We start from the raw sequence: 576,716 nt of genomic DNA, 5'->3' as shown, positions 1-576,716 counted from the left end.
CTAGATATCTCCATTGTTATTATTACAAGCTAGACAATATTGAATTGCACACAGTACAGGGACAGTAACAATAGCAAGGACAATGACGGGAAGACGGAAAAAAAAGGGAAACCAATTTCCCCCCAGTAATATTTTAGTGCAGAAACCAGAGGGAAAAGAAGAGGACAGATACCCAGATCCACACTGCAACAAAACGAAGGTAAACTATGCCAAAGAACCCAATGAAGCCCATAAGAACACAATGAAAGAAGAAATCCTGCAAGTAATCAATGAGAATTTTATAGAAATGATACTGGATATGGTCAACCAGAATTTGAGAAAGCACAAGAACAAATAAAAGAAACTATAGAAGCACTGTATAACACCAAAGTGAAACAAAGAACAAGATAAATAAGAGATAAATGAACTCAGGATGAAAATAGACAATATTAAAGAGGAAATTACTCAAGATATGGAAAACCTCAGAAAAAAGAATGAAAAAGAAATGCAAAACAAAACGGAAGGCCAATCCAGCAGAATAGAACAAGCAGAAGACAGAATCTCAGAACTCAAAGATAAAATGATAAGTAAAGTAAAAACTGAAGAACTATTAGTTAAACAACTCAAGACCTGTGAAAAGAAAATGCAAGAACTCACCAACTCCATCAAAAGACCAAACCTGAGAATCATGGGCATTGAAGAAGGAGAAGATGTGCAAGCAAAGGGAATTCGTAATACATTCAACAAAACACTTACAAAAAACTTCCCAAATCTAGAGAAATTATGCCCATCCAGGTAAAAGAGGCCTCCAGAACACCAAACAGACCTGACCAAAATAGAACTACCCCACGGCATATTATCATTAAAACAACAAGTACAGAGACTCGAGAAAGACTATTGAAGCCTGTAAGAGAGAAAAAACAAATAACATACAAAGGTAAACCCATCAAAATCACAGCAGACTTCTCAACAGAAACATTAAAAGCAAGAAGAACTTGGGGTGAGGTCTTCCAGGCACTGAATGAAAATAACTTCAACCCTAGGATACTCTACTCAGAAAAACTATCATTCAAAATAGATGGAGCAATAAAGTCTTCCATGATAAGCAGAAACTAAAACAACATATGACCACAAAGCCATCACTACAAAAGATTTTTCAAGGGATTCTGCACACAGAAAGTGAAACCCAACATAACCATGAAAGAGCGGGCAGTACCAAACTATAGGAAAAGAAAAAGAAAGAAAGTGGAGAGGAACATTGATTTAGGTACACACAATCAAACCTGCAAACAACTAAGACAACTAAATGACAGGAATCAACACATACCTATCAGTACTAACACTTAATGTTCCCCCATCAAAAGGCACCACTTGACAAAATGGATTAAAAAGGAAGGCCCAACAATTTGTTGCTTACAGGAGACCCATCCCACCAATAGAAATAACCATAGGCTTAGGATGAAAGGCTGGAAGAAGATTTACCAAGCCAATGGCCCCTGAAAACAGGCAGGAGTAGCAATACTTATCTCTGACAAAGTAGACTTCAAACCTACATTGATCAAACGAGATAAAGAAGGACATTCCATACTAATAAAAGGGGAAATAGACCAAGAGGAAATAATAATTATTAACCTATATGCACCCAATGTCAACACACCCAACTTCATCAAACATACCCTGAAGGACTTAAAAGCACATATTAACTCCAACACAGTAATCATGGGAGACTTTAACACCCCACTATCATTAATAGATAGGTCATCCAAATAAAAATCAATAAAGGAATCCTAGATGTAAAATATACCATAGATCAAATGGACCTACTTGATGTCTACAGAACATTTCATCCAAAATCTACACAATACACATTCTTCTCAGCAGCCCACAGAACCTTCACCAAAATAGATCTTATCCTAGGGCACAAAGCAAGCCTCAGAAATATAAGAAAATAAAAATTATACCATGCATTCTATCTGATCACCATGCAATAAAACTAGAACTCAACAATAAAAATAAAGACAAAAAACATGCAAACAGCTGGAAACTGAATAACTCATTGCTTAATGAACTATAGGTCATTAAGGAACTAAAAGAGGAAATTAAAAAGTTCCTGGAAGTCAATGAAAATGAAAACATAACCTACTGGAACCTATGGGACACAGCAAAGGCAGTCCTGAGAGGAAAGTTTACAGCCATGAGTGCATACATTAAAAAGAATGAAAGATCTCAAATCAATGACCTAATGATACATCTCAAACTCCTAGAAAAACAAGAACAAGCAAATCCCAAAACAATTAGAAGGAGAGAAATAATAAAAATAAGAGCTGAAATCAATGAAATAGAAACAAAAAAGAATTAATGAAACAAAAAGTTGATTCTTTGAAAAAATAAACAAGATTGATAGACCCCTGCAAACCTGACTAAAATGAGGAGAGAAAAAAACCAAATTAGTAAAATCAGGAATGCAAAAAGGGAGATAAAAACAAACACCTTGGAAGTCAAGGAAATCATCACAGACTACTTTGAGAACCTATATTCAAATAAATTTGAAAATCTCAAAGAAATGGACAGATTTCTAGATACATATGATCATCCAAAACTGAACCAAGAGGAAATTAATCACCTGAATAGATCTACAACACAAAATGAAATTGAAGCAGCAATCAAGAGTCTCCCAAAAAAGAAAAGTCCAGGACCTGATGGATTCTCTGCTGAATTCTATCAGACCTTTAAAGAAGAACTAATACCAACCCTCCTTAAACTGTTCCATGAAATAGAAAGGGAAGGAAAACTGCCTAACACATTTTATGAAGCCAGTATTACACTTACCCCAAAATCAGGCAAAGACACCTACAAAAAGGAGAACTATAGGCCAATCTCCTTAATGAACATTGATGCAAAAATCTTCAATTAATGGCAAGCTGAGTTCAACAACACATCAAAAAGATTATTCACCACTCTGGAAAAAAATTTGGAGACTCCTTAAAAATCTAAACATAGATCTACCATATGATCCAGCAATACCACTCTTGGAGATGAGAGAGGTGAGCAGGAACTGGGGCACCCAGAACTGCAGTCACAGTGGCCTGTGGTTGAGCAAAGACAGGCAGTCCATATCCAAGTGGCAGCACGGTCACAGATGCAGTGAGGACTAATGATCTAACACCTGCTAAACCATCCCTCTTGAAAAGAGCAAGTAAGGGGTCTGCTCTCATGAAGGGACCTTCACACAGCAGCAGATCTTGAGTTCACCTGCTAATGTAATTTCCTTTATATACGCAAATAAGTACTTGTGTATTTGGTTGAGTATTGGGCTATTTGGTTCACAGTCTTACATAGAGAAGTAAACACGGGCTCAGAGGTGATAGTAGTAATAACAGCCAGTACTAATAGCCAGTAAGCAACAGAGCTGGGATTTGCACCAAGTTGAACTGACCTCAGAATTTATACTGTGTTCACTAATAGCGGAGATGGAATTCTGAAAGAAAAAAACTGTATAGGGGACCAGTCAGTGTTAGACTCTGAACAGTGCAGCAGGAGCTCCAGTGGCACAGTCAGTTAGCACACAGTACTTATATGAACAATATAATAGGAAACTTCAGAAACTGGACACTTTACTGGTGCTACCTGAGAAGACAATAAAGCCTCCAACTGTGTAGCTGTGCACAATGGGTGCATACCTTAGTGAGTGAAAAGTCAAAAACAAGCACAGTCAAGAAATAAGAGTGGAGAAAGATTTATTATCTACATCAGGTAAGAAGAGAACAGAAGGTATTTCCCTCTATGAACACAGAAAGCGTGGGGATTTTATTTGGGGAACCTATACATATTCATACAGGAGAGTACTTTAGGAATGACACCTTCCTAAGCGTGCTCAACTAAGGAGTAAATTCCTGAGCATGCTTAGCTTAAGGTCATAATTCAAGAAGAGAAACTAAGGATATGGTTTTGTGCGTGGTCAGCTCAAGGTCATGGAGCACACGTTGAAAAAATTTAAATGGCTGACGGGAACACCGCTGAGCATGCTCAGCTTGTATCATGAAGATAGTGGGCAGGAATGCTCGTCATCTCAAGCTCAGTTTTCTCCAAAAAATTTTAGCTGAAACAAAAAGAAAGGACACTCTGAAGGTGCATTAATATGGGAATTTTCCCCTAGTGGTGCTGTCTCGCTTAGCAACTAATAACTGCAGAGCTAGAGGGTTGGGAAAGGCAAGAGTATTTTCTGCCAGGGAATGACTGGCCAACTGGTTGATTTGGATATGAAGTGCCCCCCAAAAGGTTCATACGTAGAAGGTTTGGTCCCCAGCTGGTGAAACTATTGAAAATTGATTGCATCATGAAGGTGCTAACTTCATCATCAATGAATTAACCCATTTATGAGTTCATACTGAATGGTCCATTAGATGGGCCTGGTTGAAGGAAGTAGATCACTGGAGATGTGCCCTTAAAGGATATATCTTGTCCCTGAGCTCCCCATACCCCTCTTCTCCGTGAATACCATGAGGTGAGCAGCACTGCTCCATCTTGCCCTGTCCACCATGATATTCTGCCTCACCTCAGGCTCAAAGAAATGGAGCCAGCTGAACTGAAATCTCTAAAACTGTAAGCCTAAATAAATCTTTTTCATTTTTTTTCCTCAGGTTTTTTGCCACAGCAATGAAAATTGACTAATACCATTGAGATAGGGCTTACATCCTGTGATCACAGCATGAGGTCATATACATTGTTTCAAAAATGATCTGTTGGGGCAGCATCCACGAATGCATGCAAAGTTCATGATTCTAGAGAAAATGAAAAGCACACTGCACACAATGACTGATGCTCAGCAGGTGGACCCACAACTGTTTTGATGTTTTGATGGCCAACTCTCAGCCTTAGCTATGATTGGCCATGGCCACAGCCTATTGTCATCCCTGAGCACAGCTTCAATGTAGAGAAGAAACTTCTCTGAGCCAGCCAGTCAGTGTCACTGTGTCAGTGACCCCAATACAAAACCTTCTTGTGTCTAAGTGTACTAGAAGCCCACTGAATGCCTAGGTACTACCTTGGCCTTCAAGATGACCCTTAGATCTCACCAGAGGTCAGATGGAAGTGCAATGCCTTTAAAAGCGTGGCCCTAAGAGATGTGGTGGGGAAATGGTTAGCAATTGGCTCTTGAGTGGGAAAAGCCCTGATTTGTACCATTTACCAATTTCCATTGTCAAATAGGCTAGCCAATTCAAGCTTCTACCAGGACATCACTGAATATGAAGCTGGGAAGAGACACCGGTAGTGCACTGTATATGGTATTGCTATTTTAAACATAAATAACTTCACCAGCATAGATATTAGTAAAACATAAAAATAATTGGGAAGTAATAATTTTTTTAGTCTTTGTTTTATGTGATTTATTTAATTCTAAGTTTATCTAATTTAAATTTTGATATTAACTACATCTAACAACTAGCTTTCAAAATTCCTGAAAATTTAACTTTTGGCTCTTATGAGCTAATGCAAGCCAGAGCAAAAAGTTAGCAACACTTATCTCAATTGATAAGCCAAGCAATGGTGGCACTTGCTTGTGATCCCTGCTACTTGGGAGGCCATAGGTAGGTAAATTACGATCTGAGGCTGACCCTAGGCAAAAACTTAAGATACAACCTGAAAAATAACTAAAGCAAAAATAAACAAATAAATAAAGGTTGGATGCATGGCTTGAGTGGTAGAGCACCTGCCTAAAAAGCACAAAGGGGCAACTCATCCAAGGAAGTAACATACACACAAATAAAATCACAACAGTTTTAGAGCAGTTTCAGAGGGCTTTTATACCTTTATGTGTTGAACACCCCTATCTGAGCATCCGAAACCTAAAATATCCAATATCTGACACTTTAGGAGCATCAACACCTGACCTCATGCAGGAATACTAATAATATTGTATAAAACTAGTTTTACTGTGTGTCTAAGGTATATATGAAACATAAATGAAATTTGTATTTAGACTCAAATCTCAGCCCCAAGATACCTCATTATGTATATGCAAATATTTCAAAATCCAAAATACGAAACACTTCCCAAGCATATCAAAGATGAAATATGCAACCTATACCAATATAGGATTACAAATTTTTATCAAAATTTGGTGAACTGGTTTACTCAATGTTTATGATTTATTGAATTGTGACTTCTCTCATCTACTAAGGCTTCTACAGACCATATCAAAGACCCAACCCAATAATCTACCTGTTTCCACCATCATGAAATACAGCAAGTACTATCTTTATAGTTTAATCTGTCTCAAAAGTAACTTTAGTGGGGGAGAGAGTGGATGAAGAGTGAATATGAGGGACATAAACTGCTGGTTTAACACTACTTCACTCCCAGAAAACTCTGTGGTAAGTTTAACCATTATTCCCAAAGATGAAAGCAGCAAATGGGATACATGGAAATCAGCAGGATGCACTTGAACATTAAAGATCAAAGACACAGATGATCTCTGCTCGTGAGGGTTTTTGTTGTCAGTGTCCCTAGTGGCCACACAGTATGTAGTGCGTGCACAATAGATATCAGGTGTTTGTTGACTGATCATTAGTTTCCCAACTTCAGAAGGAGGATCAGGACCCTCAGATGCAGCAAGGTCTATCTAGGGAAGGGAGCACTACATGAGTGAATTTACCCTATAGGAAAATTCAGTTCCCTGCAACAAGGACAGTGCCCATCTGTCCAGAGTTCCAAGGAAGAGCTTCTTAGGAATGTTCATTTCATTGGAAGGCTTATGAAAGTTTTAAAATTCTACACCTCACTTCTAAACATTCATGAATTATTAAGGAATGTCAACTTATTACCATATAATTTGTAACAACTAAATGAACCATCATACCAAAGCCAGTTTCTCCTTAGACTGATAATGGCTCCACCAATGATGGGCTTACTTTTTCTGAAGAAATATTCTTATCAGTTTATGGAACCAACAGGTTACCCAATGTCTGTTCCCAAAGCTATACAGGCAATTGGTCTTCCCACCCAAAATCCCCTCTTCAGGGTCTAACAGTTCTCCCTCAGCAAGATCTTATTTGAGTGCCTAGATATAAATTTCATCTACTTTAAATTTTTTTAGTGAGGCTTCTGTGAAACATTTCCACAGCCAACAGACTAAAGTGGAAAAATGACTCCTTGCCCACATACATTCATGTTCTGTGTAAATCCTCCATTAAAGTGTACAGAGTGCACTAATTCCCTGCTACACAGTTTCACTTTCAGCAGTTTCAGTTACTCATGGTCAGTTGTGGTCAGAAAATATTAAATGGAAAATTCCAGAGAGAAGGAGAAACCACAATCACATAACTTTTGTTCTTCTGGGGCAGAAGACTGTTTACATTACATAAATGTATAGTCCATTCTGAGGCTTATTTTCACATAAACATAATTTTAATCTATATGTAGTATTTTTTAACATAATATTATTTGAGAAACTCTTCACCATGTAACAACAAAGTTCATATAGTCATTATAACAACCATCTCAAGATGGGTCCCTCCAAAGGGAGCTACTGAGACATAGATGTGAGTACAACTGCTTCTCCAGTGGAGATCCAAACAAGGACTTATGGAAAATTGGAGAGTGAGATATAGAAAGAAAGAAGCATCGTTGAACAGGTTATTACTGTGGGCTACCAGGACCCAACCCCCACAGGAGACCTCTGGGAGACAGTCAGTTAGGATGCACATTGGAATTAGCCCAGGGAAGGAATGAAGTAGCTGTGGTATTATCCACTAACTCCCATCAGTCAAGGTTAAGGGATGCTTCTAGGGGGTGTTAATCTCCAGCACTTTAGGGCTACCCTGTCTCTGGGCTAAGAGGGCTTCAGTGAGAAACCTCAGTGGCAAAGGTTCATAAATACCTAGAGTAAGCTACTAGCTAATAAACATATGGCTGGGAAGTCCCATGTGTGGTCAGGGCACAAGAGCATAGGCACAACAACTCTAACAGTTCATGTGTCACCATACCATTGTTTTTCTATTTGCTTTGAGAGCAGACTTAAATTATCCAAATTTTAGAAAGAAGTCAGTTAGGATAATACCCATGATGTACTTAGAATAGGTACTTAAGTTAAATTAAATGTGAATTAAGTTGTTTTATCATCAGTTCTTTGGAAAGCGAAATACATCACTATTGTTCAAAATGTGTTCATTCACTTCACACACATTTGGATGGCTATAAAAAGAGAGTTACAAGTATTGAAAAATACTTGTAAAAATATATAAAGCAATTAGAACCCTTGAGCAACGCTGGTGGGATGTAAAATGGTATAGTCCCCATGAAAAACAGTGCTGCAGATCCTCAGAAAATTAAAAACAGAATTACCATATGACCCAACATCTCCATTTCTGGTTATGTACCTAAAATAATTAAAAGCAGGAACTTGAGCATATATTTCTAAATTCACATTCATAGCAGTATTATTCATAATAACCAAAAGGTGGAAGCAAGCTAAGTGTCCACCAATAATACATAAATACATGAACAAATATACATGCAATAAAACTGTATTCAGCCTTAAAAAGGAAAGAAATTCTGGCAAATTCTACTATACAAATGAGCCTTGAGGACTTTATACTAAGTGAAATAGGCCAGTCACAAGAGGACAAATACTGTATGGTTCCACTTATATAAGGTATGTAGAGTAACCATATTCACAAAGAGAAAGAAATGTGGTTGCAGGGTCTAGAAAAGGAAGTGTGGTTACCCAGGTCCATAACTTTCTTGTAATGGAAAATTATTAGTTAATGGGTATGGAGTTTCAGTTTTGGAAGATGAAAACATTTCTGAAGTAGGATGGTGGTGATAACTGTACAGTAACATGAATATACTTGATGCCACTGAAGTATACACTTAAAAACAGTTCAAATGATAAATTCCATGTTAAATGTATACATTTATGCAATTTAAAAATCTACAAAATATAAAAGAACTAGTGTAAAATATTTGCCAAGCAAGCTCAAGGCCCTGGGTTCAATCCCCAGCACTGCAAAAAAAAGACTAAAGTTAAAAAAGGAATAAACTACCATCGGCTACAACAACATAGATACTTTTTAAAGGCATGCATTAATTTCTTCAACACCCACCATGCTGTGTATACGTAGTTTCCGAAAACAGCAACTATAACCTGTGAAAATTATTTTCACAATAGCCATTCCAGGGCTCTCTGATGCCCTTCCCAGAGTCCTAGTTCAGCACGCCCCTTCGTTGAGCTTTAGTTTTCTCATTGTCAAAACAGAGATTGATCTAGAAAGTTCCAGAATGGTACTATCTAACAGAACTACTTAGAAGATCAAAATGTTCTGTATTTGAGATATACACTATAGAAACCACCAACCATCGGTGGCTAATAATCATCCAAAATGGGCTACTGTGACAAAAGAATTAGATTTTAAATTTTAATCAATTTAAATTTCAATAGCTACTGACTAGTAGCTACTGTATTAAGAGGAGACAGCTCTAGAACATGATCTCTAAGTACCCTCAAGCCTGACATTCTAGAACTTCCTAAATAACCCTGCCTTACTCCTCCTATCACTGGACCTTACAAGGTTTCCCTACACACACACACACACACACACACACACACACACACACACGCACAAATTCAAAAGACCATTGATAGCCTTCCTCAAAACAAACAGTAGGTGTCTCCACTATCCAAAACATCCACATCCACTCTTGTAATTGTATCAGATGTGACAATGAATAATTACCAATGGGCCTAGCCATTGTGTTGTCACTCAACAGTAACTAAACCAAGGAACCTCGTCACTCTCCAGGAAACCCCTAAATGCCAGGCCATTGGCATTCCCTATAGAACAAAAAAGTCAGGCAGCTCACAGAGCCCTATACGGCTGCCCAGTCAGCCACTTTAGGTGGTTTACCTCAGACCCTGAGCCTCAGAAATTGTACATCTTGTCCAAGACAAAGTTGCGATGAAAATAGAGGTCAGTATACAGTTGCCCAAAACTACATTCTGTAAAGTAATTTTGTAAGGCCTTCCTCTAGAGTGACTTCATGTCTAATTGTCCTCCAAATGAGAGGCAGAAACTGTAGTTGCAAAGTAAGATAAATGGATTGGAGAGGGGACAGTTGACAAGGCACTGAGAGAGCCAGAGCTAGGATCAGATTTCCTGCAACTCTGCATCTACTGTAAACACAACCAACAAGTTGACCAGGTTCTTCATGTTAGAGAGACAGATTCAGCCATCACTGCTGCACCAACCTTTTTGCATAGACTGCAATACTGTGCAGATGTCACTGCATGTATACAGCATTTTGCACACACCTCACTATTACAAATACTCCTGCACAGGCATTGCTGCTACACAGGTGTCACAGCTGCACACACCCCACTATTGCACACGGAGTCTTGCACGGACACCACTGTTGCATATGCCTCACTACTGCACGGGCATCACCATTGCACAGGTATCACTGAAGTTAAGAGCATAGGCTCTGGATTTGTATTCATTAACTATGCCAAGTTACTCAAATCCCTAATAAGCAGTTTCTTCATAGATAAAGTGAACAGTTAGGAAAAACTGTAAGAGGTGACAGTGGCAGGTCTATATGTGTGTATTAGTGATTAAGGAACAGAAAAGCTTATATATAGCTCAGCTATGTGATAAATGCTGTCCCATTTTTATTCCTAAAAAAGGTGCCACTCTGAAAATTTTCCTACCTAACCTTTTCTCATGAACAATCTCATTCATTCTCTTCTCAGTTTAAATGGAAAAAAAAAAAAAAACAACTTTTAACTGAAGACAACTTAATCAACCTTGCCTTCCTAGTTGGTCCATTAACAACATGGATACATATAAATGCTCTCTTACCTTTGCCCCTTCCCCCAGTACTGCACTTCACACCCTACTTGCCAGGGCACCAAGAGTTCTCATTACCCATCTACCTTCTGTCATAGTCCATTCTGTGTTGCTATAGCAAGCATCTGAGATTAGGTACTACTATTTGGATCTTAAATGTCCTCCAAAAGCCCATGTGTTAAATACTTGATCACCAGGGAGGTGCTAGTGGGAGGTAGTGGGAACTTTAAAAGGTGGAGCTTAGTGAGGTCTTTGGAGGCAAGCCTTTGAGGGGGATTGTGTGACCCTCATCCCCCTATTTGTTTTCTTTTTTCTCCTTGGCTCCTGTACATGATTTGCTCCATGACACATTTCCACCATGTTGTACTGTCTTACCACAGGCTTAAAAGCAATGGGTCTACCTTATCATGGACTAGAACCTCTGAAACCATGAGCCAATATCAATCTTTGTTCCTTATAAGTTAATTACCTTGAGTATGTTGTTACAGTAACAGAAAGTTGACTAAAACATTAGGATATTTTTAAAGAACAGAGATTTATTTCTTACAGTCCTAGAAGAAACCTTGGGAAATCCAAGGTTGATGGGCCTTCTTGCTTAGGAATCCCATGGCAGACAGAAGAGCAAGAGCAAGAATGAGAAGAAAGGACTGGGGATGTAGTTCAGTGGTTAAGTGTTTGCCTAGAATGCATGAGACCCTGGGTTTAATCCTCAGTACTACAAAAAAAAAAAAAAAAAAAAAGAGTGAGAAGAGGTGAAGGAGAGAGGAGAGAGAAGGGTAAACTCATGCTTTTATCAAGAACCCATTCCTATGATAATGGTATTAATCTATTGATGAAAGAAGAGTATTCATTATTGAATCACTTTTTAAAACCCCACCTCTCAACACTGTTGCATTGGGAATTAAGTTTCTAGCCTTTGAAGTTTGGGGGACACACTCTAACCATAGAATACTACTCCCTACCACCCCAAATTTCTATCCTTTTCACATGTAAAATGTATTCATTCCATCCCAATAGCACCGGCATCTCAGTTCTTCCAGCATCAATTTAAAAATCCAAAGTCCAGGCAGGGTCTCCTGTGAATGAGATATGGGTGAGACTCAATGCATGATTCATCCAGAGGCAATTTCCTCTCCGGCTGTGAGTCTCTGGAATTAACAAATTGCATGCTTCCAAGATACAATGGTGGGACAGGAATAGGATAGACATTCCCATTCCAAAAGGCAAGAAGAAAGAAAGAAAAATCTAAAAACCAACAGGGAAACCAACATAAAGCCTCAAAACTGAAAATAATCTCCTTTAGTTTCACATCCCACATCCTAAGCACACTGTCCTTGACATCCTTTAAAATCTAGAGTTCCGTGATCCCACAGCCTATGAACTCTGTGTGCTTACAGACTTAGCATCATGAGGAGATGCCATTGCTGCCCACTTCTTACCCCTTTGGTGGTAGCCTAGGCCATACCTGGGTCTGCTTGAGCTGCAGCTGGGACAGCCCCAGAATTGGGGAACAGAATTTCAAAGAGGCCCCTGAGCAGCAAATGCGAAGGTATATCTGTGGAAATTGCCCTTGAGGTCCAGTTCTGCACACTGGTGGGAGGGACAGTCATGAAGATCTCTAAAATGCCTTCAGAGCACTTCTCCCTTTGCCTGATGAGTTGCACCCGCCCATTACTGTCCATGGTCATCTCTCTAGCAAAGGGTCCCTTGGCCAACAGTCCTAAACATACCTTTTCGTTCTTTACATGGCCAGGCTAAAATTTTGCAAAAAGTTTGCTTTCTGCTTTCCTTTTTATTAAAATTCCAACTTTAAATTATTTCTTTCTTATTTTACTGAAAGTGGCAAAAAGAAGCTATGCTGCACCTTGAATGCTTTGCAGATGAGCTGCTTCTTCTGCCAGATATCCTCGTTCATTGCTTAACTTATGCCTTCCACAAAATGCTCAGACATAATTCTCCAACTTCTTTGTCACTGTATAACAAGATTGGCCTTTTTCTAGTTCCTAATACCTCCTGATCTTGTCAGAATGGTTTTATTAGCCATATTTCCACCAGCATTCTGATCATAACCATTTATGTAATCTCCAAGAAATTTCAGACTTTGCCTATAGTTCTTCTCTTCTTCTGAGCTCCTCCTCCTCCTCCCCTCTCCCCACCAGTCCATCTTAATACTCCATTTGCAGCAATCTGCACATTCCCTAGACTGCTCCTCCAAGTTCTTCCAGCCTTTATTCACTACTCAGTGACAAAGCTGCTTCCACATTTTCAGACACTGCTATTGCAATAAGCCTACTTCTCAGTACCAACTTTCTATCCAAGTTTGTTTTGTGTAGCTATAATAGAATACCTGAGGCTGGGTCATTTATAAAGAACAGAGACTTATTTATTGCAATGCTAGTGGCTGGGAAATCCAAGGCCAAGGGACTCACATCTTGTGAGGGCTTTCTTGATGAGTCGTCAATGGCAGAAGGGCAAGAGAGCACATACAAGATAGAGAGAGAAAGGAAGGGTGCTGAATTCATCCTTTTATCAGGAATCCACTCCTGTAATAACAACATTAATTCCTTCCTAACCACCTCTAAAAACTCTCAACACTGTTGCATTAGGGATTAAGTTTCCAACAAATAAACTCTGGGTGAAGCATTCAAATCATCAAACACCTTCCTTGAGAAGTAATAAAATCTAACCTAATAAAATGGTCTGGTGAGCAAAACAAAAACAATAGCCCAAACTGCCTTCCTCCTCACAGGGACTCTCTAACTAATTAACTTTGTTCTCCTACAACATGACATGCCAGTTTCAGCCTGAATATTTATGGTAGTCAGATGTAATATATCTAATTCAAACAGCTGTGGAGCTATAACTTCCTGCCCAACAGCCGAGCTTTCAAATGACTCAGTGTGTGACAAATAGGCAAAATAGACAAAAGCTGTCTATATTGTTCTGTATATGCACTATCAAAAGTCAAGTATATCTATATATTTCTTCAAATTCACTCAGACAGAAAAAAATCAGCTATTACACAGCTATCAATAAACCCCCCTAAAAATAATAACAGGGTAAATATTTAAAACACAGTAAATTAGACTTCAAAGACTTTTTTTCATTGTAATTAGTCAAATTCCTTTAGTGTTGATATGGGATACTCAGTGAACTGCTCAAAATCAATGATATTACTCTGTATAAATGATGAGATTATATATTATGAGATTACTCTTCTGTCAAAGACACAATTAAAATACACACAGCACAGGTAAGTCATCAGGGACTCTATTTTTAATGTCTTAAATATAGAGAACAATACAGGAGCCCCTACCTATTCATCACCTAGCCTCTATTAGCAATTAGTTATCAAATTTTACCAATTCAAGGATTTTTGATATGGCATAAATGTCTTATAACATAACCTAAAATATGCAATTTTACATAAAAAATAAAATAAGCACCTAGTTACTCAGGGCCAGAGAAAAAACTGAATTAAGTCACAAAAAAATGAGAGGTGGGCACTGTCCTTTTTGGCTAAGTGAGAACTGTGGAGGTAAAGCCATGGTCTTCAGGTGTTGAGAAAGCCAGGGAGGGGGAATTGCTAAGTCTTACTCCCCTATAGCTTTAGCCAGTTATAACCCAGCTTGGATTTGACTCACTTGACTCTTTGGACTCCATCCACCCCCCCACCCAGTCATCATAAAGGAGAAGTTAACTTGACCCTTGGGGATGCATCTGGCCAATATTATAATTTGGAAGTGGTTCCAGGTTGAGTTGCAAGACAGGAAGTGCATTACTTTCTAAATATCAACTATGTGCCTGGCAACGCCTTATATCAGCACACTGTACTATGACAATCCCTTTATAGTGATCTGGGAAATGGGGGAAATGCCTGGGATTACCCTAGACCAAGCATTTAATAGTCAGGTTCATTGCTTTACTGTAATCCTCTCCACGGCCCCATGAACTAGCTACTACTGTGCTTAGATGTGATGCTGATGTTAAATTATTGGGCTGGGATTTAGGGCAGACCCATTATTTAGTAGAGTGATGACCACGTTACTATGACCACAGCATAGAGACTAGTGACTCTGGTCTCTATTGAGACCATTAGATCCATCTGAGGCCATCACTCCCAGATCTAGCCCATAGTAGATCCTTCCTAAGGAACTTAAGTTGAATAAAGAATATGCTATGTCTAGAAGTTGAATTAGAGAGGTAAAATTGCTCACATAGTTCAGAAACAAAGACTCAGACTGTGCTAAGGATAAAAGGCTCACCCTGCTAATGACAGTTTCAAGTACTCCTTCTGCCCTTGCCTGTTTTCTTATTGAGATTCCAATAATGTGACTGCTAGTTTGACATTATCCCATGGCTCTTAGATAGTCTTCTCAGTTTTTGTTTGTTCATTTCATTTTGTTTTTCACTCTTTGTGCTTCAGCTGGGGGTGACATCTACTGACCTGTCTCAAGTCCTCTGTTTACTCAGGTGAGTTGATCTACTAATGAGCTTGTCAAAGTTATCAGTCTTTCACCATGTTTTTCAGCTCAGTATTTTCACTTGGTACCTTCTTATAGCTTCCATCTCTCTGCTGATATCCTTCACATGTTCGTGTAAACTACATATTATTTCCGCTAAAGAACTGAACATATCAACTGAACCTGCTTCAATTCCCTTTCTGGGCCTAGTCAATGTGTCTCATGCCTATAATCCCAGCTATTTAGGAGGCAGAGATCAGGATGATTAAAGTTCAAGGCCACCCTGGGCAAAAAGTTAGCAAGACTGCATCTTAACAAACAAGCCAGGCATGGTGGTGCCTACGTAGACAGGCATAGCTAGGAGAACTGAGGTCCAAGACCAGCCCAGGCAAAAAGTATAAGACCCTATCTAAAAAAATAACTAAAGCAAAAAGGGCTGGGGTCCACTGCTGGTTTCAAGCAGTAAAGCACTTGCCTAACAAGTGCGAGGCCCTGAGTTCAAACCCCAGTATTGTCAAAAAATAATAAAATAAATAGTAAATTTCCTTTTTGATAATTCTAGCATCTGAGTCATATCTGTGTATGATTCTGTTGATTGTTATCTCTTGACTGTATGCTCCTCTTCCTCTCTGAGTGTCTTATAAGGTGAATACAATATAATATAGTCACGAGATGTTGAGGTTAAGCAGTTTCGTGTCTGGATTCGTGAGTAACTTCTTTTTCTAGACCTCTGCTGTGGGGGACTGAGTCATTCTGGTCAGAGTTCATCTCAGTTCTGCTCATTGTTGCTGCAGTTACCCTGAGTACACTGTGGACTTTCAGTTCCTCCAACACAACCTGTGCTCACAGTGGGACAGGGTTAGTACAGGTTTTTCTCAAACTTCTCTTCCTCTCCAGCCTAAGTTTCCCCCTTGAGCCTGAACCTCCCAGAGTTTCTCTGTTCATACTTTGTGTTTTCCCCTAGTATAAATGGCTAGCTTTTTCACTCTGTTATTACCAGTCTGAATGGGGTCAGTTTCTGTGATCCTGGCCCAGCCTCAGTCTTGGGTCTACACCGTGTCATTGGTCTTGGATATAGGATGACCTCGTGGTGCTATCCCTCCCCTAGAGACAGAGGACCTTTTCTACCTCTAACACAGCTTGGGTTTTTCTATTCTCTTCCCCCCACCACAGTGTGTCTTTTTTTTTAATTGTTGCGCTTGGTGGGGGTACTTTGTGGAGTTTACAAAAATTCCTAAAATATGTCAAATATATCATACTTGAATTCACTCCCTCCACCATTCTCCTATATCTCCCTTTCCCCCATTCCTGGAATTGTTTCAACAGGTCTCATTTTTCCATTTACATACATGTGTACACAGTATTTGCACCATATTCACCCTCCCACACCCTTTCTCCACATTTCTCCCTTCCCATTGGTACCAACACCCCCACCAGGAAGGACCTGTTCTGCCCCCATTCTCTGACTTTGTAAAAGAAAAGAAAAAAATGACATTTTTTGCTTGTTTAAGATATTACACAGGGAGTTTTATTGTGACACTTCTATGGATATATGTATTATAGCCCAAATTGGTCCAACTCCTCTATTTTTCTTCTTTCTACCTCAATCTCTTTCTTATGGTGGCTTCAGCTATTTTAAATTTCTATATTCATTCTTATGTAGAGAGTACATCAACTCTATTCACCTTCTTAACTTCCTTCTTTCAACCTACCCCTCTTGTACGTGACCTCTTAATGTGACCTGTTCCCCCCACCACCACCACCTCCTGCCTCACCCGCAGCCTTTCTCACAGTGAAGCCAGTAAAGAAGCACTTGGTAACAGGCAAGTATTCCTTGCATTCTGTGAGCATCTGCAGTGTGCCCACAGCAGCTCTGTTTTCATGCTCACTCACACTCAGTCCTCAGAAAGTCATGATTTCTTCACATCAGTTTCTGTGACATCCAGCACCAATTCCTATCTTGTTTGCTCCAGGTAAACAAAACACATCTCTTCCAGAAGGCACTGGGCTTTCCTTAAATTTCAGCTACTTGCTTGACCTAAAGCCTCATTTCTCTGAGAAGTTCAAGAAAATTTATGATTTTGTAAATTATTCAGATTTTTCTTTGTTGTAAACATGACAGCAATGTTCTTTTCAACTGTCTACATCCTAAGAAGAAATCAGAAATCTGATTTACTTTTAAAAGGATAAGAATAGTCATTGTTTGAGAAATAACCTACTATGGGAAAGGGTAGTTGCAGAGACCAGTATCCAGCAAAAGATGAAGTGACATAGATCATGACAGTAGCAGAAGGTAATGACAAGTGATTTGATTAGCTCCAACAGAATTTCTCAATAGTTGAATAGGGTGAGTACAAAAGATAAGGAGGAACTGATAATAGTGTTTTTTTTTTTCACTATTCATATGTGCATACAAGGCTTGGTTCATTTCTGCCCCCTGCCCCCACCCCCTCCCTTACCACCCACTCCGCCCCCTCCCTCTCCCCCCCACCCCCTCAATACCCAGCAGAAACTATTTTGCCCTTATTTCTAATTTTGTTGTAGAGAGAGTAGAAGCAATAATAGGAAGGAACAAGGGTTTTTGCTGGTTGAGATAAGGATAACTATACAGGGCATTGACTCACACTGATTTCCTGGGTGTGTGTGTGTTACCTTCTAGGTTAATTCTTTTTGATCTCACCTTTTCTTAGTTCCTGGTCCCCTTTTCCTATTGGCCTCAGTTGCTTTTAAGGTATCTGCTTTAGTTTCTCTGCGTTAAGGACAACAAATGCTAGCTAATTTTTTAGGTGTCTTACCTATCCTCACCCCTTCCTTGTGTGCTCTCGCTTTTATCATGTGCTCATAGTCCAATCCCATTGTTGTGTTTGCCCTTGATCTAATGTCCACATATGAGGGAGAACATACAATTTTTGGTCTTTTGGGCCAGGCTAACCTCACTCAGAATGATGTTCTCCAATTCCATCCATTTACCAGCGAATGATAACATTTCGTTCTTCTTCATGGCTGCATAAAATTTCATTGTGTATAGATACCATATTTTCTTAATCCATTCGTCAGTGGTGGGGCATCTTGGCTGTTTCCATAACTTGGCTATTGTGAATAGTGCCGCAATAAACATGGGTGTGCAGGTGCCTCTGGAGTAACCTGTGTCACAGTCTTTTGGGTATATCCCCAAGAGTGGTATTGCTGGATCAAATGGTAGATCAATGTTTAGCTTTTTAAGTAGCCTCCAAATTTTTTTCCAGAGTGGTTGTACTAGTCTACATTCCCACCAACAGTGTAAGAGGGTTCCTTTTTCCCCAAATCCTCGCCAACACCTGTTGTTGGTGGTGTTGCTAATGATGGCTATTCTAACAGGGGTGAGGTGGAATCTTAGCGTGGTTTTAATTTGCATTTCCTTTATTGCTAGAGATGGTGAGCATTTTTTCGTGTGTTTTTTGGCCATTTAAATTTCTTCTTTTGAGAAAGTTCTGTTTAGTTCACATGCCCATTTCTTTATTGGTTCATTAGTTTTGGGAGAATTTAGTTTTTTAAGTTCCCTATATATTCTGGTTATCAGTCCTTTGTCTGATGTATAGTTGGCAAATATTTTCTCCCACTCTGTGGGTGTTCTCTTCAGTTTAGAGACCATTTCTTTTGATGAACAGAAGCTTTTTAGCTTTATGAGGTCCCATTTATCTATGCTATCTCTTAGTTGCTGTGCTGCTGGGGTTTCGTTGAGAAAGTTCTTACCTATACCTACTAACTCCAGAGTATTTCCTACTCTTTCCTGTATCAACTTTAGAGTTTGGGGTCTTATATTAAGATCCTTGATCCATTTTGAGTTAATCTTGGTATAGGGTGATATACATGGATCTAGTTTCATTTTTTGCAGACTGCTAACCAGTTTTCCCAGCAGTTTTTGTTGAAGAGGCTGCTATTTCTCCATCGTATATTTTTAGCTCCTTTGTCAAAGACAAGTTGGTTATAGTTGTGTGGGTTCATATCTGGGTCCTCTATTCTGTTTCACTGGTCTTCATGTCTGTTTTTGTGCCAGTACCATGCTGTTTTTATTGTTATTGCTTTGTAATATTGAAGTCAGGTATTGTGATACCTCCAGCATTGTTCTTTTGACTGAGTATTGCCTTGGCTATTCGTGGCCTCTTGTGTTTCCATATAAATTTAACAGTAGATTTTTCAATCTCTTTAATGAATGTCATTGGAATTTTGATGGGAATTGCATTAAACATGTATATTACTTTTGGGAGTATCGACATTTTTACTATGTTGATTCTACCAATCCATGAGCATGGGAGATCTCTCCACTTTCTATAGTCTTCCTCAGTCTCTTTCTTCAGAAGTGTATAGTTTTCCTTGTAGAGGTCTTTCACATCTTTTGTTAGGTTTACACCTAGGTATTTGTTTTTTTTTTTGAGGCTATTGTAAATGGAATTGTTTTCATACATTCTTTTCCAGTTTGCTCATTGTTAGTGTATAGAAATGCTAATGATTTTTCTATGTTGATTTTATATCCTGCTACCTTGCTATAGCTATTGATGATGTCTAGAAGCTTCTGAGTAGAGTTTTTTGGGTCTTTAAGGTATAGGATCATGTCATCTGCAAATAGGGATATTTTGACAGTTTCTTTACCTATTTGTATTCCTTTTATTCCTTCTTCTTGCCTAATTGCTCTGACTACGAATTCCAGTATTATGTTGAATAGGAGTGGAGATAGTGGGCATCCTTGTCTGGTTCCTGATTTTAGAGGGAATGGTTTCAGTTTTTCTCTGTTAAGTATAATGCTGGCTGTAGGTTTGTCATATATAGCTTTTATAATGTTGAGGAACTTTCCTTCTATTCTTAGTTTTCTTAGAGCTTTTATCATGAAATGATGTTGGATCTTATCAAAGGCTTTTTCTGCATCTATTGAGATGATCAAGTGGTTTTTGTCTTTGCTTCTGTTAATGTGGTTTATTACGTTTATTGATTTTCATATGTTGAACCACCCCTGCATCCCTGGGATGAAGCCTACTTGGTCGTGGTGAATAATCTTTTTGATGTGTTGCTGAATTCGGTTTGCCATTATTTTGTTGAGGATTTGTGCATCAATGTTCATTAAGGAGATTGGCCTATAGTTCTCCTTTTTGGAGGTGTCTTTGCCTGGTTTTGGGATAAGTGTAATACTGGCTTCATAAAATGTGTTTGGCAGTTTTCCTTCCCTTTCTATTTCATGGAACAGTTTAAGGAGGGTTGGTATTAGTTCTTCTTTAAAGGTCTGATAGAATTCAGCAGAGAATCCATCAGGTCCTGGACTTTTCTTTTTTGGGAGACTCTTGATTGCTGCTTCAATTTCATTTTGTGTTATAGGTCTATTTAGGTGATTAATTTCCTCTTGGTTCAGTTTTGGATGATCATATGTATCTAGAAATCTGTCCATTTCTTTTAGATTTTCAAATTTATTTGAATATAGGTTCTCAAAGTAGTCTCTGATGATTTCCTGGACTTCCATGGTGTTTGTTGTTATCTCCCCTTTTGCATTCCTAATTCTGCTAATTTGGGTTTTCTCTCCTCATTTTAGTCAGGTTTGCCAGGGGTCTATCGATCTTGTTTATTTTTTCAAAGAATCAACTTTTTGTTTCATTAATTCTTTGTATGGTGTTTTTTGGTTTCTATTTCATTGATTTCAGCTCTTATTTTTATTATTTCTCTCCTTCTATTTGTTTTGGGATTTGCTTGTTCTTGTTTTTCTAGGAGTTTGAGATGTATCATTAGGTCAATAATTTGGGATCTTTCAGTCTTTTTAATATATGCACTCATGGCTATAAACTTTCCTCTCAGGACTACCTTAGCTGTGTCCCATAGGTTCTGGTAGGTTGTGTTTTCATTTTCATTGACTTCCAGGAACTTTTTAATTTCCTCTTTTATTTCATCGATGATCCTTTCTTCATTAAGTAATGAGTTATTTAGTTTCCAGCTGTTTGCATGTTTTTTGTCTTTACTTTTGTTGTTGAGTTCTACTTTAATGCATTGTGATCAGAGAGTATGCACGGTATTATTTCTATTTTCTTATATTTGCTGAGGCTTGCTTTGTGCCCTAGGATATGATCTATTTTGGAGAAGGTTCCATGGGCTGCTGAGAAGAATGTATATTGTGTAGAGGTTGGATGAAATGTTCTGTAGACATCTACTAGGTCCATTTGATCTATTGCATATTTTAGATCTTGGATTTCTTTATTGAGTTTTTGTTTGGATGACCTATCTATTGATGATAATGTGGTGTTAAAGTCTCCCACAACCACTGTGTTGGCGTTTATATATGCTTTTAGGTCTTTCAGGGTATGTTTGATGAAATTGGGTGCGTTGACATTGGGTGCATACAGATTGATGATTATTATTTCCTTTTGGTCTATTTCCTCTTTTATTAGTATGGAATGTCCTTCTTTATCTCGTTTGATCAATGTAGGTTTGAAGTCTACTTTGTCAGAGATAAGTATTGCTACTCCTGCCTGTTTTCGGGGGCCATTGGCTTGGTAAATCTTCTTCCAGCCTTTCATCCTAAGCATATGCTTATTTCTGTCGGTGAGATGAGTCTCCTGTAAGCAACAAATTGTTGGATCTTCTTTTTTAATCCATATTGTCAAATGGTGCCTTTTGATGGGTGAATTAAGTCCGTTAACATTAAGCGTTAGTACTGATAGGTGTGTGGTGATTCCTGCCATTTAGTTGTCTTAGTTGTTTGAAGGGTTGATTGTGTGTACCTAAGTTGATGTTACTCTCTACTGTCTTGCTTTTTCTTTTCCTGTGGTTTGTGCTGCCTGTCTTTTCATGGTTAAGTTGGGTGTCACTTTCTGTGTGCAGAATCCCTTGCAGAATCTTTTGTAGTGGTGGCTTTGTGGTCACATATTGTTTTAGTTTCTGCTTATCATGGAAGACTTTTATTGCTCCATCTATTTTGAATGATAGCTTTGCTGGGTAGAGTATCCTGGGGTTGAAGTTATTTTCATTCAGTGCCCAGAAGATCTCACCCCACGCTCTTCTTGCTTTTAATGTTTCTGTTGAGAAGTCTGCTGTGATTTTGATGGGTTTACCTTTGTATGTTACTTGTTTTTTCTCTCTTACAGCCTTCAATATTCTTTCCTTAGTTTCTGAACTTGTTGTTTTAATGATGATATGTCATGGAGTAGTTCTATTTTGATCTGGTCTGTTTGGTGTCCTGGAGGCCTCTTGCATCTGTATGGGAATATCTTTCTCTAGATTTGGGAAATTTTCCGTTATTATTTTGTTGAATATATTACGCATTCCCTTCGCTTGCACCTTTTCTCCTTCTTCGATGCCCATGATTCTCAAGTTTGGTCTTTTGATGGAGTCAGTGAGTTCTTGCATTTTCTTTTCACAGGTCTTGAGTTGTTTAATTAATAGTTCTTCGGTTTTCCTTTAATTACCATTTCATCTTCAAGTTCTGAGATTCTATCTTCTGTTTGTTCTATTCTGCTGGATTGGCCTTCCGTTTTGTTTTGCAGTTCTGTTTTGTTCTTTTTTCTGAGGTTTTCCATATCCTGGCAGTTTTCCTCTTTAATGTTGTCTATTTTTGTCCTGAGTTCATTTATCCGTTTATTCATTGTGTTCTCTCTTTCACATTGGTGTTTATACAGTGCTTCTATGGTTTCCTTTATTTCTTCTTTTGCTTTTTCAAATTCTCTATTTTTGTTGTCTTGGAATTTCTTGAGTGTCTCCTGTACATTTTGGTTGACCCTATCCAGTATCATCTCTATAAAATTCTCATTGAGTACTTGTAGTATGTCTTCTTTTAAATTATTCTTGTGGGCTTCATTGGGTCCTTTGGCATAGTTTATCTTCATTTTGTTGGAGTCTGTATCTGAGTTTCTGTTCTCTTCATTCCCCTCTGGTTCCTGTACTAACTTTTTGCCATGGGGAAACTGGTTTCCCTCTTTTTTCTGTCTTCCCGTCATTGTCTTTGGTGTTGTTACTGTCCCTGTACTGTGTGCAATTAAGTATTTTCTAGCTTGTAATAATAACAATGGTAATATTTAGAATGGAAGGGTGAGCTGAGATGGAAAGCAAGAAGTTAAAGAAAAGGGGAAAACAAATACACAGACAAGAGGGAGAAAGCAGAACAAGAATTCAGATAAGAAAGTTTCAAAGGTATAAGCAGGGAGCATTAGTGTACTAATTGACAGTAAGTTGAACAGACATTAGAGAGACAGAGAGGATTGAAAAATCAAAGATAAAAAAAATAAGAAATAATTAAATGAAAGAAATATCTATATATAAAAATGAATTAAAATAAAATGGAAAATAGAAAATTAAAAAAAAAAACCTCCAAGTTTATATGCAATGCAGTTTCAGTCTTAATAATTTGGGTGTCCGTCTCAGTCTCCAGTCCTGGAGATGGTGCCTCAGATGTTGTTCTGTAGTTGTCTCATCAAAGGGGATGCATAAAGTAGAACAAAACTACACACTCACACACACACACACACACACACACAAACCCACCAAGTGTCCCAAGTTCAAATGCAATACAGTTTCAGTAAGTTTTTCGGCTTGCAGGTGTAATTTGGTTGTTCTCTCATCAGAGGTAGGGAGAAAAAGAAAAAAAAAAGAAAAGAGTCTGGAGACAGTTCTGAGAGTCTATCTGCAGCTGTGGCTTGCCTGCCTGCTGCTCTCAGCCTGTAGCTGGCAGCGTTATTTATGCAGATCTCTGGGGTGAGCTTAGCACTCACCTGGTCCCACAGGCTTTGTTTGTTCAGAGTTCTCCTGTGCGGGAGCCTCTGCTACAGGCTTTCCCCTTTCCCAGCACTGGGAAAGGTGACACTGCCCCCGCGTTGTCAGGCCTGCGTGTTTATTTACAGTTCATGTGGGAGGTGGGTCTTCCCCCCTCTCCTGTGCAGTTTTCCTCCCACCGCCACTTTCACAAGCTTTCCTGCTCCTGATTACTGGGCGGTGCTGCTGCTCCTGCCGGCCCCCATGTTTGTTTACAGCTCACGTGGGAAGTGGGTCTTCCCTCCTCTCCTGTGGAATTTTCCTCCCTCCGCCACTCTCACAAGCTTTTCCACTCCTGGTTGCTGGGCGCACGCCCTGCTCCCGCCAGAGGCTCTCCGGCCAGGCCGGCTTGTTTATTTACAGTCCCGGGAAGGGTTCCCTTCCCCCAATCTTCAGTGCTCAGGGCGCCCCACCCTCTTTCCCTCGTGTCTTAATTGTTCTTATTGCTTATTACTCAGTTTCTCTTTTTTCCCTGGTGGAGGTCAGTCTGTCCAGGGAGCTATGCTGCTCTGGCCCAGGCTTGTCTGTGGGGCTACCGCGGTACTGCGAAGCTCACCTGGTCCGTGTCTTCCCAAGCCGTCTGGGTGCTGGCCACTGGCGGCCCCGAGGGCCCTCCTGGTTTCTCCGTTTAACGTGAGGTGGAGATTCTCTGCGCTGGCTCTAGCTGCCATCTTGGAATTCTCGATAATAGTGTTTTGTCCTGAGCAACTAGTAGGATACGTTACCATCAACTAAAACAGGAAAAGCTCTAGAAGGAGAAGTTTGGGGAGGACATTCACGAGTTCAGTTTTTATAGAGATACTGCATTTGAAATGTTTGGTAGACTTCCAAGTGGAATGTCAAGCAGAAATGAGGTCTGGGTTGGAAGTATAGATTTAAGGCCACAAGAGGAGATGGTAGTGAATATAACTAGAAAAAAGAACCAAAGACTGAGCCTCAATTGCACTAACATTTTTTAACTAGGGAGAAGAGGAGGAGATTGCTAAGGAGAATGAAAACGAGTAAGCAATGTGAAGAAAGTATCTCAACATTAGCATCTGCAATCTTGTTTATCTTCTGAGAACTTCACAATAAGACAGTATTTCTCATGCATCTAACTCACAGGTTGTTCAGTCTTGCAGGCCTACCTTTCTCAATCTGCCAACTTCTCGATACACAGAAGAGGAGCATCACAAGGGAGGCTCCAGAGCCCACCTGAGAGCAGAACATACCACGGCTGTTCACACTGACCAGAGCTAGGTCTCATCATTGAACTTAGCAGCATAGAAGGCTGGAAAATGAGTCCATGTAAGTGCCCAAACAAAGTACAGCACAGGCTAGGTGTGGTGACTGATGCCTTAGCCCCAGCAAAAGTTAGTGAGACTCTATTTCAAAAACAAGCAGGGTGTGTGGTCCACACTTGTAGTCCCAGTCACTTGGGAGGTGGAGGTAGAAGGATTGCCAGTCCAAGGGCAGCTGAGCAAAATTGTGAGACCCTATCTGAAAAACAAGCTAAAGCAAAAAAGGACTGGGGCATGGCTCATGGGTGGAGGGCTTGTCTACAAGTGCAAGGCCCTGAGTTCAAACCCCGTTCCACTATAAAGAAAAGAGCAGAACACAGACACTAGTGCATGTTAGCAGTATCTGTCTCAGTGGCCTTGACAAGAGAAGTTTTGCAGAATGATGGAGTGAAATCCTGATTGGAGTAGATTTAAGGGAAGAGAAGGGATTGAAGTCAAGGAATGCAGACAGTTCTTCTGAAGTGGTTTGCTAAGAAGGAGCAGAGACATGAAACAGTAACTAAAAAGAAAAGTGGGGCCTAGGGAAGCTATTTTTAGAGCAGGGGGTGTAACATCATATTTGATGCTAATACATTTCAGCAGAAAGGGAAACATGACTGAGGTAGGTTTTTAAAAACATGGAAGAATTGCTGGTATGATGTCCTTAGGCAAGTGAGAGGGGAAGGGCCTATGAAAAATGGGGAAGCTGGTTCTAGATGGGAGCATGGAGAGTGTCTGCAGTCACAGGAAGGAGATGGCATGCACAGTATGGTGCTGGTCCAGGTGGAGGGAGGCTGTGGAAGTCCCATTCTGATGACTGCAGTCTCCTCAGAGCAGAGGAAAGAAGATCATCCTCTAAACGTGAGACTTGGAGGTTAGTGCAGGGCGGAGAACGTATATAATGGCCATTTAGAAGAACAGGAAAACCAGAGCTAAGGAAATGTCATACTGAATGCTAGAAAGCATTAAAGGCCCACTTGAGTCCATCATGAATAAAGAGGAGACCAATTCATAGAGAGAGTAGATTAGAGATTGTGAGGGGCATGGAGAGAGGAGAATAGGAAGGTATTGCTTAATGGTTATAGCATTTCTGTTGAAAGTGATGAAAAGTTTAAAAAACAGAAGTGATTGTTTCACATTTTGTGTATAGCTAGTGCCATGAATTGTATAATTAAAAATGGTTAAAATTGCACATATTATGCTATATCTAACAATTTTTAAATTATTGAAATACACCCTGAATTATTGAATTATATATTTTAAATGGGTGAATTATATGGTATGTAAGTTATATCTCAGTGTGGTTTTTAAAAAGAAAAGAAAGGACTGCCCCAGAGGGTGCAGCAGACACAGCCACAGCGAGCAGCAGTGAGTGGTCCAGATGGTGACATGAGGAGCTGCTGCACGCTGTGGGGCCAGGAAGGCAGCGTCAGTCATTACCTAGAAAACCCACCACATAGAAACTTCTGGCCCTAGACCACATCTAAGTAACCAAACTCTGACCAAAGGATTTGGTGAGAACCCCATAAAAGTTAATTCTCATGACAAACTTCAATCTGAGTCCACAGTGCAGAATGTCAAATAAATTATGACAAGCCCCACTTCAGGGAAATTCTGTCCCCACACTTGACCTTTACCAAAGGCAGGGGATGGAATGGCTCCTGTCTCACACCACTAAGCAGAAGTGCAGGAGCCCAATACCCTCTCTACCCTTTTGCCCACCCCACTCTTTCCTGACCTGGACTCCCTGCCCCCAGATCCCTTTTGTCTCCTTGTGGAAACTCATTATCACTAAATAAACTAACTTGAACTGTTCTTATCCACTCCTTCCCTCCCATACCCTCAGACTCTGCTAATTCTGACCAGGACAATAGTTTCCTGACTCACAACCCTCTATCTAGCCTCACTCTTCCTCCATCACTGGGAGCTTTCAGCCTTTCCTACACTCCCCCACTCTCAGTAAGCATTCACTCTAGGTTAAAATTGGGTATTGCTATGAAAACCCTGCTCTAGGACAATTTCCAAATTCCCATCTTTCAACAGATTGCTGCCCCTTAAGATGCAAATACAGCTGTTCTGGAGCCACCACTGCTTCTGCATTGGTACCAGAGTGGTCGCTCTTGAAGAAGACACCATCCTGTGCCTGCTTCAAATCCTCACTGACTCCTCATTGTTCTGTGATAGTATATAGGCCTTGGTTATCATAGTACTAAACATTCTTCATAATGATAACATTTTCAAAACAAATTTCAATATAGACTAGTGCTATGGTTCAGGTTCAAGTGATGGAAATGTAATTCCCAGTGCAACAATGTTGAGCGGTCAGACTTGAAAGAGGTAATTAGGTCATGAGGGCCCTGACCCCATGAGGAGTTTGGTGCCATTATTGCAGGAGAGAGTTAGTTATCGTGCAAGTGAGTTCCTGATGAAAAGATGACTTTAGCCCCCTTCTTTTCTCTCTCTTTCACTATGCACTGCCTTCTACTATACTCTGATGCAGCAAGGCCTTTGCCAAATGTGAGCCCCTAACCTTGGACTTCCAAGCCTCCAGAACCATTCAAAATAAATCTGTTCTTACAAATTACCTGGCCTCAGGTATTCTGTCATAGCAGCACCAAACAAAGACAACTTGAAATCTCAGCTTTTAAATGAGCTCTTATTTGAAAATGAAAAGGTTGTTAAGAATAATATTTTTTCTTTGGCAAATTTAATTGAGACATAATATCAGTATGTCTTTATGGGATAGATTATAATACATGTATATAATGTAGGATAATCAAATCAGGGTAATAAGCATTTCTATCTCTTCAGATATTAATCATTTTATGTATTGAATCTCATGCTCTTCTTTTCTAATCATTTTAAAATATACCATAGATTGTTTTAGCCAGTACTTCCCCTACTGTGCTATAGAAAACCAAAACTAATTCCTCCTCTCTGTGTTTTGGTGACCTTGACTGAACTTTCCATCACCCTCCCACAACCCCCCCACTGCCCTTCCAAGTCTCTAGTGACCACTATTCTACTCAGCTCTTCTGTGCAAGCAACTTTTTAGCTCCACAAATATGTGAGAACATGCACTGAGTTTTTCACTTTATATAATGACCTCAGCTCCATCTATGTTGCTGTAAATGCAGGATTTCATTCTTTTTATGAATACTATATATACTGTTATGTATGTATATGTGTGTGTGTGTGTGTATACATATATATGATAAATATGTGCATGCAGGTATCTCTTTGGTATAATGATTTCTCCTTTGAATGAAAAAATACCCAGCATGGGGATTACTGGATCACATAGCAATCCTATTGTCAGTTTTTAAGGAATCCTCATGCTGTTTTCTACTGTTTCCCAGTAGAGCATAAGAGTTCCCCCTTTCTCTGCATCCTCACCAGCATTTGTTATTTTTTGTCTTTTTTGATGATAAGCATTCTGATGGATGCAAATCACTATAGTTTTGATTTGCATTTCCATGATGATTAATGAAATTAATGGTTTGTTCATTTGCTTGTGGGCCATTTGTATGTCTTTCTTGAGCTCTTTAAGCACATTTTTAACTACATTGTTTCCTTTGAAGAATAATTACCTTTTGAATGCTCTTAAATGAACATAGTTTCATGACTTCACATGTGCCCTTTCAGGTAGGAGACATCTAACCCCAAAGGAAATGACCTCAGTTATGAAATAAATAAGTAGCAATACCACAGATAACATAGCATTATGTTTTCCAGTAATAAAACATCAAAATCTTCAGCAGGACAGCAGAGAAAGAAAAAAAAAGAGAGAGAGAGAGAAAACCCACATCCTCTGTGTCTTGTTATATATTACTAAAGTCAATTCCTGAAACAAGTGGTCTCTGTAGGTGAAAACAGAAGGAAGGGAAAATGCCTTTTCTCCTGTCTTTCCCTACTGCCATCTTTCTTCTTCTCATTCCTGGAGGTAAGACCTCTTTTCATATGCTTTTTCTCATATGCTTATGAGAAAGTAGACAACTATGTGGGTTTAATTTGTGATTAACATTATATAAAAAGGAAAAACAAATTAAAATTTCTGACCATTTTTAATGTTATCATTTGTCTTTGCCATCTAAAAGGCACACTGGCTTTTTGCTCTATGTATCTAGAGCAAAAATATGAAAGCATCGGTAATATCTGGTGGCTCTCATAAATCCTGGTCAGATCTAGAGCAAAGACTTTCAGTGAAAACTGAAAAAGCCATTAGATTGGGGACATATAGGTTACTTTTTTGACTAAGCCACCCAATCATAAAAATATAAGTGAATGCGCTCAGATAAGTCTTCAAATTTTCAGTTTCAGGATGTGTTGCTAGGTGTGTCCATTTCCAGTGGTGAGGGTGGTGAAGATAATAACATCAGTGTAAAATAATCCATTGAAATATATATATATATTTATATATGACAATCCTCAATAAAATTCACAATTAAAGATAGCAGTATTCTAATTGCTTTGTGCACATGAGTTCATTTAACTTCTTAAGTGTCATTGTTATCAGTCCCATTATACATACGAGGAAACTGTGACCAGAGATTAAGTACATATACTAAGTAAGGTATAGCAGCTGGTTAGAAGTAGGGCTGAGACTGAAACTCAGAGTTCATGTTCTTAACCACATACATGATGTAGAATGAAGACACCTTCAGAGCTGGACTTCGTATTATGAAATCTATGAGCTCATTTAAGACCATGCTTAGGCATCAGGAAGTCTGTAACTCTCCCAAAATTATATGTAAATATTTATTTACATATGTGTATCTTACTTTACTAGATTCTTACAACTCTGTATTATTTAGGGGGGGAAAGGAAAGAAAAGAAAAACAAGGAGAGCATTCTTCACAATGGAAAAAAGTGTGGATTTTGCATTGTATGTAACTAGGTTAGAATACTACTTGATCATTATTAGCTGCGTAAACTTGGGCAAGTTAATTGCCTTGTCTAAACTTCATCTCTCTTATCCACATGGAAGTAATAATACCTAGAGGGTAGGCATTATAAATACACTAATTGGTGCCTGGTAAGTCATAGGAGCTTTCATTATTATTCTTAGTATAGTTGCTGATATTTTTTCTTTGATTTTTCTTGCTAAACTATCATTCCAAACAATAACCACACCATGGAATATTGTGAGTTTTTTAAGGCTAATACCACAGTGTCCCACCTGAGACTAAGACAATGCAACCTGGAGCAGGAAGTGAATAGGCTATGAATGTCCAGTGGGTTCCTTTCCACTCTGCCCTATGTGGTAGTGGGTCTTTAATATTTTTGTTTGTTGAGCTTTAAGAAATTTCCTGACACTTCCTATCTGCATTTTAAATAGGATGTGTGGGGGAAGGTATGTTAAAAGTGTTCAAATTCTCAGAGAAGATTTTGAGATTCAATTATCCAGAAAGACCATGGAAAATTGTAGAAGCTAGGATAAACTTAATCTGAACAATTAAAAGAATAGTAGCAAGTCAAATTGGACCTTAAACAAAATCACCTTGCTAATGATTAAAATGTTAAGGAGTGCTAGGACACATGTCAAGTCTGAGCCTCAAAAGCATCTAAACGTGATAAATCATTAGCTCAATTTAGTATTACTCTGCAGGCATCCTGTTTCATTTTCATACTCTCTAACTATGCTACCTTCTACTTAACTTGAAATCTCCTCTAGTCCCTCCTGGTGAAGTTTTATACACCTTCCAACCCACTTCAAGGGGGGAACGTCCTTCTTCGTGAAGACCACAACCCCGGGCCAACAGCAATTTCTCATGTCTCTGGGTTCCTGCATCTTCTCTGTCCACCCACTCCAGGCAGTGTCAGGCAGTGTCATCTTTTGTGCATCTGTGCACAGCTTTGCTTTTTACATCTTCCTACTGCTAATGCTCTTTGATGATGAGAACCATGTTTCATTCATCTTTGCACCCCTTTAAACAGTACTCAAAAGTGACCACAAATGATTACATGGAAAAAAATTGAATGAGTATGTAAATTTCTTAGAAAAGAGGTCCTTGCATGATTTCAGCCTGGATTAAAAGTATGAGCAAGAGTTCAGTTAATGACTTCGTTATTCATCTTTCCCTGTTGGTGATTTTCATCATTTGTTCTTTAGCTACGACCCCTCTTTTTTTTTTTTTAGCTCATTTGCCTCACCTTGCTTTCTGTATAAATAATAATGAAATGGAACAAAGACAAGAATAAGTAAAAGCTGTTAAAAAAAAATTTACAACCAAAGCACTTATAAAGTAGGCAGTGCAGATCCAAGTTGCTCAGGGCTGGCCTGAGAGGGAAGCCAGAAAACCTAGACAATGGATTAAGTTTCTTTATAGACTGGTTGTTCCAAGGGGAACTTTTTCATTTTCAGGTGTTTTACCTACACAAGCACAAGTTTTCTAATAAGGAATATTTTTAATCTATGATAGGCAAGGAAGCCTTTGAATCAGAAGGTAGAGAATTCGTTCCCATGCATACTTGGAAGTAGAAAGCTTAAGTTTGCTGGCTAGAGCCAAGTGATAGGTGTCCTGCTAAGGAATCTGCAGACCCAACCTCCCCATTCCCTTCCAGCCTTCTAGCTTTTGGTCACTTGTCCTCTAGGCTGTCGATCCACACGATATATGAAATGACTGTCTGGTAAAATGACTTCTGCTAGTAATGACAGCAAAAAGGAGCAAAAATGGGATAAATTCCTGCTTTCTTAGACGACTCACAGACTTATAAACTTTTCAGCTGCTCTGGGAACCACCTGCTTCAGAATCACCTGGGGTGCTTAGTTAAAAATCACGTTCCCTGTTTCTGAACCACACTGTCTGGGGTGGGTGTAGGGAATTTGCATTTTAAGTACTCTGGGTTATTCTCAAGACACTAAAGTTTGAGAACTATTGTGCAAAAATAGAAGTATCTCTAAATATTTCTCATTTTTATCATCACAGGAAAGAAAGAAAGAGAGACAGAGGGAAAAGAAGACATGGAGAGAAAAAAGGGAAGGAGAAAGGAAGGGAAAAAAGAGAGAGAAGAGGCAAGAAATCAATTTCGATATGAGGCAGAATAACTTAAGAGTCTAACATAGTAGAAATATTTACTTATATTAAAAACCAACCCAAAAACTAGCACTAAACATAGTTTAGTAAAACACTCACAAGCACACATAGATCATAACCATAGAGGCAAAAGCTCCAAGCCAGGCCACTGACTGCTTGTCCACTCTCTCTCTCACAGAGCAAACCTGTTCTGAATCTATTTGTTAGAGCCATGCTTTCTCAGAATAAAGGATAGGTACTTAAGACAGGGTTTCACACTGGCTCATTCTTTTAGTTTTTCCAGAATCCCGTAAGGGAATTATAGGAGGAAGCGAAGTGGCACCTCATGCGAGACCCTACATGGCTCTCATCAAAGGGCTGGTGATCTGCTCGGGGGCTTTGATCAAAGAAAACTGGGTGCTGACGGCTGCTCACTGTGACCTGTAAGTAATCTCAGTTCCTCTCACTCCCAGGATTGACTTAGGGAGGTGTAACTATCAAGTTCAAAACCAAAATTAAGTTAGAATGGACAAGAAAGTTGGCATGTATATTCAAGTTGTGTCTTATTATGACACTTACTTCTACAAAACAGGGCCAGATGACAAAGAATGAGATTGAAATGCATAACCATTTTCTCATGTTACTTTAAAATATTTTTCACTATAAATAGCAACATTATTAAAATTTTGGAAAACAGGGAAGGTAAAAAATAACAATCTCATCAACCCCTCACAGTCACTATCAGTATTTTGTTATATTTTGTTCCACACTTTTTCATAAGCATATTTTACAAAGTCAATCAAACTGAATGTCTTCCATGATTACAGCTGGCTTACTTACTGCTGTATCAGTGGTATTGTCCCATGCTATTATCATATATTATACTGATCTGTAGGAAATTACTGCTGTTTGTTTAAAAACTACCAATTTCCTATGGCACAAACCTGGGTTTATTTGACAGACAGAATAGTGTTTACCGTGTGGATAGGCTGCTATTTTCTTAAATGGTACCTGTTTGTTGGCAACCGGTACCTGTCATTTCCCTGTTCACTCTAGCATAAATTGAACAAAAGAAGAGGCTTAAATATTAGTTTTCCCAAAAGAAGGTGCAAACGTATTTACATTAAATTGTGGTGTAAAATAAGTATTAGTCTAGTAAGAACACCAGCATAAGCCTGCTTTGGAGGCTCAAGCCTGTTATGCTAGTTACTCAGAAGTCAGAGATTGGGAAGATCTGGTTTCAAGCCCAGCCCAGGCAAAAAGTATCCAAGACCCTATCTCAACCAATGGCTGGGCCAGGGGTACATGCCTGTCATCCCAGCTATGTGGGGAAGTACAAGCAGGATAATTACAGTCAAGGCCAGCTGGGCATAAAGTGAGACCCTATCTCAAAAATAACCAAAGCAAAAAGGACTGGTGGCATGGCTTAAGTGGTAGAGCTCCTGCCTGGCAAGTGTGAGGTCCTGAATTCAATCCCCAGTACTCCACCCCCCAGACCCCCACAAAAACCAACATAATTTCCAGTGGAAATAATGTTAGCCACTGGCACACTCAATCATTAGCACTGTTTGCTACAAAGTCAGCCCAACAAATCAGGAAATGTTTTTGTCCACTTATCCTGAAATAGGTATCATTAGGTTCATCAGCTAGCTTCAGGCCTATCTCTAGTTTTGTTTGCTTCTGAGTGTGTGTGTGTGTGTGTGTGTGTGTGTGTGTGCGTTCTTTCTGTGTATTACATGCATGTGTTTGTATAGAATCATCTTTAAGTTTTCACTATAAAAACAAGGTTGTTTTCTTCATTCTAACTTCTAAAAGCATTGATTCTGGAAGACCTTTCCTATCTTTGAAGGCTTCAGCAAGACACTATTTCCCTGAAGCACAGGAAATCAAACCTTCTACTTCTGCTCTAGTTCTTGGGTTGAGTCTCTTCCATTAGGTGCCAACAACCTAGAAAGTCACTAGGACAAAGTTTTTGCTCTGCAAATCCAAAGCAGATGAGAAACTGGCAGCTCCTCCTTGGGCAGTGGAATGGTAGAGTCCAGCTCCCTCCACCCTGGCAACCCCTCAAGCACTGCTGCCCTGGGGAAGCCCACACTCCAAGCTGTTACGGGGCAGGCCTCTCCAGGGCTCCACAACTCATGCTCTTGCTTCTGCCACAAAGTCTGGGCCTCCCTTTTTGTTGCTTCGTCCTTGAAAAGATGTGGGGACATGGAAGCACCATACCCTTGGCACACATCTGGGAAGTGTGAGTAGAAGGCACTAAAACAACTAAAGAAATGGCTCTATAAGTTCTCAGTCTTGCTTGCTTGTTTATAAATAGGAAGCCATTTGAAAATACTGGTCAAACTTGAACAAATTAAGCCTCTATTTAAGCTTCATCCATTTTCTTATGTAAGTTACATGTGCTTTTTTCCAGGAAGGGAAACACCCAAATTATTCTTGGGGCCCATTCTGCATCCCATAAAGAGAAACTTGAACAAGTATTTTCCATTAGAAAGGCAATTTCCTTTCCATGTTATGACCCACAGTCATTTGAAGGAGATCTTCAACTTCTTCAGGTAATTATATTTGGAGGGTTTTTTTCCAATAACTATTTTGGGTTTTTTATTAGTGCATATTACTTGTACAAAAAAGTTGCATTGTGATATTTCCATGCATGCATATAAAGTACTTTGATCAAATTCAGCCCTCTATTACTCTTTCTTAGCCTCTCTTTTTAAGCAATTTCACAAGTCTCCTTATTCTATTTTTATGCATGCATACAAAGTATTTCAATCATATTCACTCCCCCTTCACCCTTTCCTTTTGCCCTCTCCTCACTTGGTTTCCACCCCCAAACAGTCCCCACTTTATGAAAGATTAATATCCATAATACATAAAATGCTCTAAAAATTAAACACCAAAAGAACAAGCAATCTAATTAATAAATGGGCAAACAAATTGAACAGTTTTTAGAAGAAGAAGTACAAATGGCAAATAACTGTATGGAGAAATATTCAACATCCTTAACCATAAAAGAAATGCAAATCAAAACAACACTGAGGGGGAGCAGGCATAGTGATGCAAGCTTATGATCCCAGTTCCACAGGAGGCACAGGTAGGAGGATCACATCCCAGGCCAGCCACTTGCAAAATCCAAGACCCTACCTGAAACACAAGTAAAGCAAAAAAGGGCTGTGGGCATGGTTCAAATGGCAGAGCACCTGCCTAGCAAGTGCAAGGCCCTGAGTTCCAACCATAACTATTGTGAAATAGTAAAATGTCAGTGTAACCTGAAACCAGTTTCTTTAGGCTTGGCCTCACAAGGCAGTTAGCTAGCTACTGCCCTGAGTATGCAGCTAAGCAGCATGACTGGGAGCCAGCACTACTGCCACAGGTGTTCCTTCCCCCTGTTGGAATTCAGTTCAACAGTTGTTCACAAAAGTCCTATTGTGGTAGGACCTGGCAGTCTAAAGTGCTGATGCTTACCAGTCAAAGAACTCACCCATAGTCAGACAACTTGTGCCTATGGATGCTAGCTCAGCTGGGGAGACTGTGCACTCTGAAAAAAATACTGGCCAGAGGGTCAGTAAGAAGATGTAAGATGGGGCTTATCATGGAATTTGAGTTTGCATCCTACAATTTGGGGGAAGGTTCAAGGAGGTAACAATTTGCTCTGAATTGGGTGTTGTCGACAAGTGAGATGATTCTATGATTAGGCATCTCAATAAATCCTACTTGTCTAGAAGACAGAGAGACCAGAAAAAGGGTAAGGCTGTGATTGGTACAGAAGCAACAGCTTCTAACCAATAGCGGGGTGTTTGGTCATTTTTTGTGATGCAGACATTGAGATCATTTGGGCCCATACTCTGCAGAACAGCCTTGATTTTTGTCACCCTGTCTGATACTGATAAGCTGTGACGGTAAAGAACTGTGAGGGGGCTTATAAGCAACCAGGAAAATCTAGTACTTAACAGTTAGTGCAGTCTGCTTTTCTCTTCCTCAGAAAATAAATCATAACCAGGACTTCCCCTGAAGGCATTCAGAGACTAGAAGAACAGTCAGACAGATAAATCACTAGCTCTGAGCTCGTGGATTTTGCTCATCCATGACACAGATACCTAAGAAGAGGTGTCTGGGAGCACCTAGGGAGAGCAGAAGGCCAGGGACACCCTGGTCAGCCAGGAAAGAGGGACGGAGGGGCCTCTCAGGCAGGAAAAACAATGTGTACAGGAAGGGTCACTTGGAGGAAGGGGAGAGAAAAGAGAGTCACAAGATTTAAGAAAAAGGGGTAAGCAAGATGTAAACCACAAAGCCAGGCCTTGCTAACCTTGGTGAGAAGTTTGAAGATTATAAGAAAGGAAATGAGGACAGTGTGTTAAGCAGGGCAGTGATGTCACCAGACTTATTAGAGCTGGGTGCTGTGCAGAAAGTGGAATGGGCAGACAGGACTAGAAGACAGAGTGTCCAAAGGGGCTGGTAGCAGGAATAATGAGGGGGTCCAGGGGCTCCAATATTCTCATCATCAGGAGTAAAGAAAGGGTCCTAGAGCTCTGTGTGTCTCTGACATTGACCCCCCAATACTTCTAGCCTGACCCCCTCACTATCTGCCCTGTCAGGCCTGGCCTCACTGGCATGCCCCATGTGCTAATTCCCACCAGGCTTCTAACCCTCCTTACTCCCCAGAAGGCGCTCTCTGGCCTAGGCCCCTGCTGCATTGTTTACCACAGGGTTTAACATTCTCATTACACTCCAGGTTGAGTTTGTTCCTCTGCCTCCCGCACTGGAGCATAAGCAACTCCATCTCTCGTCTGTTTTCCAGCTGGACCGTAAAGCAGTTAGAACCAAAGCTGTAGAAATACTTCACCTACCCAAAACAGGAGAGGATGTCAAACCCCACACCAAGTGTCGTGTGGCAGGATGGGGAAGTACCAAAAAAGACTCATGCAAAGTTTCAAATATTTTGAAAGAAGTCAACATCACCGTGATAGACCGAAAAATATGCAATAATGCAGAGCATTACAATTTCAAGCCGGTTATTTCAAACAGCATGATCTGTGCTGGCGGAAAAACAGGCGAAGACGATTCATGTGAAGTAAGTAAATGAAAGTTTTTAACCGTGACTTGGGTAGGTGGACAGTTGTTGATACCTTTTGTACAGGGACTACTGCTGACACTAGTGTGGTGGCCCACTCCTTTGTCCCCTCCCTTACTAATGATCATATTCAGTACATAATTAACCACATTCACTGATGCTCTCAGGCCCAATAATCACGACAAGTGCCACTTATGCTCCTAGGGAATTGTGCAGGGCTGAGTGCAAGTTCTATAGTGCACCAAATTTCTACAGTGCTTTATTATGTCACTTCATCCTCAAATAATGGCATGAGACAGGCACTATTATTGTCTCTGCTTTACAGATGAGGAAACCGAAGTATAGAAAGTTACTTAACTTCCCCAGGTGAAGTACACCTGGCTATGGACCTAGATTTGGGCCAAGTTTGTCCAACTCCTGACACCTGCAGTGCTCCACCTGTCCATGTGCCAAGAACAGGCTTGAGGAAGATTTAAACCTGTTTAGAACTCATGGTCCTTAAGTGTTTTCATGGTCAGAAATAATATGTAATGGGAGCTGATGATGTACTTTTCTGTCTGAGATGACTTGGCTAGGGTCCTCGCAAGAGAAGGGAATATCTGAGATTCCATCTCAAGTCTTCTAATAGCCCCAACATTCGATTTCTTCCCCTGATGTTTATTGGACAAGAAAAGAAGACACAGATCAATGGAAGGAGACCATTATTTCTCACCAGTAAAGGCTTTCTTTATTATTGTTTGTTTTACTAATGGAAATTCTCCAGAATTGCCTTTTTCAAAATGACAATGATTGGAAAAGGTACACAAATCTGTGTTAATTGATGCCATAAGCAGACAAGTCATAAAGGAAATTTTCAATTAATTTTTAAATAGGGAGAGAGAGATAGAAGGCATGGGTGAAGTGTGAGTGAATAGAGGAAGGAAGGAAGGGAGGAAGGGAGGGAGGAAATGATGAATAAATATCTTGGTAAAGCACTCAAATTTAAAGCACATGACTTTCTGTTCCAGGGGGATTCTGGAAGTCCTCTGATATGTGATAACATTTTCAGGGGTGTCACCTCCTTTGGGAAGTGTGGTGACCCCACAAAACCTGGCATCTACATTCTCCTTACAAATAAACATCTCGAATGGATAAGGAGAACCATTGCAGGAGACATATGACATCCTTTCTTCAAAAAAGACAACTGAGGTAACCACCAGATGTCAAATGGGGTTTAAACTTGATTTCAACAACCGTCACAAGTGATAGCCCATCTGAAACAGTCATCAATAAAGAAACAGCTTCCTGCTTCCACTCCTATGTGATCACTAAGACTGCAGCTTCCCACTATTTTCTATCCATGGCCAAAGATGCCCCTCAAGAAAAGTTCTTCAATTCAGGAACCCTTTGCTTTATTCAAAATTTGAGGACTGTCACTTTGTTTGCTGTGAAAAAGCAGCGGATTCCAGGAAAAGAATGGTCTTCATCCTTCTAAATGCAGTTCCAAAATATCTGTGGCCCTTAGAATTCAGACTTCTATTCAGAGGAGAGATGGAGATTTTACTTCTTACTATAGACTTCTGTATATTTTAATTTTTACAAAAAAATGAGTCATAAAGAATAAGAAAGATTCTATGTGTGATTTAGATATTTAGAAAATTTAAAGTTTGAGGCTAGGGCCATTTCGTGACAACCTGATCATTTATTAATTACAAGTGGACTGAAGTTTCGTATGCTAATAGGACTCAGGTGAGACAGCAAGTGATGAGCATTTTGCCAAATTATACAACCAAGCACTAAGCAAGTTCAATGCTGTGCTTAATAAATTGTGATATGTGACAAAGAAAATAGCTTCTTTTATCATCTACTATTGATATCTCACCTTTTTATTCTGCTTTTTCTCTAAAGAGCTCAATTATAATAAAAGCATTCTCTAGTGATTCTGACTGATTTATGCAATTTAACTCATCAAACATTTCTTCAAGGACCACTGTGTGCCAGGCATTGTGCCCAGCACTGTTAATTCAGGGGAGACTAAAACATGATCACTGCCCTCGAAGGGTTCAAAGTCTAACAGAAGATGAGGAAACCAGAAATAAGAGGATATCTACTTCAGGTTCTGAAGGATATATAGCGGAGTAAAAGTCTATGGTGTTAAGAAGGTGACTGAAGCTGGGCGTGGTGGCACACATCCGTAATCCCAGCTACTTGAGAGGCAGAGGTAAGAGGATAACAATCCTAGCTGGCCAGACAAAAGCAAGTGACCCTACCTGAAACATAACTAAAGCAAAAGAACTGGGGTAGCTGGGGGTGGGGCTGAAGTGCAAGGCCCTGAGTTTAATCCCCAGTACTGTAAAAACAATAAATAAACAACAGTAATTGAAAAAAGATAAATAATATTTCATACTCCCATCATGATTAGTCACAAGAGTTTTCCTCATATCTAAGGTAGATGTCCATAGTACAGTAGAGACAGACTGGCTCCTGGGAGAGGAGGTGATGATGAATCACTCTGAGTTTATTAGGGATGCTACGAAGGTGACGCTGATTCTGGAGACCTGGTATCCTTTCCTTGGAGAGAATCATGCATAAACTGGGAAGGGAAAGGTTGACTGAAAGGGAAAATGGCTTCATTTTCAGGGTTGTAGTGCTGTGCAGCCCAGCAATCTTCTGCCTTGCAGCTGGTGTGTCTTGAGAGAAAGGATGTGCCCCAGGCAAATGAAAAATGCCACTGACTATGTCAACTACATCTTTCCTGATAAAGGACATATAAGCAGAGTAAAGGTCTATGGTATTAAGAAGGTAACTAGAGCTGGGCATGGTGGCGTGCACCTGTAATCCCAGTTAAGATCAGATATCAGGCTCCACCAAGTTGGGGATTTGGCATCCAGCACATTACAGCTCCAAGTTTCAGGATCCCTCTGGTCTACCCAAATGCCTCCTCCAGCCATTCCACAGCCCTCTCCTCCATCATCACCTTATTTTCATAAGCATGTTTGTATGCTTCTATCCTTATCATCTTAAAAAGAAAAAAAGATCCCTGTCCTAAGCATTTCCTCCATTTCTCTGCTTTTCTTTATATCAAAACTCTCCAAATAAGATGTTTCTTCTCCAAATTCTCTCCTTCCATTCTTTCTTAAACTCCAATATGGCTTCTGACCCATACTCCACAGAAATGGTTCTTATCAAGGCCTTTGCCTGGTTACTTGTTAAATCCCCTTATTTGTCTTTTCGGCAGTATCTGACACCCTTAAGCCCTCCTTCCCCTTGAGAGTGCTGTCATGGTCTCCTGGCTCTCCTACCTCATGGGTTCCTTCTCCTAACTCACCACTGCTTCAGGATCTTTTTCTCCTCCACCTCTCAATGCTGAGAGGCCCCCAGCCAAATCCTGAGACGTCCTCACCATCCTCACTCACTCCCTTCTAAATGGCACCTAGACTCTATGACTCCCTAGACAGCGCGCCATCTATACACTGGTCATTCCCAACTTAAGTCTTCAGCTCAGACATGTCCCTAACTCCAGCCACCTTACTCTACTCCATTTGGAAGTTGAGTAGACCTCTTGATCTTTCCTTGTAAACCTGCTTCAACTCTAGATGTCCTATTTACTTCACGGCAACATCAACCTCCCAAGAGCTCGCACCAAAAAATTCTGAAATCTTTGCCTCTTCTTTCTCTTACACTACACATTCAATCTGCAAGAGAATTTTACATGGCTTACCTTCCAAATACGTCCAGATTCCAATCTACCTCTCACTATGTATGCTGCTCCCACATGGGTTCAAGCCTCCATCTTCTCTAGTGTAGGTCACTGTGATTGCCTCCTACTGTTCCTCCAGCTACTCTTGTCCTTGTTCAGCTGTTCCCCACAGAGTACCAAATTGTCCTGCTCAGACACATCAAATCATGCCACTCCTCTGATCGGAGCCTTCTAATGGCTCTTTATTTCACTCAGGGCAAAGTCAAGGTCATATAGTGTCCCACAGGCGCTCACAATTTTGTCTTCCAGCATTTCTCTGAACTCGTTTCCTTCTTGGCTTTCCTCACTCATTTCTCTGTAGCCACACTGGCCTTCTTGCTCTTTCTCAAAGTCATCAGGCATTGAACCCACTTGGGGCAATTGCACTGGTCTCTCCCTATTTATGGAAAATGTACCCAGATAGCTTCACTGCCAACACACTCAACATCCTTCAAATCTTAGCTAAAGTGTCACTAGCTCACAGCACACACCCCCAGACCACATTTTTAGCCCCAAGTGCACTCTCCCAACCTCTGTACTTTGATATTTTTTATTATTTTGCAATATATATTTATTACACCAGTGATTATTATTTATTTCTGTCTCCTCCCATTAGAATGTAAGTTTCATAAGGGCAAGGATTTTTGACTTTTGTTCATGGATGTATTTTCGGTAGCTAGGTAATCAATAAATACTTTTTACTGAATGGATGAAATAGATAAACCCCCATAATGCTACCAGCCCTGAGAATCTGTGCCTTAAGCAGGCAGTTTCCTCCTCTGTATGCATTATTTCTCAAGGAATTAGCACAGTGTGTCCTTAACTATCACCATGCTGAGAAATAAAGGACTACTACCCCGAAGACCTGCACCACCTCCTAATCTTTACCCAAAAGTAGCCACTATTCTGTCTTCTACAGAATATAGAATATAGCCTAGTTTTGCCTAATTGTTACCTTTAAATAAATCATTACTAGAGGATGTACTCTTGTGTAAATTGATTCTTTTATGGGACATTATATTTGTGAGGTGCATCCATATAGTTGTAGGTAGTTATAGCTTATTAATTTTCATTATATATGCCACAGTGTGAATGCATAAAATGATTTGTTTATTCATTCAGATTTCATTAGGATTGAGACACTTTCTATTTGGGACTCTTAGGTTGGGTCCCCAGAACCAGACCATTAAGGGAAGAGCCTTGATTTGCTAGTGATTTACTAGGAAGTGCTCCCAGTGGAGACTGGGAGTATGGAGAAAACAGGGCACAGGAGGAGACATTAAGCAAAGGTGCAATCTCAAATAGTCACCCAGCCCAATCCTGCAAAACTGTGAAATGTAAATGCAAGGGAGCTGAGCCCTCAAAGCACCCAGCAGTCACTGCGTGTTGACTGCCTCCCAAGCGCAAATCAGCTCACAGGACACAGAAAGAGTAAGAAGGGGTCTAGATGGAGCACTAACATTGTCTGTCACTTAGCTATTACATCTACTGGGGGATCCATCTTTTGGTGAACATAAGGACATGGGGAAATGTCAATTACTCTGCAAATCCTCTCAAAAACAGACCTTCCTCTAGTATTCTCAACTCTAGCACCCAATCTTTTTCCTTTATTAAAATTATTTCACCTATTTCTTAAAATTTCTTCCTTAGTAGCCTCTATGATCCATAATGGAGAGTAAATTCATTTTATTCACCTTTGCTTCTTAGTCTCTGCATTCAGCATCTAACAGACATTCAATAAGTATTTGTGGGATTAATTGATTTGATTCCAACCATTTCCCCCCATAGCTGATTCACTGCTCTGCTACACTGGAAAGAGCATACCAAGTTCAAACACAAATGCATGTAATGGCATGCATTGCCCTTTTGGAAAATATTGATTCACTGAGTTATATAGATTTTCCAAAGGTTGACACATTTTATTACACGATATTTTAAAAGTCGAATTCATTAACACCACCAACATCTCATCAGGAAAGTCATTACACATTAGGAAGTTGTCAAGCAATTTATTACAGACACAAGTTTTCTAAAATTCTAACTTAACCTTGGAAGCTCTAATTTTTATGTCAGGCTTATTTCACTCGTCTTTGAGAAAATGCCAAATATCCATGACCAGATGGCTACCCTTTGTCAGTATTTCATGAAAAGGGAGATCAAATCACAACTCTAACAATTACGCTAGTGCTTTTCCTCGAAACAACCCTTGTACTTCAGTGCATAGCCAAAGTGCATACTTTGCATACTCCCCACATCATGTATAAATATTAAAAAGACATTTGCTACAGGGGAAAGTTATGGAAACTAAAACATTTTAATGCTTCTCCTGCAACATCAAGGACATTCTTGAGTGAAACTTACTTTTTTCACTTGAGAGTGCCTGACAATGAATACAATAACTACTAGTACAGTTTGGTGTTACTCCACTGATTTGCACTAAAACAACAATTTTTAGCTGTCATTGGTTTTGAAGAATCAGTATAAATGTCAATATACCAGGTAAAAGCAAACATGTTAATATTATTACAAAAATAGTTTTGGCCTCATTGATCCCTGAAAGGGGCTCAGGACTCCCTATAAGTCCACAAGTTACACTCTGAGAACTACTGGCTTACAATATTGCAAAGGCTCATTCACATTACAATAAATTAAAATATTCCCAAGAATATAAAGAAATAGTTACATGCACAATTTTTGAAATTTATATTTCATAGTTAAAACAATCAGGACAAAGATTGTTAAAACTGAACAGATTTGGTGGACTCAAACTTTTCAATTTCAAAACTTTTTACAAAGTTACAGTAATTAAAACAATGTAGTACTAACATAAGAATAGACATATACAAAAATTCCATAGAATTGAAAATCCACAAATAAACCCTAATCTATGGTCAACTGATTTTCAACAGAGGCCAAGGCAATCGTATGAGGAAAGAATAGTTTTATCAACAAATTACACTGGGACAACAAAATAGTCACATGCAAATGGATGAAGTTAGACCTCCCCCCCAGCCACACACAGAAATTAAGTTAAGCCACACAAAAAAAATAACTCATAAAATAGACCTAAATGTAAAACAAACAGAACTATAACACTCTTAGAAGAATATGTACAATTAAACCTTTGTGCTCTTGGGTTAGTTGATGATTTCTTAGATACGACACCAAAGGCAGAAGTCATTTTAAAAGAATAGGTACCACCAAGAAAGAGAAAAGACAACCCACAGACTTGGAGAAAATACCTGCAAATTACATATGTTATAAGGGACTTGTAAGCAGAATATGTAAACACTTATCCCTCAATAATAAAAGACAAATGATTCAACTTAAAAACAGGCAAAGGATTTAAAGAAACATTTCACTGAAGATGTATGAATGACAAGCACATGAAAAGGAGTTCAACATCATTAGTCATTACAGAAATGCAAATTGAAACCACAAAGCGATATACTTACTAGAACAGCAATTATCAAGAAAGCATTGACAATTATATAGAGAATTTAGAACCCTCATAGATGATTGGTGGGAATGTAATATGGTACAACCATTTCAGAAAACACTTTAGAAGTTACTCAGAATGTTAAATATATAGTTATTATATCACCACCTAGTTACCCAGTAATTCCACTCCTAGGTATAGAACCAAGAGAAATGAAAATGTAAGTCCACATAAAACTTTGCATGTGCATATCATTATTTTGATTTCAGAATAGAAATAAGCCAACAAAGTGTCCATCAACTGATGAATGAATAAATAAAATGTCCTTTTCCATATAATGGAAAATTACTTGGCAATGAAAAGAACTGAAGTACTGACACATGTTACAACATGGATTCATTATGCTAAGTGAAAAAAGTCAGTCACAAAAGGCTATGTGTTATTTGATTACATTATCTGGAATGTCTAGAAAGGCAAATCTATGGAGACAGAAAGTAGATTAGAGGTTGCCTAATGAGAGTGATAGCTAGTTGATACCAGGCTTCTTTAGAGATGAAGGGAACGTTCTAGAACTAGATTAAGGTGATGATTACACAACTCTATAAATACACTACAATTCAGTGAAGCATACACCTTAAATGGATGAGCTTTATGGTGTATAAATTATACTTTGAAAGGCTGCTAAAGGTCAACATAAATGGAGGAATGGAGACCACAGTTACATGGAAACAAAATTGTCAGTGTTTCCTTTATGAAAGTTTCAGGAGGTGCGCACATTAAATTTGATTTTTTTTAAGTCTGCACTAAAATTACTCACCAAAGCCATAAGCTAAGTAGCCCACTGCTATTACTAAAAATGATTACTAAAAATGCTATACTGCTAAGATCTGGGAAAAGGAAACTCAGGGGTCTCAGCAGGCTTTCATTCTAGTCTCTAAAGTTGTATGGTTTCTGAAAAAGTAACCACTAGGTCTGAAGTCACCAGGGTGTTAATGACAGGAATGGTTAATTCAACACCAGACACCGTGACAGAACATATGACCATATATATCAAAACAAAGACCACATCCTCTGCTCAGAAAAAAATCTAAAGACATTTCTAATAGAACACACACTCTACACTGTTCCTCCAGGAACTGAGGTTGATTCTTTTTAGTGACACATGCCCCGGTGTTGCACAAAATAACCATTTCTAACTCCCATTTTCCTTCTCAGCTAAATCTGGATGCAGGGAGGAAGGAAGGGAAAAAGAGAAAGGGAGGTAGGAGGAGTAGAGGGAGGGAGAAAAAAGGAGGAAGAAAGGAAAAAAGAACAGAGGGGGGAAGAAAGGGAGGGAGGAAGGAAGGGAGGGAGGGAAGAAACAAATAAAGGAAGGGAGGGAAGGGAAGGGAAGGGAAGAAGGAAGGAAGAAAGGAAAAGGAGGGAGGGAGGAAAAGAGGGAGGGAGGGAAGGAAGGAATTTGATACAATATCTAGAATTTCAACATTAAACATTTATAGGTTCTCAGGGGTTTTGTTTTGTTTTTGTTTTTGTTTTTGTTTTGTTTTGTTTTGTTTTGGGCAGCACTTGCTAGGCAGGAGTTCTTACTGCTGGAACCACTCAGCCAGCCCAACATTTGCAGGAAGCACAATCTGAGGGATGAAAAGGGCCAAAAACTCCTTATCCCACCAGCCACTTCCCTAAACCCGTCACAGACTCTAGGCAGAAGGACAACAAAACATTCTCCACAAAGCAGGGAAGGGAAATAAAGGCAAGAGCTCATAGTGCATAAGTCTCCCTCTTGATCTACACTTGAACTTGGCCCATTAATTCTTATGTAAGCCAAAGAGATAGCTATAAAGAAATTTGCTAGGTGACCAATTTTAGGCCATTTTCTTAAAGCTCTGATTTTTAGGTGATCAAAGGACCAGTATTAATGGATATTGATGATAATGTCACTGCTAATGTCACATTCTCTTCTGTGTGCTATATTCTGGTGGCAACAAGGATCCCTTCCCTGTTACCCCTTCCCTTAGAATCACACTCTCCCAGTCCTGTCTGAGGAAAGCATGCCCACTGGCCATGGGCAATTTTTCACGGTTCTCACTTGTTTCTGTTTCATTTTCTAGTGTAACACCTTGAAATTTGAAAGAAAGAAGAAAGGAAACCACATCCTTTGTACTCAAGCATATATGTGGAAGCATTCAAGAACCAAAAACAGCTTTTCAGATTGATTGATGTGGGGACTCCAGCCACAATGAGGAACTCCTGTACATTTCTGGCATCTTCTCTCTCAATTGTCATTTTTCTCCTGCTAATTCCTGGTGGTAAGACTATATCTTTTTATTTCCTTCAAAAGCAAAACTTTCAGTGAACCTTTGGTAATGTTACCTTAGTATTGCTCAAAGAACACATTTTACCCCCAAGCCTTAAAATATTTAGCAATCTTTTTTTGAATTCTAAATATTTCTTTATTTTGGAAGGGAAAAATCTTTTTTGTTTATCTCCAAAAGATAGTAGAACCACCTATGTTTATTGCTGGCAATTCAATAGCTTGAAAACTGCTTAAAAAAAAATACTTGCGTTGGGAAAATAATCAGTAATGATTAGAATGTTTATTGCTGTTTCTCTAGGCTAAGGTCTTCTTGGGAGTACATCAGGACATTGGAAAAGTTCTCTTTTGAGCTACTTCTTTGGTGTAGAAAATGGTAACCTGATATTCCTGCTTTTGTATGAGTTCCACAGGCATGGTTGAAATGCTGTGAATCTGTAGCACTGTTACCTGAAGGGTAAATAGTTCAGGAGTAATTCTAGATTTTCTTTGAAGTGAGGACTCCACTAGGGTTGGGGTAAATTGGGCTCACAATTTATATGGAGGCAGCCATGGTTTCTCCCCGAGGACCATCAGCTTTTGGAGGTAGAAGTGTTGGGCAAGAATTTATGCAACAACCTCAATGCCAGTGAGCAGTGAAAACATGGCAGATTAAAAAATCTGACCGAATCTTTTCTTCATAGAAAAAAACAAAAGCAACTTGTTCTGCTCCACTTTTGTTTCCTGTGTTCAGAGAGAGCAGAGTGCAGAGGAACAGAGACAGCAAAGCAAGGCATTGGACTCTGGAATAGTGGTCTCAACCCTTCTCCATATTAGAATAATTTGGACTTTTTAAAAATATTGGCATCACAAAAAGATAGAACAAAGGCAATCTGCTCTTGCTTGCAAGAAACAGAGAGATGTTAAAGACTTTTTAAATTTTTTTAATTAACCAATATTGGCATCATAGCTTCAGCCTCAGAAATTCTGATTAAATTTAGTGAGAAACAGAGACTGAAGTTTCTAAAAGCTTCCTATCTTCTCTAACTCTCCCCCAAACCCTTCTAAAGAGGGGCTGATTGCAGATGTGGACTTATTCTGAGGCTGGAATATGTGTTTGGACAAGCACAGAACTCTGCAAAAGAGAGTGCTGTGCTGAGTTTACGATTCTGCAGCCCAGAAGGTCCAAAAGTGCACCTGTGGAATCTACCTACACTAGTCACCCAAGAAAAACCTGGAATGTGGCTAACATTCTTTTGGCTTCCTTGTATTCCTTGTTCTTTTATTTCTAGAACCTAGACTCTCACCTTCCCAATTCCTTGTGCAAAGCAGAGACTTGGTCATTCTTTCCCCTTCCACTCACTCTCACCAAACCTTATGAAAAGCTTCTGTGTCTATCTTTGATGCCTTTCTGACAATTTGGCAATGAATTTGCTTTAACTATGGAATAAGAGGCACTGAGTCCTATTTAATAAAACATGAGTCTCAGGAGAAATATTTTAGAATTCAAGAACATGTGGTGTAGAGGTGGAGAGCTGAGAGTCCATCAGAGACACAGGTCCCCTGCACAAGCATGCACGCTTTGCCTGGGTCGCACTGATCTCTATCAATGGAATACTTAGCAGCACCTCTCCTCCTTCCCCTTCCTCAGTGGAAAGGCCTTAGATTAGACAGTGTGGTTTGGTCTAGAGATTGAAGAGGATCCTTAGGTGTTTTTCTCTCAGCCTATGACTTCAATGCCAAGGCTCACAATGACTAAAGCAGTCATGGAGGGTCACAGCTAAAATGTACTAATATCACTCAGTATACTGTGTTTTTGCAAGGGCTTGGGTAAAAAAGGGCAATTGTCAGGCTTCCAAAAACCCCCTCTGCTCCTCCAAGTTAATACTTAAGAGAGTGGGGACACTCACAGTGGTTATCACCACCAGCATCTCCTCCAGCAGTTGCTGCTGGTGCAGACCAGGGTACAGTACTGCCCTTGGCAAGGCCTGAGCACTGAAGCTGCAAGTTTGTGACAGATTTTCATCATGATGGTCCCTGGAACACTAGTGGCATGACTTCAATGGGTGCATCAGCAGGGACCTCCCAGAGGCCAGGATTTACAGTCGGATGTCTGAAGGTTTGTGTGGGGTAGAAGCAGGGTAGGTAAAAGCTCTCACCCGTGCTTTCTCTGCAAGTAGGAAAAGCATGGCTGGTCTTGAAACAGAGTTGTATGGAGAGCTCTTTGGGGTGGGCCCTGGACTGACTTGTCTTTTTCTCCTGAACAGATGGCTGTGTAAGAATCATTGGGGGAAATACGGTGACTCCTCATTCAAGACCCTACATGGTCCTGATTAATCTCAACAAAAGAAACATCTGTGCTGGCGCTTTGATCGCAAAAGACTGGGTGTTGACGGCAGCCCACTGCGTCCTGTGAGTGCTTGGGTTTTTAAAAACACATTTGTACAGATGTTCTAATTTGGGAAATAATAAAAAGCGTACATCTCACTAAGCCATGGGAGATTCACATACATTTCATATGTCTTTGACAAGTTGCCTTAGCCCTAAAGGAAGTTAAGCCCAAAGAATCAGGTCAGTGAGGAAGCAGAAGCCTCGAGCTCTCCCTGAAGTTCTCCCCTAGAGCCTCAGGGCACAGGCGCTGCAAAGCAGTTAGCTACAGCATGGAAAGGACAAACTCGTTAGGCCCTCAGGGGCCTGGGTGCAGCCATCGGGTAAAGAAAACTTGTTTCCAGTGCCTTCCTGCATCTCTTAGGGAGCCCTTCTCGTCTTTAGCCACCACTTACCCCATCAGCCTCTCTACTCTGCAGCCTCTTCCAGGTCTGTACTTTCCTACACCTCTAAGCCAGAGCTGTCCAATATGATAGCCACATGTGGCTTTGTAAATTTAAATTAACTAAAGCTAAATAAAAGTACGAATTTACTTATTCAGTTGCACACTGGCCAGATTCCAAATCCTTAGTCCCCACACATGGCAAGTGGCTACTATATTGGACCAGGGCGATTCAGAGAACATTTCATCATCAAAGTATGCTCTGCTGTAAGGCACGGGTCCAGTGTCTTAAGTGGCACCAACCTCAACTGGTGTCATGGAAAAGAAGCAGTGTGAAGATTGTTTGGTATAGTTTATAGTAGATTGTGAATGATAATAACCTTAGGCAGTAATACATCAGAGTGTATTTTGTTTTTGTTAACCAAAATGAACCTCTGTTCATTTTGTGGCCCTTTTTGTCAGGCCACCATCCCTGCAATAAACACGCACTCAAGGCCATGCAAATAAGGTCCTGGTGTTTGAACTCAAGGCTCTACCACTTGAGCCACTCCACCAGCCCTTTTTGCTTTCATTATTTTTGGGACAGAGTCTCAGGCTTATAGCCAGGCAGGCCTAGACCATGATCTTCCTTCCTATTTATGCTTCCCACATAGCTGGGATGACAAGGGCCATACCCAGCCATTGATTGAGAAGGGATCTCATGAACTTTTTGCCCTGGCTAGCCTTGAACCTCCATCCTCCTGATCTCCACCTGCTGAGTAGCTGGGATTAAAAACACAAGCCACTGTGCCCAGCAAGGAAGTTTTCCCATTTATGATGGAGTGAACTGTTCTCTTACAAAGCTCCCAAGGGCTGAGAATGTAGCTCAGTGGTAGGGGACTTGCCTAGCGTGTTCAAGGCCCAGGGTTCAATCCCCAGCACCACAAGGAAATAAAGATCCCTTCAGTGCACTACTTTATAACTATCAGGTGCCTTTTGCTTCTGTCTATGGATTGCTGAGCACTTTGTTTTCTAGTCTCTATCACAGCTCAATGGGGTGAAGATTGGGGAGAAACAAGCACAAGATTTGGCTTTCTGCCACGAAGTTCTCACTTCCTTTTCAATGAACCTAGTTTAGCTTTTTAAAAATGAACTATTAGAGATGCTCATGATTACCATGGTTTGAAAATGGTTTGCTCTCCAAAGGCTCATGGGCTAGAAGCTTGGTCCCCAAGGTACCCTAACCAAGCTAAGAAGTAGCAGGAGCTTTCAGAGGTAATTTGATCACAGGGCATTGGGAGTGGGTTAGTTGTCACAGAGCACCTCAGCCTCCTTGGCTCTCCCTGGTTTTCTCTATTGTGCACGTGCTCTTCCACACATGCTCACTTCCCTTCCACTTTTTGCCATGAGTTGGCACAGCATGAGGCATTCTTCAGAAGCCAAGCAAGTGGCAGCACCATGCTCTTAGACTGCAAAACCAAGAGCAAAAGGAAACCTCTTTTCTTTATAAATCAACCAGCCCCAGGTATTTGGGTATAGCAACATAAAACAGACTAAGACACTGATGATAATGGATTCATAAACATTCTTTTTACCCTTTAAAGCACACATTTTCTTTGCCACAAAGAATCCCTGAAAGAAGCACTTTTACAAATGATACAATGAAACTAATCAACACATGATATGCTCAACTCCTGACTAAAGATAAACCCAGTAAATAGTGTTGTGTCTATTCCAGGGACAAGAGCTCCAAGGTCATTCTCGGAGCTCACTCAATAACCAAGAATGAGCCAGAAAAACAGATGATGTCCCTTAAGAAACAGATTCCCTACCCATGCTTTGACCCGGATACACATGAGGGTGACCTTAAACTCCTGCAGGTGCGTATCTTTGACTGTCTTCTGGAGTCATAGAAACTTCTACAATCCAGCCTCCTATATGGAAGCCTTTTCTCAGTGCCCCTCCTGGTATAAACTTATATAAAGGGGTCCCCTGAGGGATGGGCTAGAATTTAAGTTACATGTCAGCATTTATCTCATTCTGTCAACTCTTTCTGCTTGTCTTACTACAGCTAAACAAAAAAGCAACAATTAACAAAAATGTGGCCATCCTTGATCTGCCTAAGAGTGGGGAAGATGTGGAACCAGGAACTGCATGTCAGGTTGCAGGGTGGGGCAAGACTTCTAATAAGTCACCTAAATCTGACATTTTGAAAGAAGTCAATATCACCATCATAGACAGAAAAATCTGCAATGATGGACAGCACTATAATTTTAATCCTGTGATTGGACTGAATATGATTTGTGCCGGAAGCCTCAAAGGTGGAAAAGACTCCTGCAATGTAAGTAAAGTAAGATCCCACATGTCAGCTGTTAAGACTAGGGTGTGCAGGCACGGACAAGCTTGGCACGCTGTGTCTTGTCATGGCATTGGAACTACAGGGTCCTACTGCTTTTCAAAGGAAGTTTGACAAGGCTAGCCATGGTGGCTCATGCCTGTATTTTTTTTTTTCATTTTTATTAGCATATATTCATTGTACAGGCGGACTCACTGTAACAATTCCAAATAGGTTTACATTGTACATCAGTTCGATTGCCCCCACCATCTCCCCACTAAACCCACCCCCCCGCCTCACTTAAAGCAGTTGCAAGAGGTTTCATCATTCTATTTCATATATGTACATGAAGCCCATCAACCATATTCCCTCACCTTCATCTCCTCCATTTACTTTGCCCCTTCCCACAAGTACTCCCACATACACTGTACCTATTTTACAGTCCTATCTTTCATTATTAATTCCAGAGTCAATGTCCAAAGGGGTTTTTCGATATATCTCAGCTGTGCATATACTTTACTTAGGTCAGTTCAACGCCTTCCATTGCTCTCCCTTACCCCTTCCCTCCAACTTCCCATGTACAATAACTTTCAATACATATCGCTATATTCTCTACCTGCACAGATGAAATGCATTTCAATATTGATGACTTCTTATCATTCTCTTTTCCTTTCCCACCTCCCCCAAGCTCCACAGAGTTGTTTCACTATTACAAACATGTTCTACATATAGACGTGTATATGATCATATCTTTTTGTGTATACATTTATCTTTGGTTCTATCTTCCACATATGAGAGAAAACATGCAGCCTTTATCTTTCTGAATCTAGCTTATTTCACTTAACATGATGTTGTCCAATTCCATCCATTTACCTGCAAACAACATAATTTCATTCTTCTTGATGGCTAAATCATGCCTGTAATCCCACTATGCAGGAGGCATAAGTAGGAGGATCATTGTACCAGGCCAGCCCAGACAAAAAAACATGTATGATAACTATTTTTTAGTCATCTAAAAAATAAGTAAAGCAAAAAGGGCTAAAAGCATGACTAACCAAGTGCAAGGCTGTGAGTTCAAACCCATTTCATTCCCCTTCAAAAGAAGAAGTTTGACAAACTCAAATACATTAACATGCTCAGCTTAAATGAGCCAATAAAAGTAAGAAATTCATTGCTAGTATGTGGATAGCATACTAGTTTCTTAGTTTTTCTTAGTTTTATATCAAAAGCCACTGAGAGGCAACTTTTTTCTTACTTTTCACATTTTTGTATATAGATCTGAACTTGAAGACCTATGCAACACTAAGGAGAGCTGAGCTCTTGGCTCCTCAAGGGCCTCAGTCTCCTTTGCCACCTCAGCACCAACTCCAAAGTTCCTTTGCCATTTAGCTTGGATGTGTTTGAGATACACCACTCCCCACCCCAGCTTGGCTAAGGATCTCAGACTTGACCAATAGTTTCCTAAAGCTGGGCTCATTCCCCAGTAAACATCACTAGAAAACAAGCCAGCCTCCATCTCAGGGTGGCCAGGGAAAGGGGGGTACAGAATCTGATGAAAATCACAAGTAGAAGAAACACTTTGCAGATTTTGAAGCTCTGACTAAGTACTGCTGTCATTTCTCACCTTTCCTGGAGCTTTCTCTTACCTGAGGTGTGTGCAGTGCATCTGGCTTGGCAGTTAGCAGAGATTGAGAGAGGCAGAAGTCTCCATCCTTCCCAGAACTATGTGTTATCTCAGGACCAAGGCCAGCCAAATGCCAGGAAAAGATGGCGTTCATCTTTGGCACATTCTACTTTCTCTTCTTTACACTCTCTCATCAATGGTCTCCCACTTCCTCCCCTTTGAGCACCCAGAACTTCCTGCTTTTGGAACCAAGATGCAACATCCTAGGGCCACAGCAGCATCCCAGGATACTAGCTTTCTCCCCCCCACTCCGCCTACCAGAAGCCCCCTCTACCGCTGAAGCTCAGCTGTCCTCTGCTCACAATGCCCTGGACTGCATAGTGGTAAATTAAGTGTAATTCTGCATACGAATTGTATGCAGAATACGGACTGTAACAGGTGGGAAAATGCCATGCAGGGAGGACCCAGGTTCTCACATCGTTCCTTATTCCCTATACTCGTAAGACAACTTTTCTCTAAAAGGGGATACTTTGGTTTTGTTTCTTTGGGAAAATAATTTATCTGCTAGAGGAACCTAGAAGACATGGCTTTTATTCTTTGCCTTATTGTATCATTTGTAGCTATTTTGCCTCTTAAGTTAGTAAGCATTTTGAGGAAATGAGAAACAGGAGGGTTGCCTTTCTGGAAGCAGAGAATCAATCTCAAAATTAGTGGAAAACATAAACAATACAAATTTCACTTCAATTTTCATTGGTTCGTAAATAAATCCAGTGAGCCAATTTTAAAATATTTTTAGACATCTTCAACTAAGTCAAGGTTGGTCTTAACTCTGTATTAAATGCTGTAGAATTTCCCCCATTCACTAGTGTCATGATCGACACTGATCCCACACCTGCCCCTGTTGTTTCCTGCAGGGAGATTCTGGAAGCCCACTGCTGTGTAAGGGCTTTTTCCGAGGCATCACTGCCTTCGGCCTTAAAGACAAATGCGGAGACCCTCGAGGGCCTGGTGTCTACACTCTTCTCTCCAAGAAGCATCTCAACTGGATAATTAATACTATGAAGGAGGCAGCTTAGATAACTCTACTCTATTTCATTCACTGTCACTTGTTATCACAAATAAAATCAGTTTGTATTGTTGTGTTATTTCTCTCATGAGTGGATCACCACCAGTAAAATGAAAGTGCCATATGACAACTTCCTGGAAAATGCTAGGGGGAGATGAGGGAATGTCACCAGTGTCGTCTATGTGTCAAGTGGCAAGGGACTTTCTCCCTGGATTACTCACTGCACTAAATCAGTGTAACCCAGCAAGAGTGACAATAAGGTCAGATGAGAAACTGAAATTAAAATTCTAGGGGATAGAGCCAGGCACTGGTGGCTCACATCTATAATCCCAGTTACTCCAGAGGCAGAGAGCAGGAGGCTCTCAGTTCGAAGCCAGCCTGGGCAAATAGTTCCTCGAGACCCTATCTCAAAAAGAACCTTCACAAAAAAGAGCCCAAGGTGTAGGCCTTGAGTTCAAGCCCCAGTACCACAAAAAAAAAAAAATTCCAGGGGATACAAATAAAGTGCTTAGCCAACCACGAAAATTATGCAACCAAAAGTCAGCCTTATTTCTTAGTAGCTTGCATTTAAGCCTTGGATTCTCTCGGTGTTTCTTGTCTCTCCTTGACCTTGAGCCTGGGAAGCTCTAATCAAATGGTGGTTGTAATGGCTGCCATCCCATCACAGGGCATGAGTGAATGAACTGCGGCCAGAAAGTTCCCTTTGGAAAAAGCCTCACGTTCATTCAGCATTTTGAATGTAGTAGGCAATCTTCATCCCAGCAGCCATTTGAGATGTGATCACGTGAACAGATTCCTCCAATTTCCATCAGAAATATTATATTCATGTATGTAAATATACATGTATACACACATACATACATGGCATATCTCAACACTAAAACACAGCTTCTTTAATTTTATTCATGTACATTAATTGTACAAAGGGACTTCACCATGGAATTTGCACATATGCATATATTACACTTTGGCCAGATTAATTCCCCATTCTCCTTCTTTTCCCCATCCCTCTTCCTCCATTTTTGAACAGTTTTGTTAAGTTTTTGTTTGTTTGTTTGTTTTGTTTACATTTTTTTTCCTTTTTCTTTTATTATTCATATGTGCATACAAAGCTTGGTTCATTTCTCCCCCCTGCCCCCACCCCCTCCCTTACCACCCACTCCGCCCCCTCCCTCTCCCCCCCCTCAATACCCAGCAGAAACTATTTTGCCCTTATTTCTAATTTTGTTGTAGAGAGAGTATAAGCAATAATAGGAAGGAACAAGGGTTTTTGCTGGTTGAGATAAGGATAGCTATACAGGGCGTTGACTCACATTGATTTCCTGTGCGTGGGTGTTACCTTCTAGGTTAATTCTTCTTGAACTAACCTTTTCTCTAGTACCTGTTCCCCTTTTTTGTTAAGTTTTATTATGCTATCTTCATACATATACACAGTATACTTCAGTATTATTCACACATCCCCATCATTAAGAGACAGCAGCTTAAAAAAAAGGAAGGGGCACAGCTTAGACTGACTAAAACACTGGTCACTGGTTTGTAACCATGGATGCCCCTCAGAGTCATTAGACTATTTAAAATTACCAATGCTCAGAAGCCTCTCTAGAAATTCTGATTTAATGGATATTTGGTGGGATCCAGGACATAGTATTTTAATGTGAATTCAACAGTGCCAACATGCAGCCAAGAATGAGAAGTCCTATACTAGAACTGAAGTCTGGTCCTAACTTCTAAGAGAGTCACTAGGTTAGACACTTGCTATAATCATTAATAACTATCTAGGATTATAACTGCAATAAAAATGGAATATCCCTACTGGTAATATTTATCACAGATTTTGAACTCCATCCATTTTAAAAGTAGTTGTATGGAATCCTCATTCACAGCTAGAAGAAGTACAAATTGGCACCTCTTGGGAAAATTAGCAGTGTCTATTAAAACTCAACATATATATCTTATGTAGTAGCAATTTCACTCCTGGTATGTACCAAACTGAAATGAGTGTTTTTGTCCATCAAAGATGTATTCAACAATGTACATAGCAACTTTATTCTTAAAAATCAAACACATAAATAATTCAAGTATCCATTCCAAACAAAACAGATAAGTAATTTTACATTCATATAACAGAATATTTTACACCATTGAAAATATATATAGTTTTGTGCAATATAAGCTTAGTGTTGAAAGAATGGTGACTAGTCTCATTCCACATTAAGTCTGTGCTGCATAAATGTATATTTGCAGCATGATTCCACTATTTTGAGAGTAGGCATCAGGAAAAACTAGTCCATGATAACAGAGGTCAGAATAATGGAGGGGTATTCACTGGTAGGAGGCACAGGAGATCCTTTTAGGATACCAGAAATGTTCCTATCTTTATCTGGATGGTGGCTACACAGTTATCTATTCATAATCTAAACACTAATTAATTAGAAGAAATGGCCTTGGGTTGTGACAGTTTCATGAGACTGTTCAAACAGAAGTACCCAAAACAAAATGGTAGGGAACACTGGAAATTGTCTAATTGTTTTGTTCATCCCCTAGCTAAGCACTGTCTTACACTTTACACTTAGCTAATTAAGAAGTTCCCATTAAAACTACTTGGGAAAGGCCCTGGGTTCAATACCCAACACTACAAAAAAAAAAAAAAAGCTTAAAGAAGAGTTCATACTGCAGAATAGTGACACTTGCAGCTTTTGATGGCCTAAGGTTTCTAAAGCAAGAATTACTTGTATCAAGCAGATTTTCTAATTTAGAAAACAGGGAAAAGAAAAGAATTTATTGGCAAGAGAGTCCTAACTCCCCTTGTATATACTATTCTGCTTTTCAGTTATCAAGATTTTTGTTGCATTTTATGGATTTGGGAGGGGAGGAATGGGGAGAGGATATGTATCAGGCTTTTTTTTAAGTTTATGGCAAAGAAAGTAAATCACTCAATATTAATTATGTGGAATGTGCAGCCTGTTCCAAAGGAAAGCATGATGTATGCTCCCTCATGGCCTCAATCTGATTGTCCAGGGAAAAAAAATAATTGTGTTAAAACTAAAATAACCAAAGAGTTACATAGTAATAAAAGATTAAAAAATAAATGGCAATAGTATATTAATTACAAATAGGTGATACAGACTAAGCCAAGAATTCAAACCAAGGTTAACAGAATTTCAAAACACTTTCTGGAGAGGTGAGGATTTGTGCAGAGGTGTGAAGAAAAGGAAGAGACAAGCAAGAATTCCAGACCACAAGAAAGGCACCAACAAAGGTTCTAATGCAGAAAATCAAAAGTCTTAATGTTGGGGTAGGAGTGTGTGAGGAGAATTAGCATAAACTGACTAATGAACTTGAAGGAATCTCAGCAGTGATGAGATCCAAAATCATCTTCTTGCAGATGTTGCAAAACAACCAAGGTCATGCAACCAGTTTATGGCAGAGTCAAGAAAAGAATAAGTCCTCTAACTTCAGATCCTGGCTTAGGGCTCCAGAGGCTGAGGCCAGGGGTTTAGGTAAATAGAGTGTCGTTGAGGGTTTCTGAGCAGGGGACTGACAGCAATGGCACCATGTTTTTAGAAGTTTGACCTACTAGTGGTATGGAGACCTGACAAGACACCAGAGACAGGAAAACCAGTTAGAAGGCAATTACAATGGACTGGTCATCAGGTGTCAAGGACACAACTTGAAGAAACAAGAGAAAAGGGCTGAACTGAGGAAGCACAGAGGAAAATACTCAAGAGGCTGGATGACCAGGATAAGGATGAAACCATTAAGAGGGCGCTATGGTTTGAATGTGTGCTCAAAGTTCATGTGTTGGGAACTTAGTCCCCAACACAACAGTGTTGGGAGTTGGGGTCTAATGAAAGGTGAATAGGTCAGTCATAAATGGGTGAACGTCATTATCTTGGGAGTGGTCTTGTTATAAAGGTGACCACCTCTTGCTCTCTGGTCTCTTGTATGTACTTTCCTGGTCTTCCCTCTTCTGCCATGAGATGACACAATGCAAAGGCCCTCTCCAGATGCCAGCGTCATGCTCTTGGGACTCCCTAGCCTCTGTAGCCACGATCTAAAGACTGCCATTGTTTATAAGTACCCAGCTCGGTTTTCTGTTAGGGCAACAGAAAACAGACTAAGATGGAGGGAAAGGGAGTCCACAAAAGAGCTATAGTACATAGCATATGTAGAAGGATTTTAATGAGTGCTTTTCAAGTGACTAGATTGTGCTTTCAATGGATTCAGTTTGAGCTAAAGCTAGAAAAAGATCTCAAAAGGGAAATATTCAGAGGCAATCAAAAAGTATGAGATTAGAACTTCAGAGAAAAGTCAGGTGGGAAAGAAATATTTAGGAATCTTTGCTGTAGACATTACTCTGACTCACACAAGGAAAATCGTTCTTTAAGAAAGAAGGAAGAAATTGCTGGACCTGGCTCAAGTGGCAGAGCACCTGCCATTAGGGCCTGCACCCCAGTACCACCAAAAAGGAAGGAAGGAAGGAAGCAAGGAAGGAGAGGAGGAAGGAGAAAGAAGAGAGAGAAGAAAAAAGTAAAGATGATCTCTGGGATGAACCGATGTGGGTTGCAACACACAAGTGCATGGAAACAACGCTCTTATTATCTCCTATATTTTCTCTTCAACAGACTCAGGACAAGCAATGTATATACATGTAAGTAAATGTAAAACTGATAAAATAAAAGGAAAAAAAGAGCATGAAACCATAAACAAAGAAAGGTCAGGAGAGTAGCCATGGCATCAGGAAGAGCACGACACTTTGTCTGATGCTCCCGACAACCTCACCAAGGCAAACAAAGCTAGAAGGGGCCCAGGGACTGGTCACACTTCCACACACAGGCTGTCCCATCTGCGGCGGCAGAAAACACCCAGGTCTGGTCTGGACTCAAAGCCAGGTGCAGCACCCTGCCTCTGTGGCCTGGGGGAGAAGGAAGTCAGCTCTAATCCACATTTCAAACCTATGCAGCATCGCATCCCAGGATCAAGGACTTCCTCATGTCCTGGGTTCAAGAATGGCTTCTGTCCAGCGGTGCTGGCAGACACCAGTCAGGCTGACTCAGGCACCACTCGTGAGTAAGGGTTTCTTCTCCTCTCTGATCAGTGCCCTGTGGCTACACGATACATATCCAGAAACTGGTGGGTGAAAATAACAGAAACTGATTTTCTCAGTCTGGAGACAGGAAGTCTGAGAAGGCTCTAGGGGAAATGCTGTCTCTTCCAGTTCTGGCACTCTCAGCCATCCTTAATTCATTACTCTAGTGTTAATCTCTGCAATGACACCTGTCATTGGCTTTGGAGCCATGATTTTATCTCAAAAATCTTAACTTAATCACATTTTCAAAGACCCTTTGTGCAAATAAGGTCACATTCATAGGTTTCAGAGATTTGACATGGATATCTTTTAGAAGACTATTTTTTTAGCCTACATAACCACTCATACCCCAATTGTTCTTAGTTCTATCTTCTGTAATCTACCAACACCCAGGGACTGTCATGGCTGTGTTCCTATCACCCACCCTGACCTTCCCCAAAGCCATCCCTTTGGTACCTCAGTACCAAGAAACTAAGCAAATAAACTGATGTAGCTTAATACAAAGGACCCACAAAGCCCTCCCACAAAGCATGCATGAGTCTCACTTGGGAAATTCTGGAAACAATGTCCTTCCCTTATTGACTATTCCCAAAGAACATTCTATAGCATAATAGTTTTATATGAGGTTAATAGGTATTAAAAACAAAAAGAGTGTTTAATGGTCACATTAATTTTGGAACTCATTAAGAAAATTTAAACTTGTTTCCTATTTCAGGACTTCTTTGTTTTAGCGTTGCTATGCACATTATAAATGTTTTGGAGATGAAGTTATAACAGGCCTCATTTCTCAAACTTATCTGATTATACAGTCCTTTTGACTTGACCATCTCAAGGAACTCACTAGGGCCCCTTGGGAAATGCTTTGCAAAACCTAGCTTAACTCAAAACTTTAGGACTAAACAGACAAAGATTACTCCATAAAAGGAGGCTGGGACTGGTGAGAATTGGAGAGAGGAGGCATCAGATACATTTTTCAGTTGGAAGGTATTTGGGAGCCCAACTAAAATCAAACCGGGTGGTGGCCCTCTTCACAAGACCAACACTGCTTACAACTCAATTGAGAGCGGGAATTTGAGACATAATCATGTACTGTGATACGACATTCTCAGCAGAAAGGAGTAAGCATATACTCTTCTGCTCCTGAAGGAAACATACCTTAAATACTTGGGGGTTTTTTTGCACCTTACACACATTACTCCTAATGCTGTGTTTTATACATAATCTGTGTATACACGTATGCACACAGCACACACATACACACCAGGAAGAAGTGCCACAAAAGGAACATAAGATTGGCTCTGGATGTGTTGATACATAAAGAAAGCTAGATTCATAGACACACTGTAGCCCCCTTCTTTTATAGGTTAAAAAAAAGATTTAGGGATATCAACCATCTCATACGCAGTTATGCAGCTAGTTAATAGCAGAGCCAGAACTAGAATCCAATTCATTGCTCCAACCATTAGACCAAACTCCAGTCCCAGAGCAAAGAAAAGTCTCTTCTTCTATTGAAAGGCCACTATTTTTTACCTAAATTTTAAACAAAAAACAGCTTGTTTTAAAAAGATAAATAGAGAACATTGCAGTAAGGCTTTTAAATTATTTTAACCTGTTTCTTCTCATTTTAATCTAATTTTGTTGGTATATTTATGGAACTTGTTGACTTTAGCTACTCTAAAATACATTTAGGAAAGTTAATTTTTTATCAGAAGCAGGCAGTAAAGTAACTTTTAGAAACAGGGAATTTGTACACATAATGGATTGTTTAATTAACAAATAAAATTTCAGTAATTAATTTTAATGGCTCACTTTTGAGACAAAAAAACAAAGAAGAATTCTAAAATACTCCCTCTTTTTGTCTTCTCTGAGTATTTTTGCTACTCTCCTTTCTCTATTACTGGACACTAAGGTCCTTTATGGGAAAATGTTAATATATTTGAAGTCATAGGTTCAGGGAGAAAATTGGCATTTAGAGAGCTCTCTTACTAAACAGCCACACATTTCCATTGACTTCTGCCAGGAAGCCCCACGCATGTCATTCATTATGTGCACTTTTCTAAGCCTTATATTAAAATAATGCTTCTAAGGAGAGAGAGCTTTTTTACATTAAGTATAACAGCAATAAAAATGCCTTCATTCTCTACTATCATGTGTTGAACTGAATGGGAATTAAGAAGACAAAAGAAAAAATAAGTAATGGAGAAAGAAAAAGATCCCAAATCTTTATCAAAGCAGGCTTTGAAAGCTATCTTGATTTAAATTGGGTTGCAGCTTCTAGAACTTTCTGGGGAATCACATTTGGACTAAAAAAGCAAAGGCATTTTGACATCCTTTTCCCATATCAGTGACAATCTTAAGAGATAATGGGAAATGCCATCATTGTCTCAGAAAAAGTTCCTCTTTTAAGGTTTACAGTCCTCAAGTTCCAAGAATAAGGTCACTGAAAGTGTTGAAAGTTGTGTGTTCTTCACGCTACTGTCGTCACAAACCAGACCACATATCTACACGTTCGCTATGGACGATGAAGTCAAGTCAAAGGCCAGGCCTCACCTGGAAGCTAGAAAGTTACTTACTCCTGTTTTTTTTTTTTTTTTTTTTTTTTCATTTTTCTTTTATTATTCATATGTGCATACAAGGCTTGGTTCATTTCTCCCCCCTGCCCCCACCCCCTCCCTTACCACCCACTCCACCCCCTCCCGCTCCCCCCCCTCAATACCCAGCAGAAACTATTTTGCCCTTATTTCTAATTTTGTTGTAGAGAGAGTATAAGCAATAATAGGAAGGAACAAGGGGTTTTGCTGGTTGAGATAAGGATAGCTATACAGGGCATTGACTCACATTGATTTCCTGTGAGTGTGTGTTACCTTCTAGGTTAATTCTTTTTGATCTAACCTTTTCTCTAGTACCTGGTCCCCTTTTCCTATTAGCCTCAGTTGCTTTTAAGGTATCTGCTTTAGTTTCTCTGCGTTAAGGGCAACAAATGCTAGCTAGTTTTTTAGAGAACCTATATTCAAATAAACTTACTCCTGTTTTAAAGCTTAGAAATCACCATTCTTTTATAGGGGGAACAATAATAAGTTATCTTTCTTCTGTAATCAGGTGGGTGAGGCCTCTTAGCTAAAATTTCACCCCGGAGAATCATGACTGTGGTAAACAGGGAGAGGCTTAGTAAAGGTGTGGCCACAATCTACATCGGCTTTTTTCAAAACTCTTTCACCACAACCCACAGCCCAAACTTCATCTTCCGTGCAACCTTACACTGAGGCACATACACATGTACTGCCTGTCTACAGCAAAAGTTTTACAGAGCACCTACCTTTTCATTTTTCCATACAATATGTAGCATTCTATTCTGCAGTATGCTACTTCATTTTTTCATGTTGATCCTGTCTGGTTACATTCATAATCCAGTGATTTGTTACCCTGCCCCCCCCCCTCAGTTTAGAAGACCCTAATCAGATCTCAGTCACGAGGATGTATGTTAAAGCACTGTGCTTAACCCACAGTGGAACACAAACTCACAATGAAAACAAGAGGAAGCTAAGCACCAAAGTACGCCCACTCCACAGGGCAGTGTTCTCTGAAGCGCGTGGAATGGGCTCAGGATGCCCCCTACAAAGACTTCCCAAGGTGCTGGGAAACACTGAACACGATAACCTCCTCATGAAGAATCCCGACACGTGGAAAGCATCTTTAGGAAAGAAGTGTTCTTGTTTAACCCAGAACTCCAAAATCATCTGACGCATGATATGTTTTTGTATAACAACCACTTTTGGAAAGTGTTTGGGTCAGAGATGAAAAATGGCTCAAAAGCCATCACATCTCCTTCAACCACAAATGTTTTTACAAGGAGAAACGGTTAAATGAGTTATTTGGTATTCTTTCAAATATTGGTGAAAATGAATCACAAGGAGTTAAGACTGAAGTACTGACAGAGCCTGTGAAGGTCAGAGAAATAAGGAAATGTACCTTGGGCTGGAGGAATGACTCAGGTGGTGGAGTGCAAGCCCCGGAGTTCAACTCCCAGTACCACAAAAAAAAAAAAATGTGCTCCATATATTCTTTTTTGTTTGTCTGTGTGTGCGTGTGTGTGTGCGTGTGTGCGTGTGTGTGTGTGTGTGTGTGTTCGTTTAAGATAGCATCTTGCCATGTAGCCTACACTAGCCTAGAACTCGCAATCCTCCTGCCTGGACCTTCCAAGTGCTAGGATTTTAGACCTGTGCCACCACACCAGCAAGTGTAAGTATTCTTTATTGTAAGCATCGGCAAATTGATTCGAGTATCTATCTGGTGCCGCCACCTAGCTAAGGCCTTACATAACTGCTGGAATTTGTAAAGAACCAGAGTTCAAGGTTTCATTTTAAATCCTTCTCTAATTTGAAAAGCCCCAGGAAATTCCATGTCTTATGACTAAAAATATAGAAAGAATCAACTTATGCTCCTCCCACACTTGTGCCCAGTCACCAAAGTGGCTCTATCAAAAATTGCCTGTGTTCTTACATACAGACCACAGAACATGACTAGAGTCTACTCAGCATGGCCAACAGAGGCAGGAAGTGGGTCTGATTGGGGTGTTTTGTTGCCAAATAACATTCTCAGAATCTCCGAAGAGAGGCATGGTGTTAGTCCTCCCTAACTCTGAATGTTTGTTTTCTGTATGTCTCCTCCCACGACAGACAATGCTTCTTTTGTACACCTGTGTACCCTGCATCCTAAAAATTGATAAATAAATAATAAATATATAAATTCTTGGGATTGACCCAGAGGCAAGGCTGAGTGGAGAGAGGAAGAAAATGGGATACCTTAGTGCTCTGTTCCTTCATCAGCCACCACTTTTGTCTTCCTGTCTCTCAGGGCTGGGTAAAAGGAGACACCTATTTATCCTTGGACTCTACATAGTTTTAAAACCCTGAGGACAGGGTCTGATCCTTCCCCATCATGTGTCATTTTATCAAGAAGGACCCAATAAAAGTTTGTAGAAATCAACTGAGAAAGAATAGCATTCTGGGCTTGGGGTTTGGCTCAGTGGAAGAACACATGCTTAATATGCACGAGGCCCTAGGTCTGATGAAAGAGAAGAAAAGGAAAAGAAAAAGAAAAAGGTGGAGTGGCTCAAGCACTAACAGGCCCTGAGTTCAAACTCCAGTGCTACCGTAAAAGGAAGGAAAGAAGGAAGGAAGAAAGGAACAAAGGAAAGAAGGAAGGAAAGAAGGGAGTATGCCTTGAAAGCACAGATGTTCAGAGGAAGCCTCGTGACTTTTCGTGGTCTCTCCTTATGAAACAAGGTCTCGCCCTTTCAGCTGTCCTTGTCTTCCGCATTGCTAGATGTTCTTTTTTTTTTTAATTTTTATTGTTTTATTATTCATATGTGTATACAATGCTTGGGTCATTTCTCCCCCCTGCCCCCACCCCCTCCCTTACCACCCACTCCTCCCCCTCCCTCTCCCCCCCACCCCCTCAATACCCAGCAGAAACTATTTTGCCCTTATCTCTAATTTTGTTGAAGAGAGAGTATAAGCAATAATAGGAAGGAACAAGGGTTTTTGCTAGTTGAGATAAGGATAGCTATAAGCTATACAGAAAGTTGACTCACATTAATTTCCTGTGCATGTGTGTTACCTTCTAGGTTAATTCTTTTTTATCTAAACTTTTCTCTAGTTCCTGGTCCCCTTCTCCTATTGGCCTCAGTTGCTTTTAAGGTATCTGCTTTAGTTTCTCTGCATTGAGGGCAACAAATGCTAGCTAATTTTTTTAGGTGTCTTACCTATCCTCACCCCTCCCTTGTGTGCACTCGCTTTTATCTTGTGAGCTAGATGTTCTTCAAAGTAAGATAAATTAAGAGTTCAAACATTCCTCAGGATATCACTTTATAATCCATACACATATGCAAGGAGTAAAAGACTCAACAATTTTAAGTGATAAACAGTCGTAGTCAACTTCAGAAACACTCATCTACACTCTCTCTGAGGTGGGTTGGGTGTAGGACTCTTTCCTCTATTGAAATATATACATCAAAGAACCTGAAGGAGAAAAATCTTTCATTCAGGGCTTTCCCCATCAATGACAGCTCACTTTGCCATAAGTCCTTGCATTTTACTCACCTACTTATTTACCAAAAAACCCACCTGACCTGGTCAGTGTAGGACAGGTCCACAGAGTTACATTTCTGGAGCACCTTGGCCTGTTTGCAATCTCCTTTGTCTTAGGTAGCCAAATTAGGGAACAAATCTGTAATAGTGGACATAAAATACAGAATTCTAGCAAATTTTCGTTCATTAGGAACGTACTTAAACTGATTCTTCACAGCATGATCCGCCCACTCCTCCCCTCCTCCAGTCACAGCTGGGATTAACGTATTACAGGAATTGTATTTGTTCTAAGAAGTTTTATTCCAAAGCAACAAAGAATAAAAAATACAAATAGGCTTAGGTATAAAGAACATGAATTTAAGTGAACTATAATCACTAGCCAAGAGTGGCCAGACCGCTATCAAGCTTCACAGTGAAAGCAACAGTGAGAAAGAAGAAAAATGGAAGGAAAAAAAAAAGTATAAATTAAATTAATCCTGAACTCAAAGGTTGAGAGCTCTTACAGAAAAGAATCTCTTGGGAAGTGAAACTCCCTTTGGACTCAGTAGATGACGAGAGGCATGCTTGGATCCAATGCTCTTTCGTAAATTATTTTCATGAGATTCTAGGAGATGGACATGAAGGTGGGCTCCAGAGGAGATATCTACCTGAGTGTTTATACTTGGGATCTGGATGCTCCTCCCAGTATTTATATCCAAAATGTGCAGGCATCCATCCTTCATTCCTCCTCCAACAGCAAGGACCTCAGACTGCCAGGGACACCAATCCATGGCCTTTAAAATTCCAAATAACAATAGCACAGGAAGGTCAGCCTTGGGGAAGGTGGGCTCACAAATGTGATGCACTCAGATACACAGAAATCCCAGAGCTTTTCAGTTTAACAGCTTTCCTGGGCCTCCCATCCAAAGGCAGGGACAATTTCACCTTCCAGAAATGATTTCCTAGGAAATAGAAGCCACTCTGGAAAGGAAAGCACCTGGTAGGGAGCTTCTCTAAATTACGCTAACAATTGTGGATATTTTTACCACAGAAAAATTATACAACAACATAGTTTTTAAAAAACTACATGAAACACATCCTATGGGACAAAAATCTACTGGTGGAGTAGTTCATGGATGTCCCTAGAATTTGGTTCTGAAATGTAGCCTTCTGGTTTGTCCACCTGTGTCCTTGGTTCTAGGTAGTGGTCAGATAAAAGAAAGCTACAAGTAATTACAACTCAAAAATCTCATGCATTTCAAATCCTAATACAATTCAGAAAATAAAATTTATTTATAAATGACTATAGTTAATTCTGAAAATGGGATTTAGTATCTCACATATGTACTGATAACTGAAATGACTAGTAAAAATTATTTTAAAGAATATTCTAACAAATATTTTAGTTACATTTATCTAAGTATCTTTATAAATCATTCTAGTAACTGACCTCACTTTTGCATATTATTTCTATACATGAAAATATTTTACAGAGTAACAAACATTGTGTTTATACTGTTTTATTTTTCTGTTGCTTATTATATAGTTTGCCATGTTTTAACGTTCCTTTAATAATTATTATTTTTAACAATCTCATTACATTCCATTATGCTGTTGAATACTGATTTTTGTTCTAATGCTGGACCCCAGTTGGTTTTTTATTTTATTTTGGTTTGGCTTGTATAGTGTTTGGTTGAGTTTTTAGAAAGAAGTGAATTTTGTTTTGTTTTTATGTTTCATTTGTTGTTTGCTATTGTAAAAAACACTATAATATATTCCAGATGTCTTTTGTTTCTGATAAAGTTTTCAGGCACATTTCAAAGGGCAGATATAACATTTTTCCAAACACTTACACAGTTTTATAACACCAATATCAAATGAGTATAATAATTTCTTCCTAGTGAAAAGTTACTTAGAATTAAATATATTCCTTTATATCTAGTGAAATTATAATTACAAAGCAAATTATAAGGGTGATTTATTCGCACTTCTCCTATTAGCAAGACTGAACTTCTTCCTGTGTATATGTGTGCCTCTAGTACTCCCCTTTGTAAATCGCTTATTGTTTTGCCTATTTAAATACATACATCTTAACGCTTTTCTTAAAAAACTGAGTCCATTTTTAAAACACACATCTGAATATGCAGTAGATGCTCTTGTCACCAGTCTTCATTTAACCAACTTGCTAAGTTTACATAGTTCTCCATTCCTCCTATAAAACAGAGTTACTCCTACCCATGACTAGTCTTCTGGAATGCTCTATGACTCTGCTCCCACTAATTAAGTTATAGGTTTGTAGAGCCCACTATGTTTTGCCAAACCTACGTACAGCAGATGAACTTGTTATAAATGTGTGGTTTACTTACAATCACACATAAATATTTGATTAAATTGCCTGCTTTATTTGGGCTTAAAGATAGCTGTTATTTCTAGGTTAAATGTTTTGGAAGGTCTGTATGAAGACTGGTCTCTAAAAAGACACATTGTTAAATTAGATGTGGCAGAATTAACTATTAAAAATGAGAAAAAAATGTATGACATTTACATGGAGTATGCATTCTGATTGCTTCATGACTGGCTTTAAGTTTCTGCTGTACTTTAAACAAAGTGTATTTTCTAAAATAGCTGCAACACTATTTGCCATCCAACAGATCCTTCTGGGACATTGTCCTTCCCTTCTCAAGAGGTGGAATGTAACCTCTCTTCCTTTGAATCAGGGAGGACTGGTGATGAGCTTGTAACCAACAAACTGAGGTGAAAGTGGCACTGTGCACTTTTAATTAGGTCATTAAAGGTGATGCTGCTTTCACTCTGTTCTCTGAAATGCTAGAGCTGTTACCCAGATGCACGAAGTCCAACTGTTGTGAGGAGGCCATAATGAGCCTCGGCCATGGGAGAGGTTCTGAAATTACATGACATTCCAGGGAAGGGTACCTGGCTGGCCCACAGCTGGTCCAGCCCCCATCTCTTCTAGCTTTCTTCACTGTACTGCAACCTCATGAGAGATCCTGAGCCAGAACTGTGCAGACAGGCCTTTCCTTTCCAGACTCCAGACCCAGAGAAATCACAAGAGATAATAAAGGGCTTTAATCCACTACATGTGGAGTAATATATTGCACAGCAATAGGTAATCAGAATAGATACCATAAATAGAAACCTTGGACAATGAAAGATGATTACAGTTCATAAAAGAATGGCCTTATATGGTGAATGAATATATGTGTATCTTAATAAATATGGTGAATGTAATGCTTTTAGTCAAAATAAAATACAAGTTATATGCATGGTACTTCACAGCTACCTGCCTTCATCATCTTTTTCAAGCAACCATTCATCCACACCCTGACTGGGCTATTTCATGAAACACAAAATCTTGCATATAATTCAAAAGGCTCAAAAATTCCCAAGCTTATGGACCCCAGTTTTATCACATGATGGTATCAGTATTTGTTATATTTTTTAACATATATTCTAATTAGCTCTTACTATAAACAAACTAGACAAAACTGGAAGCTATGCCATGAGAAGAATCACACAGATATCAACCTCTGAAGTCCACTGTGCTACACCAGTTGGCTAGTTGGTGGGGAATGTAAGGACACGTGCATAGCAACTGTTCTTGTGATTCCCTAGCTATTGGCCTCCAGTAGGCTTGGCTTGCTATGCTTTCCAGAGACTCTGTCTTAGTGAAGAGGACTTTCATTTAGTCAGTCAGATCGCTGTATTTTCAACAAGGCATCTAAGAAGGTAACTTGCTTTGCTTGGCTTGGGGTTTTCATCTGTTTTTTATTTTGCTTTGTTTTCTTTTAGTATTTTGTTTGCAAACAGAATATTTTATTTACATTTTTTCCTAGATTTTTAAAGTTATTAGTAGTGGGAATATGGACCTAAAATTACTTCAGTGTCTTGTAATCATTAAAAACCAGTGCTGCTGGGCCAGTACCACAGTCACAGCAATCACTGTAAATTCCATCCTTTATGAGGAAACTCCATGGTAGCATTTTTGTTCTCATTCTAGTAAGTTTGCTTATAGTTAATAAAGTAGAACCATTTCTTTGCTCTATGAGTAATAAACATTCTGGAACTCTTGTTAAGGTTAATACATACACCTGTTAACACCAAGGTCTCCAAGAGGGAAAGTATGGATTATTTACTAGAAATAAGAATCTCAAATACAGAGAAACAAACAATTATAGAGATCATGATGGAATGTTGGTTTAACTCTAGCACCCTTTCTCCTTCTTCCTGTAATGGGTCTCCTTTCTTGGGTGTGAGCTCGTGACCAAGGCCCATCAACGTGCCCATATCTGTGGTCACAATTACCCATTGAGACACAACAATGTAAGCAAACGCAGCCCAGAGTCCTTGCAAGCACTTTTCCACTGGAGTAGTAGGAAAGATGGCTTCTTATCCAGAGCCATTGGGGAAAATCTGAAGCTAAAGCTATAAGAGCCACCTTGCCCACAAAATGAAGTCTAAAGGAAGAGTGGAACTAAACAGAGATAAACAGAACCAACAGCCAAAAGGCAGGGATCAGGAGACATCATTCAAGGTCCCAGATCCAGCCAATGTTTGAAACAGCTGTAGGTACCCAGGACTCCACAGTTACATGAGAAAATAAATTTTCTTTATGGTTAAGCTCAAGCTTGACCTTGACTTCAGTCACCTACAATCAAAAACTCTGACACCTGCTGAGTATAAATTCCACTGCTTTTCAGAAGAATGATAGCAAAACTCTAAAAAAACCATGGAAGAAGAAAAATCTCAAAATATTGGTTGGTTTTCTTTTTACATATGAAGGACACGTAGTGGCCTCTTAGAAAGCTGACAGCTATTGGATTTCATACCTTAACTGCTGTGGGTTGAGGTATGACTTTCAGTGGTTGGCCCTGAGCAGAGGCACCTGGATAGTGGGACCATATTGTCAGCAGTCCATCACTACAGCCACTGGAAAGCAGCCTGCCATCTGGTGACCACTTCAGAGCACACACAGCTTGCTTGTGACGAAGTGTTCCCACGTGATGCTGGGCGACCCGAACATCATGATGATAAACACGTCCCAGTCTCGACCCACTGCATGGGAGGGAAAGAGGCAGGTTCACATGATAAGAAAAAAATGAAGTTCTGCTGCTCCTTCAAATGAAGGAGCATTTGAAAACATGGAGGAAAATAAAAACATAGAGGAAAACACAGTTCAAAGTAAAACGACTGAAGGTCTCTTAGGACTATTTCCAAACCCAGGAGGAAATTCCTTGAGCTAATAAGGAGTATTCTGCCTGGGTGACTCTCTTCACAAGTGAAATAGATTTGTCTGCCAGAGTCTCACTTTTGGAATCAAAAAGTACCCTTTGATGGATGCCTTTAAGGGCTTTAACATGATGGAGGCAGCCATGGAAAAGATAAATTTAGAGGTTGCTAGGTTTTTCCAGGAAGCAGTTTACAAACCCAGCCTGGAAAACAATTACTTTTATGGATCTCAGAATATTTCATATGGTTGCAGTGAAATGGTTTTAGGATGTATTTATGTAAAATGTTAGGCACAGTAATCTATTACTACCTTTTTCTAGCAAGTATATTCCTATTAACCTACAGATTCACTCTTAGCTTTGCCACTGTTACTAACAGGTGAAAGGAATTGAAAGCTAACAATATCAAAGCAAACTACAATTATTCAAAGCAGTGGATAAAGTCACTATTCACTGTCAGTGATCTTGCTCCAAATAAAGATTGCACCACTTTTTCAAAGATAATCTGATAGTCTTTCAGGGATAATCTGATGTTCTCTTAAGAACAAGTAAGTAAATTCTTACAATTACTTATGAAATGTCTCAAGTCCAGTATTATATTATTAAAACTATTCAGGCACAACACCAGAGAGCATTCTAATTAGCAATATGGGCTTTGGGGCCCATACCTAGATTCAAATCCTAACTCTGTTCTTTACTAACCATGTAATTTCAGTCTAATGTCTTGGTTTACTCATTTGAAAATAATTGGAGATAAGAAACCATCTTATAAGCAGGTGTAGTGGTGCATTCCTATAGCCCCAGCACTTGAGAGGCTGAAGTAGAAAGATCTTCAGTTTGAGGAAGGAAGGAAGGAAGGAAGGAAGAGAGGAAGGAAGGGAGGGAGGGAAGAAAGGAAAAAGAAAACACCTTATAGTGTCATTGCAGGGATTAAATCAAGATTGTGCACATAAAAAGTACAGCACAGTGCCTGGCACAGAGCATTCCAAAATAGTTGCTATTATTGTAAGAAAGGATCTTTTCACGTTTCTTATGGATAATGAACTAACAATGCAAACTGGAAAAGAAACTTCACTAAAGATTAACCTGACTACCTGACTACAACAACTACGGGATTTTCAGTTTGGCCTACAATTGCAAAGTATTATAATATCAAATTTAAATCTCACCTACTTAAAGAAATTGTAAAAGGCTTCAAAAAGTATCTAATTTAAATCTCCCGTAGGAAATATGGTATAGAGATGAATGGCTATTGCTAAAAGCAATGTATATTTAAACCAATATTTTAGGATCATAGAAACAGCCACTTAACTTTTCTGGTTAAAATTAGCAGGCAAGCCACATCGACAGTTCTCAGTGTGAAGTGCCATCAGTCTTACGTGGGAAATGAGAAATGCACATTATTGATCCCCCTGATGAATCCGAAAGTCCTGTAGTGAGTCCCGTGAGCTGTGTTTCTGGAAGGCTTTCGAGTGATTCTGACACACACTCGAATTTAAGAACCACTGAGTAGGACAACTATGAGGTTCCTTCCAACTCTGACTTCAGGGCATCTGTAATTGGAAATGTGCCCCAGAAAGCTTCACATGTGCCACAGTTTTGATAGCAATAACAATAAACGCTTGACTTCAGCAAAATATCCCCTTAGCAGGTCTGCTCTTGGTCCAGAGAAACCTTTTGCCTATAAGGAGTTCCTCATTTTGTCTGAACAGTTTAGTGAATCCTGTGCTGAATACATAGCCTCCATGGTACATATGGTCAAATTTGAATGCTTGACAAGGCAGGGTCATAACTGGTAAAACAGGTACACACATATGGTCAAATTTGAATGCTTGACAAGGCAGGGTCATAACTGGTAAAAATCCTAATGTTCTGTGTCTTGGTTTTGGCTTTGGTTTTAAATATCATAATTCTGTTCACTGAGCTCCCACAGTCAACTAGTGACACAAGCACAGTTGGCTCAAGTGAAATGCTTCTTACCTGCTGAGGATACAGTGATTCCAGCTCAGGGCTCCAACTACTGACAAGTGACCAAGCATATTTCTCAGCTGCTTTTTAGTTACCATGTCCCACAACTGAAAAAATGAACAAGCAGAGTCATGTAGCGTTGGCATTTTCACAGCCTTCTCAAAGGCCTGCTAGCCAATTACTCTCGATGCAATCAGTCTGTTATCAACTAAGTGAAAACTCAGCACCTTATCTCTAACCAGCCTTCTCAACTCTGACTGCATGGTGAGTTTGTAAAACACTGTGGATGCTGCCAATTCTGATGTAGTTGGGGGAGTAGAGCCTGGGAAGTGGCATTTATTTTAAAGCTCCCCAGATGAGTTAGAAATTCAATTGACTGCTAAGAGACTCCTTTCCTACCAGCTGCAGATGATATCCTAACCCATATGAGTATAACAACTTTGGTGTAAGAAGAAATGTCATGGCCTTGACAGAAAGCATTGAGAGTCATCTGTGATCTCCTAAGTGGTGAGGCACATGAATAGTATTTATACTATTGCTAATAAACAATGATAATAATGATACATGAAAATTAGATAGATTGATGCAAGCTTTATTTCATTTCAGAGAGCCTGTCAGGAAAAAATTCATTCCTCTACTCCTAATCACACCTTCAGGTGGGAAAGAACTGGAAGGGGCATCTTCCTCTCCCCAAAGTCCCAAAACTAGGGAGTCTACAAGTACAACTTTTGTTTGAGACAAAAGATCTTTTTAAAAAACAACAACATATGGAATATGACAGAAAGAAAGATTGTGGGTGGAGCTAAGGAGAGTTTCTTAAGTCTTCATGACATGCCACTCAGAAAAATAAATCTCTCCCTACCTTCCATAGCTTCAAGAGCCACACCTCATCTGCTTTCTCTGTTCTCTACTGCCATGCTATTAAAAGTCAATTTTGTTTATCCAGTCATTGCACGGGGCACCATGAGACAAGACAGGGCCCACCACTTGCACTCTCCCTCGCTGGCGCCAACGGCCAGGCACGCTCCCTCTTTTATCAGGACACTGAAGATAGATAATTACAGGTGAAACTCAAGTCAATGTTTTCAATCCCATTGTGGCTTTTCCCATTCCATATGGATACAACAGACCCAAGGGCGACAGCAACAAGATTTTGAAATTTTCAGTTTAGGATATTCAGATCTATAAGAAAAGCATTTCAAATTAGGATGACTAAATAGCCAAACAAAAACATTTTCAAATAAACAACTTTATAGGTAGGGGAGAAAGAGTAATACTTTCCCTGTGGTCAGTTGGAAAATAGAATCATGAATCAAAACAGATCATTTAGAAGTTCAAAAATGAGAACTAGAATATAAGACTCACAGTCTAATAAGCAGTAGTGCTTATCATTACTTAATTGGAGCACTTTTAAAACTTGGTAAGACTCATCTACCATTATTAGTACACACAGACTTCAAATAACAAATCACTAAAAATGAAATGCACAGAATTATTATGGAGATATCCTTGGGCCTAGGATATCTATATGGGAATTGCCACCACCATTTATTACCAAAAACACCACCAAAGTAAAGTTTATCAACAAGAGATGGATGGCTCATTTATGATACCTAGAAGTTCTCAGCAGCATTCTCCAGTTTAAATTAATAAGAACTCCTTGCTGCAAGAAGACATTTTATGACCACTTACTGAAATGTACTTTAGCTTATTTCTCATCCTGCCTGGCACATGTCAGCACAAAGCTATGAAGCACACCAGTCCCACTACAGTGGCCTAAACTCCCAACGGTGCTTCCTGCCCACCAGCAACAACTAGTAACTCTGAACAAAATATAAAGGTCAAACACTACTTATTGGACCCTGGAAAGTAAGTAAAAGCAGGTAAACTAAGTAAGGGAGTCAAAACATGTGAAGCAACCTACCTAAAGGTGAGTTTCCCACCTTTTCCCTTGCGTGCCTTTGCCATAGAGGCAGGTACCACTCACAGGAAGTACATGAAGCCACGCCGCTGTTAGAGAGCCCATCTTTCTAGTCAGAGCAATGAGGGAAAGGAGGCTGAGATGGCCAAAGTGTGAAGGGAAGTCCTGGACACAGAAGTGCAGGGGAGACTCCAAGTAGCCTAGCAAAGGCTTTAAGAACTGAGCACAGATCTGAAACATCCATTCACGTCTCAGCCCAGACTCAGATCCACGTATGTGAAGGACAGTTCCAAACTAGCATGGCCAAAACTTAAGAAACAGATCTGAGATTTTTAAACACAGACCCCAATGGAAAGACAAAATTTAAAGTATGAATCTAATTAGGACAAAAAAAATCAACATTCTCCACAGGACCCAGAGTGAATACAGCATAATACATGCAATGTCAGGGCACCACTCAAAATTACTGGAAATAAAAGGAAAACATAATCAACAGATGAAAAGTCCAGGATAACATAGATACAAGAATTATCAAAGACACTAAGGCAGCTATTATATTCTTCATGAGGTAAAGAAAAACACAATAGAAATTAATGAAAAGACAGAAACCCTCAGCAGAAAAATAGAAAAATAATTTCTTCTATATAAAGAAAACAAACTATGTAACCAAACTCTGAAACCAGAAAATGGAAATTTTTAAACTGAAAAATACAATGTCTGAGAAATTCCTGGGTGGGTTCAATAGCAAAATGAAAATGACAAGGAAAGAGTCAGTGAACTTGAATATACGTTAACAAAAATCAATCAAAAGAACATGGAAGGAAAAAACTAATGGAACTCCAAGGACTTGTGAAGCAATATCCAAAGGCCCAACATCCACGTAAATGGAGCCAAGTCTCAGAACCAGGAGAAAACCACCTGAGATGACCATGGAGTCCTCAGCAGAAAGGAAGGAAAATAGAAGTCAATAGAACAACATCCTTAAAATGTTGAAAGGCAAATCTTTCAACCAGGAGTTCTACATCAAGCAAAAATATCATGAAATGGAAGGTAAAAATCTAAAAGAAGCCTTTGCCCACAGACCTGATCAGCAAGAAATACTAAAGGGAGTGCTTCAAATTAAAGGAAAATTGTGAACAGAGGAAATTTAGACCTTGAAGAATGGAGAACACAGGAACTGGTAGACATCTAGGTGAATATAAAGGATCATTTTCCCACTTAGGAAATTTAAAATGCTTTTTACCTTACTTTTTGAAGGAAGAGCTATAACAATGGCAGGGCTTTCAGTGGATATAGTTGTAAAACCCATGACCACTACAGTAACCTAAAAAACAGGACTTTGGAGAGACCTGTGTGACTGTGAGATTTTTACATGCGTATGTGTGAGATTGCCATAGTAACTCTAAGTAGACTTGAGAAAGATTAGATCACACTGTGATGCCCAGAGCAACAACTAAAACCACAATACAAAGCAATATAGCTTGAAACCCAAAGAAGTAGAAAAGAAAAGATCCAAGGAATGATCCTTGGGCACTCCAACATTTAGAAAACAAACAGAACAGGAGCAGGAATCAGCAAAAAAGACCAGGGAAAGAGTAAACATAAAACTAGGAGCCTTATGTGTCAATCAAAAAAAAAATGTACGTAGGAGATAACCCAATAGAGTAAGATATTAAATGATCTAAGGAGGAACTGGTCAACTGTCTCAAATGCAGATGCTGGGGTTAGACAAGTGAGGCCTAAAAAGTAACTGTTGTACTTAGCAAAGAGGGTTCTGCAGCGATGCTTGGAAAAGTAGTTATCGATGGAATGGTGAGCTCTAAAACCTAACTACAAGGGTTGGAATGGTGCCTCATCCCTGTAATCCCAGATACCAGCAGGCTTACGTAGGAGGATTGCAATCCCAGAGAGTCCAGGGCAAAAAGTGAGAGCCTATCCAAAAAATAACCTAAAGCAAAAAGGGCCAGAGGTGTGGCTCAAGTGGCAGAGTGCTTGTCTAGCAAATGCAAGGCTCTGAGTTCAAAGTCCAATACCACCAGAGGGTGGCAGTGGGGACTAACTACACTAGGCTGAAGACAATGTAAGGAAATAGGAAACTGAGCACAAATATTTTTTGACAAGTTTTGCTGTAAGGAGGAGGAAATAAATAGAGCTATGACCTGAAGGAAAGTGAGAATAAAAATTGTTTCTTTTTAATATGAGTCTTGTGTTTTTAATATTTCTTGAAAATTTATTCTCCTTAGTTGGTCATGACAATAAATTCTCTTAGAAAAATAGCTATAAGAGTTGTTGGCAGTCAGAAAGCAGTGTGCAGAGGAGGGGTTTTGGGGGGGGGAGACAGTTTGAGGCCAGCCCTGGCAAAAAAGTTAGGGAGATTCCATCTCAACAAGCAAACTAGGTACAATAGTGCACACCTGTATTGCCTACATGGAAGTACAGGCAGCGTATCACAGTCCAAGTCCAGCCCCAGGAAGAAAGCACAAGACCCTATCCAAAAAACGACTGAAGCAAAAAGAAAAGGGTGCCTGCCTAGACAGCATAAGACCCTGAGTGCAAATCCTCATACTACCACACACCAAAAACCAGGGGTAGGTAGGTGCAGAATTGCTCTCTTTAGTGATTTTGCTTTTTTCTGCTCATTCCTTTCTGTACATGCCCCCCTTCTGTCTGTTTCTCTCTCCCTCACTCAGAAAGTTCACACTGGCCCCTGGCCCCTGGCCCCCAAAGCGATCCTTCAATGTTCTCCCAAATCTCCTCCACATCTCACTGCCTCCTCTAATACGGTAACTCCAAGAACTAACTCCTCTGCCAACTCGTCTTTCCAGTGACACCACCCTTCTCTTGTTTCAAAATAGAATATGAAGTTAGCATGAGACCCTACCTGAAAAAAAAACACTAAAAGAAAACGGGTTGGCCAAGTGGCTCAAGAGGTAGAACACTGCCTAGCAAGTGTGAGGTCCTGAGTTCAATCCCCAGTACCACAAAAAAGAAGAAACAAAAATGTGGAATAATCTTTAATTCATCCCTCTTGCCAGGTATTTTTACTAATGAAGGGGAAAAAAGGCCCTGACTCTTTGGCACCTCTCTCTTACTAAATGTATTCTGCCATGAACTTTCCTTTGCTATTTCTCTTGGTCAACAACTGCCAAAACAAATTTAAATTTCTACACCTGAATTTTGAATTTCTCTGTGATGTGTATCCATCTACCAATACACCAGTCCCTAATGTGCCCTCCTCACTGCCTTTATAACTATCAGTAATTGCCAACATTCTGGCTTTGCCCATGCTGTTCGCAATACAAAAATGCTCTCTGTCCCCAATACCAAAAATGCTCTCTGTCCCCCTCCATCCTTACAATTCCCACCCATCTTTCAAGACCCAGCTTAAGTCAGAGTATCCAGAGTCTTTCTGGACAACTCTAGAGCTCACTGAGCTCCATAACTCACTGTTAACATCCTCCCCTGGCCTGTTGGCATCATGTGAGTTAGTGCTGTCTTCCTAACTAGGTTACAAGTGAGGCACTGATCCAGCACACCTGCTGTGGTTTGCCTAACTAGATCTGCCCATGTTTAAAATATATGCATAAGAACAGGCCAACATTAATACAGTTCAATCTAATACGATAAAACAAAAATGTATTTATAAGTAACAATGCTCACGCCCCACCACCAATGCCCATTCCTGAACGTGGAAATTGCACAAGGAAAAACTAACTACATGAACCCTAGTTGCATGGTATAGTGTGTGGACATGAGACACAGGACCATCTGTTTCATTGAGAATTAAATTTCAAGTTTATGCCAGAACACTGATGCATTTTTTCATTTCAACTTCTCAACCCACAATCTAAACAGTAACTTACAGTAGTCATTTTGAAAACCAGTAAGATGAATCTTCACCTCAGGTTGGCAGGTGGGATAGTTGATATCACTGCACCTTCTAAGAGGGAAGGCTTCATCTCTAACTCCACCTCAGCAGCCTACAAGAAGCAAAGAGTTTGCACATCTCTATGATCCTGAAAATGCCATGTTTAACATGAGTGTTAAGAGATTATAGAGTGAAAAAGAAAGCAGTCATCATAGTAGAATTTTAGTACAAAGAATAGAGGAAGAAAGGAAATAAACAGGACTTCAGTGTTACTTTAAACAAGAATATTGAAAATTACTCATTGGCAGTGTTTAATGAAAAGTGCATGAGTATCAGACTTAAACGTAGATGACAGGTCTTATGGGAAGTACACAAAGATACCACATCATGCTTTGAATATTTATTCTGTCATTTGAAATTTTAAAACCAAAGTGAATTTTGCATCATACCTATGCTTACCTAGTAGACCTAAGCCCTACTCTCAATCCTTATCAGTAAGTATTGGTAGATTCATTAATTTTAACCTTTTCTCTTACTATTTCTGTACCAGAGCACACAGTTACTACTTTGGGCTAACTTTACCCATGTCTATCTGTGGTCAGATATTTTTTGTTCTTCTTTTAAGTTCTCACCAAACGACTCTACTAAATCCAAACCTCAGACCACTACTGTCTTTTCATCTCCAACCACTCAGCTTGTGACCAAACCAAACATATAATCAACATGAACCAAGGCAAGTCAGGTGACTTGTGGTCTCTGTGACCAAATGACTTCTGATAAGAGCAAGAGACATTCACAATGCTATACCAAGAAGTCAACTTGTTACTCATAAATTCCTGCCTTGGTGTTAGAGATGAGCACCTGCACTTGTGAGGAGGAGTGCAAGGTTATGGGAAATATTCAGGCCTGCTACTAAAGAAATCAGTGCCCAAAGACTCAACAAAAGGGCAGGGGACGTAGCTCAGTGGAAGAACACTTGCTTAGCATGCTCAAGCCCCTGAGCTCCATCCCCACCATCACCATGGAGGAAAAAATCGTCAACACCACCAAAAAAGCCCCTGGAACTAATGAGTGATGAGGATATAAAGGTAATATATAAAAGTCAATCGTATTCCTACAAATAATTTACAAGCTGGAATTCATTAAAATTTAAAACTTCTGCTCTATAAAAAACACTTCAAGAGAATGAAAAGCAAGCCACAGACTAGAAGAAAATCAACAATTAGAATTTGAAATTAAAAATAAATGTCATTTATACCAGTCTCCAAAAAATAAAATAGATAGGTATTAACCCCCAAAAATATGCACAAGATCCATATGGGGAAAACTAGGAACCTCTGATGAGAGAAATCAAAGAAGATCTAAATTCCTGGAGAAATATTGGTACATCTAAGGATAAGAAATTCTATTATTATGATGTCAGTTCTTCCCAATCTATAGCTTCAAAGCAATCCCAATGAAAACCCAGAACCTTATTTTATTAATGTTGATAAATTAATTCTAAAGGTTATATGGAGCTATGAAGACACAAAATAACCAACACAATATTGAAATCAAAGAACAAAATGAAAAAACTCGCACTACCCAACTTCAAGACTTATTAAGAAGCTACACTAATTAAGACAGTATGGTATTGGCAAGAGAATAAACAAGCCTAGGAAGAGACCCAAACAAATACAGTCAACAAATTATTGATAGAGAAGCAAAGGCAATACAACAGAGAAAAGATAATCCCTGCAACAATGGTGCCAAAACTGTAAAAAGTCTAGACACAGACCTTACACTGTTCATAAAAATTAACTCAAAACGGGGCATAGACTGAAACTGTAAATCTCCTAGAAAATAACAGAGGAGAAAATCTAGATGAAGTTGGGTTTAGCAATAATTTTTAGATGCAACACTAAAGGCACAACCTATGAAATAAATAATTTATAAACTGGTCCTCATTAAAATTTAAAATTTCTACTCTGTAAAAGGCACAAGAATGGAAAGCAAGCCATAGGCTGGAAGAAAATATTTGCAAAAGATGTATTTGATAAAGGACGGCTTTCCAAAATATACAAAGAAACTTATAGACTCCTAAAATTGAACGAGAAAAAAAAATGAACACTCACATTAAAAATGGGTGAAGATCTTGACAAAGAAGATCTATAGACAATATGAAAAGATGCTCAACAAGGTATGTTCTCCATCATTCTGAGTGAGGTCAGCCAAGTTCAGAAGACCAAAAATCATATGTTCTCCCTCATATGCGAACTTTAGATCTAGGGCAAATGCAGCAATGTGGTTGGACTTGGATCACATGGTAAGGGGAGAGCACATTTGGGTGATATAGAAATAGGTAGAAAACCCAAAACATGAAAGCGTTTGATGTCCCCACTCCAGAGGAGGTAATACAGAAACGTTAAAGCGACAGAGGTTATCATGAGAAGGGGATCAGTAACCAGGGTAAAGATCAGTTAGAGATGAATCAACATGGGTCATAATACGTGTACACGAAAGCAGTGCTAGGAATATTTCTGTATAGCTATCCTCAACTCAACTAACAAAAACACTTCGTCTTCCTTATTAAGCTTGTCTCCTTTCTTCAACAAAATTAGTGATAAAGGCAGAGCAAGACCTGCCTGGAACTGAGGGGGGAAGGGGTGAGAGGGTGGGGGAGGGGGGCAGGGGGGAGAAATGACCCAAATAATGTATGCACATGTGAATTAAAAAAAGGGTATGTTCTCAGAGAATTGCAAGCTAAAGCAGTGAAGAGAACACTACACACCTAATAGAATGGGCAAAATCAAAATGCTGGTGAGGATGTGGGGCAGCAGGAAGTCTCATTCACTGCTGGTAAGAATACAAAATGGTACATCCACTTCAGATGTCACTTTGACACTTTCTTGGAAAATTAAATATACTCTTACCACACAATCCAGCAATTATGCTCCTTGTTATTTAGTCAAATGAACTGAAAATTGATGTCTACACAAAAATCTGTACATGGGTGTTTACAGAAGATTTCTCCAAAATTGCCAAAACTTAGAAACAACCAAGATATCCATCAGCAGGTGAATGGATAAACTATGCCATAGAACATTATTCAGCAATGAAGACAAATGAGCCATCAAGACATTAAAAGGCATAGAAGAAACTGAAATGGATGTGAAAGAAGCCAACCTGAAAAGGCTACAAATGTTATGAAATTATGGAAAAAGAAGAAGTGTGGATATAATAAAAAGGTTGCCAGGAGAAGGGAGATGGAGGGACGAATAGACAGAGAACAGATGACTTTAGAGGCAGTGAAACTATTTTGTGTTACACTGTAATGGTGGATACATGCCATTATACATTTGCCAAAACCCACAGAATATACAACAAGAAGAATGAGCTCTAATGTAAACTATGGATTTGGGGTAGTAATGAAGTCTCAGTGTAGGTTTATATAGTACAACAAATGTACCAATCTGGTATGAGATGGTTGACATTGGGGGAGGTGGTGGGTGTGCAGAGGATAAACTGGCAACTCTACTTCTGCTCAATCTTGCTGTGAATCTAAAACTATTCTAAAAGATAATAGGTATGTATATAGAACATGTAATGTAACATACACTTACAGGTATATACAGTGTAGTTACATAAAATATAACACATATACTTATATATATTATGCATACATGAGTAAGTTACATATTTAAATATCTATTTATGTATGATATATAATCTAAAATATCAGAATAATGTAGATACATTCTCTCAGGCTTCAAAGAACATATCTTTTAGTTCTAAATCAAATATTCAGCATCTCACAGAAACACAAACTTATTACTGGTCAGACCAAAAGAAGATGAGAGGACTGGTATCTCTGTGGTAGGGCACTTACCTAGCATGTACAAGGCCCTGGACTCAATCCTCAGCACAGAAAAAAAAAAGGAAGATGAAGAAGAGTAAGAACAAAAAGAAGAAAGAGGAGGAGATGGAAGAAGAGAAGAAAAAAAGGAGAACTGAGGGAAGACATACTTCCATATATTTTATTTTGCTTTTAAAAAAATATTCTAAGAAAAAGATAAGATTCATTTTCTCATCTCTACTGTATATTTCTGACCCTCAAAACAAAAACTAGAGGGCCTGAAACTTTTTGTGCCCATTTTTACATAAATAACTTCATTTTTGCCCCATTTTACCACTGGGAAACAGAGGCTTAAAGAGTAAATGTGCACAAAGTTCTAGAAGGTAAATTTATGTATTATGTGCGTAATATATAATACTTAAAAGAAAATGTCCAAAACTTTAATGAGAAACTGGAGAACACAAGAACAGAAGTATATGTCAGCATTGAGGAGATCTCTCTGTTCACATTTGTATTTGAAGCCTTCTCAAAGAACCCCATAGATTTATTTACCAGACCTTATCCCAGAGAGAAAAGCAGCAAACAAGTTTCCTTAATGTTAATTAATCAACCACTGGTTCTCTCAACAAGTCTCTCACACAGAATTCAGGTTCACAATCTGTTATTTTACAACCATGATAACAATCCCAGGAATCACACAAAGACTCCCAAGGTTGAAAGAGAAAGTAACAAGGAACACATGTGGGGCTCAGGGTAAAAGGACTTTGGGCCAAGAACCTTCTAGAAATTTCCACAGGTAATTATCTCCCCAACTGCATGGCTGTAGACCTGCCCAGGTATACTCTCAACACCACTCACAAAGGCCCCTTCCAGCTTGGGGCCCAATAGGTACACTGGAATGCCACAGGGGCTGCCTACCATGTGATTTCAGAATCTTATCAGATACAGAGGAGGCATGAAGAAATACCTCACATACACAGCACCTGGGTGAAACTTGTCCCAGTGGAGGTAGGTTACTTTAAATTTTTTAAAGAATCAATAATAGCGGCTATATAGAATATCCCAAGGACCTCTCAATTAGTCTCTTCCTCCAACACCCTGGTCTTCAAATGTCTCCTTAGTGCTGTTATCTAAAGCAGATGCAACAGACTTGCAGATCCAGTCAGAGAGATTGCTACTGAAGTTTATGTCCTTTGCCTCTGATTTCCAACCTTATTAAAGTGACAACAAATGACTGTTTTAAAGTGTAAAGACACAAGAAAAAGAAGATGGGAGTGAATACAGCAGTAGACAACAGATTAGAAGAATGTTCTGGAAAGTGGATAAATGACTGATAGCTGACCAAGAACATCAGAAACTACCCTACAAGTACTACAGAGGGGGACAGTGATGAGGTAAGCTGATTGTCTTGCAAAAACCCCCAAAGGGGTCAGGGCTCCAGACACAGAGAAGGTTAAGAGTGAGGTGGGTTGGCTGAAAGGCTGTCAGATTTCCCAAACACATGAACACCCTGCATAACCAGGTACACACAGACAGACACACACACACACATACACACACACACCCCTCAGAAGAAGCCAGATGCTTATTCTCTGAATAAATTTTTTAAATGACACTTTTTTTTTCTTTTATTCATATATGCATACAATGTTTTGAGTTCCCTATATATCCTGGTTACCAGTCCTTTCTGATGCGTAGCTGGCAAATATTTTCTCCCACTCTGTGGGTGTTCTCTTCAGTTTAGAGACCATTTCTTTTGATGAGCAGAAGCTTTTTAGTTTTATGAAGTCCTATTTATCTATGCTATCTCTTAGTTGCTGTGCTGCTGGGGTTCCATTGAGAAAGTTCTTACCTATACCTACTAATTCCAGAGTATTTCCTACTCTTTCCTTTACCAACTTTAGAGTTTGTGGTCTGATATTAAGGTCCTGGATCCATTTTGAGTTTATACTTATATAGGGTGATAAACACGGATCTAGTTTCAGATCCGTGCAGTTAGCAGACTGCTAACCAGATCCGTTAGCAGTTTTGCAGACTGCTAACCAGTTTTCCCAGCAGTTTTTGTTGAAGAAGCTGTCTTTTCTCCATCATATATTTTTAGTGCCTTTGTCAAAGATAAGTTGGTTATAGTTGTGTGGCTTCATATCCGGGTCCTCTATTCTGTTCCACTGGTCTTCATGTCTGTTTTTGTGCCAGTACCATGCTGTTTTTATTGTTACTGCTTTATAATATAGTTTGAAGTTGGGTATTGTGATACCTCCAGCATTGTTCTTTTTTTTTTTTCCAGCAGACACTCAGCATTTATTTTCCCAGAGGACAGAATGTATAACCCTGATTTCCAAAGCTATTGATTTCCCATGATCTAACCAGAAGAGATGTGATGTGTGTTTTAAGCTTAGAGCAGGCACTTGTGAGTTCTACAAAGCTCCCCTCGTGGGATGCAATCACAAACATCAGTACCTTCTTTTTCCAATGCAATATGCCTTTCCAGTAGACAGTCAGTGGTCTTTTTTTTATTATTATTCATATGTGCATACAAGGCTTGGGTCATTTCTCCCCACTGCCCCCACCCCCTCCCTTAACACCCACTCTGCGCCCTCCCTCTCCCCCCTCCACCCCCTCAATACCCAGCAGAAACTATTTTGCCCTTATTTCTAATTTTGTTGTAGAGAGAGTAGAAGCAATAATAGGAAGGAACAAGGGTTTTTGCTGGTTGAGATAAGGATAGCTATACAGGGAGTTGACACACATTAATTTCCTGTGCGTGTGTGTTACCTTCTAAGTTAATTCTTTTTGATCTCACCTTTTCTCTAGTTCCTGGTCCCCTTTTCCTATTGGCCTCAGTTGCTTTTAAGGTATCTGCTTTAGTTTCTCTGCGTTAAGGGCAACAAATGCTAGCTAACTTTTTAGGTGTCTTACCTATCCTCACCCCTCCCTTGTGTGCTCTTGCTTTTATCATGTGCTCAAAGTCCAATCCCATTGTTGTGTTTGCCCTTGATCTAATGTCCACATATGAAGGAGAACATACAATTGTTCGTCTTTTGGGCCAGGCTAACCTCACTCAGAATGATGTTCTCCAGTTCCATCCGTTTACTAGCGAATGATAACGTTTCGTTCTTCTTCATGGCTGCATAAAATTCCATTGTGTATAGATACCACATTTTCTTAATCCATTCGTCAGTGGTGGGGCATCTTGGCTGTTTCCATAACTTGGCTATTGTAAATAGTGCCACAATAAACATGGGTGTGCAGGTGCCTCTGGAGTAACCTGTGTCACAGTCTTTTGGGTATATCCCCAAGAGTGGTATTGCTGGATCAAATGGTAGATCAATGTCTAGCTTTTTAAGTAGCCTCCAGATTTTTTTCCAGAGTGGTTGTACTAGTCTACATTCCCACCAACAGTGTAAGAGGGTTCCTTTTTCCCCGCATCCTCGCCAACATCTGTTTTTGGTGGTGTTGCTAATGATGGCTATTCTAACAGGGGTAAGTCCAGCATTGTTCTTTTTGCTGAGTTAAATGACTCTTTTAACTCAATAGTACCAGGCACAATGGAGTTGTAGGGAGATAAAAATAAGTTTTGAGTAAAATCTTTATACTGAATTTATCCCAGCAAAGGAGAACTAAGTTCTTTACCCTAGTCTTATTTCTAAAACAGCACAAGTTTTAGGAAAGATTTTTGTCTGAAAGAGGAAAAACAAAGCAAATAAGGGGGGGGAGGGAGAGAGAAAACCAAAGCAAAGAAAAACAATGCAGGGAGGACAAGAATATAGATGGTCCCTAATTATGATGGTTCAATTTATAGTTCTTTGACTTTACAATCAATCTCGCAAGAGCATATTCTGTTTTCTATTTTAAATACAGTATTCAGTAAATCATATCAGATATTCAACACTTTTATTATAAAACAGGCTTTGCGTTGGATAATTTTACCCAACTGTAGCTAATGTAAGTGTTCTGAGCATGTTTGAGGTAAGGCAGGTTAAGTAAGCTATGATGTTTGGTAGGTTTGAGTATATTAAATGCATCTTCAAATTACACCAGATTTATTGGGACACAGCCCATCATAAATTGAGAAGTATCTGTACTTCCAAAAACCTATAATATAATATTATTGGAGAAGATGGTATATTGATGAAGCTTGAATAGGATGCTATAAAAAAGGAGCATTGTAAAGAAATTATTCTTTAATATTAAAACTTGAGTGCCACAAGTGGTGACCCTTGGCAGTAATCCCAACCCTCCAAGGGTGAAGGAAGAAAGATGAAGGCCAGTCTAGGCTACATAACAAGTTCAAAGCCTGCCTGTGCTACATAGTAAAACCCTGTAGCAAAAAAAAATTTTTTTTTAATTAAAACTAGCCAGGTGCTGTGGCTCACACCTGTAATCCTAGCTACTCAGGAGGCAAACAGCATGTGAGACCCTATCTCAAAAAACCCATCACCAAAGAAGGGTTGGTGGAGTGGTCAAGCAGTAAAAGCACCTGCCTAGCAAGTGTGAGGCCCTGAGTTCAAACCCCAGTTCTGCAAAAGAATTAGTTAGGAAAGCCATAATTAAAAATCTAGTAACAAGGCCAGTGAGTAATCACCCAAAAGGAAGGGAGAGAAATGAAAAACAGAAAAGATAGGAAAATTAGACAATGAGTCCAGAAGGATCAATATACTAGCTTTAGAAAAGAAAAAAGAAAAAACAAAGGTGAAGAAATTATTAAAGAATAATTCAAGAAACTTCCCAAAACCTGTAATATATGGGTCACCAAGACAAAAAAGATTCACCAATAGAACTTTTAACTTACAATAGGCTTATTTTTAGTGCCAACCTTTATCATCCTAAAATTTTAGAACACCAGCAATAAGAGATGTTTCTAGCATGGCCCAGTATGAAGGAGCAGGTGACACACAAAGTATAGAAAGTCACAATAGAATCTAACTCAACAGCAACAGTGGATGCTAGAAAATAAAACAGTATCTTCAGAACGCTGAGTGATATTACAGCTCAGATGTAAGAGTACAATAAGCTTTCAGAATATTCTGAAAGAATATGGTTTCAGAAATAGTGGATCTAGCATCATCAGAGAAGTTCTAAGATTGCAAAATTGTGCAAATAGCCAAGACAGCAGCCAGTTTAGCAGGCTCAGAGGTTCACCAAGAGTGAGTACATAGAAAATACTGTCAATAGCAGGGAACAAAACTTTGGAGCATTCAGAGGAAATATTAATAGCTTCATAGATCTCTATTAAATGAAAAAATAAGACAAGTAGGAAACATGGAGTCACAATAGAAAAGAAGATTTCCACTGTTTGGCTTGGTAGTGAGTACAGCTGTGTAGTAAGATTAAAAAAAAAACACAATTGCTAATTTTACTTTTTTAAAAGTGTGATATAAGCATGTCCAGAAACTGAAGAATGGAGCAAGAGAAGAACTAAATGCTCGCCTGCTATGCTAGAGAGTCATTATAAAGTCTAAAATTGCAAGAAACAGCACTTTACCAATATTATAAAGAAAACAGATATAAATACCAAGGGAAGAGCTGTTAGAGCTAAGGGTGGTAGCCTCTGAAAATGGAACTTGTGAGTTGAGGGTGGCTAGGACAAGGAATTATGAAAATAACCCAAAATTTTCAATTATGCTGATTCAGTCTAATGAATATTTTTTAAATGACATTTTAAGATAAAGAAGAAATAAATGAAGGAGGCAGGGAGAAAGGAAGGTAGGAAAGACACAAATGGAAAGTTTTTGCCCCATACCTTTCCAAACACATTGGGATTTCTCATAGAGCTGCATTTTCCCATTAATTTGCTGAGCCACCTTCTGGGTTGAAAATAGCTGATTTAGGCATTTCTGGAAATAAAAAAGAGAATACTTCTTTAAAAATACATATGCACATCTCAACGTGCAACTGGCAAGTCACTACAAAGTTCAAACATTGTCACTGTGAAAGCCAACACTAGGGCAATCACCGTTGTTTATTAACTAAATTGCCATGTAATAAACAGTGCTGAGCATGTGACATACATTATTTCTAATCTTCTCAACAGTTCCATACAGCACACATTACTCAGCTAAACTGAAAGCCTTTTAATTCTTGTAGCCTAAAAATCTACTTACTCTAAACCAACCACAGGCCAATAGCACCTCTACCCACTAGAAATGGAGCCAGCAAAGATCTTAAGTAACTTGCCTAAATTTCCATGAGTGTAAAAATATGATTGCTATCCCATTGGACATGTATATAAAGTGCACTTCTGACATTCTTTCATCCAACTTTTATCAAAACCAGCGAGGAAAAAATTAGTAATAAATGGAAAGAAAAGGACTTATTGGAACTTTCTAAAAGCATAATGATGAATAGTGATACAGAGAAACTCCTTTTGCTCCTTCACAATAGTGTCTTTAATCTTATGTGGAGACAATGACTGCATCTCCACAACTTGGACAGAAGTCTCTCTGACAGGTTTCTTCCTCAGTATTATCACATAATAACATGGGCAGCCAATGAATCATGGTTTTTTAGGTCTTCCAGGTAGAACAAAGAGCTATAAAGCAGAGTTTCCCAGTCTCAGCACTACTGACATTTAAGGCAGACGATTCCTCACTGTGGGCACTGTGCCGTGCACTATAGGATATTTAGCAGCATCCCTGGCTTTGCCACTAAGATACCCTCCCCCTAGTTGTGGTAGTAGAAAACATCTTCAAACATTGCCAAATGTCACCTAGGGCATAAAATCACCCTCAGCTGAGAACTGGTTAAAAAAAAAATAACATTTCTCAAATGGTCTGCAGGTCAGTAGCTCTTCACGGACTCACTTTTTCAAAATCCCTTATGATACCACAAAGCTTTTTGACAAAGGCACTGTCCAGCACATGCTTCTCTCCTATTTACCCAGGAGTGCTCTTGCCTCGGGGAGATCTACTTATTACTTTGGTTAGCAACTCCAAAAATCTCCACAGCTATGCGGGTCTTTGTGTGGAAACACACTCCAGGTAGTCAGTGAGGGCAGCAAAAGGACCACACGTGTTTCCTATAAATCTATCTTCACCACTCTTGATACCATCCAAGTTCTAGCTAGTCAAATGCTCTACAGAAAGTAATAAACTAATTTCAATTATGCCCTGACCAAGTTCTTCAGTGATGTCAGGATGGTGTTCTAGCTGGTATAGCAATTGCTCTAAGAAGGTACCTTGCCAACTCTACTGTGGGCCCACAGACAGAGCCACCCACATGGCTGCCGCTAACTACCAGACAGGCCTAGGGGAAGGGAAAAGGAAGTCCTGAGGGGTAAGGCAGTAAAATCCTAATCAGCAGTAGCAGGTGGGAAGAACAGTGGTGTTAATAACCTAGCCCAGACATGAGGCCCACAGCACCCCTAATCGTTTAAGCAGAATTCCCTAGCTATCCCCCACCTCCTAACCCGTAACCAAGAAGAAAGCAAACCCAACAAAAGGCCTGCTCTGATACATCTGTTTCCGATTGCAGATGAGTTCGAATCATTCTAATTTATATTCACAATATGTTATTCCTCTAGTGAGATATGTACACCAAACGCAGATATGTACATTAAATGAGTCATTTTGCCTAAGTAGAAAACTTCCAACTTCTCTGGTTAAAAACTTTTGAAATGAAACATTGGTTCTTTCAGAGGCTCTTCACTGTCTTCTTTTGGTTTTATTTTGTTTTTTGTGACACTGGGGTTTGAACTCAGGGCCTCATGCTTGCATCCCTCCCCAGCCCTCTTCATTTGTATTTGATAAACCTGACAACATTTTCTGATATTCAGTGTGCCCAAAAGAGTTAGTGGGGACTCCCCACCTCTTAAAACCATAATAATGAGAAATACAAATGAACCCAATCAACAAAACAACAAAGACTTAAGGGAAATGTCCAAAAGACCATCTTGTAGAGGAAGAATTTACTTTATCTTGAGAGGCCTTGAGGGCAGACCAAGTCAGCACGTTGCTGGAAATGACTGTAAAAAGAGCTCTTCCAGCTGAGAGGAAGCATACCATCATGTGTACAATTCTATTATATTTTTAATCTTTACCTCTTTGGTGGTTATTCCCATTCTCACTTTTTTGATTGGTCCTAACTACACTCTTGCATGTTTTGGAGGGATTTTGTTTCTTTTCTGAAGTGCCTCTATTCATGTTCTTCACTTGCCCATTTTTTCCTTTCAGGAATCAATCATTGTTTTCTTATTGATTTCTAAGGGCAGCTAAGCAGCATTTTCCTCACATTTGGGACTCAGCTGTCTCAGCTTCTTGAAATGTGGGATCTCTAGGTTTTTTCTCTCTTTATTTACCTGCCCTTTGGAGGCAACATTTTTCTTCCCATCTCTATCCAATGCATGAGGTGCTTTGCAAAAATGGAGAGTGAAGTTATTTGTTTCAGAACTTTCTGTGATGGGGGTCTTCAGTGGTTCTTCATAGGATCCTGCAAGAAATATTTTTAGCTTTGAATTTGGTGTTTAAAATAAGATAATCGCTTTGGAGGTCTGACCATGGCATTTTCCACAGCAGAACTCAGGCCAAACCTAGGAGGGGGTGAGAGGAAGGGAGAGGGAAGGACCTTGTCCACAACACTGGGTTCATACGTGAACATTCACAAAAAAACTGCTTTAGTAGCCTCTAAGCAGGAAGGAAATGCCAAGATTAAAGACCTGACTCCAACTGCAGCAGCAGCAGGGAAAACGCTTTACTTCTGCATGGGAAGAACGGACTTTCGTATTTAAAGAATGAGTAGAAACAGTTCAACAGTTTAAGATGATGGTGCAAAGAATGTTTTTCTAAGCTCTGATCACCCTGAAGGAAATCATCTAAGGTGCTTGCTTTGCCAACCACTGACACTCACCCTAGGATCGTGAACGTGGCCTTTGCCACGTTCTGTTGCAGGAAGACACTGGAAAGGTAGTTTGAGGTAGATTAGAGAAATACTTTCCAAATTAAAATAACAGAAGTCAATGTGATTTGCATCAATATTTTTCATATCTATTCACCTCTCAAGATTGAGGAAGCCCCTTACCAGACCTTTTTTTTCTGCAGGGGTTGGGGGTTTGAACTCAGGGCCTACACCTTCAGCCCTTTTTTGTGATGGCATTTTTTTTTTTTTGCTAGAGTTTTTTTTTTTTCATTTTTCTTTTATTATTCATATGTGCATACAAGGCTTGGTTCATTTCTCCCCCCTGCCCCCACCCCCTCCCTTACCACCCACTCCACCCCCTCCCTCTCCCGCCCCTCAATACCCAGCAGAAACTATTTTGCCCTTATTTCTAATTTTGTTGTAGAGAGAGTAGAAGCAATAATAGGAAGGAACAAGGGTTTTTGCTGGTTGAGATAAGGATAGCTATACAGGGCATTGACTCACATTGATTTCCTGTGCATGTGTGTTACCTTCTAGGTTAATTCTTCTTGAACTAACCTTTTCTCTAGTACCTGTTCCCCTTTTCCTATTGGCCTCAGTTGCTTTAAGGTATCTGCTTTAGTTTCTCTGCTTTAAGGGCAACAAATGCTAGCTAGTTTTTTAGGTGTCTTACCTATCCTGTGATGGCATTTTTTGAGATAGAATCTTGAGAACTATTTTGCCTGGCCTGGTTTTGAACTGCAATCCTCCTGATCTCTGCCTCCCAAGTAGCTAGGATTACAGGCATGAGCCATCGGTACCCAGCTTTCATCAGACTTTTTACTCACTGGAAACCTGTCAAGTCATCCTCTTAAACTAAATATCACTTTTTCATCAGAGGGGATGAGGGACCATTACAAAATCTTAACCCTTTGCCATGTGGCACTACCTTCTTCATTGGACAACCATGGGCTTGATAAACTGTCACTCATGTTCCTAGAACCTGGCACCTCAGCTCCTGGGATTCAAAATCTAAGAAACAGACATTACTTTAAGGGAGAATGGATGAAAACATGAAATGTTCCCCAAAGGTTTAGATCTTGCCCTTTGTCCTGAGAACATATGTATGTTTGTGTTCTTGTGTTATTTAAAGAAGAGTATACAGGGCAAAAAGGCAGCTGCCAGAACTTCAAGTGAGAAAGGAAACGATGCACTTGGATCCATGTACTGACGATCATCCCATTCAGAAACACAGAGGGCAGGTCCTCCAGCTTGTGCAATCAGGGCTCTCAGGTTTTATCCCACAACATAACTACAAATAAACCTGCGAAGATGTCTTTTTAGGGATGGAATGATCTTCAATATTCACTCTTCTGAAACAGAAAAGAAATACCACCAGCAAAGTACCAACAAAAAAATGTATCTGGGTATTACCCAGTATTAACAAGTAGAAAATAAAATAGACTTTCTTGTAAAATCAATTTTACTAATAATCTGTTGCCTGGGATTTTTAATTTCTCATGCAGTGCTTTGCTAAGAAATAACTAATAAATTAATTTAGGGCTCAGAAAAGAAAAAAATGCCTATAATTTTAGCCAGAAATCTCCCTAAAACAATCAGGCATAAAAACTGCTGCTCAATTACAATGGCATACAAATGATTTTTTTTTTAAATACCTGTATCTTCTATGGCTGCAGTCAGTATTGGTACTTGTCATTACATGGAAATTCCTAGGGCTCTCTTTCAATCTTCAGAACTACAATGCTTCATCAGAAGAGTTGACACTACTGTTAACATTTGTCCTAACAACCATGCTGATAGATAAAATATTACATTTGAGGCATGCTTCCAGCCTTTTTTTTTTTTTTTTTTTTTTTTTTTTTTTGCTTAGTTACTTTCCCAATTGAATTTCCTGGTTTTTGCCCCTGGCCAGTCTCAGGCTGTTATCCTTCCGATCTCCAACACCTCCACAGTAAGTGGGTTACAGTTATGCACCACCACATCCATCCTTTGCCTAGCATTTTAAGTGGAAGAACAGGAGTTAAGCACTAGATGACTGGGGGAAATTTTTGCCTCTGAAGGATGGGAACAATAAAGGCTGCACCCAAATGAGAATTACATATCTCAGAATGAGCCTGCCGTTCATGGTTCTTGCATATCGCATCAGGGCGCTTGATGCCCATTTCCGTCCATCCCTGGCCTACGGTCACTCACTCTTATCTCTTCTTCTCCTCTCCTTCCCTTTTCTTCTCTTGTCTCCCCTCTCCTTTTGTGTTCTCTCTCTCTCTCTCTCTCTCTCTCTCTCTCTCTCTCTCTCTCTCTATCTCTCTCTCTCTCTTCCATCCTTCCTCCCTCCCACTCTTTCTTGCTTCCTTTTACTTTTACTTTCTCTCCCTCTTTCTCTCTCCTTTCCCTTTTGCTTCTATTTCATATATCCATAAACCAGGAACATAACAAGTCACTAAGAAAATCCTATACTTTTCAAAACAAAAGCGTATTTACATATGCACATATACATAACTCATACACTCTTTACAAAAGTAATCATCTACCAAAACAAGTCTCAGAACCACATTAAAAGCACAACATATGTTTAATTAAACTAAATGTGTTATAGATACCTCTATACTTTCAGTCCCTACAAGATGACCTACGAACTTAGTACGTAAGCTAACTGAAAGCCTACCTTAGAGTATACTTGTGGAACAGACAGCAGGGTCTCAGCCAATCATAGCAGCAGACTTCAGTAACTCACGTGCAGCCCACTGACCAGACCACGTGCAAATGACAAAGGCGGAGCTTAGCCAACAGGTTCCCGCGCCTCACTCTCCCTCACTCCCGCTTCCTGTCTGGAAAGGCAGCCTGTGCACATGGCGGAGTTCTCTGAACCCCTTGTCCTTCTCAGGGCTGAGCCTTTCCAAAGTCGTTCTTGGCTCAGTTGAACTCTGTTAAATTTAACGTGTCTCAACTTTTTGCTTTTAACACAGACTTTCTTTTGTTTTTATTTCATTATTCCCTGCTTTGGACATGTCTTATTCCGAGGGAGACAAAGGAAAAGCAGTTGACTAAATATGACACTAGATAGTTATACAAGACACAGGTTAACTCGGGAATCCATTGTTTTCACATTTCGGAACGGGCTCACCTGTAGTCAAGGTGTCCTTCTCAGGCGTTATCTTCACTGACACCGCACATTCAGAGAGGCCAACGGTGGAGTGCCCTCCCCAAAGGGCCAGGCTGCCCGCTCCCCACTTTGACTCTGCTGCCATCTTGTGGTAACTGGACTACTGGCCACAGGGACGTCTGCCGACAGCCCCTTTGCACAGTTGCTCTCAAACTGAGAATGTGTTGTGGTGACTGAGGCAGACACCTGTTTAACAGCGGAAGTTGTAAGTCACAATGGCCTCAGTGGCAAAAAGATTCTCCTAGTACACCACAAAATATGTATGTGAGATCTTTAACTTTCCTGACCTGGGAAAATGTTTTATATAATATATAAAATATTTATCATTTAATATATATAACAAATAAATTTTTAACACCATTGCATACTTAGAGCTTCTGCTCAATGGCCTGTAGATATACCACAGCAGTTGAGGGGAGTAATTATATTTACGGTTTATTACTACCATGTATCAGCGTAAAATATATATATATATAATTACACTATATACTGAAACTCAGACTTTTCATATCAATTTCCCTACTTCTCAAAGTTTCCAGCTGATCCTAATTTTTGGAACACTCTGGACCGTATTCAAGCAATTTCTGCTCAGGTACCAAGAAAGGGAGGAGTCACCATATTTGGAGATATATTTAGTTTACAAAAAAAAACAGAGGAAGGTGACACTTGCTCAAAGGTTTCCTGGGTGTCCTGTAATTTAAACAGTCATTACAAACAAAACAGTTCTCAATTTAAAAGAGGGGACGAAAATAATGAACTTGGTGGTACGTCAGTCAAGAAAAAAATCAAGAAGTTTCCCACTGGCACTCTGACAGTGCCTTGGCGTTGTGTCCTCTGACTTGGCTACTGTCACTGTGCATCTTGATCGTGAATGCTTCCCACTTGGGATCTCTTCCACCACTCTCTGCCAGGCTAACTCAAGCTCACCTTCGAAGTGTCCAGGATGCCCCTTCCTCTCCACTCCAGCCTGGCTTAGGCAGCCTATGGGAGGTCAAATAATAGTCTCCAGATCCTAATCCCTGAACCTGCAAATGTCACATGGCAAAGGGGCTTTGCAAATGTGGTTAAGCTAAGAGTTAACCCACAAAGACATGAAGAGTTATCTGGTGAGCCCAAAATGCTATCACATGTGCCTTATATCACATGTACACAAAAGAGATGGCAACATGCCATAGAGATTGAAGTGGTAACATCCACAAGCCAAGAAATGCTGACAGTCACCAGGACCTGAAGGCATGGAGCCTCCCCAACAGCCTCTGAAGGAAGCAAGGCCCTGCACATTGGCTTCTGCCTGGTGAAACTGACCTCAGATCTCTGACCTCCATAACTGTAAGAAAGAAAAGTGTGTGCTAAGCCACCAAATTTGTGGTCATTTGTTTCAGCAGCCACAGTGAACTAAAGCACAGCCCTCATCAGCTCACTGTGCTGCCTCCAATAGCACAGTGATATTAATCACTCATATTTATTCCGAACTCAACGTGCCAGGCACTGGGACGTGAATTAGTTTATTTTTCATCACAGTCCTTTATTTGCTCCATTCTGCAGAGTGGGAAAATAAGTTTTAATGGAGTTAAGTAACTTGAGCAATGACACAGAACTAAGTAGTGGATCCAGGATTCAGGCCACTGCATATAGGTGTACAGAGGTTGTCTCCATGTGTGGCCCTCTCTGGAATATGTAGTGCACAACCTTCAAAACCAGCCAGGACAACCCTGCCAAGGTTTGAACTCTGAGAAATTGATGTCGTCCATGTGCTTTTAAGCACCTATGTTCAGCTTCCATTTTCTTCATATTATTCTTTCTCTCCTACTGTATTATGCATTCCTGAAGGCCAGGAACTTAACTTTCACCTTGTTATCTTCCAGGCATAGTACGTTTATTGGCATCTGGGAACTCCATAATGAAAAAATGAATGAACCTCTTCCCCTAGAGGCAATTACTGCTAAAAAGGTACAAGGGGTTTAAGAAAGAATCCAGAAGCAAGGAAATAGGCTATTTTCTTTCTTCTCTGTTAGTAACCATTTTTAAATTGGATAAGGTAAAATAAACATTTCCACAGAAACTGGAGGGTGGTATAAACAAAGCAATACAAGTCCATCTGGGCATTTTGAATAAGCTCAAGTCTCTAGGGACAGATAAGTGACACCTACGGTACTGAAGATACTTCCAAAACTGATACTTGTCAGTGATCTATGAAAAAAAAAAAAAAGACAAATAGAAGAGACTCCCCCCGCCAAAAAAAAAAGGGAAAAGAAAGATGCTTCCCAATAGAGAAACATTTTTTGTGGTTTTCCAGTAGGAGGAACAAGGGCCCTGCCCTGAAGATAGTGAGGTGAAAGACAAGGCCCTGCTCCTCAGGGTGTAATATACTAAGAGAGAAACAAAACTCCATACAAAAGTAGGAGTTGAGCACAGGTTCTTAAAGCACAGCCTGTCTTGCTACAAGAGTTCAAACCTTGCTCTGGTTGGTTATGAAGGCTGTGCACTGCATATTCCAGAGGAGGCCATTCATACAATAAAAGACAAAAATGATAGTCAGCAGTCTGATGAAATTGCTTTTTTCAAAAACCAGTACAATGTTAGGTCCTATTAAGGGGAAAATAGTGTCTGGAACAGAAACGAGCAAAAATCTCATTGTTTCTGTACCAATCATAACTCACCTGGAGAACTGTGTGCAGGCTCAGAATTGTTCTTTAAGAGGGGAGCTGGAGGCCAGGCACAGTGGCTCAGTCTTATAATCCCAGCTACTCAGGAAGCAGAAGTCAAGAGAATCATGGTTCAAGGCCAGCCCCGGCAAAAACTTATCAAGACACCATCTCAATCAATAAGCTCTGCAGGCATGGTGGCACGTGCCTGTGGTCTCAGCTACATAGGACACATAGGTAGGAGGACAGCATCCAAGGCTGGCTCAGGGCAAAAAACAAGACTGTACCTGAAAAATAACTAAAGTGAAAAAGGGCTGTGGGCATGGCTCAAGTGGAAGAGCAACTGCCTAGCAAGCTCAAGGCCCTGGGTTTAAACCTCATTACTGCCAAAAAATAAAATAAAAGTAGCTGGGAGCCAGTGGCTCACACCTGTAATCCTAGTTAATTGGGAGGCTGAGATCAGCAGGATCATGGTTTGAGGCCAGCCAGGGCAAACGGTTCTCAAGACCCCAACTCCAAAATAACCAGAGAAAATGGACTGTAGGTGTGGCTAAAGGGGTAGAACATCCAATTTATAAGCACAAAGCCTTGAGTTCAAACTCCAAAACCCATAACAAATAAATAAATAAATAAAAAGCAAAAGGGGTTGGAAGCCTGGTTTGGGAGTAGAGAGCCTGTCCAGACAGTTAATGTCCTGAGTTCAAACCCTGGTGCCACCAAAGGGGAAGGAAGGGTAGTTGACAAGCCAGGATTCAAAATCCAGGTTCATTTGGAGGAAAGGGACAACAATGACAAGGTAAACAGAGTAATACCATAACACATGTGTTAGTCTAGAAGAAGATTCCAGGGAGACTGTCTTCTGTGATTTTAAGGACTGAAATTTGTGAGAAAAAAAAAAAAAGAAACACTTACTTTGTATTGCTCCCTATGACAAACCCAGAACCGATAAATGGAGGAGACAAATTTTTATTCAATACAGAGAACTCACAGAGAGTTGGAGCACAGCTTCTCTTCACACTTCCCATATAAAGAATGGTTCTTAGCCAGCCCTTTCCCCAGGGAGACATGGTTTATAGTGGTACAGATGAACATTTTTTAATAGTTACGTATTTTAACATAAATTTTTAAGTGTTTTAAATTTTTCAGTATTGACCAGTTTCCTTTTTTAAAATCTGATAAAATAAATGAACAAAATCAAACATCAATGTGAAGGGAATGACCAAAGATATGCAAATAGGGCAGAAATCTGAGAGATGGCACACACATGCTCACAGTTTAGGAAGTGCTGCTGTCCATTCGCTATTTCATCTTCAGTGTTTTTAAACTTCTGTTCCAGATCTATCTCCTGCTAAGGAAATGCCTGTCGCATAGTTTTCAATGACTCAAGTATTCATTAATAGAGAGGAAGAGGAAGATAAGAAAAATAAGACAAAGAAGGGAAAGAGGATGAATGCCTCGCTCCTCCAAGCCCGTCAATGGCTTGTTTACCTTGTGAGTTCACATCATATTGACCCTATATTGGGAGGAATTCAGAGCACCGGAGCCAAAAAATAAATAGAAAGGAACTTGGAAAGGTTAAAAATAAGACCAGGAAGTCACAAAATGAAACAACTAAGAAAACTGAAACAAATATGTCAAGATAATCTGACACACAAATATTCAGTGGGTGGGAAAAACTTGGACATTCCAGAAAAGACATACTGGTGAGGCAGCCTTGCAAGAATCTTGTGACAAAGATGAAAGTGACAAAGGTGGCATTGGGAGCTCCCAGGCACCCCTCTCTTCTGCCGTCCTTCCTTAGCCTCTGGGTGTCTGCCCTACCACCCATCCCACCCCCTGACCAATGCTGTCTTCAAGACCCTTCAAATTTAGGGTCTCGACACTATTTCAAATTAGTCATAAGGACTAAAATATTCATCTTCTTATTTTTGAAACCCTAATTCCTTCATTTTCTTAGGCAATAGGACCCAAGCCAAAATGGCCAACTCTATCAGTACTGATAATATACTGAAGCCTATAATGATTTTAAATGTTTTCACCACAAAGAAATAATAAATGTTTGAGGAGACAGACATATCTAGCCTGATTTAAATACTATACAATGTAGACAAGCATAAAAAATCACATAGTACCCAGCAAATATGAATAATGTTTGTTTTTATGTATCAGTTAAAAATACAAATTTCACGGTCTCTAAACTGAAGAGACCACCCACAGAGTGGAAGAAAATACTTGCCGGCTATACATTAGACAAAGGACTGATAACCAGAATATACAGGAGCTCAAAAAACTAAACTCCCCCCAAATCAATGACCCAATAAAGAAATGGGCAACTGAACTAAACAGAACTTTTTTCAAAAGAAGAAATCCAAATGGCCAAAAAAACACATGAAAAAATGCTCACCATCTCTGGCTATAAAGGAAATGCAAATCAAAACCATACTAAGATTCTACCTCACCCCTGTTAGAATAGCCATCATCCAAAACACCAACAACAACAAATGTTGGCAAGGATGCAGGGAAAAAGGAACCCTCATTCACTGCTGGTGAGAATGCAAGCTAGTACAACCACTCTGGAAAACAATATGGAGGCTTTTTAAAAAACTAAATATAGATCTGCCATATGATCCAGCAATACCACTCCTAGGGATATACCCAAAGTCATAGGACTCAGGTTATTCCAAAGGCACCTGCACACCCATGTTTATTGCATCACTATTCACAATAGCCAAGTTATGGAAACAGCCAAGATGCCCCACTACTGACAAATGGATTAAGAAAATGTGGTATTTATACACAATGGAATTTTACTCAGCCATGAAGAAGAATGAAGTTTTGTCATTTGCCAGTAAATGGATGGGAACTGGAGAACATCATCTTACGCGAAGTTAGCCAGGTTCAGAAGGCCAAAAATCGCATGTTCTCCCTCATATGTGGACGTTAAACCTAAAACAAATGCAGTAATATTATTGGACTTGGGTCACACACTAAGGGGAGAACACATACAGGAGGAATAGGAAAAGGTAGGAAATCCAAAACTTCAAAGTGTTTGATGTGCCCACTGCAGAGGAGCGAATATAGTAACTTAAAGTGACAGAGGTCACTATGGGAAGGTGACTGGGAAGTAGTGAAGAGGTCTTGTAGAGATGAATCAATTTGGGTTGTAATACACTTGTGCATGAAGGCAATGCTAGGAATCTCTCTGTATAGCTATCTTTATCTCAAACTAGCAAAAACGCTATGTCTTTCTTATTATTGCTTATGTCTTCTCTTCAACAAAATTGGAAAAGAGAGCAGAACAGGTTATGCCTGGAAGCAAGGGAGGTGGGGGGAGAGGGAGAGGAGGGGGACAGGGGGGAGAGATGGCCCAAACAATGTATGCACATATGAATAAATGAATAAATAAACCAAAAAATATATATATATTTCAATCCAAATGATGGAGATCATTTCCAGTAGGAGTCATCCACTGTTCTCCATGGCCAATGCCTGCCACTGGGGGCTTCAGAGTGTCCTTAGCATCCATCCCTTCCTGTCTGTCACATTTGGCAAAAGATGCCTTCAATAAGACTGTCTCCTCTTATCTTGACTTGCTGCTCTGCAGACTTCCTGCAATGCCTTGCAGATAACTTCAGGACACATGGACAAGCTTTTTGTTGTTCTCCACTCACTCCCCTCTTTCAACCCTTAGAATGATTTCTTATAAAAATGAAAAAAAAAAAAAAGAATGATTTCTTATAAAACTAAGTGTCTCTTGATAAATAAAACTCCTTTACCAAAGTACTACAGCAATCTTGCCTCCTGCATAATCTTATAAATAAACATATTTTACCTACTACAGAGAAATGGCTTCATGTGGATGAAAAAATTTTGCTCATGAAGCTGAAAGTCTTTCACTCTATTCTTGGTGGTTCCATTCACGGTTCTGTGACCTTGATTGAGCTATTAACCGCTTCTGTTTCAAAGAACTGTTCTGAAGGAAATAGTGTATACCTCAAAGGAGACTGTGTATAGTAGAAATCTTATAAACAAAAGTTGTTTTATTTATGCAAAATGAAGTTTAATGCTAAAAACATAAGTGGTTTATTTTACCTTACAATCTTTCCCTGTTTCATGTGTGTTCTCACGTGTCCTTAACTGATTTTACATTTATATAGGAGGCTGGCTCCTTCACTTACATTTTATTCCTCTTCTACAATGCCTGAGTTGGTTGGTTTAACTGAGACCATTGTTTTATTCCATTCTTGGCCTAGTAGCTTTCCCCAGCCTTGACCTTCAACCCATCTACCTCTTCCTCTCCTTTAGGAAACCTCCCTTCTTTTCTAGCATATTACCACTGTACAAAGAAATGTGCAGTTTCAATATATTTACAGTCTGAGAATAGTTTCATTATAGACAGAATCTGAAAGCAATGATAGATCCCCAGAAGCGAGAGATAAAGACATCAAAACATACACCAGCCAGGCACTGGTGGCTCATACCTGTAATTCTAGCTACTTGGGAGGCTGCAATCAGGAGGATCCCAGGCTGACCTGAGAAAAAAAGTAAGACCCCCATGTTCAAAATAGCCAGAGGGAAAAGGGCTAGAGGCATTGCTCAAGCAGTATAGCAGCTGCCTAGCAAATGGGAAACCCTGAGTTCAAATCCCAGTTCCAGAAAGGAAAGGAGGAAGGGAGGGAGGGGGGAAGAAGAGAGAGAGAGGAGGGGAAGGAAAGGGAGTGGAGGGATGGTGGGAGGAGAGAGGGAAGGGAAAAAAAGCAAGGAAGGAAGGAGGGAGGGAAAGAAAGTGAAAGAGAAAGAAAAAATGGAAGGAAGGAAGGGGGAGGAAAAGACAGAGGGGGAGAGAGAAAAAGAAAAGGAAGGGAAAGAAAGAGAAAAAAGGGGAAGGGAAGGGAAAGAAAGGAAAAAGAAAAACACACAGAGAAAGGCTACAGAATGAACAAAAGGTGGTGTGTGGGGAAGTGAAACCTGTGCTCATCCAGTGCTATCCTGACAGGAATTCTCCAAACTGTTGTCTTGGTTGGTTCGTGGGCCTGTATAGAAATTTATAAATCATGCTTTCATTGTTTGAAGCTCCTAAGCCTTAAGGAGCATTACATTAACACATGGTTCTTATTTCATCTTTAACAAGAAATGCACACTTAAGCTTTCAGATGTGTGTTTAAACAGTTTTAGCAGTATGTGGTGGGCACACCTGAACTCCCAGCTACTTGGGAGGCTGAAACAGGAGGATTATGTGAGCCCATGAGTTCGAGGCCAGCCTGGGCAACATGTCAAGATCCCATGAAAAGAAAAGAAATAAGTAAAATAAAAAATAAGCAGTGTTCACATGTAGTGAATTTTCTGGTCAAACCAACGTGAGCATCAACGCCTACAGCATTTACCTGGCATGCTGGTTTATACAACAATTACTTGCAACTTTGTACAGCATATTTTGGCCTTCTCAAACCCATTCAAGCTCTGGATCACTGTACTTATAAAACACTGGACTAGCAATGAACCACTGCCAGGCCCTGTCTGAGGGGTGGTCAGTCAACATCCCTCCCAGAGGTAACCACTCTGTCTTCCTGTCTCAGTGCAGTGGGTTTGCATGGTTCAAATTACAGCAGCTGATCCTTGAATGAACATTTTAAATGAAAACTGCTGAGGTATTTGCTTGGACTGCCTGAGGAATTTGCTAAAATCTCTAGTATATCCATGGAGACATGAAATATATCCTCTATGGAACCAGAAAGAGGTTTCAGTCTACCAGTTCTCAAACCTACATATGCATGAGACAGTCCTGTTAAAATGCAGATTCTCATTCATGAGGTCTGGGTGACAGGTTCAAGGATCCCACCTCAAGAGCCAGGCCAGAGAGTTTGAGTAACATAGTAGTGTCAGTATGTCCTAGAAATACAGGAACTATATCTAAAAACTCATTCAGAATTCAGCAAAGTAAAATTATCATACTTAAGAAGTGACAACATATTTTTGCTCTGTACTAGAAATAAAGTTTGAAAGAATAGTTTCTGCATAATCACTTTTGTATTGTATCCATTCTTGTTTGTTTGGGATTTTGATGTTATTGGATTTTTGCTTCCTTTTGTTTTGTTTGGGTTTTGTTTGAGACAAGGTCTCACTATATAGCCCAGGCTGGCTGCAAACTCAATCTTCCTACCTCAGCCTCCTGAGTGCTTGGATTACAGGTGTGAACCACCATGCCCAGCTCTATTGCATCCATCCTTATCGGGTAATGAGGGAGTAAAGTGGTTTCTCTTGCAGGTTTTACCTAAGATTAAGCCTAAACTGTAGGCTTTGCTCAACTACCCCAAAAACATAGACCACAGAAGCAGGGAGCAGGTGCTCTAAAGATCCAATCCAATAGGGACAGGAAAGCCACTCCCACAAGGTTCTCAGCTCCCGCCACACTTTCTAGAAACACATCATGACATGACATGAATGGTCAGGCCCAAGTGGACAGCACTTGAGCTCATAACTGGCTGTGTCTCACACAACAGATTCTAAGACGAGGGAACCCTGGACCTTAGGACAGGCAGCTGTCACTGCCTCCCCATCCTACCCCTAAAAGCTCATGACGTTTAGCAACAGCCAAGTGGGACCTCCTGCATCAAGCAACTGCCAGAGGTAAACATAAAGCAGTTATTGGACGTGCCCAAGAAGAGGTGGGTCTGGAGGTTTCTGGTTTGGGATATTTGATAGAATTTTCTTATTTAACTGTTAAAATGCTGCTTCAGTTCAGTATTTTTCCATCTACAGGGGTTGCAGCCTGTTGATGAATCACAAAGTCATTTTCACAGGTCACAACCAGGGTGTATTGCAGTTTAAAGGAGAAGTATGATCTCATGAAACTCCTCTGTGTGTGTGTGTGTGTGTGTGTGTGTGTGTGTGTGTGTGTGTGTACTCAGTTATGTTATAAAGTACGTATCTTACTGGGATCACAATAAAATTTTTTATATAAAAACACTGGACTGTAGTTTATGATAGAGGAAGATGTTCATGCCTTCACTGTTTTCACCCGACACTTGTTTGCCTTAGGTAGATGAAATAAAATGAAGTAAATAAAATAGCCTTTTCAGCTTTTTCATTGCTCTTCCTACTATAAATTCCTTGAACTCATATGGCATGGATAGCCTACACATAAAATATTAAGTTCCTTCTGGTCATACATCACCAAACATGATCTATGAATAGATTACATTTAATCTATACTCTCAACTTCTCCTGGGTATTATACCCAGGCCTCTACATCCAATCTTTTGCTCAATAAATACACAGGATGCTTACCAGAGCAGTGAGCAATCCAAGTTTTCAAATTACAAGAGCACCACCTTCTGGTGAAATATTTTCTTTCTAGGAAGGGTGTTACAGAACTACCAAAAATACTCTGATTTTTCTGGCAAAATTTGCAATTTCACTTACAAATACATTGAAATTCTGTGGAGTTTCTTTTTTCTTTCGGTAGTTTCACTCCATCTCCCTTCTGGGAAGGGTCTGTTTATTCCTTAGCAGTCTATCCTTTTGGGTTTCCGTAAAACTAAGCGGGTGTCAAGTTTCAGCTCCTCCTTGAATTCCAGTCTGCTGAGATTCCCTCTCCAATCCTCCAAAATGGAGCCTCTTGCTGTTCACCCATTAAAATATTCCGGACCCAAAGCAAAGGTATTTGCAGCTTTGCTCTCCATGGTTCTATGCACAGTGATGCTTTTTCTCCTACAATTAAAATTCCTGAAACCAAAAATCAACAGCTTTTATGCCTTTGAAGTGAAGGATGCCAAAGGAAGAACCGTTTCTCTGGAGAAGTTCAAAGGCAAAGTAAGTCGCATCTTCTGGTTTTCGTGTCTATTGTCCTCCACGTCTCTGCTTCTTCGCTTAATAAATTCTTGGCGGTTACATAGTCGTAAGTGAAATTTGACCTTCGAAGTATTAATATGAGTACATCACTGGTTATCAGACCTTGTATACGTCTAATTGATAAACTTATTTTTCTCAAAAATGCTTTAACTTTTGTGCTGAATTAAGACTTTTAAGTTGTCTATAAAATGCTTATGGTTAGTACTGTGAATATGGTGACATTTATTAATCAAAGTTAGTTCTATAATCTAACCACATTAAAAAGCACTCTATCAGGGTTTAACTCATACATTTGGGTTATGATTTTCAATAAAGTTGGATATATCTAAAAATATGCAATAACCATCTGTCAGAGACTGTATTCTTCTCAAATGGTTTTAGGATTTTAACTGTTTGTAGGATTTTTTTTTTTTTTTAATCTTGTGTTTCGTTTTCCGGTTGGCCTTTTTTTCTTTTTCCGGGAGGTTTCACTAGTTGTCAACGTGGCTAGCGACTGCCAGCTCACAGACAGAAATTACTTAGCGCTGAAGGAGCTGCACAGAGAGTTCGGGCCCTATCACTTCAGTGTCTTGGCTTTTCCCTGCAATCAGTTTGGACAATCGGAGCCCCGGAGGAGCGAGGAAGTAGAATCTTTCGTAAGGAAAAGCTACGGCGTCTCATTCCCCATCTTCCACAAGATCAAGATTCTTGGGCCTGAAGCAGAACCTGCTTTTAGATTTCTTGTTGGTAAATATCTACCTGCCTCAGCAGCATAATGTATTCTGTTGCTTTTTGTTTAAAAAAAAAAAATGCCAGGACCATGTTTGCTATTTCATTGAAATGTTTTCTGGAAAACATTAACAAAGAGCCAGAATCTTATCTTTTGTAAATTTCTAGAAGCTATGTTGCCTGAAATCAATGTTTTTATGGCAAAAGAGTTCTATTGCAATGAATTTTATTCCTTATGACCACCTTCTTAAGATTACTTGAAGTGTGATCATGGCTGTATTCACAAAATGTCTCACTTCTGTCATTTAACTAGCTTTTGGAGCAAAGTCCCTTGTGCAAATTAAAACTGTACATTTCATGAATATTCATGGAAGAGCATTATTAACTGAACGTGTCTCTCTGGTTAATTTTATGTTGCCCTTCTTATCTGAGACATTATCCTCAAAGCTGAATATCCCAGTTTACCAGGGTATTGCTAAAATCCAAAACAATATAACTTGGTTTTTTTCAGAAAGCAATAATGTTAGGCTTTCTCTACAGTTAAACTAGCCACAAAAATTTATTTAAGACTTTTCAAGCATAAAGGCACTATGGTACAGTAACAGTACAGGCTTTGGCATCAGACTACCTGGGTTCAAACCCTTGTTCAGTTGCTTTTGCTTTGTGACTTCAGGCACATGACTTCTGTGTGCCTCATTTGTAAAATGTGGCAGTAAGTAGTACATACCTACCTCCCATGATTTTTTCAGAGGATTAAGTGTGTTAATAGTAAAATACATACACACTGCTTCCTGGGTGCCAGACACTACTCTACAGAACATCCAGCTAATGTTCTCTTATCTAACTTACTTTGATGATATCTTCAGCCCGTTTTTACTGTAAATAACTTAAGTTTTGATGAAATTATGACATCCAGCATATCAAACAAGATGTTCTTTAATATTTTATGTAAGTGTGCCATCAGAATCTTCTAAAAACATTGTGTTTAATTTTAGGGAAAGCTGATATTATTCCTAACACTATGAGAATAGCAACCAGAGTGAAGTCTTAGTCCTCTTACTTCTGGGGTCACTGAGGAAAGAAAAGCCAGAGCTCCTCCCTTGAGCTAATCATTCCTCATTACAGGCCTAATGCTTGAGTGCACTAGCTTGTAGGTTATTCTTCCTTATCACCAAAAATCCCTGCGTACTTTGTGTCATCAAAGCAGTAATAGCGATGTTAGGTTTCACTCAACTTAGATGGGGAAGGTAGAAGAGCCCAGAGGTGAGGGGCACCGCCCTGGAGGAAGAAGGCTTAGATATCAATGCTGGCTCTCCCATGCACTAGCTACATGATGTGGAAGCCAGGCCTCCATTTTCTTCCTCTACAAAATGGGGATAATAATAGCACCCATCTCCAAGGGCTGCTATAGAGATGAAATGAGAGATCCATTTAAAGCACTGAGCATACCTTATGAGGCTCATGGTAAGTATTTGATAATTCTAGTTTCAGTTATTGCAGCTTTCTCATGCTCATCTACAATCGAACATCATTCCTGGGTGATATAAGTGAAAAAAATCCACTTTTCTTACATAAATGTAGGTTTATCAAAAGAATAGTATTATTTCTCAAAATAAGATGTTTAGAGTTCCTTACCATTTTTAGCAATGTAACAATATTAAAAACATGAATGTAGTGAATATGAAAAGTAACCATAGAAACCCATCACCAAGGACCCTTAGAACATTTTATCTTTAAAAATGTTAAGAACTGACAGACTTGTTTTGTTTTTTGCTTTGTGGTTTGTTTGTTCATTTGTTTTTGGCAGCTGGGGTTTGAACTCAGCATCTCAACCTACTAGGCAGCTGCTCTACAACATGAACCTCACCTCTGGTCCTTTTTGCTAGGTAGGATCTTGCTTTTCTTGCCCAGGTCAGCCTAGATATCAGTCCTAATTTACACTGTTACACCTCCCTTGTAACTAGGATTACAGGCACATACACCCATACCCAAGTTTTTTCATTGAGATGAGGGTCTCACTTTTTTGCCCAGGCTGGCCTCAAACTGCAATGCTCCTGATCTCCACCTTCTAAGTAGCTAAGGTAAGCCATTGCACCCAACAAGAACTGAAAGTTTTGAGTTGATGACAAAGTAAAGTTCTTTTAGAAATTTTTTTAGATCTCGCCAGGCATGGTGATACATAGCTATAATTCCAGCACTTGGGAGACTGAGGTAGAAGGATCACAAGCTTAAAGCCAACCTGGGCTACATAGCAAGACCTTGTCAAAAAGGAAAGAACAGGAAGGAGGGAAGGGAGGAAGGGAAAAAGGGAGGAAGAGAGGAAGAGAGGAAGGGAGGGAGGAAGGTAGGAAGGAGGGAGGGAGGGAAGGAAGAAGGAGGAAAGGAAGGAGGGAAGGAAGGAAGGAGGAAAGAAGAAGGAAGAAGGAAGAGGGAAGGAGGGGAGGGAGGGAGGAAGGGAGGGAAGAAAATTGTTTACATCAACAAATTTAAAATACGCTTCTTTGTTTCATTTCAGTGAGGTCATCAAGTATATTGAAATCTGGTTCCTCAAGCCTTGAGTTCTGCTCCGTTTGGGTTTTTCATTTTGTTTTTGATATTATGACAATCCTACAGTCTAATTCTAAAGTTGTCACTTATGCAAATACTAATATAAATGAAAATCTTGACAATGAATAAAATTATACTCATGAAAATATGTTCTGAATGTTTTAGATTCTTCAAAGAAGGAACCAAAGTGGAACTTTTGGAAGTATCTGGTCAACCCTGAGGGTCAAGTTGTGAAGTTCTGGAGGCCGGAGGAGCCTGTTGAGGCCATCAAGCCACACATATCACAGCTGATTGGACAAATCATCATAAAAAAGAAGGAGGATCTATGAAAAGGCCATGAAGCATTCTAATGCAATCCTCAGGCAGAGAGATGTCTGGAGGATTCGTTCTCATTTTAAATACTTTGACAATTAAGTGTGGTGCTGAAGGATGATATTTTTATGCTGTCTTACTAGAAGTGGTAATGAATGTCCTCAGGATAGCCATGGTACCCAATGGTTTTTCTTCAATATCCTATTGTTCAATTTGACATTTTCTAGGATTGTACTTTACAGAAAAGTCAATACCCAAAGGCCACTGTTTGGATTCGAGAACACTGTGTATGACTGAAATTTTTGGAGTAACTAACTATAAGTGGCAATGTTGTAATAAAACATAAGTACTGAAAAGCATAAAGCATAGATTCAAATCCTTATTTGTTTTTGTTTCACGTACAAGATTTTGTTTTTTAAAGAACAGGTTTCTAGTGTTTTACCATTATCTAGCCAAATAGTCATTTATGAATGGTATTACAATCTTTCAAAAAGCCTTCATTATTTGCAACCTTTGTCTCTCGCCATTATTTTTTCTAGAAGCAATTCAGTCTCCATAAGTGAAGCCTTTAATTTCAAGTAAAAATCCCAAGTGTAGGGAAAAGGGGATGGATACATGACCATTCAGGTTGGCTTCTTACAGGTTGATTTGAGCTGCTATTATATTTAGACTAAGTTAGCCATTTGGAAAGAGTTCAGTGCAGCATCATTCTGAGCTGGAATAGTAAAAATCAACCCCAACAGTCAAAACTGTAATGTGCAAAAGGAGGGAGGACAAGAAAGTAATGGGGGGGAGGGTATGAATATGATCGAAGTACTTCACATGTATATAAGAAAATAGAATAATGAAATCTGTTAAAATTGTTCAAAACGGGGGGATAAAAAGATTATTGGGGGGGGGTTGAATTTGACCAAAGTATCTTATGGGAATATCACTACTTGAAACCCCTTTATACAGTTAATGTACACTGATTTTTTTAAAAAGAGACACAAGTCCTAAAATGTAGGCCTTTTGGAAGAGACACTGTAATTTTTCTCCTGAAGCCTTTTATATTTTATCAACCTTGTAAGGATTAACAAGGCCATCTGCCAATTTGGTGAAGGTTAATTATTGCCCCATGAAATATACAGTCATTGCATAAAAGAACTAAATATGAGGACTGGGTATGCATATATGTGCATTTGAAATTACAAGCATGTAAATTCTGGCTAAGAAGGAAGGAGATCCAATTTAACCCATGACTTAACTGCCAAATTGGGGCCTGATGCAAGAAACTGAAGACATTTTTGTGAATTCAGTAATGCCACCACAGTGTGTCGTTACCTTGTTCTATATTTCTTGACTATAGTTCTTAAGAACTATATATATATAGTTCTTAACCTTGACTATAGTTCTTAAGAAAAAATGTTTCCTGGAGCACCTCTGCATCAAAGTACAAATCCAGTCACCCAGATAGGAATGTGTTTAGTAAGCTCTTCAGGGGAAGGGGAGTATGGTTTCCATCAGAAGTAACAAAGATTCACAGAGATAGTCTCAGGAATGCCAGACTCCTGTCAGCAAGCCTGTGTCCCCCTCGCCCCATTGCAGGACTTCAGGAGGGTGAGTCACTTACTACTTTCTCTCTCCTGTAAACTAAGCCAAGGCAAGTGGAACAAAAGGGGCCCTTGCAACTCTAAATTCAATGATCAAACTTAACCAGAAAAGAAGTCAGAGCTAACCTGGATTATGGGCAAAGCAGCGGGCAGGTACAAATCTATCTGTTCTTTGCAATTTTACCCCAGCAGCCTAGTAGCACATTGAATTCTGAGCCTCTGAGGAAAATTTTGATCAGACAACCCCTCCAAGTGTTGCACCCCTAACATTCCTGACCCCCCCCAATAACAGGGCCCACCAGTGGGGGAGAGGAGTCATATGCACACATTAGGGGAGTGAGCAGAACTGTACATGCCAGTATGACACAGGCAACGCAGGCTCCACGCTGCCAGGTGGATGGTAACAGCTGCACCAGGAGTGAGTGACCTTGACTGTCAGTGAATGTGATTCACATGCAAACCCTGACTGAAGTCACTACCTCTCTCCAAAGCCAAATAAGATGGGTGTCTTTGCTTACATGTCTCCAACCCTACAGTCTTCAGTCTCCCCATAAACTTTGGGCACGCAGAGTAGGCAGGTGGGGTTTAAAAGTGTGTCCTGTGTATTGCCTTGAAAGAAAGGAAACCCAGGTGTTCCCCCACAACTGGTGGATGTATACTGAAACAGTAGAGTCATTTGCTGAAGGGCTGCCCCTCATAACTCAAATGTCACAAGTGAATACCACAGACAAATACTCTAAGGACAAGTTGAATTGAATTGAACAGTCTTTCTTAAATCTTGTCTTGCATCAAAAAGTCCTAAACATAGACTTCTACAGGCTGCCTGAACAAAGATGTATAACAGAAAAAATGTCAAGCATTATAAAAGAGCAAAAGAGGATATTTAGCTGTCCTCTTCATGACAAAGGGACAAAATCAAATGTGTTTTAACCAAGGTAAATCATTCACTGACTTGGAGGCTTGTTTTGGTTTGTTTCATTTGGAAGGTAGAGAGGAACACTCCATACTAACTCCTGATCATCAGCTCATGACAGATGTTAACAGCAGAGTGTTGGGAGCTAGAATAAATATAAATTTGCCTAAAAATCCACCCTGAAAGTTGAACTTCATTAAAGTATATATCTACAGTGTGTACACATGTGCGTATATGTAATTCTTAATAATTCTAGTACACAGAGCATCACTATGGTGTGGCTGATAAAAGTTTAACAACAGACTCTCTGGAGGAGGAATTCCAACTTGCAGCAGTTGCTGATTTCCATGGTGTAAATGTCCCTCCCATGTGGCCAACTGCAATCTACCAATGGTTTAATAATTAGCTTGCAAATTTTCTGAAAATTTAATAATTGGTTCTCTCAAACCGGTAAGAGCTAGCTCTAGCACACCAAAATTCCTAAAAATTAGACTTGGATCAAGGTATCAAGGATCTTCAAAGAGAAAAATCTAGAGAAAAAGTATATCACATATACTTATTTTTATTATAAATATATTATTTTGTCAGATTATATGAAAATGTGAAGTATATGCACATTTGTCTATGTTTATGAAAAGCTAACAGTATACTGCCTAATCACACTAAAATGTATTATGTAACTGGTCTGTCTGCAGACAATTTCAAGGAGGAAAATATTCTAATAAAAGGAAACAGAAAGGGAAGAGAGAGAAAGGAAGAAGGAAGGAAGGAAGGAAGGAAAGAGGAGGGAGGAAAGAGGAGAAGGGAAAGGGAGAAGAGGGAAACATGAAACCCAAGAAGAAAACCAAATATTGCATTTTCTATGTTTTCTTTAAAAATGTTTGACTGTGTTTCGAAAACCTGCCTACCATGAGCTGAAGGCTTGAGTGGTCCCGGCACAAAATATCATGTTACTTAGGAGTATTTCTTTGAAAGAAAAATGACATGTTTGGGTGGAGCTGAGATTTAGCTTTCGGATTGATCTCATCTTTTCCATGGAATAATAAAATGCTACTAACTGTTATGCCTAGAAACTAATCCGCCGTTCCGTCCCCACTTCCCATCTCCTTCCGCAAACAAACTGTTAAGGCCAGACCTTGCTGACACATTCTCGTTGGAGGGAATAAAGAGCAGCAAATAAGGAAGCCATTCAGAGGGCAGGGATAGGAAGCAGTTATGTCCCCATCCCAGTGAAGGGCATAGTGACCGTCCCAAGAGACACCACCTGTGAGAAAAACTTCAGAACAAGCAGAGCCTACCTCTTCCTCTTCCTCCAATTGCCTGACTTCCCAACTTGTGAACCTCCTTTTCCCTCTCACTTCTACAGAAACATTTTCTTTTCCAATTTACATCTTAATTTTTCTCCTTACCTATTGATCTGTTTATCTTGCATTTCATTCCAATCTTTCCCTCATTTTTCATCATCTCAAGAAATATGAAACTAAAGAACAACTTTAGATATTTATTCTTGGATGTAGATCAGTGGCAGAGTTTGCCTAGTATACACGAACCCCTTAGGTTGGATCCACAGCACCATAAAAAAATAAATAAGATATACATATATACATATGTGTGTGTTCTGCTTTAGCACAAATATTGGTATTTTATGTCTTCTTTAACTCTAAAAACATTAAAGCACAAAGGACAAACCTTCTAAATTTAGTAGGTTTTATTTTTATTGACAGGTAGGTGACTATCTATAGAAACCTAACCTTTAAAAAAAAGATGAAAATTATATTTACCTGAAGGATCCTTAAACACAAAGACCCTAAACATAGAATGATATTGAGCAACAAGAAGCAGAGGATGATATTTGAAAGTAGTAAAATACATAAAAATCAAATGATAGTATCTGTTTAACCTATGTTATAGAAATAAATTTAAATAGGGTAAGCATAAAAATTATTTTACCAATAACTTACAATCTAACATAGTAGAGAGTGTTATATTTATCATATCTCATTTAGGGCATAACTAGTAGGCCAGACCACCAAAGTGAGTTCTACCAACTTGCTGCAAATGTCCACATGAGAACACCGTATGTCTGAGACCCAATATATCTGACTCTGCTCCATGGCCAAAATGGCCTGCAGCAGAATGAGAAAATACTTAAAGTAATATTTGTGGTCAGTTCTTCCACTTCACAAACTAGATCTCATCAAAATACTGTATACACCAATATACAATATTTTACAGAAAATGGAGTGAAGAATTGAGTCAAATCTTTCAAACAACTCAATCCAAGTCCCATCAAAAATAATCCACAATTTTCTTGATATTTCAAGTGAAAATATTTTAGTCAACTGACCCATCTGGAAAATAACTTCAATTATCCCTTCAACTGATAGAAACACGTAGTCATAGAGGCCTGCTCTACTGCCATAGGAAGAAACTGATGGCCCAGAAAGAATATCAAAGACTTAGTTGAAGACTTGGGGGAAACATTTGAGACGTTCTATTCCAAACTGCCATTATATTCTTTAATTTAAAATAATTTTTAAAATAAATACATAATATCACAATTACTTTGTGTCTAGCCAAGATTCCAAAAATATAAAATGAATCATATGCTTCTTTCACCATTGTAAATTGTCCATTGTACTATAAGTAATTAACCCAATAGTAATAACAACTATTATGGTAAATAATGCCCCGCTTCATAGCAATTTATATATATATATATATATATATATACACACACACATTAGTTGCAGATTTAGTTACACTCTGATGTCCAGTGTACATGCAATAAGAAAGCAGTTGTATGTTAGCTGGTGCCATTCATAAATTCAACCAGCTAACAATACACTGCCAACCCATCACACACAGGTAACCAATCCACTTCATTGACAAGCGAAATCTATCCAGAAGCAAGTGGCAGGGTAGCTGTGGCTGCTGACTCAACCCAAGCAGCCAGCTAACAGTACACTGCCTGCCTGACTCAGGTCATGACGTCACTGAGGCTAAGTGTGTAATATGAAATACAGTGGTAGAACTTTAATCTTAATAATCACATTAAAGAAATTTTATAGGTAAAACATATTTCTCCAAAACAATAAAAAAGTCAATATTTGCAAAACACTAAATATTTTTAAAACTTTCATAATACTTACACTTAGGTTTTTCAAATTAAAAGTTTGATTAACGAAGATATGTTATGGCAGTACAAATGAATTAACAAAGTTACTTAACAATAGCTTTTCAAGTTACTTTTATTTACTGACCAAACGATCAGTCGTCTGTACTAGGCAGTAGAATATCTAGGAATCATGATAATATATACCCTAGACATGAGACATAACTATAACAACATTTGGAGGAAATCAATAAAAAGTATTAAAGGAATTTAAAGATTATGTCATTAGTTTTCTCCACTATAGATAACATTAGTCAATTCATCCTGAAAGTTCAGTTTATGTTCACAGTGTCACCACTTGAATATAGAAAGATTTATAAAATCTATGAAAATGGTGATGGGTTTGAAAGCAGAACCTATGAGTAAAAGGTTTAAAAGAAGGTGATTTAGCCTAAAGAGAAGCATGGCAAATGGCGACGAGAAACTTAATTTGAGTTGTTCGTGAGGAGAGAAATTTAAATTTGTTTTATTTTTACACTGATTACAAGAAAAACTACAGACCTTCGGATGTAGTCTTTCATAGGTACAAGTATTACATTGGATCTACTTTAATTGCTAACCTGAGTCCTGGGTTAAGACACTTCTCCTCCTTGTCCACAAGATGGCACTATTTCCGTTTCTTTGTGAAGCGAGGTTCTGAATGCAACAGACGGGAGTGCAACCAGCAACTGTTAAGATGAAATTCTAACAGCCAGCTGGCAATGCACTGCCTACCTGACACATCCAAGCGTCAGCCTTTGCTTTTGAGACAGACACTAGCAGGCGCCATTCAGCTTTGTCAGAGAACTTCAGTTTCTTGAATTTCTTTAGTATGTAATTAGATTCTGTACTTACAAAGATCGATTTTTTTTTAATTCTCATATTTTCAGACTATTCCGTATTTCCTCCAAATGCCTTCTCTAGCAAGAATTAGTTTGTTCAAGGTCAGAAAAACGACAGCGACCAAGAGCAAGCCCTGGACACTCACCGTGGGGGAACCTTGACTTCTCTTCTGCTTCATGTCTTTGGACAATACCCGCATGCTATTCTCCTTTAAAAAGACAGATAACACATTGAAAGAGAAATATTAGGAAAATCAAAACATTAGGTATGGATTTTTTTTCTAGATGCTTGTCAAACTGCATTCGCCTTTTTAAAAACAATTAGGCACCTCCAAAACATAACTAAATTACAGAACTCAAAATTAAGACATGGTTATAAAGTTGTCCCCTCTCTCGGTGCTAAACAGGTGTTACAAGAAACCCCTTTAGAGAGTTGGGCGTTACTCACCCACAGCATCTCTTCCTCGGTCGGGACCCTGCGCCGGGCGGTGCGCTCCAGCTTCCACTCCGACTCCGGCTCTTCCCAGCGCTTCTGGTTCCCCCAGGGCTAAGCCAAACTTCCCGCCTAAGGCTTAAACCCCTAGGGTCGCGTCCTCCGGGGCCGTCATATTTCACCACCGATCTCCATCTCCCCTCACTCTTCCCACCGCTCCTACACCGTATTCCCCAGGGTACCCTTTAAAAAGCCCGCGGGGCGGCAGCCGGGGCGGGAATCCCCCCGCCCGCCTTTCATTGGCCAGCGCTTCCGTGACGTCAGGCCCGGGAGGGATTCCCCGCGCGCCACCCCGCCCCCCAGCCGCAGGCGGAGGCGCGCAGTGCCGCGCCAAGCTTTGCCGCGGGCTGTGGCGCGCCTGGGCCTGGGCCAGCCGCAGGAGGCCGGCGGGCGCTTGGCGGGAGAAGGAGCGGGTTCCGTTTCCAGAAACAAACATGCTTCCTTCTAACGCGTTCTGAGCCCTTTCCCTCCACCGCTTTCTCCACCCCATCCTGCTTTTCAGGGATTGGAGCTGTAACGCTCCGCCTTGGGTCCGATGACCGCAGAGCTTCTGTGAACCACTCGGTTTAGGCGTGCTTGCCAACGCGTCCTCCGTCTCCAAACAGTTGCGATTTCTGTGCTGTCATCAGAGCACAGGAAGGGGAGCACTGACATACTTATTCATCCAATTCTCTCTGCTCTCCGCAACGGGAAGGGGCCGGATTCTGTCACCTGCGCTTCTGAGCGATCTTGCTAAAAAGGTTTGCAAGAGGACGGAGTGAAGAGCCAGCAGGAAAGCTGAACAGACAGGGGACTCGTGATAAAGGGGGAAGAGGATGAGACTGGGGGTTGACGGAGGGGCCTGGAGGGAAGATAAGGAGCCAGATGGGCTGCAGCCTCAGCTGCCCATTTGAGCTGCCAAAAGAGGTTGGCTGTGCCATATGGCAGGAAAGTAAATGGTGTCTGGGAAGCCTCCAGTCTGGCAGCCCGCTTCTCCTCCCCCGTCACACACCCCACTCCAGCCACCCCCTTTGACATCGAATTGTATTCTGCTGTAGTACAATACGTACGCTTCTGCATTTTTCTGGGGAAAGGGCTCAAAGGCACAACTGAGGGTCAATGAGCTTTAAAAAATAATTTTTTAAAAAGCTAAGATTCACTCTAATTCTTTCTTTCCTTGACAGAACAAGCAAGAAAAATACACATCAAGGCTAAGACCCATGGTTCAATGATACAGGTTAGGGAAAATGTTGCACAGGGTAACTTGACCTTCAAGTGAAATTTATGAGAATACTTGATAGTCAAAGAACTTGGATGAAAACATCTCTGTTTCACCCACAAAGAGTCCTGATTCCAGTGCACTGCATTCAAGGGAGTGCTCGCTCCTTCCAAGTTCCAGGAAATCCTTTCAGCAAACATTGAGGCTAAATAAAGTGAACCGGCATTGGATGAGTCAGGTGTATTGTTAATTTAAAATGTCAGTTTTGCAAATGTCAACTAAGATTAGAATACATTGGGAATATGTAATTCTTTTTATCTCTATTTTTAAATATATTTTACATTTACCCATTTTGTGCCAAGGAAATAATAAAAGCAGTTCATGTAATGAGCTCCTAAATCCATGTAAACTAGGATTTTTAGAATCCAATGCCTTACAAATACTAGGAACAGTGAATTATTCACTTAGAATGCAGTTATCTGCAAGTAATACTTTTACCAATTACATTTAGCCACTAATTCCACAGCATATATACACACCTTCCAAACCCCTTTCTCCTTCTAGTGTAAGTGGAAAATATTATTTAAATATCTTCCTTTAAAAACTTATTGTTCATTTAAATATTCAGATTAAAATTTATCAGAATGATAAATAATAACTGTTGCACTCAAGAATCATGAATGCTTAAATTATTGTGCATATGGTCGGGATATTTAACCTCTACAATTAAATACAAAAAGAAAAATCACAACTTTCACTAAACAAACTGGCAGACATTGCCTTAACCAAATGATCAAAGTTAAGGAAACCTACTAGTGTCCTGTACCTGCTGATATAATCCACTGAGAAGGGCAGCCTCTGTTCTGTGGTATTCTTGCCCAAAATGCATAACTGGATTTAATAATGAGACAAACCCAGACTGAAGGACATTCCACAAAATAATTGGTCAGTAGTCTTCAGGAAGTGTCATAGTCATGAAAAAAGAAAAAAACTATCACAGATCAGAAGAAACTAAGTAGACTACTTCATGAATTATGAGGTTTTGAATTGACTCCTCCACCAGAAAACAAAGGACTTTCGTTGGATATAAAATCTTGAATAGTATCTAATTACTTACTAGAGTAATGCTAACTTTGCAGTTATGATCATTGTACTATGATTAGAAAATGTTACATTTGAGGAAACTAGGGGAAGAATATAATGGAATTCTTTGTACTGTTTTTGTCACTTTTTTCTAGGTCTGAAATTATTCTAAGTAGAAACATTTTAAAATTTAATATCATGTGGTCATTCTAATAAAACCACTATGGTACTACTGTTTAAGTGGCTTAAACATTTTATCTTAATGTTACAAAATACAGTTTGGGATCAATGTCTAATTCAAAAATTAGTGTGCCTATCATTCAAAATGTTTCCTCTTCAGGAGTCGGATTTGCAGGAGGAAGCCTGGTAGAGAAAGTCTGTGAGGAAGATTCCCTGGCAATGGCCAGCTGGACGGATTTAGAGTTAAGAAGGTGACAGAAGAGATGAGCGGTGGGGAAGGGAAAGTGTGGGAAAGGTTTTGTTGATTCCCAATTTGTCATGGCCCTGCGAGTCTCAGCATTTCCCCACCAATGGGAAACGAGGGGGCATCCACGCTTCCCAAAGGCAGGTCTTTTTTGTTTCAACTGCACAGTTACACTTTCTTTCTAAGTAACATTAAAGATCTCAGAAAAATGTACGGTGTACACAGTAAACTCCCTCCATTGCTCTCCCAGCCTCCCTTCCCTCCGGAGCCGAGGCAGTCATTTCTCAATGCATTCCCACAAATCCGTATGACATCCATGTGCCGTCCATGTGGACACACGGGTACCTTGGCCCTAGGACTCCTGCTACATAGGCGAGATCTGTTTATACTTATCGTTTTGTAACTTGCATTTTCTACTTCACTGCATCCAACTCTGTTCCAGAAACGCAGCCAGAAGAGCGCCCCACGTCCAACTCCAACGGCTCTTCCCGCCAGGCTCGAGGCGGTCCCGCGCCCGCCGCGTGCCCGGCTCCCTCCCGCCCGGGCTCCCGCATCTCCCGCGCCCGCCCGCGCTCCCGCGCTCTCGCGGTTCCCAAGCCCGCCGGCGCTCACCCGCGCTCCCGCATTTCCCTAGCCCGCCGCCCGCCCGCGCTCCTGCGGCTCCCGCGCACGCGCGCCCGCAGGAGAAAACGGACGGTCGGAGCGGTTTCAACGTTCCCGGCACGCGCCCCCGCCAGGGGTGGGGGATGGGACGGGGGGGTCTCGGGGGAAACGCGCGGGTCGGGGCGGGCGGGACTGCGAGAAGGGGAGCCGAGCGTGGCAGTGCGCGCTGGGGGACAGTGAGAAGAGCAGGGAGGAAATCCTCGGTCCCGGCCTGGTATCCTCCGAGCACTCTGCTGCCCGGGGTTAAGACAGCTCACGAATGGATGAATCCCCATGGTGCAGACTCCACTAGCGCCTTGAAAGTTTTCACTTGCCAAGGTTCCAGCAAAGTGACCACCAAAGAACCGTCAGTAGCCTGTCCCCTCTGGTTATATGGCCCAGTATCTTTTTCAGCTATAAGTAGTTCACATACTTCTATTACTGCCCGATTTCTAAGCACAGGGCCTGTCCTTCAAATTTTTATTAATTCACCCTTACCCCAATTAAGGGAGTTGGAGAGTCAACGTTGCCCAGCTTTTAAAACATGAAAATCAGGGAGTTTATTCCTTTAATGCATTTTTTTCTGTCTCTGCATGCATAAGGTACTGCCCGAATAATACAGTTTTCCACAATTTTAAGGTAATGTGAGGAAAATATCAAACCGAAATTAATACAAATCCAGTCATTTGAAGACTATTACCCAAAGAAAAGCTGGCTGCTGGTTGCTCAAGACTTAAAAATCTGTACTTCACTACATTTCTATCAGCCCTTCCAAGGCAACAGACGCTAAAACAGAAGGGAAAATCTCCTTCCCATTCTGCCCAAGCCATCTATATTTCCTTCTCTGTATGCCGTTGCCTACATCACTGTCTTTCTGGTGGGGGAGAGTCAAATCCGCCTTCTTTCCTTTCCTCTGTGCTCAAATCCAAGTATGAAAGATAGTCATTTCCCCTCTCTGCAGTGTTGATTGCATGTGCCCTCATCTTGAGCAGTAATAACCTAACTATTAACTCAACCTGCAATCTATATCCTCTCCACTCCATTTAAGATACTTCTTTGTACCCAGAAAGTGTCATGCACTATGTAAAGCAGTGAAGATTCAGTGATATCGCTATGAGGCAATAAACACTATTGTGAGGTGACCATATTTCTCCCCTGCCCCAAACCCCTTCCTTACACTTGCAATTGAGTTCCAAGTTCTCTAACTCATGCACGAGGCTTCTGTGGTTGAGTCTTTCTCTGTCCTTCTCGAATCATCTCCCATATTACCACCAATGCTGCCTATCCCTGTAATGGAGTTGATGTCCACACCATCCGGCCTTCAGACCTTTGCTGAGGCTGTCTCATTTTTGGACTGTCTTTTCTCAATATTCTCCTGGCAATATCTTTCTCTTCAAATTTCAGCTTCCTTCCTCCCCCTTACACACACACACACACACACACACACACACACACACATACACACACAGAGAGAGAGAGAGAGAGAGAGAGAGAGAGAGAGAGAGAGAGAGAGAGAAAGCCTTCTCAAATTGTGCTAGTTAGAATTTCTTTCTTTTTTCTATGCCAGTGCCAAGGTACTTGATCCTCTTTCCTGTCTCTTCATTTAGATTTTGTGTGTGTGTGTGTGTGTGTGTGTGTGTGTGTGTGTGTGTGTACAAGGGTCTTGTCTCTTCCTCATTGTGTCCCCTTCAGAGATTACCTCAGTACTTTGTACAGAGTAAGATTTGCAGCCAAGATTTTCTTCACTGAATCAATGTATAGATGAGATTAGGACTTTCCCAACTCAGAAAACTAGGATACTCAAGTCACAAAAGACAGGCTTTAATATGGCTATGCTTAGAATGTGATCAATCAAATTTTTAGAAATGTGTGAGTTAAAATGTGTAATAAAAAGCAAAAGTTCTTAAAGTAAGGGAGGCCCCAGGGCTGTGAAACTTGAAATAAGTCATTTCCCCCCTTTCAGTTGCAGATTCCTTAATTGTAAAAATGAATTAATTATTGTCGACTATTCAGATTTATGATGAGGAACAGAGGGAAAATATAAACCCCTAAAAGTATAAATTTCTTTCTCTTGGGATAAAGTGAGGGCCCTAATTAGTTAATTAGATGACTAATTTAAAAGTGTTTGGATAATAAATGTGTCTCTGTAAAGCACTTGTCCAGAAGACAGCATCCTCACAGCCAGAGCCTACATATGGTAGGTCTGACACATAGTAGGTAATTAATAAGTGTTAGATGAACAAATTCTGAACTCAATCCAATCAATATGTAGAAATATACTAAATCCAGAGGACTCCATTTAGTTACTCTAGCTTGATGGTTAAGTCACTAGAGTACACATTTCCACTTAAGTGTGTTCCCCTTGTGGTCAGCAAGCAACCTTTAAGTTTATAACTTGACATCTGGGAAGACTTAATCTGAAAGGAGAAGTGCCCTGGGCTCTAGACAGCAACCCTTAGCATAGAGAATCCACTACTTTTATATTTTAAAAAACCACATAGGTAAATATAGTTAGATATCAATATATATTTTATACATAGATAACATATAAAATGTTAACACTTGTAGCTGCTACGTTTTATATATATATCATATATACATATATGAAAAAAGGTGACTTTCAATGGGTGTCAGTGGCTGCACCTGTAATCCTAGCTACTCAGGAGGCAGAGATCAAAAGCACGGTGTGAAGGCAGCCTGAGCAAATAGTTCAAGAGACCCTATCTCAAAAATACTCAGTACAAAAAAGGACTTGTGGAGTGGCTCAAGTGACAGATTACCTGCGTAGCAAGCATGAGGCCCTGAGTTCAAGCCACAGTACTGCCAAAAAAAGAAGAAGAAGAAAAAAAAAAAGATGACTTTCAAAATATAAAAGTTTAGGAATTCATTTTGATTTTAAGAAATGACAGCTAATTTATTAAGTTTGAGTAAATTGAATAATGCCTACAAATATAAATGTAAACTATCATCTACCTCTTTTGGTGTTTAATAATCAGTTGTGCACCATGACTGAAATACAAAAATAATAAAGAGAACAACTTCCCAACCAGAAGTGGTTCAGAGAATCCTCTGTTGAACACAGGGAAGGCTTTTAGTGAAAAAGTGCAAGTAAAGCAAAGAAAACATTTCATTATTACTTACACAGTTGCCTTATTTGATCTAGAAAGCCCCTGATTGTAAGTTTATTGGTGGCATCTGATTGGCTAGTTTTGTTTGTTTTCTTTAATATAGGCATTTATAAGAAATATCCCAAGTTTCACTTATGTCTATAAATCAAGCAAAATTAGTTCGCAAAATTAGATTTAGTTCTACCTTTAAAATTATTTGGCTACCTTCATTGAAAGTCAGTTGGCTCAGATGTGACAGATGAGAATCAAAAAACCCTATAAAACGCATTAAAAATTTGCATTGTTCCATGGCTAAGGTTTTTATCACAATTTCTTTTAAACCATTATATCCTCTTATCATTCTAATTGAGATAACATATTCAAAGAACAAAATTGGCCTATAATACTCTGTGATTTCTGATGCAAGAATTTTTTTTTCACTTACATTCTGCTTATTACATAGATTTTAACATTAATGAAATAGCTCATATTCAAGAAGACATTTCTCCTTGATTTGTTTTTGTTTTAAGTTCTGTATACCCTTATTGGAAAATTAAAGCATTTTCAAAGACTACAGCTAAGTCTTTTTTTATCCTTTGAAGAGTTAATGTGGGTAATGTGGTGGTATGGAGACAGAGAAGAGGAAAACAGTCTTTGTTGAGTAAAAGAGGAAGACTCACTGATATCCAAGCTGATCCTTCACGACACAAGAGAGCTTCACAAATCCCCTCTCACGTCATTCCATTTCCAGTTTGTTTCACTGTATCTTTGTCTTTACTCTGAACAATTCTAAACAGTACTAAGAGACAGGAATATCATGACATGTTTTAAGTCTTTTTAGTATACCAAGTTTTTTTGATTAAATGAGATTGTTTTCCTCATGAGGCCATTTGCTATTTTCTCAATTTGTTTTAGTTGTTCTTTTAAAAATTGAAACTAGTTTTTTATTTAACATTTTTGTTAGCATATATTAGTTGCACAGGGGGTTTCATATATGCTTCCAATATATCTTGGTTAGGTTCACCCCCCACCATCATTCCTTCTCATAAATTGAAACTATTTTTAAAAACTATGTCACCTTTAAAATATTAAATTTGAGGGCCAGAGGTGTGGCTCAAGTGGTAGAGCAACTGGTCTGCAAGTGTGAAGCCCTGAGTTCAAACCTCGGTCCCACCTAAATAAAATAAAATAAAAATAAAAATATTAAATTTGAACATAAGACTGTTTCAGATCTTCTTAAAATTTTTAATCTATCTATAGAATTTAATTTTTAATGTTCATTCAAATACCTAAGTCTAGGGCTGGCGGAGTTGCTCAAGTGAGAGAGCGCCTACCTAGCAAACATGAGGCCTTGAGTACAAACCCCAGTACTAACCAAAAAAAAAAAGGAGTAACAAATACATAAGTCTATATGAAGCACAACATAAGTTAAATGTGACTTTGTTCCTTGTAGAAATTATTAAAACACTAGATATCTTAAGCATCTAGATTCTGACAGCAGATAACACATTTGAGTATCATAATGCATAATGGACACTGAAATCATATCCAGAAAAATCTCCAAGCATTTACCTAAAAATTGTGTCAAAAATCATAAATGAGAAAGCAAATCTAAGGAAAATAAATCCACCTCTATTTCCTATTTCCTAGGCAATCCAACTTGTGAGACCACCCTTTTTTGGACGAGGAGCGGGGCAGGTAGGAGTGGGGTTTGAACATGAGGCTTTGTGCTTGCTTGCAAAGCAGGTTCTCATAGAGCAAGCACTCTACCAATTGAGCCATACCTCCAGCCCAAGGCCATCTTTCTTCATTCCTTCCTAGGTAATAGTGAACATATCTGTTCTCCTAAGGTTAATTTTTCCAGTAACTTAGCCATTTTCTCATGATTCATACTGTAGTAATAAGCCCCATCTATCTTCATCTGTAACCTCTCCCTCTCCATTGAATTCTTTCAACAAGCGTTTAAATATGTTCAAATTTTCAGCTATTGTTCTAAACTAGTCCCATAGCTATGCTTCTGAAAGGATCCCTTTACAGTCTCAATTGCCAAACTCCATCTCACTCCCCATCCTTTTCATCATCACTTCCCATTGCTCCAGTCAGTAAATCTCGTTTTCTATCTTACTCGATGAAAATAAGTAATATCTGAGATTATTCAGCATTCATTCCTGCCTGAATTTTTTTTCCATCCCTTCAACTACACTGTACATTCTTGATTTCTTCCTTCTTAGTTAACACCGCTGTTCATCATTCTTATTAGGCTTTTGAAATGTTTACAACTTATCATTGGTATGCTAGCAAATCACTATCGGCAGGTTAGTGCTGTGTGTGTATGGGAAGACCTGATTTGAAGAAATTGGCCCAAACCATGGCCAATTTAAAGCTATGAACATGGCATCAGTGAACACCGAGTTGGGGAAGGGCAGAGGAAAAGCGCTCATGAAACAGTACAAACCAGGATCAGATCACCACTAGAGGGCGGCTTCTACCACTGTCCTCCATAAAACATCTCAGGTGGCATGGACTAATCCAGAACCAGGGTGCTCCACCTTCCTGCAAACTTCCACCATTACTGAATGAACCATCTTCCTCACAAATCTTGAGTTCTTCAGTATTCACTAACACGCCAATGTGCTGTAATCCACTTAGTTTACACAAGATAGGATTTTAGAGGTCATTCTTGATATCTCATTCTTTCTCCATGTCTAATCCATCATCAAGTTAAGCCAATTACACTTCCTAAATTGCACTTACATCTGTTCAATTCATCTTCACTGCTATCAACTTAGTCCAATATGCTATGAATTCTTTTTTAGTTGGAAAAAAGTGGTAAAATATTCACAAAAGTAAAATAATTTGGGGGGAAAAACTAAAAAGTTACAATGAGAATGATGGTTCTCCTCTAGATACATTTCCATTGCAAATATTGAGTTTGGAATTTTAACCTGCATGAGGTTCCATTCAGATGTCCTCTAGAAAAAAACACTCGTAGTCTTGAGAGGTCTTGTTCTCCTAATAGCACTAAATGAGCAGAGTAGCTTCATCATTTATGGATTTTCTTTGGCCTGACACCTGAGAGCTGGGAGAGTAAAAGGGCTAATGAATTCCAAAGGAGAAGGTATTTGACACCTGAGGGCCCAAGTCAGTGGAGAAGGGGACAGGGACCCACCACTCAGAGACACTCTGTACAAGAGTGTGAGCATCTTCCCTTAGTCAAGTCCACACCACAAAGCTGTAAAGAGATGCAGCTGGAAGCTAAAGCCACCTGTCCTACAGCCACAGGTGCCCAACTGCTGGCACATATCTGATCTTGTCCTTGTCTAATCTCTTACAGTAAAGTCACAGTGATCTCTTTTAAGAATAGATCAATAGATCATTTCCTTCTCTGCCTAACAGCCTTCTCTGGCTTCCTAAAGAGCAGAATTGGGGCATGGCTGAAATGTGAGAGTGCCTACCAGCACAGGGCCCTGAGTTCAAACGCCAGTATCATAAAGAGGACTCCTTCCCCTTGCTAAATGAGATAATAAGCCATGTGAGACTCAAATACAATAAATTTGGGGCAATTCACTTAACTTCTCTTGGCCTCGTTTTCCCCAATTATAGAATTGCAAGTTTGGAGACTGGAGGCATGGCTCAAGTGGTAGAACACTTGCCTAGCAAGCATGAGGCCCTGAATTCAAACCCCAGTACCATCAAAAAAAAAATAAAGAAAAAGAAAGACTTGAAAATTTGAATCAAAGTCTCTCTGTTCACTACCATTGCTCTTCTTTCTATGATTCCAAGTAAAGGTTATTCCAGGAAGTAATAAAGTATTGTGTCAGATTAGCTCAAATACTCTCTCTTCTTACTAGCTATGATACCTCAGGCAATTATTAAACCTCTTAGCTTCAATTTCCAAGTCAAAATGTGAGTAATAAGAGAGTTTTACTGTAAAGCTTTCTTATAGTTTTTTTTCTTTTTGGGGGAAGGAGGGGTTTGAACTCAGGGCCTCACACTTGCTAGGCAGGCACTCTACCACATGAGCCACTCTGCCAGCCATGTAAAACATTCTTAAGAGCACTTAGCATAGCACCAGACATGAAGTACATGCTCAGTGCACCTATCACCATCAAGTGCTGCTTCCACTATAATTCATGTGCTCTACAGCTTAAGTGCCAGATAGAAATGAAATTCAAGCTGGTGACAATGGCTAAGTGGTAGAGAGCACCTGCCTAGCAAGTGCACAAAGCTGAGTTCAACCCCCAGATCTGTAAGAAGAAGAAGAAATCAAATTCAAGCCACATATATAATTTGAACTTTTGTGGAGGTCACAGTAAGAGAAGTAAAAAATAAATAGATAAAATTAATTTAAATAGTATATTTTATTTAACCTAATATGTGTAATTATCACTTCTACATGTAATCAATATAAAATTTGTTAATGAGATATTTTGTTATCTTTGTATTATTCTACACTTATAGGTCATCTCAATTCAAGCCATTTGCGTTCCAAGTGTTCAACAGTCACAAATGGCTAGAATCTACAGTGTTATAGTACAACGCAGCCCTAGAGAGCTCTTCTAGTAGCTCTCTCCCTTCTCCTCCCCCAAGGGGTTCAATGTGACACACACCAGCTTCCTCAACCAATTGTTCATCCATTTGGTATATTTCAGGTACTAGAAGTGAGTAATTGCTTAAATCCATTATTCATTCAATATAATAGAAAATTTCCTTATGAGACTGGTTAAAAGAACAAACTATCAGGAGAGACTGTTAAATTTCTTGGAGAGATCTAAAAATCTCATAATTCATCTATGACTATCTAAGTCTGCTGCTCCAAAACAAAATAAATTAAAAATTATATGTACTTCATTTCTAATCAATTTTTTTTTCAATATCCCACTTCAAAAGTTCAGCACTCACAGATTGGTCTTCTGCCTTGACGGCAGCCCAGCTGAAAAAATCAGAGTAGACAGTGTCTTGACAACAATTAGACTAAAACAAACACTGTCATTATTCCACCTGATCTTTACGTACACATCAAAGACCCTCCAATAAGGATGTAATTTCAGTGAATTCAAATGAACATTTCTCTTTCCTGAAGGTGGTACTGTGAACATGGAAAGTAATTAGTTCGGATCACTAACTTATTCAGGAATTATAGAACTTTTTTATTAGGTTGATTTTTGTTTGTTTTGTTTTGGGATTTTGGTTTTTGACAGTACCTGGGTTTGGACTTAGGGCTTTGCATTTGCAAGTGTTCTACCACTTAAGCCAGGCCCCCAGCTCTTATTAGGTTTTCAAAATGCAACATAATATGTATCTCAGTTATTCTGATGTGCTTGATCATTTTAATTGTTATTTTTCTTTCATTTTGATTCTTTTCCCTTCCTTTTGGTGAGTTAATAGATTATTTATAATAACTGTGCCTATTAGCTTTTGTTTTTGCTTTGGTTTTTTCTGGTGCCGGGGATCTAACCCAGGCTTTGCCCATGTTCAGCACACACTCTACCACTGAGTCACACCTCCCAGAAAACCATTAACTTCATGCATGAGTTTTTATAAAAATATTGTTTTCCTTTAAAGAAATCTAATAGCTAAAATATATTGAATGCAAACCATGTTCAGACACTGTACTAAGCACTTTAAGTAATCATAGCATTTGATCTATTGTGCTTCAGTGGCAGAATAAAGAACGGAGCTGTTTTCAAAAAGCTGTGTCCCACAGCTCCAACTTAGTTGATTTGACTGGAGAAATTATGAGTTTATAAACTTGCTTCTCTGCTTTTTTCCCTAGGACAAAATATAAGGAGACAAGATATGTTACGAGATATGTTTTTATTTATTTAATGAAGACTTGATTAAATAAGAGCCTTTATTTTATTACCTGCGGAAGGAAGAAAGGAAGGAGATAGAAGAGAAGGAAGGAAAGGAGAAGTAGAGAGGAGGGAGAGGAGGGAAGAGGAGAAAAAAAAAGATCTAATCAAAGATATTTTCTGTTTTCTCTTAACTACAACCAACCCCAGAATCAGACCTAGTTTAACAGGGCCCAAGCCAACTAAGAATTTTGTCATCAAATGTGGGAAGTTACGATTCAAACAACATAAAAGTTTACAGTTACCTTAGTGTTCAAAAGGTTAAAATTTTGCAACATCCATCAGAGTTTGAGATGATCTAATTTGAATACATAAATTTGGTATGTGCTACGAGTACTACCATTCTTAATTTTCAAAAAAGATACTACAGCTTTATCTCCTGGATATTTGGTCTAGAAAGCTTGAGTTTATTTTAGTATGGGAAACTAAAACTTGCCCCTCAGCTGCACCACAAGATCCTCATGTCATCACACTTAAAACACTTCCAACTGTGCTTATCCAGGAAGTAAGCATGCATGTAAATACAGAAGCATTTAGCTAACATTTTTCATGCAGTTCAAATTAGCAAGTGGGTCATAATTTCAACACACTGGGGTTTACATTTCAGTAATGTTATACACAATATTATTCACCAGAGTAAGACAGTGAGGAAAAGGCCTTCCTCCTCTTGTGAGTAGGAAACAAACAATAGCATAGTAGGAAACTTTACAGTCACATAGCTGGCAATTCCTTCAGAAGTTTATAAAAGTTAGCATAGTGGCGCAGGCAGGACTGCACTATCCCTTCTCACTCTTCCTTTGAGATGTCACTCAACTTCAAAACATCTATTCTTCAAACAGTACACGCTACAAGGGAAAGAGATAAATAAGAATTCTCTCTGGAATCTCTCAGCTTGGAGGGAAGACATTTAATTTAACACTTGTAATACTGACAAACTGTCAGAGTAATATGAAAGAAAACACAAGGTGCTATAGGGTATTCTTTTTATATAAATAAATATAAATGTAGCTACTTTCTTTCTCTTCTTCAACTTAATTTCAATTCCTATTTCTCAGTGCTTTGCTTATTTTCCTCCAAAACCTCAGGTTTCAATATTTATCTTAGATTATAGAACTCAAAATTTTACCATCATTAATTATAAAGGCCCAAAAGGCTGAATTTTGGAAGAAATGCTTTTACTTTCTTTAGTTGCCTAGCATTTTATTTACTTTTGAAATAACTATTGAAAAAGTTAATGATCCAGTGCCTATTGGTTAAATATGCAATCACAGGGTATTCGTTAAATAAATTATTCACTATCTATATAATGAAATGAAGTCATTAAAATATTTCAGAGTGGGTGGGGATGTAACTCATGGTAGAGCAGAGGCTTAACACATCTAAAGAAAAAAGGATAAGATATGAGAAAATTCTTACATTCTTTAGACTTTTGTGATTTTTAGAATACACACAATTTATATGCTAAATACTAAGTTAATCATCACAGAATCAGAACATATTCTGTTACTCCAGGAAAACAGGCTCTTCCTCAATAGTGCAATTGGAAATTTGCTATCTTTTACATAATACAGGCAATTTTGGTTTTTAAGTTTTGCTTTTAATGTGGAAATTTCCTTGACTTGATCACTTTTTTTAAGAACTTTATCTGAGACATAAAAATCATACATATTTAGGGGTACCATGTGATGTTTTCATACATGCAGACACTGTATACTCTACAAGCCAGGGTAACCCTATTTTCTCCTCAAACTTTTATCAGAAGAAAGGATTTGAATGTTTTCTTATTTTATTGACATCTTAGTAGAAATCAGAAGAAAGCAAGAATTTAACAGGGATTAGTGGGATACGGTAGTAAGGGTCTGTATAGGCCCAGCTACTTAGGATCCTGAAGCAACAGGATCACTTGAGCTCATGAGTTCAAGACCAGACTGGGCAACATAGCAAGGCCCCCTCTGAAACAAACGGAAAATATTAAGCCCTCATTATTGTGGGGTAGAAGAAAGGTGAGAGAGCAACAGATATGAGCAGAGGTTTTTGCTGCTGTTGTTTCTGTTTTTTAGTTTTGTTTGTTTGTTTGTTGTTTTTTGCCAGAGTTTCTCTTTGTAGCCCTGGCTTCAAACTCACTATGTAACCCAGGATGACCTCTAACTCAGGATACTCCTGTTTCAGCCTCCCAAGTATTGAGATTACAGCAACTCCATGCTCTGAACAGAGTTTTGAATGCCAGGAACAATCTGCTTAAAACAATACTGAGGCAAAAGGAATGAAAATTCCCGCAAGTACTTATATTATCAAAAGAGAAAACGTACGTAAGAGTACTTTAAAAATGTTAGCGCACTCTACAAATAATAGCTAATATTACTAAACTCTATCCATGAGCTCTGTACATGGGCTTGTTACCATATTCAGTTATGCATCAGGCCTATGTACATCTGCTTAGAAATGAAGTAGGCTCTCCGAGTATCTCCATTGCACAGATAAGAAACTGAGCCACAAAAAGTTACATAAAATGCCCAAGATCCCATAGTTAGTAGATGGTTAATCTAGGATTCAAACCCAAGTGATCTTCTTCAGAATACTTCTTAACTACAATGATTTTTTTTTATTGAATGTTGGTATTAACTAGGTTTTCTTGTGCTTTCTTTAAAGATAATAGGTTTTTGTTTTTCCTTTGAAAAGATTTTTACAAGCAAGTGGCCCCACAAAACAGACATGAGTAGTCATACTTTTTTTAATTATTCATTTATTCACATGTGCATACATTGTTTGGGTCATTTCTACCCCCTTCCCTCCTCTTCCACCCTCTCCCTCCCCCCCACCCCTCACTTCCAGGCAGAACCTGTTCTGCCCTTATCTCTAATTTTGTTAAAGAAAAGACATAAGCAATAATAAGGAAGACAAAGTGTTTTTACTAGTTGAGATAAGGATAGCTATACAGAGAGATTCCTAGCATTGCTTTCATGTACACATGTGTTACAACCCATGTTGATTCATCTCTAACTAATCTCTACACTGGTTCCTGATCCCCTTCTCATGTTAACCCCTGTCACTTTAAAGTTTCTGTATTGGTTCCTCTGGAATGGGGACATCAAACGCTTTCATGTTTTGGGTTTTCTACCTATTCCTATATCTCCCGTATGTGCTCTCCCTTGTCTTGTGATCCAAGTCCAATGCACATTGCTGCATTTGCCCTGGATCTAAAGTCAGCATATGAGGGAGAACATGCGATTTTTGGTCTTCTGAGCCTGGCTAAACTCACTCAGAATGATGTTCTCCAGTTCCATCCATTTACTTGCAAATGATAAGATTTCATTCTTCTTCATGGCTGAGTAAAATTCCATTGTGTACAAGTACCACATTTTCTTGATCCATTCATCAGTAGTGGGGCATCTTGGTTGTTTCCATAACTTGGCTATTGTGAATAGCACTGCAATAAACATGGGTGTGCAGGTGCCTCTAGAGTAACCTGTGTTGTATTCCTTTGGGTATATCCCCAGGAGTGGGATTGCTGGATCATATGGCAGATCCATGTTTAGATTTTTAAGAGGCCTCCAAATTTTTTTCCAGAGTGGTTGCACCAGCTTGCATTCCCACCAGCAATGTACAAGAGTTCCTTTTTCCCCGCATCCTCACCAACACCTGTTATTGGTGGTGCTGCTAATGATGACTATTCTAACAGGAGTGAGGTGGAATCTTAGTGTAGTTTTAATTTGCATTTCCTTTATTGCTAGAGATGGTGAGCATTTTTTCATGTGTTTTTTGGCCATTTGAATTTCTTCTTTTGAGAAAGTTCTGTTTAGTTCTGTTGCCCATTTCTTATTGGTTCATTGATTTTAGGAGAGTTTAGTTTCTTAAGTTCCCTGTATATTCTGGTTATCAGTCCTTTGTCTGATGTGTAGCTGGCAAATATTTTCTCCCACTTTGTGGGTGTTCTCTTCAGCTTAGAGACAATTTCTTTTGTTGTGCAGAAGGTTTTTAATTTTATGAAGTCCCATTTGTCCATCCTTTCTCTTAGTTGCTGGGCTGCTGGGGTTCTATTGAAGAAGTCTTTGCCTATACCTATTAGTTCCAGAGTGTTTCCTGCTCCTTCCTCTACTAATTTCAGAGTTTCATGTCTGATATTCAGGTCCTTTATCCATTTTGAGTCGATACTAGTATAAGGTGATAGACATGGATCTAGTTTCAGTTTCTTGCAGAAGGGTAACCACTTTTCCCAACAACATTTGTTGAAGAGGCTGTCTTTTCTCCATCATATATTTTTGGCACCTTTGTCAAAACTGAGGTGGATATAGTTGTGTGGATTCATACCCAGATCCTCTATTCTGCTCCACTGGTCTTCATGTCTGTTTTTGTGCCAGTACCATGCTGTTTTTATTCTATTGTTTTGTAATATAGTTTGAAGTCTGGTATTGTGATACCTCCAGCATTGCTCTTTTTGCTGAGTATTCCCTTGGCTATTCGTGGTCTCTTGTGTTTCCAAATGAAATTTAGGGTAGATTTTTCAATCTCTGGGATGAAAGTCATTGGGATTTTGATGGGAATTGCATTAAACATGTAGGTTGCTTTTGGTAGTATAGTCATTTTTACTATGTTGATTCTATCGATCCATGAGCATGGGAGATCTTTCCATCTTCTGTAGTCTTCCTTGATCTCTTTCTTTGGGAGTTTGTAATTCTCCTTGTAGAGGTCATTCACATCCTTTGTTAAATTTACTTTTAGGTATTTAATTTTTTTTTGAGGCTATTGTGAATGGAATTGTTTCCATATATTCCTTCTCGGTTTGTTTGTTGTTGGTGTATAGAAAAGCTAATGATTTTTGTAAGTTGATTTTGTATCCTACCACCTTGCTGTAGCTGTTTATGGTGTCTAAGAGTTTTTGGGTAGAGTTTTTTTTGGGTCTTTAAGGTATAGGATCATATCGTCTGCAAATAAGGATATTTTGGCAGTTTCTTTACCAACTCGTATTCCTTTTATTTCTTCTTCTTGCCAAATTGCTCTGGCTAGGAATAGGAGTGGGAATAGTAGGCACCCTTGTCTGTTCATGATTTGAGGGTGAATGGTTTCAGTTTTTCACTATTCAGTATGATGTTAGCTATAGGTTTGTCATAAATTGCCTTTACAATGTTGAGGTACTTTCCTTCTATTCCTAGTTTTCTTAGAGCTTTTATCATGAAGTGATGTTGGATCTTGTCAAAGTCTTTTTATGTATCTATGGAGATGATCAAGTGCTTTTTGTCTTTGCTTCCATTGATGTGCTGTATTACATTTATTGATCTGTGTATGTTGAACCACCCCTGCATCCCTGGGATGAAGCCGACTTGGTCATGGTGTATGATCTTTCTGATGTGTTGTTGGATTCAGTTTGCCATTATTTTATTAAGGATTTTTGCATCAATGTTCATTAAAGAAATTGGCCTGTAGTTCTCCTTTTTGGGGGTATCTTTGTCTGGTTTTGGGATGAGAGTTATATTGGCTTCATAAAGTGAGTTAGGCAGTGTTCCTTCCCTTTCTATTTCGTGGAACAGTTTAAGGAGAGTTAGTATTAGTTCTTCTTAAAGGTCTGATAGAATTCAGTAGAGAATCCATCAGGTCCTGGACTTTTCTTTTTTGGGAGACTCTTGATTGCTGCTTCAATTTCTTTTTGTGTTATAGATCTATTCAGGTGATTAATATCCTCTTGGCTCAATTTTGGGTGGTTGTAAGTTTCTTGAAATCTGTTCATTTCTTCAAAATTTTCAAATTTATTAGAGTATAGGTTCTCAAAGCAGTCTCTGATGATTTCCTGGATTTCTGTGGTGTTTGTTGTTTTCTCACCTTTTGCATTCCTGATTTTATTGATTTGGGTTTTTTTCTCTCCTCGTTTTAGTCAGGTTTGCCATGGGTCTGTCAGTCTTATTTATTTTTTCAAAGAACCAGCTTTTTGTTTCATTGATTCTTTGTATTTTGTTCTTGTTGTTGTTGTTGTTTCTATTTCATTGATTTCAGCCCTTATTTTTATTATTTCTCTCCTTCTATTTGTTTGGGATTTTCTTGTTCTTGTTTTTGTAGGAGTTTGAGCTGTAGTATTAGGTCATTGATTTGAGATCTTTCTGTCCTTTTAATATATGCACTCATGGCTATAAACTTTCCTCTTAGGACTGTCTTTGCTATGTCCCATAGGTTCTGGTAGGTCATATTTTCATTTTCATTAACTTCCAGGAAACTTTTAATTTCCTCTTTTATTTCATCAATGATGCATTGATCATTGAGCAATGTGTTGTTCAGCTTCCAATTGTTTGCATGTTTTTTACTGCTGTTTTTGATGTTGATTTCTAGCTTTAATGCATTGTGGTCAGATAGAATGCATGGGATTATTTCTATTTTCTTATATTTGCTGAGGCCCTAAGATATGATCAATTTTGGAGAAGGCTCCCTGGGCTGCTGAGAAGAATGTATATTGTGCAGAAGTTGGATGAAATACTCTATAGACATCAGCTAGGTCCATTTGATCTATGGTATGACTTAGTTCTAGGATTTCTTTATTGATTTTTTGTTTGGATGACCTACCTATTGGTGATAGGGGGTATAAAGTCTCCCAATACCACTATATTGGAGTTTATATATGTTTTTAGGTCCTTCAGAGTATGTTTGTTGAAATTGGGTGCATTGATGTTGGGTGCATATAGGTTGATAATTGTTATCTCCTTTTGGTTTTATTTCCCCTTTTATTAGTTTGGAGTGTCCTTCTTTATCTTGTTTGATCAATGTAAGTTTTTAAGTCTACTTTGTCTGAGATAAGTATTGCTACTCTGCCTGTTTTCAGGAACCATTGGCTTGGTAAATCTTCTTCTAGCCTTTCACTCTCAGCCAGTGATTATTTCTGTCCATGAGGTGGGTCTCCTGTAGGCAGCAGACTGTTGGATCTTCCTTTTTAATCCAGTTTGCCAATCAGTGTCTTTTGATGGGGGAATTAAGTCCTTAAATTCAGTGTTAGTATTGATAGGTACGTAGTGATCCCTGTCATGTAATTGTCTTTGTTGTTTAAGGGTTTGATTGTGTGTAGCTGAATCAATGTTACTCTCTACTTTCTTGCCTTTTCTTCTCCTGTGGTTTGGTATTGCCTGCCCTTTCATGGTTTTTGTTTGCTTTCATTTTCTGTGTGCAGAATTCCTTGGAGAATCTTTTGTAGTGGTGGCTTGGTGGTCATATATTGTTTTAGTTTCTGCTTATCATGAAAGACTTTTATTGTTTCATCTATTTTGAATGATAGTTTTGCTGGGTAGAGTATCCTAGGATTGAAGTTATTTCATTCAGTTCCTGGGAGACCTCACTCCATGCTCTTCTTGCTCTTAAGGTTTTCGTCAAGAAATCTGCTGTGATTTTCATGGGTTTACCTTTGTATGTTATTTATTTTTTTTCTCTTACAGCCTTCACTATTCTTTCTCTACTCTCTGTACTTGTTGTTTTAATGATACTGTGCCGTGGGGTAGTTCTATTTTGGTCAGATCTGTTCGGTGTTCTGGAGGCTTCCTGTACCTGAGTGGGCATAATTTTCTCTAGATTTGGGAAATTTTCTGTTATTATTTTGTTGAATTCATTACACATTCCTTTTGCTTGCACCTCTTCTCCTTCTTCAATGCCCATGGTCTAAGATGGAGTTAGTGAGTTCTTGCATTTTCTTTTCACAGGTCTTGACTTGTTTAACTAATAGTTCTTCAGTTTTTCCTTTAACTGCCATTTCATCTTCAAGTTCTGAGATTCTGTCTTCTGTTTGATCTATTCTGCTGGAATGGCCTTCCATTTTGTTTTGTATTTCTTTTTTTGTTTTTCTTTTATTCATATGTGCATACAATGCTTGAGTCATTTCTCCTCCCTTCCCCCGACCCCCTCCTTGCTTCCCCCACCCCCTTGTTTTCTATTTCTGTTTTATTCTTTTTCCATATCATGGGTTTGATATGGAAAAAGATGAGATTTTCCATATCATGGGTTACTTCCTCTTTAATATTGTCAATTTTTTGCCCTTAATTCATTTATATTTCTGTTTATGGTGATCTCTGTTTCAGTTTGGTGTTTATTTAGGGCTCCTATGATTTCATTTATTTGTTTCTGTGTTTTCTCATATTCTTTATTTTTGTTGTCTTGGAGTTTCTTGAGTGTCTCCTGTACATTTTGGTTGACCATGTCTAGTAACATCTCTATGAAATTCTCATTAATTACCTGTAGGATTTCTTCTTTCAGAATATTCTTGTGGGCTTTGTTGGGTTCCTTGGTATAGTTTATCTTTGTTTTGTTTGAGTCTGGATGTGGGTATCCATTTTCTTCATTTCACTCTAAATCCTGTACTACTTTATTTTTGGGGGGAGAATTGGTTCCATCCCTTTTTCATCTATCCATATTTCCACTAGGTACTGTTTCTGTCCCTGGACTATGTGTAGTTTAGTATTAGCTGGGTTACAATATTAATACTAACAAAATCAGGAGAGAAGGAGAAAATAGAGAAAGAGAAGGAAAGATAAAACCAATAAAGAAGAGAAAAAAAAGTGAAAAAATGGGAGAGATGGTGGGTGATCAAACAGCAAACCAGAAAGCCAAATCCTTGAAGAAGGGGAAAAAAAAACCCACCAGTTCTGGAACAGTGGAATTGCAGTCTTAGTCATTCTGATGTTACACCTTTAGCATCCAGTCCTGTCTGTCTGTGTCTCTTAGGCAAGTTTGGAACCCCCTGTGATGGCTTGAGTGAGAGCCTGGTGGAGCACTTATCTGGCAAGCCTGTAGAGCTGGGGCCTAGTGCGGCCTCAGGGACAGGTATCCTGGCAGGGAGGGGGATGCAGCTGTCTCTTCACAGAGCTGGTGCCCAGGAGGGCCTGAGGGGCAGGGATCCCAGCAGGGCTGGGATCTGGTGCAGATCTGGGGCCTGGTGCAATGTGTAGTCATACTTATATCTGATAAAGTAGACTTCACACCTAAATTAGTCAGAAGAGACAAAAGTCACTTCATACCAATAAAAGGAAAAATGCACCAAGAAGAAATAACAATTGTTAACTTATATGTGCCCAATGTCATTGCACCAACTTCATTAAACAAACCCTATTGTATTCAGAACACAAATAGAGCTCAACACAGTGATAGTGGGAAACATCAGTACTCCACTGTCATTGATAGATAGCTCATTCAAACAAAAAAACTAACATAAAAACTATAGAATTAAATGACACCATATACCAAATGGACTTAACAGATATCCATAGAGCATTTCTTCCAGCAGCAGCACAATACACATTCTTCTCAGCAGCCCATGGAACTTTCTCCAAAATAAATCATATTTTAGGACAAAAAGCAAGTCTTAACAACTATAAGAAAATTGAAATAACTCCCTGTATCCTGTCTGGCTAAAATGGAGTAAAACTAGAACTCAACAAAAAAAAATGCAGAAAATATTCAAACACATGGAGATTGAACAACACATTGGTGCACAACCAGTGAGTCATTGAAGAAATAAAGGAGGAAATTTGAAAGCTCCTGGAATCTAATGGGAAAATGAAACTATAATCTACTAGCAAAGATAGTGCAAAAGGGAAGATTTATAGCTATGAGTGCCATTAAAAACACAGAGCTCAAATAAATGACCTAATGCTGAATCTCATGCTCTTAGAAAAACAAAAACAAGCTAAACCCAAAAACAGCCAGAGAGAGATGATAAAAATAAGGGCCAAAATCAACAAAATAAAGACTCAAAAAAAATTAACAAAAGAAAAAGTTGGTTCTTCAAAAAGATTACTAAGGTTGATGGGCCCTTAGCCAATCTGACCAAAAGGAGGAAGGAAAAGACCCAAATTAATAAAATTAGGATGAAAAATGTGATATCGCAACAAATACCAATGGAATCCAGAAGCTCATTAGGAATACTTCAAAAAACCTATTCTCAAATAAATTGGAAAGTTTAGAAGTAATGGATAAATTTCTAAGTCCATTTGATCAATCAAAATCTCTCTCTTAACCAGGGGCTAGTGGCTTATGCCTGTAATCCCAGCTACTCAGGAGACAGAAATCAGGAGGATTTAAAAATCTGCTGATCCATGAGCATAGGATGTCTTTCCATCCTAGTATTTTCTTCAGTTTCTTTCTTTAATATTATATAGTTTTCATTGTAAAGGTCTTTAACCTCCTCACTAGGGTTTTTAGGTTATTGTGAATAGGTTTAGTTTCTTGGTTTCTTTATTAGCCTGTACATTGTAGGTATATAGAAAAGCTATTGGTTTTTATGTGTTGATTTTTCTATCTGGCTACTTTGCTAAAAGTATTTATCAGATCTAAGAGATTTTGGTGGTGTCTTTAGAATCTTTTAAATGTAGGATCACACCATCTAAAAATACTGGCAATTTGACTTTTGTCTTTCCTATTTTATCCCTTTATTTCTTTCTCTTGCCTTTTTGCTCTGGTTAAGAATTTAAGCACTATATTGAATAAGAGTGGAGAAAGTGGACACCTGTCTCTTGTTCCTTACTTTAGAGGAAATGGTTTCAGTTTTTCCCTCATTTAGTATGATGTTAGCTATAGATATGATGTACAAAGCCTTTATCATGTTGAGGTGTATGCCTTCTATTATTCCTAGTTTCTTCAGAGCTTTTAACATGAAAGGATGTTGAATTTGGTCAAAGGCTTTTTTTGCATATATTGAGGTGGTCATGATCATTTATTTTGTTTAAATGCTATGTTACATTTATTGATTTGCATATGTTGAACCATCCTTACATCCACAGAATGAAACCAACTTGATCATGGTGTATTATCTTTTTAATATGCTGTTAAATTCAGCTTGCAAGTATTTTATTGAGAATTTTGTGTCTATGTTCATCAAAGAAATTGATCTATAATTTTCTTTTTTGCTGTGTCCTTCTCAGGTGTAGGAATTGGGGTAACACTGGCTTCACTGAATTAATTTGAAAGCATTCCTTTCCTTTCCATTTTATGGAATAGTTTGAGGAGCATTGTGTTAGTTATTCTTTAACGGCTGATAGAATTTGTTAGTGAATCCATTCGGTCTTGGGATTTCTCTTTTGGGAGACTACTACCATTCAATCTCATTATTCATTACAGACCTGCTTTAAGTGCTCTATATCCTCTTGGTTCAGTTAAATTAGGTTGTAAGTCTCTAGATTTTCCAGATTATTAGAATATAAATTTTCAAAATATTTCCTTGCAGTACTCTGAATTTCATTGGTATTTGTTGTAATATTCCCTTTTTCATCTCTATTTTTATTAATTTGGGTCTCTTCCCTGTTTCTTTTTGTTCATTTGGCTGGAGTTTGCCAATCTTGTTTCTCTTTTCAAAGAACCAACTCTTTGTTTCATTGATTCCTTGCTTTGTTTGTTTAATCTCCACTTCATTAATTTCTTTTCTGGGTTTTTTTTTTCTTTTTCTTTTTTTTTTGGCAGTTCTGGTTTTTTGAACTCATGACCTCATGCTTGCTAGGCAGGCACTCTACCACTTCAGTCATGCCCCCAGCCCTTCTCTGCTTTAGTTATTTTTTATGTAGAGTCACACTTTTAAGACCACCATCCTCCTGCCTATGCCTCCTGCATAGTACCACTGTACCTGGTTCTGTCCTGATTTTTCTTTTTTTTTTGGTGGGACTTGGTTTTCAACTCAGGGCTTCACACTTGCAAAGCAGACACTCTACCACTTAAGCCACACCTCTGGTCCATTTCAATCTGGTTATTTTGGAGAGGTGGTCTCACAAACTATTTCCAGAACCCAGCCTCAAACCACAATCCTCCTGATCTCAGCCTCCCAAGTAGCTAGGATTACAAGCATGAGCCACTTGTGCCCAGCTGTCCTGATCTTTATTGTTCTTTTCCACTGACTAATTTTGTGTTAGCTTGTTCTTGTTTTCCTAAGAACTTGATGTTATTAGGTTACTTATTTGCGATCTCTCGGATTTGTTAATATAGGCTCTCACAGCTATAAACTTTCCTCTCAGAGCTGCCTTTTCTGTGAACAAAATGTCCTGAAAGTTATGTTTCCATTACTTTGATTCTTGGAATTTTTTTAAATTTCCACTCTTATTTCATCCTAATATAGTGTCTATTTTAGAGAAAGTTCCATGGGCTACTGAGAAGAATATACATCTTGTGGCTGTTGGATGGAATATTCTGTAGATGTCTGTTAAATCCATTTGGTCTAAAGTGTTGTTTAATTCTGAAGTTTCTCTGTTGATTTTTTTTGTGGGGGTAGTGTCTGGATAACCTATTATTGGTGAGAGTGGGATATTGAAGTCACCCACTATTACTGTGTTTGGTTCTATCTGTGCTTAAAATCCAGTGTTAGTTTTATGAAATTGGATATGCTGACATTTGCTGTGTATATGTTCACAATTGTTACACCCTCTTGAAGAACAGTTCCTTTTATTGTTAGAAGTGACCTTCTTTGTCTTTTTTTACTAATTTTGGTTTGAAGACTACTTTGTCAGCTATGAGAATAGCTACTCTTGCTTGCTTTCAGGCTCCATTTTCTTGGAATCTTTTTCCATCCTTTCACTTTAAGCCTATGTTTGTCTTTGCCAGTGAGATGTGTTTCTTGTAGGTGACAAGTAGTTATGTCTTGTTTTTTTAATACAACCTGCCTTCTGTGTCTTTTTGACTAGAGAATCGAGACCATTAACATTCAGAGTTATTATTGAAAGGTATGTAGTAATTCCTATCATTTTGTTGTTTTCGTAATTTTGACTTTTTTTTTTCTAGTCCTCATTTTAATGGTGACCCAAAAATCCTGCACATTCCTTTCATACTTTCTTATTTTTTTCTTTATCTTTATCTCAATGTTCTAATTTCTCTACCTTGTGTTCCAGCCCTGATATTCTGTCTACTGAAAAAGTTTTCAGCTGCTTTTTATTTTACTTGATGAGCTTTTGATTTCCTGCATTTCAACTTAATTTTTTCAGGATTTTTATATATTTATCAAATTTCTTTCATATCCTGCATTGTCTTCCTTATTTCATTCAGCTGTTTACTTGTATTCTCTTAGAATTCATTTAGACATTCATTTCTGTCTTCTTTGATTTCATTGATCATTCTTATAATTATTCTTTTAAATTCTTTGTCTGAGATTTCATCTCCTTCACTGTCATAGATGTCTGTTACTATTGAGTTATTTACTTTCATAGGTATTGTGTTGCTATGTTTTCATATTTCTTGTGTTTCTGCATTGAGACTTGTACACCTGAGGCCAAGTCATTGGCTGGAAGTTTTACTCACCTGTAGTCTTTCAGTTGAAGAATTCTCAATGTTGAGGCAGGGTTAAAGTGTAGTTTCTCATCACTGGACTGGGTATGTAGTTCAGAAGCCAAACTGAACTATAGAACATCAGATGTTATCCCCATTCAGATAGGGGGAAAACTTATTAGAATCTCCTGCAGTTCCTGGGATATGGGTTGGAGCTACATGAAGGTTGAGGGTGGGGTCAGTCATGGGTCTGTTTTCTGCTTCCATGCTGCTTTCACCTTAGAAGTTTCCTTTCTTTGTGTATTGGAGGCCACTGCTGGCCACAAGGATTTTGTAGCCTGTGGTTCATGAAGGTCCCCACCTGCTGCACAGACTCTCCAGTTAATGTCCCCAAGAGCAGCAAATACCCAAGCCTAGGGGTGTCTTCGAAATGCATCAGAGAGTGGGGGGAGCAAACAGAGCACTAAATTCTGCACTGGTGGTGGAGATCTGAGGGATTAGGTTCTTTGCCTTTCACTGTCAGTGTTTTCAGACTCCTCCAGCAGTTTACCACCCACTAGCCCCCTGGGAAGGAGGCAGCTAGGAGAAACCACATGAGCCCTGGATAATGAACTCAGAGCTCTCAACCCTGCCTGGTAGCAAACATCCACAGCCAACAGTCAGCTCCTGAAGGCTGGGCACTCCATCAGTTGCAAGGTTGGTACTCTTTTTCTTCAGTGATCCTCAGACAATGGAACTTGTTCTTGCTGGGGGGGCAGGACTACCAACCACCATGCCCTTCACTACCTAAGCTTCCCACTGTTTAAAGTTCTCAGTAGGTCCATGTCAGACCCTCTCCCTCTTCACAACTACCTTTCCTGGCTATCTCCCACCCAGACACTGTGGCAGGATTTCCCAAGATTCCCTAAGCCACAATTATTGTTTGTTTTTAAGTCACTAGAATAGCTCAGTCTCAAACCCCACCTGGCAGCAACACGCTCAGCTGGCAGGGCAGTCCAAGGCCTCTGCCAATTACAGGCATGGTACTTTGTTTCCATAGTGATTCGCAGGAAATGGGACTTGCTCTTAGCAGAAAGAATGGGGCTACCAACTACTGCGGTCTTCATTGCTCAAGCTCTCTGATGCTTAAACTTTTCAGCAAGTCTACATCTGACTCTTTCCCTCTCCATGACCACTTCTCATGCCTGTCTCCCTCTCAGACACTGTGGCCAGTTGTCTTAAGACTCCCTGAGCCATGACTGTTCTTTGTTTTCAACTCCTAAGAGTAGCTCAGTCTCAAACAGTAGGATGCACCTTGCTATAGTTCTGCAAGTTATGAGGAACAAAAACATGTCTTTCTTGTCCAATGCTAGCCTGTCCCACAGAGGAAGTCACTGTCCTATCAAATCCCCACACTAGGTTTAAGGCTTACAGAAGTTGTAGGCTTGTCCTGCAGCTAAGTCTGCCAATCTGTCATGAAGGCTACTTAATTTACCTTGTGGTAGAGGTTTTGGCTTTAGGGTTTGAGCTCCAAACTGTTTTCAAATGTACTGTGGCCTTTCAGTTTCTCCCTGTTATTTAGCTGTCCTGTCTCTTTTTCATAGTTCCCAATGCTCTTCCTCTCTTTCTCTTTCCCAAATAGAACCTCTCCTTTGTTATCTTGACTCTTCTCATTCAGAGTCAAACACAGAAAGCTTTTTTCCTACCATCTTGCCCTTCCTCTGTCAAAATCAATCTTTAATCAGAGTAAAGTCTGAAAATGTATCTAAGTGAAATTCTAAGACTTGGGAGATATACAACTAGGCAGAGCATGAGGCCCAAAGCCATGGGGCCAACTGATTACAGAATGAAACCTTATAGTGATTTCACTTTACCTCATGGGGCGGGGGTGGGAGGGGGGGGAGGACATGAGTGAAAAAAAGAAAAAGGAAGAAGAAAGCACCAGGATCCCACCATCCCCTGCAGGGGCACTTCTCCAAGGATAGGAAGACCTCCCTATAGAACTCACCTCTGAAAACTCCACCTCCCAATAGCACCAAGCTTTAATAACTGGGCCCTTTAATAACTGGGCCTTTGGAGAACATTCCAGATCCAAATTATAGCATATGCTATCCGGGGCAAAATATTATGTTCATCCTAAATCTTCCTGCTGTAACTATATCTCCAAAAATCAATTGAGGGCTGGAGGTGTAGCTCAGTAGAAGAGCCTAGCATTCCTAAGGCCCTTGGTTTCATCCCAGCACCACAAAAAAATTAAGTAAAATGAGCATTTTAAGAACTATTAAACCTCTTTTTTTTTTTTTTGGTGGTTCTAGGGCTTGAATTCAGGGCCTCAGGCTTGCTACGCAGGTACACTCTACCACTTGAGCCACTCCACCAACCCTTTTCTGTGTCGGGTATTTTCAAGATAGAGTTTCATGAACCATTTCCCTTGGCTGACTTCAAACCACGATCCTCCTGATCTCTGCCTCCCGAGTAGCTAGGATTTCAGGCATGCACCACCAGAGACTGACTTGTTATACCTCTTAATATTGCACTAATTTTCTGTTTAACTGTTAATCACTTTTCAATATTATGTAATATGGTAGATTCCATAAGCTGGCCAGATAAAAATGTCACCAGCAAATATAAACTTTTAATAGAATAAGGGCATTATTGTTTATATAACAAAAACTGGCTTACATTTTTGTATTTTGATAGTGCTCTTAGTCTTGTCATTCTGATTTGATCTAGTAGTTACAATAAATAAATGGATACTTTTTCAACCTAGCTATGACATTTTTCCTGCCACTATAAATTATCAAATCTTTTTGCATCTTCACATAGCTAGCTTTAGGATGTTTTAAATTATGTGTTTAAATGATAAAATACTTCTTGCAAATAATCTGCACTAAACTCAGATACAAATGTCATTCTCCATAGATGTGGTTTTCAGATATTCAAAAGCTTTTTAATATAACTGTATAATGATTCTTCTCTGATACAGCTACTTTTATTGTCCATTTAATAATGTTGAAATAAGTTAAAAATCCCCCAAACAGGAAGGTTAGCACATAGCCCATTTCCTCAGCCTCATTCTTCATGCCCCACTCCCCTCACTACTCCCTTTCTCCACTCCCTCTACTTAGCAGAGCTCTCCATTCCTAGGATACACACACTAGGGTTAGGCCACTTGCTGTAGAGTATTTACTTATAAGTATCAGCAAAATGTTCCAAATTAAATGTAAACATGTCTTGCTTTCAGAGCAGAAACAAAAGAACCTAAATCTAAAGTTTTTCCAAGTAGCAACACCTGTAAGTTCTATATGTGAGTTTGAATTTGTAGTTAACATTTGCTTTGCACAGTACTTGTGTTCATCTTGGAAACAAGCAACATTCTAATTTTACTTTCTCCTCGTTGGTGGTTTCCTAAGCATGGTAGAAAAACCTACCTGTAATTTCTCCTCTCTAGTGCAACATATATATATAAAGTTCATTATTTAAAGACAAAAGGACCAGATACAGTGGCTCACGTCTACAATCTTAGCTACTTGGGAGGCAGAGATTGGGAGGATCAAGGTTCAAGGCCAGTCTAAGCAAAAAGTTCATAACACCCCAAGTCAACCAATAAAAGCTGGACATGATGGTACATGCCTGTCATCCCAGTTATGTGGGAAGAGTAAACAGGAGGATCATGGTCCAAGCCAGTCCATGCATAAATGCAAGATCCTACAGGAGAACAACTAAGGCGAAAAGAGTGGGGGCATGGCTCAAGTAGTAGAGTACCTGACTAGCAAGCACAAAGCCTTGAGTGCAAACTCCAGTACCATTAAAAAAAAAAAGACAAGAGAAAGTTAAAGATAAAAAAAATGAAACGTGTGAGTAGGAGGCATATTTTTCTTAACATTTATGAAGATATAATGAATAATCAGGCCCAGGGTAGAGGAGGCAAAGCTAGGAATAACTTTTCCACAGATTCGCTGTCAGAGCTTAGCAGTGGCACCTGGCCACTTTGTTTCTTCATTTGTGAAATGGAGTCAATGGCTCTGCCCTGTAGGCCAAACTACTGATAAAATAAACATAAAGAAGTGTACAGAATTTTATTTCAGGTAAAAGCCAAATATTGGTTGAATGAAAGCTAACATAATGGACATTATTCTGTTTAAAGTTTGACATAAAGAAAAAACATATTACTTTAGATTAAGAAATAATATTAAACCTTATAGAGCAAGATAATCTTTACTGCTTTCCTTATTTAACCTGAAAAGAAGAGATGGATGATAGATAGAAACATGACAGATAGACAGAGAGAGAGAGAGAGAGAGAGAGAGAGAGAGAGAGAGATAGGTAGGTAGATAGATAGATAGAATTAAAATATAAATGTTATGAGGGATAAGGAACAAGTTTCCCACGCAGAACTTAATAATCTAGGCGAATTCTCTGCTCCAAAGGAAAGGAAGCATGACTCCTCACTTCTAGATTCATGCTGCCCACAATGGCGTCCTCCAAAGAGTACAGCAGAGAACGGGTGTGGAGGAGCAAGAGTATCATTAAAGTGGGGAACAATGACAAAGTCTATCAGGCAATCAAGGCCAACATCAATAGTCAAATCATGTGATCACATTGGGCTCTTGATAGAATATGATGTGATATTTCTCTGAGAAATATATAACCCCAGTGTAATCATGAGAAAAACATGTGACAAATTTGAATAAAGTGGCAGTCTACAACATACCTCCTCAAAAGCAAAAGCGTTGAAAAAATGTCACAGCCAAGATAAGCTGAAGAAGATACAGCTGAATATAATGTGGTTCCTTGGGGGGGACCCCAGGATTTTAAATAAAAGAACATTAGATAAGAACTGAAGAAATATAAGTGACTTCAAACTGTAGTACCACTCCCCGCCCTCTCCCCCCCAAAAAAAAAGGAGAGGGAAAAGGAAACAGAAAAGGGAATTCTTATACACTGTTGATGGCTATGGAAAACAGTATGAAGGGTCTCAAAAAATTAAAGTTAGTACTATCATGCAGTCCAGCAACCTCACTTGTGGGTTTATATCTGAGGAAAATCAGTGGCTTGAAGGCATATCTGCATTCCCATCTGCATTGCAGCATTATTCATGATAGCCAAGGCATAGAAACCACTTAAGTTGGCGGGGGTGAATTCAACTATGATATATTGTAAGAGATTTTGTTAATGTTACAATGTACCCCCAGTACAACAATAATAAAAATAAAATATAAAAATAAACTACTTAAAGTGTTCAACGAAAGAATGGAAAAAGAAACTGTGGCACATAACTACGATGGAATGCTATTCAGTCATAAAAAGAGAAAAATCCTGCCATTTGCAACCACACAGCATGGATTAACCTAGAAGACATTATGCTAAGCAAAATAAGTAAGACACTGAAAGACAAATAGTGTATGACCTCACTGTATGTGAAAGTGAAATAAGTGAACTCATACAGAGTAGAATGATGGTTGCCAGGAGCTGGCAGGAGTTGGGAATGGGACATTTTGATTAATGGGTACCAACTTTCAGTTGTAAGATAAACAAATACTAAGGGTGATTATGGGTGTGTTAATTTGATTGTGATAATCACTACATAATGGGTACATATATCAAGTCACATTGTACTCTTTGAATATATACAATCTTTGTCAAATACTTTTAATTTTAAACAGGAATGGGCTGGCTGAGTGGCTCAACTGATAGACAGCATGCCTAGCAAGTATGAGGCCCTGAGTTCAAACCCCAGTACTGAGACAGAAAGAAAAATCAAGAGTATTTATACTAGAGTCAGAAGAGTAGTCTTCAGATCAAGGGAAGCTATTGGTGATAAAAGGGGATGTTACATAATGATAAAGTGCTTCAATTCCCCAGAAGACATGGCAGTCCTTAATGTGTATGGGCCTAACAACAGATCATCAGTGAGGCAGACACTGATAAAACTGTGGGGAGAAATCAATGCATCCATTATTTCAGTTGGAGACTTCATCTCCCCTTTATCAGAAACAGACAGATCTAGAAGGTAGAAGATAAGTAAAGTCATAGGTGAACTCTCAACACCACCAAGCGACTGAATATAATGGACATCAATAGACTACTTCAAGCCAGGAATTGACGGCTCACACCTGTAACCCCAGCTACTTGGGAGGGTGAGGTTGGGAGGATCACTGTTTGAAGACCTGCCCAGGCAAATAGTTAACAAGCCCCTCATCTCCAAAATAACCAAAGCAAATTGACTGAAGATGTGGCTCAAGTGGTGGAGTGCCTGCTTTGCAAGCGTGAAGCCCTGAATTCAGAGCCCAGGCTCATCAAAAAACAAACTACTTCATTCAACAACTATAGAATATTCATTTTTCTCAACCTCACATGGAACATTTACCAGGACTGACCACATTCTTGGCAATAAAACATACCTTAACAAATTTTTAAAAATAGAAATCACAAAATATCTGCTTTTAGGCTACAATGGAATTAAATTAGAAATCAGTACTAGAAAAATAACTTTGGGCTGGTGTATACCTAAGCAATAGAGTACATACTTACTATATGCAGCACCCAAAAAAGAGAAGGAAGGAAGGGAGGGAGAGAGGGAGGGAAAGAAATTTGTAAAAATTCCAAAATACACAGGGATTAAACAACACACTTCTAAATAACACACAGATCAAAAAAGAAATCTCAAGAGAAGTTTTAAAATATTTTAACTGAATGGAACTCATTCTGTGAGGCCAGCACTACCCTAATGTCCAAACTAGATGAAGATATTATAAGGAAAAACTATAGATCAACTTCTCTCATAAATACAGATGCAAAAATTCTCACCAAGATATCAGGAAATTGAATCCAACAACGTGGAAAAAGAACTGTATATATCATGACCAAGTGCAATTTATCCCAGCTATGCAAGACTGATTCAACATTTGAAAATCCACAAGTTCAATCCACACATCAACAGACTAAAGAAGAAAAATCACCTAATCATATCAATAGATGCAGAAAGATATTAGACATTCATGGAAAAAAAAAGTTCTCAGTAAACTAGGAGTAGAGAGGAACTTTTCTTAACTAATAAAGAATGTCTACAAAAAAGCATCCAGCTAACATTATACTTGACAGTGAGCAATTCAAAGCATCCCCACAAAGATCAGAAATAAGACATGAGGTTCCCTCTCACCACTACAATTCAATATCATATTGCAAGTCCTAGCTAGGTAAGGCAATAAGAAAAGGAATAAAATGAATGCAGATTCAAAAGGAAACAGGGTGCCCATGGCTCATACCTATAATCCTAACGACTTGGGAGGAAGAGACAGGAGAATCATGGTTTGAGGCCAGCACAGGGAAAAAAAATTAGTGAGACTCCATCTCAACCAATAGCTGGTCATAGTGTACATGTCTGTCATTCCAGCTATTTGGGAAGCACCGGTAGAAGAAGAGTGGTTCAGGCAATTCCCAGACAAAAACAGAAGATCTTGCCTGAAAAATAACTAATGCAAAAAGGGCTGCAGGCATGGCTCAAGTGATAGAGTATCTGCTTAGTAAGTGTGAGGCCCTTAGTTCAAACCCCAGTGCTGCCAAAAAGCAAAAATAAACAAATAAACAAGCAAAAAACTAGAGGAAATAAACTAGAGAGAAAAAGTAACTTCCTGAACCCAAAAATCTAGAGCAAGCCTCACCTCATGGTTAAAGACTGAATGTTTTCCCCTCTGACAAGGAAAAAGACAAGGATATCTCCTTGCATTGCAGGGATTCATGAGGGTGAGTAGGCAAGAAAGAGAAATAGAAGACATTCATATTGGAAAGGAAGAAGTAAAACTATAGAATGTTTAACATCTAATTTGCAAAACCCTTGTTCCTTCCTATTATTGCTTATACTCTCTCTACAACAAAATTAGAAATAAAGGCAAAATAGTTTCTGCTGGGTATTGAGGGGGTGGGGGGGAGAGGGAGGGGGTGGAGTGGGTGGTAAGGGAGGGGGTGGGGGCAGGGGGGAGAAATGACCCAAGCCTTGTATGCACATATGAATAATAAAAGAAAAAAAAACATCTAATTTGCAGATGGCATAATCTTATACATGGAAAATCCCAGGGCTGGGTCAGGCACATTGGCTCACACCTGTAATCACAACTATTCAGGAGTGGAGATCTGGAAGATCTAGGTTCAAGGCCAGCCCTGACAAAAAAAAAAAGTTAGCAGAGACCCGAATCTCAATGAAACAAGCTGAGCATGATGGCATGCACCTGTTATCTCAGCTACATGGGAGGCCATAGGTAGGAGGATAGCAGTCTAGATCCATCCCAGGCAAAAAGCAAGACCCTATCTGAAAAATTACCTTAAAAAGCAAAAAGGGCTGAAAGCGTGGCTCAAGTGGTAGAGCACTAGCCTAGCAAGCGCAAGGTCCTGAGCTCAAACCCCAGTACTGCACTCTTCCCCTACAAAAAAAGAAAAGAGAATCCTACCACTAGGGGTTATCTTAGCAGTACAAGTGCTTGCCTGGCAAGTGCATGCCTTGGTTTGATCCCTAGTACCAACAAAAGAAAGAAAATCCAAATGAATTTCTGAAAGTAGAAAACGTATGTGAATGAATGAACTGTTTAACAAGGTTGTAGGAAACAAGATTAATATCCAAATATCAGTTGTAGGGTCTGAGGGTGTAGTTCAGTGGTGGACCATTTCCCTAGCATATGTGAGGCCATGGGTTCAATCCAGCAATGAGCAATCTAAAAGTGAAACTAAGAGAACAGTTTCACTTATAATAACACCATGAAAAATAAAATGCTTAGCTATAAATTTACCAGAAGCATAAGACCTGTATCCTGAAAATTGCAAAATGTTGGAGTTGCAAAGCAGAAAATGATAAACTAATTCTAAAATTCATGTGGAAATGGGAAGGACCCAAAATTGTCAAATCAGTCTTGAAAAGAAAGAAGTTAAAATTCTTGTACTTTCTGATTTCAAGTTACTATAAGCTGACAGTAATCAGATTACATGATACTGCTTTAAGTATAGCCCTGCAGATGGATGCAAGAGGATTAATAGTTCAAAGGTAAGTCCTAATGCCTATGATGGATTGTCAACAAGGATGCCAGAACAATCAAGGAGGGGAAAGAATAGTCTTTTCAACAACTGGCGTAAGAGGATATGCAATACAAAAGAGTGAGGTTGGCCCCTCCATATCATGTACACATTTAACTTACGAGCCCGTTGTGGCGGCACATGCCTGTAATCCCAAACTCAGGAGGCTGCGGAGCAGGATTACGAAGTCGAGGCCAGTCTGGCCTGCATAGAGGGACCCTGTCTCAAGAAAAGAAAAGAAAAGCAATGGAAACAGACAAAACATAAATGGATAACATAAGTTTTTTTAAAACTTAAATTAATAGATAAAACTGTAAAACTCTTAGAAGAAAACATAGAAGTAAGTGTGTGTGACTTTGGGTTAAACAAGTTTATCTTAGTTATCAGACCAAAAGCATAACTTAAATAAAAAATAAATTACACCACATCATAATAATATTTTGCTCTAAATGATATCTATCATCAAGAAAATGAAAAGACAAACCACTGAAGGGAAGAAAGTACTCATAAGTCACATATATGATAAGGGACTTGTATTTCAAATATATAAAGAATACTCAAAACTCAACAGTAAAAAGACAAATAGCCTAAGTAGAAAGTAGACGAAAGATCTGAAAACTCTTCAACTATATAAGTGACGAAACACGTGCAAAGACACTCAGCATGATGAGTCATTAGGAAATAAGAGACCACTTTGCATCCACCAGCATGGCTAGAATAAAACGACAACAGCAAATGTTGGCAAGGCTGGAGAGAAATGTGAAGGCTCTCACACTGCTGGTGGGAATGCAAAATGGTGCAGCTGCTATGAAAATAGTTGGGCAGTTCTTCAAAATGTTTAACAGAGTTAGCATGTGACCCAGAAATTCCACTCCTAGGTATACCCAAGAGAAATGAGAGTATGTGTACGCAAAAACGTGCACAGAATTTCCATAGCAGCATTACTCAGAGTAGCCCAAAGTGGAAACAGCTCAGGAACCCATGCAGTGATGGATGAACAAGTAAACTGTGGGTGCGCAGGTGGGCAGTGAAATGTTAGTTGACAGTAGAAAGAATGAGGTTCTGGTGTGTAAGACAACATGGCGAACCTTGAAAACACTATGGGAAGGGAAAGAAGCCAGTCATGAAAGACTACATTACTTGATCTCCTTTACTCAGTGCCCAGTGTAGGCAAATCTAGAGAGACAGAAAGTCAGTTAGTGTAGCCTAGGACTGGGGGATGGGGAAGGAGAATAAGAAGTGACAGCTTATGGGCTGGCAGAGTGGCTCAAGTGGTAGAGCACCTGCCTGGCAAGTGTGAGGTCCTGAGTTCAAACCCCAGGACTGTCAAAAACAAACAGGAATGACTGCTTAGGACTAAGGGCATGGCTAAACTAGCAAGTACTATGTCCTGAGTTTAAACCTCAGTGAAGAAGGAGGAGAAGGAAAGGAAGGAGAAAGAAGTGTTCTTTTAGGGAGGACAACAATATTCTTAACTTAGATATGGGGATGGTTGCAAGACTCTGTGGCTCTACTAAAAATATTGAATTATACACTCTATATATAATAGGTGAATTAAGCTGGGCGCCAGTGGCTCATGCCTGTAATTACAGCTACTCAGGAGGCAGAGATCAGGAGGATCGTGGTTCAAAGCCAGCTCTGGGCAAATAGTTCAAGAGACCCTATCTCCAAAATACCCAACACAAAAAAGGGCTAGCAGAGTGGCTTAAGTCGTAGAGTGCTTGCCTAGCAAGTGTGAGGCCTGGGGTTTGAACTCAGGGCCCCAATACCACTTGAGCCTCACCCCATACCCCTTTTTGCTTCAGTTATTTTTTGGATAGGGTTTTGCACTTCTTGCCTGGGCAGGCTTAGGACCTCAATCTCCCTACCTATGTCTCTCTTGTAGATTACAGGTGCACACCGGTACATCTAGCTCATTTGATGAGATGGAGTCTCACTAACTTTTTGCCCAGGTTGGCCTTAAATCACAATCTTTCTGATCTCTACCTCCCAAAGTAGCTGGGATTACAGACATGAACTAGCAGGCCCAGTCCAATAAATAATGAAAAATAGCTCACTCAGCTATTGGTGGTGATGTAGATGACGGGGGAGAGGGCTTGCTGTCAGAGGAAGGGTAGTGACCAGCTGAAGCCAAACAGACCCAACCTGTGTACTCAGCTCAGTTTCCAGAAAAGAAGAATTACTATAAGTTTGGGAGCAACCCCAAGAGGTACCTTCTAAATCCAGAATTTCTATTTTAAAGAAATGAAGGTAATGCCATTCCTGAAACTCAGGCATGATCTTATGCAAGTGCTCAAAGCTGTTATTATCACTTGCAGAACATGTTATTCATCTGTGTTTACTTTCGGCGATGGCATGGTTCAGAAATAATTGAAATGTCCACATCCTGTAACTAAGTGCAATTTCTAATATTATTTGGCTGCTCATACAAGTCCTAAGTAAATCTGGAGTTTCTTTTCCCAGTACAACATAAATAAATTGTCATGTCTGATTTACCCAGCATTTTGTTAAGCAGCTAAAAGTAAATACTGGAAATAGTTGTTGGCTACGCAAGTTTGAACAGGTGTTTGCTCTAATTAGGCTGATTTCCTTACATTTAATAGTACTCTGCTTTAGATGCCCTGTTTTGTGTAAGTTTTCATCACAAATAGCCTCAGATTAATTTTGGACATAAGTGGCAATAAAACATAAACAAGTAGCTCAAAGTATAAAAGACCTCAATAAAGAAATGAGTGAATTCAAGTTCACTCCAGACATAGGAGTGAAGACTCCATGCCTACACAGGAGAATGGAATTTTTCAGAGCAACATCCGTTCAGAATTTAGGATCTGTTAATAAAATAAGCCAGGAAAAAAGGGACAACCATTTAAACAGCATTTTCTAACAGATCACCGGTCACATTATAAGGTTACAGTTTTAGGCTTGGTTCCAGTTCCAGGACCCTGAGATGTGTGTTCTCTATTCTCAGCTCAGCACATCTTTCTCAAGGTGAAATTGGAGCACGGCCTCAGGACCGAGATGCTTCTGAGACCCTGACAGCTTTCCTTCCTGATTCAGTCTGAGGCATGTTAGGACAGGGTTCCACTGAGAACCAAGAACTGCACTTAGCTCCCCATTTGTGGCCTTCTTCCCCACAATGGCTCAGAAGTGCGAAGAAACCATTGTGAATGACTTCCAGCACTGATCAATAAAGCTGCTTGTTATGGTTTGGGTGTGGTTTGTCCCTCAAGAGTTGATGTGTTGGAGGCTTGGACCCCAGTGTGACAGTGTTGAAGTGTCCAGACCTTCAAAAGGTAGGATTTAGTCCAGGGCTGGCAGCTCACACCTGTAATCCTAGCTACTCAGGAGGCAGAGATCAGGAGGATCTCAGTTGGAAGCCAGCCCAGGCAAATATTTTGAACGACTCTATCTCAAAAAAACGCATCACAAAAAAGGACTGGTGGAATGGCTCAAGGAGTATTCCCTGAGTTCAAACCCCAGCACTGCAAAAAAAAAAAAAAAGAGAGAGAGAGAGAGAGAGAGATGGGACATAGTGAAAGGTAACTAGGTCATTGGGGGCACTGATGTTGGTAGAGATTAAAGTGGTTCTTGGGGGACCCCAGTTTAATTAAAGGGTGAAGATGAAAGTTTACCCAGGACAATCTAAAAGGGTGCCCATTTTCTTCTTGGCAGCCCCACAGGCTCTAACTTTTGAAGAATCTCTTGGCACACATGAGCCTCCAGCTCCAGGCTGCGTCACTGACTGGGCACTTTCTTCCCTCTTTGTGTCCCAGGTCCCCAAGAGATACTCAGACCTGGACCCCCTGCTGGAAAAGACAAGCTCTGGTGTCAGGGTCTGGGGCATGGGGGGCACACATTCTTCCTGCCTTTTCCCTTGGGCTTCTCTACACATTGAGACCAAGTAAACCCTTTGACAGATATTGTTGGATGATGCAAGAGGCTTTTTTCCAATTTCCCTTTCTCTAGTCCACCTCCCAGAATAATGGCTAGAATTGAGAAACTAGATTCCCAGCCTCTCTTGCAAGTAGGGGTAAATGTGTGACTCAGGAGACTTACCAGAGCTTTTCTGAGAGAGTTTTCTTTCTTCCCTAATAAAAGTGACAGAGAGTTTGTGAAACCTCATCTGCCCTCTTTCTTCCTACTTTGAATGCAGGCATGATATCTGGAGCTGCAGCATCAATTTTGTGATCATGAAACACAAAGGGCTAACACGGGGGATGAAGCAGAGACATCTGATTTGTTGATGGCATCATTAACAAGTAGCTGTATCAAATATTATCAATTCCTGACTTGATTTATTCATGGGTGTGGAAGATCATTTTATTTACTTTATTGTTGCAAAACTCAAGCAATACAATCACCTCCATTCATACCTCAACTGCCTGGCACAGAACTTCAGAGTACTAGAACTCTTCTCTGTGAGATGCAAAGAGGGAGAACAGGGGAGAGGGAAGGAAAGAGAAGACATCTAAAGACACCTGCTTGGAGTGTTTCCCACGGGTGGATGCCTACACATCACTAATTTTGTCACACCCCTTTTAAGGTCTTGTACTAAAGTGGAGACATCACTTATGACTTCAGCTTACACCATCCGCTTGGACACCTTATGATTAACAGGCTGGATTCAATCATGTGACCTACAGGACCACCCAGTCAATGATAGTTCTTAGATTAACCATCATCTTACTGTCTTAAATCTCCATTGGGTCAAATAGAGACACAAAACATCGTCACTTAATACTGTAAACTGATGGTTTTATGACCATTTAACTGAAAGTTGACAGAAAGCAAAATGAGATTAAAAAAATAATAAGTAAGTCTTAACCATGTAAAGAGATAATACTAACAATGAAATTTAATGATAGAGAAAAACCAGTATCCAAAAGTGATTGAAAATACCAGTGAAATCAATAAATTGCACTCAACCCATTTTTTTTCTGGGGGGTGGTACTGGGAATTTGAACTCAGGGCATTAGCACTTGCTAGGCAGGTGCTTTACCATTTGAGCCACACCACTATCCTTGTTTGGTTCGAGTTATTTTTCAGGTAGGGTCTTGAGTTTTACCCAAGTCCGGCCTCAGCCCACAGTCCTCTTATCTATGGCCTCCCTCATACCTGGAACCACAGGAGTACACCACACTCACCTGCTACCTGGCATATTTGCTGAGATGCGGTCTCAAAAACAATTTGCCCAGGGTACCCTCAAACCGAATCCTTTCAATCTCCTCCTGCAGCTCTCCTCCTCCTGCATAGCTAGCCAGGATTACAGGTGTGCCCCAGCACACCCAGCCTGCTTATTTCATCTTAATGAAGAGGGAAAATCAGCCATGTGTAGTGGCCCCTGCCTGTAATCCCAGGCTGAAGTAGGAGAACCTCAAGTTCAAGTCCAACTTGGGCTACAAAGTAAGTTTAAGGCCATCCAGGGCTATGTAGCAAGACTTAAAAAAAAAAAAGTATAAGAAAAAGCAAACATATTCAACAAAATCTCATATTCCCTTTTCTTAGATGAGATGACCACAATATTTTTAAAGAAACTCCCCAAATACTTATTATCTACTCTCTTTTCCTCACTTTCCAGAGTGGTAACAAATAAATCGCCTATAAAACTACAGTCATCAACTACGGTAGTCACTATATCTTTAACACATTGTCCCTATCATCCATGGTGATTATTTCCCTGTTTATTTCCTTTAAGTGAACTGCTTTCTCACAGAAATCTAGTATATTTAGGTACTTGCATTTTCTAGAGTTAGCCTTCACTATCCTTATCTATAAAGGTTTTTTTTATTTTTGTTTTTGTTTTTTTAAGGTACTGGGGCTTGAACTCAGGCCCTTCACCTTGAGCCACTCCACCAGCTCTATTATTTTTGTAAAGGGTTTTTCCCGAGATGGGGTCTCGAAGAACTATTTGCCCAGGCTGGCTTCAAACTGCAATCCTCCTAATCTCTGCCTCCTGAGTGCTAGGATTACAGGTGTGAACCACCAGTGCCCGGCGAAGTTTTTAAAATCTGATTTCCAATATTCATTTTTGAAAACTTTTCCTTAATTGTTTTTATTTTTTTGGACTGAGATTCCATAAAATGATCCATGCCAACACAAGGATCTAAAAGCAGAGGACTGTCTGTAACAGACACCATTTCACCCAGTAATGTCTCAGATGTCCTAAGAGAAGAAAGCATCTCATTGCTTTTTTTTTTTTAAGCAAAACTGAAAACAGAACAAAGGACCCTATTTTCGTTGATTCTTCAGCTTTCATATTAGATGGTGTAGTAAAATATTTTTTCACTTACAAAGCAGGTGCTCTCCCACTTGAGCTACTCCTCCAGTCCGTTTTGCTTGTTATTTTGGAGATGGCATCTTGTTAACTATTTGCCCAGGCTGGCCTTGACCCTCAATCCTCCCAATGTCAGCCTCCCAGTAGTTAGGATTACAGGTGTCAGGCACCGGCGCCCAGCTGGAGTAAATGATCTTTAATGTCCCGGTTAGTTTTCAAATTCCATTCCATAACACCCTTCAAATAGAAAACATACATTTTATTGGATTAATTTGAATTAAAGCACTGTTGCTTCTTTTTTAAATTTTTCACAAACCAAGTTATTTCCATGCTGTACCAGCTCCTCTTCTGCCTCTGTCTTCCACATTTAAGGACTCGTGATTATTTTAGGTCCACCTGGAAATCCAGAATAATCTCCCTATTTGAGGTCAGCTATTTAGCAGCCTTAATTCCATTTGCTCCCTAATTCCCCCTTTGCCTAGCAACATAACACACTCACAGGCTCATCTCGTGAACATCTTTGGGGAGAGGCGGGTGCATTATTCTGATGATTCTGCCTAGCACAACCACTTTGGAATAGGTTTTAAGTGTCCTTCGCCTACATTATTCCAGCCATCTCCAAATGGCTTCCTCTGCTTTCACTCTTGCTTCCTCATCCCTCCTCACTACAATTCTCCCAATGAAACCAAAATAGTCCACATAAACTTTAAGTGTGATTGGGCTGGAGATGTAGCTCAGTGAGTACCTGCCCAGCATGCGTGAGGCCCTGGATTTGCTCTCCAGCACCACAAAGAAAAAGAAACTCGCTGAGCACTGGTGGCTCACACCTGTAATCCTAGCTACTCAGGAGGCAGAGATCAGGAGGACCGAGGTTTGAAGCCAGCCTGGGCAAATAGCTCATGAGACTCTGTCTTGAAAAAACTCACTATAAAAAAAAGGATTGACTGACGGAGTGGCTCAATTGGTAATAGCACTTGCTTTGCAAGCATAAGGCCCTGAGTTCAAACCCCAGTGTTGCCAAAAGAAATTTTAATGCATCATGTGACTCCTCAGCTAAAAACCCCTAATGGCTTCCCATCTCCCTAAGTATAAAGCCAAAGTCTTCAACAGGCCTAGAAGGGCCCCAAGTCTTCTACACAGCACCTCCTCTTTCCGTCCTTTTTCAGCTCTCACTAATCAGATTACCCCCTGTTTTTTCCCCAACACTTAGGCAACTCCCCACCTCAGGACATTTGCACTTGTTCCCTCTGCCTAGAATGTTCTTCCCCCAAATACCCATTCAGGTTATTCCCAAACATCCTCGGGTCTCTGCTCATGTTACTTTTACAGAGGGGTCTTCCCTGACCAGACCACCCTATCTAAAATAGCATCCCCTCCCCCAATATCCTCCTATGAACTGAATGTTTGTGTACCACCAAATTCCTGTGTCGAAGCCCTAACTCCCAATGTGATGGTATTTGGAAGTAATTAGGTTCAGAGGAAGTCATAAGAAGAAACAAGATCTCTCTCTCCCCTCTTCCCTCCTTCCTTCCCTCCTAGTCATGTGAGTATATGCAAGAAAGTAGCCATCTGCAAAGCAGGAAGAGGAACCTAATCAGCCAGCACCTTGATCTCTGACTTCCAGCCTCCAGAACAGTGAGAAATAAATGTCTGTTGTTTAAGCCACAGTCTCCTTTGTTATAGCAGTCTAAACTGACTAAGACACTATCTTTACTCTTCATTTTCTTCACAGCACTTAAATAATTTTTTGTTCAGTGTTTAGCTTTTCCCAAAAGAAAGTATATATTTTGTTCTTTCACTGCTTTTATGACTTGTTTTACTTTTGTAAAAAGTAACATTCAATACATACCTGTTGGGCGAATGGATGAATCTAATTTTTTTAAGCTCTATCACCACTAACTAATGAAAGTTGGTCCTTTGTGCCATTAGCACACAAGAGAGTATTCTCCCCCCAACCCCCAGCCCCCCCAAATGGAAGATACTGAAGGTGGTTAACATGACAAATATAGGACAGTAAGATGAGGGCAAAAAGAAGAAGAAATTTTTTTTAAAATCCAAGCATAAGATCTACAGAAAAGTTTTTTGTCAAGTCCATTGTTTATCAGGACAGGTTAAATGAGTTTTGTTTGCTTCATTTTTTTTTTATCACCCTGAACTGTGGTAAATTTATATTTGCGCTGATGAAAGAATTTCAAGCCACCCACAGTATTTTTTAGTCCATTTGTTAGACAAAATATGAGGAAATGTGGTCTATTTTATACCTTTTCTGTTGCTATTCCTAAATGGCTATTTAAATACAGATAACAGTACATGTGACAAACTGGAGGGGCAGGTTCTGTCACCTCACCCAACTCGCTTGTCACCTGATCTGTCCACTCAAATGGCAGAACCCAATGCAGTGTGGTGTAAGACCCGTGAAGACTTGCCCAACTGAGCCCACAAATGCAGGAAGGAGTGCTTATGTTGAGAGTTGTGGAGGCTGGGACAAATCACTACTTGACATATACCACTCATAGTATTTCAGAACAGAGTGGGAAAAGGAACCTCAAACAAAGGGAAAAGAAGAAAAGTCAAAGTGAAGGAGCTGTACGATATGCACATATTTCTTTAACGATCAAGCCAAGTAATACAAACCATGCGTGCACTCCAGTTTTATCTGTGGAATTCAGTGTTTTTTTTTTTACAGGTTCCACACTTGGTCTTGCAAATATATACATAAATATATATTATATATATTAAATATTATATAATACATTAAATATACATTATATTATATATGTTCTGTTTTTCATGTGGTATATGCTATTAAAACAAATTGCCTTTCTTATTTCGCAAAGTTTGGTTTGGGGGTGGTTATTCTGCATGCACAAATAAAACATTTGCCACAAATCTCATAAAATTATACTCATGATCATTACAAACGAATATGCTTAGTGCAACCCTAAAAGACCAGGGTCTCTGAGAACCTATGTTTTTCTAAAGCAACTAGTTAGGCTACTTCGCCAGATTTTTTTTTTATTCTGGAAGTGAAAATAAAATGTTTCAATAGTAACAAAATTAGGTATCCTTCCAAGATTGAGGGAAATTGAGTGATGGGTTGAAGCATTCACCCAAAGACCAGGCTCTCTGCCTAGTATCCTTGAATGACTAGAGTTTGGACAGTTCCTAATGACCTAGTGTCTTAGCATATTTTAAAAGCATAATTTAAAATTGGTTTCTAAATCCCTTCTTTGTCTTTACGTAATTCAAAACTGCTAGTTATAAATACTTTTAAACTTGACTATGAACTATGTATATGTATATGTATATGTATATGCACATGTATGCACACACAGTTTCACTGTGACAAAGGGAGGGACTATACAATGTTTCATAGGAGAGCTTTACAGTGCATCGGTATGAAGACAGTTTATGTTCCTGAAAAAATGTTTCAGAGCAGCATTCGCCTGCAGAGAGCTCCGAAAAGTTTGCAGAGTTCCGAGAAGGTCTGGGACAGTTCCAGCTACTCCCACTCAGTTTGCATTTGGGATACAGGGCAGTGTTTGTGTGACCACATCCCAGCTCAACTAGGGACCCAGCGGAATTTGTAGCCCCCATTGGCCGTCCTGATGGTGAAGGCATTGCCCTGGGGGAAGGCAAGGGTGCGGATGGTGCTGTGGCTGCGGATGGGGGTGCTGAAAGACCCGCCCTCCTCCAGCTCACTGTGGCTCAGGTTCAAGGCGCTCTGGCTGCAGTCGGTGCGCAGATCTCGGAAGGCGCCGTGCAGGTTCCCCGGCCTGCGGTCAGTGTCCACCCGCGCGGGTTGCAGCCGGGGCCTCTTGGAATCGCGGCTCTGCAGGGCTTCATCGCAGCGCTGGGATATCTCTCTGAGGATGGCGTCCACTTCCGCGCAATCCTGACCCGCAGCACTGAACAGTTCTTCCAGGCTCCTTTTGGCTGTCGCCTTGAGCAGGAAGGGCTCGGCCGCTGCCCCACAGTCTCGGGACTGCGTGATCATCAGCTTCTAGGAAAGATGGGGAAGAGCGCCGCTCTGGGGCCAGCCAGGCTCGCCCGGTCCAGGACGTGCAAAAAGAGATCTGGACTCCCTACGCACTGCGGGCCCAGGGGTCCTCTACTGTCCCGGACCCCGCCGGGTCCCGGCACAGAGAGCAGAGCGGGGGGTGCGCTGGAACACTTTCGACGTCCCGCAGTGTCCCACACGCCTGCCCCACTTACATCCAGCACCGAGGCCAGGTGCCGGGTCCTGCTGGCGAGTTCTTTCAGCTGCACGTTCCGCTCCTTGAGCGAGGCGATCTCCTCTTGTTTCTGGGTCAGCGTCACGTGCAGCTGCAGGACGAGAAGCAAACATCGCAGTGCTGGGTCTAGTATGCCTGAATTAAACTCAGATCCGGACGTCTCAGCAGGACTGAAGACCCAAGGGCATTTACACTCCCAACAATGACCAATTCACTTGACTTTTTAATATAAAGTACTAGGAATAAAATGTATCTCAATCCTCGGTGTAGCAGTGGTGGTGACTTGGGCAATAGGCAGATCTGGGCTCTGCCTCTGAAGGTCAACCATCGAACACCTCGATTAACTTATCTGTAAAATGAGGCTTCATAAGCACAGTGCCAGGCACATAGAAAGCCTGCAATAAATATTGGCAGCCCTATTAAAAATCCAGTAAGAGCCGGGGGTGGTAGGGTACCGCTATAATTCCTGAGGCTAAGACAGGAGGATGACGAGTTCAAAGCCGGCCTGGGCTACAAAAAGTTGAAGGCTAGCCTTAGCCACCAAAATCTGGTGGGGCGGGGTCATTCCCACTTATAGACGTTGAGGTGGAGTCACTGGAGCAATAATAGGTACGTGATCCACTTAACCGTCCACAGATTCAGTCTTTCACAGGAGTGTCCTGCTACTTAGAAACCGCACTTCTGCCCTCCTCCAGGCCCTGTCCCCGCCCCAGGATTCCTGGCTGCAAGCCCAGTGTCCCTACTTGGTTATTCTCAACGAGAGCGTCCCCTAACGCCCTCTGATTCTGGTCGGCCACCTCCTTCCAGTACTGCTCGGGCGGCGGCACTTCTGGAGCGCGTAGAGGCGGCGACTGCAGGGCGGATGGGTCCAGAGACCGGGTGAGGCAGGGTCCGAATGGCAACACGTCGCAAGGGGAAAAAGGGAAGTCACCGCCGGCCAAGGAAGGCAACATCAAAGAGGACGAGTCTAGGGAAGAGCATGAGATGGATTTGGTGCCTCTGACTCATGCCCAATCCGTCACAGGGACAAAATGCCACGCCAGGCGTAGGGTTTATGTGAAAATTTTTTTTATTGAGGAAAATACTCCTCACTTCGCAAAGCCTACGATTGTCAGGCCCTTCCTGACATCCTCATAAGCACTTAGTAGGCGATCCATCTACACCTGTTGAATTAACCTGAACTCAATCAGGAAAAACTACTTCCGGAAAGTAACAGAAGGCCTTCTACTGTCACTCAACCTCTCCCCTGCCACATCACAACGCAGGGATCCTTCTCCCAAAACTCACACTAACCAAAAAAGCGTTATAGATCCATTGGAGGGAGGGTTGTATCCTAAATACGGAATTGTCTAACCCTTTGGAGAGATGCTGGCCATGGAGAGATGCTGGCCAGTCATTAACATGTTTACCACCTTCATGACCACAAAATTTAAACTAGTGTGATTTGGGGGGAGGGGGGACAAGAAGACTGCACTTGCCTGCGATGAGTTCATCCACCGTATCCTTGAAATTCTGCAGATCGAAGTCCGCCTCCGTTTGCAGGGAATGGTTCTAAAATAAACCAGGGGCGTGGACTGGTCAACGTGAGTCTGGCACGTCCAGACAATTCCTAGATGGCCAGACGCCCTCCTAAGTTCCGTGGCGAGTCTGCGCACTCTCGCACTTGCAGTCACATACCTGAAAAGTCAAGTCCCTTTCGAGACAAGGAATCCAGCAGGCTAGCACTGCGCTGATGGGGAACACGGATCTGATCCACCATGCTGCAGCTTGCAGATCCTCAGAGAAGTGCGGAAGCCCTGCGCCAGGCTCTGAACAGCAGCCGGCACCGCCAACTTGGCCCACCACCCCATAACCGGTTGCCTATGTGCGCCTACACACATCTCCTGCCTAGGCTTGATCCCTCCATAAGGGAGGGGGAAGGGTGGACTACATGGAAAGGGTCAGAGATGCTTTCAACACGCTTCTGTTAGCGCACAGCAGCAGGTGTTACCTCTATTGCTCTTTTCAGTTTCTCAGAAAGTTGAAGTTGGCCTTTCCTGTAGCATGGGATGCACCTTCAACTCAGGGCCTAGGCTTATTAGGTAGGTGCTCCACCACTTGAGCCACACCCCAGCCTTACACCTACAACTTCTTTAACTGCACACTTTCTCAGCCTCCCACAGGGTGGTATGGGTGCATGAGAGGATGGAGCTGGTAAAAGGGTGAAGGCCCAGAAATCTTCTTATTCACTTTAACTCATGAACATTTCAAGTTGACAAAAAATTTCTTTTTTACATCATCTCTCAGTTAATCCTTACACTACTTTGGGAAACAGGCAGGTTTGTGAAGTGCTTCCTTTTCCCCTGAGGAAGAGTCTGAAGCTCAGAGAAGTTTCCTCAAGTACCTTCCTTTCAATGCTGGTGCTTATTTCAATCCTCTTTCCTCTCTTCCTCATTGCCCGTCTTTTTAGGGATCAGGTGGTTTTCTCTAAAGACAGCACTAGGAAAAGGAACCAGTCTCAAGGACCAGGGTGTAAGAGGATGAATCCTAGCTGCCCATCACAAATATCTACTCTACTGATGCCTTTGTACTGGGCTCCCCAAAACCCTACTTTCCCATCACATGTTTTGGGGAAGAGGAACTTATTTTGACCCCAATCTCAAAGTGTTATTTTCCCTCAGAGAAGAGTCAAGCCTCCAGGCCTCCACACTAGTTAGAAGCTGAGGCTCTAAAGGGAAAGGATCTGAGAAAGAAAGGACTGAGGGCCCCAGACAAATCTGAAGCAGGAGTTTCACTCTGGTTGGAGTCTGAAACAGCACTCACTCTTCAAAGGCTCCTTCTCAGTAAAGTCTTGAGAAAAGTCCTTACTAGGAGACTGGAGGCCAACTCAGGACGTGGGGCCCAGGAAAGGCATCTTCCTAGGCTATTCCAGGTTTGGACCCATCCTGGACCTCAGACACTTCTAAAGTACTGGGACTCACTCTGTCTACCTTCTCCAGCAAGAGGCTGGGAAATGTGACCCAAGAATCACTAACCATGGGCTTTCTAGGCACCCTTCTCACTCTGTACCAGCTCTGTTTTTCTCTGCAGAAATCCTGGACCTTTTGGGTCATTTGCTGTCCCTGAAACTTTGAGTCTTTCCTTTCCAATTAGATAAATCTGGCATCTCTCCAATTATGACAAGAAAAATTACTAACACAGAACATGATGTTAAATTCTGTATACCTGGCTTTTGTTACCTGCAAAACAAACATGTTGGGGTAAAGCAGAGACCTAGGCCTCTGGGTCCAGTGAAAGATACCTAGGCTTGTCTTTCTTTATTGAGCATACAGATCTAAAAAGAATCAAATGACCTCTGTAGGCCAATGACACTCCCACCTCTTGCCTTAGCAGTATATTTTCTCAGTAACCTCTCTTTTGAATCCCTGTGAACTCTTTCCCAAGGTTCTAAAGGCCCTGGGTGGAAGCCCCACAAGTTTTGTTCCACTACCATTCCCAGTTCTGGGAAGTAGTTGCATCTTCTGGAGAGTTCTGTACTGGGTTTCTGCCCAGGGACCTTGTGAGCCCAGCACCTGCTGTCAGGAAGCACTTTTGCTGTGGGTTGCATGTGGCTAAGATCACCTGTCCTGGGTGCCTCACATCACATCTCATCCCACCCATGAGCCAGGCTTTTGGCCTCAGAGACACCAGCACGGAGAGGCTCCATGCTTGGGAAGGGTCTTGTTGGGAAGGGTCAGCCCTGGCAAGTGGTGGAGGTGGGTGGAAATAAGAAGTTTGGCGGGGAAGGAAAATGACAAATGTTTCTGTATCCCATGATGGCAAGTGACTAAAGCTTTTGATGAGGGGGGAGACTTTTTTTTTGTGGTACTGGGGTTTGACCTCAGGGCCTCCATGCTAGGCAGGTTCTGTACCATTTGAGCCACACCCCCAGCCCAAGAAAACTTTTAAAAAGTGCCCAATTGCTGAAGAGCCATATCTGCAGACAGCAATGTCTTCTGTCAGCTCTCTTCCAAAGTCCTTTGTCTTTCTGCCCATCCACTTCCATTCTCCTCAATGGAGAATGAACATGGTTAGTGAGTGGCTGGAAGTGGATGTTAGAACAGACAGGACAGGTGTTCTGTGAGCTCACGCCCAACCACCTGGTCCCTCAGAGTGCCATCTCCACACAGTTCCAGAGACTAGATGGGAGAGGAACGGTAGGGGAGCCCTCCATGTGAGCCCTGCTGTAAAAAACTGGTAAGAACGGCTCCAGAAATATGTCCTTGACAACATAGTAGGAGTTGGGGAGGAGAAAAGTTCAGATCTAGGGGGGCTGTGGTTCCCGCACACCACCTCCCTCCAGTTGAACGTGTGTGTCTCATCCCAAGACCAACCTTTGCAGAAATAAACCCATCATATTCCAGAGGGGTTCCTGTAACAAGAGGCCGCTAGACTCCACGGAAAGGGAAGGTACCTGAGAGGCTGCCGGGTCACCACTAGGCGGCGCGTCGGACCCGAGTAGCGAGGTGCAGTCGGCGAGGTCCTGCAGGTCTATGGTGGTGAGGGCTGCGCGGGGAGACCGGGAGACACGCGCCGGGGGACCCTGAGCCTCTACTCCAGACTTGCCGCTGGAACCCTCGCCAGGACATCGGAGCCCGGGGGCGAGAACCTCCCGGCCGCGCGCACTGCACCCACCCGGCACGGGGAATCCGAGGGGTCGCGCAGGTGCCTCGGAGCTCACCTGGCAGCGCAGCGGACTCTGAGTCTGGGGGATCCTCGTACACCGACACCGGGCTGCCATCGCTGCATCCCGAAAAGAATTTCCGGGGAGGGATGAACTATCCAGGCACACAAATGATGCATACGGTCAGTCCTCAGGACACAGAGCTCGCAGACCCGGCGGGATCCCGGCCAGCGACCTTACCTTCCCCTCGGATTTCCCTGGCTTGCCAAGGGGCCGACTCGGCAGTTCCAACATCCTGTTGGGGCAGATGCTGTCGAAGGCCCGGCGTCCCTCCGCGCCTCCCCCCCATGTCTGCATCTTGCTTCTGCGCCGACTGCTGGGAGGCGGCGGCTGGGGCTGGGATGGCGACCGCACCGTGCGCTCCTCCGCCTGCGGGCTCTGAAGTCGGCCCGAGGTCGGGGAAGGCGCGTGGCCGGGGAGGAGCAGAGGGAGGGCGGGGAGGAGAGGGAGGATAGTGCGCGGGAGGGGCGGCTCGCGCCTGGGCGCCAGAGGTGGCGCCTTCAGCCCGGGACAATCTGCGAGCGGGCGGAGGCGTTAACCCAACCTGGCAACCCGGCTTCCCCCGGGAGCAGCGAGCGCGCGGCCCCGGGCCCGCGAGCGCCCTTTCTGCAAGCTTGGCGCCGCAGTCTGCTGGCCGCGCCAGGCGAAGGGAGGGAAAGAAGGGGCAGGCGAGCCCTACCGGTCCCTAGCCCTGAGTACCGCCTTCCGATTTACTGACAGCGAGGATGGAAAAGTTAAGGATTATTTCCTTTTCTTCCCACTCCAGCTCCAACGCCCACAATAAACGTGGAGTGACACCAGCTAAAACCGGACTCCACGTTTGCTCTGCCAGACAGCAGTCCTCAGATTACAGAAATCCCTTCCTTTCCCAACCCCTGCCCCTCAAACCTGGGCAGCATTCTGGGTTTTGACTCACGGACTTGCACGTGGCCTCTTGGCCTAATGCCAAGAGCTCTGTTCAGCACTCCAGCTCACCCCTTCTTCAGGTTGGCGCCTGAGCACAACCTTTTTTAAAGGATCAATTAAGAAAAGATGACATCCACAAATACTCCTCCCACTTCTGAAAATCCCAGATAGTCCCAAAGCCCCTGAAACCTCATCCCTGCCTCCACTGGTGGCCTCAACTGCCCATCCCGGCTGGCCTCTGCTGCTGGACAGCAGTCTTACTCTGCTTCCCAAACTGGAGTTCTATACCAGGAAGGGGCATCTTCCAGGAAAGAGCATCTCTGGGTGAGGGGACCAGTCTCAGGACCACTCAGATCCATCCATTGTGAACAATCATGTGAAACTGGGGTCCGTGTACTCTTTTGCTGTACTCTTTTTTTCTTACACCTAGTAAGAAAACCTGTTTTTTTTTTCTTACACCTAGTAGTAGAAGCAAAAAGGCCTCTTTTAAACTTCCGTGGTCCTCTTTTATTTGTACCCATTGTCTGGTTTAAGAAACAAGATACCCTTAATGGTGGTGGAGGATAACCCATGGTGGGCTGCATTAGACCTGGAAACCCTCTGACCCATCTGTATGTGCAGGAGCAGAGGTGAAGAGAGGCAAGTCACCCAGGGCTAGAACTGGTTTGGTATTGCTGGTGGAGAGGAGATCTGGCTTTGGGTCAAAGTGCAGTGCACAAGGATGGGGACTAGACTCCATCAGTGAGTCCTGGGTCTTTAGGAAAAACAGTAACACCTACCTCAACAGAGTTGCTGTAAAGATGAGTGTGATTGTTCATGCAGTGACACATTCTTAGTATGGGCAATATATATATATATTTTAAGGTGGCCCTTTCGTTTTACTTCCAGCTTCCCACAGCCTGTTCCTTGTTCTGATCCCTAGTTCCTGAGTAGCTCAGCCACTAGCCAGTCCATCACAACCCATGTCTTTATCTTCTTTCCAGTTTATGAAATTAGTAGGGAAACTCTTGGCTGAGTCTGGGGGAGGTCTCTACATACAGGAGACCATCACACAATGAGTCCCAAATTGAGGTAGAAAAACATGGGCATTGTATATTAAATTATCTGTGGCAACAGGAACTAGAGTAGCATGATTATATAACTCCTACTCTAGATGATTCTGGAAACAATCATTACTTTCTTTCGTGGAGATCTTAGTGCCAAGACAGGGACCAGGTTTTAGGGGATTTGATAGAATGATACTGGTGAAGACACTTCCTCCAAAGTCACTCCTTTATAGAAGGGCCAGACCTCACCTTCTTTACAGCCAAGTTAATGCCCCCCCCACACACACAGTTTGGGACTTGACGCAAGTGATAAGGTCTTTCTTGTCCTTTTTCACCACCACTGCTTTTCCCCAGTTTTAGAAATCACCACTCCTCTTTACAGAGTCAAGGAGAGGAAATTTCCTGGGGAACTTAATTTATCTACATATCCAGGGAAGATTGCTCTCAGGAACCCAAAGGTAAGGCATCCAGGCTCTCTAGAGCACTCAGGAGTAGCACATGCAGAGAAGAGCAAAGAAGTTTCTCTAAATTTTCTTTGAGTTTGTTATTATTTGGCATACATTTTGACTTACTCTGACTAGTAGAACATGACTGGGATTTTTTTTTTTTCTGGTGGTATTGGGGTTTGAACTCAGGGCTTTTCAATTGCTAGGCAGGTTGTCTATCACTTGAGCCACTCTGCCAGCCTTGTTTTGTGTTAGGTATTTTTCAAGATAGGGTCTTACAAACTATTTGCCCCAGCTGGCTTCTGAGATCCTCATGATCTCTGCTTCCTGAGTAGCTAGGATTATAGGCATCAGCTACTGGCACCTGGCGACTGGGATTTGTATTATAGGATTTTTTTCAATCATACAGAATATTTTTAAAAGTACAATGAACCATATGTTCACCCCCAATTATTAACATTTTCCCCCTATTTGCTTTCTATTTCTTTGTTCTAAGTTTCTTTTCTGCATAATCTCTCTGCCTACCCCCTTCTTGAGTGATGACTTGCTGTGTGCCAGGACCTGTGCTGGTGTGGGATGAAGAACATCTCCTTAGAGCCTATTTTTACTCTATCAAATAAGTGTTACTGTTATCCCCATTTTTACAGATGAGACGTGGGCAGAGACATGCCTTTAATCACTATGCAACACCTTACAGCATTTAAGCTTAATCTCATTTAAACTTCTCAAAAACCCTGGTATTTTAAAGCTCAGAAATTTGCTGCACATGGACCTACAGCAGAATGACAGAATGAAGATAACGTGACAACTGTAGAGTTGTAGAAGCCCAGCAAGCCTATGCCCCATCTCCCCATCTGTAAAGTAAATCCCATAACAAGACTGGAAACCAGGACTGTGTTGGCTCTCCAAGAGTATTCTTTATAGCCACAGTGAATGGAGAACCCGGGGTAAATAACTTGTGAGGCACCTACCTCAGGAAGAGGGGTTTTTGAAAATTTCCAGAAACCTATCAATCAGATAGTTAGCAGTGTGGACAGATTGGGATTCTGGCCCGAGATCACCTGTCTCCAAGTCTTTTCTGTACTTCATGTCATCCTCTGAGAAATGGCTAACAGACTGCTGCATACAATTTTTGGAAGATCAAAATGAATGCTGAGCACAGTACCTAGTGCACTGTAAGCACTCAATAGTCTATATTACTGTCGTGCCATTGTTACCCTTGGCTCACTGGTAGCAGTATGAGAACTGAACTATGTGATGGCAGAGGATATGGGCTGAATTTGCAACAGCCCTTACAACCTGCAAAGCTTCCCTTTCCAACATCTGCCATGATGTTGCACGGGGGATTCTCTATGTTGGAGTATCTCTCGATTCAACCTCTGCCAGTGTGTCTACTGCACTAGTGCTTGCCTGCACTAGTGAGTACAACCAGTGGCCCCTCTGGACAGACTGGACTGCTATGTGTTCTACTCTGCCTCACACCCCACCACACTCCTTGGGCCCCTTGAAGGTACACAGTCCTTAGCCTCCACACAGGAGGGTGATGGGACCAAGAAGACAAGTGACCTTGATCTTATTCCTGGACTGTGATATGGATGAATCTTACAGATCTTTCTCACAGGGATGCAAACTACAGAGTGGAATTGTGGGAGGGGAGGATCCCTTGAAATTGTCAACTGCTCCTATTGCAGGCGGACTCCTCCTTCTGTAAAGGACACTGCAAATAGCAGCATTCAGACAAACCAGGACAGACAGCCTCTTTATTGGGGGAAAGACAGCTCCCTTGGGTGCTCAAAACAAAATAAATAAAACTACTAGATTCTGCTATTGTACACTATTTACAACCCGCAAGCGGGCAAGCAGGAATCCTGCACTTCGTTTTCGATCAATACTGCACTCTTCTGAAGCAATGGGACAGACAGGTCCAGCGTCCCAACAGGGGAACAAAAGGAACCCAAGCATCTGCTTTATTGCAAGCTGGGAGACAAGCTGCACTTCTCGCAGATCTGAAGGGGCAGCATGTGAGTCAGGGAGGTACTGTTTATAGCCACCAGCATCTGCAGCTTGCCTAGGCAGTCCTGTAGCGCCTCCTCGGGATGCTCGCCCAGGTGCAGGTCCACGGGGCGCGGGAGCCGCAGCATGCGGTCAGCCAGCGCCAGGCAGCAGATGGCCAGCAGGGAAGGGGTGTAACTGGTGAAGGCATAGTCCGCCAAACTCAACTCGGCCACCGCCCGAGCCAGAACTTGTGCTTCCAGGGCTTCGGAGACCTCAGCCTGGCCGGCCTCCAGGCGCGTGTGAGTGAAATGCTCCAGGAAGAAGCTGATGGTTGGTGCTCCCAGGCTGAAGTGCAGTTTATGCAGCACGATGCACTCGAGATTGCAGAGCTGCTGCCTGGAGAAGGCGCCGCAGCACAACGCTAGGAGCTGTTTCACGCGCGGTGGATGCACCTCTACCTGCAACACAGCACGAGCTCCCCTCGAGGCTCCCTGGGCTGAGACCTGCCCCAGTCTAAAATCTAGGAGAAAATCAGGACCTTCCCCCGCCACCTTCCAGAGAGGTTGCCACAGACTTCACCTCTCCACTTATATCATCTAGACCGCACTTTCAGCGTAGCCTTTCCATCTACTGTCCGACTAAATAGAGGGTTTGGGAAATAAAGGTTTTTTTTGCAAAGACTAGAACAGAGGCTTTTGGGGACTGACTAGACTATTTCTTTAGGGGCTGAAAATGATTGCTAGTTTGCGGAATTGAGAAAGGTAAGGCTGTGGCACATACAGATCTGCATCTGTCAGTTCTGCGGGCACTGGAGAGGAGACTGCATCCCCGCCCCCTGACGCCTGGGAGAGGTACCTGTTTGCAAGCGATGAGCAGAGAGGTGACTCCCAGCAGCTGGAAGCAGTCTGCAGCCACCGGCGTGGTGGTGAGGAAGCGGTCCAGAGTGTTCACCGTCAGGCACAGCGACTCGAAGGAGAGGCCAAATTGGCGGTGCACTGGGATCAACCAGCTGAGCAGTTTGCAGCGGGATTCAGCGGTCACCTGCGGGGAGGGGGGCGGCTGGCTGAACCTATAGCTAAGGGGGGCTGCAGAAAGGAAGGGACGAGATAAACCAGGAAGCTTCCCCTCGAGATGGGCAGGAAGAAGAGAAAAAAGGTAAATGCACTGGAAACTGGGAAGCACGCGGGCCCTGTTGCTGCGGGAAGAGCGCTGGCCCGGCTGGGAGTGGGGATGCCTGGGTTTGTGCCTGGCGCTGTGCAGAGCGCAGTTGCTGACTTTACCTCGTGTAATCCTCTCAGCAATTCAGTGGAAGGCGGGGGTGGGGGACTAGCCCATTTTGCAGATGAAGAAACAAATTTAGGATTGTTAAATAGCTTGCCCGAGGTTGGTAGGAGTCCGCACTCCAAGCTGCCCCCACTAACTAGCTTGGAGACTCGGGGCAGGCCATTTATTCTAAGCCCCACTTTTCTCCATCTGAAAAGTGAGGAGGGCGATCCAGGCCCTCGCAGGCCCCTCATGCTCCGTCTAGGGGCGGGACCTGGGCTGCACTGGCGAGGGCGCCGCGAAGTGCAGACAGCAGGAAAGGAAAACAGCCGGGGAGAGAAAGAGCGGCGGCGGGGAGCGGCTCTCCCAGCGCCTCACTTGCGGCTGCCGCGCCAGCGACTCCCGCGGGTGGAAGTGGCTCTCCTGCGCCTTGCGGAAGGCGTAGCAGCTCTGGCCGTAGTCTCGGAAGGTCTGGAGATCTAGTGGCGTCAACGGCTGGGCAAGGCCGGTCAGAGGGCTGCAGCCCCGCGCCACTGACGACCCAGGGCTGTCTGCGCCGTCCGAGCCCGAACTGGGGGACTCGAACAGGTCGCAAACGCCGGAGTCTCCGGGCAGCGGGCAGGGGTTCAGGGGCTGCAGCGGCTCCTTCCTCCGGAGGCGCGGGCACCTGCTTTTCTTCACTGGGGCGCGGAGATTCTGGTCGTTGTCCCGCCTCCCTCCCCGGGCAGCAGGGCTCACGGGGCTGGTGGGGGAGGGGGTCACCATGACACAGCGAGGTAGCCGCTCTACTACGCTCAACGCCCGGACGGTGCGCGAGGGCGCGAGGAGGTGGGGCCGGGCAGTTGGCGCTGAGCTAAGTACTGGGCCGCCCCTTCCCTCCGCCACACCCCCGGCTTCTCATTGGCTGAACGCAGAGCGGCCCTGGAGCCGCGGTTTCCCCGCCCTGGCTGGCGGCGCAAGGTCCGCGCTGTTCGCAAGGGGTAGGAGGCGCTGCCACCCGCGCGGCGCACCCGCCATCAGCCGCGGGCTCCGCGCGCGTCCCGCGTTACCCGGGCAACCGGAGCCGGGATAGCGGCGGGAGCTGAGCGCGCGGAGTGGGGACGGTGGCCCAAACAGGTAAGCTGGGGGTTCGACTGCCCCCGGGAAAAGATTATCCTAGGGGACATCTTGTCCTCGGCCAAATGGTCTTGATATCGCAAGCACCTTCCATGCAGGCTCAAACCTAGTTTTGTAATGGCCTGCTTCTGAGTTCTAGAAGCAAAGTCGAACTAGAATGTTGTCGGCACAGCTTTCTTTGGGGACCATACAAGCAATGTGAATTCATTTGCACCTGAACTTTGTTTCAGTTTGGGGAGCAGAGATTTGGCGTGCTCCTCTGCATTTGTGTGTGTAGGAGCTGGTCCCGGCAGCCAGGCATCTGTGATCCAACAAAACAGAAGACTGCTCAAATGATCCTCACATAGCAAGCCTGCGGTCCTCTAGACAGCGCGCTTTTCACTCCAAGCCGAATAAAGTGAAGGCGTTTTAAGAATAGAACTTGTCGCAGGGTGCCCTTTGTAGTTGAACTGAATTACTCACAGCCTGTTCTGGTTTAGGCCATTAGCCTTTAACCCTTTTCTTTTCTTTCTTTTTTTTTTTTTTTTTGTTTTTTTTATTATTCCCTGATCCTGGGGAGCTTCAAGAAGTAGAGCTGGAGGGCGTTGGTGAGCCGGCAGGAAGGATACGACTGGACTTTGGCACATCATCAAGGCTCTGCTGGTTTAGTTCACAGACTTCTGTCCTGGTTCAAGCTGGAGTCCTCCTCTGGACTGAGCAAATCTTCCTGAGGGTCTATGACATTTTAGAGGGGTGCTGGAGCACCCCTCTAAACACCTAGTAGGCGTTTCCCAGAGGCAGAAGTCCAGCTACCCTCAGCCTGAACTTTCCAGAAGCACTCCGAGGGGTGAGGTTGCTGGGTGCCACAGCAGCAGCAGGTTCAGCCCACCTCACCTTATTCCAGAAGAAAGCTGAAAAGTATATGTAATAAAGTACAAATTTTTGCCCTTAGAAATTTTATAGTGGGTGGGATGGTGTCTCCTAGAGATGCAGATGAGAGAAAAGGAATGGATTTCAGGTTCTTGCCACTGTTACTATGATTTCTCTAACTCTGAGTGAGCTCAGTTTAGTCTCCCAAATTAAATAGTGTCACCTGTAACAATGACAGATTTCCCCGCCCCCCCCTACAAAATGGGACAAGAATCACCTGGTGGAGGTTTCAAAGTACAAGTGCCTGACCTCTGTCTCCTCTCAGGCTATTGTTGAGGAACATACTGGAGAGATGGTTGAATCTTGGAGAGGGGTCAGCTATCAGACTTCTTCCCAGAGAAGCCTTCTCAATGAGGAGGAAGAATCCAATTCTCCCCACCTCCCAGATGATCATTGTGGTTCAGTTCAGTACAAACTCCACTCCTGGAGTTCAAATTGTCATTTCTATTTGTTGGCACTCACCATTTCCTCATCGGTCACATGTGAATTTTTACTTGCCTTGAGGGTCAAGTGAAAAGAGTTGTGAAAACTCAAAGTCCTTTTTTGAATGTAAAATAGTGGGGTCACCTTAAAATTGACATTGGGTGTCAATGATAGGATTACACTGAAGATATTTTGAAAAGCAGTACCATCATCTGATCCACGTGTGGGTGAGGCTCTCACTCACTAAACGGAAAATCTTTGTTCTCCAGGGAGTTTGCACATAGCCAGAGTCAAGTCCCAGGAGGCACTGGCTGTTTTAGCTCAATGGGTCCATCCATTTCTCAGTAGCGGTGGAATGCCTGCATGCCAGGTGCTGTCCTCACAGAGCTGACACTCTGTAGGGGAGACAAAGAACCACTTGTCCCACTTATTTGAACTATTAAAGTGTCCAAGGGTGATGATAGAGGCTTGGGGTTGACAAAGAAGATACAAGATAGCTGTTTAAATTCAAATGTCAGATAGATAAATACATTTTTAGCTAAGTATGTCCCAAATGTTGCATGGGACAAATACTTAATGTTTATCTGAAATCCAAATATTGCATACTTATACTGATTTTTCCTCCTTATCTGACACTCAAATTTAACTAGGCATCCTGACCTCAGGGCTACACCCTACCTGGGTGCCATAGAAGCCCATAGTAGGAACAGTTAATCTGATCTAGAAAGGCTTCCCAAAGCATTGGTGGTTATGCTAAGGTAGAAGGTAGTGGAGAGAGGAGGAGGATTTGGAAGAGAGTATTCCAAATAGGAGGATGTGGGAGGAGCTGGAAGCAGATACCTGTTTCAGGGCCAACCTGCTACAAAATGACTAGGACACAGTCAAGGCAAAACAAAGACATTAGGAGGGATAATAGCTAGCAAAACAAAGACATTAGGAGGGATAATAGCTAAACTTATGTAAAACCATGTGTCAGGTACTGTGTTGTGCTCTACACTGATTCAGTCTTCGTAACAGTTCTATGAGATAGCTTCTATCATTGCCCCATTTTATAGATATGAAAACTGAGGATAGAGAGCTAAAGTAACTTGCTCAAGGTCAGCTAGTAAAAGGCAGAACTAGGATTCAAACTTAGCCTAGTTCCTTACTCCATCATAATCTTGCTATACTACTTCAACAGCAAAATATGCAGTGCCTTTTATGCTATATTAAGAATTTAGACTTTATCTGAAGCCAATGAAGAGGCTCTACAAAAGGAGAGAGATGGTGTCCATTTATTCAAAGATGACTCTGGTATGTGGAAAATGGATTGGAGAGGGGCAAGGTGGAAGACCAGGAAGGTGCAGTAATTCAGGCAAGAAATGATGGTGGGCATGAAGATGGTGATAAGAGATTAGATTTTAAAGTTATTTCAGAAACAATTAAAAAGGGGGCTCAGAATTGAAGGTTAGGAGAAATCAAGGAGGACTTTGAATCTGGAAGAATGGTGATTAAAGCAATGAAGCCCCTGTAGGTCTTGTTAAAGTCAAAAAGAAAATCGCATGTGTTTTCATTCAACTTAGTGTTTAAAAATAGAATTCAATCAGGATCTAAGTATTACACACACTAGTTGAATACACATATGTAAGTACAGGGATTACCTTTTCTTTTCAATTGTTGCTTAGCTGAAACAACATGCCCTCCTTTTATTTGTGGTACTGGGGTTGGATCTCAGGCCCTCACTGCTCTATCACTTGAGCCACATCGTCAACCCTCTTTGCTTTGGTTATTTTTGAGATATGATCTCACTTTATGCCTAGGCTGGCTTTGATCACCATCCTCCTTTTTGTGCTTCTCAGCATACCTAGGTAACAGGTATGCACCACTATATCCAGCCATTGGTTGAGATGGAGTCTTGTGAACCCCTTCGGATCAATACCCTCCCTAGTAGCTAGGATTACAGGTTTGAGCCACGGCACTGAACAGCCCCACAAATTTTTACTGAATTAATTAATGAAAATGTGTGTACATTCAATATAAACTTATACATAGCTCTGCTGTACTTCGTGGAGTATGGCAAAAAATAAACATTGCGGGGAGTCATTCTGATTTACTGTAGCATTGTAGTCATAAAGAATCTTTTAATTTAGGGAATCTTTTTTAATGCCTTTTCTAACTCTTAGTGTTGGATGAAACCTTGTTTCCAACTGATTTAACTTGGATATGAAAGTCCCTTCTTTCAGTTACCTTCAAAGTTGAAAGCTGGATTTTATATCTAGGACTCCCATCCACTGCTTTCAAGAAGAGCTCCTGTGAGTCATCTACCACTTGGAGTTTTTGCAATTTTCCTCTATCGATAGAGTGGAAAAGAAAGAACCTCGGCCATCTCTCCGTTTTGATGGCCAGCATGACATCCTTACCTCTGTCCCTCCACCGTCTGAATTGTAGCTTGTGCTCATTGTTAAAAACAATGTTTACTTGTACTCACTCATTCACGTATACATCAGACATTTTCTGTCTACTATGTGCCAGGCACTTTTCCAAATGCCAGGAATATGACAATGAGTAAGATAGACCAAAAGTCCTGCTCTCATAAAGCTTACATTTTATGGGGAGAAGATACAATAATCAAATAATTTTGAAATAAATTCTTAAATAATGTATTTAATATGTTAAGTAGTGAAAAGAACTAAGAAAAATAAAGGAGGAAGGGATATTAGAACTGTAGGGCCTGGGGATTACAGGAATTTCAAGTAGGGTGGTCAGGAAAAACCTCACTCAACAATTGGCATTTGAGCAAAGACCTGAAAAGGACAGCAGGTACAAAGGCCCTGAGACAGGATTGGGTCTAGAGCAGAATAAGAGGTGAGGCTAATGGGAGATGATGTTCTGACAAGAGGTACCTAGATTTTGTAAGTAAATATTGCAATTAATTTCATATATTTATTTTTTACTTTTTTAAGAAGTGGTTTCTGGAAACTTTAAAATAACATATGTGTGTGGCTCACATCACATTTTTATTGCACAGCAGTGTTTAGAGAATTCACCCAGGTTTAGAATACATCTGGGTGGTGGGGACCAAGGAGGACAGATAGAGAAATGGAGCCCCACTGACGAGGATATGAAAATCATCTAGGTGAGCGATGACAGCAATCTTGAGCTGGAATAACGGTAGTAAAGTGCTGAGAAGTGATTAGATTCCAGATATATTTTGAATATAAGCAACAGGATTTGGGATAAAGATATAGGATATGACAGTGACTGAAAAGATGCAATTGTCATTAACTGAGATGAGAAAGAAAAGGTTTTATGGAGAAGATAAATAGGTTTTTTATTTGAGCCTGTGAAGCTTGACATGTCTGTCTGTTAGGCATCAAGGGGCATGTTGAGCATGTATCTGAATACACAGGTTCAGAGTTGGAATGTGGTTGGGCTGGGGATAGAATTTGGGTGCCTATACTGAGTAAAAGGAACTAACACCACTAATAAGTTTGTGACTCTTTCCTTCTTACCCCAGTGCTTTCCAAATATACACTCCCTTTTTATAACTCACTGTTTAAACCTTACTTCAATGTGGCTGTAGATAGGACCTGTAAGGTGATGTGTAAGGTGATGTAGAGCCCACCATGCTCTATTGCTCTACCTTCTACCTCAGTGTCACTGAGGACACTGGTGCTGCATTTCCCTTTTCTCAGTATTTGTGGTATGAACAATCGGGTCCAAGTTCATGGCTTTTTGTTTTCCCTTTAAAATGAATTTCTGTTTATTAATCTCTCTGGGACCTGAGCCCAATGTATCTTAAAGGAGCAAGGTAAATCTAAAATACTTTAAAACTGTAAAACCTAATTAAATCCAACCTTTTCTAATGAAAGCTGCTTAACCATGGTTGGCCTGTTTATTTTCAGGTGCGGTTTATGGAATGTGCAAGGGACTATTAATATAATGGAACCAAAGGGGATTGTTTCCCCCACCCCCCACTGTGGCACTGCAGCTTGCGACAAAAGTCCCGCTGTCATCCTGCTTCTGCTCTAGGACTGGGGTGTAAGTAGGAACAATGCATTTACTGTCAGCATACAAAGTGAGTGGATTGCACCTAAATGATGTCAACTTTGTTAGCACCTGAAGTAACCTTTAAACTCAGTTTGCTATCACTGAAAATTGTAATATTTACTTAACACTCCATTTTCTATCCCTGTACTTTAGCACCAAAATTGGTTCTTGAAGTCAGAAAAGGTTTAGTAAACAAAGGGCAGAAGTTTTCAGCGCATTTTTAAAATCCAAACATTTGACTTCCATATGTAAATGTCCACCTGAGGAAAAAGCTATCTCTTTGTTATTGCCTGCCTGTTGTTTTGCCAGTTCCCAGTTCATCAAGGGTTCAGTACATATGCTCAAAGTACACTGCTCCCTGCTCAAGCACAGGTGAGCTTTTTCCTCCCTCCCATCTGTGGCAAGCTGCCCAGCACAGGTGGCACCACGCACTAAGAGCTTTTGCTTCCAGTTCCACTCAGCAAGCTATCAACCTTGCTGTTAAAAAATGGGGTCATAAGAGTATCCTATAAAGTTGTTGTGAGGTTTAAATAACACATGCATTGTGCTCTTACGGTGTTCAATATGATCAGGTGCTGCTCTAATTATGTTTTTATTTTTTTCCTCAGCTGAGGTATAAGATAGGTGTTTTTTGTTTGTTTGTTTGTTTTACCACGCAGGATGGATGGGTAGGGAAACTAGTACTTGTTTTTCATCTTGCTATGATTGTGTGTGTGTGTGTGTGTGTGTGTGTGTGTGTGATGCACAGTTGCAAGAAGGCTACTATTCACATTCCAGCCACTGGATTTCACCTGAGAACTGAGGCTGGTGTTTGAGTATTGAACAGAGGTGTGGCCTTTTAAATAAGCATTATCTGGGGGAAACATCTAAGAAGCTTTACTTCTGTAAAGTGTTTGTCTCTTTGCTACATATAGATGTTGAATCCTGGCTATCAGAAGGAAAATATCACCTTGGAGAGGAAGGTCTTCAATGCACCTCTGTTCTTCTGGGGCTATCTAGATCAGAAGTGGGTATGGAGAAGAACCTACGGGTAGTTAGCAGCATAATCAGAGTTGAAATCAACCCAGGTCTGGGTTCTCCACAGTATGGAAGACTGAGCAATGGTTTCTGTAGACTTTGACAGCATTTTCACTGTCAATCACAAGCCATGATCATCCCTGATGTCACTCTACTTGGTTCCCTTTGGATGGTGGGGCTGCTCATGTAGATTTGGGGGTGCCAGGAAGGAACAGCCCATGTGGTACCATTGGCCCAAATTTTAAGGTGTTGCCATTCCCTTATGATATGACCAAGAAGTTATATTCTCGACTTGTTTTGGGTATTTAATGTGTAGATTTATCAAGCCATTACCAGTGTATCAGGAACAAAATTTTATCTGAAGAATTAGGTCATTCCTGGCATCATTTGCTTAAAGAAAAGGTGTGATTTCCAGAAAAGAAACCAAAGGAAACACATTAGTGATTTGCAGACAGGAAATATCTTCCCTCAAAATTCATGTGTTGAGGACTTGGTTCCTAACCCACTGTTAGAGGTGGAGTTCTGGGGAAATGATTAGACCATGATGGCTCTGACCTAATCAATGGACTTATCCACTTATGGGTTCATAATTCAAGGGCATTATTGGGAGGTGGTGGAAACTAGGATGTGGGGCTTAGTTGGAGGAAGTAGGTCACTGAGGGTGTGTCTTTGGAGGGAATATCTTGTCTGCAGTGTCTTTGTATGTCTTTTTTTCTTCCTCCTTGCTGGGCTCACAGGGTGAGCAACTTTGCTCCATCATGTGCTACCATTATGTTCTGTCTCATTTTGAGTCCAAAAGTGATGAAGTTGGCCAACCATGTACTGAAACCATGAGCCAAAATAAATCTTTCCTCCATTAAATTGATTAGCTTGAGTATTTTGTTCCAGTGATGAGACATGTTAACATAAACAGGATGTAAGGAAATGGGTCCTCAACATGTTGTTGCTGGAAGTTTAAATATGTACAACCATTTGGAAGACAATTTGCAAAATCTGTAAACATTTAAAATGTAGTCTCTAGCTCAGCAATTCTACTCCTGTACTATTAATCCATAATCATGCAAAATATTTTATAAAAGGTATTTATCACAATACCAGAGCAAAACTCTGTTTGTCTTCAATAAGGCAAATCCAAAAACAATATTATGTAGCCAATAGAAAGGACTCACGTTTATGGGCTGATGTAGAAAAGTTTTCAAATTCCAGTGTGAAAATAAAGCAAAGTATAAAACAGTGTGTCAAATATGTTATTTATATTTTAAAAAATGGAATGTGTGTACAGAATCTCCCTGAAAAATATACAAGAAAAATACACTGGCTGCGTTTTGGAAGAACACCTGGCAGTTTGGAAGACAGAAATAAGAGGAAGAACTTTTTACTGAAACTGTAATTTGTCTTTTGTATTTGAACTCTGTTATTTTTAAAATGCCGTTCTTCATATGCAGCTGAACTGAAAATTGAAAGTAGGGAGCTTAGGAGAGGCCTGAAAAAGCAGTGATGATTGTGACAGGGACATCAGGAAAAAGCGACATCCTAGTCTGTTTGTGCTGCTGTAACAAGACACCACAGATAGGGTGATTTGTAAAGAACAGAAATCTATCTCTGGCCAGGAAGTGCAAGATCAAGGTGTGGGGGTTGGCAGGTTTGTTGTCTGGTGAACGTCAGGTCTCTGCTTCTAAGATGATGCTGCATCCTTTGGAGGAGGAAAACTGCATCCTCACATGACAAAGCAGAAAGGCAAAAGGGACAAATTTCCTCCCTCTTTCAAGCCCTTTTATAAGGGCTTCTAATTCCATTTCCTGGGAGGAGCCCTCATGGCCTAATCACATCTTAAAGGACCTACCACCTAAAACCATTACATTGACAACACCAGAATTTGGGAGGGGACATATTAAAACCATAGCAACTAGAATAAAATAGGGCCTGGGTACTCTGGGAGCAAAATTGTGCAACTCTGTATGTGACACTGGTTTTGCTTTTGTTTTAACACTTGGGTTATGCCAGTGAACAGAGCAGACAAACAATCCTGTCTTCCTGGAGCTTTTGTGGGTGGCCATGTAGGGAGAGACAAATATAGGAGACTGGGCCATTGGGAGAGCAGTAGGTGGGTTGCAGCATTAAATAAGTTGGTCTGAAGAAGCTCAGTGGAAAGGTAAAATTGAGCAGAGACTTTTAGGAAGTGGAAGTTGGCTTTTTAAGAAGTGGAAGACTGTTAGGAAGTGGGACCAGTATCCATGTCGGAGACATAGCCCAGGGCAAAGGTCCAGAGGCCTGTGCAGGCCTGTGTGTGAAGAAACAACAGGGGGCCATTGTGGCTGGAGTAGGAGTGAGGGGAGCAGCAGATAAGGGCAGAGAGGTAATGGAGCCAGATCATAGAGGACCTTATCATTTGCTCAGTTTTTATGTTTGTTATTTATGTAGCATTTAATCATCGCCTCAACCATATGAATAGGTATAATTATTGTCCCTATTTTTCAGGTGAACAAGTTCAGGCAGATTAAAAAGCTTGCTTGAAGATACGCAGCTACTAAGTATAATATCCAGACTTACATACAAACCTAGGATTCCGGTATGGCATATGCCTCTGTATTGTTTTATGCCAAAGGGATAAAAAATTGGTCCACATTCTCATCAACACTTTTTCTTTTCTAAATAGTAGCCCCCCTTTTTTTTCTTTAATTTTCATTGGTGATACTGGGGTTTGAACTCAGGGCCTCATGCTTGCTAGGCAGATGCTCTACCCCTTGACCATTCTGCTAGCCCCACAGCAGCCCTCTTAACAGCCACTTTAACATCACAATGAAGTGACACTCATTGTGATTTTTGTTTGCATTTCCTGATGGTGACTGGTGATGTTGAACATCTTTTTAGAGGCTGATTGGTCATTTGTATGTTTGTATGTCTTCTTTGAAAGAATGTTTACTGAAGTACTTGTCCCCTCACCCCACCTTTGCCCCCTAGTTTTTGCTCTTGAGTTGTAAGAGTTCCTTATATGTTTTGAGTATTAACCCTTTCAGACTCATGGTCTGCAAATATTTTCACCTATTGTGTAGGTTGCCTTTTCATTCTGTTGCTTCCTATATTCTGTGAAGAAGCCTTTTAGTTTGCTGTAGGCCCTCTTATCTATTTTTGCTCTTGTTGCCACATCCAAGAAATCATTGTCAAGAACAATATTGTAAAGTTTTTTTCCCTATGTTTTCTTCTTGGGATTTTATAGTTTCAGGTTTTACATTTATGTCTTTAATCACTTTTGAGTTGATTTTTGTGTATGGTCATAAGGATCCAATTTCATTCTTTTGCACGTGGACACCCAGTTTTCCCAGTGCCATTTGTTGAAGAGTCTATACTGTTGCCATTGTGTATCTTGGTTCCTTTATCATTTGACCAAATAAGCATGAGTTCATTTGGGGGTCCTCTATTCTGTTCTGTTGGTCTCTATGTCTGCTTTATCCAAGAATCATACTGTTTTCAATACTGTAGCATTGTAAAGCTTGAAATCAGGAAGTCATCAGCTTTGTTGTTCTTTCTCAAGATTGTTTTGGCAACTTGATATGCTTTCATTTGCTTTTTGGCATTACTGGGGTTTGAACTTGGCCTCATACTTGCTAGGCATGTGTTCTACCACTTGACCCCTTAATTTGATGTCTTTTTCTGGTTTCTAGGGTTTTTTTTTTCTACTTCCGTAAAAAAATTTCACTTGGATTTTGATAAGAGATTGCACTGCATCTGTAGCATGTTTTAAACAGTATGGGCAATAGTAAGTCTTTTAATTCATGAACATGGATGTCTATGTATTTGTGCATCTTTAAATTACAGTTTCAATGCACAAGTCTTGCCTTTTTGGTTGTTTATTCTCAAGTATTTTATTATTTTTGATACTATTGGGGGCTGGAGGCTTGGCTCAAATGGTAGAGTGCCTGCCTAGTAAGTGCATAATCCCTAAGTTCAAATCCCAGTACAGAAAAAAAAAAAAAAAAAAAAAAAAAAAGGTTAAAAAGCAGGAATATCAAAGCTTTGGACTGAGGAAAATGCTACAACCAAGATTGACAGGAGCATCAGTTATCCCGGCCTACCCTCTAGCACTGTATCTTTATGCCTTCTTGAATGCTACTGGAATAGTAGCATCTCCTAATAGTATAGTTATTTAGGTTTTCATTTTGAATGTCAGATGTTAACTGACTTGTTTTTCATAGAAAGTTAATTATAACTGGATATGGAACACATTTTCTCTTTTGAGTCAAAATGGTCTAAACTTTCCAAATTTTCAAGATGGATAGAGGATAAGGCGGCTATACAGGGAATCACAACACTAAGTTATAGATGCAGGTCTTGCCTTTAAGACACCTAATGATGTACAAAACATGGATGATACCAAAGAATTTATTGTAAATGTAGTGGCAAATACATTGAGAATAATCATCATTAAAAAGGAACTAGAAAATTACACACATTGAAAGTATGTGCTTTTTTTCCCTGCCACCTGTATGTTAATGGCTTGTACCAATATTTTAGGTAATGAAATACTTATTGGGATGGTCCATTTTCAAATATTTTCACAATTGCATCAACTTTGAAAGCAGTTGGCCCCGCATTTCAGTATCAATTATTTTCTGTTTTTATCAATTCTGTAATGATCTGTAGAATCTTGTCATCTGAATGAAAGTAAAAAAACAATAAATCCAACACTGGTTAATTTTCTAATGTGTACAGGAAGTATACTTCCATTACAGGATTTTTCTCAGATTAGAATACAAAGTTAACAGCACCAATGTTTACTCTAATACTAAAGACACCTAGAAAATATTTATTGCCCTACAAATATTATACTTATACATACTTCAACAAAAAGTTAACATTTATATAAGGTTCAGAGATGTGATCTAAACTGTTACTTCTTTATAAGGAAAAAGTTCTTTATAAAAATTCCTTTAATAAAATAAATTTCTCAAATTCTTCACTTAGCTGAAATATACTGAAAGCACTACTGACTTTTTCACTTTCCTTATAGTGCGACAGAATTTCCATGGAATAGGCAAAGAAGGAACATTACTGGTCTCTCCATGTTTAGGCCAAAGGAAACAAAAAATTCTAACAGGGAAGTCTCTTGGAGAGGTGTCAATGGGAAGTAACAGGCTTCTCTACACAACAAAGGGATCAAATAGCAACTGAAATTGACAAACAGAGCAAAAGGTGGCATTATTTACTAAGGTTGTATTAACAGCTGCTTCTACTTCCAAACAGTTCTAAAATTGTGACTTCCTAAGAATCTCATAACCACTCTTATAAACTGGTAACTATCAGGACTGTAAGACTGAAATTCTACATTTATACTTAAACTTCAATGCTTTACGTTTCAGTGGTTGCAAGGGGAGGAAGAAGGAGAAGAGAAAAGAGAAAGAGTGGAGGGAGGGGAAGAGAGGTCACTTGTTGGAAATGGAACAATGACTTATCTAGAAAGAACCATGAGTTTTAATTTAAAGAGGAGAAAGTGCAAAAAAAAAAGCACAAGAGCAAATTCAGTTAATTCTTTTTCAAAAGTGTTAACCGAATAAAAGATGACAATAATAATGACCATTATTACTTATTACACTACTACTATTAGTAATACTACTAAAAGTAAAATGTTATTGCTACTACTACTAACAACAAAATAGCCACAAGCCTCTGATGGAGGACATCTGGGACAGGACACTGGACCCTTGAATTTTTTTTTTTTTTTTTGTAACTGTCAAGATGATTTGGCAAGTCAGGAAAATACTGCATCAGGCTAACTGGAAACTGAAATGCCCATTTCTGATTTCTGCGGAAGGATAATGTATTTACTTTATACAGGCTAATAATTCTGCATTTATAAGAAATACATGGTAGATAAAACAAACTAGGATAAACCTAATAGGAAGTCCCCAATTTTTAAAAAATATTAACTATATCACCAGTTTACTAGGATGCTAATAGCAAATTCTATGTTCAGTTTTATTTTCGTGAAATGGTCAGAAGTTTAGAAGCAAAGTTCAGAAGAGTTAGGAGCAAACTAAAAGGCTCTTAAGAGAAAAAGTTGTGAATAATCACAAATTGTCTATGAGTTTGATGGAGTTCAGCATAAAACAAATTTTACTAATTGTTTTTTGGCAGCAGTACTGGGGTTTGAACTCAGGGCCTCACGCTCGCTTGCTATGCAGGCACTCTACCACTTGAGCCACTCCACCAGCCCTAAAATGATTTTATTACTTGGAATTGATGCCTTCAATGTGCTACAGTGCACTCCAACATTAAATTGTGATTTCTAGAATCAATCTTTCAGACTTTGTCTTGGAAAGTTTTTCCACACATTGATATGTGTATGTAGTTATGCATACATAACTATAATGTCTTCCACGTGTATATGCTCTTTCACCTACATTACAATCAAACACTTACTTTCAAGGGACATCTTTGGATTTTCAAGCTTTTTTCTTAAAACAGAATCAATGAGAACTCTTAGTTGCTTGAAAATGACAGCTATCTTTACTGGGGCCTGTTGAGACAAGATGACAAATTGGGTAAAGTAAATCAGGGGACTATGACTGTGTTTAAATAAATCAAGGTAAGCATACATATCTGACATATGATCTGCCTTAGAACATCTTGGTTTTTAGTATAAAACACAATGGGGAAAATATGGCCAAATTGATTGGTAGCTAAGCTATGCAAACTTCTTGATTTCCTTACTTAGTTTGATATCATTTCCCCAAATAAAGCAACTATTATTATTCTGTTAATTCTTTTACATAAACTCTGTGGGAGTCAAGCCTGAAATTTTTGGGAGGGAAATTTTTTTTAAACAGCTTTCTTTTTTTATTTTTTTAGTTTGAGCTATGACGTCAAACCACAAACATACACTCAATGTTAAATATCTAATTTCAAGTTTGCAGAGTTGTACAACCATCACTACAACCCAACATTTCTACCACTCCAGCTTCTCTGCATGAACCAAATAAATTTTTAAATTACTTCTCTAGTCCTAGACACACAGCTATCATGGTATAGCATAACAGAATGCTGGTCAATGTTGATGGGTGACAAAGAAAAAGTTAAACTTATTGCCAGCAATAAGCATAGCTTGGTCTAATTTACACAGAGAAGAATGTATTAGAATGTATTTAGAAACTATACATCTGTTTGGTCTCTGCATGGGTGGCTCAAAGCAGCAGAATGAACAGGAGTTTTGCAATTGACAGTATTAGGTTTGGATCTTGCTCTACCATTAGTTAATTCATGTAATCTAAGAAAGTTATTTGTCTCTATAGAAAGGAGACTATATTTGGGATAATCCATATAAAATTAACTGTTGATGTACTTGACAGGTATTAAATTATAACTGTTACTGACAGCAAACATTTTCTAATAGCAATGTAATTTGATTTTTACATTTAATAGATGTAAACCATAAAGGCAAGCTAAAATAAGGAATTTGTCTACTTTAAGTCATATCGGAAGAGTTTATGCAAATTTCAATAAAAAAAAAACAAAAACCCTACCCCAATAGTACTGGAAGTTGAAAATTTTTATGTAATTAGTGAAGTTATTTGTACTGTGTACCTGAAAATAGATCCAGCCATCAACAGAAAGAAGACGTTCCCGGTGCTGAACTTCTATGTCACCACCAAAAAGCAAAACTGGAAAAGGGGTTATTAGGGTTGTTTCCCTCAAAAACACTCTGGCATACCTTATCTACATAAGAAAAAAAAAAAAGGGAAAAAACCTTCACAGTCTAAAAATACAAGAAATTTATCTGTTTCACGTAAGCATTTTTCTATAATTTGGTACTCTGCATTTTCTAAAGCTATGTTTTAACTCCCTTATGTCAACTTAATAATTATTATTATTTGTGTATTAAAAAGCATTTTAAATATCTGTAGGACTGAGTTATATACCTTTGACCACAAATGAAACTGTGTATAAGCAATTTTATAATGTTATTAAATAATGTTAATATAAAGTTATGGTTAAGTTTCAAAATTTCTGGTTTCTAGATCAATGTTCAGCTAGTCAGTAATTTCCTCTTCTTTTATGTTTAAAGATATGTTGGGAATTTCCAAGTCAGTGCTTGAAACTGTGAATTCTTGTTACTTTAAAGGTCAAGAAATATAATGGAGGCACTATTTTAATAGAGGGGAAAGAGATATGTTTCAATTTGACATGTTCTCTTTTCTTCTCATATTGCCTTAAAAATGAGTCGTTATGAGGTAAGTAACAAAATAATCCAAATATGTAGAGGAAATGCTATCTTAATTTCTACAGTATATTTAAAAAAGATAATGGAGTAGTAAAACAGGTGCGATTCAAAAAGTTGATTATCATCATCTTAGGTGACACTGTGACTCAAAGTGTGGTCAAAGTAATAGTTCCACTACTTCATCTAATTTCCCCCTATTTGGAAATGGAACATACAACATGTCTTTTTTTCTGAGACAACTTTTAGTGAAATATTCAAGAGAACTGATATGTTATTAACTAGTATCTATTTGCAATAATTGCCTTTATTCCAAGTAGATAAGGTTATGGTCAGAGTAGAAATCTTAACATTTTTTGCTTATTAAATGAAAGAGAAGCTTTTTTTTTTTGGCTTTGAGAAACTAGTGTTATCTATTTCAAATATGACTAATAACAAATAGCTCAATTTAAGAACTAAATGAAATAACTGTTGGGGCATCTTAACTTGTTATGAATTTCTACAATAATGTATTGAATACTGGAATTTAAGAATTAGTTTACCTTTTCCTGGTATAAGAGCCATCCATAAGTTTGTAACTCTCGATTCACAGAGGATGGATGTACTTGTGCTTTGCCTTGAGCTGTCTCCACAACACAAGCCAATTTTTCTGTGACATCCACTGACTTTGTATAGATTATCTTTCCCACATTGTCATACAGCCCAGCAGTCAATACAGCTTTAAGAAGGGCAATATCTTGGAAAGAGAGGGTCTGAGAGGCTCTGTTTCCTTCCCAGCTGGTAGAAGTTGTGGAAGATGAAAATCCTGCAGCCTTAACCAACTTTATTAATTCTTGTTTTACATCCTAGATTGGTTTATGTTAAAAAGAGACATAATTATAATTAATCAAAATAGAGAATTTTACAAATAATCTTGTAATTTGTATTACTATTTCCTATAAAAATAGATGGGATGCCAAATTATTATTTAGTTGACTATAGCACTCAATACTAGGGTGGAGAAAAAAAAGATACGTGAAAAGTCAAAGATTAAAGTCGAGGCTTCTTACCACCCACATAAGAATGTCTGAGAGCAATAAAAATGTGTCTGAACACATTTTCATTCACTTTATCTACTACTAGCTCACTTAAAAAAATATTTTTTTGACATTTTACTCAATGGGGATGGTGAAAAACACTGGGAAAGAATTACAGAGGAATCTTGATTATACAGCGCAAGAACCTTCTTCATTTGTCTTTGGGAATCTCACCTTGATTTCCTAAAGAACTCTTGCAAGGTTTATTATGGCAACTACATTTAATCTAAAATTGTGGCTTAAAATATTTTTCTATCTTTAATAGTACTGATCTACTACTACAGAAAAGATGAGCATATTTCAAAGTACACAGGATACAAGTAATTAAAAGGTGATGTTTACACTTAGGATATACAATAGGCTTATGGTTTGGGGCTTAACAGACTGATTACTGGGGAAGAAAGACCAAGCAGCTGCTGAGACACTACAGAGTTGACAAAGAAATCTAAAACCTCAGGGAAGGTGAAGAAAAGGCTCAAACAAAGTGGGAGGCAATTTAGAGGTTGGGGGGAAACTGAGAGGAGACAAAGGAGAAACTGCTAACTTGAAATAGTCACCTTTGGGCCAACTAACTGGAATATCCACATGTAGAACTGCAGTCAGTTGGACCAGAAGTGGCTATTTCCAGCACAATTTATCTGATTTCTTCAAAAAATAAATGACAAATAGGAAAAAGATGAGAGAGGGATAACTGTAGGCTAACTACAGACTTAAGGGATATATTAACAAACTTAATGTGTGGTTCTTGTTTGCATCATGACTTGAACCAGCTGTAATACAAACTAAAAAAGACATATGAGCTCATTGAGAATATTTAAACACTGTATATTTGATGATATTAAGGGATTTTTTTAAAGGTATGATAATGTTATCCTAGGCATCCTTTTTATCCAAAATGAACTTATTATTTGTCCATCTGACTCTACCTTAGAGAGCTGTATTAAGAATTACCTCTAGGGTTAACAGTGATGTTCTATTAAGAAAGTTCCTCCGGCAATATGTGATTTCAGAACGATAGCCTCCTTCCTGCCGTGCTTTCTTCCATCTAGGTAAATAAAATGTCAATAAATGAACAAAGCTTACCATGTCCTTCCTAAGCTTTCTTTTTCAGAGGTAGTGACTCAAGAAAAGTTTGATTAAGTTATAATCATTTAAAATAAGGGGTCTTGCTTGTTGCAGCAGCTACCTTTATGTATAAGTTTCAGTTGTAATACATTTTTAATTTTTTTATAGTAAATTATTAAATTACTTTAAATATGAGAAATACACATATCTAATAATACCAAATATACTGTTTTTAATTTTAAGAAGGAACATAAAACTATGACCCTCTAACATAGTTATAACTTGGCAGATGGAAAAAAAAAACCTAAGTTTAAATTTTAAATGTATAATTTTAATGACAAACACAAAAAATTTAAAAAGTAAATAACCTCAGGTAATTGTTTTTTATTAACACCCAGATTATTTCTTTACCCAAGAAATGCATTGTAGATGGTCAGGTGGTCTGAATCTGCCATAGCCAAAGCTGACTTTGCAAGATCTGCTTCATCTTTTCGACCAATTGGTGTAGTGAAAGGAGACTTCTCTGTCATAACTGCCGCTAGTGTTGCCTAGTCATGAATAACCAAATAATTTACATTAAAGAGGAATACACTCAAAGCTGATTTGTAAAAGAAAGTACATCATGAAACAATCGCATTTTAAGTTCTTATTTTCAATACATTTACCATGTTTGACCATAGCTAACTTATAATTTTCATTATTAAGTAGTTATGGTTTCATTTTACAGAACTGAAAAAATGTGCTACTTTATTTTTATTACTTCTGGGAGGTACAGAAGTAATAGCACAAGAATCAGAAAACAAAACATTAAAAAATTACTTTATAGCCTGCCATTGAGTTAGAGGTAATTTTAGGATTATAGCTTAGTAATCTTGACTACTAAATTTCCATTGACTGCAATGCCCTTTAAAAATTAGTTAGTTGGGTTTGAGGTATAGCTCAGTAATAGAGCCTCGTATGCATGGGACCCTGGGTTCGACTCAGAGCCATTAAAAAAAAAGTCATACCAAAAATGAATAGGATTACACAACTATCTTTTTTTTTTTTTTTATAGCTTTCAGATAAACTATAACAGAGGTTTTCAGGTTTTGGTTTTTGTTTTTTAAACTTAACATAAGTCTGGTGAGTACTTATCTCTTTCTTTTTTTTGGAGTGCTGGGGATGAAGCCAAGGCCTCAAGACGGCTAGGTAAGCACTGTACCACAGCCCCATATCTATTTCTAATATTCAAGAAAAAAAAAAACAAACAACTATAGGAATAAGTTACACTCTATCATTTACTTATTTATTTATTGGTGGTACTGGGGGTTTGCTTTCTAGGCGGGCACTCTACCACTTGAATCACCAGCCCTCTATTATGTTTTTAAAAAAAGTCTTGGTTTGTGCCCAGAAAGAGCTAGATAAAGTAGGAAAGGTGGAACTACAGACACTGCAGGAATATATATGTAGAGATTCAGACAGATATACAGAATTTGATAATTCTGAGATCATCTGAGAAAACAGAACTGATAATTACTGGCTAAGAGAACTCAGAAAAAGAAAGTTTTTGATCCTACTTCTCAAAAATCTATGGTGTTTAAAACTTTATAAGAATTGTATATTATTCAATTATGTAAGTACTTCAAGTGTGCTATCTTATAGCAAAAATCAAGCCAAATTCACAAAACAGTACCTATGGTATACTTAAGTAAATAAATGAATAGATTTTTAAGTATATAAGTATAAAAAGTTAAACATTAAAAAGTCATCACACCAGACATGGTGGCTCATGCCTCTATATAGTCCCAGCTACCTAGGAGGCAGAGATGGGGAAGATGGTAGTTTGAGGTCACCCTAGACAATAAGCCAGGCATGGTGGTATATGTCTGCAATCCCAGCTGTGCAGGAAACTATAGGTAAAAGGATCGTAGTCTGAGGCTGGCCCAGGACAAAAACAATAGACTGTACTTTAAAAATAACTAAAGTAAAACAGGGCCAGGGTGTGGCTCAAGTGGGAGAGCAACTGCCTATCAAGTGCCAGGCCCAAGTTCAAACTCCAATACTGCTAAAAAGAACAAAATATCTCACCAAGCATTCAGGTCCCCTGGGTCTTAATGTTATTATAGGTATTCTCTTTAGTTAAAAAAATTAAAAGTTAGAATTATTTCCAAATGTAATAATTTCCTAGCCAAGTGATATTTAAAATGAAGTGCCAGCAGCACCATTTCACTTACCACTGGATCAAGACAGCCAAATATGGCACCAAAAATAAGCATCTTGCCAATTTTGACATTCACAGGTAAAGCTGCAAGGTGTTGGCCCAATGGAGTCAGCTTAGGCTCATTTAATTCACAAGCTCCAATTTTTCGGAGTAAATTCATTGCATTGCTGATTACTTGAAGCTGAGGAGGGTCTAAGGCTTTGGACAGAAAATCTTCAGGAGAACCAAGGTTACATTTCTGCAGAATGAAAAAGAAATGATAAAATTGGTTTATGATCAGAAAGAATTAACAATACCCAAAGAAACAGTATTGGAATTAAATTTTGAGTTCAGTAAAATCATTTTTTTTTTTTCTTTCAGTACTAGGGTTTGACTCAGGGCCTATACCTTGAGCCACTCCACCAGCCCTTTTTTCTGATGTTTTTTTTTGAGATAGTCTCATGAACTTTTTGTCTGGGCTGGCTTTGAACCACAATCCTCTTGATCTCTGCTTCCTGAGTAGCTAGGGTTACAGGCGTGAGCCATGGGCACCCGGCGGTTCAATAAAATCTTGAGCAAAGAGGGTAAATGTGTAAGGTTATCCTATTATTTTTCTTATAGTGGGGTGTGGTGGCAGTATGTTATGTCTGGGGACAGGAGTCAGCATGAAGATGAACTCTTCCAGTCCACATTTCCAGTTTCTTCTTTTATAGAGTCAAAAAGCTAAGAAAGGAAGGGTATTTCCTTGGTCCAGATCAGGGTTTTGAAGTCTCAGCACTACTGATATTTTGGGCTGGATAATTCTTTGTTTTAGGGAGCTGTGCTGTGTACTGCCAGATGTTCAAAGCATCCTTCATCTCTACTCACCCAGTTATGACAGACAAAAATGCCCCAAACAATGCCACATATCCCTTGATAGGCAATATTGCTCTCAACTGAGAAGTAATAGTCTAAGTGTCTAAGGCAAAAATCAAAGAGAAGATTTTCTTACAAAAAGTTGGGAAAGACATATTAAGAAGAAGAGTAAAATACTTGAAAATTTAAGGTTAAAAATGTTTAGATCTTCATTTGTTTCTAAAAAGGGATAAGAAACAAAATAATTCATCTGTGTTCCTTTGGCATTACCATAATATGAAGACATAATTCCTCCAGAGGTACACGCAAGATTTCAGGAACAGAATAGTCCATGAAGCCTTCAAATCTGAAAAATAAGATGATACACTATCAGGTCTGTCCTCCCAGTATTGATTTGTGAGTTTTAAATTTTCAGTGTTATGCCATACCTTTCTCTTGTGTACATTCGAAAGCAGAAACCATCTCTGACCCGCCCAGCTCTCCCCTGGCGCTGCAGAGCACTTGCTTTACTGACAAAAGTCTCAACCAATGAACTCATCTGACTGCTTTCATGGTACCTAAAGAAATGTTTCAGAAGAGAATATGTAGATAATTGACTTACATCAAAATTGGAAAAAGCTGGAAATATTTAACTCTTAAAATTAAGTTGAAAACAAAAAAAAATTAAGTTGAATATAAGTTAAAAAAAAGTCCCTTATTATTGTGGACAAACATTTCTCATCCCACTTTCTATTTAAATAACATAGCAAACATTGTTTACTAAAACTCATACTACCAAATTAAAAACTCTGGTACAAGAAAAAAAAATTCTTACTGAATTTACCCTTTTTCAAAACTAATGTGACCAAGGTTTGTTTTTAGTGCAATACCTATTAATTTTGTAACAAGAATTCTTTAATAGTTTAAGAAGTGCTTGTCAACATTACAATTCAACACATCTTTCAAAAGACAGAGTTAAACCCTGAAAATGTTTCTTTTCAAGATATAATCAGGAATTAATTTCCTATTGGATAGTTATCTTCTCCAAATATTACTGTCATTTCCTAATACAGGAGATAGTGTATGTAGGTTATAATAAAGCACTGAAGGTGGTCTCCCCTATTCATAAGCATTAATGTACTTAACAAAATGTTAATCTTTTTGTTAAGATTGAGCTTAATTTACCTCTTATATTCCAGTTACTAGTATACTAGCACTTTTAATTATGAAATTTTCATTTTTTTCCATTTACATATGAAGAAATTAATGATTAGAAAGTTTATATTTTTCTCAAGATAAAAGAGATTGAAATGCAGCTCTGACTTCAAAACCCATGCTTTTTTATTATAATCCCTTAAATAATGCTTTTGCTAAATGAATTATTTTATAAGCTAAAGAATGTATAAAAATTTATGTTGTGAAATTTTTTTCAGATAGCGCTTCTCTAAAAGTAGTACCAACTGGCATTAATTATGATAAAATCTGTAGTATGAAATTCTAACATTTATTCTCAGACATTTTAAAGTTTCCTATAGTTTTTTTAAGGCTTTTTGCTTTGAGCAGTAGTAGACATTTGAGATTTTCCCTATATGAGTCTGTAATTCTCTTAAGAATTCAAGAGCCCCAAACTCTTTCCAGGTGAAAAATGTTTTGATTTGGGAAACGTAAAACTTACTTATTTTCTTTTGTTCTTCCAGTGTCAATTACAAATACAACATCTGGGATAGTGATACCTGTCTCTGCAATATTTGTTGCTAAAACAATCTGGAAAAAAAGGTAAAACATTTAGAAAACTTTCAACAATATACCATCATTTGAAATTCTTTAGGTAGAGCTGATCAATTTTTAAAAGTGAATTTCAATTTTATTTGCAAACATTTACACAATTTGTTATTATGTAATTTTGTTTTATAGTTTCATTAGTTCAGCTTATTAATGAGATTAGTTATAGATTTTTATTACAACACAAATATCGTTCCCCTAATTCCAGTCATTTATTTAAAAATGACAGTAGTAGAATGGGAAACTGTGTCAAATAATAGAGATAGTTCATTACAAATTTTCACAATTATTAGGGAAAAAAAATAGCACATTACTGAGAAGAACTGGGTTGCTGTTCTGGCTCTATTACTTCTAAGATTTGTGGGCTTGGGTAAGCTACTTTTACCCCTGGGCCTCAATTACCTGAATTGTAACTTAGGAGGTATACTATTTCTTAGGAATAGCTCTAAAAATATTTGTGTGTGTGTGTGTATGTGTGTTGAAAGATGTGGGATTTGAACTCAGGGCCTACACCTAGAGCCACTCCAACACCCCATTTTTGTGATGGGTTTTTTTGAGATAGGGTCTTGTGAACTATTTGCCTGGGTTGGCCTCAAACCATCATTCTCCTGATCTTTGCCTCCTGAGTAGCTAGTATCTAAAAATTTTAAGTGATAGTTGATAGTGTCATTTTTTAATGACATTGTTCAATTCTTAGAGATAAAACTCCTAAATTCTAGGAATATTCATTGGATATTCTAGGAATATCCAATGAATATTGTTCTATTTAATATTGGATATTCTAGGAATATCCAATGAATATTGTTCTATTTAAATACTGAAGGACTACTTTTCTTAATCCTTTATCCTAGGAAATGGAACCTACAATATTAAGAGTTGAATGGAACTTACATGATCGTTGTACTTCAGTAGTGTTCAATTTTTTTGTTGTTCTTTAGAGATGGAACTCTTTTTTTTTTTTTTTGTAGTAGTGGGACTTGAACTCCGGACCTTCACCTTGAGCCACTACACCAGCCCTATTTTTGTGAAAGGTTTTTCAAGACAGGGTCTCATGAAAATATTTGCCTGGGCTAGCTTCAAACTTGTGATCCTCCTGATCTCTGCCTTCTGAGTAGCTAGGATTACAGGTGTAAGCCACTGGCGTCTGGCTAGGGGTGGAACTCAACAAAACCTTACAGGGAATCCTGTAAGATTCAGAGATCAGAGCAGTCTCAGGATTCCTGGAGTTCTCAGAGCAGTTAGAAAACCATCAGTTTAATCTAACCTTTTTTAAAGAGGACAAAGGTGAGGGTGAGTTATTACAGCTGCCAAAGGCTAACAGATAGTGGCAGTTTATTGACTAGGACTCGGCCTTCTGCACTATTGTCAGGCTCTTTTAGACAGCTCTGTGTTCCCTAATTCTTACATTGTGCTTTTTCTCTTACTGAGAAAAGGTTCAAAGTCAGAGAAATTCTTTGTAATGCATCTTTTCATTCAGAACCTGGAAAAGAGTACGCAACGAAAACACTGGTAGTTCTATAATCTAATGGTCTAAGTACTGTCAAAATAATCAAGAATGAACAGTCTTCCATAACCTAATAATCTATGTAGTATCAAAATAATCAGGAATGAAGAGAGGGGTTGGGAATGTAGCTCAGTGGTAAAGCACACATGCAAAAGGTTCTGGGTCCTATCCCCAATACAAGGAAAAAAAAAGTTGTAGGAATGAAGAGTTTATAGAACAAGAATCCTTCCAGGACTCCAATAGCTCCTGACATTCAACCTCCTTCATGATGTCTTCTTGGGAAAGAGTAATGACTTTTTGTAAGCAATATACAAACCACATTTTTCAACTTCCCCTTTCATAAAAAAGTCTTGTCTCTTAAATAGTACCCAATGCAAATATTCAAATACTTGAATTTTAATAGTGGGTTCACTTCTGATTGTGGTAAGCTGCAGAGCACTTTTAGTTTGCTGTGTAATATAAGGCACTTAATAACGTTCTCTGATGATAAAAAGTCAGAATACTTTCATGAAATATTTGTAAATGGATCACATATAAACTTGTAATAATGAATTTTACCTTCCTGACTCCTGGAGGAGGAAGTGTGAATGCTGCAGCTTGATCTTGAGTTGAAAGAATAGAATGAAGAGCTATCACTTTATATCTGAAAGTTAAAATCATAGTTCTTAGCAAGAATTTCTCTTTAGAAGACACTGCAAGGAATAACAAAATTTATTTGCATATAGGGAGCAACTTTAAATTTTTTTATTATGAAAAAACTTAAACACATAGTTCACAGAATAATCTAATAAACACCATATATACCCACCATAGAGAAAAAATTTTGGGAGTAAAAGTACTTCAGATTATGGAGCATTCTGAAGTTTTAGATTAGGGATGGTCCAATCTGAATACGAAATATAGGGTTTAAATACTTTTTTAAAAGTTCTGATGTTAATGTGATAACCATAATAGCAGTAATAAACTGCATTAGAAGAGATAAACAGCTGATTCAATATATATGGATGATAAACTGCAGCCTCATCAGAGCTTTATAAGAGTCAGTAAGGTTGGATGAGGGGTTGTTGCCAGCTTATGCTTAACCATAGGATTCTCTTTGCTTGGTTATATTCAGAAAATAGAACAAATGCAGATATAGTACCAAAAAATTTCATTAGCTAAAATGCTACAAGAAAAATGTTGAAAAACAAAACAATAACAAAAAACAACATAAAAACTTGTTTCACCATGGACAATTTTAACTATAGGTGAAAAGACTTTGATCTTCTGACCAAGAATTTTAATGTATCAGGTATTTTTCTGTTTTAAAACTACCAAAAATAGAATGAAGATTTGTAGTTACCGTTCAGAATAAAATCTTCTATCATTTGATAGGTGATCATACAACTGTTGAATATGAGCAAGGCCTGGTAAGAAGATCAATACTGCTCCTTCAATGTTTCTGAACTGGGGACTTTTGTCTGAAATTTTTTAAAAGATACAACATTCAAAAGAAGAAGAAAAGGAATAGAACATAAAATATTAATAAAACACCAGAAAGAAAGAATGTTTTATCAAAACAAATAGAATTAGAAATAGAAATATACCTAAATACACAAGAAGTTCCAAAATGAGATCCAAGTTGATTTTATGAGGGTTCATGTAGAGAATAGCATGCTGAGTGCGGTTGCTATACTTTTGGTAAAATGGATTTAAGTCAGCACTTGCTCCAGTTTGAACTGGGATGTATTCCTAAAAGAAACCCAACAAGAAAAAGCTCAACAACATAAAGTATTTTTGTAAGACAAAGAAGAAAAAAGGGGATATTTGCATCCATGCAAATCCATATTTCTCTCATTGTCACCAGCATTATTTTGTTAAAACACAGCAAAAGCACTTTATTTATTTATTTATTTGTTTGTTTATTTAGGGATGGGGTGGTGGTGGTGGCAGTCTCGCTATGTTGCCTGGGCTGGTCTTGAACTCGTGAACTCAAGTAATACCTTCACTTCAGCCTACTGAGTAGTTGGGACTATAGGTATGTACCACCACGTCCAGTTTAATAGAACAACTTATAGAAGTGGGAAAAGCATCAAAATTTAATTTGTCCTAAAATTTAATTCCTCTCCTAAGAGCAAAATCATATTTATCTTGCCATGTCCATACTGAAAAATATTATAGAAAAAACCCTGAGAACAAATGGGGATATAGTACCTAAATTTTTTTTACTAGATAATGCATACCACAATCATGTATGTATGCATTATTTAATGGCAATTAAAAAGCAGCCAGCCAAGAAAGGTCATAAAAAACTCTAATAAAACGTATTAATACTTGCATCATTCCTTTTATATTCTATCCTGGCTATCAAGTTTCAATGATCTATCCTTTTTTGTGTGTGCTGTGTGGCAGTACTGGTGTTTGAACTCAGAGCCTTGAGCTTGTCAGGCAGGTGCTCTACCACTTGAGGCACACCTCCAGCTCTCTAATGGACTCTTGCAATTATCTTTCTGAAGTCTTTCTTTAGTTTGTAATTTTTATCTTTGGAGTTTTAGAGAAAGATTTTAGTTTTTGCTTTGTCCCCTTAATTAAAGATAAAGTAATACTGTGCTCCCCTCAGTTTGTATATATGAATGAAATACAACCCAAGTACCACAGATTTAATAGAAATACTGGATCTAGTATCACTGGCTAAAATGCAGGATAAGATAGCTTTTATGGTATTTCTAAAATCACATTAATTCAGACAAATTCCCTAGGAAGACCTGTGCTTGTATTAAACAGCTTAATTTTAGAGCTCAGGTTGGCTCCTGTCAGGACAAAGGCTGCTAAGAAAACCAATGGTAAAGATCTAGATTTGGGCACTGCACCATCCTGGCCAGGTATGATAATGAGATAAAGTAGAGAAAAATCACTAGAAATTTGCTCATCAATAACTGATCACTACTATGAAACTCTTGTAAAAATTAAGTTTGTTGATTTTATAGGTCTATCTAATAGCCCAAAATAGGGCAAGATGACAAAATATCACAAATTAAAGTCTCTGAAATAAGATTAAAGAAATAGCCTTTAAAATTTGCCCATGCTTGCATATGTTCCTCTTTTACCAACTTATACCCAAATTCACTGTGTTAACCATGATTTTAAAACTCTCATGACAAGTTATGCTCTTAATAGATATCTTTCAAAATATTTGTTTTACCTGATACTTTTTTAATCCCCCAGCTTTGCTTGTAACATTAATGGTGACTTCTTCTTCCTCCTCCATAAATTTCTGACAATATTCTGAGTCTTTCTCTAGTACAAAGCCTGTTTCTTCTATTACATCTTCAAGATGAAAAACCTGCACAGAGTAAGGCATATAAATGGGGGAACCAAATTTATCACTGTGAATATTTTAAAGAACACAAGGAGATTATCACCTTTTGAACACCACCAAACTAATCAGAATATTATGAAGAAATTTTCTTTCAGTATTATTTGGGAATGAAGAAGATGGTTGACGTATAGGGTCTGTCACTAAAGTCTCAGAGCAAATTACATTACCATATATGTTTTTTAAGTGAAAATGGTTTTAGAAGAGGAGACTTCGTTGGCTGAACTGAAATGGTAAGCACTAAGAATAGTTAGAAAACAGCTTCAAAGACAATCCTAAATTTGAGGGGTTGGGGGTAAAAAGGGAATTCCTTACTGCCAGGTAGTCACCCTTGATCTGAACATAATGATACTGATGTAGAAAGAAGTTTAATGTGCTGTAGTCCTCACGTCTGATGTAGGAACACTCCTCTCCATCCTATCCACTGTCAGGCAGAGCATCAGCAGACACTTCGTTCTCAAGGCCCTCTTTAGGTCCTCCCTTGACTCTAGGAGTAGTTCTGGACTAAGACTGTATAAGGGCCTACCTTGTGGTGAAATTCTCTGGTATGAATGCAGTTTCTACTTACACACACATTATAAGGAAAACTGACCTCTACAGGGTAACTTCTTCCTGAAATTCTGAGAATAGGACAGTGTGTGAAATACGTAGAAAACTTTTCACTGTCCACAGTGGCACTCATGAGAATCAAGTGTAGGTCAGATCGTTTCTGTAAAATTTCCTTCAAGATAATTAGTAGGAAATCTGACTGGACACTTCTTTCGTGAACCTAATATAAAGGAAATAAAAAAATCATACGTAAGATTTATTAAGAGGCTTTAAATGTCTTTATCTAAACTTTTTCAACAACATGAAAATAGTTAAAATTATGGAACACCCAAATTATACAGAACTATAAAACTATAATTTTAAATTATGTTTTTGTAGATTATCTAAAGATGTGAAAGAATTATAAGGTAAATATGCACACTAGATAGATATAAATACATGAATTAAATTTTAACATTGGGTTTTCTCCCCAGATTATGAAATTATAAAGATAATATCTATTTCATTGTGTTGCTGGTAGGATTAAATGAATTTGTGTGTATACGACACACACACACACTATAATATATAATGTATATTATAGAGCATTTACTAAATCAATTAACGTGAGACATTCATTAGAGAACATTAAATATTATCTATAAAGTATCAGGTATTTAGTAAGCACAAACAAAATGTTAGCTAATTTTAGGAGCAACATCTTTTTAATACAAAATGTTTAGAATTTATCTAGCCAAAACTATAAAAATGTACTCACCTCATCTACAATAACATGAGACACGTTAGTTAGAAGGCCATCTTCTTGAAGTTTCCTTAGCAAAACTCCTGTTGTACAGTAGAGTAATCTGGTAGTTTCACTAGCTCGAGATTCCATTCGGATTTGATAGCCACACAAAGAATTCTGAAGGGTGAACAGAAAGCTATGATTAGAGTTTCACAAGTAATCTGGAAATGTGGTCTCAAATGTGAACTACAAGTAATCATCTTGCTACTCTATGGAGCAAGTAAACCTATTTAAAGCAATTTATTATTATCAAAAATGCTTTCCCGTGGTTTTTGTATACAACTATAAATTGTTTTGGAAAAAAATTTTTTTTTTTGAGACAGGGTCTCACTATGTAGCCTAGGTTGGCCTTGAACTCATGATCTTCCCGCCTCAGCTTCCCAAGTGCTGGGATTACAAGTATGAACCATCGTGCCTGGCTTTTTGTTAATATTAAAAAAAAAAAATTCTTTTCACAGGGCTCAGGCAAAAAGCTGTTCATCTTTTTAATTTTATTTTCTCAAGTACCATTAATATGATTATAAAAACATTAGTAAATGCTGAATTAATTTCTTATTAAATTATTTTGGAGCAAAATATTGAGATACTCAGGAACAATTTTAGAGTAGCTTCAATCAGAGTAAATAATTTGAATTATATAAATTGTAATTCATTATCTTTGGTTCTAATCAGTTTAATTAATTAAATGAATTCTTATACTTCAGTCACTCTGGATATGGTTTGGCCAGTTTTGTCTACACAGAATGCACAATAAATATTTAAGCCCTTTCTCCATTTTTAAATACAGGATTTTAAAATAATCTAGCATTTTCATCTAGTTTTTTCCTTCCACGCAGTGAAAAGAATTTGTGAAAATCACTTAGCGATACATTCCATGAAAAGATTTACAAATACTTGAGATATATCATGTAAAGTCAAATTTGAATTTATCCATATTCTTTGAAGATTTAATTTAGTATGCAACATATCTGAGCATTCAATTAAAAAGTTAATATGAATGAGAATTTTATGAGAATTTTTTTATATGAGAATTTTAACAAGTTACTGATAAACTTTTCATATCAAGAACAGTGGCATAATATCTATTTAAAAAAAAAAACATGCAAGTGCCTGAAATGTGCGATTGAAGAACTAGTAACAGTCAGAACTAGTATATGGTCCAAGTTCCATTTGGATCCCAACAGCAGAGGTAAGAAATGTCATCACTCACTGCGGTGGAGTGGAAGAGTTAACTTACCTTTCCTCCAGGTCCATTTTCACAGCCCAATTCATCACACACCCTGGTGGCTAAACTTACTGCTGATATTCTTCGGGGCTGGGTACAGACAATGTTACATTTACTTGTTCCCCACTCATTTAGAAGCAAATCTTCCAAAAGAAAATGTGGTACTTGAGTGCTTTTACCACTCCCTGTTTCACCTGCCACAACTACAACCCGGTGCCTTTTAAGAGTTTCCACAATAGACTCCCGGTGTTTGAACACAGGTAACTGTTGTCTTTCCTTTAAAAGTCTCTGATACTTAGGTGTGCTCTGCAACTTTCTAAAGAGGATTCTAACAGGCTCCAAATCTTCTGCATTTTCTGATTCCAAGGACAGTGCAGAAAGATCCTCATCAGAAACTAAATTTTCCCAAGATTCCTCAGGATCTTCAGAGTTTTCTTTTTTCTTTTCAGAATGCTGTTGTTGCTGTTGCTGCTGCTGTTTCAATTTATTCAAAAGTTTCGCAATAAAAAGATCACGTGGCTTATTAGTTTCCATTTTATTTAATTCTTCCCTTTTCTTTTCTGCATCACTCCACTCTAGCCAAACATCTCGGTAAGTGGGAGGAAGTAACTGGTGAACAGACTATGAAGGAAAAAAACAGCAATGTTTTATTTTCACTATTGATATTAAATTTCAATAGATCAAAACTTCAGAATAGTTATAATCTTCTTAAAATGTAATTATACTCAAGCTAAAAGTTATTACCGTAATAGGATATATATGCATGATACAAATTTATAACCAGCATATCATATTCAGGTTTTTTTACTTACTAACTGTATAACTTTGGGGGAATAAGTTAACTTCTCTGGTTTTAGTTTCTGCATTTAAAAACGGCAACTAGCCAGGCATGGTGGATCACACATATAACCCTAGCTACTTGGGAAGCTGAGACAGGACAAAAATGTTAGTGAGAACCTGCATCTCAACCAATAAAAAAAGCTGGGCATGGTGGCATGTGCCTGTCACCTCAGCTCCATGGAAATGTAAATAGATCATGGTGCCAGGCGGACCTGGGTATAAACATGAGACCCTATTCAAAAAATACCTAAAGCAAAAAGGGCTGAGGGCATGGCTCAAGTGGTGGAGCTCCTGCCTAGCATGTGCAAGGACCTGAGTTCAAACTCCAATATGGCCAAATAAATAAGTAAATGAAAACGGCTAATAATAGTACCTCACTCAAGCATACTCAGAGGCAAACTTTAAATCAGTCTATGTGAAGTGCTCATTATCTAGAGCATGATAAACTACCGAATGAAAGTATATTATTCTGCAGTTGTGCTATATAAAATTCAGATGAACCATTAAGCACTTTCAAAACATACAAAGCTCCCTTTGAGAATTTGGAAGTTGTATAATGTTATAGGCCAAAATATTTTAAATGAACAACAATTGGGTAGAATTTAAGGTATTTAAAATCTGTGCTATAAAAGAACCCACAATTATCTCTCATATTGACAGTCATTTTTATTAAATAAACACAGCTTATGATCTCTTATTTTAAAAAATGAGGAAAATAAAGACATTACAAACTTTGGCAGACACTGGAAAAGAGCAGACTATATGGATTCCACTTAATTAGCATTTAAAATTTTCATTGGTTCTAACTTCCCATGAAGAAAGATAAACAATGCTTCTGCTGACAATCCAAATTTTAAGAAGAGCACTGTGTTCTCTTAAAAAGCTTCCCTTCAACAGTATTTTAAGTTTCCTTAAACTGGAGATGTATAGTTAATATAATCTAAAATTAAAAAATGGAATCAATGTCTATAATGTCTTAAAATTGAGAAACAATATAACATTAAAGGAAAAAAAAAACTTTAAAAAATTCTCCCTAATTCAACCACTTTGTACAACTGTTTTTAACCTGTAAATCAGTATAGCTCAAAAGTTAAATCAAATAAATTGCCTCTGTCAGAACTCTGGCCTAATGAGAAAAACTGAGTGATGCTTAGGGGTGAAAGGAAGTGAAATTATAATTAGAAATGAGTATTAATCAGAAGATACAGATAGTAAAACTGGCACAGAGGACCATAATTAAACACTATCTTCCATATATCCATTCAATTTTATGTATAATTTTAATACAGGTTGAACATTTCTTATACAAAATGCTTGGGACTAGAAGAATTTTGGATTTCAGATTTTGCAGTATTTGCATATATCTAATGAGGTATCTTGGGGATAGGACTCAACACTAAACACAAAATCCACTTAGGTTTCATATATACCTTATACATATAGTCTGAAGATAATTTTGTACAATATTTTAAAATAATTTTATTCATGAAAGTTTCTTGGTGTAGTTCTCCACTTGTGGCATCATGTCAGTGACTCCCAAAATTGAGATTTTAGAACATGTCAGATTTTTTTATTTTTGCATTAGGAATGTTCAGTCTGGAAACCCATTACTCCACAAATGAGTTTTGAAGCATGTAGGCCTAAAAAAGTCTCACCTGCCCTTTCACTAAACGATAGAGGGCTAATGTAGCTCCCAGGTGTTGAGCTTGCATGCCATCCTCTGTTAAAATTGTAGGGCATACTACTAAAACATCATCTTCAGACTTGATTACTCTTACCCTAAAAAGAAACAAAGATAAAAACCTTTTTAAATGGATGAGGTCAGATCTAAAAACTCACAAATCCATTAACACTGAGCTTGTTTGTATTAATTATTTAAATATTTTCATGGAAGGCATTTATTTGTATTAGATGATGTTTTTTTTTTCCCCTCGTGGTACTGGAAGTTTCAACTCAGAGCCTTGAACTTGCTAGGAATGCATTCTACCACTTGAGCCAATCCCCTAGCCATTTTTGCTTTAGTTAGTTTTTGAATAGGGTCTTGCATTTTTGCCCTGGCTGGCCTGGACCACAATCCTCCTGTTTATGTCTCCCACATAGCTGGGATGACAGGTGCCACCATGCCCAGTTTATTGGTTGAGATGTGGTCTTACTAACTTTTTTACCCGGGCTGGCCTTGAACCATAATCTTTCTAATCTCGATTATAGGTGTGAACCACTGTGCCCAGCCTTGATAATGATTTGTAAGTAATATGAACCTGAGATGTGGAATTAAGAGTTTTCTACAAGTCTACTTTTCTTTTTTTTTTTTTTTGGTGGGACTGGGGTTTGGACTCAGGACTTCCTATTTGCAAAGCAGGCTCTTTACCACTTGAGCCATACCTCCACCCTCCTACAAGACTATTTAACTTAAAAGAAACAAAAAGATTTTCATTTTACATTTTTCTAAGAGTTATCCATTAACCAGAAAAACATACCTACATTTCCAGTATCTACCTACTGGAACTTTTTCAAAGGAAGGATTTGGACTCTTGGGAAGATTCTTTCTGACCCAGTCAATCAGAAATTGTTTGGGAGATTTTCCAGTCCAGCTTCGAGCTGTATAGTCAAAATTTCTTACATCATGAGGTTCTTTCTTTTTATCTAAAATGGTAGACAAAGATTGGTTCTTTAAACAATGGTTACACAGCAATATAAACTGTCTTTCGAGTGATCAAAGTTCTTTTGGGAATAGCATTTTTGGAAGAGACTAGATGAAGATAAAACAAATAAAAAAAGGTTTGCTTTTCTACAGCTAATTACTGTCTTAATGGACTGAACCATAGAAAATTCTGAATCTTTAAAAGAAGTGATCTGGAGAAAGTGATATATGCTTATAAAATATCTATTTGAATGACAACAGTTGGTAGGCTACCCTGCAAGTAGTCATTGCAAAAAGATAATCTGATTTCATTTCCCTGCTCAATACAGGTGCCATTACCATCACTACCGTCAATGGCTTCCTGTTATATATGTAAAATAAAATACCGTTTTCTTACTACTGCCTAAAAGGCCTTTATGGTCCATCTCAGCCTATCAGTTGCCATTCTTCCTCCATGCCCACTCTGCTGTGATCACAATGGTCTTTAGCTAATTCCTCAAATGCTCTCAATATACCCGGCCCAGTACAGTAGTGGCCAGCTTCATGTTGCTAATTAAAAGTAAATTAAAATTTCAATTTCTCAGATATTCTAGTCACGTTTCAAGTGTTCAATAATCCTATTTTGCTAGCAGCTACCACACTGGATAGCATAGATATTTCCATCATAGAAAGATGAACAGTGATGGAATAAGTTCTCTTTCACCATAGGCTTCTAATGTACTGCTTCCCTTCTTTGGAGGTTCTTTCCACCAACTTGTCACCAAGCTAACACCCAATTATCTGTCACATCCCAGAGTTAATGTCATCATCAACGCCTCCCCAATCTAACTAGGCTACCCTAATACATCTACTATTAAAGCCAGTGTTTTTTAAATAGCACATATCACAATTACTTAAAGCTTCCTTCCCTCCTTAGACTGTACACATAAAGAAGGAAGATATTGGGTTATTTTGCTCATTATTGTAAATATAGCACCTGTCATCTTGTCATTTTGCACAATAAGGATTCAATATATTTAACTGTTTTTCTTTTTTTTTGGTGGTTTGAACTCAGGGCCTGTGTTTGCTAGGCTGGTGCTCTACCACTTGAGTCATACCTCCATGACCTCCAGCCCTTCAATACATATTAGTGAAAGAATCATTATAAAAATTGACAATTTAGTGTAGGACTAAGCTATAATGTAATCTAATAAATATGATGCTAGTTACATTAATCGTTTACTCAGGAGCACATAGAAATACATGATCACTTCTGTCTGCTGGCATGGTAGGAGTTAAGGAAGGCTTAAAGAAGAGGTGCTGTTTGAGTTGCACCTTGAAGTTAGGGACAAGTTGGCCAGTAGAGGGTAGCAGGATGAGGAAAGCAATGGAACCAAGAAAGAAATGTAAAGAATGAAGTGGCTGGAGTATATAGTTGGAAAAGCAAGGTGGAAAGCTAGATTGTTGCAGAATGCAAAGGATCTCAAAATGCCATGCTAAAGGGTTTGGCCTTGTTATTGATGTCAATAGGTTTGGAGTCATTAAACCTTTTGTTTCGGTGGGGCTAGAATTTGAACTCAGGGCTTCATGCTTGCAAAGTAGGCACTCTACTACTTGAGCCATACTGCCAGTCCATTTTGCTCTAGGAATTTTGGAGATGGAGGGGGTCTTGTGAACTATTTGCCCAGGCTGGCCTTGAACCACAATTCTCCCCATCTCAGCCTCCCAAACAGTTAGGATTACAGGCATGAGCCACCAATGCTTAGTTCAATAAAGGTTTTTAACTGGAAGGACTGGGGAGTAGAGTTCAGTGGTACAGCGCTTCCCTAGCATGCAAAAGTTCCTGAGTTTGATCCCCAGCACTGCAAAAAACCAAAACAATGAAACTCCCATTTAGATCTGTGGTAAAAAAACACAGCTGCAGGAGTTTGGAGAATGGATTAGAGATGAGAATGAGGCAAGGTATTATCAATTACAAAATGCTATCTATACAAGTGAATTGTAATTTTTGTTACTTTTTTAAAAAAAGCTTGTGAAAGTGTAACTTCACTGCCATCTTAACGTTTGCCAGTATGCAAAGTAGCAAATTTTACAATTACACGTTCCTTGCTATTTTGTTATTCACAAATTACATGCAGACCAATTTCTCTTCATTTTACCTTTCTCTTCTTCAGGAGCAGCTGTAGATTTTTCAAATAAATTAAAGTTCAAAGCACTTTCTCCTTCTATGGCTACAAAAGGCTTTTTCCTTTCATTTTGTTGATGTGAAATCTTTATGGCTGGGTTGAATACTGGATGGTCTTCCAAGATTTCCATTTCTACCAAGATAAAAGATATTTATGTTCACATATTTGTTTTTTATGCCGTATTATTTTGCAAATATGGTTTTAAAAAAGCTAGGCAGGCACTCTACCACTTGAGCCACTAAGCTAGCCCTCTTCTTTCTTTGCAGTCAATTATTTAATAACTCCTACTATGAATCTATCCTAGAGGTTAAAGGCAACTTATTTAAACTTTTAAAATGTTATTTAATAGAGGTAGTAAGCCTGAAAAAATACCTTCATTAAAAGTAAATAAACAGGGGATTGAATTCATGTCTCTTTTTCGAACGGAGATGGTATTTTATGGTATAAATTTGGGGCTGGCAAATTACACTCAGCAGGACAAATCCAGTCCACTGCCTGATTATATAGGGTTTACAAGTTAGGATGGATTTTTACATTTTCCAATGGTTCAAAACAATAAAGATATTTGGTGACATGTAAAAATGACATGAAATATATAGCTCAGTGTCCTTAAATAAAGTTTGATTAGAACACAGTCATTCTTTTGTTTGTTTGTTTTTTTTTTTTTGTATTGTCTACTTATGTTGTAATAGCAGGAGTAGAGAAGCTGTGTCAGAGACTATATGGTCCACAAAGTCTATAATATTTACCCTTTGTCTTGTTACAGAGAAAGTTTGCCAATCCCAGGGAAGAAAGAGCAGACATACTGCATTTCTATGTTTAGGAATCTCAAAATTTTTACCTCTTTGAAATTTCCTTATTTTTTCTTGAGCCTCTTTTTGGCCTTGCTTGTTTTTTTCTAGTTTAAAGGTAGCTGCTTGCTCCTTTGCATCCAGAAGTTTTGCTGCAAAGTGCAAGTACCTTTCATTCTGCTCCAAATAAAGTAATGAAGAGGAAATAAAAAGAAGAGTAAGATTAGTTTATTTGTGGTCAGTATATAGCATCAAAATCTATTATCTTTTGACTTCATTCTTTGATTCAGCAAATCTACTTTAAGGTATTTTTCATGGAGAAATAAAACAAATAGAACACAGACATTAAATAAAAAGGTTTCTGAGGAAAATGAGTATCACAAAACTCAAAAGACATGACTCTGCTGAGCAAATACTATGAATTGAAAGTTAAATTCAAATTACTGCTTTATCCATAGATTAATAAATGACAGCAGATTATAAACATAAAGGCCTGAATGGAGAAGATGATGGCATATGTGGTGCTCCTATGAAATACAACTGTTAAGAGGAATGGAAAAAGATAACTAAGCAAGTAAAACCAGCAGAATTCTGGGACCATTCTGTGTAGAAGCAAACATCGTTGTGGTATAATAGACAGGCTTAGTTAGATATTTCCTCAAGTTCACCAAAATCATACTTATCCTTTCCTTTTTTTTCCAACATGAAGTACCGATGCCACTATCACTCTACCTATGTGGTTCTTTCCATCTTTCTTTTTACCCCATAAAATTTACCATGATAACAATTTTTAGTGTCCACTTCAGTCTTACAAAGTACATTCTTACTGTTATGCAACTGTCACAATCACAGTCATCTCCAGAACTCTTGTCATATGACAAACTGAACTGCTATAGTCCCTGGCAACCATTCTCCTATCTGTCTCTATGTACCTAGACTATTCTAAGTGCCTCTTAAGTGGAATCACACAGTATTTACTTTTTGTGACTGGCATATTTCACTTAGCATTATGTCTTCCAGGTCCATCCATGTTGTTCCATGTGCCAGAATTTCCTTCCTTTTAAAGACTAATAACGGAATAATATTCAGGCATTGTACATATGTACACAACATTTTACTTATCCACTGGTGACTGGGGACATTAGGTTATGTCCACATTTTAACTACTATAAATAATGCTGCTGTAAATATGGTATACAAGTATCTCTTCAGAGACTCTGATTTAAATTTTTTTTTTTTTGTAGTACTGAAGTTTGAACTTAGAACTTTGAGTTTGCTAGGTAGGCACTCTACAATTTGAGCCATGCTTTCAGACCTGATTTCAATTCTTTTGAATATACCACACTCTGACATTGAATTGGCTGATCATATGGTAATTTTATTTTTAATTTGAGGAATGGCCAAACTATTTCCCATTATGACTACACCATTTTACATTCCCACCAACAGTACACAAGGGTTCCAGTTTCCACAAACATTAAAATTTTTTTAAAAATAATACCCATCTTAACGGGTGAGAAGTAATATCCTATTCTGGTTTTCATTGGCATGTCACTAATGACTAGTGATGTGGGGTTTCTTTTCATGTCCTTACTGGCCATTTGTATGTCTTCTTTGGAGAAATGTTCCTTAGCCTTTAGATTCAGTAAATCACCATTTTTTGTTGATTCTTGCTTTAAAATGTCTGTCTTCCTTTCCAGTTTCAATTCTTATTTCAAACTCAACAAGTACATGACTACCAAAATGGATAGGGTAGCTTTCTAAATGACCTTGGATACCCTCAGTATTCTAGTCTCAGTGAAATCAGCTACTTACTCCCATCTACAAGTAATCACTTGTACTTTTATTTCTACTTGTGTGCAACTATATTTTAATGTGCAAAGGCCTCTTGCACAATTCTACTTCTATACCCTTGCTCACATTATTGTACTTATCTAGATCACATTTCTATCATTCTTGGTCAATTTGAACTCTGTGTATCCTTTAAGTTTCATCTCTTTCAAGTCTTGCCCTAAAGTTCCAATCACAAGAGACCTCTTCTTTCTCTCAATTCCAAAGTAGACTTACACTGCCCTGAAGATTTTAATTTATATGATTTAAATGCAGGCACAGGATTAAAAAAAACTTGTGTATAGAACAGTATAAAAAAGAAGTTTTTATCCCACCCTGTAATGCGAGTCCTCCTGATCATTAGAAAAAGCTTTTTGTTACCTTTCCACACACAAGAATGTAAACACATGTCAGTAGGTACTTTTTCTTTTACACAAAGGAATTCATCATATTAAATTCTCCCACAATTTGTTTATCCGTTCACCTACTGACAAACATATGAGTTGTGTACAGTGTTTGGCAACTAACAACATTTGTACACAATGTTTTCATTTCTCTTAAGTTTCTATAAATGAAATTGTTGGGTCATTTGCTAAGTGTATACTTAACTTTATGCAAAAGGGTCAATGGTTTCCAAAGAGGTTGAACCATTTCTTCCTACATTTGGCAATGTACAAGTGTTCCAACCACTCCACAGTTCCCTAACACTCAGTATTAATGATGTTCTCAATTTCAGCCATGTTTATTGGCCTTTATGTCTTCTTCTGTAAGGCATATGTTTTTAAAAAGTTTTTCATATAATTGTGTATAGAAGTCCTTTGTTGGATATTGTAATGCAATATTTTCTTCCTACAGCTTGTTTTTTTTTTTTCACTGTTAAAGGTCTGTATCTTATATGTCCTCCAAAGACTCATATGCCAAAGGCTTAGTCAACTAGCCTGTGATGGTGGAAGCTTTAGGAAATAGGGCCTAGTGGAAGTTAGGTTACTGGGAGAGTCCCCTTGAAGTGGACTTAGGGACTTTAGTCCTTTCCTGTCCCTTTTGTTCTGTTACTGTCATGTGAGCAGCAACTCTGCCACACACTCCTATCATGATAGTGTCTCACCACAGTCCCCAAAACAATGGAGGCAAATGACCATGGACTAAAACCCCTGAAACCATGACCCAAAATAGCATTTGCTCTTTTTAAGTTGATTCTCTCAGGTACTGTGACAGTGATGGAGATCTAAGATGTTCATTTAACAGTGAAATATGGGCTTCCTCTGTAAGGAATGTGTCTTACCGCTTTTATAACTCAAAGAATTTAGCATACTCTCTACACATAACAATCATTTAAAATACAATGGTTATCTCTACAAGAATGGGAGAAATGTAATTAATATCTATGGAAAAAGTACTCTGTGCCAAATTTTTACTTATGTGTTATTTTGATCAATCTTCTTTCTTATCAATCCCTAGAGGTATTTCTTCAATTTACAAAGGAGAAAACAGGGTCAGAACAGTTAAATATCCTGCCTAGTAATATCCACCTGGAAGCCTAATAATATAAATTTCTACTCACAGGGTCAAATTTTTCTTCCTCTTCTAAACTTTGAGAGTTCTCACTCTTTTCTTCTTCACTTTGTTGTTTGGCATATTGCAAGATCCATTCTTTCATGTTTACTTCCAAATTTTTTTCTTCCTTTTTTGGCTAGAAAGAAAAACAAATATCTGAAAAACTAAAGTTGGAAAAAATTATAATGCCTCCATAGATGTTTGATAATATTTAAGTGTAAAAACCCTAATGAACTACACCTCCCAGAATTCACATCCTCTTCAAAGAGTCTTTGGGATTGGCCATGTGACTTTCTTCAGTTAATGGAACATTAGCAAATGTGGTAAAGTAGGAGCTTGTCAAGGCTTTGTACACTGGGGCTCAATGTTTTGAAATACAGTTGATCTTCCATCTCTGTGGGTTCCGTATCTTCAGAGTAAACCAACCTCAAAATATTCAGTAAAAAAACTGTACCTGGATTGAGCACTGAGACTTTCACTTCCCTGTCATTATTCCCCAAGCAATATACTCTATGACTATTTACACAGCATTCATATTATATTAGTTATTATAAGTAACCTAGAGATAACTTAAAGTATATGAGAAGATGCATATAGGTCACATGACAAATACTATGTCATTAAAACTTGAGTACTCGAAGATTTTGGTATCCTTGGGGGTCCTTCAATCAATCCCTTACAGATACCAAGAGTCAACTATACTTGCTCTTGGAAGCCAGATGTCATAAAAGAAGTCTGATTCCTCTGAGAACACATATGTGAGGAAACCCAAGCAAGACAGAGACAAGATGTGGAGACAGGGATGTCTGGAGTTTCCAGTGGAAGCACTAGTTATGTGTTAAATGAACCATTTTGGATGTTTCATCCCCAGCAGATATCTTCTAGAGCTGAATATATGTTTTGCTGAGCTTGGCCCAGACTATAGAATCACAAAAAATTACGAAACTGCTGTTTAAGCAATTACCTTTTGGGATGGTTTATTATGCAATAATGGATAACTAAGATGATGATAGAATGTTCTGACAAACCATTTAGTTATTTTCAAGAGGTAGCTATAAAAACCTAATATTTGTATTCTTATGAACTACTGTGCTTCAGTCTCTTCATCTGATTTTATACAACTTTTAATATTTAATTCTTTTCAAGACAAGGTCTTACTTTGTAGCACAGGTAGGTACCTCAAACTTGCTATATCCTCCTGCCTCAGCCTCCTGAGTGTTGGGATTAAAAGCATTCACCACCATGTCCAGCCTAAATGCTTAATTCAAAAATTACCTTAATCTGAGGGTTTTCTTCCTGTTTTTTGGTTTTAGTTTGCAAAGGAGGTGAAATAGCAGCTTGTATTTGAGGAGACTGGAATTTTGGCCTACATTTAGGTTGTTGCTCTTCAAATTCCTGACTGAATCCTTCAGGAAGTGCATCTTAAGATAAAACAAACTGTGTTGAAAATAAATATGCATAAAACACACAAATATTTGTTAAGTATACACAAAAACCTCACCAGTACTTAGCATACCTAATTTTCTTCAACTTATCTCCTAAGAACAGAAATCCTATGATGAACCTGATTTTATTTGTCAAACTGTCAGATGATAGCTAGCCTACTTCTATTTAGCCACTTATTTCACCCTCAGTATGTTAGGTTCCCAAATGTTTTTTAAAAAAAATCTAAATGTTTTCCACTGTTTGGTTTTGTAATTACATGTGGTAATATCCTTAATCAGTCACAAAGCAATTTGCTCTCTAGTTCTTGTCAAAGATTATAACCATGACCCTCTGCTTAAATATTACTTATCTAAGGACAGTCTAATTTCTAAGCCAAAATCCAGGAAACAGTAGAGATGTGTTGTATTAAGGGCATTGTAAGAATTACCACAAATAACTGAAAAACACACACAAAATAACTTTTTCTTGCATAGACCACCACTCCTAAGAAGAATATACTGAAAAGAATACAGGTAAGAACCTTTTAAAAGTAAGTAATTCTAACTGTGAAAAATTTAAGTACAAGTCAAAAGGTTTATACAAATATTGAAACTATTTCAAAATGTTTTAGAAATTAAAAGAATTGAATGACAATACTGTTTACCATCTGAAAGATTCAAACAGAGCCAGTCCAAAGCAGAATGAAGATCACCTCCATGTAGGAGTGTATTGGTCATGGCATCTTCAATGTCCTTAGTTTTAAAGGAAAAAGCTTGTAAAGCCATGTACAAATCCTATGAAAGGGAAAGGTAAAAATGTCACATTTCTCCATTTTCTCATCTTTCATTCCTAATTTTAATTAGCAATTGTAATTTCAAGAATACCTTTTTTTGGGAGTGGGACTATCTTTTGTTCAGGATAGAGGGCCAGGGATATAGCTCAGTAGAGCACTTGCTAAACATGAACAAGGCTCTAGGCTCCATCCCAGAACCATGAAGAAAAAAAAAAGATAGGGATATGATACACACACATCTATAATTTTTTTCAGTTAAAAAGTATTCATTGTAATGAGAATTTGGGAACCACAAACCATTTTTAAAAAGGATTAGACAAACTGCTCATTTCTTCACTATCCAAAGATAATGTTTCCTTTCATATAGTTTTGTAAAACAAATTTCACTTAACATTATACCATGAACATCTTTTCAAATTATTAGAAACGCTTCATAAGCACCTTTAATAGATACATAACATGCCACTGGGTAGATATATCATAATTTAATTGCATTTTCCTATTTGAATATTTAGGTTATTTTTCTTTTTATTATAAGCAGTGTTTCAATGAATATCTTTATATATAAGGTATTTTAATGGGTTTTCTACATTGTGATCTTTAAAATTGGGCAGAATTGAGATCAAATTCAGATTGTGCAGGATTGTCATATCAGAGAACGCAGTCAATGCTCCAGGCACAGGTCTAACACAACTCAACTGTATAATTTGGGAATGTAACCCAAGTTTTCATGTCACCATTTCAAGGCGTACACTCATATCACGCTAATTCCCTGTCTGCTCTGCAGAAAGAAGCCATCTGCGTGAGCTCTCAATGAAAGCAGAAAAGTCATTTCTATCTTACATACAGAGCCTTCTTAAAAACTCTGCATTAAGCAGAGTGTGGTGGCACATGACTATAATTCTAGCAGTGGGGAGGCTAAGGCAGAAGGATGGTGAGTTCAAGGCTAGCCTGAGCTATCTAGTAAAACTCTGCCCCAGAGGGGAGAAAAATGCCCCACTAAAATTATGGAATTTGAAAAAGTAATTTTTTGAAATTACCTGTAATTTTTTGGCAGTAAGTCTTCCAGAAATCACTCCCTTGTCATTACTTTGTTTTTTATGCTCATTGATTACTCCAATAATTCTTTGCTCTAATTTGTTATTAATAACTACCTGTTGAGGCAAAAAAGGCTGTATCAATTAAAATCTAAATTATTAAAAAATCAAAAGCAAACCATACAGTTTATATTCCTGCCAACCAAGCCTGAAATTTCAGCTAAAAGCAGATACAGTAAATATCATTTTTTAAAAATTATCATTCATTTGACCACCTTCCCTACAATACTTAAGAAAAAATGAGCTATGGAAAAAGCAACAAGATAACATGGCAAAAAAATCCTTGTTTAAAGCCTCTTTTGGACAATACTTCAAGATGCTGTCTTTGCACCACACTTGGGTTGCTATAAAGACAAACTGCTGGGCCCTAGCCTAGACATACAGAATTAGGACATTTGGGGATGGAATCCATCTGTAAACCAGCCCAGGCACACAGCCTGACAGAATGATGCTACACTAAAAAAAGGGGGCATAGCAAATAAAATAAAAACTATATATATATAATAATAGGTTACAAATCCTTTTGGCTGCCAGTTTGATTCTCATTTTTTCCTACTAGCCATTTATCTTCCTTCAATATTTTAAATCTAAGAATACATAACATCTAACCACAAAAAAGTACTTTCCATTTACCACTTCTTAAAAGAATGCCAACTATGAAGTAAGCACAAAAAAATTCTTCAGGAACCGAGTTTAGCCAGGGAATATGTATAGAGAATTCAGTTATAATCCATCATGGCAATGCTTTAAAAAGGCATATTAATTGTTGTTAGAGGTTTGGCTCTAAGTGATAGAGCACCTGCCTAGCAAACTCAAAGCTCTGAACTTAAGCCCCAGTACACAAACCAAAAAAAAGAAAAGAAAGAAAGAAAAAAAGATATTAAATGCTGACAGAACAACCTGGCAAGTTATTCACATGGCTTGAAGAGGTAAGAAAATGAGCTGGGCACCAGTGGCTCACTCCTGTAATCCTAGCTTTTCACAAGGTAGAGATCAAGAGCACTGTGGCTTGCAGCCAGGTGGGGCAAATAATTCGAGAGACCCTATCTTGAAAATACTCAAAATAAAAAAGGGTTGGCAGAGTGGCTCAAGTGGTAGAGTGCCTGCCTAGTAAGCTAGAGGCTCTGAGTTCAAACCCCAGAACCACAAAAAAAAAAAAAAAAAGTGAAAAAATGAAAAAGGGCATTCTAGACAGATAGCATATGGGGAAAGCTTAACATCATACAATCGTATGAGAATTGGAGGAATAATGACTGTCCCATGAGCTAAAGGTTTGCCTTTTTCTTTTCTTTTTTTTTCAGTGCTGGGGATCCAATCCAGAGCTTTGTGTGTACAAGGCAAGCCTGTGCCCCTGAGCTACATCCCAGCCCTAAAGTTTTCTGTGGGAAGAGTAATGGAGAGGTAGGAAGGTATTCTAAGATTTGAAAGGATGTGCATGTCATACTTAGTGTGGGCCTTAGATCTTCCTTGTTTCAATGTATTATATATGATTTACTTCTAGCTAACAGAGATTAACTCTTATGGTACTATTTACACAAATTTTAAATATCCCATCTTTTTCTTATATTTAAGGATACACTTTTTTTTTTTTAAAGAAACATTCCTGGTAATGACTCAAAACCTTGGATACTCACTTTCAAAATAGATTTATCCATATTTGCTGGACCACCAGAATCATTTGCAGAACTAAAACTGTAAATTTTTGGACCTGTATATAACAGACAACAAATAGTAAAGGCAACTTAATGATTAATATACATTATGCTATTTTAATTTTCCTCTAAAGATTGCTAAATATTAAATATTTGACCAGTCCTTTTTCTTTGCTTCACCAAATAACTCAATCTAGGAGATTGCAATACCCCCTTTAAATTTTCTAAACCATCTTACCAATTATCACTTTTCTAGGTTCATCAGTTCCTCCTAAAATACAAATGCTTACATATGTTTTAGGTAAAATGTATTTTCAACTTATTTTTTAATCAGATGCTTTTAGTTTTGCCATTTAGCTGAGGTAAGACTTCTTTGACATTAGATTGCTGGCAGAGAAGATGAGTAATTCTGAAGAGAAAGCACTCTTTCCCAAATGTTATGCTAAGTAAAAAGGGAGGTAGGCGCTCCTATCATCTTTTCTCCTTGAACTCATCTCATGTCCAAGGTTGCTGTATTAACTTCCTAGAGCTGCCAAAATGGCTATATACAACAGAAATTTATTCTTTCAGAATTCTGGAGGCAGAACTCCAAAATCAAGGTGTGAGCTCCCACTGAAAGATTTAGGCAAGAATCCTTTCTTTTCCAGTTTCTGGTGGGACAGGTGCTGCTTGGCTTGAAGTAGTACAACTCCAGTCTCTACCTCTTTCTTCACATGGCTTTCTTCCTTATATCTGTTGGTGTCCAACTCTTTCTCTCTTTTCTTTTGACACTTGGATTTAGGGCCAATCCTAAATTTAGGATGATTTCATCCTTAACCAATTATATCTGTGAAGACTTTCTTTCAAAATAAAGTCACATTCTGAAGTTCCAAGAGAACATAAATATTTGGGAGACACTACTCAGCCCACTATAGTTGCCAAGTCTGTTCTGGTCAACAGAAAAACTATGTATTCTCAGTCTTAGGAAGGAATAAACACTACTTTCAAATTTTTGGTTTCATGCCATCTTTACTCTCTTAAAAATTATTGAGGATCAAAACAGTTTTCTTTATGTGGGTTTATATGGGTTATATCTATTGATTTACCATATTATAAATTAAAGGAGAAATTTATTCATTAAAACATACCAACTATGTTAATGTCAATAACACTTTTATTTTCCATTTTTGTAAATCTTTTCTTTTTGGTGCTGGGGATTGAACCCAGGGCCTCGTACAGTACAACATATCTCACACATTATCTGCTATCTTATTCTGCTCAGGCTGTCATAACAAAATACTATAGACTTCTGAGTGGCTTAACAAACAGAAATTTATTTTTTTTCACTTCAGGAGGCTGGGAAGGTTCAAGATCAAGGCATCAGGTAGGTAGGTTTTGTTTTGAGGCCTCTTTTCTTGTTATGTAGATAGCCATCATCTTGCTGTATGCGCACATGACTTTCCCTCTGTGCTTACTTGGCGAGATTAAGCTCTCAGGTGTCTCCTCTTATGAAAACAATAATTATCGAATCCTTATAAACTCATTTATCCATTGAATTACTTCCTTAGAGACCTTATATCCAAATATACCCACACTGGGAGTTAGGGTTTTAATAAATGAACTTTTGGGACAGGTTTCTGCATTCAACCTGCTGTAGTAAAACAAATCATGTAGCTCTGGGAAAATCTAGTACATACTCATGAGAAAATGAGCAAGAAAATCAGCAAATAACAACTTAGAATTATTGTGAAAACAGTTTTAACTTGTCTCTTGCCAAAAGAGTCTCAAGAACTTCTCAGGACTCTCTAGGCACAGGTTTTTTTTGTTTTTTTGGTGGGGTTGGGGTTTGCTTGCAAAGCAGGTATTCTACCACCTGAGTTACAATTCCAGTCCATTTTGCTCTGGTTATTTTGGAGATGAGGGTCTTGAGAACTATTTGCCTGGGCTGGCCTTGAGCCACAATTCTCCTGATCTCAGACTCTCAAATTGCTAGGATTACAGGCTTGAGCCAGCGGCAATTAGTTTGAGCACACTTTTGAGAAACACCGCTAATATAAGAATAATCCCAGAACCTTGTAACACCTAGTTACTCTGCTTTCATAAACTTAAAAAAAGAAATATTTTTTTTTCCCCCACTGAGACAACTTAAGCGTTGCTCATTATTGTTTTCAAAGTCAAAGACTTAGGCTGGAATGGTGGCTCACTCCCAGCTACTCCAGAGGTGGAGACTGGGAGGATCCAGGCAAAAAGTTAGTGAGACCCTCATCTCACTAAACAAGTGGGTGGTGATGACATGTGGTTGTCATCCCACCTATGCAGGAGGCCAGCCCAGGGCAAAAACTTGAGACTCTATTTGAAAAATAACTAAAGCAGGAAAGGACTGCGGACACGGCTCAAGTGCTATAGCACCTGCCAAGCAAGCATAGGCCCTGAGTTCAAGCCCCAGTAATGCCAAAAGGGAGGAAAATTAATATAATTAAACATTTTAAAAAGCAAATAAGTTTTGGTAATAACTGTTTGAAAGTAATTAGTGTTCTTTTGCCATTGGTACTCTGAACAAGGGATATATGTAATTCCCTGAATTACTACTATGCTATATATAGGATATACTCAATTTAATTAATTTAGGTACTTATTTTAAAAAGGTAATACAATTCTAATATAGTATTGTTAGTTTCCGTATCTTCTAGTTTCAGACATTATCTTCATTCCAGTAATCTTTCTCATAAATTCATGTCAATAAGTCATAAAGGAGAGTGTATTTCTGGGGGTCTTGTCAGTTATAGTAAACTCATTCACAAATCTACCATACTTTTATCAAAACTTTGGAGGTCCTCAAAACCCATCTAGCTCCAGTGATAACCCTTGTTAAGAAGGCACAGATGGATGAACAGTTCGTTACAGAATCTATACTAAGAAAGAGTCAAGGCTAGACATCTTAAGAAAGGATTACATTTTAGGGCTGGAGAAAAGGTAAGACAAAGAATACAACAAATGACTATCAGAAAGTTCAAAGAATTCAGAGATGTGCCAGTAAAAGACAAAGGGAAAGTCAAAAAGACGTTGATCCACACGGTAAACACTTAACAGAACATAGCCAGAAAGAAATTCTATGTATTTGTAATTACAATTATAATAACTTTGTAGTTAAAATATTACAACAAATTGCAGGGCAAAAATGAATTATGTACTTTCTAGGCAAAGGCTTGGTGCCTGCCTATTTCTCTAGTCTCATCTGTTTTCCTCCTTTGACAAGGTTTATATTCTATGAATTCCTCAAGCGCTCCAAGCTCTTCTTGAGTCAGTATCTTTGCACATTGTGTTCATTACTATTTTTACCTTGTGTTACAGTGAGCTCTGCCTCTTCCTTTTTGAGCTCAGCTTAAGTCACCTTTTCAGATACCATTCATGATTCCTGTTCTCTTCAGTAAAAGTTAGATTACCCTGTTAAACTCTTCTCAGGCTTTTTTTGGTAGCATTTATCAATTATAAAGCAACGTGTCTCTTTGGGTGATTAACTAATGCCTACTATCTCCACATGAGACTGGCAAACTATGTAAGAGGTGATGTTTCTATTTTGTTCATCTCATTAACTCCAACCACATTAGAAACATGGTAAATATTTGTGTGTATGTCACACATGCTTAGTAAATATTTGTTGAACACTACAATAAGAACTACAAGCCAACCAGGCAAGTAGAACTAAACAGCGTGCAATTTTAGTCTTTTGAAATCGATTATAGTATTGGCCTGCTGATCCGCAGGAGGAATCTGCTACCTCAAGATATCAAATCTATCTGCAAAGTAAGCAAAAATGCAAGGCTGCGGAAAAGAGCACCGGTAATTTTCTAATAGGTTACACCAATATCAGCGTGTAAAGTGTTGTGATTATTAATTTTTCCCGAACACATGGACACACTACATCGATATTGAAAACGATGTGAGGATCAGGTAGAAAACAGGGATGGTACCTGGAAGTAGGAACAGCCACTACTACCCGTCTGTGCATTAGCCGAGCTAGCTTAGATATGGTTCAGGAAGGATCCCTGTTGAAATTGCAGCTAATGCAATTATTTTGTTCTTGGAAGGAGAAAAACTGTGAGTTGAAAAGGAGACCCCGGGCTGCAGCAGGGCTACCGTGGCAATGTGGAGGCCCAAAGAGCTTACGTTGATCTAACAGAATGCCACCCCACGGGGAGCTAGCAGCCTCCGCTATTGGAGAAACAAATTTCGAACGGGTATGCTCGGATCTGAACATTTTTTGCTCGCGACGAATGGCCTGGAGCTGGGCGACCCCCGTACCTTGCTTGACTCGGGGATCCCGGGCGCTGGCGGCGGCTGGGCACGGCCTGGCCACAGGCTTCTTGCTTTGGGCTTCCCCAGCAGCTCCGGCTTCAGCAGATTTGGCTCTGGACGCAGACACGGCGGCCCGAACTGCCGCAGCTCCCGGCGCCTTGTGTTTCTTGTTCTTGCCGCCCATTGTTGCAGTAGGGCAGTAGATTCGTTCAGGCCCAGGTTCTGGCCTCACAACAGTAGCCCGGGAGAACTCTTCACATTACCTGGCTCCCGCGCCGCCACCCTGCGCCCTCCATCCGGGCTTCTCAGGCCTGGACTGCCTCGCAATTGGTCCGACTCACCAGGCTCCGCCTCCTTGCCGGGCTCCGGGAACCTGCCGAGTGACGTGTGCCGTGCGTCGCGCGATGTGTCCGCGCTCTAGCCATTGAATTGTCTGCCTACTAGTGGTGGGAAAGGAAAAGGAAGGTAGAAAAACCCAAAACCAAAACAGAAAAGTGAAGCGTTTCCGTCGGCCTTGCAACTCATTACTTTTGTCTCCTGCGAGCCACTGTCGCAGCCTCTGCTTGGCGTCACTGTCGGTGCCGTCGCGGGGCATTGTGGGTAGGAGGGAGATTGGGTCTCACAGCCCCAAAAAGATGGCGGACGCCTTTGGAGATGAGCTATTCAGCGTGTTTGAAGAAGACTCGACCACTGCAGCCGGACCAAAGAAAGACAAAGAAAAAGAGAAGGGGAAATGGAAAGGACTGCCAGGGTCTGCAGACAAGGACGGGTAGGGAATACTTCCCCGGGGTTTTTGTTTTTTCTCTTCTTGCTGCTGAGGGAAGACAACACGCTACTTAGGAAGGAGCACAAGAAAGCGGGTGTACTTTAAGCGGAGGCGGGAAGTGAGGTAGTTTGAGGAATAATTGGAGGGGGAGAGAGAATGTGGGTTCGAATACCTGGGTCTTGGCGTTGTCTGGCGTCCGCTGCGCGGTCCTGGCGCCCACGTTGCCTATGTTTCCCCTAAACTCGCCATGGGGTCGGGAGGGCAAGCGCCGTTTCTCTTACGCTCTGTGGAACCCGCACGAAGCTAAGTTGAGAAAAGGTCGAAGAAGCGTGGAAAAAACGACTTGGAGCGAAACAGGCAAATTGCAGCAAAAGGCTCACTCTCCAAACTGTAGAGGTTCATGTGTTTATTTTTTTGAGACAGGATGTGTCTCGCCCATAAAATGGGGCGAGTTGTTTCGAGGAGATAATAGTTGTAAAGCGCCTGACAGTGTTTAGCACATATGAGGTCAAATAAATGCAAGCTACGGTGAGTTTATTTCGAAAAATTTAAGATACTGAGCACTAAACAGGTATAGATTGACGCCTGTAACCACCAGTAAGTGTACAGAACGGTTTATAGTAGAATAAAGGTAAGCTATGGTTTGAATTAGTTAAATTAAGGTGGTTAATTACTAATGACAAAATTTGCCTTAGCATTGCAGAGGAGATACACAAGGGGTGAATGAGTTAAATTGGCATGATTTTTGCTCAAGAACCTTTCCGTTTAGGTAAGGAGATAACCCATTTTAAAGAGTTGACAGTATGTGTGAGGAGCTGATGGACATAAAATTGAGAAGTATGTACAGTTAAGTGCTGTAAAGTTCAGGAAACGGAGATGTAGTTTAGGGACGCTTAGATGAAAGGGGATAGTCTACACTGAGGAAATGGTAAGTTAATGGTGTCAAGAGGTTTTTTAGGAGTACAAGTTGAGGTAGGGAAGAGGGTTTGCTTAGATATGAGAGAGAAGGCTGGGGCGATAAATTGATTTAGATTATGTAAGGCCTTGACTATCAAGCAGAGGAGTTCTTATTTAATTTTAAAAAACCTGTTGAACAAGGTTTTTAGTGTTTTTATTTCCTAACTTGATGATGGGATAAGTATAGAAATAACTTTGGAAAATTATCTTGATTGTGGTTGGCAGAGTGAGTGAGTATATTTGCAAGAGGATAGCACCGATAGTACTGAAATAAATTAGGAATGTATTTCCGTTACCTAGTTGTGAGAGAACCTCATCTTAACAGGTGGCAGAAGAAAGGAAAAGCTAAGAACATTTTGTCCAGGGAAAAATTGACAGGTCTTAAGCACAGTGGAAAGGGGGTCAGAAGTCACAGGTTCTTAAATGTGGTTGGCAGGGGAAGAAAAATACAGAAATTAAGAGGTTGTGAGACAAAGTGAAGAGATAGTACATTTGTATGGAAATGTGCAGTGAGCAGGGTTTTGGGTTTTGTTTTTTTCTTTTTGGTGGGAATGGAGTTTGAACTCAGGGCTTTGAGTTTACAAAATAGGCACTCTACTGCTTGAGCCACACCTGCAGTCTGTTTTGTTCTGTGTATTTTGTAGACGGAGGGGGGGGGTCTCCAGAACCCTTTGCCTGGGGTTGGCCTCCAACTGTGATCCTGTTGATCTCAGCCTCCTGTGTAGCTAGGATTACAGGTGTGAACCACTGGGGCCAGCTCAATGGGTAGTTTTATTTTTTTATTTTTTTTCCTTTTTCTTTTATTATTCATATGTGCATACAAGGCTTGGGTCATTTCTCCCCCCTGCCTCCACCCCCTCCCTTACCACCCACTCCGCCCCCTCCTTCCCCCCCCCAATACCCAGCAGAAACTATTTTGCCCTTATTTCTAATTTTGTTGTAGAGAGAGTATAAGCAATAATAGGAAGGAACAAGGGTTATTGCTGGTTAAGATAAGGATAGCTATACCAGGCATTGACTCACATTGATTTCCTGTGCGTGTGTGTTACCTTCTAGGTTAATTCTTTTTGATCTAACCTTTTCTCTAGTACCTGTTCCCCTTTTCCTATTGGCCTCAGTTGCTTTTAAGGTATTTGCTTTAGTTTCTCTGTGTTGAGGGCAACAAATGCTAGCTAATTTTTTAGGTGTCTTACCTATCCTCACCCCTCCCTTGTGTGCTCTCGCTTTTATCATGTGCTCATAGTCCAATCCCCTTGTTGTGTGTACCCTTGATCTAATGTCCACATATGAGGGAGAACATACGATTTTTGGTCTTTTGGGCCAGGCTAACCTCACTCAGAATGATGTTCTCCAATTCCATCCATTTACCAGTGAATGATAACATTTCGTTCTTCTTCATGGCTTCAATGGGTAGTTTTAATAAGGGTATGAAAAGACACAAGTACTGGATGTATATATTTGGATGTCATTTGAATTGGTTCTGGTTGAAGTAGAGATCTTTGTGGGAAAGTGTAGTGACACAACGCAGAACTTCAGGAACAATGAACAAAACTAAAGAAAAGATTAAAGGGATGTTAGAAAAATAAGTAGTATGAATGCCAAATAAGTGAGAACAAAGTGGAAAAATAGTCTTCTGCTCTCATTGAGTTGAATGGAGTGGAAGTTTGGGGGAACTTTTCATGGAAAATGAGGACAGGTTCTTTCTTCAAATTTTTACTTATTTTTGCCATACTGGGGATTGAACCCAGACTCTTCCTTTTTAACCCTATATCACTTGAGCCATGTCCTAGCCCTTTTGTTTATATTTTGTTTTTAAGAGAAGGTTCTTAACTTTGCAAGATTATCCTTCTCCACTTTCTGAGTAGCTGGGATCACAGGCATGTGTTTTGTAAAAAGCCATGATCTTTTTTTTTCAAGACAGATTATTATTAGTTGCTGGAGTGTTTCATTGGGCAGCTATGATATTATGCAGACCATACATATATGATTTTCCACCATATTCATTACCTCAAAATTACTGTGGTACAATGATTCCACTTTACAGTGCAGTAGACATAAACTTTAATAGCCTTCCAAATTAAAATTAGGAGATAAATCCAATTACTATTTCAGTTTTATTGGGAAATAAGTGAGCATTAGAGAAAAAACATAGAACATTACTAACTTAAGGACCATTTTTTTATTACCAAGACATTTAGCTAGGCTTTTGTCTTTTAGTTATTTTTAGGAAAAAAAATCCAATTTCCATATTTGCAACTAACCTGTACTATAATTATTATGCATAGTGTGATTCTTGTCTGATATGTATAACACATGAGGGCACATCATGGAACTTCAGAACTTGTTTTATATATTTAATACTTTAGACCAAGTGGGTGCTTTTTATTTTTTTTCTTCTTTTATTTTACTCTTTTTACATTTACTTACATGAGTATACATTTTTTTTCTTTTTTTAATTTTTATTTTTTTTATTATTCATACGTGCATACAATGCTTGGGTCCTTTCTCCCCCCTGCCCCCACCCCCTCCCTTACCACCCACTCTGCCCCTCCCTCTCCCCTCCACCCTCTCTGTACCAGGCTGAAACTATTTTGCCCTTATGTCTAATTTTGTTGAAGAGAGAGTATAAGCAATAATAGGAAGGAACAAGGGTTTTTGCTAGTTGAGATAAGGACAGCTATTCAGGTAGTTGACTTGCATTGCTTTCCTGTGCATGTGTGTTACCTTCTAGGTTAATTCTTTTTGATCTAACCTTTTCTCTAGTTCCTGGTCCCCTTCTTCTATTGGCCTCAGTTGCTTTTAAGGTATCTGTTTAGTTTCTCTGCGTTGAGGGCAACAAATGCTAGCTGATTTTTTAGGTGTCTTACCTATCCTCATATCTCCTTTGTGTGCACTCGCTTCTATCTTGTGATCAAAGTTCAATCCCCTTGTTGTGTTTGCTCTTGATCTAATGTCCACATATGAGGGAGAACATACGATTTTTGGTCTTTGGGCCAGGCTAACCTCACTCAGAATGATGTTCTCCAATTCCATCCATTTACCACTGAATGGTAACATTTCATTCTTCTTCATGGCTGCATAAAATTCCATTGTGTATAGATACCACATTTTCTTGATCCATTCGTCAGTAGTGGGCATCTTGGCTGTTTCCATAACTTAGCTATTGTGAATAGTACTGCAATAAACATGGGTGTGCAGGTGCCTCTGGAGTAACCTGTGTCACAGTCTTTTGGGTATATCCCCAGGAGTGGTGTTGCTGGATCAAATGGTAGATCAATGTTTAGCTTTTGAAGTAGCCTCCAATTTTTTTTTCCAGAGTGGTTGTACTAGCTTACATTCTCACCAACAGTGTAAGAGCGTTCCTTTTTCCCCCGAATCCTCGCCAACACCTGTTGTTGGTGGTGTTGCTGATGATGGCTATTCTAACAGGGGTGAGGTGGAGTCTTAGTGTGGTTTTAATTTGCATTTCCTTTATTGCTAGAGATGGTGAGCATTTTTTCATGTGTTTTTTGGCCATTTGAATTTCTTCTTTTAAGAAAGTTCTGTTTAGTTCACTTGCCCATTTCTTTATTGGTTCATTAGTTTTGGGAGAATTTAGTTTTTTAAGTTCCCTATATATTCTGATTACCAGTCCTTTGTCTGATGTATAGCTAGCAAATATTTTCTCCCACTCTGTGGGTGTTCTCTTCAGTTTAGAGACCATTTGTTTTGATGAGCAGAAGCTTTTTAGTTTTATGAAGTCCCATTTATCTGTGCTATCTCTCAGTTGCTGCGCTGCTGGGATTTCATTGAGAAAGTTCTTACCTACACCTACTAACTCTAGAGTATTTCCTACTCTTTCCTGTATCAACTGTAGAGTTTGTGGTCTGATACTAAGATCCTTGATCCATTTTGAGTTAATACTGGTACAGGGTGATATACATGGATCTAGTTTCAGTTTTTTGCAGACTGCTAACCAGTTTTCCCAACAGTTTTTGTTGAAGAGGCTGCTATTTCTCCATCGTATATTTTTAGTGCCTTTGTCAAAGACAAGTTGGTTACAGTTGTGTGGCTTCATATCTGGATCTTCTATTCTGTTCCACTGGTCTTCATGTCTGTTTTTGTGCCAGGACCATGCTGTTTTTATTGTTACTGCTTTGTAATATAGTTTGAAGTCAGGTATCGTGATACCTCCAGCATTGTTCTTTTGACTGATTACTGCCTTGGCTATTTGTGGCATCTTGTGTTTCTATATAAATTTCACGGTAGATTTTTCAGTCTCTTTAATGAATGTCCTTGGAATTTTGATGGGAATTGCATTAAACATGTAGATTACCTTTGGGAGTATAGACATTTTTACTATGTTTTTTCTACCAATCCATGAGCATGGGAGATCTCTCTACTTTCTATAGTCTTCCTCAGTCTCTTTCTTCAGAAGTTTATAGTTTTCCTTGTAGAGGTCATTCACATCTTTTGTTAGGTTTACACCTAGGTATTTGATTTTTTTTTGAGGCTATTGTAAATGGAATTGTTTTCATACATTCTTTTTCAGTTTGCTCATTGTTAGTGTATAGAAATGCTAATGATTTTTCTATGTTGATTTTATATCCTGCTACCTTGCTATAGCTATTGATGATGTCTAGAAGCTTCTGAGTAGAGTTTTTTGGGTCTTTAAGGTATAGGATCATGTCATCTGCAAATAGGGATATTTTGACAGTTTCTTTACCTATTTGTATTCCTTTCATTCCTTCTTCTTGCCTAATTGCTCTGGCTAGGAATTCCAGTACTATGTTGAATAGGAGTGGGGATAGTGGGCATCCTTGTCTGGTTCCTGATTTTAGAGGGAATGGTTTCAGTTTTTCTCCGTTAAGTATAATGCTGGCTTTAGGTTTGTCATATATAGCTTTCATAATGTTGAGGAACTTTCCTTCTATTCCTAGTTTTCTTAGAGCTTTTATCATGAAATGGTGTTGGATCTTATCAAAGGCTTTTTCTGCTTCTATTGAGATGATCAAGTGGTTTTTGTCTTTGCTTCTGTTAATGTGGTTTGTTATGTTTATTGATTTTCGTATGTTGAACCACCCCTGCATTCCTGGGATGAAGCCTACTTGGTCGTGGTGAATAATCTTTTTGATGTGTTGTTGAATTCGCCTTGTCATTATTTTGTTGAGGATTTTCATTAAGGAGATTGGCCTATAGTTCTCCTTTTTGGAGGTGTCTTTGCCTGGTTTTGGGATAAGTGTAATACTGGCTTCATAAAATGTGTTTGGCAGTTTTCCTTCCCTTTCTATTTTGTGGAACAGTTTAAGGAGGGTTGGTATCAGTTCTTCTTTAAAGGTCTGATAGAATTCAGCAGAGAATCCATCAGGTCCTGGCCTTTTCCTTTTGGGAAGACTCTTGATTGCTGCTTCAATTTCATTTTGTGTTATAGAGCTATTCAGGTGATTAATTTCCTCTTGATTCAGTTTTGGATGATCATATGTATCTAGAAATCTGTCTGTTTCTTCAAGATTTTCAAATTTATTTGAATATAGGTTCTCGAAGTAGTCTCTGATGATTTCCTGGACTTCCATGGTGTTTGTTGTTATCTCCCCTTTTGCATTCCTGATTCTACTAATTTGGGTTCTTTCTCTCATTTTAGTCAGGTTTGCCAGGGGTCTCTCGATCTTGTTAATTTTTTCAAAGAACCAACTTTTTGTTTCCTTAATTCTTTGTATGGTGTTTTTGGCTTCTATTTCATTGATTTCAGCTCTTATTTTTATTATTTCTCTCCTTCTATTTCTTTTGGGATTTGCTTGTTCTTGTTTTTATAGGAGTTTGTGATATATCATTAGGTCATTGATTTGGGATCTTTCAGTCTTTTTAATCCATATGCACTCATGGGTATAAACTTTCCTCTCAGGACTGCCTTTGCTGTGTCCAATAGGTTTCAGTAGGTTGTATTTTCATTTTCATTGACTTCCAGGAACTTTTAAATTTCCTCCTTTTTTTCATCAATGACCCATTGTTCATTAAGCGATGAGTTATTCAGTTTCCAGCTGTTTGCATGTTTTTTGTCTTTACTTTTGTTGAGTTCTAGTTTTATTGCATTGTGATCAGATAAAATGCCTGATATAATTTCTATTTTCTTATATTCGCTGAGGCTTGCTTTGTGCCCTAGGATATGATCTATTTTGGAGAAGGTTCCATGGGCTGCTGAGAAGAATGTATATTTTGTAGAAGTTGGATGAAATTTTCTGTAGACATCAAGTAGGTCCATTTGATCTATTGCATATTTTAGATCTTGGATTTCTTTAATGATTTTTTGTTTGGATGACCTATCTATTGATGATAATGGGGTGTTAAAGTCTCCCACAACCACTGTGTTGGCGTTTATATATGCTTTATGTCTTTCAGCATGTGTTTGATGAAATTGGGTACGTTGACATTTGTGCATATAGGTTGATAATTACTATTTCCTTTTGGTCTATTTCCCCTTTTATTAGTATGGAATGTCCTTCTTTATCTCGTTTGATCAATGTAGGTTTGAAGTGTACTTTGTCAGAGATAAGTATTGCTACTCCTGCCTGATTTTGGGGGCCATTGGCTTGGTAAATCATCTTCCAGCCTTTCATCCTAAGCCTGTGTTTATTTCTGTCAGTGAGCTGCGTCTCCTATAAGCAACAAATTGTTGAATCTTCCCTTTTAATCCATTTCGTCAAATGGTGCCTTTTGATGGGTGAATTATGTCCGTTAACATTAAGTGTTAGTAATGATAGGTATGTGGTGATTCCTGTCATTTAGTTGTTTGAAGGTTTGATTGTGTGTTCCTAAGTTGAGTTTACTCTCTTCTTTCTTGCTTTTTCTTTTCCTGTAGTTTGGTGTTGCCTGTCCTGTCATGGTTATGTTGGGTTTCACTTTCTGTGTGCAGAATCCCTTGAAGAATCTTTTGTAATGGTGGCTTTGTGGTCACATATTGTTTTAGTTTCCGCTTATCATGGAAGACTTTTATTGCTCCATCTATTTTGAATGACAGTTTTGCTGGGTAGAGTATTCTTGGGTTGATACTCTCCAAGCTCAAATGCAATGAAGTTTCAGTCTTAATAATTTTGGTGTTCATCCCTCATCCTGCAATCCTGGAGATGGTGCCTCAGACGTTGTTCTGTAGTTGTCTCATCAAAGGGTAACATAAGAAAAAAAACAACTCACAAAGTGTCCCAAGTTCAAATGCAATTCCATTTCAGTAAGTTTTTCAGCATACAGGTGTAGTTCGGTTGTGAATGGCTATCTGCGGCTGTGGCTTGCCTGCCCACTGCTGTCAGCCTGCTGTTGCTGGAGGGTTTATTTTTGCAGATCTCTGGGGTGAGCTTAGCACTCACCTGGCCCAGCAGGGTTTGTTTACTCAGAGTTCTGTGCACTATGCCACTGCTACAAGCTTTCCTCTTTGCAAGCACACTGGGGGAGGTGGCACTGCACCCGCTTTCTCAGGCCTGCGTGTTTATTTACAGTTCACATGGGAAGTGGGTCTTCCCCTCTCTCCTGTGGAGTTTTCCTCCCACTGCTGCTTTTACAAGCTTTCCGGGTTTTGGTTGCTGGGCGTGTGCTGCTATCCTGCCGGCCGGAAAGTTTGTTTACAGCTCACATGGGAGGTGGGTCTTCTCCCTCTCCTGTGGAGTTTTCCTCCCTCCACCACTCTCATAAGCTTTCCCGCCCCTGGTTGCTGGGCGCTTCTGCCCTCTCCAGCCAGGCCTGTCTTGTTGATTTACAGTTCCGCAAGGGATTCTCCTCCCCCCCTCTTTGGTGCTCAGGACACCCCATCTTCTTTGCTGTGTGTCTTTATTGTTCTTATTGCTTATTACTCAGTTTCTCTTTTTTCCCTGGGTGGGGGTCAGTCTGTTCAGGGGGCTACGCTGATCTGGCCCAGGGATGTCTGTGGAAGTACCACGTACCACTTAGCTCACCTTGTGGTCCACGTGTTCCCAGGCCATCTGGGTGTGGGCCACTGGCGGCCGCCTGTGGGCCCTCCTGGTTTCTCCTTTTGATGAGTATACATTGTTGATGCCACCTCCCCAATGTTAGGTCGACGCAGATGGTAAGGCTAAATTGGAGCCAAATAACAAAGCAAACAGGCTTTAAGTAGGCTTTATTGAGAGCGTGCTCTCAGGCGAGGTTCACCGAGCCCAAAGAACAGGGCCAGAGAAGTCACGCCAGAGAAATAGCAGCCCAGTTTTTACAGCCTGGGTGAAGTCAAGACCTTAAGGTATTGTGGGGCGTCAGGATAGGTCGAGGTTTGGTGGGGAGGAGCTCAGGGTAATATGGATCTGTAGGATAGGTCAGGACCCATTGCCCCCCAGCAGGAGTTGCTATGGTAACTAGAGGGGAAGAGGAAGGAGGAGGGTGAAATGGGAAGTCTCTAATCGCCATGTACGGGAGTTGCCATGGTAACCATGAAGCCTCTAATTGCTGGGTGCCTTAAGTGCCGCATGCACCAGAGTTGCCATGGTAACCACGAAAGGAAGGAGGGGGTGGAGTGAAAAGTTGAGTGGAGAGTCCCTGATTGCCATGGGGTGGCTGCCCACCGACCAAACATCCCAGACTCTTTGGTATAGGGGTGCAGAATTGGTTCTGGCTACTTCCTGCTGAAAGGGGGCGAAGTTAGGGGCTAGGGATGTCTTGGGCCACTTAACCAGTGCAGCCGGACCCCATGGGGAACAGCTGGTAGTCATGAACCTGGAGCATTATCTGGTTGAAGGTTATCCGAGTTAACTGGTGTAGGTGGTTCTGAGGATTGGGGGTGGTATGGGGTGTGGAGTCTCCACGTGATGGCCAGGTGTTTACAGACTAGTTGAGTGACCTTGGAGATGAAGGCGGGGCTGATGTCCGACTGGAGACTTCGTGGAAGACCAAACCAGGGATTGATGTGATGGATGAGTGTCTGCTACGATTGTAGCTCCTTCTGTGGCCATAGGAATGGCTTCGATCCACCCTGTGAAAGTATCAATAAAAGTAAGAAGGTATTGGAATTTTTTTTTGTGCTTATGCATATGAGTGAAATTGATCTGCCAATCTTCACTGGGCTAGCTACTGCGGAGTTGGTGGAGGGATTGGTGGAGATGGAGTCCGCCGTGGGGGTTTGCTTGAGAGCAAATGGAGCAGGCCTTCTGGACCTGACGGATGGTGGATTGGAGGCTCCTGGGGTAAAGCAAGGGTTCCAGGAAGGAGAGAAGGGCCTTGGGGCCTATGTGTAGTGAGTTGTGGATGGCAGTGATGACCTCTGTTGTCTGGCCCAAGGGGAGGATCAGACGGTTGTCTTTGAAGATCCACCCATTGGGGGACATAATTCCCCCTTCTTTGAGGAGAACAGTACCTGAGGAGGTTCGATGGTGACTATGGCATAGGTGGCTGGTCGGCCTCCCTGGTCATCTAAGATGGAGCTCCCATCAACAAACATAGTGAGGTCAGGAGAAGGTAAGGGAGAGTAGGTAAGATCCTGCCTGGGGGTCATGAGACTCTCCACTGTTTCAGGACAGGAATGGGTTGGGTTAGAGGCTATTGGTGGGGGAGTGGGAAGGAGTGTAGCGGGGTTGAGTGGGGAGCAAGTAGTGAGAGTTATATCAGGATTGTCAATGAATAGGAGGTGAAATGTCTGTAGGTGGGAAGCTCCAGTGATAGAGAGAGAGGAAGGGTGAGGAGGTCAGCGAGTCCGTGTGGGGAATATACAGTTATTGGTTGTAGTTGGGATAGCTTAAGAGCCTCCTTGGTGAGGGTGGCCGCTGCCGCAAGAGCTCAGAGGCATGGCTGCCAGTCCCTGACAGTGGGATCCAGCTGCCTGGAGAGGTAAGCGATTGGTTGGTGAATAGAGCCTGATAGTTGGGTAAGGACCCCTTTGGCTATTCCAGAAGTATCATCTGTAAATAGGTGGTATGGTTTGGAAGGGTTTGGGAGGGCCAAGGCTGGAGCCTGAAGGAGGGTGTCCCTGAGAAAAGAAAAACAGCGACAGACCATGGACGGAAGTGAGTGGACCAGTGGGAGTCTCCTTGGCAGCCTGGTACAGTGGGCGGGACAACGAGGCAAAATTAAGAATCCAGTGTCTAAAAAACCCAATGAAGCCCAAGAAGGATAAAATTTCTTGGACATCATTAGGAGGAGGGAGGTCCTTTAAGGTTTGGACCTGTCCATGGTAAGTGCCTTTGAGGTGGGGGTGAGACAGAAGCCCAAGAAAGTAACAGCTTGTAATCAGAGTTGGGCCTTGTCTGGAGAGACCCGGTAACCCTTATTGGCTAGAAAGTTAAGGAGGTTGACTGTTCCCATTTCAGAGTCCTGCTGGGAGGAGGAGCACAGAAGGAGGTCATCGACATATTGTAGAAGTGTAGTGGGTTTTGTATTACACATGACCAGGTTCTGAGCCAGAGCCTGACCAAAGAGGTGGGGGCTATCATGGAAGCCTTGGGGAAGAACTGTCCAAGTTAGCTGTTGGGTAAGGTTAGTATCCAGGTCTTCCCAGGTAAAGGCAAAGAGGAAGTAAGAGTCCAGATGGAGGGGGATAGTGAAAAAGGCATCCTTGAGATTGAGGACAGAAAAGTGAGTAGTATCAGGGGGGACATTGGAGAGGATTGTGTAAGGATTTGGGACCAATGGGTGGATGGGGGGATAATAGCTTCATTTATAATTTTCAGATCTTGGATTAATCTATAGGACCCGGAAGGCTTTTTTATTGGAAGGATAGATGCGTTACATGGGGAATTGATAGGTATTTATGAGACCTTTATTTTGGAGTTTGGTAACTATTATTTTTATGCCTTTTTTTGATGAGTTCCTTAAATAGGGAATTGGGGTCTGCAGGGGTATTGGTTAGGGTCCTTAAGAGAAATGTGGATGGGCGGGTGGTGTGTAGCCACAATCGGGACTGAGATGTCCCAGACAGTGGGGTTGACCGGAAGAGGAAAGGCGGGCAGAGCAGGTCCAGGAGGCGAAGGGGCTAGGTGATTGGCAGAGGCCAGAAGGAGTGAGTGGGAAGTTAGAGGTTCTGGTAGGTGGAGAGGGATGGTTATGGAGGCCCCAAGCTGTGTTAGAATATCTCGACCTAGAAGTGGGGTAGGGCAGGATGGGATGATAGGGAAAGAGTGTGGAAATATAATACCTCTAGCAGAGCAAGGAAGGGGCAGAGTTTTATATGAACAGAAGGGAGAGCCGTCAGTTCCCATAACAGAGACCGATGAAGGAACTGTTAAACCCGAGTGGGCAGGCAGCAGAGAATAGGTAGTCCCTATGTCCAAGAGGAAGGAGATGGACTTACCCATTACCTGGAGCATGACCCTGGGCTGGGCGAGGGTGATTGGGGTCCCCGAGTCAAGGCGTTGTCAATCTTCTGCCAGTTCGAGAAAGTCAGGGATCTGGATAGCTGGTGGGGCTGACCCTCCACGAGGAGCCATAGGGGGTAAGCCCTGTCCAGGACAATCCAATCCCCAGTGACCCACCTGTTTGCATTTTGGGCAGGGTTTAGTTGGAGGTCTCGGGTTGGGGCACTGGCGAGCCCAGTGGCCTTCCTTGCCACATTTGAAGCAGGCCCCCAGAGGGGCTGATGGGAGGTTTCAGGTTCCTTCTTTGACTCGGGGCTGTAATCCAGCCGGCCGCAGGGCTGCCACCAAGGCTTGGGTTTGGAGGGCCACCTTTTGTTGGAGGTGTTTTTTGGCGGGTTGATTTTACTGCCTCTTTTCGGGCATTAAAACTTTAAATGCCATTTTTATCAGATCCTGTATAGGGGTTTGAGGGCCATCTTTGGCCTTTTTTAGTTTAGCTCTAATATCTGGTGTGGATTGAGATATAAAATGTCCAGCCAGGATTGGTGCCCCAGCAGGGGAGGTAGGTTCTAATTGGGTATATTGGGTGAGGGCTTCCTGGAGGCGGTTAAGTAAAAGGGCCGATTTTCATCAGCTCCCTGGGTTATCTCACGGAGTTTGTCAAAATTTACAATTTTGTTGGACACTGTGTCCATGCCCTGTAGGAGGCATCAAATCATTATGTCTCTCCGGCAGTGTCCTGGAGCTTTGGGTTGATAGTCCCAGTTAGAGTTGCGGTCAGGAATTGCGTCTTTCCCAACGGGGACTGTGGGGTCAGCTAAGTGGGTTTGATCGGCATAGTGTCGGGCAGCTGCCTTAATGCGTTCCTGCTCCTAAGGGGTGAGGGTGGAGGCCATAATGATGAATATGTCATGCCAAGTTAAGTCATAGGCCTAAGATAGGTAGCAGAACTCTTTGGCATAAGCAGAGGGGTTAGCAGAGAAGGACCCCCCCAGGTGCTTTTTTATCTGTGATAGGTCCTGGAGGGCGAAAGGAACATGGACTTGGACATGGACATGTCCTCACCTCTTGGAGAGGACAAAGGAGAGGGGGTGGGGAAGGGTGGTGTGAGTGAATGTAGGAGGCTGTTGGGGATGTAGGAGGGCAGGGAGTAGGTGGAGCAGAGGGTGTGGGAGGCAAGGCCAAAGGAGATGGCTACTTGGGTGGGGGAGGGGGAGGGGAAGCTGGATGTGATGATGAGGGTGGCTGTGGTCGATGAGGGTGGCTGTGGTTGGTGGGGGTGAGGGGTGAGGAATTCAGTGGATTCAGATAAAGGAGAAGGGTTGGGATATGAGGGAGGGGACCCAGAGAAATTGGGTGTTTGAGGGAGAAGGATCTGGGAAGGGGAACATTGGAGGCACAGAGAGGGGCGAGAGCGCAGTTCCCAGAAGGCCTGTACATATGGGACCTCAGACCATCTATGGGTTTGACGGCAAAAATTGTGAAGACCAGTGAGGATATTAAAATCAAAAGTGCCCTGTGGAGGCCATTTTGAGTTGTTGTTTAAGGTGTATTGTGGCCATGCCATGGTGCAGTAGAAAATGAGCTGCTTGCGGGGGAGGTCTGGAGAGAGTCCCAAATTTTGAAGTTTGAGAGGAGACAGGACAATGGAGTCCCTGAGTCCGGCTTGGATTTGGGGTGACCCCATTCCCAAATTGTCAGAGAGTCTCAACTTTTAGAGAAGCATCCTTCACTAAAAGAGGAGACCTGGTTCGGAGGAGGCAGCCTGGACAGGGGAGACATCTCTCTGGGTGCCCAGGTGCGAGGAGAAACGGAGGGGCTGATCCTGGTGCGGCTGTGACTAGGACAGGAGCCCAAGGAGGAACAAACCGGGGAGGAGACTCACCCAAGCCAGAGCATCGATCCGGAGAGGAGGAAGGGCCTCAAGCCAGGGCCTGGCCCAGGGCCCCGACTGCCTGGAGTCGGGTGAGGTTCACCTCCTCCCAGGTTTCGGCACCAAATGTTAGTTCGACGCGGATGGGAAGGCCAAATTGGAGCCAAATAGCAAAGCAAACAGGCTTTAAGCAGGCTTTATTGAGAGCATGCTCTCAGGCAAGGTTCACTGTCCCCAAAGAGCAGGGCCAGAGAAGTCCTGCTGGAGAAATGACAGCCCAGTTTTTATAGCCTGGGTGAATGAAGTCAAGACCTTAAGGTATTATGGGGCATCTGGATAGGTTGAGGTTTGGTGGGGAGGAGCTCAGGGTAATATGGATCTGTAGGATAGGTCAGGACCCATTGCCCGCCAGCAGGAGTTGCCATGGTAACTAGAGGGGAAGAGGAAGGAGGGTGAAACTGGAAGTCTCTAATTGCCTTGCACTGGAGTTGCCATGGTAACCATGAAAGGAAGGAGGGGGTGGAGTGAAAAGTTGAGCGGAGACTCCCTGATGGCCATGGGGTGGCTGCCCACCAGCCAAACACCCTACCCTCACCCCGCCCCCACTCCAGCTTCCAGACAGAACCTATTCTGCCCTCTTCTCGGATTTTGTTGAAGAGAAAACATAACAGATAAGAAGAAAGACATACTGTTTTTGCTAGTTTAGGGTAAAGATAGCTATGCAGAGAGATTCCTAGTGTTGCTTCCATGCATTTCTGTATTGGAACTCACTTTGGTTCATTTCTTACCAGACCTGTTCCTTACTTCTTGGTCACCGTCCATAGTGGCCTCTAGTAATTTAAGATTACTTTATTCACTCTTCAACAGGGACATCAACCACATTTAAGTTTTAGATTTCCTTTCCTTTCCCTATTTCTCCCATGCATGTTCTCCCCTTAGTGTGTGACCCATGTCTAATAATACTACTGCATTTGTTTGGGTTTATAATCGGCATATGAGGGAGAATAGTGATTTTTGGCCTTCTGAGCCTGACTAACTTCGCTTAAGATAATGTTCTCCAGTTCCATCTATTTACTTGCAAGTGACAAGAGTTCATTCTTCTTTTTGCTTAGTAAAATTCCATTGTGTATAAATTTTCTTGATTCATCAGTTGTGGGGCATCTTGGCTGTTTCCATAGCTTGGCTATTATAAATAGTGCTTCAGTAAACATGGGTGTGCAGGTGCTTTTGTAATAACTTGACTCGAATTCCTTTGTGTGTATCCCTAGGAGTGGTATTGCTGGATCATATGGCAGACCTATGTTTAGTTTTTTAAGGAGCCTCCATATTGTTTTCTATAGTGGTTATGCTAGCTAGTGGTTATGTATGACGGTTTATGACAGTTCTTCCTTCTCCTTCCCCCATCCTCACCAGCATTTATTGGTGGTGGTGTTCTTTTTTATTTTTGAATTTTTATTTTATTCATATGTGCATACATTGTTTGGGCCATTTCTCCCCTTCTCTCCCCTTACCCTTGCTACCACGCAGAAACTATTTTACCCTTATCTCTAATTTTGTTGAAGAGAGAGTATAAGCAATAATAGGAAGGACCAAGAGTTTTTGCTAGTTGAGATAAGAATAGCTATACAGGGAGTTGACATGCATTGATTTCCTGTACATGTGTATTTACCTTCTAAGTTAATTCTTCTTGAACTAACCTTTTCTCTAGTTCCTGGTCCCCTTCTCCTATTGGCCTCAGTTGCTTTAAAGTATCTGCTTTAGTTTCTCTGTGTTGAGGGCAACAAATGCTATCTAGTTTTTTGGGTGTCTTACATATCCTCATACCTTCCTTGTGTGTTCTCGCTTTATCATGTGATCAAAGTCCAATTCCCTTGTTGTGTTTGCCCTTGATCTTATGTCCATATATGAGGGAGAACATATGATTTTTGGTCTTTTGGGCCAGGCTAACCTCACTCAGAATGATGTTCTCCAATTCCATCCATTTACCAGCGAATGATAATATGTCGTTCTTCATGGCTGCATAAAATTCCTTTGTGTATAAATACCACATTTTCTTAATCCATTCGTCAGTAGTGGGACATCTTGGCTCTTTCCATAACTTGGCTATTGTGAATAGTGCTGCAATAAACATGGGTGTGCAGGTGCCTCTGGATTAACCTGTGTCACATTCTTTTGGGTATATCCCCAAGAGTGATATTGCTGGATCATATGGTAGATCAATGTTTAGCTTTTTAAGTAGCCTCCAAATTTTTTTCCAGAGTCGTCGTACTGGTTTGCATTCCTACCAGCAGTGTAAGAGGATCCTCTCCTGCCCCCCACCCCTGCATCCTCGCCAACACCTGTTAGTGGTGTTGCTAATGATGGCTATTCTAACAGGGGTGAGGTGGAATCTTAGTGTGGTTTTAATTTGCATTTCCTTTATTGCTAGGGATGGTGAGCATTTTTCCACGTGTTGTTTGGCCATTTGAATTTCTTCTTTTGAGAAAGTTCTGTTTAGTTCACTTGCCCATTTCTTTATTGGTTCATTAATTTTGGGAGAATTTAGTTTTTTAAGTTCCCTATATATTCTGGTTATCAGTCCTTTTGTCTGATGTGTAACTGGCAAATATTTTCTCCCACTCTGTGGGTGTGGTCTCTTCAGTTTAGAGACCATTTCTTTTATTGAGCAAAAGCTTTTTAGTTTTATGAAGTCCCATTTATCTATGCTGTCTCTTAGTTGGCTGAGCTGCTGGGGTTCCATTGAGAAAGTTCTTAACCTATACCTATTAATTCCAGAGTATTTCCTACTCTTTCCTGTAGGTGGTGGTGTTCTTGATTATAGCCATTCTAACCGGGGTGAGGTAGAATCTTACCATGGTTTTGACTTGTATTTCCTTTATGGCCAGGGATGGTTTGTGTGTTTTTTGGCCATTTGGATTTCTTCCTTTGAAAAAGTTTTCTTGTGTTCTGTTGTCCACTTCTTTATTGGTTCACTGATTTTTGACGAGTTTAGTTTTTTGATCTCTGTATATTCTGGTTATCAGTCCTTTGTATGATGTATAGCTAGAAAATATTTTCTACCATTCTGTGGGTGGTCTCTCCAATCTAGAGACCATTTCTTTTGTTGTGCAGAAGCCTTTTAATTTCATGTAGTCCCATTTGTCCGTTCTTTCTCTTAGTTGTTGGGCTGATGGAGTTCTACTGAGAAGTCTTTGCCTATTCCTGTTGTTTCCAGGGTATTAGTCCCTGTTCTTTCCTGTACTAACTTCAGAGTTTCAGATCTGCTATTAAGGTCCTTGATCCATTTTTATTTTTATTTATTTATTTATTTTTATTTTTTTTTTCATTTTTCTTTTATTATTCATATGTGCATACAAGGCTTGGTTCATTTCTCCCCCCTGCCCCCACCCCCTCCCTTACCACCCACTCTGTCCCCTCCCTCTCCCCCCACCTCAATACCCAGCAGAAACTATTTTGCCCTTATTTCTAATTTTGTTGTAGAGAGAGTATAAGCAATAATAGGAAGGAACAAGGGTTTTTGCTGGTTGAGATAAGGATAGCTATATAGGGCATTGACTCACATTGATTTCCTGTGCGTGGGTGTTACCTTCTAGGTTAATTCTTTTTGATCTAACCTTTTCTCTAGTTCCTGTTCCCCTTTTCCTATTGGCCTCAGTTGCTTTTAAGGTATCTGCTTTAGTTTCTCTGCATTAAGGGCAACAAATGCTAGCTAGTTTTTTAGGTGTCTTACCTATCCTCACCCCTTCCTTATGTGCTCTCGCTTTTATCATGTGCTCATAGTCCAATCCCCTTGTTGTGTTTGCCCTTTATCTAATGTCCACATATGAGGGAGAACATACGATTTTTGGTCTTTTGGGCCAGGCTAACCTCACTCAGAATGATGTTCTCCAATTCCATCCATTTACCTGCGAATGATAACATTTCATTCTTCTTCATGGCTGCATAGAATTCCATTGTGTATAGATACCACATTTTCTTAATCCATTCTTCAGTGTTGGGGCATCTTGGCTGTTTCCATAACTTGGCTATTGTGAATAGTGCTGCAATAAACATGGGTGTGCAGGTGCCTCTGGAGTAACCTGTGTCACAGTCTTTTGGGTATATCCCCAAGAGTGGTATTACTGGATCAAATGGTAGATCGATGTCTAGCTTTTTAAGTAGCCTCCAAATTTTTTTCCAGAGTGGTTGTACTAGTCTACATTCCCACCAACAGTGCAAGAGGGTTCCTTTTTCCCCGCATCCTCGCCAACACCTGTTGTTGGTGGTGTTGCTGATGATGGCTGTTCTAACAGGGGTGAGGTGGAATCTTAGCGTGGTTTTAATTTGCATTTCCTTTATTGCTAGAGATGGTGAGCATTTTTTCATGTGTTTTCTGGCCATTTGAATTTCTTCTTTTGAGAAAGTTCAGTTTACCTTGATCCATTTTTAGTTGATAACCAGTACAGGGTGATAAACATGGATCTAGTTTCAGTTTTCTGCAAGGCAGATAACAACTTTCCCCAGCACCATTTGTTGAGGAGGCTATCTTTTCTCCTTCATATGTTTTTTGCACCTTTGTCAAAAATAAGGTGGGCATAGCTGTGTGGATTCATATTTGGGTCCTCTATTCTGTTCCACTGGTCTTCATATCTGTTATTGTGCCGGTACCATGCCGTTTTTATTGCTATGGCTCTGTAGTATGGTTTGAAGTCAGATATTGTGATACCTCTAGCATTGTTCTTTTTGCTCAGTATTGCCTTGGCTATTCATGGTCTTTTGTGTTTCTAAATGCACTTTAGGGTAGATTTTTCAATCCTTGTGATGAATCTCATTGGATTTTTGATGGGTCTTGCATTGAACCTGTAGGTTGCTTTTGGTAGTATAGCCAATTTTACTGTGTTGAGTCTACCACTCCATGAGGATAGGAGATCTTTCCATCTTCTGTAGTCTTCTTCAATCTCTTTCTTCAGTGGTTTGTAGTTCTCCTTGAAGAGGTCATTTACATTCGTTAACTTTACTCCTAGGTATTTAATTTTTTTGATGCTATTGTAAATGGAATTGTTTTCCTGTATTCTTTCTCAATTTGTTCATTGTTGTTGTATAGAGAGGCTACTGATTTTTGCAAGTTGATTTTGTATCCTGCTACATTGCTGAAGCTGTTTATGTTGTCTAGAAGGTTTTGGGATAGTTTTTGGGTCTTTGAGTTATAGGATCATGTGGTCTGCAAATAGGGATATTTTGACTGTTTCTTTACCTATTTGTATTCATTTTATTTCTTCTTTTTGCATTATTGCTCTGGCTAGGAATTCCAGGACTATGTTGAGTAAGAGTGGGGAGAGTGGGCACCCTTGTCTTGTACCTGAGTTTAGGGAGAATGGTTTCAATTTTTTCCCATTAAGTGTGATGTTGGCTATATATTTGTCATATATAGCCTTTATAATGTTGAGGTACATTCCTTCTATTCCTAGTTTATTTAGAGCTTTTATCATGAAGTGGTGTTGAATCTTATCAAAGGCTTTTTCTGCATTTATTGAGATGATCGTGTGGTTTTTGTCTTTGCTTCTATTAATGTGCTATATTGCACTTATTGATTTGTGTATGTTCAACCATCTGTATCTCAGATGAAGCCAACTTGGTTGTGGTGAATGATCTTTCTGATATGTTGGATTCAGTTTGCCATTATTTTATTGAGGATTTTTGCATCAGTGTTCATTAAGGAGATTGGCCTGTAGTTCTCTTTTTAGGATGTGTCCTTGTTTGGTTTTCAGAGGACTATAATACTGGGTTCATAGAATGAGTTGGGCAGTGTTCCTTCCCTTTCTATTTCATGGAGGCTGGCAGAGTGGCTCAGGTGGTAGAGTGCCTGCCTAGCAAGCGTGAGGCCCTGAGTTCAAACCCCAGCACTGCCAAAAACAGAAAAAAAAAAAAAAAAAAAAAGACCATCTATTTCATGGAAAAGTTTAAGAAGTGTTGGTGTTAGTTCTTTGAAAGTCTGGTAGAATTCAGCTGAAAATCTGTCAGGTCCTTGACTTTTCTTTTTTTGGAGAGTGTTTATTGCTACTTCAATTTCATTACATGTTACAGATCTGTTTAGGTGGTTAATATCTTCTTGGTTCAGTTTTGGATGGTCATAAGTATCTAGAAATTTGTCCATTCCTTCAAGATTTTCCCATTGATTGGATTATATGTTCTCAAAGTTGTCTCTCATGATTCCCTGTATTTCTGTGGTGTTTGTTGTTATCTCTCGTTTTTCGTTTCTGATTTTGCTAATTTGGGTCTTTTCCCTCCTCATTTTAGTCAGATTTGCCAGGAGTTTGTTAATCTTTTATTTTTTCTACAAGCCAGCTTTTTGTTTTGTTGATTCTTTGCGTGTGGTTTTTTTTTTTTTTTGTCTCTATTTCATTAATTTTGGCCCTCATTTTTATCATTTCTCTCCTTCTGCTTGTTGTGGGTTTTGCTAGGTCCTACTTTTCTCAGAGTTTGAGATGTAGCATTAGATTGTTTATTTGAGATCTTTCTGTCCTTTTAATATATGCACTCATGGCTATAAACTTTCCTCTTCAGACTGCCTTTGCTGTATCCCATAGGTACTGGTAGTTTGTGTTTTGATTTTTGTTAGCTTCCAGGAATGTTTTTATTTCCTGCTTATTTCTGCTGTGACCTACTGCTCATTGAGCAGTGTATTATTTAGCCTCTAATTATTTGGTATTTTCTGCTCTTGTTTTTGTTATTGAGTTCTAGTTTTAATGCATTGTGATCAGATAGAATGCAGTGAGTTATCTTCTGTTTTCTTGCATTTGCTGAGGCTTGCTTTGTGTTCTAAGATATGATCTACTTTGGAGAATGCTCCATGAACTGCTGAGAAGAATGTATATTGTATTGGATGAAATACCATCCTAGACATCAGCTAGGTCCATTTGATTTATAGGGTCATTTAGTTCTAGGATTTTTTTTGGTTGATTTTTTTGTTTGGATGATCCATCTATTGGTGATAGAGGGGTATTAAAGTCTCCCACTACCACTATGTTGGAGTCTATATGTGTTTTTAAGTCCTCCAGTGTATGTCTGATGAAATTGGGTCCACTGACATCAGGTGCATATAGGTAGATAATTGTTATTTCCTTTTGATGTCTTGTACCTTTTATTACTATGAAATGTCCTTCTTTATCTCATTTGACCAATGTGAGTTTGAAGTCTACTTTGTCTGACATAAGTATTGCTACTCCTGCCTGTTTTGGGGGGCTGTTGGCCTGGGATATCTTCTTCCAGCCTTTCACCCTAAGCCAGTGTTTATTTCTGTCAATAAGATGGGTCTCTTGTAAACAACAGATTGTTGGATCTTCCTTTTTAATCCAGTTTGCCAAATTGTGTTTTTTGATGGAGGGGTTTAAGTCCATTAACATTCAGTTTTAATATTGATAGGTATGTGGTGATTCATGCCATTTAGTTGTTTTTGTTGTTTAAGGGTTTGACTCTGTGCAGTCAAATCAGTGCTATTCTCTGATTTCTTGTATTTTTTCTCCTGTGGTTTGATGCTTCCTGTCCTCTTGTGGTTTTGTTTACTTTCATCTTCTGTATGTAGAATTCCTTGTAGAATCTTCTGTAGTGGTGGCTTGGTGGTCATATGTGAAGAGCAGATTATGAGAAGCCTATGAGAACTTGACATAAGCACAGCTATGTCAAATAATCTTCAGTCTGAGTTGGCAAGGCCCCAGGCACAGAAGGGAAGCAAGCACAACTATGCCCAATAATCAGCAAGGTGAATTGGCAAAGTCCCTGCTGCAGAAGAGGGTGATGGAAAAATGCAGCATGGGTGCTTTTCCTAAGATGTTTACCTCAGAGAGTAGGGATTGCAGGTTCCTCTTATTCCCTGTAAGTGCAGTGCCATACCACCCCCTGTCCCCCTCCCCCCCACACAAGAACTGTTGCTCCTCCTCCTTGTTTGCCACTGTATGTAATAAACTCACTGGAGATGGATAAGGCTGCTGCTGTGTTTCTCCATCAGTGCACTCAACCCAGCTAACCCTAGCTTTCTGCGTCTTTTGTTACTGGAAAAAGATGGTGGGAGAGGAATGGTGATGAAGAAAATTCATGGGGATTTAGAATTAACAAAGTGAGAGGTAACTTTTCCCCAAGTCTGAAATTACATCAGAAAGTTTTTAAGTACTCATACTACTTGAAATAACATCTAGTTCTATCTGGGGACCTGAGCTTGTTTTAGAAAGATTGCTCTGGCTCTTGTGTGTCTCCATCCAAGCACCCAACCTACCTGACCCCAGCTTTCTGCATGTTTGTCTTCTGTCTTTTGTCATTTCTTCATCTCCCATCTCTCCCAGTTAGGTTAGTAGGACCAACTCGTGGAGGTCACGAGAGTCATATACTGTTTTAGTTTCTGTTTATTGTGAAAGATTTTTATTGCTTCTTCAATTTTAAATGATAGTTTTGCTGAGTAGGGTGTACTAGGGTTGAAGTTATTTTCATTCAATGCCTGAAATACCTCACTCCATACCCTTCTTGCTTTTAAGGTTTCCATTGAGAAATCTGCTGTTATTTTGATGAGTTTACCTTTGTATGTTACTTGTTTTTTCTCTTTTACAGTTTTCGATATTCTTTCTCTGTTCTCTGTTTGTTGTTTTGATGAAGTTAACATCACCAGGTTCTATTTTGGTCATGTCTGTTTGGTGTCCTAGAGGCTTCCTATACCTGAATGGGTGAAACTTTCTCAAGATTTGGGGAAAAACTCTTGAGAACTGTCGAACAGCATGTATATTTGTATGAATGTATAGGAATTCATGTACTCATGAATGGTAACACATTACCATAATCCCATCAAAACTGAGGAGACCAAGGCAGGAGGATCATGAGTCTGAGGCCAGCTTGGGCTACATAGCAAGACCCTGTTTCAAAAAAAGAAAATAAGATTGAATACAGTTTGTGATTCTTTTTCTTTTCCTTTTGTTCTGTCTGTAATCACACCATCAGTTAAACTGTTCTCTAAATGCTAAAGCATAAATAGTTGATGCTGTACACTTGATATTTGTTGTGTTCATTTGTTTCAGTTTATTTTCACTTTTTTAAAGATTATAGATAATTTAATTTTTAAGAAATTACGTGAAATACTTTATGGTTCCAAAATGAAAAGTTTAAGCACACAGTTTATTCTTGCTTCTATCCCTAACCTTCTACCCTGTTTCCTCCCTCCACCTCAGTTTTTCATTTATACTTTCCTTTTTGAAAATATAATTAAATTGTACATGCTCATATGTATCTGTCTTCTTTACTCCTCACTTCTGCAAAAGGTAGCATTTAAAAACTGTTGCCTTGCTGGTGGAGTGGCTCAAGTGGTAGCAAGGGTGAAGCCCTGAGTTCAAACCTCAGTACCACTAAAAAAAAAAAAAATTTAAAAACCCTCAAACTGTTGCCTTTTTTCTGTTTTTGGTGTATTGGGGTTAGAACTCAGGGCCTCATGCTTATAAAACAGGCACTGTACCACTTGAGCCACACCTCAAATTCGTTTTGCTCTGGCTATTGTTGGGGGGGGGGGGCGGGGCTGGAAGAATTATTTGCCCTGGCTGGCCTTGAACTGTGATCCTCTGGATCTGAGCCTCCCAAGTAGCTGCAATTACATGTGTGAGCCACTGGCGCCCAGCTGTTTTGTTTTGTTTTGTTTGCCATTTTATCTTTGGGATAAATTTCTAGAAATGGGATTACTCAAAGGGTAGTAAGTAAGTGTGTAATTTTGCTCAGTGTTGCAAAATTCCTCTCCACAAGAGATGTACCATTTTGTGGACAGAATGATGGCTCCCCCAGTGATATGCATGTCCTACAGCTCAGAACCTTTGGAAATGTTAGATTACATGGCAAAGGGGAATTAAGGTTGCAGGTAGAATTAAGACTGCTGATCATTTCACTTTGAGATGGAGAGATAATCCTGGATCATACAGGTGGGCCCAATATAATCACACGGATCTTAAAGGAAGGAAGGGTAGAGGTCTACAAAGATTGTAGACCTCTAGAAGCTGAAAAAAGCAAGGAAATGGAATCTCCCCTGGAGCCTTCAGAAAGGAATACAGCCCTGCCAACATAGTACATTGATTTTAGTCCAGTAAAAACCTGTGTTGCCCTTGTACTAACTGACAGTGAATTTGTCTTGCTTTAAAGCCCCTGAGTTTTTGTTAATTTATTATGACAGAAATAGAAGGCAGATCCAAATCCTAATGTATAAGAGTACTTTGTGGCTTTATCCAGGGTACACTGGACTTGGATTTTTGTCTGTTTTGTGTAAAATTATATACGTGTGTGAATAAACGTGTATATATGTATTTGGCAGTACTGGGGTTTAAACTCAGGGCTTTGCACTTGTAAGGCGGTTTCTGTACTGCTTGAGCCACACCTCCAGCTTGAGAAATTATATTTCAGTTACTGTTAATTTATATTTTGTCTCAATATTATTAAAACAGAGCATTTTGTCTTATGTCCAGAGGGCATTTGTTTTTCTTATTTGTGAGTTCATATCTTCTTTTAATCTTTTAGGAAATGGGTTTTTTTTCCCTACTTTTGGTCTTTTCCTTATCAATTTTATAGTCCTTTTATGTTGGGGATATTATTTCTCCAATCTAAATGGCAAATATTTTCCCCTTTTTATTATTGTTTTTGGCAGTCAAAAAATTTTTAATGTAGTTTTGTCAGCCTTGTTGCTTTTAGATTTTTGTCAAGGTTAAGAATGTTTTCTCCATTCCCAGGGTATAAAGTAATTCCCTCCGGGTTTCTAATACTTGTTTGGTTTTACTAGTTTACCTGTATATGAATGTAAGTAAGTATATGTTTGTTTGCTTGTTTGTTGTGTGCTGCTAGGGATGAATCCCAGATCCTTTTACACACTAGACAAGTACTCTACTTGTAAGCTATATACTCCCTCAGCCCTGGTTTTACCTTTTACTTGAGTGTCTTATCCATTTTAGACCAGTGCTTATTATTGTATCAAATAAATTGCCTGTATATCCTAAAACAATTTTTTTTACAAATATTTGTAGTTATTGAAAAATAAACAGAAATAATGCCTGCATTCTGTTGTGGTATATAGCAGAATTTAGCACCATTAGGAAATGCTTTCAAGTTAACTTGTTTTTGTGCAGCTCTCTGAATAAAAATATTTCTGAGTATATATGTATCTACACCTTCGTCAGCTAGGATGGCTGTTGCTCTGCATTGGCATTTTAAAAAATCTGTATTTATATTCATCTGTAATTGTACAAATAAATACAAGACTACACGCTCAGGAAAATAATCAAGTACTTTATGCTTGTCCCATGTTTTTCTCCAGGCATTATACAATAATTGGTTGTACACAGTCAGTGCTTTATTTTTATGCAGATAGAAACTAAATGTTATTTCAGGTAGTATGAATACTTAAAAACTTTTTGATGTAATTTCAGATTTGGGGAAAAGTTATGAGAGTAGTATTAAAATTGTTATACACCTTTTGCTTAAACATGACAAATGTTAAAATTTTACCATACTTGCTTCGTCTTCTTTCCTGTACTTACATGTGTTTATGTATGTGTTCATATGTTTATACTTTTCTCAACTATTTAGAGTAAGGTGTAGATATGTTGCCCCCAAATTCTTAATTTGGTGTATATTTTCTGAAAATAAGAGCATTCTTTTATGTAACCACAGTACAGATTACAATAATTAGAATTAGGAAATTAACACTGGCATAGTATTATCTAATCTACAGACTTAGATTATACCCATTACTTTAACACTCTTTAGAATAAATAAGAAAAAGATTCTATATTGGATTATATGATTTTGTTGTCATGTCTTTTTAGTGTCAGTTAGTCTGGACCAAGCTTTATTTGACTTATGACCTTGTAATCTTTGAAATAGGTTATTTTGCAGATTGTAATTCAGTTTGGGTTTGTTGACAGATTGATTGTCAGTACTGTTGGCCAAATTTGTTGTCAGTGTTTAGTGGTGCTTTTTATAATGCTTTAAAGAGAGCACACTGTCCTTATGAACTACCAGAGATAACATTTTTAGATAGCTTCAATAAATCAAAACCTGATTCTTAATCAGTAGTCTGGTTCTCTGTCACACTTTTTCCCCAGAATTTCTGGATAACTCATGTTTCAGGTTTATATATTCCACATGTGATGTACTTAACCAATCTATGAGAGAAAAATAACTGGAAAGCTAAAAGAAAAAGAAGAAATTCTTTTAAAAACGTGGATTTTATTTTTTAGGTTCAGAAACTATGATTGTGTTTCTTTTACAGTCTTCACCAACCTTTATTGGAATGCTTTAAATACAATTGCTGAGCTGATGCTAACTAACCCATAATAGAATTTTGGAAAGAGAAGAGATCAAAGTTACTGTACAAATGTCTTAATTTAGTGGAGTCCAAGGATGTTGATGTAAGCATAAATATGGGACTAGAATAACTTTTGTCAAAATAGGAGTGAGAAGATTCTAAATTTTAGATTCGGTTAAGCATCAGAGAATGAACTTCAATTTGAAAAAAGTTCTTTGAGCATATAGATTAATACTATAATATGTTATCTTTCCAAAACACTTCCTTAAAAAAACATACGAAGGAAGCACAGAAGTGTTAAGATCATGGGGTGAATTTTCATAGTGAACATACTTCTGTAGCCACTATTCAGAATAAAATATAAAACACTACAAACATCTTTTTTCCCCAGAAAATAACTATCATGATAACACATTTTCCTGTTTGTGACTATTGTATAAATGGCAGTACAGTAAGCCCGTTTTATTCATGGATTTATTTCATGCAGTTTTGACCAAGTGCAGTCTGAATATAAAATTCAAAAACAAAAATTTTAAATTTCACTATGCAAAAGAAGCAGCTCAGTTGATGAAGAGAAGTACACAGTAGGCTCTCATAATCGTCAGTTGTGTTTAAGTGGTTGTATGATCTGCTGAGTGTTTCCCTATCCTTAATTTTGTGAAAATATGCCCCACAGGTGGTGCCCTCCAAAAGTAAAAGTTATGGTAATCCTCAAAAGTCAAAAATGGCAAATAATATGCTTAAGTTAAGTAATAAAGTGGCAATTTGATATAACAGGCATGTCTGTAGTGGAAATTGGGCAGTGTTTTGAGAAAAATAAATTGAGCATCTACCGTATAGAACTGAATTCTGTATTCTGAGCATTCCTGTTTTTTCTCAGTGGTGGTTTCCCTGGAACTATATACCCATGGGTATACATAAGTACATAAAATATATTATTTTGTTTCTGACTTTGGCTCAGCATTCAACTTGTGTTATAAAATTCAACACAAGTTAAAACATATGTAATAGCAGTAACAATGGCTCTTAAAGCGTGATTGGGTTTTGGTGTGAGATGAGAGGATTGGCTCAGCATTCAACTTGTGTTATAAAATTCAACACAAGTTAAAACATATGTAATAGCAGTAACAATGGCTCTTAAAGCGTGATTGGGTTTTGGTGTGAGATGAGAGGAATAGCCGCAATTATCTAAAAAGTCTATTATTAAAAATATTCTTCCTTTTTCCAACTACATATCTATATGAGGCTGGATTTTTCTTCACAAACTTCAACCAAAACAGTGTATCATCAAGTTAAATGCAGAAGCAGATGAGATTTGCAATAAAGAGATTTGGAAAAATTTAAAGGAATGCTGCATGTTCATTAAAAGATTTTTGTAAAACAGCTATTTTTATCACAAATGTAACATTTATTTCATATACAAGTTTTATTGTTGCCATTTTAAAGTAAATTGATAAAACATTTTTTAAAATTTTAATCTTAGTATCTAATATTTATAGAATAATGATAGATAATATGCAAAATTCTTTGTCCTCCATAATTTTTAAGAGTGAGAAATAATTCTAAAGCTAATAGTTTGAGCTGCTAACGTAGTATTATTTTATTTATACTTCTGATAAATAATTATGTTGAATTCCTTTTCATATGCTGTTCTTTTGTTGTATCTCTTTACTCTTAATGGTACCTTTTGATTAATAGAACTGTTTGGGCAGTCCAGTTTATCATACTTTTATATTTCGGTTAGTAATTTTATGTCCTGTTTAACAATTTTGTAAGATAATTTCCTCATTTTATCCTCTAGTAGCTTTTTCTTTTTTATATTTTTTTGCCTTTCACAGTTCTACAATTCACATGGAATTGATTTTTGTGTATGAAAATAGTGATCAGATTGAATTCCCTATGGTTATGCAGTCTGCCAAGTACCATTTTTGTTATAACTTTGAGCAGCAAGTCAAACCACATAAGTTTTTTCTTTTGAAATAGTAATACTTTGTAATTAGATAAAATATTTACAGTTTATTGATGGTGTTCTTATAAATGTCCCATGTTGTTTTGTGTTAATATATTTGTCAAATTGAATTTTAGTATTTTTAAAACCTCCCAAGAAAATATGAAATATAAAAAGAATAATGTTCTTGTTACTAGGTATAGTGTTTTGAACTTTAGCCAGTTTGGATTTGTGGCAGTCATCTGATTAAAAGATGACCTTATTCTGCTAATGGTAGATGTAAGATGTGAAACAATACTTTATGGCATTACCCTTAATCAGAATTTAATTCTAAGTTGTTTACTTTTCAGAAAACATTTTGATGCTAAATTACAATCAGAGTCAACTAATAGTGGAAAAAACAAGAGAGATGCAGATTGTGAAGGCACAGATGAACCTATTTTTGGAAAAAAGCCCAGGATAGAAGAGTCAATAACTGAAGACTTAAGGTAAATTTCCATAGCCATAAATGTTAGTAACTCTTATTTGGTGGTTGCATTTAGTTTTTTGTGGTACTGGGGATCAAACCCAAAGCCTTATACATGCTAGGCAAGAGCTTTTCCACTGAGCTATATCCCCATCTCTGCATGAAGTTGTGGTACTGGGCTTTGAATTTAGGGCCTCAGATGTGCTAGGCCAAAGATGTTAACAGCATTTTCAGTTCTCATGATGTATTTGAGTAATGTGACAAAATTTCTAAATAGTCTTTATAACTAAAAAGTTTTTCTGATTTGCAGTACTGATAATGGGACAGTATAATTTTCTTTAACAATACAGAGAAAAGGCTTTATTATTTAATTTCATTTTATCTTTTTAAGTTTGGCAGACCTGATGCCCCGGGTCAAGGTGCAGTCAGTTGAAACTGTTGAAGGATGTACACATGAGGTAAGCCCAGTCAACAATGTATAGTAAGTTAATATTATAAATGACATTTTTTTTTTCTTTTTTTCTTTTGGTGATACTGGGGATTGAACTCCTCAGGGCTTCATGCCTGCCAAGCAGGCATTCTACTGGTTGAGCCACACCTCCAGACCTATAAATAGGACTTTTCTCTGTATGGTCTAGTATGATGATCAGCAAGAAGTTTAACTTTAAAGGCCTTGGAAGCAGCAAGTAGTTTCTATGGGGTGCACATATTGCTGGATGAAGCTTGGGTTCAGATGCTGACCCAACGTCTTTCCTAACTACAATCTTGGGATAAATTTTCTGATCTCTTTTGAACATTGTCTTATTAATTTGTAAATTTAGAATAATGGTATTTTCCACCTGGGATGGTTGTAAAGCTTGTATAAGAAAATTAGATAGCCAGGCTTCAGTGGCTCACACAATTGGGAGGATCCAAGTTTGAGACCAGCCTTGGCACATAGTGAGACCTCTCTCCACCCCCACCCCATCTCCAAAATAATCAGACCAAAATGGACCAGAGGTGTGGCTCAAATGGTAGAGTGCCTACTTTCCAAGCATGAAGCCCTGAGTTCAAACAAACCATTCCCACCCACCCCCATAAAAAGAAAATTAGGTAAAGTACCCTGCACAGAGTATGTGTTATAGTACATGCTTATTCTCATACTCTTAAAGTTAAGTATTAGCAACATTTCTGCAATTCGGAGACTATTTCATATCTTTCTCATGACTGGTGAATTGCAGTTTCTTTATTCTTCCACAAGATGGTGGTCACTGATGGCTTGTAGCATATACTTAGAAGTGAGAATGTATACAAATAAGGCACATAGTAGGACTATAACACTATTTTCTTACGTTAGGCCTTTTATCATTACAATAAAACCTTAGAGCAAGTTCTTTTTACAGGTAATTGGAGAATTTTAATTAAAAGTTTCTTGAATAAGACAAATTCAAAATTAATAAAAATAGCTTGTAATACAGATTTACATAGATTTAGAACCTTATCTGTTTAAATACCTGTCTTTCTGCTCAAAGTTCCTTATGTTCTCTTAGAAATGGCACTTACACTGTCATATGGAATGCTCATTTGATCATTCAGCACTTATTTTGGACCCTGTTCAGTGTTCTAGGCTTTCAAAAGTCAGAATTTTAAAATATACATATAAACCCTGTTATGAAAAGATCAGAAGCTTTTCTTTATGCTTCATGATTATTTTCAAGTCTTCCATTTGTCACCTCTCATTTTCTCAGCAGCTACCTTTATCTCTTACTTCATATAGAGGCCTGAGAATGTTAAGTTTGAGTATCCTCTGATTATAATCTCCATTAGCAAGCCCATCTACCCCTGTCACATCCACTGAAAGGGAAAACATCTCCTTTTGGAGGCTTACCATGGTTGTTCTGCCAGTTTTTTGGTTGTATCTTATCCTTTCTCCACAAAGCCTTTGTCGATTCCGTTTTTTTTTTTTCTTGGCTTCTGTAGTCTCCTCTCTATTTACTATTTCCTGTGCATATGAACATTGAAAGGTTTTTTTGTTGTTATAGGTTGCTTTTCTGGCACTATATTGTTTTTCTTGTCCCTGGTATAGTCATTCATTCAACACATACCTTTTGAGTGCCAGGTATATTTTATTATGCACTGAGTGTAAAGGTCACTTCTGACCTTTCTCAGAAGTGATGTTTAGTATAATGCTTGAAGAATCTCTGTTAGACTTCTTGACCTTTCATTCATCTTGTAATTCAGTTCAATTAGATTTCTTCTCTCTCCATTTCTTTGAAACTGCACTGGCAAAAATCCCAGTGGCTAATTGGTCAGTATTTGACTCTTGATCATTTTGTTGGTGTTCTGTTTTCCTGACTCCTTAAGTTTCTGTGGGTTTCTTTTTTTCTACCTTCTATTATATATTACCCAGAGTGTTTTCAGAGAATAAAAGCATAACTCTTTGATTCTTGTTGGTGTAAAAATATAATTTTGTTGTTGCTGCTGTTAAATCCCAGAAATATTTAATTATTAATTGTTTACTGGTGGTATTCTTTGATGGATCAAGCGAGATGTGAGGGAGGTGGCTTCATAGGTTGATCATACCTTCATGGGGATTACACCATGACTTAGGATCTAGCTTTTATCTTCAGTACTAGCTTTCATATTCATATCTAGAAAATTTGACTTTGTTACTATACCAAAGGGTAGTCTCACATTCGACATACATGTAAGAGATGGAGGAGGTATATGAAATAGTCTCCTTTCTCAATAAGTAGGCCTCTCACTGTTAAACTATCTGGGAATCAGAATTATTAAATTTCTTAGAATTGTAATAAAGTGGAATATAGAGTCTTAAAGAAAAGATTGATGAAAAAGATTCTGAACCTCCAGATGTGTTCATGTACTCTTAAAAGTTGACATTTCAAAACTGTGCTGGTTAAAATATGAAAGCCTAACCTCTGGTTCCCCTTTATAAATTCCATTTGGAAGATCACATTTCTTTTGATACATTCTTCATACTTAGTATTAGTATTATTATTATTATTATTATTATTTGAGACAGGGCCTTGTATGTAGCCCAGGTGAGCCTTGATGATCCTCCTCATCAGCTGTGCCACCACACCTGCTTCTGTTTAATCTACATTTTGGGGGCAGGAGGTACTAGGGTTTGTGCTCAGGGCCTAGAGCTTGCTAGCTCTACCACTTGAACTTCACCCTAGCCCCCTCCCCACTCTTTTTGCTTTGGTAGTTTTCAGATAGGGTCTCCTGTTTTTGCCCAGGGCTGGCCTTGGACCTCAGTCCTCCTGTCTATCCCTGTGGCATAGCTGGGATGACAGGCATGCTTGGGATCTTGCTAACTTTTTGCCTTGGCTGGTCTTGAACTTTACCCTCCTTTACTCTGCCTCCCAATGAGCTGTTTTATAGCTGTGGGCTACTACCACACATGGCCTCTGTTTTCTTAACTACAGTCAATTTCTAGTCATTTATTTCTTAAACTACCCATATCTTCTGATTTCCAAATTTAGATATGGAAAATAAAAAGATAACTGAGATAGGTTCTAATCTTTAAACAGTTCCCCCCCACCCTGCTTTGGGGAGATAGCCACCAGTTTCCAATTACATTACCATTAGATTTACACTGATAGAGCTCTTTTGAATGTTAGAACTTTAATTTTTTGTCTATTCTTAAAGGCAGTTACTGTAACAGTGTCTTAAGACTGTCAGAAACATTCTAGTTTATCACTTCTAATTTTTTTTGAACCATCATTGGTTTTTGGAGTGCTGAATGCCAGATAGTAAGTTCATAACATTTTTTTTCTTTATCTTTGACATCAGGTTGCGCTTCCTGCAGATGAGGATTATTTACCACTTAAACCTCGAGTTGGAAAAGCAGCAAAGGTCTGTACTTTGGATGATAAAGTTTGTAAAGTTTTGTGAGATTCTTTTTTTACTTAGACATCTTTAAAAAATTCAAATAAGATTTTTATACTTCTCCTTGTGTATATGCCATGAAGAAGCCAGTTATAAAATATAGTCAGAACTGAAACAGTGAACAACCATGCTAGGAACCAAGCATCATGTGTTGAGATTTTAAACTATTTAAAATGGTGATTCTCAAATTCTTAAAGAATCTAATGAAAGCTATCAACCTTTCTCTAGAAAAAAAAGTTTGTATACAGTTTTGCCTGTAAGTTGAGCTTCTAATGAAACTCAAATTATGCCTTTTATTTTTATTGTTGTTGGTTTTGTGAGCCAAGGTCTTGCTGTATAGCCCAGACTGGCCTTGAATTCATGATCCTCCTGCCTCTTGTTCCCCAGTGCTGGGATTACTTGTATAACCAAGCCTGGCTTCAAACTCTTTATTATATGGGTTTTGAAGTCCTAATAGACCTTTAAAGTTAGAAGATGTTAGAGGTTAATTTTTCCAAGTAATTTTCTTTAAATAAAAAAGGCAGTATAGAGAAGTAAGCATGAGCCCTTAAAGTCTAATTTGTATATACTTATTATTCTGTTACTGTTTAGTAATGTTAGGGATTTCATTTTTCAGAACCTCAGAGTTCTCATAATAATACATACCTATTTTGGGGGTTGTGAAGATTAATAATAATATATGGAAAATGTGTGCCCCGGTGCCTACTGCAAAATGTTTTTGATTGAATAGTAATGATTACTTTATTATTATTTATTAATTTAATAATGTGTATAAGTGCAGTGTAATAATTGAAAAGTTATTACAGAATTAACTTCCTTGCCCTCTGGAAAAGCTTTTTTAGTCTTCCTAATTTGGGACTAAATTATTTGCTACATAGAATCATAAGGGAATTCTTTCAGCATGCTCTTGGAAAAGTAGCTTTTCTTTTGGTTTTAATTGTTCTCTGAGACAGCTAAGTATTTTCATTTGTATTAATACTTTGTTTTTGTAGGAATACCCATTCATTCTTGATGCTTTCCAAAGAGAAGCCATTCAGTGTGTTGATAATAATCAGTCTGTCTTAGTATCTGCACATACATCAGCAGGAAAAACTGTTTGTGCTGAGTGAGTAACTTTTTTAAGAAATGAAATCTTAAAAATCCCTTTTGTTTTTTCTTTTACTCTTTAAAGTTTCATTTGTTTTCTGTTTGATTTCTGCAAATAAGCATGGTTTTACTTGTACCTTTATATTTGAGATACTTTTAGGATTTTTGTTTTGTTTTGCTTTTTTCTTGCCTTAATTGATGTAGTATCTTCAGTATAATGTTTCAATAGAAGTAATGAGAGGATGGCATCTTTGCCTTGTTCCTCATATTCAGAGAAATAGTCTCTGAGTTTCATCACTAAGCATGATGTTGTCTGTGGGATTTTTATAGATGCCTTTTGTAAGTTTGGGGAAGATTCCTTCTATTTCTAGGTTGCAGCCATTTTCTGATAGAAGTCCCAATTTTCTCTTCTCTGTGTGTATGTATATGCATAGGAAATATTTAGATGATGTATTTTATCAAATGCTTTTTTTGCATGTATTAAAATGATGAGTTTTTCTTTTTTTCTATTTATATGATAAAATATGTTGATTGGTTTTCAAATAATCATCTTGAGATGTACTCCATTTGGTAATGATGTATAACTATTAGTATATTGTTGGATTTACTTAGTTAAAATTTTGTAAAGAATTTTCACATCTATGTTCCTGAGAGGTACTGATTTTTAGTTTTATTAGAATGTCTTTTTCTAGTTTTGGTATCAGGGTGATGTTTGCTTCTCTGTTTTTTCCCCCCAGTTAATCTGGCTAGAGGCTCTTAATTATATTGATCTTCTAAAAAAAAAAAAAAGTCCAGCTTTTGGTTCCATTGATTTCTTCCCTTACCCTGCTCCTCCTCCCTGGTCTGTTTTCCATTTCATTGATGTTCACTCTGATCTTACTTCCTTATATTCACTTGAGTTTCAGTTACTCTTTTACTTGTTTTCTGAGGAGGAAAGGTGAGGTAATTGATTTGAGACCTTTCTTTTTCTAACATGCATTTATTTAATGATTAAATATGTTCTATTTGATATATTCATGAAATGTTTGATGGTTTTTAAATAATATATGTCTTAATAAGCTATGTTTGATCCAGGTTTCTGTATGGCTTCATTCTCCTTTTACATGAAGAAGTTCCTTAAACATAAGGAATACAAGTCTCTTAATGAGAAATTCGTTTAACTTTCTTAAAATTTTTTTTGTTTTCATATATTAATTGTTTGAAGGAATTTCATTGTGATTTTCCATACATTGTACTTTGATCAAATTTACCCCTCTATTCTCTTTCTTCTTCTGTCCCTGTTCTAAGTTTTATATGTTAAAAAAGTCATTTTTGAAAAATATTTTCCCTTTGTAAATTCTGAATTTTCAAGAATGCCTTTTGATTTGTACAGTTTTTGGCAAGAACTTCACTATGATTTGTACCTTTGTTTTTCTGTACATAGTATCCTTTTTCCTTTGGCTCTTTTTAAGATTTTATCCTCATTACTGGTTTTAACCAGTTTGTTTATGATACATTTTAGTTTTTTAAATGTTTCCTTGTGCTTCAGGGGTGTTTTTTCTTTTTTTCTTTTTTTTTTTTTTCCTAGTGCTACCATGGTTGTCCTTTGACAACTCTGTTGTCTAATTGTATCTATATTAGGCTAGCAACTCACTGGTGCTGTGTTCATCTTTTCCTTTGAGTTCTATTTCTGGGTTATTTCTAATGCTCTGTCTCCAGATTCATTAACCTTTTCCTTTAAATTGTTGAATTTGCCATTAATCTCATTGAATTCATTTTTCACCTTAGACCTTGTAGACTTCTTTCTTAGACACTCAGTTTGTATTTTTAGTGCTGATCATAATCCTGTCAGATACACTTTTATTGTCTGAGTATTCTAAATTTTTAATAGTATCTTTCTAAAATATAAGGGCCATAAGTCTGGAGTCTTATTTCTCAAAGTATTGTCCTTGAACCAGATCTGTTGATCTCACTTGGGAACTAACTAGGGAGATTCCTTGGCCTCACCTGATAAAACAGTGAGTCAGAATCTTCATTTTAACCTGGTCATCAAATGATGCATATGTCCATTAAAGTTTGAGAGGAACTGGGCCATTCTGAAAGTGTGTTGTGCTCTTTAACATGGATTGTAGTTTGAAGTCTGTTGCAGATTAACTTTTGGGGGTCAACTTTTAACAATTTATAATATTTTATTTCTGCGTTACCTTTCCTGTTGAACAGCTGAATCAAATACTTTTAACAGGTGGCACTTAAAAAGTAAAGAAGGCTGTAGAGAAAAGTGCATAAAAGTGATACCAATCACTGTCCATCGTTCCCTTTTCTATCACCATAGCATGGTAATAGAAATATTTCACGAAACCTGGAATATTGGTTTTGTTTCTTTGGTTTTCTTTTTGATGGGACTGGGGTTTGAACTCAGGGCTTCATGCTTGCAAAGCAGGCATGACTACCACTCTAGCCATGCCTCCAGTCCATATTACTCTGGTTATTTTGGTGATGGGGTCTTGCAAACTATTTGCCCGGGCTGGTCTCAAAACTGTAATCCTCTCGATCTGAATCTCCCAAGTAGCTAGATTTATAGGTACGAACCACCAGTGCCTGGCTTATTTTTTTTCTTTTTGGATAGCTGGGGCTTATCTGTTAGATTCTTCTAGATTTTGACTTCTCTATGTTAAGTCCCAGTTTTCTCAGGGCAAGTTAGAGAAGTAAAATTTGGATTTTGGGTAATGTTATATTAATGGTATCAGTCAGTTACAGAATAGACTTTTATCTATTTCCCAACGTTAAGCACATTATAGTCCTACCCAGTTCTGTCCAGTGAAATGGGAGTAATTTCTTACTGTACCATCCTTCTCAGAAGATGGCTGAAGATAGAAGCTAAGTTTCCTTTTAATGCAGAGGTATAGAAGAACAGTTTAACTATTCTTACTTCAAATATTTTATATCACTTAGAGAAACATTTAAAAACAGTGTATTTGTACATTATGCAGCTAAAGAAAACATAGTCATTTGAATTCTGGTCATGAGTGTAGTCTTGCTTTCATCCTATAAGAGGAGAGACATTTTCAGTAGAGAAATTTTTTTGCATATATGCTGAAACCTCTTAAATTTTGGACTAGGAAATTTTAAAGAAATTCACCAAAGTGATAAACATGAAAATCTGGTGGAGGCTGGTGGTAGAAATCAGTTTGGCAGTTCTTCAAAACATTAAACATAGAAATATGATCCAGCAATTCCACTCCTGTATATTTACCTAGAGAAGTAAAAACAGATAACTAAAATACTTACACATGAATGGTCATCACAGTACTGTTCAAAAGGTAGAAGCCATCTAAACTCGTCAATGTATAAATGAATAATAAAATATATGTCCCTACAGTGGTGCATTACTCAGCTGTAAAAAGGAATGAAGTACTAAAACATGCTGCAGTATGGATGATCCTTGAAAGCATAATGCTTAGTATAAGAAGTTAGACACCAGAGGTCAATTGTATGATTCCATTTATGTGAAATACCTAGAATTGGTAAATGTATACAGATAGAAAAAGCAGATTAGTCGATGCTAGGGACAGGGGAATATAGAATAACTGAATAATGAGTGCAGGGACTTTTGGGGGATGATGCAAACGTTAGAATTACAAGTGGTAATTGTACAACATTATGAATGTATTAAATACAAATTAACTGTATACCTTAAATGGATAATTTCATAATAGTGAAGTTCACCTGAATAAAAAAAAGAATCTGCTAAAGGACATGCCAGATTTTATAATTTCAGGAAGTGGTTTGTGAATCTCAGATAAAGATTTCCCTCTAGAATTCAAAGGGCTTCAGGTAAACTACTTTAGCTAATAACCGTAGCAAGGTGTAACATTTTATTTACAAACCTGGTACTAGGATTAACAGATTGGTACCAGATTGTTTACCTGTGTAACTGAATAGTTTTTCTGGCACTATAAGGGTCTTTATTATACATGAAATTTTTAAAATTATAATTTTTGTGCCATTGAGGTTGCCCATTTTAAGTATATAGTTCAATGGTTTTAATAAGTTAGTGTAATTGTACAACCCTCATTAGTTTTAAAAAGATTTCATCCATCCAAGTCTTGTCTGTTTTTTGCATTCAAACCCACTTCTACCTCTGCTGTAGATAAGCATGATCATTATTTGTGGCATATTTCATAATACTGATGTAAACTTTTATGTATAAGTCTGTGAGTCTATATTTTCAGTTTTCTTGGGTCATTTGGGAATGAGATTGCTGGATTTTATGGCAAATACATATTTAATTCTTTAGGAAACTGCCAAACTCTTCTACCATTTTATATTACTAATAATGTATGAACTTGCCAGTTTCTCTACTTTCATTGCCAGCTGTTAGCATTGCCCTTTTTTAAATACTCATTTTAATATGTAGTGACTTAATTTAAAGTTCCCTGATGATTAATGACGATATCAAGCATTGTTTCACATGCTTTTGCATATGTACATCTTCAGTGAATTATCTGTGTTTTTTATTTGTCACTTTCTTGATGTTTTAAATTGAATTGTTACATTGTAAGGACTGTTTATTACTATATGGTTTTGTGGGGTTTTTTTGGTTTTTTGTTTTTTTTTCTTTTATTATTCACATGTACATACAAGGCTTGAGTCATTTCTCCCCCCTGCCCCCACCCCCTCCCTTACCACCCATTCTGCCCCCTCCCTCTCCCCCCCACCCCCTCAATACCCAGCAGAAACTATTTTGCCCTTATTTCTAATTTTGTTGTAGAGAGAGTATAAGCAATAATAGGAAGGAACAAGGGTTTTTGCTGGTTGAGATAAGGATAGCTATACAGGGCATTGACTCACATTGATTTCCTGTGCGTGTGTGTTACCTTCTAGATTAATTCTTTTTGATCTAACCTTTTCTCTAGTTCCTGGTCCCCTTTTCCTATTGGCCTCAGTTGCTTTTAAGGTATCTGCTTTAGTTTCTCTGCATTAAGGGCAACAAATGCTAGCTAATTTTTTAGGTGTCTTACCTATCCTCACCCCTCCCTTGTGTGCTCTCGCTTTTATCATGTGCTCATAGTCCAATCCCATTGTTGTGTGTGCCCTTGATCTAATGTCCACATATGAGGGAGAACATACGATTTTTGGTCTTTTGGGCCAGGCTAACCTCACTCAGAATGATGTTCTCCAATTCCATCCATTTACCAGCGAATGATAACATTTCGTTCTTCTTCATGGCTGCATAAAATTCCATTGTGTATAGATACCACATTTTCTTAATCCATTCGTCAGTGTTGGGGCATCTTGGCTGTTTCCATAACTTGGCTATTGTGAATAGTGCAGCAATAAACATGGGTGTGCAGGTGCCTCTGGAGTAACCTGTGTCACAGTCTTTTGGGTATATCCCCAAGAGTGGTATTGCTGGATCAAATGGTAGATCAATGTCTAGCTTTTTAAGTAGCCTCCAAATTTTTTTCCAGAGTGGTTGTACTAGTTTACATTCTGTGGGGGTTTTTTTTGATGTTAGTGGGGTTCGAATTCAGAGCCTCGAGCTTGCTAGGCATACGCCCTATCATTTGAGTCATTCTGCCAGCCAAGTATTTAAGTTTTATCAGAGAGGGTTTTTTTTTTTTTTGTATTGTTTTGTTTACTTTTTAATCAAAGACATGGTTTACAATTTTTTTTTTTTTTTACATTTTGTGACTGGTCTTTTTTTATTTTCTTGACAGTACCTTTTGTAGAGCAAAGAGTTTTAACATTTGATGTTCAGTACTCAGATTTTTTCTTTTATGAATTAAACATTCTGTTGTGAATTCATTCTTTCTTATTTTGGGTTGCTAATATCTTGTATAGTATTTTATCAGGAATCCTTGGGACCAGAAATGTTTCAGATTATGGATTTTTAAAAATTTTTGGAATATTTGCTTATACATATTGAGATATTTTAAGGATTGGCCCCAAGTCTGAGTACTAAAGCTCATTTATTTCATATACAATTTACCAGCAGAGCCTAGAGGTAATTTTTACTGTGCCTGCATTTTGATTGTAACTCATCACATGAGGTCAAATTTGGAATTTCCAACTTGTAATCTCAAGTTAGTGCTCAAAAAGTTTCAAGTTTTGGATTTTCAGATTAAGGCTATTCAACCTACATATTGAAATATCGTTGATTTTTGTGTATTCATATTTTTTCCTGCAGTCTTTTTTGGTGGTACTGGGGTATGAACTCAGGGTCTTATGCTTACTTGGCAGGCCCTCTATCACTTGAGCTATACCCCCACCACTTTTTTTTTTGCTTTAGTTGTTTTTTGGATAGGGTCTCATGTTTTTACCCAGGGCTGACCTGGGACCACATAAGATTTTTTACATTGATGATCATATCAATCTGTGAATAAAAGCTGTTTTAATTCTTCCTTTCTAACACACGTGTCTTCAGTTTCTTTTACATAATACACTGCCAGTATCTAGAATAATGTTTTGTAGTAATAAGAATGGACATCCTTGCCTTATTTCTGTCCAGAGGGAAAACATTTTAGTATTTTACAAAGTAGGGTAGTAGATGTGTTGTTTTTTTTAATTTTCTGATGTTAAACCAATCTTGTATTCCTGGAATAAACTTGATTGCTTTATGGCAGGTGATTGTATGTATTTGTTACCTCTTTCAGATTGCTAATATGTGGTTCAGGTCTTTTTTATCTTTTTTTGATGGGACTGGGGTTTGAACTCAGGACTTCATCCTTTCAAAGGAAGCTCCCTACCATTTGAACCATACCTCCAGTTCCCTTTTTATGTCCTCATGTAGTTGGTACTTTTCTTATAAGATCTTTACCTGCTTTGTTATCAGGGTGATACTAATTTTATAAAATAAGCTAGGAGGTGTTTTCTGTTTTCTGAAATAATTTGTATAGGTTTGGTAGTTTTTAAATGTGTGATAGAATGCACTAATGATGCCATCTGAGCTTAGGCTTTTCATTGTGGAAAAAATTTTAATTCCTAATTCAATTTTGGTAATCTGTATCTACCTAAAAAAATTGAGGATGGATTTTAGGTTAATTGATCTTAGGTAATTCATCATCCATAATGTAAGCATTTAAAGCTCTAACTTTCTCTCTTAATACTGCTTAAGATGCATCATATATATGTATAGTTTTGTTTGTTTGGTTGGGTTTTTTTTGGTGGTGCTGGGGCTTTAACTCAGGGACTCACACTTTTTAGGCAGGCGCTCAGCCACTTGAGCCATTCCGCCATCCTTCTCATAATTTTTGTTAATACTGTGTTTCATTTTCATTCATTTCATTTTTTAGTTTCTCTTCTGGTTTCCTCTTAGGCTGTTTATTTTTCAAATAATTGGTGATTTTTCCATATACTTTTTTTTTTCCTTCTAATTTAATTTGAGGAAATCCCCAGCAGTTTAATTTAGTGATTCATATGGCTGGATTTACATTTGTTTTTTGTTGTGGTGGTTATATTAGTATATGTCTTGTGTCTCTTTTATCTTTTACTGCTTTCTTTTGTGTTTAACCTTTTTCTTTCATTGTACCCTTTCAATTCCCTTTAATTGATAGCTTTATTTACGTGAGTTATCGTTTGTAGTATTTAGTCTAGGGCTTATACTATGCATGTTTATATCACGATCAAAATTTCTGTAAAATACTGGATTGAAACCTTGTATTTTCCTCCCAATTTTTATTCCATTTAATAATGTCATACATATTTCAACTATATATGCTATACACCCAGTAATACAGGGTTATATTATTGCTTTATGTTTTAAAAAAATTAACTGAGTAAAAGTCTCATATACCCATAAATATACATGTATATATGCATTCATAGTCTGAATTCTTTAATTCCGTGGTCTTGTTTCCTTTCAACATGATGGATTATTTTTAGGAATATTTCTTGTAGGTAGTATATTTCTTTGATAACAATGAATTTTCTCAGCTTTAATTTGGAAATTTCTTTGTTTTTGTTTTGAAAAGATAGGGTCAATGGATACAGAATGCTTGGTTGGTAGGCTTTTTTTCTTTCAATTCTGTCTGCTTCATTGTTTCTCATGAGTAATAAGCCTTCATTATGGTGTTCTCTTCTGTGTGTTGAGTTGTTTTTCTGTTGATGCTTTTCAAAGATTTTGTCTTGGTAAATTCAGTAGTTTAATTATAATGGTTCTAAGTGTGGTTTTCTTGTTTGGGTTTGCTGAGGTTTCTGTATCTGTTTAATATTTTTAAGGAAAATATTTAAAATTTTTAAAAATTCATTTATTCATATGTGCATACATTGTTTGGGCCACTTCTCCCCCCTGCCTTAATGTTAGTTTTTAAAAGTACTTTTTTAGTGCCTCGTTCCAATTTTAGATAGTCCCACGGATCTCTCACAATGTTTCTTTCCTTAGATTTGATGTTTTCTGTTGATTTATCTTCAGGTCATTGACCCATTTACTTTTAGTTCTTAGCACACTGCTTCCTACTTGTTAGTGGTCTGTATATGTATAAACTACCAGGCAGAGGCCCTGGACTTTCAGTAGAACCACAGGTTTTTCTTGCAAGAAATAGGGTAACCACTAGTAATTTATTGGTATTAATAACAAAATTGTATTAACTCCATGTGACCAGAGTTAAAATTAAAATGTTCTTGATCATTTAGGCAACTATTTCCTAGATAAATAATGATAATTATTAGCATAATAGTTTTTCTGTAGTAAATAGGTTAACGTATGAATGTTCTACAAAGTTAACATTTAAGATAAATAATTAGCAGAAATTTGGACATAATTTAAATTTTAATAGATTTCTAAAACGCATATCATTTAAAGCAGTTTTATAATTATTGTCACTTGTTTTCACATTTTTAGGTATGCCATTGCATTGGCCTTAAGGGAAAAACAGCGTGTAATATTTACCAGCCCAATTAAGGCTCTGAGTAACCAGAAATACCGTGAAATGTATGAAGAATTTCAAGATGTTGGTCTGATGACTGGAGATGTTACTATTAATCCTACAGCATCTTGTCTTGTTATGACTACAGAGGTAATTTATATAATGCCACATCTAACCATCTAACTTCTCCCCCCCCCTTTTTTTTTTTTTTTTTTGTCTGCACAAAGGCTTGAACTCAGGGCCTCATGCTTCCTAGGCAGGCTCTCTACTACTTGAGCCACTCCGCCAGCCCTAAGTTTTCCTTTTTAATTTAATTAATGTTTAATTAATGTATCTATTCAATTAAAACTTTTATTGCTTGCTGTTTTTAAATAAAATTTAATACTTAATTTTGTGAGATTTGTTTGAAATGAATGCAGTTTATCTAAAATGTCTTAGTAACAGATATATTTCTAAATTACTAATATTTTTTAATCATAATATACAGGTAATTTTTTCCAAGTATATTTGAAGATTTATATCTCATGCAAACATTTTGTTGTTTTTTTTGTATGCACAGTTTCAAGCATTTGATTGCATAGTTTCATATGAGTACTGACTTTATTCCATATGATTTTTTTTCCATATCTGAGTATTGATTGTATGTTTAGTAATCAACTTTCTAAAAAATGGAATATTATATTTAGCTTCTTCCCCAATTTCAGTAAGTTTTACATAGACTTATTACACCTTATGTTGTAGCCCTGATTAACTGTCTTTACTGTACTAAGTACTATTATACATCCTGTAAAAATATCCTTTCATTTTATAAAGATACAGTACAATAGGGAACTTAGATTAGCTTCTGGACTGGAGAATTAGCCAAAGATACTTACTACTCTCTTTTCATTTTGGTGCCCAATATAAGTTTAGTCTGTGCTCAAAACTTTTCCATCTGTAGATTTTCTTTTACTCCAAAAATCAAGAGAATGTTCGCTACAGAAGTATTCCTATTGTGAGGAGGTGAAGTAGAAAAAAATGGGTAAACAATGCAGGATCCTGTGTCTTGCACAAATGATAGTTTAAATTCTTCTTTCCTCCTAGGAAGTATGGGTCTTAGGAGTGTGCTGTGCGTAGAAGGAAGTGGTTTCCTTGCTGGAAGAATACTAGTTTTTATCTACTTGTTGGATGTAATAATGTTATGGTTATGTCAAAATTGTGCTTAGTCTTTTTTTTTTTTTTTCCCTTTAGATTTTGAGAAGTATGCTGTATAGAGGTTCTGAAGTTATGCGAGAAGTTGCTTGGGTCATATTTGATGAAATTCATTACATGAGAGATTCAGGTATGTTCTTCAGTGTTGAAAATGGCATTAGGAATTTTGAAGAAGTTGTTGAATTATGCTATCAATTTTCATGTGCTTAGAATTCTAGTAAGCTATGTCTTTAGTAAGTTGTGGACAACATGGTTAAATAGATTCCAGTACAACTTCATTAAAGTATTGCTCTTTAGTAGTAATTTTTTTTTGGTTGAAAATGCAAAATAAAGCAAATGTAATTAAAAATTAGCTTGATTTTAATAGAAAGCTCTTTATTACAACTAATGCTAAATAATTTCTAAAACTTCTTACAAAGTTAACATTCTCAACTTTCATTAGGTTTAGTTTGTAAAATGCATGTTGTAAATAAAGTGGGCATTATGAAATAAAATAAAAATAAAAAGCATAAATAGACATTACTCAGGCTGTGACACTACTGTAATGGAGAAGCAAAATGGAATTTTGGGGTGCTAGGAGAGCTGACATTAACAATCACATTTAAAAGAGTATTTAATATATACACATTTAAAGTAAGATTTAGTTTTTATTAGTGCTCCACTAGCCTATTTTCATAAAAACTGACTTAAAGTTCTCTTGTTCATAAAATCTTTCATCTACCTCAGAGGATCATGGGTGAAATTTGGATGAAAGATGCCATATGAACTAGAAATAGTGTATATTCCAAATTTGTTCTGTAACTTTCTATAAGCCATTAACCTCTGCTTTTCCAAGTAAGGTAGAAATACTATTCCCCTTCCCTGTCATTGGGGTTCTTGTTTCTGGTTGAAAGGATACAGTCTGGAACTGCTGTTTGCAGGCTGTTTCAGACTACATTATGCTTGTGGTGGTTTAGTGTACTAACTTTCTACTCCATACGCTCATGATGAGAACTAAAGTAGTTTCTGGCGAGGGTCTGTGTCTAAAAATATGCTTGTGTGCAGTGGTCTGCGTTTTTAACAACATAGCTTTTTTTAAATTTAATTTTAATTACTTAGCTCATCTAAAATATGATAGATACTGTCACTAGAATGACACTGAATTCCCACGTATATTTATATTTCAGAGCGTGGTGTAGTATGGGAAGAGACTATTATTTTGCTTCCTGATAATGTTCACTACGTCTTTCTTTCGGCTACTATTCCAAATGCCCGGCAGTTTGCTGAATGGATTTGTCATTTACATAAACAGGTATTTTCTTACTCTTTTGATGACTTCATTATTTAAGAATGTTACAGATTGGCTTACCATATCCTTGCTATACTTTTTTCTCTAATACCATTAAGGATAAGGAAAACATTTTACTATGAAATTACTTCTTAGATGAAGCAGCTTATCACAGTCAACTATCTTGAAATTTCAGACCCGTAGCTCAAATCCAGCATAATGAGGCAATAGGCCTTGGAAACTCCAATTTTAAAACTTTCCAAGTTAATCCTGATGATCTGCGAAGTTTAGAAATTACTGCATTTACTCTGGCAGTGAGCCATGAATACACAATAATGTCCTCTATGGCCTTGGTATCAGGAAAAGCTAATCATGTCTTGAGCATTTTGTTTGATACATCTGGTGTAGCCCTATCATACTTTTTGGTGACTGTGTTTCCATTTTGCTTTTCTAGTACAGCTTTAGCATCTGTGCAAGACTTTGTAACAAACATTTGTTTATATGTACTGAACTTATTCTTAGTTTTGGTTTTCAACCCTTGTTTTACACCAATATCCTGGTGGAAATTATTTTTCTGTTTATGAGCTTTCAATAGTGTGTTTGTGGCATTCCCCTTCCCTTATGTTGCATCTGTAGGATAGACATTCAGTGGGTCTGCTGGAGAAGCGAGGTCAACTTATTGCTTTAGCAAGGTTTTGAGCAGCCTTTGTGGGATAGAAAAGTTCATTTTTACCTCGGATCCTTTTTGAATGTTTAAATCATAATTTTATCTCCCCAACATTTTTGGGGGGGTATGTCGAATATTAGTTCTCTTTTTAATAAATAAAATTTTATATTTGTTTAATTGTATTTGTTGTAATAATGTTTAATTATATTTATTTTATTTTATGTTTTAATTATTTCTTTTTACAGCCTTGTCATGTAATTTACACAGATTATCGGCCTACTCCATTGCAACACTACATTTTTCCAGCAGGGGGAGATGGCCTTCACCTTGTGGTTGATGAAAATGTAAGGACTCAATCTTACATCAGTAATGCCATACTTTATTATTTATATCTTGGTTTCCTTTAATTTTGTACTGGAAAAAAAGGCAGAGATCCGCCCCTTTCATTACTAGGGACGTAGTGCAGGTTCTGTACAATGAGGTGTGTTCCAAGAAAGCACTGATATTGGCATGGGCTGGCTAATAGGTTGGGGGAAAAGAATGTGTGGAGTGTGTGTGTGTGTGTGTGTGTGTGTGTGTGTGTCCCTTTTTTTTTTTTTTTTTTTAATTCCAGACTTCTGGGTTCTTTAGAAAAGGACAGAGAATTCAGACTTTACTTTTCTTAGCCGTACTTGGGCTAGAACTCAGGGCCTCACACTTGCTAAGCACATACTGTACCACTTGAGCTACTCTGCCAGCCCAAGAGATCAGCCTTTTTTTTGTCTCAGGTAGTTTCACAACCAAAATTGAGTTTTGAAAATATATTTTTATTTCACAAATTATATTTGATACTGGGTATGGTGATATCCAACTGTTTTCTCATTTATTTGAGAATCTGAGCCAGAAGGATCGCTTGATCTCCTGAGTTTGAAATCTGTCTAGGTAACATAGTATGATCCTGGGTTAAAAAAAAAAATAGATAAAATGATATTTGAGATTCGTTTTTCCTATGCATGAATTTACTTGTATTTCTTACTCAATATTCTTACTCAATATTTAAAAATGCATAAAAAATCAGAATAAAGTGTCTGGTAGATACCTTATGCTTTGCTTTTCCCAGTTTTAGCCGTCCTTTATCACATTTTGATACCTCTCACCAGAGATCATTTTTTAATTATTTTGGTGTCATTTGTTGGAATTATTTTATTAAATTATTTTCATTATTCAAGGAAGCTGTTCAAGTATGAAAAATTTTTGAGTTTTGTTTTATGGTTAAATATTTGTGAAGTTACATAGAAAAAAATTATTCCAGGGTGACTTCAGAGAAGATAACTTTAATACTGCAATGCAAGTGCTTCGAGATGCAGGTGATTTAGCAAAAGGAGACCAGAAGGGGCGGAAGGGAGGAACAAAAGGTAATTTGGAACTTTTAATATATTCACAGAATTATGCAACCATTAGCACAGCCAACTTTTTATAGTTCACATACCATGAAATTCACTGTTTTTAAATCTATACCTTGATTGTTTTTAGTATATTTGTAGACATGTGCAATCAACACCAGTACTTAATTCTAAAACATTTTCAACAGCTCCCCTAAAAAAACCCATAGCCTGTCTTTTTTCCTCCTCACTTCACAGACTTCAGGCAATCACTAATCTACTTTCTTTCTCTATGGATTTGCTTTTTCTGGATATTTCATATAAATAGAATTATGTGTGGTCTTCTGTGACTGGGTTTTTTCACTTTTTGTTCTTATATTTTATCCCTGTTACACTGCATATCAGTACTTCAGTACTTTTCATGGTGAAATAACATTCCATTGTAAGGATAGACCACCATATCTCCATTCACCAGTGAATGGTCATTTGGGATTACAATTCTTGACTGTTACAAGTAATGCTGCTACAAACATTCATGTATGTACAAATTTTTTGTGGGAATATGTGTTTTCTTTTTATCCTGGGTAAGTACCTAGGAGTAGAATTGCGGAGTTATGGAGAGTCTGTGGTTAACCTTTTAAGGCTTACTAAATTATTTTCCAAAAGTGCCTACACCATTTTATATTCCCATGAGGAATGTATGAGGGTTCCATTTTCTTCACTCTTTACCAGTGCTTATTAGGTGTCTGTTTCATGTGTAGTGATATCTCAAAGTGGTTTTCATTTACATCGCTCTAGTGGCTAGTGAGGTTGAACATCTTTTCATGTGCTTGTTGGCCATTTATATATCTTTGTAGAAATGTCTTTTCAAATTGAATTGTTTATCTTTGTTGAGTAGTAAATTTTCTTGTATTTTGAATACTAGCCTTTATCAGATAGATTACTTGTGGTGCTATTTTCTCTTGCTGTGAATTTTTTTTTCCAGTTACTGATAATGTGCATTAAGGCACAAGAGTTTTTCATTTTGATGAAATCCAATTTTACTTGTGTTTTTCACTTCTGTTGCTTTTGCTTTGGGTGTCATAGCCAAGAATGCTTTGTCTAACTTAAAATCATGAAGATTTTATCCTCTGTTTTATTTGAAGAGTTTTAAGAGTTTAGCTTTTACATTTAGGTCTATTAAATATTTTTAAGTTAACTTTTTTGTTTGGTTTATCTATTCTTTTTGCAGGACCATCAAATGTGTTCAAGATTGTTAAAATGATTATGGAAAGAAATTTTCAACCTGTAATTATTTTCAGTTTTAGTAAAAAAGATTGTGAAGCTTATGCTCTTCAAATGACAAAATTAGATTTCAACACAGGTATTACATAATTTCTATATAGTTTTAATATTACATGTAAATGAGTGTAAAGTATATTTCTTGTAATGTATCTGTGTATTTCTAAGATAGGCAACTCATCTACTGTTACAATAGTATAGGTACTCATCACCTTTGTAAAAATTTAAGAAGTGTTTGAGTTAATAATTTTTGTTCTCCTTTTCTCTCCTCTCCTGTGCCCTCCTCTCCTCTCCCCTCCCCCCCTCTTTTGTGTGTGAATGCGTGGGGGGGGCATGGGGGGGGTGTGCTTGAACCCAGGGCCTAGCACTGTACTACTGAGCTCTGTCTCCAGCCCTCTCTTCAACTGTGTTAAATCCAGAGAACTGCCAAGAAACAGTAGAATCATGCTTTTGTACTTCATTATCATAAACTCAGTTATTGTGGTTCTCTGCCTCCTTAAGGGTAGGTCTTTTGGTTAGAGTATCTTCTCTTGAAAGTATTGTGCTTTATAGAAATGAACACAACTTTAAGTTTGGCTTTTAGACCTGTCTGTAGTGTAAACATACTGAAATTCTCAAAGTAATAAAACTTCTTGCAAATATACATGCACTCTAAATGTACCTCACTTAAAGTCACACTGCTAGATTAGTAGCACAGCCTAGCTAGTAATTGTGGTATACAGGATACCAACCCACCTGTTACTCAGTTCTGTTCATTATATATGTAATCCTCTATAGTGAGAAGTAAATGAAATATCTTTTAATCATACAAAGTCAGACAGATTTCAATTGTAGCAAGGTATGGTACATGCTTGTAATTCTAGCTCTTAGGTGGTAAAGGCAGGAGGATCATGAGTTTGAGGCCAGCTTTGGCTACCTTGTCTCAAAAGACAAATGAATAAATTAGAAAATGGGTTTTATTGTTTTCTTTATCAAGGGTGTTATTTTCTTTATGTATTTTAAAGCTAATTATTTTCCCTGAGTAAATGTAAAATGGCAGATAACCTACGTAGTTTCTTAAAGGCAATAATACTTTATGTTTTTGGAGTGAATTGCTCTACTTATAATTGTTTTCTTTCTTTCTCCTTTCCCTTCCCTTTTTTCTTTCCTTTTAACTACCAGTGCTGAATATTCCTAAAGTTTCAGGGTTCTATATTTATTACTTAAAGCATTTTTTGAGTGCCTATTTTTATTTTTTTAAAACTGGGGTTGGAACTCTGGGCCTCACGTTTGCTAGGCAGACCCTCTACTGCTTGAGCCACTCCACCATCCTTTTTTGATAGAGTACAAGAAAGCACTGCAAGGACTAAAAGCATGAGGTTTGAAATTGCTACTCTTAACAGTAATAGCAAGGCTGATTATTTACACAAAGCCTCATTTTCCTCAGTAGTAAAAGGTCCTACAATTAGAATTAAACGTTGTTGTGTAGTTGTTGAGTGTAGTTATTGTTACTATTTTTACTTTTCTTTCATGGAGTAAGACTGCTAGATATTTTAAAAGGCAGTGCATTTAATTATGTGGTGATTTTTATCTACTTTTTTGACCACCATATATTTATATTTATATTTGGTGGTGATGGTACTGGCTTTGAAGTCAGGGAACTAGAGAAGTTCTCTTATCACTTGAGCCACATCCCTGACCCTTTTTGCTTTAAGTTTATTTTTCAGAACTCATGCTTTTGCCTGGGGTCAGCCTTAGACTGCTATTTTTCTACCTCTGTCTCCCAAGTAGCTGGGATTTTAGGCTTGCACCACCATACTCAGCTTGGTTTTTGAAATAGGGTATTGCTGACAACCCCCACACACTCACCCTCTTGCCAGGGTGACCAAGATCCTGGAACCTGCTATCTCTGCCTTCTTAGCAGCTGGGATTTTCATGCATGTGTCATCATGCCCGGTTTAAATACTGATTCTTTAGTTTTACTATACTCTTACTCTTTGTAATGTATGAAGTTCAATATCCCTGACTCATTTTAACATATGTGCCTTTGAATTTTTTCTCTTAGATGAAGAAAAAAAGATGGTTGAAGAAGTATTTAGTAATGCAATTGACTGCTTGTCTGATGAAGATAAAAAGCTCCCTCAGGTAAGGTTTTTTGTTTTTTTTTTTTTCATTTTTCTTTTATTATTCATATGTGCATACAAGGCTTGGTTCATTTCTCCCCCCTACCCCCTCCCCCTCCCTTACCACCCTCTCCCCCCCCCTCAATACCCAGCAGAAACTATTTTGCCCTTATTTCTAATTTTGTTGTAGAGAGAGTATAAGCAATAATAGGAAGGAACAAGGGTTTTTGCTGGTTGAGATAAGGATAGCTATACAGGGCATTGACTCACATTGATTTCCAGTCAGGTAAGTTTTTAATATGAGTAAGTATGGGTATTGTTAGGTAGCATATAAACTTTGCATTTCTTCATTTTATTATATACTGCATTGTTTGTGCATTGCAGTATATGTGTTGCCATATGTACTGACGTGACACCTGAATTTATGTTTCAAGCTGCTGAAAAGGTGACAGGAGGACTTTTCTCTAAAAGTTCTTATCATGGTCTTATTTCTGTATTACAGAAGTTTTGATGGTAGCTTTACATCATTAAATTTCTAAACTCATAAGAGTAAACAAAATAAATGAGTGTGCCTAATTAAAATTACATGTTTAGTCAGCACATATTGTCAAAAGTGAACAAAGTAGATGCTTTGCTTTAATACAGTGTATTTTTTCTTTGACTGTTGGAATTGCCTGGAGATTCTAAAATAAAAAGTTCGTACATGGGTACCACACCAGAGATTCTGATTTAATTGCTGTAGTTTGTGTCCTGGTTATTAGAATCATTGGAATGCTCCCTTTATGGTTGTGCTGTGCATCCAAAGCTGAGAATTTGGAGGTCATACTCTGAATGCTTTGATTTGTGAATGATTTACCATAAGACCACAGAAGCATGTTTTTTGACATCTAAGATATTTTCATTTATGATTGTTCTTAGTACTGAAGTGCTGAGCCATCTTTCTATACATCTGTATTGTCCTACCACATTTCTCTTTTTGTTTTGTGTTTTGTTTTTAGCACACTTCTAGTAAGTTTTTGATGGCATTTGGTAAATGTTAATGAGAATGAACTTTTACGTTATTCATTTGTTTTTAACTGAAGTACATATTTAGGTTAAATGTTTGCAGTTACTTATTTTTCTTGAGTTGCCAGTTTATTTTGTTTTTGAAGACACCGGTCTTTTTTATGTTGCCTAGGCGAGCCCTGAACACCTGGACTCAAGTGGTCCTCTTGACTTAAGTCTCTGAGTAGCTGGGACTGCAGGCATAAACCACAGTCCCCAGCTTTTTGTTTTTTTTTTTTTTTTTTAAGAGCTATGTACATATTCTGGATATAAGTTTTCTATGATGTATTTCTAATATTTCCTCTGCTTCTAGATTTTCTTTGTAATGTTTTTTTAAAGAGAAGATTTTTGTTTTGATGGAGTCCCACTTACCAATTTTTTAAGAATAGCACTTTTTGTATAGTAAGAAGTACTTGCCCCATGTCTCAAATGGTTTCTTAAATATATCTAAATGTTTTATAGTTTTTTTTTCTTTTATTATTCATATGTGCATACAAGGCTTGGGTCATTTCTCCCCCCGCTCCCACCTCCTCCCTTACCACCCACTCCGCCCCCTCCCTCTCCCCCCCACCCCCTCAATACCCAGCAGAAACTATTTTGCCCTTATTTCTAATTTTGTTGTAGAGAGAGTATAAGCAATAATAGGAAGGAACAAGGGTTTTTGCTGGTTGAGATAAGGATAGCTATACAGGGCATTGACTCACATTGATTTCCTGTGCGTGTGTGTTACCTTCTAGATTAATTCTTTTTGATCTAACCTTTTCTCTAGTTCCTGGTCCCCTTTTCCTATTGGCCTCAGTTGCTTTTAAGGTATCTGCTTTAGTTTCTCTGCATTAAGGGCAACAAATGCTAGCTAATTTTTCAGGTGTCTTACCTATCCTCACCCCTCCCTTGTGTACTCTTGCTTTTATCATGTGCTCATAGTCCAATCCCCTTGTTGTGTTTGCCCTTGATCTGATGTCCACATATGAGGGAGAACATACGATTTTTGGTCTTTTGGGCCAGGCTAACCTCACTCAGAATGATGTTCTCCAATTCCATCCATTTACCAGCGAATGATAACATTTCGTTCTTCTTCATGGCTGCATAAAATTCCATTGTGTATAGATACCACATTTTCTTAATCCATTAGTCAGTGGTGGGGCATCTTGGCTGTTTCCATAACTTGGCTATTGTGAATAGTGCAGCAATAAACATGGGTGTGCAGGTGCCTCTGGAGTAACCTGTGTCACAGTCTTTTGGGTATATCCCCAAGAGTGGTATTGCTGGATCAAATGGTAGATCGATGTCTAGCTTTTTAAGTAGCCTCCAAATTTTTTTCCAGAGTGGTTGTACTAGTCTACATTCCCACCAACAGTGTAAGAGGGTTCCTTTTTCCCCGCATCCTCGCCAACACCTATTGTTGGTGGTGTTGCTGATGATGGCTATTCTAACGGGGGTGAGGTGGAATCTTAGCGTGGTTTTAATTTGCATTTCCTTTATTGCTAGAGATGGTGAGCATTTTTTCATGTGTTTTCTGGCCATTTGAATTTCTTCTTTTGAGAAAGTTCTGTTTAGTTCACTTGCCCATTTCTTTATTGGTTCATTAGTTTTGGGAGAATTTAGTTTTTTAAGTTCCCTATATATTCTTGTTATCAGTCCTTTGTCTGATGTATAGTTGGCAAATATTTTCTCCCACTCTGTGGGTGTTCTCTTCAGTTTAGAGACCATTTCTTTTGATGAACAGAAGCTTTTTAGCTTTATGAGGTCCCATTTATCTATGCTGTCTCTTAGTTGCTGTGCTGCTGGGGTTTCATTGAGAAAGTTCTTACCTATACCTACTAACTCCAGAGTATTTCCTACTCTTTCCTGTATCAACTTTAGAGTTTGTGGTCTGATATTAAGATCCTTGTTCCATTTTGAGTTAATCTTGGTATAGGGTGATATACATGGATCTAGTTTCAGTTTTTTCCCAGCTTTTTATTTTATACTCTATTTTCATAGCTCTTTTTTTTTTTTTTTAATTAGGAGATGGTATGATACTAAAAACTTTGAGGAAGCAAAGTCTTTGTAAAATTTATTTAATCATGCAAAATGTTGAAGTGAAAGCTAGGTCATTATTGTATTTTATTCTGTGGGAATATGGATTTGGAGTTTCCTTTTATTCTGAGAAAGTTTTTTAACAGTTTCTTTCAAGACAAAAAATTATTTTAATTATCCACTTTCTCAATTTGCAATTTCTAAATTTTTTTTTCTCATATCATTATAAATGTTATTCCAAAATCACAGGTCGAACATGTACTTCCTCTTTTGAAGCGGGGGATTGGTATTCACCATGGTGGTTTGCTTCCTATTTTGAAAGAAACTATAGAAATTCTCTTTTCTGAAGGATTGATAAAGGTATAATTTTAATTTTATTTATTATGCCCCAAAATACTATTGTATGAAGTATTTGAAAGTTATAGTGAACATTGTTTCTAAACAGTTTTGTTTTTATTTTGCAGTGCTAGTGATCCAACCCAGGGCCTTTCCCAAACTAGTTTGCAAGTGTTTCACCACCTAGTTGTTTGTGAGGCTTTTGTTTTTTAAACTAGAATGACAGTTTTTTAAACTAAGAATGACTTGTAATGAACTTGTTTTTTATATATGGTGGTATACTTAATAAATTTTAGTGAATAGGCTAAAAAGAATTAGTTCCTTTCTTAAAATAAGAAATGGTATTATTGGATACAGTAGAATTTTAGACAAGGTGCTATTTATTAGACAAGGTGTTTAACTGGACTTCTTCCTGAAGTAAAAGGAGTAAAAGGATTAGTTTAGAAGTGATAAGGTGAATTATCTGTTAGACTTAGAAAAGAGATTTTTAGGCTATGCTCACTGAACTCAAGGAGAGTCTAATTTTTTCAAAAATGACATGCCGATATGCAGAAATGGATGTTAAAAATGGGGAACAACTTCAAATTGTAATCATAAGCCTGTATCTTAGAGATTATTTTATTTTTAAAAATCATTACAGTTTTAAAAATCTCACCAGATTTTTGTTCTAAAAACCAAGGCCTTAAGTAGCATTTTTAAAAGAAATTTATTTTATTTTGGTGAAACTGAAGTTTAAACACAGGGCTTCAGGCTTGCAGAGTAGTCACTCTGTTGTTTGAGCCACATCTCTAGTCCATTTTGCTCTGTTTATTATGGAGATGGGGTCTCATAAGCTGTTTGTCTGGGCTGGCCTCAAGCCTTAATCCTCCCAAACTCAGCCTCCCAAGTAGCTAGGATTACAGGCATGAGCCACCTGCATTCAGCCGAAGACTTAACTTTTAAAGGATCTTTTGTTAAAAATTATGAGTGGTAGTTACTGCTTGTAAAGTTCAAATAAAACAGTTGTACATAAAATAAAAGTGAAAGATCCTTCCCCTTCACTTCCCAGAAGTGTTCGTTCATACGATACATTCAAATAATACATGGATTCTTTTTGTAGACATAAAAGATGATTATAAATTCAAACCCCAGTTCCACCCCCCAACATTTATTATATTACCTGTGTTACTGAATTTTTTTTTGTGGTTCCTCATTCGTTTTAATGAATGAATAGCATTCTTCTGAGTTGATAAAGTATTATCTTCTTTCCTGTCAGTGAAAATTTAGTATTTTAGTGGCTGTACATTACCTTTGTGTACCTAGGATCTCCTCAGGGATCCTAATGGTGAAGTACCCAAAACTGTTGCATTAGTGAAAAGCCAAGAAATTTGTCTGTGTTTAGAAAAATATTCTACAGCCTAATGCTTTGTCCTTTAATTCAGTTATATTCTCTTTAGTTGCCACTACTGAAATTAAAGACTGTTCTCCCCAAATTAAGTAATTTAGGGTATGCAAGGGACATTGAATCTTACTGAGTAATATTACGTATGAAATACTAGAATCCATCTGAGAATGTCATCTTAAATTATTGCTTATTTATTTAGGCTTTATTTGCCACAGAGACTTTTGCTATGGGAATTAACATGCCAGCTAGAACTGTTTTATTTACAAATGCCCGTAAATTTGATGGGAAGGATTTCCGATGGGTAAGTAAATGTATACATTGAAAAATTTTTATCTTTGATTTTCGTAGCATAACCTTGGCTTCTTATGTAATCATTAAGATCTGCATTCCCAAATTCTTAAGAACTTGTGCCTGAGTTAATACAGGTGGAGTGTCCCTAATCTGAAAATCCTAAGTATTTAAAAATTCAAAACTTGAGTATCAATATATCTAAAAATTCTTGGATTTTGGAGTAGTTCAGATTTCAGATTTTCATATTAAGGATGTTCAGTTGGTAATGCCTATGAAAATATTCCAAAACCTCAAATACTTCCATCCCCAAGAATGTCTGATAAGGACTACTCAATCTGTATTAGATGTTCATTAGGGTTAAACCTAAATTTCGATCCTAGCACCTCTTCCTAAGTAAAGCTTCTTTAGGTGAAGGAGTTTAGAGATGGAGGATAAGTCATACAAATGATACTTGAATGCTTTAGGACACTTTACAGTAAATTTACAATTTTCATTGTTTTTTAAAGTATTTTAAATACCCCTACTATTTTGTCCTTCTGGTTTAAAAGTTGAAGTTACAAAGTTTGCTTACATACCTTTCCAACAAAGAAAGGAGAGAAAGTTGGGAGCATGGGTGAAATAGGCAACTTGTGTAAAAATTGAGTTCTGGTAGATACTGGGATACTAAAGTAAAAACAAAAACTAAAAATAGTCCCAACTTTAAGGAAACTTTGTACCAATTTAAAGTTGATGGACCAGCATTATATCTGTCATGTTGCATCTAAATATTATAGATACTCTACAAAGTATATTCAGGAAGGATTCAGCATAAGAAAGTAATTCAGTTGTATATAATGGGTCAGGGTCAGGGAAAGCTTCATAGAGAAGATAGTCCTTAAAATAAGCAACATGAAGCTGGGCACTGGTGACTCAGGCCTATAATCCTAGCTATTCAGGAGACAAAGATCAGGAGGATTGAGGTTCTAGGCCAGCCAACGCAAATAGTTTGTGAGATCCAATCTCAAAAATTCCCAACACAAGATAGGACTGGTGGAGTAGCTTAAATGTTAGAGTGCCTGCCTAGTAAGCATGGAGCCCTGAAATCAAACTGAGTATCACCCAAAAAAAAAAAAGCAACATTAGCCAATGAGCATTTGCTAGGCAAGCAGTTGTATGGTGAAAAGCAGTTGATGAATTAAAGATTTCTACTTTGAGTGCCTAGTACAAGTCATTCCGATAGTCTGGCATTTGAGGGAAATTATTCAGTTGTCTTTTACTTAACCTACAGTCCTTGACATTGATGAATCTTTTCTGGTAATAGTCATCAAAACCCTGACAAGTACTTGTAGAACTTTGAAGGCTGAACAGTTTTTTAAATGTTTTATTTCAAAATGTGTGACATATTATACAAGACAAGTGATGAGTAACTAAGCAACTACTAACCAAGCCTCTTGTAGCTTATTCCTTGGTCCTTGGTGTACTTTGTCCTCTTGTGGGTGGTACATGAGTCCTGGACTAGAGACTAAGTGAATAGCTAATTTTAACAATACAACTTTTTTTTATGATTCAAGATCATATATACAAGATTTAAAAATTATGATCTATTACAATATAATGATGCCCTACATACTGTTCAGATTTTTATTGGTTGCTTTTATTGTTTTTCTGATGCCTTCCTTATTTTTATTTTTTTTTTGTTTTTATTTTTTTTATTTTTTATTTATTTTTTTTTCATTTTTCTTTTATTATTCATATGTGCATACAAGGCTTGGTTCATTTCTCCCCCCTGCCCCCACCCCCTCCCTTACCACCCACTCCATCCCCTCCCGCTCCCCCCCCTCAATACCCAGAGAACTTCCTTATTTTTATGATGTTAGATGTGTTTTGATGCTATTAGTGTGCTTCTTATAGCATAATTTTTTTTAGAAAGTAGAATCAGGACTTTTTTTCCAGGAGAAAAGTACACATAAATTTATAGAAGTAACTTTGCCCAGTGTTCAGGTTGTTCAGTGCTGCTGCCCTAAAAGCTTTTTTATGGAATAAGTACCAACTTTTCACCACTAGATTGTTGTTTCTTAGTGACATACGAACTCTTCAGAGTTCATACCAAGAAGATACATACCAAGAACAATGCTTTTTTAAAAAGTGTTAATTGTATGTTATTTCCATAGTGTAGGTTGAGAAAGTGAATTATGATCATCAGAAATGATACTTGGTTGAGCTTGGTTCATTATTTGCTTTTTTAGACTTTCCTGTGTTTTCAAAATATCTAGCTGTATGCCAGCAAATTTCCCATATTTCTCAGTAGCTAATGTATTTGACAGGATAAATTAACAATAATTTGTTTAGTGTTAAAATTAAAATTTAAATGTTCTGCATTTTTAAGCTCTCCTAAAAGTTTGTGATGTTTTTAATTTCTTTAGCTATATAACTTACGAATTTTATAGTAAAAGAAAATTGAAGAATTTTTCTTTATTCATTTATCATATGTGCATATGTTGTTTTTATAATGTAAAATGAATGTTTTTTTAGTAGATTTTTGCCTGAAGTTGGAATTTTATTTATGTCCATTTAGATTTCCTCTGGTGAATACATCCAGATGTCTGGCCGTGCTGGAAGAAGGGGAATGGATGATAGAGGAATTGTAATTCTTATGGTAGATGAAAAAATGAGCCCAACAATTGGAAAACAACTACTTAAGGTAATCGAGTTAAGGTTCTGTTCTTTTACCAAGAATTCTAGAATTCTGGGCTGGGCTGTGGCTCAAGTGACAGAGTGCCTGCCTAGCATGCACAAGGCCCTGAGTTCAATCCCCAGTACCACGTCCCTCTCTCCCCCCCCCCAAAAAAAGAAAGAAAAAACAAAATTCTAGAAATTCTAGCCACTTTGAAATTAGCTGTGTCAGTTCAGATATCTTTCTTAGTAGAATGGTTGGTGTATTAAACTATCAGGACTTTGGAATGTAGAAAAGGGTGACCATTCAGAATACCCATGTCTTGTATTTTACTTCACCTAATAGGCAAAGAGTAACTCATGCAATAGAGAGGGATGTGAATATCCCCAGAAAGGGCAGAAATATTATTTTCCCCTTCAAGTTTAAGATCCTTGTGAATTGCCCCCTCCATTGCATAAGTTGCTCTTTAACTATTTGAATTTTTGAGTGAAGACAAATATTGTACATATAGTCATAGTAATCATCTGATTGATATATATTGGTAGATATATATGTGTGTATATATATATGTGTGTATATATATATATATATATATATATATATGATTTATGTATTTATTTATTTGAAGGGAGAGGGCAACAGGGTCTCATTATATAGTCCATGCTGGCCTCAAACTCATGATCCTCCTGTCTCAGCACCCTGAGTGCTAGAGGATTATAGGTATGTGGCACCGTGCCCGGCAGTCATATGCTATCTTATTTTCATTTTTAAAGATTAACAGTTGGAAGCTTACTTAGGAAGGTCTATTTAACGTTATTTCTTCATGGGAGGAAAATTATACAAGACTGATCTTTTTCTTTTTTTTTTTTTTTTTGGTGGTAGGGGGGATACTTGGGGCCTTGTGCTTGCTAATAAGCAGGTACTCTACTTGAGCCACCATGCACTTTATGTTTTCTTTCTGTATGGATAAAGACTAATCGCATTGGTACTTTGTTTTTTTTTTTTTTTTTTTTTGGTGGCAATGGAGTTCGAACTCAGGGCCTCATGCTTGTTAGACAGGTGCCCTTACTGCTTGAGCCACTCCTCCAGCCGCATTGGTACTTTGTAATAGATAATATTTTTATGACAGCATCTTGTTCCTTTAGTACAGAGTTTTCATTCCATTTACTTGGCATTCCTGGATTTTTTTTTTTTTTTTTTTTTGTGGTACTGGGGTTTGAACTCAGAGCATACACCTTGAGCCACTCTACCAACCTTTGTGTATGTGATGGTTTTTTTTGAGATAGGGTCTTGCGAAACTGTTTTCCCAGGTTGGCTTCGAACCATGGTCCTCCTGATCTCAGCCTCCTGTGTAGCAAGGATTACAGGCGTGAACTACCAGTGCCTGGCTGGATTTCTTATTCTAAGTGTAAAGTTCTATTTTCTTTCATTTAATTTTTAGAACATTTTCAGCTATACAGATAAGAAACCCTTTATTCATTAGTAATCACTCCCATCTCTCCCAAGAGTCCCAGACCCCCTAAGCCCTAGGAAACTACTAATCTATCTCTATGGATTTGCCTATTCTGAATATTTCAGATAGATGGACTAATACAATGTCTGGCCCTCTGTATCTGGCTTTTTTCACTTAGCATAGTGTTTTCATAATGTTGTATCCATGCTATAACATATATCAGTATTTCATTCCTCTTTATTGAGGAATGTTCCATCATATGGATATACACCATATTATATTTACCCATTCACCAGTGGATAGACATTTGTGTTGTTTCTACTTTTTAGTTAATGTGGGTAATGCTGCTATGAAGATTTGTGTAAAAGATTTTGTGTGAATATTTATTTTCTTAGGAGTATATACCTAAGAAAACTGTTACACTGTTTTCCTCTTTAGTTGTATCATTTTACCTTCTTACTTGTACTATATGAGTCTTCCAGTATATTGTTCTGGTTTATTCCCATGTTAGCTGGTGTGAAATGGAACATTTTGCTTTGAATGTTTCAGTTTCACTGATTGAAAGGATGTCGCACCTGTCTATGTATCCACATGTCTACAAACATTTCTTATATTGAGACTGACTTTTCTTTAGGACTTGATTCATGTACTTTTACTATCCTGAAATGAAATATAGGCAACTTATTCAGATAACAGTAACAACTAATATTTAAAGAATGTATGACATTTCCTGTACAATTAATAGTAGTCACTCATTAATAATTGCTGTCATCCATTTTATAAGTAAGGTCTTCACAGGTTAAATTATTTGTTCAAAATTATGTTGTTGTTAAATGACAAATCCTACTTTTGAACTCAGGAAGCCTGGCTGTTATGTTCCTAACCATCTTGTGGTACTGCTTCTTGGTATTTTGTGGAAATAGTTTCTCAGCTATTAGTTCAAACACAGTTTGACATTAGACAGTAGTTTGTTCTTTGACTTACTTTATAATTATGAACATAAAATGTCGATTGTTATGTCAAATTTGTTTTATTTTCTTAAAAATAGCAAAAATAATTGAGATCCACTATTAAGTATTAGAACTTTAATAAGCAAACTGAATAAAGTTATTTTCTCAAATAAAAATTAAAATATGTGAACTTCATCGGTTAACTTGAATGTAGAAAAAATAGGTGTGTTTTGTACTAGGTTATATTGCAATAACCTAAATCTTAGTAATTTAAAAGGTTTATTTTTTTTTTCCTATTGTGTGTTCATTATAGGTTGATAGAGGAGATTCTATTTATTATTTATGTATCTACTCTGATGGAGTAGTTCAGATCTATTTGCCATAGTTAATCATTTTATTGATGTTAGCCAGAAAGGTAACAAAATACATGTGCTTAATTGCTTGTTGGCTAAAGGAGATTAGTAACAATTTTCAATACACACACATATACAAGTCACAATAGTGACTTTTAATTTAAAATATTTAAATAACTTTCTCCTTACTTTTTGGACTTGACTACTTTTTTTGAAAGAAGCAATATAGAAATCCATTCATCTTTTCTAGTCCTGTCATTGCTGTGGTATCTTCTGGGGTTTTGTTATTGTTGTTTGCTTATTTGTCTAGTACCTTTAAGTCCATTACTTTTTAATTATTGTATAGATTCTTCAACTATTTTCCTGAACAGAATTTGATCTAAGACAGCAGTTTGTTCTTTTGATGTACTTTTGGTATATTTGATAGAAACTTAAAATATAGTTCATTATAATGTTTGTTCAAATCAAACATTGAGTCTCTGGGAAAGTGTTTAACAGCCTTCTGGAGATACTGGTGAATGGATGTTTTATTCTTCAGCAGTTAAGGGATATTTTATAATACTTTTATTATAGTCAAGCTGATATAAAGGAAAAGTAATTTTGACTTCACTTGTTGCTTACTTTCTTTGTAACTTTAGGAAGAATATGCCTCTTCTCTTAAGGTTAGTTTTGTAAAGTCCTCAGAATAACTACTTAGTATCTATTTTGGAAAAGAAGTGGGAAGACCCAAATTTATGTGTTTCCTCAGGTTCTGCTGTCTGGTTCATAATGTAGAAATTTTTACACTGGCAAGTTCTTTGAATTACTTGCCTGAAAGAACCATATATTCCAAAATGTAAGAAATCATTTCTAAGTATACTAGTATTTACACGGTATTAGGAAAGCTGCTACAGAAAATTGATCTGTTTGGCTTTCTTGATCTTTTTAATAAGCAACTCAGCAACTAAAAGAATCCTTCAGAATTTGCCTATAGTTCTTCAGAATTTGCATAAAATCTTATCAATAGTTTGTTGTAGCCAGGCACTGGTAGCTCATGCCTGTAATCCTAGCTACTCAAGAGAATCTAGGTTCAAAGCCAGCCCAGGCAAATAGTTCATCAGACTCTATCTTGAAAATACTCATCAAAAAAAGGCTTAAAAAAAAAAAAGTTACCCGTTGTTCCCATTAAATTTTGGGTGACGACCCATTTGAGACTGTAATAGTTGGCTGATTGAACTAAAAACATAAACAGTCTAAAAATACTTGATCAACATTTTGAGAGCCCCTATTTTTAAAATACCATAAGTGGCATATTGAATTGAAAGGATTATAAAATAAGTTATAATAAGAGCTTGCCCTCTAGGAAGACTTTAGGCAGAAACAGTTCTGAGTTTAGCTTTTTAATTAGTATATATTAATTGTACAAAGGGGTTTCACACAAGTATATATTGTCCTCTGATCAGATTAACCTCCTCTTGCTTTTTTCCCATCCCCTTCCTTTCCTATGTTTCAACAGCTTTCAGTAAGTTTCTTTCTGCCATCTTCATACATAGATACAGTATATTTAGATATTGTTTATTCCCCCATCATTATCTTTCCCTTCTCCCTTGTTATTGGTTGCCCCCAAACAGCCCCACCATGTCACCATGTTTTTACACACACACACACACACACACACACACACACACTCTTTAGGTCTAGATTATGCATGATAACCTTTGTTCTTCTGGATCTGGTTTATTTCCATTATATCATGACTCCATTTCATCCATTTTCCTGCACATGATATAATCTCATTCTTCTTTATTGCTGAATAATACTCAATTGTGTATATATACCACATTTCCTTTATTTAGTCATTAGTTGAAGAGCATCTAGGCTGACACCATAGTTTGGCTATTGTGAAAAGAACTATAATAAAAATAGGTGTGCATATATTCTGTTGTATCCTGTCTTACATTCCTTTGGGTATATGTCCAAGAGTGGTATCACCAGATCATATGGTAGTCATATTTTTAGGGTTTTTTGAGTAATCCCCATAACTCATTACCATAGTGACTACAGTAATTTATATTTCCACCAATAATACATAAGGGTTCCTCTCCCAACCCCCCCTCCTTCATAGCATTTGTTGTTTGTGTTCTTAATGATTGCCATTCGGACTGGTGTTGTTTTGATTTGCATTTCCTTTATGGCCAGGGATGTTGAATACTTTTTCATGTATTTATTGGCAATTTGTACTTTTTTTAAGAATTGTCTATTCAGGTGATTTACTAATTTATTAATTGGGCTGTTGGTTCTTTTTGGAATTTAGTTTTTTGAGTGCCTTATATTTTCCAGTTATTAATCTCTTGTTAGCTGGATAGCTAGCAAAGATTTTTCTCTCATTTTATAAGCTGTCTTTTTATTCTAGTGACTCCTTTAATGTGCAGTTCTGTTTAGTTTGATATATTAGTCAATCCTTGCTCTTATTTGCTGTTTATCTTACCCTGTTTAGGCCTAGTAATTTCTATCACTTCTCTGAGCCAATATTTCTTGTTTAAAGTGGAAACAGTAAAATTCGTCTTGTTACAAATATTGTGAATTGAATACTTAGTACATTTGATCTTAGCCAAAATTCTGAAGATTTAGTGAAGCGTTTAGAATAGCGATTGGCATATGCTAAGACCTCAGTAAATGATGGCCATTTTAAAACTTGAATCTGTTTGCTTACACACAAAGAACAAGAAGTGAACCAGGAAATAATAATGGCTTGTGTTAAAATATGAATTCTGTTAATTCCAGTTCAGGGAAATTTAAGATGATTCTAGACTAGGTTATTGTGGTTTAAGGTTTTACAAAAGAAAAATATCTGAGGCAAGCCCCACAAGGATGGAGTTAGTGGGAGGGGGTTGCATTTTCATGTGGGAGGCTAAAATGAATGACATTTCAGGTAAAGAAAAGATCCAGAATTAACATGTATTTGGGGGGGTCTGTTCAAAGAACAGGAATAATAATAATACACAATTGTGTATGTGAATGAGAGAGATGAGTTCTTTAGTTTGATTGGTAATTTAGGTGTTTTGAGCCTCTTTTTAGCCCCTTTAACTTGTTTACCCCTCTTATCAAACAATACTCTACTTCTTTATGTACATGACATAAAAGCTTCTCAAACACTGTACTTTATTGCCATGCATTTTTTAGTTCTATTCCATGGTGAGAAGATAAGGCAAAATTAGGTAGGTCCTTCATAATTGATTTCAGTACTTATAGGGAATTTACATAATCATATTACTGCTGAATAAAGTAGTGTATAATAGTGAAATTATATTAATGAAGATTCATCTGGCAGCAGCATCCATATAAATTGGAAGAGAAATTAAAACCAGAACTATTAGGATGATAGTTGCAGTAATCCAGGTATTAGTTGATGAACCATTGAACTAGAATAGTAGCAGTGGTAAAGAAACAAAAAGAACTAATCTAAGATGTATTAAAGAAATAATCTGCAATCGATTTATTTATTTATTTTTTATTTTTTGGCTGTACTGGGGTTTGAACTCAGGGCCTCATGTTTGCTAGGCAGGCACTGTACCACTTGAGCCATACCTCCAGCCCTGAGATAGTCGATTTAAAGGAAGAAATATGATTTGAGGCCAGCACACACACAAAAAAAGTTAAAGAAACCCTTTGTTAACAAATTTGCCTGGTGGGGTGTTGCATATCTGTAATCCCAGCTACACAGGAAACACAGATAGGATTATGTCTTAAGACCACCTGGAGGCAAAAATGCAAGTCCCTATCAGGAAAAATATCTAAAGTAAAAAAAGGGACTGGAGGTGTGGCTCAAGCAGCTTGTCAGTTGTGAGCTGTGAGTTCAAAATCTAGCACTGTCAAAAAATTTTTAAAGTGAAGGAATAAAGCAGAAGAAGCAAAGAATCCCTAAATTGGAACTTAAACAAGTAACTCATTACCCTTTTAGCTATGTGAAGAGGGCAAGCTGGTTAGGAATGGGGAAGAGCAAAAGAAATAAATTGTATTTTAAATGGTATAATATCAGCCGAGTTAGGACTGTAATAGTAAAAAATGGGCTACTAATAATTGCATCAGTACAACAGGGGAAGTTGAGACTACCTTGAACTGAACTTGTATACAGTGTCAGAATGCCATGTTGAGTTTTAGGTCACTGAGAAATCAAATGGGTGTGTTTCACAGCAGTTAACTATAGAAGAGGGAGTTGGAAATGAACGTTTGCTATACTGAAGCCCCAAATGTGTTAGAGGAGGTAATAATAGAAGAGAAAACAGAAAATTAAAGGCTAGGTCTGTTTGCATGTTATAAAGTAGGTAACGTCTTTATTTCCTCTATTTCATGAACCTTATTTTTAAGGGAAATGAATAAAAATCAAGGTTTTAGGTACTTAATAACTGTTCTTCTAGTCTAAGTGGCTCTTGGTGATTTGAAAGTTAAGGAAAATCTTCATTTGAGACTTCAGTTAAAAACTCTACGTTTTTTTTGTCAAATTTGTCTGCATACATTTAAAATTCTGGAATCCCTAAGTTTGACCTGTGGACCTCAGTTTAAGATCCTTTGAATATGATTAAGAGTATTATTTAACTATGCTATTTAGAAATATGTTGCATATAGTAGCACTTCTAAATATTTCAGTTTGCATTTTCCAAGAAATTGATCCTTTCTTAATATGACTACATAACCCCTTTCATATTTGCAAAGTATTTGAAGTTTAAAAAATACTTCTGGCAGGTGATCTACTACTGGAGCCACACCCTCAGCCTCAAAAATACTTGTGAAGAAACATGGCTGTAAGAAAAGTTTAGATGATGGCAATATTTTAGATATAACACTTGGTGCATGTTAAGATCACACTATTCTACAATGAAATTTACTGTATTTTACTTCAAAATATCTTATATTGTTTGTCATCAGGCTGACCTTTCCTTGATAACAAACAAAGTTTAGGAGGACAAAAAGAAATTATTAAAGTGTAGATGAAGCATGGTCTATAAATTTGGGGGAAATATAGTTCAATTTTATATTATGAGAGTCCCAAGATACACATTTGTATCTGACGGTCATTCTGAAATTACGGTGTTCTATCAATGCAGGCTAGTTTACACTACAATAATAAATCCTAGTAACTGGAAGATTTGTCTCACCTGTTACGTGTCCATTGCAGGTTGATAGAGCAGGTTCTGCTTATTATAGTTCTAGAGCCAATCAACTGAAACAACAACCACTTGAACATTATCAATCACTGCCAGAAAAGAAAAAATAGCTTTTCATACCTTCAGTTAAACACTTAGTCAGGAAATGACATGTCCCTTTCCTCCATAACTTTTTGGGCTCAACCACTGAGAGAACAGAAAATGTAATCCGGTCATGGTGGCAAGGCAGAGAGCTAAGCATATTTGCCATTCAGTATTTTAACTGCAGTTACCTACATGATTTTGTTTTTCCCTTTTCTGGAGATTAATTTTTTTTCACTTTGTATTGTTCCACTAAAGAAAAGAACTAACACATTTCTCTAGTTTTTCTTTTTCTTTTTTTTGTTTTGTTTTTGAGACAGGGATTTTCTGGCCTTTATCTCATGATACTTCTACCTCAGCCTGCAGAGCTCTGGGATTACAAGTCATGTATCTGGCTTTGAGAGCTTGTTTGGAGGTTCTAGCAGGGGAGCGCAGCTGCTCCTATACCCTTGACTGAAGAACGGTCCTCCTCTATCTGAAATGGTCATCCTCTTCAACCTAGCACATGGAATGGTGAGGGAGGAAGGGGACACCCACCTAGCCAGCCAGATCAGAGGAATCAACCCTGGCGATCAGTGAGGTCACAGATGTCTCAGCCAGATCGCCCTCACATCCCGTGCATCTGGCTTTGTATTTGTCAACATAGATTAAATTACTAAGCGTTGTAGCAGGGTAAAAATACTCGTGTAAATCTATTTGAGAAATCTACCAAATTGACATGCTTTTTCTTTCTTAGGGATCAGCTGATCCACTAAACAGTGCCTTCCATCTGACCTACAACATGGTTTTGAACTTACTACGTGTAGAAGAAATTAATCCTGAGTACATGCTGGAAAAATCTTTCTACCAGTTTCAGCATTATAGAGCCATTCCAGGAGTAGTAGAGAGTAAGTGTGAAAATTACCATAATAGCCTAAACAACAGATGGACTGCATTATTGGTTGTTGTGGCCATTTTTTTTTTTTTTCCCCCTAGTAAGGCAAATCGTGGCCCTTACTTAAAGGGGTATAGAACTGCAGCTGAGTCTTCATAGAGTGGAGTATTTCAAAGTCAAGGTAAGAAGACAATGGCAAGGGCCTGGCGGAGTTGCTCAGGTGGTAGGGCACCTGACCTACCCAACTGTGAAACCCGAGTTCAAACCCCAGGACTGCAAAAAAAAAAAAAGAAAACCTAGGCAAGGCACTTTTATCTTTTCTTTTTTTTTTTTTTTTTTTTTCTTACAGTACTAAGGTTTGAATTCAGGGCCTCATGCTTGCTAGACAGATTCTCTCCTGCTTGAAACACACCTCCATCCCTTTTTACTCTGATTATTTTGGAGATAAATTCTTGCTTTCTGCCCAGGCTGTGATTATTTAAATACAGAATTACCATATGACCCAGCAAGAACTTCATATCTGGGTAGATACCCAAAATAATTGAAAACCTGTTTAAACAAAAGCTTGTACATGGATGCCTATAGTAACATCATGAACAATAGCCAGAGTGGAAACAGTCCCAATGTTTTATCAACTGTTAAATGTTAAAACAAATGTGATCTGTCCATGGAGTGGACTTATTCAGACATAAGTAATGAAGTATATTGATACATACTATAATATGAATAAACTTTGAAAACATTATATTTAGTAAAGGAAGCCAGACATAAAAGGCCACATGTTATATGATTCAAAATATGTGAAATAAATAGAACTGCAAATTCAAAAAGACAAACCATAGCGAAAGATTGACAGAAACAGGAGATAAGATATATTTGTTTAATTGGTATGGAGTTTCTTTTTGGCATGCTGAAAAAGCTCTGGAACTAGAGAAAGGTGATATGTATATTGTCAATGTACTAAATATCATAAAATGGTAAATTTTCTGTGAAGGTGTATTTTACCATGACAAAAATAAGTTGTTAACAATGAGTTGGAGGTATAATGGAATAAGTGGAAGAGGGCTCATGAGAAACAAACTTCAGGCAGGGAGTGGAATCATAGATAATTAGGTTAGCTAGGAGGACAGCTACTATAGGAAGAAGCAGAGAAGTTGAATCTTAATAGAAAAGGGGATCAACTAGACATCATGCCTTACACTCGTCTCTGAATAATCTTTTTCTTAAAACTTTTCGTATAATTCACAAGAACTTTGTTCTCTATAACCATGGCAGAAAAAAATAGATGCCTTGGTTGTAAATTATTTAAGCTGTGTTATTTTTCATATCATAAATGTGTTTTGTTTACAGAGGTAAAGAACTCAGAAGAACAGTATAACAAAATAGTAATTCCCAATGAAGAAAGTGTAGTCATCTATTACAAGATTAGACAACAGCTTGCCAAACTGGGTAAAGAAATTGAAGAATATATTCATAAACCTAAATATTGCTTACCATTTCTACAACCAGGTCGTTTGGTAAAGGTATGTCATTGTTTCTTTATAAAAGAACTCGAATATTTCAGTATTTTAAAATATTTTGGATAAAGGACTCTTGTATTTTCTTTATCTTGGGAAAGTGTATCCTGCTGCAGTAATTAATCTTCATTAGTTATATTGTCTTACCTGTTTCATATGGCATTGCTTTTAGGGGCTTATATGAAGGCCTGTTAAACACATTCACAGGAAATCAATGCAAGTCAGCTCCCTGTATAGCTATCCTTATCTCAACTAGCAAAAACCCTTGGTCCTTCCTATTATTGCTTATACTCTCTTTTCAACAAAATTAGAGATAAGGGCAAAATAGTTTCTGTCAGGTAGCAAGGGGGTGGAGGGGGAAGGAGGGGGTGGGGGGAGGGAAGGGGGGAGAAATGACCCAAACATTGTATGCACATATGAATAAAATAAAAATTAAAAAAATAAAAAATAAAGGCCTGTTAAAAACTGCTGGTTTTCATATGGGTAAATATAAATTGAAATAGTTTTGAACTTGTCATAACATATTTCCAAGTATGAAATCAGTTTTAGGTCTTAAATTACTTAAATATGAAAGACTTAAAATATTTTCAGAACAAATGCACTATCATTTTTAGCATGTGCTTGCCAATTGAGAGATTGCTGTTATTGCTGTTCTAGGGACCTATGAAATCTGTTGTTGATTTGTTTTCTGTAGTGTTAGTATTTCTTTCCTTAAATTTAGCAGTGATCTTTTAAAACAATATTAGGACAATTCAAATGTCTCATGAGCTTATAATGTATGTATGTATAGAGGTTATGATTGCCTTTTACATATGAACATTAATTTTTTTATTTTATTTTCAGGTAAAGAATGAAGGAGATGACTTTGGTTGGGGAGTAGTGGTGAATTTCTCAAAAAAGTCAAATGTTAAGGTAAACCGTTGGCCTTAAGTAAAATTACATACATATTTTTATGTTTTTTTCAGACTCATGAAGTTGGTTTAAGTAACAATAACAATACCTTAATAGAAAGAACTGATTTTTTGAACAATTGTAAATTTTTCCTTGAAGAAATACGGTTTTTTCCCAACAACATCAAAATTTTAGTTTCATGATACTTTACATTTCTCCCCTGAATTTATCAGGGTTCTTTGTTTTTATCCATTGTTGATAATTTTACTCTTTCAATTGATAATTAGAGAAAGAATCATCTCTGACATTGAAAAATAGAATTTTGCTTTAGATACATGTTAGAGACTTGAAAAGAAATTAGGAGAACTGATCAATTTTTCTTACTCTGCCTAAATGGAGGCAGTAATAAAGTTGACTTTGGTCAGTGTTTGTATAAGTTTTTGGAAAAGATTATTATTCATAAAGTCAAGCATATGATCTTGTTAATCTGTTAGAAGATTATGATACTATACCATTATTAGAATACAAAATAGAATAAAAAGCAAAAACCACATGATCATCTCAAAGTACACCTAAGAAATACTAGACAAAATTCAAAACCCTTTCAAGATAAAAACACTCAACAAACTAGGAATGTAAGAATCATCTCCTAAACCTGATGAAGGGTACATTCAATACCCCTACTACTGACATTATTCTTAATGAAAGACTGGACATTTTTCCCTAACATTAAGAAAAAGAATCTACTTTATTATTTCTAATATAGAACCACTATATTAGAGGTTCTAGCCAGGGAAACTGGGCAAGAAGATATTAAACATATCCAGATTGGAATGTGTAAAGCTCTGAGTTCAAATCCCAGTTCTGACAACAGAAAGGGGAAAAAGGAAAAGAAAGCCTCAAAGTACATAAACTGAGACCTTGAAAGCTTTTGTTGTACTTGTTGTTTGATTTAGGTTGTTTGATTTATTGATTAATCCCACTGAAGAGTTTAATAGGGATATTTAGTTCAGTAATTACTGCCATTTCAATAAATTGTCATCTATATTAGCAATTATTAATTTACAGGATTTTTTGAAATACTATCACATTCATTCTCTCATGATGCCAATTTATCATGCATAGATACAAAAAAAAAATTCCCTGTGTTCACTTGCTTGGAAAAAAGTAGCAAGCAAATAACAAAAATATAAGACAGAATTAAATAAATAATTCAGAAAAGCTATAAGAAAAGTGCCTTTAGGTCAGAGCAGCAGAAGAAATTATATCTAAGTTTTTGGAGATATCTCAGAAGGAAGAGAATTTAAAAATTTTAAATGGAACCTTGAATCATGAGAATTTCATTTAATGTATATACATTGGTGGAGGAGCATGGGTGTGCAGCAGTCCCAGAACATGTCAGGTGACAGAATAATCTTTAAAAAGTATTATAAATAATCATTAGGATTTAGGGCTTAAGTTTATTGATGCTTTATCTAAAAATTTGAAAGTAATGGCTGTGTTGAAGGCTAGTCTATTGCTTCATGGATTATGTGGGTTACTTTGGTTTAGTGGTCCATGTGTGCATGCCCACGTAATCATATTTTGGACTTGCTGAGAATTTTTGAGCTGAAGATTGAAATGATCAGAAGTTCACCTGATGAACATGCTTAAAGGATATTGGAAGGAGGTATCGCAATAGCTTCAAAGGTCCATTAAGAATACTCTAGATCTTGTTTGCCATAGCATTTTACTTTTTTTATATTTTTTTTGTCATTTTCTTAGTGGTTGTTAGGGTTTTCCATTTATATGCTAAATTATTAGCATACACTTTAGACTTATGCTGACTTATATTCAGTGATCATAGCAATTCTCTTGTGGAGCTTTTTGTTTTTGTTGGTTTCTTGTTTGTTTTTGCTTTGCAGTGCTAGGAATTCATTCTAGGGTCTTGCAAGTGCCTGTGGTATTGTTGTAATACAGATACCATCTGTAAATATCATATATTCAGTGATACATTATTGTAATTGTAGTCTTCACTTTGGTGCTGGATTTAGATCTCAGGGCCTTGTGCATGCTGAGCAGGCTCCCTACTGCTAATCTGTGACCCCATCCATTATGTGACCTTTACAGAAGTTTACAAAAGAAAAGAGAGCCATTGCATATTTATGTTGGGTTTTTTGGGGGGTTTTTTAACCTTCTTATTGTTTCTGGGTTTCTTTATTTCTTCTGGGGATTTGAGTTATCTGAAGTTACTGCTTTAGCCCAGAACAGACTTACTCCCACCCACGTTCCTTATACTGCCAAATAAACACTGCATTTTGTTGTGTTGCTCAGTGATAAAAGTCACATGTTTATAAACTGCCTCTTAAATCACTTAAGAGAAAAATACTCATTTATTTGGTCTTTTATAATTACATAATTACCTTTACCAGTGTTTTCTTATTTTGTTTTGTTTGTGTGTATTCATGTGTCTAGTGTCACTTGCCTTCAGCCTAAAGATCTTCCTTTAGTATTTCTTGGGAGGCAGTTCTTTTAGCAACAGATTTCTGTTTTTGTTTATCTGGGAATGTCTTCAATTTGTCTTCATTTTTGGAAAATAACTTTGTTAGATATAGGATTCTTAGTTAACAGTCTTGTTTTTTAATTTTTTTGGGGGGGTGGAGGGTTGTTCTTTGAATATACCAGTCCCCTGCTTTCTGGACTCCTTTGTTTCTTCTGAGAAGTTTCTGCTGTTAATATTGTTGGTGTCTATGTTGTAAGAGATGGGTTTTTTGTCTTGCTGCTTTCAGGATTTTGTCCTTATGATTTGGCTTTATGCATTTTTACTATGATACATTTATCTGTATACATTTATCTGTCTGTGTACTCCTTTGCATTTATCGTGCTTGGAGTTCAGTGAATTTCTTGGATATATTTTAAAAAAAAAAAAAAGTAATAAGTTTGGGGATTTTGTAGCTCTTATTTGAATTTTTTCCCTCTCTTTCCATTCCTTGTGGAACTCCTTATGGGATTTAAGTTGAACTTCGTTTCTTATGTTTTTATGAGGCTCAGTTCATTTATCTTCATTCTATTTGTTTTCTTTGTTCTTTGGATTTGAAAATCTTTATCTATCTGTCTTTAAGTTTGCCTAGTGTCTTTTCTACCGTTCAGATCCACTCTTGGGCCCCTGTAGTGATTTTTTGTTTGTTTCTGTTGTTGTACTTTTAAACTCTAGAATTTCCTTTTGATTTTTTTTATATAACTTCATTTAACTTATAGTTCCTATTTGACACTACGTTGTTATTATACCTTCCTTTTCTTCCTCATTATTCAGTTCTTTGAACATATTTACAATGGCTTCTTTCAAGTTTTTGTTTAACTCATCACTGAGGTCACATAGGTATTTTCTTTTGCCTGCCTTTTTTTCTGATTTAGATCATAGATCATACTTTTTTGTTTCTTTGCATATGTCATTTTCTAAATTAGAAATCAGATATTTTAGATAATGTAGTAATTCTGGGTTCCTCCTCTGTTGCAGACTGTTGTTATCATTTACTTACTGTAAATGTAGCAGTTACTGTAAATCTAGCCAATATTATGTTATTTGGGTGAAGATACTTCTGCCTCACTTGTCTCTGCATCCCCCAACCAGCATAAAAGCCTTTTTATGTTGCTCTTGGGGTGGAAGAAAGGGGACATAGCCTTAGATGTGCCCATAGTCACTCTTGGATGGTGATGATTCTTGCAAGAGTCTCTGGACTGTATGTTTCTTTGGAAATATCCAGCTGTTAAGCTCCACTAGGAGGAAGGCTTTCCCAGCAGTCTTCTTAAAATCCAGGTTCAATCCTGCAAACTAGATGGACTATAATGTAGCATATCTCCAGTGATCTACAAATTACCTTTCCTTAGAGCTACCATTTTTGAGAGTTCCGTGAACTTTCCCAGGCTCCATTGCAAATGATATCAGTTCTTTGGGAAGATACTACAGCTACCTGTTTTAAGGTCTGGTTCTCCTCCTAGGCAGTATCTCTGAGCCAAAGTTTTAAAGCTGGATGTGAGGACAGTTGTTCACTTTCCTCTGATTGCTATTCCTGTTTTACGGAACTTAGGGCTTAGAAGGTACATGGATATAGTAGCTTCAGTTTTCTCTGCTTGCTTCTCCTAACAAGCCAAGGAAAAGGATAGGTGCCCTCCAGTAGTTTTAGCTTCACCGTTCTGTCTTGATGAGCTGGGATGAGTGGGAGAGTGAGTTTTGACTTGCTCTTCTTACTAAATTTTAGATTTTTCTTGAGTGGGTGTTTCCTAGAACCATTTCCAGAGACTTTAAATGCTCGATTTTTCATAATAGTCTCCAGTTTTGCTGGGAAGTGGGTTTGTGGAACTCCTCACTTTGCCATGCCAGTACTATAGTATATCTAAGATTTTATATTTCTAGGAAGAAAATTATTGATAATTACAGTTGTATGCACACCCAGACAGTTTTTTTTTTAATTTTTGCCTCTGTTGGTCCTTAATCCATTTATAAAAATAATACTTGTTCATGAGAGTTCTTTTAGGCAAAGATAGATTGAGGACTAGAGTGGAACTTTTTTTTCTGTTTAAATTGACGGCGGATCAAATTTTTCCACTGAGCTACTTGCATTTGTCTGTTAACTAAAAATATGAAGTTCATTTTTATTTATTTTGGAATCTAGGTCAGAAAAATAATCCAAAGATTTTTGTGGCAAGTTGAGTTTGCCAGAGACAAAGAATAGACTCTGGTGAAAATATTGTGAGTCATTTTAAGGATATAAAATTTTAATTTTTAATATTTATTTATATTGTTTCTTTGCATTCTACAAGTTTAGGATTAGCAAAACTATGTTTTAATTTGGTCAACTTCAATTTATAGCAAAAAATTGGTCACATTTTAAAAGGAATGAAGGAACTTTAGGAGAAAGAAAGTTATGATTAGGAAATAAGAATTAAAAAATGAACAAAAATTTGAGTAATCAAAGTAAGATAACTCAATTGAAAATTTGGTTTAGAACACTTAGTAACTATTTCCCTTTATGTGAAAGATGATGCTGACCCATCTTTACAAAGTAGAGAACTAGACTAAGTTAGGTGAGAAAATTTTTGTTATCTTAGGAAATTTTTTTAATAAATTTTCACTTAATGTTATAATTAAGAAAGCTTTCCAGTGCATTTCCATAGTAACAGATGAGGCTATTTCCATAATACTGTCTTAAGCTCTACAAAGATGACCATGTATGGTATGTTTTACAGCCAGTTCTGTGGTTGTTTTATTGATGAAGAATATTAAATTTGAAAAACCTACAGAATTGGAAGTAAACCCAACAGCAGAGTTAACATTTCTAGATTATCTATATATATATCAGTTAATTAATTAATGCTCATTAATGTTAACAGGTTTCTTTTGTCAAGATACCAAGTGTCCCCTAACACTTTAGAGTTAATTCATTGTTGTAGAATTCATCTTCAATATGGTTGTCCATCTCCCCACCCCTCCAAAAAAAAAAAAAAGACTATTTCTGAGTTGAATCTCCTTACAGTTGTTGGCTCCTTAGGAGAAATTGATAGTTAATCATAAACATTTGTTTAGTTCATTGGCTATATATATTCTAATCTTTGGAGACAGAGATGATCCAAGCAAAAAATACTATCCATCTTTGCTTTATGTCTGTACTACACTGAAGAATGTTTTGAAACTTACTTTTAATAACCTTAACTGGGAAAAAAGTAATGCTGAGAAAAAGCTAGTTTTCCTTTTGGATAAATGGAGCTTAGCTTTCTTTGAGGAAACTTGAACTGAATGACTTAAGATAATTGTGATTTTCTTTGTGGTTTATATTTAGAAATAGGGTTTACTTTTATTAAATAATGTTTTTTTCCAGAAAGGGATTATAGATATGGATGCAGTGTCATTTATTGACACATTTTCTTTCTGGTTTTTTGTTGTTGTTGTTGTTGCTTTTTTCTTTTTCTTTTTTTTTTAACCTGGGATAAGAACTCAGAGCTTCAGGTTTGCTAGGCAGGTACTCTACCGTTTAAGCAAGCCTTCAGCCCTTTTTGCTCTGGTTCTTTGGAAATAGGGTCTCTTTTTGCCCAGGCTGGCCTGGACCATGATCCTCCTATTTTCTGTTTTCTGTCATAGCTGAAAAGATAGGTATGTAGCAGCATGCTCAGCTTTTTTCCACTGAGATGGGGATTTCGAGCTTTTTTTGTTGGAGCTGTTCTAGAATGTGATCCTCCTGATCTCAGCCCCTCACATAGCTTGGAATGACAAGCACATGTCACTGGGCCTCGCTACTTGTTGAGGACTCACAGGTATTTGCCCAGGCTAGCCTTCAACCACGATCTTCCAGATCTCAGTCTTCTAATATACTCATTTTTTTTCATATTTTTTAATATCCAGTGAAGAAACCACACCGTCAGGGCTTTGCCGTGTTCCTCCTCAATCACAGTAACTTTCTTTTTATCTATTTTATGCAGAAGAGCTCATTTAGACGTTTAGACCTTACAAAAAGGTGTATTACTGTTTGAAATACATTCTTCTCAGGCATACATTATCATAGTGCAGAAGATGTGATTAGTCCTGAGATCTTCAGAATCATGTTTTTCTTAGTTAATATAAAAGACTTAGTGAAATGATGTGAAGACATACTATAGAAGTACCAATGTACTTGTTAGGAAAAATGCCGCTCACAAAGAAAGCTCACAAGAAAAGTCTCACGTCCATAGAGCAAAGTTTAATGGCAGGCCCAAACTGCCAGGCTGGCCGGGGAAAAGATGGCACAACAGTGATTCTGGGCCAGGCATGGCTTTTATACAAGGGGGAGGTTAAGGAAGTTAGTACATGCTGTCTTAGAGCACGGGAACTTCTGTTCAGGGCGGGGCTGTCCTTGGAAGTTTCTCAGGTGAGGTCTGAGGATAAAATGGCTGCCGATTTATAAATGGCGACATTATTATTCTATCAATACTGATCTGTAAAATAATGTACTCAATTTATTTTACATGTCATTTAATTAGAATGATTTGGAGATAGTCTCATTTTCTGCTACTGATGATTTTGTTTTTTCTAATTCTGCAATAATATAAACTAATTATTAAGAACTTAAAAGTGGCATTTTATGTCGCAGCTTGCAATGATCGTACCATTAAATTTACAAATAATGAATTATTGCTGTGTTTTCTCATCCAGTGGAACAAGTTGAAGGATGCAAAGATAATCTTCTTCACTGTATGAAGTAAACACTTCACAGTATATGCCAGTCATAATGCTAAAAGCTGAAATATAGGCCCTGGGCCCATGGAACTTAAAATTTGTGGGCCAGTTTTCAAGAATTAATGAACTTCCTTTATTCTGTTTTTCCAGCCTAATTCTGGTGAACTGGATCCTTTATATGTAGTAGAAGTACTTCTGCGCTGCAGCAAAGAAAGCTTAAAAAATTCAGCTACTGAGGCTGCAAAACCAGCCAAGCCTGATGAGAAAGGAGAGATGCAGGTTTGTATTTTACTTTTCATCTTCAGATTTCAGATATTCTGTGAATTATCACCACTAGTTTTAATGTAATTGCAATGAACATACTTTCATAACTCCTAAATTAGAAGTGTTAAGGTATTTCGACATAGCCATCTAAAATATAGTAGGGTGATTCATAAAATTCTAGTTTTCTTTTTATGACCTGGTAGTTAATGACAAAGAGAAAGGTAAAGCAAATTTAATAATTCCAATTTCACATGAAAGTGGATTTTACCAGGCTTATAAAGCATTTTCGTTATCATTGGTGACTGAATGATTTTACAATTTGGATTGCTCTTTGCTGTTTATTTCATTCCTGTGGAAATAATTATTGAAACATTGTTTTCATGATGAAAAATTACTATTGAAGTTTTCTTAATTAAAATTGTTTAATTCAGATATCTTTAATTAAATGTAGCACATTTGAAAAAACATGACAAAAAAAGGAAAGAAAAATAAATTGAAAGTAATTAAAAAACATTTGACTTGCCACGTGAGATACTCCCTTTCTGTACTAGAGATTGGCCCCAGTGCCTTGTGCATGCTAGGCAACCACTCTACCACTAGGCATCCCTGGACATCCCATTTCTAGACATTTTTTGAATAGATAAAATTAATTGTTGATAAAATCTTACTGCAGAGATTCTAAGTTACCTATATGAAGTCCAACATTATGGTAGAATTTTCTTGTTTTCAAAACAATTTCTTTATAATTTAATATAGGAAATTATATTTGTTATAATAAGCTTTGTTTCTAGAAAGTACAATTTGCCACTGTGGTATCATAATCATAGACTGCTTCTTTGGATAAATAAATCATTATGGGATTTGGAATTCACAGTATTTTTTAAAATAATTTTTATATACTCTGTGACTGTAAGGGGATTGCAGCTTAATGAAGGAACATTTTGTACTTCTTCAAAAACTTAGGTGAACCTCAAGATGTATCATGCCTAAGGCAGGAAATTAATAAGGTAGGTTTTATCAATGAAGTAGTCAGATTTTAACGAACTTGTTGGGAAAACTATACTTTTTGGAAGGCATTGGAATTTTTTCAGTTAAGAATTAAATTCTCACCACAGGAAGCAACATACAGAGCATGAAACTCCCCTCTTCAGAAAGAACTCCAAGTTGTTCTGTTCTACCTTTGAATGACAATGGTCGAATAATAAAACAGGAGGACTATACCTTGCAAAGCAGAATATGTGTGTGTGTGTATATATGTATATATGTATGTATATTGTTTGTTTGTTTGCTTTATAGATGACTTGTCTTGAATAGTCATGCAGGTACTAAGGAAACTCAGCTCTCAACTACAATTATCTAGCACTATTCAGGGTAGGTTAGAACCAGACTTCCATTGCATGAGATTTGCAGTGAAAATGGGGTTTTCTTTTTTTTTTCTTTTCCTCTCTTTTTGAATGTATGTGATGCCAAACTTAGCTTTTTATCATACTTTGTACAAGTCTACTTGGTAAAGTGACTTTTCCTTTTACCTATGAGATAAATATTACTTAACTTTTTTTTTGGAGAAAGTTTAGAGAGAATATGTGTGGAAAGAGAGAGAGAGAGCACATGTATGCACATGCCAGCTCTGGATTACAATTAACTAACAGAGATTGACAGATTTAATGATATGTTCTAAACATCGCTTACAGTTTATCACTGATGCTTTGCCAACTTTAAAGGTATCTGACCACTGTGCCTTATTGTAGCCACCTTGTGAGTTAATGAGACTCATACTGTTAAGAGTCAATATCATAATTACAGGGTCCAGATAAATGATTTCTATCTTATTTCTTTAATCAAAAAACTCACTAAATCATTCATTGTTAGGTAAAAACATTAATAAAGAGATGTAGAAAACTGTAGTTCATACCTATAGACTTATAATGTATAACAACTGCTTGAAGCTTAAGATACAAACATTGAGATTTAGCAGTTTGGACACTTGTTTACATGAGAGTGTTGTAATATAATATTTCAAATTTATTCTTTTTTTTTTTTTTTTTAAGATGGGGCTCCAGTAATCCTCCTGCCTCATCCTCCAAATAGCTGGCACTGCACATGCACACCGCCATGTCCAAACCAGAGTTTTAAATGAACTTTGAACATATTTAAAATAATCTTGGGGCAAGTTTTAAAGTAGCTAACTTAAATGGTGTTAAGTCTGATATCTGTGCTTCCTCAAGGACAGTTTCTATTATTTGCTAACTTTTCTCTTTATGTGGGTCATACTTTGTTGTTTCCTTTACATGCATCATTTCTTACTGTAACCTAGACATTTAAAATAATAGTGTAGTGACTCTGGAAATTAGATTTTTCCCACTCCCTACAAGTTTATTTTTATTACTGTTTTCTTAGTTACTTGTTTAGTGACTTTTCTGAACTAGTTGTATTAAATATGTTGGGCTTTTTTTTTTTTTTTAATCTTGTTTAGGCACTGAAATCTTTGCTTGGCTAGTTTAGTAGTTAGGTAATAATTGCTCAAAGATTTCCTTAGATGGCCTGCACCAATTAGCATTACCTAACTTCTGTATGTGTAATCTCTTGGTTAGAGAGGTGAGGTGTTAGGCCTTTTCAGGTCTTTCTTGAGAATGCACATAGCCCAGTGCATGCTTCTAAATTCCCGGAAACAAGTGGGAATTTTTCAGATACCTCGATGGACATTTTAGTCCCCAACTTTTACTTTTAAGGGTTTTAGTTAACCTTTAACTTGTGTCCACTGTTGTCATCTGTCATCTCAGGCAGCCGTGATTAAACAATTGTCTCATTATATTGGACACATGCCCCTGGGGAAAAGGTTGCTTGCCCTGAGCAAGCTCTTAATCAGGTCAAATGAAGACAGCTTGTGGATGTAGTCTTCCAGGGAATGACCAGACAGGTGAGATAATGACAGTTCTCTGGAAAGGGGGCTTTGAAGTAAATACCAACTTCTTTCATTTTCCAGTGGGTACCAGACTTGTTTTCACTATGATTACAGGTTGTTGTTTTTCAAACTACTTTGGAGCTGTGGAGTAGAAGGAGAAGTTAAAATGCCATACAAAGCTTGTTATTCTTACCAAGGATAACCTTTTTCCTCAAGGAAAAGTCAGCCATTTTCCTTGAATAAATGCTCCCTGGGTAGTTTTCAGCTTGTGAATAATTTCCAAAATTGTGAAGAAGTTGAATTTGACAGTTTTACCAATGTTGTCATTGCTTTTACCAAGAAGAGAATTTTGGAGGTCATGTTCTATTTTCACTGACATTCTTGAATAAAGTTAGAGAAGACACCCAGTTTATAGAATAGATTATTATATTAGTCAGCTCTTAAGTTTGATCAAGGCACAAGTTCATTTTTTTAATTCTAAAATTTAATCAGTAGCACACTGGCTTAAATAAATCTGCCTTGACATGATAGAAGTCATTTGGCTCAAAAACAATTTGTTTGAATGAAAAACTACCTTGTATTTAAGCCTAATAGTCTTGGTGTAAAGAAATTACATTCCTCCAAATTCATTTAGAGTGTTTTGACTTAAATACATATTGAATTCAACCTTAAATACATAAAACATTCTTGTTTTATACAATCAAATGAGTTTTTTTATTTTTCTACTATTTTAAATTATGCACATGTAGAAAAATTGTGCATTCCTTCCTCTGGATGTTTGCTGCCTGGTACATTACTGATAATTTTTCATATCCTAAGTCTTCTCATTCCAGCTACAGCATCTGGGATTTGTATAAGTCACAAACTGTTGGTTCAGAACCCAGTGCAGCTCACATTTTAAAGATGATATCTTTAAAAATGGGTTGGACAGTTTGAAAATAAAATTGATAGTAAAGTATTATAATATGAAAATAATGCTGAAAGAGAAAGGCAAAATGTAGATGGAATAGTGATGTTGCAAAAGTCATCCATAGATGATGAAACTTAATACTTAAATGTTTGATGAAAATAGTATATTTGCCTTTAAAGGATCTTACTATAAAAGGGGACAGTAGTAATTTTACTGTAGAAAACTGTAAGCAAATACCACCTTAATCAAGTGATCAAAGTTGGTATCATTAATGTTAATCAATGGGCTGAAAAGAACAAAACACGGTTTCTGCCCAGAATGTACAACCTTAATCTGATGATTAGGCAAAACCCTAATGGCAGGCCATTCTACAAAACTAAAGTATTGAAAGAAAGTCAGTCTTGAGAGAAAAACTGAACAGTTGTTCCAGCTTAAGAGAGACTATTGCAACTAAAGTCATCCTACCTTTTTTTACGAGGGAGGTATTAAAAAAGACATTTTGGGAAAAGTAGGTAAAAAAGTCTTAAGAAGTGTAAGTTAGGTCAAGTTTCTGTATCAGCATTAAAATTCTCTTTTTAAATACTGTGTGGAGAGAGAAGGAGAATATGATAAAACAGATGTGAAAAATGTAAATAGTTATTGGAATAGTTACGTGGAAGCTCTTTATGCTATTAATGCAACTTTTCTATAGATTTGAAATTATGAGACTGTCAAGACTAAAAGAACAAAAAAGGAGGCAGATATTCTTAAGACTAGAGATATGACCCTCAATTGAACCCTGGACCCAAAAGTGTAGTAGTAGTAATAATTTATAAAGTTTACTATTGGGTCAAGTGGGAAAAATTTATGTATGGGCTTTCTGTTAGGTGGTGTGATTTTTTTTTAGAATTTTTTAATTGTGGCTATACAGGATAATGTGCTTGTTCTTAAAAGATGCATGCTCTTAAATGATGTATGCTAGAGAAATGAAGTGACATTGTATGTAACTCTATTTCAAATGATTAGAAAATGAGAACAAAAATGAAGGCAGGAAGACAGAAATAACATCTTCCCCCAAAAACAAAACTGTAAGGACGGACAGATAACATTGTTAATAGTTTGCTAAATAAATAGTTTTAGCAAACTTCTAGCAGTTTGGAAAACTAGTTGAGAAAATACCACAAATAGTTCATAGTATTGTTCATTTGTTTTTAAGTAGAAAGCTAGCTAATAATGTTACTGTACCGCAAAAATAAAAAGTAAAGGTAATTTTATAAAGACTGAGAGACAGAAAGAATGTAAATTGGTTATCAGGTTTTAAAAGTGGAGACTTTGTAATAAACTAGACTTCTGGCTTTAAAAAAATAAAAAAGACCTCTAAACACTAGTACTGCATTCCTGCCTATTCCTGCCTAGTACAGTAGTTCTTTTTAAACAATGTATGCTCTTTCCAGTTTTTCAGTCTTTTTGCCACTTAAAATGGGACAGATACTTTTTTTTTGTCCATTTGAGTATATGATCCTGCTATTTTAACACTTACATGCATATTTGTTTACATTTGCAGGACATTTGTTAGACTAAACTTATTAAAAATGTACGTTAGTAACTTAAACATGTGTACTTTGCCTTATATTCACGACAGTTAAATAAAATGAGTGTAATTTTATCTCTGTTTCTATGAATGTGGAAACGAAAGCTTTAAAAGGTTAGAAACTTACCTAAGGTCACACACCTAGCTGAAGATTGAGTTCAAATGCAGGTAGCCTTGATTTTAGAACTTAAACTCAGAAGTATTGTTTCTGTTCAATAAATCACTAAATATATTTGTTACCAGCAAGCCAGTGACAATTGCTTTTTAACTAGTGGTGTCTGTAAAAATAGCTGTGGAAAACCACTATATTGACATCTTTGGACCTGTGAAATTGTTAAGCACACCTAAATGTTATAGAAGCCCTCCAGATTTGAGAGTGGTTTAAGGGAGCCAAATGATACGTATTTGATAGTGAGGGCAGTGTATACTTGACTGGAGAAAACATGGATGAAAGTTACTGCGTACATGTTTTCTGCTAGATCATGTCTAATGGAATATAATATTTTCTCTTTTTAAAATACAGTTTTTCTTCTTTATATTCCAGCTTGGTTTTTTGTTTTTTTTTTTTTTTTTTTTTGGTGATACTGGGGTTAAACTTAGAGCCTTATGCTTGGTAGGTAGGCCCTGTACCACTTGAGCCAGTGTTTTTTGTTTTTTTTGGTCATGCTGGGGTTTGAACTCGGGGGTTTCACTCTTACTAGGCAGGCTTGGCACTCTACCACTTGTACCAGTCCTCTAGCCTGTATTTAGCTTATGTAGAACTTAACATACACCTTCCTTGGCCATTTAACCCTTTAAACAGGATACTTCTGTACTGCTATAGTAAATTTGGGGAGTGTCATGCTGGTGTTGAACTCAGAGCCTTGTGCTTGCTAGGCAGGCGCTCTGCCATTTGAACCACAACCTCCCTCTTCCCCCTGCCCTTTTCACATTGGTTATTTTTGAGATAGGACCTTTCTTTATGCCTTGGGCCTGCCTGGAACTCAGTCCTCCTATTTGTGCTTCCCTACATAGCTAGGATGACAGGCACATGCCACACTTACACAACCACCCTCTACCCCACTCAGCCATTGATTGAGATGGAGTCTTGTGACCATTTTGCTCCAGTTGGCCTCTAGCCTTGATCCTCCTGATCTCTGCTTCTGAAGTAGCTAAGATTATAGGCGTGCGTACCACTCCTAGCCTTTAGTACTTTTAAATAATCAAAAAGGAGCCAAATGAACTAAGAACAGAAAAATAAACTGTAGATCCTGTATTGAAGGATCTCTTATTTTTATGTACCATTTATTTGCCTGTCATTTAAAATACTTGAAATAGTTTTTACTTACTAAATAATCTCTACTAAGATAAAAGTTTCAGCGGTAGGTGGTTTCTCAACAATGATTATCAGCATCTTGATACTGTGACATACTGTAAATGCAGCTTTCTTGAATGGATCCAAGTTTAGGAAATGGCAAAATTTGAAAATGTCTAATTTTAATTGTATTATATAACTTTTGTTCTTAGGTTGTTCCAGTTTTGGTGCATCTCCTTTCTGCTATCAGCAGTGTTAGGCTTTATATTCCTAAAGACCTTCGGCCAGTGGACAATAGACAGAGTGTTTTAAAATCAATACAGGTATGCATGTTAGATTTATATTAAAATGTAAATTTTGCATAAATACAAGTAGAGTTTATAAAGAGACAACTGAAATGCTTTTAAATACATTATTTTCACAAAAACTATAAACACTATCAGTAGTGGCAATTTTTTTCCATAAAATTAGTCACAGCAGATATATGATGTCCTCTTTTATGTAAATTTGTCTTTGATTTAAATCCACTAACAAAGTGTATTGCTGAAGGAGGACTTAAAAAAACTGTGCATGACTAGGGTTCACTATCAGTGTGCTGAGTATAACTTGATATGTTCATTCTGAGTGAAAATAACTGGACTGTATGAAATCATCTGCCAGAATTTTGAGTGGAAATAAATGGATAAAATAGTTTTATTTTCAGTAGGAGAAATGACTTTCTAGAAAATTTAATTTGCTAATAGAGAAAAGAAGTGACAAAGTTATTTTGGTCAGTATACAGTTGAGTATCACTTCTTATGCAATAAGGGCTTTAAAGTAGAATATGAAAGTACAGGGATAAAGAGGATGCTTTCAGTTTGTTGTAGGACTTTCAGGAAACACTCCCAAAGAGTTTTCAAACACTCTTAAACTAGTCTGGAGGTAAATAAATATATCTTAAAAGTTCACTGAAATTGTTCTAGTATCTTGAAAACAGTGACATAATTATGCATAGAAATCCACGTTGGTCATTATTAAGTTAGCATAAATAATGCAGTCATTCTGGAAAAACTGATTACTTTGTGCATCTGAGTTAGGTCAGTTTTTATTTCGTTACACTTAAAATGAAGTTTTGTTGAAGTAAATCTTGGGAAATTTAGGCTTGTCATATTTGTCTTAAATATCACTATACTATATCCCAGGACAAGATATTTTAATATCTTTTTAATTTTTAATTTTTAAAAATTTTAATTTTTAAAGTAACTTCACTTCATCTTAGTTCTGCCTCATTATTTAGTCATATGTTACAGTATTGTTTTCCTTAGTCCCTCATAAACATTAGTCAGCACATGTTAGGAAACCAGAGGAAGAATTGGAAATGAGCCCATTTAAATAACCCTTTGACTAAAGATACCTCTTTTGCTATTTGTTGTATGTTTTTTAACTTTCAAGCTAAAATCATAGTTTTTCTTTGGATGCCTATGATTTGGTTTCTTTGTATATAAAAAATGGCAGTTGATTTATAAAATTGTGTGATTTTTGTACTGGTGCTAAACCCCCTTGAGAGGGCAAACACCCGAGAACTGCTGTATGCACTTAGCAAAGATAATCAGTTTCTTAAGGCAGCTTGCATTATTGGCTTATTTAATACAGAAATGTTCAAAAGTCTTTGAACTCTTATGTTTATTCTTTTTACCCTTTCTTTCTTCCCTTTCCCTTCCCTCTTGTCTCATCTCACTATGTTGCCCAGCCAGTGTCAGGCTCTTAGGCTTAAGTAATCTTCATGTCTCGGTCTCTCATGTACCTGGACTATAGATGTGTACCACTGTGCCCAGCTAATGGTGTGTCGTCTTTGTGTATGCATGCACAGATACACACAACACATACTTTACTATTTTATTTTTTTTGGCATACTTAGGATCAAAGTTAGTGTAAGGCAGGTGCTAACTAGCCATATTCTATCTAGCTGATCTTTAAGGTCTATCTAAGATCCTGAAATTCTCCCAGTGTGATACCAGCCTTTCATGAGCTATTCTTTCTTGGAACTCATGTGCTCTCTATATTTGACAGTTAATCATGTAAAATTAGCAAAAGGGATCAGTACCTTTAAAAAAGTTCATGATATTCAACACAGTAGTGCCCTACCTAGAATTTAACACCAAAGAAATGATATAAACACTGAAAATAATATGTACATAGAGATGTTTAATACAGGATTATTTATCGTGGCAAGGTGTTACACCAATATATATACACAATAACAGGTTTATGAGTAAGTCATGCCACATCCAGAACTATTGAACTATGCAATGCTACATTTATTAGTGAAGTACATATATTCCTATATCTTTAAATTTTAGCATAGCAATTAAAAAGGAGTTTTCTAGCTGGGTGTGGTAGTATGTATCTATAATCTCAGCATCTGGAGAGCTGAGGGATGAGTTTTTAACTACATCAGTCTTTTTATATCTATGTGCATAGAATAACTGCGAAAGAAAATACTTAGTCTTACAAATTTTGTATATGAGAAAAAATGAATTTTCTTACTTTGTTTCAGGAAGTTCAGAAACGTTTTCCTGATGGTGTTCCCTTATTAGATCCTATTGATGACATGGGAATTCAAGATCAAGGACTGAAAAAAGTCATTCAGAAAGTAGAGGCTTTTGAGCATCGAATGTATTCTCATCCACTTCACAATGATCCAAATTTGGAAACTGTGTATACACTTTGTGAAAAAAAAGCACAGGTATGCAGAAACTTAGTTTTTATACTTAAATTATATGTATTATATGTGGTTTTCATTGTCTTGTCCTATTGGGTTTCTTTTCAACTAAAATGGGAGTGTCTAGCTATTGTGTTTTGCTATAGTTGAGTAATTTATGTGATTCTTCAATGTGTCCAAGTCAGTGGTTTTTAGTACATTCACAGATAGCTACAACCATCACCACTATCTAATTCTAGAACATTTTCTTCACCATAACAGAAACTTCTTACCCATTAGCAGTCACTTTATATTTCCCTCATCCTTCGGCCCCTGGCAACCATAAATCTGCTTTATGTCTATGTGGATTGGCCTATTCAGAACATTTCATATAAATATAATCATATAATATGTTGCCTTTGTGTCTTCCTTCTTTCACTTAGAATAATGTCTTCAAGGTTCATCCATGTTGTAGCATGAATAAGTACTTTATTCCCTTTATGGCTAAATAATGCTTAATTGTATGGATATACCATAGTTTGCTTACCTGTTTACCAATTGATGGTCATTTGGTTTTATTCCATGTTTTGGCTTTTATGAATAATGCTGCTCTGAACATTGTGTTTAAACTTTCTTATGGATTTACATTTTCATTTTCTTTGAGTGAAATTGGGAAGAATCACTGCATTATATGGCAAAACTTATAAAACTTTTCTCAAGTGGCTACTCTATATTTCATTCTCCAACAAGTTGAGATCCAAATTTTCCACATCTTTGCCAACACTTGTTATTGTCTGTGTTTTTTTAGATAGCCATCCTATAGTATAGTTTCCTCTAACCAGTAGAAACATTCTTATAATTGTCATGAATAGTGAATTTAGACAATACTTTTGAAGTAAATCATTTTTGTTTCCACTATCCATTTGTCTTCTACTAGAATGTTTTGTAGTTTACAGATTGCACTTCCTTCTCTAAGCTTGTAACAACTCCTATAACTTTTTTGAAGTTATGTCACTTATTACTTTTGCCAGTACATTTATCTTTCTGTCTCACAGACCAGATTTTTAAGCTCATTAGAGTCATGGGTTCCATGTTAGCTTATTTGCACTCTCCCATAGTGATCTGTTTTTATAAATAGATAACTTATATATATTGACCTTTGGCTTAATAGAGTAATATGTTTAGTTTTAAAGCCCTCTCAGCTTTTTGTGAACTATGATTTTGTAGTGACTGCAAGACACATTTCATGTCCTTTATCCTTGTCTAAGGGGCCTTCAAAATATGACCCTCAACTGTCAACATTTTAAATGCTTACACATTCTGACCTAACTTTCCAACACTGATAAGAATTGAGACTGCAATATAAAGTCCATGCAAACGAAGTTCTTGTACACTTGAAAAATTCATATGAATATATACCTTGGTGTTTATTGGTATAAGTTTATTATATAAATTATACCTGTCCATATAAATGGATATATCAAGTTAGCCATTTAAGAGTTTGGTAGATTTATGTGTACTCTGGAAAATGAATCCTATCGTATCCTATATCAGCCTCCAAGTAACTGGGACTACAGGTGCACACCCCTGTGCCCAGCTTATATTCTTTTATAAATGTGTGCACAAAAATCTAGAGCAGTGGCATGTAGTAGAAATACAATGCAGGTCACACATGTAATTTTAATATTTTAGTCACCATATTAAAAACAAATGGAATTAATAGTAATATTTTTATTTAATCCAGTATGTTTATAATGTAATTTTAACATTTTTATATTCAAAATATAAAATTTACTGAGGAAAATAATTCTAATTATTGAACTGTTTACTAGCTTACAAGTATTATGAACCTCACTGTATTTAGCACAGAGGTTTGCTCTGTTCCTATTGGTACCCTCCAAAAAATCCTATAAAAATTTTTTCTGATAGTCCTGATAAGTCATTACTAGGTTGCATAGAGCAATGTAGCATAGAAATCACTGCTTCCTTCCTATAAAGTGGTGTTGTGACAATACATCAGTTCATAGCAATGTAGATAATTGCTAAGAGCTTATTTATTCTAAAGTTTTAGCCTCAATTTCAACTCCATCACTCACTAGCTCTGTAATTTTGACCAGTTTACTTAGTAATCTCATATGCCTCAGTTTCCTCATCTGTAAAATGTGAATTTGATATTCTCTACCTTTTGGGATTCCTATAAGAATTAAATACTATAAACCCCAGACATAGGGTACATAGGTAATCTCTGAAAAAGCATCACTTCTCCTCCTTAGTTGTAGCTTAATAGTATACAGAATTTTACAGTCTGAGTTTTAACTTCTTGTTTTCTTTTCTTGCGGTACTGGGGCTTGAACTCAGGACCTTGCATTTGCTAGGCGGTCATTCCACTTGAGCCATTCCGCCAGCCCAACTTTTAACTTCTCAATCCCTAAACTTTTCTTTTGGGATATTCTTATTTCTGAATTCCAAGTCTCCAGTTCAGAATACAATTGCTTATTGGAGAATATATAATATCTACTCATTAAGTAGAATTTTAAAATTCATACACTCTAAAGGATGACCTAAAGATACACATTTTCATTTTAAACTTTCATCTCTGTGTTGAATATAGCACTTACTCTCTTTGTCAAAGCCATTATAAACTTTTAATTAATTTGAGGGCAAAGAGAAGAAAACTTTTGAGAATATCATGGGGAAAATATAGGTAGTCGGGCTAAAAAATTTTTTTTTCCTTCTTTTATTTTATCATTTTTACATTTACTTAAATGTGTATACGTTGTTTGGGCCACCTCCCCATTCCTCCCACTGCCCCCCACCCACCGAAAACATTCTTATATCCTCATTTTTTTTTCCTTTTTTCCAAAGATAACTCCTGATTGTGTGTGGATTAAAAGCTGGAGCGAGTGGGATTGGCATTTTAGGAGTGTGACTGATTATCTTGTGAATATTGTCTTTGGAGAAGTTGTTCTAATTCACTGCTGACTTTCTTTAACCTCTCCAGTCTGCTTTGTCTAGCTCAAGGTTAACCAGTTCATTCCTCTTATTCTTTACTTCTTGCTGAGGCAAGGGCCATACTGTGTTCCCCAATTTCTTATGCTTCTTATAAGTCCCAGCATCTCTGCACTTTGCTTCACATTTTTCAAATGGACATTTTGTTTTTCATGTACTTAACATTTTAGCTAGTATTTAATAACATTGTGCTCAGATTTTATCACAGATTTGCAATAGCTTTAGCAAAGAGAATAAGTCTTTTTCAGTACATGGAGATGAAAGCTTAAAATGAAAATGTATCTTTAGGTCATCCTTTAGAGTGTATGAGTTTTAAAGTTCAATTTAATGGAGTCTTATGAAACAAGTCTCATCTAACCATGTTACTGTTGAGCTTTCTTTACTTTTATATGCTATAGATTGCAGTAGATATTAAATCTGCAAAACGAGAACTGAAGAAAGCAAGAACTGTCCTACAAATGGATGAGCTCAAATGTCGCAAACGTGTTTTAAGAAGGTTGGGCTTTGCTACTTCTTCTGATGTCATAGAGATGAAAGGACGAGTGGCTTGTGAGATCAGCAGGTAATATCTGGCTCTTTTAAAAAGTTGATTTTACTGTTTTTCAAATGAAGGATGTTAATATTTAGAAAACTGTCTAAAGTATAAAGGTTTTATGTGTATTAAATACTGTGAAATTGAGAAATTAGAAAAATCTCTTGGGTCTCAGTAATTAGACAAGCATCCCTAGCCTTTTTTGTAAATCCTTTGAAACATTTTTTTATTGCATAGTGCGATTCTTAACCAGTCTTAGTTCAAACACAGTCTTGTGTATTTTTTTACATTTAGGAACATTTTCCCACCTTGAAACTGGTCACTGTTCCCTAAACAATGCAATATAATAGTTATGTGCATAGCATTCACATTGCACTAGGTATTATAAGAAATCCAGAGGTGACTTACAGTGCATGAGAGGATTTGTTTAGGTTATATGCAAATATTATGACATTTTATGTAAGGGACATGAGCGTCCTCAGATTTTGTTACCCTTAACAGTATTCTAAAACCAATCCCTTGCAGATACTATGGAACAACTATATTCCTCTTGGCTTTGGTACTCTTTCACCACATTACAAATGACCTCAAAACTTGTTTTGATTCACAACAACAGTTGTTTTGTCATGGTATGGTTTCTCTGAGTTGAGAACTGATTCTGGCTCAGGATCCCTAGATTGCTATGAGACAAGTGGTTAAGCTGGAACAGTTGGAGTCGAGCTGCTGTGTAATGTTAGGGTGGTGGATCATGCTTGCTCGTTTGTTCCCTGTCTTCCCCCACCCCTCCCCCCACCTCACCCTTTCTCTCTTTCCCCTTTTCCCCCTCCACTGGGCTACTTTGGGCATCTTCACAATGTGGCAGCATCAGTGACAGCATTGCTTACATGGAAGTTCAAGGCTCCTGTAGTGAGTGTTCTGGAAGGCTACTGGAAGTTACATCATCTAGATTACCTTTGTAATTTAGCTTGGATCTCACAGCATTACTTCCACCATAGTCTCTTCATCACGGTTGAATCATAAATACTCCCAGATTCCAGTGAAGGACAATTGGACTCCACCTCTTCATGGGGAACTGGCTGCTGCCCATAGAACTGTCTGCAATGATTGAATTGTTTGGTGTCTGCACAGAGTAGTAACCACTAGCCTTATCTGGTGGTTTAGCAATTGTGATATGGTTATGGAGAATAGGGAATTTAAATTTATGCCATTCTAATTGAAATTGTTGCATATACAAAGGGCAGTTTATACAGATCTGTGCAGGTCTACATTGTGAAATAGAAGAGCTGTTGATGGTCATCTTCATAAAATGACAGTTTACAATACCATCCTAAAAATTGATTACTTATTTCTCACCATAAGAAATAAGTTTCTTGCCTTGGAAGCCAGCTCTGTTTACCATATTGTAAATAATTTATATGCAAGATTAAGTTTAGACTATAACACTGATCTGTTGAGTTCGTATGCTGAAATTAATTTTACTGGAACTATTTCCTTGTTATATTACATAGTATTTAATAATTAATGTAGAAATTAGGTTTACAGCTAGATTTAGTCTTGGAAGAATGGGTATTGAGTTTATCCTAATTTCTGTTTATAAAAATTTCTGTTTATCAGAGTGCATTAATTTTTCTCAAAATTTGCAAAAACTTGGAATCATTTAAGACTCCTCTCTTTCTATAACTTCCTGTTTCCTCTACCTCCATGCCTTTTTAAACATTTCCACTAACAAGTATGCATTCCTCATTATTTCTTGACTGCTTACTACAGTGGTCTTTTTTTTTTTTTTCTCCCCTCAGTACTGGGGTTTTAACTCAAGGTCTGGGGGAATAGTCCTTTTAATTGTTCATCGCCCCTATGTTGAGTTTTTATACCTCCTTTAGACTGCTATCAGGATATTCTTTCCAGGGTACACATTCAGTTGTGTAATTCTATTTGGTAAAACTCCTTCAGTGATTTCTCTATTGTTTATAGAATAAATTCCATAACTGTGCACATTCTTGCCCTTTCCTCCTCTAGCTCATCTATTGCCACATCCTGCAAATTCCTGCATATTTTCCAAAGTCTTCTGAAACTTTCTATGAACCTCTCCAGTGTGATTTTAGGATCCTAAACTTTTTATCATAAGCACTTGCATAAACTTCTTTTAGAGCAATCTGTTAAATCACTGTTCTGTGAATGTTGGCTAGCTTGTCTGCCAACACAGTAGACTGTAGTTCCTTGAAGCAGTCTTGACTAGTTTGTATTATTATGCTCTTTTGTTTGACTTCATTCTGAGTCCTTTTGTAGGCCCAAAGTTATTGTTGACTTCTTTGAAGTTACAGGTGTTTGTAAAGATTAAGAGTTTATAGCTTTATTCTTTTTTAGAGCTCTTCTAAAAATTATAGAAAAATCTTACCTTTTTTGCTTGTTTTAAATAGAGTAATGCTCTTAAAATGCTGTATGGATCAAGTAAGCCCTTTTATTAATGTAGGGTAATTTATGGAACCCTGATTATAGAAGCCTAGAAATACATCTTTGTAGTCTTTCTTTTAGCTTCCTTTGAACAGAGTAGAAAAGTACAGGATATTCATTTTCTACCAGTTCTGACAAGGAGACGAGTAATATAGGAAGATATTTTGCAATTGTTGTGTAATTCAAACAGAGATAAAAAGCACTCTAGAAAAGTAATAACAGTAAAATTGATAATATAAATAAAATCTCAGACTGGGTAAATTTTCAAACACAAAAATCAGTGAATAACATTTCTAAGGACAAGGAAAAATGAAATTATTCATTTAGTTGTTCAACAGAAAGAACTTAATTATGTAATGTTTTGTAATAAGAACCTGAACCATTATCCCATTTTGCTTATGAAAGGACAACCAGAGTTTTACAACCATAGCTTTTCAGCTTTTATGATTTGTACACCAAATTTTAATGAATACAAAGTGGTCAAATACTAAAAGCAGTTGTGTGTACAAGGGAGTTGGAAAGAAGTAGATGAGAAAAATATTTCTAGATTACTCATTCTAATCATAATAGTAAATACCTTTATAATGTGTTTTTGAATATGAAAATGTTTTATAATTAGATAGCAAAGAAGATGGCCTTCTCCTTAGCAAATTGAGTTACTGGTTTTTAAAACATTGCATTTTGATATGCAAAAGGAAACCAAAGATAATAAGCTTAAAAAGCTACAATCTAGTGAGTCAGTAGTACATTTTGACAATGCAAGTTTAAGCAGCAGAGGTAATGATTAGCTAGTACCTATTAGAGATGTATTTAAAATCTAGAATTGTAAGAAAAGGTGGGCATTTTCCATATTCTTGAATCACAATTGATGAGAAAAGTCTGTTGCATTCAAAGCACTTTACCCATCTTGGTTATATAAACTTTTTTAGACGGTGTCTTGCTATGAAGCCTAGGCTAGGCAGTCCTCCTTCTTCAGCCTCCCAAATGCTGGGATTATAGGTGCGCACCACCACTCCTGGTACAATGTACACTTTCATCACTAGGAAAATAGTGCATAAAATATGGGTCTTGGGGTACATTCTAATTAAAATTTCTTTTGTAATTTTTTTAAAATTGTGATTTCTAATAAAGTTTTCTGTTATTCTTTAAATTACTTTTAAAATAACTAAGAGTCCTTTGAGCCCAGAAAATAAATGTGGTTACTTTTTCCTGGCATGTTGAGAGTTAAAATATGTTCATTTTGGTATTTGAGACCTGCGTATGAAATGCCCATATTTGCTATCTATATATTGGCAAATATATAAAGACCTGCAATTTCCTTTATAGATCTTTACTACTACTCATTTACTATTCCTTGTAGTAAAACAATGTACTTTATGAAACCTGCATGTTAAGGATATGTGTATCTTGGGCTGGAGGCATGCCTCAGGCGGTAGCGCATTGCCACACAGGAACACAGCCATGATTTCAAACCCCAGCGCTACAAAGAAAAAGAGTTTGGAGGATATGTTTTTGTATTCTGACATTTGACATTTAAAATGGATTTTTTTTTTTTTTAAATGACAGTGCTGATGAACTCCTTCTCACTGAGATGATGTTTAATGGCCTTTTCAATGACCTGTCTGCAGAACAGGCAACTGCGTTACTAAGCTGCTTTGTGTTCCAAGAGAATGTGAGTTTAATAGATTTAGTATATCTTACTTAGTAATTCATGTAATTGTGGTAAATAGTATAATGAATGTTTGTTAATATAATGCTTTATATTTATATATTATGGATATTGTTAGAAGTCAGAGTGACCATGACACAAATATACTAGAGAAGTGAGATAATTAAGTGTATGTTATGTGAAAAGAGAATACCGATTTTAAGTTTTTAATTTGTTCTATAACCCAGTAATTAGTTCGTTGCCAAGAGCTCTTAAGAAATCTGAAAGTCGCTGGGCATGTGGCTCAGTGTATTTCCCTAGTGTGTGCCAAGCCCTGAGTTCAGTCACAGCACTGTGAAAGAAAAGTATTGAAGTTCTAGATGGAACTCACATGAATACTACTTATTCTTGTGCATTCCAAAAACTAGTGCAAATTGTTTTAAAAAGTAAAACGTATTGTTTAGGGTTTCAAATTTAAGGCTTTAATTGTTGTGAATGAAGTGGGTAGAATGAGAATAAGATAAAGGCGTTTGCCTTCTAAAATAATTTAATATTATCTAAATTTTAGAAGATGTTTTACTATATACACTTAGTTTAACTTTTAAGTAAATTGTGTAAGACACATTGCTTTTCCAGTTCTGCTATAAATATGTTTATCTACTAATGATTCTCCTATTTATTTCTGTATTTATCAGATATGTTACTTGTTTAAGTAATATTTTTCCCAGGTCCCTGACTCCTGATTAGAATTATAGCTATAGTGCTATTGTTAAATAGGACAGTAATCTAAAAAGCAGTTTATGTCCTTCTGAGAACTTCTACCTCATGAAAATATGTTTGACTATTGTGTTTCATAGTTTCAGATATTTATTACATCATTTTCTAAGTAAGATTTCCTTTGAACAGATTTAAGATTTGGAGATTGGAAATTGGTCTTTTATCCATATCAGACTTCATCTTGTGGCTGATTCTTAACGTTTTCTTTTTTTTTTTATTTGAATGAGGTACTACAATAATCGTGTCTTATGAGAGACCAGTTGTGTTACTTATTCAAAGGAACTGGGTTTAACAAACCATAACTATGAAGTCTTAGAGCAAGATAAAACCACACTGTGTTATATGCAGTGTCATCAATTCACAGTATTGCCTTTCAACATTTAAATGGAAAATTGAACTAAAAGTCATACGGAAGTTTTCTGGTCAGAAAGAATAAAAAAGTAAAATATTTCATATAAGTATAATAAAATTTGTTTGATATACTTACATATTTTAAAATGTGTTTCTAAAACTCCCCCATTAAAAAAAAACATTAAAAGTAATTTAAAAATCACATAAATCTTTCTAGTATAAAGATCAGGTATCTACAAGTATTTATTAAACACCTAGTGTGTGCAGTACAGATACAGCAGACTTTTGCTTTCATGATATGTTAATACTAGTGAATGAAGATAAAGAAAAAAATACAAACATATTCTAGAAATGGTGTTGGAGTTTACCATTTTAAATAAAATGATTAGAAAAGACCTCACCAATAACATGAAATTTGAATTGAGAACTAAATGTTAGATGAGGTAGCAAACTGTGCACATATCTGGTAGGGAGAGCATTGGTAAAATCACACTTGTCCCCTGTGTATCAGGACCAGTGCCTTCTATGTATGGTGGCCAAAAGAAAGAAGGGTGATGAGCAGCTGTTGCTTATGAATAGACACAGTATTAAAGACATTTAGTAATCTTACATTCTCTACTTTGTTCATCTAAGATTTTTAATTCTTTCTGGCCAATTGCTTTTTCATCACATGCTGATAAGTTTTGGTTTCAAATATGTGTGTGTATTTATTATATAATACACACACATACACATGTAATGATACAAAGCAAAGTCCTATATAACTGCTGATGTGTAAAATATAGCCACATGTTTAAACTATAGTTTATAGTTTATAAACTATATTAAACTATAATTCATTCAAAAGAAATTTACCTATAGGGGACTAGAGGTGTGGCTCACATGGTGGAGAATTTTGCTTTGCAAGCGTGAAGCCCTGAGTTCAAACCTCATTACTGCAGGGGGAAAAAAAATACCTATAATTATGTTAAATCCTGTCTTGTACACATATATATATATATATTCCTTCTTTATAAATAACTTCTGTTTTTCACATCACAAGCCTATCAATTTTGAGAATCTAGCATTGTTTTTTCTCTTTATTAGGCAAGAATCCAGAATACAGAATTAAAGTAGTCCTTCCAGGTTTATTTAGCTGGTTAGTGTTAATCTTAACATTCTACTATCTTAAGTGGGAAACTGACAAACTTCACTAATGGGGAAGCAGTATTAGGAATACTGAAATTCAGGCTTGGTGCCAATGCTGAGGCCTGGAATTCTAGCATTTTGGGAGGTTGAACACACACGGTTCTGTGTCAGCCCTATCTCAGCAGAAAAAAAGCTAAGAGTAGTGACACATGCCTGTCACCCCAGCTACAGCAGGAAGTTTAAAACTGGAAAATCTCTTTAGGAAAAAAGGAGACCCAAGACATGACTGAAGTGATAGAGTGGCTATCTCCTTCAAACCCCAGTACTGTCAAAAAAAAAAAAACAACCTGAAACTCAGATTAAATTTAACTATCTTATACTTGATTAAAAAGCTTGAAATGTCCAGGTAAAATTAAATTAGGGACATTATTTTTAAGGTTCTTTATTCCAGATTTTCAATTTCTATAAATTGAGAGTTTTCTAAAAACTAAAACAGTTTGAAATTTTAACTACACGTAAATGATCGATAATGTTGATATAACTAGTGTATCTTGTATGTTTATATTTTTCTCTCTCCCTCAGTTCCTTTTATAGTCAAAAGTACTACCAGTGAATGATGGAGAGGGGGGATTCAACTATGATATATTGTAAGAACTTTGATAAATGTCACAATATGTGCCACCAGAACAACAGTAATAATTAAAAATAAAGAAAAAATCTTATTAAAAAATTACTAGTTGTCACATTTTGCAAATTTAGCAATGTAAGGTTTTTCCTCTGAAATACAATTGAAGAAGAGAAGAGTAGCTATTTTGCTTATAGAGAACTAAGAGTTGATTAAAAGCTCAAAATACTAATGACTAAAATCTTGTAATTGAACACTGAGGGGTATTTAAAAAGCTTTTCTTTGTTTTAACAAGCCAGTAGTATAAACTGTATGATAAACTTGGTTTTTATACCTAATTTTCCTTTTCTTTTGTAGTCCAGCGAGATGCCCAAATTAACAGAACAGTTAGCAGGACCACTTCGTCAAATGCAGGTAAGACAGTTTATTATAAAATAAAATTTTTGGGCAATCTAATTCTAGTACTTCATTTCACAGATAATAATGCAGTTGGCATTAAATATGTCAATCTGAGTCATGTCATTTAAATATGTCAATCTGAGTCATGTCATTTAATGCTATTTTATTAATAACCTTGATTTTCATTTTAGTATTTAAACATTACCCTTCGTTATTGAGTCAGTGGAGTGCACATTTAAAACTGAATAATGTGGAATTGGTATACTGACACAATTCAATGTTTGTATCATTTACTTCAATATTAAAAATGGCATCTTTGGACTAAATTTAGTTTAGTTTTTTTTTTTTGCTAATTTTTCCATTCTAGTTTATAATAGGGTTTTTCCAGTCATGTTTTCAGTTAACCTATATTAATTATACAAAACAATGGATTTCCTGATAACATTTTCATACATGTATGAATTGTGTTTTAATCATATTCACCCACACATTCTCCATCTCTTACCCCTCTTTCCACTAAGTAGTCCACTCCTCCTCCAGTATTGCCCCTCTGCTTTCATTTCTTTTTTTTTTTTTTTTTTTTTTGCTGGAGCAGGGTGGGGGGGATCTATATTCTGAATATGAGAGAAAACATGCACTGTTTGTCTTTCTGAGTCTGGCTTATTTTGTTTAACATGATGATCTTCAGTTTCATCCATTTTCCTTCAAAGGACATAATTTTGGTCTGAATAAAACTCGTGTGTGTGTGTATGTGTGAGACATTTTCTTCATCTACAGATGGGCACTTAGGCTGTGTCCAAGTCCATAGTTGACTATTGTGAATAGTGCTTTGACAAATATGGGTGTGCAGATATCTCTATTGTATACTTAAATAGATTTCTTCAGGAGTAGAATAGCTGGATCATATGGTACTTCTGTTTTCAGTTTTCAAGACAATCTCCATACTGATTTCCATAGTGGTTGTACTAATCTACATTTCACCAACTGTGTATAAAGATTCCTTTTACCCTGCATCCTTGCCAGCATTTGATATTTTTTGTTGTCTTGATGATAGCAGTTCTGACTTAGGTGAAATTTGCTTTTCCTGATAGCTAATAATGTTGAGTATCTTTTTATGTATTTGGCCATTTGTACTTCTTTTGAGAATTGTCTGTTCAATTCGCTTTCCCTGTTAATCTATTTGGGTGTTCAATTTTTTGACTATTTACATATTCTGGATATTAATCTCCTGTCAGATAAATAGCTGGCAGGGATTTTCTCCCCTTCTGTAAGTGGTCTCTTCACTCTGGTAATTGTTTCCTTTGCTGTGCAGTGAGTTGCTTCTTAATTTGTGAAATCCCATTTGTCAATTCTTGCTTTGGTTTCCTGGGCATTTGGCGTCCCATTCAGAAAGGCATTGCCTGTGCCTGTATCTTGAATTGTTTTCCCTTAATAGTTTCACAGTTTCAGCTCTTACATTAAGGTTTTTGATGCATTTTGAATTGATTTTGTACAGAGTGAGAGACAGGAAAGTCATTTCAGTTTTCTACATGTGGCTATCCGGTTTTCCCAGCACCATTTGTTGAAGAGATTGTCTTTTCTCCAGTGTTTGATTTTGGCAGATTGTTGTGGCTGTGTGAGTTTATTTCTTGATCTTTTATTCCATTGGCTTACATGTCTGTTTTTATGTCAGTACCATGCTTTTGTTATTATGGCTCTGGAGTATTACTTTAAGTCAAGTATTATGATATCTCCAGCATTGCATTTTTTGCTCAGGATTGCTTTGGCTGTTCAGGGTCTTTTGTGCTTCCATATGAATTTTAGGCTTTTTTTTCTGTTTCTGTGATGAACTTCACTGGTATTTTGATCAGGATTGCATACATTAAAGTTTTAAAATCTGTTTTATCACAGAAATGTTTTTATCTCTTGGCACGCAAAGCTTACAGTATCTAGTAGAATTAAATTTGTGTCTTTTATTACTCTCTTTGGATGAACTCACTGATTTTTATTAGCCATTTCAGCAGTAGATAGAAAAATAGGGAACTATGTGCTAAGGCATTACCAGAGAGGAAGAAAAAATAAATCATAAAAAGGACCCTTCAACAGAACATTTTAAAGTTTTAAGCATTGTTTGGGGAAATAGAGATTAAATGCTGTGCTTTAGTAATAATTATGTATTTTAATCAAGAGTTCTTTTTTTTGTAGAAAAGATAGAATTGACTGAAAATCATGTTCTTGATATATTTTCCTTAGCCACTATGACATGAGAAAGCTTAACTGTTTGATAACTTGTCAGTAGAACTCACTCTGTCTGCTTATTAAGCAGAATATCCAAATTGCAAAGTAATATCTAAGACAAAAAAGGGACTTTGTGGAGTACTGGGTTTTTGTAAATGTAAAGAAAAAATGTGATATGTATGGAAGATTATAAGCAAGGATTTTTAACCCTATCTTTTATTTTTGAAAGGAATGTGCTAAAAGAATTGCAAAAGTTTCAGCAGAAGCAAAATTGGAAATTGATGAGGAAACTTATCTTAGCTCATTCAAGCCTCACTTAATGGATGTGGTGTATACCTGGGCAACTGGAGCTACATTTGCCCATATCTGCAAAATGACAGATGTCTTTGAAGGTATGGTTAAATTTTGTGCATTTATATTTCTTCCTGGTAGAAGAAGTAAATCAGCCGGGTGCTGGTGGCTCACGCCTGTAATCCTGCTACTCAGAAGGCAAAGATATGGAGGATTGAGGTTCAAAGCCAGCCCTGGCAAATAGTTCACAAGACTGTATCTCTAAAAAGCCCAACATTAAAATAGGGCTGGTGGAGTGGCTCACGGTGTAGTGCCTGAGTTCAAACCCCAGTACCACATTGTAGAGTGTTTGGCCAGCATGTAAAAGACCCTGAATTCCATCCCTGGTACTGCAGTAAAGAAAAACAAGTACTTAGGATGTCACTGTTTTAACTCAACAAAGATAATTACTTAAAAAAAAAAATTTGGTTACAAATCTTCTCTACAGATCCTTTGCATTATTTAATAAGCAGAGTCTGTTACAAATTCCTTAGAAAACTATTTTAACAGAATATAATTGTGTGCTAGAGTCTGTGCAATCAGAAATAGCCTAATGAGCCTAGTAAGTCATTTGTGTATGTATTGCTGCCTTTTGCTTTTGTTCTCTAGGTAAGAACATAATGGTTAGCCCACCATTTCACTAAAAATAGCACAGCTGAAAACAATCATTGCACGCCTAATAAAAAGTTAGCTTCTGTCATACTATTATTGCAGCATGAAGCAGATTAACTTCATAGCAGAATTTTAAGAAACTAAAGAGTAATTGTTACCTAACTAGAGAGAAATTTTAAGTGAGAAAAGTAAAAAGAATATATGAAGAGTAATTATAAGTGAACTATAAGCAGTGAGAAATAAGCACAGAAAGAATTTCTGATGATATTTAATAATGTTATATTCATTGGGGAAAGATTGGCTTATATAGATGTTTTTAAGGGTGAATTGTATTTATTACATTGAACCTTCTTTAAAGTGAAAACAAATGAGCTTGGTTTTCATAGAAATTATATAAGAGTATTTAACATACCATTATGTTACCATAATGGTACTTGAGAATAGTACTAAATATTAATATTAAGAATTTTAAATTTTTTAAACTAATTCTTTACTTACTGGACTTTAAGGGTATCAGGGTTTTTAATGTTAAAATAATGTGGTGTCTTAGGTCTTCCCATAAAGATAGTAAATTTCTGAGTCTACAGTAAATGATCATTTAGTGAAATAATCACAGATACTCCTCTGAATAATATATTCTTTACTTGGAAGGTCTCTGTTCATTAAGTAACCGACTGTGCTAAGAGCTTTATAGTTTATATCTAATCACCAGAATAGCATTTCAGCATGGATATTATCTCCATCTTGCACAAGGAGACTGAGGTAAATAATTTTGCCAAATAGATGCGATGGCAACCTAATTTGAACCCTGGTCTTTGTGACTGCAGTTCACATGGTAGTTAATAACTTCATGTGTGCACCCCAACACTTTATCCTTAAACTTTGGATCACCTGGGGCGACTTCTTAAATTCTACCATCTCTATCCACAGAAAATTCATTCTTGAAGGAATGGTAAGAGTACCTTGAATAGTTCATGGTAGGTAGCAACAGTAGAGTCTGTAAGAAGGAGGAAGAATGACATACCTCACTTGTGAACATTGTTTAACACACAGGAACCCATGTCAGTGTATTACAGCTTTTGTGCTTCAGAGGTACAAAAGCAATCATATATTATGCCACCACTCTTCTGAAGGCCAGTTTTTTGGAATGTAAGGCTAAAACTATGTTCTGTACCTAAGTGGTTGGGACACTAATTCATATTTATGTAATGCCTGCTTCTTGACAAAGTCCTAACAAATAACGAATTAAACAATACTGGTGCACAGCAGAGTAGCCATTTTAAAAACATAACAATTAAAGGGCAAAAGGTGTAGAATATTAGATGAATGAATAAAAAATCTAGGGAGTCCTATAAAATTATCTGTGGATTATTTTCTACTCTTTCTTTGCACTTGAATAGAAGTTACCTACTACGGAAGATAAAGCTTATCCTGGAGAATCTGAGTTTAGAAATTTGAGAAATTTCATTTTATAACTATAACTTGAAGTTAGGTCCAACATTAGAACAGTTTTCAAGTTTTTCAAGTCCGTGTGCCATTAGGTTTGGTAAGCCTTTCTGAAACTGGGATAGACAATATATATTAGCTCTTAAAAATAAAACATAATTAAACATAAAAACGTAAATAGTATTTCCTTTTTCCGCATACTTTTTCTCCCTTTTTTTTTTTAATTCTCACCATGTTCTTCTATTATAGAGCAGTCGTTCTTTCATTGTCATGTTATTATACATGCTTTTTATGAGTGGGAAAATACTGTAATCAAAGCCCTAACACAGTTTGGCACTGTGGCTCATGCCTATAATCCTAGCTGGTTGGGAGCTGAAGTCAGGAGGATGGCTGTTCCAGGTCAGACCAACCCAAAAAATTTTCAAGAACTCATCTCATTGGTAAAATGCTGAGCAAGGTGACACATACTGTCATCCCATGCTAGGCAAGAAGCTGAGATCGGGTTAGTCGCAGCCAGCCTGGGCAAAAAGTGATACCCTATCTCTAAAATAACCGAAGCAGAAAGAGCTGGAGATGTGGCTCAAGCAGTAGAGAGTGCCCTATGTTCAAAACCCAGTACTACCAAAAAAAATAAATAAGCCCTATCCCACACTATAGTGGGTCTTTATTTTTATAGGCAGAAAATAATTATGTTGGAACTTCTGATATATTATGTTTCAACCATATTTGTTCCGGATAAGATTCTTAATTTTACTTTTATATACAAATAAAGGATCTGATTCTTTTATATCCTGGGCCTCAGAAGTAGTTTTAAGTATTCTTTAAACATTAACTGGGGCTAGTTAACACTGTAATGACTAAAGCCATGTACTTTGGGCTGCCTGATGGAAGAAAACCATATATATTAGAATTCAGTTGATGAATTTCAAAGATTTCATATAAATAATTATTTACTGTTATCACCCTGGAAAAAAGAAGAATGTATTTGTTTCTTTTTTATCACAATAAATTTGAAGGACAACTTAAATAAAATACTTGTATTGGTTGATACCTAGGGTTTCCATCTACCAACCCATGTAGTAGGTGTGTTGTGACTTAAATGCTATCTGTTACTACTTATTTCTGACTGCACATAAACAATATTATACTCTTAACCTATGTGTGATCAGTACTTTTCATCAGGAAAGCTATGATGAATTATCTCTTGAAACTATCCCTACCATAGGTTTTTAAAGAAAATGCTGTGTAGTGCATTGCCCAACACTGTCCTTACCGCATGTTCTCTGGACTACCTTTCAAAGGGCAGTTTTATCCTGTCCTAAGACTGAGTACATCAGTGTTGTGAAGGAAGGATATTCCAGTGTATTTAAGTACTTTTGCTAATACTAATATAATAATATTTTATTAATATGTATTGTTTGTGTTTAAACATTGGCACAATTTTAGAACTAAATGACTTAGTAATTAGTGCCTAATACTTAAATCATTTGAGGTCTGCTGTGGATCAGGCCTGCGCTATGTATAGTCCATGCGATATTGCTGCCCTCAAGAGAGTTTAGCCTCAGTAGGGATTTGGTGGTAAGTAGTTGCAAAATACATTCGTGATCCTAACCTTAGGCCAAGCTAGACAATAGTTTTTAATCAGAACATGGACTTTAGGGATGCCAGAAAGCTAAAGGCAAAAATAGCTTTCAGGTAAACCTACTGGCTTTGTATCCTTAAAATGAGAATATTTTGTTTGTGAACTAAGTAAGTTTGATGTTTATTAAAAGGCCCTTAAAATAAAATATATAGTCCCAATTATCCATCAGTAGTTGAGAAAATTGTGGTATATTCATTTTATGTTTATGGAATAGTTTGAGGCCATAAAAAGATCAGAAGTATTGATTCATGCTACAATATGGATAAATCTTGGACACATTAAGATACATGAAAGAAGACACATAGGTCACGTACTGTATGATTTCATTCATATGAAATGTCTAGAATACAGATCCATAGATACAGAAAGCAGATTAGTGGTTGCCATGGGTTGTGGAGTAAGAATTGGATATTACTGCTTAATGAGAACCAGGATTATTTTGGTGGGGGGGGGGGTGATAAAAATGTTCTAAGGGCCACGTGTGGTGGCACACACTAGTAATCCCAGCTACTCAGGAGACAAAGACAGGAGGACCAGGTTTCAAGGCCAGCCCATGCAAAAAGTTATCAAGACTTGTTATCCGATGCCCATGTGTTTCCCAAGTATGCAGGAGGTGGAAATAAGTTTGAAGGCCAAGGCCAGCCCAGCAAAAATGCAAGATCCTACCAAAAAATAAGTAAAAGCATTAAGAACTAGGAACATGGCTCGAGTGGTAGAGTGTTTGCATAGCAAATGCAAGCCCTAAGTTCAAAATTTAATTTCTAAAATTATAGTTACACAACTATGACTATTCTAAAAACAACTGAATTGTGCAGTGTTTAAAAGGGTGAATTTCAGCCAGACATGGTACAGTCCCAGCTACTTGGGGGGTGGAGGTAGAAGGATCTTTGTCCATGACCAGCTTGGGCAAAAGCATGAGCCCCTGCCTAGAAGTAAAGTAAATCAAAAAGGACTGGTTGTGTGTCTCAAGTGCCTGTCAAGTGTAAGACCCTGAGTTAGGGTGAATTTTGCCAGACATGGTGATGCACACTTGTAAAACTCAGTACTTGGGAGGTAGAGGCAGGAGGATCGCAAGTTCATCGCCAGCCTGGGGTACATAGTTGAGACCCTGTCTCAAAAGGTGAATTTTATGATTATTTGAATTATACCCAGTGTGAGTTCTTCCAGAATGGTAATATCACCTGAGTATTAAAAAAGGGCAGTGACAATAGTACACTTTAATGTGATTTAAATGGCCACTTTTATGATGTGTATTTTACCTCTATATGGAAAAGAAAAAAAAGAGAATTTGATTTCTTTCTGCTCTTGCCAGGACCAGAAGAAAAATTTGTTACAAACCAGTAGGTAGCGTGTTGATGTTTGTATCTTGTCAGCATCAGATTCCCTAGGATGATGTATGGCTTTAAGATTGTTGTCTCACGCCTAGTCCAGCTGGTCCAAATTGAAAAGGCAGGATGATTTCCACTACTGGAAGAACTGCATGGAACTCTTATAGGTAGGCAGCTGTGGACAGTTAGTGTTTGTACTAACACAGTGATTTGTTGATGAGACTGTAGACAACCCAAGCCATTGTATGTGCAGTCTGTACCTAGTAGCCTCATTTTCTTAATTGTTTCATTTTCTGAAACTGTCTAAACTAAACTTTCCTGAAATTGAAGTGTTTGTAAAGTATGATCTGAGAGTACTCTCTGGCCTGCATGTGCACTTTCTTGCTTTAGTTTTATAGGTTGTTAATAATTTACTTTGTGTGGTGTGGCCTCTGATAACTGACAGGTACTAGTTGATATGAGTTACTCAATCTTACAGAAATAATAAAACAGTTTTTCAGTCAAAACAATGTTGATGTCCTACATACAGAAAACTTTGTTAAGGATTTCATTTCAATCCTATGTGACCCGTGAATCTATTCTGTTCCTTTTTTAAGTGCTTTATGTTTAAGCTGCTATATAAGTTAATTACCTTTAAATAGAATTGTTTGTGTAAACATTTAATAGCTGGTTGCGTAGGTAACATGATCCCATATCCCCAACTCCTAATCTGTCTCTTAGTGGTTTCTGCAATTGGATTTCTTCTTCTATTCTGAGGCATTTTTGGAGCTCAGCATTCCTAGCATCCAAGAACAGAAATCACAAGTATAGGCAACATTTATTGAGCTCTTACAGTGTTGTTGACACTACTAAGCATTTTGCGTACATTATTTCATTCATATTGTATAATAACCCCGTGAAGGAGGGACCATTATCTTTAGTTAACAAGAAGGTTTGGAAGGAAAGATAAACAGTTTACTATTTTTGTATGTAGCAACCCCAAGCTTTTCCTGTTCCCTCTTTGTAAAATAGGAACAATAACAGTGCTTGCCTCATGGAATTGTGGTGAAGAGACAAGAGAAAATTCACAAAACATTGATACACCTGGCACAAATTAAGTGCTCAGAAAATATCAAACAGCACCAACTTTTCTCAAAAAATATTCAACCTAATTTTACCTTTCCTTGATCCTAAGTGTCTTTATAAACATCAGTTGCTCTCCTAAAATGTAAGAAAGCTGTCAGAGGTATTGTAAGACGTGCATATATATATATGGGGGTGAGGTAACACTCTTGATTGAACCTAATTTTTCATGGTTGAATTTTATGGAATTTGCCTCATAGCAAATTGCTTTTGACTCTCATCTAATGAGCGTTTCTCTGCTGAAGCCAGGTAACTTTATAAAATTGTATAGTGGAAACAGACCATACTTGAGGGCTAGATCTTTTCTCCAACAGCTGCACAGACCTTTTGATAGGGAAGGAAAGACAAAAAAGCTATGGCTTTGAATGTTTTGGCTAAAGAACTATATGATGACCTTACATTTCCTTTAGAACTTTGCCCTTTCAAATTTATGTATCTCTTATATAAGTCAAGTGAAACATCCATAATGAGTATAAACCCTCATTTTAAATCTTATTGATTGGAGGGTTAGCGGAGTGGCTACCAACCTACAAGCATAAGGAGGCCCTAGACTCAAACCTCAGTATTGCCAAAAATAATAATAAATCTTATTGATTGGAGATGGAGGTGCAGCTCAGTATTAAAATGCTTGCATAGCCAGCAAAAAGGTACTGAGTTTGATCCCCAGCACTACATTTTACATATATAGAGAGCGCCTAGATTCCAGAGCTAATTTCTTAGCTGCAGAAAATGGACTGCAACACAGGTTTCCACCTAACTTTCTGTACTCCTGGTGTCTTGCCTTACTCCTCTGACCCATGACTAAAATAGTGACATCCTATATGGTATTGTTCTTTTAAGTGGAATGCTCCCATTTGTCTTTTGTGGGAACATGTGGTGGTAGTGGTCTTCTTTGTGGTCTCATTGCTGTGGTTTGGGATGGTGTCCTTATTGGTCCAGGGCCCTTGTGCCCTGGGACCACCCCAAAGGAAGAGAAAGTGGCCTGCATGCAGTTCCTGGGCAGTTCCTGCTGTACCATGCTATTAGGAACACAGCATTTTGCCTCTGTATAAGCTGAAATTCATCCTTTTGTGATTTTCTCTCTTCATTACAGATACTGCCAACTCAGAAATGCACTAGCAACATTCCATTTCCACAATTCTCTTGACCCAGCCATCTCATTTTAAAAATAAGTGTAAACCCAGCCGTGCATGGTGATACACTCCTATAACCCCAGCACTTGGGAGCCTGAGGCATGAGTTCTAGGCGAGCCTGTCTTAATCCCTCTTCCCCTCTAAAAAGAATAATAAGAATGCCTGTCTCGTAAGATCAAAGTGGTGACTGAATGATATAAAAGATACCAGTTCAGAAGAAAAGCTGATAAAAGTAAACAGTAAAAATAAATCCAGTATGTGTCTGTGTGCTTGCATGAATAAGATCAAATGGTAAAAAAAGTATTTGCAAAGAACTCAGTTCAGTTGATATGATAATGATGACTGGGTTGCTTTTCTGTAGACTGGGGGGTCCAAGAAGAAAATATGGTCACAGAGGGGGATAGCAGGCAGGGTTTGCGATCTAGTGCATTCTCTTTACAACTCAAAACAGAGAGTCAGCCTAAGAGACCAGGAAGAAGTAATTAAAGTGTTATGGAAGATAAAATAGTATTTCAACTGGGGTAATGAGAGATGAGAAGTAACTGCAGGATTTGATAGCCTGAACCAATAGGTAATTTGGCAGAGGCATACTTAACTGCTGGCTGTCTTTCCAAATGCCACCTCCTATTACTGTCACTGATTACTAAGATCAGCTAGTATTTGTTGATACTTACTCAGAGATAAGACATGGACCTTTACATAGAAGAAACAATTTAATCATAATAAACTTATGACTTTTACAAGTTTTCAGATCATTAAACTGAAGCAAGGAGAGGTTATATATCTTGCCCGTTGTTACACAGGATGTAGGGTAAGCAGTTCCTTCGCAGGGCTGCTGCCCTTCCTGTCTTCACAGCATCCACACTCAAATGAGTATAGATCTGTAAAATTTTAATACTTGCATAATTTTTCAATCTTAAATTGTTGGATATAGAAAATTTTTGAATTTCTGCTATTAAAAACCATAAAAAGCCTTACACATACAGTTGTGAGAACTCATCATGTCCGGAAAGTTAAATTATTTTAAGGGTAGTGTGTATATATTAAACAATTTGAAATGCTATGAGACTTCCCTACTTCATTCTGCTTTGAGTTGAATCTTTCAGTTCTTATTCCCCCCTTGCACACATGGGAACATTATGTGGAGGGCAATAAAAGAAAAAGGACCTTTATCATTGAGCAATGATTATAAGAACTTGATGTTAAGGAGTTATTCTAGTGCTTCAAGGAATTACATTATGGTTCATTCCTACAGCTAGCATTTTGAGAACTGATATTAATAATGTGTTTTAGACGTTAAAAGTGAAGTTCCACCAGGCATGGTTGCTGTCATCTGTAGTTCCGTTATTCGGGAGACACACTGAGATACAAGTTTGAGGCCAGCCCAGGCAAAAAGTTACTGTGATCCCTTCTCAGCCATTAAAGCCGAGCATGTTGGCATGTCATCCCTGCTACATGGGAAGCTTAAGTAGGAGGATCTTGTCCCAAACCAGCCTGTGCAAAAGAAAAAAAACTAAAGCAAAATGGGCTGGGGCGTGGCTCAAGTGGTACAGCACCTACCTAGCAAACATGAGGGCCTAAGTTCAAACCACAGTACCACCACCACTACCCCCCCCCCAAAAAAAAAAAGTGAATTCAGGCAAGTAGCAGTTGGAGAAATGATCCCAGGCCTCTCTTTGCACAAGTGGCACTGTTTACAGTTTCAGCTTTGATACAGAGTCAAGATCCACGGGGAAAAAGCTTTCTCCTCTCTGCTTCCTTGAAGATACACTGTGTGAAGACAGCACTGAGGAAAGTGTCTAAGGTTAACAAGAATGAATGGTTGCACCTTTAAAGTGACATACCTAATTCTGTTCTGTTCTCTCCACAGAATAGTGGGCCGAGTATCCAGATAGCTAAGTAGGCGCACTCAGGGTCCTTGAATAAACTTCATTTTGTCAGACTTTGCTGCACTCTCAGTGGGCTTCTCCTGTCACTGCCTGACAGAGATCTCATTCTTACAGACCCAGATTAGATGTCACATGTGCCAGCCTATCTCAGAGTTGCTCTCCTCTTCCTGGGCATTTGGTTTATGTGCATGTAATAGCAAGTGTCAACATTAATAAATCTGTCTCTTGCTACCATTAGCCAGAGGTGCAAAATTGGCTTGCCTTTTCTGTAGTCTTCATAATGCCTAGCAGCTAGCCAAAGTTGCCAGCTTATTTAGCCCTTCAAAATACCTGTTCTCTGTTCTCCTAGCTTGCCTCATGACAAATATTCTATTGTGTATGATTATATCTGTTAAGCAGTTTGTTCCTTTTCTCTCCAGGCAGCATAATTCGTTGTATGAGACGCCTAGAAGAATTGCTTCGACAGATGTGTCAGGCAGCAAAAGCCATTGGAAATACTGAGCTGGAAAATAAATTTGCAGAAGGTCAGTATCCAGTTTGTAAGCCTTTTGTAGTAATTTAGGCTAATCTCCAGACTTGAACCCTTGACAACTTAGGAGGACATTTTGAATTGTCTTTCTTGGATTACCATGAAGTGCCTCCTAATAGTTTCCATAAAATTTTAGAGGGCTTATGTGGGAAAAGTTTTTGAGATTGTGTATGTGTGTGTGTGTGTGTATATATACTCATTTACGTGTATTCATTGTGCAATTACTATGTGCCAGGCACTGTTTTAAGTATGAGGAGATACTGTAGCTTTCATTTAGCTTATGTTCTAGTGTGGGGGAGACAGTCAACAAGTCAACAATTAAAATATATCAGATTGGTTATATAGGAATAAAACAGGAGAAGACAAGAGGACTGGGGGATAGGTGAGATGGCATGGGGGCCTCCATACAAGAAAGTGACATGTAAGGCTGTTTCTGTATGCTTGATGTACTTCAGCAACATTAAGAGGTTATTGTGGCTGAAGTAGAATGAGCAGAGTAGAGGAAGGTTGGAGGGAGAAAGGGATTGATCATGTAGCCCCAGCCCTGGCCTTCTATGCAATGATTAGAGGTTTGGAGCACAGAGGAGTAGTGTACGCTAACTTGGATTTTATAATACAATTCTTGCTGTCGCATTGAGGGCATGTCTGTGGAGTAACAATGTGGATACAGGGAGACCAGATTACAAAAGGGTGACTAGACCAAGGATTGGGGGGAGGGGAATAAGCATGTTCGTAAATCATCTCCACCTGAGTGAATCTTGGCCAAGAAAAAGACTATGAATTAAAGCATCAAAGAACGGCAGCCCACAGTGTTATTCCAAGCTAGTTGATGCTAGTGATTTCTGCTAACAACTTACTGTTCTAAGAAAAGGCTTGCAAAAACTGGCTTATGTTCCCACATGAGTGATTAAATAGGCCTGCCTCTGAAGAGATATGAAGGCATGAAATTTGATTTTGTTTTGATGGTTCTGGGCTTTGAACTCAGGATTTCCCACTTGCTATGTAGGTAGTCTACTGCTTGGGCCATGCCTCCAGCCCTAGGTGTGAAAGGTCTAAAAATAAAATTTGTATTTATCCTGACTTGGTACAGAAAATCATTTCAGAGGGTAATTAAAAATATATTGCCTTCTCCCAAAAGACCAAAAATCGTATGTTCTCCCTCATATGTGGACATTAGATCAAGGGCAAACACAACAAGGGGAATGGACTATGAGCACATGATAAAAGCGAGAGCACACAAGGGAGGGGTGAGGATAGGTAAGACACCTAAAAAACTAGCTAGCATTTGTTGCCCTCAACACAGAGAAGCTAATCAGATACCTTAAAAGCAACTGAGGCCAATAGGAAAAGGGGAACAGGTACTAGAGAAAAGGTTAGTTCAAGAAGAATTAACCTAGAAGGTAACACCCACGCACAGGAAATCAATGTGAGTCAATGCCCTGTATAGCTATCCTTATCTCAACCAGCAAAAACCCTTGTTCCTTCCTATTATTGCTTATACTCTCTCTACAACAAAATTAGAGATAAAGGCAAAATAGTTTCTGCTGGGTATTGAGGGGGTGGGGGGAGAAGGAGGGGGCGGAGTGGGTGGTAAGGGAGGGGGTAGGGGCAGGGGGGAGAAATGAACCAAGCCTTGTATGCACATATGAATAATAAAAGAAAAAAAATATATAGATCCATGCTTTTTGATCAACAATATCTTACAACTTAAACCTTTCCAGACTCTCGTTTTTAGTCCTCACATACAGGGTACTTCACAGTAAAAAGAACAGGGTCTGGCTTCTAAACTTTCTACCTCTTGGTGGTATCTTTTAGACGAGCAAGCTTTTTATTTCCAGGTTGCATCACCAATTTAATCAGGATTATTGTACAGTCTTTATTAAACTCCTTACACTCTTCAAAGCTTAAACCTTATTTTTTTTCTCCTAGGAATCACCAAAATCAAGAGAGACATTGTGTTTGCTGCCAGCCTCTACTTATGAAGAATCAGCTAAAGGAAGTAGAATTTTAAAATTACTTGCTACCTGGCTGATTATAGTTGACTACAGATGCTTACAAGTGTTGATATGTTCTCCCATCTCAAGACAATTGTCCTCAAACATTTTAATACAGATTGTATTTAAATCAAATATCATTCCAAGAAAGCGTATTACATACACATATGTACATAAGCATTACATTTTTTAATAAAACATGTACAGGTGGGGCATTGTTTAATGGAAGGCTTGAAATTTTAAATGAATTTAAGAGCTGTTAGATAACCATTGTGTTAAATGTAACTATATACACAGATAAAGTGGGTATCCAGGAGGTATAGCAGCAGCAGCAGTCCCATAAAGGCCTGTACACCAGAAAGAAAGACGCATCCTCTTGCCTTGTGGTTGCAGTTGTTTTCCTTTTAGAAAGCAGGCCAGCTTCACCTGCCACCCTGCCTTCAAGGCTGGTGATTGTTCCGATAGTGATTTCCCGCCGTTGGTGTTTCATGAAGAGTTGTATGAGAGTCCTCCTCTTTTCTTTCTTTAAAAGGAGAATTCCTCTCCTTGAAGAAATCTGATACATACACAGCCTACATAGAACAGGTTACACTTAGAACAGGGCAAAGTATTTAATGGTATACTTTATGTAAGTTTAAAAACCATACAAGTTGCAGGAAGTAGCTTGTAAAGACAAAAGGATATACATTAGACATATCAATTAAGAATATGAAAAACTAGTTAATAGGAATTTTTTTAAAAAGCTTATTTCAAATAGACAATGCCTTGGTAAATAGCTTCATTCTACCAACACTTAAAAGTGTTAATTCTTTATGTAAATTAGTTTTCAGTCCATACCAAAAATCATTTACAACCATAGGCTTTAACAATAAAAATAGAGTTTTATAACTTTTGCAAAGAGTAACCTAATTTTTACCCACTGTATCCTAAAAGAACGTTTAGTAATACTGGGATTCTTATCCACTAGAAATTACTGAGCAAAATTCTCTGCCTTGTTATACTTTTCTCACTTGGGTGTTTTTTTTGGTTTTGTTTTGTTTTCTGCTTTTTATCCAAATGTGTGTCCGTAACAAGACGTAGGCTGCTGCTCTGTATACTTACAACTAATACTGCAACCACAGCTCCTTGAATGAGACCGGTCAAAACATCACTCCAGTGGTGTTTGTAATCAGAAACTCGAGAAAGGCCCACGTAAATTGATACGGCAACAAGACCAAATTGCAGTGTGGGTCGTAAGAGTCTTGCCCAATCTCCCTTCATCCTGGCTTGAAGATAAAGCTAACAGAAAAGATAAAAATAAGTTCATTTTACATGTCAATTGAAAAGCACATTTAATTAAGTATCATCATACCCCTAAACTGGATGACATTTAAAATGACTATCAAAATATTTATCATAACCAGGTACAGTGGCTCAAGCCTGTAATCCTAGCTACTTGGGAGGCAAAGATCAGGGAGGATCGTGATTTGAGGCCAGTGGGGATAAAAAAAATTCATGAGACTCCACCTGTGTGGGGAAACAGAACGGGGTTGTGGTTCAGGCCAGCCTGGGCATAAAGCAAGACCCTATCTCAAAAATAACACAAAAAGGGCTGCAGAGTGGCTCAAGTGGTAGAACACCTGCCTAACAAATGAAAGGTCCTGAGTTCAACCCCTCCCAGTGCTACCAAAAAAAAAAACATTTATTGTATATAGAACTTCAAGCATTCTTGTACTTGTTATTCTTGTACTTATTAATGCCTAAAAATACTTTTAAGCAAAAACAAAAAAATACCATTGATTTGCCCAGTATCTTGTGTTTAGACTTTATTCCCTGTCCAGCTATAACCACCTTCCAGTGTTTGCTTTCTATACAGGATTTCTGGCAGCTTCTCCCTTTGCAGTTTGGGCTGTAATGCTAGCTGGTCAAAGGCAGTGCTGTCATTAGTTCCTACTCTCGGGATAAACTGCTAGCATTTGGAGCACCGCTACTGTGTTTCTTGCCTGGCCCATCTGATTCACTAGTTTTCTTAGAGCCCTCAAGCCCATTTAACAGAGCAGCTGAGACTAACTTATATGTGTAAGTAGATACACTAATCTGCCCAAGTAAGTAACACAGGTTGAGGCAAAGAAATCTGTACTCTAAGAATATCAGAACTCAGGATTTCCCCTTTTCTGTATCTGCCTGCTTTTGATTTTGAGTGGATCAGTATCTAAATTTTTTTTTTTTGCAGTGGGGGGAGGGTAGTTTGAACTCGGGGCCTCACACTTGCTAGACAGGTGCAGTACCACTTTAGCCACTCCACCAGCATTGTGTATTTTTAGATATTGATGTAAAAGGAGATCTTGAGTGAATCTATTCTCATGTTAAAAAAAAAAAATCTACCTAATCTGTGTCCACTAAGAATAGTCTATTACTTGGGCATTTCAGTACATGCCTGTAATTCCAGCACTGAGGCAGGAGGATCACAAGTTTAAGGGCATACTAGGTTACAGGGTCTTGACCTTGTCAAAGAAAAGGAAAATGTTATTTTTTAATACTCATTTAAAAATATCCTGAGTGGATGGGGATGGAACTCAGTGGTTAAATGTTTGCCTAGCATGCACAAGTGCTGCATTTGATCCCCAGTTCTGGAAAAAAGAAAAAAAATATGACTCAGGCTGAAATGGAGTCCTCAGAAAACAATTCATTTGGCTCTGCCCATTGACACTGCCTATTTAAAGTAGACGGGTAAATCTAGTCCCAGTTCTTTAGGCACTGCTTGTGGTTGTTCAGTTCTCAGCATCTGGCAAAATCCCAGAGGTTGTCTAATTTTATCAAGTACTCAGCATAAACAGCTAGTTCTAAAAGAGTATGCCACTTGTAACTGAGTCTGACTCATTAGCTAGATTAAGTGCTCCTGGCTTTCTGTGGACACCCCCACCCTATTTTTGTTTCTTGTTCAAACTGTGAAAAAAGTAACCAGTAACAGAGTTGTCTCAAGGATTCCCTTATTTTTTCTGTCTTAATTGGAAACTACTTGTTGTAAGGAGAAAAGCTGAAGCCAAGTTTTGGATAACACTGTCAGAATGAACTGTTCAGCTGTCGCCAATAAAAATACATACCTAAGACTATAAAATTATATACCTAAGAGTTACAAATACTTCTGAACAGAGACATCTTAAGGAGAGCTGTATCAATCTCTGCTAAGAAAAATGTGAGTCGAAAAAAGTCTAAAATGAACTTAAGCTAGTATCACTTTGTGTTTCCAACCTAAGGGAAACTCAGGACTTTTAAGGTCTTTCCTCTCATACAATCCTAAATCCCTCTTAACAATACTTTCCTTCCAAAGACTCTTTGACTATGACTGTAGATAATTTTTAGATATATATTAGGTATTATTTTGCCCAAATTTCTTCCCCATTATCCCAGGGAGAAGAATTAACATTCACTATGGATCAGTAATCAAATAAGTTGCAGCACACTTTACCCCTAAAAGTAGCTGGTTTTCTCCTTATACAGCCACCTATGTAGATATTTCTCCCACCAGTGACAGTGACTGATGACACAAATTATTTCACCAAGAGGGCTATGGGATCTCCTGATTTTGGTTCTATACCCAACCTGCACTCTAGACCCGAGCTCCTCTGGTAGCCAGTGGCCATGCCATGACTTGAGTGCAGTCTGTGGTTCTCAACCCTGAGTGATACAGGAAAACATGGGGCTAGGGTATTCATACAGCTCTGCTGTTCTCTATGGAGATGCTTTCATTTCAGTTGAACCCAAGAAAAGTAAACACCAGGAGTTTCTTGGACCACCCAAGTTTCACAGTTAACATGTCTTTAACTCTAGACTTTGACTTCTCTCCCAGTCCAAAGTCTCTAGTATGAGTAGGTTCAACAAAGCATACAGTGAGTGACACAGGTTACTCCAGAGGCACCTGCACACCCATGTTTATTGAGGCACTATTTACAATAGCCAAGTTACGGAAACAGCCAAGATGCCCCAGCACTGACGAATGGATTAAGAAAATGTATCTATACACAATGGAATTTTATGCAGCCATGAAGAAGAACGAAATGTTATCATTCACTGGTAAATGGATGGAATTGGAGAACATCATTCTGAGTGAGGTTAGCCTGGCCCAAAAGACCAAAAATCCTATGTTCTCCCTCATATGTGGACATTAGATCAAGGGCAAACACAACAAGGGGATTGGACTTTGAGCACATGATAAAAGCTTTAGCACATAAGGGAGGGGTGAGGATAGGTAAGACACCTAAAAAACTAGATAGCATTTGTTGCCCTTAATGCAGAGAAACCAAAGCAGATACCTTAAAGCAACTGAGGCCAATAGGAAAAGGGGACCAGGAACTAGAGAAAAGGTTAGATCAAAAAGAATTAACCTAGAAGGTAACACCCACGCACAGGAAATCAATGTGAGTCAACTCCCTGTATGGCTATCCTTATCTCAACCAGCAAAACCCCTTGTTCCTTCCTATTATTGCTTATACTCTCTCTACAACAAAATTAGAAATAAGGGCAAAATAGTTTCTGCTGGGTATTGAGGGGGTGGGGGGGAGCGGGAGGGGGCGGAGTGGGTGGTAAGGGAGGGGGTGGGGGCAGGGGGGAGAAATGACCCAAGCCTTGTATGCACATATGAATAATAAAAGAAAAAAAGCATACAGTGATAATGGCTCTACTTCCTAAACCTTTTTCAGGGTCTGCCATGCAAATCTTCAAGATCCCACCCTCTGGGGATGGGTGCAGCTCTGGCAGAAAGGGTAGTTAGTACACACAAGTCTTTAGGTTCAACCCTCAGCCCACTCCACAGACACTGGGATTTCCTCTACCACTTCTTTCCAAAAGTGTTACCTTCTTTCCCATTGTTTCACTTCATAACTTTTTACAAAGTCTTTTAAAAATTCTATTCATTGTCCTTTGAGAAGGGTTTCTTGAGAGAGGAAATGAAGGTCCCTGGTCAATGTGTTTTTATCTTGAAGTTCCTAAACACTTCACAGCACAGTGCTTCCTCCCCGGGAGAAATAAAAGACCTAGGTGTGCTTTGGATGCCAGGAAACAGCTTCTGGTTCTGGCTCTGTCACTGGACATTGGTCATGATTTGGGGCCAAACAAGTACATGGCATGATACCCTCTCAAAGGAAGTCTCCTCCTCCATCTTTCTCTAACTGCTGCAGAGAAACTGTGTCTAAAGCTAGAACTAGAAACACAAAGCTCATAGTAAAAGGCTCCCCCGGTCCCTGCCTTTGTAAATTCCATTCTTCCTCCTCCTCCCCCAACTCCACCCCCAATGTGACTCTTTGCTGGTGAGAAGGACACTACCCCATTTTGTGGGTAAGGCATTCTGTTCCTTTGAAAAGTCAGAAGAACTTGTGGTACCAGACAGGCTCAACAGTGTCTGTTACTCTCAGATTCCCCTTCTAAGGGGATACAAATGAAGCGCGAGCCCTACTTGGACAGTGTCACCCTGCCTGTCACTGACTAGATGACTTAAACCAGACCTCCCCAGAGATGTGCTTCACTGTATTCTCCCTCAGGAGTTCCTACTGGAAGTATGAAGGAGTTCTCTTTTTAGAAGTTGTGGAAAGATACCTAATGGGTACATGCTAGATTATTTGCAAACCAAAGTTACGAGGAAGTAAAAGGTACAGTTAGGCAAAGAGAGCAAGCCATTTAGTAGACAATGGAGTGGCAGCCATGTTGTGAAAACCCAAGTGGCCCGTAAGACACAAAGTTGGCTCAATTCCTACTGGGGCATTTGCTATTCCTACTGTCTAGCTTTGCTATAAACAACTTTCCCTATTAGAGGTGTCAGGGCGTCTGCTGTTTGCAGCTAAAAGATAAGAAAGCCAATTAAGAGCCGCCTCTGTGTGTTTCAACCAAAAATCCTGTTGTTCTGATTTGGATTTTATTACTCAATTCATAGTTTTACAAAAGATAAGTGTAAATTGGGAGGGAAAGTGTTCTTTTTATACACCTGGGCTCAGGCAGTGGGCAGGGGTGCAGGCTGACAAAAGGATTCTGTAACCAGCGCAATCCACAACACTCAACAAGAGCGAAATGAGCACAAGCCATCCTCTGAGGAAAAGACAAGCAGAAAAGAGCCTATTGGGGAAGCCATGCTCAGGTGGACTTACAGTGGTGGTAACCTAGCTTCTAAAAAAAGGAAATGAAAGGGAATTAACCCAAAGGTTAGCCTGGGATAGGGAGAATGATTTGGAGAGAATCCCTAGTTAGCTGACCAGACGAAAAAAGGCTTTCCTTCCTTGCTTAGAAAGGAAAACTCCACTATCTACTCCTTCTCACTGATTTCAACACTCTCCTGAAATACTTTGAAGAGTAACAGTCATGTTTATAAAAGGAACACCAAGCTTGCCACTACAGCAAGCATCCCTGCTGTACCAGGAAAACAATTACAGAGCAATTGGAAAGAGGCATAGGTTTCCAGAAGGCACAAATTTAAAATAAAAAAGAAAGAATAAATACTTCATACCCTGTGCACTCCTCTCTCCCTGCATTTGCATGTGCACAAATACTGCAGGAAGCCATGATAAGGACGGTCAATCAACATAGAAACCACTGCCAGGCTTCTCATCTCTACTAGGGGAAAGTTGTTTGAACCTTTCCAGTGGCTCAAAGCAGGAGCTCATTCAAGAAAAAGTGGCCCTAGAAATCTACCAGTACTGTCCAGGAAGCCCTCATATACCATGCATCACCACTGGCTTTTGTGAAAGTAAGGTTCCAGGTGTGGTTTTTGCCTCCAGAAGAGCAAAAAGCAAAAACTATCCTCCTGAGCCACTCTTCCAAGTAGGGCTCCCAGGAAACCCCAGGTGTGTCTTCACTGCAGGGTCAAATGTCTGTCTTTCCTAACAACATCAAGCTTTACCCTCAACATCGAGATAAGCTGCTCTCTTCAGTAATTTTAAAAAAATAAAAGCTTCATAGCAGGCTGGTGCCAGTTACTCAGGCCTCTAATCCTAGCTAACTCAGAAGGCTGAGATTGGAAAGATCAAGGTTCCAGTTCAACATGGGCAGCAAATTCACTAGACCCTATCTCCAAAATAACAGAGCAAATGAACTAGAGGTATGGCTCAAGTAGTAGGGCTCCTGCCTAGCAAGTGTAAGGCTCTGAGTTCAAATGTCAGTACTGCCAAAAATAATGTTTTTTTGGGGGGATGGGGGGGATGCCCAGGAGCTGGGCGGGCAGGCAACTGAATAGGCCACAGAGCCACACCTGGCCTCAGGAGGGCAGCTGGGCAGTGGGGGCTGGCACAGGCAGGCACACCCACTAGGGGACCCAAAGTTGTCTAAGCCAGGTAGTAGATCCCAGGCCAGAGCTTAGCCCAGGGAGGCAGAGTTGGGGCCTGGATGGGAGCTCCCACAGCTTAGGGACTGGCATTACCAGAGGCCTCCCCAAGCTGCTGCTAGAACTCAAGGCGTGTCTGCTGGTTGGACTCTAGCAGCTCCTGGAGACTGGCATGGAGGTGGTCATTTTTCTCCTCCAAGTGGTCCAGACAGGAGTTGGTCTGGTCCAACGTGGAGTACATGGCAGTGTACTCTGCTTCCCGAAGCCTTCCTCCTCGCCTTCTGCACCAGCCTCCACCCACATGCCCAAGTTCCCGTTGGGACCCGACATTTCGGGCTCTGGCAGCGCAGGAGCCATGCACGCAACATTGGAAATCAGTGTCCGTCATGCAGAAAGCCGGTACTGGCCAGAAGGTGGAAGCAGCTGATAGATCATAGGGCCACAATATTTTTTTTTAATCAAATTCAATGTCTGTGACACTACCTGAACATCTTATTCCACTACCACTAAAGGATTAATGCTATGGTCTGAATGTACGTGCCCCCAAATTCATGTTGAAATCCTGTCATAGGAACTGGGCCTTTGATAGGCGATGAGATCACGGGGGCAGAACCCTCGTGAATGGGGTCAGTGTTCTTTCTTGCAAGAGACCCAGCACCTCCCTTGCCCCTTCTACTATGTGAGGGGACAGCAAAAGTGAAGCAACCAGGAAGAGAAGAGTCCTCTCCAGAGCCCAGCCATACTGGCACACTGCTCTCAGACTTCTAGATTTCAGAACTGTGAGGAATACATTTCTGTTGTTTATAAAGTTACGCAGTCTGTGGTCACTGATTATAACAGCCCAGTAACCATTTTTGGCCAGAATTTATGAAACAACATTTAGTTTCCATTGAAGGATCTAATTTATAATTGCCTCACCTTCAAAATAGATTTTTGAAGCTGGTTTATTCTTATTTTGCCCCTTCTTGACTGGCCTTTTTAACATCTCTTACCTGCAAAATGGTATTCTGTCATAATCTGTTTAATACCCCACTATTAAAAGAAGGTTGATCATCTTCCCATCCCCCCATTTTAAAGTAAAGCCAAAGGCTCAGCTTGCAAGCTAAAAATGGTTTTCACATAGTTTTAAAGAGTTATTTGGTGATAGTGTAGTCCTGTGAGGGGAATTACCTGGCCAAGAGTAGATTAGGGTTGAAGTACTTTTCTCACCCCAAAGGAGGGCTGGGAATCAGGAAAATGAGATGCCTGACCACCTGACCAACTTTCCTGGAAAAGTTTATGTGACTCAGTTCCACCATACTCAAACACACACACCTGGCAAGGGCTTCTTGCTTGTAATAAATTAATGAATCAGGGATCCAAGATGGTGACTAGAGTGCAGAAGCAGATGGTGTGGGCTCTGTAAATCAAGAATCTTGCTGAGATGCTGGAGCCACACTTGGTAGAAATAAAGCACCAAGAAGAATCAAAACCTCAACACCCCGAACCCCAAGCCCATAAAAAGCTTCTCCACACGCCACTTTACACTGAAAAAAACAGGAGGGCTCCCATGCCACCAGACGCCGGTTCCAAACCTGCTTGGGAGACCAACAGGTGAGCACCAACTGTCATGCGGTATTCTCTCAGGCACCCCTGGGATAAACCAGCATAGCCCCCTGGACTGATTGCTGCCCTGCAAAAAAAAAAAAACTGAACAATAAACAAGGAACTGAAAGGGAACACACAGCAGAAGGGGCAGGGGTGCTGTAACTGCACCAGAGAAAGAGGGAGGAGCAAGGAGCTGATCTCCACGCAAACTTTCAGTAAACAGAGGCTGGAAGGGCAGAAGGACTGACAGCAGGCAGATGATAAACCAAACCTAAAATAAGATAGATAGTGGTCCACAAAGCTCATCTGAGCCAGTGAGCAACATCCAAAGTCAAATGACACTGCAAAATTGAAAAATAATCAGCAAACCATCACAACATGCTGACAGCAGAGGGCCAGCTGACGGATCACTGACCTTGCCCCAGAGAAAGGGGGCGAGGCAAAGAAACAAGCCACTAGTAAACCAACACCGCAAAAACCCAACTGCAAAGCAGACAGCTGGTGGGCCACAGGGCTAATCTCTGGGACCTGGGGACAAGCCACACCTCACTGAGGAAGGAGCTGACTAAACAGCTGCTGCTGAAAGACAGAAAAAAAAAAAAAAACTGGTGAGACTGCAACCACCTGGCGAGACTAAGACAGAGCTTCTGCTTAAATACCAACACCAAGACTGGATGCTGAAGGAGTAACACCAGAACTACTAAGACTGAAATTCTATTGTTCCTGAACCTGGAATTTTTTTGTGTTTGTTTGCTTTGTTTCTTATTTGTTTGTATGTGTTTGCCCATCTCTCCCTGTTGATTTATTTGGTTTTTTTTGTTTTGTTAGTTTTACTGTTGTGAGTTACCTAATACTAAATTACACACAGATCAGGGTCAGAAATAGCATATGTACACTAACCTAAAAACCCAACACACCCACAAAACAAAATTAAACCAAGGGAAAGAAAACAGGTGACTAAACCCACCAATATCCTATCAAGAACATAGTTACACAGTATCAAGTGGAGTGATGGGAAGACGAAAAAGGGATGGAAATCATTCTACCCCCCAAAACAATTTAATACAGGATTCAGAGGGAAATGAAGAAAATGCATACCCAGTTCCAGACTCCAATAAAACAAAGATAAACGATACCAAGGAACCCAATGAAGCCCAAAAGAACACACTGAAACAAGAAATCCTGCAAGTTATCACTGAGAATTTCATGGAAATGATACTAGATATGGTCAACCAAAACATACAAGAGGCACTCAAATTCCAAGACACCAAAAATAAAGAATACAAGAAGACACAGAAACAAATGAATGAACTCATAGGAGCCCTAAATAAACACCAAAGTGAAACACAGAACACCATAAATAGAGAGAAATGAGTTAAAGATGAATACTGACACTATTAAAGAGTAAGATATGGAAAACCTCAGAAAAAAAGAATGAAACAGAATACGAAACACAATGGAAGGCCCTCAAGCAGACTAGAAAAAGCTGAAGACAGAATCTCAGAACTTGAAGATGAGATGGACACTAAAGGAAAAAGTGAAGAACTGTGACTCAAACAACTCAAAACCTGTGAAAGGAATATGCAAAACTCAACAACTCCATCAAAAGACCAAACCTGAGAATCATGGGCATTGAAGGAGAAGAGGTGCAAGCAAAAGGATTCATAATATACTCAACAAAATAATAACAGAAAATTTCCCAAATCTAGAGAAAGCTATGCCCATTCAGGTACAGGAAGCCTCCAAGACACCAAACAGACATGACCAAAATAAAACTACCCCATGACATATTATTAAAACAACAAGCACAGACAATAGAGACAGAATATTGAAGGCTGTAATAGAGAAAAACAATAACATACAAAGATAAACCCATCAAAATCACAGCAGATTTCTCAACGAAACCTTAAAAGCAAGAACATGGAGTGAAGTATTCCAGGCACTGAATGAAAACAACTTCATCAACCCTAGGATACTCTACCCAGCAAAACTATCATTCAAAGTAGATGGAGCAATAAAAGTCTTCCATGATAAGCAGAAACTGAAACAATATATAGCCACCAAGCCACCACTACAAAAGATTCTTCAAGGAATTCTGCACACAGAAAATGAAAGCAAACAAAACCATGAGAGGACAGGCAACACCAAAGCACAGGAGAAGAAAAGACAAGGAATCAGAGAGTTAACATTAATTCAGCTGCACACAATCAAACCCTTAAACAACAAAACAACTAAATGACAACAATCACACTGAATGTTAACAGACTTAACTCCCCCATCAAAAGACACTCTTTGACAAACTGGATTAAAAAGGAAGATCCAACAATCTGTTGTTTACAGGAGACCCACCTCATTGACAGAAACAAGCACTGGCTTAGGGTGAAAGATTTACCAAGCCAATGGCCCCCCAAAACAGGCAGGAGTAGCAATACTTATCTTGAACAAAGCAGACTTCAAACTTGCATTGATCAACCAGATAAAGAAGGACACTCCACACTAATAAAAGGGGAAACACAGTCAAGGCAATACTCAGCAAAAACAGCAATGCTGGCGGTATCACAATTCCCAACTTCAAACTATATTAAAAAGCAATAGCAATAAAAATAGCATGGTACTGGCACAAAGACAGACATGAAGACCAGTGGAACAGAGGACCCGGAAGAGAGGACCCGGATATGAATCCACACAGCTATGCCCACCTTCTTTTTGACAAAGGCGCCAAAAATGTATCATGGAGAAAAGACAGCATCTTCAACAAATGTTGCTTGGAAAAGTGGTTATCTGCCTGTAAAAAAACTGAAAGTAGATCCGTATTTATCACCCTGTACTAGTATCAACTCAAAATGGATCAAGGACCTTAATATCAGACCCAAAACTCTGAAGTTAGTTCAGGAAAGAGCAGGGAATACCCTGGAAGTAATAGGTATAGGTAAGGACTTCCTCAATACAACCCCAGTAGCTCAGCAACTAAGAGAAAGGATGGACAAATAGGATTACATGAAATTAAAAGGCTTCTGCACAAAAGAAATGGTCTCTGAACTGAAGAGACCACCCACAGAGTGGGAGCAAATATTTGCCAGCTATACATCAGACAAAGGACTGATAGCCAGAATATACAGAATATACAAAAAACTAAACTCTCCCAAAATCAATGAACCAATAAAGAAATGGGCAACTGAACTAAACAGAACTTTCTCAAAAGAAGAAATTCAAATGGCCAAAAAACACATGAAAAAATGCTCACCATCCCTAGCCATAAAAGAAATGCAAATTAAAACCACACTAAGATTCCACCTCACCCCTGTTAGAATAGCCATCATCCAAAACACCACCAACAACAGGTATTGACAAGGACGTGGGGAAAAAGGAACCCTCGTACACTGCTGGTGGGAATGTAAGCTAGTGCAACCAATCTGGAAGAAAATATGGAGGCTTCTTAAAAATATAAACATAGATCTGCCATATGATCCAGCAATCCCACGCCTAGGGATATACCCAAAGGAATGCAACTCAGGTTACTCCAGAGGCACCTGCACACCCATGTTTATTGCAGCACTATTCACAATAGCCAAGTTATGGAAACAGCCAAGATGCCCCACTACAGACAAATGTATTAAAAAAAAAAAAGTGGTACTTATACACAATGGAGTTTTACTCAGCCATGAAGAAGCATGAAATCTGACTTGTCATTTGCAAGTAAACTGAAGAACATCATTCTGAGCGAGGTTAGCCAAGCTCAGAATACCAAAAATCTATGTTCTCCCTCATATGTGGACTTTAGATCCAGGCCAAATGCAGCAATGTTGTTGGACTTGGGTCACATGACAAGGGGAAAGCACATACAGGAGGAATGGGGATAGGTAAGAAACCCAAAACTTGAAAGTGTTTGATGTGCCCACTGCAGAGGAGCTAATACCGTAATGTCGTAAAGCGACAGAGGTCAATATGGGAAGGTGATCGGGAACTAGTGAAAAGGTCAGGTAGAGGTGAATCAATTCAGGTTGTAATATACTTTTGCATGGAAGCAAAGCTAGGAATCTCTCTGTATAGCTGTCCTTACCTCAACTAGCAAAACGCTTTGTCTTATTATTGCTTATGTCTTCAACAAAATTGGAGAAAAGGGCAGAACAGTTTCTGCCTAGAAGCAAGGGGGGTGGGGAGGAATATGGCCCAAACAATGTATGCACATATGAATAAATTAATAAACTTAAAAAATCAATGAACTACAAAGGAAAAAAAAGTTATTTGGGGGCTTGGGATGTAGTTCAGTCATAAAGCATTTTGCCTGGTATATGTGAGGCCCAGGATTAGATCCCCAGCTTTCCTGTGTGTGTGTTTAAAATATGGAAGAACATATAATCTACAAAGCCTAAATATCTGATGTCTAACCTTTTACTGAAAAAAACTGCTGACTTCTGAACTGTACTTACATCACACTCAACACAAAATACACCTTGGTCTACTTATTCTGAAACACTGCTTCTGAGACCAAATCTAGCAAACTAAACCGATTGTTCCACCTACATCTGACACAGATCTGGTCAGCACACTGTAAAGCAGGCCTCAGCCTCTGAGCTTCCATTTCACTGTCTTTGGCAGTCATGGATTTCTGACGTTTGTATCTTGAATCCCACCCCAAGCAGGATGCATGTGGTCTAAGGGCCATGAGTTGTTCATTATCTGTCCAGTGCTCAGCCATCCTTCCCCCATTTCAGAAACATCTTCATGAAGTATCAGCAATACCACATGATACTGGTGGGGAGTGGGGGACAGGAGATCTGGCACTGTCTAACCTGGGTAAGAGGTAGTTTGTGGCCAGGAGGAAAAGAGCCTGAAGCACAGTGAGGGGGACTTTGTGACAGGCAGTCATGTAAGCAATCTGGGGTTGTAGCCTCAACAGGATGGTAAGAGGAAAAATCCTTTCCAGTATACCAGTGAGTATACCCTGCCCTATGCCATGACTATTCTTCTGAATAGTCACTTAAACTGGCTGTGTGCAAAGTGGCTTTGCCCTGAGTTTCCTGTGGCCCAGGCATTTCCACTGGTGTTGACTCCCTAGCACTGTGTCTGGAGCTGGACTACCTGTCAGAGCAGAACAATAAGCAGTGGGTTGGTTTGAAGAGACATTTTTCACTGTAAGTTAATTTCTAGGTATCAAGAATTCTTCAGGATTTAAATGACTGTACATCTCCACCCAAGTCTGGGACTGACCATGATGTCAAGATGCCCAGAGAAACAAGGAATCTGCCTTAAGGAATCTGGGGGAGGGAAGGTTCATTGCTGCATATAAATAGGAAAGCAGGAAAGCAAGGAGACATCTGTATATTCAGGACTGAAATCAAAGCTGGGGCTAACTCCCAATCAAGTAAATATTTCTACAGCTTAGAGTCAGTAAAAAGCTAGTACGTGATTATGCTTCTCCAGAAAGCCCTTGGTCTACAACAAACCTATGCATCCACACTTTTTTCTCATAAATTACATCTAAGTGGCTCACACTGACCCAATTACTACATTGTGGTTGAGGTAATTTTCCCTGTGTGCATGTCCCTAAGTTGCCTCCTCATGGGATTCTTCCTGCATATCCACAAAGCAGGCCTGCAACCAGGCCCTCTTAAAGCCATTCTATCCCCTACATTTCATCAGTGTGGCTTCTTAATAAAGCAAGGGCTCCTGATTGTCAAGAGATGCCTGGAGAGCTCACAGACCTTAGTAGTTCCCTCCCAAAGGCTTCTACTCTCCATCAGTAAAATGGTGGTAATTACTCATTTATTTCTTCATGCAAATTATGAGAAAGTAAAAATTTTAAATAATGTAAAAAGCAAATCATCAATATTAACCAAAACAAAGATTCCTAGGTCTCTTATAAAGAAGACATGCACAGGTGAGGGAATAATGAACCATAAGCCCTGGTGGGTCTGGCTACACATGAGTGAGACTGGCCATCTGTAATTCCACCTATGGGGGAGGCACAGATAGGAGGATCATGGTCAGAGACTAGCCTGGGCAAAAGCATGAAACCCTATGTGAAAAATAATTAAAGCCAAAAGAACTGGGGGTGTGGTTCAAGTGGTAAAACACCTGCCTATCAAGTATAAGGCCGAAGTTCAAACTCCAGTTGTGCCAAAAACAAATAAGCAAACCAAAGAAACCACTCAGTACAGTAACAGACTTGTGCTTTGGGGAAAGTTCTCAGGACACTGAAGGTTCTTGCCATTCTCCTGCCTTCCCTTTCTTCCCTAGTGCCCTATTTTAAAATTAAAAACTAGGATGCTCCCTTCTTTAAAGAAAGCTAATTTTTCTTAAGATAGCAGGATGTTAGAACAGTATTTGCTGTTAACGGCCTTAAAATAAGTCACATTTCCCATGGCACATCTACAGAAACATTTGGATATCTGTGTTAAAAGAGAAGCCCCAAACTCTACAAGTCTGCATGGCTGCTTCCTCACAAACTAAACTAATGTAACATGAAAGACCTGCAATTTCCAGAAATGTTGAGGAAGTCAAAAATTAGCTTGCATTGGCTTAAAGTTGGGGATATGAATTTTATGTAACATCTGCAATTTTTACACTGTTTTAACTTTGGGAATTTGGTTTTTCAAATGATAGATGATTCTAGTAAAGTTCATTTTAAATTCTCTTTGAGACCAAATTAACCCTCACTAGTCTACCCTTAATATTACTTATGATTTTTAGTCTAACCCTTCAATATTCATACAGCACTTAATGTGATAAGAGGAAAAAAATAGGAATCTGCCATTGTACATGAAATACAACTATATAAAAATCTACTTATAAGGAAAATTAAGACACAAAAATTAGAGTTGATCTGTTAAGATACAGAATTCTCTCTCCTCTCCCTTCAAATGTTGGTAATAAACCATACGGTAATACACAGAATGTAAGTAATACGTAAATAGAGAACATTATAAAAAATTAAAATCATTTAAAAATGACCTTTAAAGATTCCCTGTTGTGTGTCCTAAAATGTGGTCTTCTGTTAGTTACTCTCAAAAACTACCTATTCATCTCTGGTTTGATAAGCAAAATGTGGGTGCAAATCTTGTCTAACTCCTCCTGGGAACCTGGGATAATACAGATGCAAATGGCCAGCGATCTGACCTGGCCCTAGAAATTCTACAGATGACAGCTCCCAGAAGAGGAAAACACTAGTCCCATGGAAAGCAGTCTGGGAAATGTTTCAGAAAGTGAAAACAAAACCTTAGTAGTGGCCGATCCTGGGGCACAGAAGCCATCTGAAGGCTCTAGAAATCTCCCAAATTAAGAGTGCACATTCTTAGCAGGAGTCTTAAGAGCTGTGCTGCAAGTCTGTGCAGCATGGGAGAAGACACCTCTGCAGAGCTGCCACCCATGCAGTACATACCCCAGTCCTCTGTGAACACAAAGTACTTACTGCCACGAACAGCATGCAATACATGGAGAACGAAGAGTGGCCTGAGTAGAAGGACAATCTAGAAAAGAAAGAAGAGAAATATCATTTTTTTTTCTCCTAGGAGACCATTACTCTACTGCTGTCCCCCTTGGAGCTAAGGGATCAATCCAGGGCCTTGCACAGGCTTGAAAAGCGCACTACCATTGAGTCACACCCCAGGCCTAGACTGCTCTTCATTGCAGAAATCTTGGCTTCAGAGAGCACACAGCTCTTTCACCTTAGGAGTTAGAAGGATGGGGTGAGGCCAGTTATCACAGGAACTTTAAGGAGTCCAAGGAGCGTCTAAGGTCGGATGCCTACACACTCATTTTACTGAAACTCTCAGGATGGGAGATGAGTCATGAACAAACTTGCCAAGCATTTCTACAGATGTCAGAGGGCTAAAACTTGACAAGCCATAACTGGCATAAATGGCCTTAACTATTCCATAAAAGCTCATGTGACCATGACTTAAGTTTTATTTTCTACTAGCAAGATTTGCCCCTGAATAACATAATAACCTCCTTCGAAACACTCAAAACTTGATCATCTTTTTCCATTGTATTAGTATTTTGTTTTAAATGCCCATGTGTCTTGTCTTTCCCACCAGATCAAGTACTTTTGTTTGACATTCAATTTTCACTTGTGCTCTTCTCAATAGTATAAGCCATAAACTGAGTATCATCTTCTCACCTAAAAATGACAGAGTAATTGCAAAACTGAATTTTACAGCACTTCTGAGAAGGAAAAATAAAGCTCACTATCCAAGTTCTGCTTACACAGAATGGGCCACTACTGTGGAAGAGGCGAGAACGTTAGTGTGGTGAGAGTGTGTGGGAAGCACTCACTCATGTAAATCACTGGAATGTTTCTCCTGACTGCTTTCCCCACACAAGAACAGAAACAGAGGTATTGATTGTACTTATTATACCCTGCCTTATTCAAAGCAGTCAATATTGGTTCCTGGATTCAGAGAAGAGAAACAACTCCTAAAAAAAAAAAAAAAAAGTCATGTATATAAGTAGCAACTGAGGGTAGGTGAGAGAGTAAAGATTATTTAAATATGCTGACTTTTTAAATCATCTTTTTTGTAATCAGATACATTCCTAAGAAAGAGAATCTTCTAGTTTCCTAACTACCCAGGAATTAATTCTGGCTTTAATCTGTGTTTGGCCACAGAGAATGACTCAACACAAATCCTTATTTTCAATCAGATAATTAGAGCAGCGTTCTCTACACTTCACAGTTAGCTTCAGTAAATTATTCTGAAGAACCTACAAATTAAGAGCCAATTTCAGGGACTGTTAAAACAAATCAAGCCAACAGAACCATGAGCATAGAAATATTCTTAAAGCAAGCCATTTCGTTTCACTACATCTTACATACCGTGTACCATAAGATCATAAACTGTAAACTCAGGTAATAGTTTTAAACAGCTCTCAATCTGCCACAGAGTGATTTCATTAGATTAAAACAAAATCACTTCAATCTTTTCATTGTAAATACATAAACATATTTTTATTCAGTACAGAATCAGAAAAGAAGGTGCCTATGACTTCAATAGACAGGGATTGAAAATCAAGGGGGTAACTATTTCATCTCAGTTTCTAAGTCTTTACCTACAGTAACTTATCAAAACAGATCATGGTAATATGAATTGCTTCTATTAAAAAGAAAATTAACAGAATAAAGCACAAAAATATAAATTCAAATTACTGCTATTCCACACAAATCTAACGCTATTGGAGTTTGGGGGAGTAAAAGGGGGGATTAAACTCACTGCTTGCTGGGCAGGTGCTCTACCACTTGAGCCATGCCCCAGTCCATCTGGAGTCTCTGGAACATAAGCTCCCACAGGTATCTTATCCACAATTCACAAATGAACTAAATACTTGTATGGGTAGTTTAATAAAAGTCCAACTGCAAACTGTTTTCATCATAGTGACCTCCACTGTTATAACTGTCTGTTATCAACAGTAAGCAACCAGGAAACAGCAAGTGCGTCAGTCTTGACTTTGTAACTTACTATGAATGGGCTTCTATTATAAATGTCAACTTACAGATTTCTTTACCTTACATGTGTCAGTTGGGACACCCCTTTCTCCTAGGAAAGGTGATTAAACTCAAGATTACAGCTTTCAGGGAGTCCACAGCCATCCACCCACACCCACCCCAGGATGATTGCCACTCCTTGCTTCAGCATCCTTCCTCTCTGAATGCCAGTGTCTAATCCATATTTGTCCTTATAAACTTAAAGACAATCAAATCCAGCCTTGATCAGTCACCAGAAATCAACTAATATAAAACACTTCTTGACTTAGTATTTGGGGCTCATAAGGAGTTAGCGATCCAGCTAACCATCCCTTTGCCCTTCCCTCACCAGACTTTCTTCCTTCCCTCCCCTCCATTCTCCAAAGTTAAAAAGCACTGAACAGTTGCACGTTTTGCTTGTCTTTTGGTTGGGAAGTATCTTTATTTTACATTTAATCTTGAGCAAAAGTTTTCCTAAGTACAGAATTCTAGGTTGATGATTTTTACTCATCACTTTGAAAATATCATGCACTATCTATGGCTTCTACTTTTGCTCTTACAGGTACAGTGGCACACACCTGTAATCCAGCACTCAGGAGGCTGAGGCAGGAGTGCTGCGAGTTCAAGGCCAGCCTGGACTATATAGCAAGGCCCTGTCTCAAAAAAATTTGTGTATATGTGTATATGTGTGTGTATGTGTGTGTGTGTATATGGATTATCTGTTTTTTTCTCTTTGATTGCTTTCCCTTTCCCCAAATCTTCGATACTCTGCAGTTTTTCTATTTTGAATCCAGTAGAAACCTTTTACTTACCTGGCTTCTATTTGCTGACTTCCTGTATTTGTGGGTTTATATACTTCCCAAAGTTTGGAATGACCTTTAAATACTATCCATCCTCTGTCCTCCTTTTTGTGAGATTCTGACTGACCACGTAAGAAACATTTTCATCCTTACCGACACCCCCCCCCTCGACCCCATCTTATCCTTTCTTCTGTATTTCTAAATTTGGTCTCTTAAGGTCTGTCTTCCATTTTAGTCCTCCCTTTCACTGTATCTTATCCTCTTAATCTTTTACATTTAAAATTTCAAATTAGAAAATATGTATCATTTATAGACCCATTTAGCTCCTTTCAAGTCTGTTTGGACAATTTTGATTCACTTCAACCAGTACTGTATTTTCAATCTCCTCTTATTTAACTCTATACAGTACATTCTACATAGTAATTCTACTATCTGCAGTCTTTGAGAGTTAGTCAACTTGTATTTGCTGACTCTCACTTAGAATGTGAGCTCATGTCTTTGGGATTCTATCTGTGGGGAATTGCCAACCTTGATTTAAAAAGCATTCTTCTAGAGGAGATCTGTGTTCACTTCGGCTGTGTGCACTATCAGTCCACTCTGAACTCTGGCCTCTCCTTTTTTAAACCATAGACATAGCATGAATTCAGCCCTACTCCAGAGAGTGGGCCTTGTGGTAATAATTCTTCTCAATAGTTCCCAATGGGAGTACTTACATGGTCCGTGTGCCTCCTACCTGTTTTCCTACTCTCCTCTGCCCCATGGTCACAGCCTGCCACATTGGGCTCTAGGTTTCCAGGAGCTGGCAGTTACTTTTAGGGTACATATTGGATCTGAAACATTAACTACCTTTGGACTTAGAAAAAATCCTTTACTCTCTTACCAACTAAGCTATTGAAAACATATGTTTTAGATAGTTGTATAACTAGCTATGTGTGTATGTATGTTTGTATGCAAAGATACACAGATGGATGTAGTTGTTGCTATTGTTTTCTGACATGGGGTCTCACTTTGTTGCTCAGGCTGCTGACAAACTTCTAAACTCAAGTGATCTTCCCATCTCAGCATCCCAAATAGTTAGGACTATAGGTGTGTCCCACCAGGCCCAGTACTTTGTGTGTGTGTGTGTGTGTGTGTGTGTGTGTGTGTGTGTGTATACACATATATATATATATATACTTGACATAATACATATAAATGTTTAGTTGGAACTATATCAGAATGCATTGCTGACGCTGTATATTGCCAGAAATAGAAGCTGGCTGTTTTAAAATGAGACTTTAAAGTAATGAAATGCCATCTAAAACCCATCACTTTACTAGAAGACACAATTGTTTGGCAAAGCAATTTGTTTTTAATTATATAGTGGCCAATGCCCACAAATGTTTCTAGATATTACTATTCCACCAACTCCCAGAATATGGTGAAGTTGGTTCTGCTACACATTAATGTCCTTTCCCCACTAAAAACCATCCTGAAATTGATTACTAAAGCCATCCAAGGCAAAAAGGTTATCAAATGACATAAATTGCTACAAGTTATTGAGTGTCAGGATGCTGAAGACACAGTATTGACATTCCCCACAAAAATTCTCATTGCTCGCAAGAGCACCTGAGCCCTGTCTCTTTCAGGCTCAAATCTGGTTTTTCCCAACTTTCCCACACCATGATTTCACTCCTGTGAACGGCAGACAAACCCACAGGGAACCGAAACTCTACCATCTCCAGGAAGGGAGTGCCCATCCAAAAGAACAGAAATTATGATTTAGATGTGGCAAAACATGTGAAGTAAGTATGTGAAGGAATTAGATCATCTATGAAAAATTAGATGCTGTTAATGTGTAAATAATCATTTGAAGACAAGACCAATTTGTCCTTTGTATACTTTAAAGGCAAAATAAAAGGAAGTCAAACTGCAACATGAGACATTTTCTTTAAATGTTACTTCCTGATTATAAGGTTTATACATCACACATTAATAGAAGATAAATTTCTCCTGTGATAACTTTTAAACATTGACTGATACTGTAAAAAAGTTGAAAACGTCCTATACAGATGGACATGTGAGCAATGACCTCCTCAATGAACGAACATAAACTCCTCCCAAGTATCAGCCCTACTTTATTTCAAGGATGTTTACAATCAACTACTTCGCTAAACGGTCCAGTGTTAGGTATCAGGTTGTTATCTACAAAAATCCACAGCTATGATATCTGAGGACTCAAGTAGGTGATGATTACACATTTTTTCAAGCGGACAGTTTGGCAATTCTACCGACATGGAAAACATACATATTTCTTGACCTAGAATTATACTTCAATACCTCCATCCTAGAGAGGTGCACACACCACATGAACAGAGGTGAGTTGCCACACTGCTGACAACTCAAGGACTCAAGGTGGGTTCTAGCACCATTCTGAATACTGTACATTGTTAAAACGGATTAAGTAGTTCTGTGTAAACTGATACAGGAAATTACCCAAGATATCTGAAAAGATAAATATGCTATTTATCTAAATCACATAAAAATATGCATTTCACATTCATTAAAAAAATACATATGAAATGATGGAACAGACACAAACTATTAACACATGTTCTGGGGAAAGACATCAATGGGGATTAACAAACCTTTCCCATTATATTCTAATAATAGTGGAAACATAACTTCTTATTACAGGGAGAATATATGTATACATACCTCTCTTCCTGACCAACAGTTACCCTGCAGTGACTCAGGCCCTAGAAAGCTGTTCTCCCGTTTCTCAGTGAAATGATGACATTTGTATGTAGTTTTAGGTAATGCAATTTGCATTTCCAGTAAAAATATATACACATAATTAAAAAGGAAGTCAAATTGAAGTAGGAGGCATTTTCCTTCATTTATGCAATACTCTTGAAATGTAGTAAATTAACTCTGATGTTATTGTAAGGAACAGAGCTCATAATCATGATATTTTAACACTTAATGTTTGAAAAGGGAAGTTTTTTAAGAGATCAGATGTCGGAGACAAGGCTCCCTTTGTGAGCCATTCTGTCTTGACCTTGCCCTGGAACATTTTGCGGTTGTTTGTCCCAACTTCTCCATCTCCAGCACAAGATGGCGCCGTCCCCGCTTCTCTTCCGGGAGTTTACCTTGCCGCCGGCGCGAATGTGCACCCTATCAGAAGTCCTATAGCAGAACCAGCCAACCAGCCTGCACCTCGTCATACCCCTCACTCCCTCAGCACATAAATACCCCTGTGTGAACAATAAAATTTTGCAGCTTGATCAGAACTCCTGTCTTGCTGTCTCCTTCGTGTCTCTTGTCCCTTCATTCTTCCCCTTCTAGGTTCGCTACCCACGCTGATGTGTCCTGCAGGACGGGACAATCAGATTTTAGAAATATCTAGAAATACATGAACCTCAAGGTGTCTCTCTCCCAAATGGTACAAAGATGAATATAATAAATGACAAAGGAATAGAAAATGCTCCCAACCAAAATTAATTTAAATATAGTACAACAAAAAATAATATAAACTCATTCCTTGAACCACCCAGTGACTGAAAAATTATTTCATTAGCAGCAAAAATCATATCATATAGTCCTTACTTTTATTATTTATACAGTGATTTTACTTCCACTTGAAGCTACTGTATTAGGTAGGGTCAATTTTAACCATCCCACATTACACATAGAAAGTTACAGGCCAATCTGAAATAACCTGGAAGTGACTATCCTATTTTATTCATTAATATTAATTCATCAATTACCATTTTATAACCACTAACATCTATAAATTGCATAACAAATAGTATCTACAGATATCGGATCATGCAGCTTAAAGGAGAGGAACTTGCAGGACCAAGGGAAATGAAAAAAAAAAAAGGGCACAGCTGATATATATGTAGGGTATTTTAAACTCTTGATTTAGTGAACCATTTGATAACTAAAAGCAGATGACACTGTGTCTTCTGTTTTTGAAAAAATCCTGCAAAAGTCAGGAGTCTAGAAAATAGGAAGCTGCTGAGCATTGTGAGGTTAAAGGAAAGTAGAAGTGGATGCATCTTGTAGATAACATGACTGGGAAGAAATGCTTCCCAACTCTCAGCCCCAAATGAAGAGCAAGTAGGTTGTGCCAAAGATCACTGAGAGAAAGTATAAAAAATACACAGATGTACCAGCCAGGAGGAGAGGTTGTCCTTACGCAAAAATTCATGACATACAAAAAGACTAAATCACCAGCCACTTTGCTTAAGACAGTTAAAAAGGAAACAAGGGACAAACAATAAGAAAAAAATATGTGAAATATTCCTATGTAAGCAACAAAGACTATCTTTTCAAAACATGGAAAGGCCACCACTGTTAAAATAAGGGACCACAGACTAAGACAAAGAAAGAGAGAGTTTTGTGTGTGCCTCACTAGAGGCAAGATCTTGAGACTACTACTCTAGCCACACACCTCCCCGCCAGGCCACACACACACAAAGACAACAAGGCCATGAAAGTCTTCTCCTAGCACATGCAGCTGGTCTGCTAACTTCTACCTTCTGCAGATCGGGAAATCACTACTAACTCCCAGTCACGAGGATCAAGAGAGAAATAAAAGTGTCTTTAATATTATACCAATATAGAAAATTCAGACCTTGGTCAAAGCAGGCAGTATCAGTGGCAAGAGAAAAAGCCAAGGCTCAAACAACTGTCAAATTATTAGAGCTTAACAGGAAGCTGGCCAGACAGGTCACTCTTGTTTCTTTCAGATTTGATGAGGTGACATCACTGAAGTTCACATAACCAGGAGGACCAGCAGAGCATCACAATACCTCACTTAAGTAAGTACTCAGCAGAAAAGTTGTAGTTCCTTCATATCCTAATTCCTCTGCTGTTAAGAGAAAATGACAACAATGTCTATCAACAAATCTTTAGATGGCCATTTTAGTACATTCAGATTATAACTAAGGAGATGGGAGCTGAGTATTTTTTACAAGTATAAAAACAAAACAGGAGCATGTTATCCTTGTTTCAAACCCTTCATGAGAACAACTGCTGAGCAGAGTCACAGACCTCCCCCTAAGCCCAACCATCTCTCCAGACCCACACCATCTGCTACCAAACTACCAATTAATGCCCAACACACAATTTGTGCTCTTATCTGTCCTCTTGCCTAGAATAAGCTTCCCACCTTTCTTTGATAATTAGTATTCAAGAATCAATTCAGTCACTGATTCCTCCAAGAAATCTTTCCTAAAAACTCAAGATTGAACTTATGGCACATCTCTGAGGGGGAAAGAGCCCTACCGCACTCTATGAATGCACTGGCTGCAGCCAGCCCCTTATGTTAAAATCGTCTCCTACTGAACCACCTTCCTCATTACACCCAAAGCTGGGCCACAGTGGAACAAGATTTTTTTAAATAGCTTTTGCTGTACTTTGTTAGTTACATAAGATATGCTCTGTATTAAAAAAAAATGTACAGCAAAACAAAAGAAAAATTACCAAGAAACTTCCATCCTCCCCAAGTGAGATCACATGTTAACTGATCTGTATCCCTAACATCCTGAGCAGTTATCAAGCATTAAGTAGGTGCTCAATACTTTTTTAAAGCTAATCTGAAATCGAATCTCTTCAGTGATCCTCCAATAACTTATACCACACCATATGAGATAAGTTATCTGATTTGACACCTTATCGGCTGATGTACTTTCCCCATACAGAGTTAGAGATCTGGACCTTATCTCCAAAGCCCAGCAGCATGAGGAGGTCAGGTCTGACTTGCTGCTATGGACACCCTTTTTTTGGAAATCCTGGGCTTAAATAAGCACAGCTTAGTGCATCATCCTATTAGTCTGGCAAACATTTTTAATAATGTTATAAAATCCCCTCAAATTCTTTATACATTGTGGTCAAAGGCAGTCAGATTTGTTGAACAAATATAGCCATAATGATGAAGTGGCAGATACACTGTTAGAAATTTTTAAAAACCTAAGTTTTAAAAGTATTCTCAAAGCAAAAGTAAGTGGCACAAAACAATAACAAATAAGGAGAAAGATTTTGGGTACTGCCTAAATTCACTGTCTATGTGAAGATTTCTTCAGTTTTTAAAGAAGTATTTCTGTCCTTCAATAAACCGAATCTTGAAAACTGTCCTGTTTATAAGTTTCTAAGACATTACTGCAGAAGCAAAACACTGCAGCTGCAATAGACTGCATACCAAATGGTTACTATAACACAAACAGAAAAGAAAAATGCTACTCAGTCCTATAATCTCACTCTCCACAGTGTATATCGTAAATTTATTACATATATAAGGACAGTCATCTTATTAATGTTTAGCTATTGTCTTCTCAAACCTCAGCCTTCAAAAAGAATAGCATGAAGAATTCCATAGCAATCAAAGCTTTTCTGCCTGCTTGTTCAATGGAGAACAGCATCACAGGAACTCTGGTCAAAATCCACGCACCAGTGATCAGGAAGCTACTACTCAGTGACTTAAGTTGGTCCAGGCAAGGCTGTTTGCAAATTTCTGCACTCCTCATGAGCTGTGCCTGGTTTCCTACCTGTATATTCCCTGAAGACTGAGGGGCACTGCTTTCCTGCCATTGCCCTGCTCCCCAAATGCAAGCTGCTGAGTTCTATATATGCTCTGTTTTGTTGTCTTGGTTTAGCCCTCCCTTACCTTGCACCTGAATGAGCACCAACTTCTTCCAACTGGTATCCACACTTTGGTCTTTCCCTTCATGCACTTCATCTCCTTAGAGTACTCCAAACCCCCTAATATCTAACCCCAAAGTTGCATATCCTTGACCCCCACCCCTTATATATGAGACAGATGTCATACAAAGTTCTGTTCCCATAATCTAGGTGATCTAAAGCAGTGATTCTCAAAGTGTGGTCCTGATACCAACAGTCACATCTGAAAACTTGTTTTAACACAAATTCTCCCAAACTGTCTGCATCCACACTTGAAGAATGTGGCTCAAAAATCTGTATAGCTATCCTTATCTCAACTAGCAAAAACCCTTGGTCCTTCCTATTATTGCTTATACTCTCTCTTCAACAAAATTAGAGATAAGGGCAAAATAGTTTCTGCCTGGTAGCGAGGGGGTAAAGGGAAAAAGGGAGGGAGTTGGGGGGGGGTGGAGAAGGGGCGGGAAGTGGGGGAGAAATGACCCAAACATTGTATGCACATATGAATAAAAGGAAAAAAAAAGTCTACCAGATGATCCTAAGGAGCCAGTAAAATTTGAGAATTTTGACTTGTATAGGAGCTACAGTTCTGAACTATAAGTTCATTACTTTTTTGCTTTGGGGGACCCCAAATCAACTGAGAGTAATGATATCCTCATTGGCATAAGCAATGCACACTTAATAACTACATGTCCTAATGCCGCAACAACAGCCCCCCTTTAATCCATCACAGTCTCAAGTATTAATTTCAAACAGTGAACAGAAATATCTAGACATAACACTAAGTATTCCATTAAGGTCCATTTATGTTCTCAGTTCTATGTCTAGGACCTGAAGGCTATCACAGTTGAAGACTAGTAAAAGTCCTGTGGTATGAAGTGGCAGATACAGCACAAGAGTGCACACACATGCAAGAAAGGGAGGTGGGGGGAGAAAGGAAGAGAATGAATGGGGAAAAAAATCAAAACCAAAATTGTAGGATATTCTCATGCTAACATATAACTCTGACTCATTTATACAGTCTACAAAAAGTGACTCATTTCAGATGCCTATGTTCCTTCTCTCCAATGGCAAGCATTATAATTTTATAATTAAAAACTTATATGGGAACAGGCTATGGAGGAAATAAAAGAGCAGATTACATGATGATACTGACCTATAGGTAATGTGTAGACTGAAGTGTTTTTACATTTTTTGGCTTCCTAAATTTTAAAATTGAAGAGAAAAGGAAGAGGAAAGTGTATCCAACCAAACTATATTCCACAACAGAAGAGCAAGCAAAGCCACAGCTATGGACCACTGTGACACAGCTCTGAGAGTGGCAACAACTGACTCACTCTGGAAATGCTGATGGAAATCACATTTTCCTAAACTTCCACTTCTACATTTGATGTTCCTTTTTCCTTGCTTCAGAATCCCAAAACTTAACAAGGGATCTTCTCATTGAAAACTATAAATATTAATGATTTAATGTACACACCTCTGCATTTGAACTACACAGATGTTCACATTGCCTTTAAGGTATTGCTTTCTCAGCTCTTATACAGGAACCCAGGGCCCCATGCATGCTAGGCAAGGGCTCTACACTGAGCTACCTCCCCAGACTACAATTTTGTATGTACTGAAGAAACTTCAAAGGCTAGTGGAGAAGAGGCCTAAACGAATTAGATGAAGAGTGCAATCAGAGTAACTATATATGTCTGCCAGTTTTTATACACTAGGAAGAGACAGTGACAGTATGACACTTAAGGGTGAAAAATAATTTTATACGATTTAACATAAATTATATTATTTCACATAATCACTTATGGGGGAAAAAAGGCAAAAATATCACCAATAAGAAATATTATCACAAGAAAATTCTGAGCTAAGATTTATGTGTCTGAATGAGAGAAACAAGAACTGTGTGGAGAACTTGTGTCCTTTAATAATCATACCTAATGTGGTGGTACACAGCTGTAACTCCAGCACTAGGCTGAGACAGAAGGATCACAAGTTTGGGGATAGTTAGGGTTACATAGTGAGACCTAGTCTTAAAAAAAAAAAAAAAAAAAAAAACACATGATGACATTTTCTAGAATTTGGGCAACCCTAATCACCGTAATGACATTCTTACATTCTTAAATTCCTTGGCTGAAAAAACATTAGTGTTCCCATCTGTGTTATGGTAGCTGATCCAGGAAAGAGAGATCATTAGAGACACAAGCACAGTTTGGTAGATAAGTACAAACTGAGAACCAAAGTCCTGAGGTTGAGGCCCCACCTCCATGTCATGGTTTTTGGGATCAAAATCAAGAAACTAATCTTCACTGTGCTCAAGGTGCTTCATTCATTAAAGTGGGACAGCACTACTCTCCATGCCCATGTTACAAGAATGCTCAAAGGCTAAAAGTAAATACAGTCAGCACTGCAAAGGTTTGGATATATTTATGCCAGGAGTGAGGAGATGAAACTCCCAGACTAGTCTCTGATCACTGGAAATAACCACCCTTCCTTGGTTCTAAGTAAACAATAAGTAACACATTACATGCTTTGTTCCCTATAATGCACAGCCATGTATTAATCTTTAAAAAGACAACAATAAATGAAGGGTTTTTAAAAGATATATGGCTAAAATTAATTTTAGTCAAGAATATACACATATAAAAGTTCTTTCAATTTTTTTCACAAATTGAACATGTTTCCAATGCTATCTCCTTTACCAAGTTACTTTATAGGCTTTAGGAAATCAAGAGACATTGTAACACTTACAATCCAAAAGGTAAGAGTAGGATTGGCTTTGAGGGACACAGAAACATACTTTTTTCCTTCCTACTCTTTTTCATATACAGACCTACAGAAGCAAAATTCCCACATTAGTACAAATATCCAAACAACTCATAAAGCTATAAAACTTCTAGAAATATAACAGGAAAAAATCTTTTTGACCTTAATTTAGGCAAAAAAAAAAAAAAAAAAACCCGAAAAAATTCTTAAATAGGAACAAAAAGCACAAACTAAAAGAATAAAGTTCAAAAAATTTTAATCAAAATTTGAAACATCTGTTCCTCAAAAGGTACCGTTAAGAGAATTAAAAGATAAGCCACAGATTGGAATCTTATAAGAATGAATAAGACATAAAAATGGCAAATACGCATATTGAAAAGATGATCAATATCACAGTCATCAGCAAAATGCAAATTAAATACTATATTCCTATTAAAATGCTACAATTAAAAAGATTAAGCCACGTGCCAGTGGCTCTCGCCTGTAATCCTAGCTACTCAGGAGGCAGAGATCAGGATTGAGCTTCTATTTCAAAAATAGCCAACACAAAAAAGGGCTGGCAGAGCGGCACAAGTGGTAGAGTGCCTTCCTAACAAACAGAGTTCAAGCCTCAGTATAGCCCAAAAAAAAAAATTGGCCACACACATTGGCAATCATATAGAACAACTCAAACTTTCTATACACTTTCTTAAAAAGTCAAACATACATCCACCATGTGACTTAAGCATTCTACTCTGCTATGCCCGATGAACCCTCAAGGTTCATGTCTCCAATGCAATGCTGTTGAGAAATGAGGCCTTTCAGAGGTGATTAGATCATAAGGGCTCTGTCCTCGTCACTGAAATAATGTCATCACAGGAGTGGCTTCCTTACAAAGGATGAAACTGGCCCCATCTCTCTCTCTCTCCTTTATCTCTCTCCCAACCCCATGCTCCTCCTCCCCACTGTGACGCCTTTCATAGTATTATGGCACAGTCACAAGGCCCTCACCAAATGTCAGCTCCCTTGACCCTGGACTTCCCAAACTCAAGAAGAATTTTATACCCACTAAAACTTCTCTCGAAAAATGAATTCAAAATAAAGACATTTTCAGACAAACCGATCTAGAAGACTTCAGGTAGAACAATGGTTAAGAAACTCCTTCTACCTGCAGACCCACATTTATTGCAGCACTATTCACAATAGCTAAGCTATGGAAACAGCCAAGATGATGAATGGATTAAGAAAATGTGATATTTATATACAATGGAATTTCATCCAGCCATAAAGAAGAATGAAATTTTATGGATGGAACTGGAGTACATCATCTTAAGTGAAGTTAGTCAGGTTCAGAAAACCAAAGGGTGCATGTTTTCTCTCATATATGGAATGCAGACCCAATACAAGTATAGCAATATTATGAAAAACAGGTCACACTAAGGGAAAGTCACATATGAGAGAGGGACAGTAAAAGAAGGAAGTTAAGAAGGTGATGATGATGTTGATGTACTTCCTATACAGAAATGAATACAGAATGTTTAAACCTGTTGAAATCACTGTAAGAAGGGGACTAAGGAAGAAAGAAGGAAAATAGAGGAGATAAACCAATTTGGGTTGTAACACATATACACATGGAAATGTCACAAGGAAACTCCCTGTGTAGTTATCTTCAACAAACAAAAATGTGTTGTTTTGTTTTGTTTGTTTTTTTACAAAATTGGAGAACAGGAGGGCAGAACAAGTCCTGTCTGGAGGGGCTGGTACCAGTGGGATGGGGGAGGATATGGGGAAGGGGTGTGGGAGGGTGAATATGGTGCAAATACTGTATACACTTGTATGTAAATGGAAAAATGAGACCTGTTGAAACTATTCCAGGAATGGGGGAGGGGATAAAGGAGAATGATGGAGGGAGTGAATTCAACTATGATATGTTTGATATATTGTAAGAACTTTTGTAAGTGCCACAATGCACCCCCAGCACAATAAAAAAAACAAAAAACAGAATTCCTGCAGGTTCAGACACCAGACAGTAACTTGACTCTCGAGTCCTCGTATCTGCATTCTGGAACTCCCATCCCATATTTTTCTGTATCTGCAAACTCTTCACCAAGACTCACTAGATATCTTCACTTAATTTCTTCTGTTAATTTATTTAAACATCAAGAGTATGACACTATTTTTTGGATCTGCAATGTAGTGCAGAGAATGATTCTCTGCAAGCATGTCTGCTGCCATCACTTCTTTCAACTTTGAATTGAGGTCTTAGCCTGTATAAGGCAAGAAAAAGAAATAAAAGGCAACATGGAAGAAAAAGAATCACTATAATTCTCTTTACTCACAGACACGGTGAATAGGAATATAGAAAACCTTGAGGAATCAATACAAGTTACTCCAATTAATAAATGGCTTAAGTTAGCAGGACACAAGGTCAAAATAAAAACCAAGTGTATTTCTACACAATCCAAACAATTATAACTTAAAGCGCACACGCGCGCACACACACACACACACACAAACCCTTCTCAAAATGGAATCAAGAATCATTAAACTCTTAGTATTATACACAAAATGTGTACATGATGGTTTGAATATGAAACATCCCCTTCAGACTCATGTGGTCCCCAGCTGCTGGCCCTATTTTGGGAGGTAGTGGAAACTTTAGGAGTTGGGACCTAGGTGGAGGAAGGAGGTCATTGTAGACCTGTCCTTGAAGGTTCTATCTGGTCCTTGCTTGTTTTTCCTCTCTGCTTTCTGTCCACAATGAGGTGAAAAAACTTCTCTGTGATATATTCCCATCACCATGGTGTTCTGCCCAAGCACATGAACCCAAGCATGTGCTGAACCCTCTGAAACCATGTGTCAAAATAAATCTTTCCTTCTGTAGGTTGTTCTCTCAAGTACTTTGTCACAGCAATGAGAAAAGTAACTAATACAGAAAATTGGCACCAGCAAGTGGGATCATTGCTGTGATTAAACCTGGTAACTTGGCTCTTAAGCAAATGTACTGGTATGCAGGAGAAATTTGAAAGAGTTTGAAGAATCAGGCTAGAAAAAGCCTAGGATGTTGCAAGCAGACTTAATGGGTGATTCTCATGAGAACTCAGAAGACCAGAATGCAGACAGTAAAAACTGTGCTCACAAAGTTTCAGAGAAAACAAGGACTCACCAGGCGCCCATGGCTCATGCCTGTAATCCTAGCTTCTCAGGAGGCAGAGATCAGGAGGATCACAGTTTGAAGCCAACCTGGGCAAATAGTTCCACAAGACCCTATCTCAAAAAACCCTTCACAAAAATAGGGCTGGTGAAGTGGCTCAAGGTAAAGGCCTTGAGTTCAAGTTCCAGTACTGCAAAAAAAAAAACAGTGTAAATGGACTACAAGGCTCAAAAGCAAACTTTTTAGTACAATGGAAACATTAAAAAATTTGATTGTGTTGGTAAATAATTTTTTTCATAAAAACATATCCATTGTACAATTAGGATGGGTAGATTTTATGGTATGTGACTTATAAATCAATAAAGCTATTTTAAAAGGTAGTTTGACTAATGTCTACAGACCATCCTCAAATTATGACAGTCTGACTTACAATTTCTTGACTTTACTATGGTGTAAAACAATACTCGTTAAGTAAAAACTGTATTTGAATTTTATCTTTTCAATCTGCAATATAGAGTACTCTGCAATTCTGGGCAGCGTCAGTGAGCCAAAGCTACCAGTCAGCCACATGATCAAGAGGGGAAACAATTTATACTTTACAGTATTGCTAAGTTAGGATGTTTGGTAGGTTATTTCTCTTAAATGCATTTTGACTTACAATATTTTCAACTTATGATATGGGTCTACCAGGGCATAATCCCATTATAAATCAAGGAGTACCTGTACCTAATTATTCTTTTCCTTTGTGATTAAATCCTTAAAGATGGTTTTCATCAATGCACTTACAAGTATATATGTTTTTGTTGTTGTTTTCTTGGGGGGTTTTGTGAGATTTTTTTGTTGTTTGTTTTTTCCCTGAGACGGGGTTTCACTATGTAACGCAGGCTGGCCTTGAATTGATGATCCATCTGCTTTCACCTCCTGAATACTGGGATTACAAGCATGTGTTTTCTTGTTTAGTTGTTTGTTTTGGTTTGGTTTGGTTTGCAGTACTGGGGCTTGAACTCAGTACTCTCTACCACTTGAGCCATACCTCCAATCCTTTTGCTTTCAGATTTTCAGAAAAGGTCTCACACTAACTTTGTCCAGGCTGGTCTTGAATCATGATCCTCCTACTTCCACCTCCTGAGAAGCTGAGACCACAGGCCATGCACTATGCCTACCTTGTTTTTGAGATAGGATCTCACCAACTTTTTCCTGAGCTGATCTAGGACTTAAATTCTCCTGTCCCTCCCTCCTGAGTAGGTACAGGTACAGGTACAGGCATGCACCCCCACACACAGCCAGTATAGTACTTTTTTAAAAAGGCTACACAGTTAAGTTTCAGGTGGAAAAAAGATACAATCATAATTTGAATCTACTACTTTTGTTTTCTCATGCTATGTTTTCACTCAACTATTTGGTCTATTTTATCATTTGTCTTACATTTCAGTCTCATGTCCAATAAGCTTTCTCTTCCCTCAACCTAGCCAATTGTTCATGCCCATAGTCCTAGCTCCTCCAGGGTAAACTCAGGAGTTCCAGTTGTAGTGTTAAAGTCCTTTTTCCTGTCCTATGTCTTCTGACTCTTCTCTGAAGGTTCACTGCATCACCTCACCATTCAACTAATGAGCCTTTCCCTATGACACTGTTTGGCCCTACAGTCCTATCAAACCAGAGAAAGAGCTCTTCTCACCCGATGCACTGTAAAGAGGAATGAAGTTGGTATCATCATTGCTCACAGCCATTCTTTCTCTACTGCTCTTATAATAATACGTGGTCACCTGAGCTCAAAGCAACAGTATCACTCTCTACCATGTACTGTTTTTCAACTGCCTACTTCTTTGGTCACTTTTCCCTCTTCATTAAGACTTTACACCTTTGGGCTGGCAGAGTGGTTCAAGTGGTAGCATGCCTGCCTAGCAAACCTGAGGTCCTGAGTTCAAACACCAGCACACACAAAAAAAAAGACTTTACACCCAATCAGTCCTCCTCACCACCTCAGAGTTTTACATTCAACAACTGACCTCTATTCTTTGGCCGCTTTATCACCAAGAAGATTCTTTTGCATTCTCACCACTTGTTTAACATTAAGTCTTCTCAGCTAGTCTTAAGTTCCGTGAGATGTCTTGTTCAGTGCTGAACCCTAGCATGGAGCAAAGTTTATACACTATATTGTTTTAAATAAGGTGTTTTTTCATCCATACTAAAAGCAAAAAATGGGAGCTGCTGCAGACCTATGTTGCTTACAAGAGAACCAATAAGGACAAAGAATATGTGGAAATCATATATAATATAAAAGCATTAAAAGATGTTTTTACCCAGAGAAAGTATTTGTTAGATGATGAATAAGGGAAATTAACAGCTATCTTAAAATATAAGAAGGTAACATCTAGAAAAGGCTGACAATTCTGAGACCTGAGATGAGGAATTGTCTATGCTACTAATTAGTGGCTTTAATTAATGTTACTGGGCCTTTGTTTTTTTTTCCCCTCATCTATAAATTAAAGGAAGTGAACCTTCTGGGTTCTAAACATTCTATTTCATTCAATGTAAAAAGTAGCTTAATAGGGTGTATAAGAAAGCAACCTGGGCTCGTATGGTGCTTGCCTCGCAAATGCAAGGAGGCCCTAGGTTCAGTCCTCGGCAACACACACACACACACACACACACACACACACACACACACCATGGAAAAAAATAAGGCAACCTGAGGACCAAGAACTGTCACAATTTTCACCAAGTTACCTTATCAAAGAAAGTAACTTTAAGAATGCTACAAAAGCCAGGTGGGGTAGCACATACCTGTAATCCCAGTGCTTATAAGGCTGAGGAAGGAGGACAGCAAGTTCAAGGCCAGCTTGGGCTTACAAGATCTAATGAAGGTTCATAAATGTTGGATTAGATCAGAGTTCAGTTAACTATGACCCATGGGGCAGCTGCTATTTGCATAAACAAAGTATTACTGGACCATAACCACACCTATTTATCTAAGTATTGTCTATGACTGTTTTCCTGCTACTATTAACTCTGGTTCAATAGTTCAAACACAGTGACTCAATAACTATTTGAACTACTGAACTCTGCAGACATATGGCCTATGAAGCCTCAAATATTTATGCTCTGGCATCTTAAGAAAAAGTTTACTGATCCTGAACTGAATGATCTACAAGATTCATTTTACATTTTATACATTGGCAAAAAAAAAAAAGTTTCAGCAAGCTGTTCCTAAATGGATAAAAAGCCATAGTTAAAACAGGAAAAAAGAACAGAAAGAAAGAACGAGGATCACTTATGATTTCAATTCACTCCTAGTGATTATACCAGCTTCTCTCCTCAAGCTAGTGGATGGCTAGTCTTCCAGTCACTGAAACCTTCTATATTCCAGGAATACTCTAGAGATGCCTCACATCATACTCACCTGCCTTCCTTGACTTTCTGTGCATTTCCCTGACAGATGTAGTCCTCAATGTAACCATCACTGCAGTTGATTTTAGACCAGTCTGGGTCACAAACATCCAAGAAGTGAGGCCGCAGTCTGCCTATGGAATACTTGGCAATGTCAGTCAAAGACTGACTAGCAGCTGCCCCAAACAAAAAGGTTCCGATGGCTTTGTAAATAGTGGCTATGTAGTTATTCCTGATAAAGGAATTTGAGTGCAAGAGGTTAAAGTAAACAGACAGAGTCTCTCCCACAATCATCTGAAAAAGAAACAGAAAAAATATGTTAAAAAAAACAGATAATGGTAAATCACAATTAAAATCTGTGTTTTAAAAAGTCTTTTCCCTCCTCCTTTTTTTTTTTTTTTTCTTCTTTACAAGTTAGCCAACTTAGGATATCCAATTCTAAATAACAACAACAAAAAATGTCAGGGCAATTGTGGATGCTATTTACAAAGTACACCTGAAACAGTAAGGCTTTTTTCTTTTCTTGTATTCGAATATAAGAACTTTAATAGACAGACAGTGATACATCCTAGGAGACAAAAACTACAGCCTATTCAAAGAATGCAAACTCCCCCCAATCAGAATCTACCTTATATAAGCACTTTTATCTGAGAGTCTTCATTTTTCTCAAACATTCCTTCAAATCAGAGGACATTCATCATAGTAAAAAGGGTAAAGCAGTTTTAGGGAATAAAAATATTAATATAAAAAAGGGGTCTAAGACTGAGACCAAAGGTCTAGAGGGCAGAGATTCAGCAGACAGGGTCTCCAACTTCTGCCTTCCAGAAACCTTCAGGTGTAGGCTCCCTTCATGTGTCTTACTAAATGACCAAATGTACATACCATGCTTTCTCTTCCCCAAGGAAACATTTCATGTGATTCTGCCCTCTTTAATTTTTCCATTGACTTTTATAAAATTGGAATTAAAGCCTGCTCATAATTATGTTATGAACTACTATTTTAATAGGGTTGTGTATTTGTGAATGTACACACAGTGTAATGAGCTTAAAAGCATAAAAAGGTTTCCAACTATTTTACAAATTCACAATCCAATATCCCAAGAAATTTAAAGAATACTGAAAGGCAACATTATAAATAGTAACATTTGCGGGAGACATGTTTGAAGCAGTGGAGTGGGAAGTCTTGAGTTCAAACTATAGGATGGGCACACTCCAGATATCTAAAACCTAAACACACACTTAGGAAACAATCTGTTTGCTCATTTCTGTGTGTTGAAGGGGAGGGGGACTAGGAAGAGAATGTAACAATGTTTCACTTATACATACTTGTTTCTCTCCCTCATCTTAAATTTACATAAAACATTTTAGGAAGTATTATAACATTTCCAGTTAGTGAGCATTAACTGTCTTCAGGATCAGTCTTGTCATAAATAAAATAAATGCCTGACTCCTGAAAGCGATTTCAAGAACCTAATACTAAAAATTCTTTCCTCATCTGGATTGATGATTTCTAGAATTAGAATAATTCTATAATAAGAATGTTTTAACTTTGGTGATTATGAATTTCACAAAAACAAGTTCTTAATTGCTAGTTTCATCACAGGGACCTAAAACACAGTAGGTGATCAATGAATTTTAATTGAAGGTACTGCCTCTTGTGTAAAAATCAAACTCCCTTAAACACATTAAGCCCCATGAAAATATGGCCCTCATTTGAATGAATTCATCAAACCTTTTCTGAGAACAAATCACAGGAGAGGAAATCTATGTGTACTTCTAGGGACGTCATATCTTTACAATGTTGCTCAGGTTATTCCTGACTGCTTCTAGTAACCTACATATTAAAAGCATCTATTGCCTCCTTGGGCCATTACAGGATCCCAGTAATTCCCAACAGATCAGTAGCCAGGACTTCTCTAACAGTTCTTTATGGAATTGATCTTTGATAGTTGAAATTTTAACAGTGGAAACCTGAATATCTCTATTTTCAGCTGTTCTTAAACATGTAACTATTTTCCAGAAATAGTGCTGAGTTTTGTGGGTCTTCCTAGTCATACTCATCACTGTTTATGGCCACCCAAATCCTGTTCTTGCACTGATGATAGAAAATCAGCTCGCTAGGAACATTCAGAGCACTGAATAAGATCACAAACTCATCTACAGAAGCAGCATGAGGTGGAACTTAACCATTAACACTGGGATGGCTGGGAGACTGTAAACCAGCAAGTGTCAGGTTAGCCTATATAGTTTTTAAAATCAATATGCTCCTCTTTATAGAGAGAAACAGACAATAGAGAAGTTATAAATCAAGTCCTCTGAATTAAACGTAGAGATGTATCTGTCCACTTGATCTACACAAGACAGCCATATGCTATCATTTCATTTCAATACCTTACCCTGCCCTTGAGGCCAGTTCTTAGTCTTTGGTGACTAATTAGTCCTAGAACTGGGAAATTTTCTCATGAGTTATTTACCTAGACTCTAAGGATACAATAAATTATTAAAGAACTAAAGACAATATTTGGGGGAGTAAAACAATACTATGAAGATGAACAATAGTAAGAACCTAAATCACTGTGATTCAACCCTTTAAGCCTATGCCTCATAATATTATTCCTAATCTCCTTTCTATTTCCATTCACTAAGATCACGTCTCTATACTCCCTACAGTTATGTCTTTTCATGCAGGACCTGCCTTCCCAAAGGAATGGTCTAATATCCCTGGCACATTTCCACATCTTCTACTCCCTCCCAAAAAACCTAAACTGCTTCAATTCCTTTATTCTACTAAAGTTTTGTCAGAAGCCAAAAAGTGTACCATCAAAACCAAATGGATTTTTATCAACCCCCATTTACTTTAACTCTGATCACTTCACTGATCATTTCCTCCTTATTGAAATTCTCCATGGTCTTCTGAGAAACTATATTACTCTTGGTTGTCTTAACAGACTCCCTCAGTCACTCATATAATGATAGATCATTTGCAAGTCGTGTCAAAAGCCTGGTATAAAGCCTCAGTCAGTGACTTTTTAATGATTTACTTTCTAAAAAAATAAACATATACAACTCTAACCAAGTATTACTTGAAAGAAGCTAAGTTAATAAATAAACTGGAATTATTTTAAATTAGTACATGAAACCACTGCCCTGAATAGTTTGTTTCCTGATACTGCTGATATAAAAATAGTACTTTTATCAGCACTTTTATTATTTTTTTAGTCTCTATTCATTTCTTTTTTGTTTTTGGCAGCACTGGGGCTTGAACTGAAAGCCTCATACTTGCTAGGCAGGCATTCTAACCACTTGAGCCACTCTACCAGCCCCTTTCCAACATTTTTAAATAATTATCTTTTTTTAAAGAAATCTATACTCATTAATGTGCATTTTATTAAATGTAAAAATAACTTTCTCAGAGGTGTTCTTTTAAAAAAAAAAGGTCCAATGAGATCTAATTCATGAGCTAGGCTGTTTGTCAGGCCTATGCATACTGCAAAGACTATGAACATCCATACAGCACCCAGCAAAAGGGCACCCTGTTCTGTTGCAGCTCTCTACTTTGTAACATGTTCTGTAGTTTTGTTTGTGCAACATCCTTTTTATGACAGAAAAGTAGAACTGAAAGATAAGTATATTTCTAACACTATTTAATACACAAATCTTGTCTGTAATCAAGATCAGCTGCAAATACCTCACATTTAACAAGTTTTAACAACTTGTATTTTAAGTTAATCTTTCAGAAACATGTATAATTTTCACTTTTTCTACCATGAACGTTTTTGTTATTGTTGTCCTACAAAAGTTCTTACATCAAATATATCATACTTGAATTCACCCTCTCCATCATTCTCTTTTATTTCCCCCTCTCCCCATTCCTAGGAGAAATGTATCTTTATTTTTTTTTTTTATGGCGGCACTGGAGTTTGAACTCAGGACCTCACACTTGCTGGGCAGGCACTAGTTACTTGAGCCACTCTACCAGCCCAAACACGTATGCTTTTAAGAAAAGAAAAAATCAGTCAAGTATGGCAGTGCATTCCTGTAGTGTCACTACTGGGAAGGTTGAGATGGTAGGATCACTTGAGCCCATGAACTTATAACCAGCCTGGGAAACATAACACCTGTCTTTATAAAACAAGACAAAATAAAAAAGGAGGGGAGCTACTCCCTCCTTATGGAATAATCATAGGCTTAACTTGCTTTTTGGCAATCTTACTGGAACTCCTGGGTTTTTTTTTCTTTTTTGGTGGTACGAGGGCTTAAACTCAGGGCTTCACGTTTGCTAGGCAGGTACTCTACCACTTGAGCCACTTCACCAGCGCCTATTTCTTAAAACTTCGCCATTTTGTAGCTCTTGAGAGTCACCAAGGTTAATGCATAATTCCTCTGCTGCTCGATTTATTCAAACACAGTTTCATGTAAACACCTAGGACATGCCAGGCTCCAGGGCAGGCGTTGAAGACGATAAGGTAAAGAAGGTATTATTTTTGCCTTTAAGAAGCTCACAGTCTCATGAAACAAATATCAATAGATATTTTCTTTTATTAATTGCATACCACAAAGAATGAATTAACTTTCATGCTGATAAGATGCTGTGATCATTCTGAAGACATTATATTTCTAAATCAAGAATTTAAAAAAAAACTCCAAATATATATATATATATATATATATATATATACTGTTGACCTTTCTCTTGAATAGGACCATATTTTCTGCTTTCAACTAACACAAATCTTGTGTCTAAGTTACAAGCTATGGAGCAAAACTGATGAATTAAGTCATAAAATTTCTGGATACAAAGATTATCTTCCTCCTTAGAGCCACATTCTCTAAGTGTTTCCACCTGAAGTACTAGAAGATAATAGTTACTACTCTGGTTCAAAGACACGTCTTGCCTTCAATAACAGCAAAAATTTTTTCATGCCCATTGCTAATCATAAAACTGTAACTTTCCCCTCCCACTTATGACAGAACCTAAAAATTCTTTAAACACAGATTAGATGAAGTTTTAACATTACTTAACAATTTATCTTTTCTAGAATTCAGTGATTAAAGAGTAGTAATACTCATAGATATAATAATTTATAAAATAACATCTTACATAGAAGTATGCTAGAAACAAATACTACAGCATATAGCTAGTACTTAAACAGTACAAATTATAGCTTTAGTAATCATAGTGAAATGAAAAAGATTAGCATAAAATCTATACATATTCAATAAGGTACTTCTAATTATACATTGTTATACATTTGGCCTCATTAAAATATCTGAGATTATCTTGATAAAACAAACTTTCAATTAAAGGTTAAAAAACACATTTTTTTAAAAAGCACAAAAAATTGTGGAGGGTTATACATTTAATCATTAACAGTCTAACACAAAATTAAGCCAAGTGCTCAAAAAATATAAACTTGGAAAAGTGGGTTTAACTTACAACGATAATACTGAATGGAATGATTATTCCACCTAATAACGCATAAGGTATGGTGTCTTCTTTGTAAGGGTACTTGATGGACTCATCATTACAGAATATTCCTCGTTGGAAGGGGGTATGCCTTGAAGTAAGAATTGCAAAAGGCAATCCAGCTAGCAAAAGGGAATAAATGAAAATATCATTAAAAGTTATTGAAACTGATTGATGGCAGCAATTATCCCAGAGACTATGATTTAAAATGCATTTGCCATAAAAATAAATAAGAGCACACATAAAAAAGAAATGTAGCAATGCATGCAACAGAAGTTAGAAGGATTACAGTTTAGGGTAAATTGTTTTTTCCATAGGAAAAAAGCTTCGACTTTAACAAGGAAAATCTTTTTGCCCGAGTACACTAAACAGATTTTGGGGAAATCTCTTTTCATGCTCTTGATGTCATTTAATCACCAGATTTTCAACACTACTTCTAAACCAATTTGTCATGGACTTTGCTTCCAAAAGGAAAACATTTTGATGTTCCCCATTCCATCCCTATGTCACTACTACATTTGGACAGGTCAAAGTCACTGACTAAGCTAGCAGAGTATCAAAGTAAAGCTTTATCCGCTCATTTCTGTACACCCAGACAGAGAAGGTTTAGAGAGCTGCCATGGAAAGGAGTCTGAACTCAAATAAAATTTTGTAAGAAAAAAATGGAGAATGGTGTTAAGAGTGAACCACCTAATAGCTCTCTTGTTGGTTGTCACTAATGTCATAAAGATCATGCCTCAAACTCATCTCCTAAAATGCTAGCTTTTGCCTAAATGTGAACTTTAAGAATTCAGTTCTCCTTTACTTCACTGAACCTGGTCTACTGATGAATACTGCAGTATAGTGACTCATAATGCTTTGTGAAAGAGAAGTGCTCTGGCAGGAACCCTCAACATGAGGTCAACTTCAAGACTGATCCAAGTATAAAAGGTTCTCCCCATAATCTTCCCATACTTCCTACAATATACCATAACCTCTAAGCTAACCTGCTCACTGTGGGCTTAAGAGCTATCTCTGCATGAAGCACCAAGAGTTGATGACCATTTTCATTTTTCACTAATTCCACTGAGACTGTAAATGCTGAGTGACAACCAAGGCTCTGCCAACTCTGCCCAAGTGTATTTATCACAATATTAAATTTGCGCTACCTAAAAAGGACCAAAAAGGAGAAGGACATTTCTTTCATTACCAACTCTTTTATTTATCTTTCCATTTCTCATTTAGACACTGAATACATGAACCAAAGCTTATTTCTTTATTTGAGTCAATTTGCCAATAGCTGGCAACCCTTTAAGAGTCTTTAAGATATTACAAGGTTCCCAAAGCGATTCTTCTAGTAAATGCTACACACACACTCACAAAATAAAAAGACACTAGAACTGACTTTACTAATTGACCCTTATACTAAATACTCTCATATCTGAATAGAGAGGAATGGGGTGAGTGTCCAAGCCTCCAACACATATACCATAGTTGTAGTGTAACTTCAAGATGTACATGAATTTTTTGCACTTATCAGCATACATTGTGGAGGTAAAGACATAGATCTATGATTTTAGTAACTGCCTGCTTTACACAGTAACTAAACATTTAGCCTTCAACAACAAAAAACTATGTAAGTGAATGGGCAAATTTATTTTGTATTTATAAATGTACCAGTACTTCTACAGTTCATTTTACTTTCAAGAATTCAATACAATGTAATATAAACTTTTATGGTATACACAGCGTATTTCTGAATTGACTGCATTTTTCAGTTAAGTGTCTTTTCCTTGGAATAAAGGTATTATTGTCTAAAACTTATTAGGCTTTGTGTCTTTATTCTAAGGGAAAATTCATATTCATAGACCTAAATACACTGAAAATATTAATATTCTTAAATTTATACACACAAAAAAAGTTTGTAGATATTTTTTCAGAATGGGAAGGAAACAAAATAAAATACACATACCAAATATAATAAATAGCCAATTTTTAAAAACAGGAATATTTAAGTGGGTAAATGCTGAGTGAATCTATCGGGCAAAGAATTCTACTAAGTGCTACCAGGAATACAAAGCTGAATAAGCATAGTACATAATTACAGTAGAGGGGAAAAAAAAAAGGAGATATAAAGAACTTTGAGGTCTCAGAAGAGAAGGAAAGTTGGTGAGACTCAAGGTGGTGATATCCACTTAGTTTATGATTATTAAGATCTGAATTTCAGTAGAAGGGTTCAAGAGGTACAGATTTGAGGATGTAAAGGACCTCTGTAGCTACAAGTGTGAAAGATATTGTGCCGAATACACATAAAGTGAAAAGCACAAGGCAACAGTGACATTAAAGGGATGACAGTTGTGCTTCAAGTGGTAGAAAAGCAAAAGAAAAGGAAGGGATGAGCACAAAAAGATCCAAAGTAAGAAAGAAATGGATGAGCACTGTGGAGGTGATTTTAGGTGAGTTAAGGGCAGTTCAGGAAGGAATAACATCACCGAGCCCACACCAGAAAGAAAGAGCAATTCAGGAGGTGGAGACTGATCCACAGTGCCCAGTGAGCTTTTAATTGCCAATCTTTATAAAAGAAGTTTTATGAGGAAAGGTAGAAACCAGACTAAAGAGATTTTAAGTAAGGACATAAGCATAAATATTCCACAAGTGCACACTATTCATTTTGAGAGTCTGAGTGAAAAGACTACATCACAGAAAGGCCTGAGAAATATTTTTAAATTGATCATAACCAATATTTATCATCCCTCACATAAGCTGATGACATATATTACCCAATGCCATTTCATTTCCACTAATTATCTAAACCTCAATATTCACCAACCACAAATCACTCACTGACCCACTTAAGGCTCAAAAAGATGAGCTAGTTTAGATTCCTATTCTGGATAATTTTGGAATTGCAATGAGACTGAATTTATCTGAGGCATCAAACAGCACTGGACCAAGGGGGCTGAGGACAAAGCAGGTCTGTAGAGCAGGAAGTGACTAGCCTGACCCTTCAAAGTGTGGAAAGGAAGAGGCAAGTATTTGGGTTTATTAGACTATTCTTTTCAACAAAGCACAATTTTACTTAAGCTAGTTAGAAAAGGTTTCTACTCCATGCAACTACAAGAGGCATAACTAAAACAATACTGATTTACCCATTCCCAACACAAAGAGCGTGTAGGATGATTTCAGTTTTTTGATTCCCCTATATGATGTTGTAGTGAACATTTCCAAATACACATCCTTATTTGAAGTTCTAATTATTGCCTAGAATACATTTATGTGGAAGTAAATGATATAAATATTAAGATCCTTGACAAAAAAGTTATTGTACAGCACTTATATACTCCACCAGCCATAGTATACAAAAGTATTGGAAATAAAAATTTTTAAATAAACATTTGATGTTATCTTTGGCATGTACTACATGTAAGGCAAAAGTGAAAGGGCTGTGTTTATACTTCTATCAACTCAAATCAAACACCCTTTCTTTTACCTGAAAGATTCATCTCTTAAAAACTCCCCTTTCATTATTTCTCAAATGACTGTATTTATCAATGTTTCTCTTAATATTTCAGCTGGCAAAATTAATTTTAATTCCCTTCCCCCTTTTAAGCAACTTCGAGGTATAATTTACATATCATAAAATTCATCTACTCTAAAATTAAAATTCAGTGATTCTGAAAAATTTATAGAGCTATATATACAATGGTCAGTATAATATAGTGTCAGAATATTTTCATTACCCTAAAAAGTTCCTTGAGCCCATTTGCACTCAGTCCCTACCACCAACCTGAGGTTACCACTCATCTGTTTAATGTCTCTACACAGATTTGCCTTTTCTGGACATTTCAGATAAATGAAATCATACAACATGGATTATTTTCTCTGTAACTAATATAACTGAGCATAATATTCATGAGGCTCATCCACGTTGGACCATACTTTTTTTTTTCCTTTTTACTGCTACAGTATCCTATTGTGCGTACATAGCACATGTGGTTTATCCATTCACCAGTTAACAAACATTTGGGTTGTTTCCAGTTTGGAGCTATTATGACTAATGATACTTTGGACATTCACATTCAAGTCATTATGTGGAGATATTTTCATTTCTATATGTAGATATCTATAAGTGGAATTACTGGGTCTTATAGTAAGCTTATTTTTAACTTTTTAAGAAATTGCCCAACTGTTTTCCAAACAGGCTATACCATTTTACATTACCACATCCTGCTTTTTAAAATGCCCAATGGCCAGTCACAGTTACTTCATTTAACTCTCAGATTCTCTGCACAGTAAACTCACAGTCATCCACAAATAAGAACAGCTTTCTACTTCTACCAGTGAGTATTTATAATAGTGCAAGAGAGTATATGATAAGGTAATTCATTACTTCCACAAACTAAATACCGTAAGAACAATTCTCCATCCTTTATCAGAGATAGAAAAAGACAATGTAAGAACATGGTCACACCACAGTTTCTTTAATTTCTTGCACAAATACACAGGACCTGGGAACCATAACCGAAATATAAACTTTTAGATAGAAAAACTGGTGGCAGGGTTGATAGCAAGACTATTTTTATTATTTTATTATTAGTGAAAACTATACAAATGCCTCCAGAAAATAAAGTTTTAAGGTGATCAAAACTTGTATTTTTTCATACAAATACAGAATCAATACTATGTCATGAGCTCAATACTATATCATGAGCTGATACTCTGTTCCTTTTTTAAAAAAATAGTATTCTATTTTAAGAATATAAAATACATCAGACATCCAGGAGGGAGTGACAGGAAACTCCAGAGCCCACAGTAGCACATCATTAAGGGACATACTGCCTCTGAGAAATCCTGACACTAATTGCAAGGGCCTTGAGATCTATTGCAAGGTCAGGAACCATGTCAATAGTGCAGAAGATTAAATGACTCCACTGGAAGACCAAAAGACCCCATGGAAAAAAATGAGGATAATGTCCATTTGTGAAATATTTCGGCAATCACATCCTCTTCTTAATGCCTGAATGAGAGGGAAGGATGTGGATGGAGGTTAGAAGCCTAAAGAACCCAGAGGTACGGGCTAGACTATAGAATGATGGATAGATTATATACCCCTAAGCTAAACAGACATGTGATGCATGTATGTCTTTAGTCTACCTTCTCTATTAGGTCACTTGAAAATCTACCTTTGCTTATTTTTTTTTTTTGGAGAGAACATATTCCTTTTTATTGTTTAGGTGTTTAAATTAGCATATACTAATCACACAAAATGATGTGTTTATTATGACATTTTCATACAAGTATATAATGTACTTTAACCATACACACACACACTTTCACCCCTATTATTCTCTCTTGTTCTCCCTCCCACTGGTCCCTTTTCCCTTCCCATAGTCCCTCTTTTACCTTTATGTCTTTTTCTTTTAATCTAGATTCCTCATATAAGAGAAAACATGAAAAATTTGTCTTTCTAAGTTTGGCATATTTCACCTATCATGATGATTTCCAGTGGTAAGGCTCATACTGATAATCACTAAACTGTACCTACTCTACTTAGTTTATCCCAGCACCAAGTCTAGAATATTTGCAAATATTTGCAGATTAAGTGATGAAATCTAACCCCATGCTCATTTGATACCTTTGCTTATTTACCAATGGAGGAAATTCCAAATAAGAAAGAGTCAAAATACAACTTGGGGCTACCAGTGTAGCTCACTGGAAGAGCTTATGTACAGTCCTGAGTGCAACACTAAGCACCAAAAAATGTTTAAAAACGAAGTAAAAATATATTCCTGGTGGTATAGCTCAATGGTAGAGCACTTACCTAGCATGCATGCAGCCCTCCATTCACTTCCAGATGCCATAGAAAAGAAAAGAAAGGAAGGGAAGGGAGGGAAGTGAAAAAGAAAGAAAAAAGGGGAAAATAGAAGTTGTCAAAAGATGTGAGACTCTGAAATATAATAATTCTTACTATGACAGAAAAAGAATATGCCAGTGCTGTACTTCATTTCTATCTGCTTGTATTTAATTAATGAAACTGCTGGCGACCTCGAGAATCTAATTCATGCATAAACTGAAGTAATCTGGGGCACATGGGGATAACATGAGAAAATACAACTTAGGGAACAGAATGAACCAGCAACAAAAATAATTGCTGAACTACATAAAAAAAGCAAGAACCAGAGGTAAGCATAGGCATGGTGGTATATGCCTGTAATACCAACACCTGCAATGCTGAGACAGGAAGACCAGGAGTTTAAAGACAGCCTAGCACTACATAGAGAAACTCTGTCTCAAATAAACAAATAATAATAATGATGATAATAATATAATAAAAAGGCAAGAACCAAGAGGAAAGAACAAAGGTCACAAGTACTAATAAATGAAAGACTACCTTGACTACCATGGGAAGGTATTTCCTGTAAGCAATTCAGAGAGGTTACCTTATGCATATATCCTATGAGACACGTAGTGCTTATCTGGAATATATGTCATAAATATACTCTTTACTAGAAGCAAGATTTTAAAAAACTGAAAAATAATTATTAACAGACCTACAAAACAAATTACAGCTAATACAAGATGAAGATAAGATGCATTCCTATTTGTAAACTTTCACTAAATTTTACAGAAGAATCTCTGAAGCAGTTTAATATTAAATACATTTAAACTCAATTCAGTACACAAATCAAAAGGCTAAGGACCTGCATCAAAGTCTTACAAATTCCAAGAACTTAAATGTTATTTTTGTCATCATTAGGTACATTTCATCATAAAAGTTTACAAAACAACTACAGAAAGTGAGATCTTAAGTGCCCTGACCACTTCTTTAATAAAGCAGCAATCCTTCAATCTGTTCAAATAACCAAGTCCCTCCACTGTACAGGCACTAGTTAGGGTGGGGAGCAGGCCTGGCACAGGTCTTATAACAGTCAGCTTCTGGATTTAATCTGAAAGTGGAGTCAACAGGATTTGCTGATGGAGTGACTGAATATTAGTGTAAGGAAGTGCAGTCAAGAAAGGCCCCAAGGTTTTCCACTTGACCGATCAGAAATTTAAAGCTGCTTTATCTGAGATGCGGAAGGTTGGAGGCAGAACTGGAATGAGCAAGAAATCTAACAGCTCACTCTCAGAGCCATCTACTTTGGGATGCCCATTAGCAGAGAGATGTCAAGTAGGCGGCCGATGCAAAATCTACAATTTTGGGGAAAAGTCCAGGCTAAAGATATAAATTTGGCATAGAGGTTGTATGAGAGCCATGAAACCGAATTATATCACTGAGGAACAAGTATAGTTAGAGAAGAGAAACCAAGCACTGATTCCCAGATTAAAAGGTCATGGAGAATAGAACCTTACAGAGGATAATGAAAAAAAGCATCCAGTAAGATAGAATTAAAAACTAGGAAAGGGTAGAAAAACCCAAAGAATCTATCTTCAAGTCCTAGAATAAAGTCAATACAAAAATCAATCCTATAGCTATATAATTGCAATTTGAAACCAATTAAAGCACCATATTATGCTGGGCACGGTAGTGCACACTTGTGATCCCAGCAATCAGGAGGCAAAGGCAGGGGGACACAGTGAGACTCTGTCTCAAAATATGAACAAACAAATGCACCTTATCATTTATAATAGCTCAAAATATTGAAATATTTAGATATAAATCTAACAACATATACATAGGATCTATATACTGAAAACTACAAAAAAATTAATAAAAAAATCAGTGGCCTAAAGAAATATAAAGATATACCATTTTCATGGACTGGAACACTTTACAAGGTAATGATGCCAATTCTCCCCAAACTGAGATACAATTCCTATCAAAATTGCAGCAAAATGAATTTTTGTAGACATGAGCATATTCACCTTAAAATTTGTGCAGCAAAAAAAAAAAAAAAAAAAAACTGTGCAGAGAAGCAAAGGAACCAGAATGGCCAAAAACAATTTTGAAAAAGAACAATAAAGTTAGAAGAATCACACTCACTGAACTTTTTTGTGAGAAAAATACTGTAACTTTTTTCTTTTAACCACTCAGTTTTAAGCTACTTGATATAGTTTTTACTAACCACTATAAAGCTACAGTAATCAAGTTGGTGTGATTTAGTAGAAGCCCAGACATATACGTCAACAAAGGAAGAATATAACCCAGAAATGCACCCACACAATACAGCCTGCTAACTTGCTTTTTTTTAACACAGGCTTAAGAAAAAAAAAACAAAACAGTAAAATGAGGAGAGTCAGATGAGAGTCAATGGTGTTGAAACAATTAGTCATCCATACCTACCCCCCCCCCAAAAAAAAGAACCTTGCACACTTTGTATAAAACAAAACCCAAATCAAATGGGCCACAGGGTAAGTATAAAACAGAAAACTATAAAACTTTTAGAAAAATCTTTATAATCTAGGAACAGGCAAAGAATATTTACACATAATACTAAAAGCACAATCCTTAGAAGAAATACTGATAAACCTAATTCATTCAAATTTAAAACTTTTGCTATCAAAAGATAAATTTAAGAGAATGAAAAGTTGGGCACTGGTGGTTCACGCCTGCAATCCTAACTGCTCTGGCGGAGTGGCTCAAGATATAGGCCCTGATTTCAAACCCCAGTACTGAAAAAAAAGAATGAATTAATTAATTAAAGATAAACCACTCAACAAAAGTCTTTATGTACCCAGACTACAGGAAGATCCCTCAAAACTCTACAGAAAAAAATTAGTTAGAAAATAGACAGAAATTAGTTAGAAAAAAATTAGTTAGAAAATTAGTTGAACTTAGATAGCCATTTGAAAAAGGAAAATAGAGGTCCAATAAGGCATTATACACACCTCTTAGAAAAGCCAGAATAAAAATCCAGAGAATACTACTGCTGAAGGAACGTAAAACCTTATACATTACCAGTGTATAAAATCACTCTGGAAAGCAGTTTGGCATTTTCTCATATACTTAAACACACATGTGCCAAAAGATCCGGCAATCTACTCCTAGGTATCTATTCCAGAAAAATTAAAACTTACGTTTTCTCAAAATCTGTAGACATGTGTTCATAGAGCTTTACTTGTAGAAGCCAAAAACTGGATGTATACAAGTTGTCCCTCAACAAATAAATGAACTGTGATATATCCATAAAATGGAGTACTACTCAGCAATAAAAGGAACAAACTACTAATGCACAGAAGGTAGACAGATTTCAAGGGTGTTACTCTGAGTTGAAAAAAAAAGGGTGGGGGATGCTCCTGGCAGTTGAGTGAGAAGTGATATAAACATAGTAGCTGCTACTACAAGATAGTAAGCCAAGATCTACCACACCTATTGCATGAGGAAAAACGGAGGAGCATGCCAAAACAGAGAAAATTGGAGTCGGTGTCTATGGAGTTGTATATAAGGGTAGACCAAAAATTACTGGTCAAGTGGTAGACAAAGAAAATCATACCAGAGAGTGGAGAGGAAGAGGTTCCCAGTACTGCAATTTGGGAGATTTGTCTATTAAAAGTACTTCATGACTGGGGGTGTAGCTTAGTAGTAGAGTGCAGGCTCAGCATGTATGAGGTCCTGGGTTTGACCTCTAGTATCACAGAAAAAGCATTCAACTACAGTCAGTTTTCAAGATGTGCTTATGCAGATTATATCAGAGTATATCTCATCTTTGAATTCCTTTCCATGCATCTCAAACAAATACTGGATACTGGTCCACTTGTGGAATCTTCATTTGTTAAAAATTACTTGTAACAAATGCCACAGAGGACTGTGTTTTACCACTCTCAAGATTTTTTTTCAGAGATTTAAAACCTCAAAATCTATGATGACAAAGGAACAACTGAACTGGCTGATTTGAGCCTTGCCGGAGCTTCTGGAATACCTGTTAAGAGTCCATGCTCATGAGGTAGTAACACTCTAGCCTAAACCTCAGAAGTATTACTGAAGTCAGCTCCTGCCAACTGACATCTGGAGTTATATATAAGCAACACATTTGCAGAACTGGAAACTAAGAAACCACTTCTCTAAGGGGATTCAGAAATTGATCAACAACAAGATTCTCAAAGCTTTGAGCTCTGAAAATAATGAAGTGTGACCAGAGAAGGGATCTTTACAGGACCATAAGAATACATTTCTCAGGTAGAAACCAGGAAGTCCCATGTCAAAAACTTGGATGAAAATGGGTTAGATTTGTTTTCAAAAATGTTAGTCTATGACTCCCCCCAAAATGAATTTCTTACAGAATGCCACTGAGTCATCCTTGTTTTGATAACTTGGACAATCAAGAAAGATGATGTAGCTTCCAGTACTATTTAAAAAAAATCTAGCTTTCTGTCAGAAAGTTTCCACGTGTAGCATCAAGAACAGATAGTTGGATTTTTACTGTTTTGCATATTTGTATACTACTTTTGTGTATTTTCCTTCTCTTTGCTCTAAAACTTACCTGTACTTCATCTTCTAACTTCAAAAATATAATTTAAAATCTAAATATTGACCTATATGAATTTAAATATATAATAATTCTGCATGTGTATGTGGCTCTAACTGTACCTATTTGTTACTACAATAAAACAATGAATTGCCAGCGCCAGCAGCTCAAGTCTGTAATCCTAGCTACTTGGGAGGCTGAGATCATGGTTAGAGGTCAGTCCAGGCAAATAGTTCACAAGACCCCACCTCCAAAATAACCAGAGCAGATTGGATCCTAATGGCTCAGGCCTATAATCCTAGCTACTTGGGAGCCTGAAATCAGGAGGATCACAGTTTGAGGCCAGTCTGGGTAAGTAGTTTGCGAGACCGTATCTCCAAAATAATCACAGCAAAATGGACTGGAGGTGTGACTCAAGAGGTAAAGCACCTGCTTTATGAACTCACAATCCTGAGTTCAAATTCCAGTTCCACCAAAAATAAAAAAAAAAGTAACAAGAGCAAAATGGAGTGGAACTGTGGCTCACGTGGTAGCCTGCTTTGCAAGTATAACACCCTGAAGTTCAAACCCTATCCCACTCAAAATAAATAAATAAAAACAGAACAGTAAGTCTAAAGAAAGCTAATCTTGAAAGGCTATAGTATGTATCCATTTAAGTAATAAAAATGAAATGACAAAACTGTAGTGAAGGAGAACAGATCAGTGGTTGCTGAGGACTAAGGGTTGGTTTAGGGGGAAAATGCCTAGGAAAGGTCAGCATGAGGAAGTTTCTGTGGTGTGATAGGAAGTCTCTGAACACTGCTTGTGGTAATGGTTACAGCAATCTACATATGAGATACATTTCAGAGAATTACATGTGAAAAAACTACTGCATGTAAAACTGGTAAAATCTGAATAAGGTCTGTAGTTTAGTTAGTAATACTGATGATTTTATCATACATAGGTAAGATGTTAGCAGAGGAATCTGGGTAGAGCATGTGGAAACTGAACTATTTTTGTGATCTTAGTGACTGTATCATACCAACCAACTCATTTCTTACTACTCTTCCATATCTAATCTTCACCAACTAGTCTCATTCATAACTTGCAACTAATCAAAACCACAACACAAGCACTTATGGGACTTACCAAAACCCATCACTACAGACCCACACTAAAGATCCTAAGGGACTGCTGGAAGGAATGTGAACTGGAGATGGGGAAGTTCAAGTCCTAACTTGGCCACTTAACTATAAAAGAGAAATGCCTACCAACCTTAGGGACTTGTTTTGATAGAATCTGTAACATATCTAGCACAGTGCTTCATAAATAACAGTAACGATAAACATAGCCCTCTGTTTGCATATATACCCTAAAATTCTAAACCAAATAATAAGCAAACAAATTACATTTTAAAGGGGAATAGCATTATTCAATAAACAAAATGGTGCCCATCCAGTTGTTCTGTCCATCTCCTTACCCAACACTTTTCTTTCAGGTCCCATGGTTCCTTTTCACATTGGGAAAAGGTGAAATTAAACAAGGATATATTCCCTCAAGTCACAAAGAAATTAATTTGACATCAAACTCATGATTTTTTTATTTAAATTCTGAAAATTTCTAAAAGAATGTTTTTGTGTCAGAAGATTAACACTCAAGTATGACAATGTATCTACTTTAACAAACACATGCATATTTAATTAAACACACTAGTACTGCATTGTGCTTTAAAACTCCCATGTGTTCTACAGAGAAAAATCAGTGAATCACTGCCCTACCAGTGACCTCCCACTACTGTCACACTCAATCCCCTTGGAAAGCCATCTTACATTAAGAAGATCCCTCACTGCTGCTATCTAGCCTCTCACAAGTTCCCATCTAAGAATAACATTAATCAATTCAAATCCTGCAGATGTATCAAGATACATGCAATACAAAAGTTAAAACATAATGTCTACAACTTAGGAGCTGAATTCAGCACATGAGGTAGCCTCAAATTACCAACTTGATTAACCCAGAACAGTTTTGTTTTTTATTTTGTTTGGTTTGGTTTAGTTTTTTCAGAAGATTTTATGAGCAGATATTTCCCTTTTAAAAAAAAAATAGCATTTGGAAAAACCACAGGAGTTAGTAAGCTTGGCTAACATGAAACTAATAGAGCTTCACTTTCATTATTAACAGTATACTCGGGCGGTGGATGCAGCTCAGTAGTGGAACACTTGCCTAGCACGTGTGAGGCGTAGGGTTAGCTCCCCAGCACTGGAAAGAAACAGAACAAAACAACAATGTATACTCAATACTTATATAATTTTCTTTTCCATTAAGTTCATCCCAATTACAAAGTAAAATTTACCAAAATATTTACAAGTGTTCTATAAAATGGGTGTATAACATTAAATACTTAAACATACCACATCTAAGCATTCGGGGCATTTTTATGTCAAAAAGATAATTCTACATATTATGTCTTCAAAAAGTATCTTATAAAGCAAAGTTTTAAACAAAGAAAAGTGTCTGTGATTAATCACTGCAGGGATGCTTCTGGTATTACTTCATCTTGTGACAATTATATAAAGAAAGGGTGCTAAGACAACACCTTTCATAAGAACTTACAGAATCAGAATATTCTACAGTGATTCTTATAGAAAACACAACTCCACATGGGAATAAGTAAATGAGAAAATAAATAAAACATTTTTCAACCTAAGAAACCAACTTTCATAACATCTAATAGGCATTTCTAACAAGGAAATGAATTTGATACATATTTTTTTTCCTGAGAAGCTGTTTCAATGAGGTATCTGATATTAAGAGGTGTCCTATGCTGGGCATGGGGGCTCTAGCCTATACTTCTAGCTACTCAGGAGTCAGAGATCAGGAGGATCATGTTTTGAGGCTAGCCTAAGAAACAGTTCACAAGACCCATCTCAACCAATGACTGGGCACAATGGTGCGTACCTGTCATCCAGCTACATGGGGAAGCATAAATAAGGGGTTGATGGCCCAGGCTGGCCCAGGAATAAAAGTGAGACCCAATCTCAAAAATAACCAATGCAAAAAGGGTTGGTGGAGTGGCAGTAGTTATTATGAAACATAAACAAAAACTTAACTCCATTTCACATTTTGTAGTTTGCCACTAAAATTTTCTACCTCTATTTTATTGAGCACCTATTTACATGAACTGTGATTGCCAAGGATATGACTATGAATAGAACAGACCATCTCTATTCTAGTGAAGCTTACTATATCTTGCTGCTCATTGGGTACCAGAAGCACAGCACCTACGTTACCATGGAAACAAGAAATCCAAGTACGGAAAAGTTTACCAAGAAAGACCTACCATGCCATAAAACCCAACAAATCACATTATCATCCTACCATCATGCAATCTGCTTTTGCCATAAATGACACGATTTATATATGACTTTACCTCTCATAAAAATAAACACAGCGGCTCATGCCTGTAATACTAGCTACTCAGCTCAGGCAAATATTTCCCAAGACCCTATCTTGAAAACACTATCAAGGTGTAGGCCCTGAGTTCAAACCCCAGTTCTGCTAAACAAATAAACAAACATAACAACCCAATCATTCCTTCTTCCTAATGACTAGCAGTTGTTATTACCATCTATGTAAGCCATTCAAAATAATAAAAACTGGACCTCAGTTATTTGCTCTGAGTTAGCCTAAAAGGTATTATTTTTCAAACTATGTACCAAAAACAAAGAACACTGGAAAACCCATGTCCCCACAGTGAATGATCCTCATCTTCCCAAACTCTACAGCTACAGTGTTCTATAATTCAACCCAAAAATTATAACCTTATTCAGCTCCCCAGCTGCGCAGAAAGGGAATAAAAATGATTTTAAAAAATTAACTTGTAGGACCAGTGGCTCACATCTATGATCACATCTACTTGGGAAGATCATGGTTGAAGGTCACCCTAGACAAAAAGCCAAGACCTCCAACTCAAGAAACAAGCCAGGTGTGATGCCTGTAATTCCAGCTCCATGGGAGGCAAAGATAAGGGTATTGTAGTTCAAGGCCAGTCCCAGGCGAAAATAGGCAAGAACTTATCTGAAAAAATAACTAAAAATAACACTTGGGGGCATGGCTCAAACCGTAGAGCTTGAGGCCAAGTTCAAACCCCTGTACTGCCCAAAAAACAACAACAAAAAAAATTAACCTGTAAAAATCATACTACCAAAAATGAAAAAATATTTCTTCCAAATTGTATTTTGTCATTTAGAATTGTGATTATCTATTTAACAGATTCTAATAAAACTTGAAGCAAAAATTTGAGTAATAACCAATGCTAGAATGTAAATGCTCAATTAGTATGCAAAGTTACTTTTTAGTATTCTAACATATAAACAACTTCATTTAACAAGGATAAAAGTACATTATTCTAAGCTTTTGACTCTATTTTTTTTTTTTTTAGAGTAATGACAATGACTTCTCTTATCTCTTTCTTGGAGACAAAACTAAACCTACATGTAACAATTAAGCTTCTACAACAATGTGAAAATGGGTATGCAGTTAATAGCTAAACTTCAGATATATCAAAATGAAAATGAGAACATTTCTAATGTTTTTTAATCAAAATAGGTTTCCTCGTTTGAAAAGCAATATACGCTCCGGGGGAGGGTGGCAAAAAATATTACTCAGTAAAATGAAAACAAACTCATATACCACTCAGAACCACTACTATCCTCTCCGTTCTTACAAACATAATATTACTTTCATGTCAATAAATACCAAAAATATGAAATGGATGAATATATTTCATCACTAGGGTAAATCATGAAAGTCCTCTACTGTTGGATTAATTTACTTCTAATTTTCTGCTATAAAAAATAATGCTAGCTGGGCACTATAGCACACGTGTCTGTAATTCTAGCATTTGGGAGGCTGAGGCAGAAGGATCTCAAGTAAAAGGGCCAGCCTGGGCTACACAGCAAGACCCTGTCTCAAAACACCAAAATTTTTAAAAAAAGAATGCGGTCATGAACATTCTTGTAACTAATTCTTTGCATGAAACTATTATTATTTTCCTATGTTAAATTGCTTCCAGTATAATTTCTAGGTCAAACACTATATTCTTTATATATATACTTTATTGTTGTACTAGGGGTACATTGTGACATTTACAAAATTTCTTACAATTTATCATTATTGAATTCACCCCCTCCATCATTCTCCTTTATCCTCCCCACCCCCACCCCCCATTCCTGGAATAGTTTCAACAGGTCTCATTTTTCTATTTACAATACAAGAATACAGAATATTTCCATCACATTCACCCTCCAACCCCCTTTTCTTATATATGCCCCCCTGCCACTGGTATCCACCCCCTACAGACTGGACCTGTTTTGCTTTCCTGTTCTGTTTTTGTAAAAAAAAAAAAAAAAGTAGCATTTTTGTTTGTTTGAGCTATAGAAGGTGTTTCATTGTTACATTTCCATGTATATACATATAACCAGAATTGATTCATCCCCTCTATTTTTCTCCTTTCTAAGTCCCCTTCTTATGATCATTGCAACAGGTTTAAAAACTCTATATTCATTCTTGCATAGGAAGCACATCAACCACATTCACCTTTTTAATTTCCTTCTTTTACCTCCCTCTCTCTCGTATGTGACCCTCCATTAGCGTGACCCGTTTTTCACAATATTGCTTATATTTGTATTGGGTCTGTATTTCACATGTGAGAAAAAACATGCAGCCTTTGGCTTTCTAAACCTGACTAACTTCACTTAAGATGATGTTCTTCAGTTACATCCATTTACCTGCAAACAACAAAATTTCATTCTTCTTTATGGCTGAATAATATTCCATTGTATATAAATACCACATTTTCTTAATTCATTCATTCATAGTACTGGGCCATCTGGCTGTTTCCACAGCTTACCTATTGTGAATAATGCTGCAATAAACATGGGTAAGCAGGTGCCTTTATTGTAATCTGACTTACATTCCTTCAGGTATATCCCTAGGAGTAGAATTGCTGGATCATATGGTAGTTCTACTTTTAGTTTTCAGGGGAGCCTCCATACTGTTTTCCCTAGTGTTTGTACTAATTTACATTTCCACCAACAGTGTATGAAGGTTCCTTTTTCCCCACATCCTCGCCATCCATTTGTTATTGTTTGTATCCATTCTTACAGGAGTGAAGCGGAATCTTAACATGGTTTTGATTTTCATTTCATTTATGGCCAGGGATAGTGATCATTTCTTCATGTTTTTTTTTTTGACCATTTGGACTTCTTCCTTTGAAAACGTTCAGCCCATTTGCCCATCTCTTCACTGGGTCATTGACTGTTTTTCTCTTTAATACTAACTTATACCACTGCCAAGTTTGTGTGTACAAGTATTTGTTTTCTAAATTTGACAAGCTGGGAAAAGTTCTTACCTTTGTTAACTGAGACAGACCAAACTATCTTCTTGGTACTTTTTAATATGAAATTCTTTATTTCTTAAGAACATTACATCTTTTTCATAGTTCTGGGCAGTTTTTTTCTCCCACTGACAATTTTCTGTTGTATCCTTTGCCCATTTTTCTTTGGGCTATTCATCTATTTGTCAATTTATAAAATATACAATAGGGATTAAACCTTTTCCACTTACATTCACATACATTCCTAGTTTGCAGTGATACAGTTTGGTTCACCATAAATAATACAATGTATCATTAGGAGTTTTACACATTGTTCACAAAAAAACACTGGCTACATGACTTTAGGCTAAACATATTTACTAAATGATTATACTGCGGCATAATCAAAACCTAAGAAGGCAACTACTCACAATCAGTACTCAATTTAAAATAAGCTATCAAACATAGATAAGAATTTTCTATTTCCAAATACATTTTAAACTCTGGACACATGGATTTGAGATTTAATACTAACTTTATTGTTGCTATCATTACTCATTACCCTGAGTGTTGACACAGATTCAAGTTTTTACTCTTTTCTAGAAACATAAAAACTTATTAAAGTAATTGTATAACAAATCGCCAAGGGAGAAGGCAGATCTACATAAAGCCAAAAAGGTGGGAAGGGGGTTCCAAAGTAGATCATTAAAACCCCAAAAGAAACTTTGAACCAAATAATACAGGAAGCTACAGTCTTCTGAGTTGGGCATCTTTTTGTTATAACTAATGAAACAACAGAGAATGTATTAATTTTAAAAAAGATTATGGGCCTCAGATAGTACAAATAAGATATAAAATACTGCTTTAAAAACATGCAGATTTTCTATCATCTAATTATCAAATTATAAACTGTGTATATAAAGTACATCAAACATATTTCATTTTATTAAAAATAAATTATCTTCTATATCTGATGTGATATATGTCTGATGTGATAGATAATTCATGTAATATATAAATTATTAATAAACAAATCTATGAATTTTGAAGAATCCTTTTGTATTACTAGTCCATAAGTCATCATATTTAAATCCCAGAAACTGGCCCAAACGCCTACTTTTTTAATATACCTAAGTTTGCATTAAGATTTTTTTTCTAGGTCAGTTATCTTCAATAACAAACTCACAGTAGTTAAGACCCAGGAACTCAAGGATTCATATCAAGTCTTTTTCCACTACTTTTAAAAAAATTATTATTAATATTATTTAGTATTGTTACTCTTCATTTAAACTGCTTGTTAATTTGCTACTTCCTTTTGATAAATATTTCAAAAATATGTGTTACAAAGATAACTAAAAATCAAGGCACAAAAGTGAATTTGCAGTGTATTCATTGTGATATAAAAACTGTCACACTAAAGTAAACAACATCAAAATGTTAATACTAGTTGCCAGGTAGCAGAGCTAAGAGTTATTTCTCTTTTCTTTCTATTTCATAAGTTTTGTTTAATTTTCTTCCTTTTTTATTATTGTGCTATGTTCATTCATAAATATTATTAATAGTTAAACCTACAAAAAAAGATGAAATCTACCAAATCAAATAACTAAAAGCAACTCTCTAATCCTCAAGAAATTAACTCAGCAAATACAGGAACAGGTTCTTTAAAACTTTTTCTGGAAACAACAGCTCAAAATAATGGCTACAACAAACACCTTTTATCTCATACCAGTACAGTAACACTATTATCCAAGTGGCAGTACTACATGCTTCCTTCCCTCTACACTATTCATATGTCTGATGGCTAAAACAAGTATTACCAGTTGTGGTGGCATTTAACTTTTAGGAAAAAGTATGTCCTAAACTAAATTCCAGATTTTTCCCCTTTTACTCCTATAAAAGTAATACAAACAAATCAGAATTATAAGTATATAACAATACTTATATATCTTAGAATACAATAAATTCCAAGTCCCTTTTGTTTTTGAGGAACACTGTGAGAGGATCATTTAAAAAAAAAAAAACTGCTAGTAAAAAAGACAAAATGGACCCAGATCTATTAAATGGAAAATCAAAGAATTAGGTTATTATTCTGAGCCAGTTTGGGAGAAAAACAGGAAAGAAAAATCAGACAGTTCTATTGTGGAACAAGGTTGCTGAGTTTGCTGAGACACTAAAATTTTCTAAGTATCTGAGGAAGCCAACTGACAAACCAAGAGGGCAAGTTAAAAATATGGTCTAATCTGCTCACTCCTATGACATTCAAGAAGGGAAATCTTTGCCCAGCACCTTCTCTTAGATTTCTGAGTCACATAGATAAGACAAAGGGCAAGGTTTAAGAATCAGGGCCAATAATAAAGAAAGTATACAGAATATCCCAAGTGGCAATCTTAACCCACTTTGTAAATCTTAACCTAGAATGAAAGTTTCCAGTTATCTACATCATGAAACCCTACAAATTGATCTATAAAGAATATCACAACTTTAAAAATAGGGATACAGTTTTCTATAGATTCTATTATTCATATGTATTTGCAATCTTTCTAAGTTTGTTTTCTCAAATTAGTAAGTAAATGTATCACCTCTTTTATGAACTAATTTGTAACAAATTTTATGAATTAATAGTATGATAAAGTGAGCATAATCTGCACTTCAACTCCACCATAAAATAGCTTACTGGACTTGAGCACGTATCTGAGCCTATGTTTCTTCATTTGTACACTGTGAGAAGTTAGTCCAAATGATTTTAAATGAACCCTTCCATTCTAAAATAATCATTCTGTAATTCTTTAGAATTACTTCAACTTGTTTTGGGTAACATCCACCTTTAACTGGAATCACCCATGGACTACACTAACACTGGTGGAGACAGGACTTGGATTTACCCCCACCCCAACTCCATCACAACAAACCCATCACTACCTATTTATTTACTTACAGAGAAAATGGGTAAGCCAACCCCCAATATGATGAGGATAGTGGTTGTGACGGTACTGTCATGGTACGAATACTTGATGCTGTTGTCTGTACAGAAAAAGCCTCTCTGAAATGGATATATTTGGCCCAAATTTAGAACAGCCATAGGCATGGAAGCTGTTGGGGAAGGGAGAAAAAGACACACATGATTAAAGGCAATTCACTTCTTTAGGAAGTAAAGGCTACCGATTGGGATGCAAATCTTAACTGTATTTTGCCATTTCTAGAGAAGAATTAATACTCCATAATACCCAAGAGTGAAAACTGATGAAACCATGCAACATTTGCTTGTTCAATAGTAAGTTCTCTTACTTGCATTGATCTCTGATTTTAGGTGCAATCAGAAAAGAAACTGGTCCATGGAAAAAGCTGAGAAAACAGGAAGGTTTTCTTGTACATTCTAGAACTAATTTGTATTTAATTAACTTGCCTAAAATTCTAAATATCTTCAAGGAAAAAGGCAAAGTTCTGTAAATAAATTTAATAATGGCATTATAACAAAGTACAAGAAAGAAATAAGGATTTGCTTCATTTTAGAATTTAAACTAGTAAAAGAAAAAACAGAAACCATAAGTTAGTATTTGATAACAAAAACAGAAACAAAGGAACAAACCTTTCTTTTCTTCTAAAGACAAATAAAAAAATGGGTTTATTAGTCCTGGCAGGACTCCAAAACTACTTTGTGTTATAGTATTAAACTTTTAAATTCCTCACCCTCCTCCCAAGTAGCTGAGACTACAGGCATGCATCAGTGCACCCAGCCTGCAACTTCTTAATACATTAAAATTCACATTTTTAGGCTTTGCTTTATACAATTCAGATGTTTATGCATCTACTCATTTACTATATACTCTATACTAGACTAACCAAATTTAGGAGAAACAAATCACTCTAAAGCAGATAGTAGGTTCAAGAATCTAAATTGTATATACAAAAACAGAATATACACTCAAGGAAATTGTTTAAGAAGAAATATACCACAATAAGATTCTTGGAGGGAGAGTGATGAAGCCATTTTATATCTTGACTGTGATAATTCCACAGTGGTATTTTTACTTATGTACAAATTCAAAAAGAAATAACAAAAAAGGCAGAAATATGCCAAAAAAATAGAAATATGACTAATTATTAAAATGGTATAAAAGGCACCATATGAAATCAGAGGTCACTATAAATTGAAATAATGAGGAAAAAAACTATTAAAGAAGAGGCTATTGAGTAGAACTTGAAACAGCAGGAAAATCACAGGCAATAGGGAAGGCACAAGGAGAGCTTTAGTGGTGAGGGATGCAAAGACAGGGTGAGAATTGCATCAACATGAGCACAGAGGGGATGAGCCAGGAGTTTCCAAGGTATATGACATTTTATAGCCAACACATACTGCATGCTCCCACAGGCCAGGCACTAGGCTATACAGATTTACTTGATTCTTACCTTGATCCTGTGAAGGAGGTACTATCAGCACCCTCTCCTTCCCAAAGCTGTTATTGTTGGTTAGAGAAATGAAGACCATTACTGAAACTGTAAGTGAGGGAACCAGCATTCCAACACAGTCTACCTGTTTCTAGAGTCACTGAATATATGTCCTACCACAGATAAAGTAATCTGGGTAGAATAAGAGGTTAGAATTGTGGCACGGAACACAGGATTGGGGGAGGAGAAAATCTGGCTGTTTTTTAAAAAATGCTTTTTCGGTAAAAATACATGTGTTCACAATAAAAAATTCAATGGAACAAATATTAATGGAACAGTATCTTCTTTGTTGCAAATTATCTCTGAATTCTGCAATTTTGTGGTTGTTAATGGGAATGGGAAGGCTTGAGAGTTTTGGTTTATTAAAGGATCATGGGTTTTAAATATTGGCCTGAGACAGGTGCTGGTGGCTTATGCCTGTAATCCTAGCTACTCAGGAGGCAGAGATCAGGAGGATCACGGTTCAAAGCCAGCCCAGGCAAATAGTTCACAAGATCCTATCTCAAAAATACATAACATAAAAAGGCCTGGTGGAGTGGCTCAAAGTGTAAGCCCTGAGTTCAAGCCCTGGTACCATTAAAAAAAAACTGGCCTAAGAACTTATCTTGTAGGAAATAAAATATTACTGTCCTTTTTTGCTCAAGGTCAGCAACATAGTAAAATGAGGATTTTAGAAATTTCCTTCCAAAACAGAGAGTGAGAGAGGTAAGGGAAATACTTAATACAGCTTTGAAATAATCCAGACATTAGGTGATAAGTAATGTGTTGCTAGTCAAAACAGAAAAAGATGCAAGGAAGAATGCTTTGAAGATAGAAATGACACAACTTTGAGAACTGATCACAATTACTGAGGCACACCTGAAGACTACACTTCAGAGTTTGGAAGAACAGAGAATGATGGTCCCAATGACAGAAATGTGAAATTGCAAGATCAAGCTTCCTTATGGTGAAAGAACAAGTATTGAGAATACTGTCTTTGGGACAATTTGTCACCTTCCTAAAATGCTCAGTCACCCACACCCTCCAATCTTAACATGATCACCCTAAACCATTTGCTACTGCCCAACTATTATGCTTTCAAAACCCTAGGTGCCTTCATTAGATAGAAGACAGATAGATAGATAGATAGATAGATAGATAGATAGATAGATAGATAATTTCTAATATATCTATCAGAAATAAGTGCCTTCCTCTTTCCCCCTCATGTCCAAGTCAGGCAGTCCCTTCTTATCTGTCCCATGGCACCCTGTACATATGTTGCCCACAGCTATTCTGAGGGCAGGTACTATGTTATTTTTGTATTCTTTGTAGCAGGCACACCAATCTGAATAAAAATTTATTGAATGGCCAAATGGATAAAATTCAGTATATAAAGATCAAAAATAAAAGCAGATACGTAAACTTCCAAAACAGAGAGTTAAGCCAGGAGGATGAAACAGTTCTTGGAGAAAGCATAAGGTCAAGAATAACAGAGACAGCACAGTCAGGAAGAAACTAATATCCCTAATGAAATCATGAAAAGAGACTACAGGAGGGAGAAGAATAGCTAGTTACATGCTCTAGCAGGCAGGAATGTGTCTACCTTGCTCAGCAGCATACACTGGTCATTCTTTGTTCAAAAGAACGAACAATAGAGAACAATGTTGTAATACAAAAACCAATGTTTAATGTTATAAATGCAGGTTGCTGAATGATAATACATCAAGGAGAATGAGAACTCAGTAAAGACTGAGGTCTAAGGAAAAAGGTCCTCATCAGTGTACCATCTTCACTAACATAATACTGGTATCTTTATGAAGAAACATCCATGTTGGGTTGTTAAGCATCCTTTTTTTTTCCAAGTTATATATACCATTATTATTTCCTTTATTGCTCATATATATTACAAACACACATACAGAGGCATATACACTCTCTAGAGTTAACAGATATGTCTATTCCACAAAGAATATTCCACATGGAATATTTAACTACTATACAGATTATTTTTAATGGTACTATTTCAGGGTAGTAAGAGTTCCATGTTAAATTGTTGCAGGAAGAGTCACCTCAAAATAAACTCTCTCATAGGACAGGTATATTCTTTCCTTAATAGCTAAAGGACATAAAAGCCAAAGGATATAAATACTATCTCCTAAGATATTAATCTTAAATCTAAGATATTTTCCTAATTAAAACTTCCTTCTTAAGAGAATTCACTTTAAAAATTCTTTAATAATCTTATATTTAGCTTTCATCTGATACAACAGTCATGCATGTATGTTACTAACAGAAAGCAGTATCTTAATTTTCCTGAAGGTATCTATCCAGTACACTTTCTGCCTTCTTCACTCAGCACCAGGCCTCAGAAGGCTGACTTGAAACTCTACCTAGGAGCTCTCTCACGCTCTGTCTCACAGTTAGCTTTGGCCAGTTGGGAAAAGGAACTGACATTGGTAGAAGTCAAATGAAAGATCATAGAGGCGAGGCATGTATTTCCCTAGCATTTCTTCTATGGGGTCACTGCAGGTTTTAATCCTCTACCTGGGACCACAACTGCAGTCATGTAGCCTTCTCCACACAGCTTCCTTTAGGTGTTCCAGTAACCACTCCTTCCTCAGGTTTAAGGAGTAATAGTCCATCTCTGCTGTTAACCCAGGAAACTACACTATCCCTTCTTGATTTTCTAAACTCTGCCCATCTATTTACAAACAGTTGCTTCATGTGATCCTCAAATAATCCAGTCTGAATGTGCCATCTGTTTCTTGAGGACCATAGTCAACAGTGAGACACACTTATTTCCATCTTGCTAAACACAATTCTTTTTTTTTTTCAGCACTGGGGCTTAAGCTCAGGGACTTCACCTTCAGCTACTTCACCAGCCCTATTTTTGTGAAGAGTTTTTCAAGATAGTGTCTTGCAAACTACTTGCCCAGGTTGGCTTCAACCCTGATCCTCCTAATCTCTGCCTCCTGAGTAACTAGGATTATAGGTGTGAGCTACCAGTGCCTAGCAACTAAGCTATTGTATATTGGTCTTAGTGTATTTCTTCTAAGATGTACTAAGGACAGATAAATGAATACCTAGAATAGTCTCTCTCTCAGTCTCTCAGTCTCTCTCTCTCTCTCTCTCTCTCTCTCTCTCTCTCTCTCGGGGTCTGTATCTCTTTCTCTCTCTCTCTGTGTGTGTGTGTGTGTGTGTATTGTTTCCCATATTCTCCTCCAATTATGTGATAACTGAAACTCCTAGCCAGACATGGTACCACATGCACTGCAGCACTCCGGAGGCTGAGGCAGGATTCACAAGTTCAAAACCAGCTTTGGATGACACAATGACACAGGCTTAATCTTTGCTACCAGAATGTCTGACCGCAGTATTCACTTAGCATTGTGGAAAGGAGCATGGCTGATGTTACCAGCCATTACTACAGACTGACTTTGGGTGCAAGCGCTGCGGGTTTTGGATGCAACCTCTTCAGCAGCTGACAGCATGAACTAAAGTTCTCACTTAATGGTACCATCACACAGTGCACAATTACTTATATATTCTAAGGCCAAGGCTCAGGGCTGAGGGGGTCTTGTTTTATTGATATACAATGCAAGAATGCTAACAGGATACAGAACTGACTTCATTTGTATTTAGCTATGTTAGTCAGAATATAAGGACAAGCATTTTGGATTCATCTTTATTGGGTAGAATATTAGTTTTAAGTAAAAAAGGAAAAATTATAATTTGTTAATTGGTTGACCACAAAAATAATTTTGAGTCTCTTAAAAATAAAAGACATCTAAATAAATGCTGTGCTATCCTGCAGAGAAACTTGAACATCTCCCCTCTCCTGTTCATTCAAACACTTGAACTCCTAAAATATGGCAGCCACAATACCAGGTAAGGAAAAAAGAAAAGAGTAAAAGAATTTCCAAAAAAATTTTAATGAGAGCTACAGGAAAATAGCACAGCTGCACCTGTAAGCATGACTAAAGCAACAGAGTCAGAACCCCAGAAGGAAACAGATAGTAGCCTCAGACTGGGTTTTGTTTTGGTTTTTGAGATAAGGTCTCACTATGTAGCCCAGGCTGGCCTCACACTAGCAATTTGCTTGCCTGAGCCTCCTGAGTGCTGGGGTTGCAGGTGTGTACCATGACACCTGGCTTCAAACGGGGCACTTTCAGGAGAGTTTATGAAGGGGCCTACTTACAAAGTGTGGAAAATGTGGGTGGAGTCAAGAGCTGGCACACCTCCTCAAATACTACCCACCCCAGGCATAAAAGATACAAAGGGAGCCACTGGCTTGATGGGACCTATGACCTGGGTGGGGGAGACGGGCAGTGCGGCAACCTGATAAGATCTGGCAGAGGATAAATATGGCAGCTCCATTCTCCTCCTGCCATGTTTTCCACTGTCCAGACCTATGTAGAAGCCAAAGGTCAAGATCTGCCTCCTTGCCTGAGGGCAAGGGACAATGACACAGATCAGGTCCACTGGGACAAATGGAAGATACTCCAGCTCTGGAGGCAAGAGAAGGCAGGGATAGACAGGGAATCAGTAGTACCTAAAAGTGGCTAACTTCAGTTTAATTAAGGAACTATTTACAGAGTCTATATTAAGATTGAATACTAAGAATTCTAGACTTTATTCTGTGGTCAAGGAGGAGACACACAATTCAACCTATGCTTTAATGGGGAATTGAGAGCTCTGGGAAGAGCTTCATAAAGGGAAAAACAGTGTGAATGAAGGTGCAATAGAAGGAAAGCCCAGACGCAAGAAATATGAGTGTGCATGAACGAAGCGGAGCGCCTGAAATAAAGCAAGGGTGGGAATAGGAAATGACAGACTCTGAAGACATTTAGGAGGCTATTCCTACAGAACTGTGGACCGAGTATGTGGTCACAGATGTGTGCCTTATTCTCTAAAACATACACAGACACATTCTTCAACCTTTGGTGTCCTGCAGAATATTTTTTCTATTTTTCCCTTACTCTGAGTAGATTATCTAATACCATTCCTTCCACAATCTTGCTTACTATAAGCGCTTCAAGGAATATTTATGGAATGAATGAACAAATGAATAAACAAGTGAGCAAAAGCTTCTGGAGCACATAAATAATCTTGTGAAACCATAAGCTTAGATCCTGCAAATTATTAAATAATTTTTCTCTCCAACAGGCTCAAGTTCAAACAAACCAAGAAAAGGAAATAATATAAAGTTCAAAAATGTGTTGGGGTTGAGATGTAGCTCAGAGGTAGATGGTAGAGCGTTTGCCTAGCATGCACAAGGTCCTAGGTTCAATCCCCAGCACCACACACACACATACACATACATACACACACACACACACACACACACACACACACACACACACATTTCTCAAGCTTGTTTTCTACTGGGAACACAAACTCCTAACAAAGATGAACAGATTGAATAAACCCACATTAATTACTAAAACAAACATAATTTACAAATTCCTGGAATTATAAAGGTAATTTCTGTACAATCCAACATCACCTCCAGGCAAAGGTTCAGCCTTGGTGATCAGAGCAGCACTTTTCTCAGCTGCACCCCTCACTCTTTTCTCAGTGAGAAAAGAAATTGGGACTCCAGCAGCATCCTCTTTACTGACCCCCCAAAGAGAGTTCCCTTCCTTCCCTGCAGGAAAGCAAAAGGATCAGCTTTCCAGAATAGATGCTGAAGAATACAAGGCAATTATGCTCCAAAATAAGACTTTACAAATTATTTACAATCACCTTGAAACCCAGGTCCTTGTCTGTTCTCTAGAACCACTAGAAACCATGCAATCTGAAACTATCGCAAATTACACTTACACATTCCACTGCATGGTACCAGTATTAGATTTCCAATCTCAGCATCCATTCCATGCATTTTTTTTTTTAATGGTGTTGGGGGCTTGAATTCAGGGCCTTGTACTTGCTAGGCAGGTGCCCTACTGTTTGAGCCACTCCACCAGCCCACCTTGAAGTTAGCAAAGAAATTCGTTATTGTGTCTATGCTCCAAAATTCCTGTATAAAGCTTTCACGTACTGTACAGCTGTATAATATATAAAAAACTATGCACTCTGAGTAAAAAGGATAAATTATAATGTGGCTTCTTCACCAATAAAAATATATTTGCTCTTACTGGAAGTACTTAAAATAATCTGGGCAGCCCAGCTTATGAGCACTTAACTAGCAATCTTGCTAGTCTTGTGCACAAACATGCTTAAAAGAAAAGTCTGCTTCACAGTGAAAAGACTTACAGCATGGTTGCTTGTGATCTTTACTGAGCCCTGAGAGTTTCACTATTCAAACAAAACAACCATCTTATATGACCCTTCTCAAATGTGTCCAAGAAGAAGAAGAACGGGAATAACATTTATTGGGTAACTATTTAGGTCAACACCAAGCTAAGCCCTTGCACATGTAAGAACATATTTATATTTCCACTTTACTACCATAAAATCTGGAAGGGATAACAACAGAGAACCTAATCATTAACGTAAGCGTGGACATAGACACAGAAATGTGTCCACCATGTTGCTCAGCAGGCAAAATCATCTATGGAAACATCACGGAGGGTATAACTCATTTATCTAAAACAGCTTACTTGTGTTTCTATGTAAATATACATTGCAAAGCCTGGAAGGTTTTGTATCTCCACATATGAATCAACTTTTAAGAGTTATCTCCAGAGATGGTGTTAACACAAATCAGGTAGAAAACTCATTTCCTATTGTATATACAATATATGGTATCTTGGTACGCATTTGATTAGTTTCCAAAAAACAAAGGATTAAGACCATTACATTTGAATTTCTAAAAATGCTTTATCACTATGAAGATATTTATTTTATGCCTACCTGAAATTATATATACTATCCTTTTCTTGAATTACCCTTTACTGAAAAATATATATTATATATACATACATACATATATATACATATATATGTGTGTGCTGTGTGTATGTATATTAAAGAGATTGTCTAAAACCAGTCTATTTTTCTCCTGTTTAAAGCAAAAAAAAAAATAGCAAACACTAACTTTTAGCTTTTGGGCATGGTTGATACATTCTCACAGTAGTAGGCCATAATGAAATAATTGCCTTTTAGGGTTTCCTCTCTTGCAACATTTTTTTCTTTTAGTGGTACTAGGGTTTGAACTCAGAGCCTTGCACTTGCTAGGCAAGCACTCTACCACTTGATGCTAGGCAAGCATTCTACCACTTAAACCATGACCCCAGTCCACTCTTGCTTTAGTTTAGTTTAGTTTAGTTTAGTTTTGTTTTTCAGATCATGTCTCATGCTTTTTTCCCTGGGCTGGCCTAAACTACGATCCTCCAACCTACATTCCCACAAAGCTGGAATTACAGACATGTACCACCACGCTTGGCTTATTTGTTGAGATGGTGTCTCATTAACTTTTGCCCTGGTTGGCCTTGAACCATGATCTTCCCAATCTCTGCCTCCCAAGTAAAGGATTATAGGCATGAGCCATGTGCCTGGCCCTCTCTTGCAATTTTTGAGATCTAGGATGATCTACTGCATATAAAGTAGATAAAACATGATAAATGTAAGTTTAATTATCATCTAAAAAAAACTAAGAATACTTTTTTCACATTACAATTTTGTCATAATATCTCAGGCCCTTCTGCTTATACAGAGAGTAGAAATAATCTTGCAACTCAACAGGTTGATAGAAGGGGCTGACTACAAGCCATAATAGTGACTTATTTCAGTTACCACTTCCTGAAAAATCTTATAAAATAATAGCACTAAGGCATGTGATTATAAAAGGAGGCACTGTTTTTTTAATTAGGTTTAAAAAAATGTTATTCTAGCAAGCCTTTCAAGTTTTTTATTTAAAAAAATCTCCAAAACAGCCAAGATGCCCCAACACTGACGAATCGATTAAGAAAATGTGGTATCTATACACAATGGAATTTTATGCAGCCATGAAGAAGAACGAAATGTTATCATTCACTGGTAAATGGATGGAATTGGAGAACATCATTCTGAGTGAGGTTAGCCTGGCCCAAAAGACCAAAAATCGTATGTTCTCCCTCATATGTGGACATTAGATCAAGGGCAAACACAACAATAGGATTGGACTTTGAGCACATGATAAAAGCGAGAGCACACAAGGGAGATATGAGGATAGGTAAGACACCTAAAAAACTAGCTAGCATTTGTTGCCCTTAATGCAGAGAAACTAAAGCAGATACCTTAAAAGCAACTGAGGCCAATAGAAGAAGGGGACCAGGAACTAGAGAAAAGGGTAGATCAAAAAGAATTAACCTAGAAGGTAACACCCACGCACAGGAAATCAATGTGAGTCAATGCCCTGTATAGCTATCCTTATCTCAACCAGCAAAAACCCTTGTTCCTTCCTATTATTGCTTATACTCTCTCTACAACAAAATTAGAAATAAGGGCAAAATAGTTTCTGCTGGGTATTGGGGGGGGAGAGGGAGGGGGCGGAGTGGGTGGTAAGGGAGGGGGTGGGGGCGGGGGGGCAGGGGGGGAGAAATGACCCAAGCCTTGTATGCACATATGAATAATAAAAGAAAAAAAAATCTCCAAGTTAGTCAGACTTTGTGGTATACACCAATAATTCCAGCACATGGGAGGCAGAGGTAGGAGGATCACAAGTTCAAGACCATCCTATAGCAAGACCTGCCACCCCCACACATACACACACTCAAAACCCTCAAAATTAATTTCATAATACTATAAGGCAAATTCAGTCAAGAGAGGAAAGAAAATAACTCTGCACAGTACTATCCTGTAGAATTTTCTGTGACAAAAGAAATGTCTAATTAAATGTTATCCAATATAGCAGCCAGTGGCCACATAAGCCACTCATCACTTTATGTATATGTGTGTATATGTATATATATGGAGGATTAAATTTTAGCTTTATTTAATTTTAATTAATTTTAAATTGCTACATGTGGCTGGTGGCTCTCATACTGGATAATGTAGATTTCAGGAATTAAAAATAAACCAATGGGTTCAAATTTCAAAACATATTTATGCTTAATGCACATCTAGTTCCAGAAACTTCAGAGGAAATAATTATAAAGTACTCAAGTAAACTTAGGTTCTAATGTGAACCATGCTCAGAATAAGCATGCATGCCTTTGGCTGCTTGCTTTAAAGAGCACTATGCCTGCTGCATCATCACACTCTGGAATCCCAGAGCTGGCTAGTCTCTCCAAGCACTTCATCCTCCTACAAAGGGAAGCAAGGGGATCTGGGGCACCCTCCTAGCTCCTTCACCAACTCAGATGCTCCCTACTCTTCTTCCTGCAGTAAGATCCTTCAATGTCTCCTGATTTTTTTTTTTTTTTTTTGAGACAGGATCTCCCTATGTAGCCTAGGCTGACCTCAAGCTTGCACTCCTTTTGCCTCAGCTTCCTTAGTGCTGATATTACAGTTGTGCGCCACCAAAGCGTCTCTTTATAGCATCCCATCTCGACAACAGCTATCAACTACTTGCTCTTACTCCCAGAACTAGTCCTACCCTCTGCAGAGGACAATGTATAAAGATGATAATAATTAAAGGCATTTAAGTTTTTGTAATTCATACCAAGTATCACAGTATTTATGAGTATACAACATGTAATTTTAAATTTCACTTCAGAAAAAAATAAATCTCATTCTTTATTTCCTGACCATCTGGTTCTAATCTAGGAATTATAAAGAACATGAAATCTCACTTAAGAAGCACTCAAAAAAAAAAAAAAAGACTTTTTTGTTAGGCTTTCAGATCATCCCACCAGTAAAGTCTCTAAAGGAAAGGTTCGTGAATCATGGAACTCTTTAAGGGTCTAATTGAGAAGTCAGGTGCCAGTGGCTCACACCTATAATCTTAGCTACTTAGGAGGTTGACATCAGAAGATCTGAGTTTGAGGTGAGCCTAGGAAAATAGTCCTCAAGATCCCATCTCCAAAATAACCAGAGCAAAATGGACTGTAGGAATGGCTCAAGTAGTAGAGCACTGAGTTCAAACCCCAGTCTCACAAAAAAAAAAAAAAAAAAATTCTAAAGAGATTGCAGAACCTTCTCTTAAAAACATACAGATTTTGCCACACAGTTTTATAACATGCCCACCCTCCCACCAAAGAAAAGGCCATTTATGCAGACTTCTAACAATATAAGAAATATTAGTTTAGATAATAAATATTCTGAAGTAAAATTGACTTGTTATTCCTATTTGCTCCTTAGCATTCCTTCCTATTTCTTCATTCCACCCAATTTTCTCCTCTTTCCATCATCCATTTACTTTCTATACTTCATCTCATTATTATTCTATAATGAAGAATGAAGTCATTTTTAGTATTATTTACACTTATTGGCAATTTTATGTTTCCTGTTCTAATTTCAGAAGCAGGTGGTGAAGGCATAGCTCAGTGGTAGAGTGCTTGTCTAGCATGCACAAGGCCCTGGGATCAATTTCTCGTACCACCACCCTAAAAAAAAAAGCAGAAATGCATTTCTTTAAAGAAAAGTAGAAACATTTATTGAGTAACTATTATTTGCCAGATATTTGCCTCTACTTCTAATCATATCAATTCGATAAAAAAGAAAGAAAAAGTCTCCCCAAAATCTATGTTTTGAAAACTGAAGTCAATAAACCATAGGTAAAAAAAGTCAAAATATAAATCACAAAATAGCTGGAAATTAACAATGAAAATACTATAAATCAAAACTTAAAAGTATATAGCTAAAATATCATGTATGAAAATTATAGATCCTCATAATAAAAAAATTTAAAAATAATAAAATAAAAACAAAAAAGAAAACTATAGAGCCTTAAATTCCTAACATTCTAGACTCATGAAATTAATGACTGAGTATAGTGTCTCACAACTGTAATCCAGCTACTCAGGAGACATAGATCAGGATGATTATGACTCAAGGCCACCCTAGGCAAAAATGAGTGAGACCCCCGTCCCCATCTCAACAAACAAGTTAGGCAAGGTAGCCTGTGTCTGTGATCCCAGCTATGTGGGAAACTTTAGGTATGAGAATCACTGTCTAAGGCCCACCCTAGGCAAAAAGCACAAGACCCTACCTAAAAAATAACTAGAGCAAAAAAAGAGCTGGGGGTGTGGCTCAAGTGGTAGACCACCTGTCTAGCAAGCACAAAGCATGAAGTTCAAATCCTGGTAACGCCAAAAAAAAAAAGAAGCAAATATTCAATGCAGTAACTTATTTTTTTAGACGCTCAAGAAAGTAAAACGAACAAAAATTAAATAGAAAATACAGAACAGTTATTAAATAGAAAACAAAGGAAAAAGGGATTTAAATGAGGTGTTTTTTTAAACAAGTAAACCCAAAAGATCAGTCTTGCTTTAGCAATGTGTGCCTTGCAAGTGTAAAGCCCCCAGTACTGCCAAAAAAATAAGTAAATAAAAATTAGAGAAAAATCACAATTAAAACTTTTTTTTTGGTGGGAGTACCGGGGTTTGAACTTAGGATGTCACTCTTGCTAGGCAGTGCTCTAACACTTGAGCAATGCCCTAGCCCTTTTTGACTTTAGTTATCTTTTGGATGGGGTCTCATGTTTTTGCTGTCTCTGCCCCCGACCTTCCTTCCTATGCCTCTCAGTATCTGGGATCACAGGCATGTACCACCATGTCCCACTTGCTGGTTGAGATTGGGGGTCTTGCTAACTTTTGCCTAGGCTGGCTTCCAATAGTGATCCTCCTGATCTCTACCTCCCAAGTAGTAAATCAAATTATTTGTTTAAAAAATTATTACTACTAAGTTTATCTCCTGGCTACATTTTATCAGAAATTCACAGACACTAAGTAACTGTCCAAGAGTAAGCAACGCAGCTGGTTGGGTGTGTGCTAGGACAGAAAACCAGCCTTATGCAGTTGATAAGCAAAGACAAGATTTTAACAGTGTTTCTCTTCTTTGCACCACAGTTTTTTAGGAAAGGAGTCTAACCACTGGGTCTCAGATTTTACATCCATGACTAAGAAAATGGCAGAACTAAAAGTGTGTCTTAAGTGTTAAACACCTGCACAGCAAGGGCAAAACCCTGAATTCATACCCTAGTTTAAACAAAAAAAAAAAAAAGGCCTTATCTCTTAAGCCACTTTGAGTCCACAATTTACAATTCTATGAGTCTAAACCGCTTTGTATAAACACAAATCTCATTTTCTTCTGCTGATTAGACTGGGTGTGGGAGTAGAGTTGCTCTATGTGACCTAGGACACATCTTGCTCTACCACACTTGGACTAAAGCAGTCATTCTGATATCTAAGTACTCTTTCCTGCAAACTAGGGAAGAGAAATAAGGAACTTCAGCAAAACTTAGAATAAACAGTAAGGGAATTGCTTCTAGGCTTATGTTTTACCAAAAAGGAAATGGGTAAAACTCACATGTAAGAAACACATTTCATTGCAAACAAATAATCCAGTTTATATAAATTTAACCTTGTTTGTGCATTTTTCTGCATGTATATGTGGATCTGACAAGTAAGTCTACAGTTACTTTTGTGACATTTGCTTCTATAAGCCCTTTCATTTTCTCCTTTTAGCAGTCAAAGGTTAGAAGTAAATAAAAAAAAGAAATTGGGGGTCTTTACTACTTTGTGTTACCTGAGCAGTTTTTAGAAAGTTCTATTCATTCTGCAATTAAGGAATGTTCTTTGTGTCCAATTCAGTTTGGACAAAACGCATTTTAGGAAGAAAAATATGGAATATTGTTTGTGCTTTCTTTGGAAACAGGTATTGTAAATTCTTTCCAGGATTATATGAAAAATCTTGCTAATCAACAGTTATGTGTTAACCCTTGCCTGGTTAGCAAGGGTGTTCTTCACCTTTTTCATAAAGGGACAGGTGTCCAAGGTAAAAGAAATTCAAAATTTTACCAACTTACTAAGTAAAACTGATAGGTTTGTAAGATCGTTTCTTTCCTCCACAGATCAAATACCAGCACTACTTCCTGATTATTCCTAACGATGTGACAAATGTTTCATGTCTAGTATACAACTAGGCATTCATATCTGATACTTAGGACAGACTGCTAATTGAAGAGGGATAGCTGTAATTACCTATCATAAAAGGGGTAGCTGAACCCATAAGAGTCTATTAAGATCATTCAGAAAAACTGACAAAATCATAATCTTAAAAAGCAAACAGAAAGTCAATGTAGCCAAGTAAGAAGAAATGAGCTACAAGTATCCTTTATGTGCCTTATCTAAAATACCTGGGATCACAAGTATTTCAGAGTTGAGAGTTTTTGAACTTTAAAATATTTGCACAGGTTTTACTGTTTGGGCATCCTTAATCCAAAAATTCAAAATGTTTCAAAAACCCAAATTTTTTGAGCATCGTCACTCAAAAAATTTCAGATTTTGGATTTTCAGATTAGGTATGCTCAACCTGTATCAGGAAATTACAAAGGAAAGCATGAGAAAGCAAGGCCAGGGAGGGTAAAAGGACGCCTTTCAAAAATGTCACCAGCAGGCTACTTTTTCCTTAACTCTCATTATGTCCTGACAGGTGATTTGTGTTGGCAGGGCCTCCTCAAAGAGGACCCAGGGCCTACCTACACTGAATAGCTACACAAATCAAATATGAAAGCTTTTTTTCTCCTCCTTGTCTTGCTCCCATTGGTCATGATGGAAATGGTATGGCAAGGGGAGAAAAGTGAGCTAAAGATACTGAGCATCTCTGTGGTTCTGGCACTGTCAAACATTTATCGTAACTTTTCATCTAATCCTCACAACTCTACAACACATTTCCAAGAAGGCACAGATATTCTTGTTTTGTTTATATGTCAGGAGCCTAAGTCATTGCCTAGAACAAGGCAGGTCCTCAACAAATATGATGAATGAACAAAGAGTCACTCTGTAAAACAGGTATTATTATCCCCATTTTAAAGATCAAAGAATGACTCAGAGAAGTAATTTAATCAAAGTCACACACGTAATAAGCAAGGGTAAAATTTAAAATATTTAACAACTAGTATACCATGTTAGCACTGGCCACTCAGAGCAAATACCAGTTGGTACTGAAGGAGCTGGGTTCTGCTGCAACCTTTCAGTTGTAGGATCACAGGGAGGCCCACAGGAGGGACCAAGACAAGGTCATGGGCAGGGCAAGGGAAGACTTAGATACTAATACTGGCTATCAGCCAAGAGATTAGGTGGTATACTGGTATACTCAAGAGTCCAAGAAGTCTAAAGACTTCTTCTAAATAAGTATGAAAACAGTAGCATTTGTTAAAAAGTGAGGAGAGCAGAGGACAACTGGAGGTTTTAACAAAGTAGAAACACCATTCAAAATAACTGCATGGGAAATGGAGTTAGAAATGAATTAAAGATTGACAACTGATCTTGATATATTGCCAAAAACCTAAAAAAAGATTATCTGCTGGCTGAGTGGCTCAAGTGATTACAGAGTCTGCTGAGTAAGCATGAGGCCCTGAGTTCAAACCCCAATACCACCAAAAAGAAAAAAATAATATATATGTATATATAATATATATATACCCAATTAAAATAGGGTAGAGGCAAATGAGGAAGAAGAGAAATATGACTGGGCAGAGAACAAGTTTTCAATTCCAGGTAGATAATTTGATGAAAAACTCCACATTAGCTCATAAACAAAGGAGTTTGTGAAAGCTGTATTTGAGGACAATGAGCTTGTGGAGACAGGACAGAACCCGGGGGCAAGTGGGAGGGGTCAGTACTATAGAACACCGCATAGCTGGGTGCGATTCACAGAGATGGCAGAGTATCAACGCCAAGAATTCAAAAAACAAAGCACCCTCAGCTTTTAGAGACAACTACATTCTGGTCACTGGCTTACAGTCAGTTGCTAACACAGTTCTACTATTAAGAAAAAAAGGTACTTAGTTACCTTTTTTTTTATTTTTAAGTTGGGACAAAAAGGAGAAAAAGCAGTTTGTATGTAAGTGACACCACAGAAGGTTCTTACATTTTTATAGTTTTGACTCAATAACTACCTATAATATCCTCACCTTGGAGCATTTTAGTTCATTAAGACACTTACATAAATTTACACATATACTACACAGCTTTTTTGTCTACGGCCATAGCACCCTGAACGCGCCCGATCTCATCTAAACAGCTTTTTAAAAATCCAGAGCTATTGTTCGAGATATAGCTCAGAGGTAGAAAGTTTGCCTCGCATGTGTGAAGCCCAGTGTTCAATCCCCAGCACTATAAGGAAAACAAAATCCAAACCTGTTGTTAGAGCACATTACTTTACTAAGGACTTTGAGATTTCTGCACCCAAAAAAAAACCACTAACAAAAATAAAAATCAAGACGTGATCACCTGTTGTTCCTCCCCAGAAAGGCAAACCGAAACAGTGCCAACTGGCCAAAAACAACATTCATTCCTTCCACTCCCTCATGCTACCAGCTGTTCTCTTTCTTTTTTCAAGCTGGCAAAGGTCATCATCAGTAGCAAACTTTCCATGAGGATTTCCATATACAAGAGGCAAGAGAGAAAGACGTTCTATTTTTTTCTATTTTCCCTTATCTGGGCATTTACCAGGAATTTATCTGAGGCTTCCTCGTTACTTGAAGTGATAACATAATGGTTTCTTAGCCAAAAAAACATTCTGTTTACATGGTACTGGAGTAGGGAATTATACAGGCACATTTTGAAAGGGGCAAAAAAACCACAGCAAACTGTTCAGTAACATTTACATTATAAATGGTTGGCCTAATCAGAAATGCATTCTGCTAAGAGACAAGACTCGAAAGGCTATATACTATGATTCCATTTATATGACTTATATGACATTCCATTTATATGACATTATAGGACAGAGCACAGCTCAGTGGTTGCCAGAGCAGGAAGGCAGTATGAGAGAATAATAAGCCAATGAAGGGAAGGAGGAACTGACCAATTACATATCTTAATTGTGTTGTGTTTATAAGACTAAACTCTAAATTCATAAAACTATACACTAAGAGTGAATTTTACTGTGTATATTTTTTTAAAAATACTTCCGATGGTTGGCTAAGTTTCATCTCCCCTCTCTGCTCCCATTACCCTGTTTTAAACATCTTGCTATGTTCTATGCAATGACCCCACCCCTCCACCTGGCTAAGGCCTACTTGCCATGCTAGCTTCTATTAAGCTACTCCTGGAATCCTCTCTTCAGGGTGGAGTCCTGAAGAGATTTGGATAGTCAAATATACCTGGCTGGGTTTACTTCTGGCATCCTCCCAATTACTACTCAAGTGAGTCCTGGGCACATTTCTGACTGTCTCAGTTCAGTTTTCTCATCTACCAAGGATAAATACTATTTCCGTACCTCCCAGGACTGTTGTAAACTAAAAGCCTAGTAACATGTGATGCGTGGCACATTGGCACATTAAAAAGGTTTGACTCGAAAAAAAGAAAAAGAAAAGGTTTAACAAAAGTCTGTTCCCTAATCTTTCTCCTCTACTCTCTTGATGTGCCCTTGTGAACCTGACAGATAAAACCATACTGCTTAACATATAATAATTATCTCTGCAAATAGAATATTTGCTCTTTAGCTCTGTAATTCATAGACCCCAGCATACTCTTTGATAACCAATAAATTTTCTGAAGCATAATCTATCCACCTGATCTCATCTTGTTAAAGAAGGAGTTATTAGAAGGGAGAGAGAGCGAGGCATGCAGAATAGGCCAGAGTACGTTGAGATACTATAGGACAGATGACCCAAGGATTTTCCAAGTCTCTGTATGAACGCTGTATGCAGCATAACAGCACAAATATCACAGATAACCTAAATATTTTTAATGGTTTATGCCAAATACATATGACAGAATACCAGATAATCATTAAAATTTTGTAGAAAAACAGTTATCAATTTTACCAAAATATAAGCTAAGCATGATGGATCACACCTATAGTTTCTGCTGCTTGAGAGGCTAAGGCAGAGGATTGCTTGAGCCCAGGAGTTTGGGGATAGGCTGGCCAACATAGCAAAATCCCATCTCAAAAGATTACAAAGAAGCCAGGTGCCAGTGGCTCATGCCTGTAATCCTAGCTAATTCTGAGGCTGAAGTCAGGAGGACTGAGGTTCAAGACCAGCCCAGGAAAATAATTCAAAAGATCCCATCTCCAAAATAACCAAAGCAAAATGGACAGGAGGTATGGATCAAGTGGTAGAGTGCCTGCTTTGCAAGCATGAAGCACTGAACTCAAACTCCAGTTTCACACACACACAAAAAAAAAAAAATTACAAAGACTATATGGAATAGTATGCCAACTTATTTTTTAACTGAGTTTTTTTTAATGACTTTTTTATGGACATTAAAAAAAGTACTAGCAAAATATACAACCAAAATGTTATAAGGGGTCATCTTTAGGTGGTGGTGAGAAGAGTACTAGTGACATTTTTGTACAATTTACCAATTACTTATGAATAATCTGAGAAAATTTAAAAATCACAGAATAATTTTTGGGGGGTACAGGAGTTTGAAGTCAGGACTTTGTGCCTGCTGGGCAGGCACTCTAGCATTGAGCCACACATTCCAGCTCTTTTAGCTTGTATCTTGCAAATAAGGTCCCCATTTTCTGGACCAGAATCCTCCTAGTTTCCCTTCTCACATAGCTGGGATGACAGGTGCCAAGCTACCACACCTGGTTTTTTATTGGTTGAGATGAGATCTGCTAGACTTTTCACTCTGTCTGGCTTCGAATTGTGATTCTCCTAATAAAGATTAGGAGTAGCTAGGATTACAGGTATGAGCCACCATGCCCAGCCACAGAATTTTTAAAGAAAAAAACTAGGGCTAGCAAAGTGGTTCAAGTGGTAGAGTGCCTGTCTAGCAAGCATGAGGCCCTGAGTTCAAATCCCAGGACAGCCTTTAAAAAAAAAAAAACTAACCTAGAACTTAGTAATGGCAGTATTTTAAATCAGCCAAGATACCAAGATATTAATACCCAAAATTAGGGGTAAGTGGATTATGTCAAATCTATACAATGAAATACTTTGTACTTCCAAAATCAGAAGAGTAAAATATACCATAAACTACTGACCTTTGGTAAAAGAAGAAAAAGACATGAACTCCTCTCTGCAGTGCTGGGGCTTGAACTCAGAACTTTCACCTTGAGCCACTCCACCAGTCTTTTTTTTTTTGTGATGGGTATTTTCTTTTTTTTTTTTTAATTCATATGTGCATACAATGTTTGGGTCATTTCTCCCCCCTGCCCCCACCCCCTCCCTTACCACTCACTCCAACCCCTCCCTCTTCCCCCAACCCCCTCAACACCCAGCAGAAACTATTTTGCCCTTATCTCTAATTTTGTTGAAGAGAGAGTATAGCAATATTAGGAAGGAACAAGGGTTTTTGCTAGTTGAGATAAGGATAGCTATACAGGGCATTGACTCACATTGATTTCCTGTGCGTGTGCATTACCTTCTAGGTTAATTCTTCTTGATCTAACCTTTTCTCTAGTTCCTGGTCCCCTTCTCCTATTGGCCTCAGTTGCTTTTAAGGTATCTGCTTTAGTTTCTCTGCGTTGAGGGCAACAAATGCTATCTAGTTTTTTAGGTGTCTTACCTATCCTCATATCTCCCTTGTGTGCTCTCACTTTTATCTTGTGATCAAAGTCCAATCACCTTGTTGTGTTTGCCCTTGATCTAATGTCCACATATGAGGGAGAACATACGATTTTTGGTCTTTTGGGCCAGGCTAACTCTGACGTTCTCCAATTCCATCCATTTATCTGCGAATGATAACATTTCGTTCTTCTTCATGATTGCATAAAATTCCATTGTGTATAGATACCACATTTTCTTGATCCATTCGTCGGTAGTGGGGCATCTTGGATGTTTCCATAACTTGGCTATTGTGAACAGTGCTGCAATAAACATGGGTGTGCAGGAGTGACCTGTGTCACAGTCTTTTGGGTATATCCCCAAGAGTGGTATTGCTGGATCATATGGTAGATCAATGTTTAGCTTTTTAAGTAGCCTCCAGATTTTTTTCCAGAGTGGTTGTACTAGTTTACAATCCCACCAACAGTGTTAGAGGGTTCCTTTTTCCCCCCGCAATCTTGCCAACACATGTTGTTGTTGGTGATTCTAATGATGGCTATTCTAATGGGGGGTGGGGGGGGGAGGGTGGAATCTTAGTGTGGTTTTGACTTGCATTTCCTTAATAGCTAGAGATGGTGAGCATTTTTTCATGTGTTTTTTGGCCATTTGAATTTCTTCTTTTGAGAAAGTTCTGTTTAGTTCACTTGCCCATTTCTTTATTGGTTCATTAGTTTGGGGAGAATTTAGTTTTTTAAGTTCCCTGTATATTCTGGTTATCAGTCCTTTGTCTGATGTGTAGCTGGCAAATATTTTCTCCCACTCTGTGGGTGTTCTCTTCAGTTTAGAGATCATTTCTTTTGCTGAGCAGAAGCTTTTTAGTTTTATGAAGTCCCATTTATCTATGCTATCTCTTAGTTGCTGTGCTGCTGGGGTTCCATCGAGAAAGTTCTTACCTATACCTACTAATTCCAGAGTATTTCCTACTCTTTCCTGTATGTGATGGCTATTCTCGAGATAGGGTCTCACGAACTATTTGCCCAGCCTGGCTTCGAACCATGATCCTCCTGATCTCTGCCTCCTGAGTACCTAGGATTACAGGTGTGAGCCACCAGCACCCAGGAAAAGTAATTTTTTAATGAAATCTCACTGTATTGCCCAAACTGGCCTCAAACCGGAGACTCCTGTGTCAGCCTCCCAAGTAGCTGGGATTACAGATGTATGCTACCACACCTGGCTTAAAAAAGTAACTTTCAACTTGGAAACTCAACAGCAGTTAACAGGAACACCTCATCAAATATGAGCTGCACATATTTAGCTGTCTTTTTCTTCAAAGGTTTGTCAATAGTCAGCATACTTCAGAAGACAAGGTATGAAAGTGAATCAGGGAAAGGTTCCCCTTTGAAGTACAGTCTCTACACGGTTTATTTACTCTCCAGTCTAAAGTTGTATCTGTACGGGGATTTTCAAGCTTATAAAACAAAGCATTCTGTCTTGGGTCAGAACACCTGGTTAAGTTACTTTTCTCTTTGAACCAACAGTGGGACTTCCAGTATCAGCAACCCCACCCATGAATTCCCTTAACCAATAAAGTCTTTGTCTGTGGCTAGGCAAGAAAAAACTCCCATTCAACAGTAAGGACTACAGTCCATAGAATAACAAAATATGTGCTTACTATATACTATATATATATATATAAAGCTGGAAAACTCCAATGCTCTTATAAAAATTCTGGAGTAGTCATCTGCTAGAACAGTTAATATATAAATGCCTCAGAAGAGGTTGTATAGGGTGGTGGTTAACAGCAAACTTTAAAACCTTTAAGGAGACTGCTCTAACAACCAAACTTACAAAAATCGAGTGACGTGATTTCATTATTTTGGTACAAAATTAATTATCTCACTACTTGAAATTTGTGTAGTAGCTCAGAGGTAGAGCACCTGCCTACCTTGCTGGAGGCCCACATTCAATCCCCATCAAAAAAAAAAAAAAGAAAAAACATCACCTACAAGTAAGATTTTTAAATAAACATGAAATAAAATCTATACATGAGACCTCACATCCTGAGACCTAATACAATTCATAATCCCCCAAATAAAAATGTATTTTAAATCTTAAAAGTATTTATGTGCATCCATCATGTCTAGTCTGAAATTATGAAAATGGAAAGGGTCCAGAAACTAAAATAAAGTTATACTAACTTTAGTGTCTCAGAAGAAAAACAAAAACTCTTACTTTGGCAGGAAGTCACCAAATTGGCATATCTAAATTAGTATGCCTTGTTTAAAACACATACTTTTTTTTTTTTAAGATACAAATATAAAGCACACAAAACAAGAAATTTTGTTGTGGTTATGATTATTGTTGTAACAAATCATATATCCATTTTTCCAAAAATGCCTATTTGTTTACTCAAGTTATTTCAAACAGAAGACAGGCTGAAGGAAGGATTCCCACAAATTATTTCTTTAAGGCTAACAGCAAACATTCAATGACGAAACTATACAATAAATAGTATTACCATGGGAAGCAAGAAAAAAAGGTCAGACATTCATGTGTTGAGTGTCTAAGGACTAGATACTTTATTTACATAGATTCTCATTTAATCCTAACAAATCTGTGAAGCAGATGAATTTCCCTCCATTACAAAAATGAACTAAATAACGAATTGTGTGACCTGAAGCAACAAAACAGCAAAGCAGAATTTTGAAATTTTGAATACCAGGCTCCAAATCTCAAACTCTTTCCACCATACTTGGTGACGGTTACTTTGAAAAACAATATATCAAATAATCAATTGATCTAAAATGATTTTCCAGCTGTGCATGGTATCACAGGCCTGTAATCCCAGCACTTGGGAGACTGAGGTAGGAAGACTGTAAGTTCAAAACCAGCCTCGGCTACATAGCTGGACCCTGTCTCAATAACAACCAAAAATAATCATAATAAAATTATTTTCCTTTATCTGTCAAAAATCATCTCCCACCCCGTATATCGTAGGAAACCTGGACAACCTATTATCTCAGGCTATCAATGTTTCAGCTGGTATCGCTAACAGATCTTCCTCCCATTCTCCTCAGAAATGATCCTGTTAGTCTACGCTTGGAATTTTCTCAAGAAGGTTCATGATGAACATTTATCCACGTAGACAATACTGAGTGCCTTCCTCACTTACCACACTTTCCCTTCTTTCTCATTCCAACTTTTTAAAAGAGTAGGCTATACCCAGCAATTTCAATTTCCCTTTCTTCACCAGTTACCTACTTCTCAGCCAACTTTACTTTGACTTCCATCCCACCACTAGTCATCAATGATCTTTATGTATCTAAACCCAACAGATACTTTTCCAGTCCTTATCTTACTTCGTCAACTCTAGGCCATTGTTACCACTCTCTCCACTTGGCTTTCCAGAACTATTCTTCCTAGTCTGTAAAGTGTTCCTTTCTCAGTCTTGGTGGCCTTAATTTCCTCCAACCGATCTGAAATTCAGTGTTTTTCAAGTTCAGTCCTAAACCTTCTCTTCTCACTTTATAACTTCCTGAGATTTCACCAATTCTCCTGCCTTCAATTACCATGAATATGGCAATGACTCCCACAGCAGACCTTTCCTCTGATCTCTAGAACCATTTACCCAATTGAGACTTGGCACTGCCACTTAAATATTTCAAAGGTATACTATCTCTTCACCATCCACCTTCCTATCAAATACGTTCTCTTCTAGTAGTCTTCAGTTCAGTGATTGGCAGAAAACAACATTCATCTAATTATATACAAGCCAGGAACTTCATAACTATCTTTGACATCTCTTCTCTTACCCACTTTCCACAATGAACACATCATCAAGATGTGTTTACCTCCCAAATACCTCTCAAATCTACCTACTTTTCTCCCTCCCCACCACTACCTCACTAACCATTATCTAAGACTGTTTCAAAAGCCTAATTCATCTCCCTAAATGCTCTATTTCCCAGCTCTAATCTATTACTCTACCCTGTAGCCAAAGAATTGGGAGGAGAAGGGGGTGGTAGAATTGAACCTAGGGTCTTGCATATGCTAAGGTTGCACTTTACTACCAATCTACATCCCCAGCCCTAAAGTAGTCATTTTTAAAAGCTACCTCATTCTCCTTCTTTAAAATTTCTTACTATAAACTATCATAGCACCCATACTGTTCCTTCACTAACACTTATTGGTTCATTTTTACATTTTATTTGTGTAATTATTTCTATGTGCCTAGAAAATAGTACATGAATAAATAATATCTGTGAAATAAACAAATGCCTATGTAGTGGATAATACTGGGCCATATTGCAAGGAGAAAATACAGATGAAAACTGAGTCCTTTTCAAAGAAACTAAAGTTGTGAACTTAGGACTTACCCAAGTGGCATGTGACACTGTTTACAATATCTATATACTTAACCTTATGCATCCTATCAATATAAAAAAATTCTGTAAAATTTTGATATATTAGTAGAAACAAATGAAAGTGCTTCATAATATTGATAAAATACAAAATTTTTTAATATAGTTCTGTTGAAATTGCAAGGGAAGAGTCACCCCAGCATTCTAAGTTACTTAAAATGGTACAACAGTCTGCTTCCCTCCCATTTTGGATAATTATAGTTTGCACAGAAACAATGCTAACACATTCATAAGTACCCATTTACGTCCTTTATTAAAGAAAGCAATAAATATCCTTGTTTTTACCTCCTCTCTCAACCACATTTCTGCCATAACTTGTGTACTTTTACTACCACTTTAATTTACGAAATATTCAACCAAGACACTGTCTTTCAAATCCAGTAATCTTTTTATTTTTTGGAAGGGGTAAGGTATTTGAACTCAGGGCCTTAGCAGGCACTCTACCACTTGAGCCACACCCCTAGCCCTTTTCCTTTGTTTGAGACAAAGTTTCTATGTTGCCTACACAGGCCTCTAACTCCTAGGCTCAAGAGCTCCTCAAGAGCCACTGTGCTCTTGATTTCATTCTTAACCATGAAAAGTCTAAGGACATGAAATGAGAGCAACCATCTGAAAGTTCTTCCAGTGATCTACCCTTTTTCCCTAGTATAAGTCTAATTAATTGGACAAACTCCCATTTTAGGGAATAGAGATTACTATAGATGTGACCCTTACACACTCATGCAACTGAAAATCAGAATCTCCACATTCTTTATCAGGCAGCAACTTCAGGCCTTGTGAAGCATGTCCTCATAATGGATCCTCTGTCCTCATTCCTCTCAAAGTACCTAGCTTTTAGACTCCTCCTGAAGGCAACAAAAGTCCACCTGGCAAAATTCTTTCATTTGTTTCTCTTCCTTTTCCCACTGTCCTCTTTCCCCTTTTATCAGAAGAAAAGTACTTAACCAAAGCCCCCACCAGGGTCTGTGGGCTACAAAGTTTCCACTGAAGGTGAAATTTCGGTCATGACGAATAGCTCAGTGCTTTCAGATGTAAGCAGTGAATTATGAGCAAACTAAGAATATGACTCAATTTTGTCAAAATTTTCTTACAACTCTAGCCATTGTATTATGGTATTTTAATTATTCTGATGCACATATTTTTAGTTGGTGTTGGGTCTCCATGGCTACCCTCAGGGTTTAATGATGTGTGTACCCCAATATCAGCAAATAATCCATTCTGCCAGCCACAGCCTCACAGTAACTTTCAAGTCTCATCAGTCTAATTATGAAGTGGCTAAGTGCTGAGGGAAGTACAAACACAATCTTTGCTCCTCTAGTAAAATGAGTGTCTCTCTGCTATTTATTGTTCTGCAGGCCACAGATGGATTACAGAGTGTAAAGAGATTCCCCTATACTTTCCCCAAAAATGTGATAGACTTTGTTGGCTTAAGACAAACTTCTCTTGTTGTTGCTGTTTTTTCTTTTTTCTTTCTTTCTTTATTTGTGCTGCGGGTACATTTACAAATGCACATGTGGCATCTACAAAAGTTCTTACAATATATCAAATATATCATACTTGAATTCACCCCCTCCACCATTCTCCTTTATCCCCCTGCCCAATAGCTGGAATAGTTTCAACAGGTCTCATTTTTCCATTTACATAAATGTGTACAAGGTGCTTATACTATATCCACCCTCCTACACCCTTTCCCCACACCCTCTCCCCTCCCACTGGTACCAACACCCAGACAGGACCTGTTCTGCCTTCTTGTCTCCAATTTTGTAGAAGAAAAACAAATGACATTTTTAAGATAGCTACAAAGGGAGTTTTCTTGTGACTTTCCATGTATGTATGTATTAAAACCCCAACTGGTTCATCTCTATTTTTCTCCTTTCTACCTTAGTCCCCTAGAAGAAGACAAACTTCTTTTGATATAGATGACAGTCTCTTGATAATCATTATACTAGATTAGAATTGTGGTTTGTTTTTGTTGTTAATTAAAAGTAGTGAACATTAATTTATCATTTTTCAAAATTGAAAATCCCCCTTTGCTGAAATTTCAATGACTCTGGCCAAATTATATTCTGCTTAGACTTCTCAAGGTAGCATGTACTGCCATTTCTCACAGTATGACTGACCCAGGAATACCCAACTAGTTCCAAGATTTCATGAGCTCCTGGGCTACAGATAAAATTGTGTACTATTCAGAGCAAAAGAAGAAACTCAAGCAAAAGGCCTATATTACTTTCTATCAGGACCCAGTTTCCTGTATCAGTCCTTCCTAAGTTCTTCAGTCAGTCTTCAGCTTTCCCATTTTCTCTGGCAGTACCACTCACCCTATTCCTTGCCAGGCTAGCCTTTTAATTCATCTCCCACAAGTCTGCAGTTGCTCAAAATATCCTCCTATACACCAAGTGTTCCTTGTCTTCCTACCCTGAGTCCACAGGTGTCAACTGCTGCCATATACTCTGCAGCAACTGACTCTTGTTAGTGAGGTTCATTTACCACTAAGATCCTGAGAGACAGGCAAGGCAGACATTATTTTCATTATAATTTACACATAGCTAAGTGAAGCAGCCATGTAATCTTGTCCATGAAGATGACAGGGATTAGTAGAGGTTAAGTCCAGGATGTGACTTCCAAACAAATGGTTTTTCCTATTAAATCACAATTTTAACTCTTTAAAGTCACACAAATTGCCAATCACACACATCTACCATGTCAAATCCTACACAGGGGGGGAAGTTCATGTCAAAACTTATCTCCATAAAAGGGAACTGCTCATTTGTTTTCAGATTTCATTAATAACTAGACTCCATTCAATGGAAGCACTTAAAATTTCACTCATGGGACTGACAGAGTGGCTCAAGTGATAAGAGCACCTGGCTCAGCAAGCACAAAGCCCTGAGTTCAAACCCCAGTACCACCCAAAAAAAAAAAATCACTCACACTGCAGGTCATAAAGTAAGTTTTAATACAGATGTCCAACACTAGCTACAGAGTTAGCATTACCCATAACCTGCCTAACAAGTTTTGATAACATCAAAGAAACATTTTCTCCAATTGGGCCATTGGGTCAGACATAGACAATATTTGAAAAAGAGCACATTTAAAATTCCTGTCTCAACACTCTGGTTTCTCTTCAGGTTGTATAAGTCTTTTGCCTTTTTCTAAAATTCCTGTATCTTATCTTTGAAAAATAAAATAGAACAATCTCACTTGCCTCTGCTATACTGCATTACCAAGCTACTTTCTAAATCGAATTGGCATGTTAAAGTTTTTTGAGATTTTTTATTTCAAGAAAAATGTTATAAAAGCATAAATTTTAATTATATTTGGTCATATATTTAATGACCTGTTCTCTCTGAAGACTATTACCTAAAGTTAGAACTATCCCAGAACACTAGAGATGAGTGTGACGGCTATATACATCCTTTTCAAAAATTCTTATTGATTCAAAGAAGTTATAAACAGACTGATATTTTTAGCTCATTGAACCTATACTTTAAGTTAGCTCTCAACCAGTTTATATTAACAAAACAAAAAATGTTTTAGGAGCTGAGATCTAACAGAAGTTACGACTATTCAAACCATGCCATCCCCATCACAAACACCTTTGTTTATTCCTATTTCTAGTTATCTGTTCTCTCTCAAACCACACACATTCGAGTACTTTGTCTATGAACTGTGACAATGCTATTCACCTAGAAATACAATCAGAAGTACAATGAAGTATCTGATTCCAGAAACAGGTTAGAAGCAACCCAACATTTCCCAGTAACCTGGGGACTAGAAACTGAAAATACGAACCAGATTCCATCTTCAATGCTGTTTAAATTGTAATCAGGACTACACTAAATAATGTTCCAAAAGAAAAGTCACCTGCACACGAAATCACATTCAAATATCATGTGTGTCAGTGATACAAAATTGGCTTATTAGCTTAATAATGCTAACAACAGCAACATTTGAGTGCCTACTGCAGGAAGTAGTAGTGATACTATGCTAAACGTGACTCAAACATTGTCTCACACATTATCTCATCTGATTTCACAGCACTATGAGGAAGACACTATTAGCATCATCTTTTTCCTCATTAGATGAGGAAACTCATAAGAAGTTGAAGTGACCTGCCCAATATTACAGAGATAGTAACAGATGGAGCTAAATCAAATCTGGAGAGTAGCTGACTCAAGTATATTGCCTATTCATCATATAACAAATATCTGAATACCTACCATGTGCCATATACGTTCTAAGTACCCAAGATAGAGTAGTATGTATGAATTAATATCCTGAACTTTCTCCAGGAACCATTTTTAGAATTTAGTACTAGGCAAAAGTAATGTTCCCAAAACTTTACATTAATTCTGCTTTAAAGGAAAATTGCTTCAAAATAAAAATAGGCTTCATTTAAATATCTATTTATCTCCCCTTACAAGGCTTGTGTACTTCTTGAAGATGGAGACCTTGATTCACTCACTGTAATCTCAGTGCTAGGACATAACAGCCATTCAATAATTTACCACACAGTATTATAATTTCTTGGAGGCTTGTCTTCTACAGTAAGCAAGGGCTATTAGAGATTCATGGATTTTATTTTTCCAATCATTTCTATATCCCCAGTAGTATGAGCATAAAAGGAGTGTAATACAATACACTTCAGAGTTTTATGCTATTACATAAGTTTATGTAAAATACTTACCAAAGGCACATTACAGACCTTCAATAAATGATGATTTCCTTCTCTTCTCATTTCCCTTTCTGACACCTAAGCAGCCAATCCATCTCTTCTACTGCTGATGGAAATGAACCAAAAGGCAAAACAGAACCTGGCTTAACAAGCTGCCAATTAACTGCAGAACTCCTCCGCTGCACATTTCCTATATGTCAATTTCCTGGACACCTCATCCTCAAAAAGACTCAGGAAACATTTCCAACCAGTGACAACTTAGGACTAAACCACGAGGTTCTAACTATATCTGTTGGAATGCCTTGCCAAAGGTGACTCTGAACACTATACACATGACTCACTTAAAACACACACAGGAAGACTGTGACTGCTTAGGAGGAATGCCTGCAACAACAATGTTATTTGAAGAAAAAGGCTAAAGGCATGTTACTGAACAGGACAAATCAGTTACCTCCTCAGGTACATTCCCAATGAGTTACCCTTGTTGCAAATTCTTGATAGTTATTAGAAGTTTGAATTATGAAAAATTAAAGTGACTCTTTTTTTTCTTTTATTCATATGTGAATATAATGTTTGGGTCATTTCTCCTCCCTCCTCCCACCCCCTCCCTAAAGTGACTCTTTTAGACAGCAGATTCATGCTCACAATGTGATAAGTGAAAAATGACTCTGGAATTACATCATCACTAAACAGGATCAAGATAATCATAAAACACTGGAGCCACCTACAATAATCACTGCTTTTATAAAACCAACTAATTCCCCAACCCCTACTTCCTCATCTTCTCTACTCATTACAACCTTGCCCAAATCTGGACCAGTTAATCAGTATTCAGAAGTTTAATCCACAAAAATGTGCTCCTGATCCACACTACTTCTTAGCTGGATTAATTTGGGTGAGTTTCTCAACTACTCTACCTCAGTTCCATCAGCTACAGAAGGGAAAGAAGCAAGCTGCTGAACAACTACTCACACCACACAAGGCCTGGAGAACACTAAACAAATGTCAGCTGTTATCATCAGCCCCTCTGATGTTTAGAAATGAAGATTACAAAATTCACTATTAAGAATACATGGAAGGCCAGGTGCCAGTGCCTCATGCCTGCAATCCTAGGTACTCAGAAGGCAACGATCAGGAGAATTGCAGTTCAAAGCCAGACCCAGCAAAGTTTGCAAGACTCTATCCTGAAAAAACCCTTCACAAAAAAAAAGGGTTGGGGGAGTGGCTGAAGGTGTAGGCCCTGAGTTCAAACCCCATCATTCCCTCCCAAAGAAAAATACATGGAAGCTGGGCACTGGTGGCTCGCTCCTGTAATCCTAGCTACTTGGGAGGCTGAGATTGGGAGGATCATGATACAGGCCAGCCTGGGCAAAAAGCAAAATCCCTATCTCCAATACCAGAGCAAAAAGGGCTAAGGTATGGCTGACGTGGTAGAGTACCTGCTTAGCAAGCATGAAGCCCTAGCCTCATGAAGTGAGTTCAAAACTCAGTACCCCAAAAAAATAGAATATATAAAACTTATTAATTATAATAAACTTATTTATCACTAAATGATCCTCCAACTCAACAAATAAATTAGGCGTGATGACACACACTTGTAATCCCATGTGAGACGCACAGGTAGGAGGATCAAGGTTAGCAAAAATAGCTGAGAGTGTGAAGCTCAGAGTTCAACAGTACCACCAAAAGAGAGAGTGAGAGAGTGCTTTCTGCATAAATGAGGCTCTGGGTTCGATCCCCAGCACCAAGAAAATAAAAACAAACAAAAAATGTGGATGCATACCTTAATCCAGTCACATTGGCCTCTTTTCTGTTAGGAAATACCCTTTCCTCCTTTGTTCCTCAACATCTGCTTGACCCTATGCCTGGAATCCTCTCCTTCCCTCCCCCAGGTCCTCCATGATCAACTCCTTTTCCTCCTTAAATCTCAATGCAAGGATCTCTCAATTAAAATATCCTTTCCTCAAAGAAGCCATCCTTGAGACTGCCATTCCCCAAAGTCTCACTCTGTCATAACCTTGTTTTAATTCTTTTATAGCCTTTACAAACCTCTGGAATTGTCATACATTTACACAGAGGATTCACCTATCCTTTTCACACAAGTATTTTCAGCTCCTACCATTGTGCTAAGCACTTGATGTGCTCAATAAATAAATGAAAGATGATGCACAAACACTTAACACTGCATTCACACAATGTAAAAGCAAGTTCAGGCTAACATAACATCAAAATAAATATTTGAAAAACAAAGGTAACAGGAAGAGAGGGTATGGAGAGGTATTATATGAGTTTTTCTTTACTGCTTATTTAACTGACGAGAGAAATTCAAATAACAGGATTTATACAAATGAGAAGGTACAATTACAGTCACTCCAAAGTCTTTGGAATATTAAAACAAGCCATTCCCAAGACCTGGGTAATAAAAATAGTGAAGGTGTAGCTAATTCTCACTTTCTGGAATAAGGTGAAATTCAGGACTTATCACTGTATAAAGTAACAGTTTTTCCATTTACCTAATTATACTCTACCACAGACCTATACAGATCAACTTCCACCACACCTGGAATTACCACTACTTGGAGATGATATATGTGGTTTTTACACATGACTAAAAACACCAGGTTTCAAAGGTATCTCATGAGTACTCACAGGAAATGCTTTAAAGTCTGGGTTTCTGTCCCTAATACAAAACTAGTTGATGTTACTACAATTAATGTAATTATTATGCTATAGCTGGTAAGACTATAAAGTATTATTTTACTTAACATATATATATATATAAGCATATAGAACTTCTATAAGTACTTTACATATTGACTCATGTAAGTCTGGCAACTACCATGTGAAATAGGTACTTTTACCATAACACAGCTGAGGAAACAGGCACAGAATGAAACATTTCCAAGGTCACACAGTTAGTCAATGTTGGAGACGGAATTTAAATCTACAGGTTTAGGTTCCAAATCCACAGCTAGACTATGTTGTCTCTAAGGTTTTAAAGAAAAAAACTAGTTTTTAAAGAACATTCTCAATTTTAGATTAGCTACAGTTAAGTTAAAAAAAAAAAAAACCTCTGCCTAAAGTAATCTGAACTTTAAACCTAAAGGTTGAAGGTGAAAAAGAAAGTAAAAGGAAATGAAGTGGAAAGGAAGAAAAAAAAAGATAAAAGGAGAAAGAACAAGAGCTCAGAAAAAGCACTAAAGCTTGTAAACCACCATTCATAATCTCTAGATGGTAAATGCCTTCTAGAAAAGAAAATAAGGCTGGAGCATGGCTCAAGTTGTAGAGTGCCTGCCTATCAAGAGGCTCTGCGTTTAAACCCACATATAGTCAAAAAAAAAAAAAAAACCACCAAAGAGACAAGACTATACCTATATACCTATACAATCTCTAATTAGCTATTGTTCAGACTGTGTATTTCCATCCTAAATGTGGAATTAAGGCATTGAAACTATAGGGAAGTAGGCAAATAACAAATTCTTTTCCAGAAAAATTAAAACTTCATGTTAACACTAGCACACTTAAAATCTGAGAATTAAGTAACTTTTGTTACCAACTACTTCTTTTAGGAGGGTAAATATTAATAATTTAAACTTCAATTTCTTACCCAAAAGAATCAAAATAATTCCCTAAACTTACTAACATATCAGAAACTTTGGTAGAGTTCAGCCAAAAATGACTAAATGAGAAAGAGATTGAAAAAAATATTCATAGCATGGCTGTGAGATTCCAAAAAGGAGCTAATTCAAAGAGAATATAAAGGAAGAATTTACATTCCATAAAATATATGGGGAAAGTTCTCTGAACATTTCCATAATCGATTCCAAACAAGGTAAATTTTAAGTTAAAACTCAACTGTATTAAACCAACTAGAGCAAAACAGTGACAGTTTCTTCCACCCCTTCACTTTTATGCCAAAGAATCCATTTAAAGAAAAAACCTTGCAACAAGATTCCAGTCTGACCCAAGAATATGCCAGTTTAACAAATATTTATTCATTTTTTGAAATTCCTTTCTATATGGCTGGAAGCAATAAGAAAAATTAAAGAAACAAAACTAGGCCGGGCACAATGGTTCACACCTATAATCTCAGCTTACTCAAAAGGTAGAGATTGGAAAGATCATGGTTCGAGGCAACTCAAACAAAAAAACATTCTCAAGACCCCATCTTGAACTGGGTATAGTGGCATGCACCTGTCATCCCAGCTATGTGGGAAAAATAAATAGGAAGACTGCGGTCCAGGCCAATCCAGACATAAAAGAGAGAACTTGTTAGAAAAATAAAGCAAAAAGGCCTGTGGGATTGGCTCAAGTAGAACCTGCCTAGCAAGAATGAGGCCCTGAGTTCAAATCCCAGTATCACAAAAAAAAAAAGAAAAGAAAACTAGCAAACTTATATCAGAAGCAAAATAAATGTTCTTAATTGAAGTTAGTAGAAGCTGAAGTGGCAAGTAGTCATAGGCAAAGTGTCCTATTTGTTTATTTACTTATCTTTATTTTCAGTGCCTGACAATACTAGACAGTCGACAAGTGTTTGCTAAATAAGTGAATAAGAAAATCAACACTAAGTAAAAAGGGAAGGCACAAAATGCTGGAGGCTATTTAGCAAATGTGCATCTTCCCAAAATCTTTTTACTTTTGGTTCTTCTCTTGAAGGGACCCAGACTGGGATTAGGAAAGGCACGACTCCCTAGGGGTATACTTATGGGGTAGAATGATGTCAGCATTATGGTGATTACACACAACATCCATGTTGAGATAATTACTGGGGTAACAAGTAACAAGGATTCCACAACCACCAAGTGTTGACAGCCAATGTTTCTGCTGCCAGATTTCATTCTATTCCTAATGACTTTGAGTTGGCATAATGGGTGATACCACATTTGGAGCATGCTAAGGAAACCATAACCTGTTCCCTCCTAAGAAAGCCAACATGGGGCCCAAGGGCATCTGCTATTAAGGGCCACTATAATTGGAGTCTAGTGCAAAAAGGTAAGGTTACCTCAATTCTGTTTTGGACATAGATGAGTATAATCAGTAGTCATCTTCTGGCTAAAAAAAAAAAAAAAGGACTGCGAATGAGATATTCAAGAGAATTTAGTAAAGGAACCATTTTCAAAGATGCAGGTAGGATTTGGGGAAAGCAGCTAACGATGGTAGCATATCCTCAGGTAACCCATTATCACCTCTAGATTTAAAGAGGGCCAAAGAAAGGTTATCAGAACCCAGAGCTGTAACTGTACCTTGCAGGCAGAGAGGGCTGCTGAACAGGAGTTACGACCTACTCACAGAATAGCCCTTGCAACAGAAAATCCAACTGGCTTTTCCAAAGGCAAGGGCTCAGTGGAGGTAGCCCATACAAGTTGCTTCCCAGAGGACAGAAGCAGAATGAAGAAAAGGTCTGGAAGAGCAAATGGAGAATATGTGGCACAGAAAGGTATTCTAAATGATTGCCACACACCAAAATACAGGCACAGAGAAAGAGAAGGTTTTGCCAGTTCCATCTAAATATTCTAGACATCATGGGGCTGCCTGTAAATAAGTCATTAGCAGGTAGATTAAGCTGAAGAAGGGGGTGGGGGAGAGTCTAATAGTAATTCTAAGTAACTTTTGACATTTCTGCATCTCTAAGAATAAAGAGATGAGCTATTTCTCTATAATGGAACAGATCCAAGGCAAGGCCCTTCTCTGGGTCCAAGGACATCTATTCCATACCTACACTACTGTACTTCTCAGAATGCAGTGTAACCTTGTTTGTTTCTCCTTCAATAGACTCTGAGCTCTTGTATAGCAAGAATTGTCCTACATTTTTGTATCCCTAGCATATAACAAGGTACAAAGCTGGCCTTCAATCGATGTACACTGAATCAATTAATGGACTTAGTATCCATTAGTTGGCTAAAATATGGAATGACCCTTAGCAATTAAACACTAATAAGCTGTATTCAAGACATGGTTTAATACACTGGCTAAAACATAGCCAGTGTTTCATCCCACCCTCTGTCTCCATAAAGTAGCTTTTTTCATGCACTCAGACAATGTATATGGCCTTGTCTACAATCATAGACCCATTCATCAAAAGAACCAGAGCAAGATGGTAAGACTATACTTCACTTCAGAAAATAATTAAATACAGATCTCTCAAAATTCTCATCTGTTTTCCAAGGATTTACCAGATCCACTGAAGGAGCTAATGATTTGTTTTGGTATGTATAGAGAAGAATTCATGTTGCCCACTGATGATAAACAAGATGTAGGGACATAAACACAAAGAGGGAGAGGGAGAGGGAGAGAGATCGAGCATGTTTCCAGATCACTTCAAAAGACATCACCCTTGGTAAAATTATAAAGTCCTTGTGTAACAAAATCACATAACATCATCATATTAAAGTGGATAACCAGAATGATGCTGGGGTGGTCATTAACATAATCTAGAACGCAGTCACATTGCAATTATGAATCACTTTCACATAACCCTGTACTTACAAAGTGCTTAATCATCTTTCTGCTGTTGTAGTCAACTCTTACCTGTAGATGCTCTAATGAAAAAGGAAAGTTAAGACCAAATTGATAACCCTCATCGAGCTACCATGGTTTTAGGCTACCAATCTTCTGCCACCATAAGGTGAATAAAAACCAAATTTAATACAAGCCTTAGTAGACTCTACTGGAAAACAATGAGTTTGCTATAAAAACGTATGTCTTCCAAAAGCCAGTGTGAAAAAAGTTTTGTATCTTCTGTACCTTTATTGCTATTTGTAATGGAGAACCGACAATGTTAAATCTAAAGTCATCTTAGGTATCTAATTAAAGCAGTCAGTGTAAAGGAAGTAAGGGATTATCTTGACTATACACTGAATTACTTTAAAAAGAAACTTCAGTAACATGAAAACAGATAAACTATGTTTCAAATAGATGATGTCATTTCCAAAACAAACTTAATGCATACATCTCTAAGGGAAGCTATTTCCAAAAGACATTTTAAATTTCTTTTTTAAAGTCATCATATTTCTGAAACTGTAAGGTCAAAGTAGGAATAAAATTACACTAACCTCCACAGGGCAATCGTGTGATGTTTGCATCTTATTGAGAATACGAGAATTTATAATTTATAAAACGTTACTGCATATAGATTCCCACATTATACATGAATTTTTTTAAAAAATACAGATCAAGTGTATGGTTTTGTTTTTAGTAACTTTAGCTTAAGCTACCTAAGAGCAAGCATATATTACATTTTATCCCTCCCCATTAGATAGAAAAAGCATCATATTTTATAATTTAATAACTCCCACATGTTCATAAAAGGGGAAGCTGATATATAATTCTGATAGTATACAATATGTGGTGGTGATACATTAAAATTATCCAAATTACTTCCTCTCCCTTCACTAAAATTTTAACACAGTTTCATTGACTCCAAGTTAAAATATACTTTTAACGTCTTTACCAAACATTAACTTTTCATTGCAAATAAATTTATTTTAATGTAATTTTTAACACTTTGACATCAGAAAAGATTGTGTTTCTATAAAGACTGGTTTTTTTTGAACCAGGATCTCACTATGCAGCCCAGGCTGACCTGATTCCTGCCCTTAGTCTTCCAAGTGCAGGGATTACAAGCATGAACCATCATGCATGGCCTGAAGAGTGATCTAACCTGTATCCCCTTCTCCTATCCTACACTTAATTTCTAAAAAATCACTGTGGAGCTTCAAAAGAAGTGTTCTGGTAAACAATAAAGAAGCTTCATAGAAAACAGACAAGAATTTTTCCTAAAAACAAGTAACAGAATTTGTAAGAACTGATCGAGATTGTAAGCACCAAAAAGGGCAGGTTGGAAGCAAGAGAGGAGAACATTCAGGAACCACTTAGTTAAAACTGGGGTAATTTCCTCTCTTCTCTGAGAAGCCATTATGCAGACTTGCATCTCGGATGAGAATTTGCCAAGACTACTTCTTAGATTAAACGCGAGCTGCACTATCCAAACTTCCAGCAGGTCTTGATGTTTTCCGTAACGTAAACAGTTCACAGCGTAGCTGCCTGTCCCAACACATATTTTAAAGGTGAAAGCCCCTCCTTCCAACGCCTATTTCTTAATCCAGATAATTCAATTCTTTCTCATCAAAAGGAAGGAGCACCTGGCAACAAGAATGGCAGTCTTCTTCGCTAGAGGAAGAAAACATCGTATCTGCCGCAGCTGGACAATGTCTAGCGCTCCTTGCAGGGCTGTCACCAGAGATGGAAAGCTACACCATGGCAAGGTCGGCCTGCGCAGAGAAGGCAACAGATCTAGGACACACACAACACCCTACCCAAAAGCAAGCTTCTTCGGATCTGCAAGGCAGAAACTGGGCATCCTCGTCCCAACTTGCAACCTGACAATTTACAACCTGGAACAACCTTCTAATTAGGAACGTCCTAGCCTTTTATAGCTGAAAAAATCCAACTGTTTCCCACAAGGAAGATAAAGCAGACACTGGCGCCTGCTGCTGAGAACCTCCAGTTTCGCTACGGAACCTGATGGGCCAGTGACCAGGACGTTTTCCAGTGGAAAGGGAAGCGCCCACCCTGCCAGCTACGGTGGACAACAGAAGACAGGAGCAAGGGACGCAGCGCAGAGGCGTGAACAGCCAGCGATCTAGCAGGGCTGGGCTCAGCAGACCAGCAGGCGACAGGCAGGCAGTGGCGACCACACGGGAGCCGGGGTGCAGGCTGCAAAGCGGGGTCCCGAGCTGCGGAGGCCGCCCCCCGCGTCTCGCCCCGCAGTGGCGCACGCACACGCACGCACGCGTCAAGCACACCCACCCACCCTCCGCGGCTCCGCAGGAGTCCCCGCCCACAAGACCCCGGCCCGCATCCAGGCGCACCCCTCCCGCGCCCGCGCGCACACGCCCCTCGGGCCGGCGGCGCGTACGTACCCAGCAACACGCAGAGCACATCGAGGGCCACGTACGGCAGCCGCGTCTTGTCAAACATGGTCTCCCCCTGGGCTGCGGGCGGCACACGGAGCTGCGGGCTGGCGGCCGAGACGCCGTGTTCTAGAGCCCAGCCCAAGGGCTGTCGATGGCTCCTCCCGGACTGAGGAGAGCAGCCGAGGGCGGACTGGGGCTCGGCGGCGCTCCGACAGCCAGCAATGGCGCCCGGGACCCCTCCCCTCACAACTCCCGCAAACGCTCAGTCGGCGACCGAGGCGCTTGCGTGCCAGCCGCGGCAACTCTGTTGCCTCAAGTCCTTCTGGGTCGGCCCTGGCCTTCCCTGGCTACTGGCTGTCCCGATCCCGGAGCCCTCTTCAACAGGCGGGGCGTGCGGACTCGTGCTTTAAGGATGAGGACCGGTAGGGAGGAGGAACGCGGACTCGGGCCCCTCCCGCCGGCTGCGCGGGACGGGCCCGCGCGCGGCAGGGGCGGAGCCGGGGAAACCCCATGCCGGCGGGCAGCCAATCAGAGCCGACGGCCCGCCTCGCCGACCTGCGGAGCCCTCCGTGAGGTTGGGCGCTGGCTGGAGGGGCGGGGCTTGTTGTGTCGTCAGGAGATTTCTCTCCCGACGCGGCGTTTCTCGGTGGTCTCCCAGGAACTTGGCCGTTTTGTCCCCAGCTGCTGGTCAGGGCTGCTTTCAGAGGCAAGCAGGGCTCCCTCGTGATCCCAGAGCCTGCCACCTCCGACTTCGTCCATGGGGATGAGTAGTAAAGAGATCTGGGGAGACGGTGACAGACGTACACATGGACCAAACTCCAAGCTAGCCCTCTTCTCTTGTTGGCCCTTTACTTTGGTCTTCTGTCTGTCCTAGCTGAGCCCAGTTTTAACAAGAATCCTGCTAAGTCATTCTTCCACTGTTGTTGTCTGATCATTATCATTCTTGATATTTTAATACGTAATATCTTAACGAGTTTATCCTCCCACCTCTAATGTCTGTCCTTGGCTTGCCTTTAGCAAGAATCCCCCTGCCCTTGATGTGATGTTTCCTCTTAGTAACTTTCCACTGACCCCATTAGCCTCATTTGTCCACTTGGCTACAAATCCCCAACTGTACTTAGTGTTTTCTGAGTTAAGCTTAATTTATTTCCCCTATTGCAGGTCATGACTCTTCTTGCAGCAGACTTCAATAACAACTTCGTTTGGGGGACTGGAGAGGTGGCTCAGTGTCAGAGCTCCTTGCTAGCGTGCTGGAGGCCCTGGGTTGGATCCCCAGCACGGACAAAAGAAAAAGGGGGGTGGGGGAACATTTGTTTTATTAAGTAACACAATAATTTTTCTTTAGTAACAGCAGTCTCCCTGCGCCATTCCCTAGAGGACCGCAGAGCAGATTTAGTAAACTCAGTTTCCTAATCTGTAAAATGAGGATGTTGATAATGTACTCAAGGGGAAGTGGTGAAGCCCAGAAAAGATAATAAGAAAATTGCTTTATAAAGAGTTAAACCACTATGGATGTTAACAATTGGTCCTCCTTACTCATAGTGTATCTTCTATAAAAAGATGTAAAACCCATCACAAAATATACCTACCACTTCTGACACTAAAAAACCCCCGTATGATCCCCTACAAGCCGAAACTATTTTCAGGAACATGTTTTTCTTTAAAAGGAACGTGAATTTTGGATTTCACCTTTTGTTTGAACAGCTTCCAAACACTTCAGACAATTTGCACTGAGAAAGATGTGTCATAGCTTATTTTGTGGCTTTCCTTACTTCCAGAACTTTCCTTACTTCCAAACTTTCACATTGTGGTGTCTAAGTATTAGATATTCATTCAAAAAAACATTTATTGAGTACTCACTGTGTGCCAGGTACAATGTAAGCTTAGTGTTTTATCTAAGCGGCTTTTGAAATAAACATTTATTTTTAAAGGGGGTTTTCAAAAGTATTAAAAAATCAGATTAAATCGTAACATTCAAGAGACTGAGGCAGGAGGAACACAAGTTCCAGGCCAGCCTGATGTACATAGTAAGGCCCTATCTCTCAAAATAAATTCAATGATGTTGTCTAATCACCTATTGAGCTTTGTTTTTATTTGTTTTGGCAGTACTGGGATTTTGAACTCCCATCCTTATCTACCACTTGAGCCTCCAGCCCATTTTGCTTTTAGGTTCTCTTTTTCAGATAGGGTCTTGATTTTTGCTTGGGGCCCAGCTGGGAGCCTGATCTTCCTACTTACGGCCAGTCTAAAATGGTTTTTAATACGTTCACAGAGTTGTGCAATGATCACTACAATCAATTTTAGGACATTTTCATCACCCAAGAAAGAAATTCTTAAGTATTCCCCAGTAGTCATTCCCAGTTTCTCTCCCACTACTCCAGGCAGGAAATCGCTTATCTGCTTTCTGTCTCTATAAATTTGTCTATTCTGGACATTCCCCCAACTCCTGCTGCCTTCTAGCTAACTTAATTAGTTCTTTGATCAATGTCTCCCTATCTCCCCTCCCCAGAGCCACCCAAGCCCGTGGTAACTACCATTCTACTCTGGTCTATAAGATCAGCTTTTTTAGATTCCATATATAGTGAGATCATGCATTATTTGTCTTTCTGTGTTTGGTTTCACTAGATACAATTTTCTACAAGTTCATCTGTGTTGTCATAAACAACAGGATTTTGTTCTTTTTTATGACTGACTGGGTAGTATTCCATTGTGTATATGAACTACATTTTCTTTATCCACTTACCTGTTGATGAGCACCTAGATTGATTTCATGTCTTAGCTATTGTGAACAGTGCTGTGATAAATATGGGAGTACTGATGTCTCCCATATTGGGAGTTCTGATTTCATTTCCTTTGGCTATAGATCCAGTAGTGGGATTGCTAGGTCACATGGTAGTTCTGTTTCTAGCTTTTGGAAGAAACTCCATACTGTTCTGCATAATGGCTGTACTCATTTGCACTCCCACCAACAGTGTATAAGAGCTCCCCATGTATTGAGTCAATTGTATATATCCAACCCAGGACACAGCTGTGGAGAAACCAAAATGAGCTAGAGCTCTGATCTCTTCCCTCAAGAAACCTGCAGCCCAGTTAGGAAGCCTGGCATGTAACTAAATCAATACAGTGTTGTGACAGAAGTGTGTTGGTGTGCAGCAGGCACACAGAGCAGAGTGGGAGCTCTGGAAAGACGCCATAGGGCGGTGACACTTGCGTTGTTCCTTCCTGCCCCTCTACCACACCAACAGAAATGTTCTTGGGCGAGAAGGAAGTAAACAGTTGATATATTAACAGGCTCCCACACACACAAATACACCCTTTGGAGGAGTTGAAGATAAAAGCTTTAAAAATAGATTAATAAACCAATTCCATTGAAATGCTGTAAGCCATTTCCGTTATTTTAAGTGGGAGCTGTGCTATGTGCAGATTATAAGCAATCAATCCTAATTTGAGGAAAAAAAAAGACTATGAAATATTTTCTTTTGGAGTGGGAAGGCTGTTTTGAGGGGTTGTTTGTTTTGGTCTGTTGTCATGATATTCTGGTGTGATCATTAAAATTGGGAATGATTTAAATAATTTTTGAAGTGGTGGTAAAAATAATAGACAAGGAAACACTGAGGAGTGACACCATTAACACCCTGTTGGGGGCAAGTATGAGCACATCCCTGGACTGAACATGAAACCTCAGAGCCTCCCTTAAATACTTAATAAAGTTTGGCCTTTAGTTCTTCCCTGTAATATGGACATCAACAAACGCAAAGTAGTACAGGTTTAGGGAGAATAGTCCTGAAGACTCCCTAAAGAAGAGAGAAACTAATTTCCTCTCTTCTGTTATTACTAACCTTTGTGAAAGGATTCTATAATCTACATACTCCATTTCCACTTTCTCTTTTTGTTTCTGAAGAGCGTGACAGTTTGTTCATGATGTCCACTATACACATGATTATAGCTTTTGTCTTGGATGTCAACATTGCAGTATCTTTGCATACTGAAACATCTCAGTAGGATCAAGAACATTAAGAGAATAAAGATCTTAGATGAACATGGACACTAGTAACTCAGGTTTACAACCCACAGAACTAATTTAAGCCCCTTAGGAATCACTGGTATTATGTTACGTAGCAGTGAAGAACAAAAGTTCTCTTAGAAGTGGGCAGCATGAACTTACACTTCTTGTGCTTTCATCTTTATTTTTTATAATTTAAGCTCTATTCACCTGGCTAAAGCACAGTAATACAAGACATCTCAGGTAATTTCCTTGCCACCGTTGCACAAGTTCAGTGATTTGACAAACCATACCACCATCCAAATAAAGAGGCAAAGAAATGTAACTTCCACATCATTTAAAAAGCATCAGGGTTATTTGTCCAATACAGACTCAGACTTAAGTGCTATCATTATACCTCCAAACCTCTGTGATGATATATTTATATATAACATATATGTTATATATACACACACATATATAGGTTTGTTTATAAAACTATATTTTTCAGTCAATAAAAGAAAGTTACTTTTTAAAAAAGTATCAGTGACTGAAGATCAAAATGATGATAATCTGATCTTGAAAATTCACCACACCTGAGATTACTTTTTAGAGAGTAAATGTGCTGTTGAAGTCCACTAACCTTGTTTTATGGCTTTCTGCATACTGACTCTTCTCTGAAATCCTTGTGACTCACCACAATTTCAAACCAACCTCTTTACTTCCGGGTCACCACTGTTTCACTACCTAGGGATTTCTGAGATACTATAAATTTGATTTCAGAAAGACAGCAGACACCTTAAACTTTCAGTGACAGTTTTTAAATTTGTAAACTCAAGAATCACATTGTTTAGCTCAGCAACCACAAAAACATAGAGAATTTGACATTTCAAGCCAGAATCTCTTTGTGCTTTTTAAATTAAGCTGCTTTTGAATCTTTTTAGTATTGATTGGCCATTTGTATTTCCCTTATATTAATAAAAAAATATATTTAAATTTTTTAAGGTTAAATGTCCACTTTCTCCTTAAATGTCTCTGCATTCTTGATTCTGTCCCTACTCCTCTACTTGCACTACTTCTTAATATGTTATTGGCAAGTCTCCCTCTTTCCATTCCAACACTGCTCCCTGTCTCAACTGCTTGTTTCATAAAATGTCTGCAAAGTAACAAGAATTAGCTCCCTTAGGATGTTTGTACTGACATAGGCCTACATCCTTTCTCCCCAGATGGACTGAAGCAAACACAAATTTTTTTTAACATTCAAATAGCATTATAAAACTAGAAGTTAAAAATTTTAATAGCACATAGCATATGCCCCCTAAAAGAAAATTTCACAACACATTATATTCTAATCCTTTTTATGCTTATTGTCAAAACCGTTCCTTTCTTACCTCACTAAAGTTCCTCATGTAATGCTTCATAATAAATATATAACATGTAAGTAAGTTATGAAGCATAATAATAAAATGGACAACTATGAATTCACTACTCAACAGAATACCTAGAGCATTGCAGTATCATTGAATTCATCAGTGTGTTCTATCCCTCTCTTGTTCCCTGGTTTAGAAGAGGTAACTACTATCCTGAATTTTGTGTTATCTTTCCTTGCTTTTTTCCCTGTGATTTAACCACATGCATATGTATCTCTAATATATATATATATTTTTTTTAGCTCACATGTTTTTTAGCTTTTAAAAATATGCCATCAGGCCTGGTGGCACACACCTGTATCCCAGCTACTTGGAAAGCAGAGACAGGAGGATCACAGAGGTCAGCCCAGGCTAAACTTACCGAGACCCTGTCTCAAAAAATAAGCCAGGCATAGTGGTACACACCTGTGGTCTCAGCTATTCAGGAGGTAAAGGTAGGAGGATTGAGTCTGAGGGAAGTCTAGGCAAAAGTGAGACACCCCATCTGAAAAACAAGCAAAAGCAAAAAGGGCTGGGGATATGGCTCAAGTGGTAAAATATCTGCCTAGCAAGTGTGAGGCCCTGAATTCAATTCCCCCTATAGAAAAGAAAAAAAAAAAAACCACAAAGGTAGTCTCCTGTCCTTATTTTTTATTTTTCACACAATTATATTTCTTTATTGTTTTGTTTGTTTTTGACAAGGTCTCAGGCTGGCCTCAAACTTTCTGTGTCCCAGCCTGGGACTCACGGTCCTTCTGACTGGATATGTGTCACCACACCTAGCTTCAGTTTCTCTTTGGCAGTATTGGGGTTTGAACTCAGGGCTTTGTGCTTACTAGGCAGGTACTCGACCTATTGAGTCACTCTGGCAGCCCTATCTTTCTCTTATTTAATTGTAGAAGTTTGTAATTCATTCATCAATAGTGGGGCATCTTGGCTGTTTCCATAGCTTAGGTCTTGTGAATAATGCTGCAATAAACATGGGTGTACATGTACCTTTGTTGTAAGATGACTCATAATCCTTAGGTTATATCTCTAGGAGTGATAATGCTGGATCTAGTGGCAGGTCTATTTTTAGTTTTTTAAGGAAAAACTATTGTCCATAGTGGTTATACTAGCTTACATTTCCACCAGCAGTGTATGAGAGAGTTCCTTTGTCACCCCCCATCCTTGCCAACATTTATTGTTGTTTGTGTTCTTGATGGTAGCTATTCTAACAGGAGTGAGGTAGAATCTTAATGTGATTTGATTTGTATTTCTTTTGTGACCAGGGATGGTGAGCAATTTTTTCCATGTGTGTTTTTGCTGTTTTTAAGCCATTTGGACTTCTTCCTTTTAAAAGGCTCTGTTCAGTTCTTCCGCCCATTTCTTCACTGGGTCATTGATTGAGTTTAGTTTTTTGAGCTCCCTGTGTATTCTGGTTATCAACCCCTTGTCAGATGTATAACTGGCAAAGATTTTCTCCATTCTGTGGGTGGCCTCTTCAATTTAGAGACCATTACTTTTGTTGGGCAGAAGCTTTTTAATTTCAAGTAGTCCCATTTGTCCATCCTTTCTCTTAGTTGCTGAGCCAATTGAGTTCTACTGAGGAAGTCATTGCCTATGCCTATTGCTTTCAATGTATTCCTTGCTCTTTCATGTCCTAGCTTTAAGGTTTCAGGTTTTATATTAAGGTCTTTAATCCACTTTGAGTTGATACTTGTACAGGGTGACAAACATGGATCTATTTTCAGCTTTCTGCAGGCAGATACCCAGTTTTCCCAGCAACATTTGTTGAAGAGGCTGTCTTTTCTCCATGCTATGTTTTTGGCACCTTTGTCAAAAATTAGGTGGACATAGCTGTGTGAATTTATATCCGGGTCTTCTATTCTGTTCTACTGGTCTTCAAATCTGTTTTTGTGCCAGTACCATGCTGTTTTTATTTCTTAAATGAAGTTAGCCAAACTCAGAAAGCCAAAAGCCACATGTTCTCTCTCATATGTGGAATATAAACCTATCACAAATATAGCAATATTATGAAACACTGGTCACATTAAGGGAAGGTCATGCACGGGAGGGGTAGGGAAACTAAGAACTTGAATATGGTTGATATATTCTCTATACAACAATGAATATAGAAATCTTAAACCCTTTTTTACCATAAGAAAGGGACTAAGGTAGAATGAAGAAAATTAGAGGAGATAAACCAATTGGGGTTATACATATATACATGGAAATATCACAAGGAAACTCCCTGTGTAGCTACTTTTATCTCAAACAAGCCAAGATACCATGTTTTTTGTTTTAGCTTTTCTTTTTTTCTTCTACAAAATCAGAGAACAAGATGGCAGAACTTGTCCTGGGGGTGGGAGGATTGGCACCAGTGATAAAGGGGAAATGAGAGGGAAAAGGGGCAGGAAGGTGAAAACGGTGCAAAAAAATGTATACACATGTATGTAAATGCAAAAATGATATCTATTGAAAGCTGGGCACCGGTGGCTCACACCTGTAATCCTAGCTATTCAGGAGGCAGAGATCAGGAGGATTTCAGTTCGAAGCCAGCCTGGACAAATAGTTGGTGAGACCCTATCTCAAAAAAATCCATCACAAAAAAAGGTGCTGGTGGAGAGGCTCAGGTGTAGGCCCTGAGTTCAAGCCCCAGTACTGCCAAAAAAAAGGTATCTGTTGAAACTACTCCAGGAATCAGGAAGGAAGGGATAAAGGCAAATAGTAGAGTGGGTGAATTCATGTATGATATATTTGATACATTGTAAGAACCTGTGTAAATGCCACAGTGTACCCCTACCCAGCACAACAGTTAAAAAAAAAAGTTGTAGAAGTTTTTTATATAGTCTCGATAGTAATCATTAGTGTTGTTTTCCTAATATATAGCTTGTTAACTTCCTTTATGAGCAGTTACAGGATACAATTTTTGTAAATGTAATGTAAGCAGAAGTCTACAAGCAGGATTCTGTGAACGCTTACTTTCCTAACCAACGGAAAGGACTGGGATCCCTTTCCTTCCTTTCCTACCTTCTTTGAACATGGATATTATGTCTAGAATTACAGCAGGCCTCTTATGATCCTGAAGGAAAGACCAAGAAAAGCAGTATCACTGGTCTTTATAATGTTGAGCTACTAAAACAATCAGCAACTGGCTACCTTTTTTTTCTCTTCCCTTATGTAAGGGGAAAAAAGTCATGTTTAGGTCTAAAATAGTCACAGCAGACACAAGGCTCAAAATATTCATCACGGTTATAAGGCTCTGATTTTGATTTCTGAGAAACTACATATTATATTATTCTAAGCAAAATCTTTTACTTGAGCTAACTAAATTGAACTTCAGATCCTTGAAATTTCAAAGCCTGAATGAAACAATTTGGGTAGTAGAAAAGAGTGCCAAGGAAGAATGGACCTTTAATATTGAAACAGTGATTGAGCTTTAGTGAGCAAAACACTAAAAGTCTTTCAGTAGGAAAGTCTGTAAAACAGGGCATTCTCAGTCGGAATTAATGGAAGATAAGACTCTAGATGTTAGGTCATAACATTTTACAGCTAAAAAGTGTGTCTAGAGGCAAACAAGTCATTAAAAATAATTAGTGATATGCTAGAAAAACAAAACGGTCATTTAAAGCAAGCAATCTGATGAAGTCAATCTCTGCAGTGGATTGGGCACTGAAGGTGAGTAAACTTTATCTTACGAATTAGGTTATCTAGTTCTCTCCTTTCCTGTTCACCTCGTTCACCTCCTGGGGGTTTTTTGTTTGTTTTCCCAATGCTAGGGATGAACCCAGGGCCTCAGGCATGGTAGGCAAGTACTCTGTTGAGCTTTACCCTCAGCTGTTATTTTCTTATCTTTTCTGAAATAATTATGACATCCATCCCCTTTTAAGTTTGCTAGAATATAAGGGAAAAGTCTTTTGTTGACACTTAAGCCAGTCAACAAATGTTAGAAACTTAGCTGCAATTTTAGAGAAAATCTGTAAAAAGGAGGTGAATACCTAAGATTAGAGCTGAAACCTTTGAATGAGCAACCCAAAGAGGTGGAGGGCCTTAGAAGTTCCTGTTATTTGCATGGTTTTGTCTTGGTTTGGTTTGATTTTTTGTGTTTTGAGTGCTAGTGCTTAAAACACCAGAGCAGAGACACCAAAAAACCCAGAGCAGAGACAATATTTTCTTGATGGGTTTATGTAAAATGTAAGGTACAATTGCCCAGCAGCTGTCCGACATGCAGCCAAACAATACATATTTTTTCAAAAACAAAGACTTCTGTGAATCCATACCCATTACTTCCCTACCACCCACTCATCCCAGTACCTACCATAGTTCCCTAATCTACCAAACAAATGGGGTTAGTTTGACATGACTTGTTCCCAGTAAATCCACACCTGGCCCTTGTGATCACCACTTCCTTTCTCCATGATGCTCACAAATTATTTATCTCTTAAAAAAATATACCATCAGGGGCTAGGGTTGTGGCTCAAAGAGTAGAGCACCTGCTTTGCAAGTGAAAAGCCTTGAGTTCAAACCCCAGTCCCACTAAAATATATATATATATAAAATATAAATATATATAAATATATAAAATATAAATATATATTCTATATATAATATAAATATATATAATATATAAATATATATATATCTGGTGATATATATATATATATATATATATATCTGGTGATATATATATATATATATCACCAAAGATATGTAAGTAACTATCCATAAAATACAATCTTAAAGATTTTTTTTTTAAATCCTGGATAGGGGGCTGGGAGTGTAGTTCAGTGGGTAGCATGTACAAGACTCTGGGTTCAATCACCAGCACCAAATAATAATGATGATAATAATAATATCTTGGGTAGGATTGCCATCCAGTTACTGCTCTGTAATCAGAATCCACCTATTTCACCTGTTTTAGAGATCATAAAAAAAGTGGCCCCTCTCTCATCTTCTGATTCATTTTCTTTCACAACCCACTTGTCCTCTTGTCATGATGTACTTGCCCTTCTTCCAGTGCTCATCCTTGCAATGGTAGGGCTGTTGATGCCTCTCCTTAGGAAAAGGCAGCAGGCCTTCAGCTCCTAGAGTTGTACTTACACATTGCAGCCATGTGCAGTTTTTAATTGTTTGAAGAAATGAATGAGAAGCAGAAGTTTGGGAGAGAGTCAAGTTGTGCCCTTGCCCTTTTCATTGTTGTTATTCTAGCTTCCCCCTTCCCCCCCTGGCCCCCCCAAAAAAAAACCAACTTCAGCTTTTCCAAGGGTAGAAATGAAGAGTATACAGATTCATGACACACCCTTTTGGCAGTACTGGGGTTTGAACTCAGGGCCTCAGTGCTGACCAGACAAGCACTTGAGCCACTGCACTAGCCCTTTTTTGTGTTGGATCTAGGATCTGAGCTAGGATCTCTCGAACTATTTGCCCGGGCTGAGTTCAAACCTCAATCCTTCTGATCTCTGCCTCCTGAGTAGCTAGGATTACAGGTGTGAGCCACTGGTGCCTGGCCCATGACAACCCTTTACAAGCACCTTTAGTGTCCTTGAAGGTATAAATTATTTTTTCAAAGTGACTCTGTGCCCTTCTCAGTGACTGCATTACACAAGACTCTTGAATGGACTGCAAACAAAACTTCCTGCTTATCTACCTGCTTGTTTTCCTCATCCAGATCAAAGTCAGAGATGTAGTTCTAGAAATTTCCTAACCCTCAGAGCCACCTTATCTTTCAGTTTCTCACACAAGGAACATCATTTAATTTTCATTTGAACTTAACTTCTTAGTGGTGCTGGTGAAACAGATGGTGGAGACCCATCTCTTCCTGGGACCCTGGGACAGAAATTAAACACTATTAGAGCACTATTAAATATTGCTAAAGTACAGTAAGGCCGGCAAGCTGAGTGACACAAGGAAAAAGTCACCAGAGCAGCAGCCAGCAGTAGGGAATATTATCAGACAACAGAAAAGGTAAAACTGACAACTGAGAGCAGCTGGTCTGGATCTCCTGGCAGAGACACCCCTTCCACCTCAGGAACTGTGACATTTAGGGCCCCAAACCCTGTGCAGCTGCTTTAGCTGTCAGGAACCTTGGGCTTGACTCCCAGACCCCATACCGCACCCTAGCTGTTGCATACTTCAAGCTCAGAACCTGAGAGGCCTGCTGCCCTAGTCAAAGGCCCAGGGCTAACTGCTGATACCTGTTGTCATTCACTCTGCTGCCAGCAAATACTTACAAGGACCCAGAATAACTGAAGGAGCTTCTCTTTGCTGCCCTATGTCTTCTATCAGGGTAGAACAAAAGAATCCAGGCCTTTTTCATTTAAGCCACACCCCCAGACCTTTTTCACTCTGATTTATTTTCAGATAGGATTTCTGCTTTTGCCCCTGCCAGCTTGAGATCACGATCCTCCTGATCTCTGCTTCCTGAGTAGCTAGGATTACAGGCGTGAGCCACTGGCACCTGGTCCTCCTGTGGATTTTTAAGTGACAAAGACACTCAAATTTTGTGCATCAGAATCGATTAGGTCATTTGTTAAACCTACAGTTGCCCAGCCTCATCCCAGAGACTGATTTTAGGAGGTCATTTCACATTTTATTTTTAATAATCACTTCCTTCAAAGTAATTGCGACACATTACAATTACAGTTCAACATGGTAATTACCCAGCTGGACTCAGGAAGCAGGCTCCTGAATATTCCACTGAATACCCTTGGGGAAATTACTTAAAACTTTCTATGCACTGGTGCCCTTATTTGTAAAATGAGGTGATCGTAATAGTACCCACCATATAGTTCTGTTGTATTAAGTGGGCTAATATGTCTCTTACCACATAGCCAAGCCACATTCTAGCTGTTTAGTAGATGGTGGTCATTATTCTTCAAAGATTCCTGTGATTCCTCATCAGAACCAGGCTAATAGTGTGCCCTATGATCCTTGGCCTAAGGATAGTGTTTGGGACCTTGGAAATCCTTTGCAATTGCATGTTCACGTCTAAGTTGATGCATTTTGCAGTGAATTGGCTCGATGACTCTCTCCAGGCTCTCAAATGGGGGGGTCTCTTGACACCATATCGTGCTTTATAGCCTTCCTCCTCTCAATGTACAACAGTGTCTGTATTACTGGAGGCTTAGAAATATAGACCCTCAGACCCCACCCTAGATCTGCACAATCAAAAACTGCATTTTAAACAGGATCCCAGGTGATTCCTTTATACACTCACATTTGAGAAGCACACATCCAGAAATTCCCCAAGGGACAGAATTACCTGGGTTGTGTTAAAAAGGAAGAGCCTTGAGCAAGTTTAAATGTATCAAAACTGAGCAGAAACAACAATGATTCATGAATCTAGCAGCCCTCAAAACCAGAACAGATTGTAAGAACTCTAAACTATTGCATGACCAGGCAGCATTTATGGATAAAAAACGGAAATATGGCAAAAAGAACAACTTAATTGGTTACAGCCCGGTGTTTTGTCATTATTTGAATCATTGGCTGCACTTGATGGATGAGAGCTCAGCTACAGGGACTGACACTCAAGATAATTTCTTTCATTTAGAATAAATAATTCCATACTGGTTTGATCTGTTGGACCAACTACAGGAAACTAGTTCAAATCAATGGCCTCCTACAAATTTTGTTTAACAGATGCTTGTTAAGTATGCAGATTATCTGACATTTTTTGGAAATTCTGATTCATTAAGTCTGATAGTTCAAAAAATGACCCTGGGTTAGTCTTACACTTAGGGAAGGAAACACCACTCTCAAACATAATCTGTCCACAGCTGAAAGAACTTTTCTGCATCAGCCTCTTCTACCCTTGCACACAAATTTGTATTTTTCTTAGAGTGCTTGCCGTACCTTCTTTATTACAGTCATCATGTAATAGACCCCCCCAAATTCTCCATATAAGGAAGAAACTCAGTGAAAGCAAGAATTATTTTTTACTCATTTTTATGTGGCTAACAGAATGTAAAGCAGTGCCTTATTCATAGTAAGGACTCAAGAACTGGATTCAAATGATGACATTAATTAAAGGATGTGTGGCCATTTAGTAATTTCAGATAGCTGAAAAACTAGAAGCTTAGAAAAGTTGTGAGTTACCTAAAGGAGGAAGAATAAATAAAGCTTCTGTGCCAGAAACTATTAAGTATCTGACATCCATTCATCTCAATGAAGAGTGGCTTGAAGACGTCAATCAACTTGCTTTTTCCAGATCACGTACCAAAATAATTGGCAGAGCCAAGTCATGACCAAGTCTGATATGCCAGGTTGGGAGAAATAAGAGGCAGAAATTACTAGGCAAAGGGTCAATTATGGAAGCAAGTGAAGTAGATACCAAGCATGGTCAAAACCATGCCATATGTCAGAAAACTAAGAGCTTGAAACAGAAGTTTGGAAATATGTTGACACTGGTCAGAAAAGCGCTAGTTTAGGACCATTGCAAGGAAGGAAATCTAATATGAACAAAAGAAGAGTTCGGTTTAGGAACCTCAACACACCTATCCCATGGCCTCTCTCATTTGCCTCATCACCCCCCACACCCCTAGAATAAAGTTTGCTCTTATGGGCGTATCAAACACAAGAGCATTCAGTGAACCAGGTTTGCTTGATTGGGGGACTTTTTTTATTATTGTTTTATTATTCATATGTGCATACAATATGCATTTCTCCCCCCTGCCCCCACTCCCTCCCTTATCACCCACTCCGCCCCTCCCTCTCCCCCCCACCCCCTCAATACCCAGCAGAAACTATTTTGCCCTTATTTCTAATTTTGTTGTAGAGAGAGTATAAGCAATAATAGGAAGGGACAAGGGTTTTTGCTGGTTGAGATAAGGATAGCTATACAGGGAGTTGACTCACATTAATTTCCTGTGCATGTGTGTTACCTTCTAGGTTAATTCTTTTTGATCTCACCTTTTCTCTAGTTCCTGGTCCCCTTCTCCTATTGGCCTCAGTTGCTTTTAAGGTATCTGCTTTAGTTTCTCTGCGTTAAGGGCAACAAATGTTACCTAATTTTTTAGGTGTCTTACGTATCCTCACCCCTCCCTGTGTTGCTCCCGTTTTTATCATGTGGGGGGATTTTTTTTAAGCCATCAGGCTACCAAGGTGAAAATGGGCCACAGGATACCATCTGCTTGTTGCTTTGCTTCACTCATTGCTCCCTTCTGTCTTATCTTTCCAAAAGCGGGTAAGATAAGAAAGAAGAGCACTACATTGGCTTGGGAGAATGCCCAACCATCTCTTTATGGTTTCCTTTTCTCTTTACCACTTTCTCCGTTTTTTTTTTTTTTGCCCATGTAGTTATTCTATACAATGAGTATTTCTGTCCCCCTTAAACTCATACATTGAAACTCAAATCACAAATGTGATCTTATTAGTAGGTAGGGTCTTTCTTTAGTGCCTTTATAAAAATGGCCCCAGCCAGGTGTGGTGGCACATGCATGTAATTCCAGCTCTCAGGAAGCTGAGTTGGGAGGTTTGAGAATTTGAGGCCAGCCTGGGCTACATAAGGAAGGAAAGAATGAAAGAAGGAAGGAAGGGAGGGAAGGAGGAGAGGGAAAGGAAAAAGAAAAGAAGAAAAAAGAGGCCCCAAAGAGTTCCCTTCTGCAAGAAGATAAGTCAATCAAATGCTGGCGAGGATACAGGGGCCAATAGGGGCCTGTATTCCTTATCATTATGCAATATAGGGATTTCTCAAAAAACTAAAAATAGAACTGCCACATTATCCTTCTATAAAGGAATTAAAGTTAGCATATGGTGGAAATACCTACACACCCATGTTTATGGCAACACTATTCACCATAGCCAAACATGGAGTCAGCATGGGTGTCCATTAACCCATGAATGGATAAAGAACATGTGGCATATATACACAATGGAGTATTCTTCAAACATAAACAAGAATAAAATCATGTCATTTGCAGGGAAATGGATGGAACCAGAGATTGTTGTGTAAAGCCAAATAAACCAGACTCAGAACAACACATATGAATCTAGATTAAAAACACATGAAAGTAGAGGTATGCTATTTGGGAAGAGAAAGGGGACTATGGAGAGGGGAGAAGGGGACAAGAGAGGGTAATGTGGGGTGAATATGATCAAAGTACATAAAATGCATGCATGAAAACATCACAATGAAGCCCATTATTTTGTGCAATTAATAACATGCTAATAAAAATTAAATTTTTTAAAAAGAAAATGCTTCTGAACCAAGCTCTAACTTGACACTAAATCTGATAGGGCCTTGATCTTGGACTTCCCAGCCTTGGAGAAGTGAGAAATAAGTCTCTGTTTTTTACAAACTTACAACCCTTTGCTTTTTCTTTTCTTTTCTTTTTTTTTAGCAGTACAATGGTTTGAACTCAGTGTCTCACACTTGCTAGGCAGGTGCTCTACCACTTGAGCCACTGCAGAGTGGTTGGGTTTTTTGAGATAGGTTTTTTTGTGTTGGGTATTTTTTTGTGTTGGGTGTTTTTGAGATAGGGTCTTGCAAACTATTTGCCAGGGCTGACTTTGAACCATGATCCTTCTGATCTTTGCCTCCTCAGTAGCTAGGATTACAGCTGTGAGTAACTTATGACCATTTAATGACCTTCCAGTTTATGACCCTAAGGGACTCATATAGAAAGCTAAGTAGGAAAGACATGTTTTACTCCTGGGCTTTATGACTCTGTGGCCTAGAAGCCTTAGTGCCCAACAGAGAGATGCTACCACTTGAAAACTTCTGAATTGAAACCTGAAACAGCTCCAGGTCATTTGGGGATCTCTCTGCCATCGAAGCAACAGACAAGGAATGCTTCCACCTTAGTAACTATGAGTGATAGTAAGGACAAAGAACACGTCCAATAGGTTTGTAGGAAGTAAATCATAAATACCAGCTGTGTCAGTGCAAAAATAAAGACTGCCACCTTGGGCTGGTGAAGTGGCTCACATGGTAAAGTGCCTGCCTAGCTAAGCCTGAGGTCCTGAGTTCAAACCCCTGTGCTGCCAAAAAAAAAAGACTGCCACATTCATCTGTACTTACTTATGGTTGCTAGCGATCAAGGTTGTGTTTTGCTCTGGCCCCGCCCCCTCGACAGTGTTGTATAATAGGATGTGTTAAAGTGCTTAAATTTTGCTGTGAGTCTATCAGAAGCAGAATGATAAGAAATGATACCAGAGCCAGAGGAAAAATGGACAACAGCTCCATTTTGTTTTTGTGTTTTTTAAAAAGTGTTTTATTATTCATTTATTCACATGTGCGTACATTGTTTGGGTCATTTCTCTCCCCTGCTCCCCTTCCCCCATTCACTCCCCCTCCCCCACTCACTTCCAGGCAGAAACTGTTCTGCCCTTATCTCTAATTTTGTTGAAGAGAAGACATAAGCATAATAAGGAAGACAAAGTGTTTTTGCTAGTTGAGTTAAGGATAGCTATACAGAGAGATTCCTAGCATTGCTTCCATGTACAAATGTGTTACAACCCAAGTTGATTCATCTCTAACTGATCCCCTTCTCATTCTGACCTCTGTCAATTTAAGGTTCTGTATTAGTTTCTCTGGAGTGGGGACATCAAACACTTTCAAGTTTTGGGTTTTCTACCTATTCCCATATCTCCCGTATGTGCTCTCCCCTTGTCATGTGATCCAAGTCCAACCACTTTGCTGCATTTGCCCTAGATCTAAAGTCTTCATATGAGGGAGAACATACGATTTTTGGTCTTCTGAGCCTGGCTGACCTCGCTCAGAATGATGTTCTCCAGTTCCATCCATTTACTTGCAAATGATAAGATTTCATTCTTCTTCATGGCTGAGTAAAATTCCATTGTGTATAAATACCACACTTTCTTGATCCATTCATCAGTACTGAGGCATCTTGGTTGTTTCCATAACTTGGCTATTGTGAATAGCACTGCAATAAACATGGGTGTGCAAGTGCCTCTGGAGTAACCTGTGTTGCATTCCTTTGGGTATATCCCCAGGTGTGGGATTGCTGGATCTATGGCAGATCTATGTCTAGATTTTTAAGAAGCCTCCAAGTTTTTTTTCCAGAGTGGTTGTACCAGTTTGCATTCCTACCAGCAGTGTATGAGGGTTACTTTTCCCCCACATCCTCACCAACGCACGTCAACAGCTCCATTTTGAACCTGAGGTAAAGCTTGTGTGTGTGTGTGTGTGTGTGTGTGTGTGTGTGTGTTGCTTGGAGATCAAACCCAGAGCCTTGTACACATCAGCCAAACACTGAACCACTGAGTTATTCCCCTCAACCTGAGGTGCAGCTTTTAAGTGGCCTCCTTGATGTTGCCTTTGGATGCCATACAGGACTTGCCTTTGGTTGTGACCTTGTTGGGGGAAGCCACAGTGTGTTTGTAATATGTTTCGCTGTCTTATGTTAGAATATCAAGAGGACCAGGTGTGATGGTGTATGCCTAACAGGAGGCAGAGATCTGAGGTTAGCAGTCTGAGGCTGGTTCCAGGCAAAAGCAAGGCCCTATCTGAAAAATAACTAAAGCAGAAAAGAGGTGGGGGCATGGGTCAAGTGGTATAACACTTGCCTAGCAAGTGCAAGGCCCTGAGTTTAAACCCCAGTAGTGAGAATGTAAGGGAGGAGGGAAGGAAAAAGGAAGAAAGGAAGAAGGAAAGGAAGGGATGATGAGTACTCTGTCCAGGAAAGGGTAGAATGTTCCACATGATCACAAAACTTTTCAGAGTGCTTGCTAGTTCTAATGCCATGTAGATTAAAAAAAAAAAGTATTATATGCTTGGAGAGGAAATGAATTTGAACACTCTGTGGCCACAGTTGATTAGACCAGTTTACTAGTGACTACTACAGATGGTGATTGGCCAAGTGAAAAGATCCTCCCTGCTCAGGGAAGTTGAAGGTAAGAAAACAGAAAGAAAAACTACACAGGTTATGAAAGAAGGGAAGAGAGAGTAGTTAGTGAGTAGGGTGCTTAGAGTCCCAAATGCTTTCTATCCCTGTGCAGTATGCATCCTTGCAGAAATCCCTTTGCATTTTCTAGCAAGCCCCAGTGAGTCTGCATACTTAACTATGGAAAGGCCTGACATGGTGCCACTAAAAACCTACTTGTAAAGAAATGAAATATTTGATACCTGTGAAGGAACACTTGTCACATGGGTAAAATGTGAAGCATAACAAAAAAAGCACTGAAGAACCCACCACCCAGCACAACATGTAGCACAGCTCTGACATTGTTAAGTTACTGGGGTTTTCCTTCCCATCCCAGACCTTCCACCTCCACCAACCAGGCATGACCACCCTTCTGAATTTTGTCTTCATCATTACCTTCATTTAAAAGAAAATCAAGACTTTACCACATATTTGTCCCTAGCCAATATTTTATATGATTTGTTCCTTATAAAACCAGTGTCATACCATAGTACAATAGTGAAGATTAGCATTTTCATCCACTGGTGTTTCTAATATTTGTTTCATGTTGTTCCCATTGCTATAGCTCAGTCATTTTCACTGATGGATAAATTTCTGTTTGTATGAACACGTCACCCTTTATTTTTTCATTCATCCGTCAATAGGCACCTGGGTTGTTTCAGGGTTTCTATGTACTATGCATATTCTTGTATATATTTCCTGGTATCCTTAGGCAGGAATATTTCTAGAGCACATTAACAGGTATGGAATGGCTAGAGGATTATGGTAGGCTGATAAGGACTTCCCATATGGCCACATCCTAATCAAAAGCGACATGTTTTTTTCTTTATGAAAAATTTAAACAGAACAATGTCCATAATGTTAGCTTTCATTCAACTAATATTTGGCTTTTACCTGAAATAAAATTCTGTACACTTTTTTATATTTATTTTTTCAGTAGTTTGGCCTACAGGGTAGAGCCATTGACTCCATTTCACAGATGAAGAAACAAAGTGGCCAAATGCCATTGCTAAGCTCTGACAGCGAATCTGTGATTAAGTTGCCTCCACGTTGATCCCTAGCTTTATCTCCTTTCCAGTGGACCTGGTTACTTACTATCTCTTTATAAAAGTTAAGAAAAATATGCCTCCTACTCCTACTTGTTTCTTGTTTTTGATCTCTAACTTCCCTTTGTCTTTTTTTATTGTTAGAGTTTTTGGTTGTACTGGGGTATGAACTCAAGGCTTTGTGCTTGCTAGGCAGGTGCTCTATCATTCAAGCTATGTCACCAGCCCTTTTTGCTTTAGTTGTTTTTCAGATAGGTTCTTGAATTTATACACAGGCTGGCTTGGACCAGAATCCTCCCTCCTATTTAATTTTCCCACATAACTGGAATGACAGTCATGCATCAATATACCCATATTTTTATTGGTTCAGATGGGGTCTCATGAACATTTTGCCTGTGCTGTCCTCTAAGCATGATCCTCCCAATCTCTGACTCCTGAGCAGCTAGGATTACATGCATAAGCCACTGTACCCAGCTGGATTGTTAACATTTAATAATATTAAGGGTGCTGAAAAATAAAAATAATTGACTTTAGAAAAGTAACCTTTCATTTTCTTTTCATGGGAGAAATATAGATAAGGTGAAAATGAATCTTTTTCATATATTTTGGGTTTTTTTTTTTTTTTTTGGCAGTACTGGGGGTTGAACTCAGGGCCTTGTGCTTGCTAGGCAGGTGCTCTACCACTTGCACCACTCCCCAGCCCTAAAAGAATCTATTTCAAATTCTTCCCTTTCAATCTGATTAGATAATTTCCATTGCAAACTATATACATCCAACTACTCTTCTAGTAAGGCTTTCAGAAGACATTATATACCCCTGTGAACTTTGGCCTATGGGTTACACCAAGCTACCTCACACATTTGGAGAGTTCTAAGGCATATACCCTACCCCATGACTGTGGCCCTGCCTGCCTTCTTCTTGCCAGTCCCACCTGCCCCAGAACTGACTGAAGGCCTGTTTCTGAATCCTTCCTAGTTCTGTAGATGGGTTCTGTGTCAGCCAAGATCCAACAAGGAAAAGAGAAATGGTTCTGAGTATTTAGAACAGAGGGAATTTGATAAGGAGAATTGGTTACATGGGGAATGGAGTAGCCAAGATGCTAATAAGTGATGTTAAAGCATCACAGATATCAGTAGCAGCAAGATGGCACTTCCACTACAGGCTGGAAGGATAGAGGGAGAAGAAGATATGATTAAAGCCCAGGGGCTGTGGTCAGCTGGTGGGAGCAAGAACTATTATAGTTCTTGTCTGATGGAAGTTGGAACTGCAATGAAGACACAGTTGCAGCTAGAGGAGGAGGGAGCTAAGACCTAGAAGGAGGAGAAGTGTTCTGGTTTCTTCCATCTGCCCATGCTAGAACCTGTCCTTGGCTAACCCCAGCCAGAATGCATTTAGGGAACAGACCACATGGTCAGGCCCCCTGCTATACTGAGGAGGGCAGAGAAAAAATTGAAGCCTAGACCAGAGAACAAACAAGCCTGCACTACTGCAGGACTGACCCCTTCTTGGATGCCACGCACGCACCTGTTTTCTAGTTTACTGGCAGCTGAGCTCTTCACATAGCCTCCAAGAATTTCCTGTTATCTCAAGAACTCCTTCTTGCCAACTTCTTAATGGCATCAGTTGGAGACTATTGAAAAAGTACAGATTCCTGGGATTCTCTCCAGATATTAATTAAGAATCTTTGAAGGTGAAGTACAGAAACCACTATTTTTAACATCACAAGGTGATTCTGATGTGGGTGGTTTTTGGACTCAATTTTTTTAAGGCAGTGCTTAAAGACAGGGCTACTCTAGTTCCAAACGTCTGAACTGTTTATGTCTTCTCTCATTCTACTAGAATTAAACCTATTGTTCCTAGATGGATTGTAGATGAGAATAGTCTTTCAAACAAATATATTAAATAGTACTTAATATGTAGAAAGATGGAACTTCGTAGTTACAGTCTTGCTAAAATCCAAATGATGGATTAATTTTAGTTTCATTCTTATTCACTGTGTCTGATCATATTTGTGAATGTACTATTTTTCTGGTTTAAACTGAATTTCCCTTAACCTTGGCATTAAAAAAGAAAACTCTCACCAGGCACTGGTGGCTAATGCCTGTAATCCTAGCTACTCAGGAGGCAGAGATCAGGATAATCATGGTTCAAAGCCAGCCTAGACAGATAGTTCATGAGACCCTATCTCGAGAACACACAACACAATACAGGGCTGGTGGAGTGACTAAGCAGTGAAACCAACAACCCGCTCGGAAAGTGTCCCTCTTCTCGCTCCGGGCCCATTAAATTTGAGGGTTTCTATAGTGAAACTATACCTGGCATCTGGTTCTTACTTCAGGGCCATGGCAACTAAGATCGCCCACACTTTCCCCTTAAATAAGACATCTCGATGGACTAATGACTAGACTGGCCCATGATGAACATAACTGCTTTGTCATACATTTGGTATTTTTTAAATTTTGGGATGCTGTGACTCAGCATAGCCGTCAAGGCATGGTCTCAGTCAATTCCATTGTAGCTGGACTTTTAAATCAGTATTCTTTATCCGCATAATAAAAATCAAGAGGTGTTAGAACTCCGTGCTTGATGGACATAAGAAAAAAACAATACATGCATACGAATACACGTATACACGTATCTAGGGGCACCCCCCCACCCCCCCATAACTAACTCTTGCCAAACCCCAAAAACAAGAAACATGCTCTACTCACAAACTTCTACATGCACATCTACCCGAAACCCCCATAATTTTACTTTTTATTTTATACGTTCAATTTATTAATGTGCCATCTAAGTATCTCGTAAATTAAATTACACAACACACAAATCCCAACCACCACATGATCCAACTCTATACTTCCCTCCCTACATACTAGTAAGATACCTAAAATAATTAGCCACATAAAAGAAGAAAGTAACTTCAAGTACAAAAGTTTATGTAGCTTATATATCAAAGCAAGGCACTGAAAATGCCTAGATGGATTACATAATCCCATAAACAAATAGAGGTTTGGTCCTAGCCTTTTTATTAGTTTTCAGTGAAATTACACAAGCAACTCTCCGTGCCCCAGTGAATATGCCCTCTAGATCTAATAGACCAAAAGGAGCAAGCATCAAGCACACAAACTTGTAGCTGAAGACGCTTTGCTTCACCACACCCCCACGGGACACAGCAATGATAAAAATTAAGCAATAAACGAAAGTTTGACTAAATCACACTGACTAAAGGGTTGGTAAATCTCGTGCCAGCCACCGCGGTCACACGATAGACCCAAACTAATGAACCTCGGCGTAAAGCGTGTTTAAAAATTTCTGATCCCCAATAAGAATAAACTTTACCTAGGCCGTAAAAAGCTACAGCTAGAGAAAAAATAACTTACGAAAGTAATCTTAACAAATCTGATAATATGACAGCTAAGACCCAAACTGGGATTAGATACCCCACTATGCTTAGCCATAAACCTAAACATGTAAACCCAACAAAAATATTCGCCAGAGAACTACTAGCAACAGCTTAAAACTCAAAGGACTTGGCGGTGCTTTATATCCATCTAGAGGAGCCTGTTCTATAATCGATAAACCCCGATTCACCTCACCATCTCTTGCTAAGTCAGCCTACATGCCGCCATCTTCAGCAAACCCTACTTAAGGCACTTAAAGTAAGCTAAAACATACAACATAAAAACGTTAGGGCAAGGTGTAGCCAATGAGATGGGAAGAAATGGGCTACATTTTCTACCCTAAGAAAATCAATGGAAACTCTTATGAAACTGAAGAGGATAAGGAGGATTTAGCAGTAAATTGAATTTAGAAAGCTCAATTGAACCGAGCAATGAAGCACACACACACACACCGCCCGTCACCCTCCTCAACATTTTTATTACAAAACCTACATAAACTACTACCACAAAAATTAAGAGGAGATAAGTCGTAACAAGGTAAGCATACTGGAAAGTGTGCTTGGAACATCAAAATGTAGCTTAACTATAAAGCATCTGGCCTACACCCAGAAGATTTCACACAATGAACATTTCCAGCCTGCCTAGCAAGCACGAGGCCCTGAGTTCAAACCCCAGTACCACCAAAAATAAAGAAAACTCTCCTTAAGAAGAAGTGGACTCTGAGCTTCGATCTACCTTAGAGCAGGGCAGGTTTTCATTTAATGTTTTTTTTTTTTAATGTATTAAGTTTCTATGTGCAATTTTATTTGAAAAAGGGTTATGCTTTTTCGTACTTGACAATAGTGGGTTCTGGATAGTGCTTTACATAAAATAAATTAATAAAAGCTTCCAGGGTTTCAGAGTGCAATATGTGTAATGTTTCTAGGAAGCAGGTTCTTGATCTCATTTAATGCAGTTTGGAGACACACATTTAATACATTTTAACCATAAGCCTGACAATGATGGTATGAAAATATCTAAAGCTATCATCTGACACACCTTCATGAACACTGTCCACATAAATAAGTCAGCAAACACAATCAGAAAACACTGTGTTTCCTAGATTAACTATTGATAGATCATTTTAGCCAGAGACTTTCTCTTGCTCTGAATGTGATTTTATTTTGTCTTGTTTTTGTTTATGGTACTGGGGATTAAATCCCCAGCTTCATGCCTGCTTGGTAAGTGCTTTACCACTGAGCTATGCCTAAGCCCTTTGATGTGACTAGTTTTAAAAAAGATTTTTCTAAAGGCAGGGTGTGGGGTACACGCCTGTAATTTTCACACTTGGGAGGCTGAAGCAGGAGGAACTGCAGTTCAAGGCCAGCCTAGGCTACATAAAGAGACCCTGTCTCAAAACACAAAATTTTTTGCACACCTGTAATCCTAGCTACTTGGAAGGTAGTGATTAGGAGCATCCAAGTTCAAGGCCAGCCTAAGCAAAAAGTTCTAGAGACCCCATGTCAATCAACAAAGCTGGGTATGGTGGGAGGTATAAATAGAGGATCCATGGTCCAAACCTGCCTGGGCATAAATGCAGGATCCTATTTGATGAGATCGGGCATGTTCAGGGTGGTATGGCCATAGACATAGCAGGACCCCATTTGAAAAATACCTAAAAGCAAATGAGGGGAAGTTGGGAGGGGTGGTATGGTTCAAGAGAGTAGAATGTCTGCCTAACAAGCACAAAGCCCTGGGTTCAAACAAAACACAACACAAGATTTTTCACTGAAATATAGTTTATTGTGGCTTGGAATTGCTATTAAATAATTTTTCATCTTTGAAATATTGATTTATATCTTCAGCAGAATGCAACCCTTTGTCTACTTTTATCTTTTTTGTCTTTTTCCTACCTTTAAAAATATAATGCAGTTTTTAAAATCACATATTATTTTGTCTTCAGCAAGATACATTTTATAGCCAGTTTGAGTCCTCACTCAGAATATGATTTAAGATAGCCACAAGTGTTAATAGTTAAAAACAGTGAGGGATAAGTATCTTATTTATACTATTTGTAAGTTTGATTAGGATAAGCTCCAATTACTTGATTAGTTATATTTATATGACTTAGTATGGATTCACTTGAAGGGATATGCAGCCGTTAAAGTGAATGTACAATGTTAATGTAATGTAAAATGGTGTACTATTTAGTAGAAGTAGAGGAAGATACAGTTATATATGATGTAATTATGATTATATATAAACATATGTGCCTCATATCCTTTGATTCAAAATTCCACTTCCCAAACAGGTGTGCAAAGATAAATATACAAAATGTCCACTGCATTGTTTATAATAGCAAAAACTTAGAAGTAACAACTGTTTACCGGTAGAGATTAGATGAAAGAGTATAATATGTTCATACAATGGAATATTATGTAGTCATTTTAAAATGGAGTAGATATATGTATTTGGACTTTGAAGATGTCTGGATATATTGTTGTATAGGGAAAAAACAAATTACAGAACAGAAAACATACTATAAACCATTTGGTTAAAAAAATCAAATAAATTGGCAGGGCACCAGTGGCTCACACCTATAATCCTAGCTACTCAGGAGGCAGAGATCAGGAAGATTGTGGTTCAAAGCCAGCCTGGGAAAATAATTCACAAGATCCTATCTTGAAAATACCCAATGCAAAAATGGGCTGGCAGAGTGGCTCAAGTGTACTGTGCCTGCCTAGCAAGCATGAGGCTCTGAGTTTCAACCCCAATACCACACACACACACACACACACACACACACACACACACACAAATCAGGTAAGAATATATAATAAAAAATATGTAAGATACATATTAGATACTGGATAGTATATATCAAGATAATCAGTGTGTATAACAGATTATATATATGTACATCTGTATATCAAGCTTTTCACAGTCGTGAGCTCTAGGGTTGGATTACAGGAAATATTAATTTCTCCTATATTCATTTCTTTTTTTTTGGTGGGACTGGGGTTTGAACTCAGGGCTTTGGGCTTACAAAGCAGGAGCTTTACCACTTGAGCCTTATCTCCAGTCCATTTTGCTCTAGTTATTTTGGAATTGAGGGTCTTGAAAACTATTTTCTCTGGCTGGCCTCAAACTGAGATCATCTTGATCTCATCCTCCCAAATAGCTAGGAATACAGATGTGAACCATGGTGCCCTGCTCCTTTATCGTTTCTGTATGTGAATTGTTTATAGCATAGTAAGCATGCTGATTTATAATAGATTATATTTTAATACAATTTAATTTAGAATATAATATGATACATATAATTTGCAATACAAAATACTAAAATTTCAGCACAGAAAAAGATTTACATGATCCAATGGTTGTTTCTAGCTGATGGAACCATGAAAGATGTAAGAAAATTATTTCTGCTCTAATAAATTATATTCTATGTGGATATAACTAAAAAAGAAGGATAAGGTAGAGAGTCAGAAGGAGTTTTCAGGGATTAGATGAGGTAATGTAAATGCCTAACATTTTCTGGTTGCTTTCTAGCCCCTCTCTCCTTTTCTTCCCTTTTTTTTTTTTAACTTTGGAGGGGGAAATCTAGCTTCCATTTACTCTCTCCACTTATTAAATAATGCATTTCAGAATGCCAAAAATGTAATGAGATGAACCAGACTGCTTAAGAAAGCCAAAAGAAGGGGGTGGAGGGACTTCAAGGATAGATACATAGATTGCTTTCGCTGGGGTTTTCCACCGAATGTGTTATTACCACTGTATTAATCATACAAACTGCTGACCCTTAAGGTCCCTGGAGCAGAGGACACTTCTCCATTTATTTGTAAGAATCCCAAGCCAGAGTCCATTTTAAACAAGCAGGGGGTTTGGCAGGTTTGGGGAGCATGAGATTTGAGTCTTCAACTCTATGATAACAGTTTATTTCTCAGAAGAGTTCCTGCTTGGTTTTTCTCAGAAATGTTGACCATCTGATATAAAAATATGAACACCACCTCCTCATCTCAGAGAGCCTTTCTCTGGTACACTCTCTTGAGGGCAGATTTTCATATGTCCAGAAAACTTTTGCAGCAGTCTTCCACTGTCCCAGAATTTGAATTCCATAGCTCCATAATCCATAAATAGTACGACTTTCAGGAGACTCCGGCCTGCACCTCTGTTTTCTCAGCACCCACAGCCCGGGCTCACTCCTTTTTCTAACAAAGGAGGGATGGGCAGAGAGAACCAGAAAAGGCTGTCACGTCAACAATCAAGACCACAGCAGGTGGGATTTTCACTGCAAAACCAGAAAGACCAGCAGATTTATGGCATTTGAGTCACCAAACAACACTATCATTTTGCAAAGGAGCTTTGCTGATGGAAACGGTTTCATTGATGGAAAATTACCAAATTGCTTCATTTCTTCTCTTTTGTGTTTTTAATTGGTATGCCCTCAGGCTTTGTGGCAAGGGTTGCAGAACACATAAATAAAGTCACTTCATGACATAAAACCTTTTCAAACGCCAAAATTAGGAAAGGAAAGAAGAATTGATTCAAATGCCACAAAGACAAAACTATGTTTTTCTGGGACAAAGGAAAATGGATGATTTAAGTTTGTGGCAATTTTTAGTCTCATTTGCACTCATGTACAAATAATCCTTTCTAAAAATCCTGTTCAGCACTCGGGTACAAGGACATGGTGTACCCAGGAAGTTCAAGTGTCCGTTAGTATTCTTAATATACCCTTGATTTCCTTGCTTGATCACTGCCAAATAAAACAACACGTAAGCACAAGCTGATGCAGGCAAATGACCTGGGACACAAGTATCCCAGATAGAACAGCCCCTCAGCTTTTCTGCTTCCCCTAGAGAGGGCTTCTCCACTGTCAGGGGTTGGATGGAAACTTGGACAAGGCTGCCTCAGTGTGTCATACAACTGTCCCATTTCACAGGCAAGAGAATTCCCTACCTTTCCTTGAATATGATAGAGATATAGACGAGCACTCTTGTGAAGGCAAAGGTTACCTGCTCGGCACTCTGCAGGCAAAATAAAAAGAGCAGCCTCTAAGGGATGCTTCCAACTTCAGAGGCTATGCTTTCCCTCTGGAAATTCAGCCTCCCTGTGGGGCCAGGTGTGGTTTGGTGTTGTTTTCTCTGGGGTTTTTGCACAGAGTCCTCCTATCTCTCTAGACAGTTCTCAGTCAGTTCTGAGACAGGAGACTGCACCAAGGATGCTTTAGTCCAGAGGTATGCAGTTTTGAGCTCAAGTAGCCAAAGGAATGTTCCAACCAGGCATTTCTACCAATGAGGCAAGCTAAGGGATTCTTTCTATTTTTTGGAACTTCACATTGCTGTGGAAGGAAGAAACGAGTATGATTTCCATTTGTATATACATATATATATATATATTTTTTTTTTCTGGCAGTGCTGAGGGTCAAGCCCAGAGCCTTGCATATACTAGGCAAGTGCTATACCACTAAGCTACATCTCCAGCCCTGTTTTTCTTTTTTAAACATGAAACAGGAACAGGATTGTAACTACCACAAGCTGACCTTATTTTTTTTTTTTTAATGGCACCAAACCCTTTAAAAACCCTGGAACACTCATGAGAACTAATGTTTATGTTGGGACCTTTACATTAGTTGACTCTGTGTGTGTGTGTGTGTGTGTGTGTGTGTGTGTGTGTGTGCAAGTTCCATGTACACAGGGCCAGCCCTCCTGGTGGTTCCACATCTGAGGAGGGTGGGAAGAGCGAATCATTCTATCATGGTCTGGAATAACTTAAAACTGCAGAGAAATAGACCAGTTCAACAGTCTGAAAATGGAAGAATCAGAATGAGGTTTGCAGCAAGCCCAGGAATGCCCTTGACATTCAAACCACGCACTGTAGCCTTGCTGACTACCAGATGGTAATTCTACTCCCTCTGCCCTGCCTGTGCAAGCTCTGGGAAGTGTCAGAATTCAGTTTGCAGGACTCCAACCCCTGAAAGTTTTATTTCTTGGCGATAACCCAGTTGTATAGGGCTGAATTCAATTTTATCCTAGAACAGAGTCCATGAAATTGAAAATACATAGAAAAAGAAGACTGTGTCTTGAAGTTTTACTTTTATCAGATTTATACCAGGGTGATTTAGCAATTATCCATTAACTGGTTTCCATGTTTGAATATTTTTTAAATTAACCTGTAGGTCAGTACACTGGAACGTTCACTGGGTGCTGTTTTGCATTTGTGAAAGATTAGCTTTTCAAAGTGTTGTTGAGCAGTTTACATGGGAGCTAGGAAGTCTCAGTGTGGTCATTATCACAGCTAGAAAAATGACAAAAGACTTTTCTTCCTGTGGAAGACTAGTTGGGTCATCTTCCATGTGGGAAAAAAAATTGGTGGGCTATTATTGTCAAAGTATAATTTTTAGAAAGTGAAAAACATGACCCTCAATACAAATGTTAAAGTAAGCACCTGTCAAAGATGTATTTACCTCGTTAATTAGGAAACCATCAAGATGGTAAAACTGGTTCATAAGAGAATTCAAGACATTGAGTATATATGTACCCTGTGAACTTAAGAACCAAGGAATAAGAGTACTAAAGTAGATTTTCAAAACTGATGGGAATGCAAATTGTCCAGTCAGTTCATGGCCATTTCTTACCAAGATAAATATACTCTTACCATACAAATCCAACAAATATGCTCCTAGGTATTTACCCAAAGGAGTTGAAAACATGTCCATACAAAAACCTGAACTTGAAAGTTGATAGCAATTTTATTTATGAGTGCCTAAAGCTGGATGAGACCAAGATGTCCCTTGATAGTGGATAAAAAGGGCTGGGGGTGTGGCTCAAGCAGTACAGCTTAGCAAGTGCGGAGGTCCTGGATTCAAACTCCAGTACTCCACGGAAAAGTTGGGGTGGATAAATAAACTTTGGGGTATCCATACAATGAAGTCTTATTCAGCATTTTTATTTTTTATTTTTGCAGTACTGGAGCTTGAACTCACAGCCTACACCTTGAGCCACTTCACCAGCCATTTTTTTGTGATGGGTTTTTTTGAAATATGGTCTCACAAACTATTTGCCCAGGTTGGCTTCAAGCCACAATCCCCCTGATCTCTGCCTCCTGAGTAGCTAGGATTACAGGCACGAACCACTGACGCTCGGCTAAAGAGAACCACTCAGTATGCTAGATTCATCTTTTTTTTTTTTGTGGTATTGGGGTTTGAACTCAGGTCTTCACACTTGAACTCTTACCATGTCTTGAGCCATGTCTCCAGTTTATACAGTATTTATGAAAAGAGCTATCAAACCATAAATGGAGATGAAAGAATCTTCCTTTTTCTTTCATTTTTATTTAGGTTCTAAAGGATCAAATCTAGGGCCTTGTGCATGGTAGGCAAGTGCTCTACTACTGAGCTACATCCTGAAGCAGAAGAATCTGTTTGCTTGTTTGTTTGTTTTTTACTTTAAAATTTCTGCTTCACAAGTAGCTGGAATTGCAAGAATCTTCAGTGGAAGTAAAAGAAGCCAATCTAAAAAGTACACATACTATTATTTCAACTATATGTCATCCTGGTAAAGGCAAAACTGACATGACAATAAAAAGATCAGTGGTTGCCAGGCATTCAGGGTAGAGAAAATAGGTTCATGAGTCACAGGGAAGTTTTTAGGGCAGTGAAACTATTCTGTATGATACATGACATGATATATTTGTTAAAACCCATAAAACTCTATAATAAAAAAAAAGAACCCTCCCATGTAAATTGTGGATGTTAGTTAATAAAAATGTGTCGATATTGGTTCATGATTTATAAAAAATGTACCACACTAGTGCAAGATGCAACTAGCAGAGGAAACTATGGGTGTGGGAGTGAGGAGAACACAGGGTATATGGAGATTGTCTGTACCACATGCTCAATTTATCAGCCAACATAAAAGTTCTAAAAAGTGAAGACTTTTAATGAAAAAAAAAACCCCAAACCATCCAGTGTCCTACAGAGTAACAGTAACCTTTGGGATTCTCTTCTCTATTCAAGAGAAATCATTTATAACTTACTCTAGAAAAATAATTCACCACATGTCAATCTACAAATTTCTGCCTAATTTCACAGTATAGGCTCTAAGCCACAATAAATAGTAAGGTAAACATAGGTACATTTCATTCACTCATATGTAAGTAGGCCTCTTAGACAATGCCAGTAAGACATTGAAAATGCCTAAAAATAGACATTGCCTTATTTATAAGTATTTGAATTTTTTCCCCCAATATGATCACAGGTCCTATTTGCTAGAGTGAATGTTTTTACCACACTACTGGTCAATATTACAAAAATTTCCAAGTTATGATCTAGTTATTTATATCAGTCAGATCCTAATAAGAAGATAGAAACCATACCAATTATTTTAAACAGCAAGCATTCATATAAAGAATTGCTTTCCAAGGACTAGAGAACTGGGAAGGCAAAAAGAGAACATCAAACTGTCACAGAAGTGATGACTTCATGAAGTGACTATCACCATTAGGTCTGGAGGAATGAAAGGAAGAGTCTGGGTTCTTAAAAGTGAGAGCCTTGGAAATGGATAGACTGGAAGAGCTAAGACGCTGTTTGTCTGATGCCTTAGGACTCAAAGGAGGGGGCCAGATGGCTGGACGGTGCTGGTATCACTTGAGGGCTGCAGTGAGGCTGGTTTTAAGAATGTGAACAACCTATAAACTGTAATCAATTGGGGCTACTGGAAGGATCCCCCCCACCCCCGCCACTGTCACTGGGTGAAGAACTGTTTTAGGGTGACACAGCAGAAAGTCAATGAGAAGGAAAAAGTACCTTGTTCCCTAGCACCCCCTATTGGCAGGAGCAACCAGGGAATAAGTCAACAAAGGAGAATTATGATTTGTATATGAAGCAACAAATAGAAGAGTGAGTATGAGTTTGCTTTAACTGCTCTAACTAGAGCATTTGTAATAGATACGTTTGCTATTATGGAAAAAATTGGTTTGGGGGTCACACATATCTGTGTATCTTATTTGAGCATCTATTAATATGTTACTCTGGCAAATACTATTTTTGTATTTCATTTCCCTAAGGCTCAACTGCCTCATATGAAAACAGGACAAGAATACCTATCTCTCAGGGCTCTTGTAAGCATTAAATAAAATCTTGTATGGACATGGTGGCATGTGTCTATAGTGCTAGCCACTTGACAGGCTGAGGCAGCAGAATCGCTTGAGAGAGTAGTTTGGGCCCAGCCTGGGCAATACAGAGAGATCCTGGCTTCTACAAACAAACAAACAAAAGCTCATGTATATAAATTACCTAGCCTGGCCGCAGACCAAGATTCAAACCCAGGCAATGGCATTTCAGATCTTATATCCTTGGTCACTATAAACTGATTTTCCAGATTACCTGGAAAACTGAGAGGCCAGAAAATAATATAGCCTAGGGTGTTGGCAGGGAGCATGTGTGGTAACAAAAAGGTAACATCAGGAATCTTTGTGGTGATGAAGCCATACTATATCTTGACTGTGTGGTGGAAATACAAAATCATGTAGGTGATAACATTGTGTAAATGCACACACACACACACACACACACCCCAGTACACACACCAGAGTAAGATTGGGGAAATGTGAATTAAGAACACTGGATTGCTTTAATGTCAATATTCTGATTGTGATATTACACCATAATTTTCAAAATTATTACTGTTGGGGAAACCAGGCAAATGCCTAGAAGAGGATCTTAATAAATGATTTCTCATAACCAAGAGGATCTACAGGTATCTCAATTAAAATTTCAATAAAAAAATTCATACAGTTTGTCATTGGTAATGAGGCTGCCTTCTGTCATGGACTAATATTAACTGCAAGATGGGAAACATATCAACTAAGCCTATATTCATGTGGTGTGAACATTTCACATCACATTTCTGAGGATATATAAATGAATAACTTGTAGTTTGATGCCAAGGGATTTAACTTTATAAACACAAGTAAAAGCTGGACCGCCGTCCAATGATATTTTAACACTATAAAACTTAATGAATCTGCTACTCGAAGAGACTTGGGATACTATCCCGAACCATAAATGCAAAGCTTGAAGCAACACAAATTGTTTAGTCTCTTTCCATTTTTTAACCCCATTTACTGAAAGTGAAACATAACAGAAATGGCTCCAAATGACCAAAAGATTTCTCTTTGGGCCAAGTCATACAGAAAGATTCTTCACTTCAGCTTGTGTTTGGATACAGCCAAAAAGCTACGCTTTAGTGCTGCTTGGGAATGTCAAGATGAAGTGACATTGTAGGATCTCAGCTGGTCCCGCAGATAAGAAAGTATATGTCAAAAAAAAAAAAAAAAAATCTTGTCAAACACCTCAAGCAACAACTGAAATCCAGCAGGTTTCCTGAAGAGCCCTATCTTCCTTCTGTGGGTTTGTTCTTAGGCAAGCATGGGGTATTTATTTGGTTGGGTCTCTTCCTGATGTGTGACTGTGGTTGAAGCAATCAGTTGCCCATTCTCAAAGACTAGCCTGTGATTGAAGCCGTACCCACACTAATTTCCTTGCCTGTATCAGGCTTCCTGGCTTAAGAACTGATTGAGATGAATAATAGAAACAAATGTCAGGTTTTTTGGCCAAACAGAAACTGAGAAAAAGATCCTGAGAGTTCATTATCAGCTCTGCTATGCCAGACGATGCTGCGCATCTGTTTTTTCAGGGTGGGAACTTTTCTCCCACCACTAAAACTGCTCTGCCAGAAGCCAGTGAGGTCAGAGAATGGAGAAACCCTTTTCTTGGAAGCTTCATATCATACTCTCATTTCATTTGATAATCCACGCTAAATTTATGATAAATCATGCCCTATAATGCCACTGAATTCTATTATTGAAACAGTCAATTTACATTAATAGTGGCTGTTACAAAGGGGATGCCAAACTCTTTTATTGGGTTCATGGAATTAAGTTGTTTTGAGCTTTGAACAATGGTCGCCCTATGATTGTGCTCTGAACAGAGTGGGTGTCCCATAAATTCTTGTTTAATTACCTGTGATAAGAAGTGAGAAGAAAAAATTCACACACAGAGCTATCCCAGTTGGAACTTGATAAGGCATTTGGCTTTTAAAAAACCAGACTTCTTTTAAAAAATACATTTCTATTTTGCTTTTATTTTAATTAAAAAATTTTCTGTGTCTACTTTAAGAACTATGAGTACATCTTAGAACTTCCCAAAATACCTTACAATTGTGGCATGAGGTCAAACCACTGAAAAAGACAATGGGGTAGATTGATGCGCAGGGGAAAATCACACTCATGTCTGGACTTCTTCCTCTCAGGCTCCCACAGCTCTGCCCAGAAGAGGCTGCCAATGGTGTACAAAGGTCTGCTCTCCACTGCGAATAACTGGGCTATTCTGAGGACACCCAGGCCTCTGTAAGGCAACGAAGCCAGTGTACTTGTGAGTTGAACTCAGTTGTAAAAGAATTTCAGATTCCAGTGAGGAAGTTTCTAGTGGAGTGCAGTAAGCCACGATGGAACCAGAAGTAGATGAATGTTGTTACAAAGGTGCCTGTGCTGAGACTCAGCGAGCAGAAAGCCAGAATTTTCTGCTCTCTGAACCCCACAGAAGCCTTAGTTCGACCCTGATCCCAGCATGTAAAGTTCCATCTCTGCTCTTAGCAACCTGTGTGACCGATGGCAGAAGGGGAGGCAGAAATCGCTACGCATCCATCCTTCCTAGAAAATCGAAAGTAAGCGCAGCTGTCTTTACACACGAAATTTTACAGAATTCTCACTAATAATCAAAACGAGTCTTCTGCCATTGTGATCATGGTACTGTAGGCCACGCCGGGTATAAAGTTGGTTGGAGCAGCTGTTGTTTATTTGGAGGAAGGGGATGGAAGCACTGTTTGCTCGTGTCCCTGTCTTTGCTAATGTCATCATCACTTTCCTATCAGTGCAGCCTGCAAACCTCAGGGGCTCATCTTAAATTCTTCTTCACTGGCCACATGCAATTAGCCAGGAAGTCAATCTATTACTCTCCCCACCCCCATACACACACAATGGTTCTGGTATGTGTGCCTGTTCGTTTTCATTCCCTTTGCTGTTCTCTCATGCCTAAATATGGTGTTGGTCTTTAGCACTGCAGTTGTTCCTCTGGAAACTCATTTTCCTAACACCATTTAATCACATCACTCCTTTGCTCCGAAGCTTTCTTCAGTGGCACATGCCTTTATACCAGTAGGTAAAGTCTAAACTCAACCAGGCATCCACAGGCTATAACTATCTGGCCCTGAGTTGCACTCACATCTTATCTCCCTCCGTGAATTAAACATTCTATCCAAATGATTCTATTCACTGTCCCGAAGACATCTGACTCATTCCTATTTCCTTCAACTTCCTAAGGCTGTGTCCCCTGCCTGGAATGCCCTCCCATGCCAACTCTTAGTCATGTACCCAGCACTCTTCATTAACTTTTCTGGGTACAGCTCTTGCCTTCCCAGTTAAACGTCACACTCAGTACTGGGCTGGTCCTGGAATCTGCTTTCTTGACTTTGAAGAACTTCTTCCATAGATGTCTATAGGGCTTTGTTTTTTAGCTTCTTTATTTGAAAATGTGACAGAAAATTATGGAAAACAGGCTATGGTCAGTTATTGACCTTCATCCCCTGATCAATATATTCTAGAACATAGTGGGTTTCATATGATAAATGGCTTCTAAATTTATTGTATAATTTGGTCTTTGGTGAAAATCCTGAAATATGCAATATTATTGCTGAAAAGAATTTAAGAGATGGTCTTATACCTTGCCATTCAAAGTGAGGGTCAGAGACCAACAGCAATGTATCATGTGGAAGGCTGGTAGAAATGTCCAATTTTGGGCCTTGCTTCCACCTGTTGATCGGGACTTGCATTGTGAGAAGATTCCCAGGTGACCTGCGGGCACAGTAGAGTTAGAGGAAGATGAGGACTGTCCCTACCTTGAGATTCAGAGCAATTACAAGGCAAGGGAAAGTAGGCAATGTGAGCTGATGGAAGTTACTTGTAAATATGAGCCAGAAGTTGTGCAATTCATGTCATTTACCAACTGGTCATTCTGGAAAAATCACTTAACCTTTCTGGGCCTTGTTTTCATGGGTGGTTGTGAGGTTCAAAATAATTAAACAAGCAAACAAACATGTGAAAGTGATTTTTTTTAATTATGTAAAGTTTACAGTTGGGTGTGGTAACTCAAGCTTGTAATTCCAGCTACTCATGAGATGGAGATCAGAAGGATTTCAATGTGAGGCCTGCCCAGGCAAAAAGTTTGTGGGTGTGGTGGTGTGCACCTGTCATCTTAGTTCCATGGGAAGTGAAAGTAGGAGGCTCTCAGCCCAGGCCTGCCCCCACAATAAACGTGAGACCCTATCACAAAAATAACCAAATCAAAAAAAAGCTCAAGCAATAGAATGCCTGCCTGCCTAGCAAGCACAAGGCTCTGAGTTCAAACTTCAGTACCACCAGAAAAAAAACCAATAAAGTTTACATATTATTAAATCATTACTAGTGCTGTTGTTTGAAATTTTGCTTTCCTCAGAGTCACACAGCTGGTCTGTGGCAGGGCGGGACCATGTCCCTGTCCAGCTTGGCTCATAGGGAGTGAGGCTGTCACCTCAGGCTCGGCCCTCGGCACTATGAGAGGCAACAGGAACAATCTCTTGGGAAAGGAATTTGACCACATGTCTCAGGAGTCTTTGAATATGTTCGTGCCCCATGACCCAGGAATTTCTCCACTAGGAATCTGTCTTAAGGATATAAACAAAAATGCAGATGAAGAATTTTAAGTCATTGTTCTCACTGCAGATATACTACAAAAAACCCTGCAAAATAATCTGAATGTCCACCAATAGAGAATGGTTGAATAAATTGTAAGACATCCACAGGGTGGTACATTATACAGCTGTTAAGATTTTTCTTTAAAAGAATTTTTAAGGACGTATGAGAAAATGTGTGATGTGATGTTAGGCCAAAAAAGAGGTGGATCATAAAATTATATATTAAGTATGATCTCAACTATGTTTTTAAAAACTGTGGGGGGAAAAGGTTACAAGGAAACATAGGAAAATATGAATAGTGCTAGTCTCTGGAGGGCAGCATTTTTTGTTTTGCCTTTCATTTTTTAAATGTTACTGACTGATATTGATCGGAATGCATGGGAATGCCTAAAATGAATGAGGAAAAAAATTACATTGAAGTGCACACAATGGAAGTAAAGATGAGTTTTTTTGTAGCTGTGGCTACTTATGAAATAACTTGTCTTGCTCTTGTCATGTCTCATTCTCATTTTGAATAGAGAATACATGCCCAAGATTAAAAAAAAATAAGATAATATTTATCAATGTATGACCCATCAATACAGTTAGATACACAATACAGCCAGTCTCCCTTCCAGCCAGCCCTCAGCCATCTCCCCTGCCCAGAAGCACCCACTGGTTCAATTTGCTGTATCAGTTTCTTCTGTTCCCTTCCAGAAGGAATGTGTGTGTTTTTCCATAAAAGTGGTACAGTGTAGACCCTTCTTACCTCTTCTTTTTAAAAAATTGCTTTAAAAAATTTACACATTCAGAAGTTAGGAAAATAGGAAAACATATTTTGGTATACATTTACATAGATTCATCAATGTTTACCATTTTGCCACAATTGTATTCTGTCTCCCTATATGTGTATATACATCTATTTTATTTTTATCACTCTTATTATTGTGATTATTATTACACAACCATTTCAGAGTAAGCTCCAGACATCTTTGCTTTACATCCTTATTTGTATATTTCCTAACAACAAGGACATTCTCTTGTATAACCACCATACAATGATCAGATTCAGGAAATTTAACATTGATACAATACTGTTATCTTACGTATGGTCCAAGTAAAAATTTTTCCAATTATCCCAATACTATCCCTTGTGGTGATTTTTTTTCTCCACACCAAGATCCAAACCAGCATCACACACTGCTTTTGGCTATCGTGTGACTTTGGTCAAATTTTCTGCAATACATCCTTCAGTCCACCTTTGCCAAAGAGCACAGGTCAATTATTTTTCTTTTGCCATCTTCTTTTTTTCAATAATATATGTTGAAGAGTATACTAAGCAGTTATAAATAATTTTTTTCCCTTTGGTGCTGAGGATCAGACCAGGGCCTCATGCTTACTGATTAAGTGCTCTGTCAACTGAGTTACACCTTCAGCCCAGTCCTTTTTTTTTAAATTCACATAGCATGCACTGAATGGATGGGCATAATTTATATAACCAGGGTTGTGTTGATGAACTTTCAAATAGTTTCCAGTCTTCCCCTGCTACTCACAATATGCAGTGTGCAATTGTTTTGTGTGTGTGCCACGCTGATGAATTTCTTACAGTGAAAAAGCTATGTCAAAGAATAGGTACATTTTGCGTTTTGATGGACGCTGCCAAAACAACTTCGTAAAGGATGTCCCACTTTACATGTCTACCACAAATGCATGCATTTGCTCGTGTCATCAGTCTAAACTAATGATGTATATTATCAAATGCTCTATCTTGGATAACGTGAAAAAATGTACTTTAAATTTGCTTTTTTACTATTACACAATTGAAGTCTTTCATATATGTAAAATGTCTTTCTATTTCCTTTTCTATGAATTGTCATTTATTGTTATTTTTGATTCTGTCCCAAACTCAGGCATAGTCCCAAGCCAGGGCGCCCAGGAAACTTCATTTTGTAGAAAGCTGTACTGGAAACAGTTTTTCTTGATATCTTTAAAGCTTCAAGCCCTGAGTGCTTGGGATTCCTATTGTCCATTCTTACCATGGACTTGGCCTATGAGAATTATTCTTTAATGAGAATTGCTTCCATTGATGGACTGGATATATTCTAGGCCTTTTGTCATTGGTTCACTGCTTTACGTATTCACTTGAGTCTGGATGGCACCACTGAACCTATTGGGAAGCTATAGCTCTCATTCAAGACTGGCCTACGCCTAAATTGTCCATGAGGCTGGAGGGCCACATTTGTGCTCTCCTACAGATCCTCTCAGATGACATTTGGAGTTCCTCAGAGGACAAACTAACCTACTGCTTTTAGAATGTCCCAAACATTGGTGGAAGTTAGGGTAAGAATCCAAATGAAAGCCTAAATATTATCTGTCTAAATAGTTAAAAGTTAGAAATCTTTCTATAAAAAATGAATGTAGAATCTTTAAATCTGTGGAGCTCACCATAAGAAGATGACTAAAGTAGAAAGGAGACAAATTGAGGGGATGAACTAATTTGGGTTATAATACATATACATGTGGAAAAAGTCACAATGAAACTCTACATATAGCTATCTTCAATAAACAGAAATGTCTTTTTTCAAAAAACGGAGAACAGGAAGGTAAAATAGGTCCTGTCTGGGAGTCAGTACCGTAGAAGAGGGGAGGATATAAGTGAAGGGTGTAAGAGGGTGAATATAGTGGAAATAGTATGTAATCATGTATGAAAATGGAAAAAATGGGACCTGTTGAAAGTGTTCCAGGAATGGGGCTGGGGAGAGATAAAGGAGAACGATGGAGGGGCTGGATTTAACTAACATATATTGTAAGCACTTTTGTAAATGACGCAATGTAACCCCCTGTATAACAATAACATGATAATTTTTTAAAAGTTATAAATCAAGCAACATAGCTATAAATAGCATATTTAATCCTCCTACCTTTGCAAATATATCTTCATGATGACCTGGAAGGCTGATTTCAAATCTGGCATTGTCCAAGCCCACCTTATTATTTTTTTTATTGTTTTATTATTCATATGTGCATTCAAGGCTTGGGTCATTTCTCCCCCCTGCCCCCACCCCCTCCCTTACCACCCACGCCACCCCCTCCCTATCCCCCCTACCCCCTCAATACCCAGCAGAAACTATTTTGCCCTTATCTCTAATTTTGTGGAAGAGAGAGTATAAGCAATAATAGGAAGGAACAAGGGTTTTTGCTGGTTGAGATAAGGATAGCTATACAGGGCATTGACTCACATTGATTTCCTGTGTGTGTGTGTTACCTTCTAGGTTAATTCTTTTTGATCTAACCTTTTCTCTAGTTCCTGGTCCCCTTCTCCTATTGGCCTCAGTTGCTTTTAAGGTATCTGCTTTAGTTTCCCTGTGTTAAGGGCAACAAATGCTAACTAATTTTTTAGGTGTCTTACCTAGCCTCACCCCTCCCTTGTGTGCTAAAGCTTTTATCATGTGCTCAAAGTCCAATCCCCTTGTTGTGTTTGCCCTTGATCTAATGTCCATGTATGAGGGAGAACATATGATTTTTGGTATTTTGGGCCTGGCTAACCTCACTCAGAATGATGTTCTCCAATTCTATCCATTTACCAGCAAATGATAACATTTCATTCTTCTTCATGGCTGCATAAAATTCCATTGTGTATAAATACCACATTTTCTTAATCCATTCATTAGTAGTGGGGCATCTTGGCTGTTTCCATAACTTGGCTATTGTGAATAGTGCTGCAATAAATATGGGTGTGCAGGTGCCTCTGGAGTAACCTGTTTCACAGTCTTTTGGGTATATCCCCAAGAGTGGTATTGCTGGATCAAATGGTAGATCAATGTTTAGCTTTTTAAGTAGCCTCCAAATTTTTTTCCAGAGTGGTTGTACTAATTTACATTCCCACCAACACTGTAAGAGGGTTCTTTTTTCCCCTCATCCTCGCCATCACTTTTTGTTGGTGGTGTTGCTAATGATGTCAAGCCCACCTTATTAAAGGAACATGAGAAGACCAGTTTCTGGCCTGCTTGCCAGGTCCCACTTCCAGGGACTCTGCACACATGTGGACACCTCAGTTATCTAATCCGCTCTATATAGCGCGCATTCGCCAGCTCAGGAGCCTGGAAATGTCCCTAAGAGGCACAGTTGACCCTCTGGATGTCAGGCTTGGGGAAGAGGCCTGTGCATGAGGCAGGTGCAGGATTGCCCCAGTTTCCTCATACGTGGACTATGATCTAGAAGGGATGAACTTGGTTCCTTGCATTCTTGGCCCCATTGGGAGGAAGATACTACCTCGTGTCAGTACACAAAGTATTGCCCAAGAAGTCCCAATGACTTTTCATGTTTCTTCTTGTTGTTGTTGTTTAACACATTTTTGACAACTTGAGTTTTTCTGGTCAGCAAGCTGCTACAAGGACTTTAGCACTTTCAATTACCTAGCAAGTAGTTTATGCTTACTCTCAAGTATATACACTTCAGTAGTAAATGTATTGATAGAGAGCAATATTTTTGGTTGTTCAGAATGAAAATATTTATTTTATTTTTCTAATCATGTTGGCCAGGTCTGGTGGTTCATACTGTAATCCCAGCTATTCATGAGGCTAAGGCAGGAAGATCACAAGTTCAAGGCCAACCTGTCTCAAAGTAAAGTAAAAGAGGGCTGAGGCTGTTAGCTCAGTGGTAGAGCACTTGCCTAGCATGTACAAGACCCTGGGTTCAATCCCCAGTACCATAAAAAATAAATAATTAAAAGTATATGTGTAAACAATGGGATTGGACTATGAGCACATGATAAAAGCGAGAGCACACAAGGGAGGGGTGAGGATAGGTAAGACACCTAAAAAACTAGCTAGCATTTGTTGCCCTTAATGCAGAGAAACTAAAGCAGATACCTTAAAGCAACTGAGGCCAATAGGAAAAGGGGACCAGGTACTAGAGAAAAGGTTAGATCAAAAAGAATTAACCTAGAAGGTAACACCCACGCACAGGAAATCAATGTGAGTCAATGCCCTGTATAGCTATCTTTATCTCAACCAGCAAAACCCCTTGTTCCTTCCTATTACTGCTTATACTCTCTCTACAACAAAATTAGAGATAAGGGCAAAATAGTTTCTGCTGGGTATTGAGGGGGGGAGCGGGAGGGGGTGGAGTGGGTGGTAAGGGAGGAGGTGGGGGCAGGGGGGAGAAATAAACCAAGCCTTGTATGCACATATGAATAATAAAAGAAAAATGAAAAAAAAAATAAAAGTATATGTGTAGAAGAATTCAAAAACGCCTATAATCTCACCATTTAGAAAAAACCACAATTTATGTTTTGAAATGCATCCTTCTAAACCTGTTCTATGAATACTCACGTTTGCTTCTTATACAAAATGAGATGATTCTAGCCATGTAGTTTTGTAATCTTTATCTTTTAACAATATGTGACAGTTCATTTTCTATTTCTTTTCTTTTCTTGTTTTTCGTGGCACTGGGATTGAATCCAGGGTCTCATGCCTGCTCTACCACTGAGTCAAATCCCCAGTCCAGTCTTCTATTCCAATAAATATATATCTGAGCCATTGTTCTTAATGGCTATGGAATTTTCTACTATGTACATTTATTCATATACAGATCAAGGACTGAGCTAGAATCTTGGGGCACATTCATAGGTATTAGGTCTCTACAAACACAGGATTTACTGTAATTCATTAATTAATCCCCTATAGCTGTACAGTTAAAATTATTCAATATTTTTTATTATAAAAAGAGATATGATATGGTATCTTTGCTTAAATTTTGCCTTAGAACAAATTTCTAGAAGTGTTAAGTATTTTATCAAAAGCCCATATACTTTAAATATTGAAATAAATGCAGATTTTCTTTCCAAAAAATTATCTCAGTTGATGTTCCCATCAACAGTGCATATCACTCCATATTCTTGCCAACACTATTTATACCTTTTTTCTTAATGCTTGCCCATCTGATAGCAAAATTTTAATATGAATGTTATCTCTCTCTGTTTTGAAAACTGACAGCTCATATCTTTTCTTAGTGATTTGTATAAGGAAATAATCTTGCATTTTATAACTATTTCCCAATGTTTTGTTTGCCTTTAGCCTTGGTTTGTGGTGTTTTAAAATCATATTGGATTGAACAACTTCTATGTCACTTACCCAAAATCATTATATTTTGGCAGTACTGGGGTTTGAACTCAGGACCTCTGCTTGCTAGGCAGGCACTCCACTCCTTGACCCACATCTCTAGACTTATCCAAAGTTTTTGATAGTGATCAATGATTGATAAATCTGCTGAACTGAAAGCATTTGAAGCAATCAGGATAGAGGTTTTCTGTTAGTGGAAACTGATGTCAGCCTGCAGAGAAGAGAGGCCTTGGAGCAGCTAGGAAGTCCTCTGAAATTCGGTTCCTTGAAGTGGCCAGTTTGGGGGTCTAGTTTCTTCTGGTGGAAAACACAAATTGAGTGATTTAGAGAAAGCAGGTGGAAAGAGAGGTAGCAACCAGTCTGGGAGGAAGATGAAGATGGGGTGAGGGAAAGACATGTGGTATCTGAGGTGAGGAATGGAAATTTGAGGAAAGAAAGAAGTTAAAGATTTTTTAGGAAGTTTGTCAGTATGATGGCCAGTTCTCACAAAACCTGCAATGAAAACCACATCCATACACCAGGCTTTGGAGCTGGTCTTGGACCGATTTTTAGAAGCCGAAGTGGAAGACAAACCCCAAGGCAGGTGCTGGTGAATGCAGTGCTAACTCAGGCACTATGTTTAGGGTCCACTGTGTGGTCGCACTGAAGTGACTCCCTAGCATTCAGGCCACGGATCACGGCCACTCGTGGTAGCTCTTCCTCTCTAACAGGGGCCAGTTAGGATTTGTGCCAATGAGACATCAGAGAAGGCTGGCTGGGGCTCTCAGAAAAGAGAAGTTAGTGTCTCTTGCTGAAAGAGGACAAGGAAGCAGGTTGCCCTGGGTCATGTGGTCTCAAGGGGAACTTGCCTTAGAAAGAAGCTCTGTGTGCGTGTGTGTGTGTGTGTGTGTGTGTGAGAGAGAGAGAGAGAGAGAGAGAGAGAGAGAGAGAAAGAGAGAGAGACAGAGAGAGAGAGAGACAGGAGCTGGTTTTCTAAAGACACAATTAAGCCGGTGAATTCACCATCTCTGCAGTCCACTGCAGCCTCTAGGCTTCCTGTGATAGGAAATAGTAAGTGTCCTTAATTGTTCAACCTGTAGGAGTCTGATTCTCTGTTCCTTGCAGCTGAAAACATTCTGATCACAGTAAAGTTTGAACAAGTTGGAACTCTGGTGAAAGTACTGAATTCCTTAACATTATAGTCTGGACTCGGTTCATGGCAAACGTTTAGACTGGGCCTTTTCTCAAGAGCCACTCTGAGTTGTTTTGGTTCCTGGAACATGCTGCGTTCTCTCTCTTCAGAGTCTTTGCGCACACTGTTCCTGCTTCCCGGAACATTCCTCCCTCTGCCCTGGGTCTCTTAGGAGTTGAAGGCTCCAGAAACATTCCCTGAGCCCTGGAGTCTGAGACGGATGCTCTTAGGTGTTCTCACGATGCCTGGCACTTTCCTGGGCATAGTCTTTTTCAAATTGTGGATCTATCTGTGAAGGAAGGGACTACATCTGTGTTAGTCACCATTATCTATTCAGTGTCCAGCATCTTGCTGTATTACACGCTCAACTGTTTGCTGAATGAGGGGCTGGGGATTGGCAGATGCTTGCCTAGCACCATGTGAGGCTCTGGGTTGATCCCCAGCCAGCACCACACACACACACACACACACACACACACACACACACACACACACACACACACACAAACAGGTTGGTTGAATGAGTAAACTAAAAAGCACTTATTCTTTCTACTTGGATTTGCCTTTTACAAGAAAGCTGCAATTTGTTACAAACATAGATCAGCAACTAATTAATTTTTCCTATAGAAAGCAGGCTCTTATTAGTACTGGATGCTTAATATGTAGAAAAGATCCATTTAAAAAAAAATGAGATCTAATTCGCACAACCTAACATTCATGCCTTTAAAGTGTATAATCCAGGGCGTGGGGTGTAGCTCAGTGGTAGAGGGCTTGTCTGGTGCACATAAGGTACTGGGTTTGATCCCTGACCACAAAAATTGTGTAGTGCTCACAAGGCACTATCTAATTTCTGATTTTCATAATTCTGAAAAGAATCCCTGCATCTGTTTACAACCCTTCCTCATCCTCTTCTCCTCCCAGTCTCTGGAAATGACTCTGTCTCTGTAAATTTGCCTGTTCCGAACACTTCAAATCAATGGAATTAACCTCGTGTGTCCTTTTGTGTCTGGCTTCTTTCACTTAAGCGAATGTTCTCAAGGTTCAGCCAAGTTGTAGCATGTGTCAGTGCTTCGTTCTTTACGTGACGAATAGCTAGCGTGACATCGCTGTGGGAAATAGCCCATGTTGTTATCCGCTGATCAGCTGATAGACATCTGGGTTGTTCCCACGTTGAGACTGTGATGCATAATGCTTCTGTGAATGTTTGTGTCCTGGATTTTGTGTGAATATGTTTTTGATTCTCTTGGTATGTTTGGGAATGGAATTTGGTGCTTCTGTGTTTTAACTTTTTGAGGAATTGTCAAGATGATTCCCAAAGTGGTTCCACCAGCAACGTATGAAGTCCCAACTTCTCCAAGTCTTAGTAAAGATTAATTTGAGTAAAATTATTTTAGGCAAACCAAATGTTAACATGAAGAAAAAGGAATGAGGTACTTCATGCTTGTGAGATTAATGCATGTGAGCCAAATGATCAGTAATAATCTCACCAAATAATTTGATATCTAAGAGCTCATAAGGACAAGGCAAAAGAAGGTGACTAACTTTGGGGCTGGGGTTATGGCTCAAGAGGTAGAGCACTTACCCAAAAAGTGATTAGTTTTGGATTGAATGATTAATGTAACCAAAGTGATCTGAATTTTTCATATTAATGGGTAGAAGAGCCTGCAGTAAATTTAGAGTTGAAAGTCATGTAGCAGTGGCCTTGGCTTAAGCCTAAGCCGTCCCCTACTGTGGTTCAGATGTGTCTGGACCTGTTCACAGTACTGAGCTGCCAGAAACAGATTTTGAAAAGGGACCAATGAGCTTGAGAGAGAGAACTCACTTAATGGAAGACTGAAACAGGAAGGCTGTTAGGGCCTCTGCAGAAAGCATACTTCTGAATACAGGATTCCCCAGCCTCTAGTCTTGCCTCCCTTGTATCCAGGACTCAATCCCAGAAGAGAAAAGCCTGTTTATAAAATGAGAAGGCATTGTTTTGAGTAGCCAGGATTACAGGCATGAGCCACTGGCACCCCGCGAAGACATTATTTCAATTAAATGCTCTAAGACCCTGGATGCAAGGAAGCATCGCCTCCACAATCCACTCAGATGGATATTTATTACACAAAAGAGCTTTCTCCCATTTGTGCACCAACCTTCAAAACATTCAGAATATTCATCTCCACTTGAAGGCCCATGAATCAGGCTGGTGGCTGTATCAGGAAGCCTTGTAGACAGGGTGGTGACTGAGGACATTGGAGACAGCCTTGAAACACTGTCACACAATGGATGGGCATTGAAGGCCTGGGTGTTGACATCACTGAAGAGGACTGAGTAAAAAACTCATGGTAGTCCTGAGCATTTCAGTGACTCCAGGTGAGATGCCCTCTGGGGACTCCCAGAAGGAACATTGCTGGGGTTCCTATCAATGAAATAAGGGCACGAGGCACACAGATCATCAGTATTTGTATATTAGCAGGGCATACCATCCTGGCTGGAAAATATAGTCTATTAATGAAATATAATGGAAAAAATAACTGGGTGGAAGAGGAATGAGCTAAACAGATTTGAGTTGAATGACTAAAAACACATTGTTCCTTTTGGAACGAAGAGCAAGCCTATAAAATAATTTTTTTTTCCACCTTAAGAGTCTTTGCTATTGTTCTAGCCGATGTAATAAAGCTGTCTGGCGACCTTTCCCACCATAGGTTGCTGTGTTGTTCTTGGTAAGGAAATTTTCATTGCTTCAGAGGTTAATTTTCCCACAGTCTTCTATCCCATGATGTTTGGGTTATAGATGGAAATCTAGCCAGCAATCAATGGCAGGAAAAGTAAGCAGCTGGTATAGTGTGTAACAATAACACAAATGAAGCAAATTCAAATGGCTCCAAAGTGTGGTAGTAACACAAAGCCATTGCAATAGAACCCAGGAGGAGAGCCACACCCTGGGGGGCTCACATCTCATGAGGGAGGAAAGGGAAGGGTCCATGAATGCTATCTTTTCAACATCACAGAAACAAGGCGACACCCTTATTTTTCTAATGGAAGCAAGACATTAAGTTCAGGCTAATGCTTTTGTTTTTGCGGTACTAGGACTTGAACTCAGGGCCTACACCTTGAGCTACTCCACCAGCCCTTTTGTGTGTGTGTGAGATGGGTATTTTCAAGATAGGGTCTTGAGAACTATTTGCCTGATGTGGCTTTAAACTGTGATTCTCCTGATCTCTGCCTCCTGAGTAGCTAGGATTACAGGAGTGAGACACCGGTGCCAGCTTCCAATGCTCTTTTTTGAAGATGTTATGAGTTAGCCATTTCCCATCCAAGTACTTTTTCTGTTATACTGAAATAAATACAACAGACCTCATCTGATAAGTTCTTGGAACAAACTGAAGCCTAAAAATAGCTCTGGGGGTTTGAGGGGGAAGAGATGATGGGGGCAATGTAAATAATGTACAATATAAGTCTAATCAGAATTGTTACTATAACCCCCCCCCAATAATGAATATATCCTAATGAAAGTTTATTATATATAAAAAGACCAAACAGCTCTGGTGGGCCATAGTGTGAAGATCACACAAGAAGGCATGGTCAGGGAAGACACTATATTACTGCTGTATATAGGGGGAAGAGATTGAGTCAACCTTTTTAAACCCTGGCTCCTGCATCCTTTTATGTTGCTATAACAAAATACCAGGGGTGGGGTACTAAAGAACTTTACATAGTTCATAGCTCTGATGCTAGGATCACTCAGTGGTGATGAGGCCTTCATGGTGTATAACATCAAAATGGCAAGAATGAGCCAGGTGCCAGTGGCTCATGCCTGTAATCTGAGCTTCCCAGGAGGATGTGGTTTGAAGCCAGCCTGGGCAAATAGTTCATAAGACTGTATCTTGAAAAACCCATCACACACGCACAAAAAAAGGGCTGGTGGAGTGGCTCAAAGTGTAGGCCCTGAGTTCAGATCTCAGAACCACAAAAAAAAAAAAAAAAAAAGCAAGAATATGTACAGAAGCAAGAGATCATGTGGCAAGAGGAGACACAAGAACCAGGGAGAGCCAGGCCCACGGCTATTAGAACAGATTGTTCTTTCCGGAGCTAAGCCACTCCTACCAGAACTAACCCCACTCCTGTTACACAACTTTAATTCACTCATGAAGGTAGAGCTTCCATGACCTAGTTATGTTCCTCTAGGCCCCATCTCTTAAAGGTTCCATCACCTCAGCATTCACGGGGGGGACAAATGTTCTAGCATCTAAACCTTTGGGGGATAAACCGCATCCAAACTAGAGTGCCTGATCCTGTGAGGGCCCTGATAATAAAGTGTCCAGGGCGAGGGCTACTGTGAGGGCCACACAGGTCTACAGTCTTCACAAAACAAGAAAACCAGACAAGTTGAATTTTGGTCTGTTTTGTATAATGGTTCTTGTCTCTGTTTGAACAGAGAGAGATTTGCTGCAAAAGACACACACACACACACACACACACACAGAAAGAGAGGGAGAAGGAGGAAGGGAGGGAAGGAAGGGGGGAGGGAGGAGAGAGAGAGAGAGATAGAGAGAGAGAGACAGAGAGATTAGAACTGAAAACCACTGGGGTTTGCCTTGTCCACTTCTGCAAATGTTATGATTTCTCAAGGGGAGCCATCTCCAGGCTGAATCCTGCACGTTAATCACAGCTGTAGCAAACTCTGCTGTTTTCCTTACTCACACCAGGAATTCATCTACTCCTGGCTCCCAACACACGGTCCTGGCAATCGTGTCATGGCTGCTTTGTGACTGAGCACATGGTGGAAAGTGAGCAGAGCTCAGTTTTGCTGGATTCATTGCACCAACCCCTGGCTGACCTGCACCGTACAGCCCCCTGTATGGGGGAGAAAACCAGGAGCCCCACAGATGGGCAGCCTACACTGCTGGCCTGTCCATTATTTGGGAAGCTCTGTCAGCACAGCTGAGTTGAAAAGAGCATCAGGAAGGAGAAAGCAGCAGTTCCTTTAAGGGCCAGACAACTTATGGAAGTGCCAGAGGATGACAAAGCCATGGGGCTTGGAAGCTTGGCTATGTTAGTGCTCAGTCTTATGACCTTTGGAAATTGCATGTCACACTATTGAGTCCCAAACCAGTCCCAAAAAAATCTGCATAGATTTTTTTTTTTCATCTTAAATGCCCTACTACAAGTAGGGCATTTTAAGACACAATAGAGAGAACTTCTAATATTTCCCGCACATCACAACGGAATAAAACCAGACAAGGAGCAGGACAGCCAGAAACAATTACTAATCGAGAGTAGAAGATAGAAAAGATGGAAATTAGTGATATTTATGGGCTTAATCAGTAACTTAATCTAGGGATTTAAAATTTAATCTGTGAAGGCAAACCAAACCCAGTAAGGTCCCTGCCTCCCCGTGAGCACCACCTCTACTTCGGGCTTTTGTGTGCCTTGGGCAGCAGGCAGACGTGTCAGTTACTGCTGGTTTCAATCCCTTCTGGCCTCTTCATCATCCAGCATTTCCCAAGTCTTGGGCCTCTGAAGGCCACACGTGGCATTACTGGAGTGCTTTGCTTGTCAGTTGATCTGGAATTTGACTGCTGTCCCTGCACCTGGTTCCCAGATGGTGTGGCTGACTTGAGGTTCCAGGTGTGCACCAAGCTGCAGGTTCCTGGTGTCTGTGGCTGGTTTGCTGCCTACTTTTTGCTTGGTTCTTGCTTCTTTTCTTTTCTTTTTTTAAACTCAGACTTTATCCTGGCTCAAAAGCCATATGGAGTTGTCACTAGACTATGCTAGAATTCTAAAGTTGTTCTTTTGAAAAATTTCAATCCTACATAAAGATGAAAAAACATTACAATGAATAGTCACACACTTTCATTTAGATTTGCTAATTTTTAGCATTTTGCCACATTTGTTTTCCTTCCTGTTTCTACACACACACACACACACACACACACACACACACACGATTGTCTTTATAATGACCTTAACGGTTGTCATTTTTTCAATCTTGGATCCAATCAACAGTCACACATTGTGTTTAGTTGTCATGTCTCTCTTGTTATCTTTAATCTAGATCAGCCTCCTTGCTTTGAAAAAACTCCTTTTCGACATTGACTTTTTGCTGATATTTTGAGACAGGGTCTCTTTATGGTCGCCCAGGCTGGCCTGCTGAATAATGGGATCATAAGTGTGTGCCACCATGCCTAGCTTGACATCAACATTTTTAAACAGTGCAGGTCAATTGTAGAACACCCACAATATGGACGTCTGAGTGTCTCCTTGCAGTTAGATTCAGGTTAAGCATTTTGGCAGGACTCTATAGATGTACTGCCTCTAAGATGCAGGCTGCACCCACTTGCTTTCCTCTGCTCACCACGACGTGGTAACTTTCTCCTTCCATTCTCTATCCACACAGAAGGCAAAGCACTAAGGGTGGCTTAGGAGCTTGTGCTGGCCTGACCTGGCTCCCAGGGGGCCTGGCAGGGCTACTGCCACCAGATGCCATTCTAACAACTCAGCCAGATGGAAATGGTTGCAAGGGAAACCTACTCTCTCTTGTCACAGATGAGCAGTCAGACACACTGGGCTCTCAGAACGCTCTCATGGTACAGTGGTGATCTGGCTGAAGTGGACCCAAACGGAAACAAATGGGACAGATTCCACAGAAACCATGTCTTCGAGGCACTGTAGGTCCAAAGGCTCTCATTCCTAACCTTCTCCATGTGGACAGAGCTTCCAAACTCAAGTGGAAACTCTAGGCAAAGGGGCCATCACTGGGCTTCCGGCATAAGCAGGAAGGATGAGACATCTGGTGAGAACAGGGATTTGGCAGATATACATGCTGTGTCTTAGCAAGGAAGTCAAGTTCTTCCTTGAAAAGGAAGTGTGGGTACTGCAAGTTCAAAAACTTAAAGTCAAAACTTAAGTCCAGGAGCCCTCATGGCTCGGGAGACAGTGGGTCAGGAGTTCCATGGAGGCCGGAAGCCTTTCCTGTTGTTCTGTGCATCCCTTTGACCCTGTGCTTGGTAAATAGGAGACACCAAATTGTTGCTTTGGAAAAAATAGATAAGTCCATATGATTTGTAAAAGCCAGGTTCAGTTTCCCAGAGTTCTAGCTGACTGAGAGGAAGCAAGAGTCATGTTGAGAAGATTAATAGTGAGAAAGCGCAAAATAACTTTTTGTTGTTTTTTTGAGACAGGGTTACATTATGTAGCCCAGGCTGGTCTTGAACTCAAGATCCTCCTGCCTCAGCCTCCAAAGTCACTACCACACCCTGGCTAAAACATAGAGTTCTGAGGAGCATAAGTCAAGAATAACTCAACTGAGGAATGGGGTTGAGTTAGGGCAAGCTGTTCCATGTGTTATAACCCTCAACCCACTCACCCCAGACTTTCTTTCAGCATGAACTTATCGTGTCCTGGCTTTCTGCATGCAGAGACCCTTCATTCTGTTCAGCCCTGGTGTAACCAGGAACCTGCCTTCCCCATCAGACACGTTTGGCCTTCAAATAGCTGGGAGCGGGGTCACAGGATGACTTTCCCCCTCCACTGCCCCGCCAACACACGGTGGAACAGAAGGTGAGAGAGGGATGCACTTTTATGGCGTCCCAGAAAACAGCATCCACGACTCACCTTCTCATATCTTAAAAGCTGGACGGAAAGTCCAGAAATAGGAATTTCTCCAAATCGCATGGTAAGAAAGCCAAGACGCTCCTACTAAAACAGCTTAAGCATAAAGGTTTGGCACATTCTTAAGACAAGGAAGATGGTTGAGGTCAGTGTTGGAACTCTGAACTGACTGCATTAAGCATCTGGAGAGCTGGAAACTTCCAGCAAGATCTGCTAGACTGATGAGGTGGCCTGGAAGATCTCTTACTGGATGTGAACACCATGCAGGGATTAAAGACAAAAAAAAAAAAAAAAAAAAAAAGACTTGTCAGGTGATGCAGAAGAAAAGTATTTTTAAATTGAGAAGAGTGCAATTGGCTCGGCAGGTCCACATTTAGACAGGAATAAAAAAGGCACAAAGAAAGGAAGTGGGCTGTTCTGCACCTCCAGCTAACTACAGTCCAGCTCTGCTTCTTTATATAGGTTTCTTTTGCACACATGCTCTTAACGTAGGTTTCTAAAACCGATGTATTTTATTTATAGGTAAGAAAACCCCAATTTTTCTAAATTCTCACTGAAGATGATGCAGACCAGATTTTAATTTGTGTGAGTGGCCCGTCTAGGGCTCCTCCTTTCTCCCTTCCTGTCTGAGTTCCTTGAAGAAACCAGGTGACCTCTTCAGGTCTATAAACTTTCTTTCTTTTCTCTCTCTCTCTCTCTCTCTCTCTCTCTCTCTCTCCCTCTCTCTTTCTCTCTCTCTCTGCCAGCGTGTCAGCACATCTGAGCCCTCCAGATCCCTGTTGGCTGCAGGGCACAGTTCCAGTTCTGTCCCTTCCTGGGGAGCTGCTGTCAGCCTGGCTGGATTGCAGCCTGGTAACGGCTCTGTTGCTAATGAATTGGCCAGGAGAACAAAACACTGCAGCTCTCCTGGAACTATTTTGTCATCAATGGTTGGAGAACATAAAACCTTGAACTTTGGAAAAGAACAAATGTCACTGGTGTTTGGTTATTTACTTTAAGATATCAGAACCCCTATTTTACCACACCCTGAATGTTTATCCCACTACAGAACTTAGGCAAATGACAAAAAGTTCAAGGAAAACTCCACCCTTGTAACATTTCCTCACTCATTTCCCACTCCAGGACTGGCTGGCAGGACCAAGAAGGAAAAATTCTTGTATTTATAGCCAGGTGGCTATCAGGAGCAAGCTTGTCAGCTGCAAAGGGCTGAGCCAGCCTTGGAACACTTGGACTGAAAGAACACTTGGACTGAAGTGCTAAGGCCAACATTTGCCTCTAAATATCAGCAAACCAAAGCCAGAGAGGTTGCTTGGCGTCGTGGGTTGAATTGTTTCAGATACTGAAGTCTTAATATGGAGAACCTCAGAATGTGGTCTTATTTGGAGACACCGTCTTTACAAGGGTAACTCAGTTTAAAAAGAAGTCATGGGAGCGGGCCTTTATTACTGGGGTCCTGATAAGAAGAAGAAACTTGGACACTGGGCTGTGCATACAGTGAGAGCAGCAAATGACCATGAATTTGGTCACTGATAAGCCAAAGAGAGAACAGGCCCTTCCCTCACAGCCCTCAGAAGGTGCCAACCCTATCAACATCCAGCCACACAACACATCTCTTCTGTTTAAGGCAATCAGTTAGTGGTGCTTTGTGACAGCAGCCATAACTAATGAATACACTTGGAAACTCAGTTTTAGAGTAGCCAAATGAGTTGGGTTTCCTGACTCCCTATCCAGTGCTTCTTCCAGGCATATTGCTTATAGACTAAGGACAAATTGTGAAATTACAGAAAACAAGTATACTTTTCAAGAGGGGCAATTTGCCTAAGAATTTAGAGATCCAGGTCTCCTTCTTCCATGCTGGAATCTGGGATTTGTAAGTATAGGCAAGAGGATGGTCCACTGCTATCTAATCTAGTGGGGTTTTTTGTTTGTTTGTTTTTGGTTTTCTGGTGTTGGTGAGGCTTGAACTCAGGGCCTTGTGTTTGCCAGCCACTCCACCAGCTCTAATCTAGTTTTGAAAACTATTCCCACTGAATTCATTTTTGCAGAGCCTAGGAAAAAGACATTCTCTTTTTACATGCTTGATCTGATTATTAGTACTTGTATTCAATTCTTTTTTAAAAAATTACCTGGAGCTTTTATTCTTTCAGTATCTCTTTGTGAGAACATTCTCAACTTAGCCACTTTCACCTTTTGCTGTTCCGAAGCTGTGTTCTGTATTTGTTATCAATGGTGTCTCTGATTTTTTTTTCTCAATTTAAAATTATGAGTGGGTTTGAATTCATTTTTATGTAGATAAGCAATGGCACTTTCTAATTGGAGGAACATATTTGAGGAAGGGAGAGACACGAGTACTTTAGGATAACTCTTCACAATACACTGAGATCCTGACCTCAAAGGACTTAAAGCATGTCACCAATAGGGACAGCCTTTACTTTTAAGGTAGGCTGTCTTCCAAAGTGAAGTCTCCCTAGGGCGGGGCATTTGGAGGTCAGGTGACTTGACTGCGAACTTAAATAGGCACTGCTCTCCCTCACCTTTATGAGTTGAGGGAAGGGTAGAGACAATAAATCATTCTAACTGCCTGCCACAAGGTTAGGAATTTTCCAGAGAAATCTTGGTGGACAGGTGAAGAGCCAGGACAGACAGTGGAGGTCAGGGCACATGGATTAGCCAGCTGGCCCTACGAGAACACCCCATAAGAAATCTGTCCTTCTGTTACCCCCTCAAAGCAGTCAGGCTAGTTGATGCTGCCATGGCTTGTCACGCACTGGCTTTGCGATGCACAGCTTGTATAAATCCCTGTGGGTTTATGATTAGTAGCTCTCAGACTTAAGTATTTCATGACCCCTCTCACCAAAGGGGCCAGGGAAAAGTAGCTCAATGAATAAAGTGTTTTGACCAACACTGGTTTCAATCAGAAGGGATTCCAAGTGCACACGTTTCAAAAAAAAAAAAAATCAGTGTCCTAGGAACTGATGAAATAGAAAGGACTTCAGTTTTAAACAAACAGAAAAGGTAACCTATAGAAGAGGAAGTTTCATTTCCATTTTGACTAAATTTCCATAACTGCTTGAGAACACAGGCTTCCATGTTGTAAGAGTAGGAAATTTGCTTCCCCAGCTTCCCCATGTGGGAAGCATGTATGGAACTTGTGACTCATCTTTCAGGGTCACTTTGAAGAAAGGTGAATATTAGAAAAGCCTTCCTAAAACAGAGAACACACCATTCTTAAAGGGAACATAAAATGGAGTATACCAATAAATTCCCTACTGCCATACAAAGTCCTGGATCCAATCTAGACAATCATTTTGGTTCTTATTTACAGTCAGAGAGGCCTCGGAAGCTCATTAGAGGCTGCAATTACTTCATACACTGGGCAGGAAATTTCAAAGGAAAATTTCAGAAAATTTCAAAGGAAATTTCAAATCTGCTAGCTGGCTTGCTCTTCATTAGATGCCAACTTGACCATTGGCTCAGGCCGCATTTAGCGTTGGCTGAGCAAAATTCTGCCTCTATCTCTGGGAAATTCTTGCTGTTGTCAATGTAACTCTGTGTGTGGACGGGAGACACTATGGCCCATTGTCCTGGCAGATGTAAATTATGGTCCTGATTCAACAAAAAACATCTGTCCTCCACATAGGGAAAATAACACGATACTCTGAAGCCAGACTGATCTTTTGTGACATGGCACTCTGCTCTTGCTGAAATTTACATGTGGTTTGTAATTAGCAAGCAAAAATAAAAATAGAAAGACTTCTGAGACTGACACGTTTTATCATTTTCTCTGCTAATGATAAAATCTGTAGCAAAATCTTCTCAGAGCTGGGCTTGGTGACTTGCGTCTGTAGTTCCAGATTCTTGGGTAGTTGAAATAGGAGGATTACTTGAGTTCAGGGGTTTGAAGCCAGCCTGAGCAACATAGGAAGACCCTGTTTTTCACAAAGAATAAAGGGATAGTCTTTTTTGGAAAGAGGGAAACGATTTTGGAACAGTAAGTTTTTGTTTGATTATGTGACAAAGTTGATACTTCATTTATTCCATTATTTTCCTGTAGCTCTGGGAAATGGATATCCAATAAAAAGCAGTCTCAAGAATACAAGTGATTTCATTATTTAGAGTCACTGATAATTCTTCAGTCGAAAGCATGGGTGACTGAGATAAAGTGTTGATGAACTATAAGTAGAAAGTACTCTCAATTAATAGAAACCAAATAGATTTGGTTTCTTCCTACTTGTAATAGAATAATATTTTAACATTAATCTGTTGCAGTTTTCAGTTCCTTGTACTACTTCCCCATTGTGTCAGTGGTGTTGGGGGCTTTTGTTATATACTGCTCCTAAGGTAGGGTCAGTTAAAATGAGGAAAAGGAAACTGAGTCAATGCTCAGTTTGCAGTCTTAAAAACCTGACTTTAAAGTCTGGAGCCAAGTAGGGAGTGTGCACCCAGCCCAAGTTAGCAATGACTACTACAGTTGTTTTCTCTTTGTTATAACAGTTTTTAGAGAATGGTTTTTCTTTGTTATTGTATAGCTGTTAGTCATTGTCCATTTTCATTTGTAAATTGTTTTATGCTATTTTCCCACTTTTGTACTGGAAGATCTTAGATCATTTATTTATTTCCATATCAACATATAATATCATATATATAGCAAATATTTTCCCAATTTGATGCATCTCTTGTAATTAGTTTCTGATTTTTTAAATCCATTGTCTAATTTGCATGTGTGGTGCTGGGAATTGAACTCTGGGCCTCCCGCATGATAGGAAAGCATTTTGTAACTGAGCTACATCCCCAATCATGAGTTTATATTTTTATATGATCAAATCTATAGTTTTTCCATGTGATTTCTTCTGTGGCTCTGAAACTTGTGACATTTTTTGATCATAGGGAGTAGAGAAGAACATCCAACCATACTTTCTTCTATTTGCACTTTGATTTTTTTACAAAATCTTTATTATTATTAGAAACTTTATCCATTCAATAACAAATATTTTTTGAGTGCTCACTTTGTCTGAAAAAATGTAGCTGCTAGGGAGAAATAACCCATATTTTTAGAGTAGGAGAGGTGATTTCCTCACAGCTGGGGACTGTGGTAGAGGTGGTTTGACTGCTGTCAGTGCAGGATTGAGCTGAAGTGAAGCCGGTCAGGGTTGAGAACCACGGAAATCTCTCCAGATTTTAGCTTTGTTCTCAGAAAAATCCCCTGAGTAACTTGATAAACTAAAACAATTTCTGCAGAAGACTAAATCTGATTAACTATGGAGCATTATTCATGCTCCAGCTAGTAGGCAAAAAGTCACCAGGAACAAAGGAACCAAGACAGCTATTTTTAAGAGACTTAGAAAAACAATAAAATAAATCTTCAGCAAGATTTCACATCAGGATTCAGAGGAACAGGGCTGTTGGAGAGGATTTAGACTTGGCTTTTGTACAATAAGCAAAGGAGATCTGACCTGTCAATGTGAAAAATAAAAGAACAATCTCACTTACAAGCAAGGAAGCACAGAATGAAATAAGATGCCATTCCAAGCCAATCAGATCAGCAAATATTTTTTAAATGCAGTAATAGGCATTCTTACAGTGGTGGTGCGAGTACAGATTAGTATCATTTTCAAGAAGGCAATTTGGCCAGAGTTATCAAAAGTGTTAATATTTATAACCTTTGAACCATTAATTCTACCTCCTATAATTTATTTCATGTGGCTATAGTGAAAAATATGTATGCAAGTATTATGGAAATAAAAATCACAATCAAGAATAGCAAAACTAGAAAAACATGCTCAATAATAGGGACTGATTAAGTATAAAGTAGCATCCAGCTGGCTAATTATTTAAAAGTATCAAGTACATGAGAAATAATCATTTAAAATATCAAATATGTTATTATATGTTAAGGGACTCACCCAATTTATTTTTCCTTTTGAATGATAACATATTAATCTAATGGTAGAATTATGGGTTTTTTTTCTCTTAATTTCTCTTTTGAATTTTCTAGCTTCTTTTTTTTTTGTTTTTGGAGTGCTGGGGATTGAACCCAGGGCCTGGTGCTCCACTACTTGAGTCAAGCCCCCCTGCCAAGTTTCTATTTTGTTTTTTTTTTTAAAGAAAGTGATCTGCCATGCTGTGTTTAGGGAAACCTTAAAATAGGAAGTGATGGTTTTCTGAGAGAGAAGGGAGAGAGGAGAGGCTCTGAGAATTTCAAGAAACAGTTGTCATCTAAACTTGACCTGATACTGCCTGTTGGTGCAATGTAAGGCCTGGGAGGTGCTGGGGTGAAAACTGCTTTGCAAGGGCACTGTTTTGCAGCCAGACCAGAAATCCAGCCAAGTACCTCATTCCCCATCCCAGGGCTGGCTGCTCATGCAAGCTGTCCAATTGAACTTCATCCCTTAGTTCTTCAGCGAGGCCGCATGTTGGTTCTGCCTCTCTCTACCTTGGCACACCCTGCATTCTGCTTGGACGTTCATATGCCTTAGGAAATTCCTGGATAACTGATAAGAGAGGAAATCATTTCTATCCTGCTGCTGTGGTTTGTGATCCAGAGAGTATGATGGTTAATTTTATGTCACCTTAGGTAGGTCATGGTACTCAGATATTTGGCCAAACACATCTGGTAGATGCTGTGTAGGTCTGAGATAAGATTAGCATTTAAATCAGTAGATTTAAAAAAAACCATTTTATTAGTTTATAATATTTGTACCAGGGGTTTCATTGTGACATTTCCATATATGTACTTAATATAGATTTGGAGTAGATTACACTCAAGTGGATGGGCTCCATCCAATCAGATGAAGTCCTTAAGAGAGAATCCTACCTGCAGACTGCCTTCAGAGTTGCGTGCTGTATCAGTTAGCCCACCAGCCTACTCTACATATTTTGGACTTGTCAGCCCCTACAATCATGAATCAATTCCTTAGAATAACACCTCCACACCTCTACATCTACATATCCATTTCTCCTGTTGGTTCTCTTTCACAGGACAACCCCAGCTACTACAGTAATTCTACTTTGGGCTCAGACTAAGGAACGAATCAGGCAGTAGGCTGGCTTCATACTTTCCTTTTGCATACATGTGATGCAATGTTTTGTTTTCAACAAAATCAGGTCCTGTGTGTGTGATGTAGTTAGATATATCAGTGTTTTGTGTTCCTCTGACTTCCAGATGTTCTACCACCTGCACTCACTTGAAAACGAGCTGTTGTGCCAGGAGACATGATTTCTTTCCTCAATTCACTGTGACACTTCTCACAGAATAAAGCCCCTCAGAAGTGTACTGGCTGTTTTTATGTACTGTTTTCAGGGATTCAGTGTTATAAAGAATCCTAAAACTGAGTATTGGTGTGGTGTTATCAGTTTAATAAAGTTCCTTTACATAGTATTCTAACTTCTCTTAATAGCATTACAACCCCTCTATTTTGCAGAACAGGATTAAGAGGTGATATGTCATATATCCAGTTTATTCAGCTAGTCTAGGACAAAACCAGGGGCAGAAACCAATTTTTCTGTGCTGTATCTAGCACTTTTTTCTTACCACCCAAACATATATATGGCCCAATAAACAAACTCTTTGCTAAGAGACTAGTGTACCAACTCAGCATCCTAACAAGAGTACTTGGAACCAGGAGGATGACTGGAGAATTGAGGGTCAGGCGCAACGCTCATTGAGGGTCTGAGCTTTTCTTCTTCTCACCTTGGCAAAGTGAGTCTGATTCAAATGGACCATACTCTCAGAAGTCTAAATTCATCACCGCTTCTCTGTGCACTCAATTCACATCTTTAATTATAGGACTAATCACGTTAGCCATGTGTCTGTACCCCAAAGTCGCCCGCGAGGCCCTGAAAGGCAAGGGCTGAGTCTTTTTCTGTGCGTGCATTCAACTGAGATTTATTGCGAGCACTCTTCTGTTGAAATGTGTTAAATCCTGACGAGACAAAGGTGAAGTTCCTAATCTAGCTGGAGAAATACATACAAACCAGGGATTACAACATAATTGGATAGATGCTGCACACATGAAGTGCTGAAGGGCACACAAAAGGGAACATCTAAACTATCTGAGAGGCAGTTAAGAAGGATGATTTTATAGAAATATCCTGAAAGTTTGGAGGAAAAAGGACATGGCAGGCCTTGGGCATACCACATATGAAAATAGGTGGAATAAAGGAGCAGGGCTGAAGTAAAGTTGGACAGGATACCAAGCTTGGAAAACAAACTGAAGAACTTAGACTTTATTCTCTCGATTGATCCTTCTGAACATGCAGACCACAGAGTTATTTCAAAGGGTTTTGTAATGTAGATTGAATCAGCCAGAAACATGTTTAAATGTTTGTAGATACTGTACAATACATTTAGAGTTGTATATAAATGGTATAGAAGTTCTAGTAGCTTCATTGTCATTATTTCAACCAGAAAAGACCAACATTACTACTGTGTGAGTGCAAAGAATTTATTAATATCAAAAAAAGGCGCTTATAGATGTGATGACAAGTCAATAAGACATTTTTAAGAAAAAAACTTTTATTGCTCCCCCCATAAAACATGATACATTTTACTTTAAAACTTTAGAAAATACAAATAAGACAATAAAAAAGATGCACCCAAAAGTAAACAATGTTTGTATTTGAACTTCCAGCCCTTTTTCCATGCATGTGTATAAACAAATGTTTTTAATTCTATACATATTTAATTGTAATCTCTTCACTTACAAACATCTCTGACATTCATTATGTACATACACTTGCATCATCATTTTAAATAGCTACACAGTGTTCTATGAGATGAATAATTTATCTTCCATTGGACATTTAGATTATTTCTAATCCTTCCATTACAAATAGTAAAGAGATGAGCATCTGTGTGTGTCCAATCATTTCATTAGGATTTACTTCTGGGAGTAAGTCACAGTATACGAGCATTTGGAGGCTTTGATTTATATATTTCCAAATGACCGTCAGAAAGTCTACCCCTACCACTTGAGTATGAGTATCCATTTTCCATACCTGTGTCAGGGTATCATTATTATTTACCGAGTAAAAGCAAAAGATACTTTTTCTTTTCTATTAATGAGGTTGAACTTCAAAAAAAAAACAGCATTGAAGGATAATTTATATAGTATGAAATTTAACCACGGCAATGTATAAGTCAATGATTTTACTAAATGTACAGTGGACAGCCAACACCACAACCCACTTTTAGCACAGTTCTGTCACTCTAGGAGGTTCTCCAAGCCCATTTACAGATAATCTCTGTCCCCACTTCTAGAAACCAGTTTTTCTTTTTTCCTTTTGTTTCCATAAATTTGCCCTTTCCTTAGTTTTGTTCATCTGGCTTCTCTCATTAAGCATGTTTCTGAGGTTGTCTGTGTTATATCATGCATCAGTCCTTCATTCCTGAGCTTTCTTCTCTTCATGTTTATTTCCACTTCATTGCTTTTTTACAAAGTCCTTGTCCACTTTAATACTATTTTATACTGAAGAATTTTATAGATGAGGGACATAGCTAGTTTCATATTAAAGAGAATTCTGGCAGCCCTGGGAAGGATGACTATCTTTGCATTTCCAAACCTATGACAATAGTAGAAGTTTCCTGCATTGAGTTGGTCTTTACCTATCTATAGTATAGAGCTACAGTATGGTACTGAGTCAGGTTTTAGTTTCCTTCCTTCAAGGAGTGTCATAAATTTCTAATTTGTTTTCCAAGAAAATCTTCAAGTTAATCCTTAAAAGTTGATTTTACTTTAGGGGATAGAAATACTTTCTTTCCAGATTAAGGTGGAACATACGTAAATAAACGCTGCCTGATTCTACTGTGCTTATGGTAGTTTGTTTTCTGCATCAAGAGCCCTTAAAAGGTGCCTCATCCCTAAGGTAGACTGATACTACTAATAACTATACGAAAATTAGACAGTATTCTTTGAATTCTTTGTTATCACTGTAAAGATTAATTTTAAAAAAGTAATAGCTTGCAGGACCCATCCTCAATAAAAACTCTCCAATCTAGAAAAGAAAAATGTCCTATTTGGATACTAAGTTACCCATTACCGAATGTGTATCCCAGGCTGACTCTTCCAGAAACAAAAGCTCAAGTTTGGTAAAAGTTGCATTCTTAAGGGTCACAGAGAAACTCAAAGCTTGGCATATCAAACAAGTGCCTGAAACTTTCCTCATTGCTCCTCCCTCAGCCTTTTAAATTCCCCTATCCTATGATTGATCTTAATGCTGAAGCTTGAGCCAGGCTTTCTCACTTGCATGGGGTCCTTCCTCATTTGGGGCTCCAAATTTTGTATGTTCTTCCTTAACAAGGGAATCCCAAGCTATATAAGCTTCAAGCCCCATAAAAACTGGATCAGCCCTGTAACCAAAGATCTTTCTCATCTATTCTAAATATTATTTGTTCTTTACATCATTGTTGAGTATATGTATATTCCTACTAACCTTCTTTGCCGTGACTTGTCCTAGACATCTTTTTTAGAAAATTGTTATGCAAATAATAAAGTAACAACATAAATGATTCATTTAGAATCCTATCACCTCAACAGGTCACCTAAGTTTGCTCTTCTGTGGCACCTTCCCATTCTGTCCACATAATTTTATTGATATAGTTAGCCTGGGATTTGAAAAGGTTTTACATTGGTAAACAAAGCCCCCTTTCCAAAGTGTCACTTACTGCATCACTATCTTACACTTATCTCCTCAAAGTATGCATAGTATGTGGCTGCACCACAGCATTCGAGAGACAGGGCACGATGAAAGGCTAAAAGCCTGTCACTTCAGTAACACCTAAGGAAAATGACCCAGTTGCTAGTTTAAGAAGGTGGGAAAGGGTGCTAAGCCATATCTGGCTTGTTCACCACTGTATGTTCAGTGCTTGGTGCTAGGTCTGCAATTCAGTAAGTACTTAAATATGGACTAGTGACCAATCTTGAACTTGACTGATCCAACTGTCTTTCTTTTTCCTTTATTAGTAGTGTTGGGTTTGATTGAACCCAGGGCTTCATGCAGTCTGGGCAAGTGCTCCTTGCTACATCCTCACCTACCATTTTTTTGGGGTGGGATGTGTTGTAGTAGTATGGAATAAAATTCTAGACAATAGCAACTAATTTATAATTTTCTATTGAAGTAGAATCCTGACTAGTTAATTATCAATGTATACTGCCTGCCTGCTGTGACTAAAGCTATATGGATCATTTGGAATTGAGAGAAAGCTAAAGGAGGAAAAGTCCAAGATTGAGCTCCCTCTCACTCCTCCCCTGGCCTCCAATAAATGGTCTGAGATAAAGGGAATGCAGATGTTTTCAACCTTTAAAAAGACAGCCTTAACTTACTTTCTCCAAAGAGTTGGGAAATCAAGAAAAATGATATTGGGGAAAAAGTAATTTTACTTAAGAAAGCCAGAAAATTAGAGCTCTTTATTTGCTGAAGTAGCTTTTAAAAATCATGACTTTTCCACAGCTTTTTGCCAGAAGCTGGGCTATACCTAGCTGAAGTGTCACATTCATTTAAAATGTCCTTAAAGGGAGAGATCACAATAGTTTACTCTCCTAAAGGGATGGTCGTTTTAGGCTTCAGTTAACATAATGTAATGGAAACGTTTCTAGGAGATCAGAACACAAGGAGAGCTCCTTAAGGCCTGATGTGAGACACAGGAACAAAGTCACTTGAGAAGTGTGACCCTGCAAAAGATGGAACCCAGCTTCTTCCTGCCCTGGAGCCAGTGCTACAAGGCAATAGCATTTCCCAGCCAAATTCTATTAAACAAAATCCCAGAGATATTTTTCTTCAAAATAATTCTGATTTAATTTCTTCCTTTCTATAAAAAGACAAATCACATTTCAGAGAATACTGTTTAGGTTATGAGGTTCCCATCAGTGCTGTTTTGCAATACGTGTTTACATAATCTGAAATGAAGTCGGCAGTCAGCTGTAAAACTGGGGCCAGCCAGGTCAGCTTGTATGCATGTGAGAGATTAATTTCACTCTGGATCACAAACTCATGTAACACTCTACTATCTTGGTGTCAACTAGATGTGGAATTGATTTTGGACATTCAAATTGGAATGAGGCAGTTAAAAACAAAAACAAAAACAAAACCACCAGATTCTAAAAAGCAATACTCAGTACTCTGAAAAGAAAATGTGTAGCAGCAATATTTTCTGCTGTTATCAATGAACTCAAACATTTGACATTTTTAATGCTGATACTTAAATAAGGCAAATTTTTGGAGAGGAGATATCTTCCTGTTTGTACTATCCAATATGTTACTCATTATTTCCTCTATTAATCAATTCTACTTTGCTGTCAAGATTCACAGAAGTGAATAATGCAGTATGTTAAAAATACAAAGAGAATAAGAGCATAAAGAAGCAGTTAAGGCTGGGTATGATGGCTCACCCAGCTACTTGGGAGGCAGAGACTGGGAAGACTGAGGTTTGAGACCACCCTGGGCAAAAAAACCAATAAGCTGGGTGTGGGGGTATGTATCTCTCATCCCAGCTACAAGGGAGGCATAAATAAGACTGTGATCCAGGCCTGCCAGGGCAAAAACATGAGACACTATCCAAAAAATAACTAAAGCAAAAAGGGTTATGGGCATGGCACCTGCCTAGCAAGTGCAAGACCCCGAGTTCAAACTCTAAGATTGAAAAAAAAGAAAAAGCAGTTAAACACATCTCATAAAACTTGTCTCAGAGGAAATTTACCCAAATAAAAACAAATACGTTTAATACATAAGATTCTGTTTGCTGATGAATGTACCCAATATTTAAATTCTGCCGGATTAGGAGGAGCCTGAAGATGGGTCCTTGTTGCTTTACAGTTCAACTTCCTTTACCAGCCCTCCCTCGGGTGCCAACTGAAAGGGATCTCTATCTGCCTGCCTCTCTTTCTGTAATAGTTCTTAACATAAACTATTTTTCTTCCATTGTTAATTGTATACAAAATTTCTTTATTAGATTAAAGTTCCTTTAAAATATGTATGATGTCTTATACATCTTTATGTCCTCCAAAGCAAGGACACTGTAGTTTATTCAATTATTTATAGAAATGGATAAGTCAAAACACAAATAAAAATTCTCTTGATAAATTCCAACTAGAAACAGAAAACTCCTCTACTGCTACAGTTAGCAGCTGCATAGTATTTTAAAAATATACTTAATGTAAGTGAAGTACTTCCCTTTAATATAGTTCCTTCTTATGGATAAATTTGGTCCCTATTCTACTGCATTTTTTGGGGTGGGGGTGTGTTGATGAACTGATTTTGGCTGACCATCCACAGGTGTCAAACTTATTTTTAATTTTTTTGTCCTTTCTGGTTTAGTATTAGCATACCACATACTCATCCATAGGGTTTGTAAAGAAGTCCTCTCTAAACAACCATTTTAAATTTTATAATGTCCTCAGTTGTGTCTTAAATAAGCTAAATTCAAAGCAACTCAGGCTAACCACATAAAAGCAAAGAGTGAAGGCAATTTATTAGAAAGCTCAAGGAGATGGCAGTAGAGAGTCTAAAATTAATTGCCATGTGATTTAAATGAGTTCATATCTTGTCATTCTAATACGTGTGAGCCAGGACACACACACGCTCATACACGGAGTTCCGAGACCAAACCGAAAAACAGACCAAAGGAGTCAGTCTTATGAAAAGAAACAAAAGAAGACAAAGCCATTCAGCTTAAATCTAACATAGAACTTCAGAAGTTTTGACTGTCACGTTATTCAAAGAAAACAAAAACAACGATCTGTACTGTTTTTGTTTAGAAAATAACATTCCTTGTCATATTTCCTTTGTCCATTAAATAGCCCAAATCACATCAACCTATTTTTGCGTGTATTAAAGCATTCAAGTATGTTATTGAAAAGAGATGATGAAAACACTGTCTCTGAAATTCTTAAAGACAAGAGCAGCAACTAGGAACAAACAAGGATTAAGACTAAAATCTCTTCAAGTGTCCAGCTTCGAATCTTGCGTCTCTCTCCGTCACTACACTCCTAAGACAGGTTAACAGAGGGTCAAGACATCTAATGCACAATTTTCCAATTAGCATGTTTCTGCTAACAAAAACTTTTCAGATTACCTTCATAATAAATGTAACTTCAAAAGGCTATTAGTGGCATATTAAGGTTTGTAGAGATGAAATGACATAATGTCTGAGATTGGCTTTAAAATGTATCAGTAGGAAAAAAAGGACAGGTGAAGCAAATGCAGCCAAGTCTCATAATTATTAAACCTAAGATGGTGCATGGGAGTATATCATATTATTTTACTCCGTGTGTGCTTGAGGATCTTCATAGTGAGACTTAAAAAAAGAGCTTTGAGAACTAGAGCTCCTCAATATACAACTGTTTGTCTAGGAACAGGATGGAAAACTTTGCTGAAAGAAACTAAGGCTGGTGTTAAATCTGGGGCTCCTTACTGCAGTTATAAAACCCATTCCACCCATTTTTCTCAAAGGAAGGAAGAATAACACAAATCTACATACTGCCCTGCAATGTGAACTCTGTAGCAACATGATGTATTTTTAAAGTTAGAAAAATCTAAATGTTGGTGAACACAGAGGCTATATTACATGGAAGACATTTGGATTCTGGTTTGGGTTTTAGTTTGGGAGAAAAATGGGAAGACTGTTAATTCCCAGAGTCCAGTTTCCTCTTAATCCTTTTCTTAGGTCTAAGTTTTTCTTATGGGGATGTAACTGCAGTTACAGGAACAAGCAGGTATGTGCGGGGTGTCTCCTTCTGGAGGTCATACCCTAAGAAGAATAACCCTTTCCCTGTGGTAAAGAAGCCATTCTCCTCTTTCCCCACAGCACCCCACTTCCCAGCCCCAGGACAAGGATACACTGGGTAGACCTTCACCCTTCCTGGTCCTTTCTCCATTCCCTTTCTCCCTGTGAGGCCTTATATGCCCCATTCTGATCATACCCACTGGTCCTGTCATGACAGCCTATGTAATTCTCAAAGATTAAAAACAAAACAAAACAAAACAAAAAAGAGTCCCTGGGTCTGTGGGGACAATCACCTTGCTCCATGCAAGATCTGGTTGGGGAAATGTAAATTCAACCTAAGTCACTGGAACTGGATTAGAAATAAAAGAAGAGTCAAACAGTAACAAACTCTCCTTTATTTTGTATACATTTTCTGATCATGAGACCCATACTAACACTACTTTTAAATTTTTTTCTTCAAACAGATTAAAGATTCAGATAAAAATTCATTCATTAACACTGATGCCATGGATACTTCTTTTTAAGAATGAGGTATTTTTGGTTTACTGTCCCAAACAGTAGAGGTTTAGGAAAACTGTAAAAATGGCCTAGCAAGTAAGAAAGTGAAAGTGAGTACACAGTGAAACAGAAAACAGAAACAGGATCTAGCTGCCGTGGCACCCTGAGAATTCTTACTGTAGCCAAAATAAATCCATCCACCTTACAGCTATAAAAAGCAAAACTTGGCACGATTTTTCCTAAGAAAATGAGGATGAAGAGGTGAGTGAAGGAGAATCATAAACAGACTAAGATCATTCTTATTGCCTCCCTTCCCATCTAATAAAAAATACTAAATGCACCACTATTTCCCTTATTTTCAAATTTTCTTAGAGAAACATTTAGAATTACAGCAACAACAGCATTTACAAGTGAGTTTATGTAGAACTGTTGTCAAGGCTCAAAGTATTGTGAAAGATCTCCAGGAAACAGTTTTCACATAAAAAACTGACTGATTAGGTTAGCGAGGCCCAAAATCATGATGAAAACGTGAAAGATTAATTTAGGCCACGTCAGACGCTTTTCTTGGTGGAGGCAAATTATATAGATGAGAGACGGATATATGAATACAAAGGCCAGGCCACATGCAGCTCCCGAATATCTGCAAAATAAAAGCTTTCGAGGTTAATATTCATCTCACATTTTGCTTCTTTGATTTATAATTGAGGTAAATATAGTACAGTTTAAATCCTACTCATTCTCATGTGGTAACAAAATTATTTTTGATTCATTTGTTGCTGACATTTGGGTTTAAAATTCATTTTACTTGTTCAGTTAATATAAAATATTATTTCCTGCTTGTCTTTATAGCATCTGCTTGATAAAGAGTTTTTATTCATCCTTCAAATATCCACAGTTCCTCTGTGTTTCGGGGATTGTGGCTACTTCCTCAGAAACATCTGGAGACAGGCCTCCCATCTTTGATCTTTATAAACTAATTACACATTCTGACTTTGTGAGGGACAGTTTGCATCTGTTTAAGAATAAGAACAGATGAGTGCCTCAAAAGCATTCAGCATAATTATCAAAGGTAATAACAAAAATACCTACATATAAGACTGACAGGGAAACAGGCATTTTTTTCCTTCCTTTCCCCGTTTTCCTGAGGAGCAGCTTAATAGGAACTCATAAATCCTTATATTCCTGAGCATCATGCTAATAATCTCCTCGTTTCTTGTTACTTTCTTAGATACAGGTCTTCCAAAATTTGATTCAGCCCTGCTGCCTATATTAAGGAAGAGAAACCAGATGATTCTAAACTAAGTTTCCCCAGGAGAATCTGAGGTCACAGCGTTATTCCCACCATATCCAACTAGTTGTGACTTTTTTTGGGCAAGGGCCATCTTGTATGTAAAATCTTAACTTTCTGACTACAACTGACAATGAAATATGTTTTGAGGTAGAAATGGATCATGGAAGTAAAAACAGAGACTTGACATAAAAAGGACCTCATGGGTTCTCCCAAGAAGTTATACATTATATAATAAAAATAACTTTATTTTGGATAAAGAGAAAGGAAATACAGTGGAACATGAGAAAAAGAAAAAGAAAGGTATGTGAGGCTATGGGATAATGGGGCATCTAGAGTCAGTTCTCCACCAGGATAAACAGAAGTGGATTTAATGAGCACCTCAACTGCTACCAGGGAACTACATTTGAATGCTACTGGGTTTAAGAATTCCCAGAAATTTCATACAATTAAGACAATAATGACAACAGCGACAAGAGGAAAGGCCTAAGTAAAGGCCTATTTACAAAAGAACACAATTCCCTACAGGTAGTACCTTATGATCCCTCCTATGTTGGGGTAGAAACAGGCCATCAACACGCCAGCTCCCACAGTAATTAGATTAAGAATCAGCACGTGGAAAATGCTAGAAGGTGAGAATGGAGTTTAAAGAGAGAAAAATATAAAAATAGGCAAATTATAATCACTATTATGAGAATAAAATTCGTTCTTAACATCGTTAAAATGAGTGTTTTAACGTTCCCAGTAAAATCAACAAAAATGGAAGGCAACAATACCTTTCAGTGCTGGTCTCAAAAATGACACTGGCCTTTTTATGCAATTACCTAACTAGGCTATATAACTGTAGGTACAAACTGGTAGAATGGTTATAGATTCATATTCTTTGATCTATAATTCCATTTAGAATATCTTGAGAAAGTAATCACAACCAGAAAAAAAGCTAGATACAGCAAGGTAACAATTTATCTGATAGAATACAGTAAAAACTATTAAAAACAGTTTATCATTATTACATGGATGGCTAAAACTCATCTAAGCAATCTGGAAAAAAGCTTGCTGGATTTTCATTACACAAGAAAATCCAACTGGGTGTGGTGGCTCACACCCATAATCTCAACTATTCAGGAAGATTGAAGTTTGAAGTCAGCCTGGCCAAAAATGTGAAACAGAATCCAAAAAACAACTAAAGCAAAAAATGGCTGGGGGGCATGGATTAAGTGGTGCAGTGCCTGCCCTATAAGCATGAGGTCTGACTTCAAACCCCAGTACTACCACCAAAAAGGAAAAAAAAAGTCCAAAAACATTTGAAAAAATAACAGAAGGAAAAATACTGAAAAAGCAGTAATGAATACATTATTATCTGTGATATCAGGTAATATTTCCTCCTTTCTACATTAAATAAATTTTTATAATGTGTTTATCTCACATTTACAATAGAAAAATAAGTTTATGTTATCAAACCTGGCAGTTTGAGGCCAGCCAGGACAAATAGTTCACAAGACCCCAAAATAACCAGAGCAAAATGGACTAGGGGTGTGGCTCAAGTAGTAGAGTGTCTGCTTTGCAAGGGTGAAGCCCTGAGTTCAAACCCCAGTCTTCCCCATCTCTCCACACACACACACATAAAGATTACAGAGAGAATAAAAAATAAGAAAAATTATTTATATTATAAGTGGGTTAGTCATCCATCCTGATAAACTACAAAGATATTAGGCTTTAAGATCATGCTATTTATCTAGGAACTTCAACCTTAAAATTGCTGCAGAGCTTTGCAACATTGGCTGGGTCTTTGTTACTTCTGTGTTGTAAAAGGCAACAACTCTGCATTTTCCTACATAGTAATTTTCAAAGTGTGATCATGAGGCCCAGGGGCTTTCCAATACCCTTCTAGGGAGCACTCAAAATGAAAATAATTTTCATAATAATACAAGATATTATTTGCTTTATAAAAGTAATAGTGGATAAACTGATGGCCCCTTACCACGGGTAAGAGCAATCGCACCTGTCTGTATCCTATACTGTATTCTTTACTGCCAAGCACTCTCAAGAGAAAAGAAAAAAGTTTTATTAACAATGTCCTGGAGAGGGCACTGGGATGTGACTCAGTGGTAGAGCCCTTGCCTAGCATGCACAGGGCCCTGGATTTGATTTCTGCCTCCAACTCCCCAAAATCTCCCTGATAAAGGAGTAAAGCTTAGTTTTATTAAAACTCATACTTGAGTATACATCTTTATAATACCACATGTGATCAAGTGGGAAGTACATAATTAAGCACATAAGCACATGTGCTACATGCGAAAGTATGATGGCTGTCTTGAGGACAAGTACTTAACCAATGGAGGCCACCTAGCTGGTTTTCCCAACAAATGCTATTTTTACTTGACATGCAGGCAATGGTCACCCACACTTGGGTGTTTCACATATTGTTGTTATTATTATCATTATTTTGTTGTTGTTGTTTTTTTTTGTGACAGCATCTTACTGCATAGCACTGGCTGGCCTCAAACAATCCTCCTGATTCTCCTGCCTTTGCCTCCCCAGTGATGGAATTATAGGCATGTACCACCATACCTGGTAGGCATGATAATGAGCTTGTCACTTTCAGGAAAACACCTAATGGTATTTGTTGGCAATGATAACATTTAAGATTTCAAATAAAAACTAGAAGTTTGGAGAACCTGCATTTGTTACCCTGATTTTAACAGTTTTCCAATATTTAAAGAATTTAGGATGAAATTGATAATGATATTAGTGAACATAGTTCAGTAATGCATAATGACATGTACTAACATGAACAGAACTCAATGAAAGGATATGGAGCAAACATAATGTTACAAAATCATGCCTGGGTAAAAGAACCAAAATGGGAGATCAATAGGTTTTAACGTAACAAAATTTCATATTGTACACTGCAATCAGTTAAGAAAGGACTACTTGTCAAGTTTTGGCATGGTATCAAAGACGAATATTCAGGATGATCTGAAAGGCTAGTAAAAAAAAAGTACTCCTTCTTTTTTCAACTATGTATATACATGAAGCTGGATTTTCTTCACGTGTTTAATTGAAACAATAAAGTACAATAGAAAACGCAGAAGCAGGAGAATCTGATTGCTGACCAGAAAAGCAGACATTAAAGTGTTCTAAAATACAAAACAAAAACATTTTGGAAAGTATTTTTCATAAAAATATTATTTATGTTCATGAGTAATTTTTTTTTTTTTTGCAGTACCAGGGCTTGAACTCAGGGCCTATACCTTGAGCCACTCCACCTTCCACCAACACTTTTCGTGTTAGGTATTTTTGAGATAGTGTCTAGTGAACTATTTGTCTGGGCTGGCTTCAAGCCATGATTGTCCTGATCTATGCCTCCTGAGTAGCTAGGATTACAGGCATGAGCCACTGGTGCCCAGCATGAATAATGGTTTCACTATTGATTTTTCTTTTTGAAACAGGGTCTCACTATGTTGCCCAAGCTGGCCTCAAACTCAAGTCTCCTGCTTTAGCCTTCCAAGTAGATGGTCTTACAAGTGGGTGTCACTTGTTATTGAATTTAAAAGAAATTAATAAAGACTTAAAAATTCTAAGTTTTTCTTTTTTCATATAAGTACTGATAGGTATAGCTGCAAAAACTAAAGCACTTTAGGGTTTTCAATACATTTGAGATAAAGGGTCTTGAGACCAAAAGTATGCACAGTCTGTAGAGTACTTCTAACTCAATTGTAATACAATTATAAATAATAGTGTGTTCTTGTGGAAGGGGAAGAAATACTACGTGAACACAAAGAGAAAATCCCAGGCTTTTATTCCAAAAAAAAAAAAGCATTTTAACAGTCACCATGCTGCAAAATAATGGCAGAGAACAGGAGTAATGTATTTGCTTGGAAATTTTTCAGGCATGACTTCACTGAATTTATTTTATTTTGGTGAATATAAACACAGTAGAGACTGTAAACATTAATAGGAATCATTTATTGAACCTCAATATTTCTAGATTAGCTATGTTAGAACTGTAGTTTACTGTATTATCAATACTAGGGAACTAGTAACTCGAACAGATTTATAGATAAAATTATTTACAGAGGGTCACTTCAAACAAGTACTGATTAAAACCATTTTTTTAATTAGTTACTGTAAATGCATTTTTTCCCCAAAATGTATTCAAAAGTTTTCTTCTTTAAAAACAATGTATACCTGCAGGGTATAGTAATACATTTCTGTAATCCTAGCACTTGGGAAGCTGAAGAAGGAGGATTTTGAGTTCCAGGCCAGCTTAGGCTACATAGTGAGATCCTGTCTCAAGAAACGGAAAAAAAAAGGCTGGTGGCTAGCGTAGCTCAAGTGGTAGAGTGCCTGCTTAGCAAGCATGAAGCCCTGAGTTCAAACCCCAGTCCCGTTAAAAAAAAAAAAAAAAAGGTTAAAAACCATAGTAATTTAAGTAAGGTTAAAAGGTTAAAAACCATAGTAATTTAAGCTTATTATATATCAAGTAAGAATTTAAGCTCACTGCTTATATCTTACTTCCAATTCTAAACAATTGACCATTTTTGTAAAAATACAAAATGTTAATAAACACAAGTATTAATGACCAATAATTAAATGAAAGTATTGCTTCTTATTAACACACGTTCCAACACAGGTACTACATACTAGAAAATTCTTAGCAAGGGGTACATTAACAGCAACAAAATCATAGATAAATACAACTGGTATCAGAGCTAATTAACTATAGTGGAAGGAATGAACTTCAAATCATTCTAGACAAGGGAGGAGCTTCTACTTAAAGCTCTTCTGGGAAAATCACACCAATGATCTATCCTTAGATCACTTTCATTAGGCAAATTTTAATAGCAAAAGGATCAGTCACACTTTAAACTGACCTGTCTGCACAGTCATTGGTTGCTTGGCACATCTTGCTGGTCAAGAGAAGAGACCTTACCTAGGATAAACGTCACCGAAGATATGGCCCAATAGCTGGACACGAGCCAAGTAGCCTAAGAGTGGGTACACAGTCATCATCTGGAACAGCAGGAATATTCTTGCAATGAAGGACAAGGTGTCACTGCTAGGGAAGTTGTCCAAAAAATTCTAATCCAAGAAAGATAATGAGGTAATGTTAAAACTCAAATTCAGTACATACAATTCATAAAATGGAGTCTTCTGCTTATTTTGACCACAAGTGCTATAAAAATTGTGTTTCGTGAACTATGCCCATCTACAAACTGCTAGCTAACTATTTTTTCAATGAAGTGAGTACAGAAATTGAAATTAAGCATTTAGAAACTTTTATAGGAATTTGACACTGGCCTATTTTTATTCTATTTTATAAAACTACCAGTCTCCAACTGACATTAAAACAACAAAGAAAACCTGTTCTTCACCACAGATAGAGAAGCTGTCTATAAGGTTCAAGTACAATACCCAAATATTTTTTTTTCTTTTTTGCAGTGCTGGAAATAAGAGGCAGGGCCTTGTATATGCTAGGCAAGTACTGTACCACTGAGCTACATTCTCAGCCCTTGTTTTTTTTTTTCTTTCTTTCTTCTTCTTCTTTTTTTATTTTTTTTGGTTCTTACTATGTAGCCCAGACTTGCCTCAAACTTGACATTCTCCTATCTGAGCCTCCAGAGTGCTGGGGTTACAGGCACGAGTCATTATGCCTGGCTTCCAAATCTGTTTTTAATATACTTAGATGACAAATTAAATTCAATGCTATTTTATCTTCACTAGCTCTCTTGCTTTTTCTCCTCTGAAGCATTGCAACACTTGCAAAGTAAAGATTACAGATTAAGGTGATGATATCTCTATCACCTAGCACCATCATAGTTTATAATCTGTAACTACAGTAGGAAAGGATTTATTTCTACATTTTTTGGGTTTTTCTGTTTGTTTTTGAGACAGAATCTTGATCTGTAGCCCAGGCTGGCTTCAAATTCAGTAACCTCCTGCCTCTTTCTTCCAAGTGATGGGACTATAGATGCCTAGTGTCTACATTTTTTTAAGAAATCATCTTCTTCATTTTAGTTTGTATCTGAAAAAATATTAATCATTCAGAATTTATTTTCTTCCCTTTTCAAATACAAATACCATACATATTCCTATTCCCAAGGGAGTGGGCTTTATATGGGATTATTCATATTAGGGAAATTTTTAGCAGACTTTTGGCTGCCAAAGACCTTCTGGAATCAAGGAAACAAAAGAATACGAACATTTAAAAATAAACTATTATAACAGCAATAACCTCTTCAGTAACCTCTTTCAGAGATGAAAGCACAATTAACACTTACTGTACAGAAATAAACCTTACAAATCAGCTTAAAGCAATCTGTACATTCCACTATACCCTATTAGAGGGATTTCTTCTGATTAGAAAATCACCTATGAAATGCTGCTTGTCATGAGAAATTCTTCAGTCTTTTTAAACTAAAGAGTATAAAATTCCTAAGTTTTTTGATGGATTAAATCCATGAAAAGTTTACTTATGGCAATACTGAGTGAAAGATATTTTTTCTCTTATTTTTTGTTTCTCTTTCTCTTTTTAGCAGTCACTCTCACCGAATGAGAGTCACCTCTGTCATTCAAGAGTGATGAATCAAGCCTAGCTTATCTAGGGCATTTCTAGATTTGGGCTTTAGAAAATAAAGGAGTCAGTGCATTCTTTGTGGTGATTTTAAAAATTCACAAGAATTCCTGGTAATGGTTCTCTACACAAAGAGAAATGTGTATACATATAGTAGTCATTTATTTGAGTACCTCAAGGTACTTGGTGTGTACTACGTTATTTCAGAGTCTGTCTATAAATGGAGTATGCATTTTATTACTTAATGGAAAAGGAAACTCAGAAAGGATGGGGAAGGTACCAAGATCCCCACACTTTGAATAGATGGCAGAGATGGTGTTCAAATACAGACCTCTCTGATTTTATAGTTCATCACTATATCATCCTGCCTGCTAGTCATACATGAAGTATAAACAATCAGAGAGAGGAACACACTGTCTTACCTGCTCAATACAATCTTTGGATAATGGAGGTGAAGGAAATGAAGCAAAAACCAGGAATCCGATATAGAGATAAGTTAACGTCACCAGCATATAAGCAACACACAGGTCCCTCACCTGAAAATACAGAGCAAAATTCCCACTAAATAAGAAGAAATTTATAGTAAGGCTACTTAAATACACTAAGAAGACTGACAAATAAATACAAAATTTATGTGTTTTCCTGTATGAATACTTTCTATCCAGTCTCCACAGAAAGCAGTTAAAACTATTTTATAATTAGTCTTCCAGTTTTTTTTTTTTTAAACCTGTCTGGAGTATGTAGACTAAGCTACCTGTTGGCAGGCTTAAGAAGTTAACATAAACTGTGGTTTAACAATACTGAAATTTATTTCAGAAGGTAATTTATTTACCAAGTTATAAAATATTTAGCTATAATAAAAAAGCTAAGGGATAAGAAAGTATAAGTCACCATCAGTATAACCTGCAAAATTTAAAACATTCTTCCTTTAGTATAGTAACTTACATCATCAAAGCATGCCTTGACCACAAGGGCAGAATGTATTAAAATATATTTAATAAAGACAGAAAGCTAGTTAAAGAACAGATGAAATATTAAGGACAGTTTAATAAACTTAAACAGTAAACAAAAGGAAATCAAAAGGCAGCTGTTTAAATAGCTGCACAATGTTATTCCTGGAATCAGAAAACAAACACAAATCACTAAATAAAGTGGATTGTTTTCTTCCACTACTGCTCCCTCCCTCTGATCCAAAATAAAAAGCTCCAAGATATTTAATGCAGCCAGCTGTCAGATCCAAACAGAACAGATTCCACAGCTTGCAAATTGTCTCCATTACCACTGAAGTTACAGCCAAACAATTCAGCACAATTAAATTGGGGCAATAAGCCTATTCATTTTTCATTTTATACATAAATTACTTTGAAAGTTAAGAAAACAGATTAGAAGAAATTATATGCAATGTTTTTTAGTTTGATAACACAGTAAAAATGTTTGGACATTTGGAATTAGGGAACATTTCTGATTATCTGAATAATTCCTTAAATGGACTAGCACAATAACAGTGTTTTATAAACTTGAAGTTTTATAAATCCAGTTAAAAAGCAAGTAACAAGCTATGAGAAATCTTAAGATTGGGTCTAAACTGAGGTTCAGCTTGAAAATAAACCAGGGATTCTACACCCTAAATGATATGATAGCTAGGCCTATGGAGCTAAAGGGATATGCAGATTGGTTCCAGCTCTTACCAATCTCTGGAAGAGCTTATTGTTCAGAGTGGAGGGATCAGAAGATGACAAAATCTCCAGGAAGGGCCTTCAATATCTTTCCTCTTTAGTTCATGAAGCTGTAGGAGCCATGGCAGGCTAGAATTCGGCTACCCCTAGGTTGCCTCAAGGTCTCGTGTGGGATAGACAGAAATGAACCAAGCAATGCCTATTTTTCATATCCAAGGGTAGTAGTCTCCAAGTATTATGTTTCAAAGTCATTCCCTCCTCAACCTGCTCAAGCCACTCAAAAACAGAGGTGGCCTTAATAAAAAAAAACAACAACGCTGAGAGGCAAAACAAGTGTGCTAGAGAGAAAGAGAGCTATATATAAAGAGGGATAGTCACCTGATTACACTATTTTGGTATGACTTCCTGAAAAAAAGTGTACTTTAGAGCACACAGTGGGAAATCTGATGAAGATACAAAGGCTAAAATGTAAGTGTTTCCCAATAAGACAGTCCCCTTCGCTTCCCTGTTCTCATGGTATTGTTCACATATTTCAAATACAGCAACTATCACACCTGTATTATACCTGTCATCAATTTTCACTATAAAAATAATTGATTTTCATGACATAAAGGTTCTCAAGTGGTGAGAAAATGTCCCTTGACATTAAAAAAACCAGCCAAGTTTAATAGTCTTAATTATATAGTCTTAATAGTTTAAATTATATAGTCATAATAGTTTAAAAGTTTAATAGTCTCATGTTGCTATTTAATTTTCTCCAAATCAGTCCATAGCACTAGACTATGAGATCCTAACGACAGGAACTGTGTCTTTTTTATCTTATATTCCCAAAGCCTAGGACAACCCCTGGTACATAGCAGGAACTCAATGTAGATTAGAAAAATAAGCACAATGGCTTCATTGATTAAATGCTTGTAGGGGCCAGGTGCTGTGTTAAGCTACATATGTAATTGCTCATAACACACTTAAAATGTAGCTACAGTCAATTTTTTCAGTGCAGCAAAGTTACAAAACCTATTCATGGTTATAGGTAAGTAGCAGGTGAAGCCAATATTCCAACCAAGGTCTTTCTGGCTCTAAACGGCATGCCCTTAGCTACTGTGACAGAGAGCTTACCCATCTCCAGTGTACTTATGTCATAGTTAATAAATAATAATGCAAAAAATGAAAGAGAGGCAACAAGTTATGGGTAACAAAGTATATAATATGACAGCACAATTAGAGATGCCAAGAAAAATACTAAAACCTGCACAGTTCTGTCTCATGGTATTCTAACATATATTCAGTAGAACTGGGTTAGGAGCTGCATTATCTGTTTTCATCTGAAAATATTCTAATGAACAGAAATGATGCTTTCATTACAAAAGCAGCTGAGGTTTGGCATGATCTGGGAGACATGCCACCTATGAGTAGCATGCACATATGTGAGACTTGGTATTGTTTGGCTCATACCCAGCCACCACTGTATTAGGCCTAAAGATATGGACTCTTAAAACTCCATCTAATGGAAAAGGGTAGGAAAAGATATCTTTTAGAAAACAAGTTCAAAGTAAAAATATATCTAAAAAGAGACAAAAGTGACAATATGAATAGGTAGTATGTCAAGAAGCCTGTACAATAATGTAACCTATTGTGTTCATGAATAACAAATGGCTGGCAAAACCGATGGCAGGAAATAAGGATGGATAGAAAGTCAACTTAGAATGAGGACTGGGTTTACAGAATGAGCAGAAGTAAGTCTGGGAGCACATTCTGTTTCTCCAACATAGTTTATTATTTGTTCCATGTACCGTTTGTAGTGAAAATACTACCCAGTGGGGCATTTACTATGAAAAATGAAGAAACTGACCACACAGACCTACCACAAGCTGGTGTATGGCCAAGTAAACTACAGATTCATATGAAGAAGAAAAAAGTAAATAACAAAAAGAAAAAAATAAAATTCATGAACTATTAAAAAAGTAACAAATTAAGATATAAGGTATCTCAAATTGTTTTAAAGAACATCTTCAACTTTACTAAGAAAAAGAAACAATATCCTGTTTAGTTATACATTAAAAAAAAGTGACAGGGCGGTGGAATGATTCAAGTGAGAGCACCTGCCTAGTAAGTGTGAGGCCTGAGTTCAACTCTCAGTATTACAAAAAAAAAAAAAATTGAGGTTTAGTGAAAAAATTACTACAACTGTTTAGGAGCCTCATTATGTCTTTCTTTACAAACATCTTTAGATTTAAGTCAACTACTGTTATGCAGAAGAGAAGGGAGAGTTTTCTATTCTTTTGTCTCCTTTTCTACTTTGAAACTTTTGTTTGCTGATCTTGGAATGGCTAACCCAATGTCAACACTGCAAATTCAGAGTCCAAGCACAACTTCACATTTTCTGACTTTAACCCCAAGAAAATATTATATCATGAGAGTAACTGGACTTTTATAAGGCAAATTACTTAGTGAAACCTAAAAGGTATAATCATTAAATAATACAAATGAAAAAGTTTTCTCAGAATATCCATTTAACTTGATTCATACTAATATATAGGCCAATTTCAGTATAATCAAAAGGAGAATGTATATAATTACATATATCTGAAGCATTTAGAAATTTAAATTTTTTAAAGTATTTTTGTTAGCACATGTTAATTGCACAAAGGGGTGTCACTGTGGTTTTTCCACACATACATATAATGTACTTTGATCATGGTCACCCCCTCTAGGACTCTTTCTGATGTCTCTCCGCCTTTTTATTTTTTACTTTTACTTACTTTTATTAGCATAAATTAATTATACAAACATTAGTTATAGATGTGTAAAAAGTACTTTGATCAAATTCACCCCCTCTATTGTATTCTCCTAACCCTCTTCCCACTTTGGCAAACAGTATTGTTTCTTTATGCTTTCTTCACGCATGCATGCACGCACGCATGCACATATAAATGCACTTCAATCGCATTCACTCCCAGCACCCTCTCCTTTCCCTGTCCACCCTCCCGCTGATTTCTCCCTGCCACACAATCCCACCTTTATACTCATGTCCTATTATTATTATTATTACTATTATTATCAGTTGATGTATAAATGCACGAGTGAAAACATGAGATATTTGGCTTTTTTTTGTGGGACTAGGGTTTGATCTCAGGAATTCATGTTTACAAAGCAAGTGCTCTAGTCCATTTTGCTCTGATTATTTTAGAGACAGGGTCTTGTGAACTGCTTGCCTGGGCTGGCCTTGAACCTTGATCCTCCCAAACTCAGTCTCCCAAGTAGTTAGGATTTACAGGCATGAGCCACCACCAGTACCTGCAAGATATTTGGCTGTTTGAGCTTAGCTTAGCTTATTCAACATGATGATCTCCAGTTCCATCCATTTTCCTGCAAATGACACAACTTCATCCTTTTTTATGGCTTTATAATATTCCATTGCATATACATACCACATTTTCCTTTTCCATTCATTAGTTCTTGGGTACCTACAATGAGGTCCTAGCACTCAACTGGCTGAGTCTGGAGGATCATGAGTTTGAGGCCAGCCTGGGCTACTTAGCAAGACCCTATCTCAAAATAAAACAAGACAATAAACAAAGTATCAGAAACACTGAGCATTAGAGTATTTAATATTTTTGTAAAAATTTAACAAGAGTATGAACTATGCTTGCCTCCTTATTATTGGATAATTTATAATATGGAGCAAGCGCCTTGGTAAAATGTCATACTCTATCACTCTAACTTTGCATGACTTCTAACATTACTTCCTTTGTGTTTTTAATGTTGGGAAACAACTGAAAATTCTTTTAATGTGAAGTTTTCTGACAGTGGCACTTCCCCTGGAATACCTTCCTTCTTGTCAATGACAATCACTTTCCAAGTTCAAGTTGATAGGTTCACTTTCCATAAGCTCCTCTAGCTGTATATCTGGAGTCTCTTGAATGGCAGCAGTGTCATCATTTCTACAATCAGCTATTTTTTTTATAATTCCACTTATGTTTAATTTAAATTTTGTCTTCAACATTATCACTTTCTGTTTCATTGCTGCACTTTCACCTTTACTTGCCAATTCCTTTCAATTATCAATTTTTATAAACTGTCATGTGGATTTATTGCTTAGAGACAAGAAGGTCATACAACTACTCACTTTGTAGACTCGGGTAACTGAAATTTGAACAATCTTGCAGTTGGTGGGGACTGATGTAATGTAAATCACAATCATTAAAAGTTGTGCATTAGGAACCATGCAACATTAGACTGTCTGTAATTTAACTCATTATCTTAAGACTGTTTTGTGAATGAACATTTAAGATTAAACATAAGACTTCAATGAAATTATGTTCTTACATTCCTACATATGCAAGCTTGTTCTTTGTTATTAGGGAGATACTGATGGTAAATTTTGAGAAGCACAGCCTTATGACAGAATAATCCAATACATGATTGTATTGGATTACATGATTAGCTTGGTCTAAGTTGGTGTAAGAAAATAGGCTGTAAATGTCAGGAGAGAAAGGGTAAGAGAAATTTCCAGTCCCTAGTGTATATCAGTAAATATTAAACATGTTTCCCTTTTTACATTTAATTCTTATCACAACTCTGATGTTATATTACGAAAGGGCTGGGGTATGGCTTAAGAGGCCCTGAGTTCAAAAACCCCAGTACTATTAAAAGAAATAAAAATAAGACATATAGCTAATAAAGCAGTAATAGTGATGAGATTATTAAAAAATGCTGAACTAATCAAAAAGAAGCTAGGTAAAAGGGAACAAAGAATGAGCAAACAAATAGCAAGATAATTACATTAAATTTATAAATGTAAATGGTCTAAACACCATAATTAAAAGAAATTGTCAGATTTGTTAAAAAATAAAACTATGCTTTCTGCTTTAAATATGAAGGCATGCCTTTCACACACTAAACATAACAAAGTGGAGCAGCTGTATTAATATCAAAAGTAGACTTTCTTTTTTTGACAGTATTATTTGAATTCTGGGCCTTAGGCTTTCTAGACAGGCATTCTACCACATGAGCCATTTTGCCAACCCCAAAGTAGACAAAGAATATTGCCAGAGACAAAGAGGAACATTACATAATGATCCTTATGGACCAATTCACCAAGAAGACATAATAATCTAAACCTGTATGGACCCAGTAACAGACCTTCAAAATAAATGAATAATTGACAAACTAAAAGAAGCAGACAAATCCACAATTATAATTGGAGATTTTATTACCTCTCCATTGATAACTGGTAGAACAGACAAAAATAAGAATATAAAAGCAGGAAAAATACCACTAACCTATTGGATCTGACATTTGCATAAGTCTTCTCTCAACAGCAGAACACATTCTTTTCAAATATACAGGAACATTTACCAAGACTGGGCTATGTCGCAACACAAATCTCAATAAATTTAAAAGGAAATTATATCAAGTATGTTTTTCAACCATAATGGAACGAAATTATACATTAATAACAGGAAGACACTTGGGAAATTCACAGATATGTGGAAATTAAACAACATATTTCTAAATAACCAGTGGGTCAAGGAAGAAATCACAAGAAACAAAATGTTTTGAGATTACTGAAGATGAAAACTCAAGATACAAAAACTTATGGGACTGTAGCTATAGTTGTACTTGGAAGGAAATGGATAGCTGCAAACACTTGCATTAAAACTGAAGACAGATCTATAGTTAAAAATCTAACCATCTATTAAGATACTGGAAGAGAAGAGCAAATTAAACTCAAAGCAAGCAGATGTTAATCAGTTACTTAGTGCCTTCTCTGCAGAGTTTGAACTCAGTTTGACAGCTTTTAACCACATAAGCAAAAATCACAATGGAACTCTAATAGAGGTCTTTACAGTTGCTAGAGAAATAAAGAGGAAGGAAGGATGCACTGTGCCTGGGGACTCTGAGATGGCTTTGAGTTTGGGCTAATGTTTGCTAAAGTCATTATGAAGACAAAAAGCTTTGTAAGTTGAGGGAAGTTAGGTCTCAAATTAGGGTAAGCATGTAATCAATCTCTCCTATCTTTATCTTTACTGACCATACATCTGATATGTTACTTGTAAGTGGAATTGGAATCTGAATTTGTGCCAGACTTCTTAACTTGATGACCTTACCTCAAACTTCATTTTCCTCACCCATAAAAATTAAACCATAAAAATAGCATTAATAATATCTACCTCACCTGTGGACCCTCCTATTTATGTTTTCTCTGCATAGCTGAAATAACAGGCATGCACTACCATGTCCAGCCATTGGTTGAGATGAGGTCTTGTGAACTTTTTGCCTGGGTCGGCCTCAAACTGCAACCTACCACCTCCCTCCCCCCCGCCCCAAATCTGTCTCTCATATACCTCTTTCTTGCTTTCTAGCAGGGGCAAACTATGGCTCATGTGTCAAATCTGACCCACTTCTGTTTCTGTAAACAAAGTTTTACTGAAACCCAGCCACACTACCTATTTGTTTATTTATTGTGTGTGCTGCTTTCATGCCACAACAGCAGAGTTGGGTAGCTGTCACAAGATCACATGGTCTGCAAGGCCTAAGATAGTTACAATTTGAGCTTTTTGAGAAAAAGTTTGCTGACTATTGCTCCATAGTTTAAACTTAAAAATTAAGGTGCTGAAACAAATTGCATAATTGTACTTCAATACAAAGTGCCTTAAACACTGACTTAACAAGTCTATGGTTAGGAAATACAAGTCAGTTCCTCAGATAACTACTCACATTGTTGTCTTGGTCCTTGTTGTTTTTCAAGAGTGTGATAATACAATTATGAATAAAGAAAGCAAGAGTAAGCACTCCAGTCAGCTGTGGAAACTGAAATCTTATCTCTAGGAGAAAAAGACACACACACACACAAATGTTAAAACTGACAAGCAGAAAATAAGCATTAGCAGCCAATAAAACCCAGTTGTCTCTGTTTTGTCCAGGGAATAAGAATATCAAAATGTCTTTACAAAAGTCTTCAAGGTCAGCATTATACTTGGCAAAGCACTTACAAGGAAAAGAAAAGGCATCAAGAATACCTGTTTTGGGTAATTAGTTCATAATAGTTTTTCCTGTTTGTGGTCACACAACTACTACATGGCAGAGCAGGATTCAAATTTAAGGTCTGTCTGACTCTAAAGTCGTTCATTTTTCTAATACCTGAATTCGTCAGAAAAGAACCTTTAGAAAAGGAACTAGGGGAAGAAAATTGGTCATTTAACATTCTTAAATGGCAAATCTAAAAGGTACTACTTAAAAATATTAGAAATGAATGCTCACTTAAAGGGAACTGTTTTAACTAAGAGTGCACAAAGGTAAACAGTATTTAAACATTATGCTGTTGGGGAGGATTTTATGCTATGACACATTCATGAGTCAAATAGCATATATACTGTGATTTTACTTTTATTTTTAAAAATGCATGTGTGTGTATACAGATGCATGTATACCAAAAAAAAAAAAAAAGACTGAAGGGATGTCTACAAAAATATGAACAGTAGTTATCCCTAGTTGAGAGGATTTATTTTAAATTAACCTTTATCTGTATTTTCTAAATTTCCTAAAATAAACACAGTTATTTAAAAAATAATAACATTTTAAAACCACTGCCAATTTTTGTTTTGAGGACTGCTAATAAATAAGTTAAAAATGATTTTATATAGAGTAAGACTACAGTTTACTTGGAAATGCTGCTGGATCTAGGCAAAGCATGTGGCAAAGTGGAGAACAAGTCATCTGAGGGGACACCTCAGAGTAAAAACAGAAATGTACATCCTTAGTCATGAATGCAGGTCAAAACAATATTAAGATCCCATCTTACCCTAGTCAGATTGACATTCATCAAGAAAACAAGTAACAAATGCTGGTGATGATGTGGGGAAAAAGGAACCATCATACTCTGTTGGTGGGAATGTAAACTAGTGCACCCACTATGGAAGTCAGTATGGTGGTTCATCAAAAACCTAAAAACAGACCTATCATAAGACCCTGCTATATTACTTTTGGACATATATACAAAGAAGTATAAATCAACACACAGGAGAGATCCCTTCATACCCATGTTCACTCTATTCACTACAGCCAAGTTGTAGAATCAGCCTAAGTGCCCAATAACCAATAAATGATAAAGAAAATGTAGTATATATAAGGAATATTATTCAGCCATAAAGAAAAATAAAATTATGTTGTTTGCAGGAAGATGAATGGAAGTGGAGATCATGCTGAATGAGATAATCCATGCTCAAAAAAGCCAAATATTGGATATTTTCACTCATTTGTGGAATCTAAACCTAAAATGATGATGATAATCATCATAATAATGGGACATGAGTGCAAAAGGGGACTGTTTGGCAGAGGGGAATCAGCTATTGGGGGAGGGGAAGAGGATGGAGTATTGAAGGGGTGAAGAGGACGGAAGTACATTTTATATGCATTTTATAATATATATGAAGATAGCAAATGAAACCCACCAAACACTGACAAAGTGGGGAGGAGCAAGAATGATTAATGGAATATAATAGAGGGGGTGAACCTGTTCAAAGAACACTGTATGGATCTATGAAATTATCACAATGAAACCCTCTTGTACTATCAATGTATGCTAATTAAAACAGAGATATTAAAAAAAGCCCACTGACTTTTTGCTATATTATTTTAAGAGATGAAGTAAGAATAATTAAGAATCAAGCACCCACTCTAAAAGATATCAAGAGGTAAGACCAATAAAATTATATTTCCTGTATTGTATCATGTTTTTTGCTTGCCTGTTAGCTTTTATCTAAATTTTTTCCTATGGAAGAAATTCAGTGTAATTCCCTTAGCCATTCCTTCCTTTTTTCTGTCTATAACTTTTTAAGTTTTTTGTACCTCAGCAATAAAATAAAATTTGAAGGTATTTTCTTCTTTTTAAAAACCTCTTGATAAATTGGGATCACTTTAGAACAACAGGAAGCATTATACATATACAATTATAGACACTATTTTTGAAAATATGGCATTATTATTTACAGATGAACTTATTACTGCTGATATTTTTGACAGAGAAACAACTGAAAAAACTCTTTAGCAAGAATCCAAAGTAAGGTAGCTAACTTGAAAGAATTTTTTTTTAAACCCTTGTTTTTTACACACCTATAATAACTGGTTAGAAGCTATAAGAAGACAAAGGATCTCAGTCACAATAGTAAAATGGCCTATGAGTAACTTATATTAATAGGCTAAATTTATATTAAAATATCATAAAATTTTATTGTGACAGTCGAGGAGGTGTACTACTCAGATCTCCCTTCAAGTGAGAACCTAAAGGAGGGAGTACATTTAGCTGATAGCCTCCAACTGCAAGGTTCTTGGGGTCTGCTGCCCTGATCATGCAGGAGTCATTGCCCACTAGGCAGCTCCCAGCCAAAGACTGAGCATGGCAGGGTACTCGGGCCTGACCAATTTTATGTAACCTTGGATTCCATTCCGCCATAGGCAATCTTTGCATTAGAGCTTCACACTGGGTTGGCTAAGACCTTCTGCCCAACCTACCCCCTTTCTTTCTCTCCTTTCATGGATGTATAAGCCACGCTGTGGTCTATGTAGTCACCTACTCCCAATTCCCTTAATCTTTCATAAGTGTTGCCTCAATACATTTCTTGCACTTATAACTCTATTTTGGAGAACTTGAATCGGCCCAGGTAGTGTCTGAAGTGACCTGGAAGACAGGCAGTGAGAAGGGACTGGGACCCTGGATCACTTATCACCCAGTTTTCAGTTATCATCTATACTGTGTATGATGTATCCCAAGGTTCCAATAGTGTTTTTACCACTGTTGCTTTGTTAGATATCCTGGTTGGTTCTGCCAGAGTGAATAAATGAGATTATAGCACCTCTGACGTTCCATTATGAATTGTTTTCAGACAGAGAATTATAGGACTATTCTTCCTTTATCCTATTGGTCTACTGAAGACACAGAAGCCTATCTTCCAAATAAGGGGAAGGAGAACATCATAATGACCTCTGGAGCTATTTTTAGCTTAAAAGAGAAGGCTTTTCAAGATCTAGTTTTTTCCTTTTCCCCCTTGTTAGTCATAAAAGAATAGCCCCCAATTCTCCATTTAGAAAACTCCTTTTGGCCCTTCAGACTTTCCTTGTGGAGAACCTTCTCTGATACCTAATATGATTGTTAATTCACAACTTAATCTTATTGCTCAACTGTAATCTCTTGGAGGGCAGTGGTTCATGTCTTATGTAATACTGTGTGGCATGTAATAGGAACACTCATTTATTTTCAGAATTGAAGTAATTTCAGCCATAGAAATGGTAAACATTCTACTTAAAAATGTTTTCTATAATGATTTTGCTTTGTTTTTAGTATAGTCAGAGTTGTGTGACCATAAGCACAGTACTTCATTTCTTTTCTATAATATTCCACTGTAGTATACCACACTTTATACATTCATCAGTGACAGATACTGGGTTGTTTCCACTTTTGACTATTATGAATAACGCTTGTATGAACATTAATGTACATGTTTTTGTGTTGAAAATACACCTTTTAAAGAACATAACATTTATACCATGATTACTACATAATAAATTAATGAAGACAAGTAAATTCCTTCACAAAGAGGCTTTGAAGAAGTCCTAAACTTCTGATCATTTTCAGACTGCTGTATTTTCTTTTGAAAATACATTATCAAAAGAGGATGTTAGCATGGGCTGGGGATATAACTTAATGGTAGAATGCTTGCCTAACATGTGCAAGGCCCTGTGTTTGATCCCTAACACTGCAAGTAAGACAGAGAGAAAGTCAGAATGAACATAAGCAGATAGGGAGGAGATAACTGCAATTCAGATATCTGACAAAGGACTCAAATCCAGAATGTATAAAGAACCCTCATAAATCAATATGGAAAAAATCAAACAATTAAATAAAAAATGGGCAAAGACTTGAAAAGATACTTCATAAAGGAGGAACTCCAAATGGCCAATGACCATATGAAAATATGCTAACTTCAATAGTCATCAGGGAAATGCAAATGAAAACCACCACACACTAGAAAGTCTCGATGAGAAAGAGAAAATGAGTGTTGGTGAAGATGTGGAATAACTAGAACTCCCAAACACTGCTGGTGGAAATGTAAATTGGTACAACCATTTTGGAAATCTGTTTGCTAAGATCTACTAAAGCAGAACACATACATACCCTTTGACCTAGTAATTCTACTGCTAGGTTTATACTCAGGACAAAGTAGCCACATGTTCACCAAAAAATGGAGTAAGAATGGAAAGTGCTGCAATAAAGCAGTTAAAAACTGGACACTACTCAAGTGTTCACAAATGGTGAAAGATAAACAAATTGTGAGAGATGTGAAATGAAATGCCAATGAAAATGAACTACAAACATCTGTACAAATAGGGATCAATCTCACAAAATAATGTTGATGCAAGACCAGATCAAAATAGAACTACTCCACGACATATCATCATTAAAACAACAAGTTCAGAAACTAAGGAAAGAATATTGAAGGCTGCAAGAGAGAAAAAACAAGTAACATACAAAGGTAAACCCATCAAAATCACAGCAGACTTCTCAACAGAAACATTAAAAGCAAGAAGAGCGTGGGGTGAGATCTTCCGGGCACTGAATGAAAATAACTTCAACCCCAGGATACTCTACCCAGCAAAGCTATCATTCAAAATAGATGGAGCAATAAAAGTCTTCCATGATAAGCAGAAACTAAAACAATATGTGACCACAAAGCCACCATTACAAAAGATTCTGCAAGGGATCCTGCACACAGAAAGTGACACCCAACTTAACCATGAAAAGGCAGGCAGCACCAAACCACAGGATAAGAAAAAGCAAGACAGAAGAGAGTAACATCAAGTTAGGTACACACAATCAAACCTTCAAACAACTAAGATAACTAAATGGCAGGAATCACCACATACCTATCAGTACTAACACTTAATGTTAATGGACTTAATTCACCCATCAAAAGACACCGTTTGACAAAATGGATTAAAAAAGAAGATCCAACAATTTGTTGCTTACAGGAGACTCATCTCACCGACAGAAATAAGCATATGCTTAGGATGAAAGGCTGGAAGAAGATATACCAAGCCAATGGCCCCCGAAAACAAGCAGGAGTAGCAATACTTATCTCTGACAAAGTAGACTTCAAACCTACATTGATCAAACGAGATAAAGAAGGACATTCCATACTAATAAAAGGGGAAATAGACCAAAAGGAAATAATAATCATCAATCTGTACGCACCCAATGTCAACGCACCCAATTTCATCAAACATACCCTGAAAGACCTAAAAGCATATATAAACGCCAACACAGTGGTTGTGGGAGACTTTAACACCCCATTATCATCAATAGATAGGTCATCCAAACAAAAACTCAATAAAGAAATCCAAGATCTAAAATATGCAATAGATCAAGTGGACCTAGTAGATGTCTACAGAACATTTCATCCAACCTCTACACAATATACATTCTTCTCAGCAGCCCATGGAACCTTCTCCAAAATAGATCATATCCTAGGGCACAAAGCAAGCCTCAGCAAATATAAGAAAATAGAAATAATACCATGCATACTATCTGACCACAATGCAGTAAAAGTAGAACTCAACAACAAAAGTAAAGACAAAAAACATGCAAACAGCTGGAAACTAAATAACTCATTACTTAATGAAGAATGGATCATCGATGCAATAAAAGAGGAAATTAAAAAGTTCCTAGAAGTCAATGAAAATGAAAACACAACCTACCAGAACCTATGGGACACAGCTAAGGCAGTCTTGAGAGGAAAGTTTATAGCCATGAGTGCATATATTAAAAAGATTGAAAGATCCCAAATCAATGACCTAATGATACATCTCAAACTCCTAGAAAAACAAGAACAAGCAAATCCCAAAACAAATAGAAGGAGAGAAATAATAAAAATAAGAGCTGAAATCAACGAAATAGAAACCAAAAAAACCATACAAAGAATTAATGAAACAAAAAGTTGGTTCTTTGAAAAAATAAACAAGATCGATAGACCCCTGGCAAACCTGACTAAAATGAGGAGAGAAAAAACCCAAATTAGTAGAATCAGGAATGCAAAAGGGGAGATAACAACAAACACCATGGAAGTCCAGGAAATCATCAGAGACTACTTTGAGAACCTATATTCAAATAAATTTGAAAAAAAAAAAAAAAACAAAATAATGTTGATGCAAAGAAGCTAGACTCCAAGAATATACACAATTTATTCCATTTATATGATGTTAAAAAGGAAAGTAACACCAACTTTCGGTGTTAGAAATTAGAACAGTGGTAGGGGCATGAGAAGGGCCAGAAATTACATCTTGATCTGGGTGCTGGTTATATGGTGTGTTCAGCTTGTGAAAATAATCAAGCTATATACCTAGGACTTACACATGTTTGCACATGAATAGTTTTCTGCAATAAAAACTTCTAAGACAAAAAAAAAAAAAGACAGGGCATACACCTCAAAACTAAGTAGAGAAAAATTCTATTGCATTTGGAGAAACTATTAAATATCAGTGAGTGGTAAAATGTAGTTTGCCCCCAACAAAACTATTCAAACACATGTAGGTAGAAATTTACTTTTTCTCACCAGAAAAAGTAAACACAATTTGGGTATTAAAATGGCAAAAAACTCCATAATTTTTAAACTCAGTCTTAAGTTTCCTTGAAATAAGTTTCAAAGCACGTAACAGGCTTTTCATCTTAGAAATGTCATTTAACTGAAGTTTTAAATGTATACACTAATTGTTAAACAGTATTACAAAGACTGTAACAAAGACCAGCATTCTCTTGCCAATCCAGTTTCCTACAGGTAAGTAATTTTTAACCCTTCTAACTACTAGGCATATTTGAAATTTATAGTCTAGCTTATTTTAAGTATTATGTCTATATTTCCTTTTCCCTTATTTTTAAATTTTGACCTAATTCATTAATTTTTTACCAGAAGGCTTTAGTACCTTTTAGAGTTACTGAGGTTTGAACTCAGGGTCTTGTGCTTGCTAAACAGGTGCTCTACCACTTGAGCCACACCTCCAGCACTTTATTACTTTTACATAACTCCTATCACACACACACATTTTTCCATTACTACATTACCCCTCTAATGTAATCATATTTATAATTTTGATTTTTAAAAACAAATTTTTATTTTTATGATGATTATATATTTATTTATAGCTAAGCCATGGAATGTAGTATGATTACATTTCCTTTTATATAAAATACTTTCACTGACTTTTGTTTTTCTGGAGGAAGTAACTGATGTTTTCTTTTTGATTCCCTAATTTTTCTTTTTGGTTAATACTAATTATTCCCCAAACTTTCCAAAAGAATTGCAATACCTGTCTCTATCTGCACAACACATCAAAAAATCTTTTGCATTTTATTTTTTTCTTAGAAAAAAACCCCTCCAGGAGCCCTCTGTGTACCTACTCTGTGTAATCTCATCTGGCTGCTCACTGGGCCTGATATACAACTGTTTCCTAGGATTTCCCTTCACCATCTCTCTCTTTACCGTTGTTTTAGTGGGATTTAGGATAGAGTAAAATAAACACATTTACTTATTCAACAATTATTTATTGAATACTCACTATATACCAGGAGGTATTATAGGACGTGGGGATACAACAATAACACAGATAATTGAAAAGGAAAAAAACCCACAAAGAATATTTCTTTTCTCAGAGAGCTAACATTCCAGTTAAAGGATACATAAGAAAAAATAAATACAAGTGTTCCTTACCATCTAGACTTTTACTATCTGAATTCAAGAATCCAGAAGACTTAGAAACATCTTTTGGATAAATACGTGGTTATAGTAACTTTTGGTACTTTCTGAAACTCATGAAGCAAGTAGATAAGAATGATTTTAACTCAATATTTTAACTCACTATCAAAATCAGGAATTAATAGAGTTAGATTACCAAGGGTAATTGCATACAAGATTGGGTAGTGATAGAAAAATAAAAATAATGCATAAAGAAGAGGGCAGGTAGCCAAGGAAGACCTACCTAATCATACTAAGCATCTAGATATCTAAGAAAACAAGAATATTTCATATACAAGGAAGAGTAAATGCAAAGATTCTAAGATAAAGGTGTTCTTGGAATTTTCATGGAACAAGGAAGTCAGTGTGGTTGGAGTGGAATGAAAAAGAGGGAAAGGAGTAGGAGATTAAGTGAAAAAAGATACTATAAGCCAGATCATATTGGGCTTATGGACCATGATAAAGACTTGGTGTCATTCTGAATAAGATGGGAAATCATTAGAGAATTTTGTGGGTTGTGTTTTTAAAATATCACTCTAGCTTGCTAGGTATAGAACAGAGTATGGTAGGGAGATGAAGTGGAGACAATACAATATAGTAGGTGATCCACTATAACAACCAGCTTGCATAGCTCTTTTTAGTAAAAATGGTAAGAACGAGTCAGATTCTCAGAGGTTTTTTTTTTGTTGTTGCTGCTGTTTGTTTGTTTTTAAGTAAAACAGACATATTTTGAGGATGAACTGGATGTGGAAGCTGGAGAAAGAAAGTTAAAGACCTCAACTGGAAAATTGGAGCTACTATTTTTAAGACTGAGAAGTCTGTGAGAAAAGCAGGTTAAGCAGACTGGTGGATAGGGGTAGACACTGAAGAAAACAGTGGTTCAAGTGGTAGAAAGCCTACCTAGCAAGTATGAGGCCCTGAGTTCAAACCATAGTACACTCCTCCCTCCCCCCAAAAAAAGTGGAGATGTAGGAGAGTAAGTGGATGTATGAATGGATTTCAGCAAAGAATCTAGAGTAGAGATACAAAATTGGCACCATTCTGTATATAAAGACAATATATAAAATGACTATATGACATTACTGAGGGAATAAAGATGGAGAGAAAAGATAAACCCTGGATTGACAGAAGAAAATTCAAGAAAATTCAAAGCAAAACAGAAAAGAACTTGGAGAGAGTGAGTATATGCAACTCCTCCAAAAAGTTTCCTTAAAGGGAGGCAATAGCTCGAGGACAATATGGAACCAAATGAATTTTTACTTTTTAGATTGGAAGGCAGGTTTGTATACTAGTAGGAACAGCTCAGCAGAGGAAAAAGCTGATAATACATGATTTAGGAGAAAAAAGGAATAACTGCAAAAATAAAGTCCTTGAATAGGCAAGAAAGGGTAGCATGAATGTTTACACTGGAATTTTCCCAATTTTTTTCCCAATTACCTAGGAAGAAGATTAATGAGATCTATCATAGTGAAAAGTAAAAATTTAAATTTAAAAATATATAAGCAAAGATTTAATCAGAACTATAAGTTTATGTTAATTCTCATCAAGACAGTAAAGGTCTATCCCCTCCAAAGTTCTCTTTTTTTTTTTGGCAGTAGTTGGGTTTGAACTCAGGGCCATAAGCTTGCTGAACAGGCACTCTACCACTTCAGTCATACTCCCAACTCAGCATGATTATATTTTCCTAATTACATTTTTTTTTTGGTGAACTGGGGTTTGAGCTCAGGCCTTCATGTTTGTTAGGAGGCGCTCTATCACATGAATCATGCTTCCAGCCCTTCTCTGATTCTTAATAAGCTTCTACTGGATATATTTTCATTCTTCAGAAATTCTTTAATCACAATGTAGTTTCATTTAAAAATGAAACAAAGTGAAACAAATGGCCTAATATTTACTTAAATAGTTTTATTCTCTGCTTTCTAAGTAACTTTTGTCCTTTCCTTTATACCTATTTCTAATGTACTATCATTAGCAGAAACTTTCATCACTAAGCCAATTCACAGTAGACTTAGTTTTAGAAAATAATACTTCAACTATTTTTATCAATGTAAGAATGAGTTTAAAATTGCTATTTTCAGGATATCCAATTCTAAATACAATTTTGGATAGAAGAGTGATTTTCAATCCCAGTACTTCCTTAATCCTGAACTCTACAGTGAACTTCTAATGGAAATGAAAAATAAAAATTAGTACAGTCAAATGTTCTGAAAACAAGTAGCCATGGTAATAAAAACAACTTCCAATGACCACCTACCCCATACACCTGGAAAGCCCAGGAATGTTGCAACAAAGGAAAGAAATACAGTGATAGACAACCACAATTACATCTCTTGAAAGGTAACACTGAATAGTGTTACTGAATACTTGGAATCCTAGACTGCCTGAATCAATGGTTGAAGAATGGAAAAAAAGCAGTCTTTCTAAACCAACCACAGAATTGTATACTATTTGTTCATTATTAGTTTTCAAGATACTTTCATAATAGTCCCTTCTATTTGCTAATTTGCCTCCTCATTTAGCATTATTCATTCATTGTTTCATGGTGTTTTTATCATGTCCTTCTAAATTTGGGTGAAAGTGAGGACAAAGAGGGTGGAAAAAATTTAATAATCACAATTTTAGTAATTGTAATGTTAGAAAAAACACACTGGGCTGGAAGAGTGGCTCAAGTGGTAGAGCACCTGCCTAGCAAGCATGAGTCCTTGAGTTCAAACCACAGTACTATTTAAAAAAAAACAAAAACCACATATGGAGAATAATAATTTTCAATGAGAAGTATATCGATATATACTGTTATGTTCTAGGTCTCTGAGATTCTAGTGGTATGGTTTTAGGTAAGTATAGGGAAGGAACTCCTGATTTTTAAAATTGCATTGTAACTTAAATAAATAGCAAGTGCCAAGGAGAAATGACAAAGGGACCTGGTTACTACTGACAGCAAGAAATCCCAATTGTAGTCCTGTTTTTAGCTTAATAGCATTAATAAAAATGTTAGCATAAAAAACACCATTACTTGTTTTAGAATGACTATAATAATTAACTTAAAGATCACATTATTGTAATTTATTAATTTTTTATTTTACCAAAATAGCTTACCTGGTACAAAAAATTCTGTTGTTGTAAACCAATGGAATTCCAAATGAAATCCTAAGCGAATTGCTTTCAAGGTAACAAGAAAAATCAAATAGAGAACAGATACTGTGCCTGTAAGAAAAAATCCAGAAATTGGTAATTTACTATCTTTATGTCTTTTACAGAATATTTTATTTTATTTTATTTTATTTTCATTTTTCTTTTATTATTCATATGTGCATACAAGGATTGGTTCACTTCTCCCCACTGCCCCCACCCCCTCCCTTACCACCCACTCCGCCCCCTCCCTCTCCCCCCCAATACCCAGCAGAAACTATTTTGCCCTTATTTCTAATTTTGTTGTAGAGAGAGTAGAAGCAATAATAGGAAGGAACAAGGGTTTTTGCTGGTTGAGATAAGGATAGCTATACAGAGCATTGACTCACATTGATTTCCTGTGCGTGGGTGTTACCTTCGAGGTTAATTCTTTTTGATCTAACCTTTTCTCTAGTACCTGTTCCCCTTTTCCTATTGGCCTCAGTTGCTTTAAGGTATCTGCTTTAGTTTCTCTGTGTTAAGGGCAACAAATGCTAGCTAGTTTTTTAGGTGTCTTACCTATCCTCATCCCTCCCTTGTGTGCTCTCACTTTTATCATGTGCTTATAGTCCAATCCCCTTGTTGTGTTTGCCCTTCATCTAATGTCCACATATGAGGGAGAACATACGATTTTTGGTTTTTTGAGCCAGGCTAACCTCACTCAGAATGATGTTCTCCAATTCCATCCATTTACCAGCGAATGATAACATTTCGTTCTTCTTCATGGCTGCATAAAATTCCATTGTGTATAGATACCACATTTTCTTAATCCATTCGTCAGTGCTGGGGCATCTTGGCTGTTTCCATAACTTGGCTATTGTGAATAGTGCCGCAATAAACATGGATGTGCAGGTGCCTCTGGAGTAACAGTCTTTTGGGTATATCCCCAAGAGTGGTATTGCTGGATCAAATGGTAGATCGATGTCCAGCTTTTTAAGTAGCCTCCAGATTTTTTTCCAGAGTGGTTGTACTAGTCTACATTCCCACCAACAGTGTAAGAGGGTTCCTTTTTCCCCCGCATCCTCGCCAACACCTGTTGTTGGTGGTGTTGCTGATGATGGCTATTCTAACAGGGGTGAGGTGGAATCTTAGCGTGGTTTTAATTTGCATTTCCTTTATTGCTAGAGATGGTGAGCATTTTTTCATGTGTTTTTTGGCCATTTGAATTTCTTCTTTTGAGAAAGGTCTGTTTAGTTCACGTGCCCATTTCTTTATTGGTTCATTAGTTTTGGGAGAATTTAGTTTTTTAAGTTCCCTGTATATTCTGGTTATCAGTCCTTTGTCTGATGTATAGTTGGCAAATATTTTCTCCCACTCTGTGGGTGTTCTCTTCAGTTTAGAGACCATTTCTTTTGATGAACAGAAGCTTTTTAGTTTTATGAGGTCCCATTTATCTATGCTATCTCTTAGTTGCTGTGCTGCTGGGGTTTCATTGAGAAAGTTCTTACCTATACCTACTAACTCCAGAGTATTTCCTACTCTTTCTTGTATCAACTTAAGAGTTTGGGGTCTGATATTAAGATCCTTGATCCATTTTGAGTTAATCTTGGTATAGGGTGATATACATGGATCTAGTTTCAGTTTTTTGCAGACTGCTAACCAGTTTTCCCAGCAGTTTTTGTTGAAGAGGCTGCTATTTCTCCATCGTATATTTTTAGCTCCTTTGTCAAAGATAAGTTGTTTATAGTTGTGTGGCTTCATATCTGGATCTTCTATTCTGTTCCACTGGTCTTCATGTCTGTTTTTGTGCCAGTACCATGCTGTTTTTATTGTTATTGCTTTGTAATATAGTTTGAAGTCAGGTATCGTGATACCTCCTGCATTGTTCTTTTGACTGAGTATTGCCTTGGCTATTCGTGGCCTCTTGTGTTTCCATATAAATTTAACAGTAGAATTTTCAATCTCTTTAATGAATGTCATTGGAATTTTGATGGGAATTGCATTAAACATGTAGATTACTTTGGGGAGTATTGACATTTTTACTATGTTGATTCTACCAATCCATGAGCATGGGAGATCTCTCCACTTTCTATAGTCTTCCTCAATCTCTTTCTTCAGAAGTGTATAGTTTTCCTTGTAGAGTTCTTTCACATCTTTTGTTAGGTTTACACCTAGGTATTTGATTTTTTTTTGAGGCTATTGTAAATGGAATTGTTTTCATATATTCTTTTTCAGTTTGTTCATTATTAGTGTATAGAAATGCTAATGATTTTTCTATGTTGATTTTATATCCTGCTACCTTGCTATAGCTATTGATGATGTCTAGAAGCTTCTGAGTAGAGTTTTTTGGGTCTTTAAGGTATAGGATCATGTCATCTGCAAATAGGGATATTTTGACAGTTTCTTTACCTATTTGTATTCCTTTTATTCCTTCTTCTTGCCTAATTGCTCTGGCTAGGAATTCCAGTACTATGTTGAATAGGAGTGGAGATAGTGGGCATCCTTGTCTGGTTCCTGATTTTAGAGGGAATGGTTTTAATTTTTCTCCATTAAGTATAATGCTGGCTGTAGGTTTGTCATATATAGCTTTTATAATGTTGAGGAACTTTCCTTCTAGTCCTAGTTTTCTTAGAGATTTTATCATGAAATGATGTTGGATCTTATCAAAGGCTTTTTCTGCATCTATTGAGATGATCAAGTGGTTTTTGTCTTTGCTTCTGTTAATGTGGTTTATTACGTTTATTGATTTTCGTATGTTGAACCACCCCTGCATCCCTGGGATGAAGCCTACTTGGTCGTGGTGAATAATCTTTTTGATGTGTTGTTGAATTCGGTTTGCCATTATTTTGTTGAGGATTTTTGCATCAATGTTCATTAAGGAGATTGGCCTGTAGTTCTCCTTTTTGGAGGTGTCTTTGCCTGGTTTTGGGATAAGTGTAATACTGGCTTCATAAAATGTGTTTGGCAGTTTTCCTTCCCTTTCTATTTCATGGAACAGTTTAAGAAGGGTTGGTATCAGTTCTTCTTTAAAGGTCTGATAGAATTCAGCAGAGAATCCATCAGGTCCTGGACTTTTCTTTTTGGGGAGACTCTTGATTGCTGCTTCAATTTCATTTTGTGTTATAGGTCTATTCAGGTGATTAATTTCCTCTTTGGATGATCATATGTATCTAGAAATCTGTCCATTTCTTTTTTTTTTTCATTTTTCTTTTATTATTCATATGTGCATACAAGGCTTGGGTCATTTCTCCCCCCTGCCCCCACCCCCTCCCTTACCACCCACTCCACCCCCTCCCGCTCCCCCCCTCAATACCCCGCAGAAACTATTTTGCCCTTATCTCTAATTTTGTTGTAGAGAGAGTATAAGCAGTAATAGGAAGGAACAAGGGGTTTTGCTGGTTGAGATAAGGATAGCTATACAGGGCATTGACTCACATTGATTTCCTGTGCGTGGGTGTTACCTTCTAGGTTAATTCTTTTTGATCTAACCTTTTCTCTAGTTCCTGGTCCCCTTTTCCTATTGGCCTCAGTTGCTTTAAGGTATCTGCTTTAGTTTCTCTGCATTAAGGGCAACAAATGCTAGCTAGTTTTTTAGGTGTCTTACCTATCCTCACCCCTCCCTTGTGTGCTCTCGCTTTTATCATGTGCTCATAGTCCAATCCCCTTGTTGTGTCTGCCCTTGATCTAATGTCCACATATGAGGGAGAACATACGATTTTTGGTCTTTTGAGCCAGGCTAACCTCACTCAGAATGATGTTCTCCAATTCCATGTCCATTTCTTTTTTACAGAATATTTTAAAGTTAAGTTTTGTTTATATAGTCTCACTAAAGTATAAAACATTATTACCTTCATTGAGTATCCCTAATAAAACCCAGCTGGGATTAAAGAATAGAAGTAAGTTATGTGAGTTACCAGAAAATAAAACAAAACTAGGTAGTAAGCCTAAGAAGAATGATGAAAGTAGTTTGTGTATTGCTGACAGCAAAACTGCTTAATTTACTTATGAGCTGAAGTTTGGGGGAAGATATAAACAAAGAGTTCATCAAAATTGTAAGGTTATACAGGCGAATAAACAACATGACACCAACGCTTTGTATTAAAGATTAAAGACACTCAGTAGGCTGGAGAACCCTGTCATAACACTTAATGTGAAATGATAAAGTAAAGAAAGAAAGGAGTGAATGTAGATCATAAACATTTAAGAAAGGTGATAAGCCAAATAATTCATGAGCATTCTCATCCAGTATCTACATGAGGTTCTAATTGGTAGTACTGCTTGCTAAATGGAAGGATTCCAGATTCCATTCCCAGGGTATTAAACATGGGGTAAAGTAGACATGAAGAATATTTTTTAGTAATGTAGAAGTTAGAGTGCTATTTCTTTATAAAAATTAAATTTTTTTTTTCAGTGCTGGGGACCAAACCCAAGGCATGGCTCATGCTAGAAAAGTATTCTACCACTGAGCTACACCCCCAGCCCAGGAATATTCCTTTTGAGGAACTAAGCCTAGTCATTGTGGAGCATAGTCAGGGAACTTAAGAATGTCCTTAGATGCTAATACCGCTAAAGAAGTTACAACTGTAAAAGAAAGGGAAAGTACCACGAAAAGGACAAAAGCAGAACATCTTTAAGGAACTGGAGTATAATCAACCTGATTGGAAGTCTGGTGGTTGTTTTGTCCAACTGAGCAAATCCTTCAATAAATTAATGTGCTTTTAAAACCTTGTTCCCCTGGAAAATCAGCAAGCAATTCAGGAAACCACAAATGAGCTACATAAGTCCTACTGTGGGTTTAAAGATTAGCTGATTCAGAAAGGATGAAAGCAAGAGGACAATGCTTATATAACTACAACTCCTCATTTTCTCTGTGTTTATGGTGGCTTACAGTGAATCCTGTCTGGTGGTAGAGAGGTATGCAGAAGGATCTTTACATCCTCCTCCTTTGTCTTCTGGAAATCCATTTATACTTTGGGTTTGTACCTCCTGTTCTTGGTATAATAGCTAATTTGGATAATCTGATTAATGTATACTATAGGTTGCCTACCAGATCAGACATAAAAGGAGGAGTAAAAATCCCACTGTTTGGGCCTATCAATTCTTTTTTTTTTTTGGTGGAACTAGGGTTTGAACTCAGGGCTTCCTGCATGCAAAGCAGGCATCTACCACTTGAGCCACATCTCCAGTCATGGGCCTATCAATTCTTTATGAATGATATCACCATATTTTCTTTAGTTAACAAGGCTTTCACTGGCAGTTCTTTTTGCCATCTTAAATAGGGACAAATGTCACCTTGGTGATTTTGGAAAACCAGTGTTCTCAGAAAGACTTCTATTCCTTTAAAGAGACAGTAGTATTCTAAGAAAGAAAAAGCACTGAGGAAGAGAACAAAAGCAAGATAAATCTAAGAAGTTTGAGCTAGGGCTGGGTGTACAGCTCAGTGATAGAACCTTTTGCCCAGTATACACAAGGCCCTAAGTTTGAGTCCCAGGATTTGGGGGTAGGAGGATTGGGAGGAGGAAGAACCAGTTGGTGCTACAGAATGATCTCCCATATTTAAAGTCAGGTGAGAATTCTGTGTACCCTTAAGTGAAAACTACTCCTTCACCTCTTTTAGTAAGTCCTAATGTTTCCAGCCCTTAAAATTGAGGATTCATATAATATCCATTTTGATATCTCTTCCTGAAATTTTAGTATAATTCCTCTTGTTGTATCCTCAGAAGAAATAAAGAAGGGATGTTCAGTAAGGTTAGGTGGGAAACAAGGTCTCAAAAACCCAGAAACCAAAAAGGCAATTGAAATAGTTATCTACATTCTTTTCTGTGCCAAACGCCATAGAAAACAAAAAAAATGACAAAAAGCAGGTGCTGTATGAATGAACGAATTAAACATCGATAACAGGCCTGGAAAGTAACTTTCTCCCTACTCAAACCTCTTCACACACTCTACCATGTATTCTACTACACAGAGGTTCCAACAACTCAGTATCATGTCTTACCTAGGATATTAAATTTTGAAAAAAATGAAGGAGATTTAAAATTGAGCAGTGGCAGGAGGAGTCCAATAAGGTAAAAGGGCACTGTTTTGGACTTATTCCACCATTTTTCAAATTGTTGGACTTCTGTGTCATTGGTGTAAAAGATCATGGAGCTGTTGTCAGGATGGCCGCCACTGTCAGCACTTGGACAAATCACTGCAAACAGGAAAGCACCATATTAGAGAAGACCACAAAACCAGATAGTCACTGTCCCCAGAGACGGACACTTGCCCAACTTTCTCCTTTCCGGGGCGGGGAAGAGGGTTATGTTTAGCTGTATTAGGAATCCTTCATCTAAAAATAAATAATGAAAGGTGAGAGAATCTTAGAAAATGTTGAGGTTTATTCTTAACCTCTACTGGACACTATAAAAAAATCCCACCAAATATCCCTTGGTCCCATTGCTGGAGAGAAAATATTGTGGCTGGTATTTGGCTTTATTTATACAGTAATGCAAGAAGTATCACTCAGGGTAATTGTTGTACTAAAAACTCATACAAAGGCCAAGGGCAGACTTTTTTTTTCTGATAACAAACAAAATCTATGGGGTTGGAATAAATACAGCTGAAATAGTTGTCATGATACCAAGAAAACCCAATCATTGGTGGAAACTCGCCACCTTGAATTTTAGCAGCCCAAAATAATTCTGGAAGTCCACTACACCTGATAGAATCCAGATGATATTCTGAGAACTGGGCAATCAGGAAAATGCATTTTTCTTAACACTGATCTATAGATGGCAATTTCTTCTGTTTTTAGATAAAGTACAAACTATTCTTACTTTGTTTCTAATTTCACAATAGAGCTTTTGCTAGTAGTCAGTTCTTTGTACAGAAATCTTTTAAATTTTTTCTGGTACTGAGAATTGAATGCAGAGCATTGCTCTTTATTGTTTTTGGGGTAGGGGCTCTACAACTTTCCCTGGTCTGGCCTTGAACTCATTACCCTTCTGCTTCCATTCTGAGTAGCTAGTAAAAAACACACTAAGCAAGTATCACACTCATCACCTTTCAAAAAGAAAAGAACATTCGTTAAGTTCCACTGTGAATTTTATTCTCTACCCATTATTTTGCATGCTATGAAGACAACTCATTTTCTTTCTCCTTAGCATTTTAACAGGTATCTTTTTTCTTCTATGTTCTGGACAGATATTTTCTTACAGACTATAGAAACAAACTGACTCTGTCACTTAATGTTTAAATGTTCTTGAGCAAGTTAACTCTGTGTCTTGATTTCTTCATCTATAAAGTAGAATTTAGGGTATTAACTTACAGGGCCACTATAAAACATTTAGAAAATGCCTGTACACAGTAAGTATTCCATAAATGTTAGCTAAATATTTTTAGAACTAACTGAGATGGTTTGTTTCATAATACTCTATTTGCCACACTGTTCAAAATAAACATTAAATGAGAAATCAAGAAGTGGCGTTATTAACATAAGATATTGCTATGTAATATGAACTTTGACTTTGCTGATGGTGCTCTCCTAATCATCAATGTAACTGTGATACATAAGATCTTAAGGATGAACTGACTCCCTAGAGAAGAAGAAATTCTATGAGATATTAATGAACTAGTTTCATCAATAGAGCTCAGAATAGCTATATAGTAAAATCATTTTCTCTTTTACGACAAGGATGCTATTTGGTCTTTTTGAAAATTCTGAGGTGAAGGGTGGGATGCGTGAGATTTTAGTAAGTAACTCAAAGTATGTATGTATCCATAGAATAAAGGCTGGTTCTTCACTCATTCATTTTCTAGTGTTAACAAATGGTAGATTATTTGGGTAATATAGTCCTCACTGTACACTTCATGTGAGAAGAGACTATTATCTGCTCACTATCATATCGCGAGTGCTTAAAATAGTTCCTACCACATACTAAATATAGCATAAAAGCTTTAGGTGATGGTCAATTTTCCCTAGGACTTCCATATTGGATTAAATCCATTGGCCACAACAGTTTGCTTTATTTTTACTTTTTAAATTAAATTTTTTTGTGTGGTGCCAGGGATCAAACCCAAAGGTTCCCACATACTAGTCAAGTGCTCTACTGTTGAATTCAACCCCAGCCCCAAGCACTTATTTTTAATAAACAAATTAAACTTTGCTAAGAAATTAGATTATTTTGGACCCAAAGCTTCCATTTATTTTTCCATATTTATTAGTTTCTGTTCATTAACAGGAAATTTTTCTATATTCTACAAATAAGTGTAGACTATATATTAGTAACAAAATGAATACACACCTGAAACTACATTAATGAACTGAGAGGTATACTTCTGGGCATACAATTGGAAGTGATGCAAATTCTTGAAAATATTGATTATTTCATAGCTAAATATGAATACAACTAGGAATTGTAAAATACAGATTTGAGTATCCCTTAATCTGAAAAGTTTGGGACCAGAAGTGTTTCAGATTTTGGAATATTTGCATAGACTTTACCAGATGTAGTTGTTCATCCCTAATCCAATTTTGGTTTTGTTTTTTTAGTGTTGGGGATTGAACTAGTGCATGCTAGGTAAATGCTCTAGTGTGGAGTTATATCCCTAGTGCCCTCTCCCCATCCGATTCTGAAGCATTCTAGATTTTAGAGTTTTTGCTTAGGGATGTGCAGCCAGTAAACTAAATATTGCCCAGCTCACATGAACTGTGTTTTGAGTTTTTTAAAAGACATATTGATTACCTACAATTTAGTAGGAGCTCAGTTAACATAATAACAAATTTTCATTAACCATTTACCCAAAATAGGGTCATTTTTTTTTTCTTTTATTACTCATATGTGCATACAAGGCTTGGGTCATTTCTCCCCCCTGCCCCCACTCCCTCCCTTACCACCCACTCCGCCCCCTCCCTCTCCCCCCCCCTCAATACCCAGCAGAAACTATTTTGCCCTTAGTTCTAATTTTGTTGTAGAGAGGGTATAAGCAATAACAGGAAGGGACAAGGGTTTTTGCTGGTTGAGATAAGGATGGCTATACAGGGCATTGACTCACATTGATTTCCTGTGCGTGGGTGTTACCTTCTAGGTTAATTCTTTTTGATCTAACCTTTTCTCTAGTACCTGGTCCCCTTCTCCTATTGGCCTCAGTTGCTTTTAAGGTATCTGCTTTAGTTTCTCTGCGTTAGGAACAACAAATGCTAGCTAGTTTTTTAGGTGTCTTACCTATGCTCACCCCTCCCTTGTGTGCTCTCGCTTTTATCATGTGCTCATAGTCTAATCCCATTGTTGTGTTTGCCCTTGATCTAATGTCCACATAAGTTCGCCTTAAATCCTTTTGGAGAAAGATGGGGAATAAGGAAACAAAGTAAATTCCAAACTACTTACCAAGGTTGCTATTATTGGTTCTCAGTATAACGTCTGTGTCATTAATATGATGAAAAAAATCTAAAAATGAAGCACAAAATATAGTTTAACAATGAATGAAAGATGCCAAATTCTATCACTTTCTAAAGCTTTTTTATCTATCAAGATTTAAAAAAATCTACTACATGTAATATTATCTAGTTCACTGAGTCAAAACTACTTCATTGTTAACGTATCTTCACCTTCTATAGTTTTCTTCATTTATAGTAATGTCATTGGTTTCACAGTCCCACTATGGAAAGTTTTTTACAAGATTGAAGATCTAAAAAAATTATCCTCCCACAAGGCTGAATTAATGATAGTTAAAAGAGTTAAAAGGTCTGAAATGAAGATAATATATATACATATATATTCTTCCTGTACTCACACTAATTCTTATAAGTATATCTATATTTTATATAAGGTATTTTAATTGTTTTTGGCAGACTGAACTCAGGGCCTTGATCTTGCGAGGCAGGTACTCTATTAGTTGAGCCATATCCCCAGCCCTATAAGGTTCTAAAGCAAGCAAAAAGGAAAAATCAGCATTCATACACAGCTAAACTTACTTGGGAAATCACTAAACGTTTTCACAAAGTACAGTACACGCTTTTTTTAGACCCATGGCTATACAGTAATTATTATGCTCATAAGAATCACTGAGTTAGACTGAAGGAGAAGGCAAAGAAAAAAGCATGTGCAGATTCCTGAACATCCATCTCAGGCTCAAGGAGAGCATGGGAAACAAGCCAAGGTCACACACACACACACACACACACACACACACACACACACACACACATAAATGCAATTGTAGGACTGTTTGGGGGGGCAGAAGTGAGCAAAGAAAGGGAAAGAGAATGGGGGGTGGATAATATTGAGTTACATTGTGTCTATGTATAAAGAAATATAATGAAACCCACTAGATGAGGGAAACATGAGGATTCTTTATATTGTTCTGTGTGTTTTATATATGTTTGAAATTTCTAATAACAAAAAGTACATGTGTTGTATGTTAAATTAAAACATTTATAAAAAATTGTCAGAAAAAAAATTAAAAGACTTTTAAAAAGACCTAAATAAACAGAGAACCTATACCATACCATAACCATGGATAGGAAAACTCAATAATACTAATGATATAGCTTCTTTCACACCTATAAATTCAATGGAATTCTTATCAAATCCTAAACTCAGTACACTCAGGACATCAATTATGGCATACTGATTGAAAAATTTAATGCAATTTCAATCAAATTCTGACTGGATTGTTCTGGAAAGTAAAATAAAAAACAGAATAGAGACAGCATTTACAAAGTGAAGACAAGCAACTAACTAGAAGATATTTGGTTACTATTATAATCTTTATAATGAACTTCTATAAAATGTTGGGGGAAAGTGACTGAAATTTATATGCATCAAATTATAGCACAAACACCAATGACTTTTATGAACTTTTCTGTTACAGTACTAAAAGTTTCTGATAAAGATAGAAACAAAGCTCAATATATCTGCTGAGTTATAAAAATATTTTATAGTAACTTGAGATTTTGAAGGAACATCATTCACTAAAAATTTGGAAATGACTGTACACATTTTATCTGAGGTCACAATGACAGAAAATAAACCAAATCAAGTATACTTCCCAGGATTATGTACTTGCTTTATTTCTTACTTTATATATCCCAACTCATATAATTTAAGGCTGAAATTAAAACATTACATTAGTAATTGTATTTGAGAGTAACTGTGAAAGTACGTGATACTGATACTTACTAAAAATAAATTTTCCAGTATTAAAAAGAAAATTAGACATAAGCACCCAATAAACTATCATTGCTCCAATGAGGGACACCAGGGAGAAAAGGAGGCTTGACCACTGCCCAAAGCTGCCAAAATAATGTCTGCAGACATCTGGGTATTCCCAGGTACTGGTATCCAGGGAACCTAGATTAAAAACAGAAGGAAAAGGAAATAATGATGTTGGTGAGATATTGTATATCCATAATTTGGGTTCACCTAATTAATTCTAGCAAAAGACTATGGGTATTTTACCTCCAGATATTAGAATATATTATGAAATAAAACAATTAACACATTACAGAACAAACATAAAGAAATGTGATCAGAATACATCAGCTGAGTGTAAATTAACACAGATCTCAGAAATAAACTTAACAATTTTCTTTTTTTTCAGGTCCTGGGGATGGAACCTAGAGCCTGTACAAGCTAAGCATGTGCTCTACCACTACCTTATACCCCCAGTGCACAAATTTTGTTTTTATTTGACAAAATTTAAAGAAAGTGATTCAGAAGAATTTACAAAATATGTGCAAAATATTTTTAGAGTATTAGAATAGCAAAAACAGGAATGATTCAAACATTCAATAGTGGGGCGATGATGAAGCAAGTAAAACAGAAACACCACATATAATTGTAGTCATTAAGAGATATAAATGACAGGCCAGGATCACACCTGTAATACCAGCTATTTGGGAGGCAGAGATTGGGAGGATCACAGTTTGAGGCCAACCCAGGCAAAAAGTGAGACCCCCCCCCCCTCAACAAATAAGCTTGACATGGTGGTCCACATCTGTAATCTCAGCTACATGGAAGACATAGATAGGAGGACCAAGGTTTTGTTTTTAGGTTACTGTTCAATAACCTAAGAACAAAAAGGTGGGATCATAGCTTAAGCAGTACAGTGCTTGCCCATCATGTACTGAGGGCCTTGGTTCAATCCCTGGTATGGAAAAAACAGCAGGAACAATGAAGCACTGATCTATTCCTCAAATATTGTCTCATGTAAGTATTATCATGATATTACACTAACATCATTCTTACAGATGCCAGGATATCCAGACTCAAAAGGAATAAGCAAAAAAGAAAGGGGAAGTATTTTACCTTTAAATGTTCGATTAAGATGGACTTTACAGAGAATAAGATGACTTACAGACATAGCACAGAAAAAGTTCTCACTGAATACTGAATGACAGCCATCTTCTTAAGTAGAATCACATAACAAATCAATTTATATTTTGGTCAAAAGGTTTCATTACAACTTTTGAACGTGATCTTTATGGCTTTGTTTTTTCTACAAATTAGTAGAGGTAGGTGGCTGTCTCTTGGCCAATTCATCATTCGTCAGGATAGTGATGATGTTCCAGAGCTCTGGGACAGATTTCTTTGAAAAACTCTACATTTTTAATATTGGTTAGAAAAATCTCAACTGCTACTTAATGTACAAACTCCTAAATTTTCTCCTAATATTTTTATGACTTTATTTTTTTCCCATTTAATTCTTTAAGTCATCTGGAATACATTTTTTTTGTGTGTAGGGTGTCACACAGGGGTTGCTTTTCCCAATGAGGTAAAGGTTGAATAGACACCAAGTATGACACGATACATTATAAACTCTCATAGAAACTGGGGAGTTATGGTTCCTATCCCATTCTATCTTTTTTTTTTATGATAGTATTGTTTTGCTTTATTATAGTGGCTTTAAAGTATGATTTAGTACTGGGTAAATCTGATTTCTTCATACCTCTTCTTTTTTTTTCCTCCTAATTTTCTTGGCTTTACTTAGGCATTCATCTGTCCATATTAACTTTAAGGTCATATTTATCCAAGCCCAAATTGAATTTTCATTGAAATGGGACTGAATTTATATATTTGACTTTTTTAATGATAGTAAGTCTTTCTAATAACACAGCATATTTTTCTTACTTGTTTAGATCTTGTTCTTTCTCTTAGCTATGATTTAATGTTTTTCTTTCAACAGCTGTGTTGTTCTATTGCTAAATTTATTTCTAAGTGTATTAGAGTTTATTGCTATTGTGAATGAAATAATATTTTTCTGCCTTGTAGTTCTAGTTGCTGATCCCTGACTTTATAATATAGTGAACTTTCAAATTCTTTTATTAATTCTAATAGCACTAATGACTCTGCATTTCTAATAAGATTCTCTTTTTACCTTTCTATGTTTTTTTCACTTTAATGGAATGGTTTTATCATTTTATCACTTTAGAATGAAACTGGTAGCTGGTTTGGGATAAACAGTTGTTTAAGTACTATCTTTTACCTAATAGTACTGTTCACTAAGAGTTTTAATCAGGAATAGGTGCTAAACTCTATTAAATGCCTTTTTTTTTTTTTGCAATAATGGGGTTTGAACTCAGGGTCTTGCACATGCTAGCAGATGTTCTACCACTTAAGCCTCAACCCCAGTTCAAAAGGTCTTATTTTAAAAATATGACTTTTAAAAATTATTCTTATGAGGAAATTAGCACCAAAGTGAATGGATTCTGCAAAGAACTCCCAACCTCTCTGAATTTCAAAGAAGCCACTAATGCATTAACAGATTGGTTTGCTGAAAAGAGTAAATCTTTAATTATAAAGTAGATAGTTCACACACATGTGGAACATGCACATTAGGATCTGCCTCAATGAGAAATAACTTATTAATCCCCATATCAATAATCTACTTCCAAAATTCTTACATATCATAGTCCGTGATTTCACCACTCTGTAGCAGCAATAAAGTGTTAAAAAGCCCATCAGCATGATCACACACATTCCAGTAGTAAATCCAGCCTGTTTAGAATTAGAAATATAGGACATTTATCATCATGTAAGAATAAATATGCAATCACATTGTTACCCTAAACAATCATGATAAAAACCTGACAATTAATAAACTGTAATTATTTTCTTTAAGGAATTTTATGTAGATTTACTGTAAAACTTACTATACACAGAGAAAATATTTCAAGGTTATTATCATTATTATTAATTATTACTATTATTGAGACAGAGTCTTCCTATATAGCCCAGACTGACCTGAAACTTACTAGGTAGCCCAAGCTGGCCTTGAACTCACAATCTTCCTGCCTCTCCCTCCCAAATGCTGGGATTACAGGCATATAAAATATGTCAGATAGAAGTGTGTTAAAAAATTATATTACCTGTTTTATGCCCCAAGGAATACTTAGTATAGATGTTCCCATCATGGTATTCCAAATCATAAAACTGAAAACAGTAACAATAGTAAAAATATGGCGTTAGATTCTTCAAACATTTTAGAACTTAAAATAATGAGTAATTTTCATTCACCTACAGTTTAAGTCATACTCCAAAAAGTAATTTTACTCACATGGTTACAAAACTGGTGTTTTTACCATATCCTTCAGTGTAACTTTGAAGTTTATAAGCAGAACCTAATGGACTATACACGTAGCACTGCTCTGGAGGTGGAACCACATGGTCTGGAGCAATCTGGTGACAAAGAAACAAAGAAATACCAGAACCAGTAAATGTGCAACTAGGATATTTTTCTATATATCAGAGTATCTGGCTCTAGACACATTTCCAAATACCATGAACAAATAAATACTATATATCCCTGATTAGTGAATTAAAATATTCCTTTTTCAAATGTAGTGGCAGATCTAAAGAAGCAAGAATTTATACATGGGTCAGAATATTTTCTCTTCATTTTAATGAGAAAGGAGGGAAAGGAGCCAGCGAACAGTAAAATTAAAATTAAGGGAATCTAGATGGAGGAGAATGGCCTTAAGTGAGGGGAATTTCAAGAACCTAGTGATTACTGAACTCTGATATGAAGGTGGTTTAGCAAAGTCAGACAGGAATCTCAGACTTTAAAGAGCTGAGGAGTCAATGGACAGAATAGAAATGAATAATAAATGCAGACTATTTTGAAAAATACTTTGGTAACGAAGAAACACGTAACCTGAAGTTGCTTAAGGAAAAGACAAAGTAAGGATTTTACAGACAGAAGAAACATAAGTGTAAAAGTAAAAGGGAAAGAGCCAATAAAGAGAAGTTGGAGGTATAACAGAGAGAATGATTGAACAGATGTTTCTTACATACATAACTCCTCCCCTGCCTCCTACATTTCTTCCTAATTCTACTTTCCTGTTTAAAAGGGGAAAAATATACTGTTTCCTCATGAATTCTGCCTATCTCCCTGAGAATAGGTAGTCCTTAAAGGCTTAGAATCTGACTGGTATGAACTTTTATATTTTATCTTTTATATTTAGCACCTACTATGCTAGGTTTAGAATTCAAGAGCAAAATAATGCACAGCTTCAAACTTCAACAAGCTTAAGTTATAGATGGAGGACACATGAAAAAATTAAGCAAGGCTACAAGACAGAATAAAAATTAAGTGTTTAACTCTGACGTACGGAATCAGTACATCATTCTTTTGTCTTCTGCCAGGTGGAAAAAGAAAAACGGACAAGACTATGTCTATCAAGTAGGAGAAAACCAACTATAGCTAGCAAAGCAAATTCAGAAAAAGTGAAAATCAAAAGCTATAAGAGATGGGATTAGAGAAAAATTAAATTTCTGGCTGAGTTCTTACACTGACTATACAGAGAGGTGAGGCAGAGTAAACCTACCCCATGTATCCCACCCCTGGTCCTATGCCTGCTGTATATTGTGAATAGGGAGACATGGAGAATAGGTAGGGGAGAATGTGGCAAATTCTTAGGAGACTCAGAAACACTGGTATATGGCAGTGCTTTCAAACTTGAATATTTCTGTAACTCACACAGGGATCATTAACATGCAGATTTTGCTTCAGTAGGTCTGAAGAAAGGCCTGGAATTCTGCATTTCTACTAAGCTCTCAGTGATGTGAATAACACTGATCTTGTGCAAAGTATAATTTTATTAGTAAGGATCTAGGAGATACTGGCAGACAAATCATTTTCTTCCCTTCCCCCTTTTAGAATAAAAGTGTTAAGGTAAAAGGGAAAATTTTCATAAATAAAAAGGTTTATAAACACCCAATACCAGTAGTTTCATTTTGTTCTTCCCTAAAAAAAATCATTTAGTAAACATAATTTTGCTGGTGGAGTGGCTCAAGTGGTAGAGCGCCTGCCTAGCAAGCATGAGGCCTTGAGTTTAAACCCCAGTGCTGCCAAAAAAAGAATGAAAAAAAGAAAAAGACAGGAAATATAATTTTGGATTTTTCAGAAAAAGAATGTGGAATATACACATATCCATTAAAAATAGTTATACCACATTGCTAACTTTAGATTGCTGTTTATATATTTTGATTTACTCTAGTCATCTCAGTGTGGGTTAATAAAAGGGATTCAATAAGTGCATGATACTGACTTCACTTCCAGGCAAAAAATGTTCATTTAGTCCTAGACTTGCCCAGTTGGTATCTGGCTTCCAAAAGTACAGTTCTAGACCATGAGATACCCCAAAGGGCTTTGATAATTCTATTATGCGACTAAGACTTTGACGTCACTACTAATATAAAGGCCTAGGGGAAGAAACAAAAGGATTGCAAAAAAATTACCCTACTCACAGCATTTTGGATGTACTTTCTTTGGCTATACAAAGTATAGCAGTATAGGAGTTTGAATTTAGGGCTTCGTGCTTGCTAGGCAGGTGCTCTACCACTTGACCCACACCTCTAGCTCACAAAAGATCTTAATGCTTCCTTCACAATAGCCATTATAAGGACTAAAAGAGATAGCTCTGTTCAAGTGATGATAAGTCCTTACCCCCTGGCAAACATCTAGTGAATGTTGGTTCCTTTCTTCCTTTTTATTACTAACACCTATTTCAAAAATTTTTTTTCTCTTAGAATGTTCCTATTTTTAAGATTTTAAATTTTCTGAATCTTATATGTGATAATTTTTATAAGTAACCAAATTATACATTTTTAATCCTAAAATTATAATACAGATTTTAGATGACCAAGAGTCCACAAACTTATGGCCCATGGTCTAAACTGGCCTTTAATCTGACTATTCACAGCCTCTTCCCTAAGAATTCTTTTTCTTTTTTTTGTTTTTAATGGTTATAGGACAAAATAAAGAACAACTTGTGACAGTATGTGGTCTGCAAAGCCTAAATCTGTACTATCTGGTCAATTGACCCTTATATTTGGTCTATAAAAAGATATTGTTAAAAAGGAAAACATTACATATGTGTATGAGCATATTTCAGTTTCCACTCTTGCAGAAAACTTCTGAAGACATTTTTCCTTTATAACTTCAAACTTAAAAACTGAACAGACTAACCAGAATCTTATGTTGTTAATAGATGATCTAAGCTACCACTTCAAAAGTAATTTATCTTCTGTGGAGCTCTTGGGAGAGGGGATAAGCAGAATTTAATCCAAAATATCTCCAGGCTATTGTCAACAGAGAGATAGTGTCATATATTTCTATGCCAGGCTAGATAAGACTTAACTAGACTGAAACATAGGACATGCATTAAATATTATCTTCAACTCTGCATGATACTGTCCTTGGAATACAGCCAGCAAAAAGTTCAACCAGTGGGAGCTGCCATGGTTTATGTTGTTCACTGTTCATTTCAACTCAACTTTAGACAATTAGCAATGCTTTGCCTCTTACCAGTGCCTTGTCTGCAGGAGCAGTGAGCCGGTTGTAGTAATGAATCCTCTTGTTCATGGCAGAGGCATGGTCACTAACCCTCTGAATGACATCATTCACATTGACGATGTTTGTGGGCTCTATATAGAAAGGCCTAAAGAAGGGAATATATACTTGACTAAAAACATTCAGGCAAAAATTCTGGAAGTCAGTCATTGAAGAAAGTAACTTCTTGTCTTCTATTAGAAATGGGATTCACAAAGTCAGGGCATTCACTTCCTACTTTTGGTGGGAAAAGAAAATACCACAAAAGAAGTATTATCCTATTCAGAATACAGCTTTTGTCTCATAATGCTTTTACTTTAAACACACTTCTTAATCTTCAGGAATTTAGCAACAGAGGAGATAGAATAGAAAGAGCTTAACTCAGTTATTAAAAAGAAATAGATCAAAGAAAAAAATGAAATATAGAAGCTGTCAGTTTCTAGCGATGAAACTTAGAAACAGCTTTGACTAGTCTCTGAATAGCTTTTGGCACTAAATCAGAGAAATTATAGATAAAAGTGTCCCTCTACTAAAGTCTCTACCCTTCCTTATGAGCCAAAGTTACTTCCTAAAATAAAAAAAATTCCTATTTCTCAGTTCATGTACTAATAACTAGTGATCAAAACCATCTTCCTTGTGAGAGTTATCCAAAGTAGTATCAAGTAGAATGTTAGGACACCAGAGATATTTCCTCATTCTACTTTTCTTGGATTTTGGCAACGTACTCTATTATCCTATTATTTATGTGTATGCTTCCTTCCCATGACTGTGTCCTAATGAACTGCAGATTCTGGTTTTCAATCATCATTTTCACTCATCAGCCTCTTCAGTTCTGTTCTGAAATTCCCACATTTGACTTCTAAGCTTCCAGTAATGCTATTCAAAATGGAAAGATGAGGCAGAGTTGCATGAGACCAATGCATTCCTCTGCTAAATCTCAGACCCCTTGAAGTAACAAACAATACTGTGTACTAAATAATACACATAATTTGCCATTTTACATTATACACAGATCAAAATAATGAAGAAAGAGATTTATCATTGGTTTCATACAACTCCTCTACATTTATTGGTTCTGAAAGAAGCTTAAAATATATTGAAGTATGGTAATCATTTCTAGAGACATTGTTAATTTAATCTTGTGGGAAATACCTGAAAAACCAAGTGACTGAAAATTTAATTTCTGCTATTTTTCCGACCAACTGTGATATTTGAGAAATGGTAGTATAGATAATGAATTTAGTCTTCTCTGCCTAACTAGTATATAGAGTTTGTGATTCATTATTTATTCTCCACAACATCATCTAAATATGGTGGGTACAATCTAGTTCAAATCAATGAATATGTAAGTAGAGAAATTAATGGAGCAAATACATGAATACCGATCAACATGACATATATATATACAAAGCATATTAGTGCTAAATGCATTAAGTAGAATCAATAAACTTCAAGGGATATAATGAAAATAAATGGTTCGGTGGGTACTTACACATTTGGTAGCTAGCATAATTATCAATCTTCCCCAAACACACTATGATGTACTCCATAATTTACATACTTCCTATGACACTCGGTAGTACTAAAAACAATGTGAAAATACTGATATCCGAAGAAGAGAGGGTCACACTCTATAGCACATTCCCTTCCTTGCAAAAACGGTACCCCCACAAAATTCAAGAATGCCAACGTAAGACAGATTGAAGCTAATTATGGGTTAGAGACTAATAAGTACAATATTGGTAGAAAGAGATATGGATGTCCTATGTGGTAGGTTTTTACTCTGAAAACTCAATGGTATCAATATCAACTACCAAGCTGATTTGAAAGTCTGCTGAAAAGCAGTCCAGGGAATGCTAAATTTCTTGGCTCCTGGCCACTTACAGAAGTGTTAACTGTACCCTTTAGTTGGCTTGGGTATTCTGAGAGCAAAATGACTCTGAAAGTTTTCTTTTCCAACTGTTTTCATCGAGACGCTGAGTGACTAGTCAAATAAATATTTTGGAATCTTTTCAAAACAGATTCACTTTAATACAACTCAGCATATTTTTACTGCATTATTAGAAACACATGCTTAAAGCTTCATTTGAGATAATGAAATATATTTCTAAAGTGAACTTCAGATGGATCTTAAAACACCTTTAAAATTAAGCAACACTACACAGAGGATGATATTCAGAATAAGACTCAAGCTTTTTTCTTTTGAACAGTTTCACATCACTGCTCCCTGTCAATGTTATTTCCCATATGATATGTAGTTCAGTTGTGCCACATTGAAAATAAAGAGGTTATATTTGTCTCACCTTGTAAATATTTACAGTCATGCCACAGGGAAAAATGTTTTAATATTAAGCAAAATTTGCAAAATATTTTAAAATGTGACTCAAATCTCATGAGTTCATTTAATACATTTATAAACAGAGAAGCATTTCTACTGACACCTTTTCTAGGTTCCACTCCTTAAATTCCTTAAAAATGTTTGGCCTTTAGGTCTGTCTCCACCCTTCTACTGACCAGTTATGCTTCTCTTAAGTTTAATAACAATTCCATGACTCTTAAGGAGGCTACTACCCAACAGGGAGACCTTGGCTTATTTATTCACATCCCTATGAAAGCTGAGGCACTCCAGCACCTGACAGGTTGGAGTCATTTGTTTAAAAAAATGAAAAGGAAATCAGGTATTCAAAAAATGTCATGCAAATAAACATTTAAGTAATGAACTGTACTTGCTTCTACATGTTTGGTAAAACACTTTATGTCTGCCAGGCAGCTTTTCAATAAAGAGGATAGAAAAAGAAGTTAATTAAGCCATGGCACCTAGAAATTCCTTGCTGCTACTAGAAAAAATATCAGTAATCCCTGACTCATTGACGTATTTCTCACCTCCTCTGATACCTATACAACATCCGCTTTCACAAAAACCTTGCTCTACACTCCATCTTTAATCACTATTGCCATTGGTTGAGCCCATATTTATTTTTTTTTCTATTTTAGTCATTAGTTGGTATTGCTTCGTTGGAGGAAACAGGAAAATAAACAATTCTGATCCAGAGAGAAAATGTGAAAAGGAGAGAGAGCACGTGCAACCAGGGAAGCAAGAGAGATGGTTATGTGATGCTGGGTGTGTGTAGGGAATGTGTGCATGTGTGACATAGAAGATGGGGCTATATCAGACCTCTGAGGAACTTATAATTGAGTTGAATCTTAAAGGATATAAAGGAGTTAGCCAGGTATGGACAAAAGAAGCAAAGAAATAGTGTTTTAAAAATTGAGAGGGGTTGTCACAGCAACTCAAGTGGTAGAGCACCTGCATAGTGAGGCCCAGAGTTCAAATCCCAGTACTGCAAGAAAAAAAAAAAAAGGACAGGGGTGATAAAAAAAAAACCTTTTTATTGCCAATCTTTTTGATACATCTTTATTATAAGTCTTTTTATTATCTAAAAAGTGGATAATTAAAAGGAACAAAAAATTTTTGTACTGTCTAGAAGTTCTTAGGTATCTTGTGGCCAAGGCAGATATTAAAAACAAAAAAATAAGAAATCTCCACAAGCCTCCCCTCATATACTTAATCCCTCTTTCTCTTCAAGGTAAAGGCAATGTTTTAATAGTGACTGAGAAAGTAGTTGCTTTAAAAAAAACTCATATAAAGAACATTTTGCTAATGGATGTTTACAAATGTTTCCATTGCTACATGATTTTATTGTTAAATTGACGTCTATCACCAATAAAAATTCATTCCTGCAATTTTATGCACATGGATTCAATTTTTTTTTAATTTAAAAGCTTTTAAATGAAGAATTTGCATGACCGTTGAACCTGTTACAAAATATAACAAAAAAAATCAAAGGAATATAGCACAAAAGCAAATGACACTACCAGTATCTTGACATTTATTGCATGTAATGCACATATTAATACTACTATTTTACTTAAAAAGTGTTTAGAAGTATAAAATGTTTCAAAATTAGTGAATTAAGGGCTGGGATATAGCTTAGTTGTGCAGTACTTGCCTAGTGTCTGTAAGAACTTGGGTTTGATTTCAGCATCACAGCACAAAAACAGTTAATTAAATATTCAATATATTTCAAATGTGCAAATTTACAAACAGTGCAAAGCATCAAATAAAAGATTAACTTATAAAAATACATTACAATGCTTCAAAGGAAACACTAACTTTTTTGAGGACTCCATCTAAGCCACTATTTTTTTTCTTTGGGTGTGTGTGTGTGTGTATATGTGTGTGTTTGTGCGCAGCAGAGGTAGTTGCTGGAATTGAGTGATATGATACAACAAGGAAGGTGTTAAGAATGAAGGGGAAGAGACAGAGAAGTAGAGGAAAGGAGAGGCTGGAGGACTGAAGAGAGAAACAAAGGTGAACAAACCTATTGGTTGTTTCCAGACAGAAACAAAGGTGAACAAACTTACTGTTTTTTTCCAAAATAACAATGTTAAATTAACAAAAGCACTAGTATTTTGAACCTTAAAAATAGTACGGAATACCAGAATATACATATTAGCATTACAATCACTAAATGCAAAAAATTAATCAGGCAAATTTAAACAAAATTTCCTATATAATTATTGAGAGTAAAGTGAACTTCAAAATCTGTCTCAATTACTGTGACAAAATGTTATAAGATTTTAAAAGATAAAGCATATTGAATTATTAATACAAAGTGAAAAAAATTTTACCATACTGTTAATAAATGAAAATGAATTTCATCAAGATTATTACCTCTTTCACATCATTAAAATTTATATTATGTGTTTTATAGGATAATGACATATAAGAAAATATGTACATAATTTGGAAATGAATACATGCATGTATGTGCACACACACAATCCTATTTTTTAAATATCATTATTTATTATTTTTTTAACTGGGAAAAGTGGTATGATGAAAGGATTTGGAAAAGAGTAAATGATAATACTTGGTTTAAGGTTATAGGTTCCCTATTTTAGAATTCTAAGCTGTTATTTAGCTGCAAGTAAACATCTTCATCAAAAACATATGAACAAAGAACTTGACCTGAAAATTAATTCTAAGGTCCAAATATCTTAATTAAATACAGATTCTGCTAAGAATGAATTTCAAAATTCTTTTCAATGCAATTCATGTGTTCACATTTTGGGTTTTAAAAAAGCCATAAATTATTGTTTTAATTCTGTGGTGAAGACAAAAAAAAATCTCTTTGTGTATGGCTACAAAATGATCAGTAACAGAAATGCCAGGGTTCAGCTTTTTGTTTTCTTTTACAACTTCAGTTCTGGAAAGAAGACTAAAGAATAATATAAATATGAGGAACATTCAAGCAACAAAGATGCTAGACACACCTGCAAGTAAATACCCACAAATAGTTCTTCAGTTTTTCTTTAGGTTGATATAAACAGTAACACCACCATTCCTCATCTTCTACTTAGAAACAACAATTTGAATTAGGACATGGTGAGTGACATTCCACAAACAATTAAGAATGTGAGAAAATTTCTCAAGAGGGTAGAGTTCTTCAAGCACCAACTTCTTATGCACTTATGTGAATACCAATATAAATTAAAATTGTCTCAATCTACTTAAATGCAATAATTAACAAGAGTATTTACTTAATATTTTGAAATAAAGAGCTTGTTTCAATTATGACGAGTAGGCTTCAGCCGCCAATGCAAAGCCAATTGTTACTCCCCTTTATACACAAATCTAACAAAAGAATTTCTGGGAAAGATAAAATTTCCAGTTTCTTAACCTTACTATTCCCTCCCCCCAAAAAGTGGGGCATAAGAAAAAATGACAGACTAAACATTACACAAGTGGGGAAAACAAAAGCATTTCCTCTAAAATCAGGAATGAGACAAGGGTGTCTACTCTTTCTACTCTTAATCAATACAGTGCTTGAATTCTTAGAGAAATAAGGCAAAAGGAAGAAAGAAAAGGGATCAATTAGTCAAATTATCCGTTTGTAGACAATACAATTATATACTTGAAAAGACTTTACTGATTCCATCAGAAAATTCTTAGATCTGATAAGTACTTTCATCAAAATACAGGACACAAAACCAACATGCAAAAATCACTATCTTTTATGTATACCAACAGCTAACAGATAGAAAAAGAAAATCCTATTCACAATAGCCTCTAAAACAAAAATCCTAGGAAGAAACCTAACCAGGGAGATGAGAGGCCTCTACAATAACACTGAAGAAAGAAATTGAAAAAATGCTAGAAGATGAAAACACCTCCCATGTTCATGAATCAGCATAATACAGTAGACTCTTGGTATCCACAGCATCTGGTCCCAAGGAGACTGTCAGCTCAGGAAAAACCGAACATGTTCACGATCAGTAGAGGTCAATGCAGAACTATGGATGCTTGATTCGTTTTTCATGTAACACTGCCCAACTTCTGCTAGAGATATGTCTTCCTTTAAAAATCTCAAATATTCACTTTATCACTTTCAACTACTCACACCTGCTTTTAGGGAGACATATTTTCACAGAATTAAAGACAGGGAAACACTCAGAAGATCATGTGATTTAAACACAACTGATGATAATGCAGGACTGATAGCATCTCCCTATCAATTGAGCTGCATAATGTGAGTAGGGATATTAAAATTTTTTGCCTTTGAAATTTTGTTATTCATTATATTTTTGACTATGCTTGGCCAAAACTGTGTGTTATAAGTCTGCAAATAAGGCAGGCTTACTGTACTATGGAAAATGATTGAAATATAAAAAACAATCCTAAAATTCATATGGAATCACAAAAGATGCAAACAAGGTAACTCTAAGATAGTGACGTTGGAGCTATCACAATACTGACTTCAAATTACACTGCAGAGCCACAGTAAAAACAACTACAAACAAAGTCAAAAGTCCAGCCTATTACTGGCACACAAACAGACATGTAGACCAACAGAATAGAATAGAGGACACAGAAATAAACCCATGCAGCTACAGCCATCTGACTCTTGACAAAGGTATTAAAAACATATATTAGGAGAAAAGACAACAAATGGTTGTTGGGAAAACTGAATAGCCACATGTAGAAGACTGAAACTTGATCCCTATCTCTTAACCTTTACAAAAATCAATTCAAAATGGATCAAAGACCTTAATATAAGACTTGGAACTTTGAAACTACTAGATGACAACATAGAGAAAACATTTCAAGATGTAGGCATAGAGAATGACTTTCTGAAAAGCATTCCAACAGCTTAGTAGCTAACAGCAAAAACTGATAAATGCATCAACTAAAAAGCTTCTGCAAAGCAAAGGAAACAATGAACAGAGTGAAGAGGCAGTCTACAGAATGGGAGAAAATCTTTGCCAGTTATTTATCGGACAAGGCATTGACATCAGAATATATGAAGAGCTCAAAAAAAAAAAACTAAGCTTCACAAGAACAAACATTCTAACCAACAAAGGGACAAATGAATTGGACATTTCTAAAAAATTACAAATGTCCAATAAACGCATGTTCAATATTCTTAGCCATAAAGGAAATACAAATCAAAATGACACATATTCCACCCAGTCAGATGGCTATCATTAAAAAAACAAACAAATGCTGATGAGGATGTGGGCGTGGGTAGGGAGAAAGATCCCTTAAACATTGTTGGTGTGATTGTAAATTAGTTCAGCCACTACTGAAGTCAGTATGGAGGTTCCTCAAAAAAACTAAAAATGGAACTACCATATACCATTTGTGGATATATACCTGAAGGAATCTAAGTGTACACAATAAACATCTATGCTTACTGTGGTGCTAGTCACAATAAACAAGTTATGGCATCAATCTAGGATTCACCAATCGATGAGTGCACAAAGAAAATGTGGTACATACACACAGTAGAGTATTATTCAGCCATAAAGAAAATAAAAATTATGCCATTTGCAGGAAAATGTATGGAACTGGAAACCATCACACTAAGCAAAATAAGCCAGACTCACAGAAAGACAAATATCACATGGTTTCTGTCATATGTGGAATATAGATTTTTTTAAAAAAAAGAAATAACATGAAAGTAGATGGGGACTATTTGAGGGACTGGGCCAATGAGAGTGGGAAGGGAGACAAGAGAAGGTAATGGGGGAGGGGTGAATATGATCAAAGTTCATTGTGTACATGTATGGAAATGTCATAATAAAACTCATTGTTTTGTACAATTAACAAAGCTAGCATTTTAATTGAAATTTCCTTTCTTTAGAAACTAGAAAAACAATGAAAGAAGGTAAAGGGTAAAGAAGTCAGTAAATATATAGAGAGATAAATCATATTTGTCATCTTTTAATTAATTAATTTATTTATTTTGACACATGGTTTCACTATGTTGCCTAGGCTGGCCCTGAACTCTTGGGCTCAAGCGATCTTCCTTGTCTCAGTCTCCTGAGTAGTTGGGGCTATAAGTACATATCACTGCACCTGACCTATTTTTGTCTTCTTAATTCAATTATCTAGAAATTGAAAACACTAAAAACAAAACACATCTACGCTTTAAACAGATCACCAAAGAAAAAGAACCTCTTACTATTTGTCTCCTATAACTTAACTGCTATGGTTTAAATGTATCGCTTTCAAAATTCAGGTGTTGCCAATGTTGATTAAGCCATCTGGGCACAACCCTCATTAATGGTATCAAGGCCTTTGTAAAAGAGGCTTCCCACAGCATTTAGTTTGCTTGTTCTTCAGCTTTTCTGCCATGTCAGGATGCAGCAAGGAAGCCCTCACTAGACCAAAAGCTGGTGCATAAACTTGGACTTCCCAGCCTTTAGAACTGTGAGAAAATAAATTTCTGAAACCAGTCAGATGTTACAGCAGCACGAAACAAAGATACTTAATACAGGGATTTTATACACCAAGCTTAGACATCATGGCTCTCAAGAAAGGCACATGAACAAAGACAGCTTCTGCTTTACTGTTGGAAAGGCACTAGCAAAAAATGATCTACACAAAGTGGTTGTTCAGGTGATGACAACAGCTATATTTTCAACTCAGATGGCAAATATTATAGTAGCCTGACCAGAGTCCATTGCTAGTTGCATGGTATGCTATGCAGTAGACCTATCCCAGAATAATAAAACAGACTGGTAAGGGCAAGAGTCCAGGGTGGAACCTGCTCCGCCACCTGGCTCCTATCATCTAACTTTTATGTACAGCAACATTTTATAAGCAAAATACAAGATGTATTTTAGGAAAAAAGAAAGTAACCAGTGCTAGAAAGGGTATGTTGAAATAGGAACTTTCACACATACTAGTAAGAGTATAAGTTGGTACAGTTTTGGAAGAAAGCAATTTGGCTCTAAGATATCAAGAGCCTAAGTTGTGCTTATAACCTTTATTCTAATAATTATACTAGGAGATCAAAGTATGGTATAAAATTATGTATAAACCATTAATCATAGCACTATTTAAACTAAAATTGTACAGTTTAATATTTAAACATTATCTTAAATTATGTACATGTATATAATGCATATTTAAGATAATGTTTCAAAAGAATTCCTAAAATTGAAAAAATGCTAATGCTCATTTCTTTTTGTCATTTCAGTGATTCTTTAGAACATTTTTTTTTTTCTGGTTTTGGGGATCCAACCCAGGGCCTCATGTATGCTGGGCAAGTGCTCTGCTGCTCAGCTACATCCCTAGTCCTAGGACAGTTTTTATTATAAACCTTTTTACTGTTCTTTGAAACCTAATATTTTCTCCTTATCTCCTCATTTTTAGCTTCAGCTTGTAATTGTAGGGTTTGTAGCAATTAAAATCTTAGGATGATATTGCTAAAAAGTTCTAGGTTTGCTTAAGGGCCATGAAGTTCAGGGAGAAACTACAAAGACTTTTGCTATCTTATTGTCCCAAAAGCCATTTTGATAAGAACGTTTTTATTAGAAGCAATAATGGGTGGAGGGAAGTGAAACTAAGGTGAGTGGGTCATCATTTTTTAACTTCTCCAGAAACAGGCAAGAGGCATTCCTGGGGGTCACAGCAGTAGGAAGTACCAAACTCTGTGGTCGCTTACACTTGAACCTATGAGCTCCTCTAACAGATCATGGGTTGGCAATGGGACAAATTTGGACCCATGGCTTGTTTTCATAAGTAAAGTTTTAAAGGAATATGATTAGGCGCATGCATTTACAAATTGTGGCAGCTTTCACCCCACAATGGCAAAGTTGAGTCCACATGCCCACAAAGCCTAAAGTGACTGAATGCCCCCTTAGAGACACAGTGCTAGAGAAGAGGCTTTCTTCATGGCCCTTACCAGATCTATGTCAGCGAGCACCTAAATAGGTTTTTCTATCAGAAATTTTTATAACCAGATGTCCCTAGACTTCATCCCTTGCAAAATCAGCCTCCTACACATTAAAAACAAAACACAAGCCTAACAAAGGAACTGTAACCTCAGCCAAAACGACCAGGACAAATGGCCTCTCGCCACTTCTGGCTGGGATTGGCCAGCACCCACTGCATAGGCACTCACAGGACTGATTCTACTACTGAGAATGCTGCCTCAGAATGGGATCCATTAGTCTTTTTCCTAATGAAAAATGAGTTCTGAATATATAGATCTTCTTTTTCCAAATATATTAAACTCTTCATTCACCCCCTTCCTCTCCCTTCCCCTCCCTCTCTCTCCTCGAGGGAGGCACTGTGTTTGAGCAACGTGTCTGGCATACAGACACTTAATGAATGATGACAAAAGGAAGGAACAGAGAAAGAAAGGCAGGTGGGAGGAAAGGAAGTAGAGAAAGAGGGAGAAGGAGACAGAGGAGACAGAAAGGCAGGGAAACACCAGAAGGAGAAAGGAAAGGAAGCAGGCAGACAGCTAGGGAATAACTTGCAGAGAATCAGCACATTAAATTGTATATATGATGTAATTTCATATAAAAACACAGAACAGAATTTCATCTAAAAACAGAGGAGAATTTTAACAACCTTTGCTTCATGTGATAGGATTATATTTCTTTATGCTTCTAGGCTGTTTCCAGAACTTTTTTTTAAATAATCTTTCCCCTAATGCTTCCCTAACTAGAAAAAAAAAGGATAATTTGTATCGTTTCCTAGAAGCACATTTTTAAGAAAATAAGTTTATCCTACTACTAATATTTCATTTGAATTGTGTAAATGTTTGTTTTGATGGGATTGGGGTTTGAACTCAAACTTTTATGCATGCAAAGCAGGTGCTCTACTGCTTGAGCCACACTTGCAGTTCTAATTCTGTAAACTTTTGTACTGGCTTGGATACATTTTATTTTGTTGTGGTGAGCTCTGTTACATTAAATAATAAAATGCATAAATTATTTTTTGTTTAAAGTTATTCACTGTATAATCTTTTAGTACCATTACTAAAAGATTACAAGGTTGATAGGCTGTTAAAGCCCTCTGCTACTTTTTAGCCCCACAGCTTATAAACTAGAATCGGCAGATACCGTTGATGAAAGGCAGGGCTTCTTTTCCTGGGTTTTCTTTCCTTCCTGATCTAGGCCTAAGTATTCTTTATTCTCACATTATTCCTTCCATGTCTTCAAGTAGATTTAAAATTCTTTTCATCAATTTTTTTTAGTAATTGTAACTTTTTTGATCTAAATTCCTTAACCTATCATTTGCAGAGTTGTGCAACCATCACCATAATCAATTTTAGAACATTTTCTTCACTACCAAAAAAAGCACTGGGCTATATTTCCCCTTTCCCCAGCCCCTGGACACAATTAATTTCTGGATAGATACCTAAGAGTGGAATTGCTGGGGGGCATATGGTAACTCTATATTTAACAATTCGGGGAACTAACAAACTGTTTAAAAAATGGTTGCACCTGTTTCAGTCCCACTAGCAATGCATGAAAGCCATGCCCTCTTTTTATTTTATTTTATTTTTTGGGTGATACTGGGGTTTGAACTCAGGGCCTCCTTGCTAGTCAGGTGCTCTACCCCTCTACCACTTGAGCTATGCCCCAGCTCACCCTGCCCTCTTTTTTGTAATTATTTAAATAACTCATTTACTAGTCCTAATAAAAGTAGTGGACAACAAATATTTACCTGCAGACATACTTATATTTAGTCACAAGACATAATACAAAAGAGAAATCAAATGGAAGTAACGTACACTAGAAATAGTCTGTAGATACTCAGGCATAACTACACACAAAGACATAAAGGAAACAAATGCCTTCCTCTATTTGCAACAAACAAGCCAAGATTTGAGAGAAGGTCATAACCATTCTGAATTATGGAGTATACTCGTAGTCATAAATAAAAACTAGCGTTAGGAAAAAGCCTAGTGTTAAAATAAAAGGTTAGATACATATAAAATAAAAGAGAAAAATAACCTTAATGGAAGTAGTGGTAGCATGCCAAGATAAACTATAAACTACTAAAGAGAAAAAAATGGCTATGATATTCCTACAAATGATCCAGCCACCTCTGCCCCCACATACTGATGAGGATGAAATCCAGAGCCTCATGCATTCTAGGCAACAGAAATCAGTGAGCCAAACCTTTTTATACATAAAGCAACAAAATAATTCCCTACATTATTTTACAGAGAACATATTTCCTCACTTCAACTGTGGAGGCATTCATTTATCTTCTAATACTTAAAAGACCATGGAAACTATACCTTATGATAAGAGAATAAAGAATAGATTGGAAGAAATATTAATAAGAAGGCCATAGAAGTTATATGATAGACTTTTGGGGACAATTTCAGAGTAAGACTATAATAACTGGTATAAAATCTAAGTATGTAATTTTTACATCAATTCCTTGTCAGCTACTGGGCTTTAACAAGATCCTTGTATTTCATATGCCTTCATTAATTTAATACATGGTATTTAAAAGAAGTATCAAATCTCATTACACACCTATGGTTGGCTTCATTGTTTTGTAGTAGTATTATGTTATTGTACTAAAACCCTTTTGACTAAATAAATACTTGGATATATTGACATTGAGCAGACAGAAAAAGATGGCATGCCAATCCTTCATATCTTTTCTGCCCAGCAAAGCATACTGTTAAATCGGCCCTATTGAGCATCAGTGAAACTTAAAAAGGCTCCCTATGTCTTTAATCTTCTCCATATAATTTAAGGAGGGAAGGAGAGAAGAAGATAAAGCATAACAAACTTCTAGGCACGTAAATAAAAAGTAAAATTGGAATATGTATGAGAGATACAACTTAGGCAAGCAGACAGGGACACAAAGCAGGCAGTTAGGAAAGGAAGAAGGAAAAAAATACATAAAAACAAAGAATTTGAGAGAATAAAAGGATTCCAATGGGACTAGAAATAAGATCTTAATATAACAAAGCCATATATAGATTTAAGATTATTTCTAACTCCAAGGAGAAAATTATCCTCTTGAAGCATTTAGCATCAGTTTCTGCTGAGGGAAAGAAAAAAAGCATTTAGCTGAAAGATAACTGTTTTGGAAAAATAACATTTTGAAATGGGAGAGAAGAGCTGTAAGTGGGAGAGAAGGAAGGTGGAGAGGGAAAGGAGTGCAGGGAAAAACAATGGAAGAGAAGGAAGGATATGGAAGTGGTAATACAATAAACAAATCAGTCATCAGCATAAGGCAACTAATAACAGTCAAAGTCCTCATCTACCTCTAACGTTGATGGCAAGTTTCTCAAGGTACAATTCATGTAGCTCTGGAAACCAGCCCTCTTGGGAAAACTATTTTCTTAAACTTCTCACTATCTCTCCCTTCCTTCCTTCTTTTAGGTTCTGGGGATCAAGCCTAGGGCCTATGCATATTAACAATGTGCTCTACTACTGAGCTACACTCCCAGCCTCAATTTTTCTATCTTTTGTTGTAGATATCTATATAATCACCAACTCTGAAATCATCAAACCTCAGTAATCGCTTCCAATCACTGTCTTTGGGCCAGAATCCACCTTTATTCATTACTAGATAAGCTCCCCACTTTGCCTTAGTAAACTACCTTTGCCTTCTCTCTCTCTCTCTTTCTTATTCTCTCTCTCTCTCTCTCTCTCTTTCGGCTATGAGTACAAAAGAGTCAATTGAGGCTGCTCTACAGTGACAGTATTAGTGACAGGTGAAACAAAAAAGAGGTCAGTTTACAGATGCACAGATGTTACCAGACTTTGTAACAAGCAAACATTGTATGTTTGAAAGGCATGAGAAATGCTCTCTATTTTAAATCTCTACCTCTATTCCAATGGCTTATCAGAACACTTGAAATGCTACCCTTTAGAAAAATCTTGAACCTTTAGGATTTTATATTTCCAGGAATTATCACGTTAAAATGCAAACATCCATGGAAAGGCAATGGACTAGATCTCTCATACATCAGACTATTTTCCATTCTAATACCAAGCTGACAATAGAACCCTACATGAATAGGACAGTGAGGGGAAAAAAGAAAAATATGCTATTCAAAGCATTTTTAATGCCTAGATGAACTCCTGCCTTGGCATACAGAGAAGGATACAAAAGTCTTAGAGCATGGGAAAAATGAAAGAAGAGGAAACAGAAGATTGGAAAAGCAGGGGAAAGCTCAAAAACAAAATCACTATTTCACAATTTGGTTGAAGGCCTGCTGGAATGGCCAACGACCACATAGCACAGGCCACAGGAGCAGCAGAACATAAAGCAACTCTAAATACCAGCTCTATCTTCGGTTGCCAGAAAGTCTGGGAAAAGCAGGAAAACAATTTTTTAGACAGTGTTCACTGATGGAATATATCAAATACAACATGGGAGATGTTGAAACTTTTCTGTGTTTTATGCCTCTATCCACATTCCTCACTCCATCCCAAACTAGGTGATAAATTGATGAGTCAGGGAAGCATGTTGAATTTAAAAAGTGCCTGCGTTTTTGAAAAACTCCCCAAATGATCCAACTAATTGTGAAGCATGTCCTTCCATATAAGGACCAACTCCTTTGTCCTCCTAAGGTTAGACCCCACTTCCACCAAAATGCTAAGATCCAGCACACTATCTTTCCATCTACAGCAGTCATTCAACTGCTTACACTTCAAGTAATGCAAGATTTTGATTGCCACCTAGTGGAAAAGATAGAAAACCACAAGCAAAATTGAGGACAGTAATCTAAAATTTGCCAAAGCCAAAGTTTGATGGTATGAAGATGATTTTAGGTAGCATAAGCATGAATGCTATGTTAAATAGTTGGTATTGGTTTCAATGTTTATTAGAAAAAAGGTATTAGCAACACTTCAAATGCATGATTTCACAAATATATAATGAGGCTTAATTAACTCAAATTTTAAAAAGTAAGCAGATTTTTAAGAAATGATAAATTATAAGACAGAGGTGGTACTCAGATATCACCAAAATTATAAGGTGACTCTAAAATGACTGAAGTTTTGGAAATAGTTGCCTGATTTTTCTGATGGAAGTTACTTTTCTTTCATGTGCTTGGGTTTTATTTATATATATAAAGTGAAGTAATCCATATTCTAAAACAAAAAACAGAAAACAAACAAACAAACAAACAAACAAAAACCCCAGTGGTTTATGGTACTCACAATTTTTTTTTCTCATCAAATAGTTTCTGTTTTCTTAAACAGAAATTATCTCACAAGCAAATTAGCATTCAGGACCGCTAAATTCCTGTAAGTATTTGCCTCCCTTAAACCATGCTTACCTAGGTAGTTATGCCATGATTGTAAATAGATGATTCCCTCTCATTTTGAAAAGTTTCATTATAGAAAATATATTTCCATTTAGTGTACCATATTAATCAAAATTTCAAGAAATGGTTTGAACTCCTGGCAACTTTTTGTAATGGAATGCACTTAAATGACCTATGTCCTATTGTCACAGTGGTCAATTATTTATCATAGAATTTAGAGGTTTCAAGAAAACCCTATGCATTCAGTCAGAATCCATTAGGACTTATATTCACCAATGTTAGACTATACAAGGAAGAGTCACAGATTAATTTCATTACCTTTCCCAATGGCCACTATAAAACAGACAAGATTTTTCACATGATAAATTTTACAATGCCACTGCTACCTACAAGAAAGACTAAAAAGTTAAGTATCTGAAAAATGGAAACAAGATTATGTAGATTAATTTACACCAATCCTTCTTTATTTCCTAGATTGAGAATCACTACAACTGTTATCGAAATTAAGATTCTGTTAACAGGGATTAGGATGGGTCATTGAATAACTGTAAGTAATTGACCTAACAGTATCTGTTACATCATCCCACCCCTCAAACACTCAGCTTCTCTCTAAGGGGGCAATCACTCTCAGTTTTCCACTTATCCCCCTAGACTTCATTTATTTATATTATAAATAATGTATTGATTTATTTTTACACAAATGGTGGCATACTATACACACTGCTTTGCACTTCACTATTTTCACTTAACAAACTAAATTGAAGACTCATTCTGTTTGATAATGTAATTAAGCCATCTCCTTTTTAATAGATGAAAAAAACCCCATTGTATGAATATGCCATAATTTATTTACCCAGCCCTGTAAGAAAAAAGATATTTTTATTGCTTTCAATCTTTGCTATTAAAAAATACTGCAAAAACCAACCTGTACATGTATCATTTTACTGTGAACTAGTGCTTAGTAATGCTTAGAAATTAGTGCTTAGAAATTGCTAATCCATATAAATTTAGGAATTGGCTGCTGGCATTGGGGGGGAAATCACGGTGAATTCACGGGTTAAAATTTAAAGAGCATATCTCTATTTTAGAGGTTTTCCACTAGGAGGAAAACCTATTTTAGTGATTTTAATATACAAATTTAAACATTTTAAAATAAGACACTTCATAATCTAGAACATTTTTTAATCACTGTCATGCAGATGGCAGTATAAAAGGCAGTTATTCTTGATTGCACGACAGGTAACTGCTATCCCTGGTTATTTTGATTGTCAAATCATTGAAGACCATTTGAGGAAGGAATATGAATGTTGTTAGGAAACCTTCTGTGACACCTTCTGGTAGCATCAGGAAAGTACAAGTATCAAAACTATTAAGACCTCAGTGCTTTAGAAGAAAATCAAGAAATACTACATCATTAATGCTCTTTTTAGCACAAAGGACAAGTGTGCATGGGGAAAAAAAACTACCTGTTTTGAAAACTCCAAAGTCAAAAAGTAATTCAGAAGAATCAGATTATAAATGTGAGATGCCAATAATGTCTTAACTAATACAGTTGGCTTATAGTTTCATTTTTCTAACTGCACAAGAGATAAATGACAAAATATCAAAGAGATCATTCAGTAAATAAAAAAAATTCTAAGCCTTACGAGATTATTACAGCAGAGATACTGGCAGCAGTTTTTATTAGCATTATATTTTTAAAAAATATAATTTATGCCAGGTGCAGTCACTCACATCTGTAATCCCAGCTATGTGGGAGGTGTGAAGATAAAAGGATTGCAGTTTGAGGTCAGCCTGGGATGGCCTAGAAGAAGTTAGTAAAACTCTATCTCAAAAAAAAGCTGGGCATGCTGGTACAAACCTTAATCCCAGCTATACAGGAGGAGTAGCTGGGAAGACTGTACTCTGTGGTCATGGACAAAAACAAAGGACCCTATCTAAAAATAACTAAAAGCAGAAAGAGCTGGGGGCATGACACAAAGGGTAAAGTGCTTGCAAGTGCATAAGGCCCTGAATTCAAACCTCACTACTGTCAAAAAAACGTGATTTATAATTAGTATACTTGAGATTTCATGGAATACACTAAATCTTATCTTACATCTCTCAGGCACATTTTTAAAGCTTCTGTCATAGATTTTGCACATTCTTACTAAGATTATTTTAATGTATTTTATCTTTCTTTCCCACTACATTTTCTCACTTTTTCCCTTTTTGTTTGTTTTTTTTTTTTAGATAAGTTTTTCCCTATGGAGCCCAGGCTGGCCTCAAACTCATGATTCTCCTACCTTCACCTCCCAAGTGCTGGGATTACAGATATGTACCACCACATCTGGCCTTATTTTTGCCTATTTTGTAAGCAACCACTTTATTGAATTCTCTTAACAATTTATATTTTTTCAATGGGTTCCTGTGAGTTTTCAAGTATAAACTGAAACAAAATTTAATCTCAAATTAAACTATCTGTTGGAATTTAACAATATCGAAGGTAAAGGTTATATCTATTAGTTTTACTGTTCTATTGTCAGCATGTGGTGCATGAAGGCCATTGGCACATATTTAAATAAATCATGTGAATGCATCTTTGCAAGTTTACCTCAACCCCTTTCCCAACAGAAAAAATAAGATGCAAAAATACAAATGAAATAGTATTCATAGCACCCCATACAAATTCTGTAAGAAATTAGTTATCTCATAATCAATCCTATACATGTTTGGGTACAAAACATTGTATTTTAATTATTAACTCTACTTGGGAAATAAGTGTTTTAAACCCTTACCTTTTGGATCTTAGATCTGATGAATCAAACTGGATATTCATAGGCCCAGGACTGACTTCATGATCTTCCTCAGAAACAAGAAGATGCTTAGAATCACTATCCTCATTTGCCATTTTCTCAGATCCTAAGCCCTGAGGAAGTCAGTCCTATTTAAATCAAGAAAAAATAGTTTAATTAAAATTTTTCTATGAATCATCAGTAATATATTTGTATCCATAAGAAATGGAAAAGTATGGGAATTTGCTAAAGATATCATTTATTTTTTCTTTTTGAGCCAAGATCTATGTTGTCCAGTTGACCTTGAACTCCTGTAGCTCCTGAGTAGCTGGAACTATAGGTGTACAGCCCTCATATGGTGCTAAAGATATCTTAAATGAGGTAGGTGCCTGAAATATTTATCAAAAAGTTGCTAACTTGAAATAGAATTTCATCTTAATGAAAAATAAATAGGGCAATCCATTCCCAAGAATAAAGCATATTAAGTTTTTTGGACCCATACTGGAAAAAATACTTTAAAAATCTTTTGAAAAGCATCAAAAATAGTAAAGAAAACCAAGTCATTTGTGGGCAAAGTTAAGGTACCTAGAAATGACTCAAAGAAACTTCTGCTGCCCAGGTAATAGGAGAATTTGAGCTGATGTTTCCAAAGCCTGGAAAGGAGAAGTCTTGGAAATAGAAGACAAAACCCAGGGCTCATCCAAACTAAGAATTATACTAAGAGTTTCTATCAGAGTAGGCATTCATAGGGAGTAAATGGGCTTCACTCTCCCAAAGGGAACTTCAAAGAAGTTTTCTTAACATTGACCATAGCCTGTGTATGTGTGTGTACTTAAATTATTAAATAACTTAATTTCAGAATGATTTGTTATAAGCTAGTAATTTGTTATCATAAACTATGCCTTATGAGGATTTGCAAGGAGTTAAGCTGTGAATAGGATTTAAGCTTAATCAGCATGGCAGCTCTTCTTGGTTACTGTAGAAAGTTTTGCTGATTTAGGCAATGCTAATGTCTATACTAATATACCTGTAGCCTAAACTTCTCTCCTGAATTTCAGACTTGCATATCCAATTGGCTACTTAACATCTTTACCTGGATGTAATACCCAATGCAAACCTAACATGCCCCAAATTTTTTTCCCCTCAAAAAAAAAAAAAAAGCAAACCAAGGCTGGAGGAGCAGCTCAAGTGGTAGAACACCTGACTAGCAAGGGTGAGGGTCTGCGTTCAAGCCCCAGTACTGCCAAAACAAAACAAACAAACAAAAAAAAAACCCTAAAAATCTACTCCACCCATTGTTTTCCTGATTTCAGTTGATAGAATCCTTATCCTTCTAGTTGTATAGGTCAAAATTCATGGACTCAGCCATGACTTCTTTTTTCTCTCAGACTGCATCCAATACATTAGGAAATCTTACTATTTTTAAAAAAATACATATACATATCTTATTTCTTACCAACGGCTGCCTTTTCAAAATGAGAATTATGTTTACTCTTACTGATCACTGTTATATAGGATAATTTACTTTAAATGCTTAAAAATTATCACACTCTCTTCTTTGGACACTTATGGTTTAACAAAACTGTTAAGAATAGGACTTTGGGGTGCTTAAGAGTTGACTTCATACTGTTTTCCTATTCTATTTGGATCAGAATTTTCATTAAATTAGAATTCCATAGGAATCTCTCACAGGTATTGCAAGTTGAATGTTACTACATTGTTTTACTTAGGAACATCTCATTTTCTGACATCTTTTTTTGGCTTAATATATTTTCACTGCAAAATTGTGACCTATACAATTTAAATGATCTATTTTGAAGTCTATCTGTTTTGAAGTACTCCTTCCTTCCTTCCTTCCCTCCCTTCTGCTTTTCTTCTTTCCTTCCATCCTTCCACCACTGGGGCTTGAACTCAGGGCCTTGCACTTGCTAGGCAGGACCGCTTTACCACTTAAACCACTCCACAGCACAAGGTCCGTATTTTCGTCATTGTTTGTTCTTTGTTTTTTAGCTCAAGCTGGTCTTGAACTTATGATCCTCCTACCTCAGCCTTCTGAGTGCTGGGACTAGTCAAGTACCATCATGCCCAGCAGCATGTGTACGTGTGCATTTTAAATAAAATACATTTTTGAATGAGAAATCCTATATCTGCTACTCAATATCTGTATAATTTACCACTATCATGTCACATAAGACTATTTTTCTCATCTGCAAAATCAAAATAACAATACCTGTCTCACCAGGTTATCCTACAATTAAATAATACATTTAGTACTTTATAATGAGAAAGTAAATGTTCAACTGTATTATTCCTCTAAAAATAGTGAAAATACTTTTCCACATATGCAGTCACTTGAGTCTTCCCCTTTTTTAATTGGAAAAGTCTTCAGTAGTGAGCAGCAAGGCAAATGTGACACAGATGCTGGTAACACCTTCTGTTTCCCAAATATGTGCACTTTCTTTTCTCTCTTTCCTTTTCACTTCCCTCTTCTGTTTTCCTGCCTAATGTTTCATTGACTTAGTCCTACCAAAGACAAAATGCTAAAGAAAATGCTAAAGAAGTACCATGTAAGAGTAAGTTTTCATCAAAAGTGGAGGGGCTGGAGGTATAGCTCAGTGCTATAGTGCTTGTACATCACTCGGGAGGCCCTGAGTTTCATATCCAGCACCACAAAAAGAAAAAAAGTGGAACCAAAATACTACCATGTCTAAATAAAGGCTTTATTTCTATATCTTATAAAGAGAGCAATGGTAAAAATGATTACTTACTTTAAGAGACGACAACTAAAATATCATGTAACTCTTGATTTTATATATACATATATATACATATAAACACTGTATTTATCCAACAAGTTCTCAAAAAGTCCCTACAAACACTGTGTAAAGTATTGAGAAAAACAGAAAAAATATTTGTCATATTCCATGCCATTATAAACTTAAAAATATAACTTATGAAGCTGAGAGAAGTCAATGTGTACTAAATCCCTTGAATAATCAACCCTAATAGCATATCCAATTCCAGTTTTCAGTTCATCATTTCACTTTTAATTCAAGTCTACACCAATGACTGCCCTAGCTTCCAAATTAGTTTGGTAGTAGATTAGTGCAAAATTTATTCCAAGTTAAAAAATTTAGTTAACTCTTTGAAACTCTGATTCATGTAATATATTGTATGTATTCAAATGTGGAGTGTAAGAAGTGTTCTTTAATATAAAGTATATATTGTTCAATGGTAACCGTTACTGAAATTCCATTAATATGGGAAAAACTGAGATGAAGCTAACTAATTTCACTAAAACAGAGTAATTAAGAAGCAAAAAACACAGGTTTGATCTTGCAGTTCCTTGTTTTACATAATAAAACTAACAGTTCGGTGGATTTGTTTGACCTTAAATTTAAAACTAAAAGCCAAGATTTTAACCTATTAATTTATAAAATTCATATTGATAGTTCTGATAAATTTCCTTAATTTAAACCTGTCAATTTGACTGATTAATTTTTTTAAAAAAATGGTTCCTCAATGTAATTAATGAAAACATTTTATATAAAATACCAATAAAAGATACATTTTAAATTAATCTGGATATAGCAAAGGAGTTAAAAGCTTAGGAAAGATATAAACATTGTTGGTAGGAAAGTTATATTTAGGATTTTTGTATAGAATTAAAAAAAATTCTTTTAACTAAAAAAAAAAACTTTAGAAAGCTAGTATCCTTTCATAAAAAAAATAACAAGGCTGGGGGTGTAGCTTGGTGGTACAAAATGTGTCTAGCAAGTCTAAGACCCTGGGTTTGAACTCTACAAAAGCGGGGTGAAAAGTAACATAAAGAACTTGAGGGCGGGGCCATGGCTCAAGTGGTAGAGTGCTTGCCTGGCAAACACATGGCCCTGAATTCAAACCTCAGTACCACCAAAAAACAACAAAAACAACCTGGGATAAAAGTAATTCAGAAAAATCTAAAGCACATAAAAATATTTTTAAAATATATAAATTCATATGTACTAGTATTTGGAACCTTGCCAAGCACTCACTACTAGTCTCTGTGTAGGAGTTTCCTTTAAGGGCTGGGCATGGCTCAAGTGGCAGAAACTTATTGCTCCTAAATCTCCAACAATTAATAAAAACACCTCAGAAAAAATTCCCAAGGTATCACTTTGTTTGAATTATATACAACGGTAAATTTGGGATATAGCCTATGATGGTTCTATGAAGTCGAGCATGGTAATTCAAAGTTCACACATAAGACGACCTGGATTTGAATCTTAGCTTTGCTACTTACCAACTTATTTAAATCCCTCAGGATTTTTGGGTTTGGAGGATAAATAAAAGTACTAGACTTACAGGGTTTGAGATTTAAATAAGATAATGCACACAATGCACATTTGTTACAAAGCTATCATTTTTATTGTGAATTTGTTTCTTAAAAATAAGCAGAAAAATTATGTATTGGTTTAATTCAGTGGCCTGAAAAAAAACAGCTGACATATCTATATGTCTTTGGTATAAAAGGAATAAAGTCAGTGGAATAAATAAAGGCAGATCTTCAATTGAACTGTCACAAACAGAATAGTACTAATGGGAAAGATTTCATTTCTGAAGAAAACTAGATGTCATTTTGGAAGAAACTTCAGAGAAAAAACAAATCAATAGAACAGGAGGGGGAGATGGAACTAACATTTACTTATTAAATGCTTACTACTGGCCTAATGTTGTACATGGAATTGTTTAATTTCCCCAAATCCTTAGCATTTGGGAAGTAAATACTTCCCAATACTTTCATATTACAAAAAAAAAAAAAAAAAAAGACAGAAAGAAAAGAAGAAAAAAGAAATTGAAGCTCAGAGAAGAAGCTTTTCCTAACTCATTTAGCTAATAAAGCCCAGCAGAGACTGAAATCAGGTGGCTCTGATTTCCAGTGCCAGTTCCTCTATACTGTCCTATCTGTCTACCCTAAGGAAGGAGTTAGGTTAGCTGGAACACAGAAGAACCATCTGAAAATCAGGTCTTTCATGTCTAGATGTGTGAGTAAAAGACCAAAAATACTCAGAATAACAAATGCATTCACCTCTTTCAAATGCAGATGGTAATAAGATGACTGAAAATTCTTGCCTAGGTATACAGATCACAAATGAAACACAATGAATTTGTTTTTCTTGAAGCAAACTAGTTTAAATGAATGTTTCCTGTCACAAACTGTTTTTTTTTTTTTTTGTCTACAGACTAGATATTTTTCTAACCAGCAACAATCCTTACCAATGGCAGCAAAACAGGGGAAAGGACAATAGCTAAGTCATAGTAACAAAAAAATTCTGCTTAAACAATGGAAGAAATATATGGCTATACTTCCTGAATTACCCTGAAAACCAATACACTGCAGTATTGCTTCCTACACTATAGTGAAAATGTGGCTGAGTTCAGATAGAGTGGATCCATTTAACTTTGGGAGATAGTATTTTAAGTAGGGATTGAATGCTAGGAAAACAGGAAAGAAGAGAAACTTACAAAAATTCTTGGGTTTCAGTCAGCCTTGCCAAAAGAAAGTCATATATGAATATTTGTTTTGAGAAAATCTGAAATTTTGTGACACAGAAAAATTAGCTATGTATTACAAAGAAGCAGAAAACTGATCATACCTTAGTGATTTAAAATAATAAATCATAAATGAGGAGTCCAAAGTTCCTGGTGCCTCTTTCATCAAAGCTTTAATAATTTTCAGGTAAATATCAAGATCTCTAAGGACCTTGGTAATTTTGAGTTGCCTCAGTTAATTAGCCTGAATTTCAACCCTCCCTAGAATGTAGTTCCAAAAGTACTTTAATGCCTTTTTGAATGTTTTTATGAATAAAACTGTAAGATATTCTTCAGTTTGATGAATTAGATTGAGAGGTGAATTAACAGTTCTGTATCTAATCTTATATAATGTCAAGTAGCATTATCAATGACTAAAATGCTAAAACATCTATGGTGCTAATTTGCCATAGTCATAACACTGATATAATTTGGTGAGAGCCAAATGTGGAAGATGACTGAAACAGATTCATTTCTAACATCTTAATCTCTAAGCTTTAAAACACAGTCCCAGATGCAAGACTATTGAGTCAAAACTAAGTCATTTAATAATGAGTCCCTAGTTGTTTAAGAGTGGTTTTAAGGCTGGAGGCATGGCTTAAGCAGCAAAGTGCATGCCTATGTAAGTTCAAATCCCAGTACCGCCAAAAAAAAAAAAAAAGACTAGTTTTAGGATAGGGTCCTGCTATGATATGAATTTTTGTGTTACCTTTAAGAGTCATGTGTCAAAACATAATGGCCAATGTTGTAATATTAAGAAGGGAGGCCTTTAGGAGATGATTAAGTTGTCAATGGATTAGCACCTTATAAAAGGGCTGAAGGGAACTAACCAGGCCGCCTTTGCCTTTCTGTCCCTTAGCAAGAACGCACTGTCTCAAAAGCAGAAATAGAGCCTCACCAAACACAGAACCTGACTGCACCTCAACCTTGGACTTTCTAGCCTCTAGAATTGTTAGACATAAATTTGTTGTTTATAAATTATGCAGTTTCAGGTATTTCATTAGAGGAGCACTAACTGACTGAGATGCGTCCCCCCAAAAAAATCAACAGTTTACCTGATTTGTGTGGTACTTTCAAGTTTTATTTAAAAAAATGGTATACCACTAAAGCACTTATTGCCACAAAAAGGACATAGACAGCAACCAAAGAAAGTCAGTATGATATTACTGTTTAAAGGTTTAACTGTGGTTTTCACTATATTTCAAAGAATTCCAGCCTTTTCTATACTAGAGTTAGAAACTTCCTTTCATAATTCTTTGCAAAGGTAAATGTGCAGTATCTATGTCACAATGCTGGCATCAATTTGCAGTAGCATATACTAGCTTGTGCCCAAACATGACTAATATACAAATACTTTATGTTCTTTTTCAGAGGCTGAAAACTAGTATTATCTACTGTATCTGCATATGTTATAGATTTTCAGATACTTTATTTAGATTCAGTTTACTATGCCAGGGATTGACAAAATTTTCTGTAGAGGACTATACAAAAAATATTTGAAGCTTATCCAGTCATACAGTCTCTGCAATTGGTCAACTCTGTCTTTTAGTATGAAAGGCAATTGAAGATGAGTATGCATGACTGTGTTCCATCAGTAGGTAAACTTTGTTTAGTTTACCCAACTCTACAGTATGCCAATATAAAAGCAAAGGAATTATAACATTAAAAAAAAAAAAAAGACAGCCTGGCCGGGAATGGTGACTCATGCCTATAATCTCAGTTACTCAGTTGGTTCAAGGGCAGCCTGACAAAAAGTTAGCGAGACTCCATCTCAACCAATAAGCTGGGCATAGTGGTGTGTGCCTGTCATCCCAGCTAAGTGGGAGGTCAAAGGTAGGAGGGTTGCTGTTCAAGGCCTGCACTGGGCTAAAATAAAACTCTAGACTCTATCTAAAAAAATAACCTCAAAAAGCAAAAAGGACTGACAGCATAGCTCAAGTGGTAAAGTGCTTGCCTAGAAATCACAGGACCTGAGTTCAAATCCCAGTATCATAAAGAAAAAAAAAGGTAGCCTGGAAGCATAGATTTGTTTTCTTCTTTATAAGTCTTTAACTGCTATTAAGTTCACTAACAAATTTATCTAAATTCCTTCCTTATGAACAATTTACTAGTCAGTCAACAAGAGGTATAATACTTCAATTTTGATGTGACTGTTAGAACATGCTTCCAATCTGGCAAGTTAATGCTTCAAAGGGTGTTAAATCTGACTATTCTGGAGGACTATGTGGTCTAGAAAAGAAAGCACCCATCTTGCCAGGTGTCCATGGCTCACACCTGTAATCCTAGCTCCTTGAAAGGCTGAGATTCTGAGGATCAAGGACCCAGATCAGTCCATGGAAATGGCGAGACCCCCATCTCCAAAATTACCAGAGCAAAATGGACTGGAGGTGTGGCTCAAGTGGCAGAACCCTTGTTTTATAAGTGTGATGCTCTGAGTTCAAACCCCAATCCTACTGCCCCCCCCATACTAGCAAAACACCTGAAATGTAAGTGGGTTATAAAATGCAGGACTGGCAGAAAATTTTAACCTCTCAATGATTTTCAAATTTTCTGTGCTAGTATATCCTTTAAAAATACTATAAAGTATTACTTTAATTTGTAATTCAGACTGGTATCCCTATCTTCCTATGCTTACTTTTCCCTTTTTTGTAAATACTTAGGTTATCATAAAGTCATAGTTAACAGCATATTATTTTTATGTGTATAGCAGATATACAACACTTAAGATTGTGAGAAGAAATCTAAGGCTAACTATTCTCAGAGTTCTAGTAGGAATAAACTGGGGAAGGGAAGGTAAATTTTATTTTCTTAGAGGTACAAAAACTATAGGTGACACCTTTGCTGTCAAGTTTTATCTTAATAAGAAAGTTTGGAGTTTTCTATGAGGCAGAGATATTCTTCTCCAAGTCACAAGGCTTTCATCTATTAAAAGTTAAAAAAAAAAACTTTCAGCATTTGCCTTTGATCCTGCATATAGAAGATCTTTGCCGATGTACTGATAGCAATAGATAAGGCACTGCCAGGGTTATGAAATTAGGCTTTGGTCAAGTAGGCTGATGATGACAGGGTTTCTCCAAATCTGCGGACCTCAGTCCTCGGCTCCGTAGCTTGAGGAGCGTGCACGTGACCAGCTGCCTGCAGCTCCAGTATTCTGAGACAGATGACAGATTCCCGCCCCCCGCCCCACAAAATCAAAACGCCTCTCGCACAAGTTGAGTAGTGTGAGAAGCGCGTACCAGTCCTCGCCCCAGGCTCCCCAACTTAGCTCTTCCCCACGGGAGATGGAGGGGAGCTCCCATTTCTGCAATTTCCCCTGACTCTCCTCTTACCAGGGTTCAGGAAGCCCATCTGCCGTACCCGGCGGACTCGCTACTTCACCGCGCCGGAGCCCCGCGAGGCGCCGTGGCTTGGGTTTCACCTCGTTCCCCACCGCGACAGTTTCGATGCCCCGCACCACAGAACTATCCCGGTGACAGCCGGCTTCGCCCGAGCTCAGCCCTTCCCGCCCCCACCCCCGTCTCCCTCCCCGCCCTCCCCGGGGCGAGTTTGCCAGACGAGGGAACATGCTTTACCTGAGCAGGCCAAGCCCTTAACCTCGGAAAACTGGACGGGAAGGCGAGGACCCCTTCCCAAACCTAGCAAATCGCCGCTGCCGGGCTGCTTGCTCCCCAAACAGGAAGATGCAATGACCTAGGCCGCGTGGGCCGACGGGGGATGGAGTCCTGGGCGTGCCCAGCCTGTCGCCTCCATCAAATATATTCGCCGCGCGGAACTACGACTCCCAGAGGGCTCCGCGGCAGCGACTCGCCTCCTTCAGAGCCCCGCCCCTCGCGGGGGGCGGGGAAGGGGAGGCGGGTCCCAGGTGTGCGAGCTCCCGGCAAACTGCGGCGGGTGAGACAAGCGGCCCTAAGGCATCACAGAGAAAAAACGATCTCTTGCGATTTACAACCTCAGACGTCAGAAAACGCTGATGTAGCATCTGGCTCTAGGGCTGACCTCCCATATGTCTCTCTTCTCAGGCTTTCCTGGCTGGTGTTACGTGCTCTGATCCCGCGCTTGAACCCTGTGGACACCTACAGAAGATGATCTCAGAAAAAAGAAAAAAAAGTAACTGGCTTGGCATGCTCCCTCCTTCGCCTAGACTTTTTTAAAAATGAGTGACAAATTAGTCTCTAGACTAAAAGAGGGGTTTTGGGGGATTTTAGCTTCCTTAGTCCAGCAATTTTTTCCCAAAGCCAGTGCGAATAAACATACAATCTAAGTAAAATTAATGTGTTTGTTAGGGAAGTCAGCTCTAGGTAAGTCTGAAAACCACATAGCAACCCACAAGCCAGTGGTTCTTTTAAAAAAAGAAAGAGGCAGGAGCTGGTAGCTGACGCCTGTAATTCTAGCTACTCAGGAGGCAGAGATCAGGAGGATTGCTGTTTGCCAGCCTCCAGGCAAATAGTTCGGGAGATCCGTATCTCAAAAACAAATAGAAAACCTAGTTAAAAAAAAAAAGTACTGTAAAAGAACCAAAAAGTCCAAATTTAACAAATAGTAATGTATCAAGTATTTGACATATAGTATCACTTTTTAGTTCTTTACCACAATTTTGTAAGTGGATGTTATACCTAGTTTACAGATAAAGAAACACTCTTAGAGAGTTTAGGTGACTTGCTACAGCCAAACAACTTTTAAGAGGCAAAATATCTGGAATTCAAACAAAGGTCTTATCCCAAAGTCTGTGCTCTCCAGTTTCCACCAAACACCATCTCTATTATTGGGGGCTTCACAAATGCAAGTAGGTCATTTAATGAATGTTGCCTTTAAGAAAGATAAAAGTTATTTTGCTGATGCTGTTCTTGTTCAAAAACTTTTGCAACTGCTCTTTGGCTTATTTTCAAATCATCCTATTGATAGTGTCAGTGACAGCAACATTTTCTTCTTTCTCTGCATTCCAGGCTGAGAAAGCAATTTTAAGCAAGTCTGGAAGGCACAAAATTATATGAGGTGATGTCGATAAAAATGACAGTAGAGAACTTGGAAAATGTGTCCCACCATAGCAGCCAGGAATAAATTAGCAAAACTATCTGAATCACCTTTTCTGGAAATTATAGAACTACTACTACTACTAATAATAATTAAAAACCTTACAATGACTACAGAAATATTTAATAGAAAAAAAAGCTGCTGAATTTTGGTAAGGGAGCTGTCTGGTCATCTTCCATTCTCCAGATTGTCACAAGCACCAAAGAGCACAATGTAGATCTTATGCCCACAAGATTTTAGGTTGTGTAATTTCTGGTATGTTTAGTGGTTATGTGAAGTTTCAGTTCAAGGGCTTGTCTTAGTTTCACTTGCCTCAACACTTCCCTTAGGGGGGTGTCTGTCAAGAGACTTTAATCACAAATAACAGCCACTACCATGGAGGCAAAGTGTAAATTCAAACAACAATAAACAGACCAAAAATTTTGAGAAATAAAAGTCTAGGAGCCGGGTACCAGTAGCTCACGTCTGTAATCCTAGCTTCCCAGGAGGCAGAGATCAGGAAGATCATGGTTGGAAGCCAGCTCAGACAAATAGTTCCTGAGACCCTATCTGGAAAAAAACCCATCACAAAAAAAGAGCTGGTGGAGTGGCTCAAGGTGTAGGCCCTGAGTTCAAATCCCAGTACCACAAAAAAAAGAATATTAAAAGAAACAATAGCAGAAAAGTATTATGAATTCATACACCTAAAAGTGTACAGTTAATTCAAGGAGATTCACATCAAGAAATATTATAATCAAATCATCAAAAGACAAAAACAAATAAAGAATATGGAAAACAGAAAGATAGGACTGGGTGATCATGATAAAGAAGCCTCAGTAAGATTAACAGCTGATTTCTTATCAGAAACCATGGAGTCCAGAAATCAGTGAGATGACACAATTTAAGAGCTGGAGTACACATATGCACATACACACACACACACACACACCAAAAAAGATGGGAGGATCATGGTTCAAGGCCAGCTTGGCAAAAAATGTTATTAAGATTCTACCTCAAAACACGAGCTGGGCATGGTGGCTCACGTTTGTAATCCCAGCTATGCAGGAGGTTGAGTTGGGTGGATCATTGTCTAAGGCTGGTCCCACGCAAAAGCATGAGACCCTATCTGAAAAATAACTAAAACAAGGACCTTTAATATCAGCTATTTGGGAGGTGGAGATTGTGGTTTGAAGTAAGCCCAAGCAAAACAGTTAGCAAAACCCCCATATCAACCAATAACTTGGGTGTGGTAGCAAGTGTCTTAATCCCTGATACACAGGAGATGTAAGTAAGAGGATTGTGGTCCAGGCTAAAAACATGAAACTTATCTGAAAAATAACTGAAACAAAAGGTCTGGGACTGTGACTTAAGTTGTAGAGCGCTTGCCTAGCAAGTGCAAGACCCTGGGTTCAATCCACAATACCACAAGAAACAAAATAAAACAAAAAGACTTTGAGATAAATGAAAGCAAAAGCACAACAGACCAATAATAACAGGATGTAGCAAAAGCAGTATTTATGGGACAATTTATACCAATAAATGCCTACATTAAAAAAATAAAGGAAAAAGCTGGGCCTAGTGGGGTACACTTGTAATCTCAGCACTTGGGAGATGGAGCCAGGAGGATCATGTATTTGAGGCCAGCCTGGCTATATAGCAATACTCAGTATCAAGTAAGTAAAAACAAAAAAGAAGATCTCAACTCAGAAAATAAACCTCATATCTTAGGGAAATTGAAAAATAAGGGAAAAGTAGTCCCAAAACCAGCAGAAGGAAGGAAATAATCAGGATTAGAGTAGAGCTAAATGAAAGAGAGAATAGGAAAACAATAAACAGAATCAATAAAACCTATAGTTTTTGCAAAAGCTCAATAAAATCAACAAAACTATCTAGACTGACCAGAAAAAAAAGAAGACTCAAATTACTAAAAGCAGAAGTGAAAAGTGTAATCATTACTATCTACCTTACAGAAATAAAATGACAAGCAATATTATGAACAATTATATGCCAGCAAATTAGATAAACTAGCTGAAATGGAAAAATTCTTAGAAAGGTAAATACTTGGTGCATGAAGAAAAGAGTGGAGGTTGATTGGGAAGAGTCTGGATAAGCCACCAGAGTAAGGTGGAATAAAAATGAGTTGGACAAGATTTATGGTATGGGAAATGACTAGGATTGATCCAAATTCTTCTAAATTCTCTAATATAGAATGTAGAGCTCTTCCACACTACAACCCCTAATCCTTGATCATTTTTTCCATGGAAATTTAAGCCTCTTATCCAATGTATGAGTAGAGTCTCTTTGCTAATAACTGACCCACACCACTGCTAAACCCTGCACAGAATACAAAGAAAATAGTACCTGTTGGCACTGTAGAGAAAGCAGAAGCAGTCAGACTCTGGAGGGGAGAGGGCATTTGGAAGAAGACAATAGCAAAGAATGAGTTCCTTCCGTTTTCACAGATACTACCTACAGTTTGCATTATTAGAAGTAGCTGGAATTCTGGTAGGTCAGTTTTTTTGGCCTGAAAAAGTAGAGAATGGAATTTGAGACAATTACAACTGCTAGAAAGTAATAGAGAATACTATGAGAAACTCAGAGAGCAGGAGCCCCAAATTTTATGTATAAACTCTACTCAATCTTTCATTGACTACTAATATCATGCATATGACCCTGGTATGGTGCTGCACACCTATAATCCCAGCTACTCAGGAGGTGGAGGCAGGAATTTTAGGCTAGTCCAGCAAAGTTAGCAAGACTCTTTTTCAAAAACAAAAGGACTGGGGATATAGCTCAAGAGGTGGGGTGTTTCCTAGCAAGCAGGAAGCACTGGGTTCAATTAACAATACTGCAAAAACAAAAACAAAATGTCATGCATGTGGAGTAAATTCCAAGTAACCTAGTTAAAAATAAAGCACCTTATTTGCTATTTGACTTGCCTCCAAAGAGATGGAGTTTGACATTTAAATGCTATGTTTAATATATATATGCTATATATAACAAAATACCTGAGAGGTTCATTAGCCCACAATTTTTGAGTGCTGAAAATCCAAGATTGATTGCATTTGTTATCTTTCCACTATTATAACAAAAGGCCTAAAAGCAACTTTAAAAGAAGAAAGGTTTGTTTTGGCTCACAGTTTTGGAGGTTTCAGTCCGTGGTCAGTTAACAGTTCTTTGATTGAACATGATAGAATCATCAGATGTAACCTAGCTTAATATTAGCCTCAGTGACCGAGGCACTGTCTCTGCTGCCCTTCCTCCATTCTCCAGCAGCACAGCTAATATTAGGCCAGTGTTCACAGGTGGAGCTGAAGACTTGTGCTGGCACCATGTACAGTTTTGCACCCTGGTGGGGTGGACTTGTTTCAGCTTGAATCTTCAAATCCTGTGGCATGGGCCTAGTACATCCCTGAGACTATGCAGGTTCTTGTGGCTATGAGTCTCAGATGTGACCCAGCTCAATATCAGCCTCGGCAGTCAAGGGACTGTCTTCACTAACACTATCACAACATTGGACAGCATAGCATGGAGCAAGATTCCATTCACTGGGGGTAGAATGGAGGTATTAATGTACAAGGACTTTGCTTTGGAACTCAGTGCTCAGTGGTAAAACCTGACACTGAGTAGGCAGATACTAACAGCAGCCATCCCCATGCCTGCTTGCAGACACAGCATCTGGAAAAGCTCCAGTGCTAGGAAAGACATGAGGCCTATTAAACCTCTATTCCAGTCAGCATCACCTATCACTGGTTGTAGTAGTCTTGGGCTATGAGTCCACTTCAGCAATTGGCAACCCTTAGCAGTGTGGGCGTTGGCAGTACTCTGCTGGTCTTGGTGGGTTGTGGGTTCAAGGTATGACACATAATTTTGGTGTTTATGGCCACTGTGTGACATAGGAGCCTGCAGCTGTCCCTTTCCGTTGATTCTGTCCAGAGGTAGATGGAATTCCACAGATCCAGACCACAGGCTTGTGACTACAGATAAGACATTTGTGTCTACCCTGCCCCCACTGAAAGGGTTGTAGGGATGAACTAGCCTTTGTGGGTACTCTCCTAATTCATACTGAACAACACATCACCTATAGATTTGGGGTAAACTTGAGCTTGTATAGCCCTCTGATTCAGTGACAACACACCAAATAGCAGACTCATAGCCAATCTGAACTTAGGATGCCACCTAGTGCTGAAATTGTGGAAGTGACTACAGGTTCAGAGAACACAAGCATCCTACCTGAATTTCTGGAAAGACAGAAATAAACAAAGCCAGATTATGAAGATCAGAATAAATACTCAGTCCTTTATTTCTCAGATGATATCACATGCCAACAAACATCAAGAACATTCAGACAATCACAACCTCATCTAGTAGTCAGAAAAGGTGTCAAAAACTGACAGTGACCAGTATGGGCAAATGCTCAGGAGAGCATCTTTGTTTCAAGAGAACAAAGAGAAATGATTCAATATCCTAGCAAACAAAACTAGCAGAGAGAAGGAAGCAACTTAAAAAATAGTCAACAAAAATCCTTGAGCTAAGAAATACACTAAGTGAAATTAAAAATGCAATAATAAAGCATTGATAGCATAATAAATCAAACAGAGGAGAAAATTAGTGAGCTCCAAGACAGGTGATTTGAAAATATAGTGAGAGGAGAAAAAAGATGAAAGAATGAAGAAAGACTATGGGAACTTTGGGACATCATTAAAAGAACAAATAATGAGCTTATTGTGAATCGAGGGTCTTGAGGTTGCCAAAGGAGTCAAGTGCTGCACATTGATCATCTATAGCTAATCTCCAAGTTCTTCATTGAACCATACCTCCAGTTTTCATGGTGTTATGTAGACTCCTCTCCTTGAATCTGGATTGGATCTTTGACTTTCTTATAACCAATAGAATGTGACAGATGTAACTTTAATTTCTTCTTCTTTTTAAAAATATTGTGCTGGGGGTACATTGTGACATTTATAAAAGCTCTTGCAATACATCAAATATATCTTTAAGTTCTTATGCCAGATCTTAACAAGCCTTGCAGATTCTTTCCTGGTGTCTTGGAATGCTGTCCTTGGAATGTTTGCTCAGTTGGAAGGCTCACTTTAGAGGTAGGCAACCACCATACAAAGTCTGATTGAGATCACCCACCAACCTGTGAGGAAGCCCAAGCCAGCCACTTGCAGAGAAAGATACTTGGGCAGTATCCACCTGTTCTAGCCATCCCAGCCACCAGATATCAAAGCAAAGAATCCATCATTTA

The 576,716-nt window shown here is 38.0% G+C and overlaps 10 protein-coding genes, 1 non-coding gene and 2 pseudogenes across 24 annotated transcripts; 6 read left to right on the top strand and 7 right to left on the bottom strand.

Moving 5' to 3' along the window:
* Positions 1-29,048: 29,048 nt before the first annotated feature.
* Positions 29,049-39,312, top strand: LOC109685089 (granzyme A-like). Of its 2 annotated transcripts, none has more exons than XM_074075347.1 (5): positions 29,049-29,248; positions 32,626-32,764; positions 34,738-34,879; positions 37,123-37,395; positions 38,403-39,312. In XM_074075347.1, the coding sequence occupies exons 1-5, from the start codon at positions 29,194-29,196 to the stop codon at positions 38,553-38,555; spliced, it is 762 nt and encodes a 253-aa protein (XP_073931448.1). In that variant the 5' UTR covers positions 29,049-29,193; the 3' UTR covers positions 38,556-39,312. The 2 variants fall into 2 exon arrangements, with proteins under 2 accessions (XP_073931448.1, XP_020017372.2); XM_020161783.2 differs by having other exon boundaries at positions 29,055-29,248; positions 32,617-32,764.
* Positions 39,313-46,699: 7,387 nt separating this feature from the next.
* LOC109685098 (granzyme A) lies at positions 46,700-54,695 on the top strand. Its single transcript, XM_020161795.2, has 5 exons — positions 46,700-46,858; positions 49,110-49,254; positions 51,330-51,471; positions 51,663-51,932; positions 54,465-54,695. The coding sequence occupies exons 1-5, from the start codon at positions 46,789-46,791 to the stop codon at positions 54,624-54,626; spliced, it is 789 nt and encodes a 262-aa protein (XP_020017384.1). The 5' UTR covers positions 46,700-46,788; the 3' UTR covers positions 54,627-54,695.
* Positions 54,696-59,390: 4,695 nt separating this feature from the next.
* On the bottom strand, positions 59,391-118,943 carry Cdc20b (cell division cycle 20B). Its single transcript, XM_074077882.1, is given in 16 exon segments — positions 59,391-59,531; positions 65,831-65,933; positions 66,442-66,567; positions 70,621-70,846; positions 73,000-73,100; positions 73,980-74,026; positions 74,029-74,169; positions 78,772-78,888; positions 88,355-88,448; positions 90,908-91,038; positions 94,589-94,663; positions 94,666-94,813; positions 115,338-115,400; positions 115,640-115,723; positions 115,830-116,303; positions 118,812-118,943. Coding segments are annotated over 16 exon segments (2,181 nt in total). The 3' UTR covers positions 59,391-59,412.
* Positions 104,629-109,053, top strand: Gpx8 (glutathione peroxidase 8 (putative)). 2 transcript variants are annotated; one of them, XM_074077498.1, is made up of 3 exons: positions 104,649-105,084; positions 105,588-105,849; positions 108,544-109,053. In XM_074077498.1, the coding sequence occupies exons 1-3, from the start codon at positions 104,881-104,883 to the stop codon at positions 108,705-108,707; spliced, it is 630 nt and encodes a 209-aa protein (XP_073933599.1). In that variant the 5' UTR covers positions 104,649-104,880; the 3' UTR covers positions 108,708-109,053. The 2 variants fall into 2 exon arrangements, with proteins under 2 accessions (XP_073933600.1, XP_073933599.1); XM_074077499.1 differs by lacking the exon at positions 105,588-105,849 and having other exon boundaries at positions 104,629-105,084.
* A 41,128-nt stretch (positions 118,944-160,071) lies between the features above and the next one.
* Mcidas (multiciliate differentiation and DNA synthesis associated cell cycle protein) lies at positions 160,072-165,808 on the bottom strand. Its single transcript, XM_020171888.2, has 7 exons — positions 165,627-165,808; positions 165,444-165,540; positions 165,177-165,268; positions 162,223-162,295; positions 161,488-161,711; positions 160,725-160,835; positions 160,072-160,512 (listed from the first exon to the last, which is right to left on the bottom strand). The coding sequence occupies exons 1-7, from the start codon at positions 165,741-165,743 to the stop codon at positions 160,072-160,074; spliced, it is 1,155 nt and encodes a 384-aa protein (XP_020027477.1). The 5' UTR covers positions 165,744-165,808.
* Positions 165,809-169,584: 3,776 nt separating this feature from the next.
* On the bottom strand, positions 169,585-171,918 carry Ccno (cyclin O). The gene is made up of 3 exons (XM_020171928.2): positions 171,481-171,918; positions 170,695-170,880; positions 169,585-170,297 (listed from the first exon to the last, which is right to left on the bottom strand). The coding sequence occupies exons 1-3, from the start codon at positions 171,865-171,867 to the stop codon at positions 169,812-169,814; spliced, it is 1,059 nt and encodes a 352-aa protein (XP_020027517.1). The 5' UTR covers positions 171,868-171,918; the 3' UTR covers positions 169,585-169,811.
* Positions 171,919-182,960: 11,042 nt separating this feature from the next.
* On the bottom strand, positions 182,961-220,560 carry Dhx29 (DExH-box helicase 29). 2 transcript variants are annotated; one of them, XM_020171981.2, is made up of 27 exons: positions 220,231-220,560; positions 215,932-216,005; positions 214,241-214,354; positions 213,072-213,201; positions 212,258-212,403; positions 210,990-211,118; positions 207,649-207,775; positions 206,781-206,939; positions 204,479-204,644; positions 203,657-203,780; positions 201,174-201,782; positions 199,910-200,053; positions 199,196-199,372; positions 198,430-198,570; positions 196,835-196,979; positions 196,591-196,708; positions 195,807-195,891; positions 193,638-193,726; positions 192,412-192,540; positions 192,254-192,329; positions 191,163-191,387; positions 189,361-189,497; positions 188,836-188,929; positions 187,351-187,653; positions 186,175-186,306; positions 185,014-185,110; positions 182,961-183,248 (listed from the first exon to the last, which is right to left on the bottom strand). In XM_020171981.2, the coding sequence occupies exons 1-27, from the start codon at positions 220,406-220,408 to the stop codon at positions 183,196-183,198; spliced, it is 4,101 nt and encodes a 1,366-aa protein (XP_020027570.2). In that variant the 5' UTR covers positions 220,409-220,560; the 3' UTR covers positions 182,961-183,195. The 2 variants fall into 2 exon arrangements, 1 of the variants encoding a protein (XP_020027570.2); XR_012449176.1 differs by lacking the exon at positions 182,961-183,248 and having other exon boundaries at positions 186,175-186,251.
* A 131-nt stretch (positions 220,561-220,691) lies between these two features.
* Positions 220,692-332,660, top strand: Mtrex (Mtr4 exosome RNA helicase). 3 transcript variants are annotated; one of them, XM_074077489.1, is made up of 28 exons: positions 220,857-220,993; positions 247,338-247,476; positions 249,672-249,809; positions 250,179-250,245; positions 253,583-253,645; positions 254,671-254,783; positions 263,586-263,760; positions 264,841-264,931; positions 265,968-266,092; positions 266,981-267,079; positions 268,027-268,129; positions 269,328-269,459; positions 271,422-271,501; positions 274,792-274,902; positions 276,462-276,563; positions 279,108-279,233; positions 287,924-288,074; positions 289,412-289,584; positions 290,422-290,490; positions 297,806-297,934; positions 304,808-304,918; positions 307,132-307,320; positions 310,683-310,846; positions 314,834-314,939; positions 318,154-318,210; positions 320,642-320,804; positions 330,334-330,438; positions 332,373-332,660. In XM_074077489.1, exons 2-28 carry the CDS (start codon positions 247,469-247,471, stop codon positions 332,423-332,425), a joined length of 3,003 nt encoding a protein of 1,000 aa, XP_073933590.1. In that variant the 5' UTR covers positions 220,857-220,993; positions 247,338-247,468; the 3' UTR covers positions 332,426-332,660. The 3 variants fall into 3 exon arrangements, with proteins under 3 accessions (XP_073933591.1, XP_073933589.1, XP_073933590.1); XM_074077488.1 differs by lacking the exon at positions 247,338-247,476 and having other exon boundaries at positions 220,693-220,993; XM_074077490.1 differs by lacking the exons at positions 247,338-247,476; positions 274,792-274,902; positions 276,462-276,563 and having other exon boundaries at positions 220,692-220,993.
* Positions 332,541-430,834, bottom strand: Plpp1 (phospholipid phosphatase 1). 9 transcript variants are annotated; one of them, XM_020171959.2, is made up of 6 exons: positions 430,699-430,834; positions 372,955-373,106; positions 367,532-367,812; positions 348,721-348,778; positions 333,539-333,715; positions 332,541-333,009 (listed from the first exon to the last, which is right to left on the bottom strand). In XM_020171959.2, the coding sequence occupies exons 1-6, from the start codon at positions 430,754-430,756 to the stop codon at positions 332,878-332,880; spliced, it is 858 nt and encodes a 285-aa protein (XP_020027548.1). In that variant the 5' UTR covers positions 430,757-430,834; the 3' UTR covers positions 332,541-332,877. The 9 variants fall into 9 exon arrangements, with proteins under 9 accessions (XP_020027548.1, XP_020027538.1, XP_073933593.1 ...); XM_020171949.2 differs by lacking the exon at positions 372,955-373,106 and adding an exon at positions 392,660-392,814 and having other exon boundaries at positions 430,699-430,833; XM_074077492.1 differs by lacking the exons at positions 372,955-373,106; positions 430,699-430,834 and adding exons at positions 392,660-392,814; positions 394,132-394,178; positions 426,780-430,327 and having other exon boundaries at positions 332,541-333,715.
* Positions 336,301-348,703, bottom strand: LOC141424200 (bublin coiled-coil protein pseudogene; annotated as a pseudogene).
* LOC109691701 (cyclin-dependent kinase 1 pseudogene) lies at positions 377,985-383,235 on the top strand (annotated as a pseudogene).
* Positions 430,835-491,615: 60,781 nt separating the features above from the next.
* Slc38a9 (solute carrier family 38 member 9) lies at positions 491,616-570,167 on the bottom strand. The gene is made up of 15 exons (XM_074077487.1): positions 570,028-570,167; positions 560,888-561,033; positions 542,476-542,608; positions 539,224-539,345; positions 539,036-539,099; positions 538,571-538,664; positions 535,848-536,018; positions 534,054-534,113; positions 530,684-530,878; positions 524,674-524,781; positions 513,515-513,621; positions 505,541-505,654; positions 503,478-503,626; positions 499,077-499,166; positions 491,616-497,893 (listed from the first exon to the last, which is right to left on the bottom strand). Exons 2-15 carry the CDS (start codon positions 560,998-561,000, stop codon positions 497,728-497,730), a joined length of 1,686 nt encoding a protein of 561 aa, XP_073933588.1. The 5' UTR covers positions 561,001-561,033; positions 570,028-570,167; the 3' UTR covers positions 491,616-497,727.
* On the top strand, positions 540,418-540,551 carry LOC141424539 (small nucleolar RNA SNORA51). The gene has a single exon (XR_012449446.1). It is a non-coding gene; the product is annotated as a small nucleolar RNA SNORA51 (small nucleolar RNA).
* Positions 570,168-576,716: the final 6,549 nt, after the last annotated feature.

Source organism: Castor canadensis, chromosome 6, assembly GCF_047511655.1.
Source record: "Castor canadensis chromosome 6, mCasCan1.hap1v2, whole genome shotgun sequence".
NCBI classification, from domain to species: domain Eukaryota; kingdom Metazoa; phylum Chordata; class Mammalia; order Rodentia; family Castoridae; genus Castor; species Castor canadensis.
This window is presented reverse-complemented; position numbering and strand designations above follow the sequence as displayed.

Coding starts and splice junctions, on each gene's coding strand:
- Mtrex (XM_074077488.1), top strand. CDS start 220,860: ATGGCGGACGCCTTTGGAGATGAGCTATTCAGCGTGTTTGAAGAAGAC. Junction 288,075..289,411: donor CATTCCAGGAGTAGTAGAGA/GTAAGTGTGAAA, acceptor TTTTGTTTACAG/AGGTAAAGAACTCAGAAGAA. Junction 320,805..330,333: donor AATGACAGATGTCTTTGAAG/GTATGGTTAAAT, acceptor TTTTCTCTCCAG/GCAGCATAATTCGTTGTATG.
- LOC109685089 (XM_020161783.2), top strand. CDS start 29,194: ATGCCTTTTCTCCTGTCTTTCCCTACTGCCATCTTTCTTCTTCTCATT. Junction 34,880..37,122: donor GAGATCTTCAACTTCTTCAG/GTAATTATATTT, acceptor TCTGTTTTCCAG/CTGGACCGTAAAGCAGTTAG. Junction 37,396..38,402: donor GCGAAGACGATTCATGTGAA/GTAAGTAAATGA, acceptor TTTCTGTTCCAG/GGGGATTCTGGAAGTCCTCT.
- LOC109685098 (XM_020161795.2), top strand. CDS start 46,789: ATGAGGAACTCCTGTACATTTCTGGCATCTTCTCTCTCAATTGTCATT. Junction 46,859..49,109: donor TCTCCTGCTAATTCCTGGTG/GTAAGACTATAT, acceptor TCTCCTGAACAG/ATGGCTGTGTAAGAATCATT. Junction 49,255..51,329: donor ACGGCAGCCCACTGCGTCCT/GTGAGTGCTTGG, acceptor TGTCTATTCCAG/GGACAAGAGCTCCAAGGTCA.
- Dhx29 (XM_020171981.2), bottom strand. CDS start 220,408: ATGGGCGGCAAGAACAAGAAACACAAGGCGCCGGGAGCTGCGGCAGTT. Junction 207,776..210,989: donor AGGAAGAAAAATTTGACCCT/GTGAGTAGAAAT, acceptor TATTTGGAGCAG/AATGAAAGGTACTTGCACTT. Junction 188,930..189,360: donor ATCTACAATGCATTTCTTGG/GTAAAGAAATAA, acceptor TTATTTACCTAG/ATGGAAGAAAGCACGGCAGG.
- Slc38a9 (XM_074077487.1), bottom strand. CDS start 561,000: ATGGCAAATGAGGATAGTGATTCTAAGCATCTTCTTGTTTCTGAGGAA. Junction 538,665..539,035: donor TTCCTTGGGGCATAAAACAG/GTAATATAATTT, acceptor AATTCTAAACAG/GCTGGATTTACTACTGGAAT. Junction 499,167..503,477: donor TTCGGTGACGTTTATCCTAG/GTAAGGTCTCTT, acceptor CTCACCTTCTAG/CATTTTCCACGTGCTGATTC.
- Mcidas (XM_020171888.2), bottom strand. CDS start 165,743: ATGCAGACATGGGGGGGAGGCGCGGAGGGACGCCGGGCCTTCGACAGC. Junction 160,836..161,487: donor CTCTCGTTGAGAATAACCAA/GTAGGGACACTG, acceptor CTCGTCCTGCAG/CTGCACGTGACGCTGACCCA. Junction 160,513..160,724: donor ACCTGGCCTCGGTGCTGGAT/GTAAGTGGGGCA, acceptor CATCTTTCCTAG/AAGCTGATGATCACGCAGTC.
- Plpp1 (XM_074077491.1), bottom strand. CDS start 394,240: ATGCTGGTTCCCTCACTTACAGTTTCAGTAATGGTCTTCATTTCTCTA. Junction 367,813..392,659: donor TTGGCTTACCCATTTTCTCT/GTAAGTAAATAA, acceptor TTTCTTTTTCAG/ATGATTGTGGGAGAGACTCT. Junction 348,779..367,531: donor CAGAAAGTCAAGGAAGGCAG/GTGAGTATGATG, acceptor TTTCTTTTCTAG/ATTGTCCTTCTACTCAGGCC.
- Ccno (XM_020171928.2), bottom strand. CDS start 171,867: ATGGTGACCCCCTCCCCCACCAGCCCCGTGAGCCCTGCTGCCCGGGGA. Junction 170,881..171,480: donor CGCTGGCGCGGCAGCCGCAA/GTGAGGCGCTGG, acceptor CCCTCCCCGCAG/GTGACCGCTGAATCCCGCTG. Junction 170,298..170,694: donor TGCTCATCGCTTGCAAACAG/GTACCTCTCCCA, acceptor GCTGTGTTGCAG/GTAGAGGTGCATCCACCGCG.
- Gpx8 (XM_074077498.1), top strand. CDS start 104,881: ATGGAGCCTCTTGCTGTTCACCCATTAAAATATTCCGGACCCAAAGCA. Junction 105,085..105,587: donor TGGAGAAGTTCAAAGGCAAA/GTAAGTCGCATC, acceptor TTTTTCCGGGAG/GTTTCACTAGTTGTCAACGT. Junction 105,850..108,543: donor TGCTTTTAGATTTCTTGTTG/GTAAATATCTAC, acceptor TGAATGTTTTAG/ATTCTTCAAAGAAGGAACCA.